This window comes from Lithobates pipiens, unplaced genomic scaffold (genome assembly GCF_037356315.1).
Source record: "Lithobates pipiens isolate NorthernLeopardFrog02 unplaced genomic scaffold, aLitPip1_a1.2 Scaffold_27, whole genome shotgun sequence".
In the NCBI taxonomy this organism is placed as follows: Eukaryota; Metazoa; Chordata; class Amphibia; order Anura; family Ranidae; genus Lithobates; species Lithobates pipiens.
Genome location: NW_027507788.1, coordinates 41,908,774 through 42,406,762, shown reverse-complemented (window position 1 = coordinate 42,406,762; position 497,989 = coordinate 41,908,774). Strand labels below are relative to the sequence as shown.

The window sequence follows — 497,989 nt, the reverse complement described above, 5'->3', positions numbered from 1 at the left end:
GCACAGCTGCACAGTAGCCAATCCACTTCTAACTTCAACTTGTTCAGTTAAAGTGGAGTTCCACCCAAAAGTGGAACTTCCGCTTTAAGCACTCCTCACCCCTTACATGCCACATTTCGCATGTAATTTTTTTTTGGGGGGGGGGGGGGGAGTGGGGGCTTCATTTTGGATTGGGTCTTCCTGTCCCACTTCCTCCTTCCAACCAGGGACCGCCAAGGCGACTCCTCCTTTCGCCTTAGGCGGCCCCTCCCTCTAGGCGATCTCCTGGGACACGTGACGGGGTCCCAGGAGATTGTCCACTACGGGAGAGCAGCGCGCCCGCCCGTGAAGCCAAAAGCTGTCACAGCTGTGTGCCCAGAGTGGCAATGGAGGCGCCGGTGGAGAGGAGTGGGAGAGGAGCGATGCTCCGTTTGGCCGCATTGCTGGACCGTGGAACAGGTAAGTGTCTGTTTACTAAAAGTTAGCAGCTAGACTTTTTGTAGCTGCTGACTTTTAATAAACATAAAAAGCCTGGAACTCCACTTTAAGGTTTGACAAAAAACAAAAACTGAAAGCTGATTGGCTACCATGGCACAGCTGCACCAGATTTTGCACTCTCCATTCTTAGTAAATCAATCCCTGTGTCCTGTCAATGCCATTTAGAGGCATCATCTGAGAGTTTGGCTTCATCACGGCTGTCAGTAAAGCCTTCTACATAATCATCCTGTTGACTTTTTAGGACGGGTTATATCCAGTTTTTTTTTTTTTTACCGTTTCAGCCCTAGAAGATTCTACCCCCTTCCTAACTAGAGCACTTTTTGCGATTCGGCACTGTGTCGCTTTAACTGACAATTGCGCAGTCGTGCGACGTTGCACCCAAACAAAATTGACGACTTTTTTTTTCCCCACAAATAGAGCTTTCTTTTGGTGGTATTTGATCACCTCTGTGGTTTTTATTTTTTGCGCTAACAAAAAAGAGCGACCATTTTGAAAAAAACTAAATATTTTAACTTTTTGCTATAATAAATATCACCCAAAAATGTACAAAAAAACGATTTATTTTTTTTACTCAGTTTTAGGCCTTCTACTTATTTTTGGTAAAAAAAATTGCAATAAGAGTATATTGATTGGTTTGCGCAAAAGTTATAGCGTCTACAAAATAGGGGATAGTTTTATGGCATGTTTATTATTTTATTTTATATTTTTTCTCAAATCGCCTTTCGGGACAACCCCGGAGAGAGTGTAGCTCCACCTTCTTCTCAGGAAACAGATGCCCACTTTAAAAACACCTCCTCTTCCCCCATGGCTTCAGTTATTTTGTTTCCTCCATGGGGGAAGCATGTGCCTGGAACCAGGGGAAAGCTACACTCTCTTCAGGGGAGTAAAGGCTTACCTTAAGGTGGTTGTTGTGTTTTTGGCCCCCAGCAGCATCTCCAGTGGAAGAGGTCTCCTGGAGCTTCTGGTCCCGCCATCTCACGGGAGTAAGGCCCCTCGGAGTGCCGGCGTCGTGTGTCCGATGGACAAGCGCAGGGAGGGCTCGGTTGCTGCCGGAGGTCGCTGCGGGTCAGCGGCATGGCTCAGTTTTCGGCATCTGGTCCCGGGCGGCGACAGCATCGTTTACGGTGATGCGCGGGCGCTCTGAGGGGGCATGGCGCCGTGGTTCAAGCGCCTGGAACGCAGGGACTATGGGGCGGGTCAGGTGACCGAGTGCTTCCGGCCAGCCCTGATGACGCAGCGGCCAGGAAAATTAAAAGGAATGGTGGAACTGATTGAAAGATGCTTTCTTACTCAGCGAAATGGAGGAGTGTAAGCCAGCTATGTCGGAGACAGGCGCCCCTACCACCGGTCCAGCCCAGGTATGTAAGGTGCAGCGGCACCCTCTGCTTCACTATTGGGCTATGCTTGTGGTTTGTCTGTTTCCCCCCTCTTGGGGGCCTGTCGCTGCAGATCAGAGGTGACTTCGCTCTGACCCTTGCAGCCTAGTTCTGGGGTCTCACTAGTGGTCTGTTTGGTGATGGGTCTCTGCACTGGCTTGGTGTTAGCAGCTGCTAGTTAAAGCATTCAGTGAGTTTAACCTGGAATGTCATTTCAGGAAAGGTCACTAGCGAAGGCTAAACCAAGCCAGAGGAAATGTCCTCCTTGCAAGAACACCCTTAGAGAATCATGGCAGAGGGCAATGTGCAGAGCTTGTATCAGGGAGTTGGTGGAAGAGGAAACATCCCAGCAGTATAAGGAGTTGTTTTCTTCGGTTAAACAGCTGACAAACTCCTTGAGTTCAGTCAGGTCCCTTCTGCACAGACCGAGCCTCAGAACTTGCCACCTAGCCCCAGGGCATCGCTGTCCAGACAGATGGAGACCCAGGATTCTGGAGACGAAGTGGGTAGTACTCTTATCTCCATCAGGGATTCTGAGGAGGAGGAAGAGGAAGAAGATAGCAGGGGCTCTCGATACAAGCTATCGCTAGAGGAGGTAGATGACATCCTTAGAGCAATCTACACAACTCTAGAAATTCAGGAGGAAAAGGTACAACTGTCAGTTCATGATAAAATGTACCAGGGGTTGGACGAAACAAAATGGAGAGTTTTTCCAGTCCACAGGGTCCTCTCCGATACGGTGATAAGAGTGGAAGGACCCAGAAAAAGCCCCTTTTTTCTCTAAGGCTCTCAAGAGAAGGTTTCCCTTTCGAGGATAAAGACTCGAAGGTGTGGAACAAAAAACCCAGAGTCGATGCAGCTTTCTCGCAGGTATCTAGACGAACGGATCTAGCCTTTGAGGATATGGGGATCCTAAAGGACCCAATGGACAAGAAAGCTGACTCCATCCTCAAGAAGGCCTGGGATGCAGCGTCAGTTAGTCTGAAGCTGGCTATGGCTGCTACGGTAGTGGCCAGGAACCTGGAATGCTGGGTGGAGAAACTGAAGAGCCATATTGAAGCGGGGATGCCCCGCAAGGATCTTTTAGAGTCCTTCCCACTAATTCTGAATGCAGTCAAATATATGGCAGATGCATCAGCAGAATCGGTCAAACTGGCCGCCAGGTCCTCGGCTCTTGTAAATTCAGCCAGGAGGGCAGTCTGTCTGAAGACATGGTCTGGAGACACGGCCTCTAAGGTCAAATTGTGTGGTCTGCCCTTCTCAGGTGACTTGCTCTTCGGCCCAGATTTAGAGTCAGTGCTGGATAGGACGGCTGATAAAAAGAAGGCCTTTCCAGCCAAGAAGAAGCAGGTTACCAAAAAGAATTTTCGTGCTCTTCAGCAGTCCCATAAAAAAGACCAGGATCGCAAGAGCAGATGGGGTTCACAAAAAGGCAGGGGTGGAGTCCTCTTTAGATCTCCCCCAGAGCAGACCTCCAAGAGCAAGTGACAATCTCTCCCCAGTGGGGGGGAGACTGTCATCTTTTCGCGAACAATGGGACAGGCTGTCTCCAAACCTGTTTGTGAAAAGCGTAGTCGATTAGGGGTACAGGTTGGAATTTTCAGAACCACCCCCGAGCAAGTTTTATGTGACAGCGTTGCCAAGGGATCAGGAGAAGGCCTCTGCAATGAAGCTTTTATTACAGGAGCTGATACAGCAAGAGGTTCTAATTCAAGTCCCAGTAAACCAGCAGGGCAGGGGTTTTTACTCTCATATCTTTCTGGTGAAGAAACCCTCAGGGAAGTACCATCTAATCCTGAATCTGAAAGTTCTGGACAGGTTTATACGGTACAAGCATTTCAGGATGGATACAATTTTTTCCATCACGAAGCTGTTGACCCCAAACTGTTTCATGGCATCCCTGGATCTAAGGGATGCCTACCTTCATATACCCATCCATCAGGCGTTGCAGCAGTTCCTGCGCCTGCCATTGAATTTGGGGAGTTCGGTGTGGCACCTCCAATTCAGGGCTCTGCCATTCGGACTCTCGTCCTCTCCCAGTCTTTACAAAGATTATGGCAGAGGCTCTGGAGCCCCTGAAGTTAAAGGGTATTTCAGTCGTCCCTTATCTGGACGACCTTTTTGTTTTTTTGCGGATTCCAGGGAGCAGGTCCTAGTCAATCTCCAGATGGCCCATTCTCACCTCGAGGGCCTGGTGTGGCTTCTAAATCTGGAGAAGTCAAACCTGATCCCCTCACAGGAGATGAAATTTCTGGGGTACACGATAAATTCGATTCTCCAGAAAGTTTTCCTGCCGCTGGAGAAGCAGGAAAAGTTGCAGCTAGCGGTAAAGCGGATACAGAGCAACCAGGCAGTCTCGGTCAGGATGGCTATGGCAGTTCTGGGCCTGCTTACGGCAGCAATCCCGGCTGTTCAGTGGGCCAGGTTCCATTACAGACCCCTTCAGAGGGAGATTCTGTCAAGCTGGTCCTATCGGGATCCTTTTGGAGAAGCAGTTAAGGATCTCGTCAAGGACGAAAAGGGCTCTTTGGTGGTGGAGAGAGCAAGCAAACCTCTCAAGGGGTCTGGTGTGGACTTTTCCCTTTGGACAAGCGACTGACAACAGACGCAAGTGCCTGGGGCCCACCTGGACGGTCAAAGATCTCAGGGGGTCTGGTCCAAGCAGGAAGCCCAAAGATCGTCCAACTGGAGGGAATTGAAGGCGATCTTTCTGGGTTTAGTGGCCTTTCAGCAGATTTTGAGAGGTCACCATGTCCAGGTTTTGTCAGACAACACAACAGCAGTTACCTACATAATGAAACGGGGGGGGGGACCAGGAGCAGGAGCTTGTTTGCGGATCTCCTAATCAGACAGAATTTTAGAGGCAGAATGGAGCCTGAATCAGGAGGTGTTCCTGATGATTTCCGAGGCCTGGGGGGTTCCACAGATAGACCTTTTTGCCAGCCAGCAGAACTCAAAGGTAGACAGATTATTTTCTCTTCACCGAGGAGATGCAGCAGTAGGGCTGGATGTGTTTGCTCACCCCTGGCACTACCAGCTGTGCTACGCCTTTCCCCCCTTTGCTCTAATTCCACTAGTTCTGAGGAAATTCAGAGAAGAAAGGACGGACTTAATACTATTCACTCCTTTTTGGCCAAAAAGACCTTGGTTCATAGGACTTCAAAACCTATCCTCGAAGCCTCCATGGAGGTTACCACCCAGAAAAGATCTGTTCTCCCAGGGGACAGTAAATCATCCAGAGGTGGAACTTCTACAGCTAACCGCCTGGTTTCTGAGAAGGACCTCTTAAAAGTGAAAGGGCTCTCAGATAAAGAAGTAAAGACTCTGCTATCTTGCAGGAAAGCGGTCACCCAGGCAATTTACATGAAGGTCTGGAAGAAGTTCAACTCCTGGTGTAGTTCCAGAGAGCTCAAGGTCAAGAGCACGGTGTCCGTCTTGGAGTTTCTCCATGAAGGAATGGAGAAGGGTCTAGCAGCCAGCACCCTGAAGACTCAGGTGGCAGCCTTATCAGTTTTCTTTGAAAAGACTTTATCAAAAGAGACTTTAATTTCTAGATTTTTTAGGGCTCTCGCTCGAAGTAGACCGGTAGCCCTCAAAGACTTTCCCAGTTGGGATTTGTCAACAGTTTTGCAGGGTCTCTCGGGAGCACCTTTTGGACCCTTACAAGAAGCCTCTTTACAGAAGGTAGTTTTGAAAACAATCTTTTTAGTGGCCATCACCTCGGCCAGAAGGATCAGCGAGCTGCAAGCCTTCGCTATTATGGAACCTTTCCTTAGAGTCAATCCTGAGAGAGTAGTGCTGAGGACGGATCCAGCATTCCTACCGAAAGTATCCTCAACTTTTCATCAATCACAGGAGATGGTGTTACCTACATTTTCTGCAACCCCAGCTAATGCAGGAGAGGAAGTTTTCCACACATTGGATGTGAGAAGGTGCTTGCAGCAGTTTCTGAAGATGACTAAAGACTTTAGAAGATCAAACGCCCTTTTTGTGATATTTTCAGGATCACGCAAGGGGGAGAAAGCTTCTAAGAGTACGCTGGGTCGGTGGCTTAAGCTAGCTATAGCAGAAGCTTATAAAGCAAAAGGAGAAATACCTCCTTCAGGTATTGCCGCACACTCTACTAGATCCACGGCAGATTCCTGGGCTGAAAGGGCCGGTGCAACGCCTGAACAAATCTGCAAGGCTGCCACTTGGTCCAGTTATTCGACATTTCTCCAGCACTACCGGTTAGAATTACTGTCTGCGGCAGATCAGGCCTTCGGCAGGAAGGTACTGCAGGCAGTAGTCCCACCCTAGGGTAAGTTTCTCGGTTATCCTCTCCGGGGTTGTCCTGAAAGGCGATTTGAGAAAAACTGAGTTAGACTTACCGGTGACGGTATTTCTAAGAGCCTTTCAGGACAACCGTTACTTCCCTCCCTAGGTTATTCTTAGTAAATGTATTAAGTTCTACCATGGTGTTGTGCTTTCTGTGCTTTATTTTCCAGTGTCGGAAGGCCACAATAACTGAAGCCATGGGGGAAGAGGAGGTGTTTTTAAAGTGGGCATGTGTTTCCTGAGAAGAAGGTGGAGCTACACTCACTCCGGAATTGTCCTGAAAGGCTCTTAGAAATACCGTCACCGGTAAGTCTAACTCAGTTTTTTTTTTTTACTAGTAATGGCAATCTGCGATTGTTATCGGGACTCCGACATTATGGCGGACACATCGGACAATTTTGACACATTTTTGGGATTAATACAGCGATCAGTGCTATAAAAATGCATTGATTACTGTAAAAATGTCACTGACAGTGAAGGGGTTAATTGTGTTTCTAACTGAAGGGGGGTGAGAAGAGATAGATCGCTGTTCATACTCTGTATGAACAGACGACCTTTCACATCTCCCCTCAGAGAACCGGAAACTGTGTTTACACACACAAATCCCAGTTCTCCGTGTCTAAGTGGCAAAGGCGGGAGCCCGGCAGTGATTGTGACCACTGGGCGCTCTCATTGGCTTGGGAGGTGTGCAGCAGGCGCCCCTAGTGGCCATAGGGTGAAGCGACATGTTAAATAGTAAAGTAAAACTGCGGTGGCTGGACAGCAAGTGGTTAGACTCTGTCTAGACAGGTCGCATAGGGCAAGAGCCCTGTAAAATGGGCAGTGTCCAGTCTTCAGACACCTTGATGTGTAATTACTACAAAGCTAAAGAGTTGATATTGTTGTCCACTTACAATGCTCGCTTATAGCGTCGGAGGTCAGCATCTTCAATGCCCCCCTCCCTCTGTTGCTAGAAGCATGTTTTGTTCACTCTGCTACACCATTGCTCAGATATAAAAAGGTGATACTAGAAAAGAACACACGGCCACAAAGGGTTTTCTGCTGCCTAAAAACCCCGATTGTGGGGGAACTTGTTCCATTTTTTTTTTTAGATATAAAAAGGTGTTTCCCATTCAAACAGATTGTGGGAAGTATGGCATCTTTCACTTGATTTCTAATCCATATAATGACCCAGAACTCTGAAGCTCAAAAACACTTCAGAGTCTTCTCCATCGTATCCTTTGAGAATGTTAATTGACAATGTACTTGCACTACCCTCTGTCAAACCTCACCAGAGTTATCTATTCTCCTAAATGAGGTTACTTTGAGCCCTGGTTCACATTGAATCGATTTCCGTGCAATTGCACCGTCTGAATCAGTGCGACGCCACACCGATTTCCAAAAGTAGTTTCTGTACTACTTTTGGTGACTTTGGGGTGCGATTTCAATAGACATCTGTGCAGAAACCCACACCAATGTCTCTGTAATCCCCCCGAAGTCGGGACTGAGATGTGGGAATGAAATCGTGCGAATTCAGCTGAACTTTCACGATTTTATTCCCGCTGTCAGAGTGAACCTGGGCTAAAGATGGTGATGGATCATTGGTCTACACCTACCTCCACCTTTAAGCATGAATTTTGTTGTATACTCCCAGGATCCCTGCAGGCTTCTTGGCTATATTTCAAAAGGGAATGGGCTTACTTTAATACCTATACCTTTCGCTGAGGTGCATAATTGTGTACCGTATTGTGTTTACACCTATGCTGTTCAGTTAATGGTTTATAATGCAATAGTCTTAATTACATGCAATGTTGGCTATACCATAGACCACCAAGCAACTGAACGTCATTGCAGCTACAGTGTTGCTAACGTTTTACAATTTTTGTAATCTTATTAATAGGTCCTGCTGACCTCGTCCTCCCATGGGGACGTTCTCTAATATCTGGTATCCTCTGTCTTTTATAGCAACTTTGTTCTTACATAACTACACAGAGAAACCTATTTCTTTGATATTTTTTTTTTTTATATAATAGAAAAAAAAAGAAGCCCAAAAATGTTTCCTAAACCTAAGTGAAAACAGTGGCATTTACAAGTTAAAATCAGTTCAGCGTGTTTTAAAATGGTCTTTGTGCTACAGCAATTATACTTGGAACTAATTGACCTTTTAGGTTAAAAGCATACAATTTTCCTTAAAATGCCTTGCAGTAAATGTATTTAAATGCTACTTTGCATAGGTCTGTTTTTATTTTAAAGGAAAAATGGCTTGAATACAATAACTTGGTTCCATTGATTTTACATACCTAAATTCCTGGCGAAAGCCAGTGTGCTAGCAAAACATTGGGCATATTGACTTTTGCCATGTTGCTCTGAGGATTTATGAACCCTCACCAACCTTGTGCAATGAGCTTTTCACATGGCTGTGGTATCTGCAGTGGGAGTACAGTTGGATTTCTTGCTGGGCAATTCTTCCCATAACACCACTTCCTGTTTCAGAATGCCAAGATTAAGCCACTGCCTCTCACTTAAGTAACATCGTCAGCCTATCATGTGAGCTGATAACTTGTAATTGTAAAGCAGAGGCTAATGCTGTGTACACATGACCGGACTTTTCAACAGCAAAGGTCAGACGGAACAAATCCACTGGACAATTCGATCCTGTGTGGGCTTCATCGGACCTTTGCTGTCTAAAAATCAGACCGACTTTAGAAATAGCACGTTTCAAATCTTTCCGCTGAAACCAGTTCCTATTGAGAAATACGTTCATCTGTATGCTAGTCCGCTGGACGAAAACCAACGCTAGGGTAGCTATTGGCTACTGGCTATGAACTTCCTTATACTAGTCCGGTCGTACATCATCACTAGGGATGAGCTTCGTGTTCGAGTCGAACGTACGTTCGACTCGAACATTGGCTGTTCGGGCGTTCGGCGAAATACGAACTCTTGGTCCGTTCACGTCAAAATTCGTATGGCGCGCGCGGACCACAATGCACTGCGATGGCGCAGTGCATTGCTGGCTCATGATTGGCCAAGCATGCACTGTGACCCCGCATGCTTGGCCAATCGCAGCGCCAGCAGCGAGGAGAGCCATGATTGGCCACAGGCATCCTGCCTGTGGCCAATCATAGCTCAGGCTGTGTAGTGCACGCCCCACACTATATAAGGCCGCCTTTGAGGCGGCCTCGTATAGTGTGTTGGCATCTGAAGCAGTGGGTGTTCTGTGTACCTTCAACACAGTTACACACCAATCGTTTTTGGCTGATTTCCTATCTTGCTCTTGTGTAGTGGTTATTGTCTGTGCCCTGACCGCAGTATACACCACTACACTATATTCACCTCACCTATATAGCTAGCTAGTGATCTATCTTTAACCACTTAACAACCGCCCATTGCCGATTAACGGCTTCAGGGCGGTTGTTTAACTCTGAGAGGCCGTTAATTAACGGCCTCCCAGAATTCTGCTCTCGCGCGCCCCCTGGGGCGCGCACTCGAGAGCATCCGTGACCGCCGGGTCCACAGGACCCGGCGCATCACGGATCACGGTAAACGGCCGCTCGTCGCGGCCGTTTACCACGTGATCGCTCCGTCAAATGACGGAGTGATCACTTGTAAACAAACCAGCGTCATGTTATGACGCCGGTTCCTCCCTCCCCTCTCTGTACCGATCGGTACAGCGGAGGGGAAAGAGATCGGTGTCAGCAGCGATGTGGGCTGCATCTGCAGTGCCCACATCGCTGCTCACCGAATTTAACCCCTCAATTCCCTGCCAATACTCTACAATACCAGTGCATACTCTGCAGTACCCTGCCATTACTCTGCAGTACCCCCATTACTCTGCAGTACCCCCCATTACTCTGCAGTACCCTGCCTTTACTCTGCAGTACCCCCCATTACTCTGCAGTACCCCCCATTACTCTGCAGTACCCCCCATTACTCTGCAGTACCCCCCAATACTCTGCAGTACCCTGCCATTACTCTGCAGTACCCTGCCATTACTCTGTAGTACTCCCCAATACTCTGCAGTACCCTGCTATTACTCTGTAGTACCCCGCCAATACCCTGCCAATACTCTGCAATACCCTGCCATAAATTGCCATACCCAGCCATACTCGGAGATACCCAGCCATACTCGTGATACCCTGAAATACCCAGCCATAGACGCCCCCCACCCCTCACCGCCCTCCGATGCTTCTACCAACTCGCCAGTACGATCAAAGCCAGAATCTTTTTTTTATTTTTTATTTCAAGCTTCCCAGCCTAGAGGTGAGATGTGGGGTCATATTGACCCCCAGATTTCACTGTAAAGAGGACCTGTCACCCCATATTCCTATTACAAGGGATGTTTACATTCCTTGTAATAGGAATAAAAGTGATCAAAAATATATTTTTGGGGAAAAAAATGTCAAACTAAAATAAATAAAGTAAAATGAACAATAAAAAATAAAAATAAATTAAAGCGCCCATGTCCCCATGTGCTCGCATGCAGAAGCGAACGCATGCGTAAGCCCCGCCCACATATGAAAACGGTGTTCAAACCACACATGTGAGGTATCGCCGAGAACGTTAGAGCGAGAGCAATAATTCTAGTCCTAGACCTCCTCTGCAACTCAAAACATGTAACCAGTAAAAAAAAATTTATGAAGAAAAAATTACTAATCTGCTAAATTTTATAACAGAAACAAAGAAAAATTAATTTTTTCGCAGAATTTCCGGTCTTTTTTCTTTTATAACACAAAAAATAAAAAAACTGAGAGGTGATTAAATACCACCAAAAGAAAGCTCTATTTGTGTGAAAAAAAGGACAAACATTTCATATAGGTCCAGTGTTGCATGACTGAGTAATTGTCATTCAAAATGTGAGAGCACCAAAAGCTGAAAATTGGTCTGGTTATTAAGGGTGTTTAAGTGCCCAGTGGTCAAGTGGTTAATAATAGAGCTTGCAGTCAGTAGTGTTAGGAGATAGTGCGTGCTGTCTGCGTGCTCTGTACCCAGTACATACCGCTATAATATAGGGCAGGCCCCTACTTTCAAACATCCAACTTACAAACATCTCCTACTTGCAAACGCAAGGAGACAGCAGCAAGTGAGATGAAAAAAGACGGATGGCAAAACAAATTATACAGGGGTGATAACCCTTCCCTATGTTTTCCAAAAAGCTTAAAAATAGTTTTTTTTGACTGGAGCTACACTTTAAAAATGTACCAGTTGAAAATTACAAACAGATTCAACTTAACACAACAAACCTACACAGTCCCTGTCTTGTTTGCACCGCCTGTATACTGCTGTTCTGAGTATATAGGGCCTGGGGGCCACACGCATTTCCTTTTTTTAATATGGGTACAGGGTTCCCCTTAATATGCGTACAAGTCCCAAATAGGCTGGTAATGGGCAGGGAGGGCTACCCATGCCATTTTTCTGAATGATTTTCAACCATATTGCAGGAACCAGATATAACATTAAAACCGCAAGCAGTTTTAAATGGTGTTATTTCCGTTAAATGTCATTTTGTGCAGGGACTGTTCTAAACACGGGAAACACGTGGCACTTCACAGGCATACTACAGACACCCCCCAGGCACCATATTTAAAGTAATATTTCACTTTTTTTTTCACTCAATCGTCATTAAAATCGGTGCTCCCGCCAAAACGCCAGTTTTTAAAACTTTTTTTTGCATTGACCCATGTCCCCTGAGGCAGGAGTCAGGTCCCCAAACCCTTTTTAGGACAGTATCTTTCATATTAGCCGTTAAAATTAGCACTTTCCATTTCGAACGTTCGAGTCCCATAGACTTCAATGGGGTTCTAACGTTCGTAACGAATGTGGGGGCCGTTCGCAAGTTCTGGTGCGAACCGAACCGGGGGGTGTTCGGCTCATCCCTAATCATCACGTTCTGACTTTGGTGTGATTGTGTGTGGCCAAATCCATTTGTTCGGAAAGTCCGTCTGGAAGACTGTCGGACCTAGTCTGCCAGAAAATCCAGTTATGTGTACGCGGCATTAGAGTTGTCAGCTTGCAACAGGAAGTGTACTGGCAGGATCTACAGGTGAACATTTTTTGCAAACATGCTGAAAGCAGATTTTGGGTACACGTTAAACAGGCTTTTAAAATAAGTGCAGTACATTTACACTACCCCACCATATTTGAACCAAGACTGATCCATTGGAGTTGATAGTCTGATGGACTTTTGACATCAAAGGTGCATAACAAGTCGTACACCATGTTTTCCAATGATAACCATTTATAATAGTATGACCTAAAGTTGCAGCGACCTCAAAATGGAAAATTGTATCATACTTACCGTAATTTTCCTTTGGTGCCTATCCATGGCAGCATACTGGTGATAGAGCTCCGCCTTGACTCCTCCCTCAGGACTAGTGAATAGCATAAATTAAAGCCATAGTCCCTCCCCAACATTCTCTGTAATATAGAATACGGAGGGTGGGAGCGTATGCTGCCATGGATAGGCGCCAAGAAAGGAAAATTACGGTAAGTATGATTCAGTTTTCCTGCTGCCTCCATGGCAGCATACTGGTGATAAATAAAGAGCTGAGACGGTGGGATAATGCTTAACAATAAACATTTAATTAGAAAGGGACATTGCCGCCTGAACTGCTCTCCTTCCAAACTCAACAGTCGTGAGAGTACCTGGGTCGATATGGTAGTGTCTGAGGACAGTATTGTGAGAAGATCAAGTGGCAGCTCTGCACACTGTCTCCAATGAAACATTAGCCCTTGCTTCCCAGGAACTTGATACTGCCCTTGTAGAATGAGCAATTCACTCGGGATGGAGGCTTCATATCATTCGCCCTGTAAGTCGTCTTGATTAATTTAACAACCCAAGATGCCAGCTTTCTAATGGAAGCTCCTTTGCCCTTGTATTTACCGAATGGTAGGATGAAAAGTCGTTCCAAAACCTGAAGGGTCTGGTGGCCTCTAGGTAGGCCCTGAGCACCCTGGATATGTCCAACTCGTGACAAGAACCTGAATCTGCTTCAGTGAATACTGGAAGTGCCCAAGGTTCCAAAAGGTGGCTAGGAGTAGGGAATTTAGGTGTGAACCCCCGAAGGGGACAAAGCACCGCTCTATTAGGGGAAAAAAGAGATGTGGTCATCACCTATCCCTGAAGAGTGAAGTTCTGAAATCCTTTTGCCAGATGTAATGGCTAGCAGAAAAGCCATTTTCAGTGTTAGGTTCCATATTGTTACTTGTTCCACTGGAGCAAAGGGATGGATGCATAGGACTTCCAGGAACAAGGACAGATCCCATTTTGGAAAAGACCGTCTGACAGGTGGGTGAATCTTTAATACTCCCCTGAGGAAAGTGATTACCAAAGGCTCTTCCGCCCATCTTTTATTTGTTGCGGCAAAGATTGCTGCTACCTGCACTTTGAGGGAGCTTAGATTAAACCCTAGATCAAGTCCTGTATGGAGAAAACCCAGAACATTTGATGTGGAAGGAAGAATTGGATTAAATTCATTTGTGGTAGCAAATGTCAAGAACTTGTCCCATATTCTTGAATATATGGCATTGGTTGCTGCTTTTTGGCTTTGCTATGACTACTGGGGAACATCCTAGGGACTCGAACCTTCGCCTCTCAACCTCCAGATTCAAAGATTCAACTTCTGGGGGTTTGGATGAACTAGACTGCCCTGCAACAGAAGTTGAGGGAAAGGCGGGATCCTGATTGGAGAGCTCACACGGAGGTGCATGACTAGAGGGAACCAGGGTCTCTTGGGCCAATATGGAAGAACTGCCAGTACCTGGACCTTCTCTCTCAGAAGCCTCAGGGGGAATTTGAATATTAATGGCCTGGGAGGAAAGGCATACGCTGTGGTGAACCTCCAGGGGCATGACAGGGCATCCACTTCCTCGGCTTGCGTATGCGGCAGATGAGAGAAGAATCTGGTTAGCTTGGCATTCTCCTGAGTGGCGAATAGGTCTATTTGAGGGGGATCCCAGAGGCTGGCAATTTGATAAAAGACCTGGGGATGAAGGGCCCACTTGTCCAGGAAGTTCCTGGACAGTGTGTCCGCTTCCGTATTTAATCTGCCCAGAAGATACATTGCTAGGAGGTTCTTCTCTGCCCAGAGCATGATCGGCTCTACTTCTCTGAGGAGTGATCTGTGAGTGCCCCCATGCTTCTGCAGATAGGCAACGGCTGCCCTGTTGTCTAGGCATAAAAGTATCCTTTGGCCTTTGACTTGAGATGCCGATGAAGTCAGTGCCAGGAATGCTGCCCTCATCTCCAAGATGTTGGAAGATGGTCCTGCTCCACCCAGGGAGTGGTATCCATGTATCCTGGTTTCCCCGCAATGGGCTCCCCAGCCTTGGCCGCTTGCGTCGGATATAATTGTGATCCAGGGGAAGGAACCCAGATGAGATTTGGAGAGGTTTTCTGGAAAGGTCCACCAGTGAAGGCTCCTGCGCATTACTCCCGTCAGCAGGATCATCTGCGAGAGTTGTTGTCTCTTCCACTGCGCCAAGAAACCCATCTGGAAATACCTCAAGTGCCAATGGGCCCAAGGAATCATTGGTATGCAGGCAGACATTGTGCCAATGAGGCTCAAACATTGAGAAGCCGTCAGGTACAGGCTCTGGGTGACCTTGTCCATTCTCTGGATGATGATCCTCATCTTTGGAGAAGGTAATGATACTGTCCGCTCCTGGGTATCGAACATTGCCCCCGGGTAGATCATCTGCTATGTAGGTGTAAGCTGACTTTTTTCTGAGTTTATCAGCCACCCCAGTTCCTTTAGAGACTGGAGAAGAATGTCTCGGTGATGCACCAACTGATCCGGGCTGTTTGCTAGGAGGGAGGATGTCGTCTAAGTAGTGGTATATTCTCAAGCCTTCTCCTGCAGGGGAACCAGAGCTGATATTAGAATCTTGGTGAAAACCCTGGGGGAGATGCAGAGATACCGAAGGGCAGGGCTTGAAACTGCAGGTGGATCTGTCCTACTGCAAATCCTAGATATTTTTGAAAGGCAGGCAGAATTGGGTCATGTAGATACGCATCTTGCAGATCTACTGAGATCATCCAATCTGATGGCTGAACTGCTCTGATAATTGTCTGCAGAGACTCCATCTTGAAGCTTTTGGGTTGTATGTACCTGTTGAGCCTTTTTAAATCTATCACCGGCCTCCATCCACTTTTCTTCTTTGGGACCAGAAAAAGGATGAAGTAGAAGCCTGCAAAGCGCTCTGCCAAGGGAAATGGAACAGCCGCTCCTTGAAGTTGGAGTGATGTTACAAAGTGTTTTAGGGCTTGGGCCTTCAGTGAAGATGGAATCTCCGTTCTTTTGAAGGAATTCTGAGGTGGAGGATGAGAACTCCAAAAGTGTCACAATCGAATTTTAGACAGGACCCAGGGATCTTGGCAATGGTTGGCCCAGAGTGTAATAAAGAACTTTAGTGTCTGGGTATCTGGCTTCAAAAAGACTGCTTCTCCTGCGGAGCCGGAAGGGTCTTCATCTTCTGTTCAAGAAGGATGCCCGAATACCCTTCCATGATCTTCTGCTGTCTCTGGGTTGTCTTGATTGTCTAAAATCCCTAGTATTTGACTGGTGGAATCTAGAAGAGCCTCCTCTGAATCTTCGCATCCTTCTGTCCTGGGGAAGTATACCGGACTTTCCCCCTGACAACCTGAAGATCGCTTTATCCATCTCGTCTCCAAATAATGCCTTACCATCTAAAGGTATTGTGCACCAATTTTGTTTGGAGGATAAGTCAGCCGTCCAGGGTTTCAGCCACAAGGCCCTCTTAGCCACTACTGAGTGCAACATGGACCTTTCTGAGCACCTAATTGTGTCTATGGCTGCTACCCCAACGAAGTGTGCTGATAACCTGATCTCTTCCAAGGCTTATATCCCCCTTAGGAACATCCTGGCGCAAAGCCGTTTCGATATTATCAGTCCAAGCTCTGATGGCATTAGACACAGAGGTGAGGGTGATCGCTGGCTTACACGCTGCTCCTGAGGCTAAGTAGCTCCTCTTGAGGTCCAGGTCTATTCGTCTGGCAAGGGGATCCTTGAAAGAAGTGGAATCCTCCATAGGTAAAGTTATTATTTTTTGCGAGTCGCACTACAGATGCGTCTACCATCGGCATGGAGCTTAGTGAGTGTGTTCCCGACTCTGCTAAGGTATATAATTTATTGAACGTCCCAATGAGCGTTTTTTTTTTGTCAGTCTTTGACCACTCATTTTGGATGACTTTACTAATTTCACCCATCAACGGGAAGAAAACCTGCTTCCTTTTGAGGAACGGGAAGTAGACTTTAGATTCCTGGGGAGGTTCTTCTGCGTCCTCCCAGGCTATCGCAGATCTGACTGCCTGGATAAATGTTTTCACCAGGGAAAGACTGAAGCCAGAAGAATCTGACTCCTTTGAAGAGTCCTCTGAAAAGTCCTCAGGTGGGGAATCTCTCACTGCTCGGCATGACGGAGACATAGGAGTACTGGCTGTAGAAGGAGTGGGAAGATTAGGTTCTGTATCCAGTACCTGGGGCATCTGCCAGCCTGGCTGAGCGGGAACCAAAGCTGTAAGCTCAGAGAAGGAGTCCTTCATTGTTTTTTTTTGAGCAAGTCCACAACCTGCTGGCCTTCAAGTTCGTGTCTGGATGCATAGTCCGCAAAGCAACCTTCACAAACCAATTTATTTGGTAGCCCCACAGGTCCAGCATATTTTTTTTTTGTATGGGACCTAGGCAAAGGGGGACTGTTCTTGTCTTCTGGACCTTGATCTGTGTATTGAAGAATGGAATCTGCAACCAGAGGAACGGGACCAGTGGCGTTAAGAATAGGACCTGCGGTCTGGGCTGTCGTCATCACGGTGCCTCGAAGATTTTCTGGACCTCTTGGAGTGGACAGGGCTACGATTTAAGAGATCCATGTTAGACCAGCGAGTGCACTTTTTTTCTTTATACTTGGGTATAGTTGGTCTCATACTTAGAAGTGTGAGGATCTTTGTTGTAAGATGAATGGCTCATTGCGGAGTTGGGCATAAGGATCAGCTGCGGAAATATAGCAAGAAAAGGAATTTTTTATTTTTAAACAACATTTTTTTTTTTGTAAGGAATACTTGCCACAGAGCAGCTTCAGAGAAACCTAGCAGGGCATAGGCAAGGAGACTCTGACAGCCTGCGCTGAAGTTGACCTTAAATACCTTCAAGGTGGGAGGGCTAGTCCCATGACCACCTCTGCTTTAAACCCCCCCCCCCCCTTTTTTTTTTGGAAATCTGGCCAAGATGGCTGCCACATCGCTGAGTGGCCGCTCATGCGCAGAAGCGCCAAAAATAGAAAAAAGAAGACAAGCTGACCTCCCCATGCCCAGGAACGTGCATGCTCAACACGGCGGTGAGGATGCCAGCCATCTCAGCTCATTCTGCCGGGCTTTGTATGAGAAACATACATTGGCCAGTAGCAGAAGACCAGGTAAATATATATGTAAAAACTCTTTTAAAAGGAAAGAAAAAAGGGGGAGGGAAAATACCAGAGGGAAAGAAAAAGAAATATATATATTTCTGCACATAAAGAAAAAAAATCACAAGCCTGGGAAAAGAAAAGGAGAGCTGATCCTTTTGTGACTCCTCTGCATTCATCATAGGATATGGTGGCAGATTGCATTCCTGTGAGGAAACTCTGCGAGAAGAAGACCCCAACAGATCCACAGAGGGGTTCCCAGTCTTATCAGCGCTGTGAGAGTCCCATGTGCAGGGACTGCGCATGAGAAAGGCTAAACCCGGTGGACGCTGCCAAAGGCAGAGGTATGGACGTCCTGCTACTCTTCACCATCACAAGAGGTATGAGGAAAAAAAGGAGAATTTGGGGAGGGACTATGTCTTTAATTTATGCTATTCACTAGTCCTGAGGAAGGAGTCAAGACGGAGCTCTATCACCAGTATGCTGCCATGGAGGCACCAGGAAAGTAATTTATACACTACTTTGGTCTGACTTTCATGCAACTTGAGGGCTATAGACTTTAATGTTAACTCTCAAAAGTTGTACAGGAATGTTTTACATGCAACAGTGCTTCCGACTTTGCAGAGGAACAAGTCACATCCATCCAAAGTTGCATTCCAAAGTCACAAGCTTAATAAATAGCATGCAATGGCAAGCTGCGGTTTCCAAAGAGAACAACATTATTTCTTGTATTAAGAGAGGTATGGACTCGAGAGAGAGAGATAATTTTTCCGCTATACAAATCATTAGTAAGACCCCTTTCACACTGGGCCACCCGTGCATTCACAGTAAAGCGCCACTCTATTGCTGTTTAAGGGGTGCTTTTAACCCCAAAGAAGGGGTTAAAAACTCCCGAGTTGCAGTGCTTCTGAAACGCTGCCCATTTATTGCAATGGGCAGGAGGCATTTTGGGAGAGCTGTATGCAGCACGCCCAACCTGCCCCAAAGATGCTGTTTGCAGGACTTTTCCAAAAACAACATCCAGGTGTGAAAACACTCATTGCAAAGAACGGGAGGCAGTTTTTAGGTGCTTTACAGGCGCTATTTCTAGCGCTAAAATGCATGAACACTGCCTCTGTGAAAGGGGTCTAAGACCTCATCTGAAATATGCAGTTCCGTTTTGGGCACCAAAAGTGCAGAGAAGGGAAACCAAACTGATAAGAGGCATGGGGAAAGATTAGAGGATCTGAATGTATTCTCTCTTGAGAAGAGGAGATTTGATCAACATGCACAAATATATACAGTAAGTGGTCCATATAGTGAACTTGGTGTTGAGTTATTCACTTTAAGGTCATCAGAGAGAACAAGGAAGTTCCTTCCTTGGTTCCCTGGTGCAAATCTATCCAGACATTTCCCCGGCAACTCTGGACAGATGTCGCAAGATGAAGAAAGTCACCACGCTACTAGCTGCTGCACACATACGGTACAGATGGGGGTTTTCCCTTCAAACTCTCGGTCCCCCATAACGGTACTACATATACAGCCACTACACTACTGGAGAGACAAGAACTGTTGGTAAAACTGGGCCTGCTGGATCCCACCGCCATCCCTCGTCTACCAACCACCCCTTCTCCAACACACAACAGAAGAAGCACCCATCAGGACATAGGACCTGCCTTTAATTGTGGATAAGAATATGATCTGACTATATCTTCTAGGAGCAGCTATCCCTTCCTCCGCCTAACTGTACTTGATACCGACTGAGTTCTTCTATGGTGAGATCGCCACCTAGTGGTTTTTCTTTTTTAAGAACTCCCTTTACTTGGTTTCCTATTACCCAGTCCACTGCACAAGGCTACTTGGAACAATTCCCATTCAATCCCAGTAGACATTAAATCACTCACTCAGAGCATAAGCTGAAGCTTGTTAAATACTCCTGAACCTTTTGGATTACCTATATATCGAGCCGGGAATATTGACATGAAAATGTCCTTTTGGGGTTTTTTTTTTGTATTCCAGTGGACATTTTTCCTTTATATACACCTAAATGGAGCAATAGACTGTACATGCATATGGACTTTTTAGTAAAACTCACTGCTAGGCTCTAGTCGCAGGTGCAGACTGCTATGATTGGCTCTTTGCCTTTGGGCACACAGAAAGGCGGCATGCACACACTACGCCTGATGTCTATATATTATTGGCTAGCTCAGCGGATGTCGCTACCATGCCACCCCACTTCACTTATATCAGGAGCTCTTTTTGAGGTCACAATGTGACTTTTGGAGGGAGAGGTGCTTCTGCCTCTCGCATAACAAATCACTTTGTTTCAGGTTTATGCATTTCGCATCCTGACCCAATATTTCATTCATTCATTATAGTTATGATGTGTATTTTTGACATGTTTTTGTTTGAATACCTACTGTTTCAGGTTTCTTTTCAGCAGTCTCCGAAGCATAGCGATAACACTCTTTACAACGCACTTTGTACTATACGCCCAAAGAAACATCTCTTCGCTGATTTTCCCCTTGTGACGGAGAATTTGGGTGACACACTATTTTTAACACCATCTTTGACAGGTGAGCTTAACTGAACCCAAATTAGTAAATGGTAATTACTTGTATTACTCACAATGTGCAGGGTTTTAATTCGCCCCACAAGTGGAAAAAGGCCTTTACGACATATAAAAAACTGGGAGCCAAGGTCATTTTGTTACAGGAAACCCACTTTGCCTCTGATAAGCATCCAACCTTCTGCCACAGATCATACAAGCAAGCCTATATAAAGCAAAATCCAGAGGGGTAGCTATACTGTTGCACAACACATTTCCCTTGGTGGTACAAGTAGTATATAGAGACCCCGAGAGTCGGTTTTTAATAATAAAAGGGACTTTGGCTGGAAAGGAACTAACTCTTGCAAATGTGTATGCACCCAATGTAGCGCAGGCCATTTTTTTAGCCACATTTTTTAAAATCTTAGACCGATATTTCATCCCCACATATGCTGGTTGGAGGTGATTTTTAACTTGGTAGCACACCCTCAATTAGATAGAAGCACAACCTTTCATACTTCAGCGGCTTTACCTAAATCCATATCCAAATTGTTAAAATCTTTTCAATTAACAGATGCATGGCATTTACATAACACTGGAGCAAGGGACTATACTTTTTACTCACATCCTCACAACTCTTTTGCCAGATTGGATTATATCTTTTGCACGCCCATCATACTGGCCAACTCTATACATTCAGATATTCTTGTATGCCCATGGTCAGATCATAATATAGTGACCTTTACCACTACTCTTATAGGCCTATCAGACACCCCCTATACATGGCGTCTGAATGACTCTTTACTAGCAGACCCTATCACATGACATGAAATTTCCACCTTCATCCAGGAATATTTCACTCTAAACAAAACCCCCGAGATATCCCACAGTACCTTATGGGTAGCCCATAAGGCAGTAAATAGGGGTCAGCTTATTAGTATAGCATCTAGAAAAAACAAAGCACGATGACAACAAATATTCACGTTGACTACAGAACTAGACAATTTATACAAAACACAGATAGGGAATACAACATTATCTAATGCACAATTAGTTACTCAAAAACTCCTTGAACTAGATACCCTTTTGTCTGCCAACACTGAGAAAGCCCTTCGCTGGTCTAAGGCCAAATTCCTTTTTCATAGCAATTCAGCTTCATCTATGTTTGCCTGTAAGCTTAAGCAGTCCGTACAACCCCCTCATCTATATAAACTCCGTAACAATTCTGGTCACATGGTATCACATCCACAATAAGTCCTAACAATATTTGAAAAATTCTATTCTAACTTACTCTCTTAACCCCCTGCCTTCCCATCTCATGCCTCACAAGACTGGTTATCCTCCTTACCGATACCCTCTTTAACACCCTCACAAATATAATCTCTTAATGCATCATTTTAGGAAGAGGAACTCCGTGGGATAATTAAGTCCCTTTAAAAAGTCGTCGTCCCAAGATCGGATGGATTTACAGCGAGTTATTATAAACACTATGCCCCTATTTTAATCCCACATTTACCTACCATGTGCAATAAAATCCTCAAGGGAGAACACTTCCCGAATGAGCTGACCCTAGCCAATATGTCTCTGTTACCTAAACCCCTTAAAGATCATTCCCTCCCACAAAACGACAGACCTATTTCGGTCATTAACAATGATCTAAAAATCTTCAGCTGTGCCCTAGCAGATAGATTGGCCAATATTATTGAAAGTCTGACCTCTTCAGATCAATCGGGCTTTATCCCAAATAGACTCATCACAGACAACATCTGCCTGACCCTAAACATCCTTCAGGACGCTAACCTACACAAAAAACAAGCCCTATTGTTGAGTCTCAATCTCAATAAAGCCTTTGACAGTGTTCTCTGGCCTTATCTGTTTTCTGTACTCCAACGAATGGGCTTTAATAACGAATTTCTGCATGCTATTAAGGCTCTGTATTACCAACCCAAAACGAGAATCAAATTGCCTGGATGTAACTCTGACTTTTTCACACTGGGCAGAGGCACACGACAGGGATGCCCACTGTCTCCCTTACTATTTGCCCTGGCATTGGAACCCCTTGCAATTGCTATCAGACAACACCCTGACATATCTGGCTATCCCCTTGCATCATCTTCATTTAAGCTGTGAATGTATGTGGACGATGTCATGATCTTTATGACTCAACCTCATATCTCCCTGCCCAACCTGGTCGCTGTGTTAACTAAATTTGCCTCTATCTCTGGACTAGTGGTGAACATGTCTAAGTCCACCGTGCTCCCGATTAATCTCGCCTCTGCCCAGTGTGAGACACTCCATAGCTCTTTCCCATTTCAATGATTGACAAAATCCCTTACCTTGGCATATATATCACACCACACTTTTCTTCTAAATACAAGGCTATTTACCCAGCTTGTCTATCTAGATTATGAAACCTACTTAAAACGTGGAGCTCATACCATATATCGTTCCTGGGAAGAGTCATGGCAGTCAAAATGACTATTACCGAACCTTTTATTTATTTTCCGCTCCCTCCCCATTAATATCCCTAAACACTGTATCGATAAGCTACAACAAGACATTAACAGATTCGTCTGGCAAAATAGAGGCCCCAGATTTTCCAAACATATTCTCTATAAATCCCAGACTACCGGAGGCCTAGGTCTCCCAGCCTATGGTTTTACTTCTTAGCTTCATGCTTCTCTCAGGAATATCCCAGATTCAAAAGGTACCCTGGGTTAAATTTGAAACTTTGTCCATTAGACCCTACAGTCCCATATCCCTGCTATGGTCACCCTCCAAACTCACACATAAACTTTCTCTCCTTAACGCCATTGTTTCTCAGTCTCTCACTCTGTGGCTCTGATACAGAAACAAACTAAACCTGATTTCACCGCCCCCCCCCCCAGGTTCCTCCTTTCTTGGGGATCCCTTATTTGCTACAGAATTTCACCAACCAGACAGCTTTGCCTGGTGGAAATCCAACTCCCTCATCACCTTAGCGGATCTCCCAGACTGGAGATACATTCTCCACATATGAACAAAGTTGTGCACAAAAACAGATCCCACTGTGGGAACATTATCACTTTATACAAATAAAGCATTTTTTCGGATCACATTTCAACCTTACTCCTTCCTCCCCCTCTACGGTCTATGAGCGAATTTGCTGTGATGCCCCTAGAGGTAAAAGCCTCATCTCCATTCTTTACAAATCTGCTATAGATGCATATTTCTCGGCAGATCCCCCGTACAGAACCAGATAGGAATCTGACTGTGAGGAAAAGTTTACTCCAAAAGACTGGGAAGCCATGCTGACAAATATATGCAAAGCTACTAAGTCACTAGCTGTTAGGGAGACACAGCATACAAGGTAATGGCCAGGTGGTATTACACTCCCTCTAGACTCCAGGTAATGTTCCCCGGAACATCTGGTTTATGCTTTAGAGCAGCCGTCACTAAATGGCGGCCCGCGGTCCGAGTCCGGACCGAGCAGCACTTCTGCCCGGACCGCCATGCCGCCAGTTTAGCAAGCGACAGCAATCACTGGTTTGCTGGGACCGCGGGTTTCCCCAGCAACCAGTGACGCTGCGCGCATGCGCCCGCCCCCTGCTCCTGGCCGCGTCTCTCGGAGCTGAAGAGACACGGGCAGTGTGTCGTCACGTGCGCGCCCCGCCCCCCTGCTGCCCGCTGTTCCCGGGTCCTGGATCTCAGGCAGCTTCAGTTGTGCCCACACTCCTGCAGTTAAGGTATGTGGGCACATTAGTTATTTATTAGTGATCAGTGTTCTGCACACTGTTGGGTATATTTTAAGGGGCTTTTTTTTGTAAAGGGCACGCTGATGGGAAAATTTTATGTTACAGGACACTCTGATGGGCACATTTTATTTTAAGGGGCACGCTGATGGATATATTTTTTTATGTGCACACTGATGGGCATGTTTTGTTAAGGTGCCCCTTAACAAAATATGCCCATCGATGTGCACATTAAAAATATACCCATCAGCGTGTCCCTTAAAATAAAATGTGCCCATCAGAGTGCCCTTTAACATAAAATTTTCCCATCAACGTGCCCCTTAACATAAAATAAGGGTCACGCTGATGGGCACCTTTTATGTTAAGGGGTAATCCGATGGACAAATTTTATTTTACGGGGCACGCTGATGGGTATATTTTTAATGTGCATATCGATGGGCATATTTTGTTAAGGGGCACGCTGATGGGTACAACAAAATGTGCCCTACAAAATATGCCCACCGATGTGCACATTAAAAATATACTCATCAGCATGCCCCTTAAAATAAAAATTGTCCATCAGAATGCCTCCTAACATAATAGGTGCCCATCAGTGTGACCCTTATTTCATGTTAAGGGGCACGCTGATGGGCAGATTTTATTTTAAGAGCAACACTGATGGGTACATTTTATATTAAAAGGGGCACTTTGATGGGCAAATTTTAAGTTAAGGGGCATGTCTTGTTATGTCCATCAGAGTGCCCCTTAATATAAAATGTGCCCATCAACATGACACTTATTTTATGTTAAGGGAAATCTTGATGTGCGCATTTTATGTTAAGGGGCACTGTGATGGGGACACCTGATTTAAAGGGGCACTGTGATGGGGACACCTGATTTAAAGGGGCACTGTGATGGGTTAAAGGGGCACTGTGATGGGGACACCTGATTTAAAGGGGCACTGTGATGGGGACACCTGATGTAAAGGGGCACTGTGATGGGGACACCTGATGTAAAGGGGCACTGTGATGGGGACACCTGATGTAAAGGGGCACTGTGATGGGGACACCTGATTTAAAGAAGCACTGTGATGGGGACACCTGATTTAAAGAAGCACTGTGATGGGGACACCAGATTTAACTTGACAATAAATATTGTTGAAATGCTAAGGAAATTGTACATTTCTCATGTTTTTGATAGATATACAGTTACTACAATATTTCTGAGTTGTAGCACAGACTTGAGATTCGGACCTCGGCCCAAAGAAAATTTTGGCGACCGGACCTCCTTTAATTTTAATTCATTACCCCTGCTTTAGAGGCTGCCAACAGCCAGGTACGTTTAAACATATTTTCTGGGATTGTGCACAGTTGACCCCGATTTGGGGAAAAATAACTGCCATAGCCTAGGCAATAGATGGCACACCTTTGCAGCTAACGATCCCAATGGGTTTGCTGCGGGCTTCAATCCGTAGGGAAGTATGCCTTATACATACGATCTGTGTTGCTACCTTGTGGGCCGTCGCTCTTCACTGGAAGTCTCCCGTAGGCCCGATAGCCTCTATACTACATAGAATAGATGTGGTGATGATAATGGAGAGGATTTTATACACCCTACAGGATAGATTGCATTTGTTTGATCGCAGATGGGAACCGTGGAAATCTTATAGACATGTTACTAGACTAACAGTAGACCAAAATAGTAATAATGCCTTGAAGTCTGTAAACCCTAGTACGTTCCCTTTTTAGAGCAACTTTTGGTATATGCTTTGGACTGCTCTTTATGTTACCCTCACGTGTCATTTCTTGGAGATTAGACATGTACTATACTGTATTACATGTTGATATGCTTTGAATGACATGTTTTGTTGTAATTCTACATTTACACCAAATAAAAACATTTGTAAACAAAAAAATAAAATATGTGGTTGCATAAGTGTGCTCTTATAACTGGGGATGTAGCTGTGTGCAGAATTAGGCAATCTCATTCAAACTTATGTTAAATAGGAGTCAGTACACACCTGCCATCATTTAAAGTGCCTCAGATTAACCCCAAAGTTCAGCTGTTCTAGTAGGTCTTTCCTGACATTTTCTTAGTCGCATCCTACAGCAAAAGCCATAGTCCGCAGAGAGCTTCCAAAGCATCAGAGGGATCGCATTGTTAAAAGGTATTAGCCAGGAGTAGGGTACAAAAGAATTTCCAAGGCATTAGATATACCATGGAACACAGTCAACATCTTTATCTAATTTTTATCTCGGTTTTTTATTTTACATGATAGAATCCTGACATTTTAACAGGGGTGTGTAGACTTTTTTTATATCCATTGTAGGATTGTATAATTTTTTTTGTTCCCTTTTATTGGTTGGACATGGATGGACTGATGTCTTTTTTCAAGCAGACTAATAATGTATGCCACGCAACTTTGGGGTGTGAATAGAGCCTTAAAGTGGTAGTAAACACTGCTTGGTGACTTGTATCTACAGGTAAACTAATATTAAAGCTCATCTGTAGGTACAAAGAATATCACCTAAGCGGGCACTGTTCATAAGATATTTACTATTTCTGCAGCAGATGATCTCGGAGTGCTGTGCCACGATTGCAGCTCCTGTGTGCTTGCGTGGGAGTGACATCATTGTGGCTCAGCCATTCAAACACCAAGAGCCCCCAAACTCAGAAGGAAGAGTGGATGTAGATGCATCAGTGGTGATGTGCTGCTGGAGAGCTTCATTTTAAGGCAAGTCTTTCATAGTATGAGATGCACATTATGCCCTTAATTTGCAGGGAGGTGTGTTTTTTTTTTCTTTCCATACTTTACTGTCTACTGCTAGCTCACATTACAGCACACCACCACAATGCAGTAATGTGAGCTAGCTTAATAGAAACCAAGTCTGCAATGGTACTGGACAAGGCTGTTAAGTGCCGTCCCAATGCACCTGGCGTATAATAACCCTCAGACACACCTGAAGGCTACATGGGCTCAGGGGTCCAGGGCCATAATGGTGCTTAAAGAGGGATTCCACCAAAAAAAAAATATTAAAAGCCAGAAGCTATAAATACTACAGCTGCTGACTTTTAATAAATGGACACTCACCTGTCCCGGGTTCCAGCGATGCCGGCAGCCAAAAGCCCATCGATCGCTCGGCCCTCGGCTGCTGCCGCCACCATTCTAGGTGAGGGAATCAGGAAGTGAAGCGAATCGGCTTCACTTCCCGGTTCCCTACTGCGCATGCGCCGCGCAATAGGAAATCTCCGCGCTGTCACTGGGACCCTTGTGTGTCCCAGCAGACAGCGCGGCAGGGCAGGAAATGGCGTAGACTCCCACGGGAGTCTATGCCCGGAAGTGGGTGTAAATACCTGTCTTTGACAGGTATCTCCACCCCCCTCCCCCCTGAAAGGTGTCAATTGTGACACCGGAGGGGGGGAGGGATCCGATCAGCGGAGGTTCCACTTTAGGGTGGAATCCCGCTTTAAGTCTAGGAATGTAATCACTGAATTTAATCAAGAAAAGTGAAAGGGGCACATTGTGTGTGTCATATAGTAACTTTCCAGCAAATATAAAATACATAACTGTAAAATGTGTGAATTAAAAAAAAGAAACAGACACTTACTGGTACATCAAGAAACTGGACATGTTTATTAAGTAACCTAACCACTTAAATAAAAAAAAAGTGCATAGAAAAAAGCAAACTCCTCTCTGTATTTTACAAATATGTACACTTTACATTCACACAACCTGACAAATTCTGTTTTTCTTATGAAACAGTTTTACATTTTTCTTTCAGGTGTCTGCTGTCCAAGTGGACACTTTTTTTTTTTTTTTTTTCAAAACGGTCATTTTTTTTTTTCATTTTTTTTTAAATAACACTGATAAAACAACACTTTCCTTTCTCCGATTTTCTTTTTACATAAAAATTAGGAAAAAGGAAACCAATCTGGAAGAGCAGCAGAAAATAGGATGGAAAGATTTACACAGAATGGCAGTTGTAGGTCACAAGTGAGTTGAGACAGTTTCTTCAAAGGTGAGAAAGATCTGCGTTATACTGGTTATAAGGTCTTCCTATAATGACGTTACTGGATCTAGGCAGAATGTCATACATCCAAAACAGTTTTTTTAATTTTTTTTATTTATTTTTAAATTAGACCTTAAATGCAGAGAGGCTAGCATCCTAAAGACATTAGAAATATATAATCTAACAGAAAAATAAAATCTTATGGTACAGTACTTGTCACAATGGACATATTCTAAGAGATTACAAAATACCCGCCAAGAATTTGCCCGGAATGTACATCATATGCCGCTTTATTTGTTACTCCTCTTATATTAGGGAAATCCTAAAAGATTTAAATGCAATTGATGTACAAAGCCTATTCTATGAAGCAGAGAAAAGAAAACTGCAGCAATCTATGTAGCATGCAAAGAAACTGCAGCCAAAGTAACACTGTACTACGGTGTGGTATGTGGCCAAATGGCCACCTAAATATGTTTGCAAACAAGGTGCAAGGTTTAGTTCTGAAATGTTACAGACAGCATGTCTATCAAGCAGATTCACTGTAATCTACCAAAGATACAAAAAAAGGGGGGTGGGGGGGAGTCTGGTTAAAGAATACCTGCATGTTTCTGTACAGCCATTCCTTGGCTCTGTCAGTGGCCCATTGCTATATGACTGTCTGTGCCCCCGGGCTGTGCGGTTGTGCCTGGTTAGGTACCATAATTCGATTTGTTAGGCCTAAAACAATTGTAATGATTTTATATTTTAATCCTTGGAAAATCTCAAAATGTAATACTTACACCCAACAGCCATTGTTACCTTAGTGGCCAAATGAGGAGATGCAAAAAAAGGATAACAGACTCGTATCTAATTACTTCCTCTGCACAGAATTTCTACTAGCTAGAATGTCAATAAGTGGAGTTCCACCCAAAAGTGGAATCTTCACTTATATGCTCCGCCTGGTGCCATATTTGGCACCTTTCAGAGGGGAGGGGGGAAAAGGGACCTTTTTTTGGACAGGTACCCTTCCCCACTTCCGGGAAACAGCGCAGTGGTGCTGTTGCTTGGAAGTTTGGCCCCCCTCCTCCTTCCTCCGATGCTGGGCCAGTTTGAAAGCGCAAGCCTTTACTGCTGGTTTCCCTTACCTTTCTAATCTTACTTCACCAACTTATTGTGTTCTGATCCATCACAATAACATTTATAGTCCTATACCTCCCGCGGCCTGCCTCTCCGCCTCAGCCAGAGGAAGCTTTGTGTTCATTCACAGAAGTCTGTCTCACGGCCGGACCTCATCACTGTGCATGAACTGTATGAACCTAAGCTACATACAGTACATGCAATGCTTTGAGACACTGCAGCACTTACTGAAGGAAAAAGTTTGGACCAGCTTGGTCCAAATGAACTATTTCAAAATGACATAAAATATGGAGGTCTGCTTTAAGCTTTGAATAGAGGGGGGAAGAGTTTAAGTATTTGGGTAGCTAAACATTAATGAAAACCTTGGTAAGTTTTTTTTTTTCTTTCTCCCATCTGTGTTCTATAATGCCCCATACACACTATCAGTTTTTCCTTCAGATTTACCAAAACCATGTAGTGCAAGGGCCTGCCTGATTGCATGCAAATTGAAACTCCTAAGGTTTGACCTCATATTTATATGGTTTTAGTAAATCTGAAGGAAAAACTCAGCAGAAAAACTGATAGTGTGTATCGGGCTTAAGGGAGATTTCCTTCACTTCCTATCCTATCTTTCAGAAACCACAGAAAGTGAAAGGAAACCTTTCCACCACGAAGGAAATCTCCTCTGAGCCAGTTGGCAACAACAAATGTCCCCATTGGAATATTTCCTCACTTTTCCTGTTTCGGTGGCAACTCAAAATTTAGATTTCTCCCTCATTTTTAGTCTTGGTAATGGTGGTCATCGGGACAGAGTAAATTTCATGAGATGGGGACATTGTCCAGAGTTTTATGTTCACTATAATTATCCATTTATGGCCAACCCAGCAGGAGATATACAGATACTACCCGATTTCAGAACGCGGTGTACTTCCTCACTCTGAGCAGAAAGTTCATTCAGGATGCTGGGTATCAGGAGGAGCGCATGATCTAAAATTTTCCCCCCAAAAAATCTGATCAGACTTTTTCCAATCGTTTGTAGAGAATTCCAACAGACAAAGTGCCATGCATGCTCAGATCAAAATAGGAGACCAAAGCTATTGGCTACTAGCCTCTACGTAGCTCCGTCATACGCAACGAACCACACCACGTCCCGAACGATTGGATTTTCCGACAACTTTGTCCGACCGTGTGTATGCAACACAAGTTTTGGACAAAATCTGTCAGAAAAAATCCGATGGATTTTGTGGTCGGAATGTACAGGACATTATTCTTAAGGGATTCTGCTTTGAGAAAATATATAATTGTTTGGGGGTTTTCAAAGAGGAGCTCAGCAGCTACAAAAGCAGTGTCCTCACTCGAGCCGATTTTTCAATCGGCTGTCTGGTGTTGCCGCCGCCATCTTGGCTACATGGAAACAGGAAGTGAAGCCTTGTGGCTTCACAGCTGGATCCCTATTGCTCTACGCTGTGTGAAGAGCCTGGCGGTGGTGAAAGGAGGAGGAGGGCCAAACTTCCAGCTGAGTTTGCCGCAACAAACTCAGCCAGAAGTGGGAGCGGGTACCCACTGCCCCCCCCCCCCCCCCCCGAAAGGTGCCAAATGTGGTAATGGAGGAGTCAAACAACAGAGTTTACTCTTTTGGGTGGAGCTCCTCTAAGTAATTTTCTAGAAAAAAAAAAGCAGATTTTATTGTGTGGGAATTTTTTTTTTTAATTGCCTCATTATAAAAAAAAGTGGTTAATAAACGCACTGCACATGCATTTAACTTTTTTTTTATATGCATGGAACTCCAAAATATAAAATGTATATTTTAATAAATCACAATTTTTCTTTTTTAAATGTAAGCCTTGAATTTGGATTTAAGTGAGTTTACAAGCTTTCCACAAAACACTCAAATGTGAATATACCCTCGCATTGAGAAGACTGGAGAGGACGAAAGTTTGCTGTTGAACTTAACCGGCCAATTTTTTTATGTGTGTAACGACAGAAGCTAGTCGTTAGATCAAGCTTCTAACAAACGGTCCTACTGGAAAAAGCAGTGCCTGATCAGAACAAGCAGCCACTGGCAGTATTCCGGTAGGGTGGCTCTGCTGTCAGAATACAATTGCGTGGTGGGGAGATTCCCACATTCACATGGCTTGGGTGGACATGGGAGTTTTGATTTTTAATTTTTTTTTTGTTCAACCTGCTGTTTCAACGGAAACCCAGCCATAAAACCCCCCCATTAAAAACAAATATTTAACTTTCTGTGTATACCCAGCTTCACATAGTTCCATTCAACACCTACGTTGCTGCTATATCCGCTGGCACAACTTCTTGGGGGGGGGGGGGGGACACAGACAGTCTGCAGTATCAGGACTAGAGGGCTGCTACCTTGTATAATAAATGCTCCTCCTTATTATGAATGTCTGCTCAACTAAAAGCTATATACAGATGCTTATTTACTATTGTTTTTTTCAAATGTTACAATGATTTCAGAGCAAGTGTATTACAATGACTTAAGACATTGTATGCAAACGCCTTCCACACCCTTACAGGAAGATTGCATCCAGCAGAAAAGCCTACCGAGCTGTAAACTGAACTTCGCTCATGATTAGTTCATTTAAAGGAAAAAGAAAAAGAGCACACACCAGGAGACCTACATGTTATTTTACCTCTGAGGGCAACACGGCTGGCAGCAATGTCTATAACAGCTAGATGGTACAATTGTCCTATGTTCCCTGGCTCTTCTGTGGCTATACTGCTATTGCCTTAGTGAACAAAGAAAGAGGAGTAACTTTACAGGCAATGCTTTTACAAGAAGCTGTCTCAAGATGTACAATTGTGGAATGCATTGTGGAAGTTAAACAAAAAAAAAAATCTACGTTCATTAAAGTGGAAAAAAAAAAAAAAAAAACATTTCAGTGGGTTTTAGTGTGTTAAAAGTACACCAAACTCTTACTTAGCCTTGCGGAGAGGACATCTCAGCCAGCAATAAAATCCATTTTGGCCTTCCCATTTGATGGCACTCAACGCCATGGATGATACCAACCTACCTCTGATTACAAGGTGCTAACCGCAGCAGATGATGCAGTTATGTGGGCTTCTACTCACGAGATGCCACTACTGAACAGTTTGTCATGAGTTGTCAAGAGTATCGTGACTTATGACAAGTTAACAGCTTTGGGCTGTTACAAAAAAAAAAAAAGGAAGGGTGACCTCTCCACAAGGTCACTGCCACAGCTAAAAACTCTCAGCTAGTTTACAGTATAGTACTGAGAAATATACCCATCATTACAGATACTTTCCCTATTATACTACTGTAGTGTGAATGCAGCCTAAGTGTTGTGTGTACCAACGCAGCAAGCAGACGCATGTTTCTGCACAAGAAAAAAACAGCAGCAAACATGCTGTTAAATGCATGAAGCTCAAAAAAAAATGCATGAGCTTCTTTGCCACATTTCTCGCATGTAGGGAAATCTATTGAAATGAATAGACTTTTCTATGTGTGTAGCACACAAAGTGTGGATATGTGAAATGCCGGACGTTGCAACATCGGGTGAATGGGACCTAAGACTGTATGTACTTAATGCATATTCAGTGCTGTTTTAAAAATATACTAAGACCAATAACAAACTGTTAGCAGTGTTACCCATGTTGAATAGGTGTACAACTACACATGTTGTAAACTTTTTAAAAGCCACTAAACCTAAAACGCAAGTAATTTAATAAGTCAGTAACATTCACAAGTGTGTGTGTGTGTATTATATATATATATATACACACACTTAGAGCTCATCGCTGCAAGTCCATGACAATTTCCATGGTACATTTTTGGTTTAATACCGCTTTAAGGTGGGACAAATTTCTGTCTAAATGGATACAAAGAAATTAAGCACTTGGTGAAGCAAGACGCTAGTCCAGGCATTTCCAATTGTAGAAGCAGGAGCACTCGGAGTGTTTTTGTGGACTTAGGAGTTTTTAAAGGACCCAATACTGCAAACCGCACTGGTAGAAGAAAGTGTCCAATCCCTATAGTTTCAGAGCAATGTGCACCTCAGCAATAAGAACAGAAACGGTCTCCGAATTTGGGAGTATTAGCAGTGAATTTTTTTGCTGAGAGCTTGGAAGCCTCCAGGGCAGTGGGGTAAATCAGGTAGGAGAATCTGCATCAGGTGGTATGGAAACCTGCTTATGGCCTTTGTGGTCAGAGTCAGCAAATAACTGGGCAATTTGGACCACAAAGTCTTGCATGACTGTAGTAAAAACCTCAGTATAAATGGCCAACAGTGGCAAGTCATTAGCATAGTGTGGTTTGGTGGCACCTTTTACGGTTACCACCCTTCACCCCTGAATTTGCAATTTCAGAGCAGAGTGGGGCTCAATTGTATTACCAGCACACAGTAGCTGTGTGTGGGAGGTTTTTTTTTTTTTTTAAGGGCTTGGAGTTGTGTGAAATTACCTTAAATAAGGGAGTGTTCTTCACAAATGTATGTGCCATTTTCTCCCATTATTTTATATGTGCTTGTGCCCATACCATACTTCCTTATAGGTAAGCCCAATAAAGATCATTGCACTTAGTCTGAAAACACAAAGAATGTTTGATAGGTTGTGCTTATGTAAACGTTTTAAGTACTTCATAACTGGGTATGGCTGTTTTGGGTTTAGTGGCTCTCAAAGCCCAACTGAAGTCTGGGCCCAAGCAAATCCTACATTTTATATGCTTCATCCTTCGTTTTCTTTTCTTTTTTTATCTCACAGCTGAAAATACCATTGTCCCATCGTAATGTGCAATAAATTGCTGGTTCAGAGATAAGTCTCTCTTCATCATTCCACCTGACTCCCATAGCTATCCAATTAGCATTGCTTAGTCACCTCAGCAAGTGTTGCTGATGGATACTGCAAGAGGCAGTCCTTGCTAAATTCCTTCTGGAGACACTGGCTACCCATCACGCTGATGGCAGATAGGAACTGACATTTCCATGACCTTTCTTTACTTTCAATTTCTTTCTAGGGGATCACCACCAGCCAGGTCACTAACATTTAAAACATAGGCACTCCCAATTATTTTTCTCACCACAGGTTTGCTTTAAGGTTTAGCATGTACTTTACATATGTATAATCAGGGGCTATTCTGCCAGTTGCTTTCTCTACTTACTGATGCCAAGTATGAAATGCAAACATACTTTGTTAACGAGATAACTGTGTGCATTTCTTAAAAATCTAAGCTTCAGTCTCCCTCCTGAAATTGCTTACTCTGATTTCACTGCAAGCTCTAAGCTTTTTCACAGTGTGAATTAGAAGGTGCATCAAGTCAGATAGAGCCACCCTCGTTTTTTATGAAGCCATGCATAGAATCCTGCTGGAGACTTCCCATCAGCCATGATCTCCCTGCTTTGTCTAGGGAAGCACAAGAACCCATTGATGACAATACCAGGTCTAAAATAAGTTATAGAAAGGGAAAGGCTTTATTTCAAATTTTCATTAGTATGCTGATGAGGGGAGGAAAAGGATGAACTAGAGAAGGCAAAATACAAACAGATAAACTTGAGCTTTAACGCTTCAGTGACCCCACCTTTGCACCACTCCAGCCTCATGCCAGGCTACCCAGTGATTACATTAAGAATTCACCATGAGAGGGGATAGGGTGACACCACCCCAGCCGGGGTCAACAAATAGTGGGAGAAACCAGCAGATGACTTGACCACTTTCTGTCCACCTAAAAAACGATGATTAAACAGAAACCCTTCCCTCAACTAGAAGACATAGATTGGTAATTCAGCAGGTGGAAGAAACTTCTGTCCACTAAAAATGAGTGTCAGGGCTGTAAAGTTAGTATTAGCTAATGAAAAGAATGGCTACAGTTTACAACACAATGATTGCCATGCCATTAGCAGGTGATAGCTCTAACTTTAGGAATGCTGAATAATAAGGGCACTGCATAACCAAGACATTTTAAGAACTACACCATCAACCCAACATAAATCCTTATTTTATTTGACTCTGGTAGTATACGCTATAATGCAAGGAGTCTCTACCAGAGCAAGAATGAGTTCTGAACATATGAGCTCTAGCAATGATCTGCCTCAAATGTAACACTCCGTACAGGGTTGGTTGTCTAAAAGAATATCAATCGTGTATCCATCAACCAAGTAGTCACATCTATGTAATCTAAAATAACAACTTCTACCTGAGAGTAATTTATAAATGTAAACCCCTCTCCTTATTTTCTTTAAAGAAACGATGCTGTCATTTTAATTCAGCATGATGAAGCCGAATCCTTGAGATTGTTATCTGGAGAAAATAAAACATACGTTAAAACAATAAATAATTTCTACAGCATAGACACACCCTGCAGTTTCCTCAACGTATCGACAAAGAAAATATACAAAAAGAGAATGAAAACAGCAGTCGACTATTCTCAAAGCGAACTATGATGTTTACATGTTCATCAGTTTATGATAAAAAAAATAAGCAATAAAAAAAAAAAATATGAACAAAAAAACCTGATACACGTAATTCTGATCATTCTCATGCTTTAAGTGCTTCCATATCCATCATTTAAGTGCTTCCATTAGAAAAATAGAGAATATTTACATTTAGTTAAACAAAATCTTAAATACAAAGATGTAAACAGAACATGGGAGATGAAGGATTGCTAATCTATATAAAGGGCAACTCGGTGCAAATAAAAATGGGATAGAATATCAGCTATGATGAAAGATTTGGGGGATGCTTTGAAATGTGGTGGTGATTGGGAGCTCTTCAGCCCCTTAGTGTCTTGAGCTCACCCCCATTCTTGCAACTATAAAAGCTCTTTTTAAAAGAGTACAATATTTTTCTTCAATGCATGGTTTTACAATTTACAATAAATAATTTTTTCCTGCAAGACAGGAGACCCACACTATTCCTGCTTTATTACTAATACTATTCAAATGTCTTCATCTTCTGTACAAAACCTAAAATGGCAGGTAAAAAAACAAAAAAAAAACAAGAAGAAGAAATGACAAGTGCCACACAAACTTTGTCATGACATGGTAACTCAAGGAGTGTTATCCCTCCATTGATTCTGTGGTTTGGCTTCTACATTAAAACATTCAGTATATTTCTTATTAGGACCATAACATTATCGGTTTCATTGTATACAAATATGGAAGCGAAGATAATAAAAGTCACTGCTAGATAATGCCCCAAAAATATTATAGTGCCTGAACAGTTAAGGTGAGCAACTCTTTCCAGCACCACTGCCCGCTCCATTTGCCTGAACCAAATGGCAGATTGCCTGTGGTCGCTTCTCTGCGTTTGTGCGGTAATAACTCCCTTGCTGGAGGCAGAGGGAAACCTCAGTTGATGTCCCTTGATCTCCTGTCTGCTAAAACTGCATAGACTCACCAGATGTAAATATCTCAAGACAAGATGGGTGAGAAAAGACATGAGAGACTTGTCCACTGAAGTGCAGCTCTCATTACCTCTGCAATACTTTTTATATAAGGCCCATCAGCAGTCTATCAGAACTTTTTCAGTTTTGTATTTTTTTTGTAACAGTGCCATGCAATGTTGGATACTAGCAATAAAAGATCAAATAACTACTAACCATAAGGTATTTACTGCTAGGTGGTAGCAAAGCAGTACACAAACACAAATCTTCACTGTATAGTGGACTACTAAGACGGTCCTTACTGAAACTCCAGGTATTGCGTATGGACACTATTATACAGCAATGTATTGTTATTACTGATGATAGACCTAAAGTGTCTTGCATCCTTAACCACTTAGGAGTGAAATGAAGCAATGAAGGAGGACTAAGGTGGTGTGTTTGGCATTGAGAAATGGTCCTGCAAATCTTGAGGGTGCTCAATTTCCACCTTTTTTTTTTGTACATGTAGGAAGGTCTCTAGTTAAGAAACTTGCGGCACTTCTTGGTTCCACAGTTGCAAGCTAGTTTGTTGCTAGCATCTTCAATAGGGAACTTGTAGTCATATGTGAGCTCCTCACCACGATATATTTTCCGCACTGCAAATATAACTATGTGTTTCTGTCCATCGATGGGGATGACACGGGAGTAACAGTTGGGCTCACATGAGTGGTTGATGAAGCGAGCAGCATTGCCATGCATAGTGGCATCAACAACCTCAGAGTCATCTATACGGAACATGTAGCAACCGATTCCCTACAACGGAAGAGAATTGTTAAGTATCAAGGATCTATGTGTGGTGATTTGACTAATAAAACTGATAAACAAAAAAAAAAAAAAAAAAAAGGAAATCTGCTTTTGGCTTCTCACCTTTCCGTCATAATACTTTTCTCTTTTGTCAGTCAAAGTTGAACGGACAACATTTCCTGAGTACTCTATTACCATCTCCCCGGCATCAATTGTCCTCTTGCAGAAAAGACCCCGACCGTGTATTGGAGATCTGTGAAGAAAGCAATTTTTTTTCATACGAAGCATGCAGCTCTGATGAGATGTTGTTGTTATAACACCAAAGCATTTAAACTGCAACACAGTTGTTTCTGTTTTCATTCATGACCTTTGGGGAACACAGGAAGTTTTTCACCTTTGGGGTGTCCAAAAGCAGTCCAACTGAGGGGTGGGTGACACAGCAAATACTAACAGACCCCAAAAAACAACAAAGAACTGGGAACTGCCTGCAACTCAAAGAGCTGTCTGAAGGATCTTGGCTGGCATCATGAGACCTCAAAATCGCGTGGCAGCCTTGAAAACCTGTTTAACCCTTATCCTTGGAAGCTTGTAAAATGATCTGTATGAGACACTTAGAGATGGTGTAATATGAAGGTTTGCGCATCCTTAAAGGGTTTGTAAACCCTTGTTTAAAAAAAAAAAAAAAATGAAAAACATCTCATACCTCCACTGTCCTGTTGGTTTTGCACAGTATGGCCCCGATCATCGTCTTCTGGGGTCCCCCGGCGGTTTCTCCTCCTCACATTAATAAACCCCCTGGGGGGGGGGGGGGGGGGTTTACCTTGCAGACATGCTCCCGAGTCCAGCAATTACGTCTATAGACACAGAATGCCAGACTCGGCCCCCCGACGCCCATGTCATTGGATTTGACTGACAGCAGCGGGAGCCAATGGCTGTGCTGCTATCAATCTATTGAATCAAGAGCCGAGAACCCCAGGCAGAGAGGAAGAGTGCGTCTCCGCCGAGGGAACGAAAGGCTCAGGTGAGTAAAATGGGGGGCTAGGGGGCCGGTCAGTGTAAGAAGTTTTTTCACCTTAATGCAAAAAAACACAAGGGTTTACAGCCCCTTTAAGCCTCGTACACACGCTTAGTTTTTTCGGATGACTGAACGTTTGTTTTTTTTGTGGCATGCTAGTCTAATGTCGAAAGTGAAGAGGTTACTTGCAATACAAAAATGTTCGTACGACAGAATACATCATTACAATACAGTGATGTAAGGTGTTGAATACTTTTGTATGTATTCTTTTGTTTCTGAGCATGCGTAGTCTTGCTCTTCCTATTTTTTTTCGTATGAAAACCACACTAATAAAATGAAAATTGGACGTTCACGTCCAACAAAAATTTCATAGTCTGCACATCCAGCTTTTGTCTGACGAAAAAGCAAAATCAGCTGTCGAAAGCACCATACTAACGATCCGAAAATCGTCAGACAAATCATCGTACAAGTTTTCCCATCTGATTTTCCGATTGTGTGTTCGGGCCTTTACAGGGAACCATCCAGGATGAAAAAGAGAATCAATCTTTCTGAAAGAAGGTCATAGCCCACCCAACCACATGCAGATAATGGAAAAAATATTTCTTCTGAAAATGTAGAGTAGAGAGTCGGCAACTCGTCTGAATAAATTACTATTTCATTGAGCAGAGTGTACAAAATAGCGCGGCTGACATGTTTCAGCAATAGGCCTTAATAATAAAAAACAAGGGATTAGCCTGTGAGCGCTTTACATCTGAATGCCTCAAGGGCAAACTACCCAAGGACCCTCAATAATTAGCAACCATCTCCCAACTGCTAAAATTGTGACTGCACCTTCATGATGAAAGTTTCTTTGAGGGCTTAGCGGATATCCTGCTTCCTGCCTTGTTAACTGTCTGGGAATTAGACATAGTGAGCCTTATTGTACTCACTTCAGATGCAGACTGACAAGAAGGCTGGCGCTCATGAGACTTTACTTGGACTTATTCCTTTGGGGCAGGTATTTGCTCTGGCCTTCTATGCCATCTTTAATGATGGTATCATGAGTAGGATTGAATAGAAGTGTCCCTCGATGTCCAAGTGTGTCACACACTCCTTGAATATAGCATCTGCATCCAAGCATCTTAACCAGAGTGCTCTGCACATCTGGATGAGCATTAGACCAAGGAGAGGACAAGTTTCGATGTTTTTAACAAGCCATCACAACTGAAGCATAGGGCTCCAGACATCTGTTCCACATACTCTATTAGGAAGGGGGCTACCCCAGTGAAGGAGAGATCTTATTGGGGGAGACGAAAACCCATTTTGCCAGTTTGACAGGATTAAGATCACAGAAAACACATGGCAGAGGGCAGAACCTACCAGTGAATACTGGGATTTAAGAAGAGACTCCAACCGCTGGTCGGTGGAAACCTTAAAGGTTAGCACACCATCTACTGCTTCTGTGGTTTTCCTGTTATTGTAAGTCATTTTCAGATCTACAGTGGGTATAGATAACAGTTTACCAAATTCTCTCTGAAAGTGAATGGTTCCAACACAATCTCAGGTCCAAGGTGCTAACAAGCCGCACAGAAGAATATATCGAACAGCAGCTGTAGTGGGAAGGTCTTTGCAGTAGTAGCGAGTATTAGGACTAAAGTCTCGAGACAGCAGGCTAATTCTTCATTTGCAAGATAGTGTGCACTGCATCAATAAGAGCTGAAATGATCTCTTGTAAGTATGAGGCCCAGCAGGAGTTTGTGGTGCCTTGAAAAAAATCTCATCATAGACTGTTGAGAGTCAGAGACGATCACGGTGTTTGGTGGCCCGGACTCATTAAAGGTCAGAGAATGACCCTGCAGGAAGGTGAAGGGGCGCATTTAGATACTTTGTGGTCAATATAAGGCTCAAGGTATAAGACAAGACCTCAGGCACTTACAAACCAAGAGAGCTGGTGGATGACGAGAGTCCAATAGCTTAGGGTGACCAGTGTTTCTGTGGGTGAGCAGTAAGAAACAGGGTGTTTCTAAAAAGCAGGAGCAGCAGGGTGTCAATGTTTTTTTCTATGCTGAATGACAGGAAAGAGCACAGAATGTACGCATGCGACATTCCACCCAGCGGATAACCAGTCCTCAGTGCTCACCCCTTTTACAGAGAAACTGGCAGTAGCAGGAAATACAAAAGCTGTCCAACATACAAATAACAAAGGTAGTGCGAGTCTTTAGATACAATGTAAGCAATGAAGTTATGCCAATTGCCATGGACCTGGAAAGCACTCTACATTTTTACCAATACCGGGTCTGGAAAGTGCCACAAGCAAAGCCTAGGGCCCAAGGACCATTTCCAGGCTAGCCCTGCAACATCCAGTCCAGTAACATCCAGTCCAGTGGAGTCTGGGTACAGAACTCCAAAGCTAAGCTGAGGAAAGGTTGCTGCCTAATAGAGACCAGCTCATGCAATGATGCAGTAAGCAATAGTGATTGAAGTCAAAGTGAATAAGAAGCAAAAATCAAAAGCTAGCAAAAACCGATTAGAATTTTCTCAACAGAGAAGGCTATCCTGAGCTGTCCTACAGATTTTTTTTCTGTTTGCCAGTGTCCAAATCCTTACACAGGTATCAGTATAACCCCACAGCATGATTTCCTGTGTCCCTCAATAGACGATAAAGAAAAATCATATCTTTGTAATGACAAAGTTGCAGAGGTAAATGACGGTTTGTTTTAAAGTGCTTTTACTGTTTACTTAGCAGTCAAAGCACTCATATATGGAAATACTTGAACATGCATAGTTTAGGCACAGTTTCACTTTAAGAATGAGTGGTAAAATGATTTCACTAGGCTAGAAATGTGGGAGCTGCCTCTGCTGATCTGTTTCTCAAAGATGCAGGGGCAGTCATCCTGATCCACACTTCTCTCTCTCTTTTTTTTTGCCATAAAGATTTGATTCAGTACAAGAACATAAACATACAGATCAAGACAGTTGTCACATGACAATATAAGACACAAACAATATACTAGTACCATTTGGAAGATACAACATGAGAGAACATCTTGAATCGTAATGAACAAGAATGAAGAGAGAGGTTGAAAATTAGCGTAGGGGGGTGGAGGGTCTCATTTCACCTCCCCCCCCCCCAATATGCCCAAGGGAAGGAAAGGGAATATTGATTCGTTCCCAGTCAAGATCTGGGGTATAGTGTAACCTATTAAGGCATACGTGGTATCAGAAGGGAGGTACCTCCAATTACGTCATAGTGTACATACACATGCAACTGGTGTACGTGGGAAGATGGAAAAAACTCCATGATAGAATAGACAGAGAATAGGAAGGAAAAGAAAAGGCAGAAATATAGAAGAAAGGAAAGTGGAGAGAAAGTAAAAGGGGGGGGGGGGGGGGTGGGGAGTACAGTATACAATAGGGAGGGGGAGGGAGAAGCAAATATTGAGATAGAAGGGGGGAAAGGGGGGCACGGGGTGGGTAAGGTATACAGGGGATATTTATTAGGGAATCAAGAATGGATCCGCACCTACACCCTGCCACCGCCCCCAAGACAGCCTACAACTCATTGCAGAATTTTCAGGTAAACCCAGAGAGAGATACTGACGATATCTATCAGTGGTTGTGAAATGAGTCCAGCACGCCCATATGATTGGGAATTTATGTATTCTGTCTTGCGAGATATGGATCAGTTCCTCCATATCTTTTATTTTGGAAATTCTCGCAAACTATTCCCTGATCGTCGGAGCGCAAGTGGGGTCCCAATGTTTGGGGATACAAAGTCTGGCTGCATTGACCATATGCATAGCCAAGGATTTATAGTAATCCTTTTTAGATGCAAAAGGAAATGGGCTGGGGTGTAATCAAGAGTAAATTTGGTAATATGTGTGATGAGGTCATGGACCTCCCTCCAAAAAGGCTGGAGGTTCTCACAGTCTCACCCCTGACCCACATCTCCAGCATTTATTGGGAATGTTAGGGGTATGTATTGAGCATGTTAGGGGAGAATTTGTGGAGGCGTGAAGGTGTCCTATATCACCTGGTGACCACTTTTGAACAGTTTTCTTGGATGCCAACATTTATTGGCCCTTATGTGCGTAATCATGAATAGCATTCCAGTCCTCTGTTGTCAGGGTTGTTTGTAAATCTGTGTTCCAAAATAATTGTGAGGGAGCTGGAGCCTGAGTAGGGGATTCCGAAAGGAGGGTGTACAGGAGGGAGATTAAGTGTCTTTGCAGTGTTTTGCGATGGCAGAGGGACTCAAAGGGAGTAAGCTGTCTCGTCCAGTTCGTTTGGTGGGCATGGGTTGCAAGGAAGTGTCAGACCTGCCTATAGGTCCAAAAGGGGAATGAAGCCATCTCAGTGATCGTCTCAAGTTTATTAAAAGATATGGGTTTACCATTGAGTAGAACTGGAGGGCTAGTACATCCTCAAAGGGCCATTCCTGTTGTAAAAAGTTATTGGATTCGCCTGGGGAGAAGTCAGGATTCCCTCGTAGCATAGTTAGGGGACCCTGAATAGGGGCAAAAGTCCCGCCAGGTGTTGCCTTTCTACATGCCAGAAGAGAAGGGTTAATGAATGGGTGTGTTGAGAGGGTTTGTGGCCAATTCCTGGGGGGTAACCAAGGAAGAATATGCAAGGATCCAGACGAAAAGGCCTTTTCAAGGAATACCCATGACTTTTTAAAGACATGTATATTCCAGTCTGCGATTCTTGTGTTTATGCAAGTCCAATACCACCCCTAGATTTGGGCAATGTGAGGCGGGAGTACTTGATGCGGGGAGGGGAATCCCTCCACAGGAAGGCAGAGCAGGCCTTCCGGTAGGTAGAGAAGAAGTCTGTTGGTAAGAATATTGGAACTGATTTTAATAGATATAATACACGTGGTAGGATGATCATCTTAATCAGGACTGAATGTCCGAACCATGATACGCTAAGGCCCGCCCAGTCCTTAAGGTGTTTTTGGGCCCTAAGGAGGGCAGTGTGATGGTTTGTGAGGTAGAGGTCTGATAAACAAGCCGGAATTTGGATGCCAAGTTAGGTGATTGCATCCTTTTCCTAATGGAATGGGAAGGACTCTTGGCAGTGGGCTACTTCCTGGGGAGGGAGGGTAATGTTAAGGGCATGTGATAGTTCATTTTAAGGTTTGATATTTTACCAAACTAATCTATATCTTTAAGGAATCTCGGTAGGGAAATTTGAGGTGATTTTAAAGAGAGTAGAACGTCATCAGCAAAAGCTGCGACCTTATGATCCTTACTTCTCTACTAAGAAGGTCACTGACCTGAAGTACTCAGTGAAGTCTGAAAAGTCCAGAAGGAGTCTTGTATATGTATGCCTGTTTCAGGTCATTGACTCATTAGGTAGTCAGGGCAGGATTAAGATGACAGCCCTGGAGCCTGCATTTTTTAAATGATAACTGTGGTTTTAGTAGTGTTAACCTACTAAAGGGATGGGATTTGGGCATGGTGGTGGGTTTGGCCCAATAATAAGGACTACTCTACTATAAGTAAAAGGATAATCTAAACATATTGTAAAAGAACAAAAAAGAGCAAAGCCCTAATGGAACAACTAAAAAATAATGGAAAAGTTACCTTCTACTCTTTATATCAGAAAGTAGTTTGCCGAATAGTCAATGAATCATTTACATTCACTCACATTCACAAATAAAGTGGTTATCTACCTGTAGACACCTACTGCCTCTTTGGATGTCTTCTTAAGATGCCTGAATCTCATTGGCATAGGCAGGTCCATACTGGTGGCCCTCCTGCAAAAAAAAAAATGTAATGGTTAATTACTGCAATAATTTCAAGAAGCCCAGTATCTAAAATGGTCATGTTACAATATCCCCCCCCCCCCCCTCCCCCCACTGGTAAGGTCCACGTGGCTAACTGTCACTAGAATACAGAAAAAAAATCCAGTACACCTGTGCAAACATAACACACTTGTTGGGAGGTTGGACTCATACACAGATCTATGAAAACGGACTTTCCTGCTACCCATCCAATGTGAATAGATTGTGCTTGCCCTCTTTAGCTGCTAGATTGCACCATGCATATATCAAGCATATGATATGCTGTACAAATAAGAGAAGTCCTTGCTAAAGAGATGCGTTAGATGTGGCAATTTACATCATACCTTCCCTTTCCATCCAAGACTACCACCAAGATATGCATAACCAACAAAATTACTCAAAGAATAAGGTGGCTGGTATGTCCTAGATAGATAGGCACCTCTTCCGTAATAGAAGTACAAAGGGGATGGAGAAAAAGGGGATTATAACGGTGCCAATTACAAAACAATACACAATGTACAAATTTTATTTAATCAAAATACGTTTTTTTTCTTTATTAATACAAAATTTCTTTAAAAACTATACAGAACAATACACAATATATGACCAAATGTAAAATATAATGCATAAGCAAATTGGTGATCTGTGGCCTATAGTATGGTGGTCAAGATGGTGAGGACAGATCAGTTCTTCCCAACTAGTTTTGCCAAAGCACTGGCTTCATCAGGGGAATAGGGCATAGCAAAGCATATATATAGAACTAAAAAAAAGGCTAAAAATAAAAGTAAGATAAACAAATATAAGGAGCATTCAAATTACATAGAATGTAGCAACAGGAAGTAAATTGCTAAGAGGCTGGGAAACTCAGTGACAAAATGTCCAAATATCCCTGCCCGCCAACCACCACCCTCCAATTTCTGAGATCGGGAAGGAATAAATCCCCCCCCCAAAAAAACCTCAAAAAGAACCCAAAAACCTACCCCAGCCAAACAACAGAGCAGGGTCAATGCGGTCCAAACTACATAAGGAAACAAGTCCTCCCGACCATTAAAAGGTTGCAGAGGGCAAAGGAAAGACCTATTAAAAGCTAAAAAAAAGTATATGGTAAGATATAATGCAACAGATAAACTAATATCAATATCATAGACTGGGCATAATAGCCTCAATACATACCAAGAAACTCAGAATCGTAAAAGTATAGGAGCGTTGAGATGACCAAACAAAAAACGATTTATAATAATAATTTATTATAAATATATTTTATAATGACCAAGTTATGGCATTATAGGAGCCAGCAAGGATCCATAGGCAAAGAAAGGACCCATATAGCCAAACAAAAGAATGGCCAGACAGCGATCACAAGCCTAGTCAAACAAAAAAAGGAAACGTGACAAAATATCCAAACTCAATCGTCCAAAAGTGCTTAATGAGTGAAAGAAATCAGCTGAAAATTAGATAAAGCTCAGAGATGGTAATTATCTTCCGTGTGAAAGCCAAACGTAACAACGACCCAGTAAGCCGGCAAACAAAGCCGGCACAGTCAACCTTTATATACCCCCCACCCGATTGTCATTAGCCAATCGGGAGCGGACAAAGAGCAGACATCATACCTGCTCGTCAGCAGTCACTTGGAGCCTACAAGGTCCAGAATGCCTAGCGCAGAACTGGCCAATCCGCACGGAGAGAGCCACGTGACACTGACCAGAGTGGGTGTGGCAGGGGAAGGACCTGCCAATGAGATGGAACTACTGCGTCAAAGCAAATGAAGGCGTGTACAGAGCGGCAGATGATCACAAGGAAAGCTAAGGGGCGTGTGATGGCCGAGGGGCAGGCTGAATGTAAATTACCATTCAGCCCTTGTGTGTCCATACAACCAACAGCTGTCACCCCAAAGTGAACAAACACGGACCCCGGCAATGAGGGAGAAATGGGGCAGAGGGAAAGATGAAAAATGAGGAAAAAAGAAACCGGGGGAAGACAGCAAGTGACAGGGACAAGGGATAAGGATAGCCAGGCAATACTCAGATATGCCTGACAAATCCTGCATGCCCAACACCTCAGCAAAGTCTCTCATCCCACCGCCACATATAAACAATGAATCAATTTTTCTTAAACAAAACATAAATTGATTTTTAAACAATCCACAAGTTTTATAATTAAATTCATGAACACATCTTTAACAAAATTAACAATCATGATTTATAGAAGCCCAGATTGTATGGAAGACTAAGAAAAAATTATAAAAAATAAATAAAATTAAACAAAACATTAATTCAACTGTTCTCTGTGCAGGAGCCATAGAAGTTATAGGTATCATAGGAGCAATAGATTGCCAATAGTGGAATAGGGAGGAATAAAGAATGAAATACCCAGAGGGCCAGATGCGAAAGTGTGCATATTAAGTGAGGACAATAGCCCGACACCACCAAGAGCCCAGCGATCCAATTCATGTAAAATTAAAATATAAATAATTATAAAAAGGATTTATAGCTAATATGTTCATTTAATCCTGGGTACTTAATGGCATCCAGGTTGTATATCCACCTGGTTTCTATCTGCAACAATGTAACATCAATCCCCCCGCCTCTAGCATGTATGGGTACATGCTCGAGGGAGGCAAAGCGTACAGAGTTAGGGTCAAAGTCATAATGGCATCCAATGTGTCTATTTAACGCAGTAGTAGTTAGGCATTTATAGAGAGACAATATGTGCTCCCCAATGCGTTTGAAAAATTGACGTTTCGTCTTTCCGACGTAAAAACAACCACATATACATGTGGCTAAATAAACCACTCCAACCGTTTTGCAAGTAATTCTATATTTGACAGTGTGAGTTTTACCATTGGGCAGAACAATGTCTCTAGAATTAATAACAAAAGAGCAGATATCACAGCCTCCACATGGATATGTACCCATTATAGTAACATCCGTAGGAATTTTGCAGGCCTGATGGCTCGTAACCAATTGGTCTCTCATAGAGGGAGCCCGTCGATATGTAATTTCTGGATAGGATTTTTATAAATTTGTTGACTGTATTGTCTGCAGTCAATAAAGGCCAGATTTTTTTAATGATGCCTCTCAATTAGGCATGCTGTTTAGAAAACTAAAATAAAAAAAAATAGGAATAATGGGAACCGATGGGTCAGACTGTTGAGTTTTTTTTTAGAATAGATAAGATCTCGTCGATTGAGCTTAACTACTCTATTAAAGGTCTTTTTAAACAAGTATCAACTATATCCTCTTTGATGTAATCTCTCATATAAGTCTTTGGATGCAAGGCTTGCCAGCTTGCTGGGGTGTTGTTACGTTTCGCTTTCACACCGAAGGCAATTACCATCTCTGAGCTTTATCTAATTTTCAGCAGATTTTCCTTTCTCTCATTAAGCACTTTTGGACGATTGAGTTTGCATATTTTGTCACGTTTCCTTTTTTGTTTGACTAGGCTTGTGATCGCTGTCTGGCCACTCTTTTGTTCAGCTATATGGGTCCTTCTTTGTCTATGGATCCTTGCTGGCTCCTATAATGCCATAACTTGGTCAATAGCTTGGTATATAATACACAGCTTTTAGGGTAAGCTGTCATCCTTTTTTTTCGCAACATATTTTTATTTTTATAATTGGTAATATGTTCATTCAGCTGATATTCATACCACCACTTATTTTTTGCTTGGTCATTCCTTTGGTCATCACAACGCCCCTATACTTTTACAATTTAGAGTTTATTGGTATGTATTGAGGCTATTATGCCCGGTCTATGATACTAATATTAGTTTCTATTCATTTATCTGTTGCATTATATCTTACCATATACCATACTTTTTTTTAGCTTTTAATAGGTCTTTCCTTTGCCCTATGCAACCTCTTAGTGGTCGGGAGGACTTGTTTCCTTATGTCGTTTGGACCGCATTGACCCTGCCCTGTTGTTTGGCTGGGGTAGGTTTTCGAGTTCTTTTTGAGGTTTTTTTGGGGGGATTTATTCCTTCCCGATCTCAATTGGGGGGTGGTGGTTGGCGGGCAGGGATATTTGGACATTGGTCACCGAGTTGCCCAGGCTCTTAGAAATTTACTTCCTGTTACTACATTCTATGTAATTTGAATGCTCCTTATATTTGTTTATCTTACTTTTCTTTTTATCCTTCTTTTAGTGCAATATATATGCTTTGCTATGCCCTATTCCCCTGATTAAGCCAAGGCTTTGGCAAAACTAGTTGGGAAGAATTGATCTGCTGTCGCAATCTTGGCCACAGATCACCAATTTGCTTATACATTACATTTGGTCCTATATTGTGTATTGTTATGTATGGTTTTTAAAGACATTTTGTATTAATAAAGAAAAAAACATTTTTGATCAAATAAAATTTGTACATTGTGTATTGTTTTGTAATTGGCACCAATATAATCCCCTTTTTCTCCATCCCCCTTTGTAACAGAAATTACTCAAATTTGCCATGCAACTCATTTACATTTTCAGAACAGATCAAAAAATTAAAAAAATTATCTACTATATATTTGCACAAATTGACAATCTAGTGAAAGTATTTTGGATGTCTGTTTGAATCCAAACTTCCTCTTCTAAAGCACAGCTATGGACCATTCTACTTGCAAAGCCAATTATAACTGAAGAAATTGCGCAGTTTAAGCATAAAAACACAGACTACCTAACAGATTTCAGCTGCACCTCTTCCTCATCCTCTTCATTTGGTTTATATTCTGGAGGTTGCCGATGTTTTGAAGCCAAGAAGTTAAACATGTCGAAAGTTGATTTCCTAGAGAACAGGGGAATCATTAATTCACATTTTGCTAAATAGGAAAAGCAAAAATAAAAAAAGGCGACACAGTGAAAAAGAAAAAGGTGACACACACACACACACAGGTTAAAATGTCAATTAAAGGTTCAGTTCCCACATCTGTGGCTTTTTAAATTGCAATTAGTACCTATTGTCAATTAATTTGTTAGCGCTCATGTGAATGCACTGGGCAAGCTAATGGGCAGCAGAAAAGATCAAAAGACCTGCATAACAAAGTAATGGAACTTTATAAAGATGGGAAAGGATATAAAAAGATATCCAAGGCCTTAAATTTGCCAATCAGTACTGTTCAATCACATATTAAGTGGTGGAAAATCCAGGAAACTATTGATAACAAGTCAAGGTTAGGTAGACCAAGAAAAGTTGCAGCCACAACTGCCAGAGGAATTGTTTGGGATACAACGAACAACCCACAGGTAACTTTAGGAGAATACAGGCTGCTCTGGAAAAAAAACTATGTGGTTGTTTTTGAGGAGCACAAAACAATGATACTTGAACAAAAAAATGATATGCATGGTCTAGTTGCCAGAAAGAAGCCTTTACTGCACTAATGCCATAAACAAAGCCTGATTACAATATGCCTAAAACCTTGACATGCCCCACTGGGCTTTTTTTGTGGCATTGGTGCAGTAAAGGCTTCTTTCTGGCAACTCTACCATGCAGATCATTTTTGTTCAGGTATCGTCATATTGTGCTGTTATTATGATTTTAAAAAGGAGCCAAACAACTATGTGATAATAAATTACTTCATATGACCGCTATCCTTACATTTTTTGGCATGATCAGTCATTTTCAATATTCATGTTAAAATTTCACAAAATTTCTGCCAGGGTATGCAAACTTTTGAGCACAACTGTATTTGGGCAAAAAGGTTAATGCTGCCACCTTCACATTAGATTTTGACAAACAAAGCCAGTAAGGACAGCTCCCAGAACTCCCATCACTCCCAGCATACCTCAGTGTTGTATCAAACAATAGTAGGTTTGGATCATAAGAATATAGGAAAGGGTCCCAAGGGACCAGTGTTCCTTTAACCACTTAAGGACCGCCGCATTGAGATATACGTCGGCAGAATGGCATGTACGGGCACAAGCACGTACCCGTATGTGCTTGCCTTCCAGCGGGTGGGGGGTCCGATCGGACCCCCTCCCGCTAGCTGCGGCAGTATCTTTCGCTTCAGGAGCGATCCGGGATGAGGGGATGGCCGTTGGTTTCTGGCCATCCCCTCTCGATCGCTCCTGGCGAATAAGAAGCTTCCCCTGCCTGTGTAGTGTAAACACAGGGAGGGAGGAAGTGATGTCACTCTCCTCGGGCGGTCTTTTTGACCGGACTGCGAGGAGAGGACATTGTAAGTGCACCAATCACTACACTGACACGTAGGTACACATAGGCACACAAATCACCCCGATCCCCCCCAGCCCCCCCCCCCCCAGTCACAGTGTCACTGATTGCAGTGATCATTTATTTACTGATCACTGCATTTAGTGTCAGTTGTGACAGTAAAAAGTGTCAGGGCAGTTAGTGTTAGGTCCAGGGTAGCCCCCTACCCCCCAATAAAGATTTAACCCCCTGATTGCCCCTAGAGTTAACCCTTTCACCCCCTTTTGCCAGTGTCACTAAGCAATCGTTTTTCTGATCGCTGCATTAGTGTCACTGGTGCCGCTAGGTAGCTAGTTATTTTTTTAGGTTCACCGCCAGGTTTTTATAGCGTTAGGTACCCCCATATACTACCCAATAAAGGTTTTAACCCCCTGATTGCCCCTAGAGCTAACCCTTTCACCAGCGATCACCGTATAAGTGTCACTGGTGATGCTGGATAGCCAGTTAGTTATTTAGGTTCCCCGTCAGGTTTTTATATAGTGTCCGGGACCCCCATATACTACCCAATAAAGGTTTTAACCCCCTGATTGCCCCCGGGTAACCCTTTCACCCCCTTTTGCCAGTGTCATTAAGCGATCGTTTTTCTGATCGCTGCATTAGTGTCACTGGTGCCGCTAGGTAGCTAGTTATTTTTTATGTTCACCGCCAGGTTTTTATAGCGTTAGGTACCCCCATATACTACCTAATAAAGATTTTAACCCCCTGATTGCCCCTAGAGTTAACCCTTTCACCAGCGATCACTGTATAAGTGTCACTGGTGACGCTGGTTAGCCAGTTAGTTATTTAAGTTCCCCGTCAGGTTTTTATATAGTGCCAGGGACCCCCATATACTACCTAATAAAGATTTTAACCCCCTGATTGCCCCTAGTTAACCCTTTCACCATTGATCACCGTATAAGTGTTACGGGTGAATCTGGTTAGTTAGTTTGCTTTTTATAGCATCAGGGCACCCACCATTTATTACCCAATAAGGGTTTAACCCCCCCTGATCACCCGGCGGGTGATATCAATTAGGTTTTAGGGTCAGGGTCTGCTTCGCCCCAGGCAACGCTAGGCTAGTGCCAGTACCACTAACACCCACGCGCAAAGCATACACCTCCTGTAGTGGTATCGTATCTGAACAGATCAATATCTGATCTGATCAGATCTATACTAGCATCCCCAGCAGTTTAAGGTTCCAAAAAAACGCATTGTTAGCAGGATTAGCCCAGATACCTGCTAGCACCTGCGTTTTTCCCCTCTGCCCAGCCCACCCAAATGCAGTATCGATCGATCACTGTGACTTACAAAACACTAAACACATAACTGCAGCGTTCGCAGAGTCAGGCCTGATCCCTGCAATCGCTAACAGTTTTTTTTGGTAGCGTTTTATATTTAAATCCTGAAGGCGGTGCTTGGTTTTCGGGGTCCCGTACGTGGCTAGGCTCCCAAAAAGTCCCCCACATGTGGTATCCCCATACTCGGAAGCAGCAGCAGAATTTATTTTGGGGTGTAACTTCACTTATGCCCATAGCATGTGTGAGCAAAATATCATTTAGTGACAACTTTGTGCAAAAAAAAAAAAGTTTGTAATATTCCCGCAACTTCTGGCAAAATATAAAATATTTCATGGACTCAACATGCCTCTCAGTAAATAGCTTGGGGTGTCTACTTTCCAAAATGGAGTCATTTGGGGGGGTTTTGTGCTATTTTGGCATTTTATGGCCTTGGAAACTGTGATAGGTAGTGAGGAGTGAAATCAAACATTTGCACCCTTAGAAATCCTGAAGGCAGTGATTGGTTTTCGGGGAGCCGTACGCGGCTAGGCTCCCAAAAAGTCCCACATATGTGGTATCCTTGTACTCAGGAGAAGCAGCAGAATATATTTTGGGGTGCAATTCCACATATAACTATGGCATGTGCGAGCAATATATAATTTAGTGACAACTTTTTGTAAACTTATTTTTTTATTTTTTTTGTGTGTCATTATTCAATCACTTGGGACAAAAAAAATAAAAATATTCAATGAGCTCAACATGCCCCTCAGCAATTTCCTTGGGGTGTCTACTTTCCAAAATGGGGTCATTTGGGGGGGGGGGGGGGGGTTGTGCTACTTTGGCATTTTATGGCCTTCGAAACTGTGATAGGTAGTGAGGAGCGAAATCAAAAATTTGCACCCTTAGAAATCCTGAAGGCAGTGATTGGTTTTTGGGGTGCCGTACGTGGCTAGGCTCCCAAAATGTCCCACATATGTGGTATCCCCGTACTCAGGAGAAGCAGCAGAATATATTTTGGGGTGCAATTCCACATATAACTATGGCATGTGTGAGCAATATATCATTTAGTGACAACTTTTTGTAAACTTTTTTTTTTTTGTGTCATTATTCAATCACTTGGGACAAAAAATAAAAATAAATATTCAATGGGCTCAACATGCCCCTCAGCAATTTCCTTGGGGTGTCTACTTTCCAAAATGGGGTAATTTGGGGGGGGGGTTTGTACTGCCCTGCCATTTTAGCACCTCAAGAAATGAGATAGGCAGTCATAAATTAAAAGCTGTGTAAATTCCAGAAAATGTACTCTAGTTTGTAGACGCTATAACTTTTGCGCAAACCAATAAATATACGCTTATTGACATTTTTTTTTTACTAAAGACATGTGGCTGAATACATTTTGGCCTAAATGTATGACTGAAATTTAGTTTATTCGATTTTTCTTATAACAAAAATTAGAAAATAACTTTTTTTTTTCAAAATCTTCAGTCTTTTTTCTTTTATATCGTAAAAAATAAAAATCGCAGAGGCAATCAAATACCATCAAAAGAAAGCTCTATTTGTGGGAAGAAAAGGACGCACATTTTGTTTGGGTACAACATTGCATGACCGCGCAATTACCAGTTAAAGCAGTGCAGTGCGAAATTGTAAAAAGACCTCTGGTCCTTAGGCTGACAATTGGTCCGGGGCTTAAGTGGTTAATGTACTCCAAGGTCCAAAATGTTCATTCTCCCCAACATGGCTTACTCGTACTGGGATGTGCAGCAACTTAAAGTTCTGCCAAGTCAAATTCAGAATCCGCTCCTCTTTGAGCAGTAAAACCCCTGGTTGATGTAAACTATGGCAATGTCTTACTTAATCCTGGTAGGATGACTTCACAGGCAAGAGCGTTAAAGAGATAACTGAATCACCATGAGCTCAAGATGACCGATTGGGGGGACGAGCTTGCTCCGTAAAGGGATCTAGGACTCCTCCCCACCGAGACAATGGGAGGAATGATTTTTCTGACTTTAGCACTAGATTTGTGACTTACCATGCCAGGGCAAGCCTGGTTTCACTGTTCTGGTATATGGGATAGTCTAGAGAAGCAGCCCTTTTGTCCCACGCTGACAGAATGTTGAATTCTGGATTGAAATGGAGCATATGGAACTGCCTCAAAAGGGACCAATATTAAGCCCAGAACCCTCATGCAAAAGTGGAGAGTGGTTTGGCTCCTGAACTGTAGAGTTCTAAACATGGAAACAAAGTCTGGGGTTTGTACAGGATAAGGAAGACCTTGGGACAGTATCATATTCAGGACCAGGCCTAGATACTCCCAAGTGATGAGACAGCTACAGCACAGATTTTTTGGAGTTTTAGGAAATGGCGTAGGGGTGGCACAGTCCATTGGACAATGGCTGACAGAGCCAGAGCAAACTGTTCCCTCAGAAGACAGTTGTCTAGATAGCCGATCATGGAAATACCCTGAGAAAAAAGGAGGGTATGAAACACAGATTAGAAAAGACCTGAGGTGCAGTGGACAGGCAAACTGATGATGTTTGGTTCTCACAGAAAAATGCAGAATTCCCTAGTAAGATGGCAGACATGCAAGTAGTTATCCTTAATATCCACAGTGGACAGAAGGTTTCCTGGAGGGAGGTAGGCAATAGCTAAAAGGCAAATTCCATGTGGATGTTTGTAATTGGAGGTAGGTGTAGAAAACTTTTAGATCCAGAAGGGAGCCGATACCACCCTTGATCTTGGGGACAGTAAACAGGTCTGAGTAGAAACCTTGGAACTTCCTCCAGGATTGGAAAACCTGAAAAGTTATCAATGGTGTTGTGACAGAGGCCTAACCTCGTCTGATCCCTATTAACCTCTCCTGGCATACACTTGTTTCAACAACAGAGAAGCTTACGACATACCCAATTTCAAAAAATGTTGATACCTTCAAATCCATTACTTTTTGTGCCCAAGCAACGGCAACTCCAAGCAATTCATAAATGGACGCTGGAGGAGAGGGTGTGAAAGCAGCCCCAGCATTCTAAGTAAGCTATCATGGCTTCATTGTTTTCCATAAACTCAAATACAGTAGCTAAGAATTCCTACATATAGTCAAGGAAAGAGTTACCTCTGGGGTTAGGTGAGATTCTGAGAAGTGCTGGGCAGGGGGCAGTGGTCAGGATTATCTGTGTCAAGATGACTATGAAGGACACTGAAATACTGGTGGTCAGTGTGCTTATGATCTGCAATACTAGGTATACAGTGAGGGATTGCCCAAGGGTACACACATGTTAAAAAATATTGCTGGGGCAGGAAGAGTTTGTGATATCGGTGACTGCCACCAGAGGTAACCCAACTGAATGTCCTGGATCATGATGAGGATGTGGCTGAAGAATATTGAAGCAATGGCTAAGCTTGTCCGTGTGCACTTTGAAAAAATGGCATGAGCATGGCAAGTAGAACACCAATAGAAGCTATGCAGACTCAGTAGGGGCTCATGGGTAGTAAAACCCGTGTAAGCTGCTTTTGGCACTCTGGAATTACCCTTTACGAGACAGACTGGGACATAGAATGCACACACTCTGCTCTCACAGTAAAGGGCAAAAGCTCTGACTTACCGTAGTCCAAAGTCTTGTGGCCTCTCCGAATAGGACACTCTAGGGGTGGATAAGCAGGACCCAGGGCATGCCATATCCAGCTACACTCCCCCCTCCTAGAGGGCACACTTCCAGAGGACTAGGTTCCACCAGATAGGTTTAACATGGCCAAGGACTTGTAAAATACTCGGTGGCTAACTTTCTAGGAGAGCACCTCACTAGTGTCCATGGCTCAGAGGGCACATTACATGCCTGTTTTACTTCTTCCACATAGCTGGGCACCAGCCGATCTGGCTCTGCAGCAACTGAAAATCTTGCTAGACAAGAAAACAAATCTTGAGAAAAAATTGAAAAGTTTTGCTTCTCTTAGGATAGAGAGAAGATGTCCATCCTCCTAGACACTAGCAACAAATGAGGCATGCTGGGGGTGGGAGGGGTTACACTGGGCTGTCCTTGCAGCTTTGGTAGTGTCCAATCTCATTAAGGGGGAACTTCACCCTTATCTTAAACATTAGGCCCCTGTAGAAATGTTTAATAAGGGCAAACTACAAATAATTACAGATAATTGCAGGCATTTTATTCTTTGCATGGCTTGTTTGTTTTCCGTCCCTATTTTTCTGACAGTAACCAATTTCACAAATGACAAGTGAATCCATCTACCTTTTATTTCTGGCGATCTAGGTCTGCCCTCCTGAAACATGTAACAGTGCACATTATCTGAGAGGGAAGGAACTGGGGATGTAAGCTTCCAAGGAAAAAGCTGTGAGGCCCAGGTTACACCACCAGTGCCTCACACAACCAGGAAGTGGAAAAACAATTTTAACTAACCTGTAAATTCCATATTATGGACTACAATACAGGACACATGCTTGATATTCATAGATGCTGGGTTACAGGCTGATACATTCAGGTGATTAGACAGACAGTAAGAAAGTATGAGGACACACCCTGGACATCCCTCTATAACCTAAGTGTGGTCAACCTGAAAATTGTAGAGGGCTGCACAATAGCAGCACATGTTCACAACTGAGTGCCAACATTTTTTGCTGCTGGTGCATTATTAACCACCCCCCAATAAACACACACGCACACACACACACACACACACACACACACACACACACACACGTGGTTAGTGACAGCGAAAGGTAACCTTCCTTTGCATTTCAGGTTACTGGCAGTGATATTTAACCCACCCCGCAAGGCTGGTCAGTGGAACTGATATTAAATCCCCCCACCCACATTGCTGGTCACTGGCAGGTATATTTAACCCCCACACACATTGTGGTCACTCACAGCGAAAGTTAACACAACCCAACCCCCCCCCCCCCCCCCCATTGTTGATCATTGACCCATCACATTGCTCCCATGCCTCCCTCTTGCCCCAGGGCAGGATTTTGACTGTACTGTAGCGGTGACAGCTCCACCCACAGCATGATCTAATTTAGTGCTGCTCTGCTTACTGTATAGTGCCCAGTAGCCTGCAGGCAACACACATGGGGCAGGCGGGCTGTATGCAGCCCACAGGCAGCATGTTGGACACCAGGGCTATAACCCTACTCCAACTCTGAGTCCTCTGAATTTTAGTAAGCAATGCAGAGTAACACAAAAAAAGGGGAACAGAGGGGAGGATGGAAATATGTCATTTTTTAGGTATTTTAACATTTATTTTATCTTAATAATATAAAATAGGACAAAGACTTGATATTCACAGACCCTGAAATATCCCCAAACAATGAATTAGAAGGGTGGGCAACAACAAGGCAAATAGAACTGTGCTAACATGCCCAACACCAAAAGGTCAACAGACCCAACTGAGTGTTGCTGCAAGAACCTTGTGGCCAAAAGCTGCAACTGCAAAGGATTGGATGTCCACCTGGTAGAACTTGGAAAAGGTATGAACGGCAGACCAGGTAGCGGCCTTGCAAAGAGGCTTGATGCTGGAATGCCCAAGAAACTCCCACCGACCTGGTGGAGTTAGCATGTATTCGTGCAGAAGCTGCTTTATCCTTTAGGGTGTAAACACTTTGAGATGCATGGTCTTACCCACCGAGCAATTTTTAATTAAATTAAAAAATTAAAGATTGAAAAGTCTGAATTAAAATAATAAACTAAAATCTAAAAGTGATTTCTTCATAAGAGAGGTCCATAACCTTAGGACACTTTAACTGAGGACTCAGTTTCAAAAATTGTTCTCTAAAGATGGCAATTTAGTCATTGAACTGCTCCCAAATTATATACTGTAGCCAGATTAGAATGTCCTCCCACCTTCCCTTCATACCCTTTCTCTCCCCCCCCCCCCCCCACCTCTCCTTTTATTCTTTTCTCTTCTATCTGTTCTTTCTACTCTTGATCTTTTACTTTTCCATATTGTATTTTTGCCCTCTTTTGGGAAACACATGCATTTGTAGTTTGCCGATGATACGTCCCTTTGACATTGTATTGTACAGAAACTGATTCAATTAATGTATATGCATGGTTTCATTTTACTGCTTTGGTTTTTTTTTTCAGTATTAGCACCCGACTTGACTATATTTTGCCTGGCTCACTATGTATGTCTTATTTACTGCATTGTTAAATGGCATTTGCATTCTATGTGCCTATGTGGAAATAGGTAATTTTGTACTGCCCTATTTCTATACTATGCAAAAATGTCTAATAAAAAAGAATACAACCTTAAAAAAAAACTAAAAACTGAGCACTCATAGAATAGGATAGAGTTACAGAGGACGTGTTCTCAAAAGCTGTCCAATTACCTGAAGGTACCAACCTATAATCCTGGCTCTATGCATATTAAGCCTAACTACAAAAGTATGTTTTTTTTCTTTTCTCACCTATGGTACACCTCCGCTCTTGCTGAACCATGGGGGTTCAGAGGTGGCTCCTCTTCTCCAGCTGGATGGTGGAATCGGAACTTATACCTGCGACACTTGTTGGCACCATAGAGCTGTTCCACCAGGAACACAACAGCATCATGTATAATTCCAAGCATCTTCAGTGCATTCACACCTGTGGATGGAACACGCAAAATAAAAGTGATAAAGAAATGAGCAGTATTGTTTTTTATTTAATTTATAGTCATCTATAAAAGGGAGTAATGGACATTATTATAAATGTGGTTATTACGCAATAAAAGCCACACCCACACACAAAACAATATAAGAGCAACTTTAACTCACCTAAATTAGTGATCATGTGATATCTCAGATACTAAGTCTTCTTTCCGGCGTTCAGAGTGGGAGAGTCCTTCATTGGGTACCTATTTTGTTGCATTTTAGTTGTCCAGCGGCAAGGTCATCTTGAGCTTCAGAACTTATGTAACAGGTCGATTTCACCACAAAGATACCGATCAGTGCTGGCACAGACTGCAGCACTTGATCAGAATTCTCTACTTCTTAAAAGCACCAGTATGGGACATGTGACAGCAGATTTCACTATATGAAAAAGTGGGCTAGAGGGAGCTTTTTCACGGTGTGAAGGACACTCCATTGGCAGCAAAAGGGTTAAATCTGGACTCCACACAAGCAGGTAAATACACCACTTACACATATTTGTGTCCGGTTTAACATGCAAGAAAAAATTTGGATTTTTATAACAGCTTACCTGTAAAATCCCTTTCTTGGAGTACATCATGGGACACAGAGCCACAGTAATTACTGAATGGGTTATATGGCACCTTCAGATGATGGACACTGGCACACCCTAAACAGGAAGTTCAATTCCCCATATAACCCCTCCCCTTACCGGGAGTACCTCAGTTTTATAGGAAAGCAATACACGTGTAACCAGAAAGATGCGTCCCATGATGTACTCCAAGAAAAGGATTTTGCAGGTAAGTTGTTATAAAAATCCTATTTTCTTTATTGTACATCATGGGACACAGAGCCACAATAATTACTGTATGGGATGTCCCAGAGCAATGCTATGTGAGGGGAGGGGACACCAACAAAAGTAGGGTGCAATCAGACCTGAGGACCTATACTGCTGCCTGCAAAACACTGCGCCCAAAGGCGATATCCTCATACCTTCTTACATCCACCTGATATAATCTGGTGGATATATGGACTGAAAATCAAATTGCGGCCTTGCAGATTCGAACCATGGAGGCTTGGAGGTGCCATGCCCACGAAGCACTAACTTCCCTGGTGGAGTGTGCTTTGATTTGAAAAGGTGGAACATTCCTCTTCAAATCATAAGCTTAATAGTAGATTTGGACGCTGCCTGTCCTTTTCTAGGATCTTCAGGCAACACAAACAAAACAACTGTTTTCCAAATCTGAGCAGTCGCCTTCAAATAGATTTTGACTGCTCAGAACGCAATACTACTCTATTCTTGTGAATGATTAAATATGACTCTTTACAAGAAAGAGATGCCAATTCTGATACCCTTCTTGCAGAAGATATGGCCACCAGAAAAACTAGCTTCCTTGTCAAAAGGACCAAGGGAATACGTTGCAAAAGGGCTGTTTCTGTAATGTCGACAGAACTAAATTCAAGTCTCAAGGGTTCAGGGGTGCTCGAACCGGTGGATTAAGGTGTGTTACCCCCTGTATAAAGCTTCAGTCCAAAGAATGCAAAACAAATGGACATTGAAACAAAATCGATAAGGCCCAGACCTGGCCTTTGATGGTACTCAAGACTAGCTTCACCTCTAACCCCATTTGCAGAAAGGCAAGAATTCTACCTATAACATATTTTCTAGGATGCCAACCTCTGGATTCACACCAGGAAACATATGCCTTCCAGACTCTACAATAAATGACTCTGGAAGCTGGCTTGCATTAATCAAAGTAGATATCACTGAGCCTGAAAGCACCCAATTCCTTAGAATGTGGGTTTTAATAGCCAAACCATTACATTTAGCATTTGTAAGGTAGGTTGGAACACTGGTCCCTGCGACAGCAGGTCTGGACGTGGTGGTAGAGTCCATGGGGCCCCTACCGCCATCTTTGCTATTTCTGCATGCCAAGATCTTCTGGGTCACAAGAACCACTGACTTATTTTCCTGCTTGATCCTGTGAAGAAGTCGTGGTAGCAGCAGAATTGGAGGGAATGCATAAATCAGTGAGAACTGCGAGTGGCTCCCTTGTTCTTGACACAAAGCTGTAGACTTTGTTGTTGAACCTGGGCGCAAATAGATCTACGTCCGGGATTCCCCATCTTTGACATATTGCCAGGAAGATGTCAGGGCGAAGGGACCATTGCTCTGGGAACAAATGCTGGTGACTTAAGTAGTCCGCCTGCCAGTTCTCTACTCCTGGAATGAAGATTACCGATATACACGACACATGCTTTTCTGCCCAGGTTAGGATTAGGTTTACCTCTCCCTGGGCTGCCTGACTTCTGATGCCCTCTTGGTGATTAATATAAGCCACTGCTGTGGTACTGTCGGAGACTGGCAAGCATGGAACTTGTATGTGCTCGACAGCCCCTGGTGGCGACTTTAGGCATGATAACATTTACTTTAAAGGAGAAAACCCACAAGAATTAGAAAAATTCCTTAGGAGTCTCCACTTACCTTATCCAGCTACAGGGTTCTGTGGTAAAACCAGACAGACCCAATCTTCTCCACTCACGGTGGGCTCCGTTAAAAAACCTTCAGGGACCAGGGCCCCTTTTTATTGGGGGTTCCACACCCCTGGACCTGTAAAGCAGCACTCTAGGAATATGGCTGAAAAAACCAAAGCACTGGATCCCGAGGTCCAGCTCTCTAAAAACAGAAGCGTTACAGGCAAAACCTAGTTTCTTCTGCCACGAGGCCTGAGTACCATTCAATTCGGACTGAAAAAACACTTTGAATGGATCCGGTTGCATGGCTTGCCCCAGTAAGATTTCTCCAGTGGAGCTCAGCACAGCACATCTTTACTCATGACCAACACCTAAGATACTAGCGGAAAAACTGAGGTACTCCCAGTAAGGGGAGGGGTTATATGGAGAATTGAACTTCCTGTCTAGGGTGTGCCAGTGTCCATCACCTGAAGGTGTCATATAACCCATACAGTAATTACTGTGGCCCTGTGTCCCGTGATGTACGATAAAGAAATAGTAATTTTCACGTACCTGTAAACTTCATATCTTGGAGTACAGTACAGGAAACATGAGTTGATTCACACACCATGGGTTATATGTCGCTACCATCAAGTGATTGCTTTGCTGGGAACCACCCACCGAGTGTATAAATTCAACTCTCACCTACTCCCGTTTTTTTGCAAGCAGTATGGAGATCAGAGGATAAGGAGAGAGACCTGTGTCCTGTACTGTCCTCCAAGATATGGGATTTACATCTACTTTAAACTTCCTATCATCTTAATCATACAGTAGACGGCCACAGGAGGTGATTTTTACACTATGGGATGCCCCCAAGCAATAAATGGAGAGGTGGGCAACAGAGAATCCAAGAGTGCAGCAGCACACCTACAGAAAGAATAATAAGGGTCAACCTACCTAGACAGACAGGTGACAATAATAACTGAAGCAGGGGTCAGCAGAGGCTCAAATAGTCACCCATAAAAACAACACAGTCTTGAAAACGCAAACAAAAAACAAGGCTGGTCCTTGAGAAGGACCCATGCTGGATGCTGTAAGGAACTCAAGAACCCCAACCTTTTTTGAGGGAATGGGTTCAAGTAGGGAAGGAGGGCAGATTCCCAGGAAAAAAATGACAAATTAACCATTCAGCCAGGTGGAAGAGGAATCCTACAGGGACCACCCTATCAGGAACAGAAGAGGGGTCAGTTGGCAAGAGAACAAATGCAATGCATCCACAGAATACAATTCTGATTCCAGCCATTCTTTTCAAGCTTTCAATCCTTGTTTTTCTTTTATCTGGTGATTAGCCAGTTAACACACCTCCTGTCTTAGAGGTGGCTACAATCACTCCCCCTACTGTATCTAAGGAAGAGCAAGATAGCCTCCTCCCTTGGACAACAGTATTGTCAGTCAGTGGAGAGGATAATGTTATCTTGTATAGTCAGTCAAGTGGTCTTAACACATACCGCTTAGAAGCAATTTACTTACCTTCCAATTACTCCTCTACCAGACCTCAAAATAATGATTTGTACGTCCAGGTTTGGGTGAACACATAACCCCCAACTCCTCTCCAAAATGTGCTGCCCTTGGTTCATTTGTAGGCAAATGCCAGCCCAGACCATTATCAAGTAGTAGCAGGGTAGTGTACAGAAGGTGGTGGCTTTTTTTTAAATATATTTATATTCATATATATATATATATATATATATATATTCATATATATATATATATATATATATATATATATATATATATTTAATATACATATACACTGTTTCAGGAAGAACCCATCCCAGGAATGCTTGTTTACAACATTGAAAATCATGACTACTTTACCTGCAAACGATAGCTGCTTTAGCCTTGCGTTGGATCGAGCTTCCTGTACTTTATCAGTCAGGGATTTCCAGGCCTCTGAAAAACCAAGAAAAAAAAATGGTACACTACACCAATAAAGCAGGATTTTTGTACTCACCATAAAATCCTTTTCTTGGAGTGCATTGGGGTACACATTAAGCATTTTGCATTTGAGTTATCCTCCCACAGGAGGATTGGACACTGACAAACAAAAAATGTAAGATAGCCCAGGACAAGCCTCCCATCCTTTATCCTTGCTACCAGCATATGCCTCAGTTTTGTTGCAAAAGCAGTACAGACAGCATGATCGTGTGATTTTGGTCATGTATGTGTAAATCATTTTTTGGAATACTGAATTAGGTCTCTGATTTGTGTGCAGGTTGGTCTATAAAAAAAAACCCTTAAAATTGGTTTGGTGAATATCTGATGTAATACTTTAGGCAAGAAGAAAGTCCAGGGCCAAAACAGGATGCCTTGCAGTTTATGTTCATGCAGGCTTTCTCCTGCTGAGTCATTGTATTTGGACAGGGAGACTCAGGGGGACTACACCGATCAGGGCTGGTAGACATTGGCTGCAAGTGTTGATCGTATGCTGGTTTTCCAGCCTGACCATCAGACAGAAACTGGTCATAAAACTGGCTTTTGTTGAACAGACAGCTGCTGTACACATAGACCGAAAGTGGCCTGGTCCCTACTAAACCAGACGATTTGTGCCTGTGTGTGCTAGACTATAAAGTGGTTCTAAAGGCAGAAGGTTTTTTTAACCTTATTGAGTGAATACAAACCTAAACTTCAGTGTCCCCATAGCAAGAGGCTTGCTATTGGGGGCACTTGACAGGGGCAAGAAGCCAGGACCACTGGCGGGGGACCCAAAAAGAAGAGGACCGGGTTTGCTCTATGCAAAACCATTGCACAGAGAAGGCAAGTATAACATGTTAAAACAAAAATACCTTTAGAATCACTTTAAGCTCAAAGGCGTTTTTTTATGATAAAAGAAACAGCAGTATGGAAAATAAAAATGCTGCTGTATATAGCAACAGGTCAGAAATGTATCCGTGAGAACAACATAGATGCTTTGTTTTGCGCTATGGAAACTCACCATTGCTGGCTCTTGAAAAATAATTGATATTAAAAGTACAGCTAAGAGAAACCATTTGAACCAAGGAATTGATCCAATCGCAGTAGAGGGATCAAGATGATTTTTGTCCTCCAGCATCGAAAAACTGAAATTCCTGGGACTGAATGGCACTATACTTTTCTTTATATAAACATAGTGACAGTTCATTAAAATCCACTGGCTGCAGCATGGAATCGTGTACTGCACCACACCACACTGAAAGAAAATATACTGCATGTTGTTTTTTTATTTTATTCTGTGCACACCAAACTGGCCTGATGGGCAACATGTGTTTTCTTTCTTTTTTTTTCTAACCTCAATGAACATTTACTGCCGTGCTTGACATACTATAACAAAGCTAGCCAATTATCTGCAACAGCTGTAATCATGCTACTCTGTTAATGCAATATTGTTAAAGCTGGGATCTTTTGCATTGCCATTTGTACCAGCAGTTCTAAGAAGGTTCTATTTGATTTTTATAACTATAAATATGTATAAAATTGCACTTACCTTCAATGCTATTGGAAGAAATTTGGAAACCATCATCACTTGAGATCTCAAAAAGAAGGCCAGTTCTAGGCTTAGTCTCCTGCATAGAGTCCTGTTGCCTATGTTCCTGCTGCAGCAACCGCATCAGAGGAGAACTAAACTCATCATCATCTTCAGGTTGTTTAGAGTCTGCACATAAAAAAGTTTTCACTTTTGAACATACAGTAATAACTGTCCCCAAAACACTGCAAACAAATATGTCCCTTATTTATTTGTGAAAGGTTCTGAATGAACAATTCTATCTTCGCAATACAAGGCACTAATTCTAGCGCCACAAGCACAAATTATTAATAAACATTTTGGATAAGAAAGGCATGAGATATTACAGGATATAATTATGTTATTCGTTTTATAGCCAGAATGTTGCTCATTTGGAAAATGATGTTTAAACTGTATTAAAAGAGAACTTAACAAGAAAGAAACAAATGCTACCACTGCTGAAAATGTATTTTAAAAATACTAGTTGCCTTACGGATTCTGACCCTGGTGTTTCAATACTGTAAGTCATTGATCTGGAACATGTATGCAAATAAAGACTTAAAGCCTAAGTTTAGGTGAATAAAAAAAAAAGAAGAAAATTAGCACAAGAATGTAACGACGTCCTTTGTGCAAATATTCTTCTTCTTTTTTTTTACATTGAATGAGAAGTGTGCCAGTGGTTGCTCTCTTGGTTATAATCTTCTCTACAGTGGAAGTGTGAGTGGTTAATACAAGCTGCTGGACCTGTCAGACCTTGACATATTCATAACTACTTGGGTCATGCTGCCACCTTCAGGTGAACACTGGCCAAGAAAAGGCAGAAATCTCTGCCCAGGCAAACATAACCTCTAGCAGCTAAGCTAAGCCTCAGGTTTGTAGCAAACAATGAGTAAAAGGCATGGGGAGGAATTTGTGTGTCCTGTGATGTGCTCCATGAAAAGAATTTTACAGATATACCAAAAATCCCAATTTCTTAATTGAACATCACAGGACACAGATAAATTAATTTTCATAGTTACTTGGGATTTCCCAAAACAATGAACAGCAGACCATGCTGAATAGTACACAAAGAACTGACACTCCTCGTGAAATGGACCTTGACTGGGACTGCTGATACCCTTAGGCCTAAGAAATGAGCTGAAGAATCCAGTTAGAAATAGTGGATCAAGAAGCAGCCTAACCTGTATGAAGCCTCCCATGAAGAACAAACAAAATCAGACTGTCGGAATGAAGCTGTAGACTTGCTTGAACAACATCCAAAAAGAGTGAAGCACCCTTTCCTTGGAAATCTTAGGATTAGGACAAAAAGGGGGCGATACAAAGAAAAAACACCTCAGGAAAAGAAAAGGACTGAGGCCTCAATACCACCTTACCCTGATGAAGAACCAGAAAAGAGCAGCCAACTCACAGACCCTGAGTGCCAAGGTAATGAACACCAAAAAGACTACATTGCATGTAATTAACAATAAAGGAATCTCTATGAGAGAATCAAAAAGCAAAAGTCTGAAAAACAGACAAGACTCACAGATAAGGTCCCACAGAGACAAGGGAGGCTGTATAGGTGGAATAATCTGTGTGACACCCTGCACAATGGCTTTAACCAATGAATGAGACACGACAGGTCTCTGAAACAGTCCCTTGATGGTACCTAAATAGCCAGAGACATTTCCACAATAGACTGAATAAAAGCCAAAACTGTGCTCATACTGTTGGGAATAAAAATGATGTGCCTCATTGGGACACAAACCTGTCCAGTTTGCCATTAAACCTGTCCCCCACTGCAGACAAATCTCTGAGAACACCTCAGAGTGAAGGGCTCATTCTCCAGGTGTGAATTTTTTACCCTCGGAATGTGCATGGCAAAGAGGGCTGGAACTTGACGTTGCATGCAAGACAAGATCAGGTCCACTTCTTCCTGAGCAGTACTACTTCTTGTCCCCTTTTTGATGGTTGATTTATGCCACAGCAGTGGAATCCTCCGACTTCACCCTGACAGAGGGAACCTGATGGCAGACGAGAGTAGGGAAGCCAGCCAAATCGGTCAAAGTTAGGACAACTTTTTTTTATTTTTTTGGAAAATTATTTTTATTCACAGTTTTTTTTAAAAAAACAACAATCACAGAAACCTACAAAGAACCCCTCTTCCCTGTTGTGCAATGTCCCAAGTATAACAGGCAGTTAAGCGTAATCACACGCCCTTCCGGCCTACTCAATCATTTTAACAATACATGCTCAATTTAAATCTAAAACAATGACCACAATTACCTAGCAGCTATAAAGCCTGTCACGTCTTTTTAATTAGTGCATGTTCCCTTCCATGTAACACTTAGTCCATTTATTATACAGTAATGCTGCGTACCCACGATCGAATTGTCCTGCGGAATTGGTCCGGTAAACAATCCACCGGACTTTATAACGAACGGACTTGGCCACACACTGACACTCTGAAAGTCCTGCGATTTCTAACGCGATGACGTACAGCACGTACGACGGGACTAGAAAAAGGAAGTTCAATAGCCTCAGTCTCGTACTTGCTTCAGAGCATACGTTATTCTTAGTCCGTCGGATTAGCACACTGACGAACGGATTGTCCGCTGAAAGCCAAGTCCGGCGGACAAATTTGGAGTCAAAACTACTTTCTAAGTCCGCTGGACTTTACGATGAAAAAGTCAGCTGGAGCCCACACACGATCGAATTGTCCGGCGTACTGTGGTCCGGCAGACCGAGTCCGTCGGACAATTCGATCGTGTGTACACGACATAACTCATACAGTGTTATCCGAAGAGAGCCAACCCTGCCACACCTTCTCAAATTTTTTGGGGCACTCTCTACTTAAATAAGTGGCTTTATATAAAAGGTAATGCTTTATTCACTATGCCCTTCCAGAAAGCTAAGGATGGAGCTTCAGGTTTTTTCCAGCATAAAAGGATGGCTTTACGTGCATGAAACAAGGTGAGGGAGATCATGGTTTGTGCCCCGAGCATACATACTGATATCGTCGATGGGCGGCACAGTGGTGTAGTGGTTAGCACTCTCGCCTAGCAGTAAAAAAGGTCACTGGTTCAAATCCCAACCATGACACTACCTGCCTGGAGTTTGCATGTTCTCCCTGTGCCTGCGTGGGTTTCCTCCGGGTACTCCGGTTCAAAGACATGCAGGTAGGTTAATTGGCTTCTGTCTAAAATTGGCCCTAGTATACAACTGGGGATCTTGGATTGTGGCTCCTTGAGGGTAGGGACCAATGTGAGTGTGCAATGTAAAGGGATAGGGACAATTGTAGACACTCACTCAGGTTGAACTGGATGGACTGATGTCTTTATTCAACCTTACTAACTATGTAACTATGTATGTCATGGGAACAGGCAGTGAAACCAGTCCCTGGATGTTTTTTTTTAACCCCTGTCCAAAATACCTGTATTGATGGACACTGCCAAAATACATGAACGAAATCCACCCCCGACGCAGTACAACGCCAGCAGGTGGCATCATCCAAGCCATAGATGCTTGCTAGTCTTGCTGGGGTATAATATACCCTGTGAAGCATTTTGAATTGAATGTACCTATCATGGGCCGATACTAGGACCTGAAAAGGGTGGTCCCACATATCGTTCTAGTCGTCCCCTTCAAAATTGAGAACTAATGATCGCTATTGCTCTCGCTGAGTGCCGGAGGCCTTTCTGCAAATAGCTCTTTATATGTTTCTGACAGCAGCATCTTTTGTACAGATTCATCACAGAGCAGCTGTTCTAGGGGTGAAGATTGAAGTACCACCGCGCCTGAGCCAAATTGTGAAACAAATGCGTGCCTCAGCTGCAGATAAAATACCAGTTTGGGAGATCATGTCTATCTTTCAATTGGTCAAAGAAAAGTAGCCCCCCCCCCCCCCCACTATGTTCTTTAATTGTTTGATGCCGACTCTGGCCCATATTATTGGATCTGGAATAAAAATGGGGTAGTCTGGGACTGAACCACAATGGCATGTCTGGTGACCAGGCCTCTGTATCATAATGCATTAGCAAAAGTTAGGACAACTTTAGCTGCTCTGACGACCATGTTCCTTGAACAAAAAAAATTGCCAGCCAGTCAGGATATTATCTGTCACCAAGACCTTCCAATTCATCTAAAGTATTTTGCAGTGCTCAGCACCTGCATTGATATCCACCATGCCAGTGCTGACCTGATCTTAGAGGTCAGATGCAATGGAAGATTCACGGACTCCTGATGTTTGTCCCGCAATGACAGGATACTGGCCTAAAGGGCTCTGAAGTGAAACTAAGCATTTGGGGTTGCATAATAGGTGGCTACCATCCTCCCCATACTTTCACACATGCTCAAATCCAGGTCTTTTCCAACAACCTCAGAGACTCCACCATCGGCACCCAGCCGAACCACTTCAGTATTTGTACCATTGCTCCCTGAAAATCAAGTCGCCCAGGTACCCCACCAAGGAAGTGGGGATAAACTGGGTCCTCAACAACTCCAGAGAAGCAAAAACCTTGGTAAACCCTCTGGGGCAATGGACAGGCAAAAAGGTAACGATAAACTGATAAGTGTACTCCTCCACTGTGAATCGTTGGCGAGACCAGAAAATCAGGGTGTGTAGTTAGGCATCCTTGATATTCACTGAAGCCAGGCAGTCCTCCTGTTTAAGTGAAGAAATCACTAACTGGGTGGACTCCAACCTAAGTTTTTGTACCTTCAAGAAACTGAAAGACTCTTGATGTCCAGAATAGGCCACAACAAAATTCATGAGACCTCTCCAGGGTGGGGAGCAGAAAAATTCCAGCTTGTGGCCTCTAAGCACCAAGTAGCAGACCAAGCCGCAAGGAGGTTTTGCCTCTGGAACTGAAGGACTTGGAGGTCCAATTCTTTTGTCAGAACTGGGATATAGGCTTTTGGGGCACTTGTTTTTGACCTGTCACCTATGTCTTCTTTAGGGGTAAAAGCATGAATTTACCCAGTCACCTTCTGGCAGTCACCTTCTGGAAAAAGGCAAAAGATAGTCTAAACAAGCGTTTGCTCTCAGCCTCTTGATTTGCTTCTTGCAAAGAAGTTCCGTTGACCAACATTTGAGTAATTGGATCCTTCTCACTTGGACAGTCGTTCTCACCCTTAAATGTTTTTAGCAGCCCCCAAGACCCAAATCCAGTACCTTTTAGGGGAAGAGGATTCTGGCAGCAATAACTTCAGATTACTGCACACCACATCTGCCAGAAAGCCCACTGTGGTCTTCTGTGTCTAGACCACGAGAATCCTCCAGGGAGTAATAGTCCACAGAGGATTCCTGATCCTCAACAGATTCCTCCCCTTTCTTAATATGAAGAGTTTCCAATGGCCCACTGTCTCTAAAATTGGGGGGAGGGGAAGGTAAGTGCTCACATTTGTGTCCCAGGCATTCCAAACCAGTGGAAAACATACATAGTTAAATAAAACCCCTGAGAGTTAATCATGCAGCCCAGATATAGCTGCGAAAAATGTATTTATTGACAAATAAGGGATTCAGAGATAATTTGACCCTTTGAGAAGCCATTGCAAGACAATATTTTCAGGGTTTCCTCCCTACCAGATAAAGGGATTTGGAGCCCAACCACCATTCCACCACCTCTCTGCCTGTTTGAGGCCAAGGCTAGCTGAGGGTTAACCCCAAAGAGAAGTGGCCACCCAGCTGAGAGTAGTGTCAGCCTATGGCATGTCCCCCCCAGAGAAGAAATCCCAATACTTGCTGTACTTGGCACTAATGTGCCTGCACATGAGCACCCAAGGTAACAGCATTACCCATATAGTCACGAATATCAAGTCTACTGCAGTACAAATACACACACACACACACACACACACTATCTCACAAAAGTGAGTACACTCCTCACATTTTTGTAAATATTTTATTGTATCATTTCATGTGACAACACTGAAGAAATTACACTTTGCTACAATGTAGTGAGTGTACTGCTTATATAACAGCGTAAATTTGCCGCCCCCTAAAAATAACTTAACACGCAGCCATTAATGTCTAAACTGCTGGCAACAAAAGTGAGTACATCCCTAAGTGTAATTGTCCAAATTGGACCCAAAGTGTCAATATTTTGTGTGGCCACCATTATTTTCTAGCATTGCCTTAACCCTCTATGGCAAGAAGTTCACCAGAGCTTCACAGGTTGCCACTGGAGTCAGACCACGACACTCCCACCACCATACTTGACTGTAGTCAAGATACACTTGTTTTTGTACTCCTCACCTGGTTGCCGCCACACACGCGTGACACCATCTGAGCCAAATATGTTTTTCTTTGTCTCATCAAACCACAGGACATGGTTCCAGTAATCCATGTCCTAAGTCTGCTTGTCTTTAGCAAACTGCCAGCTTTCTTGTGAATCATCTTTAGAAGAGGCTTCCTTCTGGGACGACAGCCATACAGACCTATTTGATGCAGTGTGCGGCGTATGGTCTGAGCACTGACAGGCTGACACCCCCACCCCTTCAACCTCTGCAGCAATGCTGGCAGCACTCATACATCTATTTCCCAAAGACAACATCTGGATAGAACGCTGAGCATGTGCACTCAACTTCTTTGGTCGACCATGGCGAGGCCTGTACTGAGTGGAACCTGTCCTGTTAAACTGCTGTATGGTCTAGGCTACCGTGCTAAAGCTCAGTTTCAGGGTATTGGCAATCTTCTTATAGCCTAGGCGATCTTTATATAGAGCAACAATTTTCTTTTCAGATCCTCAGAGTTCTTTGCCATGAGGTGTCATGTTGAACTTCCAGTAAAAGGTATGAGCGAGTGAAAACGATAACACTAAATTTAACACACCTGCTCCACATTCACAGCTGAGACCTTGTAACACTAACAAGTCACATGACACAGGGGAGGGAAAATGGCTCATTTGGACATATTCACATAGGGGTGTACTCACCTTTGTTGCCAGCGGTTTAGTCATTAATGGCTGTGTTGAATTATTTTGAGGAGGCAGCAAATTTACACTGTTATACAAGCTGTACACTCGCTACTTTATACTGTAGCAAAGTGTAATTTCTTCAGTGTTGTCACATTAAAAGATATAATAAAATATTTACAAATAAGGGGTGTACTCACTTATATATATATATATATATATATATATATATATTCAGATTCAGTGGAAAACAATTAATCCAAGCTAGCCTGTGTAAGCCTGTTTTAAAGTGTATCTGATTAAAAAAAGAAAACATTTAACATACTGTAGCTTATCAGTCCTCAAATTTAAGGGTGGATTTATTTTATTTTTTCAGGCTTTCCCCACTTTTTTTGTTACCTGACAGTACTGGGAATAGTATACATCCTGTCATCATGTCTACGCTTTTTTACCCCCAGGCACAGATGTCTTCCTTTGTTCATCTCCTTTACATTGTGAATTCATATAGCAACAGTAGTTTACACATTAGAGGGTCCTTTGTGCATTCTGTTAAACTCACAGAAGTGCATTTCAGGCAAGATCAACAGGTCATTTGTGTACTTGCTGGAAATGCTGTTAGCATGAAAAGTAAAAACGAATGCAGCCATTACATCTATAGAAAACCTGCACCATATTGCATTTTTATTTTTGGTTTAGAGAAGCCAAGACATATTACATAAAGCACTGTCCATCTAGGAAGGGTATAGCCAAGTTGTATTTTTAAGAATGAACCATTCTTGCCACAGTACTCATCTTGTCACAGGCCCATATAATTAGACGTCTGAATTTTTTAGTACTGTGTCACATTATAATATATGTAAATACCGCGCTATCCCAGCGTTAGCAGCCAGCAGAAAAGGATGTAAGCAGAGAAAACGTGTAATGTGAGAAAAAGTGCAGAGCTAAAAAATCAATTACAAGTTATGAAGTGATGCAATAACTCGAATACAATATACATACATGGTGACATATACTAGTATAAATTATACAGTCCAGTGTAAACCATAAAAAAAATAGAAAACTAATTTTCTATAATAGTGATAAAAAAAAGTCCAAAACAGTGACATCAAATTGATAAGTGATTATTCGACAACAAAGTCATTCTGTGAATGCCCAAATAAGTACGCGACATCAAATTGATAAGTGACTATCAAGCAAGCAGGTATTTCTGTGAGTGTCCAATTAGATAAGTGACAAGAGAGATCCACCACCAACAGCACCAGTCGCTTAGGAATCAACCCCACCGGGAAGATAAGGGAGAAGGAAAGAGGGGGGACATAGTATAATTACGTATGGAAAGTTTTATTAAAATAGTAGTATAAGTATTACACTTACATACTCCAAGTAACAACAAGCACTTTAAGAAAGACAATTCAGCGGTAATGAGCAGATCAGCATACAGTACCGACGTGTTTCGCTTGAAAAAGCATCATCTGGGGGGTTGATTCCTCTACATATCTATAATTTGGCGTACCCTATGCCCATGAGAACGATCGCCTGGAGGTTTCATCTCTATAACAGAATTTGGACCCATAGGATCATCTTATAAAGCCTGCTAGACTCACTGGGTATACACTTGTGTGGGTCCACGTCCTTTGGTAAGCGACTGGTGCTGGATCTCTCTTGTCACTTATCTAATTGGACACTCACGGAAATACCTGCTTGTTTGATCGTCACTTATCAATTTGATGTCACGTACTTATTTGGACATCCACGGAATTATTTTGTTGTCTGATAATCACTCATCAATTTGATGTCACTATTTGGAATTTTTTTTGTCACTATTATAGAAAATTATTTTTTCTATTTTTTTATGGTTTACACTGGACTGTATAATTTATACTAGTAAATGTCACCATATATGTATATTGTATTCGAGTTATTGGATCACTTCATAATTTGTAATTGATTTTTTAGCTCTGCACTTTTTCCCACATACACGTTTTATCCGCTTACATCCTTTTCTGCTGGCTGCTAACGTTGGGATAGCGCGGTATTTACATATATTATAATGTGACACAGCACTCAAAAATTCAGATGTCTAATTATATGGGCCTGTGGCAAGAATGGTTCGTTCTTAAAAATACAACTTGGCTATACCCTTCCTAGATGGACAGTGCTTTATGTAATATGTCTTTTATGGATAGACAGAGGTTACATACTACGCATCTTTCAAACGTCCTTGATAACAGGTTTCATATAACAAAACTCAAACCTGTATGTAGGATACCTTTGTCAAACGCAAAACCACTTTTGGAAATATTTCAGGAGTAATCAATGACCACAATAGTAAGATTATTAAGTAGAGAGATGCATACCATCCGGTTTTGTTTCTGGCCGACTCTGCTCCTTTGTTGGCAGCTCTAGGTCTACTACAGCTGGTGATTGTCTAAAAAAATTCAAAGAGAAAAAAAGGATTGGTTTACTTTGACAATCATCCCTTAAAGGAAATTCCAAACCAAAAAAAAATAAAAATAAATTAAAATAACCTTTTGTGCCATCAAGATGCATATCCGCACCTAAACATACTCAAGTTTAAAGCACACTTTTTAACTAACAGCTACAAGCTAAATGTAAATGCACATAGGGGAAAATGTTTAGAGTTTCTGTGCATTCTGTACCGTCAGTCTTCGGTTTTACACACCTCTGCCACACTATATAGCCAGACAGGCAATGCACTTATTTTCTGGCACTTCATATCCAACCTGCTTACTGGACAATGAAGAAGAATCACCACTTCTGTCCAATTAGAATTAGAAGGAAAAAGCCAGAAGCAATGACATTCCTGCTTTGGAAGATTCTAAGGCTTCAGCATGCTGTTCAGAAACAGGTATTACACACAAAAGCAAACATTTTATTGCAGCCTACCAATTCTCAGAAGTGATGGCAGCACTTGTTTTGCATTTTAGGTTTTTGTTCTTTTACACCCCAATTTCAAAAAGGACACTGCGTAAAAAAAATCTATATAAAATGCAATGATTTAAACACATATTTTACTCACAATAGTAAATAGAAACATCTCAAATTTTTAAACTGAGAGAATGTACCATTTTAAGGAAAAAAAGGGTCATTTTGAAATTTGATGGCAGCAATGTGTCTCAAAAAAGTTGGGACAGGGCCATGTTTACAACAACAAACTGTAAAGATCTGGGAATGTTGCCCTATTCTTGCCTGATACAGAATTCTAACTGCTCAACAGTCTTGGGTCTTCTTTGCTGTATTTATGATTTCAAGATGACTCACATTTTTTTCAGTTGGTGAAAGGTCTGGACTGCAGGAAGGACAGTTAAGCACTCGGACACTTCTAAGCCATGCTGTTGTCATAGAGTAAGTATGGGGGTTTAGCATTTTCCTGCTGAAAAATACAAGGCCTTCCCTGAAAAAGACATTGTCTGGATGTGAGCATATGCTTCTCAAAAACCCAGATTTATTTTTTGGAATTGATAGTGCCTTTCCAGATGCGAAAGCTGCTCATTATATACACACTAATGCACTCCCATACCATCAGAGATGCAGTTTTTTTTTTAAACTGAGTGCTGATAACCAGCACAAAGGTTCTTCTCCTCTTTCGTTCAGAAGACGCATCACCCATAGTTGCCAAAAACAATGTCAAATTTTAATTCAACTGACCACAGAACAGTTTTCCACTTTGCAACAGACCATTTTAAATTAGCTTTGACTCAGAGAAGATGGCAGCATTTCTGGATCCTGTTCAGATATGGTTTCTTTTCATGAAAGAGCTTTATCTTGCATTTTTGGATGACAAAAATCATGGGTATCCAATATTGAGTTTCAGCCTTGTCCCTGGCGCAGAGATTTCTCCAGATTCTCAGAATCTTTTGAGATTATGTACTGTAGATGAAGATATATTTAAAGTCTTTGAAATTGTACATTCAGGAACATTAGTCTGAAACTGTTCGACAATTTTTAGATGCAGATTTTCACAGATTAGTGAAGACCTTCCTTGTTAGCACCACTCACTTTGCCAGCTCTTTGTTGTCCTGTCCCAATTTGTTTGAGTTATATTGTTGCCATCAATTCCAAAATGACCTTATTTTTTATCTTACAATGGTACATTTGATATATTTTCTATTTTTATTGTGAAAATGTGGGTTTTTTAGATTTGCAAAAAAAAAAAAAAAAAAAATTGCAAATCATTACATTCTGTTTTTATGCAGATTTTACACAGTGTCCCAACTTTTTGGACTTGGGGTTATATTTTCATCTGGTGATCTGGACTAAGTCTGTTTTTCAACAGATCATTGATCTTTTTAAGGTTGGTACCAGATCAGGGCATGCATTTTGCTTGTTAGCACACAGTCTTATATTAAACTATGTATTCAATTCGTTTTTTTTTTTACATGTATTTACTTTGTATAATTGTTTGTCTTGATATACATCTTTTTTTATTGTAGTGATCGGTCACCACCTACAGTGTTCATTGCAAAAGAATCTCCTGAGGAAGCCTTAACAGGCGAAACATGTAGAGATAACAATTTACACGTATAGTGGTATCTGTTACTGATCAATTTATCCTTGTTTATGGATTTTTTAATTGAATAAAATTTATATTTTTCTATATATATTTCTCCTTTTGTATATGTATGCGCTTATAAAGTCCCAAAAAAGTTTTCTTTTCTGTGTTTTTCTACTTTAAGAGATGTGACGCTTTCAAATTGAGTTTTTCCTTTAGACTTGCTCTATAACTACATTACTGCTTAAAAAGTGTTAGATGGAGTTTGGCTTAAACTTTAGTGTATTTAAATCTGCTAGTGTATCTAATACTGACGAACAATTCTGCTATGCAAAGTTATCTCAGTTGCTCCTTCATCCACAGTGCAGTCACCCTAATACGCCAGATCACCAGGTGAAAAGAGAGGGGAAAATTCAAAAAAAAAAAAAAAAAGTAAACAAATGAAGCCACCTTATCCAATGATTGGTTTGTATATAATATTTTTTTTTTGAGGTTTAATACCTTAATAAGTTAAGTGGCTGCTTGTGGCCAACATGACGCCAATGTTGCTCTGCATACACAAGAGTTATTAACCAAACTTCTGCTAGACCTTATCTTAATAGCTTAAAGGTCATGCTTTGCATTTGCATTTCAAGGGCATGTTTTCCCCCCTCCCTAGCACTAGTAACATGCCCATCCTCAAAACATAAATGGCTTGAAAGAAGCAGCACAAACAGCCAGACTGGATTTGATCGCTGTACTTTTCTCTTGCATATACAACTTATATGACGATTATGTACCTGATGCTTCCACTTTCTTCCTGTAAGGATTATGCCTAATGTGTATCTATTGTGATCTCTTTGGCCTCTCATGAGCGACACCTGAGTATAATTAGTAGTAGTTTAATGTCTACACCTAAATGGCGATACCCTTTTTCTTCTTTTTAGAATATCCCTGTGCCTTGTTACACCTTGTATCATGGGGGAAAATAAGACTGCATTCTTTTTCCAATTGTGCCTATGATCACTGGTTTCAAGTTCATGTGATTTTTGGGATCCTTGCACACCTGTAACTGTATTAGCCCATTATGGGCCCAATCACTTCACTAAAAGAAATACAAAAATAGGATTTTTATAACAGCTTACCTGTAAAATCCTTTTCTTGGAGTACATCATGGAACACAGTGCCTTAAGTTATTACTTAATGGGTTATGGGCCACCTTCAGGTGTTGACACTGGTATGCCCAATACAGGAAGTTCCCTCCCCTATATAACCCCTCCTTCTTCCAGGAGTACCTCAGTTTTTGTAGCCAAGCAATATACTTAAACCCCATAAAAGAGGATTGGAACCTCTGTATACCATGATGTACTCCAAGAAAAGGATTTTACAGGTAAGCTGTTATAAAAATCCTATTTTCTTTATCGTACATCATGGGACACAGAGCCTTAAGTAATTAGTTAAGTGGACATCCCATAGCAATGCTACTTGAGGGGAGGGAGACACCACCTGTAGGGCACCCCCAGACCTGAGGACTTATACTGCTGCCTGCAGCACACTGCACCCAAAGGCGATATCCTCATTCTTCCTTACATGCACATGATAAAATTTTGTGAATGTATGCACTGAAGACCAAGTTGCGGCCTTGCAGATCTGAGGCATGGAGGCCTGGTGACGCACTGCCCAAGAAGCACTAACCACTCTGGTAGAGTGCGCCTTAACTTGAAAAAGGGGGAATCTTACCCCTTAAATCATAAGTTTGAATTATAACTTGCCGAATCCACTTAGCGACAGTGGATTTCGATGCTGCCTGTCCTTTCTTAGGACCCTCTGGCAGAATAAATAAGACATCAGTCTTACGAATCTGAGCGGTTGCCTTTAAATAGATTTTCACTGTTCTCACCACATCAAGACAATGTAGTGACTTCTCTTCTCTGGAACATGGTTTTGGTAAAAAACTATGGCAGGACAATATCTTGGTTCAGGTGGAAACCTGAGACTACTTTTGGTAAAAAACCTGGATGAGGGAGTAACACCACCCCGTCCTCATGAAAAATCAAATATGGCTCTTGCTTAAGTAGTCAGCCTGCCAATTCTCTACTCCCGGAATAAAGACTGCCGACAAGCATGGAACATTCTTTTCTGCCCAAGTTAGAATATGGTTCACCTCTCTCTGAGCTGAGAGACTCTTGGTGCCCCATTGGTGATTGATATAAGCCACAGCTGTGGCATTGTCGGATTGGATCCTGACAGAACAATTCTTTAACCTGGAAGTCCAGGTTTCCAGAGCCAGATGCACTGCCCGAATCTCTAGGATGTTGATGGGAAAGGCTCTTTCGGTTCTTGACCACTGTCCCTGGACAGTCGTCTTCTCTAGTACTGCTCCCCAGCCTGAAAGGCTGGCATCTGTTACTACTTTCCAGATAATTGGTCTGAAGGACTTTCCTTTCAGCAGATTCTAGGTTAGTAACCACCAACTGAGGCTTTGGGACACTCTTGGGGATAGCGGCATTGGCAAGTCCAAAGTTTGGATAATTTTGTTCCAAGCACACAGGATACTGTTTTGCAACAGTCTTGAATGGAACTGGACATAGGGAACTGCTTCAAATGAAGCTACCATCTTTCCAAACAACCTCATGCAAAGGCGCATTGAGGGATTTCTTTTCGACCTGACCTTCCAGACCAGCTCTCTTATGGAGCTGATCTTTGCCAGAGGCAAGAACAATCTTTTCTGGGCTGTGTCTATGATCAAGCCCAAATACTCCATCTTTCTTAGCGGTTTTAAGGAGGACTTCTCTAGGTTGAGAATCCAACCCAGACTTTCCAGGTAACTGGTTGTAATGCGTACACTTTGCTCCAAGCGAGCCACTGACTGGTCTATTAACAATAGATCATCTAGGTACGTCAAAACTGTTATGCCCTTAGGATGGCTAGAGGTGGGGCCAGCACTTTTGTGAACACCCGGGGTGCTGTAGCTAGCCCGAAGGGCAAGGCTACAAACTGAAAGTGCTGCTGTTCTACTTTGAACTGCAGAAACCTCTGGTGAGCAGGAAATATAGGGACAAGCAGATATGCATCTCTGATGTTGACGTATGCTAGAAGTTCTCTTCCTTGTAGGATGGAAACTTCTGACTTGATCGACTCCATGTGAAAGGAGCGGATCTTCAGGAACTGATTTAGCTTCCTTAGATCTAGAATGGGTCTGACATTTTCATTTGGCTTTGGTACCGTAAACAGGTTTGACTAAAACCCCAAACCTTGCTCTTCTGTGGGGATCTGTATGATCACCCCGTGAACCAATAATTGGTCTAATGCTTTAAACAGGGATTGCCTTGTCCCTGGATCCTTAGAAACGTTTGATCTCAGAAGATGGTGGAAAATCCCAAAATTCTAGTTTGTATCCTAGAGACACCGTGGAGAGAACCCATCTGTCCTGAATATCCCTTTGCCAGATTTCTGAGTATTTTAGAAGTCTTCTCCCCACTCAAGTGAGGGGGGATGCCTCTTCATGATGAGGCTTTAGTATTCTGCTTTGCAGATTTGCGGCCCTAGGTCTTCTTTTGTGCCTGGGTCTGACCCTGAGGTTTTCCTCTAGAGTCTGACAGCGGAGGCTGTCGCTACTGCCTAAAGGTGGATTCCCCTGGCGCAGGAGAAAAAGTCAGTTTAAATGAAGGACGTTTATACTTTTTTGACTGGCAAAACAGTACTCTTTCCACTAGAAATCGCCTGGATGTGTTTATCCAAATCATCAGCAAATAGTCGCTCCCCATGAAAAGGGAAACGAATTGTTAAACCAAAATGTTCTACGCATGTGTCGCATTTTGTTTAACCAAAATGTTCTACGCATGCGGGACGCCTGGTGAATAGAATCTTTCATAGCATATAAAGCAAAACATAAAGGCCTTTGGTAATTCGGCCAACTCACGGGAATGTTGTGCACGGTCTTCTTTAAGAACCTCTGTGAACTGGGCCTTTAAGGACCGACAGATGCATATTGCATCGACTGCAGGCTGAGTAATGGTCCCTGCCAAGGAAAAAAAAGAGGATTTTAACAGGAATTCCAACTTCTTATCTGTTGGGTCTTTAAGCATTTGCGCAATGTCTACTGGACAAGTTAAACTTTTATTGACACTGGAAATCGCAGCGTCAACTGCTGGAACCTTCTATTTTTTGCCAAATTTTTCCTCCATTGGATAGAGAACTGAGAATCTCTTCGGAGGGAGAAAATGCTTATCCGCATGATCCATTCAGCATAAATAAGCTTTTCTAGTAATGCATGGACAGGAAACACATGCAAAGGCTGTAAAGGTTTCAAAGAACCCAAGGAAGAACCTGGACTTTCAGCTAACTCTGTTAGGGGTAGCATGAAAGTGGAGCGAACCATTTCCGTAAGGATTTGTACCTCAGATTGTGAAGCTGAATCATCAACTGTTTCCTCCACAGAGGAATAATCGGCTTGTTTTTCCTCTCAACCGTCTGAGGGTAATACCTCATCCTGTCCCCACTGTTCACTTGGTAAAGGGTTTGTAGTGGGAGAGAGGGATCTAGCACGCTTCCTATCCCCTTGGATGGAGGATGCAATTAAAAATGCTAATCTTCCTTCTAAGCCCTGCAGGGCAGAGGAAAATGCATCTTCAGTAACGTATACAGAGGCTGAAGTGTGAGAAGCAATTGCACCACCACTCTGTTCCAAAGACTCACCCTGGCTTACCATATCTGGTATCTCTGGAAAGGATAACAGTGTGGAGGCATGCCTGGGGGTGGAACTTTTGGTGCCTTAGTAGTAACCTTAGAAGTCATAGTGCTAAGCACAAAAGCTGAGGCACTCTAAGAAATGTTCTATTTGCTGAGCAATAGTAGTAAAAAACAATGGCAGCATAGATTAACCACTTGCTTACTGGGCACTTAAAGCGGGAGTCCACCGGGACTCCGCGTTTTTTTTTTTTTTTAAAAGCCAGCAGCTACAAATACTGCAGCTGCTGACTTTTAAAATAGTGACACTTACCTGTCCAGCGCGCCCGCGATGTCGGCACCCGAAGCCGATCGCTAGGTCATCTGTCGGGTCCTGCCGCCGCCATCTTGGGTATGGGAATCAGGAAATGGAGCCTTTCGGCTTCATTTCCCGGTTCCCTACTGCGCATGCGTGAGCCGCGCGGCGCAATCCGGACGGTCCCCGCTGCCTCTGGGAACTGTGTGTTTCCCAGCAGGCAGCGGGGCACTTGCGCAAAGGGGCGGGCAGTTGCGGAAAGGGGCGTAATCTACGCCCCTTTCCGCAGACAGCTATCCCGGAAGTGGGTGCATTTACCTGGATTATCCAGGTAACTGCACCCCCCTCCCCCCTGAAAGGTGCCAATTGTGGCGCCGGAGGGGGGGGGATTCCGATGAGCGGAGGTCCATTTTAGGGTGGACCTCCGCTTTAAACTCCCCTCCTGCCCAGACCAATTTTCAGCTTTCAGCGCTGATGCACTTTGAATGACAATTGCGCGGTCATACAACACTGTACCCAAATTAAATTTTTATTTTTTTCCCACAAATAGAGCTTTCTTTTGGTGGTATTTAATTACAGCTGGGAGTTTTATTTTTTGCTAAACAAACAAAAAAGATGCAAAAAAAAAATAAAAATCATGTTTAATAGTTTGTTATAAAATTTTGCAAACAGGTCATTTTTCTCCTTCATTGAAGTGCGCTGATGAGGGGGCACTGATAGGCTGAACTGGTGGGCACTGATAGGCTGCACTGGTGGGCACTGATAGGCATAGTTAAGGCGGCACTAATAGGCACAGATAAGGTGGCACCGATAGGCACAGATAAGGTGGCACCGATAGGCACAGATAAGGCAGTACTGATGGGCACAGATAAGGCGGCACTGATGGGCAAAGATAAGGTGGCACGGATGGGTGGCACAAAGGGGCACTGATAGGTACCACTGATAGATGGGACTGATGGGCACTGATAGGTGGCACTGATAGGTGGCACTGATGGCCACGGATATGTGGCACTGGGGTGCAGCACCGTTGTTGAGGCAGATTGTGGGTGGCACTGTGGGCACTGATGGGTGGCACTGTGGGCACTGATGGGTGGCACTGCTGGGTGGCACTATGGGCACTGCTGGGTGGCACTTATTTATTCCTGAGGGGGGCAGGTGGGCACTGGTAAGCTGGCCGTGATCGGGACTAATGTCCCGATCACGGCCGCTGGTGATCGGCTTTTTTTTTCTCCTCGCGCTATCAGCGCGAGGAGGAATAATAGCCGATTACCGGCTCTGTTGTATCAAATGATCAGCTGTCATTGGCTGACAGCTGATCACGTGGTAAGCGGTCGGGATCGACCCCTTGCTCGGATCCGTGATCAGGCGAGTCTCATAGACTCGCCGATCACAGAGCGCGCCGCACGCGCATCTCAGGGGGGCGTGCAGGCCGCTCGTGCACGGGACGATGTCAATAGACGTAGTCCCGGCAAAGGAGGTCCGCGCTGTAGCCGTCATTTGGCTATAGCGCGGATCTCTAGTGGTTAATCTAGTGCTAAACAATGTCTTTTCCTGTACTAGCAATGCCTGTGTACACCCCTCACATGCTCCAGCGCTCCTGTCCTGTGGCAGCTCTTGCTTCAGCTGCACTGGTAGACACATTTAGTTATCCGAGCATCAGCTTTTAAGCCCTCTCAGGTGCAAAGCTGATTGCATGTGCGCCATGTGCTTTCACAAGGCGCCTGACCGCTTTAGCCAAACCCCTTCCATCTCCTCTTTTCAAAAGTAAAACCTCAGCCCCCGCAGACGGGGGGGTACTTAGCAGTTTGTGAATCAACCGTTAGTGCTTATCACACTGCAATAGCAGCATTGATTTCCCAAAACTGCTTACAGGGTGTAATGTACCATGTAACATGTACTCCCAGCCACTCAGTTTTCCCAGTTGGGGGGAGAGGAAATAAAGAACTCCCTCCAGCTGCTAGGACACACGCTGCTGCAGCACAGATTGAAAGGCTATGTGTATTCTTACTCCCTCTAGAGGAGATTTTAAGGCATTACAATGTTACATATGAAAGAAAAGGCATAGGTGCAGTGCAGTTTCTAAGCTTTTCGCTTACCTTTTCCTTGCTGCAGGATACGTCTGAAAACAGACAGATCCACACTTCACCATGACGGTGGGCAGCGTTAGTTAAATCTTCAAAGATCGGTCCCTTAATAGGGGTTCCACTCCTTTGGACCTATATAGCACTAGTCCTGTTCCTAGGGTCCAGCCCTCAAAGAGAAGCGTTACAGGCAAAACCTCATTCTTCTATAAGAGGCCCGGGTAACATCCTGTGGCTGCAGTGGCGTGGATGGATCCGGTTGTGGAGGTTTTTTTTAAATTCAGCATGGATCCCTCCTGGAGCTCCTCAGAGCACATCTTCACTTGTGACCAACACCTTAGACACTGGCATGGAAGGAGGAGGGGTTATATAGGGGAGTGAACTTCCTGTATTGGGTATACCAGTGTCAACACCTGAAGGTAGCCCATAACCCATTAAGTAATTACTTAAGGCTCTGTGTCCCGATGTATGATAAAGAAACATAAGCTCATACTACAATTCTGCGGATGAGGAGAAATTGAAAGTGTGTTTATATATGTGTGTGTACTACTATAAATTTTTAAAGTAGGTAAAAGTCACGTTTCTGTTTAAACCTCTTGGGGTAATATTGTTTATTGTGTGAATCTAAAACACTCCTTGTTCACATAATTTCTTTAACAGGTCCCTTGATTCAAATGGGAAGGCAACGTGTTTCATAGAAAAAGCAGACATCGGGCCATTTACCTCATAGTTTGAGGTTCAGGCAATCAACTACAAGATTATTAAATATTTTAGATACATAACGTGGGCTACCAGGTGTGCGGCTTCTTTATAAGCTACAGTTGCATGCAAAAGTTTGGGAACCCCTGACAATTTCCATGATTGTCATTTATAATTATTTGGGTGTTTGGATCAGCAATTTCATTTTGATTTATCAAAATAACTGAAGGACAGTAGTGAAAAGAGGTTTATTGGATTAACAGAAAATGCGCAATATGCATCAAAACGAACAGGTGCATAAATTTGGGCACCCCAACAGAAAAATCACATCAATATTTAGTAGAGCCTCCTTTAGCAGAAATAACAGCCTCTAGACGCTTCTTACAGCCTGTGATGAGTGTCTGGATTTTGGATGAATGTATTTTGGACCATTCCTCCTTACAAAACATCTCCAGTTCAGTTGGGTTTGATGGTTGCCGAGCATGGGCAGCCCGCTTCAAATCACCCCACAGATGTTCAATGATATTCAGGTCTGGGGACTGGGATGGCCATTCCAGAACATTGTACTTGTTCCTCTGCATAAATGCCCAAGTATATTTTGAGCAGTGTTTTGGGTCATTGTCTTGTTGAAATATCCAGCCCCGGCGTAACTTCAACTTTGTGACTGATTCCTCAACATTATTCTCAAGAATCTACTTATATTGAGTGGAATCCATGCGTCCCTCAACTTTTTTTGAAAAGTTTTATTTATTACTTTTTTAATATAACAGGTACATACAAGACCCAATGGGCCACACAAAAGAAACTATATACATCTCTTCAGCATTGACTCTTCCTCCTCCTTCCAGACTCCCGCTCAGTGAAAAAAAATCAACATAATAATAATAATAAGGCCACCTTTTCCCAAAAACAGTCAATGGTACATTTAATTATGGCAGATAATTACATACATGTTGAAAAGCCCATCACAGGTGCATACTATTATGCATCACTCAATACGCCACCGTAATTTCACTATTCATCCAACTGCCCCACACCTTATCAAATTTTTGTGGTATGCGCCTGCTAATGTAGGTAGCCTTGTATAAGGGTGCAGCCCTGTTAACCAAACCCTTCGACGCTGATACAGCTGGAGGATTAGGCTTTTTCCATGATAACACTATCATTTTTCTAGCGTAATAGATTAGGATCATCAGCAAAGTATGAGTTACTCTCTTTGGGGATAGATTGTCCACCAGTCCCAAAAGGCACACCTCTATTGTAGGCTGTATAGAAATGGCTGTTACTTCTGCTATACATTGTGTGACTCCCTTCCAAAATACTTGAATGTTCGAGCAATTCCAAAAGGTGTGCATGAAATCTGCAGTGAGGGAACTGCATCATCAGCAACCAGGTCACTGGGTAGGGAACATCTTAGCCAATCTAGCTGGAGTAAGATATATGCGATGCAAGAATTTAAATTGTATGAGTTGGTCTCTAGCAAAGACCAATCTAGTAAAATTAATGTCCCACACATCGTCCCAGTCATCCCCATCCATCTGGTGGAACACTTCACCCCACACCGCCCTACACTTTGCAAGAAGATCTCCTCCCTCACCAAACATTTGTTTATATATGGTAGACAAGGCCTTGTCCAAAGTATCCTCCCTCAGCAGAGACTCAACATCACTCATTTTCACGGTAATACCATTATCTCCATACTGGGAATTGTATGCACGTCTGAGCTGAAGATAATGAAACAAGTGAGTGTTGGGGAGAATAAACTTAGTTTTCAGGGCGTCAAACTGTAGACATCCCACCACCCACTATATCTTTCAGAGTCTTAATACCAAATTTAGTCCACGACCCTCAACTTTAACCAGATTCCCAGTACCGGCACTGACCACACAGCCCCACGGCATCATGAAACCTCCACCAAATTTTACTGTGGGTAGCAAGTGTTCTTTTGCCGCCATGCATAATGTCCCTTATTATGACCAAATAACTCAATCTTTGTTTCATCAGTCCACAGCACCTTATTCCAAAATGAAGCTGGCTTGTCCAAATGTGCGTTTGCATATCTCAAGCGACTCAGTTTGTGGCGTGTGTGCAGAAAAGGCTTCTTTCGCATCATTCTCCCATACAGCTACTCCCTGTGCAAAGTGTGCTGAATTGATGAAGGATGCACAGTGACACCATCTGCAGCAAGTTGATGTCGTAGGTCTTTGGAGGTGGTCCATGGGCTGTTTTTGACTGTTATCACCATCCTTCGCCTTTGCCTCTAGAACATTTTATGTGGCCTGCCACTTCTGGCCTCAACAAGAACTGTGCCTGTGGTCTTCCATTTCCTCACTATGTTCCTCACAGTGGACACTGACAGCTTATCTCTGCGATAAGTTTTTGTAGCCTTCCCGTAAAACCATAATGTAGAACAATCTGTTTTCAGGTCATCTGAGAGTTGTTTTGAATCACCCATGTTGCCACTCTTCAGAGGAGAGTCAAAGAGAACAACAATGTGCAACTGGCCACCTTAAATAACTTTTCTCATGATTGGATGCACCTCTCTATGAAGTTCAAGGTTTAATGAGCTCACCAAACCAATTGTGCGTTCCAATTAATCAGTGCTAAGTAGTTGCAGGTATTCAAATCAACAAAATGACAAGGGTTCCCAAATTTATGCACCTGTCTAATTTCGTTTTGATGCATATTGCACATTTTCTGTTATTCCAATAAACTTCATTTCACTACTGAAATATTACCCTGTCCTTCAGTTATTTGATAGATTAAAAGGAAATTGCTGATCCAAACACCCAAATATTTATAAATAACAATCATGGAAATTGTCAGGGGTTCCTAAACTTTTGCATACAACTGTAAGTCTGGAAGTTTTCCTTACTAGCTCTGAGAAAGCTGGTACATCACTGAAATACGTTACAGGTGACAGATCTACTGAGGTGGTGGTGTTTGGTCAGCAACTTTCAGGGTTACCAAACCAACAATGACAGTGTTCTCAGTAGCCAGAGCTGGCTGCTGACATTTACATTTGTACTGCTCACAAAATGCTATGACCTTGAAGTCTGTGCTATATGACAAAGTTGCATGAATCTGTGTAACTATAAATGTTTTTCTTGCCAACAATGTAGTCATCCGTCAGTCTCATACCATCCACCCATGCTCTCCCCTGGCTTCCCCTGTCAAAACCTCTTTGTTGAAGTTTTCAAAGTGTTTTAAACTCAGAGACATTATTTATATAACAGTGCACATAGACCTAATGCAACATAAAATCCCACGTACTATAGTTTCCTTAACCGCCCCCCCGAACAGCAAATGCCGATAAACATCTGCAAAATGGCACTGGTGGGCAAAAGGGCGTACAGGTACGTCCCCTTTAAGAATCGGCGCTGCGCGTGTGCCCGCAGGTTCCGCCGACTTGATGTCCACCAGGTGCCCGCGATTGTGTCACGGAGAGGTAGAACAGGGAGATGCTTTTGTAAACAAAGCATTTCCCCGTTCTGCCTAGTGACAAGACAGAGATCACCGCTCTCGGTCATTTTTTACCAAAAATATGTAGAAGAATACATATCTGTCTAAACTGAGGAAAAACATTTTTTTTAATACATTTTTGGGGGATATTTATTATAGCAAAAAGTAAAAAATAATGCGTTTTTTTTTTCAAAATTGTGCTCTTTTTTTTATAGCGCAAAAAATAAAAACCGCAGAGGTGATCAAATACCACCAAAGGAAAGCTCTATTTGTGGGAAAAAAAGGATGTCAATTTTGTTTGGGTACAATGTCCCATAACTGCGCAATTGTCAGTTAAAGCAATGCAGTGCCGAATCGCAATAAGTGCTCTGGTCAGGAAGGGGCTAAATCCTTCCAGGGAAGTGGTTAAAGTATAACTAAAAGCAAAACTTTTTTTTTTTCGGATGGAGTGGAGAGGGATTAGAATCCCTGTCCATTTTTATTGCTGTCTGTGCCCCCGTTAAAGTGTAAGTTCACTTACAGAAAATCCATAAGGTGACCTAACACTGAACCCCATCCCTCCTGTTCCCGCTGTACCAGATTGCCACGATTTTCTTTAAAGTAATACTAAAGTCATTTTTTTTTTGTGTTTCAAAATAACAAACATGTTATACTTACCTGCTCTGTGAAGTGGTTTTGCACAGAGCAGCCCAGATCCTCCTCTTTTCGCATCCCTCTTCTGTGCTTCTGGCCCCTCCCTCCTGCTGCATGCCCCCACAGCAAGCGGCTTGCTATGGAGGCACCCGAGCCAAGCTGCAGCTCCGTGTCTCCATTCAGACACGCCATGGCTAGGCCCTGGCCCCTCTTCTCTCCTCATTGGCTTACTGACTTTGATTAACAGCAGCAGAAGCCAATGGCGCTCCGCTGCTGTCTTAGCCAAACAGGAGGCAGAGTCCTGGGCAGCTGAGTCTCTAGTGAAACATCACTGGATAGAGATGGGCTCAAGTATGTATTGGGGGGGGGGGCTTTTGCACACAGGTTTTTTTATCTTCATGCATGTGCATGAAGATTAAAAAAACCTTCTGCCTTTACAACCATTTTAAGATTCACCCTCTCGATTTGTCCTTTTTACCATTATCATTGAAAGTAAAGAATATCACACATTTTGGTCTGTCCCTAGAAAAGTAATAGAGGGGAAATCTTCCAATGGGGATGCTTGTTCTGGTGACTTGGGGGTCTCCTTAATTACCAAGGATTTCCTCTCACTTCCGGTTTGGCTATGGGACAGAAAATGAAAGGAAATCTCCGAAATAGGATGCAGATGGCAGAAAAAAATCTGACAAAGGGTTATATCCCTCCCTCGCTCAAACAAAATGTATTATTGTAAACATGCATATACAGTTCCTTTCTGGCACATATTTCTTTTTGTAACTACTTGCTCAAGTAATAAAAAAACAAAACAAAAAAAACAAGATGATCACATTTGAAAAAAAGACTAGTGAAACTAGTACTAGTCATTTAGTTCCAGTTCTCACCCTACTGTCTTCTCGGTCACAGTCACTTGTGAAGATCCTGTCTTTACATTACAGCCATCAGTTTTAGATGTGCTCTTTCTAAAACGACAATAAAATGACAAAAAAATTCTTTACTTTCTTAGTGAAGAAAGAAGTAGCATTTACAATAACATATTTTCCTTATCTAGCTTTTAAAATTACTAAAAAATTATAGAGAATCGTTCAATTTAATCCATCAGGACCATGATCTATAAGGATGCCCAAACCTCCTTAATTCACCAGTTTTCCTCCTATTTGGTGTATAAAAGTTTTAAAGTTAACCTGCAAACAGACTATGTACACTAAAATATTCAGGACAAGTAGTAAAAACATTAAAACAAGCCCTCACCTCTGAAGGTATAGGCATCAAGGAGAAAGGAATCATCAAATTTCACGACAGAGGTTCAGACATTGTCAGGTTGAAAAAAAAAAAAAAAAAGATCACAAGCCCCTCTAGTTCAAATAAGAGAAAATACGGTAATTGAATTAAAAGACCTCCATATACAGAACATCTATGTGCATTTTGGAATAAACCTGGCTCTTTCTTCAACTCAACAGACCAGAACTAGATTTTGAGGGAGTCTATTTCACATTTTTACTGCCTATACCGTGAAGAAGCCTTGCACAGGTGATGGCTACCATGCCACCACCTTGTGTGTGAGAGTAAAGAGACAAATGCCTAATGAATTCAAGCAGCAGTTTCAAAGTGCAAAAAGAACCAAGTTCAGATCCCAAAATCATATGAGAACCAAAAGTCGTACCTACATGAGGAGGATACTACAAAAAGTTCTCGATCAAAGAATTAAAGGATAATGGCCTTTGAAATCAGACAGCAAGAGAAGAAACCCAACCCTGAATAGTGCTGAGAAGCAAACACTGGCCCAGGCTCTCCCACTGAAAGGAGAGGATTCATTTTCCAAAATTTCCCAAACCTAGAACTTATACAAGGTGAAGTATACAAGTAATATTTCATGTGTATTGATAAATCTCGCAAGGAGCAAACTTCATAGCTTTAAACATTGTGGAAATCCACATGCCTCCTTTTCTGAACCTGGATTTCAACAGCCATGCCGTAAAAGCCAGTAATTGTGAAAGAGGATTGTAAACCAGTCCTTGAATCGTCCCATGAAACAGAAGATCCAGGTGATCTGAAAAGGCCAACTGTCTTCCAGGAGTCTTACCTAGTCAGAATCAATGAGGATCACCAGAATGACCTCCATCTCGATCCTGCAAAGCAGATAAGAAAGCCATTTTGGGGAATGAAAGGCATAGTTCAGGGTGTGCTGATCCTGGAGTCACCACAGCATCCACTGCACCTGCTGGAGGAGCCTTGTACCTAGAAAAAAACGGTCCAGTTTGTTTTTGAACCCGGAAGCTAGGAGGTCCACAGCTGTAGGAACCACCCTTTGGGTTCAAACAAGAGGAACCCATGAGGATATCAGCCTTCCAGGTATCTGTGTCTGGTGTGTAAATGATAGACATACTTGGAAAACGAAGTTCTGCACAGGACAGGGTCTGCTCTACCTCTCTTGTAGAAGAAAGACTTCTGATGATGTACTGGCCATGACACTGTTACACTGAACCTGAATTTGATGATCCTTCAGCAGTTAGGTCCAACACCACAGGGATAGAATGCACTGCATACAGCATAACACCACAGAGTAATATGCACTGCATACTAGCTCATTATGAAATACTTACCTTAGAGTGAAGCTGTTGCAGCGGCCCCGCACACCGCTGTGACCAGCGACATGTCTCCTGGAGTGATTTGCAGTTTCATGGGCCCCATCGCTGTGTTTGGCCAGAGCCACAATGACGTCACTCCCGCGCATGCGTACAGGAGTTGCCAGTCACGGCATGGCCACTGAGGAAACGTTATGAGTGGCTTATCTGTAGGTACAGTAAATATCTCCTAAATGTGCACCCTCACACTGCGCTCTCACTAGATGGCGTGCCATCCATTGATAAATCCATGCCACTGGCATGACTCCCACACACATGTGAAGGAGTGACGTCGTCACGGCTTGGCCAGGCAAACCTGAAAGGAAAACCGTGTGAAGATGGAAGCCATGTCAGCAGTGACAGCGTGACACTGGAGGGCTTCATTTTAAGGGAAGTCTTTCATATTGTGCTAGTATGCAATGCATACTAGCACGATATGCTATTATCCTGCAGGGGACCATTTTGTTGGAATTTTTTATTTTGGCGGTTTACTACCGCTTTAAGAGCATGAGTATGCAAGTGAGAGTTTGAGGTTTCTCCTGGGGTTGGACAACTCAGGCCTGATCTGCGTTTAGAACTGGACCTAGATACTTCAAGTGATAAGTCTGTCCCAACATTATTATAGTTTGGATGGCTCCTGTACCTTCAAAAATTAATGCTGGGACTATCAAGGGCACATTGTCTGACAGAATCTGCACCAACTGTTCCCTACAACAGAAGGTCATCTAAATATCCCACAATGGGAGGGGCGTGGCTTGACAGATGAAGGAGTAGGAAGTGTTTCCTCAGAGCTTCTGCTCCGGCTGCATTAAACAACGCAATCCAGTGGGATCCTCGGCACACACTGAGCCTAATGGACAGGAGAGGCTCCAGCACAGATCCCTGTCCCACAGAAAACTGGGGAAATCTGCAAATTCCTCCAGAAAATCAGCCCGGATGGCAAGGCAGGCCCTGCTTCCAAGATGGCGGCAACACGTGCAGCCACAGCACATGCTGTCTCTCAGGTACTCCCCCAACAGACACGGCATTCCCCACAGGGCTCAGAACATGGCTCCTAAGACTCTGATAGCCCCTCGGCCCCCTCTCACAGCTTCAAGGATGGATGGGACATGGAGGCTTATATCCAAGCACTCCCCACAAAAAATGACAATGAATCATACATAAGCAGACTGGAAAGATCATACAAGCAGGAGAGGACTGACCTGCGCAGAGACACTGGCCACCGCATAGAGGATATATATAGCTCAGTTGGAAAACTCACAGAGGATGAGGAGATCCTCCACGAGCACACTGTACAAATACAGCAATTGTTCTATGGTCTCGATGACTAAGAGAACAGGAGCAGACGTAATAATATACAGATCCATGGTCTCCCAGAAACCAAAGGATTTACACACTGCAGTTTCAGCAATATTTAATAAAATTATTGCTGAACCTAAAGACAACCCGATCAAAATCAATCACGTTCACAGATCATTAGGTCCCCACAATCCAAACCCGGCATGCCCGGGGGATGTCATTTGCAGGATCCACTTCTTTAAGGTCAAAGCTGATATCATGCAAGCAGCACGCAGGCAGGACACTATTTTGTTCAATGACACTCCAGTCATGTTGCTCACAGATTTATCCAAACAAACCTTGCTGATGAGAAAGGCACTTAAACCGGTCACAGGTGCTCTGCAATCAAAAAAGATCAAATGCCGATGGGGATTCCCCTTCCAGCTCATGGCCTCCCACGAAGGCAAGACAGCAACCTTTCGCACACTGGGGGACCTGGCCAATTTCCTGGGGACATTCGGTCTCCCTAAAAATCCGCATCCCTGACTGGCCCCTACAAGCAGCGAAACAATGGCCTGTCAATCTCAAATGGATGGACTACCTTCAAAAAGCAGAAGAGCTCCCGTTCCACCACCTCCAAATTCCCAGATGGCTGAACTTCATACTTACCCCGCCGGCTGGTGGGACTGCCTCCTTACTTTCCCCTGACCCCAGGGGCACTGTATTTTTTTGTTAGCAACCCACGTATGGTTGCTTGACCTCCGTTATGTCTGATACAGCACTGCACTGGACCCATATAGCAAATGTTCACGTTTTAAACTGTTATGTTCAAACTTATTTTACCTCATTATGACTTATCTGCTCTCATATGAGTGGACGAGAGGGACCCTCCTGATAGGGGCCCTCCACTCTGGTCCGCCCGGGACACCCCCTTGGGGCATCTTTGGGGGTGCCGCCATAGAAACATATGTATACGTTTTGTTTCATCTGTTTACATTACCCTTTGGCCGGAGTGGAGAGACCCCCCCCCCCCCCCGCTTGTACTTCCACGTTTCCCACCTTAGGAAACACAGGATCTTTATTGATTCTGTTCTCAATTTTAGATTTAGTTAATGCCTTTTCCAGAGGCCATGGTTGTTGTTCCCCCCCCCCCCCCCTTACGGTTACTGGAGGGCACTGTTCCCCCTCCTCTGAGAGAACAACCCTCAGACTACAGACAATCTGGATAACTCTACAATGTTTACTCATTTCCCGTCTGATCATAAAGAGAGCCCCAATTACGGGTCTACACAATCAGCACTAGGAACATCTTTATTTTCCTATTCTGCACTTTGCACCCTCTCTCTCCCCCTTTCCCCACATCCCCTACCACCCTCACCCGATACACTACATTCAGTTAACGCGATTTGACAACTCCTTCACCCCAGAAACACTAGACTCACAGACTGACCCTTCAGGGCACTATATATTTTAGAAAATAAAACATATGCAAACGATTTTTACGTTAGCTACCTTTAGCTCCCTAACCAGGATCAACTAACATTTCTGTCCTCCGTGGCAGTGTGCCTAGAAGCATTCGGAAACCACTAACCTGATACTTGGTGGCGACCTGAACACCCCATTGGTGCCGAGACTGGACTCCTACCGGTAAGTCCCACATAACACTGTCCACCTTAACCAACATTCGCTCCATACTCACCAACCTGTCCTTGGTGGATACTTGGAGAATAATTAATCATTCTGGTAGAGACTACACATTTTTCTCCTCGGCACATGGGTCATACAGCAGAATAGATTACATCCTACTATCCCAATCATTGCTGGACATTGACCTGGAATGCAGTATAGGGATCAAACTTTGGTCGGACCACGCCTCGGTACACCTCACACTAGGCAGATTATCCAGACCCCCCACACACTGCACATGGCACCTAAACGACAACCTATTGACTGACCTGGCTTGCTCAACGGCGATCTCTGCGGCAATTAAGGACTTTACACACACACCCATGCCACAGATAAGACCTCACACATGAACAAGTGGTAAACACTAAAGTGTGTTCTGAGCAGAATATTCATACAGCATGGCTCTTGGTCAAAAAAAAAAGCCTGCACTGCGGACATTAAGCATCTGTTTGCCCTCATTGCCTCACTTGAGGTAACTCACAAACGCACTCTTGACCCTAAAACATTGGCAGAACTATCTAATGCGTGGCTGACCTACTTTGCCTCATAACAGAACACTCTTTGGTGGTCTGTGACAAGGGAAGACACTTACATTACGCCCAGGCTAAATAATGTGGCAAACACTTGGCACAAACCCTCCACCGTATAAACCATAGACAGACCATCCTACATATATTGGCACAACCTAACTGTAAATGATATAATAACTCAGAAATAGTCTCCGAATTCCGGAGCTATTACTCCTCATATGAATTTCCGGAGCTATTACTCCTCACTATACAACCTACCTCCCATATCGACATCCCACACATCCCCCAGAGCAGAAGACACCGACATGTCGACATACATCCTAGAAACTCCAATCTCCACATGTGAATATTTACTTGCAATTAAAAACCTCAAAAACGGTAAGAGCCCCCGGACCGGAGGATGACACACCGCGCTTTTATAAGACATTTTCCCAGCAACTAGCCCCATTCATGGCATGACCCTTTGAGGAAATAGATAACTCCCACCCCCCTTATCCTCCCATAAATTACAGGCCCAAATAGTGGTCATCCCCAAACCAGGAAAGGACCAAGTCATTTTTGGCAATTACAGACCCATCTCCCTACTTAACGTAGACCTCAAATTGTTCTTGTGCTAATACACAGGGACCAGGTAGGCTTCGTCCCAGGACGCGAGGCCAGAGACAACACCACAAAAACTCTCCATTTGATCACCTGCGCACAACGTAAACACATCCCTGAATGCCTGTTAGCATGCGATGTGGAAAAGGTATTTGACAGGGTCAGCTGGTCGTTTCTCAAACTAGCACTTCAACAGATAGGGTTAGGTCCCAGACTCCTAGCAAAAATAATTTCCCTCTATTCCAACCCATCAGCAAAAGTTACAGCGAACGGTGAACATTCCTGATCAACAACGGAACCAGACAAGTCTGCCCAATATCCCCCCTCCTCTTCGCCATCACCATAGAACACTCAGCCCAGGCGATACGTAGTAACAAATCCATAAATGGTATCCACACACCCTCAGCCCACTGTAAGCTTTCCCTGTACACCAAAGACTTATTGCTCTATGTAACACAGCTGCACATCAGCATCCCCTCCTTTTCCATGAACTAGCTCACTTCGGCTCCCACAGTAATTTTAAATTGAACATGAATAAAACAGAAGCCCTAAACATATCCCTACCCATCCACACACACACCCTTCCATTGGCAAATTAAATAAATCAAATATCTGGGGACTGAGATTCCTAGCAATTTCAAAGACATCTATCCCCTAAACTTCAGCCCTATACTAGCTAAAATACGACCCTCCATAGACTCGTGGAACCACCTCAAATTACCATGGTTTGGGCGTATAAATGTACTTAAGATGGATATCCTCCCCAAACTATTGTATCTGTTCCAGGCCCTCCCTATCACATTCCCAACCTCCTTCTACCGCATGTTACAATCCCTAGCAATTATATTAATTTGGCATCACCCCCCCCAGACGGTTTCGGCCTCCCTGACTTTGAAATATACCATGACTCTGCCATAATCTCCAGGCTCCTGGAATGGTTCCCATGCCCCCTGACCAAACCGACAAGAGTAGAACAAGACATGGCACAAGTCGACCTGTGGGCTCTGCTCTGGGGATACCACATTAAACACCTCTCCATACCCATGCTCTCCAAACTGACCACAGCATCGTTGTTACTATGGTACCGCCGACAATCCACCTATGCTCTTGTCCACCAATCCCAGCCCTCTCAGTCACTCTTCGACAACTCGACACTCCCAGACTACAAAACCTCTGACCGAATAGGAGGCTACGAGAGAACAGACTGGCCAACGGCATGCTTATTTGTCCACAGGCGGATTCTCACCACAGGACAGTAGTCAATCCTCCTCAACCAATTGACTATCCACGATATCCCTTAAAACGTTCTGCTTGAACTACACTTATCAAGCCACATACACAGGACCCTAACAACCTTTGAGGAGATGAGTGGTCTCTCTCAGGTTTTCAGACACACAATTTCTATAATTTATAAGGAAATCCTCTCCCACATGCATAACGTCGCCCCCCCCCACCTTCACATAAAAATGGTTCAGAGACCTGGACATGGACATTTCTCCAGGGGAATGGCAGACCTCTTTCACATTCACCTAAAAATCCGCAATCTCCAGCTTTACGCAGGAGAAAAATTATAAGTTACTCTCCAGGTGGTACAGGCACCCGGTCTAGGTCCACAGGATGTTTCCCAATACTTCTGATGTCTGCTGGCGCTGTCTCGGAGGACAAGGAACATACCTTCATATCTGGTGGGAATGTGCTCGGATTCATGCCTTCTGGAAAGCTATATTCATGATTTATAATGAAATGTATGATATCTCCATAGCCCTCTCCCTTAAAATAGCCCTAATATCGATACTACCGGGATCAATTAAATCCCAGAATACCAATCTGCTTAGGTTTTTTCTATCAGCAGCCAGACAATTGTTTGCGAAATATTGGAAATCTGAGGCAACCAACCCCATCAACAGGTGGATCACCATTCTCAATGAGATTGTGTTAATGGAGGAGATGCATGCCAGAGAGAGAGAGACAACTGGGATAAACACAAGGTACTGTGGTATGTCTGGGTACACTACTCTGCATGGGATAGACTATTGAATAGAATTACCAAAAGGATGAGCTGAACAACAACCTAGAATTGACAGCCGGAACAACACTGGTGTAGATGGTGCAGATGTCTTGACCTCACACTGGTGAATGGCCTTCTAACCATCTGAGCTCATCAATGTTGTGGAAAACTACCACAGTCGCACTGAATGTATATCTATACCATCCCGCCCCCCACCCCATCTTCCCTTTCTTCTATTTCCCACTTTACCCCCCCCCCCCCCCCCAACTACACCTCAGGTTTATGGTAACTCTATAATCCCAGACTACTTAGATACATTACACATCTGAGATATTGATTGCAACCTCTACATTATAATACCTGCATTTTATAAATTGATTCTATGTACTGTAAATGTGGTGGTGGCTTTCAAACACCAATTTATATACCACCTGTTTTTCTTTATTCTGTACCCCCAACTACTTTTCTCAAAAAAAATGTTTATAAAAATATATTCAACCATAAATATCCCACAATGGGGGGATGTCACAAGAGCAAAGCAGGGCTAGCAGCCTGGTGCACACCCAAGGAGCCAAAGATATGGGGTCTAACAGACCCCAGATTGTTCCATAAAGGACCTGTCATGGCCCATGTTATCACAAGGACTGTTGTACATGCCTTCAAAAAGCAAAAAAATAAAATAAAAAAAGTGAATTTTTTTATTTTACATTAAAAAAAAATATTTTAAAGCACCCTTCTCCCCTTGTGCTGGGGTAATTGTGAATGTGTGCATCAGTCCTACATGCAAATGTACACGGCGATTGCACCTCACATGTGAGGTATCTTGACGAATGTCAGGATGAGAGCAATAATTCTAGTACCAGACTTTCCATGTAACTCTAAACTGATAAAGACTTTTAAATCATCACCTATAGAAATTTTTAGGTACTGTAGTGTGGCGCCATTCAACAGGTGAACGCAAATTTAAAGCGTGACATGTTTGGTACCGATTTACTTATCAATATCTTCTATATTTTACCAACATATTGGGTATTACATTGTGTTTTTGTGCATTAACAAATGTATTATTTCACAAACATACCAAGCTACTATGATGTAGTTGAAATTGTATTACACAAAACACACATATTCTTTTGCCTTGTTATAATCTCAGGGAAGCTGAATGTGTCAAATACAGAGAGCTCCCTCTAGGTGCTTAATCATTAAATCTCAGTATTTTTAATGGAATGCCAACCAAAACTTTATTTTCTTGTTTTAGGAACAATAGAGAAACTTTAGAATTGATGTGTAAGCCCCTGTCTCAGAGATTCACTATCATTTGCCACTGGGAGAAAAAGTAACTAATTTTATTACGACACCAAAGGTATTAATGCATGTATTAATGGAAAAACATTTTTCAGAAGCAGTGATTTTTTTAATGCTTAAAGTGAAACAAAAATTAAATATTTCTTTAAATATATGCCTGGGGGATGCCTATAGTATGCCTGTAAAGTGGTACGTTTTTCCCGTGTTTAGAACAGTACCACAGAAAAATTACATTTCTATTGGAAAAATTTTCATTTAAAACTGATCATGGCTGTAATGAATTGTGAGGTCTCTGCGACATAAATAAAACTCATTGAAAAAAACGGCATGGGTTCCCCCCAGTCGATTACCAGGCCCTTTGGGTCCATTAAGGTCTGGTATGGATTGGGGGGGGGCACCTACGCCATTTTTTTTTTTGAAAATTTGGCCCAGGGTTACTCTCTAATTTCCATATCAGGTCTGAAGGGCCTGGTATGGATTTTGTGGGGACCCCACGCAATCTTTAAAAACATTTTTGGTTCGGGGTTCCCCTTAATATTCATACCAGACCCAAAGGGCCTCAGAATGGACTGGGGGGGGGCATGCTGTTTTTTTTCAATGAGTTTTATCTATATTGCCGAGACCCGACAATTCATTACAGCAACAATCAGTTTTCAATAACGTTTTTCCTTTATAAATGTCATTTTGCTGTGGTATTGTGCTAAACACAGGAAAACTGCGCCGTTTTACAGGCATACTATAGACACCCCCCAGGCACGATATTTAAAGGAATATTTCATTTATATTGTTTCACTTTAAGCATTATTAAAATCACTGCTCCTGAAAAGACGGCCGTTTTTAAAACTTTTTTTGCATCAATACATGTTTTTATAACAATAACTTGCATATAAGCATTTAAAATTCGCACTTTTGATTTTTCATGTTCATGTCCTATAGACTTTAATGGTGTTCGTGTGTTCTTTCAAATTTTTTGGCTGTTAGGATGTTCTGGTGCGAACCGGGGGGTGTTCGGCTCATCCTTAGTTTGATTGAGTTTTATTGGATAAATGCTGAAGCCATCTAGGCATGCATGTTTATTTTTTTATTACCCTGCTTCTCTTTAAAAAGTCCCATTTGATTTGCTATTTAGTATGTAGTCATGGATATTTCTTTTTGTCTTGTATTGTACACTTAAAGTGTTACTAAACCCAGAACCCCCGCATTCACTATATCTGGCCTCCCACAGTACACAGAGCATGGAAATGCAGTTAAAGAAGAGGAAATGATTGCACACTTAAATCCAAAGGATGCTGCTAAAGTTTTTTTTGTCATAAGTCAGACAAACTCGCAAGAATGTATATTTGACACATTTCACGAGTTTCGTGTGTAACGCGTCAACTATACATTCTTGAAAGTTTGTCTGGTTAATGACAATAAAGAAAACATTAGGAGCATCCTTTGGATGCCAGTGTGCAATCAATTCCTCTTCTTCTTTATACTTCAAAAATGTATTTTATTGGGATTTTTTGTTATAGGCCAACACAAAGTGGCACATAATTGTCAAGTGGAAGGAAAACGATAAATGTTTTTAAACATTTTTTACAAAAAAATTTGAAAAGTGTGGGGGGCATTTGCATTCAGCCCCCGAGTCAATACTTTGTAGAACCACCTTTTTCTGCAATTACAGCTGCAAGTCTTTTTGGGGATGCCTCTACCAGCTTTTCACATCAAGAGAGTGAAATGTTTGCCCATTCTTCTTTGCAGAATAGCTCAAGCTTTGTCAGATTGGATAGAGAGCGTCTGAACAGCAAATTTCAAGTCTTGCCACAGATTCTCAATTGGATTTAGGTCTGGACTTTGACTGGCCCATTTAAACCCATGAATATGCTATGATCTAAACCATTCCATTGTAGCTCTGGCTGTATGTTTGGGGTCGTGGTCCTGCTGGAAGGTGAACCTCCGCCCCAGTCTAAGTCTTTTGCAGACTCTAAAAGGATTTCTTCTAGGATTGCCCTGCATTTGGCTACATTCATCTTCCCATCCATTCTGACTGGCTTCCCTGTCCCTGCTGGTGTGTTCAGGATTATGTGCTGTGTTTAGCCTTCTGCCACACATAGTGTTTTGCTTTGAGGCCAAAAAGTTCAATTTTGGTCTCATACGACCAGAGCACCTTCTTCCACGTTTGCTGTGTCCCCCCACATGGCTTCTTGCAAACTGCAAACGGGACTTCTTATGTCTTTCTTTCAACAATGGCTTTTGTTCTTGTCACTCTTCCATAAAGGCCAGATTTATGGAATGCACTACTATTAGTTTTCCTGTGGACAGATTCTCCCACCTGAGATGTGGATATCTGTAGCTCCTCCAGAGTTACCATCGGCCCCTTGGTTGTTTTTCTGATTAATGCAGTATTTGCCCGGCCTGTCAGTTCAGGTGGACGGCCATGTCTTGGTAGATTTGCAGCTGCGCCATACTCTTTCCATTTTCAGATGATGGATTGAACAGTGCTCCGTGAGATGTTCAAAGCTTAGGATATTTTTGTAATACCTAACCCTGCTTTAAGCTTCTCCACAACTTTATCCCTGACCTGTCTGGAGTGTTTCTTGACCTTCAGGATGCTGTTTGTTAACCAAGGTACTCCAACAAGCCTCTGAGGACTTCACAGAACAGCTGTATTTATACTAAGTGTGGACTCTATTTACTAATTGGGGGATTTCTGGAGGCAATTGGTTCAAGTAGATTTTAGTTAGGGGTAAAGGGGGCTGAATACAAATGCGCATCACACTTTTCAGATATATGTAAAAATAAATTGAAACCCATTTATCATTTTCCTTCCACTTCACAGTTATGTGCCACGTTGTGTTGGTCCATTACATAAAATCCCAATAAAATACGTTTACATTTTTGGTTGCAACATGACAAAATGTGGAAAATTTCAAGGTGTATGAATTATTTTTCAAGGCGCTATGTAAACTGCTAAATATCTTTTCTCCTCAGCAGTATACAGCAGTCCTGTGATTTCTGGTGAAGCTTGTAGAAGGTGCTTTTATACTGCACTGAGCTTTTCTATGAGGCTCCATGACTCCAGACCTTCTGTCTGGACAGTGCTTATTGGCCCTGTGCGGATCACATGCACTCTCCCAAGAAAAAAGACATCTGTAGCAATACACACCAAACTGAACATGTGCAGCTTGACTCCAAAGGCTCTATCTTACCCGGATTTGTTTTGGAGTCAGCGGAAGAAGGGGAGAATTGGTGCAAAAAGGATCAAGCAGTTTTACACAATGCAGAGGATTAACCCCTTAGGTTCTACAGCGAGTATAACAAACATGCTTTACTCCATATACAGACTGATTTTACTGTTGTGCATTTAGTAACACTTTAAGGGGGGGAAAAAAACAATAAATAGGCAGAATTGTAGGAAGATTGTGGTTTTAATGAATTGTCTTGCAACAAGGTCTCTTTAACGGTTTTCCGACCAGCCGCCGCAGTTATACTGCGGCAGGTTAGCTCCCCTGGGGAAACCGTCGTAGCCGTGCGTCGGCCGCTTTAAGACCACTAGGGGTGCGTGCGTACCCCCGGAGGCGCCCGCAGGGACTTTGCCAATGCTCGTGCCCAGCGGTCACGATGTCCGCTGGCGCCCGCGATCGCTCCACACAGAGACAGAACTGAGGTCTGTCAAGGTAAATAGATCTCCATTATGTCTGGGGTGAGGAGACGGATTAGTTGTTCCTAATGCTTAGGAACACCAATCGGTCTCCTCTCCCAGGCAGTCCCAGCCCCCCACAGTTAGAAACACCTCCACACTTAACTCCTTGATCGCCCCCTAGTGTTAACCCCTTCCCTGCCAGTGACATTTATACAGTAATCAGTGGCTATTTGTAGCTCTGATCACTGTATTGGTGTCACTGGTCCCAAAAAAGTGTCAAAAGTGCCCGATTTGTCTGCCGCAATGTCACAGTCCCGATAAAAATCACTGCCATTACTAGTAAAAAAATAATAATAATAAAAATGCCATAAATGTATCCCCTATTTTGTAGACACTATAACTTTTGTGCAAACCAATCAATATATGCTTATTGCGATTTTTTTTCAAAATAGTCGCTCCTTTTTTGTTTATAGCGCAAAAAATAAAAATCACAGAGGTGATCAAATACCACCAAAAGAAAGCTCTATTTGTGAGAAAAAAAGAACATCAATTATGTACAACATCACACAACCGTGCAATTGCCAGTTAAAGAGACGCAGTGCCGTCTTCCAGGACTTAAGTGGTTAAGTTAACTGCAATACATTAATGTGCACACTAAAAATACATTGTGCTACAAAGTATTAAGGGAACATGAAGGCAGACTCTGCTGACTTCTCCTAAAAATACTAGTTGCCTGGTTGTCATGCTTATCCATTTGCTTAATTAATTTCTGATGCACCAACCAGCATCAAGTATGCAGATCAGGGGTTGACCTCCCTCTTGACTTTCTAATGTGCATGACAATTCTAGGTCAGTGACTATATACAGTGGGTACAAAAAATAATCACTACCGCCCCCTTTAAAATAATCACATTTTGTTACTTTGCAGACTGAAATGAAGACAGACACCATTTTTGTTTTATCCAGAAGTATTTACTCAGTACAACTTATAACACCTAAGTGAAAGATATAACACACCATGTTGGGGGAAAAAAATAAATCAAAAAGAGAATCCCAAAAAATTACTTGTAAACTCAATCAGGTGTAGCTAATCACCTTCTCAAGGCTACACAAAGAAATTTGACTTTCAACTGCGATCAGCTGTGGTCATTTTAATTAGACTAAAATTTAATTATCTGGCCTCCACACCAAATGATACAGTATGTATTGTGGGAATCCAATACAGCTCACCATCCAAATCACATTATTCCTATAGTAAAGCAAGGAGGTGGTAATATACTATTATGGTGGTGTTTCTCTGCAGCAGGGACTGAGCACTTGTCAGGATAGAAGGAAAACTGGATGGGGCAAAATAACATAAAATTCCTGAGGAAAATCTGCTGTCCTCTGCCAGAAAGTTGTCAATGGGAAGAAGGTTTACCTTCCAACAGGACAATGACCCAAGGCCCACAGCAAAAATAGCCAAGCAGTGGTTGAAGGAGAAAAAGGACAATGTTCTTGCATGGCCGAGTTAGAGCCCAGACTTAAAGCAGAGTTCCACCGAAACGTGGAACATCCGCTCATTTGTCTCCTCTCTCCCTCCGGTGCCACAGTTGGCACCTTTCGGGGGGGGGGGAGGGGGACAGAATACCAGTTTTTGACAGGTGTCCTGTTCCCACTTCCGGGAGTCCGGGCCGCGGCCCATGACATCACCACGGGGCTCCCTCCTCCTCTCTCTGTAGCTGGGCCAGTAGGAGAGATGAGCGGGGCCTTGCACATGTGCAGTAGGGATCCCGACGTGAAGCCGCAAGGCTACAATACCGGGTACCCTTACTCGCAATGGTGGCGTCAGCACTCGACAGCTGATGGAAACATCAGCTGTGCTGCTGACATCGCTGGACTCCAGGACAGGTAAGTGTCCAATTGTTAAAAGCCTTTTAATTTTTTATTTTTTTGGGTGGAACACCGCTTTAACCGCCCCAGACCATTTGGCTGGCCAAAGACCAGAGCACTTTTTGAGATTCAGCACTGTGTCATTTAACTGACAATTGCGTGGTGGCACGATGTGGCTCCCAAACAAAATTGATGTCCTTTTTTTCCCACCAATAGAGCTTTCTTTTGGTGGTATTTGATCACCTCTGCGATTTTTATTTTTTGCGCTATAAACAAAAAAATAGCGACAATTTTGAAAAAAAAAAACTCATTTTTTTTACTGCTATATTTTTTTTTTGCTATAATAAATATCCCCAAAAAAATATATAAAAAAAAGCAACACATTTTTCTCCCTCAGTTTAGGCCGATACATATTCTTCTAAATATTTTTGGTAATTTTTTTTTTTTTTATAAAAATCGCAATAAGCATTTATTGATTGGTTTGCGCAAAAGTTATAGCGTTTACAAATAGGGGATAGTGTTATGGCATTTTTATTAATAATTTTATTAGTAATGGTGGCGAGAAGCGATTTTTATCATGACTTTGACATTATGGCGGACAGATCAGACACTTTTGGATCGATTTTGGGACCATTTACATTTATACAGCGATCAGAGCAATTAAAAATGCATTGAATACTGTGTAAATGTGACTGGCAGTGGAGGGGTTAATCACTAGGTGGCACTGTAGGGGTTGCGTCCTAGGGAGTGATTCTAACTGTGGGGAGGAGGGGCTACGTGTGACAACACTGATCACCGCTCTTGATTACAGGGAGCAGTGATCAGTGACAGTGTCACTAGGCAGAACCGTGAAATACTGGTTTACATTAGCATTTCCCCCTTTCTTCCTCTCTGTGAGATGATCATGGGTATCCCTGCGGACATTGAGTCCACGAGACCCACGATCACGAAGCTCCCAACGGGTGCACGCCTGCAAGACGCCTGCGACGTACAGTTATGCGATTCTGCCTGTACGTGCACTTCTGCCGCAGTATATTTGCGCGAGGCAGTCGGGAAGCATTTAAACCCCATTGAAAATCTGTGGAATGACTTTAAGACTGCAGTACACAAACGATCACCATCAAATGAAACTGAACTTGAGCAGTTCTGCAAAGAATTTTGGGCAAATATGGCAAAGTCTAAATATGCAAAGTTAGTAGAGATATAACCCAACTAAATAATAATAATAAAGACTGTAATTAAAGTGGTTGTAAACCCTTACAAACCACTTTGACCTACAGGTAAGCCTAGATTAAGGCTTACCTGTAGGTCCAAGAAATATCTCCCAAACCTATACGGTTTAGGAGATATTTGCCCGAAGATGGGCACCGCTGTCTACGGCGCATGCGGGGGTGATCCTTTTTCCAACCCAGTGCTGCTGTTTTTGATTATTTTTTTCTGACAGGTTGGTGTTATATCTTTTACTTGGATGCTATAGGTTTCACTGAGTAAATACAGCTGGATAAAACAAACTGTGTCTTAATTTTAGGCTGCAAAGCCCCAAACGTGGTTCTTTTCTATACCCACTGTATTAATGGTATCACAAGTACACTTGAGCCTGGGCAAAGCATAAAAAGAGTCAAAAAAAAAAAAAAAAAAAACAGAACGTACCCTGAGGAGAATGAACCAGACTGTTTGCCACCTTGGTTCTCATCCTGTACTGTAGCTGGGCTCTGTCTGGAATGTGAAGTCTTGAGTTTTTTCTTAGTTATCTTGTCCACACCTGTGGTCTGCCTTTTTCCCTTACTTTTTGTCTTCTGGATAGTTGCAGCTGTTCTAAGCATGCTAGTAGCTGAAGTGGTGTTTGTTGTGATTACTCTTCCTTCTGAGTCAGGCGGTGGATGCACAGAAGAGGACCTGTGATCTGAACTACCAGCGAGATCGGGAAGAATTGGAGTCCTGATAAGTCTGTTCATGTTATGAGCAACTGGAAATAGGCAATCAGGATCATTCACTGTTTGGGCCAGTGTCATAGCCACAGGATGGGATGTGGGCACTACACATATGCTAGAGGTAGTTGCCATAGCCCCTGCAGTTGGCCCCTGGGAGAAAATCCCAGAGCCTGGAGGCAGAGTCACGTGATTGTCCTGAATACCCAAACTCTGTGAACTTGTCTTGATTAAAAAGTTACTGACTGGTCCAATTTCTGAAGGACCCAAAATGCCTGAACTAGTTAGAGTGACATGGCCAGTGACTGGAGGAGCTGTGGCAGTAGTCTGCATAGACACAACATTTAGAACTGGTGAGCCAGTAGCAATTGCAGGCATTTTACTTGTAAGCTGCCCAGCATCCAATCCAATAATACCAGGCACAGTTTCGCCAGAGTTTGATGGTACCCCACTTTGTGGAAGCAATGGAGTCTGATCAAAGTACATAACTCCAGACTTGGATCGTTTAATAATATTAGGTATATTGCGATGAGGTCCTGTATTTCCGAGGCTGCCGAGGTCAATCAAATTAGGGTGCGTCTGTAAACTACCAGAAAGTTGCGGTGTAGAGAAATTAATAAGTGTCATGTTAGAAATCACTTCAGGAGCATGCCTCAATCCTGGGCTAACAGAAGGTGCCAACTTTTTGTTTTTCTTAGACTGTAAGCGAGAAATCTGTCTTTTCTTGTTCATACCAGCAGATGGAGCATTTGAAGAACGGCTTAATTCTGCTCTCTGACTGGATTCTGAAACTAGAAGTTGAGGGTCAGATGAGGGCTGAACTCCAATAAGAAGACTTGGAGGCTGATTAGTGAGACTAGGCAAGAATGTAGTTTGTGGAGCAGCAGGAAATGATTGCAAGTGTTGGTGGTGAGGCACTGGGAGAAGACCCTTGCTGACAGGTGGAAACGTTGAGGTTAATGAAGGGCTCAAATTAGTGGCTAAAGTCAGTCCTCCTCCCACAGAACTTAACACCGGTACATCCCCCCCATCAAGGCGACTTGAGCCAGAAGGTACAGACGATGTAAGTTGAATTTTTTGTGTAACAGTACCAGTCAAAGGCTGCAAGACATACAGAGGTTGCATATTCTGATTAACTACTACTAACTTTTCTGCAGTGGATTTAAGGTGAGCTGAAGTGCTCTGTACAGCACTAGTCGACATCTGAGATGTGCCTGGGCTTTCCGCTTTGTTTGGAATGTACTTTTGGTTTTGAACTGGCACAGTAGGCGACACTGGAACTTGCAAATTTGGGGTACCACTATTTCGTCTTAGTTCCTGATTTCCTGAATGATCTACCTGTGTACATGGTGGGCTGGAAATATGTTCTGGTTCCATACGTCCTGCCATGTATCTATCTGCAGTTATGTGACCCTCTGCTGTCCTGTCTACACTCTGCGATATTAGAGATGAATCTCGCTCGCCAGGTGCCACAGGCTTTTCTGTAACAGTCACCCTTTTCCTGCTTGTTTCTGATGGTGGCATGGACATTAAGGAACGTTCATTTGGGGACAACTGGGATTCTGGGATTACACCTAATCTGTTATGGTTCTGGCTAGGAAGAGATGGGCTACGAGTAGTGAGCACAGAAAGGTCAGAAGGCAGCTCTAGTGGTAATTCAAATTGCTCCTCTGCAGACATTGCTGATGTCACAGCACCATCTACTGGCTCAGATGATGGAAGCTGCTGTGTGAATACCTCAAACAAGCCCATATCTTTCCCACGGTTGTTATCTAATCCTAAACCATCTCCCAGTGTTAGTAATTCAGAGGAAGAGGACTCTGGGCTTTCTCCTAGTGCTTGCATGGATGGAGTATTCTTCAGCACAAAATCCATAATGTCAATAGGAAGAATATTTCCACAGTCATCGCTATTATTATTGTCAGAATCAGATTTAAGCAGCTCTGAATTAAACGTGTCCAATATATTTTTGTCGGCTCCATGACTTCGCCGTGAAGCTTCCAAGCTCAGCTGTGGCTCTAGTGTATCTTGTTTTACAGTATTACAACTGTCCATTTTGGTGTCAGAAGCCTTACTGCCTTTACCAGCATGAACTTTTCCCATCTGTTCTTCTGATGCAGCCAGCTTTTCTGCTCCATTTTGTTTATTTGCTCTTTTCCCAGAGTGGCTAGATTTTCCTGTGGTGGTACTGATGCTGGCATCACTTTCTGTACCATCATCAACACCATCAAGTTGGGCTATTCTATGACGGTCTCCTTCATCTCTGAATAGGGAACGCACTGTTAGTCTTTCATCCCCAGATGCAGAAACTACAGTCCTAGAAAAGTTGTAGTAATAAGCATCGTCTTCTTCAGATGAACTTAAGTCATCAGCACCATCCACTTGACCTTCAGCTGATCTTTTTCCACGCTTCTTTCCTGGAGTGCTACTGCTGCTAAATGGAAGGTCTTCCTCACCATAAGAACGTACACCATACAAGGGGGTTAATCCAAAGAACATGTTAGAGCGGGCTCTTGCACTCCTCCTTGGATAGCGCCTTTTATATGAGCTGCCTTCTTGGGTTTTATTTCCATCTTGGAGAAGTATGTTTGAGTCCTGTTGGTAAGCAGTGCCATCCTGATTCTCAGAGTCCATGTTGGAGCTAGTATGGTTTGTACCTAGTTCTCCTGTGCCTTCAGGGCTATTTTGGGACTTCACAGCATCTGGAAGCTCTGTAATCCTGCCAGGAGACAATGCTTGTTGGTCTAAATTTCTAGAACTTGAGTAGTCACCACTTGATGACTCTAACTGTGAAGCCACTGCACTGTGCACAGTGGTCTCTGTTTTGTTGTGTGAACGCCCTTTGAAACCGACAGCCTCTGACGCTAAATGTTTCCCATTAGTATCTGCTTGAATTTGGCTCTCCCCTGATGAGTGTTCAGAGTCAGAAACAGATTTACCTGGAAATTTTTCTTGAGCATGGTCCTTTACAAGACTCTTTGACTTTGGCAGTTTTTCTTTGGTCACTGAAACAGGTATAGGAGTTTCTTTGACTTCTTCAAGGAAAACCGTCTTCTCTGTGAGAGAAAATATTACATGCTGATCCTTTTCCCTTTTTATTGCCCTATTTTGCTGAGGAGCAGAAGTCGTTTTGGAAGTTAACACAAATGATGCTGCATCTTTACCAGTACCAGATCTGCCTGTGCTAAAATCAGGGATAGATATATCTTGTGGTTGATGTGTTTTTGGGCTTTGGTTGATAGCAGGATCATAATTTCTGTGAGCAGCTGACTTTGCCTTTTCGACTTTGGGAGTTATGACCTTTACATTTAAGTCTGAGGAGCTAGGTTGCCGTGTTTCCAATTGTTTGTCCCCCTTTTCCATTGAAATTCCATGGCCATCAATTGGTGAGTAACTGTTCTGAAGAGGAGTCGAAGATGCTCCGCCTGACTCCATATTGTTAGATTTGTGGTCTGTAATAGTATCTGCAATAGGTAGTTTAGTCTTTGTAGTGTCAGTCTGAGCGGGAGAAATCATGCGTGGCTTCTGAAGTTGTGGTACTGAAGAGACACTATGCCTACATGAGCCTATGCTACGAAATCCAGAAGAAAGCAAAGGATCCCCAACAGTCACAATTTCATGTGTAACAGGGCTACCTGTAAGTAAACAGAAACATATTGTAAAGTGCATAAGCGGCCATTTTCTGCTGATATTTATTAAATTATTAAGGACTTCCAGAACGTGGTAATTAATAACTGTTTATGCCAATAAATGTGTTAAGTTTGTAGTATTGAAGCATCCTCAAAATTGTGTAAAATATTTGTCCCGTAGTTGCAACTATGATCAACTACTGCATCAGGCAGCCACTTTAATGATTACCTGCTGACGGAAGTGGTCGAGGTCCTGGAGAGCGCTGATTATGGGGATATCTGTGGCGAACCCTGCTCCTGCCAAGAGTCCGGGAAGAAGTCAAAGAAACAGAATTACAAGGTGGTGGTTCTGGCGAAAGGAGAGCAGAAGATTTTGGTTCCTGAAGATTTAATTCTGGAAAAAAGGAGTAAATGAATATATACTATCATACTGTAAATGTGCTTATAATGATTATATTTACCAAAAGCACACGTGTAAAAACTGCCTGATGTAAAACTGCCATTATTTTGTTACTAGATATGATGTCAAACTAACAACCATTGTGCACCTACTGCACATTTATCAGATTTATATTTTGGTTTAGATTATGATGCTGGAAGAAAAGATTTTTATAAAAACAAGTTAATTTTTAGGAATGACAAGGATTTCCAACGCTTGACAGCCAGCTGAGCTGATATCCTTTGCCATTACTGACCAGTAACAAAATGTGTATTAACTTGTCTATCACAAGTTTGTTGTAATTTTTTTTTTTCATCACAACAGTTATATATTAAAGCAGGACTAAAGGATAAGTTTACCTTTGGGAACATGTTACATGTTCCATCCGTTTTTAGGGTGGAACATGTAACCTGTTCCCACTCTTGCAGCATCTCCCCGATTGGCTGCATCTAGTGCCAGCAAGCGGGAGATCTTTTCACCCTGGCCGCGCCCTTCATTCACAGAGTTTTGCAAGCGCTATTATGACATGACAGACCTACCTGTCAAATGGAGCGCTCCAGAGCTGTACTGACCCTAGATCACCCATTATAAAAACTCTGCCTAGAAGCGACTTTTGCAAATTTGAGTTCAATACCACTTAAACTGTAATAATGACACAATACGTGACTTTTTAAAATGTAAAACCCTTCAAACTCTTCAATAAGGGCTCATGTACACAGGTTGTTTAGACAGCTGCTGTTAGGGGCGTCTGGTGTTTTTTTTTTCCATTCCCAGTCGATGTCTCTTAAGAGGAAACGCGTAGGGTTATTACGCTTGCCTAGCCACTTGTTACTGCGCATTTTTTAAGATTTGTTCAACTGAACCTTTTTATTCCACTTGTATACATTTTTGAAACTTTTGGATTTTTTTAATACATTTCAAGACCATCAGATTTACACTATGTGGAAATGTGGAAGACTCTCTCCCTCTTTCTTTTCTTATATTTTAAAACTACCCTCACAATTTGGAGAGTCCTAGTACGTGCATGGTGAAACATTCACCCGATCCATTAGAGGAGAAATCAGTTTTTTTCAATCTCCAAACCGGAAGCCTGTCTGCTGTGTCTGCTATATCCTTGGGGTGAGCCAAGTCTGCGATTTACAGCTGACGGACATAGGAAGACATCTCCTTTATTGGAATTTGTTTACCGTATTTCGGTTTATGCCTGACTGATCACCGCTGCTAGCAAGTGGATCCATCATATAATGTAAGAGTACCTCATCCCCTCGTTTTCCTCTGGAGGTGGAGGCACTTCCCCTGGTGTTATCACAAACTGATTGATGTGCACACACTGTATAGAAGATAGCAGGAAAGATTGGCGGGTCCCACACTTGTTTGTTGGCTGATAACAGCACTTTCAGAACTATGGACTTTGCTTATTTTTACATTTGCATTATAATTCACCACTGCACTTTATTTCACATAATTGTAATTGCTTTTCACTGTGATTTCATTGCATAATATGTGAACCCCATTCCCTGTCTTCAATATATGTCAGTGCAGTTTTAATTACTGCTAATTGTCATTTATATCGGGATTGTGTAAGTATTTGGGGCAATATCTATAAGGATACACATTTACCTTAATTATTTGGTCCACAGATATACAAATTTCTCACTCATGAGATTTAGAGAACAGCCCAGACAAAGACAGTTCTCCTGTAACATAAGTAAGATGGTTACGCTAAACGGCTTGTATTGCTGATTTCTGGCATAAAAAAAAATGCTGCAGAAACACTGGTACACTGGAAAAGTATGAAGAGAGAACCAGATGCCAGATGGGGGCCATACAAAGCTGGGCCACAGAGGCTTGGTGCCAAAATGTGCAGATAATAAGCAAAAACCTGGTAGAGTGAGTTTAACCACTTCAGCCCTGGAAGGATTTAACCCCTAAATGACCAAGCAATTTTTTGCGATATGGCACTGCGTTACTTTAGCTGAAATTTGGGCAGTCTTGCAATGCTGTACACAAATAAAATGTATGCCCTTTTTTCCCCACACATAGAGCTTTCTTTTTGTGGTATTTAATCCCCTCTGTGGTTTTTATTTTTTTCGCAAACAAAAAAAAGACCGCAAATTTTGAAAATTTTTTACTTTCTGCTATAAAACATACTAAATCTAATCTAATTTTTCTTCATAAATGTAGACCAATATGTATTCTGTTACATATTTTTGGTAAAAAAAATATATATATATACGCGTATATTGATTGGTTTGTGCAAAAGTTATAACAACTATATAGAGGAAAGATTTATGGCATTTTTATTATTTATTTTTTTACTAGTAATGTGTTCCCTTAGTGTGTTTCGAACTGCGTGGGAGGGGGGATGGGCTGCCTGGGACAACACACAGATCCCGTCTTCCTGCATAGCAGAAAGACAGGATCTCTGTGTGATCCCGTCACAATGGAGATTTTCCTTGTTTACTATGGCAGATGCCCGCTCTGTCACTGCGGGGAATGATCGTGAGGGGCCGATCGAGTCCGCCGGACCCGCTGATTAGCTCCCCCGCTGGCCAATGGCCGCACGTGATCACCGTAAGCGAGTCCGACGTACAACTATGGCGATTCACACAGCCAAGCCAACCTGCCGCAGTATAACTGCAGCGGCTGGTAGGCAAGCGATAACCCCTTCCTGCCTCAGCCTTTTTCTGACATTTGTTGCTCACAAGTTATGTATTTATTTTTTGCTAGAAAATTACTTAGAACCCCCCAAAAATGAAAGATGATTTTACGCCAAGTATATCGATACCGAACATATCATTCTTTAAAATTGTGCACACTCATGGAATGGCGACAAACTACGATATACTTTAAAATCTCCATAGGTGATGCTTTAAAAATTTCTACAGATTTCTACAGGTTTAGACGTACAGAGGCGATCTTGTGCTAGAATTGGTCCTTTCGCTCTAACGATCATGGAGATACCTCACGTGTGATTTGAACACTGCTTACATAAGCGGACGTGACTTACGTACGCGTTCGCTTCTGTGCGTGAGCACGGAGGGATGGGGCGCATTAATTTATTTTTCATTTTTTTTAAATGTTCTGATCATCTTTAAACATCTCTTGTGACAGTAATAGGCAGTGACATGTACTCTTTAAGGAGGAATCTGGGGTACATGAGACCCCAAATCCCTCCTTTGCACTTAAAAGCATTCAAAACCCAGAGTTTGGCTGTTATGAATGCTGTCATTTTTTTTTAAAATTTGGTGCCTTTAAAGCTTCTGTAAACTGGAAGTGACGTCATGACAACGCCTCCGGGTAACTACATCTGAGATCTGATCAAAGCCAATTTATGGCTTTGTTTGGGTCTCTGGCCGGTCAGGCAGTAGACGTGGCCGCTGGTCGCTCAGGCCTCCCGATGGGACGTGAGAGCGGCAGAAGGGGGGCACATATGCACAGATAAGAGGGCAAAGTGTGTGACACCATCTGTTGACTAGAATCTTTAAGGGCATCCACCGCAAAACATAAGGCCCGTGGCGCTTCCTCTTGAGCAGGGATACCTTTAATGACATGCTTGAGCTGGACATCAGAAACCGGAAGTGATGAGGATTTTGTCACTTCCAGTTTCAGTCTTATATAATCAAGCTATTACCAGCTTGAACAAGCATCTAATCAAACCAATCTTGGTTTGATCAGATGCTTTGGAGGGCAGAGGAGAGATCTGGGGTCTAATAGACCTCAGGTGTCTCAGTAAAGAGTATCTCTCACTGCCCACGCCATCACAAAGGATGTAAACGGTGTTTGTACCACACGTGAGGTATCACCACAAACAATATAATGAGAAAAATAATACTAGAACCAGACATCCTTTATAACTGGTAACCTGTAAAGGCTTATAAAGCATCACCTATGGAGATTTGTTTTTAAGTACCGTAGCTTGGTGTCGTTCCACGAGCGTGCACAATTTTAAGCTTGACATGTTTAGTATCTATTTACTTGGCATAAAAGCATCTTTTAGATTTTACCAATTGGATATTATATTGTGTTTTTGTGCAATGAAAGTTGACCAAATTGTATCTCCCCCCCCCCCCCCCCCCCCAAAAAAAGATGTGTTAAAAAAACTAGCTGCGAAAATACAGTGTGACAAAAAATTGCAACACCCATAATTTCATTCTCTAGGGCCTCTGCTTAAAAACATATAATATTTGGGGATTCTAAGTAATTTTCTAGCAAAAGAAAAGGAGCAGTCCAGCCAAAGTTTGTTTGGCTGTACCTCTCCTATGGATCACAGGAGTGCGATTCGTTTTACACTCCTGTGACCACCGTTTTCAGCAGAGAGCCTAAGACAGCTGTTCCCTGCCCCGCCAAAGCTCAGCTCTCCAGTGAGCGAGGAGGGAGCACAGCAGAGAGCTGCTGATTGACAGTATGCAGCTCTCTGCTCAGGGAGCTTTGAGAACCGAGCCGATGTTCGATCGTTCAGTTCTCAGCACAGAGGCACTGGGGGTCAGATGCGGCATCCATCTAAGTATGAAACTGACAAAACAAATCACTTACTTCTCTTAACTTATGTGAGAAGTTTCAGAATAGGCCTGGGAGTCAAGTGGTGAAACAAAAAGCTGATCCAGCTCTCCACATATTTAATTTAAATGTTCTAAGTCAGTGGCTCAAATTACTAAATCCTGAAAATCAGAACAGGAGACCAGGCAAGTAGCATTCTCAGAATGAGATGAGAAGTTGAACTACATTAGTTTCATTATAGGGCTCAATCAATCATCCCTATGTACAGGTGCTAACCTATTATTTTCCCTTTAAAAACACACAAAACAGCAGCGCAAAGATGTGAACCAACCAGAGGCAACAATAAGCTTTCTACTTGAAATTAATTTTCATGCAGTAAAATTCATGCATGAAAGCTGAGAAGTGGGAATAGACTAGAGTGGGAATTTGTTGCACTTTAACACAAAGGATTATATGACAAACCACAATGGTGTAAGCAGCACTATAAAAAAAAAAATATATATATATATATATATATATATATATATATATATATATATATATATATATATATATAGACATCAAGCTCAAACACAATCCTAAGTGTGTGCAAATATAAACCATACTAAAACTGAAGCCCAAGTGTTTCCTCAAATCTTACCATGCATATCACGAAGCAGAGGACTGTGAGCAATAGTTCGGTTCTCTTCATGATGTACGGTGCTATTAATATCAGGCTCAGAGGGAGGTGGCCTACACTCCAGAATCTTGCAGGTATACACACACCGCTTTCGAGCATCGGTTGTACTCCAGTATACTCGCGAACATCTAGCCAACAGAACATATATTTACATATACAAAATGTAGAAAACAAACTTAGAAATGTGTATATAATACAATACAAAATGTGAAGCTGGTAAAAATTCTCAAAACTAAAGAGATTAGTCTTTTGTGGTGCTTGTCTTTAGAATGGAAAAATGTCCAAAAATATGTGAGCTATGAAAGTACAACAAGATTATTTAATAAATGCATGCACAAAAAAAGAGATACATACTGATATCCGATCGGAAAGAGCTTCTCTTCGCAATCTGATAAGTCACTTAGAATTCCAAGGCAGTCTACTGTCATAGAACCTGTAAAGAAACCAAAAAAAAACAAAAAAAGTGAGGACAGGAACCACTGCTAGGATAGCAAAAGTATAGGCACTAAAAGCAGATTGACAATAAAAAAGAGTAATGCTAGAGATTATCCAAGCACAACATAGTCAGTCATTATACTGAGGTTAGTGAATGCATAAAATGCGCTGTGATTTGACTGTCCCAAATGCAAAGCAATATTTATTAAAATGTGTAACAACTGACACTAGAAAAGTGATCTAAGTGTTTTACACACAATTAAAACAAACTTAGAATAACCCACAATGTATACAAAACATGTGAATACTTAATCAGGAGAACCTGCTACAAAAGATTGCAGGTAGTGAAAACAAATGTGTACACCAAAAAAAAAAAAAAATAGCATAAATAATGTTCCACACAGTCGGAGTAAGTGATTTTTATACAATACATTTTTATACAGTAATGCACTATGATGCCGCGTACACACGACTAGACTTTCCGGCAGACTAGGTCCAAAGGGATTAGTCTGTCGGACAATCGGATCATGTGTGCTAGTCCGATCATTTTTTCGAAATAAAAATCAGACTGACCTAGAAATAGAACATGTTTCAAATCTATCCGACTGACTCAATTCCGACGGACTAAAATCTGGAAAACCATTCGTCTGTGTGCTGGTACAACAGACCAAATATGACGCAAGGGAAGCTATTGGCTATTGAACTTCCTTGTTTAGTCCCGTTTACGTCATCACGTTCAAAATGAGGTGTGGCCAAGTCCGTTCCTTCGGAAAATCAGTCGGAACTCCGCCGAAAGTCTGTCGGGAAGACCGTCGGACCTAGTCTGCCGGAAAGTCCGGTCGTATGTATGCGGCATGAGCCTCTTCCATTGCCATACATATTGCCTGATGTGACAAAATGAGATCAAAGAAATATACACATTTGATTTTGCTTCTTGAAGCTGGCTGACCACTTGATGTCAGAGGAGAATTCATACACATGCAAATAGTCTCTTGGTGGGATCATATCTTTTGGTAAGCGACTCACCTTATACTCGGAGCGTGGTGGTTATGCGCTTTTAATGTGGAATTGATTGATTATATACCACGATTATCCTGTTGGAACCGTTTGTGGGAATCACTTCTATTTCCATTTGAACACATAAACTGTGGAACATTGTTTATTTTTAGTTGTACACCAGGCATGTCTCAAGTCCGGCCCGCTGGCCATGTTCCGGTTTCGAATGGCCGGCCTGGTAATTTTGACATGTATATCTTTTGTGGCCTCCAACGTATTTCTGAGTGCCAGGGGCAACAAAAAATATATATGCTGGCTGCCTTGGAGGGGACACAGAGGGGGCGGGACAAGTGCCATACACACAGGAGAATTTCTTATTTACATGGTGGCCTCTGTAATAGGAAGTCCCGTCTTCTGTGCTGCCATTGGAGGACTGTTCTGTCCATCATAGAAGACAGGACTTTGTATTAAAGAGGCTGTCGAGAAAACAGAGATTCTCCTGTATGTAATCTGTTGGTGCTCGTCCCACACCCCTCCCTGTCCCTTCCAAGGCTGCAGATGGACATCAATCAGGCTGCACTGATGGCAGTGGTTGGGCTGCATTCATGGCAATGGTAAGGCTGCAGATGGGAACGGACCATTATTTGGCTTCACAGTTCTTTATTTAAAATTTTAGTTTTTTTCCTGAAACTTTCCTCTTAAAGTCAAGTTGCGTGCTATACGCCAATAAATAATCCGAAATACCACGCCCAAGCTCATCTCTTCATCACACACAGCCACAAAGGCAAGAGAATTCTTGTTGGTGGTGTATTAGTGCTCGGACGAACACACTTTGACTGAATTTTAATGGTTCAAAGAACGTCAGGCAAAATGGTTGGCCCTTGAACGCATGTTCACTTCATCAAATCTGGCCCTCTTTGAAAAAAGTTTGGACACCCTTGTTGTACACATTTTTTTTCACTACCTGCAATTGTTTGTACCAGGTTCTCCTGAATAAGATATTCATATGTTTTGTATACATTGTGGGTTATTCTAAGTTTGTTTTAATTATGTGTAGAACACTTAGATCACTATTCTAGTGACAGTTATTTCACATTTGAATATACATTGCTTTGCATTTGGGACAGTCAAATCACAGCGCATCTTACCTGGAGTTAATGTGTAGATAAATATTAGTAATGGCCACAACGTGATATAAAACATACACAGATGTGCAAGTGAAAGACTGTGGAACATCAGAGTAAAGCTATAGCATATCAACCACTGGGAAAAACCAAGAGCAAGTGCTGAAGCACCAAAAGGATCTACATGTTAATACATAGATATATGGCCATAACTACAGGACTCCATAGGTGTCAGATGCATGGAGATCATAACATCTGTGTGTCATATGCCTCCATCCCAATTATTTATGCATGAAAAGAAAAGGGGGGGGGGGGGGGGGACTTTGTATGAGGCACAAAAGATGTGTCTCCATCCCTATATTGGTTACAAAATAAAAGTTCGGGACTTTATATGAAGCATATGACAGACCATAAAATGTGTAAAAGTATCAAAGTATTTATGATTACATAGAATATATGTACATGCATATATTGCATTGGTATCTCCTACTAACCACATGGAGCCCTACATACCGGCCACTAGCACGAGCCTTGACACCAATGCAATATATGCGTCTACATCAGGGCTCGACAAAACCCGGGCGCCAGGTCGCATTTGCGACTAGAATTAGCGACCTGGCGCCTGGGGCAGCACAGCTGGGGGTATCCTGTCTCCGCGACCCCTCCCTGGCGTGATCGCATCGGGCCGTTCCTCCGGCGGCCGGTAATTGAGGCCGTGGCTTTGAGGTCTTCTGCGGTCCTATGATTCCTTCTGGAATCTGGCGCCCTCTTGTGGTGGCCATTGGTATGACAACCAGCAATGCTAATGAAGCTTCCCCTGCCTGTTTTTTATTGCCTGCCTATCTTCTTCCCTTTATTTAGAACCCCTAAACATTATATATATTTTTTATTCTAACACCCTAGAGAATAAAATGGTGGTCGTTGCAATACTGTCTGTCACACCGTATTTGCGCAGCGGACTTACAAGCGCACTTTTTTGGGGAAAAATAACGTTATTTAATAAAAAAATAAGACAACAGTAAAGTTAGCCCAATATTTTTTTTATTGTGAAAGATAATGTTACGCCAAGTAAATTGATACCCAATATGTCACGCTTGAAAATTGCACCCGCTCATGGAATGGCGACAAACATTTAACCTTTAAAATCTCCATAGGCGACGTTTAAAAAATTCTACAGGTTGCATGTTTTGAGTTACAGAAGAGGTCTAGGGCTAGAATTATTGCTCTCTCTCTACCGATCATGGTGATACCTCACATGTGTGGTTTGAACAGCGCTTGCATATGCGGGCGGGACAGGGCGCGTTTAAAAAAAAAAATTTTCTTATTTTAACTTTTATTAAAAAAAATGTCACTGTTCTTTTAAAAAAAAATTGTGCCACCTTTATTCCTGGGACAGGTCCGGATAGCCGTTACCGACCTGGCTCCTAACTTTTTTAGCTGGCTCCTAGATTCCAAGCAAATTTGTCAAGCCCTGGTCTACATATATTCAATGTAATTGTGTTTTGTACATATATTAACTCTGCACATATATATTTTGTGCTAGGTATACTTTTTGATAATAAGTACTTTGATATTTTTACACATTTTATGGTCTGTCATATTCTTCATATAAAGTCCAGAACTTTTATTTTGTAACCAATATAGGGATATACATCTTTTGTGTCTCATACAAAGTCCCGCCCTGTTTTCTTTTCATCTTACTATATTTACTATCTTTATTTCCTTACTATTCAAGGATTATTTGATTGTAGCAGAATTTTGACTATTTGTGTTTTTGTGGCCGAGCACACCTTTTGTATTATTTTAATATTCTAAAATCAGTTGCCCTTTATATGGATGAAAATAATGATATCAGGAATCTGCAAACACCTATAGAATGGTTAATGCAATCTAGCGACATGCATGCCCTGCAAATCTAGGATTTCCCATTTGGTCTAAAGTCTCACCAATCATCATATGTATGTTTTCTGGCTCTAAACCACTCAGAAACTTTCTACGCAGATTAATTCCTTCGAAGTCAACAAAAACTCTTCTGAGAACCTCAAAACTGTTGTCAGACACAATCTGCAATAAAACAAAAAAAAAATAAAAAAAATAAGCAAGGAAAATCTATATAAGCATGCAGACAGCATGCTTGCACCTTTCTAAAATACATATTTCCTATTATCTGTTCTGGAAAATGTTATTTTAATCAATATTTATGTTAGGATTTGGGGATCATTAACAATAACACAATAATAATTTTATTATTAGTTTCACATTTTATTATAATTTTCAAATAATTTAAAAGGCATTTGCAATAAAAATATAAAGTTTGGCAGGTGAGTTTTATCATGCCTGAACAAACTCCCCCACCTCGGAAGGAGCTTACACTCGGATATCCCCTTCTATAATCATCCACACATTATCTGGTTGAAAGCCAATTAGCCAACAAATATATTGTTTCATCGTGGGAGATTAATCAAAGTGTATGAAAAACACCAAAACACATATACGCAAAAACAAACAATTCCCAAGTACACAATGTCCTTGGTGAGAATCAACAACCTAGATTCCCAGTGTTATAAGGCAAACGTGCTAGTCATTGAGCTGTTAAAATATAAACAGTTTTATCTTACCAGAAAAACCTGGGTGTTTTAATCAGATCCCATATGAAATAATATGCGATAGTAAAATGTGCTTTTACACAAACGCACTGGAGGTAGATGATTAAATATTTTCACTGGGCTTTAGTAAATTAAAATCAACTGAACATGGTGATATTGCACCTCTGTTCACCTTTCTGGAAGAACATTTTTTATTTTGCTCAAAATTTTAAAAGAATACATTGATCTTGGACCTATATTACAAATTGACGATTAATGGAAGCTGATTTTGTATGTAACAACTGAATTTAAAGTGGAAGTAAACCCTTCTATCATTTTCAGTCAAGGAAGCTGCCATCTTGGCCTCTAATGATTCTTCAACTGCCATAATGCTGCACATGTGATCAGTTATGAAACCAGCCATTGGATGGTTTGAAAGTTGGGTTGAGAGCACAACCAATGTGAAAGTTAGCATTTCTGGCATGCCGGGAATGTAAGTGTTATTTGAAACTGGGTTTACTCCCGCTTTAAGCCCCCAAGGGTTCTTCACAGCTAAGGTATATACCAAAATGTACGTGCACTTATTCAATCAAAAACACCAAAATAATAAAGTAACAGTGACAGTTGCTGCCTAAAAGTGACCTTTCTCAGATGAAGTCATCATTCCAATGAAACATGTCAGGGGCTGAGCCAGTCCACTTGGGTGCATTAGCAGAGTAAGTAAGAGTACAAGCAGTAGGTGGATTGCACACAACAACTGCCTGTGGTAGGACCAGGAGGGATACACACTGTAGAATGCAGTTTTGATGGGAGAGTTTTCAACTTTTAATGTGAGCGCGTATATTTTAAATAAAGCGATTTGGTTATTTTTACAGTACCATGCTATGTGGGCCAGTTTATTGTTTTTTGGCATCTGTGTATATAGTATATTCATCTTGAGTGAATTCTGTGAAAGGTGAAGAGGAGAGTCGAGGCTGGAGCCAGTGTATGTGATATATCAAGCTATTTTTGCCCAATTTAAATTACGGGGCAATATAAATCAAGTCCCATATTAATAGTGAAGCAGTGGGGGAGAGCACCTAAGAAGAAGCAGACCTACACTTACACTCTACCAAGAGTGTCTGTAAAGAGCGCTATATTGACTCGCTTGCTAAAACAAGCGGTCAATGTGATCCAGTAAGTTATCCTCATCTTCAGGATTCTTTCTTGGCCTGAAGAAATCCCACCTGGGAACACCACTTTTACCAGTACTTTTTCACAAACTGAATATGGAATATTATGAACACTGAGCATATACACATGTGGACTATTGAGTAATTAATATACATTTTTAATGATTTGTTATATTTGTGTTTTGTATTCTTTATGTATACATATTGAGTCATTGGTGGCAAGTGCTGTCATCCCTTAGCGGGGGATATTTTATATGTAAAGCTAATGTATGTTTTGACACTACAGGTGAACATATAAGTTACTCAAAAAAAATGTATTGCTTACATAGGCAAAACTTGCACATTTCTCTATCTAGGTATTAAAGTCCAAGGTAAGAATGTGTAAACCATAAAGTGCACAAGTCTACACATTTTCCAATCCTTTTTTGCAAGTCAGACAAGCACGACAGCAAAATACAGTGCTGTGTACCTATACATTCAAGCAACCTTGTTCATTTTCTTTTCTTCGAAAAGGACCTGCCATTTTTTTTTTCAAAAAACATTCTATCTGCTCTACAGTTCAAAATTTTATATCTCTTTCAAAATGATAAAAAAATTCACTCTAATGAATATAAAACTTACCTCCCCTTTAACTAGGTCCCGGTGCCTTTGACAGTATACCTTCTTATCCTCAAGAAAAACACAATTCTTAAGTCTTGAGCACATGAAGTGGTAGTTACTTGTGCAGGAAGACAGGCAGCAGCCAACAGTAGCACCCAACTTCAGACAATTCTCACATCTCTGCAGAAAAGTGGACAAAAAATGCATACAATAATACAGCAATGGAATAAAATATAAACACTATTCGATATGGGCACTTGTGGGCAGATAAACAAAATACTAAACAAAATATGCATGTGGTTATATATTCATTAAAAACATTAAATGCATTTTAAAATCAGAAAGTGCAAGTACAGGAATGTATCCTAATTGTGGCTCTTGTAAGCCTTGTGTGGCTTCTGGCTCTTGTAAACCTCTTGTGGCCTATTTGGCTGGAATTTACTACTCACCCACCAGCATTTGAGATATATCAGAATGAATGTTATGTTAAGCATATAGTCAACCACTAGGGCAGAGCTACTAGCCAGGCCTTAAGAGTTATTCGCCACCAGTTGCCCCGCCCAACCCCTAACCCTGTCCGCCCCCAATTCCACCCCTAAACAAGCCCTTATAAATTATTATTTAATTCACCCCCTGTACACACTGTCCCACCCTCTGTACACCCTGCACCCCTGTATATACTGACCCTCTTTTCCCCCAGTACACACTGCTCTCACTCTCTTACGCTACCCTCCCTCCCTGTGCACACTGCCCCCCTGTCATAAATGCCTCTCCTAACTTATCAATGCCTTGTATATATGTATGTCTCTACACAGTACAGGGTGTGCGGAAGGGCACAGTACAGGGTGTGCGGAAGGGCACAGTATGAAGGCAGGCAGAGGGCACAGTATGAGGGTGGACAGGAGGGCACAGTATGAGGGTGGACAGGAGGGCACAGTGCAGGGCGAACAAGTGGGCACAATGCAGGGTGGACACAGTAAAGGGTGGGTAGGTGGGCACATTACAGGGGTCACTGGGCAGAGTCTCCCATCCCTGCACTGTACACAGTCTGAACACACTGCTCTGACTCTTTTTTTACACTATTCCCCCCCTCCCTGTGCACACTGCCCCTTGTCATAATGCCTTTCCTAGCTGATCAGTGGCTTGTATATATGTAGATCTGTACACAGTACATGGTGTGTGGGAGGGCACAGTACAGGGAGGACAGGAGGGCACAGTACAGGGAGGACAGGAGGGCACAGTACAGGGAGGACAGGAGGGCACAGTACAGGGAGGACAGGAGGGCACAGTACAGGGAGGACAGGAGGGCACAGTACAGGGAGGACAGGAGGGCACAGTACATGGAAGACAGGAGGGCACAGAACATGGAAGACAGGAGGGCACAGAACATGGAAGACAGGAGGGCACAGAACATGGAAGACAGGAGGGCACAGTACAGGGCGATGAGGAGGGCACAGTACAGGGCGATGAGGAGGGAACAGTACAGGGCGATGAGGAGGGAACAGTACAGGGCGATGAGGAGGGAACAGTACAGGGCGATGAGGAGGGAACAGTACAGGGCGATGAGGAGGGAACAGTACAGGGCGATGAGGAGGGAACAGTACAGGGCGATGAGGAGGGAACAGTACAGGGCGATGAGGAGAGCACAGTACAAAGCGATGAGGAGGGCACAGTACAGGGCGGAGAGGAGGGCACAGTACAGGGTGGAGAGGAGGGCACAGTACAGGGGAACAGTACAGGGCGTGTAGGTGGGTACAGTACAGGGGTTACTGGGCAGAGCTCTGTCTCCCATCCATGCACTGTACACAGCCTAGACACAGTCACTAAGATCTCTAGCTCCCCACAGAACACACGGACATTTGGAGCTGAAATTTGATTCTCTTACACATACAGTAACCTGAACGTGCACAGTGTACAGCTGGCTCCTGCGTTTAGTTCTGACCTGTGGAATCCATGGTCAGAAAGGCAGCTCAGTTGCGGCAGCCAACTCTACACTGTGCACATCGTAGCTGTGTGTAATGGAATCGGATGGGAAGGAGGAACTCACAGTGCCTGTGCTCAAGCTGTGTGCCATGCAGTGATGGGAGACTGTAGGAATTGTGGGGGGCTTTTAGGGAGTGCAGCTGGCTGAACTGGGGGGCAGCCCCCTAGATACTGCCCCGATCCCTGCTGTTCTAATCTCCTGTTCATCCCATTTGATCGGAGCAATACACACCCCGCCCACACAATCAGCAAGTGCAAGAAGAGCACTGGAAATTGGGGGGGGGGAGGGTAGGACTGAACAGCAGGGTCCCCCCATGCACCTGGAGCCCCTGGGTACAGCCCAGGTTGGTCTGTGCATTAACACAGCCCTGAGCAGTGTTTATTTAGCAAAATTTAGTCTGCCTGCAGTTCAGCTTTAATGTGTGAGAATCAATTATTGTTATAAGAATTCATGTAATCACTGTAGAATCCTTTTTTTGGGGACCACTGAGGGACATGGGAAGTCTTAAACCTTCAGATCTGAATACCACCTACAGGATGGGACACTGGCAAACAAAAGGAACTGTAGCCAGCTCATGTAAACATCTATTGCTTGCATGTCTCAGTTGTGTAGCACAGCAGTAACAGGAGCATGACTGGTAGACTGAGCCTTGACTTGAAATTGAGGGGACCCAAGCAATGGGATCATTAGCTTGATTGATGATCTAAGTCTCCAAGAAATGGTGGAACTAGGAGTGGAGGTGCCCTTTCGGGGTCCATCCAGACTGACAAAGAATCCACCTTGTGTCATGATATTCAAACAGTATGTAAAGACTACCAAGGAAAGGAAGGAAGGAAGGTGTGGGCCTGAAAAGCACCTTCTACCTATACATGACAAATCTGCCAGCTCAAACACTTGCAAATCCAAGGTAATAGCAACTGGGAAAATTGGCATGTCATGATGTGCAGAGAAAAGGATTGTCTCCAAAAAGTTAAAAGTGGGGCTTCTGAAGGCACTAAAATTACCAAATAAAAATCCCAAAGTGGCTGGGATTTGACAGGGGTAGTCATGCGGAAGACTCCTTGCAGAAATGTCTAAAAGTCGGATGCCAATGGACTGTCTGACATCAAAGCCCCACACCATCTAGGTAGCGGGTGGGCAGAGTGTCTGACTGCCATCTAAGTGAAGGTAGTAGCTCAAGATATCGTCTAAAAAGCGAAAAAAAAAAAAAAATTGCTAAAAAAGTAGGTTAATTCTTAAAACAGAGGAGCTGAGAAAATACCTCCATCCTTCTAGTACAGTAGAAAAAGGCATGCTTGGTAGTAGAAGGGGTTATGCCTTGGGCTAGCCCACAGTTTTTTTTTTCTTTACCAGTGTCCAATTTTCAGGTATGCAGCAGTATAACCTGAAGGTTTAAGACTTTGTGTCCCTTAATGGATGATAAAGGAAAACAGTTACACACATAATGAATGTATACACAAGGCCTTAACAGATCATAACACAGTCACCCTAATCCAAGCTGGCCGATCCATTCCAACACCTAATGCAGCTTCAACAAACTATGGGTTAAAAATATCAATAAACACAAAATGTGAAGGAAAGCATTTCCTTCATGGGTTGTAGCAAAATAAGCCGACGCTACAGGGCTTATTCACTGTACTGACATCACAAGGTTATTCACTTCTACCACAAAAAAGGATCTACTGTTTGGCTTGAGGATTCCACAAAGCAGGCCTTCACTGTATGATAATACAACAACCCTTTCCTCAGTATTTATCATCCTGTCAAGATATTTAGAGGATTTAGGTTGCCTACAGTATGTATTTAGTGCTCTTTTGTGTGAGGCCTTTCAAATGTTCCCTCAATCGGCATCACTTCAACAGCATGTCAGTCTATGCAACACAGAGCAGCTCCATAAAAACATACCAGCTGCTTCCCTCTGATAACTGCCATGTGCACATTTTTAAGGGAGCCATCATCATCTTCAAAAACTTCCGCCGACCACAAAGCACAGTTAACATGTGTCCACTCATCTTGTCCAATGTAAAGCAGGCGTCCAGCATCCTACAAAAAAAAAAAAAAAAACATTACCATTAAAAAGGAAACCTTTCCTGACAAACACTAAAATTCAAATTATGTGAAAGCCAGCTGACTGGCTACCAATGTATCATCTTGAAAGAAGTTTGCACCCCTAACACAGAACAAGTACACACACAAAAAAAAAAGAAAAAAAAAAGGTCTTGGGATTTCACGGTATGCATACTTGTTTTAAAGAATGTTACCCCGACATTTCATATTCCTCATATACAGTACGGTGCAAAAAGATTTAGGCAGGTGTGAAAAATGCTGTGAATATTTTCAGAAATAGAAATGTTAATAGTTGATTTTTTATCAACAAAGTGCAAAGTAAAGGAACAGAATAGAAATCCAAATCAAAATTTGTTGTGCCCACCCTTTGTTTCAAAACAGCATAAATTCTTCAATTCTTCTCGGTACACTTGCACACAGATTTTGACCTGATAGTTTATGTAGGCCACTGTTATGGTACTGTCTTCACTGCACCCTTCCTGGGTGACCTCTCAAAAGGAAGAATGGGGCCCAGCTGAATGTGAAAAAAATAAAAATAAATGCTGGCAAAAAAGAAACTGCGAAAAAAAAAAGAAAAAAGCGTGGCCCCCCACGCCAAAATGAATGTCTGCAGGCAGGGGGCTTATCAGAATCTGGAAGCCCCCTTTAACAACGGGGCCCCTAGATACCAGCCTCTGCCCCTATGTGAATGGGTATTGGGTTCCCATTTACCCCAAAAGTCCATTATTAAAAAAATAGCTCCAAGCTCCTGGTTACCCACTAAGGTTGTAGGGGGGGGGGGGGGGGTTAAACTGCTGCATGCAACAAATGCATAGGTTTGAACCCAGGGTTAATCTGATGACAATCAGTTTCAGAATGTAATGGGGTGTCTTAACTCCGAGGACCAGGTATCCAGCACAGTTAAGGAGTTGTAAAGTCACCCTCCAGCCAGTAAGGCTGGCATCCATTGTTGCCACTTTACAGGGCACAGGCAGGAATGATTTGTCTGGCTTGATAGATGCATAGGATGGTCCAGATAATGGATTTGTTTGTCATACAGTGTAAGAATGTTGAGTTGAAGCGACCTGGAGTGAAATTTGGGGACTGCATTAAAAGAAGGCTACTTTAAAGCCCAGAACCCTCATATGCAGAAGCAAATGAGTACCCTTTGTATCTGATAGTCCACGTGAAGGACGAAAAGAGACACAACGGGGAACTCCCAATCCTATTTGCAAGATCCTCGTCCAGGTTCTCAGGCTCAGTGTGTCCTTACATACTACAGCAGAAAAAGTAAAAGGATGGAGCCGAAAACTCTGTAGTCCATATAGTGATTTTAATAGTTGGTTACAAAAAGTAACAAGCAAAGCAGCTGACGCGTTTCAGAAACAGCCTTAGTCATAGCATTCTACAACCAAGGCTGTTGCCGAAATGTGTCAGCTACTTTGCTTGTAATTTTTTGTAACAAACTATTAAAATCGCTATATGGACTACAGAGTTGCCGGCTCCATCCTTTTACTTGTTTCCACATGAAGGACATTAACCACTTCCTGCCCATAGGATGTCAAATAATTTCCTCAGATTGAAAACCACTCAATCCCTTCCACAGGCAGCAGAAGGTGGTCTCGGTTTAATCAGATCCTTTAAAAGCTAGAGGAGATATATGGGGTCTAACAGACCCCAGATCTCTCTACAAAACAGGACCTGTCACAGCCCATGCTATTACAGTAGATGTTGTTCATCCCTTGATAGCAATAAAGTTGATTAAAAAATAAGGTATGGTGTTAAAAAGTAAATTTGAATAAAATAAATAATAGAATAATAAAAAAATGTAAAGCACCCCCATCAGGTCCCTTCCTCTCTGCTGTCTGAGACATTTGACCTGTTGATATAGCAATCCCAGTTCTCTCAGAGGGCATTATGCAAATGCCAACTGTGCATTGGTTACCCTCGAAGACCTCTAAGGCTGCCAGTGACCTTAAAACCCCCAGCAGGTTTGCTCATGTAACCCTGGAGGCGTAGCTGCTATGCTGACAATGGCAAGGAAAAGAGAGGGCTGCAAATGCGCCCCCCTTAATTGTGGTATGAACGTTGGGTGTATCACTGCCCCTATCGCTGCTACCAAAGTTACATGAGGTGGGCAATATGGCTGACACAATGAAACCCTGTGATGTCATTATCTTGTACTAGTTTTATAAAGTGCAGAGGGAGCACAGCGCCACCTCCGCATTTGTCACCTGGGAGACCACTTTTGTAGCACATAGGACAGCAGTAGCATGCAACAACACAGTGCGCCATCAAGGCACTACAGTGAAAACAACCGCTGGCAAGAAAACTGAAGTCCTGCCTATGGGGGAGAGGTTGTGCCTAGGGGAGGAAGGAGGTAAGAGGAGAGGTAGGAGGACATCCTGTCTTTTTGTTGGCCAGTGTCCAACCACCTGTAGATGGCAGTACAATAAAGAAAATTTAGGTACAACTAAAAGCAAAACATTTTTTTTTTCATTTTGGGCAGAGTAGAAATGGATTTGTACACTTGTCAGTTTTTATTGAGGTCTGTGCCCCCTTGTGGGAGATTCACCATCTTTATTTGTCCTGTTTACAATTATCATTGAAAGTGAAAGTAAAACATTTCCAGAAAATAGGGGGAAAAGGGGAAATATTCCAACAGGGACACTAGTTCTGGTGACCTAGGGGTCCCCAAGGGAATTCATTAATCTGCAGGGATTTCCTCTCACCTCCTGTTGTGGCCAGAAAGTGGAAACAAAATCTCCCCAAAGGGACACAGAGGGCAAAAAAACACTGACAGGGATTATGACCCTTCCTTATTGTATGCAAAATGAAAAAAAAAAAAAAAAAAAGAAATATAGGATTTTTTTGTACTCACCTTAAAATTATTTTCTCTGTAATTCACCAACTGACACAGCTTCTTCTCTTTAGACCATTGGGACATCCCCAAGCAATGCCAAAATGAGGGTTGGGAAAACAGCATAAAACTTCATCCACAATGGCATGTGGGAGCTAGTACAAACTTTACCCACAAAAAAAACTACAGTGCATGGAAAAACCACCACAAAAAAAAAACAGGGTGCTCCTCAACGGAGAAGCACTACCCTCAAACCACACCAAAAACTGCGGTAACGAATGCAACAGTGCATTAACTTAAAGGTACTGCATTTTTACTAAAAAAAACAGGGGAAAAAAAAGGAAAAATTGCATATGCAATTGCAACTATACAGCCGCCTGCAAAACTTTGCGGCCAAAACAGGCATCAGCCGATGCACTGACGTCTGCCTTGTAGAACTTTGTAAACGTGTCGCCGCATTACACACTTGAGCAATAGGCGCTTGATGTCGGAAGGTCCAAGAATTTCCGATTGCCCTCATGGAGTGGGCCGTGACCAGAAAGGGGGGCACCTGCCCATTCAAGGCTTAGGCTTGTACTACAATCTGTCTGATCCACCTGGAAATGGAGGCCGACGAGACCACCATGCCTTTCTGTGGACCAGCCACCGAAACAAACAGTGAATCTGACGTCCGGAAGGGAACCGTGGCAGACAAATACACCTTCAGGGCCCAAACCACGACCAGAGCATAAAGTGCCACCTCCTTAGGATGTGTCAATTTAGGACACAGCGATGGTAACACAATGTCCTCATTGATGTGAAACACTGAGACTACCTTCGGCAGGAACGACGGTTGCGGACGCAACACCACCTAATCCTTGTGGATAACCAGATAGAGAGGACTTGCAGGACAAGGCCGCCAGTTCTGAAACCCTCCTGGCTGATGTAATGGCCACTAGAAAACCCACTTTCCGGGAAAGAGTCAACAGGGGAAACTCTCTGATATTTTCAAATGGCGGTTTCTGAAGCGCCGATAATACCAGGTTCAGATCCCACAGGAGTAACAGTGGAAACACCGGAGGGACTACCCCTTGAGCAAAAGTACTCACTATAGAGTGAGATGCCAGGGGTTGCTAAAAAAAGGACAGCTAAAGCTGATATTTGTCCTTTAATGGTGCTTAACGCCAATTTCTGGTACACCCCTTGCTGAAGAAACAGCAAGATCCTGGATATAGAAAAGGAGCGCGGATGCCATCCTTTCTACTCACACAAGGAGATGCAGGCCTTCCAGGTACGAAGATATATCTTCTGAGCAGAAGATTTCTGTGCTCTCAACATAGTTGGGATCACCAAGTCCGACAGACCCCGATTCCTCAACACCTGGCTCTCAATAGCCATGCCATTAAAACCAGCGATGGTAAAGCAGAATGGAGAATCGGACCTTGAGACAGAAGGTCCTCTCGCACCGGCAGTCGCCAGGGAGTGTCTGCCACCAGGTGCACTAGGTCTGCATACCAAGGACGTTGAGGCCAATCTGGGGCAACCAGTATTACTGGGATCCCCTCGGCTTCCACTCTGCGAAGCAGACACGGTAACAGTTTCAGTGGAGGAAAGACATAGATCAGCGGGTACTGATCCCACGGAGCCACCAGCGCATCTGACGCGTCTGCCCGCGGATCTCTAGTCCTGGACACGAATATCGGCACCTTCCGATTGAGATGGGGGGCCAGAAGATCCACGTCTGGTGTGCCCCACCACAGGCACAGTAGCCTGAACACCTCTGGATGCAACGCCCATTCTCCTGGGTCCAGCATCTGACAACTTAGTTAGTCAGCCGGGCCAGTTCTCAAACACCAGGGATGTAAATGATCCCCCGGGGCCAGTACATGTCGCTCTGCCCACCGAAGTATGTGAGCGACCTCCCGTGCGGCGGCCGAGCTTCTTGTTCCTCCTTGGTGATTTACGTATGCCACAGCAGTGGCGTTGTCTGACTGGATCCTGATCGGAAGCCATTGCAGTCTCATTGACCATGTGGAGAGGCATAGCCTGATCGCTCTCAGTTTAAGCAGATTGATCGGCAACTTGGATTCTTCCGTCGACCAGAGGCCCTGAGTCGACTGAACTCCTATCACTCTCCCCCAGCCGAATAGGCTGGCGTCCGTTGCGATCACCGTCCCTTTCAGAGGTAGGAACGACTTCCCGGACTGAAGCACCGGGGACCTCAGCCACCAGATCAGGGAACCCCTGACTAACTGGCTCACTTGGATCTGTCGATCCAGGGACAACGGAGATCTGTCCCACTTTGTCAAGATCTCCTTCTGCAGGACTCTGGTGTGGAACTGGGCATATGGTACTGCCTCGAAAGAGGCCACCACGAGTCCCAGGACTCACATGCAGACGCGCAGCGACAACCACTTGCTGTTCATCAGCAGTTTTACCGCAGCTCTGAGAGTCTGCAGCTTGTCTGAAGGGAGAAACACCCGCTTCAACAGCCACCCAAATTATAGCAGGGTCAGCATGGCGATCGCCACATCCTCATCTAACTCTGAGGTGGAAGAAGCTCTCAGAAGGAGATCATCTAGGTAGCCCACGATCGCGATCTTGCGTTGCTGTAGCAACACCAACACAGGAGCCAATACCTTGGTAAAGACTCGGGGGCTGATACCAAACCAAAAGGGAGAGCCACAAACTGGTAGTGGGCTTTCCCGACTGCAATCGCAGAAACTTTTGATGCCAGAGGCATATGGGTATGTGCAGGTATGCATCCTAGATGTCTAAGGATGCCAGGGAGTCCCCTTGATGGAGTGAAGCGACTACTGAGTGAACTTATTCCATTCTGCACTTTCACAAGATGATTGAGGGCTTTTAGATCCAAGATTGGACGTACCCCATTCCTTCTTGGGAACTACAAACAGGTTTGAGTAGAACCCCTGAAAATTTTCCCATTCCGGAACAGGTACAATCACCCCGTGATTCAGCTGGTCCCCTACTACCCCCAAGATGGCCTCCCGACGAGCAGGAAGAATGGGTATGCTGGAGGGGAAGAATCTGTTTTGCGGCCAAGAGAGGAAATCTATCTTGTAGCCATAGGAAATCAGATTGCAGACCCATTGGTCAGACAGTCAAGAGGACCACTGGGCTGCAAACTCCTGAAGGCGACCCCCCATCCGAGTCATGGGTGGGGGCAAACCTTCATGCGGTAGCAATTTTGTTTGCAGGCTTGTTAGCCTTGCGGTTCCAGAGACGTTTCTGCCCTTCCGTGGTCATTTTGTCGGCTGGGGATGTTTAGCCCAAGCTCCGGGCGGACGAAAAAGCCATTTGTGAGCGGAAAAAGAGGGCCCTTGCCTACGGCATGGCTCCTTAGCCTTCCTGGCTTGCGGGAGTAGAGTACTCTTACCACCTGTGGCATTCTTAATAATGTCATCCAAATAGGCTCCAGAAAGCCGGTTTCCAAGGAAGGGAAGATCCGTCAGGGCTTTTTTGGATGCCTGGTCAGCAGGCCAGCATTTTAACCAAATCAGGCACCTCAGCACCACTGCTGACACTGAAGCCCTGGATAACAGGGGGAAGGTATGCACTAGTTGGTCTGCTAGTTCCACACAAACAGGAGAAGCCTGCTGTTCTCCCAATTCGCAGTGCAACAGCTTTGCCCACTGAGTTAGTGTCTGCGACACAAGTGTGGATACCAGTACTGGTCGCATGTTTGACCCCACAACCGTAAACAAGGAACGAGCCACTGCCTCGGCCTTCCTGTCCGCGGGATCCTTAAATGCAGGAGTCCCCTCTACCGGGATCATGGTCACTTTGTTTAACCTGGATACTGGGCGATCCACGACCGGAGGAGCCGACTACTCCTCTCCTCAAAGGAGCAACGCACCGCCATGTATTTGGGGACCAAAAGGTCTGTTGCAGTTGACCCCATTCCTTGTAAATGAACTTGTCAAAATAAGTCAGATACGGGAACACCTTAGGTGAATAGCTGGCTTATGGGACCCAAAGAGGGATCTGCTGGCTCCTGAATCTTCAGGGTATCATGTACAGCTGTGATAAGTGCTCCAACAAGCGCTTTGTCGCACACGGACCCGGACGGGTACTCATCCTCACTTTCCAAACGGTCCTGGCCAGTGTCATCTGAAATGACAGAGCAGGGGTCACCAGCCTCAGCAGGGCCAGAGTCTGCGTCAGAGCTCTCCCCAGAGGAGGGGGGGGGCACTTTTTAGCACCTCACGCCCATGTACCGCCTCTGTCTTGGCAACAAACAAATTGAGGACCGCTTACAAGGCGTTCAAAGGCACCACGCATTCCGCAGGCGAACCAGCTGCAATTGCCTGGACTTCGGGGGAAGAAACACCATTTTCTGAAGCCATGCTGACCCTACCCTGTCTGCTACCCGACGGGGACTTAGGACAGTGACAGTCCCACTCTCCTTACTGCTGCTGGCTGAGGGGCTCTTTCCGGCGGCAGAACTTACCACCCTGAAGGGTTCTGCGCTATCCAGCAAGTAGTGCCTGTGGTCTCTTTTGGCTCCCATGTGCAGAGGGATCCGCTCTTTCAGTGGAAGCTGCTGCTAATGGCGCTGAAACCGCTCTGCAAGTGCTCAGGCCCAAAGGAAATGGGCGCACAGCATCCAGTATAAGGACATAAAATACTGGGAATATGGTCGCCAGAGCACCGGGACACATGCTGCCACTAGAGAAAGCTGAAAAATGTGTTCAGGCTTCTAGAGAATGGCCGCCAGCGTCTAGTATAAAGACAAATCACAGGGAAAATTGCCGCCGAAGCACAGGAGAGCATGCTTTCCCTTGCCCACACCTAAGATGGCCGCTGATGCTGAAACCATGAGGGACAGAGCTGAACAAATGGCCGTGATCAGCGTTGCAAGGGACACAGGCATAGCCTCACAGACACCTCCAGGGACATGAGAAACAGGACTCAGGACACAGCCAGCCAGCGCAGCCCCCCCCCCCACAGGTGAGAGCTCCCTCCTGGAGAATCCCTGTACAGACACACAAACCCCGCTCAGCAGCCACATGCAGCATCCCCCATAGGGGGGGGGAGGGAAGATAGGGACAGAGAGAGAAGAGAGGGAGGTGAGGGACCCCCCGAATCGACCTCCCAGGGAATGCCCAGCTGCTCAGCCCCACCGAGGCAGGGAGAGCTGTACTTACCAGTCCTGAAGAGCTGGGAGACATTCCATTACAGACCCACTCTCTGATCAGTACAGGGTGGCTGCTGGCCTCGGCACACTGTGACGCAGACATCAGTAGCCCGGTCATATGTGCGCCCCGGAGCATAAAAGCTCACCGACCACCTCTGGAGCTGAGGTTTTGTCGTGGCCGACCCAGCTCGGAGCTCTTGTCTGCACACGCTCGATGGCCAGGCTGGGGAGACTACAAGGATAAGGGTATCCAGCCTGTCACCCAGCCAGCTGTTGAAAGCAGATCACAGGATCTATAATATTGCGCAAAAAGCCAAGCTTCTGCAGAAAAGAAGACGGACCGATGGGGGTAGCATGCTGAGGGGTTGTTACCTAAGGGACCACCCCTTGGGCGGAACTAGAAAGTTCTACTTTTACTCTCACATGTTAACATGTAATGCCTAGTCTTCTCCTAAAGGTTGCATAACAACCCAATGGTCTAAAGAGAAGAAGCTGTGTAAGTCGGTGAATATAAGAGAAAAAAGGTTTTGCTTATAGTGCTACTCTAATAGTGCATGTCTATCTATATATTATCACACACATAACAAATACACATTAATAATACAGAACAACAGACTCCCTAAGCAAAATGGGTCAGCTGAAAAGCCCAGCAGATGCTCAGTGCCTGAAGGTTGCAGTGTCTGCTTGATGGAGTCAACTGACTATGGGTGAATAAACCCCTAATCAAAAAAAAACAAAAACAAAAAAACACCTCCAGAAATGTCCTAGAAATAGAACATGTTTTAAACCTCTCCAACGGAATCAATTCCTATTGGGAAAACTGTTCGTCTGTATGCTGTTCCGACAGACCAAAAACAACGCAAGGGCAGCTATTGGCTACTGGCTATTTAACTTACTTTTTCAAGTCCCGTCGTACTGCCAGTTTATTCTGACGGAAAAAACGGTCAAGTGTAAGCAGCATAAGAACAAGCAGCAAATCATAAGTCAGACCTCCTTAGCTACATTGAAGTTACTGAAACAAGAGGCTACATACAGTATAACAGGCCAGCAAAAAAGCCTTTTTTTGTTAAGTGGAGAGCACAATAATGGCAGTATGCCATTATTACTTATATACTTATATAACAAAGGTGCTGTGTTCTTGAGGTGAAAAGGTAGCCAATAAGTGACACTTACATTAGCATGGTCATCCCCAAACTTTAAACACAGGGCGCACTGGCGATTATCTTCAACACCAGGCGGTGGTAACGATTCCGGGCTATCTTCTCTACCTTGGTCTGCAGGTTCAAAAACAGAAACCAAAAAACATTTTTGAAAATGAAAATCGCACTGAATGTAAAAACTATTCATTTATTACAGGTATTTAAATAGCATTGACAATTTTCGCAGCGCTTCAAACACATATTAACATTCACAACAGTACCTGTCCTTAAGGAACTTATAATCTAAGGCCCCTAACGTACAATTATAGATAAACATACTACGGTCAATTTAGACAGGAGTCAATTAACCTACAACCATGTCTTTGGATTGTGGGAGGGAACTGGAATACCTAGAGGAAATCCACACAAGCACAGGGAGAACATGCAAAATCCATGCAGCTAGTGTCATGGTTGGGATACAAATGGATTGCCAAGCAGATGTGAAACTAACCAGTAAGCCAATGTACTGCCCATTTAGAGCAACTATTGCAAAAAACATTTTGTACAAACTGAGGATCTGTGCTTAAAGGACTTTATTACTTGCTTGAATCCCTTTCTAGTTTGTGCAGCTAAGCTATCAGCAGCAGTGATTTGGCACTGATTGCTTTAAGGGCTCATGCAAACTGCAGCTCAAAGAAGCTGCTCCTACAGGCTTTTGAGTTTTTTTGAGTTTTATTTTTCTCTGCCTGGAAACTCCCTTCCATGTTAGTCAATGTGGCCATGCACACTATGGCTTTTTCATGCGTTTACAGGCATATGCTCTTACAGGCAGAAAACACTCCAACAAATGCGTTTTTGAGAGGAGCTTTAGAGTAGAAAAGAAACCCAAGTGCCCAAAAATGTGCAAAAGAGTGTGGAAAAGCTCAAAGAAACTTGAAAATCCACAAAAAATTCATAAATAAATAATTAATAAAAAGGAACTAAGGCGAGGGTTTGTGAAAAAAAAATGCTAATGTTAAAAAAAGCACAAAGAAGCTCATTAAAAATGTGCAAAGGAGCATAAAATAGAAATGCTTCTTCAAGCTTTTAGGCAGAGAAATAAAAGCTCAAATACCTGTAAAAGCAGCTTTTTTTTGAGCTGCGGTGTGCATGAGCCAGCTACATTCACACCTGTGAAGTGCTTGGAACAGGTGTAAAATTGCATTTACTGTTAATGGCACCCTAAATGTGGAAAACAAGGAGGCAAAACAAGAAAAGCTCAAAAAAATAATTGAGCTATTTTGCCGCTTTTATTGCATGTAGAGCAGCCTTTTAAAATGAACAGGCTGCCATATGTACAAAGCGTGAACAAGTGCACATGTGCAAAGTGCTACATAGTGTGAATGAGGCCTTACAGCTTGTGACAGTGTCAGTGATTGCAAAAACTTCAACAAAAACTCTGTCAGAGCTATGCACCATAAGAAGCTGCAAGTATATGCTGTGATGATGGGAAGTAGGGGACCAGATTGTTAAATGACTTAAATAAAAAAAAAGGGGGGGGGGGAGATATCCTCAATGGACACACTACTACTACTACATAAAAATTAATGCAAGGAATACATTAAAGTAAAAAAATGTTTAGGCTTCATAACCACTAAGTACAAGTAAATGAACTGCAGAAAAAAAATATTTAGATTACTTATACAGGAATTTATATAGCGCCAATAATTGTTACAGCTATTTAAATGTTTTACGTTCATATCAATCTTTTCTCTCAAGAAAATTTATAATCTAAAGGCCACACCGCACAAAAAATAATGTACAAACCTATTGTAGCTGGGACTGGCGAGTGTATAGGCTGTGGTGATGCTGGGTCTTCAGGACATCTGGGTTTAGGGGCTGGAATTATTTTTTTCATTAGAGTTGATTGCACAGCCAGACTGTTCTCCCTTTCTTGCCACTGAGCATAGTTATGATCCAGAGATGGCGGTAGGACTGCATTGGGTAACATGCTGTTACTGTGGTCAACAAAAAGTCAAGTTTTAAAATCAGCAAACTACTGAAAGTCTATACAATACTTTATTTATATTAAGAAGCTAAAAAAATAAAAAAAATAAAAATACACATTTACCGTACTTGTGAAAATGTAAAATAAAGTATATTCCTATATATAAACTATTTTACGAAGAATTAAAGTTACAGTGATGTAAAAGTAAAACCTCCATGAAAAAGGTTTTAAATGTTAGGCCATAACTTAAGAGACATGCAAAAAAAAAAATGTGACTGTCAACTTTGTGAATTCACTCCCAAAATCTGATCAGGTACTAATCTGCCTGAATCTAAAACTGCCATTTTAAAAACTAATTTCTTTATAGAGTGAAATTTCTTTTATTTTGACTTGCCTGTAAATTCGATATCTTTGAATACATTACAGGACACAGGCGTGATATTATCTAACTATTCATTTAGGCTCTGGGTCATACTTTGGTACCGTCATGTGATTGAACATTGGCAACGTTTTTAAAGACAGGCCCCCTCGGTGCCCCTACAAAACCTACACCACTCAGTTTTGCAAAAAACAAACAAACCACAGGAACACAGGGGAGGGTGTCCTGTACTGTCCTCAAAGATATGGAATTTACAGTCAAGAAAAAAATTCCTTTTATCTTAATCATACAGCACTGGAAAAGGCTTGGTATTCATAGATCCTGGAACACACCCAAGCAATGAATAAAAAGAGTAGGCAACAACAAGGCAAACAGAACTATGTCAACTTGCAACGGTCCACAAACCAAGATCAAAATGCTGCTTTGCGGGCAAAATCTACACCTGCGGACCACTGGGAGTCAACCTGATAGAACTTTCAGAAGGTATGTACAGAAGACCAGGTAGTCTTAAAAATCTAGGCAGAGGCTTGATGTTGAAATTTAGAGGAAATTCCTTCTGATCTGGTAGAGTGAGCATATACTAGTGAAGGAGGTGTTTTGTCCTTTAGTGTGTAAGCTCTTGATCTTAGTTGTCTTATCCCCCTAGTGAAGGCAGATCTTGAAGCAAGATGTACCTTGCAAAGCCCTGAGGGTAGTACAATTGGGGAAACCATCTTTCTGACAGAAGCGTTAGCTTTGATTTAAACTGTGATAGCTCTGACCACGTCCAGACAGTGAACTCCTTTGGGTGCTTTGGAGTAGAGCGCCCAAGTAGGACTATGTCTTTATTGAAGCGGAAGGCTGAGACCACCTTAGGAAGAAAAGAAGGTCTAGGGCATAAGAATACTTTGTCCTTGTGAAGAATGAGAGATGGCTCCTTACAAGGGAGCCCCTAAGTTAGAGGCACATCTGACAGACATAATTGCCACCAAGAAGGCTACCTTTCAGGAGAGATCATCCAAGGGAAGCTTCCTAATGGGTTCAATGGGTGGTTTCTGCAGGGGAGAGAGAAAACCATATCAAGGTCCCAAGTAAGCACAGGGTGCTGTAATGGTGGACCGATATAAGAGACACCAACAATAAAGGTATTTACAAAGAAAAGAAAATCCATGTTTTTTGGAAAAAAATGGACAAGGCCGAAACCCTTAGAGTACGTAATGCCAAGTTCTTGTCAAGTCCCTGTTGTAGGAAGGCTGGAATGCAAGGGACAGAGTAGTCTTTGGGATTGAAATGCCCGTGTTCGTACCATGCAAAGGATGGGGGATTTCTAGATTCAATAGTCTTTCTTGAAGTGGCATTCCTTGCTTGAAACAATGTGGAATGGAAGACTCAAACTCTCAGAGGGTCCCTGAGACAGCAGCTTTGGCCTGTTTGGAAGGGTCCAGAGCTTGTGTCCTAAAAGTCTGAGTATGTCTTTGTGCCAGGTTCTTCTGGGCCTGTTTGGTGCTCTCATTGGAGGTGATAATGACTGTTTTTTTTCTTTTGCTCTATTTTGCGGTTGGAATTCACACTGCAGGAAAGGCATAGATTAGTCTGTACTGAGTTTAGGCAATTAACAGATCATAGGATACCAATGCTAGAGAATTTTTGAACCTGGAAGCCAGAATACCCACATCCAGAGTCTCCCATCTCTGACATATCCGGTTGAAAATGTTGAGTTATATAATGTGAAATCCAAAAGTCCAGACTACTGCACCCCAAAACAATATCCAACTTTATAGTAATCCCATATCCCCACAATAATATGTTCTGCAAGATAATAAAAACAATCAGGCAAATATATAGAAGAAAAAAGGGATCTAGCAAAATCCAGTAAATATAACATTCGCGATCACATCAATATCAAACCGCAAAGGAAAGAAGAGAATCATTCCACATCACTCGAGCCAATGTAAGAAAAATTAAAGAACTTTTAAATGTGCCAACAGGCACCAATGTAGAACCCTCATAAGGGGACACATTCCATCATCATGTCTTATTAGCAAGCAACCAATAGCAGCCGAGCGAAACTGAGAGATTCCCATACACCCAATACAAACCTTTGTGTTCTACAGAAGAGTCAAAAACAATAAAGATCCCAATTCTAGATTCATCATTGGATAATAACCTTCCATAAAGAATTATAATTAATGCAGAATATATATACACTTAAACCGGCACCCTAATTCACACTTTGCATGGGAGAAGAGATGGATCAAGATGGTCTGCAAATATGACTGACCTTGAGCAGCTTTTGGCTGATTTAAGAAAGCGCTAAGGGAGTAGAATTTGGAATTCTATTTTGTACTCCTTGGAAACCACTGACTAAACCCACAGGTCTGGGACATCTGGGACCCAGAGAACGCCAAAAACTGTAACAAGCACCCCCCGCCCCTCATTGCCAGAGGGCTTAGGGCTAGAGAAGGTGGATTTTGTGTTCCAAGTCTTATGCCAAAATAAAAGGATGAATTTTCCCTTATGAAGTTGAAGCCTGGCTAGACTGCTGAGGTGTTCTGCATTTTGAAGAAGTAGAAGCCCATGAAGAGGGTCATTTTTGAACCTTCCTCTGTGGAAGAAGGACCTTTCCTCCTGTGACATCTTTAATGAATTTTTCAAGTGCTTCACCAAAGACATCCTCCTTCAAACAGGCATACATTTGAGGTGTCTTTTACAGGCACACTTTAGCTGACTAAGCTTTCAGCCATACGATTCTGTGCATATGAACAAAAATCAAGAGCCATTCTAGACATATGTCTCAGGATTTGTTCTAGGTGAATGCTTTAATTGCTCAGTCTAAGTGCAGTCCTGGAATACATAATCGTGTTGATTGTTTATTACCCGGTTCGACAATTAGAAATTGCAAGAACAGCTGGTTGCAGAGCTGGGCCTGCCAGAGTAAAGATTGTTTAACGATTCAAACTTTGTCAGTAGAATCTCTAAAGGAAGGAACCTCTAGGTAGAATAATGTGTTTAATGCCGAGACGGCAAGGTCTACTACTGGACAGACCACTTTTCTACTATTGGATAAAGCTCAGCAACGATTCTTGGAAGGGTGAAAATCTTAGATTGACCCAGTCTTCATACATTGCCCATCCTATTTGGTCATGAACAGTGCGTGTTTTGTTAGACATAGCAAATCTCTTAGTAGCCAAAGGGGCATGGCGATATGAAGGGGTATCAAATTCATCAGTGTCTAGGCTTTTGCCACAGCAGAAAGTGAGCACATCAACATTGGCAAGAATATTGCATGAAGCTGTAACATCCTGTGTATAGATACCTGGGGGTGCGAAATCTTCCATGGCGTCCTCTAACATTATCTTCTGTGCCATCCTCATTCCCCTCTACATCTACCTCATCTAGATCAGGCATATCAGGATCCAACAAAGGTAGAGAAGGTGTGGGCGTTGAAGGACCCTGGTACTTTTGCGCTCTGGACAGTGATGGCTGTTTGACTTGGTTGCAAAAAGCTCTACCTTAGGTAGGCCACAAATTGCGTACCTGAGATAGGAGCTGGAATCAGATGCAGAGACTGTTGTTAAAATAGTGTCATGCTTTGGTGCAAGGAAGTATCACTCTGAGCTTTTTGAAGGTTTTCAGCCTTTGGCGGAGCGAATGTTTGCCCGAGCATTTGCTGCAGTTTCCTTGCGCCTGGTGTCCACAATTGATATTGGTGAGGATATTTCCCTGTGGGTTACGCATGGAGTAAGGTGCAAAAATGGGGTGTGTCCAAAAAAGAATATGCAATAACCCGGTGGCGATCACACTGTAGTAAAGTCCTCCTGGTAAAAAGGTGGGCAAAAGCCCCTGAGTACTTTATCAAGGACTCTAGGCAAAGTGGCAGTAAAGTGTGCAAGCTGTGGTATGAGGGAACACCTGGTCATGCACCTGAGATTAAGCTCTGAATGATTACATTTTGGAACCAAGTTTTAAACATTTACACTGCATAAGTGAATAAGTTGCAAACACAATCCTGGTTTCCTGATAGTCAATGTTGATTGAGAGAGTGAGGTTCTGCTGTAAAACTATTTTTAATCTTTATGCTGCTAGCATTTGTAAATAGATAGACATGTATATCATATTTACTTGTTTTAAATTATTATTATTTTTTTTTACTTTTCTTCAGTTACTTCCTGGTCTCCATACCTAGGAAAATTATGTAATACATCACAAGAGTCTTCAGGAGGGGAGGAGGGGTTGCCTCAGCTAAGCATACCCTTCTGTCTGCATGCCTGAGCTAAGGGCAGATGGATTCCAGGAATCATCTGCCCTTACTCAAGTTGTCCACAGCCAAAAATACTAAAAAAGAGGGGATTGGGGAAATTGGGACTTTAAGTGAAGCCATGGCTGCACAACCATCATGATATGTGTTTATAATTCTTCTAACATATTTGTGTTTTTAAGCCTACTGACAGTGCAGATGTTATTATCTCAACATATGTATCCAACTATGAGTATGGTGGCCCCTCTTATTTTATCTTGAATATCAATGGTTGTAAACATGTTATTATCATTTATTGCCAAGTTACAGATTGGCACCATGTTATGGGTGCATTTCTGTGTACATGGAATGAATTGTATGTAAACTTGTTTTTACGCATCATTAAATCTTTATTTTCCACCATTCTACTAATTTTTGTCATCCTGAGCTTCATTTAAAGTCCCACTTTCTTCCTTTTTGCACCACCGCTGCTCCCTGCCGCGGTGAAGCTTTTATTTTCACAGCCAAAAATGTCAGGAGGCATTGTTCAAGGCTCCACCCACATAGACGCATTTACAGAGACCTGTGAATGAAAAAAAACTACAAGAACAATCTTCCACCACAGCAGATGTACTTGTGGTTTGAATAGGCTTTGTGTGTGCTACTCAGTATGCTTGTAGTTCATTCATTCTTCCTGTAACTTTGTAACAGAAATGTGCAGGAGCCTGACATTGCACCCACGATCTGCTGATCATGGGTGTAATGCTCTGCCGGCTATAATAAAATAAATAAATAATAATAAAAAAAACTTTTACCTGCAAAAATATGTGCATTATTATTTATTTATTTGTGAGAGATGAACTTAGTTTTTAAACACGTACTAATCAGGATACACATAATAGTGTAAAGCAAAGGAATAGCTTTTTGTGAAAAATAAAAAATTTGTCTTTACATCCAGGAGGCATCCCGCTGGACATTATGGATTCATTGATATGCCTGTTTTTCACTTCCATCTTGTAAGTGTTTTTAACCCTTCCTCGTCATTACAGCATTTTATTACTGCACTTAGAAGCACCTTTCTCTCCTTTGTTTTCCTATAGAGTGTGCTTCCCTCTTCTGAAGTGCTGCTGGCTCACAGTTAAAGAGCCAGTCATGTACTGTTTGGTAAAGTCTCCTTGTTATCCGAAGAGCCCTATTCGCCACACTTAATGATTAAATAGTGTTTTTTAAATACTGCACTTAGTGTGGCGCACCTGTTCTTTCTTCTCTTTGTCATTTCAGAGTGTTTGCTTCTACTCTAAAGGTTGCTGCCTACGGTGCTTCCCTATGAACTTATTTTATCTTATTTGAATGACTTGGACTTATTTTAATTGATTTATTTCAAGCACCATCTATTTTTTTCCTGCACGCCACACTCCTCAATAGATTTTGCTGTGGCACTACAGTAATAGTCAAACAATAGAGAATATAGAATTATTTTTCCCAACATAAGACTTCTAAGTGTTGGCTATATTAAGTGAAATAAAAGTGAAGGTAAAAACGTGACAACTTTTACTCCCCTACATAGTTCTGCCAATCAATTCCCAAGCACTAACACTGTTTAATGAGTGGTTAAAGCTTCAAACCTGAGCAAGCCCTGACATGATCCAACACACATCTCATGCCGCGTACACACGATCAAACAATCCGGTGGAAAAGTCCGGCAAACTCAAGTCCGCCAAACAATCCCCCCGTGTGTAGCCTCCGGCATACTTTTTTGACCCGACAGTACGGCGGACTTAGAATTTCGGTTTGCACAAAAATTTGCACGCCGTACTCGCATTTCGGCGGACGATCCGGCCGTGTGTATGCAAGTCCGCCGTACTTTTGAAATGAGCGGACTTTTTCCGCCCGGAGAAAAGTCCGCTCATTTCGAGCGCGTCTCCAGGTAGGCGGGGCCCGTGAAGGAGACGTCGCTGGCCCCGCCGCCTGGTATGGACTTAAAGGGGAACCCCAACGCCGAAAAAAATCGGCGTGGGGGCCCCCCCAAGTCCACAACAGACCCTTGTCCGAGCACGCTACCCGGCCGGCCAGGAAAGGGGGGCGAGCGAGCGGGCGGTGGTCCGGTCTTCTGTCGCCGCTGCCGCCTTCCGTTCTTCTTCTTCTTCTCCTGGAGATGTTGACTCGACGCTCTCTCCGGCCACAATGCCAGGGACGTGCTGCGCGGCCACTTATATAGGGACAAGGGGCGGTGTCACATGGGTTGGTCACATGGGTTGATGTCACATGGGGACTGTGACATCGTAAGGGGGCGGGGTCACCATGTGACACCAACCCATGTGACATAAAACCATGTGACACCGCCCCTTGTCCCTATATAAGTGGCCGCGCAGCGCGTCCCTGGCATTGTGGCCGGAGAGAGCGTCGAGTCAACAACTCCAGGAGAAGAAGGAGGAGAAGAAGAAGAAGAAGAACGGAAGGCGGCAGCGGCGACAGAAGACCGGGCCACCGCCTGTAAAAGAGCTATAAGAAGGCGCGGTGGCCCGGCAGAAGAACCGAAGAGGCCGGCGGCGAGGAAGAAAGCCGGACTCCTCCGCTAGCAAAAGAGCTACAAGAAGATAGCGGAGGAGTCCGGCGAGAAGACCCCCGAAGACGGAAGACCCCCGGAGCTGTGCAATAAAGTATTTTATGTCGTGTGTTGTGTTTTTTTTTTGTACTTTTATTTTACAGGTGAATGGGTAGGGGTACATTGTACCCCATACTCATTAACATAGGGTGGGGGGCCTGTATCCGGGGGCCCCCTTATTAAAGGGGGCTCCCGGATTCCGATAAGCCCCCCGCCCGCAGACCCCGACAACCAACGGCCAGGGTTGTCGGGAAGAGGCCCTTGTTCTCATCAACATGGGGACAAGGTGCTTTGGGGTGGGGGGGCCGCGCGCCCCCCCCTTCCCCAAGGCAACCCCCATCTTGAGGGCACGCGGCCTGGTACGGCTCAGGAGGGGGGGGGCGCTCGCTCGCCCCCCTTTCCTGGCCGGCCGGGTAGCGTGCTCGGACAAGGGTCTGTTGTGGACTTGGGGGAACCCCCACGCCGATTTTTTTCAGCGTTGGGGGTTCCCCTTTAAGTCCATACCAGTCGGCGGGGCCAGCGACGTCTCCTTCGCGGGCCCCGCCTACCTGGAGACCCGCTCGAAATGAGTGGACTTTCCTCCGCATGTGTGGGCGAGTCCGTTCATTTCTAAAGTACGGCGGACTTAGTACGGCGGCCTTAGAACGCCGTATTAGTCCGCTGAAAAAGTGCCGTGTGTGGGCAAGTAGCCAGTTCGAAAATTCCAACGGACAGTTTGGTGGACGTCCGCCAGACTAAGTACGTCGGACAGACGGCTACATGTGTAAGCGGCTTCACAAACATAGAAGACTGAGAAGGAACAGTTTCAGGAAGGTAAGTATAAGTGGGTCAGGGTGTGCTATGAAGAGACTTTGCCTTAAAAGAGCAATGTGGGAGAGTCAATAACAGGTTTTTATTAGTTCACAAATATCTTAATTTTCCTTTTCCCCTCCCAAAGGCCAATGCTATCGTTATTTAGGCATTAATTTCCTCCAGATCAAGGTCCTCAAAAATAAAATACCCAAAGCTTTAATCCACAACTTACTTGCTGTTCACCTTATTTGGTTCCCAAAAACGAGATTTCTTTACGTTAAACCAAGGGAAAACACGCTCCATTTGCTAGAGAAAATTAAGAAATATTCATATATCAGAACTCAGATAAAATGCATAACACACAACTGATGGTATAGAGAAGGCCCAGGAGGTATAAAATTATGCTTGCAATATTTGATAAACTTATATTTGAATATAAAAATTTAAACAAACAAATAAATAATATTAATATTTACAAACACACACACACACACACACACACACACACACACACTCACACTATATTATCAAAAGTATTAGGACACCTGCCTTTACACGCACATGAACTTTAATGGCATCTCATCAGTCTAAGTCCGTAGAGTTCAATATTGAGTTGGCCCACCCTTTGCAGCTATAACAGCTTCAACTCTTTTGGGAAGGCTGTCCACAAGGTTTAGGAGTGTGTCTATGGGGATGTTTGCCCATTCTTCCAGAAGCACATTTGTGAGGTGAGGTCATGTGGATGAGAAGGCCTGGCTCGCAGTCTCCGCTCTAATTCATCCCAAAGGTGTTCTATCGGGTTAAGGTCAGGAGTACGTGCAGGCCAGTCAAGTTCCTCCACCCCAAACTCACTCATCCATGTCTTTATGGATCTTGCTTTGTGCACTGGTGTGCAGTCATGTTGGAACAGGAAGGGACCATCCCCAAAACGTTCCCACAAGGTTGGGAGCATGAAATTGTCCAAAATGTCTTGGTATGCTGATGCCTTAAATGTTCCCTTCACTGGAACTAAGGGACCAAGCCCAACCCCTAAAAAACAACCTCACACAATAATTCCCTCTCCATCAAATGATTTGGACCAGTTCACAAAGCAACATCCATAAAGACATGGGTGAGCGAGTTTGGGGTGGAAGAACTTGACTGGCCTGCATATAGTCCTGACCTCAACCTGACAGAACACCTTTGAGATGAATCTGACAGCCAGGACTTCTAGTCCAACATCAGTGCCTGACCTCACAAATACGCTTCTGGAAGAATGGTCAAACATTCCCATAGACACACTCCTAAACCTTGTGGACAGCCTTCTCAGAAGAGTTGAAGCTGTTATAGCCATTACATTTCATGTATGTGTAAAGGCAGGCGTCAATACTTTTGGTAATATAGTGTGTATATATATATATATATATATATATATATATATATATATATATATGTGTGTGTGTGTATGTATATATACACACACACATATACATACACACACACAGAGTATATATATATATAACAAACAAACACATATACACATTATGTATTCATTAGAAGTTACAAAAACAACAGAACTTCAGAACTTACTATAAAAGAAGTTTCATCAGAGCACACATGGATCCGTTACTATGATATCATAGGGTTATACTGTGCCTGGACACTAGCAAACAAAAAAGCCCTTGGTCAGCCAGGTATAACCGCTCCCACTGGCAGCATGCTTCAGTTTTGTAGAAAGCAGTATTTTTTAAAGAATAGATTAACACAGAGGGGTTGTATATGTGTTGCTTAATGAACTTCTTAGAAAACGTTTTTTAACAATTCATAAAGGGACAGAGACGTCTGTAAATTTTAATATGTTTAAAATGCCCAGAAGCAGTCCAACTTAGTGGTGGGGAACAGAGCAAATAAAATGCTAACAGGCCCATGTTACACAAAATAAAAATAGAGGGAACCTGCAGCAAGAAGGGCTGCCAAGAGGTCCATACCCCCGAATTGTGCATCGGAAGAAGCATGAAAATCCACCTGATTGAACCAGTTGCCTGAGGCAGAGAAGTCCAAGAAGAACGAACAAATCCAGCAGAGTATGCTTTTACAGGAAATGATGGAAACTTGTCCTTTAAGGCCAAAAGCTTGAACAATGATTTGTCTGAGCTACGGATAAGTGGTGGAGCAGGAAGCTGTATCCCCCTTAATAGAGATCATCAGGACTGACAAAAACCCATATAGCGCAAAACATATTTAAGTAGTGAAGGGAAATCTCCTTTTGATGTACTGAAGCCAGACAGAGATGGAAGAATAATGTCCTGGTTGTGGGCCTAGATTACCTGAGTAAATAAGGAAGCTCTAGACTTCAATACTACCAAATTTTTGAGTAACATCAAATAAGATTCATTAGTATAATGCCACCAGTTCAGACACTTGAAGAGGTGAGGGCAACAAGGAAAGCAACCTTGAGTGGAAAGATAAATATCCCTATCAGGCTGAAAAGCTGGTACTTAAAGTGTCAACAGAATCAAATTTAGATCCCATGGAGCTACAAGGAGCCACATGAAAGACACTCAGTACAAAAGTATTGACCAAGAATGGCCGGCTAGTGGTCTTTGAAACAGTAATTGTTTGAGAAAGGAGCCAATAGGCACATTACCATACCAACCAACCTGCCCCAGGTGTGACATCACAAACTGCCTTGTGTCCCACAGTGGCTCTCCTCACTTCCTGGAACATTGGATGTGGTTTCCTCACTGACCACACACTGCCGTCACAAGCGTCTCTTCCGACGGATGGCATCCATCCAATGAGGCATGGCTGCAGATAAGCTCTTTGATTTTATATTTCAATAGATTTGCAGTTGGCTTTCCAATCGTAATAAACCCATTGATGCTGCACTTAGCTGGTGCCCCCTTGTGTTCCTTTTTTGTATTGCTGAACCATGAAATGCCTCACAGGTCCTGTAACACTTCTAGGTGTAGGGATCATTCCCTCAGGTCAAGATTCTGCTGGCTTATGTAGTCTGCTTGCCAAATGTTCACATCTGGTATAAGAACAGGAACAAGGCTTGAATGTGGAGTTTTGCCAGACTAAAAAATGTTTCTCCCTTTGTTGTTTCAAGCCGATTTCTGGTTCCTCCCTAATTGATGTAAACACAATGGTATTGTCCGATTGGATCCTAACCAATGCTTTGTCTACAGCATTGGTGTCTAACCTGTGGTTCAAGATGGTTATAAATACAGCCCAACACAAAATTGTAAACATACTTAAAAATGTTTTTTTGGAATGTTTAGTAAAAATGAGTTTACACTTACTGAACACATGGAGTCGAACATAAATTTGACAGTGTCTCTTTACTGGACTTTTATCAATTGAATCTTCCCAAAAAAAATAATAATAATCTCCCACTCTTAATAATAATGCCTTATTCATGTCATCAGTTTTCGGCAGCACCTATATTTGTGAGCAACTATTTTCAAGAATGAAGCACATAAAGGGCAAAATTAGAATTGCTACTACATCCGTCGAACTAGATACTAATGTGTTATGTTTATCAAAAATAGTGTCAAATATTGCACAGTTTATGTTGCCCTTTTTTACTTTTATGATTAAAAAAATATATAAAAAAAAAGTTTGATTACTCAGGTACATTATCTATATTAGTTATTGATAATGTATGATCTGCCCGACTTTTTCTGCTCATCAGCTATCCATATGGTTAATATAGCTTATGTCTCGCCCAAGACAATTCTTCTTCCAATAGGTCCAGGAGGGTCAAAAGGTTAGACACCCCTGGTCTACAGGGTCCTGATAACCTTGCAGACACATCGCCCAGTGTTAAAGGAACATCTATATCCCATGGATATCCAGAATGTTGATGAGATACTGTATTTATCGGCGTATAACACACGCTGGCATATAACACGCACACCAAGTTTAGGAGGGAATTTAAAAGAAAAACTTTTAGGAGGAAAGTTTAAGGAAAAAAACTTACATTTAAATGCCCATCAATGCAGCATTGTCAGTGTAATTTGCAGCCTTGCATTGCAGCCTTGTCAGTCATTTGCAGCCTTGCATTGCGGCCTTGTCAGTGTCATTTGCAGCCTTGCATTGCAGCCTTGTCAGTCATTTGCAGCCTTCCATTGCAGCCTTGTCAATCATTTTGCAGCCTTGCATTGCGGCCTTGTCAGTGTCATTTGCAGCCTTGTCAGTCATTTGCAGCCTTGTTAGGATTCCTAAGACATCCAAATCTCCAAAACCAACAGAAAAAGTAGGACTCATCCCCGGTCATTCAAACTAGCATCAACAGAGCTGGATTTCTGAGCCACCAGGCCAGAGACAACCCAGTTCTGGGTGTCAAACAAATTAGTTTGTCTAGGGACTGAACTGATTTGTACCACAATGACAGAATGTTTCTTTTGAGGAAATTACACTGCCTCAAAAGGAGACTACCATCAAGCCCAGAACTCTCACGCAGAATTGCAAAGTTAGACAGCTGTCAAACTGAGTCTGGAAGTCAGATGTTTTTCTTTGGAAATAAAGCTCATTTCTTGGACTATGTAGGTCTAGTCCTAGACACAGACCTTCTAACAGGAAGTCACATCATAACAATAAAGAAAAGACATTTTGAGATTTAAAAGAAACAGAGCAATAGATTGTTTTTTTAAAATCAGAGTTTAATGTAAAGTTAAGACAGGATACCCCCAGATTTGATTCACAGATCTGCAAAGTGTTTGGGATAAGTGAATTTGTCAGGCGTGGTCTAGTCTTCACACAGAACAGGTTGAAGTAAGGAGTATACCAGAACAGTTTTTATAGTCGTGGTCCCGTTTAGGGATCCTAGACTGGAAAATACACTCATAGAATCTACAGTCTGCTGCATTTTCAATGCAACTTGCACAGCATTGAGAACTGCTGATATTGTATCTTTTGTCCTGGTAGTTATTTCAGCTCATTGAGACGCCTCAAGAACAAATGCATCCAATAAAGGACTTGTGAGACCTTTCAGACTGTACAACAAAAAGCACAGAGGCCATTACAGCATCAGGAATGTCAGACAGATTCTGGCGGACAAGGCAGTATACAACGCTTACAGCCGCTGCGCTCAGATTTGCAAGTTGGCCCAAAAAAATCCAGCAAGGCTCTCTTCCCAGAATAAGGCACAGAAAAGGGATCAGTGAGTTGACTCAATTATAGGACAACAAACCAAGCTATCTGTGTGAAGTCCTTTGGGAGGCTGCAGGCTGCCTTTTAATGGTTAGTGGATTGTGAGCTAGAGCAAGCGAGTGGTGCAGGGCTGCTCTCCTTGTGCCAGAATAACCAACTGCTTAAAAAAGAAAAAATTAAGTGCTTGCAGCCAATGGCTGTCACGATACAATAGCATGGCAGGGGAGATTTTCTGCATCACACATTTGTGTTGATGCAAGGATCAGTCAGTTTTTTTTTCCCAAATAAAGCCACTGGTTGAATGAAAAAAGCAAATAAAAATTGAACACGTATACCCTGATAAACCATGTGTCTTTTGCAGATAGGAACAATGACAGAAAGAAGCTTACTCAAGTTGAGGAAAAAGAGGTAAAAAGGAACAGGCAGAAGTATTCACACAACATTCAAGCTTAGGTTTGCAGTACGTAATTACTTAGCATACCAACCTTTTCTGGTGAAACTAAAAAATAGGGGCATACCAGGGGCATTTAATGTTACCAAACAGCGTAGTAGTTTAATGAGAAAAACAATACTCATTAAAAGTCTTCACCAACAGGTTCATACTAGCAGGCTGTACCACGGCGCTGCAGCTGGAAAGTGCCCTGAGGCTGACAGTACCGAAAGGTCTGGGAAGTGCCAATGACAGAGCCCCATGCCCAAAAGACAGAATCCAGGCAAGCCAGGCAATTATTGGTCCAGTGAGGTTCTGGGAGGGACTCTAAGTCCAAAACGTCCCCAAAATAACCCTATTCAGTTAGCTGTATAGGCAGTAAATATCGGAAGCATGTAGATGTCTTGACGGAAGAAAAAATTACACTGAAATGAAATGGCTAGTTTAAAAAAAATAAACGCTCATTAATAGACAAAATATGTCCACATCTAAGACTGAGGCATGCCAGAGTAAGAGGGGTTATACCTGGCTGGCAGACAGCTTTTATGTATGATAGTGTCCAAATCCTTCTGTAGGAGGCAGTATAATACAATTGTATCAGAAGAACAAAAGAGTGTCCCTAATGAACAAACAAGGACATTTTTTTAAAGCAACCCTGTCTGTCACAAACTTCATTCGCAATTAGCTGCTAAGTGCTGTAACAAAGGTTAAAATATGGCGTGATGGCAGAACGCAGGAGAGTCAAACTATACAAGCCAGTGGCCCAGCTTCCCAGCAGTTCAACAAGCCTACCCTTTACACTGCTCCAATCAGCAATGCTGGTTAGGAAGCAAGTGGAGTTAGACTTTACAATTGTTTATAAAGTAACAGATGGAGGAGAAATGTCCAATGAAAAACACAGGTCTAATGAACTTGGATATATGTGGTGCAGATGTTGTCATCCAGAAAAAAGGAAATAGGATTTTTGACAAATAAAAATGATTTCCTGGAGTACAGTACAGGACACAGGCTTCTTTATTCATTACAACTGGGACACCTGAAAGTCCAACTAAAGGGTGAACGAGAAAGCAACAGGCACACATAAAGCAAGAAATGCTCAGACTCAGAACAGCTTGAAGTAATACCTTAAGTTACAAATAAAACTGGCATCAGAAGAGGCCTGAACTTCCGCCAGGTAGAAATTAAACGTGTAAACAGAAAGCCACGTGGCAGGTACAAATCTGAGAAAACAGATGCCTGATGCTGAAAAGCCCATGAAGCACTAACAGATCAGGTTGAGTGTGCCTTAACATAGAAGGGAGGAATACTATCCATCAAACTATGGGCTTTAATAATAACTTTCCTGATCCACCAAGCAATGGTGGAGCAGAAGACAGGGATACCCTTGCATGAACATTAAAGCAGCACAGAGAAGGAATCTGATTTCTTAAAGAAGGTCACAGCACACCATGTTCAGAAAGTGGAGAGAAATGTCCTTAGGATGTTTTGGAGCAGGACAAGGAATGAAGGACAAAACCCTGATTAAGTTGGAAAGCAGAGACCACCTTTTGGAGTAAAGAGACTTGTTCTTGTGCAACATACAAAAAGGCTACACTGAGACTTTCCAAGCACAGGTGACAGTTACAAGAAAGGCCACCTTACAGGTAGGGTCAGACAAGGGGAATATCAATAAAAAGTTTGCAGGGTGATTTCTGAAGAGCCAAGACAGGCAGACTGATCTCTCAAGATGTGAGCTACACCATGAACAAAGGCCTTAACTACAGAGTGAAGGCCATAGGGTCTATAAAGCAGATCAGTCTGCTTCAAGCTGAGATTTGTCTTTTACCAGTACTCAAAGTCACAAAAAAAAAAAGAAAAAAGACAAAATACATCCCACAAAGTAATTTCTAGTATAAAAATGTCTTGACTTGTGCAAAAAAATAGGCATGCCAGGTGCAAAGAAAGACAACTGGGCTAAATGCAAAAAGTAGGCTTCTTAAGCCGCGTACACACGGGCGGACTGTCTGGCCAACTTAGTCCGCCAAAACACATTTCAGCGGATAGTCCGCTCGTGTGTGGGCTTCAGCTGACTTTTTCAGCGTGCAGTCTGGCGGACTAAGTATTTCGGAATTTCCGTAATATTGTCCGTCGTACTTTGGTTTCAGCGGACAATCCGCTCGTGAGTAGGCTAGTTCGACGGACTAAGTATGGCGCATGCTCAGAAAGGATTTACACGGCAAGATTGCATTGCTGTGTATTGGACTTCCTATTTCTAGTCCCGTCGTACGTGCTGTACACGTCATCGCGCAAACTTTCGACGGACTGTTTTGCATCCGTGTGTGGTCAAGTCCGTTCATTCGAAAGTAGGACGGACTGTCCGTCGGATTGTCTGACGGACTAAGTTGGCCATACAGTCCGCCCGTGTGTACGCGGCTTTAGTCTTTAAGCAGGTAGGAGTGGCCGAATGTGAAAGATGCTTGTCCTTCAAGACAGTGACTTCAACAGCCATGTCATTTAAAGTGGTTGTAAACCCTCATATATACCCAGTGAACAGCTTCAGATGAAAAAAAAAATCCTCCTACATAGATTTTACTTGTTTATCTGCAGTCTCTTCTCTACACCCCTTCAAAAGGGCAGGAAAATGTTAGAATTTTTCTTCATCTGTCAAGAGCACAGAGGAGGGGGTGGAGAGGCTTCAGTTACACTGTGTGATAGCCAATTGGAGAAAAGGCACACACACCCCTCTACACAGCAGAACGGTGTTGTGAATAGACAAGCTCTATGCTTATTTCCTTCCCTGACACCACTTTATCCCATGTGTGGTAAAATTTCTGCAAAGTGACTCATGCTGATAAGAGGAGCGAAGCACCAGAGAGAAATGACACTCAGAGCTTTGGAGAGAGATAAATAAACACTACAGCTATATGTGCTTTGCTCAGATTCCATGACTGAGGTTTACAACTAATTTAAGTCAGCGTGCAAGAAGCAAAATGGAACATTGGTCCTTGGAACATAAAATCTAGACAATCCATAGGGCCCATGGAGTATTTGCCAGAAGTCCAAGTATGTCTGAGTACCAAATCCTTCTAGGCCAATTCAGTGTATTAAGCACCAATGGAATGCCCTCCTTCTGAGACGTAGGGAAGGGAAAATCTGGAGGGGTAGAAAGGCATAGACTAGACTAAACTGGTTCCATAGAGTCACCAAAGCATCCACTATGAAGGCCAGAGGGTTCCTGGACCTGACAACAAACCTATCCAGTTTATTGGTGAATCTGAATGCCAGCAGATTCAAATCTAGTTCTTTATTCGTGGCAAAGGGCTAAAAACCTTCTGTATGGAGGATTTTTGTTTAAATTTTCCTCAACTGGGATGTAAATGGCGCCCAAGAGAGGATTTGTGCTTGCTTCACTTAGTCATACAACTCTACCGAGGTCAGAAAATTCCCCAGGAGAGACAATTACAAACATGGCAAAACATTTTGAACCCGTAGGAACAAGTTAAAAGCCTTTAGATCTAGAATGGGCCCGACTCCCCAAGCTTGTGAACCGTAAAAAGGTTTGAGTTACAAAGCATTGAAAGCATTCTCCTGTTGGTACAGAGGTAATGACCCCCTATAACATAAGAGGCTTGACGGCAGCAAGCAGATCCACTTAACCCCTGAAAAGATGTATTGCTCAGATGCCTCAATGTGCACCTTCAGCAGGTTCTAACCTGCTTCCAGGTGCTGATCTTGATAGTATAGGCTCAAGCTCAGAGGTAAAACCACAACAAAATGCACATCGCAGCCCTCTATTAATGTATACCACGGTCGTGGAAATATATCAAATGGCTTCAGCCTGGTCTCCAAACATAGGAAAAACATCACTCCATCATGCTTCACTAAATAAGAAATGAATTGTATTAGTTCACATAGAGGACAAGCTCTACCAGCAAGTGTTATTGGGAAGATATTGGGTGGTTTATGGTGTTTTGGGACCCCATACTGTAAAATTTACAGCGAGCATGCTCTGGTTGCTCCAAGACTAAGAAGAAGCTTGCAGCATCAAGTAAGTGTAGCTATGGGATCCTATAGCTTTGATGAAATCTCCAACAGATGTGCAATCCTGATCTGATTCTTCAGGAGGATAAGGGGCAGGTCAAAGGGGCAGCTGTGACGCCTGCTTTAATAGCCTCATTTTAGCAGATATTCTGCCTGTAAAATCGGAGATGTGGTAGAAAATGTTTCTCTATACAGAAAAGAAGCTGGTGCAGTTCATGGGCCAGCCAAATGGCCAGAGGAAGATAAGGAGTCAGAGTGGGACAACTATCAAAGGAAAGGGTATGGGGCCCTGAGAAGAACTACCACCCTCAACTGTCAAGCACTTGTAAGGCTGTGCCCAGCCTGAACCCAGGTACAGCCACTTATAATGTACTCAGCACAGGAAATTTGCTGGTGGAAAGTCCCATTTGCAAAGAGGAAGAGGCAAGATGTGCAGTCACAATAACTCCCCTGAATTGAGGCATCGCAGTAAGGGCGCAGGAGTGTCCAGTTTTTGATGAACCACTCTGGGGATGCACACAGGCACAGTAGATTCACAATAGCCACTCCACTGACTGTATATGGTGGCAAAATAAAAAACACCAGCCTCCAAGTTCTCTGCCATGACCACTATATAACTGGTAGGCCACTTCCTATGACTCCCAAAGGGCTTCTAAAGGAAGAAGGGTACCCTGGGCTAAATGTTTAAAGTGCTTCCAAACTGTACTCCCCACAATCTCATAGACCAGAACAACAAGGGATAAACTTTTCCCTTTTTTCATACCCCAAACTGTGTTTTTCCACTTTGGGGGTCTTCTGGGACACAGCTCTGAACCTGTAAAGTAACCTGTGGCTAACTACATGTGTTGCGCCACTTGGCAAGGGGAACACCCATAGCAAAACCAATCGCAGAAAACAATATTACAGGCCATCCCTGCATCTTATATCAGGCAGGGTCGGGAATTATTAACCAAAACCATGCTGTGGACTCACCCATTCCAGAAGCCGTATGAAGAGCAGAAGAATAATAGAAGGAACATCTTGGCCTAGATCACACAGAAGGAGAGATAGGATGGAAACCTCCATATAAGATGGTAAGCTTCTCTTGGTAGAGAGAAGAGGTCCATCACCTAATGATAACAAGGTTAGCTGGGAGTGGGAGGGATTATTGTGTGGATTTTTCAGACGTTTTTTTCTGCCAGTGTCACCTGACGGTAACTGCATTTAGCCCAGTTGTAAAGATTAAAGAAGCTTCTGTCCTATATGGTGGCACTAGGAAAATTAGATGCCAGGTAGGTACTGGCTAACCGCTTGCATAAAATACAGTTGATGCATTTGAAGACAAGATGTACACAGCCAACCACAGAAACACTCACCTTTGTAAAAAAGGATCGCACAACACTGTTTGCCTTCTTAAGCTCTGGCTGGCCCCCATCTGCATTCATAGCAGCCTGGATAATTCTGACAATGTCATCACTCAGTTCCAGCTGTGAAAGGAGTCAGAAGGCATGTAAACAGTATGCCACTATTTGATCTTTCTTTTTCTATCCAAAATGTATGTATGTATGTATGTATGTATGTATGTATGTATGTATGTATTCTATATTCATTATTGACTTTGCCATTGTTGTCGCATGCAGTACAGCATTCCAAAGCTAAACCAATCTTCTAATGAATAAACATCTTCATATACTGTTGCTAAAATCTTTTTTTTCCCTCTCTACATGCAGAGGAGTTTGCCTAACCTCCTATATAGTTCTTCAGATAAAAAGCCAATTTGACTAATCTTTGATTTTTTTTTCTTGAACAGTTGTTTTTAACATATTAAATCACCATAAAACTAAGTTTAGGTGAAGTTTTAAATCCTTGCTCAGTGGCTTACTAATTTATTAGGTTAAAAGGTTAGACCAACCTTATTATCATGTGACACATTGAAACTTACCACAGAAGTGTACCTGCCTTGGTCCATCTTCCTCTTCACTGCCTCCAGATCACAGGGTGGTTGGTCATCTTGCTTTCCAACTTGAATAAGAACAGGGGGATCAGGACCCTTAGGAGAGTTCCTTGAAGGCATATTTTCTTCGGTTTCTGGATTTAAGTCAGGTGGCTTTGCTGCCTAAATTATTTAAAAGAGAACAATTATTCTAAAAACCAACCTTTAATTATGAAACAAAAAGCATTTTCTTTTCAAGTAGTTGTGAAGTCACATAACATAATTACTTGTATCCTCTCTGTCTTACCAAAATCTAAAGTACTGTGTGTCAGCTTTTTAAAAAATATAATCCTAAATACCTTCTTTCACAGTGCCGATCTGCGGTCATGTGACTTCCCTCCGCTCTCCTTCCCTGAACTGCAGAGGGAAGTCACGTGACCACATATCGGCGTTGTGAAAGAGTGTATTTAGGATTATAATTTTAAATAAAAACTGACACACAATACTTTAGAGATTGCAAAAACAAAGAGGATATAAGTAATTGTGTTATATATTGCAGCGGAACAGTGTCAGAAAAATAGGGGAGGGGTGGGGATTACTGTGGTCAGTTCACACAGGGGGACACAAGAACAGACAGGGTCAACCAGGTATTTTACATCAATAATGGGACAAATTGCACTACAACAGCACTATGCTATTGATCATACTTTAAAGGAACAGGAGTTTTTTTTTTTTGTTATAATAGCCTGTGTGTCTAAACTATGCCCTTGTACTGTGCAGTCACTGAATTTATTAGTGTCTAATGTTCCCATTTCAGCATAACTGGTGAGAACATATTTACCTATAATTTTCTACATATTACCTGTCCAAACTGTCAGCAGTCTAAATATTTCCATTATTCTAGCAGGTGCACTCCAGATGAACAAGCAAGCCGGGTGACATTAGCCTGAGTGTGCAACACCTGTTACTTCTTTTAAAGGATAACTCCACTTATGTGGGAAACATATAGAAAATAAATACAAAAGATAGCGTATGAAACTGCTACACACAAACTGTGTTACAATTTAATGTTAATAAATATAATCTTTTCTTTTCAGTCTGCATTAAGGTATTTTTCAGTAAAATGAAATGCAATATGTCAACCTGTTTGTACACAGCTGGTGCGCCAGTCATAAAAAAAAAAAAAATACGTTTTAGTGAAATACCTCCTATGAGTTATTCACTTCTAAATGGATGCAGACACTGTAGCTTTCCTCATTAGAACACAGAAAATGGACCAGCAGATTATAGTGAACCAGTTACACCCCATTCAGAATGAGTATTCAGTTAGTCTGGTGAAACAAACAGCCATTTCTTCACAGCAACAAAAAAGGTATGAATCTGCTACAGCGTTTGTTCAATTCCTGTAAAGTACAGATTACCCTGAGGGAATTGTTTTATCTCATCAAAAGTGAGTTACTCTTTAAAAAGTAAATAAAGGCCAACATAAGACAGATTTGAAAATGTTGCTTCCTCCTCATGCTGCATACGGTTTGTAAAATAGTTCAGTGTAAATTCCTTTTTGTTTTTTTTTCTGGAACTGCTTTGGTGCAGTCACGTGATTGCTAAGCTGTGGCTTCTCTTTGTCAGTAAGCTTTAACAATTGGGTATTTCCACAGCTAGTTTACAAGCTGCATACAGCATGGGTATGAGTATGGGGAAGCAGCATTTAAGCCTGACTTACATTGGCCTTTATTTCTACTTTAAGTCCCTGACTCAAAATATTGATAAGAAAAGTATGGCCAAAGCTTGTAGTCATACTTCTCATGTAGGTCACAGCCAGAATCAGACGACAGTGTTCTAAAGCCTGCTATCAGGTAACATCACAGATCCGCTCCAGACTCTGAGAGGATCCAGATAAAGATCAAGATCAAGTCAGGATCCACCCAGATTCCTGACTGGCAGCTGGAGTGATCAGTAGTCACATGATTGCTCAGTTCTCAGCCTTAGGAGTGGTTGGGGGCAGTTTGCAGTATCGGATTGATGCTGCAGCAGGTAGGTATTTTTGTTAAATTTTTTCAATTCCTCAAATTCTACTATTTTCAAAAGAAAGTTTCAGCAACAACTATATACATATTTCACAGGAATTACTAATCATAACTACTTTGGTTATTGTGCCACCTTCAGCTGAACAGAAAATATCCAAAAAAAGAGCAGGGATCCTTGCCTTTGCATAAACTCTCCCAGCTCAGCTAGTAGCAATAAAGAATGCAACCAAAAGGGGAGGGTTTCTCCATGTCCCCTGATCAGTGGCGTTGCTATGGGGGGGGGGGGGGGGTGCAGACCTCACCTGGTGTGACACCATCCCGAGGGTAGCGAGGGGGAGGCAGAGCTTTTTGTTTAAATAGAGTGTCTCTGGCGCTAGCCCTGTGTGTGCTTTCCTCTCAGGCTCTCACTGCCATCACTTCTAAATACAGAAGCCTATCCGGCTTCTGTATTTAGAAGTGGCAGCGTAACTATCCGTGCAGCACAGCTCGTGGCTGCCCTGAATCCTCTCCTGACTGATGAGCTGGTGTGATGTGTGGGAGCAGGGCCGTCGACATGGGGGTACCCCCAGCTCTCTCTTCTACCAGACACAGGCACTGCAGAGGGAGCGGAGGTGGAGAGGGGAGTCACAAATTATGGGTACCAATATCGATATTGCATGGGGGGAATGCGGAAAGGAAACTATTCAACCACTTGCAGGAGTATTCTGCATCCATATGTCCAGACAAATACATTAAAATCCTTAGCATTAGGTTGGCCATATTGCATGCTGCTCTCTCCCATATCTAAAAGATTGTGGGTATTCACTGTGCCCACAGTGAAATACTTTTCCCTTTGACAGGTGCCTGCTCCCACTTCCAGCTCAGTTTGCTGCATCCCCTTCCGATAGCCAATTGAAAAATCGGCTAGGGTGAAAACACCGCTGGATTCCTGGACAGGCAAGTGCCCCAATATTAAAAGTCAGCAGCTGCAGTATTTGTAGCTGCTGACTTTTAAAGGGTTTGTTAATCCACATGTGCAAATCACTACCAGCTCCTCTATTAGAGCCTGGCATAGTACACTCTATAAGTCTATTATAAAAACGAGCGTTGTAAATACATAGAGGGGGATCTATGTGACAGCTGTATACATCCGATATATGGCATTAGTTGTTAAGCCACTATCTCATCTTTATATCATCCCCTCTGTCAGATAAAAAAAAATGGTATCCTAGTGCTTGTGCTTCATACAAAAAAAAAGCCCATTTCTACCTGTTTTCACAGCATCTCCCAGCGATCATATGATTCCAGGCTCTCTGCTCTCCCTGTCTGATAGCTCCAGCGGACGGGGCCGAGAATCCCCTGCTGACGTCAGCCAGGGAGGAGAGGAGGCGAGAGCCTGGAGTTTGTGATCGCTGGGAGATGCTGTGAAAACAGGTAGAATTCTGCTTTTTTTTTAATAAAGCAAAGGCACTAGGACACGGCTTTTTATCTGACAGAGGGGATGATATAATCATGAGATAGTTTTGAAGCAGCAAGGAGAGGAGAAGAGCAGCGCTAGTGAGAGCTGACAGGCAGGGAGGGAAGGCGCAAGGAGGACAAAGGGAGACAGAGGAGAGCTGTAGATAGCTGCAGATGACGGAGACACGTACGCTGACCATGGTGGGTAGAAACTGTCAGGATCAGCCAGGTATTTTAGGTGTTACAAGGTGTAAAATGACACAGCATAAGCACTATGCTGTATAACATCCTTTTTTTTGGGGGGGGGGGGGGGGGGGGGTTAACAAATGCTTTAAGATCAGGCAGGGTTAGGAAAATACTGTTAGAGAGAGAGCATGGATAACATAGCCGATAGTGCCTGAGAGGGGTAAATGGATTAAATCCAGAGTGAGAGAAAATCTATTTCTGAGGCAATTGGTAAATGCCATTGGTAAATGGGGTCTGAACCCTCCCCATTAGAAGCCAACATTCGAGGGCATTTCCAAGTCAAAACTTGCCATCAAAAGGGCCCATGCAAAAGGCATCTTTCTTATGCCGGTTCAGTTTCCCAGGCTTTCAGCCATAATATTCTGTGCAAAGACCCAGAAAGCATTCTGGAGATCTAACAGATAGTATTTTCCATGGTGTCTACACAGAACAGTAGGGCCCAGCGCAAGAGCTGCAAGGAAGATAAGAAGTAATCTAAAGTAAGAGAAGGTTCGGCATTGTTTTCTCCAGACCATTTAGCCATAGTTTTGGTAATACCAGAAGGCAGCTACAGCCGGCTATAAAGCAGGGGATATGCCAGTGCAATGGAAGTTCTTGGAAGAGTCTTCAAGCGCCAACCGACTGCCCCACCAATGAGCCTTTGGCTTCATAAGGTAAAATAAATTGAATCAATGGAAGATATCTTTGCATACACAAACAAAAGAAAGAAAGAAGTATGGGATTGGAAAAAAAGTTAAACAATCATACTTACTTAGATGGCTGCATCACCGATCCCAGCTGCAGCTGCCCCCCCCCCCCCCCCTGCCTCTAAGGCAAAGGAATTAGTGATCAAACACTGCTGATCGCTCAGTGCTTAGTCTGCAGAGAGCCATTGACTGGCAATCACAGGCTCTGTGCTCTGCCCCTCCAGCGCTCACTGGAGCACTGGGCTGTGCAGGGACAAGAGCAGCTGGCTCAGGCTCTCAGAGGCTTTCTTAGAGGCTAAGTCAGTTGCTGATCCAGGCTTCTGGGGGGGATCCCCAACCATATGGTCAGGATCCTTTACAGAGCCTGGACTGGGTCTGTGATGTCAACTGACAGTGGGCATTAGCCCGCTGTCTGCTAAAAAAAAGGTCACAGGAGTGCAGAACTTTGATTCCCTTATTATCTGAACCATTTAGGTGCAACAGATGTGCAAAAAAACAAAACAGGAAGGGGGCCAATACTTTTTACAGCACTGTACGTTTGTTTCTTCACAGGAATGACAGGAATTACATAACTGATTTTATTTGTAGAACAGCAATCTGCAGATCATTTGTGAGAAGCAAGTAGAAGGTGACAAATTCAGGAACTGCAGACTAATGTAAAGAAGGATATGGTTTAAAAAAAAGGTTCTGTTCAAATCCCTACCAAATAAAACGTTGAACTAATAAGTAGCTCAAACTTGAAAATAATAGGATTTTTATAACCGCTTACCTGTAAAATCCTTTTCTTTGAAGTACATCACAGGACACAGAGCTATAGTAGTTACTATGTGGATTATAGCCCATCTTCAGGTGATGGACACTAGCACGCCCTAAGAAAAAAAGTGCACTCCCTATATAACCCCTCCCACTACTGCGAGTACCTCAGTTTTGTAGTCAAGCAATACACGTGCATACCAAAGAAGGGAGGGACCTCTGTGTCCCGTGATGTACTTCAAAGAAAAAGATTTTACATGTTATAAAAATCCTATTTTCTTATCGTACATCACAGGTCACAGAGCCATAGTAGTTACTATGTGGGATGTCCCATAGCAATGGCAACTGAAGGGAGGGAGACAACAAAAAAGTAGGGCATTAAAAAACTTGAGGACTCATACTGCAGCCTGCAGTACACTGTGCCCAAAGGCAATATCCTCATGACCTTTTACATCGATTTGATAGAATCTGGTAAATGTATGGACTGAAGACTAAGTTGCAGATCTGAGCCATGGAGGCCTGGTGATGCACTGCCCAAGAAGCACTAACAGCCCTGGTGGAGTGCGCTTTAACATGAAAAGGAGGAATTTTCCTCTTTAGACCAGAAGCTTGAACAATCACTTGACGAATCCATTTGGAAATAGTAGATTTTGATGCTGCCTGTCCTGTTTTAGGACCTTCTGGTAACACAAACAAAACATCTGTTTTGCAAATCTGAGAGGTCTCCTTTAGATAGACCTTGACCGCTCTCACTACATCAAGGGAATGTAGTGATTTCTCTTCCCTAGATCCAGGTTCTGGGAAAAAAGAAGGCAGAACAATACCATGGTTTAAATAAAAACCTGTCACTATCTTTGGTAGGAATTTAGGACGAGGCCACAATACCATCTTATCCTTATGTATAATCAAATATGGCTCTTTACAAGAAAGAGCCACCAATTCTGATACCCTTCTGGCAGAGGATATGGATCCAAAAAGATTATCTTTCTAGTCAAAGAAACCAAGGGAATATCCCATATAGGCGCAAAAGGCTTCAGGGGTGTCCTGACGGGAGGATTAATAGCGTTTCCCCCTGAATAAAGATACCAACCAGAGAGTAAGATGCAAGGGGCCGTTGAAACAATACTGATAAGGCCGAGACCTGGCCCTTGATAGTGATCAAGGTCAGCTTAATTTCCAGTCCCATCTACAGGAATTCAAGGATCCTACCTATGACATACTTTCTGGGGTGCCAACCCCTGGATTCACACAAGGAGACATATGCCTTCCAGACTCTATAGTATATGACTCTGGAGGGCGGCTTCCTAGCATTAACCAAAGTAGACACTACTGAAGGAGATAACCCACAGTCCTTTAGAATCTGGGTTTCAATAGCCAAACCGTTAAACGTAGTATTTGTAAAGTAGGATGGAATACTGGGCTTTGCGTGAGAAGGTCTGGTCACAGCAGCAGGATCCAAGGGTCTCCTACCACCATCTTTATGATCTCAGCATACCAAGATCTTCTGGGCCATGCTGGGCCCACTAGAATCACCTCCTTCCCTTCCTGCTTGATCCTGCGAAGAAGGTGCGGAAGCAGCAGAACTGGAGGAAACGCATATATCAGCGAAAACTGATCCTATGGAAAGACCAAGGCGTCTGTTCCACATTCCAACGGATCCCTTGTTCTTGACACAAAGATGTGGACCTTGTTGTTGAATCTAGACATGAACAGATCCATGTCCAGAACACCCCATCTTTGACATATCGACAGAAAGATGTTGGGGATTTTCATTCCAGGGATAGAAAATTTGCTTGTGTCAACTGTTTCCGGGAGAATGGTCCTTTCGACCATTCTCCCGGAAACAGTTGACACAAGCAAATTTTCTATCCCTGGAATGAAAATCACAGATAGGCAAGGAATATTACTTTCTGCCCAAAATAGAACATGATTCACCTCTTTTTGGGCTCCACGACTTCTCGTGCCCCCTTGGTGATTGATGTAGGCCACAGCCGTGGCATTGTCGGATTGAATCCTGACAGGACAATTTTGTAATCTAGGGCCAGACAAACCACCCGAATTTCTAGAAGATTGATGAGCAAGGTCCTTTCTGACTTGGACCACTTCCCCTGGACAAAAGCCTCTTCCAGGACTGCTCCCCAGCCTAGAAGGCTGGCATCCATTGTTACCACTTTCCAGGATACTGGTAGAAAGGATTTCCCCTGTTGAAGGATGCTGGATATCAACCACCAATTGAGGCTCTGACGCACCTCGGGGGATAAGCGCATTGGAAAGTCCAAAGCCTGGATCTTCTTGTTCCAGGTCAACAGAATACTGTTTTGCAGCAGTCTTGAATGAAACTGTGCATAAGGAACGGCCTCGAAGGAGGCCACCATCTTTCCTAACAATTTCATGCACAGCCGAAAAGAAGGATTTCGCTTTGTTTTGACAAGCTGAATAAGTTCCTTTATGGAGCTCATCCTTCCCAGGGGTAAGAATACCTTCTTTTGAACAGTATCTATGATCAGCCCTGTAAGTACTGTAATCTCCTTGACGGTTTTAAGGAGGATTTTTCTAGGTTGAGAATCCGGCCTAGGAGTTCTAGGTAGCTTACGGCTGAGACTAAACTTTGGTTTAGACAGGTGACTGACTGATCCACTAAAAGCAGATAGTCTAGGTAGGCTATAAGTGTTATACTCTGAGCCCTTAACCTAGCTAAAGAAGGAGCCAGGATCTTGGTGAATACTCAAGGTGCGGTGGCTAGACCGAAAGGCAGAGCCATAAACTGAAAATTACGATTCTCTACCTCAAAGTGTAAAAATTTCTGATGAGCAGGAAAAATTGGCATGTGGAGATAGGCATCCTTGATATCGATCGATGCCAAATATTCTCCTTGTAGAATGGAGACAACCGATCTGATTGACTACATACGAAAAGAACGGATATTCAAGTGTCGGTTTAGATCCTTGAGATCTAAAATGGATCTTACCTCCTCGTTTGGTTTTTGTACTGTAAAGAGGTTTTAATAAAACCCTGATCCCTACTCCTCTGTGGGAACCTCCGATATCCCTTTCTGAGATAAGAGATTTTCCAGAGACAGAAAGAGATTTCCTTTTCCCTGGATCTCTGGGAATGTTCGATCTTAAAAAACAAGGAGACGGGAATTCTCTGAATTTTAGTTTGTAACCTAGAGAAATTGAGGAAGCCACCCATCTGTCCTGATAATGTTCCTGCCAGATCTTTGAAAAGTGTAGAAGCCTTCTACCCACCCAAGCAAGTGGGGGCGCCCCTTCATAAGGAGGCTTTAGTATTTTTCTTCGTGGGTTTAATGCCCCAAGTCCTCTTTTGGCCCTGGGACTGCCCCTGAGGTCTCCCTCTTGAACCCGACGGTGGAGGCCATCAAGACTGTCTGGAGGCAGGTGCTCCCCTGGCACTGGAGAAGATGCGCATTTAAAGGAAAAACGTTTAAACTTCTACTATACTGGTAAAATAGAACTTTTCCCATTAGAAATTCTTTGGTTATACTTATCCAGATTGTCTCCAAACAACTGTTCATCATGAAATGGGAAACTGGCCAAGAGCTTTTTACATGGCGCTTTGGCTGACCAATTTTTCAACCATAGGACTCTGAGCATATGTACCAGCCCTAGCATAAGCCGTGAGGCTTGAATAATAGAATCTTTCATAGCATCCACTGTGAAACACAGTGCCTCTGATATGCCAGACATCTGCTGGACCTGCTGATAAGGAATAATCTTGATTACCTCCACAAACTGGTCGTTTATGGACTAAGATACTCCAATTGTCGCAAGAGCTGGCTGCACAACTGAACCTACAAGAGCAATGTTGTTCTTAAAAAGAAATTCTTATCTTTTTATCTGTTGGATCCTTCAACAGTTGTGTATTGACTACAGGACAAGTCAGGTTTTTATTTACCGAGGATATAGCAGCATCAATTGCTGGAATCCCCCATTTCTTATAGAAAGTTTTTTTGGAGGGGAAAACTGTTTATCTGGGTGCTCCCACAATACATCAGCTTGTTTAGCCATGAATGGATAGGAAAGGCATCCACAGATTAGGGAGGCTTTAGTGATCCCAAATCAGAGGTGGGTTCATCCATAGACTGCGCTATAGGCAGTAAAAAAGTTGAGTGAACCAACTTGGTAAGGGAGTGTACCAACAGTCTCTCTTTTGAGGCTGCTCCCTCCATATTAGGATCTTTGGAAGAGGCGTCATCAGCCTCTTCCTGATCCTTTGAAAGGACTTCATGATCTCCTGCCTCTTGTTCCTCAGTATGAGGGTCCTGAGCAATGGACGGGGATCTGCTACGCTTGGGCCCACTGTGGGAACATAGCATTAATCTTCTGTTCCAAACTTAACATGGTAGAAGAAAAAACCTCCTGAGTGATATATATAGGGGCTGAAGTGTCTACAGCTGATGCAATACCAGTCCCCTCTGATGGCTCACTCTGACAGGCCGCATCACTCTCAGAGGAGGATGTCATTTTTTTAAGACATGGATTTAGGTTGCCATAAAACAATCGATCCTCTAGAACCCTTTGAGGTGTTCCTTGTCCCCCTACCACTCATAGCCTGATGCACAAAGCAGAGGCCCTACCAGAAGGAATGCATACACTGCATAGTCCAGCACAATTGTGGCTATTAATGCCCAGCCTGATGCAGCAGTAAAAAATGTGTCAAAGGAAATGCCTGTGTCACCAAACCTGTTAATGCCACCTCTTTGCTTGTGTCCCTCCACAGCCTGTAGTATCACACAATGTGCTTTTAAAAACTTGCCTCCTCGTGTCCTGGCATCGGATAACGCCAACGCTGCTAAGCCCCACGCCGCCTATGGCTCCACCCACTATTTTAAAATAAGGGTTTTCCTGTGCGAGCAGCGGACTAAAGGTCCTCTCAGACCTACCGAGAGAAGCATGGCGCGCGGGGGGGGGGGGGTTACAAGCCGCCGAGCGGCCTGCTGGTTGTGCCTCCTGTTTTTGTTTTCTTTTTGTTTTTTTAAATAATTCTGTGCACATCAGAGACTATAAGAATAGGGGGGCAATAAGCAGGGAGGAAAGCTTCCCTTAAGCATACCGGAGGACCTGCTGTTCGGCTGGAGGAAGAGGAAGCATTTCAGCTCTCTGACACAGTGCTGTTTCCAGCATGAGGCGGCGAGTGCTCAATACAGCCCCCAGCAGTAACACATAGCCATGACAAAATTTTATGTTAAAGCGGAGGTCCACCCTAAAGTGGACCTTCCGCTCATCGGAACCCTCCCCTCCTCCGGCGCCACAATTGGCACCTTTCAGGGGGGAGGGGGGTACAGATACCTGTACAGTACAGGTATCTGCACCCACTTCCGGGATAGCTCTCTGCGGAAAGGGGCGTATATTACACCCCTTTCCGCAAGTCCCGCCCCTTTCCGCAAGTGCCCCGCTGCCTGCTGGGAAAACACAGATCCCAGAGGCAGCGGGGACCGTCCTTATTGCGCAGCGCGGCTCGCGCATGCGCAGTAGGGAACCAGGAAATGAAGCCGAAAGGCTCCATTTCCTGATTCCCATACCCAAGATGGCGGCGGCAGCACCCGAGAAACGATCTACGGATCGGCTTCGGGTGCCGACATCGCGGGCGCGCTGGACAGGTAATTGTCACTATTTTAAAAGTCAGCAGCTGCAGTATTTGTAGCTGCTGGCTTTTAAAAAAAAAAAAACGCGGAGTCCCGGCGGACTCCCGCTTTAAAGGAGACATTCATAGGAAAATTCAAAAACAATTCTTAGAAAATTCCACTTACCTTTCCCGCCGCAGGGTTTTCTGTGGTAAACATACAGACCCAATCTTCACCCTTCATGGTGGGTTCTGTTAAACCTTCAGGAGCAGGGGATCCTAGAGGAAACCCGCAATCCTGGACCTGCAACAGCACCCTGCCACTAAAACTTTATGGCCTTACTACCAAAAAGTACTGGATCCCAGGATCAAGCTCTCTAAAAAGAGAAGCATTCAAAGTTAAAAACCAAGTTTCTTCGGATACGAGGCCCAGGTACCATTCAATTTGGCCAAAAGAGACACTTTTAATGGACCCAGTCAACATGGCTAGCCCCAGCAAGGATTGCTCCAGTGGAGCTCAGCACAGCACATCTTTACTCGTGACCAACACCTCAGACACTGGTGAAAAAACTGGAGGTACTCCCAGTAGTGGGAGGGGTTATATAGGGAGTACACTTTTTGTCTTAGGGCATGCCAGTGTCCATCACCTGAAGGTGGCCTATAACCCACATAGTAACTACTATGGCTCCATGTCCCGTGATGTACGATAAGAAAATGTACATTCCTTACGTCTCATTTTGATGACAGCATAGACGTCAGTATGTGCAACTTTTGCATAATGTCATTTATGTTTTTTTCCTAATTCAGACCATCTCAACTATGACCCATTAGAAGAATCCTGTGTATATGCCTGAGTGTTTGATCTTATTTTTAAGCCAACTCCCCAGCCATTCAATTTTTTATTTTTTTTTGTATTTAAAAGCTTTTAAAATGTATAAGTTAGAAAATTCACTTTTGTGTCATTTTTTAAACCAGAAAATCCTCCTCCGATTCTCAATTTATTACCAAGTTAAGCTCTAATCTGCACCAACCAGCCTTACCTCTAAGGAGAAAGTCCCCTTTTTATCACTGATGCAGCTGCACCAGACATGGGACTAATAAGATGGGCAGGTCCAAAAGTCGGGGACATAAATCTAAGAGCACACTACAACATGCTTGCTCTCAGAACAAAAAAAATATTTTATACAAATGCTAAAGGTTAGCAAATGGAAATGGGGGTAAACAAAATATATAAAGATTTTTGTCATGCTTTAGGTCCCACCTGTCTGTAGCGCAGAAGATGACTTGCAGTTCGAGAATTCAGCAATGTGTTTAGGACATATCTGAGGGAGGCCTGTAACTCATTTGTCAGTGCTAGCCTCCATTCTGCAGGGTGATGTTCAGTGCAGTTTACACATGTGTAGGCCACACTTTCTGGCAAGTTTGAAAGGATTTCATACATCTCATCTGAAGAAAAACAATTAATTATTATTTACACAAGCAGTGTAGAAGCACAACTTTTTTTTTAGAAATCATCCTAATTTAAAAATGCTATAATAGTTATAGTAAGTAGCGAATTATGCATTTAGAACAGGGAGGTCATCATCTTAAACATACTTATAGAAAACGAAAGTAAACTATGATTCCGCATGCCAAGAGAGAGAATTAAATCCATTTATTGTGGGTTGTCTTGTGTCTGGTACATTGCAAGGAGTATAGAAAATGCTTCAGTAATTTAATTTGAGTTGCAGTTCTGAAAACCTCTCATTTTGCCTCAGCAGCTTCGCCAGTTTTTCTGAGTCATGAGAAACTCTTTAGCATTTAAAGCTATGAGTAATCAAACCACCCAATTGTGAATCTTAAACCTCATTACATTTAAGATAGAAGAAATCACATGATTTACTTTCCCGGAGATATGAATAGTTTTAGACTAATGGGTAAACATATAGTTGCAGTATATATGCCTAGAAGGAGATTATATAGCCATATCACCAATGTAGGGCAAATATTTTAAGTATTGTTTCAGTTTATGATATATGATCTTCTTTATGCATATTTCAAATCAAAATATGGCTTATGGTACAGTGCCATTTATTTTGAATGGCACACCAATGCACCTTTAACATACCAGACATTGAATTGTTCATGCACCATGACTAACAGTATCACTGTTATTTGTTATATTTTTTTTTAAACAATTATTGCTTAAAGGGTTACAAACTAAATGGATAGTTGTGTGACATGTGACAAATACCTGTCAGATTTTCACATTTGGAATGTACCCAGCGATCGCACTTTCCACACTGCATCATTTTACTCTCATAATCATCATCATCATAGCACTTGTTACACAGAGGACAGAAGTTGCCTAAAGTAAAACAAAGAATGCTAAAAGTGTCAAGTGGAAACCTGTATACTCACAAAAACACAAAATTATTAGGAAATATAAAAGCTTACAAGTGCATTAAAGTATTTAAAAAAAAAAAGTTTTTTCAAAGTGTAGTCTATAATTATGTATGTACATGGGGCAGCTACTGTATATTTGCTAATTTTAGATACAGGCTGTTACCTTTTTGATAGTGCTGCATAGAGGTTGACCGATATGGGTTTTTCTCTGGCCGATGCCGATATTTAGAAATTGCTGCGGTCGATGGCCGATATATGATGCCTATTTTTTTGCCCGATCCCCCCCCTTCATCTCATAAAATCTAACAGTTAAGCCCCGTACACACTATCAGATTGTCTGCTGAGTTTTTCCTTCAGATTTACCAAAACCATGTAGTAGAAGGGCCTGCCTGATTGCATACACATTGAAACTCCTAAGGTTTGACCTCATATTATATGGTTTTGGTAAATCTGAAGGAAAAACTCAGCAGACAATCTGATAGTGTGTACAGGGCTTTAGACACCTTTCACACTGGGGCGTTTTTCAGGTGCTTTTGGGCTAAAAATAGCACCTGTAAAGTGCCTGCAAAACAGCTCCCCTGCAGTCTGTGTGGAAGCCCGAGGGCTTTCACACTGAGGCAATGCGCTGGCAGGACATTAAAAAAAAAAGTCCTGCAAGCAGCATCTTTGGAGTGGTGGAGTACACCACTCCTGCCCATTGAAATGAATGGGCACCAGTGCCGAAGCACCTGCAATGCAATTTGGCAGCGGAGCTTCACTGCAAATTTAACCCCTTCCCCCGGCCACTAGCTGGATTTGAAGTGCCCCACTAGCAGCCGAATAGCCCCGCTAAAAAGACGGTAAAGCGCCGCTAAAACAGGCAGCGTTTTACCGGCAACGCCTGCCCGCTCCAGTGTGAAAGCAGCCTTAATAGAGAAAATTTCTTACATTTAAACATTTATTAAACAAAACAAACATCCAATCAGTTCACTTGTATGTATAATTTAGATTAAAAAAAAATATTATATAATATTTTATATATATATATATATATATATATATATATATATATATATATATATATATATTAAATACACAAAAACAGGCAATCAAAACTTTTGGATGGAAAAATAATGGGCTAACTTTACTGTTTTATTTTTTATTTTCTAAATCATTAGTGTATTTTTTCCCCAAAAAATTGTGTTTGAAAGACCTCTGCGCAAATACTGTGTGACATAAAATATTGCAACAACCGCTATTTTATTCCCTAGGATCTCTGCTAATATATATATATATATATATATATATATATATATATATATATAAAATTTTTGGGGGTTCTAAGTGATTTTCTAGCAGAAAATACAGGATTTTAATTTGTAAGCATCAAGTGTCAGAAAAGATTTAGTCTTTAAATGGTTAAACTGAGAACTCCACACACAGAGTTGAATTCATTCATAAGTGGAAACATTGTACCTCTTTGTTCTTTTCTTGGCAGACTGCCCAGAGAGGAAACAAGTCTTCTATGAAGAATCAGGCAACTTGCATTGACTTCTATTACAGAAGTCATTTTCAAGTTGCGCATTGGCCGTTTTTAACAGCACAATCGGCCGATGCCGATTAATTAAAAAACGCCAAATATCGGCCGATATCTCGGTCGACCTCTAGTGCTGCTTACTAATTGAGTATTGAGGATTCTTTGGTCAGTTTAAAAGACCGCATTGTCCTGGCAGAAAAAAGGGACTCTGTATTTTTTCTTTTATAAATAATAGCGTAGATATTTTGTACCAAAAAACAAAACAAAAAAAACACAACATTGGAAGGTCGACAGACAAGCAGACTCTGCCTCTACATGATCTCGATTTAACATCATGAAATGTAGAGTCAGAACACTGGTACTGTCTGAAGAGCCAACATAGCAATCCGTACATGGGTTACTACTGTGAGGATAAACTAGATGTTTTGGTTTGTCTAGACATATTTCACAAAGGACAAAAATCTTGTCTAGTCAGTGCCGCTACTGAGCCTGTGGTTATGTCACTGAAACAGAAGGGGTGGTGTATGGGCAAGTATGTGCTTTAAGATATCAATATAAACAGGCAAAGCTACACTGACACGTGTTTTTTATTGTAACGTACAGGACAGATGAACCAATTCATATATTATAGTTTATATACTGCAGCTTTCAGGTGATTGGACACTGACAAAAAGCTTCCTTGGGTTCACCCACTCTGTGTGGCTTCAAATTTGTTAGCAAGCAACAAAGAGACATAGAGAGATTGGTAGGGTGTGGGTGGAAGACTTTAATGGCCTGTGGGCGGTAAATCCTTTCATCCCAAATTCCCCCGACCACCCCCCCCATTACCACTCATAGGGGGCGGAATATGCGCTAGGAGGGAAAATGTTGGGGATGGGAAAACTTTTGCTAGGAGCGGGGGTTATGGAGAGGAGGATTTTTGCTATGAGGGGGAAATTTGGCGGAGTGCAGAGGGGATTCTTGCTACAAAGGGGATTTGGGGTGAGAGGATTAACAACTAGTCAGACCACGTCCTACCAATTGATGACATCATAATTTGCCAAGAAAATGTCGGACTTCCATACAGCTTTCCGAGTTGCCGACAAGAGGAACGATAGGAGCAGAGAGCAGGGAAGATGTGAGGGTTAGGATTACTGTCTCAACAGCAGAAATTGTGGGTAGGGGTGGTAATCAAACTCTGGACAGTCTTGACAGATAGCGTTCCTGTGTCTCATCTCCTGTATACAATAAAACAAATTTCTCTCAGTGCAAATAATAATTATCTTAATCACTAAATAGTGATATGTGTAGTAGGTGATATAACAAAAAATCCCTCCAAAATATATATATATATATATATATATATATATATGGAAGGAGTCATAATGGCAGCGTCATCCCGCGAGCATCTTGTCGTTTCTATGCCTCTTGAGCCCACACTGCTTAAGTGCTGCATTTGTGATTAACGTTTTAATGAGGAAATAAACCATTTTGATATACAGTGAGTACTAGATTTTGTCTTTTCTAATCCTGTGCGCACCGGACCCTATTGAGGGAATTTGTACTGGCTGGTATCCATCTACTCAGCCGGAGGCAGCAAGGAAGGAATAGGAGTTCCTTGACCAGCTGTTCCATTTGTATCCCAGAAAGGGAACCTGCTTTTTCTGACCTTCTAGTGAAACAGGGGTCGGAACGTGAGGTGAGCGGCTAGGATACGGAGGTGGAGGAGATCACTTGCATTTTCAACGTTTATGCACTGGTGGTGTGTTGTGCGTTTTTGTGCAGAAGACTTTGAGGATTATATTTGTGCATTTTTATTCATTTTTGGAGTGTGTGGACTGTATCTTTATTGTTCACTATTCCCACTTAGGGAACACATATATTTCATTATTGTGTATTGTTCGCTATTCCCAGTCAGGGAACGTGAATATTTGAATGTGCACTCAGTATCTTGCTATATTGCAAGTTAATCACATTTATTGTTATTTATTGGTAGTGGTTTAGGAAACGCAACACTGTTTTGTTATGTATCGCTTGTATACAGACAGAAGGGAAAAGATATGGGGGGCGTGAGCCCCACCAACAATTGCTGGGGGGAGGGATTTTTGCAAGGACAGGGGATTGGGAAGGGGGGTGTGGAATTTGCACTAGGAGAGGGGATTTTGGAGGGGAGGATTTGTGCTAGCTGCATTGATTTTGTGTGGGGGAGGCTAAATATGTGCTAGCAGGGGGTATTTACAACCTACAGACCACTGAACTTGTCTGTTCGAGTCCTATGAACCGATGACATTGGTTGCTAAGATGATGTCGGGCACTTACATAGCAGGGTGATTTGGGATGAGAGGATCTACAACCTACAGGCCAGTCAACTGTTCAGACCGCGTCCTACCAACTGATGGCATCACCAGTTGCTAAGGACCACTCAGGCACCCACACAGCTTTCTGTGTTTGCCGGCTGGAGGACAGATAGGAGCAGAATGGAGGAGGGAGCCAGGAGGAAGAGAGGGTTCCAATTACTGTCCCAGCAGCAGAAATTGTTGGTAGGAGGACACGGAAGGAAGACAATGGGAAGGAAGGGGGGGGGATTTGTGCTAGGTATTTAAAGCGGTGTAAACATGCAACGCTTCTTTAACTGCAATGAACTCAGAAGTTTAAGGTCTCAAGGAAGACATGGCTACCATATCCCACAGTATACAAAAATTGCGAGAGTGCACAATCTCCTTGGAGGAGTGGGTTAGTACATGAAGGTCACTGGCTTTCAGGTTAAAGCATGCAATAATCACCTGTAACACAGCAAGAACAGAGTTTGGTGAAACAATGTTAGACTTGTGGCTCTCCTGGAGAGCACAGAAGGGGAAACCCCTACGGCATCCATTAACAAATTGGTGTCTGGAGGTGTTTGACAGCAAGCAAACCTTTTTGCCATTTTTTGCAGTTGAACATGCATACCATAGATCAGTTAGGCCCCTGCTCCTGGGCAACCCTCCACGACCAGTCACCCTGAAAATGCTCCACTATCAAGACAGAGATACTATCTTAAGCCTTGCCCGCACTAAGGAAAACAGAAATGAATGGTGCTAAAATATCATTCTTTCAAGGCTGTTCTGCATAAGTTTTAGAAACAAAGAGCTAAATATATGGCATTTAGGAGCAGAGACTGCCAACTGCAGATTACATGTGCCATGCTATACCCCACAAAACTGCAAGTTACTACTGGAGCAGATACCCATTTTTTTAATAATCCTGGAGCGACTGCCTTGTGGTTGGACAACGAGCAACATCTCTGAGCTCAGAAACAAATGGCAATAATCTCTCCTGATGGGTCAAGCAACTGTTCAATTTTTGATACCCTTAATATTCATCTCTAAAATTGGATAAGCTTCCTGGGTTAGCTACTTTGGGCTCTGAATTGTGTGAGCCCATGTCGGTGTCAGGCCACAAATCTCTCCTTGCAGCTATCTCCGACATGAAAAATGATTTTTTTTTTTTTTTTGCACTCAAGCTCCTTCACACTTACCTGCATATTGCTCAACTCTACCTATGAACCAATCCCATGCATAGACATCTCTTACTACGGTTGGGTAGGTCTAGCGTATTGACCGTTACCTCATGCAACATTAGGGGTTTAAAAGACCCGAGCAAAACATATGCTATTGTCACCTACCTTAGCATGCTATGCCTCCCTAGTGGTCTGCCTGCAGGAAACACATCTTTTTACAGATACAACTGACCTACACAAATGTAGACATTTCCCTACACATTTTCAATCAGTATGCTCGACATATGCTTGAGAGGCCAACATATTAAATCACCTCTAAGGTCACTTTTTCCTGCAGTCAGGCCACGGCGAATTCTGCAAGCTGGTTTATATTTCTCAGATATATCTGTGACAATATTCATTGTGTAGTTGAAAATGTTTACTTTCCACCCCCATATAAACATGAGGTCTAATATAGTTGCATAGTTAGTTACATAGTTAGCAAGGTTGAATAAAGACACCAGTCCATCCAATTCAACCTGAGTGGGTGTCTACAATTGTCCCTATCCCTGTACATTGCACACTCACATCGGTCCCTACCCTCAAGCAGACCACAATCCAAGGTCCCCATTCATATACTAGGGTCAATTTTGGACAGAAGCCAATTAACCTACCTGCATGTCTTTAGAGTGTGGGAGGAAACCGGAGGAAACCCACGCAGGCACAGGGAGAACATGCAAACTGCAGGAAGTGGGACTCCTAGATATACAGAATGGAGGCTGCAGCATCCAGATGAGAGGCAGTATTCCTATTCTAGCACAGATTTGTCACTATCCCAGATAGACTTGGTCTTAGGCTTGAAATCTATGTTGCCCTATATAACAGATTCAACAATTACAGCTAGAAGATTTGACCACTCCCCTCTAGAGATCAAACTGACTACTGGTTGTACTTCTAACTTCCGTATGTGGAAAGTAAACCCAATATTGTTGAAATAAATCCCTTCCACAGATTTAATTGACTCTGAGTTCTTTATTTTCAGCAAGGACTCGTTCTCTCCCCAAGTGGTGTCGGACACTATGAAGGCATTTTTTACATGGAGTCCTTGTCAAAGAAATTAGTGGAAAGATGTTCAACAAACGAATAGAAATATGCCTGTTACTAAGACGGAAGAACAAAAGGTCCCTTATGCTAAAGACAATTTTATGAAGCAAGGGAAGGTACAGACACCTTCTTGCAGTTATAGCCAAAGCTCAGAAGTCTCCATCATCTGTTGGGGCAATTACCACTATCGGAGGTCAGGTTTCACATAACATAAGGATACCGCAGGTAGCCCATTTGTATCTTTTATTTTTTTTCATGTGTCAATAAAATTGATTAAAGACTATTGGAGTTGCCGGCTCTTTTGATTTTGTAGAGCAGATACTTTCTAAAACGTCTATATGACACTAAAGTGAAGTATGCTCCTGACCAACGCCCTAGTCTCAAAGATCAATAGAAATTATTGTAACTCTCTGTTCACTCTAGAACAGCCATTCTCAACCAGGGTTCCGTGGAACCCTGGGGTTCCTCCAAAGGTTGCTAGGGGTTCCTTGAGCTGTGGCTGATGAACCTCCTATTTGATGATGCCTACAGAGCTCAAGGTTCAGCACCACTTAGCAAAGCCAGCAGCATGACCCCAAATATCTTTTTAGCTGTCTTTAAGGGTGGCATTCTAAACACCACTTTAAGGGGGACATTCTTCCTATTGACCACTAATATAAAGGCCTCTTGAGCCCTGATGATTTGGTTTTAGTAAGGGTTCCTCCAGACAAAAATTATTTGTGGGGTTCCTCTAGGGTTAAAGGGTTGAGAAAACCTGCTCTAGAAGAATTCCAAGTAGCATTATCTAGTACTCCCAATAATAAAGCAACAGGGGCAAATGGCCTCCCCACTGAGGTGTGTAAGCAATTTAGCAATTCACTCCTGCTGAAGTTCCACGAGATGTCAAGCACAGCATTTGAGGTGGAATCTCCTCAGTCCATGATTTAGGCAATATTAGTCCTCCCAAAACAGGGTAAAGACGCCTTGTTTCCAGATTCCTATCGCCCCATCTACTTGTTAACGTCCAAAGTTAAATTATTGGTGCAGGTGTTGGCAAACAAGCTTGCTAAGGTTATCTGGAACTTGGTGCATTCTAATCAATCAGAATGAATGACCCTAACTTTGGGAAGTCCTGAGCGTGTTTGGCCTAGGAGACCAATTCATTAAAAGCTGGTTTTGAGGTTTCCTGTCAATTTAAATAGTTCCTTTAGACCAAGATGGTCTAAACAAACACTCTCCTTCACAAATTGCTGCGTTGGCTCAAAGTTATGTATGAGCCATATGTAGCTTCAGCTACATACAGTACACAGTGCTGGGTTTTTGATGGTTTACATACGCCACTGCCATGGCGTTGTCCAACTGGATCCTGACCGGACACCCCTGCAGCCTCTTTGACCATTTGGAGAGACATCCCTGATCACCCGAAGCTCAAGCACATTGATCGGCAGGTGGTATTCCTCCCATGTCCAATGGCCCTGGGCCGACTGTACACCCAAAACTCCCCCCCAACCAGTCAGGCTGGCGTCCATTGTGATCACCGTCCAATGGAGAGGAAGGAACGATTTCCTGGGCCGAAGGGCCGGAGACCTCAGCCACCAGAGCAGGGAATCCCTGACTAACTGGCTCACCCGAATTTGACAATCCAGGGATAACGGAGATTTGTCCCATTTTAACAAAATCTCTTTCTGCAAGACTCGAGTGTGAAATTGAGCGTATGGTACCGCCTCGAATGTGGCTACCATGAGACCCAGGACTCGCATGCAGAAACGCAGCAACGACCACCTGCGGTTCACCAATAACCTCACCGCAGCTTGAAGAGTCTGCAGCTTGTCTGAAGGGAGAAAGACTCTCAGCTCTGAGGAGTCCAGCAGTAAGCCCAGGTACTCCAGGCATTGAGTCAGCACCAAGAGTTTTCATGGTGATCGTCACATCCTTAATTCTGAGGCGGAAGCTGCTCTCAGAAGAAGGCCATCTAGGTAACCCACGATTGCGATCCCACGTTGCCTTAACAATGCCAGAATTGGGGCTAACACCTTGGTGAAGACCCAGGGTGCTGACGCCAGACCAAAAGGGAGAGCCACAAATTGGTAGTGCTCTTCCCTGACTGATCAAATCGCAGAAATCTCTGATGCCCGAGGCATATGGGTACATGTAAGTAGGCGTCCTTGATGTCTAAGGATGCCAGGAAGTCCCCCTGATGGAGTGCAGCGACCACGGAGCGAACCGATTCCATCCTGGACCTTTGCACTTTCACAAAGCTGTTGAGGGCCTTGAGGTTCAGGATTGGACCCATTCCTTCTTTGGCACTACAAACAGATTGGAGTAGAATCCCTGAAACCTTTCCAGCATAGGTACAGGTACTATAACCCCGCGCAGTAGCAGGTCCTGCACTGCCCAAAACATGGCCTCCCGATGAGCCGGAAGTAGATGAAGGTTGGAGGGAAAGAATCTGTTTGGTGGACAAGAAAGAAACTATCTTGTATCCCGATAAAACCAGTTCACAGACCCATTGGTTGGAAAGTAGGGAGGTCCACCAAGCTGCAAACTCCCGAGAGTCGGGCAGGGGCAAACCTTCATGCGGTAACATTTTTGCTCGCAGACTTGTTTGGAAACCAGGGACACTTTTGTCTTTCAGCAGGTGCCTTGTCGGACTGGGAACGCTTACCTGCCGACCTACGGCGTGGCTCCTAACCCCTCCTGCACTGTGGGAGCAACATGCTCTTCCCACAGGTAAAAATTTTAATAATGTCATCTAGCGAGGATCCAAATAGCCTCTCACCTTGAAAGGGCAAATCAGCCAGTGCTTTTTTAGATGCCTGGTCCGCAGACCAGCATTTCAGCCAAATCAGGTGCTGTAGCACCATTGCTGATACTGATGCTCTAGAGAGCAGGGGGACCATATCCAGGGCCGCATCACAGACATACTTAAAGCCATGCACCAACTGATCTGCCAGTTCTACGCAGACCGGGGGAAGTCTATTGCTTCTCCTATTAATGGTGTAACAACTTTGCCAATTCAGTAAGCGTCTGCAACAGCAAGGCCGTGGCCAACACAGGTCGTGACGCTGACCACGACACCGTAAACATGGACCGGGCAACACTGCCTCGGCCCTCCTGTTGGCAGGGTCCTTGAAAGCAGGAGTCCCTTCTACCGGAATCATGGTTACTTTGTTCAACCTGGATACCGGGGGGGTCAAAGACCGGAGGAGATGCTTATTTTTTCAGGAGGCTCTCCTCAAAAGGGTAATGCACCGCCATTCTTCTCGGGACTGAAAAGGCCCGTTGCGGCTTCTCCATTCCTCGTAAATGAACTTATACGGAAACACCTTAGGCGTGTGGGCCAGTTTGCACTGACAAGGCTACATTAAAATGGCCGCGGCCTCCCCTCATGGCAAACAGCCTGAACACCTCACTGTGGCCATAAAAAACAGGTAAAGAAGGAGCAGACCCTAAGAGGCAGCGCAGCCCCCCGCCAAGGCTCGGAGCACCCCCGGCCAGGTACATGCACTGCACCTCATGCCCAGTCACACAGCAGTCCCAGCATGGGGAGGAGGGAATGAGGGACAGGGAGAGAAGAAAGGGAGATTGAGAGACCCCCTAGTCGACCTTCCTGTGAATGTCCAGCGGCTCCATTCTGCCGAGGGAGGTGCAGCCGTAATTACCCCTCCTGTCGGGACTACTGGACGCATTCCTCCACAGTTCCATCACCCGAGCATTACGGGGTGGCTGTCGGTCACAGCACACTGTGACACGGACAGCAGTAGCCTGGTAATATGTGTGCCCCGGAGCCTATAGCTCACCGGCCACCCCTGGACCAGAAAGGGGGATGTCGTGGCCGACCCAGCGCGTAACTAGGGTCTGGACATGCTCGATGGCCAGGCTGGGGAGACTACAAGGATCTATATTATCCAGCCTGTCACCCAGCCCGGCTGTTGATTGTAGATCACAGGATCAAAATTACAGAAAAAAATGGAAAAATTCCCAGGACCAATGGTCCCCTCAGGGAGCCAGGTCCTTCTACACTAGGCAGAAAAAAAACTGAGCTGCAGGAAACAGAGTGAGGGGTTATAGCCAGTGGGACCACCCCCTGGGCAGTGCTATGCAGTTTTGCTTGTTTTATAATAATCTGGAGTGGGTGACTGGGGACAAACAGAACACTAACTTATTAAATACTTTCTTCAGCTCTGTGTATACAAAGGAGCATGGGGGAGCTCATGTCCATAATGGGGGCAGTAGTGACGCAGCCCCAAATCCACAATGGCTCAAAAGTGATATGGTCCAGAAATATTTCGACAGAATAAAGGTGGATAAAGCACCTGGACCTGATGGCATCCACCCACGGATCCTAAAATAATTGAGCTCTGTAATTTCAAAGCCATTGTATATCATTATTAAGGGACTCATTAATGACAGTAATAGCACCACTGGATTGGCGCAGGGCCAATGTGGTGCCTATATTTAAAAAGGGAACGAAGTCTTTACCAAGTAACTATAGACCTGTTAGTTTAACTTCTATAGTTGGAAAGATACTAGAGGGATTAATAAAAGACCACACAGACGAGTTCTTTCAGGAAAAAAATATTTTACGCAACAGACAGCATGGATTCATGAAAGACAGAAGTTGTCAGACAAACCTGATTTCTTATTATGAGATGGTAAGTAAAACCTTGGACAGAGGGGTGGCAGTGGACATGCTATACTTGGATTTTGCAAAAGCGTTCGATAGTTCCGCATACACGGATCATGTGTAAGGTAAAGTCTACAGGTTTGGAAATATCAGTTTGTAAAATGGATAGAAAACTGGCTAAAAGACAGAATTCAGAGAGTAGTGGTTAATGATTCTTACTCTGAATGGTCTAAGGTTATCAGTGGTGCACCCCAAGGTTCAGTGCTGGGACCCTTACTTTTTAATATCTTTATAAATGATATTGCGTCTGGGATCAAAAGTAACATTTCTGTCTTTGCAGATGACATCAAGCTATGCAGTGGAATAACGCCCTTACAGGATGTATCCAATTTACAAGCCAACCTCAATGCTCTGTCTAATTGGGGGACTATGTGGCAGATGAGGTTTAATGTTGAGAAATGTAAAGTTATGCACTTGGGGGCTAAGAATATGCATGCATCATACATGCTAGGGGGAGTACAACTGGGGGAATCCATAATGGAGAAGGATCTGGAGGGTTTGGTAGATCATAAGCTCAATAATAGCATGCAATGCCAAGCTGCGGTTTCCAAAGCGAGCAAAGTCCTTTCCTGTATTAAGAGAGGTATGGACTCCAGAGAGAGAGATATCATTTTGCCCCCCTTCAAATCATTAGTAAGATCTCATCTGGAATATGCAGTTCAGTTTTGGGCACCAGTTCTCAAAAAGGATATCAGGGACCTGGAGAAAGTGCAGAGAAGGGCAACCAAACTGATAAGAGGCATGGAGGAACTCAGCTATGAGGAAAGATTAGAGGAACTGAATTTATTCACTCTTGATAAGAGGAGATTAAGGGGGGATATGATCAACATGTACAAATATATAAGGGGTCCATATAGTGAACTTGGTGTCGCGTTATTCACTTTACAGTCAACAAAGAGGACAAGGGGGCACTCTTTACGTCTAGAGGAAAAGAGATTTCATCTCCAAATACGGAAAGGTTTCTTCACAGTAAGAGCTGTGAAAATGTGGAATAGACTCCCTGCAGAGGTGGTTCTGGCCTGCTCAGTGGATTGCTTTAAGAAGGGCCTGGATTATTTCCTAAGTGTACATAATATAACTGGGTACTAACATTTATAGATAAAGTTGATCCGGGGAAAATCCGATTACCTCTTGGGGGATCGGGTAGGACATTTTTTCCCTGCTTTAGCAAATTGAATCATGCTCTGCTGGGGTTTTTTGCCTTCCTCTGGATCAACTGTGGGTATAGAAGTGGGTATAGAATCGGGTATATGGGATTGTATGATATCATTTTTTTATTTTTTTTGCACTTGAACTGGATGGACTTGTGTCTTTTTTCAACCTGACTAACTATGTAACATGTTCTGCCCCTCTCCTGAAGGTGGGGATATAACCCTAAGGTCAAGATTTTAAGGAGCTGTGTCTGTCAATGAACGAAAGAGAAAGGAGCATAAGCAACATAACAGGGGCTGAAGGAGAAGAAAAAACACATGTCCAGTGTCCCCAGTAAACTACAGAGTAGCAGGGGCCGTGGGCAGCATCATACAGGTAGGCAGGAGAGTTTTGCAGCAGGTGCCTGTACAGTACTTACAGCTCAAGCAGGATTTAATCGATTGAGCCATTCGACGGCAGCTCCCAGTTCTTCAAAGAAATGTACACAGCCCTCCGCCGACCACAAGGAGACGAACGGGGAATAGCATGGAGTACTTTAGGTGGCAGACTCGCAGACTCCGCTTGAGCTTGGTGAACTGACTACGTTTCCGCTGCAGTCGGGAAATGACAAAATCTGATGGTTAAGCAGGGGGATTTTAGCCCTCTCTCAAGCTAGTCGCAGGTTAGCATCACGATCCCTGTAATTGAGAAACTTGCAAAAAAGATGCATTGAAGTGCTCCCTGAGGTGTTTTATTTGCAGGCATCCGGTGAGCTAGCTCCACAACAAATGATTGCGAGAATGCCTCCCTGCCATAGGTGTTGATGAGCAGGTCTTCAAGGAATGTGGCTAGGTAGTTACCCTCTTCTCCTTTTGGGAGGCCTATGATATGAAGATAGTTCCACCTCGAACTATTCTCCAAATCATCTCGTTTCTGCTGGAGCTGGGCGATGAGGCCATGTGCCTAATCCGCCGACTCGTGCAGAGGTGGGGGGGGCTTCCTGCACGCGTCCCAGGCATTGCTCCGTCTCACCCACTCTCTCCCGCAAGTGTTGCATATCCTGGCAGAGTAGGGAGATGTCCACTTTCACCTCCTCAATCCTCGGGAGGGAGGGCTGTCAGGTAGCGATTGCCTCCAGAATTTCTGCCTTATTGGCCATGTGGGTGGTAGAGGGGGAGCCACCATCTTTGGCCTGCGGTTCTCCATCCTGTCTGCGGAATCGATCAAGTTTAGCAACCGTGTGCATCTGTTTGCGAGGTGGTGACATCTCTCCAAGGGTCACAGAGACACTGCAGGCAAGATACCAGGTGGATGTCTCGAGAAGAGAAGAACAGGATGGTAGATTTAGGATCTCGTCGGCGGAGCTCAGCTCAGGCACATCTTAGCACATGCAGCTTCAGGCCACGCCCCACTTTACACTTTGCGTTTGCATTGTAAATTTAGGTTTTCTTGATTTGAGGGATAATATACAATATGTAGCAACTTTGTGATATTAACACTTTATGTTACAAAGTATATTTTATTATTGGGTATACACCTTGAGCGGAGGAGGTTCTATTAATATTCTCTAATCTTACCTTTAGCAAATAGTTTGGCACAGTCATGGCACAGTGAGAAGTCATGTGACCACTGTGCATCCCAGCCATTACCAGGTGTGGTGGACCCACAACTCTTACATCGCACACATTTAGTGCAGATCTGGAAAACAAATATTTCACTGCTTTATATTTCCTTAAATACAATGACATATCTAAAAAAAAAATCACATGGGATTGTATTAGAAATTTGATTACTTTTTCTGTTACTGAAAACATTTCAGTAATATCAGTTTTCCACAAAAAGCAGATACAATAGGTTACATATAGTTATTCTGTCTTATTACAAAGCACATAATGGTCTGGTAAGTCAATTTTATTAATCCATAGCCAATTGCAAAACAAACTCATTTTTGTAGTACTATAGTAAACTGACTTACCCAGACTCTCTTCTTTTTTGTTGGTTTTGTAGGATAGTTTGGTCCCAGGCACTCTGGGTGATAGCTGTTGCGGCACTTATTGCACTCAAGGAGTGGCTACAGGGAACAATAAGCAGGAAAGAAGAATAAGACAGAAAAGAGAATTTAAGTCAGAGATACAGTTTGCTTGTCAGGTCACTCACTAAACCTTTATACCTTTCACCAATTCATGGAAAAGTGGTAAAGTGCACAGGATTTGGTCATGCTGAGCACATAAGGATGATCCTTAGTTCACTCTACGAGCTCTCTTGGCAGCACCTCCAGCAGCATACTGCACAGACCTGTGGATAATGTTTCTCTGTCACAGCATTAGGCAATCACCTGACTGGGCTTTTTGCCTATGCTTTTAAGTGTATGATTGAAGACAGCATTGGCTGGCTTTCATCCTTTTTCTTATATCCTCTGCACTCTTCTTTTCCTTTTGAGCAGGTATTGTTTTTTTCAAACTTCATTTGTACCTTCCTTAGTTGATATGCAAGTACTCAGTGGGATGAGTTTGTTTCTCCCCTCCTTTACATATATAGTCTCCCTCGTGTTTGGGTGCAACATTGGACCATATTGTTGAATTTATGCTTTTTTACCAACATTGGTGCACTTGCCCCTGATGATGTGGTAGGAAACCACGAAACATGCGCCGGGCTAATTTCGATGCTTCATTTTATTTTTAGATGGTTACCATATGTTGCTTTTCAAGCGATCCTATATGATGGACAACTGTCTTATACCTCAATATGTAATCTCTAAGTTGCTATGATTGCTTTCATGAATATCTGGTTAATAATATGCAATTGATATGCTTGTTTTACCATGCATGTACTCATTTTACTATGTTATATTTTTTAATGTATTGAATAAAACAGGTCTTCTCACATTGATTCATATTTTAGCCATGCTAGATCTACCTCATTTAAAGTCCCAAGCTCTCTTTCTTGCATAAGAATTTAGGTCAATGGTAACTGCGCTGCTTCAAAATGTTACATCCGAGATGTTTTACATAGCAATTCTTCTTAAAAGCAGAAAAAGTTAGTACCTTGTTAACTTGTTGCTGTCTACCACATACATGGCAAAACTTGCATTGCCGACAACACCAGTTCTCCAGCTGATCTTCTGTAGGTCGTTCTCTCTCCTCTAAGCAGAACTGGTGAAATGGCTCACAACAAACTTGGCAGAAAACAAACTAAAATGAAACAAGGACACATAGGAGAAAACAATTCAAAGAATTAGGAGTGCACAGTGATGGCTATATATACATACATACATACATACATAACCACATACATAAAAACACACACGCACAACTAAAATAATAAAAGAGAAGCATGATAATTTAATAACCTCTAAAATCAGTTTCTTGAAGTACAGTACAGGTCACAAGCAGTCTAAGCCCTTGTACACGCGGTCGGAGAATCAGTCGGAATGTGTCCTATCGGACCGTGTTGTCGGATAATCCGACTGTGTGCATCGGACTGATTCCGTCATGAAACAAAATCCGACGGGCAAAATCCAACGGATTTGGTTGTCGAAATCTCCGACCGTGTGTACAGGGGCTTAGACGCCTGGATTATATGCTCCCACCTTCAGGTGATTGGACACAAAGCAGAGCTGTAAGGACCGCCATACAAACGCTCTCATTCCTAGCAAACCTAAATTTTTTAGAAAGCAATAAGAGGAGGGGAAATGTCCTGTGTTCTCTACTGTACTATAAGAAGCAGATTTTAAAGGCAAATCAAAAATCCTGTTTCTTTCTCGTACAATACAGGACACAGGCAGTCTTAGACCATTGGGATACCTAAAAGCAATGCAAAAATGAGGGGTGGGCAACACAAAAAAATAATGAAATATCAACAGGCTCACAGAACAGAAGTTGAAGACACAAACTGAAGCACTTTGTAACCAAAGCTGACATAACAGAGACTGGAACATCCACCTGGTAAAACAATCACAGCATGAACAGAAGAGTAGGCGATGGCCATGCAAACCTGTGCAACAGATGCCTGGTTCTGAAAAGCCCATGAGGCACCCTGAATAAAGTGCAATCGCCTGCAGGAACCCTCAGGAAGGACAAATGCAATCCAGTTCTGTGAAAGAAGCCGCAGCTTAGAGGCAAACCTGAAAACAGTACAGGCTTTATCCACACAGTGAAGAGAACCTCTTTGAGAAAATAGGAGTCGGACAAAGGAGTGGCAGGACAATGTCCTGGTTAATGTGGGGGGAAAAAACACCTACAGAAAAAAGAAGGTCTTATGTCTCAGAACAGCCTTTATAATTTAGTAAACACCAAAAAGGGTTCTTTACAAGATAATGCAGCCAGCTCCAAAATCTGCCTCCTGGATAGGACATGACAAGGAAAACATCTTATGCGTCAGGTCAGCCAAGGGAATATACCAGATAGGGACAAAAGTACCAGATTAAGATCCCAAGGTGTCATCTGGACCATCTGGGAGGAAACTATATGTTCGATCTCTTGAATAAAGGTTTCTCACCAAGAAGTGAGAGGCCAGTGATCATTGAAAAATGATGATCCAGACCTGGCTGGAAGGCACTCAAAATTCATCCCACAGAGTTCTGTCTTCTTTAGTTTTCACCATGCAACTAGGCTTTCCAGATGAGAAGACTGCCTATGTGAGGAACTGATCAAACTTCTTTTAGAGGAAAAATGTAGATCAGTGAGAATACCACAGAGTCACCAGAGCATCCACATTAAAAGCTCCATGGACTCTAGACCTAAATGAAAAAAAACTTTCCAGCTTCCCACACCTATGTCAGAGATATTGAAACACCAGTGGGTGAAAGGGGTATACTCCTGGGCCCAGCTGATGTCCGACGGCATCTGGCAATATTCCTCACTAGAGGATGTGCATGGCAGTCAGGGCTGGAAAATACAAGGCAAAGTGAGAATAATTCTGTGCAGACTTTTGCAAGTTAAGTAAGCTCATGACCTCTGCAGCAATTGTACCATCTGTTGCAAGTATGGAAGCAAAAGCCTGGACTGATCAATCCTACAGCAGCAGGTCATTTAGAAAGCCCACAAAGTAGACACCCTAAAACGAAGCATGAACTAGAGCCAGCCCTTTCGTAAAGACCTGTAGACATGTCAAAGAGAAGAACGAAGAACTGACAGTGACACTCACCCCTGCCAAAGTGCGAAAGGCACTGGCATGGAAGATAAAGGGACTGTTCAAATAGGCATCATAAATGTCCGCAAAAGCTAGGAGATCTCCTTGTTGGAGCAAGGCGATGATTAACCTGGTTGAATCAATGTAGAACTTCTGAACCTAAAGAAAGAAGTTCAGAGACTTTAGGTCCAGGGTGGGATGAAAGTCCTCCCTAAGCCTTCATAATGGTAAATAGAATGGGATCCTTCAATGACACAGGACAATCACCCCCGAGGCTAGCAGCTGCAGCAATGCAGCCATCAGATCCCTAAATGTAAGAAAGAAGACAGATTGGAAGGCAAAAAGCAGGGTGAAAGAGGAAAACATTCTCCAACTTGTACCCCAGGAGGACATTCTGGACCCATGATCTAAAATGTCCCAGGCAGCCACGAATGCCAACAGTCAATGACCTGAAGAAGTGGGAGCACCTTGTCACTGCGAAAATATTCCCAGCACTTCACTTTTTCCAAATTTTGTTATGTTACAGCCTTATTCCAAAATGGATTAAATTCAATATTTTCCTCAAAATTCTACAAACCATACCCTATGACAACGTGAAAAAAATGCGTTTGATATCTTTGCAAATTTCTTAAAAATAAAAATGTGGGAAAAAAAACAGCACATATACATAAGTATTCACAGCCCTTGCTCAATACTTCATTGAAGCACCTTTGGCACCAATTACAGCCTCAAGTATTTTTGAGTATGATGCTGCAAGCTTGGCACACTTATTTTCGGGCAGTTTCTCCCATTCTTCCTTGCAGGACCTCTCAAGCCATTTTTAGATCCCTCCAGAGATGTTCAATCGGGTTCAAGTCTAGGCTCTGGCTGAGCCACTCAAGAACCTTCCCAGAGTTGTCCCATAGCCACTTCTTTGTTATCTTGGCTGGGTGCTTAGGGTCTTTGTCCTGTTGGAAGATAAACCTTCACCCCAGTTTAAGGTTCAGAGCGCTCTTAAGCAGGTCTTTATCAAGGATGTCTCTGTACATTGTTGCATTCATGCTGTCCTCAATCCTGACTGAATAACATCCCCACAGCATGGTGCTGCTAAAACCATGCTTCACTGTAGAGATGGTATTGGCCAGGTGATGAGCGGTGCCTGGTTTCCTCCAGATATGACACTGGTCATTCAGGCCAAAGTATTCAATCTTTATTTCATCAGACCAGCAAATTCTTTTTCTCATGGTCTTAGAGTCCTTCAGGTGCCTTTTGGCAAACTCCAGGCAGGCGGTCATGTGCCCTTTACTGAGCAGTGGCTTCTGTCTGGCAACTCTACCATACAGGCCTGATTGGTGGAGTGCTGCTGAGATGGTTGTTCTTCTGGAAGGTTCTCCTCTCTCCACAGAGAAATGCTGGAGCTCTGTTAGAGTGACCGCCAGGCTCTTGGTCACCTCCCTGACTAAGGCCTTTCTCCCCTGATTGCTTAATTTGGCTGGGTGACCGCTCTAAGAAGGGTCCTGGGGGCTCCAAACTTCTTCCATTTACGGATGATGGAGGCGACTGTGCTCATTGGGAGATTTGATGCTGCAGAAATTCTTCTGTACCCTTCTCCAGATCTGTGCCTCAATACAATCCCATCCCAGCTCAGAGGTCTACAGACAATTCCTTGGACTTCAGGGAATTATTTATGCTCTAACATGCATTGTTAGCTGCATATAAAGACATGTCCCATCAACTGAATTTACCACAGGTGGACTCCAATCAAGCTGTAGAAACATATCAAGTATGATCAGTGGAAACAGGATTGCATCTGAGCTCAATTTGAAGTGTCACGGCAAAGGCTATAAATACTTATGAATAGGTGTTTTTTTTAATTTATTTTTCGTTTTTTTAATACATTTGCAAAGATTTCAAACCAACTTCTTTCACATTGTCATTATAGGGTATTTCTTGTAGAATTTTGAGGAAAATAATGAATTTAATTCCCCTTTGGAATAAGGCTGTAACATAATGTGGAAAAATTGAAGGGCTGTAAATACTTTCCAGATGCACTGTAGCGGTAACATGACTATGTTGCATCTTTTATATTCTTATAACCAAAAGTCAAGTGAGGTATTAGCCTCACTTCATGGTACACATGTAAGAAAAATAGAAGATATATTTGAAGTTAAGTTAAATCCCTGGGAATGCTACATTTGGCACAGGTCTAAAACATTGTAGTAGCCTTAATGAGACCAGAGAAGAAAGGGCTGAACCCCAAAACCACTAGCCAGGGGTCCCCAAGCTTAGAAAAATGGTTGGGGTCACCCCTATGTTTATGTATCTGTTGTTCTCTTAACTGGGTAGTGTTAACATGTTGTCTCCAACTTCCAGTGTAGGACTAGGAGATAACAATTTCATGGCAATAGTTTTACAAGCCATAAATAATAACCTTAGGATTGGTACTCTTCAGGAGGAAATTGTTCCTCATCTATGTCCCCCAACAGGTAAATGGACAAAGAAGGTTCCAGCTGTGTTTGATATGCAGCATTAACTGTATCCACAATCACTCACCAGTATCGAACATGCCGATCAAAACAATCGGCTGGATTACCCTGATATTGCTGACAGTCCAGAGCAGGTATACATCCCCATTTAAATAATGTAAGGGGAGTACGGTTCACTGTGGATGATAAATGATTGATAATGATTGAGTGAGTCTTTGCGTTAGAGACAGGGACACCTGGGTCACTAGTTCCAGTATATTTAACCAGAAATCATCTGAGATCTCGCTCCCACTTATTATGACCTAAAGTGTTAGATTAGCCAGATAGTTTTCCAGCAATTGTTTGTATAGAGACAAGATAAAACCCAGTTTTCCAGTAGTAGCCTTCAGGTAATTAACGGCATATTTTGAAGGGTGAGTTTTTTTTCGAAATATGAGTTATCAGGGTATGCCTATATTGAAGGTACTTAAAAAAAAAAAACTAGAAGCAGGTAGGTGTTGCATCTCCTGCAAATCCTGACAGGCTCTAATTTTGTTTTGGATTTACATTTGCGCAACATATCGAACACCATGGGTATACCAGAAGTGGAACCCTTCCAATTCCTGCAGCACCCCTAATCTAGGATTTCCCCACAAAGGAATATACATGGAAATCCCATCATAATGCATAATAACCTTCCTCTCATGCCATACCTTTTGCATAAGCTTAAGCGTGGGACCCAGTGCGGTATCAGCAAAGGCATCAGACTCCATCTGTGTCAAGAGGCTATACATGGGCAAATTTGCTAAAAAAATAAATGCCCTTCCATATTTGGGTACTATAAATCGAGTTTATTTTGTGAAACCACACATATGGGATCCAGATGCGTGAGTTATGCAGTATGCAAAAGTTGGGAGGCCCTGATCATTTTTACAAGATTCGCACGTCCCACCACATTTAAGAGGCAATTTTGAGCACGTTTTACTTTTGACCTTGAATTTGTGCAAAAACTTGCATCAACTTGAAGACAGTCCTCCACATGGGAGTTGAGGGCAGGAACCACTGAGTGCAGCACAGGACCAGGGGTCAATCGACCCAAAAGCGTAAATTTCTGATGAAGCATTAAGGCATTCGTCTTCAACGGTCTGGCGATGCAGGTGGCATGTGAAGTAACTATTTACATAATTCTGTACTACCTTCACAGGTACATGTTTTGGACACTTTTAGTTTAAACAGAGTCACTTTAAGCTAGAAAACAAAGCAAGAGAAAAACACAATGGAGAAAGAGTATAAATGACAGATTTAGTTAAAACTAGATAATTTTCCTTTAACGGTGTAGTTCAGTAAATTTTTTACAGACTACATCAAATATATATCTTTTAAAGTGGAATTTCAGCCAACACTTTTTTTTGGTTTAGGATGGAGTTTGCCCTTACTTCCTGTGCAAGACGCACAGGAGGAAGGAATATTTGACAAATGTGACAGCTGCAAATGGTAAAAACACCAGAAGAAAGAAAAATATTCCTGTTCTAGTGGCATTCATAAAGATTTTTTTATCACTTTCTGTAACAGTGACAATGGACATTAAGTAGGCGTTAATCTCCTAAAGAGAATAGTAATAACATGACAGAGGTATTAAGTCTTCCCCATTCATCTCAAAATCAGGTTGTAGGTCCATTTTCAAAATACATCACCGGTCAATATAAACTCACCTCAACATTTCCACTGCTGGCACACAGAAAGCAAACTACGCGTGGGGTTATCGGTACAGTTGTGAGTATGCTGAGGCCACCCATCTCCCAGGCACTACCTAAATCACAATCCCCCTGTGGAAAAATCATAACCATTTGAGAACATGGCACAGAAGGTTTACAAAAACTGCCTCATTCCTTATCTGGACTAAATAGGCAAGAACAAACAAAAAATAAATAAAAAATAGTTACAAACCTTGAAATCCACTCGAATTCTATGTATTCCATCAGATAAAGGTTTCTGTCTGGAGACACTGCCATTGCACAGAGAACTGAGAGGGCTGAAATTAACCTCAGGCTTGCTGGGAGGTATTGGCTTCTCCTGACAAGACAAAACCCCCATGACATATACTGGTAAGTTTTATTCAAATGTAATAGGGTAGCTTGTTAAATATATTAAACAACAACCTTTCTATGCAATGATGCAACAGCTTCAAAATGTTATTGTCAAGTCAGAAAAAATGGGAATGCAGGTTACAGTGAACTAGACCTTGGGCATACAAGCATCTCCATTCAAAGTTAACCTATATGTTGTGAGACAAAAGATATCATAGGAGAGAGATGCTAAAATGCAGGTGATGAGAAACGATGGCAATGCCTGCAACCTAGACCCAGACTGAAATGAGTATCATCTTCAGGTTTTGACTTGCCCTTAAAGTGATTGTAAAGGTTTTATTTTTTTTATTTATTATTTTATAACATGTTAAACTTACCTCCTCTGTGCAGTTGGTTTTGCACAAAACAGCCTGAATCACCCTCTTCTCGGGTCCCTCTTCACTGCTCCTGGCCCCTCCCTATCAAGTGCCCCCATAGCCAGCAGCTTCCTATGGGGGCACTGGAGCCGCGTCACAGCTTTGTCTGTGTCCATTCAGACACAGAGCCCCGACCCGGCCTCCTCTCTGCCCTAATTGTCTGACTGACCTGGATGGAAAACCATGGGAGCCAATGGCACCTCTGCTGTGTCCCAGCCAATCAAGAGGACTGTCTGGAATGGCTTAGACATTCATAGACAATGCTGGAGAGAGATGGGGCTTGGGTAAGTAATTAGGAGTGCTGGGGTGGCTGCTACACACAAACGTCTTAATGCATTAAGATAGAAAACCTTCGGCTTTTACAACTCCTTTATTTCTCTTATGCTGGCCATAAACACAAAACTACAATCATTCAGAAAGTTCAAAACTCATGTGAACAAATTTTTCATTTGGATTGCAAATTACGATTTGAGACAGCTGACCAACCAAAACATCTGCTTGGCAGACAATCCCATGAGAAATCCATGTGTGTAAGGTCAGCATTAGAATAATGCAACGTGTGGCATAGCAGATGTGCGCTAAAACCCCTCAGTGGTGTGAATGGACACCAACAGGTTTTTTTTTTACCACGTCCCTTTTACTGTACCTTTTAAAATGGCAGAACAGTAAATGTGCATTTTGGAAGTGCCAATTACAAACAGCACTTCAAAAAATACATAGCCAGTGCACCTGTGAATAACTGTGATTTGGGCTGTCACTGAACAGCTTAGATCACAGACACAATGTACGGAGGAAATTGGAGTGGCTCTGTACCTTGTGATAGCTTTGATGACCACTTACAGCGATAACACATGTAAGCACTAGTGTTACAAGTAAGAGCTCTCCCCTTCCTCTCACAAAAGTAAGGACTTATGAAGATTAGTAAAGAAAGGAAGAGCAACAGATAGATGAGAAGTTGTAATTAATTGTTTTTTCATTTTAATCAGCCCCCTCCCCTCCTGTCCGTCTCAATGCGGTCTCTATGTGACTTTTATTAACTCCAGTTCCCTTATCCTGCACATTAAAGTAAAATTGAATGCAAAACTTCAGCTGAATGCATGCTGTGCCTGCGTTTCATGCAGGAACAAAGGTTCCTGCACCATTTTTTCAAATACACACAAAGAGAAAATCGAATGTTGCATTTCAGGCACAAGATTTCCTGCAAATAAAAATACGCTGTGCTTTTAGATGTGTGGGGGTGCCATTAGGAATGAATGGCAGCCACAGATGTCTGCAAAAGTAGCAGCGCGGTTTGGCTGCAGGTGGTTGCAGGTGCAGAACAAGTGCGATTTACCAGCAACAACCCGCACAAGTGTGAACCTAGCCTGATAGATGCCTAGTACAGCATTAGCCAACTCCATGTTTAAACTACTACAATACCAGCATGTTTCCTCAATTGAAAAATAAAATAAAAAATTTGTGCAAAAGAGATCACCATGGACTGTCTACTTTTAAAAAGGGGTCCTTGTTTAGAATTTTTGTAAAGTGTTGCCATTTTTATTTGACATAATTGATAAAGTAGAAAACGCAAGCCTGTAGTATTTTAAATCCAATTTAACTAAAAGCAGTAAAGCAAGCCCCAACATTATCTCACTGTACCTTTAAATAAGTGAGGGGCACTAGGAGTTCTGAAAATGGTGGTTCTCTATGAGATATTTTAACTGGCTTGCTTTTAGTTACACAGGTTTAAAACGGACTTTAATCTGACTTTTAAACTCTTATTTTATTGGTTAAAATCGGTAATCGGTTAAAGTAGTTGTAAACTTAAGTTCCCACAAAAACAGTTTTCAATTGAGAAACGTAAAGCTGTCATGACTTTGTTTAGAGGAAAAATAATTCCTTTAATGTATTCCCTGGCTCCTGAAAAGCAAGTCACGTGATCACGATAGATCCCAGAGCGATGCACGGACCCGCCCATGAGCGTATCCAGAGTGGGGTGGGTGTGGCTTTGCACTGACCACAGAAGTGGAGGACTGGCTGGGGGAATCCGCCATCAGACCACAGACCTGCATGCCTATACAGAGGAATGATAGTGGAATAACACAAGACCTAAACTGGCCAACCCTACTTTAAACTTCTCCACAACGTTATCCCTGGCCTGTCTGGTGTGTTTCTGGCCTTCATGATGCTGCTTGTTAACTAAGGTTATCCAACACACAGGTGGACTATTTACCAATTAGGTGACTTCTGAAGGCATTTGGTTCCACTAGATTTTAGTAAGGGGTATCAGAGTAAAGGGGGCTGAATACAAAGACATGCCACACTTTTCAGATGTTGATTTGAAAAAAAAAAAATAATAATAATGATATGAAAACCATTTATCATTTTCCTTCCACTTTAAAATTTGTGACAAAATGTAGAAAATGTTAAGGGGTGTGAATACTTTTTCAAGGCACTGTATGTGTATTTTAAATGATAGAGACAGAATATCAAGCAAAAATACAGAAAAACCACATGATACAAAAATGATAAATTTGAGTTGCAGTTCAGTGAGTAAAATAAGAATTTGATCCCCAAGCAGAACAAGCTTAGTACTTGATGGAGAAACCCTTGTTGGAAAGCACACAGGTAAGACATTTCTTGTAGTTGGTTACCATGTTTGCGCACGTCTCAGGAGGAATTTTGGTCCAATTGGTTAGATTGTCTCTAAATCCTTAAAAAAGTAAATAAACTTCCATCTTTGAAGTGGCTCAGGCCAGTCACAGAGCCGAAGTCCGTGAACCCAGAAGCAAGACAGGTGGAGATGGAAGTGGTCTCCAGAGATGACACTGCATCGCTGGAAGGCTTTGTTTTCAGGTACGTTTCATATAATGTGCTAGCACATTATGCCTTTGCCTTGCTTATAAGAAGAAGAAAATAAAAACGCCCAGCGGTTTAAAAACGCTTTCACATTTTCTGTAGAATTAAGGTCTGGAGACTGGCTAGGCCACTCAAGAACTCTAATGTGCTGCTTCTTGAACCACTCCTTTGTCACCTTGGTGGAATGTTTTTGGTCAATGTTATGCTGGAAGACCCATCATAGACACATCTTCAGTGTTCTGGCTGAGCGAAAAAGGTTATTGTCCAAGATTTTACAATACATACTCTGTATTCCAAAGGCTGCTTTTTATTTTGAATGTGTGAACAGCAGCAGAGGACTAGAAGCTCCTCCTGCTTATCCTGTTTCCTTGCAGACAGGCTGGGAATGATCTGGGTCATGTGACAGCTGTATATTGATTAGGAAAAAGGTACTTAAGGTTTTTTATTTTATTTTTTAAATTACAGTGCCATCGTCCATATACAGAAATAGAAGGGTAAATGTAAATTAAATAGTGTGTGTTTAGTAATAATTTAAGCTTGCATCAAGTACAAATACACATGCATAAAGGTTCACACTGCTTTCCTCACCTTTTCCTTAGATTTTGATCTTGGCAAGACTGCCAGTCTACCAGCGAGTTTCTTCTGTTTGTTTTGCTCTGAGCCTGTCAAAGAGGAGACGAATTCAGGCATGTATATGAAAAGATTTGTGGCTCAATATATCAAACCCTTAACAATGACTGATGAATGTTTTGCAGTAACATTTTTTAACAATCAGGATTGCTCTTTATTGAACATACAGTATATCACAAAAGTGAGTACACCCCTCACATTTTTGTAAATATTTTATTATATCTTTTCATGTGACAGCACTGAAGAAATTACACTTTGCTACAATGTAAAGTAGTGAGTGTACAGCTTTTGCATAACAATGTACATTTGATGTCCCCTCAAAATGTCCCCTCAAAATAACTCAACACACAGCCATTAATGTCTAAACCGCTGGCAACAAAAGTGAGTATGCAGCTAAGTGAAAATGTCCAAATTGGGCCCAATTAGCAATTTTCCCTCCCCGGTATCATGTGACTTGTTCATTTTACAAGGGCTCAGCCATGAATGGGGAACAGGTGTGTTAAATTTGGTGTTATCGCTCTTATACTGGTCACTGAAGGTTCAACATGACACCTCATGGCAAAGAACTCTCTGAGGATCTGGAAAAAAAAAAAAGAATTGTTGCTCTACATGAAGATGGGCTAGGCTATAAGAAGATTGTCAAGATCCTGAAACTGAGCTTCAGCATGGTGGCCAAGACCATACAGTGGTTTAACAGGACAGGTTCTACTCAGAACAAGCCTCGCCATGGTCGACCAAAGGGGTTGAATGCACATGCTCAGTGTCATATCGAGAAGTTGTGTTTGGAAAATAGACATATGAGTGCTGCCAGCATTGCTGCAGAGGGTGAAGGGATGGGGGGTCAGCCTGTGAGTGCTCAGACCATACGCCGCACACTGCATCAAATTGGTCTGTATGGCTATCATCCCAAAAGGAAGCCTCTTCTAAAGACGATGCAAAAGAAAAACCTTGCAAACAGTTTGCTGAAAAGACTAAGGACATGGCTTACTGGAAACATGTCCTGTGATCTGAGGAGACCAAAATAAACGTATTTGGTTCAGATTGTGTCAACCATGTGTGGTGGCAACTAGGTGAGGAGTACAAAGACAAGTGTGTCTTGCCTACAGTCAAGCATGGTGGTGGGAGTGTCATGGTCTGGGGCTGCATGAGTGCTGCCAGCACTGTGGAGCTACACAGTTAATTGAACTATGAATGCCAACATGTACTGTGACATACTGAAACAGAGCATGATCTCCTCCCCTTGGAGACTGGGCTGCAGGGCAGTATTCCAACATGATAACAATCCCAAACACACCTCCAAGACGACCACTGCCTTGCTAAAGAAGCTGAGGGTAAAGGTGATGGACTAGCCAAGCATGTCTCTCCAGACCTAAACCCTATTAAGCATTCTCAAACAGAAGGTGGAGAAGCGCAAGGTCTCGAACATCCACCAGCTCCGTTATGTCGTTATGGAGGAGTGAAAGAGGACTCCAGTGATAACCTGTGAAGCTATGGCGAACTCCATGCCCAAAAAGGTTAATGCAGTGCTGGAAAATAATGGTGGCCGCACAACACAAACTATTGACACTTTGGGCCCAATTTGGACATTTTCACTTAGGGGTATACGCCCTTTTGTTGCCAGCAGTTTAGACATTAATGGCTGTGTATTGAGTTATTTTGAGGGGGGGCAGCAAATTTACACTGTTATACAAGCTGTACACTCACTACTTTACATTGTAGCAAAGTGCAATTTCTTTAGTGTTGTCACATGAAAGATCTAATAAAGAGGGGTGTTCTCGCTTTTGTGAAATACTGTATAAGTGGTACAAGAAACAACAATACAATACATCCCATAACATAAGGCAGAAAGGTACAGTGGGGGCAGAAAGTATTCAGACCCCTTAAATGTTTCACTCTTTGTTATATTGCAGCCATTCGCTAAAATCATTTAAGTTAATTTATTTTCCTCATTAATGTACACACAGCACCCCATATTGACAGAAAAACACAGAATTGTTGACATTTTTGCAGATTTATTAAAAAAGAAAAACTGAAATATCACATGGTCCTAAGTATTCAGACCCTTTGCTGTGACACTCATATATTTAACTCAGTTGCTGTCCATTTCTTCTGATCATCCTTGAGATGGTTCTACACCTTCATTTGAGTCCAGCTGTGTTTGATTATACTGATTGGACTTGATTAGGAAAGCCACACACCTGTCTATATAAGACTTTACAGCTCACATTTCATGTCAGAGCAAATGAGAATCATGAGGTCAAAGGAACCGACTAAAGAGCTCAGAGACAGAATTGTGGCATGGCACAGATCTGGCCAAGGTTACAAAAAAATGTTTGCTGTACTGTAGGTTCCTAAGAGCACAATGCCCTCCACAATCCTTAAATGGAACATGTTTGGGATGAACAGAACCCTTCCTAGAGCTGGTCGTCCGGCCAAACTGAGCTATTGGGGGAGAGGTAAAGAAAGTCAACCATCACTGCAGCCCTCCACCAGTCAGGGCTTTATGACAGAGTGGCCCGATGGAAGCCTGTTCTCAGTGCAAGACACATGAAAGCCCACATGGAGTTTGCTAAAAAAAAAAAAAACACCTGAAGGTCTCCAAGATGGTGAGAAATAAGATTCTCTGGTCTGATGAGACCAAGATAGAACTTTTTGGCCTTAATTCTAGGTGGTATGTGTAGAGAGAACAAGGCACTGCTCATCACCTGTCCAATACAGTCCCAACAGTGAAGCATGGTGGTGGCAGCATCATGCTGTGGGGGTGTTTTTCAGCTGCAGGGACAGGAGCACTGGTTGCAATTGAGGAAAAGATGAATGCGGCCAAGTACAGGGACATCCTGGACGAAAATGTTACCCAGACTGCTCAGGACCTCAGACTGGGCAGAAGGTTTACCTTTCAACAAGACAATGGCCATAAGCACACAGCTAAAACAACGAAGGAGTGGCTTCACAACAAGCCCTGATTTAAACCCAATTGAGCATCTCTGGAGAGACCTAAAAATGGCTGTCCGCCAACGCTTACCATCCAACCTGACAGAAATGGAGAGGATCTGCAAGGAGGAATGGCAGAGGATCCCCAAATCCAGGTGTGAAAAACGTGTTGCATCTTTCCCAAAAAGACTCATGGCTGTATTAGATCAAAAGTGTGCTTCTACTAAATACCGAGCAAAGGGTCTGAATACTTAGGACCATGTGATATTTCAGTTTTTCTTTTTTAATAAATCTGCAAAAATGTCAACAATTCTGTGTTTTTCTGTCAATATGGGGTGCTATGTGTACATTAATGAGGAAAAAAATGAACTTAAATGATTTTCGCAAATGGCTGCAATGTAACAAAGAGTGAAAAATTTAAGGTCTGAATACTTTCATTCTCCACTGTACATAAAATGCATACAGATCGATGTCCTACATATAGCCGTTATGCAGGAAAATGAAAGGCTCACATGTATGAAAGCCCAAACCATTTTATGTGCAATTTACAAGCCTCAAAGTAAACAAAAACTTTCTTTACCTGTGTACGCTGAGCTTAGTCCTTGCTTTTGCTTATGGCTTCCCATCAACCTTCACCTTTTACCTAAATAAGTGCTAGTGGAATGCTGTTCAGATGATCTCTCCACTACCTAGCAACAGTGTATAACCTATCAGTTGTGATGTCCATATTCTAACGGACAATGACATCCAGAAACATAAAAATCTGACTTTCGCCCATTTAAACATTATGTTCTGTCTCCCCCCTCCCTCCCTTTAACAGAAATATTGGAGGCTGGAGGCTCTGCGGTAAGCGAGAGTACTGCGGGGAGCTGAGAGGAACTGTGGTTACTGAGGGCTCATAAAGAGATTAGGGGCACTACAAGTATCTATGTTTGGAAGGCACCATGGAGCAGGAAGGCACTTTGGGAGTTTAGGGTATCTGCAGCTTCCTGGAGGGCCCAGGAGGAGGGAGGCCGCTTCCCAGTGGTTGAGAACCACTATACTAGGAAGAGCATCCACATGTAAACATCAGAAACAAATATTACTGAGGATCTTCGGTCTGTTTTAAAAAAAAAAAAAAAAGACACACTTACCTGGCCAGGGATCCAGAGCTGTCCACACCCGGACCTATTGTTTGTCTTCGAGTCATCGACACTGCCATGTTTACTGTGGGAAGCCAGCAGTGTCTCCTTGTAGCCTCACAACTGCTCCCCACTGCATCTGTATGAGTCTTAGTCTCACTGAGCATTGTGAATGGAACCACACGCAGCCTCCTGGGATCTCTAATGTGTCACGTGAGATTGCGAGCACGGGCGTGGGGGGAGATGGTTGTTGGTGAACTTTTGCTTTCAATCATTCCCCACATCCCTTACCAGAAGTGAGAGCAAGTATCTGTCAAAACTAGGTAACCGCTCACAAAAATGTCTCCAAACAATGAATGAGAGGGGTGCGCATCTACTCGGCAAGCAGAGCTATGCCAACAGGCCCAACAATAAGAGTCAGAAAGCCCAACGTCAGAACGCCTCTGCAAGTATAGCTTTGAAAAAGTATGAGCAGAGAATCAGTTGACGGCTTTACACAGCTAAGCTTCCGAGGTCTGGTGTTGAAATGTCCACTTAACAGCCATTTGGGGGAAGGGATGCATAATAGTGTAGGAGGAGATTTTTCCTTGAAATTGTCAACTCCAGTGATCAGCCTACTTATCCACTTCGCAATGAAAGCAAAATGTCCCTTGCAAGGTCCTAATAACCTAAGAGTGATTTTTCTTAGAATGCTTTGGAGTAGAGAAGAGAATGGTAGAACTAGGTCCTCATTGAAGTAGAAGACTGATATCACTCTAAGAACAAAGGATGGTCTTGGGCGTAAAACAACCTTTCCTGTGTGAAGTATGAGGAACAGGTCCTTACAGGAGAGGACATGTCTGACCAAGGTGACAGCAACCAAAAAGACTACTTTGCAAAAGAGATCTTCTAAGGGAATATCCCTGATGGGTTCAAAGGGTGGTTCTTGCAGGGCAGGGTGGGCCAAGTTGAGAACAAAAGAAAGCACAGGGTCCTGCAGAAGGGAACTTAATGTTTTACAAGAGAAAGCAAAGCCAGGTTTCTGAAAGACTGCACAAGGCCAAGGGTTGTTCTTTCAGAGTGCCTAAAGCCTGGAACACACTAGAAGTTTATTTTCGTCCAACCCAATGGGCTGACTGAGAAAAAAACAAAGATTGTCGTACTAACACAAGCGATGTTCCACCAGAACACACTAAACAGTGCTGGCAACCATAGGCATCAAGCCCACCTTGCAGCAATCCTGTGATCCCTTGGAGGTCCATCGCCTTAGGACTAACGGGGTGTTCTCAAAAAACTTCCCCATGTCCAATCACGCGAGGGTACAAGCCTATAACCAAGGGTCTATAAATACTTTGCCTGTGTCTTGTACTGTATGATTAATTGTCAGGGCCCGAAACATAACCTGCAGCCTCTGCGGTGTAAGTCTAGCCCTTCTCACTGTGCCATCTGAGATGCTGGTCAAGTCCCTATCTAAACCCTTAGGACAATCTTGCCTTGTCTCATCTCTTGTGAAATTGAAACTCTTTGCTCCTTCCATGAATTTCCTGAATTAAGCCAGGTCTCTGCCTTTCTATTTTCCAGATTTCCTTTGCATACCTGCAGCTGCTCTCATCTTCACTACGACTTGTTACTGACCTTTGACTCGCCTCGACTATGCACCACTTGATCACAATCTGCAACCATTTGTTATCAACCTTTGCATGTTCCTTGACTATGCTTCTCCACTTAACCCCAACCTGCAATCACTTTTTGACCTTTGGCTTGTTTACTTACAGTACTACGCTTCTGCTTGATCCCCATCTACAATATATGTTACTGGACGCTGGCTTGCTCATCTCATGGTGGGGCAAACCTGAGTAAGGCAAATGATACTTCATGCAGTAAAATTCATCTGCACTATAAGGAGCTCTGGTGAATGCGAGTTAGTCTTTAGACCCTACGTCTCAGGTGAACCCACATCATCCACCAAGGCGACATGCTTGTGTACTTGTGCTGGTCAGTGGGAGCCTCTCTACAGCTGTAGATACTAGTGTCCGAGCCTGACCCCTGACCATGACATTAAGAAAGTTTGTTTTCACAAAAAAGGTGGTAGTTTTTCTACAATTATAACAGATATATATTGCTTTTATAGATGCAAATGAAGAATATAAAAGTCCTTCTTTAACCATTTGCTGTCTAGGGCAATTTAATTTTTCACACGTTAAAATCAGCATTTTTTGCAAGCAAAATACGTACAACTTTCTATATTTTCAAAAAGCAGAGGACTTGAAGAATAAAATGGTCATTGTTGCATTTTTTTATGTCACAATATTTGGTCAGTTGTTTTTCAAACACAAATTTTCAGCATCGCACACTAGCACATTATGTTAAACATACCTGAAAAACAAAGCCTTCCGGCACAGAGCTGTTACCGCTGCAGGCGCTTCCATTCTCACCCGGGTCCACAGACTCCAGTTGTGTGACTGGCCAGAGCTGTGATGTTGTCACTCTCATGCATGCACGTGAGCCGCCGTTTAAGGCACAAGACTGTGAAGGAACGGCCCTGGCTGCCGTTCCTTCAGAGAACAGCGTCGATGACATAATTGGCTGCATGTACAGTAAATATCTCTTAAACGGTGCACATTTAGGAGATATTTACAGTACCTATAGGTAAGCGTTATTATAGGCTTACCTATAGGTAAAAGTCAAAGATGAGAGTTTACTCCCACTTTAAACATTCTGGATAAGCTACTTCAGCACGGAAACCAGAAGTGATGAAATCATCTTTGGTTGCAGGTTCATTAGCTACAGAGGAGACTGTGGAAAGGACATTTCCCAATCTTCCCTGTAGCTTGCTATCCTGGTTTACTGCAGCTCCAGGCTCCCCAAAATATTGGAAGAGTCCAAGAACCTTAGTGGGCAAGGGAGGTTATGGTTTGTGGCCCTTCTCAGTGTAGAGCCAACCAGATCACACTTGCTGAACAGCCAGAAGCTGGCAGTAACCAAGCTGATCAGTTGCAGCAATGAGCTTTTTATAATCACTTGCATTCAGGATGTTTTTACACATTCAGCAGACAGCAAGTGGTTAAGCAGTAATTCCACTTAAATTAACCAACTAAACTGCTTACCATGGCGAGCAAAACTGCAACAATGTTTTAGCCAGAAGGCTCACCTTACAGCTTTCAGTTCTATGTAAAATGGCCCCACATTTCTGCTAAACTAAAAGTGATTCTACAATATGCAGCTTCTTAATTCCCTTTACAAAAGCACAGCAAAGGAAATACAATTTCCACATACTCTGATGGCTCAGGTAATGGCATTTTATAGATGTTCGCAATTCTGTTTCTCTGTAGGAGAAGAAAACATGGAAGCTGCCACTCTGACTTGTTTTTAATGCTGTAGGCTCTTTAGCCATCTTCCTGATCCTGGTATCATTATCAAACTCAATCATTAACATAAAACAAGTATGCAGCCAATGAAATATGAATAGGTTGCACTTTATCTAGTAAGTCACTGACCTGGCATGTGTTTAGAGCAGTTTTTGTATGACCTATCAACAATTAAAACTATCTTGGACTCTTATTCGATTTTGGTCTTGTGCTCCTTTTAGTATTTCTATGGTCAGAGTTACTGTTGGGTTACTAGGTAGTGAAACCAGAATAAGGACTGCCCTGGAGCTTGCAACATTAAAAACCAAATGAGCAATTAAATAAACGGTCGTATTTCCATTCTAAAAAGTTTAACAAGACACTGTTACCTTGTATGCAGGGCAAAGTGACAGTGACTCTGGAAAGTGCATCCCCGTATACTTGCCTTACCTGTACTCAACTGCAGCTCCTTGCTCATTCGAAGACAGTGCTGAGATCAGTTGTGTTGGCAATCCGGGGGAGGTGTGACATCACAGAGTTCAGGAAAAAATATTAATAAAACTAGACCATATTTAATCATGGATTTATGCCTTCCTCTGGGTAGACCTGCAAGGTTTTCTGAAGATGCAAGTTTATATTTCTTTTAACTTGGTGGACATATTCCAAATTTTATATAGCTATAGTTTCACTGACTGTGAAGGATGTAGCATTAGACAGCAAGTATACCATAAATCATTGTATAAATTTAGGGCCGTTTGATCAGTTTTCTATTTTCTCAATAGCCCAGCAAGGAAGAATGTACAGTAGCAAGCTCTTTACACAAGAACATAACAAAAAAGTGATGTGTCGCTGCATATTTTACCTTTACATTTTAACGGGCAATATTGATTATATTGTAAGATGGTATTTTATCTATCAGCAATGTAACAATGCTTTTGTGTAAAAAAAAAATCTTTATCGTTAGCTGAAAGATATGGCACTCACCAGTCTCTGGAGGGACAGAAAGTTGCTTCTTCTTTGTCTCACATGTTGAGGATTTTGGTGCTTCCTTCCGAGAGATGGGAGTAGGGCTGCTATGGGCTGAGGTTGGATTGCTTGCAGGCTGTGGTGGAAGCTGTTTTGTGGTTTTCTGGGCAGAAAGGGTTTGCTTAATTTCACAGGAAGGTGTTGGCAGACTGTCCTCCTCTGGCATTTTCTCAGCGGTGCACTTTGGGGGATCGGCTTTTTTTGGTGCTGGGGGTGGTGTGTGTGGAGGATCCTCTCTTGGAGGCGTGGCAGCAGTGGATTTCACAGCGTTTTTTGGACTAAGTTCTGTTGAAGGTTTCACAGCTGTAGCCTCCTGTTTATCAGCAAACTTGGATTTCTTATCTTTCTTCCTCGCTGCTAAATAAAACATTAAAACAGAAAATGTCAATACAGGAATACCCTGTTATGCTATCTCTGAATTTTTGTGTTGTGGGGGTTAATAGCTATGGGGCTTCTGTGAAGCTGCTGAGAAAAAGTTCAGATGAGCAACGACACCTCCTTCCTCCACTATAAAGACATGTTCTTTCCATGCTTTCATTTCTTGTAAAACAATAGGTTTGTATTCTACAGTGCCTTGCGAAAGTATTCGGCCCCCTTGAACTTTTCAACCTTTTGCCACATTTCAGGCTTCAAACATAAAGATATAACATTTTAAAGTGGGACACAATTGTGAAGCGGAACGAAATCTATTGGATTTTTGAAACTTTTTTAACTAATAAAAAAATGAAAAGTGGGGCGTGCAAAATTAATCGGCCCCCTTGCGTTAATACTTTGTAGAGCCACCTTTTGCTGCGATTACAGCTGCAAGTCGCTTGGGGTATGTCTCTATCAGTTTTGCACATCGAGAGACTGAAATTCTTGCCCATTCTTCTTTGCAAAACAGCTCGAGCTCAGTGAGGTTGGATGGAGAGCGTTTGTGAACAGCAGTTTTCAGCTCTTTCCACAGATTCTCGATTGGATTCAGGTCTGGACTTTGACTTGGCCATTCTAACACCTGGATACGTTTATTTGTGAACCATTTCTTTGTAGATTTTGCTGTATGTTTGGGATCATTGTCTTGTTGGAAGATAAATCTCCGTCCCAGTTTCAGGTCTTTTGCAGACTCCAACAGGTTTTCATCCAGAATGGTCCTGTATTTGGTTGCATCCATCTTCCCCTCAATTTTAACCATCTTCCCTGTCCCTGCTGAAGAAAAGCAGGCCCAAACCATGATGCTGCCACCACCATGTTTGACAGTGGGGATGGTGTGTTGAGGGTGATGAGCTGTGTTGCTTTTACGCCAAACATATTGTTTTGCATTGTGGGCAAAAAGTTCGATTTTGGTTTCATCTGACCAGAGCACCTTCTTCCACATGTTTGGTGTGTCTCCCAGGTGGCTTGTGGCAAACTTTAGACAAGACTTTTTATGGATATCTTTGAGAAATGGCTTTATACTTGCCACTCTTCCATAAAGGCCAGATTTGTGCAGTGTACGACTGATTGTTGTCCTATAGACAGACTCTCCCACCTCAGCTGTAGTTCTCTGCAGTTCATCCAGAGTGATCATGGGCCTCTTGGCTGCATCTCTGATCAGTCTTCTCCTTGTCTGAGCTGAAAGTTTAGAGGGACGGCCAGGTCTTGGTAGATTTGCAGTGGTCTGATACTCCTTCCATTTCAAAATGATCGCTTGCACAGTGCTCCTTGGGATGTTTAAAGCTTGGGAAATCTTTTTGTATCAAAATCCGGCTTTAAACGTCTCCACAACAGTATTACGGACCTGCCTGGTGTGTTCCTTGGTCTTCATGATGCTCCCTGCGCTTTCAACAGAACCCTGAGACTATCACAGAGCAGATGCATTTATACAGAGACTTGATTACACACAGGTGGATTCTATTTATCACCATCAGTCATTTAGGACAACATTGGATCATTCAGAGATCCTCGCTGAACTTCTGGAGTGAGTTTGCTGCACTGAAAGTAAAGGGGCCGAATAATTTTGCACACACCACTTTTCAGTTTTTAATTTGCTAAAAAAGTTTAAATTATCCAATAGATTTCGTTCCACTTCACAATTGTGTCCCACTTGTTGGTGATTCTTCAAAAAAATTTTAATTTTATATCTTTATGTTTGAAGCCTGAAATGTGGCAAAAGGTTGAAAAATTCAAGGGGGCCGAATACTTTCGCAAGGCACTGTAGTTGGTGAAAGCAATGAATGAGGGAAGAGGGGGTGGGTCCTCGTCAAGAACTTTTTCCACAGCAGATTTATAGAAGTCCCAAAAAGTATGAGCCCCAACAGCAGAGGAAGTTCAAAGAAGGCATCCCTGAACTGAAGATTTTTACAGGATCCAGCAGCCTGCATGACATGGGACATCCTTCATAATGGTATGTTGACTAAAGCTATAAAGTGTTTTTTTCATGGTTAAACTAACTTTAAAATGTTACAAAAAGCATATTTTATTCTAGAAGTATCATAAACAGTTTAAAATCTGCATATTAACTTACCCTTTGCTTGCTTCTGCATATAAGCTTTAGAGGGCATCCACTGCAAGTTTTGACATTTTCTCATCCTATAAAAAAAAATAAAAAATACGCTCAAAAGAGACATACATATTATTTATCCAAGCTGAAAAAGCAGCTGTATTCAAATTAGGAAATTGTATTCCTATTAAAAAAACACATTAACATGCAAGAATAAAGCCATGCCAAGGGAACAATGCCAACACCTTTAGGGAAGAACATAAAATGTTGTTACAATATCCTTACTTGCAGCACTGTTTTTTGATGTTGCGTCCCCCAAATTTTGGCTTATCCAGGCAGTTTGTACAGATGCCACAGTCTTCAGGTACCTGGCAACCTGAACATTGTCCACATCTGCGAGATCGTCGACCTTTCTTTACAGGGGGTTCCTGTGGAGTCTTGTTGCGGGGGACTTGTTTGATTGGTTTAATGGGTGGCGCAGGGGAATCAGCCTCCTCTGAACCGGCTATAGAGGATTTGTCTGCATAAGGAAGGGTAGAAAAGAAAAGATAAAATAAAATAAACAAACAAACAGAACCATAGAGCAACTTTCCTAGTAAAAATACATTATTTCGGGTAATGAAATCAAAACAAATTATACATTACAAATAGAAAGTGAAATTTAAGCATTTACATAATTTATATCAGGCTGCTTGCTCTCTTGACAGTCAGTGAACAAAGACTATACATTTCCTTTAAGGTTTTCATTCAGTAGCTTTCAACAACAAAATGCCAAAATACTCAAAACAAGAACAAATCTGCAAAACAAAAATGGTGAAAAATGGTTCTTTTTAAAATAATTTTTAAAATGCTCACACTTGTTCAAAATATTTTGCAATGAAGGCCACAGTGACATTCAGTTGGTGACTAAGACAAGATCCTTGTTGTACAACCCTATCATGCAGCAATAATGAAGTAAGAGGTACTTAATTGGTAACAAAAATTCAGAAACAAGGAATGTTGAGCTGTAACTCCAGAGAAGCATGACAATAAAAGTATGGGACATAGTATCTTTTAGTCTTTACCATGGATTATATGCAGCTAGCATAATTGGTGACTTGTTAAAAAAAAAAAAAGAATAGAAAAGAAGGGGGGACCTATGTCCCATAGTGTACTCCAAGAAATGGATCTTACTTGTAGCAACAAGCCCATATAAGGAAATACCCCAAATAAGTTTGAAGGGTTGCTTCTGACGAGCAGACAGAACCTAATGTAGGTTCCACAGAGAAGGCCAATCTCTAAAATAGAATTGCTAAAGCAGAGGTTTACTCTCAGAGAATACTCAATGCTGATCCAGACTAGATTGGAAGAAGAACAGAATGAGTCCCACGGATTACTTTTTAGGATGAAATATCTTTGCAGTGTATCAGGTGTGATAGCAGATTGTGTGGAAAGTTGACTTCTTAGCCTTTAAGAGGGCAAGTATGCCTATAACAGGCTCCTGTCCCTTTGGACTTGGACATCAACAGGCATGGCATCAAAGCCATCAACTGAGAAGCAGAATGATGCACTGGCCTTTGGAAGAGTAGATCTGGACAATCCAGGAGGGAACACAGAGAGTCTGCTAGGAGGTGGAGCATGTTTAAAAATCATATTCTTCTGGGCCAAGTCGGTACAACCAGAATCACCATAATGCTCTCCATTTCAATCCTGTAGAGTAGATGAGGGGGTGATCTGGAGAGGCTGGTGAGGGCACACGGAGAGTCTGCTAGGAGGTGGAGCATGTTTAAAAATCATATTCTTCTGTGCCAAGTCGGCACAACCAGAATCACCATAATGCTCTCCATTTCAATCCCGTAGAGTAGATGAGGGGGGAGATCTGGAGAGGCTGGTGTGTATTGAGGATGAACTAAATGGCTTGGCTAACAGGGATAGGGGGGGACTGACCCTTCTAGAGATCATTTGGGTACTCCACAACATGAGTCTTTTAAACACAGAAATAAGCTGGGCAAGCAACTTTGTCAAAACCTTGAGGGCTGTGGATAGGCCAAACGATAGGTCGACAAACTGGTAATGCTGATTGCCCACAGCAAAATACAGATAGCACCAATAGGGAGAAAAGATGGGAAAGTTTAAATAAGTATCCTGAATGTCTACTGAAGCCAGAAAGTGTCCTGCAAGGAGATAAGCATGCATAACTTCAGAACCTGTAAAAACAAGTTGAGTCATTTGATCCAGAATGGGCTACATTCTTCTATTTGGTTTGGGAACATTAAAGAGGTTTGAGTAGAAACCCTGAAAGTGTTGCTCTTTTGGTACAGGGGTAATGACCCCCTGAGATAGAAAGCTATTGAATGACAGCAAGAAAAGCTGCCCTGGTCTTAGCTGGATTACAATTAAGATTGAAAGCATGTAGCTTCTGAGGAGTTAAAAACTCAAATCTGTAGCCCATGGAAATGGCAATCAGGATCCAGACATTTAAGATGTCCTGAGACCAGAAGGCTGACCGAAGGTCCCCCATTCTGACAAGTGGGGGCGTCCCATCACTGCAAAGTTTGGAACCAACTTTAACTTGTTTGTAAAGGGGCAACATTTTTCCACAAAAGAAGGTTCCTGGCATAGATTTGGAACTAGAGGTCTGACAGGGATGAAAGGAACCTTGCGCAACTCTGCTTATATCACCGACATGGTCCTTGTAAGCCAGGATGACTGACTCCTGCACAAGCCCAGGAAAGACATCATCCTGCACCAGCCAATGAAGTCGACTGAAGACTGGCACCCAGAAGAAGATGATGGTACAATGAAAAATGGAGACTGTTGAAGGAAACGTAAGGTTAGCTCAGCTTTAATAAAAAGGAGGAAAAGTAAGAATATTTAAACTCTCAAAAATCTTTTACTTTCTAAACTTCATAAAGCTTACCATCATTCCCCATGGAAGACAGAACCTTCTCTCTTTCTTCCCAGGGTAAGGCACTCAGCGTAGGCATGTCGTCAGGAAACACCGCTCTCTTGCGGCCCAAAGCCACAGCAGCTCTTCGGCAGACATGTTTGATTCTGGGCCCACGCACTGTCTCAGAAGATTCACTTTCCTGATATAAAATATAACAATTAAAATACTACGCAGACACCATAAGTTGCAGAGTAGAGGCATCTTTAACCAATTTTCTGTCATGGTCAGTTCTTTTGCACGCTTGAAAATCTGCATTTATTGCTACAAAGTTACTTTAAGCCCCTAAACGATTATACATTTTCTGAAAGCAGTGGCCCTGAAAAATAAAATGTCACATGATATTTGTGCAACTGATTATAAACTTCATATACAAATACACAAAATTTAATTTAGTAAATGCAAACAAAATAGCAATTTTTTAATTAAATTTAAAATAAAATATGTGTCTGCATAGCAGCCTTTTCTTCTAGGCCCCCAAAAATTCTGCTCTCCACTGCAGTCAATCACGCAAAGATTGTGCTTCTCTATGCTCTAAACACGACTGGGTGGTTTCAGAGCCACACAGATAACTTTCATATGAAAGCTGATCTCCGGCTGAAAAAAAAAAATCAATACAATGTTTTAAGCCCTCTAATACAAGAATATTTATAAAGGCACATTGGTAAACTGATGGTTAAGGGTGAATTAACCCCTCTGCATTTGCGGATAACATATTGTACATTAATTTTTAATTGGTAACTAACACATGCAAATGTAGCACCACACACCTGATCCTTCATCACACCTCAAACAAGTATTCACAGCTGTGGATCATGGTTTTCTATACAACTTGTTCTTACTGTATTTGTGGCTGGGATTCCACTCAAGATGCACGGCAATGCATCATATACCATGCATTACTGCAATTTGTGTTTATGGTATGTACAAAAATAATTTTATTTTTCAATCATTGGAGGAACACAGAAAGTCGTCCATTTGACAGTCAAAAGCAGTCCACCAGAGGGGTGGGCAACCAGCAAACACATACCAATAAGTCTAACAACAACTGCAAATTTGGGATGCCTGTAGATTAAGAGCCACACTAAGGACCTATATAGGGCCAATAACCTCCGCCTGGTAGAAACAAAACATGAGAAGCAAAAAGAGCTATATATATATATATATATATATATAAATATAAAATATATACATACATACACACACACACACACACACACACACACACACACACACACACACACACACACACCTGCCAAAGCCAGAGCGTGCCATGTTTTTTTGCTGTTAATATATCTATCTTCTTTTGCCTGATAAATCCAGAGCGCCACGCTCATTCTCAGTATGAGCCGGGGCGTGTGGTTGGGCATGTTCACAAGTCTATGTGCCCAAGCCGCTATGAAGCTGACAGCGTGAAGAGCCAATCACAGGCACTGTGGCTATTCCCGATCTCTTTTCTACGGACTGCATATGCAGAGATCGGGGAAATGTCACAGTGCCTGTGATTGGTGCTGCACGCTGTCAGCTTCCTTGCGGGCTCAGGACATAGACTTGTGAACACTTTCAGCCACACGCCCCGGCTCATACTAAGAATGAGCGTGGCCCCTCGGAGAGAGAGAGATTTTTTAAACATAACACGCCTGAGCTCATTGTTACCCTGAACGGAGAAGAGAAGATAGATATATATATATATATATATATATATATATATATATCATATTGTCATCAATGTTATGAATAGTATGCTATTTGCAATAAACTTTGCATAAAATATTTAAATTTGCATTTAATTTTAATGGTTCAAAAAATGTCAGGCAAAACGGTTGGCCCTCACACATGTTCACTTCATGAAATCTGGCCCTCTCTGAAAAAAGTTTGGACACCCCTGGTATAGACTTATAGCCAAAATCAAAGACAACGTATGAAAAGAAACTCCTCTTCCAGAACTGGAGCCAAACAGAGGGACCAAAGAATGTAATGAATACAGAAAAGATCAGAAACTGCCCTAGGCCAGAAGGTCAAAGCTTCAACCCACTCAATACATTTACAAAACGAAAAGGAAAAGGGGATTCATGACTAACAAGGCTGACAGGACAAACAAAAACCTCATGGGTGCAAGGACTACCAGGGAAGAGCCACTTGAGGGCAAAAGGAAGTGGAATTACCTCCAAGGAGTCCAAAGGAGGTTCCTCAAAATACAGAGCAAACAGAGTCACGAGGGACAAACAGGGGAAGGCACATGAGAACCCTCCACACAAGGTCCTAAGTAAAGGAGGAAGATCACCAGAAAACACACTCTGGAGTCTCCAAACCAGATGAAAAAGTAGTATTAGGAGGAGGTAGGGCTGGGATCCAGTCAGGAATCCAACAGAGTCCCCAGAGCAGTTGCGGTTATCGTCAGTGGATTCCTGTACCTGGTTCAACCCTGGTCACCATGCAGTTGAACCAGAGCATCAGCTAGGCCCACCTCTGGTGTTCTCCTCCTGCAACACAAGTCCTGGAATGCACTCAGAAATAAAGATCACTCCCCCAGTCCACATGTCACCAGTTGGGGAAGTCTTCTACCAATTATCCATACCTGAATAGGGCAAAGCAAACAGGACTAGAACAAAGGTTCTACCCAGTAAGGATTTGAACTACCTCTCTTGACACACCAAGAACTCCTGTTTCTAGCTGGATGAGGCACATGGTGTTGTCCTACTGGATACAGAATACACCACATCCCCGTTCCCCTAATTCAGGAACCACATCTCATGAAATGCCAGAATGTAGACTGGGAGATGAGATTTCTCCAGTTATGATAGGATCTCCCAGGTGGTGGAAATGGAAGACTTCTTAGAATCCAAGGGTAGAAGGCCTCCATATCAGGGCCAAATTGATACTCGGGTCAGACAATTTGGTCAGCACAGAAATACAGCCAAAGTATCACATGAAAACAGGGTGGATTGCTGGATAAGTTTGGAAAGTGACTGAGGAAAGTGGGCTGCCTTTAAAGAGGGTTACCTACAGACCCACAACTCATGCAACAGTGTCGAATGGATAATTCCGAGACTGAAGGCCAAGGACATGACACTCCATTCTGATTTAAGTTGTCTGCTGGGAATGAATGGATTCCAGTGCTGACTTTAGATTCAGGATTTAACTGAATTGTTGAGATCCCTGACAAATTAGAGAGAGACACACACTACAGTGGGGAGGCCAGCGCTCTGGTAGACAACAGGGGTCCAAGAAGAGACTTAACAGTCTTAGCACTAAGTAGAGATTAGATGGCTTCCTACCCTAGACTTTGCAGGGGTCAGTGAAGCAAACTTTTGGAGGCCTAGGACGTACATACCCCAGGAATAAAGTAACAAAAAAGAGGAGACTTAGTAGACCATTCCCTATGGTTCTTGTGCTGAGGAAGGTGGGTCCTCTTGCCTCCAGTAACATCCTTGATAATAATGCCCAAATGAAAGCAGCCATTCCTCAAAGACCATGCAGGTTAGGTGCTCCCTGGATGCAGGGTTCTCCAATCAGCACTTTAACCAGAGTGCTCTGTGCATGTGTATTTACAAACGTCCAATAGGTAAGACAAGCCAAGAGGATTTTAGCAGGCCACCATAGCTGAGCTGGAAGCCACCTGATTTACATGCTCTATCAGTGAAGAATACACTCCGAGGAGTGACATAAGGACTTATTTCTTTAAGAGGGGCCCACTGCCACTATTTGGATTTATTCGGTAGTGACAGTGGATATGGTCATGTAATGGTATAAATAGAAGAATACACCATCGCAGTCAAGAGATCTCCAAAGGGGTTTCTGACCATTCTGCCACGGTTTAACAAGATAAAGTCACCCCAAAATGGGGCAAAGGGCTGGGTCCACCAACAAGCATTTTAAAGAGGTAGTCTAACTGCTGATTAGTAAAATCCTTGAATATCAGAATGTCCTTTACTGCCCCATGGCTTTCTTGTTAAGGTGGGCCAATGTCAGATCTATACTGGGTATAAACTACAGTTTTAAAAACTGTACTAATAACTCCATTCAAACAGGAACAAGTCCAGCAAGTTCCTGTTGGGGGGGGGGGGGGGGGGGGTAGTACACGCTGCATAGGAGTCAAAACAGTCTCCTCCAATCTTTTCAGGTAGAGATAAGAGCGAGTCAGATTGAGAAATAGTAACTTCAACATATGGCGCAGAGGCCGCTAGAGACATGGTTTAAAGGCTCTGCAGGCAGAGCAAGCCAGAAATTCAGTGAACTGAGCCACAAAGTTCTGTGTGACTGTAGTGACCGCGACCTAAATGTCAGGGAACTTGGCCCCATCTGGTGGAGCCAGGAAGGACTTTCAGAGTAAGGCGGACAATATATTAATATGGTGATAGGATTCCATGTGCTGGCACAGAGGGCACAGAACAAGCGCCTCAGAACCGATAGTAGAATGTCCCCTGTACATAGATACATGGTGTAGAAACATAGTGATAAGCAACCTAAGCTTAGGGTATGGAGGTGAAGCTTCAGGTACCCATGAAGCAACAGTGGGGTGGCCAGAGGGGACCAAAGTCACTGCAGGTGCACAGAAAAATTAAACTAGACTAGAATTCAATGTAGCTCTTGGCAAAGCAGGAGTGACTGTGCGGAGATGCTTCCTTGATGATGAATGGCAGCTATAAGTGGAGCATGCACACACAGAACTCAATCCAACATTCCTTCCCCTTCCACAGTATAAAGCCATCAGTATATGGGTATTTGAAATGTGCAGAACCATCTGAACCAAGGAAGTAGATACAATGGGCCTACTCAGAGATAGGGCAAGTGCTGAGGCATTGGCAGTGGCTCCGAACCTGGAAATGACGAAATGTTACCAGAACAGGGTCTGAAAAGTGCCTAACACAAACTTCACTGTTAAACAGTCACTTCCAGGTTGTCCCTGCAATATCCAGTCCAGGTAGGTGAGGAAAAGGCAGTCTAAAAATTAGGCTGAAGAAAGGTCATTCTGGATAGCTGCAATCAAAGAGCAGCTGTATCAGTAATGTACTGAATAGTCTCCATTGAGAAAAAAATGAAAAAAATGCTGGCAAAAAAATAAAATAAAAAGTATGCCTGTAATCCCAAGAAAGCTAACCGCCAGCTCTAAAAAAACGTTACCGGGGTGATGCGTGCAGCTGTGATGCGTCACGTGCACTGATGGGCTGGACATCAAGTGGCGGCGGGCTGGGTGCGGCCCGCAGGTTGCTGACACCTCACCTAGTATAAAAGGCATGACTACTTTTTTAGTTTTTGGTAGAGATTAAAGAGGGATTAGAACACCTATTAGGTTTTTATTGCTACATTTGCCCACATTAAGGAGATTCAACCTCTCTAAAGTAAAATAAAATCACACATTTTGGGTTGTCCCCAGAAATGTAATACAGGGGAAATGTCCCATTTCCTAATGGGGCACTCCCAGTCTCCTAGTTCTGATGACTTGGGGATCCCCAAAAGATTTCCCTTTTCAGGGATTTCCTCTTACTTCCTGTTTTGGCTGTGGGACAGAAAGTGAAGGTAAATCTCCCCAATGGGGCACAGATGGCAAAAACACTGACAGGGGTTATAACCATCCCTTACTCTATCCAAAATGCTAAAAAAAAACAAAAAACTTGTGTCTATAATAAAGGACAAGTTCTGGTAAAGCCCTAATTGTAGGAAAGCCAGACTGTGAGGCACAGAGGTGCTTTTCTTGATGTTGGCAATGCGGGGATGAGATATTCAGAGATCCCTCTGTCCCTCATGACTTGGGCTTCAAATGCCAATAAAGCCAGTAACGGAGAAGCAGGATAGAACAGAAGGAACTGAGACAGTAGATATGGCTAGAGGTTGGAGTATGTCTGTGTACTAGCGAATGGTACAGGCGCGCTGGAGGTTACCACGAGGCCTAGAACACATTGAAAATATTAAGGTGGGTGTCTCTTTAACCTTAATTCTTGAGAGTAGGCTTAGAGAGAATTTTCTTCTCTGGAATTAATATCCTTGCTAGGGATGTGTCCAGGACCAAGCCCAAGTATTCCAGTCAAACAAAAGTTTGTAGACAGATTTGTGAAATTGAATGGTAGCAGACAGCTGGAAGAGAGACAAGCCTGTAGAAGAAGGTTTTCTAGATAAACTGTGACCTGGAAGTCCTGATTTCTTGGTAGGGTGCTAGGACCTTTCTGAATACTCAATTAGTAGAGAATAGGCAAAAAAAGGCAGTGCCGGAGACACAAACTGGAATTGGGTGCATCCTACCGAAAAGTGTAGAAAACACTAAAGGAGGTGGATAAATGGGGATATGCAGACATTGGATGTCTACAGATGTCAGGTATTCCCCTTGTCTCAGAGAGGCAATAACTGACCTTGAAGATTCCATTCAAAATTTTGTGTATTCCAGCTTACACCTAACTAGCCTTAAAACTGTCCCCTCCCTCCTCCTAACACCTATGCAAAAAGATGTATACACTTAACTATTTTCAGCTCACTCCAGTGCAGTCACCTGGTCTCCTGTGTCAGCAAGAAGGGGCTGCAGGGGAGAGGGGAGCAAACTCCAAATATCGTCGGCCATAGGCTTTATTGCCCATCCTTTCAAACCATGGATTGAATCTACAGCTCTGGGACATCTGTGACCCGGAGAGGGGCAAACTAACAGGCATCTCCCCTCTCTTAGGAGAGATGGTGCCCCTTATTGTGGCTCAAGTCTTGTGCCAAAAGAAACGGCAAAACTAGGTCTTCAAGTTGAAGCCTAAGTAGTGCAATTAGATGCTCTGTGTTTTGAGGAGGTAGAGGATCCTGAAGAGGGAGGTTTTGAATCATGACCTGTGGAATCAAAACCCATTCTCTTGTAATATGACAGCTTTTACAAACTCAATTGCCTCCCCCCCCCCCCCCAAAAAAAAGTCGTACTTGAAATGGCATACACGTGAAACACTTTTTACAGGCAGCTTCAGCTGTCCAGGCTTTAGGCCCCAAGATTCTGTGCATGTGAATGGAAATCAGAATAATTATGGAAATTTGTCTCATCACATGTTCTAAGGCATCTACACAAAAGAGCAGAGCATAAGGTAATTGCTGCAATTGCTTTGTTAAAGCAAGGTTCTGAAAAATAGGATCAAGTTGGCTGTTCAGCCTGAATGAGTTTACCACAGTCTGACATGCTGAAATTGCAGTGAGAGCTGGTTGCAGGGCTGGGCCCGATAGAGTAAAGAAGGTTTTTAAGAGTGTTTCAAACTTACTATCTGCATAAACTTGTTTTAAGGGGCAGCAAAATCAGCTACAAGAATTCAGGCAAGATTTCCGGAGGAGTAAAAATCTTTTCTGGAGTGATCCAATAATCATACGTTGCACATTCTATTTGTTTATGAATGGGGAAGGTCTCTATATATTTTGCAGGAGCAGAGAAGGGGGGTGGTGTTTTATAGCCATGGACAAAGATGGCTGCATTAAGGCCAATAGTTGTTCTAGGAGTAGTGACACAGAGGAAGAACATTCTGTTTTTGTCAGATAGGCCGCTTGTTGCATGTCTGAAATAGAACTAGAATTGGATGCAGAGACCGGGGTTAATATGGGATCTTGTTATGGTGCAAGGGAAACATCATCCCTCTGAAGTTGAGTGTTGTGCAGACCTTCTGCACTGCAAATGTTACCCTGAGGTTTTGCCGTGGCTCCCTCAAGACTTGGTACTCGCTCAATAGGGTGAGGAATATAGGATAAGTGTGTTCAGAAGGAGTATGCAACAACCAAGGCGTATACCATCAAGTGGTACTTTAGATCAGGGGTAGGCAACCTGGGGCCCTCCAGCTGTTGCAGAACTACAAGTCCCGATCGTGCCTCTGGGAGTAATTGTAACTGCCAGCCTGGCAATGTCTCATGGGAAATGTAGTTCCACAACAGCTGGAGGGCTACTGGTTGCCTACCCCTGCTTTAAATGGACTTGTGTGACCTGGGATGGGATGGCAACTGGTTATCCACCTGGGACTATGTTCTGAGTGGTTGAATTTTAGCACTGAGGTTAAAAAGCTACACTTTAAAGTGAATACATCCAAACAGCCCTGGTTTTTACCGTAATGGACTACGTTACCTTCCTTTCTACTCATGTCCATAACAAAAGGGGGGTGTTCAACAATCTATAACAAAACATGAAAACTTCCAAGGCAGTGTGAAATAAATAGAATGAAAAAATAGCTCAGAGTTGCCTTGAACATAGGACAACTATAATCAAAGAAAAAAAAAAAAAAAGCGAATCAAATGAAAAAACAAAACCAGAGCATATACAGCTGTACATTTTCACTGCACACAGCACATTATTACATTAACTTGCAGGGTAAGAAGAAAAAAAAAACACTTTAACAAGATAAATTTATTTTAAAATAAACAAAATTACCAGTCCTCGCAGGCTTCAGGCTATCATACACAGTGTAGGAAGTTAGAATATGTAAAGAAATGAACAAGACCCACTAAGGTCCACTGAAGCACAAGACTAACGTGTGCGTTGCGAAGTAAGAATTTGCTCACCTGTGCTTTGGGCTGTTCAGTCTGCTTTCGCAACTTGCTTTTTTCTATACTCTGCAATTGATATTTAGCTGTTCTTATTATAGTGGCCATATGCTTCTCTGACACAAGAATTTTGTTTGCTTGGTCTAATACAGAGCTGATGGTGGTGGTAGAGGTGGTAGCAGACTTAACAGGACTTGCAGGCTGTTCAGGCAAGGGTATCTGGATGTTTGTGGGTGGGGATTTGGCACTAGAATCATTATCTTGTTTGTCAGAAATGCCACAAGTTTTTTTTGATAACTTGTTTTTTACCGACATGGAGGTTGCCGCAAGGGGTGGTGGAGTAGTGGTTACTGAGGGTTCTGTAATCACTTGTTTCTTCTTTGATAACATTTTTATTGGTGTAGAAGCAGCAAGTGCCTCTCCGTCAACCTTTTCCTTGCCACTTTTGTTTAAAGAGCCTGAGCTCTTCTTGCGTCTATCTTTTCTTGAGTCATGGGAATTTTCCTTCTCTCTTTCCTTTTCCCTGCATTTTTCAATGTCTCTTTCTTTTGACGCATCATCCGATACTCTGTTCTTATTTTTTATTCTATCTGACTGGGAGCCAGATATAAACCATGGAAAAAGGGAAGAACTACTGTTGGAAGAGGATGAGAAAGGCTCTCCTGAAGTGCTGGCTTGCCTTCTTGTTTTCGGAAATTTCTCTGCAGACTCCACAGGTGCTGCAGAAATTGAAGTGGAAGAGAAAGAAAAGCTGGGACTTAAGGCACTGGTGGTCCGGGAACTGACAGATAAGCTTCCAAGTGAACTGGATGACTGAGGTATGAGGGGTGCAGCAGTATTGCCGTTTTCTCTTCTACTCCTTGTCCTCATAGAGTGAGATGGCGATCTTGTGTCAGAACCACGCACTGGACTAAAGACTTTTCTTCTCCTTCTTCTAGAAGATATACCTATAATGGTGGATGTTCCAGAGGAATCAATAGATGGTGGTAGAGTGACTGACTCAAATATGCGTGAATGCGCTTCACTGGGGGTAAACCGTGGTGCACGGAGCAGAGGGCTTCTTTTATGTAAATCAAATCGAGCCCCAGAAGAATGAGGCGCAGAAAAGAGTCTTCCAGGAGCTACAACAGAGGCTGTATTGAACCCAGAAGCAGAAGCAAGACCTACATCTTCTGGGGTCAGTGGTGGAGGTCTAAAATTATCAAATATGGGTTTCCTGATTAGGCCTTCTTTGGCATATTTAGCAGAGGAAAAGTACTGAGACTCTAGCCTGGAATGCTTTAGAGATGTCCAACGGAAAGTTGGTTCCCTTAATATGGACCTCCGTTTTTCATATATACGTGAGCCAGAAAGGAAAGTTGTAGCCATGGGAATAGCAGGAGGCATAAGCCACGAAGAATGTTCAGAATGGGCTGCTGGGGCCTGCAAAGGTGCTGAAGGACTGAGCAATGGAGGAGGTGGAGATGCAGAGGACTGTTGAAGAACTGGCTGAGAATTTTTCTTTGCTTGCCTGGAATTAATATTTCTATTGCAATTGGGAATACGTCTATTTCTTGTGCTAACTCCACTGCTTTCTAGGACTGGCTGAGGAGCAGACAAAGGAATATCTGTGACTCGTGCAGGAGTTTCCACTATAGCAGTCGTCTCCTCTGAAACCTGTGATTCTGTTGAAGTGTCTATGCTAGGGCTGCTTGAGCGGGATTCATCAGAAGTAACCTGTGAAGATTGCTGTGAAACTGCACTTGACTTTTCACTAGATTCACAAGATGTTAAACTAAAACGTCCACTTGGAGCAGTTTCCATCCTAGCTATTTTGATAGGAGGTTCATAGTCCTCATCTTCTATAAACCTTCGAGGTGTTTTTATGATGCGAGAAGACACTGTACTCACCACGGGCATGATAAACTGTCGTATATTCTTAAGCTGGGTACCTCCCTTACGCCCTTGAAGCTTTGCTGCTTCAAGTCCCATTTTCTTTTGCGCGCCCATTTTAGCTTTTTGCAAAAGCTGCTTTGCAATGGTGGTATCAGTTCTCTTGGATGCAGGGATTATCCTTACAGGCTTAAGTCGTCGAGGACTTTGCCGCACAGAGACCCTGACAACTTCTTTTGTGGTTTGGAGAGGCTCCTCTTTGCGGGTTTTCTGAGGCTTCTCTGGGTGAGTCTGTCTCAAAAGAATCCTAGGTTGTGCTGGTTTAAACTTATCAGAGGATGGAGGCCTGCCACGTCCCCTTACAATTTTTACAACACCTTTTCTTCCAAGCTCAAGTTTATCACTTTTGAATTTGGGCTTTAGTGGAGACAGTTTGACTGCTCGGAGTTTCTTTATTTTGGCAGCATGTTTAAAAGCAGCGGAGGGCTTCCTCCGTTTTGTTTTCTCTTCACGAGCTGATTTAGTGGATTCAGATTCATTGTGGTCTTCTTGTGAAGATTTTAATTTAACATTTCCATGTGCAGGAGGTCTGCCTCGTCTTTTCTCTTCTGGTGTATTCTCTGGCTTCTTTGTTTTATTTGTAGGTCGAAGTTCTTGCTTGCTAGTGGCATGACTATGATTTTCAGCTGGCTGGGAAGAAACATCAGAACTCCCTGGACAAACTGCAACGTGGCCTTCCACGAGGTTTTCTTGGGGTTGACTGTTCTGAATGGTAAAAAAAAAAAGAAGGTATTAAAAGTTGGTCATAATTATCCTTTATATTTTGTCATGAAAATACTGAATTTAACAAAATCTTTGTAAAGATAGGAAAAGAGAAAGGGGAAGCAAATATTGTTTTCTTCTTACTCCTAGGCACCTTAAGAACAGGCACATCCTTAAAAGCATATCTAAGCCAAAGAAAAAAGCCCAAAAAAAGGGAATTCTGACTTATCTGTAAAATTTCTTATCTTGGAGTATAGAACAGGACACAGGATTGTAATCACAGATCATGGGTTATAATGCAGGCTATATTCAAGAGGATACTGGCAGAACAAACAACGAATGCCCCTAGGGACACACTTATAACTGTACCAACTCAAGGAGACTCCAGGTGTTTCCTGTTTTTCTTTTTCAATCAATAAGGAATGATTACAGGGGACAGAGGGGAGGATCCCGTGTCCTATACTGTACTCCAAGATAAGGTGTTTACAGGCAAGTCAAAAATTAACTTTATCATAATCATACAGTACAGACTTGTATCCACAGACCATGGGATGTTCCCAAGCAAGGGGTGGGCAACAACATAGAAAATAAAACTGCCAAAAAGGACAACAAGAAACAAGTGTAAGAGCCCATAAACAAAGCTTAGAGCTCAAATCAGCCGAGACATGAACATCCATCTGATAAAACTTGAAGTGTAAACAGAGAACCAGGTGGCGGCCTTGCAAATCTGGGAAGCAGATGATTGATGCTGAATAGCCCAACAGACACCAATAGACCTGGTGGAATGAGCTCTGTTAGGGAAGGGGAGTACCCTATCCCTCAGCGTGACCTAGCAACGGTGGAGTGAAATGCGGGATATCCCTGATTGGACAATGGAGGCAACGTCTGCCAGGTACACTCTTATAACCCGAATACACTGTGAATCTTCCAGAAGGATTATCTCGAGTACCGAAAGCACCAGATTCCGATCTTACAGGTCAACACAGGAGGTCAAATTTGGGGGATTTACACACACAACACCTTGCAAAAAGGTTCCAACTAGAGATCGAACCAAGAGGTTTTTTGGAAACAAGTGGATAAAGCCCTTTTTGCATATGTTTAACTTTAAATTGTAGGCCTATAGATCACTTAAACAACCCCCCCCCCCCCCCCAAAAAAAAAAAAAAAACAGAAGAAGATATATTACTTGAGAGCAGTCACCCTGGAAGAATAAAACCATGGTGGTTCATGTTTTTTTATGTAACATATTTATGCAATGGTTTAATAAGCACAACATTTCGTTAAAAAAAATGTACTAATGTTTATTTTAGGGCACACAAACACTATTACCCAATTTTTGATAAAATATAAAAGATGAGGTTACGTCAAGATATTCAACATGCTAAGGCTTAATTGTGTGTGCCCATAGTACAGCGACAAACTTCAGTACACTAAATTTTCCACAGGCGGTGCTTCAAAGCTTATCAGTTTAGCGTTCACCATGAATAACGGGCCTACAATTATTGCTCTCACTCCGGCATGCACAGTGATTTGTGGAGCGCTTGAGTGTAACACTCTCCCCCCCCCCCCCCATTACAAAACCTAATTTTGAATTACCTTTGTGATGCTTTTTTTGGTTACATGTTCTCTCTGATGAGACATAAGAGGTCTTTTCAAATCTTGACATCTCACATACCCTCTATTAGCTTTTTCCAGGCTGTCACTTTCCGGATGGGGAAAGGGACAGCTGGACCCGGAAGGGAGGTTTTACTCATTGCTTCCAGGTTATTAGTAGGAAGGGAGATCAGCAAACATCCATTCGCCAATGTTTCTTACCTCACCTCAACTGTTGCCAGGCTGTGTGTAAGTGATCAAATGGCTGCAGCAACCAGAAGTGTATGTGAAACCCCGCTGCTGCTGATGTATGACATGTCATGGCAGCAACAGGATTAAAGTAATACTAAAGGTAATTTTTTTTTTTTTTTTTTTTTTTTTTTTTTAACAACAAAAATGTTATACGTATCTGCTCTGTGCAATGGCCTCCTCTTCTCGGGTTCCCTGTCGCCACTGCAGAGTGCATGAGCATCATGGGAAATGTAGTTCTAAAACATCTGGGGTACCATGTAGAGGTGCAACGGATCAAAAAAACTCACGGATCAGATTGTTCCTCGGATCAGAGTCAAGGATCGGATAATTTTTTGGATCAGCAAATAATAATTGAATTTGCAAAAACCTGTGAAAATTCCACCACCATATAGTCCCCACTGTAATATCCACGTCATCTCCCCCACTGTAACGGACCTATCCCCCACTGTAATATTGGCTGAGTATGGCTGGCTACGGCTGAGCATGGCTGGGTATCGCCGAATATGGTTGGGTATTACCAAGTACTGCAGAGTATGGCTGGGTATTGCAGAGTATGGCTGGGTATGGCAGAGTATTGTTGGGTATGGCAGAGTATTGTTGGGTATGGCAGAGTATGGCTGGGTATCACCGAGTATTGCAGAGTACGGCTGGGTATTGCAGAGTATGGCTGGGTATGGCAGAGTATTGTTGGGTATGGCTGGGTATGGCAGAAAATTGCTGGGTATGGCAGAGAATGGCTGGGTATGGCAGAGAATGGCTGGGTATGGCAGAGAATGGCAGGGTATGGCAGAGCATTGGCAGGGTATGGAGGGATGGCTGAGCATGGATGGATGTGACTGCAATTGTCACAGAGCAGCACTGCTTCCATCCGTTCTCTCCCTTCCACTGTACAGATCAGTACACAGAGGGGAGAGAGGAATCGGCATCATGACACGACGTCGGTTTGTTTAAAACAGTGATATGCAATTAGCGAACCTCCAGCTGTAGCAGAACTACAAGTCCCATGAGGCATAGGAAGACTCCGACAGCCACAAGCATGACACCCAGAGGCATGATGGGACTTGTAGTTTTCCAACAGCTGGAGGTCCACTAATATCCCTGGTTTAAAAGATCACATTGTAAACGGCCACTGGGTGTACCAAGATGGCTGCCACTCCAGAGCTAGGCTGAAGCCGCGGCCGTTCCCAAGGCCGAGGCACCGGAGGTTCCATGGATTGCGGGGTGTGCCGATCCGAACAGGTTGCAACCCTACTTATAGGTGTCAAATGCATTAGAGACAAGTACAAAGAGGTTATCATAATAAATGAATAACTCCTTTTTATGCGCCTATGCATCCACTTTCCAAGCACTTCAATTTTAGCATGGTTTGGAAATGGTCTAGAGCTGGGGTTCCCAACCACCAGGCTGCGGCCTCTCTACAGCCTGGCCACGAAGGCTGCACTGTTATGTGCCTCTGTCCCAGACCAATAGCCTTGAGGGGAGGAAGACACCCTGCCATACAACAGCCATCAGAACTTTTACAGCAGCCCGTAGTACATTGCGGCCGAAAGCTGAATTCTCGGCTGCTCGAACATCCACTTGATAAAATTTTGTGAACGTATGCACCGAAGACCGGGTAGCAACCCTTACAAATCTGAGCCACAGATACCTGATGGCGAAAAGCCCAGGAGGTTCTGACACCCCTGGTAGAATGAGCGCTCACCATAAAGGGAGGAGGTCTGAACGATCAATTGGCGGAAGCTGCCTGTCCTTCTTGGGTCCTTTTGGTAAAAAAAAAAAAAAAAAAGTCTGATCCTCGGATCTCCACATATCTAGACAAATAAACCTTGACTGCCCGGACAACGTCCAAAGAATGTAGTCGTCTTTCTTCCGCTGAACGAGACTGAGAGAAAAAAGCAGACAAAATAATGTCCTGATTTAAATGAAAGGCCGACACCACTTTTGGCAAAAAGGATGGAACAGGTCGTAACACAACCCTGACGTGGTGAAGTATCAAGTATGGTTCCCTGCACGAAAGGGCCGCCAACTCCGACTCCCTTCTAGCCAAGGTGATGGCCATCAGGAAGGCTAGATTGCGTGACAGCAAATCTAATGGAATTTCCTTAATAGGTTCAAATGGGTGCTTCTGTAACACAGACAGCACCAAATTCAAGTCCCAAGGACACATAGGGGACCTAATGGGGGGGAAGAAAGTGATTTGCCCCCCGCATAAAGGTTTGGATCAGTGTATGGGAGGCTAAAGGCCTTTGGAAGAATACTGATATGGCCAAAACTTGACCTCCGATTGTATTCCACAGCTAACTGTAGAAAAGAGAGAATTCTCCCAATCACATATTTCTGAGGATGACATTTTCTGGTTTCACGCCAAGCAATACAAGTCTTCCAGACCTTATGATAAATCTTCCTACCCTGATAGGGCAGTACTGAAACTCCACCGTCCAGGACCCTAGGGCCAGACGTACTGCCCGTAATTCCAGGATGTTGATGGGCAGGATCTGTTCTGTACCTGACCATTTCCCCTGAGCTGCGAGCCCTTCTAGGGTTGCTCCCAAGCCTGGGAGACTGGCATCTGTAGTCAGTACTCTCCAAGTTACCAGGAGAAAGAATTTTCCCTTTCGCAGGTTCTGATCCTGAAACCACCAGTTTAGGCTTAAGCGTGCCTGAGGAGATAAGCACATTGGATAATCCAGGGCTTTTCCTCTTCTGTTCTAAGCCAACAAGATGTCATGTTGTAAAGACCTGGAATGGAACTGGGCATAGGGCACTGCCTCGAGGGAGGATACCATCCTCCCTAGAAGACTCATACAGAGCCAAATAAAGGGTTGTCTGGTAACCCTTATCTGATGCATCTGAACCTTCAAGGCACAGATCCTTACAGGTGGCAAGAATACTCTTGCTTGGACAGTGTCTAGGATCCAACCTAAATACTTTGAGCTGGTTTCAAGGCTGACTTTTTGGTATTTATGATCCAGCCTAATCTTTTCAAATACCGCACTGTATATATTATGCTCTGTTCTAGAGCCTGTAATGAGTGATCTCTGAGCAGGAGGTCGTCCAGATACCTGAACACTAGGATCCCTTGGGCTCTTAAAAGATCCAGTACTGGTGCTAGGACCTTTGTGAACACCCAGAGAGCTGTAGCAAGCCTAAAGGGTAGAGCCACAAACTGAAAATGACGTTCCTCTACTGCAAAACCTGGAACCTCTGATGTGGCTGAAAGATTGTGTAACAGAGCTTCATAGAGAGAGCCAGGAAAAGTCCTGTTCGGGGGTTTATACGTCTCCCAGGCTCCTCTCATACACGTTTAGGGATCTTTGATCCATAATCCAGTTCACATCTTGGTCCTCTCCCCCAGGCCAATTTAAACTCACCTATGAGACAGCCTTCACTCTCTGCCTGGGAAACACAGGCAACACTGGTCTTTGAGAGCAAAAAGGTTGGTAAAAGGCTGCATCTGTGGAAGATAACAATCTGTAGGCTTGCTCAGCCTGGTAGTTAGGGCCTGTATATATTGTGTAGTTAGTGCCAAGACACGGCTAGGTTTTTGTTTGGCTATTTTTGGACTGTTTTTTCTGAAACTCTGTACAGCACCTGTATATAGACTTGTATATTTAACCAATAAACACCACCCTGTTTGTCACTACTTCACTAGATTTGGTATCTGTGCCAGAAAGACTCCTTATCCCAGTGAGCTTTGTACAGGCTACCTGTCTCCCAGGTTACAAAAGGTATGTGTAAATACGCGTCTTTTATATCAATGGAAGCTAGAAAGTGAGGTTACTACTGAGTGAACAGACTCAATCCGAAAGAACTGTATCAATAGGTACTTGTTCAGGGATCTTAGGTTCAAAATGGGCCTTGTGTCCCCGTTTGGTTTCTGAACCATAAACAGGTTTGAGTAAAACCCTGTGCCCCTTTCGAATACAGGAACCTCTACAATCACTCCTTGACGCACTAGATGATGTAGTGCCTGAAGCAATAAGTTTAAGGCAACTTAAAGGCAGAACTAACCATTTTGGTCAGAGTCAGGATCAAAAGCCTCCGCGAATGAGAGGCAGACATTAACTGGATATTTTTTTATCCAGATCGCTCGGATACAGACTCGTCTGCCGGGCCCTCCACTGAATCCTGAGCTTGTAGAGCTTCCCCATCCTCAACTTATCCCTGCTCCAGACTAGGAGGCTCCAGGGAATGGGATCTGTCATGCTTCTTGGCACCCTGCGGGATGGAGGCAATCATGCCAACAATCCTGTGCTCTAACCGAAGGCCGCCAAGGACAGTTCATCCTTGGTGATAAAGGGTGAAGCAGCAGCATTGACTGCAGGCACAATACCAGATAGGCGCAATGGCTTAGATTGCCCCCAGAAGCCTCTGGTCCTTCAGGGGATACAACACTAGGGATACGACTAGGTTCATCGGGAACTACTGATGACATAGGTGTGCCTCTCCCTGTAGTGTTAGTCCCGTTCCTCTTTTTTTAAGACATTTACTAGCCACAAAAAGAGTACTTGGGTGTTCCTTTAATAGGGCTCACCAAGCCCCTATGTAACAATCCTGCTAAGCACCTTTAGTCCTCCAAGCAACACTTGGTGACTCACGTGACCTGGGTAAGGAAAAATGAACCGCTGCAAGTGTCTGTTCAGAGCCTACTCTGTGACCCACAGCTGCCTTCTGGAAGCACCGCATGCATGGCCTACACAACTTAAATAAGCTGGGTGTGCGCCCGAACGTTCTGGTCCCAAACGAGCGTGGCTGTATTCGCGTATGACGCAAATCTCTGTGCGCCCAGATAAAGGCTACTGCGCATGTGCGTCAAAGCCATGTGTACCATGGCCGCCAAACTGAGAAGTTTAGCGGCGCTTTAGCAAAAGCACGTGCGCCATGGCCACCAAACAACTGCTGAGCACAGCGGCACCTTTGCGAACGCACGTGCGCCATGGTGAACCAAGGGGAAATAGCTCACCGTCGTGTGCCATCATACAAGTAAAAAACAACTAGACACAAGTAAAAAAGGTACACTTTGCAAACACCCACAGCTAGCCCAAAACTCCCCTGTATGGCCACCGGCCACAAGTGTCCAGCCTTTAGCTAGCTTGACTGATTGTTACAATCACTGGAACACCCCGCAATAATCAATAAAGGGGGTTTCACTTACCTGTCCAGGCACAGGGCCACTTAGAAACAAAGATCCTAATCTTCAATCTTCACGGCGGGTTCCTGTCACTTGAGGACTTTCAAGGACTGGGTACCCTTTTCATGTTTGGGCTCTGCTCCCTTGGACCTTTACAGCACCCTGCAAGAATGCCTTAGCGCTGTAATGTCCAAGATTCCACTTTGCAGGGTCCAGCGCCGGAGGCCGCATTACAGGCAAAACCTTGCAGGATCTTGAGTTTTCTCTGCAAGGCTCAGGTACCATTTATCTAAGCACATAAAGCCTGTGTCAAATGGACCCGACCGGTCAATCTCTTGGTTAATTTAAGAACCGTTTGTGGGACTAGAGACCTGGAGCTCAGAGAGATCGAACAAACCATGCCATCCACCTTGCAGACACTGGTCTACCAGTGTCCATTCACCAGGAGTATAACCCAGGAGGTAATGAATCTTAGCCTGATTCTATGTCCCATGATGTATGAAAAAGAAAGTGGGGTATGCCTGAACACTTCCTGGACAACTTCTTTGACTAGCGTGGTGACCTAAATGTGGCATTGAACACACTTCATGTCTTGCGCAATGCTTCAAGCAGCTTGTATTCCTTCCTCCAAAGCTTTAAAGCGGTAGTAAACCCGCATTTTTTTTTTTTTTTTTTTAAAACCTGCAAAGCAAAAGGCATAATGAGCTAGTATGCACCGCATACTAGCTCATTATGAAATACTTACCTTAGAACGAGGCCCCGACATCTCGCCCGATCCACGCCGAGGAAGCCGACATGCTCCCTCGGCGTCTCTTCTGGGTATCGCGGCTCCGGCGCTGTGAGTGGCCGGAGCCGCGATATCGTCACTCCCGCGCATGCGCGCGGGAGATTTAAATCCGGCCGGACGAGCGCTGCCGGATTTTCGCGGAGAGAACCCCCTTGTGCGCATGCGCCGCTGCAGTCAGCGGCGCATACCGAGGGGAATATCTCCTAAACCGTACAGGTTTAGGAGATATTTTTTTTACCTACAGGTAAGCCTTATTATAGGCTTTCCTGTAGGTAAAAGTTAAAAAAGTGGGTTTACTTCCACTTTAAAGGGAACCTGTATTTCTAACACTTGATGTGGGTGTGTAAACTATATATAGGACTCACCATCCAACTCCGGGATTGATTACTTCCTGATTGAACAATCCAGCTTTCATTGCATTTAGTCGAGATCAATTTAGACAAGTATTCTCTCAGACCATGCCCCTGTTTGCATAAAGTCCCTTCTCAGGAGAAACTTTCAAAACTTGGCAAACAGACAGGCGGATCTTTGAATTTAAATTAGGGCGTAAAATAGGTACATACTGCACAGGAACATATTCTCCAACTTTGTATATAGGGTAATAGGATTTATATATTTTTTTAAATAATTATTTTATTACTTTTTTTCGTTTGTGGGAAGCAGGTCCACTTTCACGGTGCCCATGACCTTACCTGGAGCCCAGTGCTGCAATGACACTAACACAGAAGAGTTTTGAACTTAGCAATTACAGGATCTTTCACAGGAATCCTGAACATGTCAGCCACAATATTGGTTACACAAGAGGGTGGTGAAGGCAAAATGCTTATGAGGTCATTCAGAATTCATTGACGGGTGTATCTGATCTCCTTCTGATTTGTTTCAAAAGTGTTTATAGGCCAATACACCTGGTATGGGAATATAAAAACTTATCTGACAGAAATAAAAGCCATTCAACACAGGCCTTTAAAGAGGAAGTAAAGCCTCTAAAAAAAAAAAAAAAAAAAAGAAATAAATAAAAATACACCCTGCAAGACAAAGGCATAATTAGCTAGTGTACAGTAGACATCGGTGTCGCTATTTCTGACAACCTTCTCCTAAACCTTTTAGGTTTGGGAGATATTTCTTGCACCTGCAGATAAGCCTTAATCTAGGCTTACCTGTAGGTTAAAGTGGTTGTAATGGGTTTACAACCACTTTAAAGTGGTTGTTAATCCACCAATGTAAAATTACCGTATCCTCTCTGTTTATGTATGTAATGTCCTCCTGTGTCTGTGCCTTATAAAAATAATGCAGTTTATACCCGTTTACAGAGCACCGATTGGAGCTCACATGACCTCCTGGTTCTCTCTTCTCTCGGCCTGACAACTGTCAGTCAGGATAAGAGGAAAGGAGAGGCGGCGGGTCACGTGAGCGCAGATCAGCGCTCTGTAAACAGGTATATACTGCATTATTTTTATAAGGCACAGACAGACACAGGAGGACATTACATACATAAACAGAGAAACTACTGTAAGAAAATACCAGTAATTTGAGCAGCAGGAGCAGAGGGGGCAGGTACGGACAAGGAGCTGGCAGGCAGGGGGGAGAGAGGACAGGAGGAGAGCAGAGGAGGAGACAGCGGATGACGGAGGCACATAAACTGACCAGTGTCAAGGCTCAGCAGCCATGATAAACCGTGGTCAGTTTACAGAGGGAGGGTAGAAACTGGCAGGATCAGCCAGGTATTTCAGGTGATACAGGAGGCCAAATTAAACAGTACAAGCACTGTGTTGTGTAACATGCTTTAAAAGGAATAGGATCTTTATTTTTATTTTTTTAGGTGAACAAACACTTTAATGAAGCGGACAGTGAGCACATACGTGAATGGGCTTTACACATTAAATCTAATGAATTTGGGTACCTGTGGGGAATTTTGTAGGGCTGCGTGTTTTAACATCTTCATCTGGGCCAAATCCTAAAAAATGGTCTTCCTGTAAAAAAAGAAAGATTTGGCATTAAGTAATCAATTTTCAGCGATGTTATCTAGACAATTTAAACAGCACAAAAAGAAAAGCAAAATGGTCTACATACATTTCCATAAGGCCTCATTCACAGGGGCAACAATGCCAGCATAGCCCAAGCAAGCGATCTCTAAATTCCAGATACTGTGTTTAGGAAGCCAACTGAAATCTATAAGCATTAGCAGCATGCACACAATAGCTCTTCATAATGTGACTGGCGCATAAGTGCGGGTGAGTGGTCCCGAATCAACATGCGCCCTAACACCATTTAATGGGCTGGCTGCACCTGAAAGTTAGAGATGCTGTAAAAAACTGCCCCGTTCAAGATATATAAGCCTCATAGTCCTTGTGAATGAGGAGTTAAGCGGACAGCAATCCGGAGAAATTAAAAAAACAAGACAGTTTTAAAAACGTGATCTACCCAACATTCACATCATGCTGAAGGACAACGCAGCTTATACAAGAACAAAGCAGAGAGAGCTCCACTGCACCATGCAAGCTAAACATTTTCAGATTTAGACCTATATAAAAGGCATAGTTGTCTCACCCTGGAACCACAATTCAAATTTACACACATATCAGCAAACTAAAAAGCATGGTATGCCACAACTGACAATTTCCTAAACATTATTTGCTATTAGGCCACTTGCATAAGGGGTGTTAATGGCCCTTGTGCAAGTGGCTTAATAGCAAAAAGTATGTACGAAAAACCATGGGATTGAATTTAAACACACAGCAGGTGGATCTGCTGTGTGTTTAAATTGAATCCCATGGTTTTCCATGCACTCGGGAGAGACAGGTGCAGCATCCAGCCAAGCTGCCTGCAGCCTGTCAAAGTCTACGCCACGGCTGGACAGGGCTGAGCGTTGCCCCAAGTTAAACCAAGTTTAGTGCCCCATGTTTTCAGGAACAAAATATTCTTTATTTTGAGCGTTCATCCAAGAACGCATAGGGCCATAGACACAAAGTACTACTCGGTACAGTGTTCAGCCTTGTCCAACCGCAGGATATTTCAGCCTGCCATAGACTTTGACAGGCTACAGAAAGAGGAACTGGCCCGCTGTACCTGTGTCTCATTGGCACAGCAAAAAGCGGAGGTTAACCCCTTCCTGCCGACGGAACACACAAAAGCAGCCACACTGTACTGTTTTTTTTCCATGGGGCTGCATACATATGCATCTCCCTGTGTGCTCGGAATGCACCGCACAGCGCGCTCCCAGCACAGAGACCTGGGACTCACCGAGAGCCCCGGGCCCTGTACAAAAAAAAAATCGGGGACTCAGGACTCCCAGATTCCGGTTCACCTGATCGCTATGGTAACCTCTGATTGGCTACTACAGTGATCAGTCACCGTGAAGCCTGCCCATGTTTCTCTCTCTATAAATGGAGAGGAAAAATATATTGTATCTTTCTCTTTCCTTGCAAAAGGGGGAAAAAAGTGTAATAAAATTATAATAAAGAAAAATACCTAGATCAAGGTTTGATCTAGGTTAGTGCCAGGGTTAAAGTTTTGGTCAAAGGTCAAGGTCAGTATTTTTATTTTTTAAATTAGCCTCTGTGTCAGTGTGTTTAAGTTAGGCAAAAAAAAAAAAAAAAAAGAAAGAAGCACAATGTGCACTATTGCTTCTGGGCTGTACTACGGGTACAAACAACATACACATATGAGGTATCACTGCGATCGTCAGGGGCAGGAGAATATATTTTGGGTTGTTCTTTGATGGTAGGTTATGGTACCAATTTGGGCCAGTTTTCCTTTGAGAAAAAATAAATAATAATAAAAAAAAAAAAAAAATCGGGAGATCTCCATAACCAGTTACCACCAAATGAAAGCCCAATTTGTCCTTAAAAAAAAAAACAAGGTCTAGCCACCTGGATGCACAATATATATAGATATGTATGGTTTTCCAACACATGTCAAGTTGCAAAATTGTGCTTAGGCATTAAAATTTGTTTTACCCTTAGGCACAAAGGAGTTAAACACACAGCAGTCAGGACGCCCCATATGAAAGGGGCCTTAAGAGACCAAGATGCTTTTTGTTAATCTGCCATATTGGACATAAAGAGTCCCTTAAAAAAAATGCATCTGTAAGTTCCCTGCAAGAGAACATCCAATAAACTTGCTTATCAATGGCTCTACAGTGAATCAGAGAAGGGATGTTCCCTGATCTTCTCCAACTCACCATTCTGACATGACTTCTGGCAGTCCATGGAAAGAAAAGAGGGCCCAGAAATCACAGGAGGGTGGGGACCGCAAATCGCTGGCCTGTAGAAATGATCAAGCTGGTTAGATCACTTCTACAGTAAATCCAGCAGAGGCATTTTAGGATGAGCTTGAGGGCTGCAAAGGTGCCTCAGCATTCCTTTGCCTACAACTTTAAAGATGTATATCTGCGGTGTGAATCTAAGGTACAGCTTCCTCTGATTGCTAGCCTTAGAATATTTGGGGTCAGATTTGGTGATGTTATTACTGTGCTGCTCACTTTTCTGGGAGGCTAAAATAGGAAAGCATTTCAGTATATAGTAGTGTGCATTATGGTTTTATAGTCTATGCATGATTATTATTAATGTGCTTCTGGCTCCCAAGCATTGGTGCTCCAAGCCAGCCACTTTCCAGATGCTCTTCCACCAAATTGGAAGGTTACTTTTTCGGAGTAGATGGACCAAACACCTTTGCTACATACAAAGCCAGTATTGGCAGAAACATGTTAGCAAGGCACAACTTTCTTTTACCTGATAAGTACAAATAAGGTTTTTTATTAATAGTTGGCTTTGTGGATTTTTGTGCTGGTTTGTACACTTTGGGAAGAGTGCTATGGAGTACTGTGTTTCCCAAGAGATGCCTTTGTATCCAAGCAGACTTACTGTGCATGTGCTCTCCACTTCTGAAGGTAAAGACTATTTCAACAGAGAATTTGCACAGCTGCTAACTAGAAATTGCTAAAGAACTTTGACATGAGGAGGGAGGTACAGAGGGAATGGTTTTGAACAGAGCAGCCCCAATCCTCCTTTTCTGGAGTCCCCTGTTGGCGCTCCTGGCTCCTCCTCTTCAACGAGTGCCCCCATTGCAATCCACATGCTATGGGGCCACAGGCTCGATCCCGAGCCATGCTACCTGCGTCCATAGACACAGACAGCGTGACGCAGATCCTCCGCCCCCATAACTCCACCCCTTCATCCCCCCGCTCACTCTTAACAGGCTTCGATTCCCGCTGCAACCTCTGTCCTGTGAGGAGAAAGAACACTGCTGCTCTTGGGCACATCACTTGATCAAGATCAGGCTCAGGTAGGTATGAGGGGGGCCTGGGGGGTAATCTGAACACAGAGAATGCATTAAGGTGAAAAACCTTAAGCCATTAGAACCACTTTAAACTTTGCAAATAAATATTTTTTTCTTAAAAAATTGTGTTTATTATTTAGTCTGTGTCAAAGTAAAAAAAAAAAAAAAAAAAAGTCTATACACTGTGGTTTAATTATTTGAAATAATGATGTTCTGCCTGCCTATCTCTGACCAAAAATGCCAAGACAGTACAAACATCCTCAAAACTACCCATTTTTGGACAGTAGACACTCCAAGGTATTTAGTAAGAAGCATAGTGAGTTTTTCTTTTCAAAATAAGTTTAGGACATATAACCACAGTAAGTATAAACCCTATCTTGATAAGCATCATAAAGAAATGGGCTACAAAAAATAGAAATGTATATATGGCATACATATATGAAAGGATTTAAAGACAAATGCTGCAATTTGAAACATAGGCAAGACAATGCTATTCAAAGCACAGTGGTAAGCTTTCTCACATGGTACGTGAAGAGAAAGCGACACAAGGGTTGGATAACTCATTGAAAAGAGTTATATTAAATACCAATAACCGGAAACTACTACACCTGGGACGATATGTGAACAGAGATTCTGATCCTATCAGTAACCCCTTCACGCCGAAGTAACGCAAATCACAACTGAAAAAGCTCTACGCTGGTCCGCCACTAAATTGTATATACACAGAGACCGAGTGGGTACCATGTTAACATCTAAACTTGCCCCCAGGGTGTGGCATGTTTTGTTGCCTTACAACCTGGAATTAACATGGATTGTTTGAGCATTTGTATCATTTTACAGAACATGCCCACAACTTTGAAGAATTTATTTTTTTTATTGTGAAGCAAACAACAAATAGGACAAAATAACAGAAAAAGTCATGCACATAACTATTCACTCCCCAAAAGTCAATACTTTGTAGAGCCACCTTTTGCGGCTATCACCACTCCAAGTCGCTTTGGATAAGTCTCTATAAGCTTGCACATCTTGCCATTGGATGGTTTGCGCTTGTGAGCAGCAATCTTTAAGTCTGACCACAGATTTTCTATTGGACTGAGGTCTGGGCTTTGACTAGGCCATTCCAACACATTTACACGTTTCCCCTTAAATAACTCAAGTGTTGCTTTAGCAGTGTGTTTGGGGTTATTGTCCTGCTGGAAGGTGAACCTCCATCCTAGCCTCAAATCACACACACAAGAGTGGTACAGGTTTTGCTCAAGAATATCCCTGTATTTAGCACCATCCATCTTTCCCTCAACTCTGACCAGTTTCCCAGTCCCGACTGCTGAAAAACATCCCCACAGCATGATGCTAACAGCACCATGTTTCATTGTGGTATGGTATGGTGTTCTTTGGGTGATGTGATGTGTTGGGTTTGCACCAGACATAGCATTTTCTTTGATGCTGAAAAAGTTCAATTTTAGTCTCATCAGACCAGAGCACCTTCCTCCATACATTTTGGGAGTCTCCCACATGCCTTTTCGCAAACTCAAAATGTACCATTTTGTTTTTTGCTGAAACAAATGACTTTCTTCTGGCCACTCTGCCATAAAGCTCAACTCTATGGAGCATATGGCTTATTGTCGTCCTATGTACAGATACTCCAGTCTCTGCTGTGGAACTCTGCAGCTCCTCTAGGGTTACCTTAGGTCTCTGTGTTGCCTCTCTGGATAATGCCCTCCTTGCCCGGTCTGTGAGTTTTGGTGTGCAGCCGTCTCATGGCAGGTTTGCTGTTGTGCCATGTTGTTTCCATTTGGTTATGACATAATTGATGGTGCTCCTAGGGATCATCAAAGATTTGAATATGTTTTTATAAGCTAAACCCTGACTTGTACTTCTCAACAACATTGTTCCTTACTTGTTTGGAGAGTTCCTTGCTCTTCATGACAGTGTTTGATTATTGGTGCTAGGTGTTGCAGCCTCTGAGGCCTTTCAAAAAGGTGTGTATATGTAATGACAGATCATGTGACACTTAGATTGCACACAGGTGAACATCATTTCACTAATTATGTGACTTCTGAAGGCAATTGGTTGCACCAGAACTTTTTATGTGCTTCATAACAAAGGGGGTGAATACATACGCACATGCCAATTATTTTTTTATTTCTGAAAAATAGTTTTATGTATATATTTTTCTATGTTTACTTCACCAACTTAGACTATTGTGTTCTGATCCATCACATATAATTCAGATAAAAAAAAAACATTGAACTAAAGGCTGTAATGTAACAAAATAGGTAAAAAAGCAAAGGCCCTAAGTACTAGCACACGTTTGCAACCTCCTTAGTTTCACACTTTGAGCATTTTTTCAACTCTGGCTGAACTCATCCTGGTCAGTCCCTGAATGCGGACCTGAATTCTGCCTATATTTCAGTAATACCCAAGCCTGGAAAAGATGCTGGTGAAGTGGAAAATATAGGCCAATTTTGTTAATCAATAATGATCTGAAGATTCTAACCAAAATTCTGCCCAATAGACTGGCCTCTTTTATCAATAAATATGTTCATAAAGATCAGGTAGGGTTTATTCCTGGGACACAGGGACCTGACCAGATTCTGAGAGCGGTTGATATTATTTCGGTTTTGCAATCGGGGTGGTCAGGGGATTCCCACCAAGAGGGCATGTTGCTCTCTATCGATCTTCAAAAAGCATTTGACTTGGTCATATATGTTTGAATTGCTTGGAACCTATAGATTTGGTAAGTATTTTCTTATGGTTTTCAGGTCGCTGTATGCATCACAGTCAGCAAGGGTGCGTATGCAAGGGTTTCATTCAGACCTGATTCACATTGCTTGAGGGCCTAGACAAGGCTGTCCACTCTCTCTCCTTATATTCTATAGTCATTGAAACTCTGGCAATTGCGATACGATCTAATCCGAACATTCAGGGTGTGCAATGTGGCAATCAATCTCACAAATGTGCCTTAATGTCGCCCTTAATGTCCCTGTCCAATATATTTGGTTTGTTACATAAGTTCAGAGGGGATCTCGGGTCTGTGTTAATGATAATAAAATCTGTGGCGATGAACTTTAACCTTCCCACAGGATAAGTCTCGTCTGTAAGCAGCGTTTGTTTCATTGCACATTTGACTTTATCCCCTACCTAGGTGTCCATTTAACACTCTCTATAGCATAGCAACCTTATACAAGAAGAATTACCCACCTCGCTATAAAAAAAATTGGTAGAGGACTTAGGGGGGTAAATGACACATAGTCTGTACTGGTTGGGCAAAGTCTATCCAGTAAAAATTACACTTTTGCCACGTTTACTATATTTTTTCTGTTCTCTCCCAATAGCGTTAGTGAGGTTTGGTCTGGTAAGATTTCAATCGGTGCCTGTCTTTCGGCAAATATCTCCTAAACCATGTAGATTTAGGAGATATTTCTTGGACCTACAGGTAAGCCTTAATCTAGGCTTACATGTAGGTCAAAGTTGGTTGTAAGGGTTTACAACTACTTTAAATGCATTCTATCCTTAGGCCCCTTTCACATCAGTTTTTTAGGCTGACCTGAACGGACCATCCAAGCGGGTCTATGGAGCGACGAATGTCAGCGGTGACATGTCCGCTAACATCTGCTCTGCTAAATTCAGGCGGATGGAAACCCTATTTTCCATCCGTCTGGCAGATCGCATGAAAAGAACAGGCGGTCCTTTTTCATCAGATCCCCCATAGAGAGCGGAGCTCTGACAGGTCCGTCCCTGCACAGTGTGTAGAGACAGACCTGTCATCTGCCGGCTCAGCAGGCGGATGCAGGGATCAACGGAGCAATCCCTGCTGAGCAAAGCGGAGTTCGTACACGGACAAGCCCGTGTGAAAGGGGCCTTAGTGTGCAGCAGCTCCCCTCAGCCTCTCCAATACTTACTTGAACCCCATCTACATCCAGCGTTGTTGGAGTGTCTCAGCTAACCGGTACGCCCATCCTCATTGGCTGAGACAGCAGCACAGCGCCATTGGCTCCCGCTGCTGTCAAAGTCAGTCAACCAATGAGAGAAAGGGGGCAGGGAAGGAGCACCGAAGAGGAACCTAAGAAAATGTAAATCTACTGCACAGGGCAGGTAAGTATAACGTTTGTTATTTTTAACTAAAATAATAATTAAAAAAAAGAAAAAAAAAAAAAAGTTATCATGGCTCCTTCCCCTTGTCATTTTCATCTTAATGGCCACGCTGGACATGGAGGGCTGGGGCCAGAGCTGAAGGGCAGCTCGGCCCGTCCATGTTGGCGCTGCAGTTGATAAAGGTGGTGGTGGTGGCAGCGGCAGCCCCGGCTTGTGGAGCCAAGTGAGGGGGCAACGGGGAGGACACTGAAGATTGGAGTAGTCAGGCATGTCCCTGCATTCGTTGGAAGTGGCTGCCCATGACAACACTGAAGAAATGACACTTTGCTACAATGTAAAGTAGTGTACAGCTTGTATAACAGTGTAAATTTGCTACCGTTGGAGTCCTCTTCCACTCCTCCATGACGACATCATGGAGCTGGTGGATGTTAGAGACCTTGCACTCCTCCACCTTCTGTTTGAGAATGCCCCACAGATGCTCAATCGTTTTTTTAGGTCTGGAGACATGCTTGGCCAATCCATCACCTTTACCCTTAGCTTCTTTAGCAAGGCAGTGGTAGTCTTGGAGGTGCATTTGGGGTTAAGTTGGAATACTGCCCTGCGGTCCAGTCTCCGAAGGGAGGGGATCATTCTCTGCTTCAGTAGGTCACAGTACATGTTGGCATTCATGGTTCCCTCAATGAACTGTAGCTCCCCAGTGCTGGCAGCACTCATGCAGCCCCAGACCATGACACCCATCACTATGCTTGACTGTAGGCAAGACACACTTGTCTTTATACTACACCACACGCTTGACACCATCTGACATGGTTTCAGTAATCCAGTCCTTAGTCTGCTTGTCTTCAGCAAACTGTTTGCTGGCTTTCTTGTGCATCATCTTTAGAAGAGGCTTCCCTTCTGGGATGACAGCCATGCAGACCAATTTGATGCAGCATATGGTCTAAGCACTGACAGGCTGACATCACCCCCCCCCCCCCCCCCCCCTTCAAGCTCTGCAGCAATTCTGGCAGCACTCATACATCTATTTCCCAAAGACAACCTCTGGATATGAGGCTGAACACGTGCACGCAACTTCTTTAGTTAAACATGGCAAGGCCTGCTCTGAGTGGAACCTGCTCTGTGTTAAACTGCTCTATGGTCTTAGCTACCGTGCTGCAGCTCAGTTTAATGAAAATGTAGTTCAAAAAGGCGACAGTAAAGGGTTGAAATGATCTGAAAAGCACTGCTGCAGTAACGCTTTACCAGCGGTGCTGCCTATTCATGTCAATGGGCAGGAGCGGTGTATACACCACTCCAAAGATGCTACTCCAGCGCATCGCCTCAGTGTGAAAGCACTCAGGCTTTCCCAACCGACTGCAGGGGAGCCATTTTCCAGGTGCACTTTTTTTTAGCCAAAAGCACCTGAAAAACACCTCAATGTGAAAGAGGCTAACGAGTCCCATGACACCGGGCTGGCAAAATGGCTAATTGGGCCAAATTTGGACATTTTCAGCTAGTGGTGTACTCACTTTTGTTGCCAGCGGTTTAGACATTAATAGCTGTGTGTTGAGTTATTTTGAGGGGACAGCTAATTTACACTGTTATACAAGCTGTACACTCACTACTTTACATTGTAGCAAAGTGTCATTTCTTCAGTGTTGTCATAAGATATAATAAAATATTTACAAAAACGTGAGTGTTCTCACTTCTGTGAAATACTGTATATGTGGTGTCGACTGAGGAAAGGGGGTGAGGAGCTCCAGGATGGCTGGTGGGGGAAGAGAGGACCCCTGGGTGGCTGGGGGAGGCGGAGAGGACCCCTGGGTGGCTGGGGGAGGCGGAGAGGACCCCTGGGTGGCTGGGGGAGGCGGAGAGGACCCCTGGGTGGCTGGGGGAGGCGGAGAGGACCCCTGGGTGGCTGGGGGAGGCGGAGAGGACCCCTGGGTGGCTGGGGGAGGCGGAGAGGACCCCTGGGTGGCTGGGGGAGGCGGAGAGGACCCCTGGGTGGCTGGGGGAGGCGGAGAGGACCCCTGGGTGGCTGGGGGAGGCGGAGAGGACCCCTGGGTGGCTGGGGGAGGCGGAGAGGACCCCTGGGTGGCTGGGGGAGGCGGAGGAGACCCCTGGGTGGCTGGGGGAGGCGGAGGAGACCCCTGGGTGGCTGGGGGAGGCGGAGGAGACCCCTGGGTGGCTGGGGGAGGCGGAGGAGACCCCTGGGTGGCTGCGGGAGGCGGAGGGGACCCTGGGTGGCTGGGGGAGGCGGAGGGGACCCCTGGGTGGCTGGGGGAGGCGGAGGGGACCCCTGGGTGGCTGGGGGAGGAGGAGGAGAGGAACCCTGAGTGGCTGGGGGAGTAGGAGAGGAACCCTGAGTGGCTGGGGGAGACGGAGAGGACCCCTGAGTGGCTAAGGGATACGGAGAGGACCCCTGGGTAAATAAGGGAGATGGACAGCGCCACTTGGAGAAGGAGAGGGCCCATGGGCGGCCATTTGGAGAAGGAGAGGGCCCCTGGGCGGCCATTTGGAGAAGGAGAGGGCCCCTGGGCGGCCATTTGGAAGAGGAGGGGGCCCCTGGGCAGCCATTTGTAGAAGGAGAGGGCCCCTGGGCGGCTAAGAGAGAAGGATAGGACCCGGGGGGGGGGGGGGGACAAAGGAGAAGGAAAGGACCCCTGGGTGGCTGGGGGAGGCGGAGAGGACCCCTGGGTGGCTGGGGGAGGCGGAGAGGACCCCTGGGTGGCTGGGGGAGGCGGAGAGGACCCCTGGGTGGCTGGGGGAGGCGGAGAGGACCCCTGGGTGGCTGGGGGAGGCGGAGAGGACCCCTGGGTGGCTGGGGGAGGCGGAGAGGACCCCTGGGTGGCTGGGGGAGGCGGAGCGGTCCCCTGGGTGGCTGGGGGAGGCGGAGGAGACCCCTGGGTGGCTGGGGGAGGCGGAGGAGACCCCTGGGTGGCTGGGGGAGGCGGAGGAGACCCCTGGGTGGCTGCGGGAGGCGGAGGGGACCCTGGGTGGCTGGGGGAGGCGGAGGGGACCCCTGGGTGGCTGGGGGAGGAGGAGGAGAGGAACCCTGAGTGGCTGGGGGAGTAGGAGAGGAACCCTGAGTGGCTGGGGGAGACGGAGAGGACCCCTGAGTGGCTAAGGGATACGGAGAGGACCCCTGGGTAAATAAGGGAGATGGACAGCGCCACTTGGAGAAGGAGAGGGCCCATGGGCGGCCATTTGGAGAAGGAGAGGGCCCCTGGGCGGCCATTTGGAGAAGGAGAGGGCCCCTGGGCGGCCATTTGGAGAAGGAGAGGGCCCCTGGGCGGCCATTTGGAGAAGGAGAGGGCCCCTGGGCGGCCATTTGGAGAAGGAGAGGGCCCCTGGGCGGCCATTTGGAAGAGGAGGGGGCCCCTGGGCAGCCATTTGTAGAAGGAGAGGGCCCCTGGGCGGCTAAGAGAGAAGGAGGCTTCCCTTCTGGGATGACAGCCATGCAGACCAATTTGATGCAGCATATGGTCTAAGCACTGACAGGCTGACATCACCCCCCCCCCCCCCCCCTTCAAGCTCTGCAGCAATTCTGGCAGCACTCATACATCTATTTCCCAAAGACAACCTCTGGATATGAGGCTGAACACGTGCACGCAACTTCTTTAGTTAAACATGGCAAGGCCTGCTCTGAGTGGAACCTGCTCTGTGTTAAACTGCTCTATGGTCTTAGCTACCGTGCTGCAGCTCAGTTTAATGAAAATGTAGTTCAAAAAGGCGACAGTAAAGGGTTGAAATGATCTGAAAAGCACTGCTGCAGTAACGCTTTACCAGCGGTGCTGCCTATTCATGTCAATGGGCAGGAGCGGTGTATACACCACTCCAAAGATGCTACTCCAGCGCATCGCCTCAGTGTGAAAGCACTCAGGCTTTCCCAACCGACTGCAGGGGAGCCATTTTCCAGGTGCACTTTTTTTTAGCCAAAAGCACCTGAAAAACACCTCAATGTGAAAGAGGCTAACGAGTCCCATGACACCGGGCTGGCAAAATGGCTAATTGGGCCAAATTTGGACATTTTCAGCTAGTGGTGTACTCACTTTTGTTGCCAGCGGTTTAGACATTAATAGCTGTGTGTTGAGTTATTTTGAGGGGACAGCTAATTTACACTGTTATACAAGCTGTACACTCACTACTTTACATTGTAGCAAAGTGTCATTTCTTCAGTGTTGTCATAAGATATAATAAAATATTTACAAAAACGTGAGTGTTCTCACTTCTGTGAAATACTGTATATGTGGTGTCGACTGAGGAAAGGGGGTGAGGAGCTCCAGGATGGCTGGTGGGGGAAGAGAGGACCCCTGGGTGGCTGGGGGAGGCGGAGAGGACCCCTGGGTGGCTGGGGGAGGCGGAGAGGACCCCTGGGTGGCTGGGGGAGGCGGAGAGGACCCCTGGGTGGCTGGGGGAGGCGGAGAGGACCCCTGGGTGGCTGGGGGAGGCGGAGAGGACCCCTGGGTGGCTGGGGGAGGCGGAGAGGACCCCTGGGTGGCTGGGGGAGGCGGAGAGGACCCCTGGGTGGCTGGGGGAGGCGGAGAGGACCCCTGGGTGGCTGGGGGAGGCGGAGAGGACCCCTGGGTGGCTGGGGGAGGCGGAGAGGACCCCTGGGTGGCTGGGGGAGGCGGAGGAGACCCCTGGGTGGCTGGGGGAGGCGGAGGAGACCCCTGGGTGGCTGGGGGAGGCGGAGGAGACCCCTGGGTGGCTGCGGGAGGCGGAGGGGACCCTGGGTGGCTGGGGGAGGCGGAGGGGACCCCTGGGTGGCTGGGGGAGGCGGAGGGGACCCCTGGGTGGCTGGGGGAGGCGGAGGGGACCCCTGGGTGGCTGGGGGAGGAGGAGGAGAGGAACCCTGAGTGGCTGGGGGAGTAGGAGAGGAACCCTGAGTGGCTGGGGGAGACGGAGAGGACCCCTGAGTGGCTAAGGGATACGGAGAGGACCCCTGGGTAAATAAGGGAGATGGACAGCGCCACTTGGAGAAGGAGAGGGCCCATGGGCGGCCATTTGGAGAAGGAGAGGGCCCCTGGGCGGCCATTTGGAGAAGGAGAGGGCCCCTGGGCGGCCATTTGGAAGAGGAGGGGGCCCCTGGGCAGCCATTTGTAGAAGGAGAGGGCCCCTGGGCGGCTAAGAGAGAAGGATAGGACCCGGGGGGGGGGGGACAAAGGAGAAGGAAAGGACCCCTGGGTGGCTGGGGGAGGCGGAGAGGACCCCTGGGTGGCTGGGGGAGGCGGAGAGGACCCCTGGGTGGCTGGGGGAGGCGGAGAGGACCCCTGGGTGGCTGGGGGAGGCGGAGAGGACCCCTGGGTGGCTGGGGGAGGCGGAGAGGACCCCTGGGTGGCTGGGGGAGGCGGAGAGGACCCCTGGGTGGCTGGGGGAGGCGGAGAGGACCCCTGGGTGGCTGGGGGAGGCGGAGCGGTCCCCTGGGTGGCTGGGGGAGGCGGAGGAGACCCCTGGGTGGCTGGGGGAGGCGGAGGAGACCCCTGGGTGGCTGGGGGAGGCGGAGGAGACCCCTGGGTGGCTGCGGGAGGCGGAGGGGACCCTGGGTGGCTGGGGGAGGCGGAGGGGACCCCTGGGTGGCTGGGGGAGGAGGAGGAGAGGAACCCTGAGTGGCTGGGGGAGTAGGAGAGGAACCCTGAGTGGCTGGGGGAGACGGAGAGGACCCCTGAGTGGCTAAGGGATACGGAGAGGACCCCTGGGTAAATAAGGGAGATGGACAGCGCCACTTGGAGAAGGAGAGGGCCCATGGGCGGCCATTTGGAGAAGGAGAGGGCCCCTGGGCGGCCATTTGGAGAAGGAGAGGGCCCCTGGGCGGCCATTTGGAGAAGGAGAGGGCCCCTGGGCGGCCATTTGGAAGAGGAGGGGGCCCCTGGGCAGCCATTTGTAGAAGGAGAGGGCCCCTGGGCGGCTAAGAGAGAAGGATAGGACCCGGGGGGGGGGGGGACAAAGGAGAAGGAAAGGACCACTGGGTGGCTAAGGGAGAAGGAGAGGAACCCTGGGGGGGGGGGGGGTGGAGGGTAAAAGTGTTAACATGAAAAGATATAATAAAATATTTACAAAAATGTGAGGAGTGTTCTCACTTTTGTGAAATACCGTATATGTGGTGTCTACTGCGGAAAGGGGGTGAGGGGCTCCAGGATGGTTGGTGGAGGAAGAGAGGACCCCTGAGTTGCTGGGGGAGACTGAGAGGACCCATTGGGGGGCTAAAGGAGAAGGAGAGGGCCCCTGGGCGGCCATTTGGAAACGGAGAGGATCCCTGGGTGGCTAAGGGCGATGGAGAGAACCCCTGGGTGGCTATGGGAGAAGGAGAGGACCCCTGGGTGGCTAAGGGAGGTGGAGAGGACCCCTGGGTGGCTAAGGGAGGTGGAGAGGACCCCTGGGTGGCTAAGGGAGACGGAGAGGACCTCTCAGTTGCTGGGGGAGACGGAGAGGACCCCTGAGTTGCTGGGGGAGATGGAGAGGACCCCTGAGTGACTAAGGGAGATGGAGAGGACCCCTGAGTGGCTAAGGGAGATGGAGAGGATCCATTGGGGGGCTAAAGGAGAAGGAGAGGGCCCCTGGGCGGCCATTTGGAAACGGAGAGGACCCCTGGGTGGCTAAGGGAGACGGAGAGGACCCCTGGGTGGCTAAGGGAGACGGAGAGGACCCCTGGGTGGCTAAGGGAGACGGAGAGGACCCCTGGGTGGCTAAGGGAGACGGAGAGGACCCCTGGGTGGCTAAGGGAGACGGAGAGGACCCCTGGGTGGCTAAGGGAGACGGAGAGGACCCCTGGGTGGCTAAGGGAGACGGAGAGGACCCCTGGGTGGCTAAGGGAGACGGAGAGGACCCCTGGGTGGCTAAGGGAGACAGAGAGGACCCCTGGGTGGCTAAGGGAGACAGAGAGGACCCCTGGGTGGCTAAAGGAGACGGAGAGGACCCCTGGGTGGCTAAGGGAGGACGTAGAGGACCCATGGGGGGGCTAAAGGAGAAACCAATTGGAATGGCCATTTAGAGAAGGACAGGGCCCCTAGGCCGCCATTTGGAGAGGGCCCCTGGGTGGCCATTCGGTAAAGGAGAGGGCCCCTGAGCGGCCCTCTGCAGGAGAGGACCCCTGGGTGGCTAAGGGAGATGGAGAGAATCCATTGGGGGGCTAAAGGAGAAGGCCCCTGGGCGGCCATTTGGAAATGGAGAGGACCCCTGGGTGGCTATGGGAGAAGGAGAGGACCCCTGGGTGGCTAAGGGATAAGGAGAGGACCCCTGGGTGGCTAAGGGAGAAGGAGAGGACCCCTGGGTGGCTAAGGGAGAAGGAGAGGACCCCTGGGTGGCTAAGGGAGAAGGAGAGGACCCCTGGGTGGCTAAGGGAGATGGAGAGGACCCCTGGGTGGCTAAGGGAGATGGAGAGGACCCCTGGGTGGCTAAGGGAGATGGAGAGGACCCCTGGGTGGCTAAGGGAGATGGAGAGGACCCCTGGGTGGCTAAGGGAGATGGAGAGGACCCCTGGGTGGCTAAGGGAGATGGAGAGGTCCCCTGGGTGGCTAAGGGAGATGGAGAGGACCCCTGGGTGGCTAAGGGAGACGGAGAGGACCTCTCAGTTGCTGGGGGAGACGGAGAGGACCCCTGAGTTTCTGGGGGAGACGGAGAGGACCCCTGAGTGGCTAAGGGAGATGGAGAGGATCCATTGGGGGGCTAAGGGAGATGGAGAGGACCCCTGGGTGGCTAAGGGAGATGGAGAGGACCCCTGGGTGGCTAAGGGAGACGGAGAGGACCTCTCAGTTGCTGGGGGAGACGGAGAGGACCCCTGAGTTTCTGGGGGAGACGGAGAGGACCCCTGAGTGACTAAGGGAGATGGAGAGGACCCCTGAGTGGCTAAGGGAGATGGAGAGGATCCATTGGGGGGCTAAGGGAGATGGAGAGGACCCCTGGGTGGCTAAGGGAGATGGAGAGGACCTCTGGGTGGCTAAGGGAGATGGAGAGGACCCCTGGGTGGCTAAGGGAGATGGAGAGGACCCCTGGGTGGCCATTTGGAAACGGAGAGGACCTCTCAGTTGCTGGGGGAGACGGAGAGGACCCCTGAGTTTCTGGGGGAGACGGAGAGGACCCCTGAGTTTCTGGGGAGACGGAGAGGACCCCTGAGTTTCTGGGGGAGACGGAGAGGACCCCTGAGTGACTAAGGGAGATGGAGAGGACCCCTGAGTGGCTAAGGGAGATGGAGAGGATCCATTGGGGGTCTAAAGGAGAAGGAGAGGGCCCCTGGGCGGCCATTTAGAAACAGAGAGGATCCCTGGGTGGCTAAGGGCGATGGAGAGGACCCCTGGGTGGCTATGGGAGATGGAGAGGCCCCTTGGGTGGCTAAGGGAGACGAAGAGGACCCCTGGGTGGCTAAGGGAGACGAAGAGGACCCCTGGGTGGCTAAGGGAGACGAAGAGGACCCCTGGGTGGCTAAGGGAGACGAAGATGACCCCTGGGTGGCTAAGGGAGACGAAGAGGACCCCTGGGTGGCTAAGGGAGACGAAGAGGACCCCTGGGTGGCTAAGGGAGACGAAGAGGACCCCTGGGTGGCTAAGGGAGACGAAGAGGACCCCTGGGTGGCTAAGGGAGACGAAGAGGACCCCTGGGTGGCTAAGGGAGACGAAGAGGACCCCTGGGTGGCTAAGGGAGACGAAGAGGACCCCTGGGTGGCTAAGGGAGACGAAGAGGACCCCTGGGTGGCTAAGGGAGACGAAGAGGACCCTTGGGTGGCTAAGGGAGACGAAGAGGACCCTTGGGTGGCTAAGGGAGACGAAGAGGACCCCTGGGTGGCTAAGGGAGACAGAGAGGACCCCTGGGTGGCTAAGGGAGACAGAGAGGACCCCTGGGTGGCTAAGGGAGACAGAGAGGACCCCTGGGTGGCTAAGGGAGGACGTAGAGGACCCATGGGGGGCTAAAGGAGAAACCAATTGGAATGGCCATTTAGAGAAGGACAGGGCCCCTAGGCCGCCATTTGGAGGAGAGGGCCCCTAGGTGGCCATTCGGTAAAGGAGAGGGCCCCTGAGCGGCCCTCTGCAGGAGGAGAGGACCCCTGGGTGGCTAAGGAAGATGGAGAGGATCCATTGGGGGACTAAAGGAGAAGGAGAGGGCCCCTGGGCGGCCATTTGGAAACGGAGAGGACCCCTGGGTGGCTATGGGAGAAGGAGAGGACCCCTGGGTGGCTAAGGGAGATGGAGAGGACCCCTGGGTGGCTAAGGGAGATGGAGAGGACCCCTGGGTGGCTAAGGGAGACGGAGAGGACCTCTCAGTTGCTGGGGGAGACGGAGAGGACCGCTGAGTTGCTGGGGGAGACGGAGAGGACCCCTGAGTGACTAAGGGAGATGGAGAGGACCCGAGTGGCTAAGGGAGATGGAGAGGATCCATTGGGGGGCTAAAGGAGAAGGAGAGGTCCCCTGGGCGGCCATTTGGAAACAGAGAGGATCCCTGGGTGGCTAAGGGCGATGGAGGACCCCTGGGTGGCTATGGGAGATGGAGAGGACCCCTGGGTGGCCATTCGGTAAAGGAGAGGGCCCCTGAGCGGCCCTCTGCAGGAGGAGAGGACCCCTGGGTGGCTAAGGGAGGTGGAGAGGATCCATTGGGGGGCTAAAGGAGAAGGAGAGGGCCCCTGGGCGGCCATTTGGAAACGGAGAGGACCCCTGGGTGGCTATGGGAGAAGGAGAGGACCCCTGGGTGGCTAAGGGAGATGGAGAGGACCCCTGGGTGGCTAAGGGAGATGGAGAGGACCCCTGGGTGGCTAAGGGAGATGGAGAGGACCCCTGGGTGGCTAAGGGAGACGGAGAGGACCCCTGGGTGGCTAAGGGAGACGGAGAGGACCTCTCAGTTGCTGGGGGAGACGGAGAGGACCGCTGAGTTGCTGGGGGAGACAGAGAGGACCCCTGAGTGGCTAAGGGAGATGGAGAGGATCCATTGGGGGGCTAAAGGAGAAGGAGAGGATCCCTGGGTGGCTAAGGGCGATGGAGAGGACCCCTGGGTGGCTATGGGAGATGGAGAGGACCCCTGGGTGGCTATGGGAGACGAAGAGGACCCCTGGGTGGCTAAGGGAGACGGAGAGGACCCCTGGGTGGCTAAGGGAGACGGAGAGGACCCCTGGGTGGCTAAGGGAGACGGAGAGGACCCCTGGGTGGCTAAGGGAGACGGAGAGGACCCCTGGGTGGCTAAGGGAGACGGAGAGGACCCCTGGGTGGCTAAGGGAGACGGAGAGGACCCCTGGGTGGCTAAGGGAGACGGAGAGGACCCCTGGGTGGCTAAGGGAGACGGAGAGGACCCCTGGGTGGCTAAGGGAGACGGAGAGGACCCCTGGGTGGCTAAGGGAGACGGAGAGGACCCCTGGGTGGCTAAGGGAGACGGAGAGGACCCCTGGGTGGCTAAGGGAGACGGAGAGGACCCCTGGGTGGCTAAGGGAGACGGAGAGGACCCCTGGGTGGATAAGGGAGACGGAGAGGACCCCTGGGTGGCTAAGGGAGGACGTAGAGGACCCATGGGGGGGGGGGGCTAAAGGAGAAACCAATTGGAATGGCCATTTAGAGAAGGACAGGGCCCCTAGGCCGCCATTTGGAGGAGAGGGCCCCTGGGTGGCCATTCGGTAAAGGAGAGGGCCCCTGAGCGGCCCTCTGCAGGAGGAGAGGACCCCTGGGTGGCTAAGGGAGGTGGAGAGGATCCATTGGGGGGCTAAAGGAGAAGGAGAGGCCCCCTGGGCGGCCATTTGGAAACGGAGAGGACCCCTGGGTGGCTATGGGAGAAGGAGAGGACCCCTGGGTGGCTAAGGGAGATGGAGAGGACCCCTGGGTGGCTAAGGGAGATGGAGAGGACCCCTGGGTGGCTAAGGGAGACGGAGAGGACCTCTCAGTTGCTGGGGGAGACGGAGAGGACCGCTGAGTTGCTGGGGGAGACAGAGAGGACCGCTGAGTTGCTGGGGGAGACAGAGAGGACCGCTGAGTGGCTAAGGGAGATGGAGAGGATCCATTGGGGGGCTAAAGGAGAAGGAGAGGATCCCTGGGTGGCTAAGGGCGATGGAGAGGACCCCTGGGTGGCTATGGGAGATGGAGAGGACCCCTGGTTGGCTAAGGGAGACGAAGAGGACCCCTGGGTGGCTAAGGGAGACGGAGAGGACCCCTGGGTGGCTAAGGGAGACGGAGAGGACCCCTGGGTGGCTAAGGGAGACGGAGAGGACCCCTGGGTGGCTAAGGGAGACGGAGAGGACCCCTGGGTGGCTAAGGGAGACGGAGAGGACCCCTGGGTGGCTAAGGGAGACGGAGAGGACCCCTGGGTGGCTAAGGGAGACGGAGAGGACCCCTGGGTGGCTAAGGGAGACGGAGAGGATCCCTGGGTGGCTAAGGGAGACGGAGAGGACCCCTGGGTGGCTAAGGGAGACGGAGAGGACCCCTGGGTGGATAAGGGAGACAGAGAGGACCCCTGGGTGGCTAAGGGAGGACGTAGAGGACCCATGGGGGGGGGCTAAAGGAGAAACCAATTGGAATGGCCATTTAGAGAAGGACAGGGCCCCTAGGCCACCATTTGGAGGAGAGGGCCCCTGGGTGGCCATTCGGTAAAGGAGAGGGCCCCTGAGCGGCCCTCTGCAGGAGGAGAGGACCCCTGGGTGGCTAAAGGAGAAGGAAAGGACCCCTGGGTGGCCATGTGGAGGAGAGGGCCCCTGGGGGACTAAGGGAGAAGGAGAGGGCCCCTGGGGGGGACTAAGGGAGGAGAGGGTCCCTGGGGGGGACTAAGGGAGAAGGAGAGGGCCCCTGGGGGGGTCTAGGGGAGAAGGAGAGGGCCCCTGGGGGGACTAAGGGAGGAGAGGGCCCCTGGGGGGACTAAGGGAGAAGGAGAGAGCCCCGGAGGGAAAAGGGAGGAGGAAAGGGCACCTGGGTGGCCATTTGAAGGAGAGGCCCCTGGGGGCTAAGGGAGAAGAGGGCCCCTGGGGGGCTAGGGGAGAAGGAAGGGGCCCCTTGGGGGCTAATGGAGAAGGAGGGGGACCCGTGCATAGCCATTTGGAGAAGGAGAGGGCCCCTGGGTGGCTGTTTGGAAGAGAAGGAGAGGGCTCCCAAGGTGGTTGGAGAGGAGGAGAGAGACCTGGGTAGTTGGTTGTATATTCATATATTCACCATGTGCTAGCTGCTAACTAATTATACAGCGCTCATTTTATTGTTTTTCATGTAGATATGACAGCATGTTTGCCAGCTGGCTGTCAAACTGCCTCGTGTCTTCCACAACCTATTCCTCCCCCCCTCAATTCCCACCGTCTCTCGCCCAAACCCCCCTATATGTCTCAAAATACTCCCAGTCACTAACCCCAGATCACCCAAACTCCACATCAGATGGACATAGCTCCCTGCCCGTTCTTCCCTCTTCCACCTTCCTATTTAAACCAATGACCACTGCATAGCCACCACCCTCACCCATCCTACCTCCATTCACAGACTCCAACCCCCACCCCATGCAACCCTGAACATTCTGCGGTCCCATTCATTCTTATTTCTGGACCCCTCCATCCTTCAGTTCCTATCACACCATCCCACCAGAACCCTCTATTAAATAATATTCCTGGACTCTTCCAGCCTTCCATTCTTATCCTCGGATTCTTCTATCCTTTCTTTCTTATTCATGGGTTCCTCCTTCGCTATTCCCAGACTCTTTCAGTCTCTATCCATGGATTTCATCATCTTTCAGTTCTTATCCCTTGACCCCTCCATCCTTCAGTTCTATCCCCAGACTCTTCCAACCTTTAGTTCCTATTTCCAGACTCCTCCATCCTTACTTTCCTATTTATAGATTCCTCCATCCCTAGCCCCAGACTCCTCCATCCTTCAGTTCTCCTGCCTGCTTGAATTTGTTGATGAAAACCAAGGGCAGTAATCATGATGCATTGCAGAATCAAATTGTTGCCATCATAATCAGATCATGAGACCACTGAAAATGTGCACCTCTAGTGTTACTAGGTGGCAAACAAGGTTGATTACACCAATCTGCTGATGACTCCACTTACTATTTGTGCGAGTAGTGTAAAACGTCATTGAAGCAGTATCTAGAACTATGTGGGGGCTGCTGGGACAGGAAATGACTACATTGGCACGCAGCCCAAATTGGATAAGTCCCAAAAATAGGCTGGAATGTTTAAAAGAAAACATATGCTTGAAATCATGCACTAATATGAAAGGCAGCATAAAGAACTTGAGGAAAATAAATTGTGTATTGGTACTGAAGTTGGAGCTCTACTTGCCTAAATACGTAGGCAAACAGGAAACAAGATGAGATTCTGAAACATAATTCTTGATGCAAAAACACAAGCAAATATTGTCCTCTGTGATATATACAGCGCCTGGGGTTAGATAATAGTTTCCGCTGAGCCAAGTATTACATAATTTCTTGGAAGTTCCAGCTCCGGGTTAGAAATCCACAGTCTGAAAGCACAGTTAAGATACATTTGAAGAATTTAGGATTTGGCAGTCAACGATTTACAATTTAGTCAGTGATCTGTACATTTAAATGCCTCTGAAAAAATGAAGGTAGTGTCTTGTGGGAATGCCCAGAGGCTCGGTTTTGTAATGCATTTCATAAAACTTTAATAAACGCGATTAAAAAATAAAATAAAAAGTAGCGTCTCATGAACAGAATTGTTCAGCATTGGAATCCACACTGAACCATCTTCACATGCAGTACAGCATCATCTATATAAATTACAATAATGCACGGAAAGCAAATATTAATTAGCTAACTAGAACGCTCAGTTCACATATATGTGAATCGATCCGCATCTAATTCACATAAAACGTGAGCCAGACCGGCTTCCCATATATGTGGCTCTTTGCAGTGCAAATTTTAAAAGGGTCCTGTGTTTTTCAGTGTCAAATTCGCACCTGAACCACTGAATGGAAGCCATGGGCACCAGACTCTGCACCAAAACCAGACCCACATATATGTGAACCCAGCCTAACTAATTCACATCTATATCACATAATGTAACAGCTTATTTTTTGCACTGCACAGTGTTCGTAATCTGCTGATAAACCTACTGTGTTGATTATGCTGTCTTCACCACTCCACGAAGGGAGGTTGAATAGTGGCTCTAGCATGGGTAATCCTCACAACTTGGTTACTTTCTACTTGTTCATGTCATGACCATTATAATCATGGCACAAACTTTGGTTGTTATCCATTATTCCATACAAAGTCACTGGTTTCTCTGAGGCCATCCAAGTTGTATCCTGTGATGAGGCCCGATGAATGGAGAGTGGTGTTGCTGCTGCAATGCATTAGCTGTTTTTATGACTTATTTTAGATCAACAAATACAATTATGTTGGACTCTTAGTTGGTTTAGGTCTGATGCTGCCTTCTGTATTTTTATGGTTTAAGCTATCGTTGGGTGCCCATCGAGGGGCACCTTGCTGTGTGAGAGCCAACTAGCCATAGAGATTGAGCTTGCTTGGAGCTTTCCTTCCTCTGACTACACTTAGACCCCTTTCACACTGCCAGCATTTTTCAGGCACTACAGCACTAAAAATAGCACCTGTGTAGCGCCAGAAAAAAGCTGCTCCATGCACTCCAGTGTGAAAGCCCAATGGTTTTCTCACTAAAGCGGTGCGCTGGCAGGGTGTCACAAAAAGTCCTGCCAGCATCTTTTTTGGATCGGTGAACTCACCGCTCATCCACATTGAAATCAATGGGGCAGTGATACGATACCTCTGGCAAAACACAGCTCCAGTGGAGTTTTGCAGCTGGATTTAACCCCTTTTCGGCCGCTAGCAGGGGGGTTAAAACCGCCCGCTAGTGGCCGAATAGTGCTGCTAAAACGACAGTAAAGCGTCGCTAAAAGTAGCATCGCCAACACCCCCCCGCAGTTCAGTGTGAAAGGGCTCTTACAAGTCAAAGTTCCCAGTGCCTATTTGAGCAGGTTATTCTAAGCTAGAAAAAACTGAGGTTCAAGGAGTTATCATGGGGTGGCCCACAATTCTGTTTGCCAGTGGTCAATTCCCTCTGTAATCAGCAGTCTGAATCAAAAGGTGAAACGCTTTCAGTCACTTAAAGCGGACCTTCGACCGTTAGTCATTTTTTTTCAACTTTCCATCTATAAAATTTTCTGCCCTTGTCATTTTAACTTTGGTTAGTGAAGCATTTTTTTTGCCAGTAAATACCTTATACAATCCACTTTCTGTTTCCTATCTGGTAAAAAGCCCAGGCTTATGACATCATGCACAGCTTTCTCTTTCACTCTCCTGAGAGTTTGCCAGGAAGGGAGATGGGATGGGTCATAAGAGCGCCAATGAGCACTGCAGAACTGGAGGTGTGCCTCTGTGTAGGGACTCCGTGAAGGGAGATTTCTGCAGCATATTTGGCAAGTACAGAATCACAGTATATATAAAATTATATGCAAAGTGGTTGGGGGGGGGGGGGAGCTTCAGAATGGCAAAGAAGTTTTTATTACAAATTATGTGAGCAGACTGCAGTTCCTATTTAATTTACAAGAAAGCAAGCCTATCAATACAGGCTTTAATCCAGGTCATCATTCTGGCAATGGATTCCCAAAATACTACAATTTTTAGGCCCCATGTGTCTTAAAATACTGTCATAGCTTTAAATTCACCCACCTAAAATCATGGGAGCATTTTTAACCAAATGGCTAATACAATGACATAGTATGCAAGTAAACTGTGTTGGCTCAGAGGGACTTGCCTTAGGCCCCTTTCACACTGGGGCGGTGCGGCCATCAGCGGCAAAGCGCCGCTATTTTTAGCGGCGCTTTACTGTCGTTTTATCAGCAGTCTGCAGCCGATAATGGGGTGGTTTTAACCCCCGCTAGCGGCCGAAAAAGGGTTAAAACCGCCCGCAAAGCGCCGCTTTGCCGGCGGTATAGCCGTGCTGTCCCATTGATTTCAATGGGTAGGAGCGGTGAATACACCGCTCCAAAGATGCGGCTAGCAGGACTTTTTTCACCGTCCTGCTAGCGCACCGCTCCAGTGTGAAAGCGGCCAGTTTTCTCAGGCGCTACACAGGCGCTATTTTTAGTGCTGTAGCGCCTGAAAACCGCCCCAGTGTGAAAGGGGCCTTAGACTGCACTATTTCCAAGAACAGACAAAGCAGCAACACCATTGCTGGCCATGTTATTCAATACATCCTATATCTGAAAACATAATAAGGATCTACAGAGAGGCATCTCAGATGCCTAGCTTTTTCGCATTCGCCATGGCTGATGGTAGCATTTGATTATTTTATTTTTATTTTTTTGCATTGAAGCCTGTAGAGCACTGCAACTAGAGGTGCGCGATTCTGGCTAAAATGAGAATCATCTTTCACATTAAACCAAAAAAAAAAAAAAATTGGCTAACTTTACTGTTTCTTTTTTTTTATTCATTGAAGTATATTTTTTCCAAAAAAAATGCATTTGAAAGACCGTTGGGAAAATACAGTAACAAAATATTGCAGCAATTGACATTTTATTCCCTAGGGTCTCTGCTAAAATATATATGTTTGGGGTTTCCAAGTAGTTTTCTTGCAAAAATATTGATTTTACCTTAAGAAACAAGGGTCATAAAAAGATTTAGACTTTAAGGGGTTAAACTTCCTGCATTTACACATTGTTTGAAAACTTGGCAGACTGCCTGGATTTTTTTCTTTACACACAGAAGTTTCCCTTTGATTTAAGAAGTTAGTTACAATGTTTCATGATAAAAACTTGGCAGACAGCCCAGATGTTTTCTTTTGATAGCTGAGTGAGCAGATAAGTCTCTCTACTTGTTATATGAAATAATTGGCAAACTGCAATAGAGCTTGTCAGAGGAGTTGAATCGAGATCACATTTTTTTTAACAATTAATTGTGTAGCTCTAACTGCAACCATGATCAATGTGTTATGAATACAATGCACAGGAGCCTGCATTGTTTATTCCAAGCTCTGTGTTTGTACAGAGTTAGACTTTCTGTCATGAAAGTGGAGGAAGTAAACCATGTGAGGTCATCAGTGTAAACCATGTGTACAGAACACCTCCAGGTAGCCATATTGCATTTTCAGAAAATTACAGAGGCTGCAGATTGAAAGGGAAAGATAATTTTTAATAACGTTCAATCACAATATGACTTGTGGCGCAATTGTATACACTATATTTTTTCTTTATGCAATATCGTTTCCCCCATGAAAGTGGATAGTCCCTTTATCATATACCTGTGAATGGATGAATATTTAACGAACAGCCATTATAAATTAAAGTTACAGGATGCTGCAGGGAGAACCATCCCAGTGATCATGTGGGGCGAGGGGTTGGGGAATCTGAACATGATCAAAAAAGGCAGAGTTTGCCTTTAACTTTTTATATTTTTGCCTTGTAATCTTCCAATTCTACTATATTTTTTTCTATATCATTTTCTCACCATATTCTTTTGTGAAAAGTTTGTACAGGATATTGTGCAAGTGTGAAAAGAATAAGATTAGCTGGTCAAAAGTAACCCTAATGCCATGTACACACGATCAGACTATCCGGCGGACATAGTCTGGTGGACAAACCGCCGTAAAGTCCGCCAGACTGTCCGAACGAGCGGACCTGCCCACACATGTGACTTTTCCAGCAGACATAGTCCGCCGGATTATCCGCCGTACTTTTGAAATGAACGGATGCCCCCCCACCCCAAAGCACCTTGTCCCCATGTTGATGAGGACAAGGGCCTCTTCTCGACAACCCTGGCCATTGGTTGTCGGGGTCTGCGGGCGGGGGCTTATTGGAATCCGTGAGCCCCCTTTAATGAGGGGGCCCCTGGATCCCTGCCCCTCCCCACCCTATGTGAATGAGTATGGGGTACAATGTACCCCTACCCATTCACCTGTGGAAAAAAAAAAAGTAAAAAAAAAAAAACACACAAGGGTTAAAATAATTTATTGCACAGCTCCGGGGGTCTTCTTCCATCTTCAGGGGTCTTCCCGCCAGACTCCTCCGCTATCTTCTGCTCTTTTGCTAGCTCTTTTACTAGCGGAGGAGCCCGGCTTTCTTCTTCATCGCCGCCCTCTTCTTCCGACTTCGGGAGTCTTGTCCCCCTCTTTGGTTCTTCTTCCTGGGCCTCCGTGCCATCTTCTAGCTCTTTTACAAGCAGTGGCCTGGTCTTCTGTCACCGCCTTCTGTTCTTCTCTTCTTGAGCTGTTGCCTTGTCACTGTCTCTGGCCACAATGACAGGCACACGGCGTGCAGCGACTTATATAGGGACATCGCCAGATGATGTCCCCGCCCATTATGATGTCACAGTCCCAGCATCCTCTGGGGCGGGGACATCATCCGGCGATATCCCTCTATAAAAGTCGCTGCACGCCTGTCGTGGCCAGAGACAGCGAGGAGGCAACAGCTCGAGAAGAGAAGAGAAGAGAGCGACAGAAGACCGGGTCACCGCTTGTAAAAGAGCTAGAAGAAAGTGCGGAGGCCCGGCAAGAAGAACTGAAGAGGGGGACAAGACCCCCTGAAGTCAGAAGAAGAGGGCGGGCTTCTTCGCTAGTAAAAGAGCTAGCAAAAGAGCAGAAGATAGCGGAGGAGTCCGGCGAGAAGACCGCCGAACACGGAAGAAGCTGTGCAATAAACTATTTTAACCCTTGTGAATTTAAAAAAAAAAAAAATTCACAGGTGAATGGGTAGGGGTACGTTGTACCCCATACTCATTCACATAGGGTGGGGGGCTGGGATCCGGGGCCCCCTTATTAAAGGGGGCTCACGGATTCCGATAAGCCCCCCACCCGCAGACCCCAACAACCCTGGCCCTTGTCCTCATTAACATGGGGACAAGGCGCATTGGGGTGGGGGGGCCACGTGGCGCCCCCTTCCCCAAAGCACCCCCCATGTTGAGGGCACGTGGCCTGGTACGGCTCAGGAGGGGAGGGCGCTTGCTCATCCCCTCCCCCTTTCCTGACCGGCCGGGTTGCGTGCTCGGATAAGGGTTTGATATAGACCTAGGGGGACCCCCACACCGTTTGTTCAGTGTAGGGCTTCCCCTTTAACTCCATACCAGGTGACGGGCCAGCGACGCTTCCTTCGCTGGTCCCGGCTACCTGGAGCCACGCTCAAAATGAACAGACTTTTCTCCCTGCGGGAAAAGTCAGTTCATTTCAAAAGTACGGCGGACTAGCACACACACAGTCATATTTTGGTGCAAAACTACTTTCTTAGTCCACCGGACTTTTGGGTAAAAAAAAAAGTCCGCCGGAGCCCACACCCGGGGGGATTGTCCACTTTTCCACCGGATTGTTTGATCGTGTGTACGTGGCATAAGGCTACGTTCACCCGAGTGATTATGAACAGAGGATTCCTGTGGAATCTGAATCTGGAGATCCCTACTGTAGGAATCACAGAAGTATGCAAACAGTTGAAGATGGGAAGCCTATACAAAATGAAGGACAGGCAGACATATCCGTTTGCATGTACTTGCTCATGGATCTGATCCAGTCACTGTCAGGGTATTCAGACAGCTACGGGTGTTGTGGCTGTGTTTGAACAGTCCTGTGCCTACTGTCTCATAGCTGTAAATCTGCACAATGAAAGCTAAAGCTGCTCCCAACTGCTAGTCCTAAAACACACTGCAGAACAAGGCATGCCAAGTCAGTAATGGGGAAAGAGAAATTGCAGGGAAACCAGAGGCAATACTGGTAATTTGCCCTATGCCCGCTTTTTATTAGACACAGCTTCCAGGTCAAGTTCCTCTATAACCACCTCCTGCCGGTGCTATAGCCAAATGACGGCTACAACGCGGCACTTAATTGCCTGGAGGCCATCATATGACGTCCTCCCGTTCATGAGCCACCTGCGTACCCCCTGTGGGGTGCACACAACGCACTCTGATCACGGAGTGAATGAGACTCAGCTGATCACAGATCAGTACTGCCAATCAATACCCATCAGTTCCCCCTATCAGTGCCACCCATTAGTGCCACCTTATCAGTGGCGCTCCTCAGCCCACATCAATGAGGAGAAAAAAAATACCGGTTTTCAAAATTTTATAACAAACTATGATACTGGGTTTTTTTTTTTTTTTTCCAACATTTTCAGTCTATTTTTAATTTCTTTAGCAAAAAATAAAAAGCCCAACAGTGAAAAGAAAATGATGCCCCTCCTGGCAGCTCACTCTGACCAGCCATATTACTCTCAGGGGAGGATGCCATCTTACTGGGATGAATCTAGGCTTCCGTGTGACTGTAGTAATCTTTCTAGAGCCCTTTATTGACCATAGCCTGATGTAAAAAGCACAGGTACCAGAAGGAATGCATACACTGACTGAGTAATAGTCCAGCTCTGTTACTGCTATTAATGCTCAGCTTGATGCAGCAATAATGGTGTCAAGAAACGCCTACGTCACCAACCTCATTGCTCGTGTCCCTCCTGCAGCATGTAACAACACAAACGGTGCTTAAAAACAGACCTCCCCACACTGGACTTGAGGATGCCAACGCAGTGCTAAGCCCCATCCCCCTTATTTTTTTAATTTAACATAGCTTTTTCCCGCGTGAGCACAGGCTCCTGATCCCAAGGAAGGGGGAATGGCGGGGGGGGAGGGGGGTTTGGAAGCTGCCGAGCGGCGTGCCATTCACGCTGTTATCCTTTGGCACTCTTTCCCAGAGAAGAGGGGTAGAAAAGAAAGGGTACAGGGGGGCATCTGGTGGGGAGAAGAAAACCCCTTAAACCTTCAAGAGCTGGGGATCCTCAAGGAAACCCACAATCCTGGACCTGGATCCTGTAATAGCACCTCCGCCAGTAAAACTTCATGGCCTTACTACCAAAAAGTACTGGATCCCAGGGTCCAGCTCTCTAAAAAGAGAAGCACTACAGGACACCGGAAGTGACGTTCGCACACGAGCAGGACGCTCGTAGTTCATTGTACTGCGTTACACGCATCTGTTATTTGTAAGTAGTTTTAATCTTAATTAAATTAGTGATTTTTATAAAACTACTACACTATGGTGGGCTTTATGTTTCTCTCTTGAGCATCTCCTTAGAGTTAACTCAAGGATTAACCCTGTATTGGGAGGCGGTGAGGTTACAAGATAGATCGAGTCTCCTTCCCTGGTTTCCCCTTAAAAGGCTATATACATGCTGTATACCTTACAGCTGTAAGGTAATCACCCAGTGTGCTCAGTGAACACCCGGATATCACCGTTGTTGCTTTGGATATTGCTTGGCACATAAGTGTGTTTCACTATTGTGTGGAGGATGTTATCCACGGTCTCAAAGATCTTCACTTTAAGTGACACTTTCACTTGGACTATTTATTGATTATATGGACTTTTCACTCTGAGTAAAACCCTCACTTTGCTTTTTTATTTATTTATTGATTTATTTTTTCCCTTCATTGTCCACTACATAATTTTATCCACTTATATACGTTTTATTTATAGGTGGGTTTATCTATTATGTAGTGATTTGTTATGCACATCAGCACTTTATTGGTTTTGGACACTAACATAATAATTACACAGGTGACACGTTTGGTTTATTAATATTAATGACTATTTTTCTTTTGTGATATTTGTGTATATATATATATATATATATATATATATATATATATATATACACACTCAAGTGTGAGAGCGAAACACCACTTTTATTATCACTATTTACCTTAATGAGAGTGTTTGGCTCATAAGGTGTGTGTGCAGCATCCGTTTAGACGTAGTTTTAACCTGTTCCATAAAAGGCGCGGGAGTGTGTGTGTATATATGTATATGTATATATATATATATATATATATATATATATATATATATATATATATATATATATATATATATATATATATATATATATATATATATATATATATATATATATATAAATTTGCTACAGGCAAAACCTCGATTCTTCAGATACAAGGCACGGGTACCATTCAATTCGGCCAAAAAGACACTATGAATGGATCCGGTCTGCATGGCTAGCCCTAGAGCTGCACAATTAATCGTCAAGAATCGTTATCGCAATCTTGGCTAAAAAAAAAAAAAGAAAAGTGTTTCAGAATTCTTTCTATGCAAACGATTTTCTCTGCTCTTCTGAAGCCACAGCCTTCAAAAGAAAGGAAGAGAAAAACTGGGCAGTCTGCCAAGAATCAAAACATTCTTTATCAGTTGAACTCAAGTATAAACATTTTAATAATTTGTCAATGGAATAGACTGTGTTATGCCGCGTACCCACGATCAAACAATCCGGTGGAAATGTCCAGCGGACTCGAGTCCGCCAGACAATCTCACCGTGTGTGGGCTCCGGTGGACTTTTTTTTACCCACTAAGAAAGTTGTTTTGCCCCAAAATATGTCCACCGTACTTTTGAAATGAACGGACTTTTCTGCACGGAGAAAAGTCAGTTCATTTTGAGCGCAGCTCCAGGTAGCCAGGACCAGCAAAGGAAGCGTCGCTGGCCCCGTCACCTGGTATGGAGTTAAAGGGGAAGACCTACGCCAAAAAAAACAGCGTGGGGTCCCCCCCCCAGGTCCATATCAGACCCTTATCCGAGCACCCTACCCAGCCGGTCAGGAAAGGGGGTGAGGATGAGCAAGCCCCCCCCCCCCCCCCCCCCGAGCCGTACCAGGCCGCGTGCCCTCAACATGTGGGGTGCTTTGGGGAAGGAGGGCCACGTGGCCCCCCACCCCAAAGCACCTTGTCCCCATGTTGATGAGGACAAGGGCCTCTTCCCAACAACCCTGGCCATTAGTTGTCAGGGTCTGTGGGGGGGGCTTATCGGAATCCGTAAGCCCCCTTTAATAAGGGGGCCCCCGGATCCCGGCCCCCTCACCCTATGTGAATGAGTATGGGGTACAGTGTACCACTACCCATTCACCTGTGGAAAAAAAAAAACACAACACACAGGGGTTAAAAATAGTTTATTGCACAGCTCTGGGGTCTTCTCCGCTATCTTCTGCTAGCTCTTTTACTAGCGGAGGAGCCCAGCTTGCGCGCGCGCGCGCGCGTGTGTGTGTGTGTGTGTGTGTGTGTTTCAAAAGTACGGCGGATAGTCCTAGCCCACTGGAAAAGTCCCGTGTGTGGGCAAGTCCGCTCGTTCAGACAGTCCAGCGGACTTTACTGCGGTTTGTCCACCAGACTAAGTCCGCCGGATAGTCTGATCATGTGTACGTGGCATTAGTGAAAAAAGTTTAAACCACTAAACCTTTTTCTGACATTTGTTGGTTTCAAGTCCAAATCATTATATTTTTTATTTTTTTTGCTAGAAAATTACTTAGAACACCCAAACATTTTATATATTTTTAGTAGACACCCTAGAGAATAAAATTGTGATTGTTGCAATATTTTATGTCACACTGTATTTGCGCAGCGATCTTTCAAATGCATTTTTTTTTTTTTATTACTTTAATGATTTAAAAAAAAAAAAAACACACAGTAAAGTAAGCCTTTTTTTGTATAATGTGAAAGATTCTACTGAGCGAGAATCGTGATCTTTTTATTCTAAGCAAAAAAATAGTGATTCTCATTTTGGCCAGAATCGTGCAGCTCTAGCTAGCCCCAGCAAGGATTGCTCCAGTGGAGCTCAGGACAGCACACATCTTTACTCGTGACCAACACCTTAGACCAGTGATGGCGAACCTTGGCACCCCAAATGTTTTGGAACTACATTTCCCATGATGCTCAGCTACACTGCAGAGTGCATGAGCATCATGGGAAATGTAGTTCCAAAACATCTGGGGTGCTAAGGTTCGCCATCACCGCCTTAGACAATGGCGAAAAAACTGAGGTACTCCCAGTAGTAGGAGGGCCCTAATTAATATTAATTTAGGGTGTGCCAGTGTCCATCACCTGAAGGTGGCCTATAACCCACATAGTAACTACTATGGCTCTGTGTCCCGTGATGTACGAGAAGTAGCATTGAATGACAGTTGCACGGTCATGCAAAGTGTGAGAGCGCTGAAAGCAGAAAATTTGTCTTGAGAGGAAGGGGGTTTTAGCATCAAGTAAGCAAATGATTAAATTGCAGAATAACCAAAATAACTATTGCATGACTACATAAAAACTGCAGCAAATTATTAAAAACAGAATTTGGCCATTTACCGCTGGATAGCGGTAAATTACCAAATAAACTTGTTTAAATGGATTTTAGGTACATAAACTGCTTGCATGTTTAAAAATACACTTAACGATACATTAATTTGTTACTTTCATATCTGCCTTGAATTCCGTTTTAACTTGTTCCCGCTGGCATAACTGAGGTGGGCCTTCTTCAGTAACATTGAGTATATTCGCATCCATTGCATTTTCTAGCTCAGAGAATGATCTGTCACCAACAGCTCTGAGTCTCATACCAACAATCAGGAATCACATGATCTCGGAGATATTCTATATCACAGCAAAAACCCACACCTGCACTTACTTTGTCTTAATGAAGAAAAAAGGTACTGTACCTTTTCACGGTGTGAAAAAATTTATAATAAAGATAATATAGCAAAATCAGGGCTTGAACCAGGCTGGTGTTAGCATCAGGGTAAATGTGTTTTAAAGGGATTGTAAAGTGCTTTTTTTTAAAAATAACAAACATGTTATACTTACCTCCACTGTGCAGCTCGTTTTGCAGAGTGGCCCCGAACCTGCTCTTCTGGGGTCCCTCGGCGGCTGTCTCTGCTTCCTCCCGCAGGTGCTTCTCACGTTCATGCGAGCTCCCTCGCATGGTGAGAAGCATCTGCGGGCGCGCTCCCGTGATACAGCCGGCGGCTATAGCCACTCGCTGTATCACGCGGCCCCACCCCCCGATGCTCCACGTCAGTGGATGTGATTGACAGCAGCGCGAGCCAATGGCTGTGCTGCTTTCCATCCATCCACTCCAGCCAATCAGCGGCCAGGCTGAACGGTGGAAAGGACGTCGGGGGAACAAGCACGGGAGTGAGGTAAGTAAAACGGGGGGCTGGGGGCGCAGGCACTGTCAGATGTTTTTTTACCTTAATGCATAGAATGCATTAAGGTGAAAAAACATTTACCTTTACAAACCCTTTAAATATAAATTAAAGAAACACAACCAAATAAGCAACTGTTTAGTGCTGTCAAGTCACTTTAATGTCAATCTACGGGTAGGGGAAATAGGGTGGATAAAAAGCAAGGATTTAAAAAAAATAAAAATAAAATAATTAAATCTCTATTTTGTTTTATTTAACCACTTAACCAGCCCCCGCAGTTATACTGCTGTGGCAGGGTTGGCTCTCCTGGGCGAATTGCGGCTGCTTTAAGACTACTAGGGGGCGCCTATCCCCTATTTGTAGATGCTATAACCAAATCAATATATGCTTATTGCGTTTTGTTTTTTTATCACAAATATGTAGAAGAACGCATATCGGCCTAAACTGATGAAGAAATGTTTTTTTTTTTTTTTTTTTTACAGGATATTTATTATAGCAAAAAGTAAAATAAAAAATATTTTGTTTGTAGCGCAAAAAAACACAGAGGTGATCAAATACCAACAAAAGAAAGCTATTTGTGTGAAAAAAAAGGAAATACATTTTGCTTGGGTACAGCGGCGCACGACCGCACAAATATCAGTTAAAGCCACGCAGTGCCGCATCTCAAAAAAATGGCCTGGTTATTTAGGGGGCAAGCAAATCCTTATGGTCCTCAAGTGGTTAAAATCTGATTTTTTCTAAAGATAGTTTTCTATTTAAGATACAATAATAATTTTGTTTATACAGCATAAAATGGAGCTTAGTAAAGCCTCATGCACACGAGACGCAGTTAAACGCGCGTTCAGATGCAGTTGGACAGTTTTTTCAACTGCACCTGAACTCATTCAATGTTATCCTATGTGTCCATGCACACAGTCTCGTTTTTTTCCGTTTATATGCAGTTGCGTTTAATCTCGTTTTTCCAGAAGCAAAAAAATGCGTTCAGAAACAAAAATTTCTGCGTTTCAGACGCAAAACGCGGCAAAACGCGGTAAAACGCGGCAAAACGCCGCTACCGCGTTTAGCCGCGTTTGCGTTTATATGCGTTTTTAAAGGTGACCTTTTTTTTTACATTAAAAATCTCAAAAATGATTGCAAATGATGAAAAACCATTAGAAAAATATTTTAAACAATTGCAATTGCAAGTGGACAATCCACAACTTGTGGCAAGTGACGTGGCAAGTGGACAATCCACAACTTGTGGCAAGTGACATGGCAGGTGGCAAGTGATGTGGCAAGTGGACAATCCACAACTTGTGGCAAGTGACGTGGCAGGTGAAGTGGCAAGTGACGTGGAAAGTGGACAATAGACAACTTGTGGCAGGTGACGTGGCAGGTGACGTGGCAAGTGACGTGGCAAGTGACCTGGCAGGTGACGCGGCAAGTGACTTGGCAGGTGACGTGGCAAGTGGAAAATCAACAACTTGTCGCAGGTGACTGGCATGTGACGTGGCAAGTGGACAATCCATAACTTGTGGCAGGTGACGTGGCAAGTGACGTGGCAAGTGGACAATCCACTTGTGGCAGGGGACGTGGCAAGTGACGTGGCAAGTGGACAATCCACAACTTGTGGCAGGTGATGTGGCAAGTTATGTGGCAGGTGATGTGACAAGTGGACAATCCACATCTTGTGGCAAGTGACGTGGCAGCTGACGTGGCAAGTGACGTGGCAGGTGACGTGGCAAGTGACGTGGCAGGTGACGTGGCAGGTGATGTGGCAAGTGACGTGGCAAGTGGACAATCCACAACTTGTGGCAGGTGACGTGGCAGGTGATGTGGCAAGTGACGTGGCAGCTGACGTGGCAGCTGACGTGGCAAGTGGACAATCCAAAACTTGTGGCAGGTGACGTGGCAAGTGACGTGGCAGGTGACGTGGCAAGTGATGTGGCAAGTGGACAATCCACAGCTTGTGGCAAGTGACGTGGCAAGTGGACAATCCACAACTTGTGGCAGGTGACGTGGCAGGTGACGTGGCAGGTGAAGTGGCAAGTGACGCGGCAAGTAGACAATCCACAACTTGTGGCAGGTGATGTGGCAAGTGACGTGGCAGGTGATGTGGCAAGTCACGTGGCAAGTGGACAATCCACAACTTGTGGCAGGTGATGTGGCTGGTGACGTGTCAAGTGGACAATCCACAGCTTGTGGCAGGTGGCATGGCAGATGACGTGGAAAGTGGACAATCCACATCTCGTGGCAAGTCACGTGGCAGCTGACGTGGCAAGTGACGTGGCAAGTGACGTGGCAAGTGGACAATCCAAAACTTGTGGCAGGTGACGTGGCAGGTGACGTGGCAAGTGACGTGGCAAGTGGACAATCCACAATTTGTGGCAGGTGACGTGGCAGGTGATGTGGCAAGTGGACAATCCACAACTTGTGGCAGGTGATGTGGCAAGTGATGTGGCAGGTGATGTGACAAGTGGACAATCCACATCTTGTGGCAAGTGACGTGGCAGCTGACGTGGCAAGTGACGTGGCAGGTGACGTGGCAAGTGACATGGCAAGTGACATGGCAAGTGGACAATCCACATCTCGTGGCAAGTGATGTGGCAGGTGGTGTGGCAAGTGACGTGGCAAGTGGACAATCCACAACTTGTGGCAGGTGACGTGGCAGGTGATGTGGCAAGTGACGTGGCAGCTGACGTGGCAAGTGGACAATCCAAAACTTGTGGCAGGTGACGTGGCAAGTGACGTGGCAGGTGACGTGGCAAGTGATGTGGCAAGTGGACAATCCACAGCATGTGGCAAGTGACGTGGCAAGTGGACAATCCACAACTTGTGGCAGGTGACGTGGCAAGTGACGTGGCAGGTGACGTGGCAAGTGATGTGGCAAGTGGACAATCCACAGCATGTGGCAAGTGACGTGGCAAGTGGACAATCCACAACTTGTGGCAGGTGACGTGGCAGGTGACGTGGCAAGTGAACAATCCACAACTTGTGGCAGGTGACGTGGCAAGTGACGTGGCAGGTGAAGTGGCAAGTGACGCGGCAAGTAGACAATCCACAACTTGTGGCAGGTGATGTGGCAAGTGACGTGGCAGGTGATGTGGCAAGTCACGTGGCAAGTGGACAATCCACAACTTGTGGCAGGTGATGTGGCTGGTGACGTGTCAAGTGGACAATCCACAGCTTGTGGCAGGTGGCATGGCAGATGACGTGGAAAGTGGACAATCCACATCTCGTGGCAAGTGACGTGGCAGCTGACGTGGCAAGTGACGTGGCAAGTGGACAATCCAAAACTTGTGGCAGGTGATGTGGCAAGTGACGTGGCAAGTGATGTGGCAAGTGGACAATCCACAGCTTGTGGCAAGTGACGTGGCAAGTGGACAATCCACAACTTGTGGCAGGTGACGTGGCAGGTGACGTGGCAAGTGAACAATCCACAACTTGTGGCAGGTGACATGGCAAGTGACGTGGCAGGTGATGTGGCAAGTGACGCGGCAAGTAGACAATCCACAACTTGTGGCAGGTGATGTGGCTGGTGACGTGGCAAGTGGACAATCCACAGCTTGTGGCAGGTGGCATGGCAGATGACGTGGAAAGTGGACAATCCACATCTCGTGGCAAGTGACGTGGCAGGTGATGTGGCAAGTGACGTGGCAAGTGGACAATCCACAATTTGTGGCAGGTGACGTGGCAGGTGATGTGGCAAGTGGACAATCCCCAACTTGTGGCAAGTGACGTGGCAAGTGGACAATCCACAACTTGTGGCAGGTGCCGTGGCAAGTGACACGGCAAATGCAAGTGTACAACTGCTCTCTATGCTGCTGCTGCTCACTCTGATCAAAATAGCAGAAATAGTTAAAAAAAATGCTTTGAGAGCTTGGGGAGGGTCTACATGATGTTATCTTTATAAACGCGTCTAAACGCAAACGCGTCTAAACGCGTCTAAACGCGTCTAAACGCGTCTAAACGCGTCTAAACGCGACATGCAAACGCGGCAAAACGCGCGTTTCTAAACGCGCGCTTCAGCTTTTTTTTAACAGAGGTTTCATCTGCGTCTCGTGTGCATGAGGCCTTATGCAGCAAGATGCTGTATATTCTGTAATATTTAATTTTTTTTGTTAAACTCATTCAATGAATCCAAGCTCTGCAAGCTGAGAGAACATGCACTGCATTCACACAATTTCACAGTAACAATGAGATATAACAAAGTTCAGGAATATTCCTCTATGCCATTACAAATCTATGTACACTACAAACTGTATGATTGAATCAGTTCTAATATCTTTTAAACTGTTTGGGTGTGAGGTCACGCAGCTCCGGTTAGTCACAGAGCCGGAGCCCGCAGCCCCGGAAGGAAGAGGGGTGAAGATGTATGCAGCCACCAGTGGGGACAGCAGGGACATTGCGGGCTTCGTTTGAAGATAAGTGACACATATGCGATGCATACTAGCCCATTATGCTTTTACTTTGCAGGGAAACAAAGAGGAAGTAAAACCCATCAGGTTTTACTTCCTCTTTAAATCATGATTTAAATCGACTTCATTCGAATCAAATCCACCCTAGGATATATTTATTTAGCACTATATGAAGGCCCAATTTCCTGAAAAAACAAGGTATAATTCACCTGGATACACTAGTAGTAGCAATGAGATGTACAGTTTTACTAACACATGACAAAGTTGCAAAATTTTATTAAGGCGTTGAGTTCTGTTTAACTTTCCACTAGGAAGGGAAGGGGTTAAAAACATTTACAAGATGCAAAATAATTTTAATATGCAAAACCATTACAATGAGTCATGACCACATTTGAAATGTGCTCATGACATCTAGCGGTACAAATGGTGTACTACAATGTTCTTTAATATAAAAATCTCTAATACCCATCACAGTTTTGAGCTTCAAAACATACTTTTATCAAACAACCATAGAAGAGATATCTGAAATTAAAAACTCTGTACACTTTTTTTCTGTAAAGTTTCTGAACATGACCAGGTGTGATTGACACAGCAGATAACATGGTAAAGGGCTGCTGTAACTGGCTCTTTACCACTATCTGTAATCAGCGGTGTTCAAAAGGATGCTGCAGTGACAGAGTGCGCCCAATGCGCATCCCATGGGGTGGATGCCCTCCCTGAACTAGAGGGCCACATGTAGTCATCTTTCAGCTATAGCACAAACACTAACCATGAGTGAAAGAAAAGGTTTTTTTTTTTGTTATTAATATTCTAATATTCTCTAAAAAAAATGGCCAAGAAATCAGAAATTCTGCCAAGGTAAGTAAACTTATGAGCACAACTGTAGGTGCCCTTCTGGGAGGAACAGTGCTGCCCCATCATTGGTGCTCCCGGGAGGAACAGTGCTGCCCAAATCATTGGTGCTCCCGGGAGGAACAGTGCTGCCCAAATCATTGGTGCTCCCGGGAGGAATAGTGTTGCCCCATCATTGGTGCTCCCGGGAGGAATAGGATTGCCCCATTATTGGTGCTCCCGGGAGGAATAGTGTTGCCCCATCATTGGTGCTCCCGGGAGGAATAGTGTTGCCCCATCATTGGTGCTCCCGGGAGGAATAGTGCAGCCCCATCATTGGTGCTCCCGGGAGGAATAGTGCAGCCCCATCATTGGTGCTCCCGGGAGGAATAGTGTTGCCCCATCATTGGTGCTCCCGGGAGGAATAGGATTGCCCCATTATTGGTGCTCCCGGGAGGAATAGTGTTGCCCCATCATTGGTGCTCCCGGGAGGAATAGTGTTGCCCCATCATTGGTGCTCCCGGGAGGAATAGTGCAGCCCCATCATTGGTGCTCCCGGGAGGAATAGTGTTGCCCCATCATTGGTGCTCCCGGGAGGAATAGGATTGCCCCATCATTGGTGCTCCCGGGAGGAATAGGATTGCCCCATCATTGGTGCTCCCGGGAGGAGTAGGGCTGCACCATCATTTTCATTACTTTAAATAAATGAAAAATTTGCATACTACATTTTTTTTATGATTTTATCCAATTAATCAAACAATAATCGTCCAACTAATTGATTATGAAAATAATCATTAGTTGCAGCCCTAGTGGCTACATTAGTCTCCTTTTTCAAGCTTTTTTCTCTTTATTTTCACCTGGTAATCATATGAACATCACACTTTTCCTTTGTGTCCACACTCACTTCTGCATGGCATCTATGGAGGGACCTAAGCTTGTCACACAAGCTGGAATTAAAACATATCTGCCTTTGCTAATCTCCATTACATGGTAACTGATGGGATTTGTCGTTTACAAAAGATATCCTCTTGGTTTCCTAAGCCTGTGTCCCCAGTCTGTGTTTTAATTTTTTTTTAAATGCTGTAAATACCAGATTTCAATGTGCCGCTCAACCACAAAAAAAAAAAACGCCTGACTTTCTCTCCTTCCCATCTGACAGAAAGAAAAACTGCAATAAGAGCATATTGATTGGTTTACGCAAAAGTTATAGTGTCTACAAAATAGGGGATAGATTTATGGCATTTTTGTTATTCATTTTTTATTAGTAATGGTGGTGATCTGCGATTTTTTTTTTTTTTTTAGTGACTGACATTGCAGTGGACAGATCGGACACTTTTGACACCATTAAAGGACCATTGGCATTTATGCAGTAATCAGTACTATAAAAACGCACCAATTACTGTGCAAAGGTCACTGGCAGGGAAGGAGTTAAACACTGGGGGGGGGGGGGGGAGTGATCAAGGGGTTAAATGCGTTTCCTGGGCGTGTTCTAACTGTAGGGGGGTGGGCTCACTAGAACATGACAGATCACTGGGAGCAGTAGATCCCTGTCATGCTGCTAGGCAGAACTGGGAAATGCCTTGTTTAATGCCGTTTTGCATCTCAGTATCACGATTGCGGGCCACCGGTGGACATAGAGTCCTCGGGCACGCCAGATAGCCGCCAATGACTCAGCGACATACAGGTATGTGATTTTGCGCACCTGTGCCACTTTGCAGATGTATATCGGTGTGAGCTGCTCGGCAAGTGGTTAAGCAAAAAGGGGGGGGGGGGGTGGGCTGTGACACAGAGCTGACAGGCAGGGAGGGGAGGGGGTGGGGGAAAGAGGACAGGGGGAGACACAGAATAGCAGAGAGAAGGGCTGTGGCTGACTGAGGCACGTATGTTGACCACGGTGTCAGGGCTCAGCAGACCTGAAATACCGTGTCATCGTACAGAGGGGAGGGCAGAAACTAGCAGGATCAGCCAGGTATTTCAGGTGTTACAGGGGGCCAAATGACACAGCACAAGCACTGTGCTGCATAAAATGCAGGAGCAGGATCTTTATTTAATGTTTGATAGCTGCCGAGTCCCGCCCACCCCGACATCAAGCTCAAATCTGACAGATCTGCCTCTCTGTCACTTTCACACAGTCAGTTTCACACCCCGGCTGGGTCCCGCCCACCCCGACATTAAGCTCAATTCTGGCAGCTCCTCTGTTACTTTTCATAAACAGAGTGCTCAGTGTGCCACCTGCCAGTGCCATCACCAATCAGTGCCACCTGCCAGTGCCGAGTGTCACCGCCAATCAGTGCCACCTGCCAGTGTCACCGCCAATCAGTGCCACCTGCCAGTGTCACCACCAACCAGTGCCACCTGCCAGTGTCACCGCCAACCAGTGCCACCTGTCACCGCCAACCAGTGCCAACCAGTGCCACTTGCCAGTGCCACTGCCAACCTGTGCCACCTGCTAACCAGTGTCACCGCAAATCAGTGCCACTTGCCAGTGCCGAGTGTCACCGCCAACCAGTACCACCGCCAACCAGTGCCACCTGTCAGTGCCACCACCAATCAATGCCACCTGCAACCACCAACCAGTGCCACCGCCAATCAGTGCCACCTGACAGTGACGAGTGTCACCGCCAACCAGTGCCACCTGCCACCGCCAACCAGTGCCACCTGCCACTGCCAACCAGTGCCACCGCCAACCAGTGCCACCTGCCAGTGACAATCAGTGCCACCGCCAATCAGTGCCACCTGCCACCGCCAATCAGTGCCACCGCCAATCGGTGCCACCTGCCAGTGCCACTGCCAACCAGTGCCACCTGCTACCACCTGCCAGTGCCACCTGCCGGTGCCACCTGCCAGTGCCGAGTGTCACCGCCAATCAGTGCCACCTGCCACTATCAAACAGTGCCACCTGCCACTGCCAACCAGTGCCACCACCAATCAATGCCACCTGCAGCCACCAACCAGTGCCACCTGCAGCCACCAACCAGTGCCACCGCCAATCAGTGCCACCCATCAGTGCCACCTGCCAGTGACAATCAGTGCCAAACAGTGCCACCTGCTACCACCAACCAGTGCCACCGCCAATCAGTGCCACCTGCCAGTGCCATCCAGTGTCCCCGGCAATCAATGCCACTTGCCAGTGCCGAGTGCCACCGCCAACCAGTGCCACCTGCCAGTGACAACCAGTGCCATCGGCAATCAGTGCCATCTACCAGTGCCATCACCTGCCAGTGCCACCACCAATCAGTGCCAACTAGTGCCACCGCCAACCAGTGCCACTTGCCAGTGACAATCAGTGCCACCGCCAACCAGGGCCACCTGCCATCACCAACCAGGGCCACCTGCCAGTTCCAAATCAGTGCCACCTGCCAATCAGTGCTATGTGCCAGCGCCACCTGCCAGTGCCAACCAGTGCCACCGCCAGTCAGTGCCACCTGCCAGTGCCAATAGTGCCACCTGCCAATGCCAGCCAGTGTCACTTGCCAGTGCCAATCAATGTCACCTGCCAGTGCCATCTGGCCGTTCCATGTGCCTGCCAGTGGCAACCAGTACCATCTGTCAGTCCCAAACCAGTGCCACCTGCCTAAGCCAACCAGTTCCATCTGTTGCCAGCCTTACTCTTTCTGGTCAGCCCATAACCCTGATGTAACAGCGTTACATTGGAGTTATTGACTGGGTGCTCCGTTGTGAGTTAGGGATAGGGGGTGAAAATGACTGGCCTTATTCCGGGAGCTGACAATCCATACCACTCAAAAAAAAAAAAAAACTGGCTCCTAAATTCAAAGCAAATTTGTCAACCCCTGTGTTAAAAACAGGGGTTTACTCTGCAGTTCTGCACACATTTGCAAATACACGCGTAAGCTACAGAGCCCCGCCAAGGCACCCTGCTATCTGTAGTTCTATCACTAGCTTATGAGAGACTCCACAATGGAAGCACATGCATTCTGATGGATAGATGGAGGGCAGATGGACTGAAGGGAGTCCACCTCTAAAAAAAAAAAAAAAAGAAGAAGAAAGCCACTGCCCCCACCTATAATGGGCCATTGCAGCAAGCAGCATTGGAAGGCAACATATTTGCAAATGTGTGCAGACTAAACCCCTGTTTTTAACACATACTGTTAGGTTAATTTGGTTGTCCGTGGGCTGGTCGGTAAGGGAGATTGGCATTTTCCTTGGATTTATCTGTAGCCTTTTTTTCGAACATATGTTGCCTTTCAATGCGGCTTGCTGCAATGGCCAGTTATAGGTGGGGGCAGTGACTTTCTGAAGATAATATCCTAATATAGTAATAACAAGGTGAGAAGGGGTCCCTGTCCCTAGGTGAGAAAGAGCCCCTGTGCCCAGGTGAGAAAGGGTTCCTAATATGGTCCCCCCTATTGCAGTGTCCCCTTTCACATCGCTCCCATAGTGTCCTCCGCCCCCTTCCGCCCCATAGCAAGTTGCCTGTGTCCCCAAAGCAGTGTCCTTTGTACCCCCGCCCCCCAAAATGTAGTGTCCTCTGTCCCCTGCCCTCCTCCCCACTGTAGTGTCCTCTGCACCCCCCCCCCCAGTGTCCTCTGTACCCTGCACACCCCCCACCGTAGCGTCCTCTGTACCCCCCCAGTGTCCTCTGCACCATCACCCCCACACTGTAGTGTTCTCTGTACCCCCCCCCCATAGTGTCATCTGCCCCCCCTCCACCACACACACACAGTATAGGTAGAAATCTCCTGCCTAAGACAGGCGTACAGAGAGCAGAGAAGAGATCGGTATCACAGAGCTGGATGAGGGCGGGAACCACTGGAGTTAACTTTTCACATTAACAGGAGGCTGGTGATTGGTTGCTAGGATCTCCTGGCAACCAATCACCTGCTGTGTAATTAAAAAGTTAAAAGTTGACTCCAGCAGTTCCGCCCCCATCCAGCACTGCGATACTGGCCGCTCGCTGCTGTCCAATGAAGAGAACAGAGGCGAACATGTCCGTGGGCCAGGTACCTGTGAATTAATCATGGCCACTTAGGGGCCGGACGTCCAACGATGGTGGGCCAGTTGCGGCCCGCGGGTTTGCCGACCCCTGCTCTAAAGAATGAGCTACATGATCAATTCTTTCATGCAAAATCATAGTACATCTACACACAGGTCTTAGTATTTAAAGCTCTTTTATTTTACCACACAATCATGGCAGTACAAAACACTGATGCATCTACATTTTACACAGCAATGGTTCAGACCATGTCTAGCCTTTTGTCAAGCTAGGACTGTCACAATGATCTAGATGTGGTCTAAAAAGCTGCTATGTGAAACGGAAGCTTGATTATTTGGACTGCAATGCTGCGATACATTCCTGAATGTTCCCCAGTATTAAAGGGTACTTTTTTTTTTTTTTTTAAACCAACAAACATGTTATACATACCTGCTAGGGGTGCAACGGATCAAAAAACTCACGGATCGGATCGTTCCTCGGATCAGAGTCACGGATCGGATAATTTTTTCGGATTAGCAAATAATAATTGAATTTGCAAAAACCTGTGAACATGCCACCACCATATAGTCCCCACTGTAATATCCAGGTCATCTCCCCGAATGTAATATTGGCTGAGCATGGATGGGTATGACAGGGTAAGTATGGCAGAGCAAGTATTGGCAGGGTAAGTATGGCAGAGCAAGTATTGGCAGGGTAAGTATGGCAGAGCAAGTATTGGCAGGGTATGTATTGCAGAGCATTGGCAGGGTATGTATTGCAGAGCATTGGCAGGGTATGTATTGCAGAGCATTGGCAGGGTATGTATTGCTGGGATGGCTGTGGCTGCCATCCGATTTCTCCCCTCCACTGTACAGATCAGTACAGAGAGGGGAGAGAGGAACCGGTGTCACCATGACGCCGGTTTGTTTACAGGTGATCGCTCTGTCATTTGACAGAGCGATCACATTGTAAACGCCAATGGGTGTACCAAGATGGCTGCCGCTCCAGAACTAGGCCGAGGCCATGGCCTTTCCTAAGGCCGAGACCGCGGAGCACGGCGTGTGCCGATCCGAGCAGGGTGACCTGTTCGGATCGCGGATCGGTGCCGATCTGTTGCACCCCTAATACCTGCTCTGTGCAGTGGTTTTGCACAGAGCAGCCGGATCCCCTTCTTCTTAGTGCTCCCATCTCTAGCAGTTTTCTATGGGGGCCCCCAAACAGGCTCGCTCCCGAGTCATTACTCTTGCTGTCTCAGCCAAAGAGGAGGGAGAGTCCTAGGAGACCTGAGGCTCCCGTGCACATCGATGGATCGCGATGCAACGCAAGTAATGGGAGGAGGGGCAGCTGCACGCAGAAGGTTTTTTTTTTACCTTCCACCAAACAATGCATGAAGGTAAAAAACCTGGAGCTTTTACAAATGCTTTAATCGTATGGCCTGCTTCAGTCGAAAAGCTGCTTAACTGTCAAGCTGACCCTTTTGCTTTGATATTATGAGTCACTGACCACAAACTGGCATGCACATGAAGAATTCTGACTTTCCCAATATGCAAACTTGTTCTGGCTAAGTGACTCATTGAAGGCAGACAGCTAGCATTTTTGTAAGGAGACCAGCAATGGCAGCCACCACGTTTTCCATGGTAATACTTGTAAGAACACACAGGTGCAAGTTTAATTCCATCGCATTTAGTATCCTCAAGCATAACATCGGAGACCTAGTGAAGTCCATGCCTCCATAGGTGAAGGCTGTTTTAGCGTCAAAAGGGGGACTTACCCAATATTAGGTGTGTGTGGCCATCTTATGGCTGATGGTCATTTTATAGCTGCTTGGTGTATCCACTTTACAGGATCAAACATTCCCATGAACTCATTCTAAACCAGGAGAGGGGGCTCAGCAACCTGTAAAAAGTGACCTAGCAGTAGATGGCGGCCAGGTGACTGGATAATCGCAGTCTGGGCTTGCTGACCCACCATCCCAGATCATCAGAGTGCAATGCAGGGGGACCACTTGTAAAATTGGAGCTGTAGTAGAGAGCAAGAGCCACATAAGCTGATGCTTCCTCTGTACTGTTGGCTCCTGACCTATGCAGAGTAATACCAACTGCACTCCACCACTTATCCTGGCTAGCAGCCTCCAGGGTGGTGCCAGCAGCAGGAAAGAGGAGATCTTCAGGTCAGTGTGAAGCAATACACTGGGCAGAATAGTATAGGGCTGCATTCACACTGATGTGCTGTGGTTTACTCACACCGCGGGTGCAGTGTACCTGCAGCTTTCCTGTGGTTTGAAGCACTTTCTTAAAGCGGGAGTCCGCGTTTTTTTTTTTTTTTAAAAGCCAGCAGCTACAAATACTGCAGCTGCTGACTTTTAAAATAGTGACACTTACCTGTCCAGCGCGCCCGCGATGTCGGCACCCGAAGCCGATCGCTAGGTCGTCTGTTGGGTCCTGCCGCCGCCATCTTTGGTATGGGAATTAGGAAATGGAGCCTTTCGGCTTCATTTCCCTACTGCGCATGCGCGAATTGCGCTGCGCAATAAGGACGCTCCCCGCTGCCTCTTGGATCTGTGTGTTTCCCAGCAGGCAGCGGGGCACTTGCGGGAAGGGGCGGGCACTTGCGGAAAGGGGCGTAAGTTACGCCCCTTTCCGCAGAGAGCTGTCCCGGAAGTGGATTATCCAGGTAACTGCACCCCCCTCCCCCCTGAAAGGTGCCAATTGTGGCACCGGAGGGGGGGGGGGTTCCGATGAGCGGAAGGTCCACTTTAGGGTGGACCTCCGCTTTAATGCAGGAGTTCTGGTGTGCTTTCAGAAAAGTGCACCTTACCTGCAGGATATAAAAGGAAGTCTATGGCTAAGCACAAATAACCCAGGAAAGTTACAAATGCACTGTACCCACGGTGAATGTAACCCGCAGCACATCAGTTGGAAAGCAGCCTTACAGGGGGCTCAGAACAGTAAGGGCTCATTTACATTTGCAGTTTGGGGGGTGGTAAAACCCCAAAGTTAAAGAGGAACTGCAGTCTGCTCACATCATTTGTAATAAAAACATCTTTGTCATTCTGAAGCTTCCCTCAAACCACTTTGTATATTATTTTATATATACTGTGATTCTGTACTTGCCAAATATGCTGCAGAAATCTCCTTCCATTGAGTCTGGCTGCATCCATTTTAACTGTGGGCAGCTGAAGCTGCTGCCTGTTCACTTCCTGGATTTACACACACACACAGCTCTCATTGGCCCTCTTATGACTCATTCCCCCTCCCTCCCTGACAAACTCTCAGGAGGGAGAGGGAGAGGGCTGTGCCTGATGTCATAAGCCTAGGCTTTTTACCAGACAAGAAACAGGAAAGTGGGATGTTTAACCACTTCAGCCCCGGACCAATTGTCAGCCTAAGGACCAGAGGTCTTTTTACAATTTCGCACTGCACTGCTTTAACTGGTAATTGCGGGTCATGCAATGTTGTACTCGAATGAAATTTGCGTCCTTTTCTTCCCACAAATGGAGCTTTCTTTTGATGGTATTTGATTGCCTCTGCGATATTTATTTTTTATGATAAAAGGAAAAAGACTGAAATTTTTTTTTAAAAATATATATTTTCTAATTTTTGTTATAAGAAAAATCGAATGAACTGAATGTTAGTCATACATTTAGGCCAAAATATATTCAGCCACATGTCTTTAGTAAAAAAAATGTCAATAAGCGTATTTTTATTTGTTTGCGCAAAAATTATAGCATCTACAAACTAGAGTACATTTTCTGGAATTTACACAGCTTTTAATTTATGACTGCCTATCTCATTTCTTGAGGTGCTAAAATGGCAGGGCAGTACAACACCCCCCTCCAAATGACCCCATTTTGGAAAGTAGACACCCCAAGGAAATTGCTGAGGGGCATGTTAAGCCCATTGAATATTTTTTTTTGTCCCAAGTGATTGAATAATGACACAAAAAAAAAAAAAAGGTTTACAAAAAGTTGTCACTAAATGATATATTGCTCACACATGTCATAGTTATATGTGGAATTGCACCCCAAAATATATTCTGCTGCTTCTCCCGAGTACGAGGATACCACATATGTGGGACTTTTTGGGAGTCTAGCCATCAACGGCACCCCAAAAACCAATCACTGCCTTCAGGATTTCTAAAGGTGCAAATTTTTGATTTCACTCCTCACTACCTAGCACAGATTCGAAGGCCATAAAATGCCAAAATAGCACAAACCCCCCCCCCCCCCCAAATGACCCCATTTTGGAAAGTAGGCACCCCAAGCTATTTACTGAGAGGCATGTTGAGTCCATGAAATATTTTATATTTTGCCACAAGTTGGAGGAATATTACAATTTTTTTTTTTTTTGCACAAAGTTGTCACTAAATGATATATTGCTCACACATGCTATGGGCATAAGTGAAATTACACCCCAAAATAAATTCTGCTGCTTCTCCCGAGTACGGGGATACCACATGTGGGGGACTTTTTGGGAGCCTCGCCACGTACGGGACCCCAAAAAACAAGCACTGCCTTCCGGATTTAAATATAAAACGCTACCAAAAAAAACTGTTAGCGATCGCAGGGATCAGGCCTGACTCTGCGAACGCTGCAGTTATGTGCTTAGTGTTTTGCAAGTGACAGTGATCGATCGATGCTGCACTTGGGTGGGCTGGGCGGAGGGGCAAAACGCAGATGCTAGCAGGTATCTGGGCTGATCCCGCTAACAATGCGTTTTTTTGGAACCCTAAACTGCTAGGGACGCATGCGCCGTAGACAGCGCGCACTGAGCCGGCCGCAGATCACTGCGATATGCCGCTCGCGTCGGCTCCCGTGCGCATGCGCGAGAGTGACGTCATCGTGGCTCCGGCGAATCACAGCGCCGGAGCAGCGAGACACGGAAGTAACTCTGGGATACATGACAGCTGCGAAGTTGAAGACGGAGGACCGTTCCGGGGGCTTCGTTCTCAGGTAAGTTATTCATAATGAGCTAGTATGCCATGCATACTAGCTCATTATGCCTTTGCCTTGCAGGTTGCCTTTTTTATTTTTTTTATTTTTTTTTTAAATAGCCTTACTTCCTCTTCCTGGAGGCGACTTGTAAGTCGCCCCAAGTCGCGCTGTTAAGTCGTATACAAGTCGTCTCCGACTTGCCTTCCCAAGTCGTGTCGCCTCGTGTCGCCCCCTGTGTGAACCGGCCCTTAAGGTATTTACTGGCAAAAAAAAAAAATATTTATTATCCAAAGTTAAAACAACAAGGGCAGAAGATTTAATAGAAGGAAAGTTGGAAAAAAAAATGAACGAAGATCCGCATTAAGACATGTTTTTATCACCCCAGCCCCAACTGCAATGCCAGGGCTGTACACATGTTGCAGAAGGAGTTATATGTCCTGTCATGGTTGATAGGTGTAGCACCTGTCAAGCAAATGAAGCCACTCTGCAAGTGCCCTATAACTGTGTGCAGTATAGCAAACAAGGGGTTAAAGTAGTTAGTGTTTTCTCACCACCTGCTTTAACCCCTTGGACTCTGCAGAAGCATGCAGTTGCGGAAAGCTTGCAGAGTGGCCCTATTTACTTGAATTGGTCACGATTGCCAGGTAGTAGCACTCACCAAAAGCAACAGGGGGTTTAATGCCTGCTGCGGCATTTCTACGCCTTTGGCTGGTGCCTCAGCAGCTAAAGGGGGTAGGGATCGGGGGCGATAAACTCAACTGCAGGGTTTTACCCCCCCCCCCTCCCAAGCCCTAAGGGTTCCACTGCCAAATGCAACTAAGGACTCATTCACAAGTGCAGCAGGCACTGCTGCTCCTCTGAAAAGCGATTGGAGTGTGCTTGACAGGTGGTGAGGAGGCGATATGTTACCTCCTCACCGCCTAATTTAAAGCGGGAGTCCACCGGGACTCCGCGTTTTTTTTTTTTTTTTTTTAAAAGCCAGCAGCTACAAATACTGCAGCTGCTGACTTTTAAATAGTGACACTTACCTGTCCAGCGCGCCCGCGATGTCGGCACCCGAAGCCGATCGCTCGCTTGTCTGGCGGGTCCTGCCGCCGCCATCTTGGGTATGGGAATCAGGAAATGGAGCCTTTCGGCTTCATTTCCCGGTTCCCTACTGCGCATGGGCGAGCCGCGCGGCGCAATCCGGTGTTCTGCCTAATAGAGTCCGGCCATCAATATGTGTCCGCTCCGTACTGCGCATGCGCAGTAAGGAGCAGACGAAGCTTTGGAAAAAGTCCGAAGCTGAACGGCGCCTGCGCCGTGAGTGGAGGTGGTAGCCCCACCATCCAAGCGGACATAGGGTTGAGAATTTTAGAGGGCCCCTCGCGGGCGAGCTTCGCTCGCCACGCTTCGGGCTCGGCCTCGCTGCGCATGGCTCTTTTTTATTCTAACTCTATGTCCACTTGGATAGTGGGGATAGAACCTGGACTCACGGCGCAGGCGCCGTTCATCCTCGGCAATTTTCGGAATCTCTGTTCCTGTGTACTGCGCATGCGCAGTACGCAGGGGACAGCATCTGATGGAGGACCCTATTTGACAAGACACCGGACGGTCCCCGCTGCCTCTGGGAGCTGTGTGTTTCCCAGCAGGCAGCGGGGCACTTGCTGAAGGGGGCGGGCGCTTGCGGAAAGGGGCGTAACGTACGCCCCTTTCCGCAGAGAGCTAGCCCGGAAGTGGGTGCAGTTACCTGGATTATCCAGGTAACTGCACCCCCCTCCCCCCTGAAAGGTGCCGATTGTGGCGCCGGAGGGGGGGGGGGGGATTCCGATGAGCGGAGGTCCATTTTAGGGTGGACCTCCGCTTTAAACCCATGAGTGTCAAGCAATGTACATGATTGCGACACAGTAGCACTGCAAATAGAATAGGTGACACTGTGCCTGGTGATCTTTGTCTTCTTATGTTGTTCAGGTAGATCTCCACTGCTTTAAGGTTGCCTACACCCATTCTAAACCATCATGATGTACAGTTCACCTTGGAAGGAGCCATGGAAATACAGAGTTGAAAACTAAAACTGCATTAATCACTGCTTACTACTTTTGCCACAATGTAGAAGGAGCACTTCACTACCAAAGTCAACTTAAACCCAATGGTAGAGAATGGATGATGCTGATGTATCGCCTGTAACACGCGCTCAACAGAAAAGTGATGCATCACAAGGGAATAGTCTCAAGAAGAACGATAGCATATATGCCAAACACTACCACGGAGCATTTGTAAGTAGAAACAGTGATCGCTCGTATAGACACAAAGTTAGTGGTTTTAAAAGCAGAAGGTTTTTTTTTTTTTTTTATCTTACTGCATTTTGTGAAGGTAAAAACTTTCTGAACGCAGCTCCTCCCCCAGCCCCCCAAATACTTACCTGAGCTCAATCACGAGCCAGTGATGTGCATGAGAGCAGAGGCTCTTTTCTTTCTCTCCTCATTGGCTTAGAGACAGCAGCGAGTCTGCTTATCTCCTACTGCTGTCACACAGAGCAGGGCTCAGGACCTAGCACACAATTGCCCCATAGGAAGCGGCTTGCTATGGGGGCATGAAGAACCAGAAGGGGACAAGAGAAGAGCAGGCAAGTAGAACTTTTTTTTTTTTTTTTAAATAATAAACGACTTAGCAATCACTTTAACCATATAGGTTCTAAATGTCCCAAAAGTACATCCAGATTGCGTTACCTCCAAACTGACTGAAGCACTTCTGCTACCCAGTCTCAAGCTAAAATCAAGTAACAGACTTTACAAACCTAGAATATATAACAGACTCTCCATTTAGAAACTCTTTAAAGTGCAAGTTCAACTTTACAGAAAAATCTGTAAGGTGGACTTATACAGTCCTCACCAGTCCCACTGACCTGGACCGTGGCAATCGCCCCAGTATGTCCGAGTCAGGAGTCCGGGGCTTAGACATTCTGAGCTGAATGTCCAAAACATACTCCGTCAGGGATGATGTTTCAGAGCATTCTAATTGGTCATCGCTGACCAGAGGCCGCACAGCCCATCCTGTCAGCTGGGAAGAAGATGTATGGATGCCGAGAGGATTTCTAAGCCCTGGACCCCTGACACGGATATAACGGGGCTCAGAACAGGAGATTGCCGCAGTGCAGGTCAGCGGGAGCCGGGGGGGGGGGGGGGGTCCTGTGTAAGTTCACCTTACAGATTTTTCTGTAAAGGTGAACTTACCCTTTAAGAACAAGTCACAAAGATAAAAAAATTTGGTTTAAACATGGTGTGGAATCAATCACATGCACAGCAAACTTAGCATTATCAGGTCTTATCATGGCCAAGGGGGGCACAACACTGAGAAGGGAAGGGAGGAGGCGCGACACCCAGGCACAAGGGAAGGGAGGGGGCGCGACACCCAGGCGCAAGGGAGAGGGCGCGACACCCAGGCGCAAGGGAAGGGAGGAGGCGCGACACCCAAGCGCAAGGGAAGGGAGGAGGCGCGACACCCAAGCGCAAGGGAAGGGAGGAGGCGCGACACCCAAGCGCAAGGGAAGGGAGGAGGCGCGACACCCAAGCGCAAGGGAAGGGAGGAGGCGCGACACCCAAGCGCAAGGGAAGGGAGGAGGCGCGACACCCAAGCGCAAGGGAAGGGAGGAGGCGCTACACCCAAGCGCAAGGGAAGGGAGGAGGCGCTACACCCAAGCGCAAGGGAAGGGAGGAGGCACTACACCCAAGCGCAAGGGAAGGGAGGAGGCACTACACCCAAGCGCAAGGGAAGGGAGGAGGCACTACACCCAAGCGCAAGGGAAGGTGGAGGCACGACACCAAGTGCAAGGAGGCGAAGCACAACACTGAATGCCAATGCAAGGCAGAAGGCGATGCGTTTGATACACAACACTGACAGAGCATATGAGAGCAGTATTGGACTATAATTTTTACATGCTAACATTTATGTACATTTCCCAGGCTCAAGTTTCTAGCTGATGGGAACATTTACACTTTACACTGGGAGGGGATTTGGACTTGGGTTGCCTTCCATACTTTTAAATGTATGCTGTAATTAAAAAAGGTGACGAAATGCTGCACTGGTGGCTTTTACGCAGAAAAGCTTGAGTAACATCACACTACACACAGTTTTAAGGGCTAGATTTAAAGCATTTTAAGGACATTTAGGGCAAAAATAATAACCAAAGAAAGATGCCACAAATAGACTTCAAGGCATCAAATGCATCCAACATGACAAAGGCATACAAGCAAGAAAGGAAACAGCAAGTTCTTTCTCAACACTCAGACAGCAGCTGCTCTTCTGCCGCCAAAACAAAGCCCCCCTCATTATGTCCAAAGCACAATAAGAAGTGTTCAGCCCACTCCACAATTCTATGCTTGCCGTCCTGCATGATATATACAAACACATATAACATACAAAACACTTCACGGTTGTAGCACACAAATTTATACTAGCACCAGGATGAAACTGATCTAGAATAGCCATAAAACTGGATGTGACAAGCAGTAATACACGAGTCCTTTACAGTAAGCTATGGAGTAAAAAAGCACGCTGCTACAGGGACACACCCCTTCTCTGTAAGCAGAAAAACAGAGTGACAGAAATCCCCCATGACATTTCCTACAAGTCTGATAGCGAAGACGTAATTTACCAGTATAAACGCTATAGATAGCCCTACATTATGAGGGGATGTCAGGGCGTATGGGTGTACGCAGCACAAACACTGGCATGTTGCAGAAAAACAACAACAGCTCAAGCCCTCTACTATACACATGAGTAATATAGAAGACATTCCTCCAGAGAGTCGCTGTATGTTTGGAACAAGGCTGCAAGCGCACAGTCTTAAAGACGATGCAAGTGACGCATTTATTGGCAGCATAAGACGTCAGGAAAGAAACAAGATTTTAATTCATACATCCTTCCACATATAGGCAGAACATTCTCCGACCCAGCTGTCTCCATTAGAACTGCTAGAGGGGTGACATTAGAAGGAGGAATGGTAGTGTATGTGTGATGGCAGTGTGATGCAGACACACCCCCCTCACTGTCCTAGCATCACATCACATTACAAACATTTCTACAACAGCCACCTGCGTACACCTAGCAAAGCTAAGGCTTTCTTTTCCCTGAGGATTTAGCCTCGGGCAACACACCACAAATAAAGCAGCATGCCAATGAGCAACATACGCAGCCATCAAACCAGGCATCCATACACAATTGTAGTCAGAGTGTTATGGTACGCAGCACAAATTGTGACAAAGCTCAGTCTTACAGGACGTCACTTATTAACCCCACCTGAGGGGGCTCCACTTCTCCCTCTTCCATACTGCAATCAGAAACCTGCAGTGGCTCCACATGGAATCACATTTGTATTCTCCCAGGTGTCAGCCTGCATCTTCAACTCTGCCAAGCCATGGAAAGTTCACCTTGGTGCCTAGAGATGTGCAGTACCCACAAACAGCTCCCCTTCCACCACATATGTACTAAGGCTCCATCGGCCCTTCTATTACATCTGTACCAATGTCCCATGTGTCCGTCCATCGTCCCTTCTATACCCAATGGCCCTCCATCGTCCCTTCTATACCCAATAGCCCTCCATCGTCTCTTCTATACCCAATGGCCCTCCATCGTCTCTTCTATACCCAATGGCCCTCCATCGTCTCTTCTATACCCAATGGCCCTCCATCGTCTCTTCTATACCCAATGGCCCTCCATCGTCCCTTCTATACCCAATGGCCCTCCATCGTCCCTTCTATACCCAATGGCCCTCCATCGTCCCTTCTATACCCAATGGCCCTCCATCGTCCCTTCTATACCCAATGGCCCTCCATCGTCTCTTCTATACCCAATGGCCCTCCATCGTCCCTTCTATACCCAATGGCCCTCCATCGTCCCTTCTATACCCAATGGCCCTCCATCGTCCCTTCTATACCCAATGGCCCTCCATCGTCCCTTCTATACCCAATGGCCCTCCATCGTCTCTTCTATACCCAATGGCCCTCCATTGTCCCTTCTATACCCAATGGCCCTCCATCGTTCCTTCTATACCAAATGGCCCTCCATCGTCCCTTCTATACCAAATGGCCCTCCATCGTCCCTTCTATACCAAATGGCCCTCCATCGTCCCTTCTATACCAAATGGCCCTCCATCGTCCCTTCTATACCAAATGGCCCTCCATCGTCCCTTCTATACCAAATGGCCCTCCATCGTCCCTTCTATACCAAATGGCCCTCCATCGTCCCTTCTATACCAAATGGCCCTCCATCGTCCCTTCTATACCAAATGGCCCTCCATCGTCCCTTCTATACCAAATGGCCCTCCATCGTCCCTTCTATACCAAATGGCCCTCCATCGTCCCTTCTATACCAAATGGCCCTCCATCGTCCCTTCTATACCAAATGGCCCTCCATCGTCCCTTCTATACCAAATGGCCCTCCATCGTCCCTTCTATACCAAATGGCCCTCCATCGTCCCTTCTATACCAAATGGCCCTCCATCGTCCCTTCTATACCAATGGCCCTCCATCGTCCCTTCTATACCAATGGCCCTCCATCATCCCTTCTATTCCATCTGTATCAATGTCCCTCCATCATCCCTTCTATACCAATGTCCCATATGTCCCCCCATCATCCCTTCTAATGCATCTGTACAAAATGTCTCTCCATCATCCCTTCTATACCAATGCCCCAGATCTCTCCCCATTATCCCTTCTATTAGATATGTACCACTGTCCCTCCATCATCCCTTCTATACCAATGTCCCTCCACCATCAGTTCTATGACTTATGTACCAATGTCCCATGTGTCCCTCCATCATTCCTTCTATTACATCTGTACCAATGTCCCTCCATCTCTTCTATACCAATGTCCTTCCATAATCCCTTCTATGACTTCTGTACCAATATCCCATGTGTCCCTCCATCATCCCTTCTATGACATCTGTACCAACGTCTGTCCATCATCCCTTCTATACCAACGTCTGTCCATCATCCCTTCTATGACATCTGTACCAATGTCTGTCCATCACCCCTTCTATGACATCTGTACCAATGTCTGTCCATCATCCCTTCTATGACATCTGTACCAATGTCTGTCCATCATCCCTTCTATGACTTCTGTACCAATGTCTGTCCATCATCCCTTCTATGACTTCTGTACCAATGTCTGTCCATCATCCCTTCTATGACTTCTGTACCAATGTCTGTCCATCACCCCTTCTATACCAACGTCTGCCCATCATCCCTTCTATGACATCTGTACCAACGTCTGTTCATCATCCCTTCTATACCAACGTCTGTCCATCATCCCTTCTATGACAATGTCTGTCCATCATCCCTTCTATGACATCTGTACCAACGTCTGTCCATCATCCCTTCTATACCAACGTCTGTCCATCATCCCTTCTATGACATCTGTACCAATGTCTGTCCATCATCCCTTCTATGACATCTGTACCAATGTCTGTCCATCATCCCTTCTATGACATCTGTACCAACGTCTGTCCATCATCCCTTCTAGGACATCTGTACCAACGTCTGTCCATCATCCCTTCTATACCAACGTCTGTCCATCATCCCTTCTATGACATCTGTACCAATGTCTGTCCATCATCCCTTCTATGACATCTGTACCAATGTCTGTCCATCATCCCTTCTATGACATCTGTACCAATGTCTGTCCATCATCCCTTCTATGACATCTGTACCAATGTCTGTCCATCACCCCTTCTATGACATCTGTACCAATGTCTGTCCCTCACCCCTTCTATGACATCTGTACCAATGTCTGTCCATCACCCCTTCTATGACATCTGTACCAATGTCTGTCCATCACCCCTTCTATGACTTCTGTACCAATGTCTGTCCATCACCACTTCTATGACTTCTGTACCAATGTCTGTCCATCACCCCTTCTATGACTTCTGTATCAATGTCTGTCCATCATCCCTTCTATACCAATCCCTGTCCATCATCCCTTCTATACCAATCCCTGTCCATCATCCCTTTTATGACAATGTCTGTCCATCATCCCTTCTATGACAATGTCTGTCCATCATCCCTTCTATGACATCTGTACCAATGTCTGTCCATCATCCCTTCTATGACAATGTCTGTCTATCATCCCTTCTATGACATCTGTACCAATGTCCGTCCATCATCCCTTCTATGACATTTGTACCAATGTCCGTCCATCATCCCTTCTATGACATTTGTACCAATGTCCGTCCATCATCCCTTCTATGACATCTGTACCAATGTCTGTCCATCACCCCTTCTATGACTTCTGTACCAATGTCTGTCCATCACCCCTTCTATGACTTCTGTACCAATGTCTGTCCATCACCCCTTCTATGACTTCTGTACCAATGTCTGTCCATCACCCCTTCTATGACTTCTGTACCAATGTCTGTCCATCACCCCTTCTATGACTTCTGTACCAATGTCTGTCCATCACCCCTTCTATGACTTCTGTACCAATGTCTGTCCATCACCCCTTCTATGACTTCTGTACCAATGTCTGTCCATCACCCCTTCTATGACTTCTGTACCAATGTCTGTCCATCACCCCTTCTATGTCTTCTGTACCAATGTCTGTCCATCACCCCTTCTATGACTTCTGTACCAATGTCTGTCCATCACCCCTTCTATGACTTCTGTACCAATGTCTGTCCATCACCCCTTCTATGACTTCTGTACCAATGTCTGTCCATCACCCCTTCTATGACTTCTGTACCAATGTCTGTCCATCACCCCTTCTATGACTTCTGTACCAATGTCTGTCCATCACCCCTTCTATGACTTCTGTACCAATGTCTGTCCATCACCCCTTCTATGACTTCTGTACCAATGTCTGTCCATCACCCCTTCTATGACTTCTGTACCAATGTCTGTCCATCACCCCTTCTATGACTTCTGTACCAATGTCTGTCCATCACCCCTTCTATGACTTCTGTACCAATGTCTGTCCATCACCCCTTCTATGACTTCTGTATCAATGTCTGTCCATCATCCCTTCTATACCAAACCCTGTCCATCATCCCTTCTATACCAATCCCTGTCCATCATCCCTTCTATGACAATGTCTGTCCATCATCCCTTCTATGACAATGTCTGTCCATCATCCCTTCTATGACAATGTCTGTCTATCATCCCTTCTATGACATCTGTACCAATGTCTGTCCATCATCCCTTCTATGACATTTGTACCAATGTCCGTCCATCATCCCTTCTATGACATTTGTACCAATGTCCGTCCATCATCCCTTCTATGACATTTGTACCAATGTCCGTCCATCATCCCTTCTATGACATTTGTACCAATGTCCGTCCATCATCCCTTCTATGACATTTGTACCAATGTCCGTCCATCACCTCTTGCCCCTAAGCAACACTTCTGCACCCACACTTCATGGCCCCCTACACATCACCTCATCTATGTGCCCCTCAGTATCACTCCATGCCCTCCCTCTATGTGATGTATGATGAGGCACACATAGAGGAACACATGGTCAGGGAGGTGTGCCCCACCCCCCCATGCTGTGCGACTACAGATCCCAGCATATCCTCCCCCCGGTGCACACGCCCCCCTCCTCCTCCATCCTCTCACCTCTCCGCTGCTCCCTCCGGACACGTCCCTGAACCGTCTCAGGTTGCTCCCAATGGTCACCGACACTTGCAGCGCCGCATCAAATCCGGGTCCAACCCCCATACAGTCTCCGGGGCCCCCAAGGGCCACAGCGGTTTCGTGTTCAGCGCCAGGACTCCCGTCCGTTCCCAAAGCGATCCCCTCCTCCCTGACCACCGCCGTCACCCTGTGCCGGGCTCCCAGTCTACGGCCAGTCCCGGGCCGGGCGGGGAAGCGCCACCGACAGCTGTGCGCCATTTTGTGTCCTGGGATCTTATTATCACCGCGGGCTGGAGAGCAACAGAGCGGGGCTGAGGGAGGAGAAAAGGCGGCCCCGGAACCTGAATGCAGCACAACACGCCTACGTCTCCTACGCCAAACCTTATGGGAGGTACAGGGGCCCGGGCCCTGCTCAAGGGAAGGCCGGAAACATGATTGCTCACACGGCCGCGACTCTGTATGGAGCGTTCACATGTCATCTATGCTCGGCCCCGGGCCCCGGAATGCGCATGCTCGCTACTCCACTCACTGTGCTTGTGTCATACAGGTAACTAACTGCACAGCCAGCTCAGGGGCGCAATGTGCGACAATACAACACCGAGCGATACTTACATGTGTGCTAATAGCTTACTGTGAGAGCAGGTCTCCCTCTGGGGGAGGGGTGACCCCATTACTGGATTGAAGGGGGTGACACCATCACTGAAATGGAGGGGTGATACCTTTATTGGAATGGAGGGGTGACACCATCACTGGAATGGGGGGTTGAGTGACACCACCGCTGGAATATAGGGGTGACATCACCACTGGAAGGGAGGGTGACACCATCACTAGAATGATTGGGGGGGGGGGGTGACACCATCACTAGAATGGAGAGGTGACCCCACCACTGGAATGGAGGAGTGACCCCTTCACTGGAATGGAGGGGTGACCCCATGACTGGAATGGAGGGGTGACATCATCACTAGAATGGAGGGGTGACCCCACCACTGGAATGGAGGGGTGACCCCTTCACTGGAATGGGGGGGTGACACCATCACTGGAATGGAGGGGTGACGCCATCACTGGAATGGAGGGGTGACAGCATCATTGGAATGGAGGGTTGACACAATCACTGGAATGGATGTGTGACCCCATTACTGGAATAAAGGGAAGACCCCTTTACTGGAATGGGGGTGACCCCTTTACTGGAACGGAGGGGTGACACCATCACTGGAATGGAGAGGTGACACCATCACTGGAACGGAGAGGTGACACCATCACTGGAACAGAGGGGTGACACCATTACTGGAATGGGGGGTTGGATGACACCGCCACTGGAATATAGGGGTGACATCATCACTTGAATGGAGGGGTGACAGCATCACTGGAATTGGGGGGGTGACACCATCACCGGAATGGAGGGGTGACAGCATCACTGGAATGGGGGAGGGGTTGACATCATCACTGGAATGATGGGGGGGACACCATCACTGGAATGGAGGGGTGACATCATCACTAGAATGGAGGGGGGTGACAACATCACTGGAATGGAGGGGTGACCCCATCACTGGAATGATGGGGAGGTGACCCATTTATTGGAACGGATAGAGGTGACACCATCGCTGGAATGGAGGGTTGACACCATCATTGGAATGCAGGGTTGATACCTTTACTGGAATGGGGGGGTGACACCTCCACTGGAATATTGGGGTAACATCATCACTGGAAGGGATGGTGGACACTTGAATGGAGGGGTGACGGTATCACTGGAATGGGGGGGGGCACCATCACTGGAATGGAGGGATTACCCTTCCACTGGAAAGGGGTGGGGTGTTGACACTGGAATGGAGGGGTGACACAATCACTGGAATGGGGGGTGACATCATCACTAGAATGGAGGGGTGACCCCACCACTGGAATGGAGGAGTGACCCTTTCACTGGAATGGAGGGGTGACACCATGACTGGAATGGGGGGTGACACCATGACTGGAATGGAGGGGGGACACCCCCACTGGAATGGGGGGTGACACCATGACTGGAATGGAGGGGTGACACCTCCACTGGAATGGGGAGTGATCCCATGACTGGAATGGAGGAGTGACCCCCACCATTGGAATGGAGGGGTGACACCATCACTGGAATGGAGGGGTGACCCTTCACTGGAATGGAGGAGTGACAGCATCACTGGAATGGAGGGTTGATACCTTCATTGGAATAGAGGGGTTACCCCTTCACTGGAATGGAGGGGCGACAAAATCATTGGAATGGATGTGTGACACCATTACTAGAATAAAGGGAGGGCCCCTTCACTGGAATGTAGGGGTGACCCCATAATTGGAATGGAGGGGTGACACCATCTCTGGAATAGAGAGGTTACCCCTTCACTGGAACAGAGGGGTGAAAGCTTCACTGGAATGGAGGTGTGACACCATCACTGGAATAAAAGGAGGGCCCCTTCACTGGAATGGAGGGATGACAGCATCACTGGAATGGAGAGTTGACTCCTTCACTGGAATGGAGGGGTGACACAATCACTGGAATTGACGTGTGACCCTATTACTGGAATAAAGGGAGGGCCCCTTCACTGGAATGGAGGGGTGACACCATCACTGGAATGGAGGGGTGGCCCCTTCACTGGAATGGAGGGGGTGACACCATCACTGGAATGGAGGAGTGACACCATCACTAGAATAATGAGTTAACCCCTTCATTGGAATGAGGGGTGACACCATCACTGAAATGGAGATTCGGATACTTCTGTTCATGACACACTGCATCTAGCAGCAGACAACGGTGGCAAGTGACAAGCTGCATCTGGGGGCATGCTGTATCTGGTGGCAAGTGACAAGCTTAGGGTTCCCACTAATTCTGCATTATGGTGAGCTGAACTATTTCATTATATATTACAATTTAATAATAAAAACAATGTTATTTGATCATCCTGACACCATATCAAGCATGGTGTCGGGATGATTTAAGTGCTTACATCTGCCATTCACCCGCCACCAAATTTCCTGTCAACCAGGGCCAGACCGGCCTACCGGAATAGTGGGAAATTTCCCGGTAGGCCACCTGCCCTGGGGCCGCATTGTGCTGCAACTGTCCTCCTCCTCTTGCGGAGCTGGGGTCTGTATGTGTACAGCGGTAATGTAACAAGGTCCCGCCCCCCTAGACCGGCTCATGTAATAGTCTTCTATGGAACACTGATTGATTCACTGTTCCGCCTATCACACGAGCCGGTCTAGGGGGGTGGGACCTTGTTACAGCACCACTGTACACACACAGACCCAGCTCCATGACATACAGCGGGAGATGGCTGATGTATGTTCAATCCAAGAAATGGTGAGGCTGCAATCGTGGGCACACAGAGGCTTCAGTGGCTATGTGATTTTTTTTTTATAAAGAAAGGCGTTTTTTCTGAAGAGTGTGGCAGTCCAGAGTCTACTTTCGTCTGGTGCTATCGGCAATTGAAAAAAGAGAAAACCACCGCTCCAGGCCAGTCCACCAGAAAGATGACTTTTGCTATGGTTCGTGTGATGTGATTTTAACTTGAGAAATAAAGGCACAAGTCATTTCAGATTCCATCCGGAGTGCGGCTGTCCAGAGTTTATTTTCTTCCTATCTATTTGCTATCGGCAATTGCCAGCACCTGTGGCCTCCGGCTGAGAGAACAGTTCACTATCTGCATGTGTGTTCCTGGAGCGGTGAGACTCTCTTTTGAGAGGCTTCAGTGGTCGGAACACAGGGGCTGCAATTGGTGGGCACAGAGGCTGCAATTGCTGGGCATAAAGGCTGCATTTTGTAGGCATAGAGGTTAAAATTTGTGGACACACAGAGGCGGGAATTGGTGGGCACAGAGGCTGCAATTTGTAGGCACAGAGGCTTCATTTTGTGGGCACACAGAGGTTGCAATTGGTGGGCACAGGGAGACTGCAATTGGTGGGCACAGAGAGGCTGCATTCACAGGCACAGAGAGGCTGCATTCATTGGCACTGTAAAGCTACATTTGATGGGCACTGTAAAGCTACATTTGATGGGCACAGTGAGGCTGCAATGATGGGCACAGTGAGGCTGCATTGGTGGGCACAGTGAGGTTGCATTCATGGGCACCGTAAAGCTGCATTTGATGGGCACAGTGAGGCTGTAATGATGGTCACCTTAAGGCTGCATTGGTGGGCACAGTGAGGCTGCGTTCACGAGCACAGAGAGGCTGCATATTCATGGGCACAACGAGGGTGCATTGATGGGCACAGTGAGGCTGCATTGATCTCTTGTAACATGTCTGCAGTCTCTGGCCATCTCTTGTACCATGTCTGCAGTCTTTGACCATCTTTAGTATCATGTCCTCAGTCCCTAAACATCTTTTGTATCATGTCCTCAGTCTCTAACCATCTCCTGTATCATGTCCTCAGTCTCTAACCATCTCTTGTACCATGTCTGAAACCTCTGACCATCTCTTGTCTTATATCATGTCTGCAGTCTCGGAGGGGGAGTCTGGAGAGGAGTCAAGAGTGGGAGTGCCGCCGGGATGGGGATCATGGGAGAAGTCAGATGTGTGCGGACTGTGGAGAGAAGACTATAGGATAAAACCAGAGCCACCAACCTGGAGTCGTCTAACTGAGCCCTGCACAGTGTACTTGAGAGGAGGTCAGTGACAGTGCCGCCAGGCAAGTCTAAGGGGGGTCACTGATGTAAGGGGGAGTGAATACAATAATATAAGGGGGCACTGATATAAAGTTTTCTCCCTTATATCACTAACCCACCCCCCTTACCTTTGTGTATTCTTTCTGCAGAAGGTGGTCTCTGGAAACCAGATCCCCCCCCCCCCCACTTTCCCAGAGTTCCTGGAGTGCCCCTTGATGATTGACCAATCTTACCACTTTTAACTGGAATTTGCTTTTATATATATATATATATATATCCCTATGTGCTTTCATATCTGTCTTCCTCCAGACATGATGCTTGCCAGGCAGGCCAAAGAGTTCAATCTTTGTTTCATCAGACCAGAGAATTTTGTTTCTCTTGCTCTGAGAGTCCTTCGGGTGCCTTTTAGCAAACTCCAGGTGGCTTGTCATGTGCCTTTTACTGGAGGAGTGGCTTCCGTCTGGCCACTCTACCATACAGGACTGCAGTGGCGCTGGTTCTCAAAACTTTTGGGGGCGCAAACAAATTGAAAAATGATGTTCTTTTTAAAAAAAAACATCAATTGCAGCCTCACTGTGCCTATCAAATTCAGCCCCTTTGCCCATGAAATGCAGCCACTGTGCCATCAATTGCAGCCACTGTGCCATCAATTGCAGCCACTGTGCCATCAATTGCAGCCACCGTGCCCATCAAATGCAGCCACCGTGCCCATCATATGCAGCCACCGTGCCCATCAAATGCAGCCACGTGCCCATCAAATGCAGCCACCGTGCCCATCAAATGCAGCCACCGTGCCCATCAAATGCAGCCACCGTGCCCATCAAATGCAGCCACCGCGCCCATCAATTGCAGCCACCGCGCCCATCAAATGCAGCCACCGCGCCCATCAAATGCAGCCACCGCGCCCATCAAATACAGCCAGTTTGCCATCAAATGCAGCCCCTGTGCCCATCATATGTAGCCACTTTGCCCACCCTATTTTGAAGTCCATTAGAGCCTTTGTCTCTAATCAGGTGTTTCAAAAAGTACCAACCCCTCCCGCCCCGCCATAGGAATCCATGCGCCCGGTGTCCTGAATGGGGCCGGGCGCATGGATGAGGGGGCGGTGCCCGTGCGCCCACAATGCATGGGCTGCCACTGCAGGACTGATTGGTGGAGTGTTGCAGAGATGGTTGTTCTTCTGGAAGGTTTTTCTCTCTACACAGAGAAACACTGGAGCTCTGTCAGAATGACCATCGGGTTTTTGGTCACCTCCCTGACTAAGGCTCTTCTCCCCCATCTCTCAGTTTGGCCGAGTGGCCCACTCTAGGAAGAGTCCTGGTGGTTCCAAACTTCTTCCATTTATGAATGATGGAGGCCACTGTGCTCATTGGGACCTTCAAAGCTGCAGAAGTGTTTCTGTACCCTTCCCCAGATCTATGCCTCTATGCAATCCTGTCTCAGAGGTCTACAGACAATTCCTTGGACTTCACGGCTTGGTTTGTGCTCTACGGTTGGTTTATGTCTGAGATGGCCGCTTTTGATGAGGGCTTATGACAGTCCAGTGGCTGTATTAACCCCTGCAATGCTGCTGGACATTTACTGACCAAAATGGGGAAGTGAGAGCAGAAGATGGAAGACTTCAACATATACAGCAGCAACCAGTACAAGGGACACTGCTTGTGGAATGTAAATATCATCCCTTGTGCTGATTAAATTTAAATTTAAACAATGTAACTAAACGTAAGCTTTGATGTCCCCTAGGTATCAGTAAATGGCCCATTCCACGGATCTGTTCATGTTTGGTAAGGTCAGGGTGACTTGTCTCAAGCTCCCCCCTTGAGAAACCCTTTATTAGATAAAAGGGGAGATGTATGAAAGAAGGGGAAATAGATCTGGCGCTATACCCTTAAATGAAATAATTAATACCAATAAAATGAAACAAATAGTGAAAAAATGGTGAAAAAATATATATAAAAAATTATCAGCACGCTGGTAAAACCTTATGAAACATAAAATATAAAGCCCAACAATATCCTATAAAAAGCCCTAGACCACTCTAGGTGCCATGTATCATGTACCATGTATCAGATGACGTCGGTGTGACGAAACGTGTAGGGCGTGGCCAGACAGCGTGCACTTTCTACACAGATGGCAAGCAGCCGGCGGGATTTAAAAAAAAAGCGATCTTTTTACCAAAAGCGATCTGTTACCTTCTGTTTGTGAGTAGCTTTCTTATTTTATTAATAAACTCCTTGTCAATACATACTGCACCATGGATGTGTTTTTTCCTCATTATACATAACGTGGCACGCAATACCAGCGGAAGAGCAGGCGTCTCCCAAGACAACAGCAAACCATTGCCAGAGAGCAGCACAGTGGCTTATACTGTGGAGGCTGATCCACCCCTGTAGGGGTAAGAGCTCTGGTGAGAGCAATCACATTATTACTCACTGTGCACTGGAAGAAGCAGTTGTATTTTATGAAGATAACCACTGAAAATATTCACTATTATCCATTGCCAGTCACCTGTTACCCATTTTTCGCACAAATCACACTGTCTTTTCTATAAGTGTGGGACTTTCACTGACTGCAATTTTTACTTTTATTTTTATTTCTATTTGTACCTTTTATTTTTTATTTTTATTGCAATTGCAAGTTTATCTATTTTTATCTATTGACTTATTACGTGGTTTGGCTTGCACTTTTATTATTGTATCCACGCATAGCTTTTATGCAATTTTTTTCTAGGGACACTAGTATATTAAGCACCTGATACATGCCACCTAGAGTGGTCTAGGCACTTATAATAAGCACGGTCCTTTTGGGCATTTTATAGGATATTGTTGGGCTTTATATTTTATGTTTCATAAGGTTTTACCAGCGTGCTGATAATTTTTTATATATATATTTTCACAATTTTTTCACTTTGTTTCATTTTATTGGTATTAATTATTTAATTTAAGGGTATAGTGCCAGATCTATTTCCCCTTCTTTCATACAATTATTTCCACCCATACAGGGCGGCAAATTAAGTAGAGGCTGCTCATACCATAGATACACCAATTGGGTCCGTAGCGCAATCTTTCTTGTCTTTGCTTCTTAAAAGGGGAGTACAAGATAAATATAGATAATCCTGCTGTATGCCAAGTGCTGGCATGGTGGGGGAGGGGTGAAGTGCCCCCTGCAAGATGGGAGGCGGAGCCTGTGATAGCGTTGTCTATATTATGATCCCGGGCTCCATCTCTTGGCACATAGCTGGCTCCCATTACCACAGGAGAAATTCATTAACATTTCATAAATCTGCCATTCTAAAGGGCATACAAGCCATTAACAACTTATTTCTCCTGTTCATCCCCGTTTTGCTCTGTTAAAGCCTAACTCCAGGTTTTAGTGATGTTTAACCACCTGACCTCTGTAAGATTTACCCCTCTTCATGACCAGGCCATTTTTTGCTATATGGCACTGCATTACTTTATTGTATTGGTCATGCGACGCTGTTCCCAAATAAAATTGATGTCCTTTTTTCCCACAAATATAGATTATTTTTGGTGGTATTTGATCAGCTCTGCAGTTTTGTTTTGTTTTTTTTGCATAAAAACAAACAAAAAAAAGAATGATGATTTTGAAGAAAAAAATTTTTTTTTTACTTTCTGCTATAAAACATCCAATAAAAAAATGTAACACATCAAATTTCTTCATCAGTTTATTTCTATATGTATTCTGCTTCATGTCTTTGGCAAATTTAAAAAAAAAAATACCATTAAATGTACATTGATTGGTTTGCACAAAAGTTGTAGATTATACAAGCTATGGGATATATTTATTTATTTTTACAAGTCATGGCGGTGATCAGAAACTTGACTGCGATATTGTGGCAGACAAATCAGACACTAACTGACAATTTTAACACTTTATGGGGACCAGTGACACTAATACAGTCATCAGTACTAAAAATAAGCACTGTTATATGTTATTGCTCTCACTTTCTCATACTGGTCACTGAAAGTTCAACATGGTACCTCATGGCAAAGAACTCTCTGAAGATCTAAAGAATAAATGAAATGTTGCTCTACATAAAGATGGCCTAGACCAGGAATCTGCAATTAGCGGACCTCCAGCTGTTGCAGAACTACAAATCCCATGAGGCATAGCAAGACTCTGACAGCCACAAGCATGACACCCAAAGGCAGAGGCATGATGGGACTTGTAGTTTTGCAACAGCTGGAGGTACGCTAATTGCAGATCCCTGGCCTAGACTATAAGAAGATTGCCAAGAACCTGAAACTGAGCTGCAGCACAGTGGCCAAGACCAAACAGGAGTTTAACAGGACAGGTTCCACGCAGAATAGGCCTCGCCATGGTCGATTAAAGAAATTGAGTGCACGTGCTCAGCTTCATATCCAGAGGTTGTCTTTGGGAAATGGATGTATGAGTGCTGCCAGCATTGCTGCAGAGGTTGAAGGGGTGGGGGGTCAGCCTGTCGGTGCTCAGACCATACGTCGCACACTGTATTAAATTGGTCTGCATGGTTGTCGTCCCAGAAGGAAGTCTCTTCTAAAAATTACGCACAAGAAAGCCTGCAAACAGTGTGCTGAAGACAAGCAGACTAAGGACATGAATTACGGAACCATGACCTGCGGTCTGATTAGACCAAGATAAAATTATTTGGTTCAGATGGTGTCAAGCGTGTGTGGTGGCAACCAGGTGAGGAGTACAAAGACGTGTCTTGTCTACAGTCAAGCATGGTGGTGGAAGTGTCATGGTCTGGGGCTGCATGAGTGCTGCCAGTACTGGGGAGCTACAATTCATTGAGGGAACCATGAATGCCAACATTTACTGTGACATACTGAAGTCAAGCATATATGATCCCCTCCCTTCGGAGACTGGGCTGCAGGGCAGTATTCCAACATAACTACCCCAAACACACCTCCAAGAAGACCACTGCCTTGCTAAAGAAACTGAGGGTAAAGGTAATGGACTGGCCAAGCTTGTCTCCAGACCTAAACCCTATTGAGCATCTTAAAATGGAATGTGGAGGAGTGCAAGGTCTCTAACATCCACCAGCTCCGTTGTGTCATCAAAGAGGACTCCAGTGGTAACCTGTGAAGCTCTGGTGAACTCTATGGCCAAGAGGGTTAAGGCAGTGCTGGGAAATAATAGTGGCCACAGAAAATATTGACACTTGGGGCCCAATTTGGACATTTTCACTTAGGCGCCTTTCACACTGAGGCATTTTTCAGGCACTACAGTGCTAAAAATAGCGCCTGAAAAAAGCGGCTCCTTTCACTCCAGTGTGCAGCGCTGCTTTGCGGGCGGTTATAACCCTTTTTCATCCGCCAGCGGGGGTTAAAACCGCCTCGCTAGCGGCCGAATAGCAGCGTTTAAACCCCATACACACTATCAGTTTTTCTGCTGAGTTTTTCCTTCAGATTTACCAAAACCATATAATATGAGGTCAAACCTTAGGAGTTTCAATTTGTATGCAATCAGGCAGGCCCTTCTACTACATGGTTTTGGTAAATCTGAAGGAAAAACTCAGCAGAAAACTGATAGTGTGTATGGGGCTTAAAAGGACGGTAAAACAGCACTAAAATATCACCACCACCAATATCACAATGCCCGCACCGCCCCAGTGTGAAAGGGGTCTTAAGGGTGTACTCAATTTTGTTGCCAGGGGTTTAGACATTAATGGCTGTGTGTTGAGATATTTTGAGGGGACAGCAAATCTACACTGTTATACAAGCTGTACACTCACTACTTTACATTGTAGCAAAGTGTAATTTCTTCAGTGTTGTCACATGAAAAGAGAGAATAAAATATTTACAAAAATGTGAGGAGTGTACTCACTTTTGTGAGATACTGTATATAGTGGCTGTGCTGAGGTCTGCAGCAATGAAGGATTTTTGTATTTGAAACTAAATCTAAACAGTTGAGGGGGTGTGTGGTGTCCTGCCATTCACTATACCCATTCAGTGTTTACCAGTGACACCGTTAACACCAGAAGGATGAGAACCAGAGACAGGCGAGGAACAAAGAAGGATAGGGAACAGAGAAGAAGAGCGAGGATCAGAGAAGAGGGTCAAGGACCAGAGAAGAAGTGCACGGATCAGGTAGAATAGAAAGCCCCCTCCCCCACAGTGTGACATTATAGATATGACCCCCAGACAGGAACAAGTCTGACCTTTTATCGATGGGGTGACAGGGCAACATGTGAGAGCAGAAAATGACACCATTCAACTCAGCAAACCGTGGGCCGCCCTCATCCCAGCCAAGCGTGGTGCCCACTATCCCAATCCACAGCACTCCAAGGGCCCATCCTCCTCACCTGGAACACCCCGAGGGCCCATAACCCTCAACCAAAACCCCCCGAGGGCCCATCACCCTCACCCCGGGAGCCCACCCCGAACACCTTGAGGGCCCATCCCCCTCACCCCAAACACCTCGAGGGCCTATCCATCTCACTCCCCTCGACCCAAAAACCTTGAGGACCTGTCCCCTCTCACATCCTGTATAAGCGTTAGTACAGCTAAACAGACGCTATGGCGACTTTTACATTTCAGGGAATCACTGGCTGAAAACAAAGATACAGTATGTGTATGATGCCTGCAGCTGCACCCATCACCCCGATATCTCCACTGAAAGTCCAGGGCGTCATATGACAGCCACCCGGGGGAAGTGATTAATATTTGTTTTCTTTTTTTTTTATTTGCAGGAGCCAATCAGAGGAATTGTGTGCCAATATGATGACAGGGAACATGCTGATAAAAGTAGAGCGCAGAGTGATGCTGGCTATGAAATGTTCCCAGATACCTGCAGCAGGATTCCTGTTATCAGCACACAATAGGTCAGTAGAGATCCCCATCAGTGTCAGGATGGTGGGGTGTCAGTGCAATATTCCTGCTGGGGGGAAGTATGGGTGTAATATTCCTGCTGGGTGGAAGTATGGGTGTAATATTCCTGCTGGGGGGGGATGTCTGTGCAGGAAGTTCTTGCCATACGATGGACACAGCGAGGCTCTGTTCCTGAAGAACTAGGACTCCTGAATCACTGCAAAATGCGGGACGTGCTTGCGATCCGTTTACTTTCAACATCACCAAAATCGAGGCATGAGTTTGCCACGATTGTCGGCTGACAAATCGCGACAAAATTGCAGGACTGCTTTTGGGAAACGGCCGTCCCACGATTTTGTTTGCACGATTTGTCAGGTGACAATATTATCCCGTGATTAGGGTGCCATTGAAAGTAACAGGATCACAACCATGTCCCGTGTTTTTTGGGAATTGCAGTAATTCCACCCGTGATCCGGAAGGCCTAGGTGCGAGCACAGCCTAAGCATCTTCTATTAGTTGCTGAGTTCACCTTCTATAGATTCTGGCCGAACATTTTCTTCCTCAAACATATACATTCGGTTCATTCTTTATTCCACCACTAATATATTCTCAGCATTGACCTTGTATAGCGCTTTTCTCTCTGAGGATTCCAAATATTGGAGATGGCATTGGCTGGGAATCAAACCCGGGTTAGCTGCTGGGAAGGCAGCTATGCTCACCACTGCACCACCAACGCAAGGTAGCATGTCTTTGTAGTGTGGGAGGAAACCGGAGGAAACCCATACAAGCACAGGGAGAACATGCAAACTCCATGCAGATAGTGTCCTGGTCAGAATCTGAAACAAGGACCCCAGTGCTGCAAGGCTAACCCCTAAGCCTCTGTGCTGCCCATATGCGGCCTTTTTTCTCTAAGGCCCACCCCCCCCGAGCGGAGTGAATCAGTTCTGTCCACTTAAAGCACCTCCAGAAGAAATCCAACCTTAACCTAAACTACAATATATATAAATATAATATAAACACTCCCAAAGAATAACGCAGACCTCCACAACATGTACAAACTTATCCTAATCTACAATATATAACACTCCTACAATGAAACACACCCAAATAACAATAAAGAGGGGTACAGTGGTCCCCAAATTAGCAACACAGTGGAGCTAAATATTCCATTCACCTTTAGGCCTCATTCACACGGGGGGGGTATGAATCCATACCGCATGGGAGGGCTGTGTTTACTGGAATGGGGAGGCACAGCTGTTCCCAGCATCCCGTGTAGGTAGTCCCATTGCTGTCAACTGGGTTTCAGAGGCTGAACCCAATGTGACATCTGTGTGGGTGCCAATGCACAGCCCTGAACGCACTCAGGGTGCATCTGCACAACTGCACCCGCATGGATGTCTTTTTTGGGATTAACTCAGCCCCCACACAGGGTACAGATTCATACACCCAATGTAAATAAGGCCTTGGACTTCTCCACGAAGGACTTCACTAGTGGGAAGAGTTAATTTCTCCAGCAGAGAAAGTCTAAAGAAAGCTGGAAAGACTCCTCCCGCCTCTGAAGACAAAAAGAGTTCAAACCTCCCCTCATAGCCAGTCCAACACATGCCTCAAAAACATACCGGCCTCCAACCTCCCCTCATAGCCGGTCCAGCACACGCCTCAAAAAAATACGGGCCTCCAACCTCCCCTCATAGCCGGTCCAACAAACGCCGCAAAAAAAAAAATTAACATAAGGTTAATCAAAAATATCACATTCTAAAGAAAAAGATAGTACAAGGGGTGGGGGGGGGGGGTATGGAAGAGTGGGGGGGTTGGAGGAACGATGGGTGGTGAGGGTTGGGGGGAACCCTCACACCCCTTTATTTCCCCCAACCCCCCTCCTTCTTTTCCTCCATCTCTCCCTCTTCCATACCCCCCCCCCTCGTTCTACCTTTCCCTTTAGAATGTGATATTTTTCATTAACCTTAAAGCTTAACCTCAAAGCTTCTGCAGAAATGTAGGGACCTGTGCTGGTACAGCTGTACCTGGTCCCGGTGAGAGTTCCTCAGACTTTTTGTTGAGTCTTCTTCTAGGAACAGCCAATTGTGTTGTTTGTCCAACTACATTGATAGTTGGTGATTTCAAAGCTCCTAAAACAAAATTGAGGGCTGATGGGAGGACCCTCCAGTTACTGGAGTGGCAGCCGCCACCAGTGTAGGGACCTGTGTTGGTACAGCTGTACCTGGTCCCTAGGAGGGTTCCTTAGACTTTTTGTTGAGTCTTCTTCAAGGAACAGCCAATTGTCTTGTTTGTCCAACTACATTGATAGTTTGTGATTCAGAAGCTGCTGATGAGAATCTTTCAAGAGATAGATGGCGTAGTGGATTCCGGTGATGGCTTGGACTGAAGATTCAGCTAGTTAAAAATTTCTTCCAATATTTTGGCCATCTTCAATCCCAAAAAAGCTGCACCCCTCCCATTTAAGTGCAATCCATCACTACTATAAAGTTGGTAACTGCCCAGTTCACCATGAATCCAAACCCCTCCTCCCTGCACCAGTTCCTCAGCCACTTGTTAAGTACCCTAAGCTCCTGTTGCCTCTCTGGTGTTGCTCGAGGTACCGGCAGTATTTCTAAAAATATTGCCTTTAATATAGCCCCTAAGTCCTTGAAATCCTTTTGTAGGGTGCTCCATCTTTCTCTAACTTTGTCATTGGTACCGATATATACCATGACAGCTGGGTCCTCTCCAGCGACATCCAACAATCTGTCCATGCAATCTGCAATGCTCCGAACCTGGGCGCCAGGTAAACAACATACTGGTTGGTGATAACAGTCTTTGTGACAGATTTCCCTCTGTATCTTTCCAATAACTGAATCCTCTACCACTAGTATGTGCCTATCCTTTCTTGTAACCTTGCCCCCATCTTCGTCACATGCTGGTACAGTCTCAGTGTGAACGTCACATGATGGTGGAGTCTCTGTGGGAACATCACATGCTGGTGGAGTCTCTGTGGGAACATCACATGCTGGTGGAGTCTCCTTGTGAACGTCACATGCTGGTGAATTATTTACATGAATGTCACATTCTGGAGGAGTCTCATTGTGAACATCACATTCTGGAGGAGTCTATTATGAATGTCACATTCTGGAGGAGACTCATTGTGATCGTTAAATTCTGGAGTAGTCTCATTGCGAACATCACATTCTGGAGGGGTCTCATTATAAACATCACATTCTGGAGGAGACTCTTTGTGAAAGGCACATTCTGGAGGAAACTCTTTGTGAATGCCACATTCAGGAGGAGTCTCATTGTGAACGTCACATTCTGCCAGAGTCTCAGTGCTAGCGCCACAATCTGCCAGAGTCTCAGTGGTAACGCCACAATCTGCCAGTCTTAGTGGGAAAGTTACATTTTGCCCGAGTATCAACAGAATTGCTGCATGCTGGAGGAGTCTAGATGTGAATGACACATGGTTGATTTAACATTTTTTCCAACTTTTTGGTTATTTTCTTTCCCAACAGAGCTGCTCCCTGCTCATTTAAGTGCAATCCATCCCTGCTGTAGAGCAAGTAACCAATTAAAAAGTCAGTCCAGGTCTCCATGAAGCCAAACCTCTCCTTCCTGCACCAGTTCTTCAGCCACTTGCTAAGCTCCCTAAGCTCCTGCTGCCTCCTTGGTGTGGCTCGAGGTATAGGCAGTATTTCTGAAAATGCTGCCTTGGAGGTCCTTTTCTTCAATATATTTCAGGGATATATACAAATATATTCCTGAAATCATTTTGTAGGGCGCTCCATTTTCCTCTAATGTTGTTGGTTACAATATGTACCATGACACCTGGGTCCTCCCCAGCCCCATCCAACAATCCATACGATCTGCAATGTCCAGAACTCGTGCGACCGGGAAACAATATACTGTTCGTCTATCATGGTCATTCTGACAGATTGCCCTCTCTGTCCCTCTGATAACAGAATCCCCTACCACTAGGATCCGCCTAACCTTTTCATTAAGCTTGCCCTCATCTTCATAGGAGAAGATATTCAAATGGTTGCCCTGGTATTTTGATGAGTTCTCAACATGAACTTCACATTGTGCTGCAGTCTCAACATGAATGTGACATACAGGTGGTGTCTCAATGTGACTGTCACATGCTGGTGGAGTCTCAATGTGACTGTCACATGCTGGTGGAGTCTCTGTGTGAACTACACATGGTGGTGGAGTCTCTGTGTGAACTACACATGCTGGTGGAGTCTCTGTGTGAACTACACATGCTGGTGGAGTCTCTGTGTGAACTACACATGCTGGTGGAGTCTATGTGTGAACTACACATGCTGGTGGAGTCTGTGTGAACTACACATGCTGATGGTGTCTCCATGTGAATGTCACATGCTGGTGGAGTCTCAATGTAGCTTTTATATTCTGTCTCGCTCACTGGGGTAGTCCTGCCTTGTGAGCTGTGTCTGCAGTAAATACTGCGTATAGCTGCAATAAAAAAGAAGAATCAGATTTAGCACCTTCACCTACATTATATATATAAATATTTGTATACAACATCAAATTATGGAGAGAAAAGTTCAAAATTCCAGTGCAAGGGACAATAAATAATCCCAACATGACACTGACACAAGGATGACCAATGTTGGCATTCATAAAAATTTTGGTTGGCTGGCAGTTATGCTGACCCACTAAAATGAATAGAGTAAAAAAGGGGACTGATTCTTCACTTTTGGGTGAGGTGGAGCAATCCGCAGTGCCTCTGTTTCCTATTATTAAACACCCAGCTTTTTTTATTGTAATCCCTTGAATTGTTGCGGTGGATTTATATAGAAGAAGCCGGGACCAGGAACCGCTGCATTGCAGATTACTCTGCTGCCCCCCAAAGTGAAGAAATAGGGGTGACCCCTCATCATTGTTTGTGGCAATCCCTATACAAGTGTACATATAGGGGGGTGGCCCCTCATCAATGGCTATGGAAATCCCTATACATGTGTACATATGGGGGGGGGGGGTGACCCCTGATCAATGGGAAAGAAGGATCCAATGAAAAGGCTTCAGTTACCTTGTATCTATCAATAGTTTTCAAAGAATTTTAGAACAGAAGGGGATTTTAATGGTGCCAAAACACACAAAAAATATTTTGTTATAAAAACATCTTTATTGGAGTCCAAAGTTTTTAAATAAATGTGGACAATGAATGTTGTCCACATTTCATAAAGATAATTCTGTGCACATGTACAATATATACATAAAGTAGCTACTGTAACAAGCATGATGCTTGTTTCTTGACATATTTCCCTTTTCAGCTTCTTCAGCAGCTTATAAAGCAATATTTAGCTACAAAAAGACAAATACAACTAAAATAAAAAAATACCAATAATAATGTAAAAAAAATGGCATTAACAATTTTTAAAAAGTATGCATGACTGTAAATAAAAATTTCTGTTATCAAAGTAAACGTGTATCAAAAAGATATAACAACATAAATAATATGTTCAATGAATATCCATTAGGGTCTGAGCACTATACAGAGGGGCACACAACATTAACATAAAACTCACCATGTATATAGATTGTAATCAAGCTAAATGCACACTACTAAAGGGTCCAAAACTGATGTAAGAAGAGGTGCCAACACCAGTGGTGGGAATTTATGGCAGGAGGAGCACAATGGGGCCGGTGGAAATACTAGAAATGTTAAAATAAAGGGTATATTATAAATATATATATTTTATATACCCTGATGAAAGAAATATATCAAGGATACATAAAGGCCTCAATCAAATAGATATACAGGTTAGATTTACCTTAAATGCCTTTCAAATGCTCCTTCCATAGAATGTAGAGACTAGCAACAGACCAATCTGGAACGATTTCTTCCAAAGTGATGAAGGAACAATGTCATGAAGCCATGATGAATGCGGACACATTAAATCAATAGCATCCCCCAGGCCACCTACAGTGTCCCCTCTGATAACAAATAGAGATCATGTACCCATCAGCAAGACAGGCATACACATAAGAAGGGCCTGAAGATCAAACCTACCAAGCGTATCCTCAAAAATCACTGCATCTGTCAGAACAAAAACATAGCCACCTCCCGCTCCGTGGCTGGCTCTGTGGCTGATACCCGTCTAGCCTGGTGGCCGCTATGTCTTTGTTCTGACAGATGCGGTGAGTTTTGAGGATACACTTGGTAGGCTTGTTCTTCAGGCCCTTCTTATGTGTATGTTGATCTTTCTGACGGGTGCATGATCTCTATTTGTTATCAGATGGGACACTGTGGGTGGCCTGGGGGATGCTATTGATTTAATGTGTCCGCATTTATCATCGCTTCATGAAATTGTTCCTTCATCACTGGAAGAAATAGTTCTGGATTGGTCTATTACTACCCTCTATATTCTGTGGAAGGAGCATTTCAATGACATTTAAGGTAAACCTAACCTGTATATCTAACTGATATATATCCCACCTTTTATTTTGTAATTTCTAGTATTTATACCAGCCCCATTGTGCTCTTACTGCCATCAATTGCCACCACTGGTGTTGGCACCTCTTCTTACATCAGTTTTTGACCCTTTAGTAGTGTGCATTAGCTTGATTACATTCTATATACATGGTGAGTTTTATGTTCATGTTGTGTGGCCCTCTGTATAGTGCTCAGACCCTAATGGATATTCATTGAACATATTATTTATGTTGTTATATCTTTTTGATACACATTTACTTTAATAATAATAATGTTTATGTATGGTCATGCATACTTATTAATAATTCTTTATGCAAATTTTTGGAATTGTTTATTTTTTATTTTGATTGTATTTGTCTTTTTGTAGCTACCGTATTTATTGGCGTATAACACGCACCTTTTCCCCCTTAAAATCAGGGGGAAATCGTGGGTGCATGTTATATGCCAATCCCCCGCCGTTTCTAAGCTTCTCTGCCGTTCTCGGCGGCTTCCGGCTATTTTCGGCCGCAGCCGCCGAGAACGGCCAAGTGCGGCTGAAAATAGCCGAGAACGGCCGAGTGCGGCTGAAAATAGACGAAAGAGCTACCGAGTGCCGCCGCGATACACAGGACATCCGATCTGTATCTCGGCGGCACCATCTTTAAACAGCAAGCCGGCAAAGACACTGACAAGGCTGCAAATGATTGACAAGGCTGCAAATGACTGACACGGCTGCAATGCAAGGCTGCAAATGACTGACACGGCTGCAATGCAAGGCTGCAAATGACTGACACGGCTGCAATGCAAGGCTGCAAATGACTGACACGGCTGCAATGCAAGGCTGCAAATGACTGACACGGCTGCAATGCAAGGCTGCAAATGACTGACACGGCTGCAATGCAAGGCTGCAAATGACTGACATGGCTGCAATGCAAGGCTGCAAATGACAGACAAGGCTGCAATGCAAGGCTGCAAATGACTGACACGGCTGTAATGCAAGGCTGCAAATGACTGACAAGGCTGCAATGCAAGGCTGCAAATGACTGACAAGGCTGCAATGCAAGGCTGCAAATGACTGACAAGGCTGTAAATGACACTGATAAGGCTGCAAATGACACTGATAAGGCTGCAAATGACACTGATTTTCGGCCGTTCTCAGCTATTTTCGGCCGCAAAATACACGAAAGAGCTACCGAGCGCCGCTGAGATACACAGGACATCCGATCTGTATCTCGGCGGCACCATTTTTAAACAGCAAGCCGGCAAAGACACTGACAAGGCTGCAAATGATTGACAAGGCTGCAAATGACTGACACTGCTGCAATGCAAGGCTGCAAATGACTGACACGACTGCAATGCAAGGCTGCAAATGACTGACACGGCTACAATGCAAGGCTGCAAATGACTGACACGGCTGCAATGCAAGGCTGCAAATGACTGACACGGCTGCAAATGACTGACACGGCTGCAATGCAAGGCTGCAAATGACTGACACAGCTGCAATGCAAGGCTGCAAATGACTGACACGGCTGCAATGCAAGGCTGCAAATGACTGACAAAGCTGAAAATGACTGACACGGCTGCAATGCAAGGCTGCAAATGACTGACACGGCTGCAATGCAAGGCTGCAAATGACTGACACGGCTGCAATGCAAGGCTGCAAATGACTGACATGGATGCAATGCAAGGCTGCAAATGACTGACACGGCTGCAATGCAAGTCTGCAAATGACGGACAAGGCTGCAATGCAAGGCTGCAAATGACTGACACAGCTGCAATGCAAGGCTGCAAATGACTGACATGGCTGCAATGCAAGGCTGCAAATGACTGACAAGGCTGCAATGCAAGGCTGCAAATGACTGACACGGCTGCAATGCAAGGCTGCAAATGACTGACACGGCTGCAATGCAAGGCTGCAAATGACTGACACGGCTGCAATGCAAGGCTGCAAATGACGGACAAGGCTGCAAATGACTGACACGGCTGCAATGCAAGGCTGCAAATGACTGACAAGGCTGCAATGCAAGGCTGCAAATGACTGACAAGGCTGCAATGCAAGGCTGCAAATGACTGACACGGCTGCAATGCAAGGCTGCAAATGACTGACACGGCTGCAATGCAAGGCTGCAAATGACTGACACGGCTGCAATGCAAGGCTGCAAATGACTGACACGGCTGCAATGCAAGGCTGCAAATGACTGACATGGCTGCAATGCAAGGCTGCAAATGACAGACAAGGCTGCAAATGACTGACACGGCTGCAATGCAAGGCTGCAAATGACTGACAAGGCTGCAATGCAAGGCTGCAAATGACTGACATGGCTGCAATGCAAGGCTGCAAATGACTGACACGGCTGCAATGCAAGGCTGCAAATGACTGACATGGCTGCAATGCAAGGCTGCAAATGACAGACAAGGCTGCAAATGACTGACACGGCTGCAATGCAAGGATGCAAATGACTGACAAGGCTGCAATGCAAGGCTGCAAATGACTGACAAGGCTGCAAATGACTGACAAGGCTGCAAATGACACTGATAAGGCTGCAAATGACACTGATTTTCGGCCGTTCTCAGCTATTTTCGGCCGCAGCCGCCGAGAACGGCCAAGTGCGGCTGAAAATAGCCGAGAACGGCCGAGTGCGGCTGAAAATACACGAAAGAGCTACCGAGCGCCACCGAGATACACAGGACATCCGATCTGTATCTCGGCGGCACCATTTTTAAACAGCAAGCCGGCAAAGACACTGACAAGGCTGCAAATGATTGACAAGGCTGCAAATGACTGACACTGCTGCAATGCAAGGCTGCAAATGACTGACACGACTGCAATGCAAGGCTGCAAATGACTGACACGGCTACAATGCAAGGCTGCAAATGACTGACACGGCTGCAATGCAAGGCTGCAAATGACTGACACGGCTGCAATGCAAGGCTGCAAATGACTGACACGGCTGCAATGCAAGGCTGCAAATGACTGACACGGCTGCAAATGACTGACACAGCTGCAATGCAAGGCTGCAAATGACTGACACGGCTGCAATGCAAGGCTGCAAATGACTGACAAGGCTGCAAATGACTGACACGGCTGCAATGCAAGGCTGCAAATGACTGACACGGCTGCAATGCAAGGCTGCAAATGACTGACATGGCTGCAATGCAAGGCTGCAAATGACTGACACGGCTGCAATGCAAGGCTGCAAATGACTGACACGGCTGCAATGCAAGGCTGCAAATGACTGACACGGCTGCAATGCAAGGCTGCAAATGACTGACACGGCTGCAATGCAAGGCTGCAAATGACTGACACGGCTGCAATGCAAGGCTGCAAATGACTGACACGGCTGCAATGCAAGGCTGCAAATGACGGACAAGGCTGCAAATGACTGACACGGCTGCAATGCAAGGCTGCAAATGACTGACAAGGCTGCAATGCAAGGCTGCAAATGACTGACAAGGCTGCAAATGACACTGATAAGGCTGCAAATGACACTGATAAGGCTGCATTGATGAGCATTTAAATGTAATTTTTTTTCCTTAAACTTCCCTCCTAAAATTTCATTCATTGTCCCCCGTTTCTTTTAAAACTTTGGACTCCAATAAAGATGTTTTTATTACAAAATATATTTTTGTGTGTTTTGGCACCATTAACCGCTTGCTGACTGGCTCCTGTACTTTTACGTTGGCAGAATGGCACAGCTGGTCAAATTATCGTACCCATAGGTTGAATTTCCCACGGTGCGTGCACCTGCCACAAACTCCGTGACCGTGCCCGCGAGACCCACGGACTCGATGTCCACGGAGATACCCACGATCATGTCATGGAGCTGAAGAACGGGGAGATGCCGATGTAAACACAGCCTCTCCCCGTTCTGCCTAGTGACAGGACACTGATCGTCTGCTCCCTGTCATCGGGAACAACGATCAGTGTCTTGTCACTGCTAGCCCATTCCCCAGAAAGTTAGAATTACTCCCCAGTACACACTTAACCCCTCCCTCGCCCCCTAGTGGTTAACCCCTTCACTGCCAGTGAAATTTTTACAGTAATCAATGCAATTTTATAGCATTGATCGCTGTATTAATGCCAATGGTCCCAAAAATGTGTCAAAATTGTCCGATGTGTCCGCCATAATGTCGCAGTCATGATAAAAAACGCTGATCGCCGCCATTACTAGTAAAAACTAAATTCTTAATAAAAATGCCATAAATCTATCCACTATTTTGTAGATGCTATAACTTTTGCGCAAACCAATCAATAAACGCTTATTGCGATTTTTTTTTTTACCAAAAATATGTCGAAGAATACGTATCGGCCTAAACTGAGGAAAAAAAAATTTTTGTATATTTTTTGGGGGATATTTATTATAGCAAAAAGTAAAAAATTATTTTTTGTTTCAAAATTGTCACTCTTTTTTTGTTTATAGCGCAATAAATAAAAACCACAGATCTGATCAAATACCACCAAAAAAAAGCTCTATTTGTGGGGAAAAAAGGACGTCAATTTTGTTTTGGAGCCACGCCGCACAATCATCAGTTAAAACGACACAGTGCCGAATCGCAAAAAGTGCTCTGGTCTTTGGCCAGCAAAATGGTCCAGGGCTTAATTGGTTAAAGAAGATCCTGTTCCTTTAAAGCCTGTTATAGAACACAGTGCTTGTGCTGTGTATGAAATAGCTGGCTGACCCTACCAGTTTCTACCCTCCTCTCGCTGTGCTGACTCCCATGTATCAGGGCTGCAGAGTCCTGACACCGGAGTTCTGATAGAGGCTTCTTACCACGTGACCATCGTGTGAACCAGGAAGTGCTGGTAAATGGCATTCCTCGGTTTGCACTGACAGGGAGAGCCAATCGGTGGCTTTCACTGTCGGGGGGGGGGGGGGGGTGTCTGTGCTGATAATCAGCACATTGATTATCAGTGCAGCCCCCATGAGAGGTGCCCATCAGATGTGCCAATCAGTGCCCAACAGCTGCCAGCAGTGCCCTCTCAAAGTCTTTCAGTGCCCACCACAGTGCCAGTCAGAACCCAAAGTGCCAATTAATGCCCATCATAGTGCCAATCAGTGCCCAGCAGTAACACCTGTCAGTACATCATCAGTGCTGCCCATCAATGCCATCTATTAGTGTCCATCAGTGCCATCTGTCGCAGACTCTCAATACCGCCTGTCAGTGCCCATCAGTGCTGCATATCAGTGCCTCCTCATCATGTCCAACTCATCAGTGCCGCCTCATCAGTGCCCGTCAGTGAAGGAGAAAACAAAATTTTATGACATACTAAGAAAGAATTTTTTTTTTCAAAAATTTGGGTGTTTTTTAGTTTGTTTAGCAAAAAATAACAACCCCCAGAGGTGATCAAATACAACCAAAAGAAAGCTCTATTTGTGGGAGGAAAATTATAAAAATGTAGTTTGGGTACAGTGTTGTATGACCGCGCAATTGTCATTCAAAGTGCTACAGCGCTGAAAGCTATATGTTTCTGTACAATATAACAGCTCCTATGCTGCACTGCATATGGATTAAGCTGGACTCATAGGAACATCTAAGACCTTTGTACACACGGTCAGACATTCCGACAACAAAATCCATCGATTTTTGTCCGACGGATTTTGTCCGAAACTTGTATTGCATACACACAGTCGGACAACGTTGTCGGAAAATCCGATCGTTCAGAACATGATGACTTTTTTTTAGTTACGACGAGTCTACGTTCAGGCTAGTAGCTTTGGTCTAGGAATTTGATCTGAGCATGCGTGGCACTTTGTCCGATCGGAATTCTCTACACACAATGGGACAAAGTCCAATCGGATCACGTTGTCGGAAAGTTTTATAGCCCAGCTCTAAAACTTTGTCCGTCGGATATTCCGGCGGAAACAGTCCGATGGAGGCCACACACAGTCGGATTATCCGACAACACGGTCCGATCGGACATTTTCCGTCGGAATGTCCGATCGTATGTACAAGGGCTTAGTCTGCCAAAGACAAGCAGTTACTCAATGGGCCATTTTATATTTAAATCTAATTTTCTTAAAAAGCCAGAAGAGAGAAACAAGAGTGAAAAGAGAATAGTTTGTATAGAGAGGGAGGATGGTGGGAGGAACGGCAATGTAGGGGGAACTACTTGGAGGATATTAATGGATAGAAATCTGCTAATGGGGCTGGTGTCTGGGCACTGGAATGTGGAAGCATATAGATTGTGGGAGGAGCTTCTAAAGGGGATTTATTAACCAGTTCCCTACCGCCATATTGTAACATGACTGCGGCAGGAACCGTTCCTCCCTCCAAGTGGGCGTCATATGACGTCCTCTGATTCCCGGCATTGTGGAGAGCGTGCGCACCACATCGCTAGGGACCCGATTAGCATTTCCGGCGGCCTCAATGTACGCCGGCATCTGCGATTGCCTGGTAACAGAGCCGGGACGTGGATGTGTGTGTTAACACACACATCCACGTCCTGTCAGGGGAGAGGAGAACTGATCGTATGTTCCTTGTACAGAGGAACACCGATTGGTCTATTCATTTCATCAATCCCCTCCCCCCACAGTTAAAATCACTCCCTAGGACACACATTTAACCCCTTCAGCGCCCCCTAGGGTTAACCCCTTCCCTGCCAGTCAAATTTATACAGTAATTGGGGAATTTTTTTATAGCACTGGTCGCTTTATAAATGTGAATGGTCCCAAAATAGTGTCCAATCTGTCCGTCGCAATGTCACAGTCATGATAAAAATCACAGATCGCCGCCATTAGTAGTAAAACTAAATAGATAAATAATAAAAATGACAAATCTATCCCCTATTTTGTAGACTATAACTTTTGCACAAACCAATAAATATACGCTTATTGGGATTTTTTTACCAAAAATATGTAGAAGAATACATATCGGCCTAAACTGAGATTTTTTTTTTTAAATGGGATATTTATTATAGCAAAAAGTAATAAATATTGTGTTTTTTTTTTTCAAAATTGTCACTCTTTTTCTGTTCATAGCAAAAAAAAAAAAAAATGCAGAGATGATCGAATACCACCAGAAGAAAGCTCTATTTGTGGGGGAAAAGAACTATCACAATTTAATTTGGGTTCAACGTTGCACGACCGTGCAATTGTCATTCAAAGTGTGACAGTGCTGAAAGCTGAAAATTGGCCTGGGCTGGAAGGGGGTGAAAATGCCCAGTATTGAAGTGGTTAATAAAAGCTCGTTGTACGATGACCTTGTGTGCTGTACTGTACTCCCCATACACTGTACTGAGTAGACCGTGTGCTGTACTGTACACCCCATACACTGTACTGAGGAGGCCGTGTGCTGTACTGTACACCCCATACACTGTACACTCCATACACTGTACTGAGGAGACCATGTGCTGTACTGTACACCCCATACACTGTACTGAGGAGGCCATGTGCTGTACTGTACACCAGATACAATGTACGGAGGAGACCGTGTGCTGTACTGTACACCCCATACACTGTACTGACAGGGGCGGGCTGGGCCGGGGGGCAGGGTGGAAATTTCCCCCCCCAGGCCGGCGCCTACATTATGTTTGAAACGGCCGCTGACTGTTTGTTCATTTCTTTTTTTTTTTTTTCACGCTGTGACTGCAGCCGGGACCCGGTGCAATAATCCCCTTCTCTCTGTGGTCGCGTGACTCACGTCGCGCCGTTCTGATCAGTCCCGGGAGCGGCTGTCACTCACAGCCGAGCAGAGTGAAGCCGCCTCCCCCTCCTCGAATGCACAGCACTGTGTAGACAAGGAGGGGGAGGCGGCTTCACTCTGCTCGGCTGTGAGTGACAGCCGCTGCCGGGACTGATCAGAACGGCGCGACGTGAGTCACGTGACCACAGAGAGAAGGGGATTATTGCGCCGGGTCCCGGATCACTGAGCCGACAGATATCACTCCACTCTGGTGCTGCTCGCACCTCCCCCCTGCAATGCCACTGCCTTTGGCTCGAGGTACATTATGGGTCCTTAGGTCCTTCTTTACTGTGGGGGGTCCTGCACTGTAGAGGGGGTCCTGCACTGTAGGGGGGGGGTCCTGCACTGTAGGGGGGGGTCCTGCACTGTAGAGGGGGTCCTGCACTGTAGAGGGGGACCTGCACTGTAGGGGGGGTCCTGCACTGTAGGGGGGGGTCCTGCACTGTAGGGGGGGTCCTGCACTGTAGGGGGGGTCCTGCACTGTAGAGGGGGTCCTGCACTGTAGGGGGGTACTGCACTGTAGAGGGGGTCCTGCACTGTAGGGGGGGTCCTGCACTGTAGGGAGGGGTCCTTCACTGTAGAGGGGGGTCCTGCACTGTAGAGGGGGGTCCTGCACTGTAGAAGGGGTCCTGCACTGTAGGGGGGTCTGCACTGTAGGAGGGGTCCTGCACTGTAGGGGGTCCTGCACTGTAGGGGGTCCTGCACTGTAGGAGGGGTCCTGCACTGTAGTTGGAGGGGTCTGTACTGTATGGGAAGATTCGGCACTGTAGGGGGTTCTGTACTGTAGGTGAGGAGTCTGTACTGTAGGTGAGTCTGTAATGTAGGGGGGGTCTGCGCTGTAGGGTGGAGGGGTCTGTACTGTAGGAGGTCTGCACTGTAGGGGAGGATTCTGTACTGTAGGGGGTCTACACTGTAGATGGGGGTCTGTATGGTAGGGAGGGGGTCTGCACTGTAGGGGGTCTGTGTAACATGCAGGGGGTCCAGAGCTGTGAGGGGCTGTGTAATGTAAAGGGGTGCAGAGGTGCAGGGTGCTGTGTAATGTAAAGGGGTCCAGAGGTACAAGGGCTGTGTAATGTAAAGGGGTCAGGAGGTTCAGGGTGCTGTGTTATGTAAAGGGGTCCAGAGGTGCAGGCTGCTGTGTAATGTAAAGGGGTCCAGAGGTGCAGGCTGCTGTGTAATGTAAAGGGGTCCTTAGGTGCAAGGTCCTGTGTAATGTAAAGGGGTCCAGAGGTGCAGGCTGCTGTGTAATGTAAAGAAGTCCTTAGGTGCAAGGTCATGTGTAATGTAAAGGGTCCAGAGGTGCAGGGTGCTGTGTAATGTAAAGGGGTCCAGAGATGCAGGGTGCTGTGTAATTTAAAGGGGTCCAGAGGTGCAGTTGTGGAGGGGGGGGGGGTACACAGTAGTGACAAAAAGATATTGAAGGATGCAGAGGTATGCAGGGGACACAGTGGGTGTTTTTACATTTTTATGGTGGGGGGGGTGCCAGATATAGGATCCGCCCCGGTGTCAAATGCTCTAGGTACGCCCCTCGTGTGAGCACAGCAGACTACAACTCCTACCTCCCAGGAGTCTCAGAGGCAGGCCAGGTGTGTGGCACGTCCGGGGAGGGACGCCCGGCGTCAAGAACGTCACGTCGCACGTGACCTGCTGGGCTTATGGGGAGCAGTGGCTAGCTTAATCCGCTTCAGTTGTAAATTTAATTAATAATGCATAGTCATCATGACAATTAAAAATGTTGGCAGTGGCCGCGTGTGTTGTTTTTTTTTTTCTAGCACCTCCCCTCCCCACCAGCGGACTTAACACCCTCCCCCCCACCAGCGGACTTGACACCCTCCCCCCCACCAGCGGACTTGACACCCTCCCCCCACCAGCGGACTTGACACCCTCCCCCCCACCAGAGGACTTGACACCCTCCCCCCCACCAGCGGACTTGACACCCTCCCCCCCACCAGCGGACTCGACACCCTCCCCCCCACCAGCGGACTCGACAGCCTCCCCCCCACCAGCGGACTCGACAGCCTCCCCCCCACCAGCGGACTCGACAGCCTCCCCCCCACCAGCGGACTCGACAGCCTCCCCCCCACCAGCGGACTCGACAGCCTCCCCCCCACCAGCAGACTCGACACCCTCCCCCACCAGCAGACTTGACACCCTCCCCCCACCAGCAGACTTGACACCCTCCCCCCACCAGCAGACTTATCTAACACCCTCCCCCCCAACCAGCGGACTTATCTAACACCCCCCCAACCAGCGGGCTTATCTAACACCTTCCCCCACCCACCAGCGGACTTATCTAACACCCTCCCCCCAACCAGCTGACTTATCTAACACCCTCCCCCCCCCAACCAGCGGACTTATCTAACACCCTCCCCCCCAACCAGCGGACTTATCTAACACCCTCCCCCCCAACCAGCGGACTTATCTAACACCCTCCCCCCAACCAGCGGACTTATCTAACACCCTCCCCCCCAACCAGCGGACTTATCTAACACCCTCCCCCCCAACCAGCGGACTTATCTAACACCCTCCCCCCAACCAGCTGACTTATCTAACACCCTCCCCCACCAACGGACTTATCTAACACCCTCCCCCCCAACCAGCGGACTTATCTAACACCCTCCCCCCCAACCAGCGGACTTATCTAACACCCTCCCCCCCAACCAGCTGACTTATCTAACACCCTCCCCCCACCAGCGGACTTATCTAACACCCTTCCCTCCATCAGCGGACTTATCTAACACCCTCCCCCCCACCAGTGGACTTATCTAACACCTCCCCCCACCAGTGGACCTTATCTAACACCCTCCCCCCACCAGTGGACTTATCTAACACCCTCCCCCCACCAGTGGACTTATCTAACACCCCCCACCAGCGGACTTATCTAACACCCTCCCCCCCAACCAGCGGACTTATCTAACACCCCCCCCACCCAGCGGACTTATCTAACACCCTCCCCCACCAGTGGACTTATCTAACATGATCCCCCACCCACCAGTGGACTTATCTAACACCCTCCCCCCACCCACCAGCGGACTTATTTAAGACCCTCCCCACCCACCAGCGGACTTATCTAACACCCTCCCTCCACAGCGGACTTATCTAACACCCTCCCCCCACCAGCGGACTTATCTAACACCCTCCCCCACCAGCGGACTTATCTAACACCCCCCCACCCCACCAGCGGACTTATCTAACACCCTCCCCACCCACCACCCAGGACTTATCTTACACCCTCCCCACCCACCAGCGGACTTATCTAACACCCTCCCCACCCACCAGCGGACTTATCTAACACCCTCCCCCCACCAGCGGACTTATCTAACACCCTCCCCCCACCAGCGGACTTATCTAACACACCCCCCACCAGCGGACTTATCTAACACCCCCCCCCCCCCAACCAGTGGACTCACCTAGCTGATTAAGTGGTTCAATGGGCCACTTGACTGACTTGCCCCCCAGGCCTAAGGCTGCCAGCCCTCCCTGTGTACTGAGACCGTGTGCTGTACTGTACACCCCTACACTGTACTGAGACCGTGTGCTGTACTGTACACTCCATACACTGTACTGAGGAGACCGTGTGCTGTACTGTACACCCCATACACTGTACTGAGGAGACCGTGTGCTGTACTGTACACCCCACACACTACTGAAGAGGCCGTGTGCTGTACTGTACACCCCATACACTGTACTGAAGAGGCCATGTGCTGTACACCCCATACACTGTACTGAGGAGACCATGTGCTGTACTGTACACCCCATACACTGTACTGAGGAGACCATGTGCTGGAATGGAGGGATGACCCCTTCATTGAAATGGAGGTGTGACACCATCACTGGAATAAAGGGAAGTCCCTTGACTGGAATAGACAGGTGACACTTCCACTGGAATGGAGTGGTGACACCTCCACTGGAATGGGAGGGGTGACCCCATCACTGGAATAGAGGGGTACCCCTTCTATTCCAGTGATAGGGATACAGATTCCCCAGTCAGACAGAGGCTCCTGTTTATTCATAAACTGAAGCAGAGTAACACAGTTTACCCTGCCCAGTTATTACAGGACACAAGAGTGATCGCTCAATGTGTCCAATTCAGAAAAGGAAGGAGCCAATACATGACATATTTACTGGCTCCTTCCTCCCCTCTCCATCCTGACACATACCCCCACAGCCGGAAGAAGAGGGAGCCAGCTGCGGGGGTGAGGGGGGCAGAGGAGGAGCACACAGCGGGCCAGGGGGCAGAGTATTGCACAGTATGGGCAGAGTACTGCAGAGTACTGCAGATTATTAGCACTGGGCAGCACTGTGGGCACTTCACTTCCAGCCCACAGCACTGCTGCCATCTCTCTGCCTCTCCCCTCTCACTGTACTGATCACGTCGTGACGCCGGTTTGTTTACAAGTGATCGCTCCGTCAACTGACGGAGCGATCACATGGTAAACGGCCGCTATCAGCTGGACCCGGCGGTCACAGATGTTCCTGGGTGCGCGCAGGAACAAGATTCTGGGAGGACGTCCCACGGACGTCCACCCAGAATAAGCCGACCACGCTGCATTGTACACCGCTGAATGCAATATATATATATATATATATATATATATATACATACACATATATATACACATACTAGTCTGACTGTGTATATACAGTGCCTTGCGAATTATTCGGCCCCCTTGAACTTTGCCACATTTCAGGCTTCAAACATAAAGATATAAAATTTTAATTTTTTGTGAAGAATCACCAACAAGTGGGACACAATTGTGAAGTGGAACGAAATCCATTGGATACTTTAAACTTTTTTAGCAAATAAAAAACTGAAAAGTGGTGCGTGCAAAATTATTCGGCCCCTTTACTTTCAGTGCAGCAAACTCACTCCAGAAGTTCAGCGAGGATCTCTGAATGATCCTAAATGACTGATGGTGATAAATAGAATCCACCTGTGTGTAATCAAGTCTCTGTATAAATGCACCTGCTCTGTGATAGTCTCAGGGTTCTGTTGAAAGCGCAGAGAGCATCATGAAGACCAAGGAACACACCAGGCAGGTCCGTAATACTGTTGTGGAGAAGTTTAAAGCCGGATTTGGATACAAAAAGATTTCCCAAGCTTTAAACATCCCAAGGAGCACTGTGCAAGCGATCATTTTGAAATGGAAGGAGTATCAGACCACTGCAAATCTACCAAAACCTGGCCGTCCCTCTAAACTTTCAGCTCAGACAAGGAGAAGACTGATCAGAGATGCAGCCAAGAGGCCCATGATCACTCTGGATGAACTGCAGAGAACTACAGCTGAGGTGGGAGAGTCTGCCCATAGGACAACAATACACTGCACAAATCTGGCCTTTATGGAAGAGTGGCAAGAAGAAAGCCATTTCTCAAAGATATCCATAAAAAGTCTTGTCTAAAGTTTGCCACAAGTCACCTGGGAGACACACCAAACATGTGGAAGAAGGTGCTCTGGTCAGATGAAACCAAAATCGAACTTTTTGCCCACAATGCAAAACTATATGTTTGGTGTAAAAGCAACACAGCTCATCACCCTCAACACACCATCCCCACTGTCAAACATGGTGGTGGCAGCATCATGGTTTGGGCCTGCTTTTCTTCAGCAGGGACAGGGAAGATGGTTAAAATTGAGGGGAAGATGGATGCAGCCAAATACAGGACCATTCTGGATGAAAACCTGTTGGAGTCTGCAAAAGACCTGAAACTGGGACGGAGATTTATCTTCCAACAAGACAATGATCCCAAACATACAGCAAAATCTACAAAGGAATGGTTCACAAATAAACGTATCCAGGTGTTAGAATGGCCAAGTCAAAGTCCAGACCTGAATCCAATCGAGAATCTGTGGAAAGAGCTGAAAACTGTTGTTCACAAATGCTCTCCATCCAACCTCACTGAGCTCGAGCTGTTTTGCAAGGAAGAATGGGCAAGAATTTCAGTCTCTCGATGTGCAAAACTGATAGAGACATACCCCAAGCGACTTGCAGCTATAATCGCAGCAAAAGGTGGCTCTACAAAGTATTAACGCAAGGGGGCCGAATAATTTTGCACGCCCCACTTTTCATTTTTTTATTAGTTAAAAAAGTTTCAAAAATCCAATAGATTTCGTTCCACTTCACAATTGTGTCCCACTTGTTGGTGATTCTTCACAAAAAATAAAAATGTTATATCTTTATGTTTGAAGCCTGAAATGTGGCAAAAGGTTGAAAAGTTCAAGGGGGCCGAATACTGTCGCAAGGCACTGTATATAGATAGAAAGATATATTATTTACACATGCATATATCAAATACACTGCCACTAACTAATTAACCTCACTGCCTAATCTAGCTCAATCTCTCTGTCTCTGTCCACTATAACACACTATACGGGTGCTGTCTAAGCAGCCTTATATAGTGTGGGGGGTGGACTTCTTCCCCCAGAGCCATGATTGGCCAAATGCTCCCTGCCTTTGGTCAATTAAGGCTCTTGCTGAGGATCGTGCTGTGATTGGCCAAAGCATGCAGGTCAGGTGTATGCTTTGGCCAATCATCATATAGCAAATTTGCTGCGAACACCCCTTAAAATTTGCTGTTCGGCGAGCCGGCAAACACCCGATGTTCGAATCGAATTTACGTTGGTTTCGGACTCTAAGCTCATCCCTACTGTTCAGTTATACACTGCAAAAGGGGTGCCACTGGGAGTTATTATTATGTACACTCAGAACTGTATTCCTTTCTTGTACTGTTCAGCTATACACTGCTAAGGGGGTTCCAGAGCTAGTGTCCTCATTTCAAGTTTACAGTTACTGGAGTATCCCTCACCCTATCCCAGTTCTCGAACAAAATAAAAAATACAAAGAAAGACATGCACAGCCTGTTCTCTGACTGGAACATGCTGTGTGCCTGGCTGCGTGTGCCTACCAGGGAATGGAACCCGGGTTTAAACAGCCAGACCAGTTCAATCTGTGCGCTACATTATCTATATTCCTCACTTCCTCCCATTGATACATTGGTGCGCTGCCTCTCACTGTAGTATGCCAGAGCTCCTCGAACCTGTGCACATCTACATTATATTGTAATCCATTTACCTTGTCTATTGTATCATTGTGTCCTTTTTTATTGTCCATTCTCAATGGAACTTATTACACTGGACTAGTTACATTCGTTCTATTTAACTTTGTTAACGACTGCCTTCCCACATTCTGCTGTGGGCAAGTGGGCGATGTAAGCAAAACGACATACTGTTATTTCGTTGCCTACTTCCGGGTTTAGGACACGCACATGCGTGCCCCCCAGCTGGCTCCCACTGTGATTGCACACAGTGTGAGCCTCTCAGCAAGTCCCGGACGATAATTCACAGCCGGAATGTGTTGATTAGCTGTGTACATTCACAGCCCAGAGCTCTATGTTGAATTTTAAAGCAGGACACTGTACACAGTACATTACATATGATTAGGCACATATTTAACCCCAAGATTGCCCTAGATGTTAACCTCTTCCCAGCCAGTGTCATTAGTAAAGTGACAGTGCAAATTTTTAGCACTGATCACTGTAATAATGTCACTGGTGATGTCGTGGAAGTTAATCAGTTCCCCCCAGCATCAGTGTCAGATTGCCACAATGTCGTTGATCGCCACCATTAGTAGTATAAAATAAATAAAAATTCCAAGTATGTACTATAGTTTGTAGGCGCTATAACTTTCATGCACACCAATCAATATACATGTATTTGGATTTTTTTTAATCAAAATTATGTAGCAGAATATATTGTGGGCAAAATTTATGAAGAATTTTTTTTTATTGGTGTGTATGTATGTGTATGTGTTTTATAGCAGATTATACGAAATATTGTTTTTTTTCCCCAAATTTTCTGTGTTTTTTCGTCTAAATCGTAAAAAACAAACAAAAAAACAAACAAAAAAAACAGTGATGATCAAATACCACTAAAAGAAAGCTCTATTTTTGTGAAAAAAAATATATAAATTTTGTTTGGATACAGCATTGCATGACCATGTAATCGGCAGTCAAATTAGCGCAGTTTCGAATAGCAAAGAATGGTCTGGTCATGAAGGGGGTAAAATTATCCAGAGCTGAAGTGGTTAACCCTCAACTGAAAGTGAAGCTGGTGTATTGGTTTTAGTTTCTGGTGCTACTGTATAGTCATACAGTAGCTCCCAACTGTCCCTTATTTTAGGGGCTGTCCCACGTCTCTATTTCCTCCTTACTTGAAACTTCTAATAGAGTTATACAAAAATGAGAATTCAATTCAACCTCTAAGTTGTTGCATTTGTAATTTTGAAAAGCCAGCACAGAGGAAAAGCAATGCATCTAAACCAGGGGTAGGCGAATTTTTGAGCACAGTGTGCCAAAAAATGTTTTCAAAGAAATTGAGAATGCAGATTTTATATAAAAAAAAAAACCTTTACATTCTCAATCACGAAAAGGATTTTTTATAAAGTAAATGCTGTAAACTACTTCAGTAGTGAGAAATGAACATCCTGTGCTCTCACTCCTCAGATCAGCCCCAATTTCTGCAACTCCACACCTCAGATGAGCCCCAATTCATGCACCTTCACACTTCAGATCACCGTCCCCCCTGCACATCTTCCCCACCATTGTACAACCCTGCTCATCTGTCCCACCACTGTAACCCCCTGTACGTCTGCCCCATCACTGTACTACCCTGCACATCTGCCCCACTTCTGTACCCTCCTGCTCATCTGTCCCACCACTGTAACTACATGTACATCTGCCCCACCAATGTTCCCCGTTTATCATCTGCCCCACCACTGTACCTCCATGCACATCTGCTCCATCACTGAACAATCTTCTCATCTGTCCTAACACTGAACTTATCTGCTTATCTTCTCCACCACTGTGACCCCCTTTCTAATCTGCCCCATGACTGTACCTCCTGCACATCTGTCCCACCTCTGTTTCCCCTGCTCTTCTGCCCCACGTCTGTACCCCCATGCTCATCTGTCCCACCACTGTAACCCCATGTACATCTGCCCCACCAATGTTCCCCCTTTCTCATCTGCCCCACCGCTGTACCTCCATGCACATCAGCTCCATTACTGAACCATCTTGTCATCTGTCCTAACACTGAACTTATCTGCTCATCTGCCCCACTGTAACTCCTGCACATCTGTCCCACTTCTGTTTCCTCTGCTCTTCTGCCCCACCACTGTAACCCCCTGCTCATATTTTCCACCAATATACCTCCTTTTACCTCTGCACATCTGCCCCACCTTTGTACCCCCTGAGCTTCTGCTCCACTGCTATAACCCCCTGCTCATCTTTCCCAACAATGTAACCCCCTTCTCATCTGGCCCAACACTGAATCCCCTCTGCTCATCTGTCCCACCCCTGTAACCCCCTGCTCATCTGCCCCATCCCTGTACCCCCCGGCTTTTCTGTCCCACCGCTGAACCCTCTTCTCATCCCTCTCACCACTGTACCTCCTGCACATCAGCCCCTCCACTGTACCCCCTTGCTGTTCTGTCCCACCACTGTAACCCCCCTGCTCATCTACTCCACCACTGTATCCCCATGCTCTTTTGTCTCACTACTGAAACACCTTCCCATCTGTCCTAACACTGAACCCATTTGCTCACCTGCCGCACCACTTTAACACGCTTTCTCATCTGCCCCATCTGTCTCACCTCTGTACCGCCTTGCTCTTCTGCCCCACCACTGTTCCCCCTGCTCTCCTGCTCCACCACTGTAACCATCTGTTCATCTGCCCCACCAATATACCTCCTTTCACATCTGCGCCACTGCTCTACCCCCCTGCTTTTCTGCCCCAACACTGAACCCCCCTGCTCATCTGGCCCAGCACTGAACCCCCTTGCTCATCTGCCCCATCAATGTAGCCCCCTGCTCTTCTGTCCCACTGCTGAACCCCCTTCTCATCTCTTCGACCACTGTACCCTTCTGCTCTTCTGTTCCACCTGATTGTGGTTTTCTCAATCACTGTATCAGTGAAATCTCTTCTTTCTGAGATTGGTAGTGGCAACCAAGCGAGTCATCTTCTTCCAGATTGTGAGTGGGGCTAGCAGGACTGTGATTGGCTTTAGAAGTGGCCAACGACAGTCCTCCTCCTGGAAACAAGGACCCCCCCCACCCTAGCAGAACTGCACCCAATCTCTTCCCCATCACAAAAGCTGCCGATCGCAGCTACAGCAAAGTTAGAGAACCAAATAATGTTTCCCATCTTTTATAATGTGTGGGGGATTCTGAAATTAGAATGCATTAGTGTCTCACTGACACTTCCCTGCGCTGCTCTGCTGATGGGGAGGGAGTCGAGTGCGGGCAAAAAAGGCTTTGTGTGCCGCTTGCAGTGCCAATGTCGGGGGTTGCCTACCCCTGAGCTAAACTCAAAAATAAAAGTTTAATATATTGCAGCATGCCAGTCCTGTTTGTTTGTTTTTTTGTTCATAGTTACATAGTTAGTCAGGTTGAAAAAAGACATAAGTCCATCCAGTTCAACCACAAAAAAAAAAAAAATATATCATACAATCCCATATACCCAATTCTATATCCACAGTTGATCCAGAGGAAGGCAAAAAACCCCATCAGAGCATGATCAAATTTGCTAAAGCAGGGGAAAAAATTCCTTCCTGATCCCCCGAGAGGCAATCGGATTTTCCCCGGATCAACTTTAACTATAAATGTTAGTACCCAGTTATATTATGTACACTTAGGAAATAATCCAGGCCCTTCTTAAAGCAATCCACTGAGCTGGCCAGAACCACCTCTGCAGGGAGTCTATTCCACATTTTCACAGCTCTTACTGTGAAGAAACCTTTCCGTATTTGGAGATGAAATCTCTTTTCCTCTGGACGAAAGAGTGCCCCCTTGTCCTCTTTGTTGACTGTAAAGTGAATAACTCGACACCAAGTTCACTATATGGACCCCTTATATATTTATACATGGTGATCATATCCCCCCTTAATCTCCTCTTATCAATGCTTATTTTACTTCATTTGCACATACTTATCCTGCCAATAATGTACTTCCTGTCCCTGAATGGCAGCACTCACTCACATACTGTATCTAAGGAAGGAGCCATGATTGTCACCCAGGCTTGTCTTTGTGTAAAACTTTGTGTTTGTGACAAAGCGCTGCTAACCCAAAGGAAAGCCACAGGTGCACTGCGCTTTATTCGCATTGCAGGTAAACCGCAGGGCATCAGTGTGAAGGCAGGCTTAGAGGAGGCTCAGGACAGTAAGGGCTCATTTACATTTCTGGGTTAGGGGGTGGTAAAACCCCATGGTTGAGACCTGTTTCTACTACACACCCCCAACCACTGGTATAGCATCAGGGGTCACAAAGGTGACCCTGCCCCATGCTCTAGGGGGCCCGTACAGCCTCCCCCTCATATTCTGTTTTCCACTTGGACAGGAAGGGCGGCATATACAGGAACCGATCCTCACCATTTTCCTCATGCAACCGCTGAAAACTGGCATCTCCTCCTCTCCCTCCCGTCAGCATTCAGTGGCTGCAGAAAGAAATGCAAAATAAAAAATTCTGAACCATTTTATTTCCTTGTGGCGCACACATGGTTACCAGATCACTTAAGTGGCCCTCGCTTTTCAAGAGGTTAAGCACCCCTGACCTTTATTTTTATTTCCGTCTGTGCCCCCATTAGGGAAATTCCCCCTCTCTATTTGTCCTGTTTACCATTATCATAGGAAGTGAAATGAAAATCCCAAGTTTTGGGTTGGCCCCAGAAAAATTAGATGGGACATTTTCCAATGGAGGCGCTAGTTCTGGTGACCTGGGGAACTCCAAGGGATTTCCTTAATTTGCAGAGATTTCCTCTTCCTGTTTTGACATTGGGACAGGAAGCAAAGGTAAATCTCCCCAATGGGACGTAGATGGTCGAAAAAAACCTTACAGGGGTTCTAACCCTCCATTAATCTATCCAAAATGAAAAAGAAAGTTTTTCCTTTAGTTACGCTTTCAAGAAGCCTTGACCAGTGTAGATCAGATGTACACCTCCCCTTTTAATGACTGCCGCCATTTATTATACTCCAACCTTAAACTCCCACTTAATCTTACCTATAATAACGAGACCACACTTTAATTGGAATATAACTGGCCATAGCAGCCTTTTATTCACAAATATAAAAAAAATATATATATATATATATATATATATATATATATATATATATATATATATATATATATATATATATGTATATATAACATTTTAACCATAACAAAACTCAAATATCAGCTTCTCCCCCCGGTGGTCTTTGACGGCACTTCCCAACATAACTCTGTTCCACTTCTACACCGCAGGCCTTTTACCGTACTAGGCCTACAGCCGTGATAACACCAGCCTGGAGACAACTCGTTACCCGCAGTGTCACCATTACCATCTTCAGCTAACCCGTGTTAACTGTACACACCAAGGGGCCCATACCACCAATGAGTCCCCCACACTTCCATCTCATGGGCTAGTTATCACCATCAAAGACCACCACCACTGCCAGTTGTCCGCTGCCATGACATGTCCTGCTATACCGCACCTGAAAATAAATAAACATTAAAGCAAAAACACAGGGAGGGCGGGTGGTAAACTTCTCCTCCAAAAACTCTCCCTGCAGTGTTGCCCGGGACACCCGCCCTGCCCCCTAAATAAACAAAACCCCTCCCCTCTCCACACTTTTTAACCAACCCTCCACTCACCACCTTTCCTGAACAACTTTCCTTTTAACCCTTGCTTTACCCTTATCACCCCGTCATGCCGACCATCTGCTAGCTCCTTTACAATCCTCTCACTCCAGGTCTCTCTTTCTCAACCTTTTCAACACTGAGGAATCCTTGAAATATTTTTCCAGTCTCAGGGAACCCCTGCTAAAAATGACTATATTTACAACTCATGATACATTATTAATGGGTCAATGGGAAGAATTACCCCCTTATAGATAGCTAAAATGATCAATGATGTCAGTGGAAAGCTATCTCTAAAAATAATTGTGAATAAGTAAAGTATCTCGACTACATATGACACGTTCTCTTATATTATGTTTACAGTGATTGGGAATTTTTTTTGCAAATAATGTATATGCTTTTACAGTATATTCACAAAAAAAAGTCCCTAAAAATCTGGTGAAATGCCCCGAGAAAATAAATATATTTTTCTACATGTAATGGGGTAGATTTACTAAATGTAGTGGCGTGGATTTATTAAAGCGTTTGTTAACCCAAAAAAAAGAAAACTGTAGATTCTGGTCCCTTAAACCAGATTACAGAGCACAGCGCTTGTGCTATTTAATCTGCCCCCTCTAAACTGTAAAAAAGAAAAACCTAAACCTACCACTTCCTGTATACCCTCTCTAAACAGACCACGATAACCAGGGCAGCTCCACCCTGATCACCGTGGTCAAAGTGCCTCCCTCTGTGATAGGCTGCCTGTTCTCTGCTCTCTTTCCTCCCCTCTCACCCCCTCCTTTCTCCCTGTCAGCGCCCTCTCTGTCTGTCTCCGTCCCGGCCCCGCCCCCCGCCCCTCTATTTGAGGCTGGCATAGCACACTGTGTATGTTGTATTTAAAAACGAGCGCTGTAAATACTGAATGTCAGCTGTCTTCAGGCCGGCCACGTGACTCACGACCACTTTCCAGCTCCGTTGGGTGGCTTCTGCGGAGGAGACGATGATCTCCCTCTGATGTCAGAGGCAGATCACGGCTCCTCCATCAGAAGACATCTATCAGAGCTGTAAAGTGGCCGCGAGTGATGAGGCCGGCCTGAATACAACAAACACAGTGTGCTATGCCATCCTCTAATAGAGCAAAATGCTGTTTCTTTTTTCCTTGCATGTGATTGGCTATTGTTTGCAAAGTGAAGCTTTACCTCATTTACTAAGCTTTGGAGCAACTTGCAAATTTCACGGTCTATTTGTTTTAACCTCCCTGGCGGTAATCCCGAGTGTGGCTGGGGGTTAAATTTCAGTACCATTAGCGCTAACCCCGAGCCACACTCAGGATTGCATTACAGAATCCTGGTCCAAATTACTTACATTGTCACCAGGATCCTGCGATGTCCCCCCGCTGTGTCCGTGGGCTGTGCCCTCCACCCGATGCTCTGTGTGCTTGGCTCCATTCCCTGCGAGCATTACTATGCATGGGGACGGAGCCCGGTGGCAAATTCAAAAAGTACAAAAACATGACACATACAGTACACTGTAATCTTACAGATTACATTACTGTATGAAATCATTTCATCTCCCTTTTGTCCCTAATGCTTTGTCCAGTGCCCTGCATGCACTTTTATATTATATACTGTTCTTTCTGCCTGGAAACTTAAGATTGTCCATGGCAACCAAAAAGTGTCCCTTTAAGTCAAAAATGGTTTTAGACCAGCTAGAAAACAGCGATAGTAAATTAGAACACTTGCAGAATTGAGCGATAGTGAATCGTGGGGAAATTTATTTTATTATTATTATATATTTTTTTTAAATTATTTATAGTAATTTATTATATTATAATTTATGATTTGTGTTTCAAACTTTATCATACCTGCGATGTCTGCTAGACTCTTGTTTGGACAGATTTAAGTATTTAAGTGTGTTATTACTAATGCCGCGTACACACGGGCGGACTGTATGGCGTACTTAGTCCGTCGAAACACATTTCAGCGGACAGTCCGCTCGTGTGTGGGCTTCAGCGGACTTTTTCAGCGCGCAGTCTGGCGTACTAAGTATTTTGGATTTTTCTAAATTCTGTCCGTCGTACTTTGGTTTCAGCAGACAATCCGCTCGTCAGTAGGCTAGTTCGACAGACTAAGAATGGCGCATGCTCAGAAAGGATTTACACGGCGGAAGGGTGCTTTGCTGTGTATTGGACTTCCTATTTCTAGTCCCGTCATACGTGCTGTACACATCATCGCGCAAGCTTTCGACGGACTGTTTGTGCATCCGTGTGTGGTCAAGTCCGTTCAGTCGAAAGTATGACGGACTGTCCGTCGGATTGTATGACGGACTAAGTACGCCATACAGTCCGCCCGTGTGTACGCGGCATAAGGCCGCGTACACACGGGCGGACTGTTCGCCCAACTTTGTCCGCTGAACAGTGTTTGGGCGGACAGTCCGCTCGTGTGTGGGCTTTCAGCGGACAGTTTCAGCGGACAGTTTGACGAACAAGGTTTTACGGAATTTCCGAAAAACTGTCCGCTGAAACCTTGTTTCAGCGAACAGTCTGCTCGTGTGTAGGCTTGTTCGTCAAACTAAGTTCCGCGCATGCTCAGAAAGGATTTACACGCCGAAAGTTATAATGCAGTGTATAGGACGTCGTATTTTTCGTCCCGTCGTACGTGCCGTTCACGTCATCGCGCACGGTTTCAGCAAACTGTTCGTCCGTCGTGTGTGGCCATGTCCGTCCATGCTAATTTTGAGCGGACTGTTTGCCGAAACTGTTTGACGGACAAAGTTGGGCGAACAGTCCGCGCGTGTGTACGCGGCCTAAGAATTACAGGCTTATACAATGTACCACTTTGAGATTCAAAAATCTACTTCCGGCCGGATGTGATCAGGGCAGCTGCTCGTGCCCACAGCTCCGCTACTACGGGTCAAATCCGTACCTGTAGGAACATTTTAACCAGTCGGGACCCATACCACTGCACGGGGGAAGGTGAGCTGACAATGGGGATGCCCTCATCGGCTGTGAAGAAGGCTGCTAAGGCGAGAACGGAACAATGGCAAAGCCGCGCGGCCAGGGACACGGCGCCTGACCCCGCCCACGCCATCTTGGCTTCTTCCCCGCCACTGTCTCAGCAAAGCGTGCAGGCAACACATCCCAAGATGGCACAGGCTAAAGCGCTGGGGGAGGATGGTGGGTCTCCCGGGCTGCCGCCCGCTGTGGACATGGATGCCATTACAAGGCCAATCCTGGAGGCCATAAGCGCTAGTAAAGCGGAGCTCATGGGGTGGATAGATCACCTTTCATCAGAATGCAATCTAATCCGGCATGATTTGGACAAGATCCGAGGCCGCCTGACCACAGTGGAATCACGGGTGTCGACTGTGGAGGACACATCTCGTGACCACAGTGCACAGCTTGCAGAGCTCAGGGACCAGGTGAGGACCCTACAGCACAGAGCCATTGATGCTGAGGACCGGCAGAGGCGGAACAACATTAGGGTGGTGGGGCTCCCTGAGGGGGCTGAAGGTGACAAGGCCGCACAGTTTGCTGAAAACTTCTTTAAGCAATTGTTGTCCATGCCAGATATGCCCCCCACCTACGTAGTTGAACGGGCATATAGGGTCCCGGCTGGTCACAGGCCCCCGGGGGCCTTCCCTCGTCCCTTCCTAGTGCGCTTCCTGAACTTTAGGGACAGGGACATGATCCTAGCCCAAACCCGGAAACTGCAAGAGCTCCGCCATGACAACACACAAATTATGTTGTTCCCGGACTTCTCCACGGCTACACAGCAGAAAAGGAGATCCTTTACAGAGGTCAGGCGCCGACTGAGAGACAAGGAAGTGAAGTATAGCATGCTGTACCCGAGCAAATTGAGAGTTCAGTATAAGGGAGCGGTGACATTTTTTGAACATCCAGAGGAGGCCAGCGAATGGATGAATAGAGAATTCTGAAGTTCCTAGTGGCGACAGTTACCACAGAAGCTGACCTGGTATGTTGACCCCTGCACTATGCCCTGTTTCTGGAGAATCCTGTTCTGGTGCCCTCCCTCTCGGGTGAAGGCTTTGGCCCTCCAGAAGCTTCTGATTATGGGGTTTTTTCTTTTTTGCCCCCCACATTGATAATGACTGCCTATCTGAAGTATGCCCTCGGTATTTCCTGTTACGGGCGGGGGGGGGTTTACTCTTCCTTGGCCCCCTTGACATTTTCCTGTTCTGATCCTTCGGATGCGGGGGGGGGGGCTCCCACCAGTCCCTGTCAAGGAATCGTGCTTACACCCGGGAGGCGGTAATTTGGAGTCCCGGGACATCTGGGTTTACAATTTTTAATTTTATCCTACCTTTTACTTTTTGCTTTCTTTTTCCCCATTTACTTTTCCACTGGCCACTTTTTGTGGGCCAATGACCGTGGGCTCACCCCCTGCAGGGAGATGTACACTGTTGTCTAAACTACTCGTGCCTTGGCTATTGCACTTCTTAACTGCTGCTGTTCAGTTTTCCATTTCCTACTTTTTGTTAGGAGCGTGTGGAGATGCTGAGGACAAGACCAAAGAACTGCCGGACATTAGATCACTGCGGCAGGAACCTGCCATAAACGTTTTTATGTTTTTCAGTTTAGGGAATAAGCCATATACCGGTTTTGTTGGGGCAATTGGTGGTATAGAGGCAAGGGGGGGTTTGGTTAGCGTCACATCTCGACATGGGGATACATGTATAACGTATTTTTTCCTAGCTCCTGAGCTCTATACCCGCTCCGCGGGTGGGCTAGTTTGTCCATGGGGTCCTGGTCTGCACCTTGACTGAAGTTTTATTGCTTGATCTGGGTAATGTGTCTTGGAGAGGTGGAGTCCCTAGTGGGAGGGGACGGGGGACTCCACTCCTCCAATGTTGTCCAAGATATGATTATGTCTACAAAGATGGTGGATGATGTGAGGATTATATCTTGGAATGTCAGAGGCCTAAATCACAAACTTAAAAGAGCCTCGGTTTTTCAGTATCTCAGACAAACCCAACCACATATCGTTTTCCTGCAGGAGACTCACCTGGATGGCAGCAGGGTTCTGGCGCTCCGTAAACCATGGATCCAAAAAGCTTTCCATTCCACCTACTCCACTTTTGCCAGGGGAGTCTCCATTTTGATCAGTAGATCCGTACCTTGCTCGATCCACCAGGTGATCTCCGATCCCGGAGGCAGATATGTGGCGGTTGTTGTGGATATATGCTACAAACGTATAGTAATGGTAAATATCTATGTGCCCCCCCCATTTCAGGCCAAAATGTTGTTTGACCTGCTGGTTAAGCTTGCGCCATATACCCATTTACCGCTGGTTCTGTTGGGGGATTTCAACGCCGTTTTAGATGCGGCCTTGGACACCTCCAACCCGACTAGGGGAGGGTCCACGGACCTAAATGGTTTGGGATCGGTGGCGGGTCTCACGGAACTTTGGAGGTGGAAACACCCAATGGATAGGGGTTACTCCCATGTCTCGATGGTGCACAAGTCCTCAGCTCGAATTTATCTGGCGTTTGGGAACAATGCCTTACTACCTTATGTGGGTGATGTATCATACCTAGCGGGGGGCCTGACTGATCATAACCCTCTTGCAGTCACACTGTCATTTACAACGGGAAAGGGAGGGAGGGGGTGGAGGCTCCAGCCGGGCTGGATACATAATGAGCATGTCTCGGCCCGACTGACGGAGGCCATGCAGTCATACTGGACCATTAATGATGACACAGCTGACCGCCATACACTATGGGATGCCTTTAAGGCTGTGACCCGTGGGGAGTATATCTCGGCCATTAAGACAGTTAAGACTCAGGATAAGGAGGACACAGAGATGTTGCTACTGAAGGAACGGGAGAGTGCAAGGGCGCATGCTGATTCCCCTACGGGGGCCTCGTATGCGACCTTGCTGGAGGCGAGACGCATGTTGTCCATCCACATTACGGGTCAGGCCCGTGCGGACCTGGTTAAGAGGGCGCAGACCAACTTTGCTGAAGGGGATAAGAATGGCAAGCTTTTGGCCATGTTAGTGGCAGACTACCATCCACTGACGTGCATCCCAGTTATTAAGGACACGGGAGGGAACTTAATTGACAAACCAGGACGCATCATGCACACTTTCGTCCAATACTATTCCACTCTATATTCTCCTATACCCCCTATGACCCATCGGCTTTAGAATCTCTTCTCAGTGCCTTACCTCTGCCCAAGCTCTCTGAAGATGACGTGCAATTGTTAGATGCCAAAATCACTAAAAAAGAAATTGAGCAGGCAATTTTTACTTTTCCTCCAAATAAAGCTCCGGGGCCTGATGGCCTCCCTGCTGACTTCTACAAAGCAAATGTGGAAATAGCGTCCCCTAGATTAAATCTGCTCCTGGAATACTGTCATGAACAGGACACCCTGCCCGACTCTATGCTGGAAGCTTACATGGTTTTGCTTTTGAAACCAGGAAAGGACCCGAAGGAATGTGCTTCTTACCAGCCTATAGCCCTACTTAATATGGACCTGAAAATTCTTACTAAAATTTTGGCCACTAGATTAGCGAATGTTCTACCCACTCTTATCAACATAGACCAGATGGGCTTCATGCCAGGGAAGTCGACAGATACTAATTTAAGAAGACTTTTTACGCACTTACAAATTCGACCGAAACCTGACAGTAACAGAATTGTAGTCTCTATAGACTTTGAAAAGGCCTTTGACTCTGTGGACTGGCAATATATGTTTAAGGTATTGGAGATCATGGGGTTTGGACCACAGTACAGGAAATGGGTAGCCCTACTTTACAAGCGGCCGAGAGCAGCGGTCCGGCTGGGGACCTCCACCTCGGAGTTTTTTTAAGTGGGTAGGGGAACTCGGCAGGGTTGCCCATAATCTCCATTTTTGTTTTCTCTTGCTCTGGAGCCCCTAGCGGTGGCACTTAGGTCCGCTAGAGACCTGTGTCCCATCCGGGTCGGTACAATTGATGAGACCCTGGCGCTTTATGCTGATGATATGCTGCTGTTCCTGGATGACCCCGGGAAGTCCCTGAAAAAAGCCTTGGAGATCATTGATCGCTTTGCCACCTTCTCGGGTCTGAGGGTGAATTGGGGCAAATCCTCCATTCTGCTGATAGACCCTGGGGCTCGAGGCTGATCCTGCCTTACCTCTCCAGTGGGTCTCATCTTTAAAGTATCTTAGGGTCCAGATAACGGCGAACATTCAAGATTACATCTCTCTCAATATTCTTCCCCTAATCACACTCCTGAAGCGGAAAGTGCTGACCTGGTCCAAGTTGCCATTGTCTCTCATAGGAAGGATTAGCCTATTGAAAATGAAGTTTCTCCCTGTGGTCCTGTATTTTTTGCGACATGCACCGGTCTGGATCCCGAAATCGTTTTTTCGGAGGCTTGACAGTGTTGTCTCAACATTTCTGTGGACCCCCAAACCCCCCAGGATAGGACTCAGGGTGCTGCAGGAACCTGGGGATCAGGGAGGCCTAGCGTTGCCAGATTGGCAAAAATACTATCTGGCTGGGCAAATGGTTTTTGCCCGCAGGTGGTTGACGGCAGACGACGGAGACATGGCCACAGTTTTGGAAGCGGCTCACCTGGGGTCCTATGATAGTTTACGTTTTGCTCTGTTTAGGGGCCTTAAATCTGAGCTCCCACTGACGCTGACTATGAAAGCTAGCATCAAGGCTTGGGAGATGGTGGTGAGGGTGGCATGCCCTAGTTATAGGGGGGTGTCGCCCTCCACTCCCATTTGGATGAACCCAACCCTTTCACACTGTTAGGTACCTGGGTGGTGAGCCTGACTTGGTGGAAGGAGACCTCTCTTACGGCTCTGGTTCAAGTCCCCCTGAAGTGGGAACAGTGGGACAAGAGCACAGCGGGGTAGGAGCGTCTGGCCGGATGCAGCAGCGGATGCAGATGAGGTGGAGATCTTCCAGATGCAGGAACCTCAGAAGCAGATGGCAGCAAATGATGGTTGGCAAGCTGACTGTGGCGGCTGAGTAGACTGTCCACAGACTTGAGAGGCAGTAGCAGGTTCAGGAAGGTCTCAGAGCAGGGGAATAAGCAGGACCGACAACAAGCAGGAACCAGCAGGGGAGAGGCAAAGAAGAAACGATAACAAGCAGAAGTTCAGCAACGGTGGTCAGTCCGAGACAAGGTCAGGCAAGCCGAGGTCGGGGCAGGAGAGAGCAGCGGAGTCAGACAGGAGCCGGGTCGGATAATCAGGTAGACTTAGGCAGAAAACGGGTTGCTTCAGGTACTAGCTGCAGACGAACAGCACAGAACATCTGCAGCTGTACCTTTAAAAAGGGCCACTGGCGCCAATCGCGTTAGCGCGCACGCGTGCACACGCACGCGAACGACGTGAACACGCGCGCCTGAGGTGCCCGGCCGCGCGAGTGCGCATGCGCGAGCGGCGATCTGCTCGCACGGAACAGACGGAGCCCTGACATTGCCTCCCCACAAGGGGCAACCTCTGGGTGCCCCTAGCGACTCTCTTTTCCGGGTGCGCGGAAAAGAAGGCCCGAATTAATCTGTCAGCATGTAGGTTAACAGCAGGTTCCCAAGAATTACTCTCCGGGCCATAGCCCTTCCACTTAATCAAGAACTGACCTTGTCCCTGCCATCTTCTGAAGTCCAAAATGGCCTCCACCTCATATTCTTCGTTTCCATCAACCAGAACAGGCTCAGGCGGTCTTGTTCCTCTATCAGGAAAGGGATCAGGTACAGAAGGTTTGAGCAGAGATACATGGAAAACCGGGTGTATTTTCATGGAGTCAGGTAAGGATAGTTCATAAGACACTTCATTAATCCTCCTCTTAACTGGAAACGGCCCCAAAAATTTGGGTGCCAATTTCTTGGAAGGACAGGCTAATTTCAGGTTAGAAGTAGAAAGCTATACCTGATCCCCGATTTGAAGAACCAGTTCTCCTCTTCTCCTTTGATCGAAGACCTTCTTACTGTCCGCCTAAGCCTTGGCTATGGCTTCTTGTAGGATCCGGTTGTTGCGATGGAGAAAGGACACAGTGTCCTGGACTGCTGGAACATGGGATTCTGAAAGGAGATCAGGAAGAAAAGACAAGTGAAAACCATAATTTGCAAAAAACGGAGACTGCCCCGTGGCAGAATGACTGGCGTTGTTATAGGCGAACTCCGCCAAGGGCAAAAGGGATACCCAATCGTCCTGTACAAAAGACGTAAAACACCTAATATATTGTTCGAGAGTCTGGTTGGTACGCTCTGTCTGTCCATTGGTCTGGGGGTGGTAAGCGGAGGACAGGGCCAGTTCTATCTTCAAGGTCTCACATAGGGCTCTCCAAAATCAAGAAGTGAACTGGACCCCCCTGTCTGACACGATATTAGCGGGTACCCCGTGAAGTCTGATTATCTCCCTAATGAAGATATGGGCCATCTCGGATTGCAGAGGGGGTTCCCTTCAAGGGTAGAAAATGGGCCATCTTGGACAAGCGGTCACAAACCACAAAAATGGCTGTACAGTTCTCAGAGGGAGGAAGTTCGACTATAAAGTCCATGATGATCATCCGCCAGGGTCGGTCAGATGCAGGGAGCGGTTTTAGCAGCCCCCAGGCCCGGTTTCTGGAAACTTTACTTCGACTACACACGGGGCAGGAGTTAACGTATTGTTTGCAAAATTCCCTCATGCCAGACCACCAGAAAGTATTCTGCACGAGCTCCAGTGTCTTGCGGAAGCCAAAGTGCCCTGCGAGGGGGTGATCATGAAGAAAGCCCAGGATCCTCATTCGGACATCTTCAGGGACAAAGATTAGATTGTCTTTCCATAGCAGGCCCTCTCTGGTTGCCAATGTAATCCCCGGAGGACAAGGGGATTTAAGGGAAGCTCCTCTTAACTGGGACAGCAGATCTGGCTGGACGAGCAAAAAGGTGCTAGCAGGAAGAATGGTGTCTGGGGGTGCGGTATCCTTGGAACCATCAAACATGCGAGAAAGCGCATCCGGCTTCACATTTTTTGAACCAGGACGATATGTAATATGAAAGCAGAATCGAGAGAAGAAGAGGGCCCAGCAGGCCTGCCGGGGCTTCAGACGTTTAGCTGTACGGAGATACTCAAGGTTCTTATGATCAGTGTAAATTAGTACGGGATGGACCGCCCCCTCCAGTAAATATCTCCACTCCTCTAATGCAGACTTGATGGCTAGCAACTCCCGGTCCCCCACGTTGTAGTTCCTCTCCGCAGGAGAAAGTTTTCGGGAAAAGAACCCTACGGGGTGCATCAGATCATTATTGCCCTGGTGCTGGGAAACCACTGCCCCCACTGCTACTTCGGAAGCATCGACCTCCAAGATATAGGGTCAAGACGGGTCAGGATGGCTGAGAATGGGAGCAGAAGTGAACAAGTTCTTGAGTTTCTCAAAGGCTACCTGTGCTTCAGGGCCCCAATAGAAGCGCACGTTTTGCTTAGTGAGCTGGGTGATGGGGGAGATGATGGCAGAAAACCCCTTAATTAACTTTCTATAAAAATTTGCAAAGCCCACAAAGCACTGAATCCCCTTCTTGTCAGTGGGAGCCGGCCAATCGAGAACAGCGGATACCTTCTGCGGGTCCATTCTAATGCCTGCTGGGGAAATTTCAAGGCCAAGGAATTGAATGTTCTGCTGCTCGAACTTGCATTTTTTCGGCCTTAGCGTATAACCCGTGTTGCCGGAGCCGAAGCAACACTCTGCCAACGTGCCCACGATGTTGTTCTAGAGACCCGGAGAAGATCAGGATGTCATCCAAGTACACAATGACAAAAATGTCCAGAAAGTCCCGGAAAACATCATTTATCAGATGCTGGAAGGTGGCAGGGGCGTTACAGAGCCCAAAGTGCATAACCAGATACTCGTAGTGCCCAAAACGAGTTCGGAAGGCAGTTTTCCACTCGTCGCCAGCCCGTATACGGACCAGGTTATATGCTCCCCTCAAGTCCAACTTGGTAAAGATAGTAGCTGATCTCAGCTTCTGGAAAAGTTCAGGTATCAAGGGTAGAGGGTAACGGTTTTTAACTGTAATCTTGTTCAGCTCCCGGTAATCCACGCAGGGCCGAAGTGACTGATCCTTCTTGTTGACGAAGAATATTCCGGCACCAGCAGGAGATGTGGAGTGGCGGATGAACCTCTTCTTAAGGTTTTCAGCAATGTAGTCCTTCAGGGCTTCTTGTTCTTTCTCAGACAGAGGAAAGATGCGTCCGAACGGGATCTCTGCTCCTGGAAGAAGCTCGATGGGACAATCATAAGGACGGTGCGGAGGAAGGGAATCAGCCCCCCGCTTACTGAAAACATCCAGGAATTTGTGATATGGTTCAGGTACTGACTGACACAAGTCCAGGTCTGAGTCCAGACAGAGAAGCGTTCCAGGCTGAGCAGAAACTCCAGGAAGGCAGTGATCTAGACAATAGGGGGATAGAAACTTCACCACCCCGGCGGACCAGTCAATGGTGGGGTTATGGGCCTGAAGCCAAGGTATGCCCAGGATCACCGGAAACAGTGGTGAAGAAATAACGTCAAAAGTTAGTAGTTCCGTATGCTGGCAAGAAGTGGTAGCTGGTAGTGGAAGAGTCTCCTGGGTGACCTGACCGGATTTAATTTGAGAACCGTCTGCCAGGAAGATGGAAAGTCCGTGGGTCTTCCTCCGAAGAGGTATGGAATGCAAGTCAGTGAAGGCAGAGTCGATGAAGCAACTGCAGGCCCCGGAATCAAGGATAGCGTTGACGCGGACTGTCTTTTCCTGAAGCTGTAATGAGAGTAGAAGAGCAATGTGGGAGGTGTTGGCTGGCAAGGTTACAGAACTGTTGGATACAGAAGAAAGGCACTTACATGTCTTAACAGGGCAGTTGGTCACATAATGTCCAGATCCGCCACAATACAAGCATAAGTTCAACTGCCGGCGCCGGGCTCGCTCTTCAGGTGACAGGGTGGGCCCCAGTAGTCCGAGCTGCATGGGTTCATCAGAGGTTTGGGCAACACTGGCAGGTCCCCCTTGAGGGCAAGACGTGAAGAAAGGTGCCGGAGTATGGGTTCTTGCAGTCATCCAGGCCGGTCTATGAGGTTGAGAGGAGCGTTCGGCCCTTCGCTCACGAAGCCTCCGGTCAATCTGGATGGCAAGAGCAATTAGGCCTTCCAGAGAGTCCGGGGTACCAACACGGGCCAGTTCGTCTTTAAGGCCTTCAGACAGACCCATACGGAATTGATGTCTCAGAGCTGACTCGTTCCACTGGGTGTCTGCGCTCCAGCGTCTGAAGTCCGAAACATAGTCCTCAGCCGTTCTGCGGCCTTGCTGAAGCGCAGATAAAGCAGATTCCGCAGTGGCAGTCCATTGAGGGTCGTCATAAAGCTGGGCCATTCCTTCGAAGAAAGAAGAGAGAGTCTGGGTGAGGGAGTTATCGTTCTCCAGGAGATGATGGGCCCAGGACTGAGGTTCTCCTTGCAGAAGGGAAATGACGAATCCCACTTTAGTTGCTTCCAGAGAGAAGGTTCTGGGCTGAAGGGGGAAATACAACTGGCAGGCGTTGCGAAAGGCCCGAAACTTGGAACGGTCCCCTGAAAACCTCTCCGGGATAGGTACCCTTGGTTCAGGTGGAAGCATCATAACAGCAGGGTGAGTGGTTGGTTGAGTAGGAGGAGGCTGAGGTACCGTGACTGTTGGACCGGAACTAGGTGCTGGTGTATCCGTCCTGAAGAGATTTCACGGCCTGGGTGAGGGCCGCAAGATGCGAGCAGATCTTCATGGCGGAGGCCCCTTCCGCAGGCTCAGTCATGGCTGTTCGTACTGTTAGGTACCTGGGTGGTGAGCCTGACTTGGAGGAAGGAGACCTCTCTTACGGCTCTGGTTCAAGTCCCCCTGAAGTGGAAACAGTGGAACAAGAGCACAGCGGGGTAGGAGCGTCTGGCTGGATACAGCAGCGGATGCAGATGAGGTGGAGATCTTCCAGATGCAGGAACCTCAGAAGCAGATGGCAGCAGATGATGGTTGGCAAGCTGACTGTGGTGGTTGAGTAGACGGTCCACGGACTTGAGAGGCAGTAGCAGGTTCGGGAAGGTCTCAGAGCAGGGGAATAAGCAGGACCGACAACAAGCAGGAACCAGCAGGGGAGAGGCAAAGAAGAAACGATAACAAGCAGAAGTTCAGCAACGGTGGTCAGTCCGAGACAAGGTCAGGCAAGTCGGGGTCGGGGCAGGAGAGAGCAGCGGAGTCAGACAGGAGCCGGGTCGGATAATCAGGTAGACTTAGGCAGAACTCGGGTTGCTTCAGGTACTAGCTGCAGACGAACAGCACAGAACATCTGCAGCTGTACCTTTAAAAAGGGCCACTGGCGCCAATCGCGTTAGCACGCGCGCGCACGCAATGGGCATGCACGCGTGCGCGCCTGAGGCGCCCGGCGGCGCGCGTGCACGCGCCGACCCGCGGCGCGAGTGCGCATTCGCGAGCAGCGATCTGCTCGCACGGAACGGACGGAGCCCTGACACACACTTTTATAATCTGCCTGATCCCATGCTCTGGGCGAGTAGAGGAATCAAGACGTTGAAAGACATAACTTCCTATGGGGAACTACTGTCTTTCCCTCAACTCCAAGCGAGACATGACCTTCCCAATTTCTACCTGTTTAGACATGCTTTCCATGTACAATTTCAGGAGCAAAAAGTTGAGTCCCTGCCCTCGCCCTTTGAAACATTGTTGACAAGTGGGGAACTAACAAAACCCCTCTCGGTAACATATAAAGAGCTGTTCCTAAAGCGATTACCAGGTGTAGGGAAAGATGGGTACGAGAAGTCCCCGGGTGCAGGGTGAGGATTGGGACGACCTATGGTCCCAGCCATTCAAATGCTTGGTATCAGCGAGGGATAGGTTGATTCAGTTCAAATTTCTCCAGAGAAGCTACTATACACCTGCCAGACTAAATAGAATTTTCCCCTCGGCCTCAGCGGAGTGCTGGAGATGTTCTCATTCACCTGCTGACGCCGATCACATTTTTTGGCACTGCCCACATGTACAGAGATTTTGGACCGAAGTTGTCTTGTGTGTTACAGAATTAATATCAGTCCCTGTGCCATTAACCATAAAGGTATGTCTCCTGGGCCTGGTGGACGAGGTAGTTCCTACAAGGGCCATGTGAACACTGCTGAATATATTGTTCTTTTATGGTAGGAAGGCTATTTTACTGGCCTGGAAAAAAACAGAGGCTCCGAGCCTCTCAGCCTGGAAGGGCTTGGTGAATGCAATGCTGCCTTATTACAAAGCTACGTATGAAAGTAGGGGCTGTCTGCGGAAATTTGATAAAATATGGCACTCATGGTTTAGCTCCAGCACTACTGTTTGATAGGGTAATTGGCCTGAGGTCCATCGGACCGGGAACAGATTAGGCAAGCTGTAAGTGGTCTAGAACTCAATAGTGTAGTCCGGGAAAAAAACACCCCTTAGGTTGATGGCATAGATCTGCGTGGTACTTTCACTAATGCATGACCTTAAGGAAAATGTAAAAAAAAGGGAGAAAAACTGCGCTAAGGTGAAACATAAAACTTAATCATATGTGATACTCCTAAACACGACAGATTTGGCTGCAGCTTGACTGTGTCACATAAATACAGAAAAACAAAAAGAAAAATAATAAGCCGCGCTAAATCACACAAACATCAGGTTGTGCAAAAATAAGAAGTGAATTGTGGACTGTTAGTAGCCACTACACATAAATTAATATAAAATTATGTCATAAATAGTGAAATACATATATGTGTTATAAGCTCAGGCCATGCAAATCACTCATTCCTTGCAGTATAAGATCAAGTTGCATGTACCTATATATAATAATACAAACTCTAAAAAACACCCAGTGTATGGATTGCAAGTCCGTATATATAAATCACAAAAAACTCCTTTCAAAAGCTGTGAATAGAGTCCTCCACAAAAAAAACATAAAAAATCAACTGCTGAGTCCAATTGAATAGTGCTTGATCCACCACCAAAAAGCGATTAAATGATTAAATTTGCCACTTACCGGAAAGACATGACCCTCCACTACAGAGGGTCACCAAAGACATATGGATATAAACTCGTCTTCCAGCCAAGAGGGGTCCTCAGTGTTCTCCTTGCGTCACCATTCCAATAACGGTTATGGAAAAAACGCTCCAAGAAATCTTTCTCATAGATCCAGAGGGACTCAGGATAGGAACATCAAAGCCATGGAAGAAAGATAGAACTCCAAATAGTGTAAAACCCTTTATTACTCAAGATAAAAAAGTAAAATTGCACTTACAGTGTATAAAAGTTCAAAAGCCTTGAGTCCGTTGCGCCGGCCGGACGCATACGGACAGACCCGTTCTCCTGGAACCGTTTCAAACACGAGGTGACGTTTAGCGTATTAAGGAAAATGTGAATCCGTAGAATGGTCGAGATGTGACGAGAGGGGGGATGGGGGAGGGGGAATGTTTGTTAGATAGAAGATCGCTGTTAGATAGCTGTGGGCCACCAGGCCTGGTTATGGATGAAGCCATGTGGGCACATCCACTGTTGTATGTTTTCTATAAAATCAATAAAAAGATTTTTTTTTTTAAAAAGAGATTCAAAAATCTGACATAATCATACCGCCAGGGAGGTTAACGTAGAACTATAGGCATAACTTTTTTTTTCATTTTGGATAGATTAGGGAGGGTTATAACCCTTGTCAGTTTTTTTATTTTTTTGTGTCCCCATTGGAAGATGTCCCCTCTAAGGCCGCGTACACACGGGCGGACTGTTCGCCCAACTTTGTCCGTCCAACAGTTTCGGCAAACAGTCCGCTCAAAATTAGCATGGACGGACATGGCCACACACGACGAACGAACAGTTTGCTGAAACCGTGCGCGATGACGTGAACGGCACGTACGACGGGACGAAAAATACGACGTCCTATACACTGCATTATAACTTTCGGCGTGAAAATCCTTTCTGAGCATGCGCGCAACTTTGTTTGACGAACAAGCCTACACACGAGCGGACTGTTCGCTGAAACAAGGTTTCAGCGGACAGTTTTTCGGAAATTCCGTAAAACCTTGTTCGTCAAACTGTCCGCTGAAACTGTCCGCTGAAAGCCCACACACGAGCGGACTGTCCGCCCAAACACTGTTCAGCGGACAAAGTTGGGCGAACAGTCCGCGCGTGTGTATGCGGCCTAATACTTTTCTGGAGACAACTCAAAATGGAGGATTTTTTTTTACTTTTACTTTCAATGATAACGGTAAACATGACAAATAGAGATGGTGAATCTTCCTAATGGGGGCAAAGACAGCAATAAAAACTGAAGTTCTAATCCCTCTCTATTCTATCCAAAATGAAAAAAAATGTTTTTCCTTTAGATATACTTTAAGTAAATCAACCCCAATAATTCCTATATATATAGGTTTCTATGCAGTACTGTTGAGATTACTGATCTAAAAAGGCATAGACTACTCAAAATTGGCTATTATATTAACCACTTCCGGCCCGCCGTATAGTAAAATGGTGCTTGAGTGGAGCAGCTCTTGTTCTGGGACAACGTCATGTGACGGCGCCCAAAGTGATCGCGAGTGCGCGGTGATTGTGGGCACACTGTGTTCCTGGGACACAGTGCAACCCTGATTTCAGGAGAGCCACGGTTCTTTACCCATTTGATCGGCTGTGTCCAAACAAGGAAGTGCCATTTATCGGCTCACCTCACACTGACAGAGTGCAGGGTGAGGAGATCCAATCAAGGAAGTGCCATCTCCTCACAGGGAAGACATGTAAAGTTAATTAGAGCACTTATCAGTGCCCTGATTACAATGCAGCCCCAATAGTGATCATCAGCGATGCCACTCTGTGCCCATCAGTGACACCAGTCTGTGCACATCAGTTATGCCAATCAGTGCTGCCTTTCAGTGCCACCCATCAGTTCCCACCAATGCCACCTATCATTGCCCATAGGTGCCGTATATCAGTGTGCGTATCAGTGCCCTTCAGTGCTGCATGTTTGTGCCACCCCAACAGTGCCCATCAGTGCAGCCTATCAGTGCAGCCTCATCAGCGCACACCAGTGAAAAAGAAAAATTACTTATTTACTAAATTTTCTGACAGAAACAAAAAATTATTTTTATTTTTTTCAACGTTTTTGGTCTTTTTTTATTTATTTTGCAAAAAATAAAAAAACTAGCGGTGATTAAATACCACCAAAAGAATGCTCTATTTGCATGACAGCACAATTGTCATTCAAAATGCGACAGCACTGAAAGCTGAAAATTGGCCTGGACTGGAAGGGGGTGAGTGCCCAGTATTGAAGTGGTTAAAATGGTTAAAGGGTAAGTTCACCTTTACAGAAAAATCTGATGAATTTACACAGCACCCCCTCCCCACCCCGTCCTGCTGACCTGCAGTACAGCGATCTCCTGTTATGAGCCCTGCTATACTACAGGGCCAGACTGGGAATAATTTCATACCAGCGCCATAGCATTATTATACCAACCCAACATCATAACATCATTATTTTCTTGTTCATGAAAGGGAAAACCATGCATTTTAAAGCACATTTGAAGAGTGTATTATATATAGAGAAGACAGATATGAAAGCACGTAGTGCTTTATATATATAAAAGCAAATTCCAGTTAAAAGTGGTAAAAGTGGTCAATCATCAAGGGGCACCCCAGGAACTCTGGGAACGTGTGTGAGGGGGGGAGACGACTCTGTTGAGACCACCTTTCCACAGAAAGAATACACTAAGGTAAGGGTTACTGATATAAGGGGGAAAACTTTATATCACTGCCCCCTTACATCAGTGAACCCCCCCCCCCCCCAACTGGCCTGGCGGTGCTGTCACTGACCTCCTCTCAGGTTCAGTCAGTCAGCTATAGCTTGGTGACTCTGGTTTTATCCTATAGTCTCCTCTCCACAGTCCACACATATCTGACTTCTCCCCTGACCCCCATCCTGGTGGCACTCCCACTATTGACTCCTTTCCAGACTCCCTCAGAGACTGCAGACATGATATAAGACAAGAGATGGTCAGAGGTTGCAGACATAATACAAGAGATGGTTAGAGACTGCAGACATGATACAGGAGGTGTCAGAGGCTGCGGGCATGATATAGGAGATGGTTATAGACTGATGACATCATACTAAAGATGGTAAGAGAATGCATACATGATACAAGAGATTGTCAGAGACTGCAGACATGGTACAAAAGATGGTCAGAGACTGCAGACATGGTACAAGAGATGGTCAGAGACTGCGGACATGATACAAGAAATCAATGCAGCCTCACCAGTGCTCATCATATGCAGCCTCACTGTGCCCATCAATGCAAACTCACTGTGCCCATCAATGCAGCCTCACTGTGCCCAACAATGCAGCCTCACTGTGCCCATCAATGCAGCCTCACTGTTCCCATCAATGTAGCCTCACTGCCCATGATTGCAGCCTCACTGTGCTCATGAATGCAGGCTCACCGCGCCCATGAATGCAGCATCACTGTGCCCATGAATGCAGGCTCACTGACCATCAATGCAGTTTTACTGTGCCCATCAATGCAGCCTCACTGTTCCCATCAATGTAGCCTCACTGCCCATGATTGCAGCCTCACTGTGCTCATGAATGCAGGCTCACCGCGCCCATGAATGCAGCATCACTGTGCCCATGAATGCAGGCTCACTGACCATCAATGCAGTTTTACTGTGCCCGTTAATGCAGCTTCACTGTGCCGTGAATGCAGCCTCACTATGCCTGTGAATTCAGCCTCACTATGCCCATGAATGCAGCATCACTGTGCCCATCAGTGCAGCCTCACTGTGCCCATAATTGCAGCCTCACTGTGCCCATAATTGCAGCCTCACTGTGCCAATCATTGCAGCCTCACTGTGCCCATCAGTGCAGCCTCAGCCAATCAATGCAGCCTTACTGTTTCCATCAAATGCAGCATTACTGTGCCCATAAATGCAGCCTCACTGTGCTCGTGAATGCAGCCTCACTGTGCCCGTGAAGGCAGCCTTATTGTGCCCATCATTGCAGTCTCACTGTGCCCATGAATGCAGCTTCACTGTGCCCATGTCACATACCTGGTGGTAGAGTCTGATATGCAGAGGCAGGCCTCTTTTACACCTCTGACTCAAGGCCCCTGATAGAGAAAACAGGAGGGCGCAGGAGTGCAGAGTCACACGAGTGCCTGGCAAGGTTGCTAGCAGAAGAGCTGAACTGGAGCAGGAACTGGAACAGATCCAGGAAAAGCTGTCAAACTGGAAACTGGAGCTCAGGAAGGTGCAGACAGGAGGACTGGAAGCACTGGCACATGATTCCACAGCAGGTGGATACTGGAGCAGTGTCAGGCGCAGGCAGGTTCGGCAATGGGCTGGCAGGAATGTAATAGATGGAACAGACAGAAATGTGGTCTCGGGTACAGGTAGGTTCAGTAACAGGCTGGCAACAAGGTAGCAGAAGGAACAGGCAGGAACGTAGTCAAGACAGGCCGAGATCAGGTGCAGGCGGATAACAAGAATAGTCAGGAGTAAGCCAGGTAGGTCAACTGAAATGGGTACAGGCAAACGGTAATCGGGAAGAACAGGTAACGCTGTAGACCAGACAGTACTGATCCAAGGAAGTAAGGCAGTTTAATTGCCCAATCGGGCCAACTTTAAAAAGGATGGGATCTCTTGAATGCCTGAACAAGTCTTTCAGCATGCACGTTATCCTAGGGTTCCTGCGAATTTTCCTCCGGACCATACCCTTTCCATTTAACAAGATACTGAATTTGATTTCTTCTTTTCCTACAGTCCAGAATTGCCTCGACTTCAAATTCCTCTGACCTGTCAACTAATACTGGTTCAGGTGGACACGTATTCTGTCCAGGAAATGGATCAGGGGTCACAGGTTTTAATAAAGCCACATGGAAGACAGGATGTATCTTAAAGGAGTCTGGCAGTTCCAGCTCATAGGCCACATCGTTGATCCTCCTCCTTACTGGGAAGGGCCCAATAAACTTAGGACCTAACTTTTTAGAAGGGCATGCTAGTTTTAGGTTTGCTGTGGACAGCCAGGTTCCAGCATAAGCTCTCCCCACCTCTTCTTATCAAAAACCTTCTTGTTATGTTCTTGTGTCTTAGCCATTGTTGTTTGTAACAGTTTGTTGCTGGTATCGAAAAAATTTACGGTTTCAAGGATGGTTGGTACTGAACATTCCCGGAAAGGTACTGGCCAGAAATAATGGGTTAAATCCGTAGTTAGCAATAAATGGAGACTGTTTTGTGGCAGAGTGGGTGGAGTTGTTATAAGTGACTTCTGCTAAAGGGAGTAATGCGGCCAAATGGATAAGGAAAAACAACATAAATATTGCTCAAGAGTCTGGTTAGTTCTCTCCATTTGCTGTTTGTTTGGGGATGGTATGTGGAAGAGAAGGACAACTCAATTCCAAAGATTTCACATAGTGACCTCCAGAATCTTAAGGTAAATTGTACCCCTCGGTCCGAAACAATGTTTGCTGGGACTCCGTGGATTTTCCTTCATGAAAATTTGAGCTGTTTCCAGGGCAGATGGTGTGCCTTTCATGGACAGAAAGTGGGCCATCTTGGATAATCTGTCTACCGCCACAAAGATGGTGGAAAAACCATCTGATGGGAGAAGTTCCACAATGTAATCAATTTAAATATTCTTCCAGGGTCTTTCCAGGACAGATAGTGGTTTCAGCAAACCCCATGCTTTGGTTTTACTATTCTTGCTCTGTATGTATGTGGTACAGGACTTCACATAACCTTTACAGTTCTTTTCAACTTGTGGCCATCAGAATGTGTGTTGCACAAGTTCAATAATTTTACTGACCCTGAAATGTCCGGCTAACATGTGGTCATGACACAACCCCAAGGTAGGAACACGTAGGTTCTCTGGTATGAATATTTTGTCCTTGTGCCACAGCAGACCATCCCTGGCCTGCAGCATTATTCACAGAGGCAAGGGTACATCCACAGAAGCCTGTTTAATTTGTGAGAGTAGATCTCCCTGGAGTAGCAGAAAGTTCTCAGAAGACAGGATAGTATCGGGTGGTGCAGATTCCCCAGATTCACAGAACATATGGGAGAGTGCATCAGGTTTGGTGTTCTTAGACCCTGGCCTGTAAGTTAGATGGAAAGAGAACCTGGAAAAGAAGAGTGCCCACCTAGTCTGGCGTGGTTTGAGTCTCTTCGCTGTTCTCAGGTATTCCAGGTTCTTATGATCAGTATAGATTAAGATTGGGTGCGCTGCTCCTTCTAAGAAGTATCTCTACTCTTCTAATGCATTTTTAATGGACAAGAGTTCACAGTCCCCAACATCATAATTCCTTTCAGTTTGACAATTTGTGGGAAAAGAAAGTGACTGGGTGTAAAAAGGCCTTGGGCCCCTGTCTTTGGGATAACACTGCCCCAACTGCCGTTTCTGATGCATCTACTTGCAACTAGACATGGGCACCGTCAATAATTTTTTTTCGTTCCGTTCCAGTTCCTGTTAGAATTAATTCGTTCTTCGTATTTCGTGTCCGATTTTCAATTTCAATTCGTACGAAATACGAATTGTCGTTAGGTTCGTTAACTTGTACGAACGTTCTTTACGATGAATTTAAACGAAAAAATATATACCTCAATATGACAATATGTCCAAATTCCGTTACTACGGAAACAACATGTGACTTGGTTGACCAATCAGAGGTTTTCTTCTGCTGCTGAGGCCTACAGGGCAGGCCCGATCATGTGACTTCCCTTTGTGGGTTAGTTAGTGTAGTGGAGCAGATCACATGATTATTTGTCTGTGCATCTGAGCGAATATCTTTGCAATCCTTAGTTTTTCATTGTTCATTTTAGTTTATATCTGTTATAGTTTGCAAGTGTATCATCTTTTAGTGTTTAGTTTCTGGTTTTATTTGTTTTTTTGGTTGGTTTTGAGAGATCTTTTTTTTTTTTTCATTTCTTGTTTCATTTAGTTAATATTTTGTTATTTTCTGTTTGTATAATATTTTTTTGTACATTTGGTGATTTTGGTGTTAGTTTGCTGCAATCAAAATCATATTTTTTTTTGTCTACATTTTTCTAACTTTTAAAGGAAAAATGAGCAGCAAACAAGGCCAAAAAAGCAGTAAGACTGCTGCTGGGAGAGGGAGAGCTATGAGCTGTGTACATGAGCAGCAGGTGGGACGTTCTGTCTCTGCGCCCTCTGAGCTCAGCTCACCTCCCATAAAGCTGAGGTGACTGGGAGTGAAGACTGCTGGTGGTAAAGAGCCTGACAAACAGCCGACATTTGCATGTCGCCAGCTGTTCCAGGATTTACCTCCTAGAACCAGCAGCACAATTCATAGCAAAAGTGGCGCTACCACCTCTGCCACTGCTGCTGACAACATGCTGCCCATTGGTACCTTTTATGGAAGAGGGCAGGCCAAAGGGGTTCCCAGTGCACATACATTTGTGCAGCCAAAGCTGGAGATCCTGGCCATGCAGCAGGAAACATGTCAGGAGGCCGAGGCTCATGATGATGTCACCACCACCATTGCTGCCAGTGCCATCACCATCAGCACTAAAGGGAGCTTGGCAGTGGTCAGCAAGGAGACAGAATTTACTGCTTCTAATGATCACTGTTCCCTTGGCAATGTGAAAGAGGTGGAAGCAGGCTTTCCTGACATTGTTGTAGACAAATTTAATTTCCAGCCCTCTACCCATGTTGGCACCACCGACAGCCCAGAAAGTATCTCCCCTCAGTCCCCACTACTTTTTTCTTCTAAAAAGACCCCTGCCCAAGTGCTTTCTAAGCCTCCAGCATCAGAATGGGCCAATGCAACCATTAGACCTCAATCCATCACAGAACCCAAAATATCTGGGATGTTCAGGTCTCTTCCTCCCGCTCCTGCCGAACCTCAGAAAGAGAGTGTGACCACTGCAGTGGAAGGTATTCCATCAGGCAGTGTCCGAGGTGGTGGCTGCCGTTCCAGCATTTAGCAGCATTTTAAAAGAATTGGTGTCGGTCAGAAGGCCAAATGCAATAACTGTGGCAGGGAGGTCAGCCGGGGCCGAGACATAGGGCATCTCAGTAATAGTGGCATGAACCAGCACATGCGTGTGCACCACCATGCAGTGCTGTTATGGGAGAAAAGTATTATGGCCACTCCTCCAAACACCAAAAGGGGAACCAATAGCGGCACTGCCACAGCCACCATGAGTGCCAACACCACCAGCCAGTATAAGGCAGAAAAGAATGCTGTTACCATCCCGCATCCAATCCATACCAGGCAGGCCACCCTGAAAGATTTTGGTGGCTTTCAGATTAAGGGTATGTCTCGGGCGCAGGTGCATAAAATAAGTCAGCACAGCACAGGGATGGTGGGAGCCCCTCGTAATATGCACAGCAGAGATACAGCCCCAGGAGGAAGTCAGCATAGCACAGGGATGGTGGGAGCCCCTCGTAATAAGCAGCCCCAGGAGGAAGTCAGCATAGCACAGGGATGGTGGGAGCCCCTCATAATAAGCAGCCCCAGGAGGAAGTCAGCATAGCACAGGGATGGTGGGAGCCCCTCATAATGAGCACAGCAGAGGTACAGCCCCAGGAGGAAGTCAGCATAGCACAGGGATGGTGGGAGCCCCTTATAATAAGCATAATGACTGAGTCGTCGATGCGATGACAACTGATCTGAAATTCGTAAACAAAAGTTCGTATTGCGTACAGAATTCAGGCGCATGGCAATTCGTATTTCGGATCCTTCCGAACATATGAATTTTGGGAAATTCGTCCGAATTTGAGATTCGTACGAAACGAATCGCACATGTCTAATGTAAGCTCCTCAGCGAAGGAGAGATGGATTCCCAGGTTTTTTTTCCTGTTATCAGCCTTGCCGCCGTGTTTTGGATCAGTTGTAATCGCGCAAGTTGATATTGTGGTAATCCTATGTAAAGCGAGTTTGTGTAGTCCAGTGGTGAATTAATGATTGTTCCAACTACCACTGCTTTGTCATTCTTTGGGATAAAAGGAATGAGTCTGCGAAGCACGTGCAGCAGATGGTGAGATCCACTGACTACTGCTCCTATTTGTGCATCCATTGACATTTGTGCGTCTAAAATAACCCCGAGACTCTTGTCTTTGGTCTTTGGGGAGATAGTCTGCCCAAAGACGGTTGGTGGAGACCAGGAGGTTTTGGTTGCGGGCTTATGATTTTGGTGTAAGATAAGAAGCTCTGTCTTTGATTCATTCAGCTGGAGGGAGTTAGTGGTCATCCAGTCCTCTATTGATTTGAGGCAGTTTTCAAGTTGTTGTTGGTGATCTTTTTTTCCATTGATCTGGAAATAAAGTTGCGTGTCGTCAGCGTAAGAGTGGAAGCAGAGATCTGAGCATCTGATGATTTGAAGGAGTGGGCGAATGTAAATGTTGAAGAGAACGGGTGACAAAGGAGATGCTTGAGGGACTCCGCAGATGACTGCCTGAGTTTCGGAGAGAAATTTTCCTAGTTTCACTGTCTGTGACCAATTTCCTAGGAAAGACGCGAACCATTGTAGATCTATGTCTTGGACTCCGGCTACTTCTGTGAGGCGGACGAGTAGAGTATTGTGATCTACTGTATCAAATGCTGCACTTAGGTCTAGCAGTACGAGGAGGCACGGCTCTCCGTCATCTGCTGCTTAGAGGGCGTCGTCCCAAATCTCAAGGAGAGCTGTTTCTGTTCCATGACCCGGGCAGAAGCCTGATTGCAGCGGGTCCAGGAGTTTGTGAGTATCCAGGTGGAGTTGTAGCTGATGTACTACAGCTTTCTCCATGATTTTAGAAATGGTGTTGAGGCTTGTAATTGGCCTACGGTTGTTTGGATCCTGAGGGTCCAGGTTTGGTTTCTTGAGTAGAGGTTTGACAATGCCTTGTTTGAGGATGCTGGGAACAATCCCTTCGATGAATGATCGGTTTAAGAGGTGGGTTATGGTTGGAGCCACGATGTCGGAGCATTCTTTCAGTAGTTTTGTGGGGATGATGTCAATAGGTGAGGTACTGTCACGCAGTTTATTAATGTTTTTTGCGGTGTCTACGGTAATTGGGGATAGTGCAAATTTCAGCCGTTGCGGTGTGTTGGTGCAGACATCCTCTTTATGTATTTGCTGGCTGAGGTCGGATGTTTTCTTCTGACAAATTGTTTCCCCTGATGGTCTTGACTTTATCGATGAAAAAATCCAACAGTTTGTCACAGTAATCCTGGGATTCACTTTCTGGGGGTTCTAGGCACACCGGATTCATTGATTGATTGACCAGTTTAAACAGTTCCCGTGGTTGGTTTGCGGCCGTTGAGATTGTATATGAGAAGTGGTCCTTTTTGGCTTTGAAGATTGCTCAGGAGCAAGGTAACAGGTCAAACAGCAATCAGGAACTCAGGAACAACCTGAAGACAATCCAGCACTGGTATCAGGTAAGGACTCTGTTTATATATGGTGCCATGCGCCAGGATTGGTGGACGTGAATGTGCGTGCGTGAGTGCGCACACCCGTTCGGATTGGTGCGCGAGTGCGCACACACGTTCGGATTGGTGCGTGAGTGCGCACACACACGTTCGGATTGGTGCGCGAGTGCGCACACATGTTCGTATTGGTGTGCTTGTGCGCCCGTTCGTTCTGGAACTTGTTCGCCTCTGTCGGGGACACTGCACATAGCCCTTAGCATTAGCGGAATGGAAATTAGCCACTGCTGCACGTGGATGGGCATTAACACTGTGAGTTCTCTGACACTCTACACTGAAAAACACTGCAAAGGGGGAGCAACAGAGGAATATTGATCATATTGATTGTGCGGATCACCGTTACAATCAAAGATATTATGGGCGGATGCTGAATATTAAAACATTGATAGTATTGGTGATGGAGTAGGAAGCTGGTCTAAAAGTGGACTAAAATTTGTGGAAAAATCTTATTGCATAGAGACGGTCATTGCTACTTAGCAGCTCGGCATTCACAACTATCTAGTAGTATATTGTGCTAAAGTTAAAAGGTTAGGGGTGCATTCCCCTCCCTTTTTTTTCCCTTTCTTCTCTCTTTTCTTAAACAATATGCCACCAAAAAGCACCCATAACCAAAAAACAAAAAGGCGTTCAACTGGGAGTATAGCAAAAAATCCACCTAAACCCCAATCGGCACAAAAATCGGACATTGAGGGATTTTTTAAGCACCCACAATCATCACCCCAACAAGATGCGGGGATCCCGGGGGCATTGAATTTTGTATCTCCCAATAGAGATTCAGAGCCGATAGTAAATAATAGCCCCCCGGGGATCACACTGCACACGGCAGATGACATGGCGGGAGAGATAAATAGTCCCACATGGGATATGCAGGCATATATAAAAACATTACCGACTAGAGAAGATATGGATAAATACAGATTGGAAACTACATATAAGGAAGAAATATTGGCATTAAAAACATCATTAATGGACACTCAAAATAAAATCAGTGCTATGGATGCTAAAATGCTGACTATGGATCAAAGAATGTTTAAAATGGAGGAAAAAACACAGGAACATGATCGTTATTTAAAATATGTAATTGACGCAACAGATGAACTTGAAAACAGAAGTAGGCGCAATAATATAAAAATCTGAGTTTTGCCAGAAACAACAGGTACTGAAAATTTGAAACTGACACTTCAAGGTATTTTAATTTAACATTTTGCTAAATCGACCGGAAACAACAGAGTTAGAAATTGATTGTGCGCATAGAACACAAGGCCCTAGAAACCAAGAGCAGATGAAACCGAGAGACATAATATGTCGAATACATTTTTTTCATGATAAAGAGAATATCATGACAGCAGCTCGGAGACAGAGGGACTTTGAGTTTGATGGAGCGCAGCTCATATTTTTACATGATTTATCTAGATATACACTAAGTAGAAGGAGAGCGGTTAAACCTCTCCTGGAAGAAATTATAGAAAAGGGGATCTTCTATAAATGGGGTTTCCCATCTCAGATAATAGTTTTTCAGAATGGACAAAAAATAGTGTTTAGGGGCATTGAGGACCTCCCGGATTTCCTGGGCCACTTTAGTCTGCCTCCGATGGAGTTGCCATTACGGTCACAATTATATCATTATTCAGCTAGAGGACAATATACGAGAAGATAGATGAGCTGGGGGGGGGGGGGGGAGGATGAGAGGTACATAGAGACGGGAGAGGGTTTTTTTTTTCACATAGTAAATGAACTGGTAATTTAAAATACAAGATTAATATTAATAGTGCACAGGTTTAGGGAATATTATAATATAAAGTCGGGAAGCATTATGAATGTGATGAAGAAATGGTTATGACAAAAGAATTGTAAATAATAATAATTGTAAAAGTTATAACACATTAGGGCATTTTAAAGGGAGGGGGGAGGAAAGGAAAAGAGAAAAAGAACATATTTTTTTTTCTTTTCTTTCTTCTCCTGACACATTAAGGGTTAATTAGCTGGAAAAACACTACATAAAACAATATGTCGGAAATGTATAATAGACGTATTACATTTATTATATTGCATGAGGTTGGTTAATTCTCACTATAGTTATAAGAAGTAGGAGTTACACGGTTCTTGACATACTAAAAATATGAAATGGGTTATGACATGTACAAAAAGTAATGTATTATGAAAAGAGGGGGGGTTATAGTTATTTATGTGGTTGTGGATTTATTTATTTTTTATAAAAACGTAAGGGGGGGGGGGGATTTTGACCCTTGTCCCCTGTGTTTTTCTTTTTTTTTTATTTCTTTTTTTTCTTTTCTTTCTTTTTTCTCTTCTTTTTTTCTCAGAAGTAATGTACCCGGATCAGAGACATGTACAATCCTAGAAGGGTCCCTATACCCCCTTACATAGGGAACTTACAAAGTAAGGTTATACTCGAGGGAGTCAATTAAAGTGTGTGAGAGTAGGAGTGAATGAGTAAGTTGTGTGACTGTAGGAATTAGTGTGTGTGTATTGGGTTTAACTGTATTTGTGTTAAAAAAAAAAAAAAAAATTTCTATCCCTCTCTCTTCATCTATGGGTACTATTAAGATCTGCTCTTTCAATGTTAAAGGGTTAAATAATGCAACAAAAAGATCACAAATTCTACACTCTTTACATAAACAAGATGTGGGGATTATTTTCCTCCAGGAGACGCATTTTTATTCAGATCATATACCAAGAATTCAGAATAGATATTATCCAGCATGGTTTCATGATACATATGTTTACTTAAAGTCTAGAGGCGTCTCTATAGCAATCCATAAGTTAATAACTCATCAGGTTATAAAAAATCAATAAATCATGATGGGGCAATATTATTAAAATTATATATATATATATATATATATATATATATATATATATATATATATGGTAAAAAATATACATTTATTAATATATATTTAATATAGATCAGATTAAGGATGGCACCCGATTATTGAAAGAACTTATGGAGAGAGCGGAAGGGATGATAATAGTTGGAGCTGACTTCAATTTTGATTTTGATCGAGATATGGACACTACTGCACTATCAGGACCCCAAAGGAGTATAGATAGAAAAAGATTCAAAGAAGTACTTGACAGATATCAACTAGTGGACATATGGAGAGTATTACACCCAGTAGAGAAGGACTATACGTTCCACTCAAAAGTCCATGACACATATCATAGACTAGATTATTTTCTGATAAATTCATGGGGAGTAGCCACAATTTCCTCCTCAGAGATGGGTAGTTTTCTTTGGTCGGACCATGTCCCTATTTTTTTGGAAATGGATACGTTAAAAATTCATATACCTAGAGATACATGGAAATTAAATGATAATTTATTGAATGATGAACCATGTATCTCTAAGATACAATCAGCAATACTGAATTTTACACAAGACCATATAAATGATAATACGTCACTTCCTAATCAATGAGAAACATTGAAATGTATAGTGAGGAGCATGGAGGGGCGTGGTCTCGGCATGGACGAGTGAAGCCGCATCTCTCTGAGGCTCCCGGGCCGCGGCTCTCCAGGGACCTGACACATCAGCCATACCTTCTATTTCAGCTCCTCATCATTGCCCGACATTGTGGAGAGGCAGTACGCTCACTCCAGAACCTCCGCAGCCCGAAATGGAGCGGTATCTCGTGCCGCTGCAGCTGCCGGCATCTACTCCGGACCCGGCATCGGCCACGAGGACGAAGCCCGGATCGTCGGCGGGGAGAGGTGATAGATCTGAACTGTGTAACGACTTGCCACCATTCTCCCCGCCTAGCGATCTCTCCCCCTGCCTCCCTGGCTCACTGACTTTAACACCGCTGGGCAGCCCAGAGGGAGAGCATGGCAGATATATACAGTGGGGGCGGCATAGTACTCTAGCCTCCCAGAACTCTTACACAGGCACACAGCTTCCCACTACACAGCAGCAGCACCAAGCGCTGAATTCACCACAGGCTTTGTCTATGCAGGCTCCCTCACCCATACCATGCACTGAACAGGCAATCTGGGCTCTCCTGCAGAAACTCCCCACCAGGGAAGACCTGGACTTAGTGGTGTCCAGAATTGAGGGTGCGCTAAGGGGAGAGATTGCGGGAATAAGGCAGGAGGTGACAGACGTGACAGCACGAGTCTCCACTCTGGAAACAGACACCTCAGTCCTCCGACAAGAGGTCGCTGATCTGCAGAACATCCGGCAAGAAGTGACAGACCAAATCGCACAGCTATACCTCACAACAGATGTCCTGGAAAACCGTAACCGCAGGCGTAACATAAGATTGCGCGGCCTACCCGAAGCGACCCGACAGATTGACCTCAAGTCGTCGGTAACGGCCATTTTCAATAACTGCCTTGAACAACCGCCGGAGACGCCAATTGCAATTGACAGAGTTCATAGAACGCTAGGACCCAGGAGCCCCACGGAAGACAGACCCAGGGATGTGCTCTGCTGCCTGCACAATTACACCGTTAAAGAGGACATTCTCCAAAAGGCTTGGCACAGAGGGAGCATTGATTTTGATGGCGCCACAGTTGTCCTGCTACCGGATGTCTCAAGGAGGACCCTCCAGATACATCGTTGCATGAAACCCCTGCTTGGGAGACTCAATGAGAGGAGGGATCACCTACAAGTGGGGCCACCCCTTTCACCTGATTGTACGTAAGGACGGCAGGTCACATGCCCTCCGACATCCAGCAGATGTTCCCGACTTTCTCAGGGCTCTGGGTCTACCCTCTCTACAACTACCCAATTGGCTGGCGTTTGACCTTCCGGCTCGCAACGATAACCCACCTGCAAGCAACACGTCTAGACCCCAAAGGTCACGACGCAACCGTCGCTCTCAAAACAGAAGGTCGCAGAATCTGCAGGACAACAAACTCTGATCAGTGCTTGCTGCGTTTTGTGGCTTTTCTCACATTTTTTTTCTCTTTCTCCTCTTCTCTGTCTTCCTTTCTCTCCATTGCACAGGTACAGCATTTTTGAATCATCGGCACGGAGATGAACTATAATCGCGGATGCTCGCAGGCTTCGCAGGACACTAAACCGTGAGCCCCTGGTCTAAGGCCGGAACATTACCTCATTATTTTCTCTGTTATGTTTTACTTTTTGTTTTTCTCTTTCTGCCTCGGTCCCTTTTTTGGTGGTGTTGGGTTATGGGAGTACAGGCCCCTCTATAACCAGGAGCCTGGCCCTCCGGGCGAAAGGGGCCTTACCCCACCGCCCAGTGACTGGACTGGAGATAGGCTCTCTAGGGATGGCCCCCCTGGCCCCCCTGGCCCGCCCAACATGGTACCCATGACATGCTGGCCCTAACCTGCTCTACCCTTGCCTGGATACATGTAGGGAGGAGGGAGGGAACAGGGAGACAGATGGGTTGGATACTGCCCGGATTGTGGGCTTTCAACCCTGCGGAGTCGGGATACCTCTGGCCCTATTGGGAGGGCCACTGCACCACAGATGACACTTTGGACCTCCTCCCCCCTTCCACCTACACCCCCCCTTATAACTCCGGATCGGCTCTATATGCTGGCACCTGGGAGCCGGGACAAAATGGGCATTAACTATCATAACAGCTTGGCCTGGGAACATGGGGGAGGTCCCCGTAGGAACTTCCTCTGTTAGGGAAAAGGAGCCGGGTCATGGGGACATGACTTAGTATCAGGGGGCTCTGGCCCGGAGGGGTGGGCGGTCTCCCCTCCTGACAATGCTGTTAATTGTGCAATGGGTCGGCTGCAGATTGTTATGGTTATGTTGCCATTTAAGGGACTAAGTTAACCTGAGGTTCCAAGGTTTATGTTACATTTTGTATTGTTTTCTAATGATGTTTTTTTGTTGAGTAGCTGAGTACTCCACAGCGGTTTCTGCTGAGATCGCTGCCAGCAAGGAGTACCTGGAAGAGCCCCTTGCTCCGGGGGTCTGGCCTCAGAAGTGCCCTACCGCATCCCCCACTAGGCCTTTGCTGCCAACATAGGCAGTGGTTCTCCGGTTTGAGATCTAGTTTTCTCCCAAATTTCCCCCTTCACTCTTGCTCTTTCTACCCTCCCAGTCTTGAATTCCCTCTAAGCCTCTCTCCTCCTTCTCTTTCTAGCCCCCCTATCTCGCCTGTTCTCTTCCTTCTCCCACACCCTACCTACCATCCGAGCTCCCGGCGAGTCCCGGCGGCCCATCCCTGACCTGCCTGTGATGTCTCTGAAAATTGTGTCATGGAATGAGAAGTGATTGAATGTCCCAGAGAAACGCACAAGTTGCCTGGCAGATCTCTGGAGACAGAGACCGCAAGTGGTCTTTTTGCAAGAGACCCATTTTCGGGCAGACAAGATACCTAAACTTACCAGTAAGCGTTTCCCAGTGGTGTACCACAGTGCTTCATCCTCCTCAAAATCAAAGGGCACGAGTATCCCCATGGCCAACACTTTGCCCTGGCAGTTGAAGGACGTCCATGCTGATCTTGAAGGCAGATACCTTTTTGTTAAGGGTACACTGCAGTCGCAAACTTATACCTTCGCAAACCTCTACCTGCCGAATGTAGACCAGCTGCCAGCTCTCGAAATTTGCCTGACCGCCCTGGCCTCCTTCACGGAAGGAACGCTAGTGTTGGGAGGAGATCTCAACTTCATTATTGACCCCCGGAGAGACTCATCGACGGGATCTTCTGCCCTCTCCCTGAGGGTTCGAAACCGAATTAGGGACCTGCTACATTCTTATCGACTAGTTGACATCCGGCGTATCCTTCATCCACAAGAGAGGGATTACACCTTCTTCTCGCCGGTGCATGGCTCCTATTCCAGGATTGACCTTTTCCTGGTCTCCCATGATACGATCCCTTCGGTCTCTGGGGCTCAGATTGGGCATATTGCGCTCTCAGACCATGCCCCGATTTCCATAACCTTGGCTACACAACGTCCAACAACTAAAACGGCTACATGGCGGCTAAATGTATCACTTCTGCATGATCCTGAGGTCAGAGCGGACATTGTACGAGAACTTGGACTCTTCTTTGAGAGTAACAAAGACTCGGTCCCTAATCCTCTCTCTATCTGGTCGGCGCATAAATGTTATATAAGGGGCATATTCATAAAACATGGCCATAGACTCAAAGTAGCCAGGGAGAAAACATTGTCCGAGATGCTGGCAAAGCTTCACGAGTGTTAAAAACGCCATAAAACCGCCCAGACAGGGACCTCGAAGTAGAGGTAATTAACCTCCGTGAGAAGATCAAGGAGCATTCTCTGTTCCACTCCAGGAACAACCTTTTAAGGGTACGCAGAACGTTTTATGAGTTCGGCAATAAATGTAGTAGAACCCTAGCGAACGCCATACGAATCCAACGTAACCTTTCTTATATTCCGACCTTATCTACCTCCACAGGAAATAAAATCCATGACTCGGCGGAAATGGCGGAGGCCTTCCGGGCTTTTTACGCAGCACTCTATAACCTACATTCTCGTCCCAAGGGAGAACGTCCCCAGAGTAGTTTAGAAGCTATTGAGACATATCTGGAAACGGCAGACTTGCCCTCGCTTAATGAAGAGGAGGCGGAGTTACTTTCGCGGCCTATAACCATGGAGGAACTCTCAAATGCTATAGCTAGTGCCCCGAAGGGAAAGGCACCAGGCCCCGACGGCTTTACCAACTCCTACTACAAAAACTTCCAGACTCAACTGGCAACCCATTTTATCACAGCCTTCAACGCAATACTAGATGATCATACCATACCACCAGACCTGCTACAAGCCAGCATATCGGTTATCCCAAAACCTGAGAAAGACCCGCTACTCTGTGCCAGCTATAGGCCTATTTCTCTACTAAATTGCGATCTGAAGCTGTTTAAAATATTGGCTGAACGAATAGGGTCTGTCCTCCAATGTATAATTCCTTTAGATCAGGTCGGCTTCATCCATAACAGAGAAGCGCGAGACAACACGATCAGGACGATTGATGTGGTAACAAGGGCCAAACATCTTAATGTACCTTTGATCCTACTGTCGACAGACGCTGAAAAGGCGTTTGATAGGGTCAACTGGACTTTTCTGTTGGCCACTCTGCAACGCCTTGGAATACCAGCCTCCATTCTGTCCTGGGTCTCAGCCATTTATTCTTGTCCTTCCGCATCAGTCAGAGTGAACGGGGTAGCCTCCAACCCATTTAAGATCAGCAACAGGACGAGGCAGGGTTGCCCACTTTCTCCACTCCTGTTCATAATCTCCCTAGAACCCCTGCTACAACATATTAGGCTCAACCCGAATCAGAGGACTCAAAACAAGCACTTACCACCACAAAGTTGCTGCAGACGATCTGTTATTCTACGTCGCCAATCCCCACACCTCATTACCAATTTTGATGGCAGAAATACGCCGCTATGGGTCGCTCTCAGATTTCAAAATCAATTTTCAGAAATCAGAGGCACTAAATGTCTCCCTATCCCCCGGCTCCCGGGCTTCCCTTAGCGACAACTTTCCCTTCCGGTGGTCTTAAATATTTAGGCACAAGAATCCCATCGGAATTGCACCTTATCTATCAACTTAATTTTCAGCCACTTCTGAACACCTTTTCCAAAGACCTGGAGAGGTGGAAAAACCTGGCAATCTCCTGGTTCGGTAGAAGCAACGTACTAAAGATGAATATCATGCCACAATTGCTTTACCTTTTACAAGCTCTACCAGTGAGGCTACCACGGACTTTCTTCCATAAATTGCGCACGATAATGACTAAATATATCTGGCAGGGCAAGCCTGCGCAGCTTAAAAGCTCCCTATTACACCGACCCAAACTCAGAGGGGGGATGGGTCTCCCTGACCCTGCGTTATACTGCACAGCAGTCCATATGAACAGGGCAATGGACTGGTGCCGGCATAAATCACATAAGCTTTGGGTCAGTCTGGAACAGGAATCAGTACTGGCACCTCTTGAAGGCTTGCCATGGAGTGGAGTGAGGCCTCCCAGTTCCTCCCCTTCCCACCCATTAATAGAAACCACTCTACAAGAGCTTCACAGATATTTTAGAATTACTAAGACGCTCAGTTTTCCCTCCCCGATGGCACCTATAACCGGACATCCGAAATTCTTTCCAGGGCTCTCTGACAGGTTTTTTCGGACTAGACCAAAGCAGAGCATAGTTAGAGCCTCCTCTTTTTCCGGTCCTTCAGATTGGAACGACCTTTCAAATATATACGCTGGCTTTGGCTTATCTGCTCTGGGAAGATGGAAGATTTTACAACTTTCACACTTTCTCAGATCCCTGACGGATATTGAGGGCTTTCGCAGACCACGCACACCCTTTGAGGATCTGTGTTTGGGAGAGGAACCGGTGCGGAAATCCCTTTCCTACTCATACAATATCTTGCAGACCAACACTTCCCTAGATGATCCCCCATACCTGAGGAAATGGGAGAGGGATCTCAATGTCATGTTTACAGGTGACCAGAAAAATAGAATCCTCTTTTTTGCGCATAAGTCCTCTTTATGCAGCAAATACCAAGAAATCTCCTACAAGGTACTGACGCGCTGGTACAGGACCCCCTTGGTGTTAGCGTTTATATTCCCAGGGCACAGCCCCCTATGTTGGAGATGTGGAACTCAGAGTGGCACGATTCTCCACATCTTCTGGGAGTCTTCTGGGAGTGCGCAGTGCTGACGCCCTTCTGGAGTCAGGTACTAGGAAACCAGAACCAGTTCTTAATCAAATGGAAAGGATATGGTCCTGAAGAGAACTCCTGGGAGCCCGAGGATAACATTCATGCAAAAAATCTGATTCAATCCTTTAAAAGGGCCCATCCGGAAAAATTTGCCCAAAAGGGCATCCGGAGGCTGCCCCTTGGGAGGGGGCAATGTCCTGAAAATCGCATGAAGAGACTGACCCCCAGGTCTCCTGGTTTACGATCGCGGGCGTCACAGCGGGTGCGCACGATCGTGCGCGGGCACGTGTCCGTGTTGACGCCAAACGGCCTATTTAAACTAGCCTCTTGCTAATGGTCTCTGCGTTATACCTGTGAGACCTGATCCGTAGCATTCGTTCCTGATTGACCGGGCCTGCCTGTGACCCATTTGTTATCTGCCTGCACCCGACCCCGGCTTGTTATGACGATTCTTCTGCCTGTTCCCTTGTACTTCGCTTCCAGTCTGATATCTGACCCGGCTTGCTTTGACCATCCTTCTGCTAAGGTGAACCTGCTTATATTGAACTGTGTTATCTGCTGCAAGTAACCTGCTTATATTGAACTGTTCACCTGCTGCAAGTACCTGCTTATATTGAACTGTGTCATCTGCTCAGGGCTGGTGCAAGGATTTTTGACACCCTAGGCGAAACCTCATTTTGGCGCCCCCCCCCCCATTAGCTCTGCCCCTGACCCCACCCCTTTTCAATGCCCAATGTATATGGTGGAGATGGTGGGGGAGATTTTTGCAGCACCTCTCCACCTTTTCTTCAGCCCGTGAAGCACAGGCCCACACCAGGCTAACTGTGTAACTGCCTGTCCGTACGAGCAGACAGATACACTGACAATGACAAAAATAATAATAAATGCACATTTTTTGCAAAAAGATCTGCATTTATTATTTTTTTCACAAAGGTGAACTTGAACCTGCACACCTCAAATCACCCCAATTCCTGTATTTTCAGCACCTCAGATCACCCCAATTGCTTCATCAATCCCCTGAACACCTGTTCCTCGCTGCACCCCCCCCCCCCCACAACTCTGTTTATCTCTGTACCCTCCCTGCACCTGTGTACCCTCCCCGCACCTCTGCTTATCTCTGTACCCTCCCCGCACCTCTGTACCCTCCCCGCACCTCTGTTTATCTCTGTACCCTCCCCGCACCTCTGTTTATCTCTGTACCCTCCCCGCACCTCTGTACCCTCCCCGCACCTCTGTTTATCTCTGTACCCTCCCTGCACCTGTGTACCCTCCCCGCACCTCTGTTTATCTCTGTACCCTCCCTGCACCTGTGTACCCTCCCCGCACCTCTGCTTATCTCTGTACCCCCCGCACCTCTGTACCCTCCCCATACCTCTGTACCCCCCTGCACCTCTGTACCCTCCCCGCACCTCTGTTTCTCTATACCCTCCCTGCACCTCTGTACCCTGCCCGCACCTCTGTTTATCTTTTGTACCCCCCCTGCACCTGTGTTCCCCACTGTATCCCACAATCTGTTCCCCTGTAATCACCCCCCCACACACCTGTTCCCCTCTGTAACCTCCCCCCCCACACACACGTACCCCTCTGTCCCCCCCATACATCTGTTCCCCTCTGTAACCTCCCCCCCCCACACACACACACACACACACACACACACGTTTCCCTCTGCCCCCCCCCCCATACATCTGTTCCCCTCTGTAACCTCCTTCTCCACACACACACACATGTTCCCCTCTGTCCCCCCCCCACACCTCTGTTCCCCTCTGCCCCCCACACATCTGTTCCCCTCTGTCCCCCCCATACATCTGTTCCCCTCTGTAACCTCCTCCCTCACACACATGTTCCCCTCTGTCCCCCCCCCCACACATCTGTTCCCCTCTGTAACCTCCCCCACACACACATATGTTCCCCTGTTTCCCCCCCATGCATTTGTTCCCCTCTGTCACCTCCTCCCCCACACACACGCGCACACACACACACGTCCCCCCCTCCCCCCACACACATCTGTTCCCCTCTGTAACCTCCTCCCCACACACACACACATCTGTTCCCTCTGTCCCCCCATACATCTGTTCCCCTCTGTAACCTCCTCCCCCCACACACATGTTCCCCTCTGCCCCCCCACACACATCTGTTCCCCTCTGTAACCTCCTCCCCCACACACACACATACACACACACATGTTCCTCTCTGTCCCCCCCCACACATCTGTTCCCCTCTGCCCCCCCAATACATCTGCTCCCCTCTGTAACCTCCTCCCCCACACACATGTGCCTCTCTGTCCCCCCGTACACATTTGTTCCCCTCTGTCCCCCCCATACATCTGTTCCCCTCTGTAACCTCCTCCCCTACACACACATGTTCCCCTCTGTCCCCCCCCCACACACATCTGTTTCCCTCTGTAACCTCCTCACCTCACACACACGTTGACCTCTTTTCCTCCCCCACACACATCTGTTCCCCTCTGTCCCCCCCATACATCTGTTCCCCTCTGTAATCTCCTCCCCCACACACACACACACATGTTCTCCTCTGCCCCCCCCCACAAACATCTGTTCCCCTCTTTCCCCCCACACATCTGTTCCCCTCTGCCCCCCCACACATCTGTAACCCCCCACACACACATGTTCCCCTCTGTCCCCCCCCACACATATCTGTTCCCCTCTGACCCCCCCAATACATGTTTCCCTCTGTAACCTCCTCCCCCCCACACACACGTTCCCCTCTGCCCCCCCACACACACATCTGTTCCCCTCTGCCCCCCCAAACATCTGTTCCTCTCTGCCCCCCCCACATCTGTTCCCCTCTGACCCCCCAATACATCTGTTCCCTTCTGTAACCTCCTCCCCCCACACACACGTTCCTCTCTGCCCCCCTCACACATCCGTTCCCCTCTATAACCCCCCCCCCCCCACACACACCTGTTTTCCTCTGTAACCCCCCCCCCCCCCCCCCACACACATACACACACCTGTTTTCCTCTGTATCCCCCCACCTCTGTAACCCCTTCCCCCACATATCTTTTCTCCTCTCCCCCCCCCCCCAAGCACATCAGTTCCTCTACGCACCCACCCCCACACCTCTGTCCTGTCCCTCTAACCCCCCCCCACACACACAACTCTGTCCCCCTCTGTACATAATGCAATATGAACCTGACAGCAGTAAAAGTTTTTTTTTAAATTCAGGTTACTGAGTGCTGTTTTTCACTGCCTGTGCGAACGCCATGGTAACCTCACTCCAAGCAGAGCGGCGCTGCTTCCTGTCCTCACAAACTATCCCGACAGTCCAGGAGAAGGAGGGTGGGGAAATTCGCACCAATCCCGAACTTACATGCAGCCGGGGGCTTCCATCTCATCCGGCCGGTTCCATGTATCCTGCAGGCAAGCACTTCAGGGCCGGCCGGTGCTCTGCTCTTTGTCCAAGCTCTCTCCCCTCCTCTTCTCACTGCCGCCGCCGCCGCTAGGGAACAATAGAGACCCGCCTGTGGTGGTACAGAGACAGGTCACACTCACTGGCAGTGGCACTGTGATCATCAGGGGCGCGCATCGGCGCAGGGGATGTTTTCTTTACTTCCTTTATAATGGATACAGTACCCCGCCGCCGCTGCACTGGCGCCTCTGATACTATATGGAGGAACTTGGGAGCAGAGCGGCTGCTTGTCAAGTTAATTGCTGAGGGAAAGAGGGAGTAAGATCACCAGCGGCCAGGCGCCCTAGGCGGCAGTGCGCCCTAGGCGGCTGCCTTGTTTGCCTAGTGGTAGCGCTGGCCCTGCATCTGCTGCAAGTAACCTGCTTATATAGAACTGTTCATCTGCTGCCAGTTCATCACCGTTCATCTGCTGCAAGTAACCTGCTTATATTGCACTGGTCATCTGCTGCAAGTCACCTGTCTTATTGAACTGATTCATCTGCTACAAGTTGCCTGCTTCTCTGCACTGCTTTCATCTGCTGCAAGTTGCCTGCTTCATTGAACTGTGTTACCTGCTATAAGTTTCCTGCTTTACTGAACTATAACATTTGCTATAAATTACCTGCTGATCCATCCGCTGTGATTACCTGTTCCACTGAACTTCACTTATCCATCCTTCTCATCTGTTGATCCTGCCTGGCACCTGTACCCCTCCTTACTCCTGTGTTCCCTGTTACATTACCAGGAAACTGGTAGTGGGAGTCGTAAGGGAGGCCTCTTTCCGCAATCCGGGCTTGCTACTAAAAGGTACGTGACAACCCCAATGTCCAGTAGGCGTTATCTTAAATCTTTGTTGAAGCACCTCCTGAATGCGGCCAGGGCATGTATTCCCAGTATGTGGAAGCAAAGGTCCCCTCCGACAGTGATGCAGTGGTTTGCCAGATTAGCGATATACAGCGTATGGAACGACTAACGGCTGCTATAGGGGAAAGAGAGGAGGAACATAGTGCGCAGTGGTCACATTGGGATCTATTTCGATATTCAGACAACTACAAATCCTACACATAAACAGGCAGTCCCATAGGGACAATGGGGCCTTGGGCCGGCGGCCTTGCCGGGGCTTCACCTTTACCTCCTCCCCTCCTACCTCCCCGTCCTTATTCTTTCTTATAAGCTATCCCCTCTTTTCTCTTGGGACACCATGGGTATCGATCATCTTTCTTCCCCATAAAAGCGAAAACCCTCCCGAATGCAATACCCCAGTTTGGTACCGCCCCCAGCCTTCTGGGTGCGAGTTCCATAGCCTAAATAAGACGACAGTGACTTGCTCCAGTCAATTACAATAAGTAACCTTGTCACCGGAATGCGAGGGGGCAAGATAGTTCTCCCCTCGGGGGGGCCCTACTACATGTGACCGTCCAGAGTACAAATGCAGCATGGATCTATGTGTACCGTGTTTAGGGGACCTAGATATTCCCTCCCAGACAGAAGATAGCCCTGTTGGTTAGATTGGAATTTTTGGATACATATAGTTGAAATCTGTTAATCGCATCTCTTCATGATAACAGTTTGTCTGGATAGATTTCAGCAGTTTAATCTTAACAGTGTATGTGGACTGGTGTGAGTTCTCATGATTCATTATTGTAAGTCACAGCTGATTGTCATGTCGTTTCACATGTTTACTTGTATAATCTGCATTTTTTAACTAAAAATAAATAAATAAATAACTAACTAAATAAATAAATAAATAAAGCATGGAGCCAGGTTAAAAAAAGCAAAGGCAAATAAAACATCGCTTCAACAGGAAATTGCAGAATTAGAAAAGCAACATAAACAAAATCCTGAACGGGAGATATTAATGGCATTAACGGGTAAGCGATTAGAATTATGTACAATATTAAATGAACAAACATTAAAGATAAGAGATAGAAATCGCACATTATATTATTAACAAGGTAACAAACACGGCAAATTATTAGCTAGAGATTTACGTCAACAAATAAATACTACAGCCATTGTCAAGATAAAAACAAAAGCAGAGGACATGATATACAATTTTGAAAGAATTTCACATGTTTTACTCAAAATTATTTAATATACCTAAGCAATTAGCAGAACACAATTCTGAAGTATTTAGGCAGAATATAAGACCATATATAAAAGACACAGCTATACCAACCTTAACATTAATGGAAGTAGAACAATTAGAAAATGAGTTTTCTGAGACGGAAATTCTGAAAGTAATTGATACACTAAAAATAGGTAAGAGTCCAGGTCCAGACGGTTTCACTCCTCGCTTTTATAAAATATTTAAAGTCCTATTAGCCCCAATAATGAGACGGACATTCAATTCAGTGTCTTTATCACAATCATTTGTTCCGCAGAGTATGCACACACACTGCAGAAATTATCGACCAATCTTGCTGACCAACATTGATCTCCGAATATATTCAAAAATCATAGCTAATAGACTTACACCGAAGCTTCCGAGAGGTATTCATTTTGATCAAGTTTGATTTATAGAAGGACGAGAAGCGAGAGATAGCACTCTGAAGACCTTGACATTGAGTACGCCCGGAGATGTGCCATCCCATCCTGTCTTTTGGCAATTGATACTGAGAAGGCCTTTGAAAGGGTGGGATGGCAATCTTTTGAGGAGGCATTAAGACAGTGGGGGATGGGACCAGTACTATTGGAAAAGGGTTCAGGGGTTACCTTACAGATTAAGCCACGTTACCCCCTGAATAAAGTTATGAACCAAAGAATGCGAAGCAAGTGGTCATTGAAATAATACAGATAAGGCCGAAACCTGTCCTTTAAAAGCACTCAAGGCCAAATTTATTTCTCACCCCATCTGCAGAAAAGTCAAGGACTCTAGGTTGAGAATCCGACCTAGATATTCCAGGTAGTCGAATGTGGTGACCATACTTTGGCCTAAGTGTCATGGTTATGCAATAGAGTTCGTCTGCTTACCTGTCTCCATGTGTTCATTTCTAGAGACCAGCCGACCCTCACCTGACTGCTTTTATAATCCATCCTCTGGCATGGCTCCACGCTAGCTCCTATCAGAGAACTCTATATTAACCTGTGCACTGCAGGCCAGCCCTGCTGATCAACCTTTGTGTGTTAGCTTCCTGTTACCTGCCGTGTGCTCTGCTGTTATTGCGTTACCGACTTTGGTGTGTCCTTGACCATCCCTGTTTGCCTGTGATCCTGACCTTTTGGCGTGTCCCTGACTATTCCTGTCTGCTTGTGGCCCTGACCTTGGCTTTGTCCCTCGCCATCCCTATCCTCCTGTTGCCTACTGTGGGTGTGAGCTGGGGGACCCTGGGGGTCACGACCTGGAGCCAGTTGCAGCCAATTCCATCCTCACCACTCGAAGCTCTGGTGAACACCTGCTGGCTCTTAGACTCCGCGCCCCAGGGAATCTTACGCTCTAACCCCGGTGGGATCCATCTTGGTGTTCTGGTGGCCCTGCCTTCCTATCACCTTGACCCCCATCCGCAGCAGTCAGCCGTAGGGTCCACAATCTTGCGGTGCACTCCTGATCCCTACGGTGTGCATCTGTCACCTGGTCTCAAGGTGACATGACAACCGGGCTACTGACTGGTTTATCAAGAACAGATTGACTAGGTAAACCATAATCGTTTTACCTTGTGCCCTCAATCTGGCTACACGATTTTCCACTTTGAAAGTAGATATTACTAGTGAGCAAGGAAATAGGCATATGGAGATATGCATCTTTGAGATCGATTGACGCCAGAAGTTCTCCTCCTTATAGGATGGAGATAACAGATTGGATTGACTTCATGCAAAAAAAGAGAGATTATATTCAGGAATTGAATTTTAGATTTTTGAGATCCAGAATGTCCATTTGGATTTAGCCAAACCCCAAACTCTGCTCCTACATGGGGGCCACCATGAACACTTTTTGCCAAAACATGGTCCAATGCTTGAGAGAAAGATTTATTTTTCATTGGATCCTTAGAAACGTGTGATCTGAGAAAACGAGGAGATGGAAACTCTTGGAACTCCAGTTTGTACCTTGGCGCTATTGAGGACGTCCCCCATTCGTCTTGAAACTCCTTCTGCCAGATCCCTGAGAACTGCAGAAGAATTCTCCTTATTGAGCAAGCAGGGGCACCTCCTCATAAGAAGGCTACAGTATCTTGTAGGCCTCCTGCCCCAAGACCTCTTTTGTCCCTGGGGTTAACCCTGGGGATTACCCTTTGAACCTGACGGCGGAAGCCGACGTGACTGCCTGGAGGCATAGAAGAAGGAGCTTTGAAATAAAAATACATTCACTCCTTCACTTAAATGGCAAAAGGGGTATCTTCTTTTACTAGTAATTCTTTGGATATTTTATCCAAAATATCCCCAGATAGCGTTTTCACCGCAAAAAGGAAGACTAGCCAGGAGCTTCTTGCATGACGCTTAGCGAAGGTCACGAGGCCTAAAGGATAGAATCTGTCATAGCAACTATTACAAACATAAAGCTGCCTCCTGGACCTGCTGAGCAGGATAACCTTGAACACCCGTTTAAACTGGTCTCTCAACGATTAACCAATTACTGTCAGTGCAGGCTGAGACACTCAACCTGCCAAAGAAAAAAGATTTTTTTTTTTTTTATTCTAATAGGAATTCCAACCTTTTATCCGTTGGAACCCTAAGTATTTGAGTATTGTCTGCCGGACAAGTCAAACTTACTCACAAAGGATATAGTAGCGTTAATTGCTGGTCTACCTACTTAGTGAATTTTCTCTACCATAGGATAAAGTGTGAAAACTTTTTAAAACGGAAAATAATGCTTATCCGAGTGATCCTCCAGATACAAAAAACTTTCCCAACAGAGAATGGACAGGAAAAAAAGCATGCACAGCTTGAGGAGGCTTTAGCGAACCCAAACACTCAGTTAAGGGTACATAAATGTGGAGCAGATCATTCAGAAAGAAATTGTGCCATCAATCTTACAGATTGTGAAAGCTGACTCTCCTGCATTTGACACCTCAGAAAAGGAGTCACCAGCCTCACCACGGTCCCCTGAGGGAATTTGTCTGCTCCTGCCCCTAGTTCCTCAGTCTGAGGGTCCTAGGAAAATGGGACCACACTGGGATGCGATTAAAGTCGCTAAACTTTTTTTTTAAATACCATGGCTGAGAAAAATAGAGTAAAATGAACAGGGGCTGCAGTGTTGAAAACAGTTGCAAACATTTAATGACCCTGATGCTCACTCTGACCAGCTACCCCCTTTCAGGGAAGGAAGCCATTTGTAGAGATGGCTTTCCAGAGCTTGAGGGAGACCCTTTAACTTCTTTTTTTTGGGGGTGTTAACCCCCCCTTCTGAACATAGCCAATGCACAAAGCAGAGGTACTAACAGAAGAAATCGCATCCATTTCTTGAGCAATAGTCAGCCACTACGGCTGCTATTAATGCTTAGCCTGGTGCAATAGTGAATGTGTCAAAAGGAATGCTTGTGTCACCAAACTGCTTTCATGCCCCTCTACTCTCTTGTGTCCCGCCGCCAGCTTGCAGCAGTAATAATGGTGCTTTTAATAGCACCACTGCCAGTAAAACTTTATGGCCTTAATACCAAAAGTACTGGATCCCGGGGTCCAGCTCTCTAAAAAGAGAAGCATTTACAGGCAAAAACTTGTTTCTTTGGACACGAGGCCCGGGTACCATTCAATTCAGCCTAAAAGACACATTGAATGGATCCGGCTGCATACCTAGCCCCAGCAAGGATTGCTCCAGTGGAGCTCAGCACAGCAGATCTTCACTCGTGACCAACACCTTAGACACTGCCGAAAAAACTGAGATGCTCTGGGTTATATAGTGAGGCAACTTCCTGTTTAGGGTTTGTCAGTGTCCAGCACCTGAAGGTGAAATATAACCCACATAATAATTACTATGGCTCTGTGTCCCATGATGTAAGATGAAAGAAATGTCCCAAATCTATGCTCTGAACTTCCCACCACTACTGAAAACTACTCAAGACCTTCTTAACAAGTGACACACGAGCCTTCATTCCTTCATTCATGGTTCGGTAGATGCAACATCCTCAAGATGAGCATTCTCCCCAAATTCCTGTACCTCCTACAAGCCCTGCCGATCCACATACCCTCCATCTACTTTAGAAGTTGTTTAAGGAGGGGGCGGAGCCAGCGCGCAAGGAGCATGGACGTGTAAGACTCCAGCTCCTCGCTGAACGGGACATCCAGCAGCGGCCACGGTGACCAGGGACACATTCAGACAGCGGGGTATGCAGCCGGAGCACCTGGGGCATACTCTGAGCATGCCATGGAGGAGGAGGGAGAGGACACAGCCCGGAAACATGATGGATTTCTATCCGCATTCAGGCCACTCGCATGGCCAAGATGGCACCGGCGGAGCACAGGGCTCTCCTCATATGTCAGCAGACAATGCAGCGGGGGACTGGGAAACAGAACACTCACACAGGAGCAGACACAAACCGCTGCATACAGCCTCCCAGTCCTCTTCAAGCACTAACAGCCCTGCTAAATCAAAAGTGAAACTGATGCATGAAACATTACGCACTGGAGAAAGAGATGCAGGCACAGCGCTTGACGATACACTAGAATTCCAAGACGCCATAGCTGCATTCCCAACTAACAACCAACCTGTCATGGACTCCACACTAAAGGAGATGCTGGTATCCCTTAGGAGTGCTATGCATACTGACATGCTGCAACTCATGAAACAGTGCAAGTCAGAAGTAATGGAGGTCAGCAACAGGGTAGCCCATATTGAGAGCAAAATGGGGGAATTCACTGAAACTTTCAACAGTATGGTGGACGCACACAAGGAGCATGACAATGACATATCGTGGCTTAAAGCAAAAGTCGCCGACCTAGAAGACCGTTCCAGAAGGAACAACATCAAAATAAGAGGCATATCTGCAACGGTCAAGCCCCACGAGCTGATGGCTTACCTGACTAACATTATGAAGGAAGTCCTGCCAGACCTACCCCTGGAAGAGCTGGTCACTGACCACATTCATAGACTTCCTAAACCGCAACATATACTGACTAAACTTCCTAGGGACACTAGGATTCACTACAGCAGGTTTAAAGAAAAATGAATGTACACCATTAGCCAGGCTGAGCATCCCCCAGAGTGCTTGCAGGGACTGTCCTTCTATGCTGACCTCTCAGCCCACACCATGCAAAGAAGACATAATCTCATGAGGATTACTAAGCCTCTCAGGAACCACAACATCCCGTACAGGTGGAAATACCCTTTAACGCTAGTGATCACCAAAGGGCACCAGGATCACCGCATAAACACAATAGAGGGTCGTCCGACTTTTATGATGTATGGAGATGCCAGCACTCCACGGAAAAATACTTTTCATTTTTCCCACAGGTCCACCTATAGTATTTCAGAATAGACATCTTCTTGGTGGATAAATTCTTGTTACAAAAGATCTCCAAATCAGAGATTGGCAACATAACATAGACAGACCAGACTCCCATATCTATTAGGATGGGGGACAATGTTTTTTTTTACACCTGTGCGAGCAGGTGGAGAAATGACCCACACCTATTCAGCGACCCAGTCGTGATAAGGGACATAACAAATTCACTGCAAGATTTTTTTGAAAGTAATGACACTGATGATATAAACCTGTTTACATTATGGAATGCCCATAAGGCATTCGTAAAGGAGTCTTTTGATACAAAAGAGTGTGGGGCTGAGAAGGATGATTAGGCAGCGTATGGACGACATTTTGAAAGAGATAGCAGATTTGGGAACCCTGAATAAACAATCACCATTTTCTGTCACAAGTCACAAACTAGCAGAAGAGCAAAATACTTTTCGTGCCATGCTACTAGCCCAGCACATACGTAGCATCCACAAACTCAAAGCAAACTCTTACACACATGGCAATAAAGCAGGGAAACTTTTGGCCAACCAAGTTAAAGACAAAGTTTTTAAACAAAGAATCCCATATATACTTCACCCTATAAATGGCACCAAACTCACCAACCCGAAGGAGATAGCTGACACATTCATTACATACTACAGCAGCCTTTACAACTTACATGAAGACAACACAACAACCCAACCAACACCAGAACATATAGAGAAATTCCTCCAGGAGATTAAGCTACCCACTCTACAACCAGCTGAGTTAGATATACTGAATGCCCCATTCTCAATCTCTGAAATCCAAAAAATAGTGGCAAGTATGCCTACTAACAAACAGCACCTGGCCCAGATGGGTTCTCTTCGGAGTACTATCAAAACTTTTCAAATATTCTCTCACCAATAATGCAAAGGGTGTTCAACGCTGCTGCTTCCTCTGCCTCACTTCCGCCTGAAATGTTACAAGCTACAGTAATCACCTTACCCAAACCAGGGAAGGAGCCAGAAAAAGCTCAAAATTTCGGGCCCATATCACTTTTAAATGTGGACTTGAAAGTTTACGCCAAGCTTTTGGCGAATAGGATAGAACATCTATTACCGTCACTGGTACAACCTGACCAAGTGGGGTTTGTGGTGGGCAGGCAAGCCACGGATTCCACAAGGAGGGTATTGAACTTGATCCACTCTGCGTCCAGCAGTCCTCTTGTCGCTGGACGCCGAGAAAGCTTTCGATAGAGTCCACTGGGGTTATCTCTCAGCGGTCCTCTCAAAATTTGGATTCATGGGCCGGATCCTTTCCGCCATTACAGCTCATTACTCAGACCTCTCTGCTCATGTGTTTGTGGAGGGCCTGTTCTCACAACAGTTCTGTATTACAAATGGGACAAGACAGGGGTGCCCTTTGTCACCCCTGATCTTTGCCCTTATGATGGAGCCTTTGGCGGAGAGGATTAGGACCCACCCTCAGATAGATGGTATCACCACGGGTAAATCTAAACATACCATAACTCTGTTCGCCGAACGATGTCATATTGGTGCTTACTAATCCGGCTCAGTCCCTGAAAGCGGTACATTAAGTGTTGGAAAGATTTAATGCAATCTCATACTATAAGATCAATGCAACAAAATCCAGTATTTTGGGTATAGCAGTAGATCCTGAGGTTCAGAAACTGCTTCAACAATCACTCCCCTATACTTGGTCCGATGGAACTATACAATACCTAGGAGTGGGGATGTCCAACTCCCTCACACAACTCTTTAAAAATAACTTTGAACCCTTGCTCATGAGTTTTGAGAGGGATCTAACCAAACTGAAAAAATATTATCTTTCATGGTCAGGCAGACTAGCAGCATAAAAGATGTTCCTACTCAGTAAACTGCTTTACCTGTTCAGGGCCCTTCCAATCCAATTACCAGCAACTTTCTATAAAAATATGCAAAGATTACTAGCTAAATTTATATGGGAAGGTAAGCAGGCGAGATGTTCCCACAGCATTCTTATTAAGTATCGGAAAGTGGGGGGCATGGCAGTCCCAGACATTAACCACTTGCCTCCCGCCAATAGGCAAATGACGGCTGCAAAGTGGTTTCAAAATCCTGACCGGACGTCATAGGACGTCCTCAGGATTTTGAGCCACCCAGGGCGATCAGTCTGACACCCCGCAACTACGATCTCGGTAAAGAGTCTCAGACTGAGACTCTTTACCACGTGATCAGCCGTGTCCAATCACGGCTGATCACAGTGTAAATAGGAAGAGCCGGTGATCGGCTTTTCCTTACTCGCGTCTGTCAGACACGAGTAGAGGAGAGCCGATCGGCTGCTGCTCTGACAGGGGGGGTCTGTGCTGATTGATTATTAGCACAGCCCCCCCGAGGATGCCCACACTGGACCACCAGGGATGCCACCAGACCACCAGGGATGCCCAGCACCAGGTATGCCACCCTAGACCACCAGGGATGCCAGTCAATGCCCTCAATGGATGCCAATCAGTGCCCTCAATGGATGCCAATCAGTGCCCACAATGGGCATCACCGATTGTCATGCATTATTGTTTGGCACTGATTGGCATCCATCAGTACAAAACAATGCAATACAATGTCGCTTATCAGTGCCCATCCATGCCAACTATCAGTGCCCATCCGTGCCAACTATCAATGCTGCCTATGCATGCCCATCTGTGCTGCCTATCCATGCCCATCTGTGACGCCTATCCATGCCCATCTGTGCCGCCTATCCATGCCAATTCGTGCCAACTATCAGTGCCAATTTGTGCCACCTATCAGTGCACATCAGTGCCACATATCAGTGCCCCCTATCAGTGCACATCAGTGCCACATATCAGTGCCCATCAATGCCACCTCATCAGTGCCACTTCATTGGTGCCAGCTCATCAGTGCCCATCAGTGTCGCCTTATCAGTGCCCATCAGTGCAGCCCCATCAGTGCCCATCAGTGAAGGAGAAAATGTACTTATTTACAAAGTTTTCAAACAAACAAAAAAAATAATTTTTTTCAAAATTTTCGGTCTTTTTTTATTTGTTTAGCAAAAGATAAAAACCGTAGAGGTGATTAAATACCACCAAAAGAAAGCTCTATTTGTGGGGAAAAAAACGATAAAAATTTCATTTGGGTACAGTGTAGCATGACCGCGCAATTGTTATTCAAAGGGCGACAGCGCTGAAAGCTCAAAATTGGTCTGGGCAGGAAGGTGTTTAAGTGCCCTGTATTGAAGTGGTTAAAGAGTACCATATGGCTGCTATATTAGACCAACTCAAATTTTGGTTTCGTTCCCCAGAAGAGAAACATTGGTGTACAGGCGAACAAGAACAAGTGGAGCAGGGGGACATAACAGGGCTCATATATGCCACAGCATTAGGCGACACAAAACAGTATAAAACCCACCCTACTATTGAGGCCACCTTACAGACATGGAAATACCTCAACAAACACAATAGCATGACCGATAAACAGAGAGAAATACCTATACCAATAACAACATTGTAATTTTTTACACCCGACTTAAAAGTAAGCCACTGGAAGAAACATGGAATTATGTACATTCACAAATTAGTGGACCGGGGGAAAATAAAATCGTTTGAGGCGTTACAATCACATACCACACTGCCTAAGACGGAATTCTTTAATTATGCCAGAATAACAAGTCTACTATCCACCACTAACACGCAAATCTCACACTGCCAGAGCAAATATGGAGAATGTGGCAACCGCATTTTAGGCATAAAAAGGGCATCACAAGAATTTCCACAGTAAATTACATCTGGAAATCACAAAACCACTATCTAAATGGGAAGGAGATCTAAATGTAACAATTTCCCATGCTCAATGGGCAAGAGCAGTTAAAACTAATTATATGCATTCCAGATGTTCAAACTTTAACACCCTACACAATAGCAAAGTTCACAAATAAAAATTGAAACCTGTCCTGGAGAGGTTGTGGACAGGTGGGGAACTTAGCACACATGCTGTGGTAATGTGTAGCTTTACGTAGCTTCTGGAGAGCTGTGGGTAGGCCGATAGCGAAAGTAACTGGGATCCTTAATCCACTCAAACTGGAACAGGCCCTATTAAGTGTAATTTTAGACCTATAACCCCCCCCCCCCCCCCCCAAGCCATACTTTAGATATGCACAATGTTTTTGCTGCCAGATTGGTTATAGCACGGAAGTGGAAATCAAGCGTTTCCCCTTCTATAAAAGAGCGTAACAAATGCCACGTTCTTCCCTACTGCAGTTCTCTCCTTCTCTCCCCCCCCCCTTCCCTCCTCTCACTCCTCCCCCCCTCTCTCTTGCCCCCCCCCCCCTTTTGAAATAAGCATTTCCCTATGAATATTTATTATTTTATTTTCTAGTTACCTGATACATCCCCACGTGACATCACCCCCAAGACATCTGCAAATCAGATCTCTTGATCCCCTTCGAGGAATTCCTAGGGGGTGTCCCTTTTGACCCCCTCTCACATCCGATAGGGTTGCCTCATTGGGGACAGCGGCGGCACATTTGCGGTGTGGTTTGTTCAGAGAGCTCTAAGCCCTTGTACACGCGGTCAGAGATTCCGACAACCAAATCCGACGGATTCTGTCCGTCGGATTTTGTCCGACGGATCTTGTCCGAAACTGTTGCATACGCACGGTCGGACGAAGTTGTCGGAAAATACAATCGTTCAGAACGTGATGACGTTATTTCGTTACGACGGGACTACGTTCAGGCTAGTAGCCAATAGCTTTGGTGTAGGAATTTGATCTGAGCATGCGTGGCACTTTGTCCGATCGGAATTCTCTACACATGATCGGAGTATGTCCGATCGGACCAGTTTGTCGGAAACTATTTCCAGCAAGTTGGAAAATTTGGTCCGACGGATATTCCGACGGAAACAGTCCGATGCATACCACACACAGTCGGATTATCCGACAAACCGGTCCGATAGGACACATTCCGACGGATTCTCCGACCGTGTGTACAAGGGCTAAGAGTGGTGAGTTCATGTGTTGTACATAATGAGAAAGTATGGTTCTATTCATGTATATACATTTGCTGCTTAGTGCAGAGTATAAGATACATTATAAATGGTATGTTTTTCTATCTCTAAATAGAAGCTCCTGAGGAAGAGAGTTTTTAATTGCGAAACATGTCGAGCAGAAGCACTTTTTAACTTATTGGGACAAGTGGATACCCCATCACATCATGCCACACCCTGGTGGAAGTTACTAGGAAGTAGATACATATACTCCACAGGAAAGAAATCAAAGTGGCTATCTGTATTTGGTGTGGGTGTACCTGGGGGTCCCTTCCCCCATTTTGTCTCTTTTTTGTCCTTTTTGTTTGTTTTTTGATATGTAATAGGTATACGTTTTATGTATAATCTGTGAACTTCAAATACATTTTGTTACTTTTTTACGTGCCTATAAAGTCCATTTCTCTCTTTAAACAACTTTTCAAGTGTATTTAGGATGTGGCACATATTGTATTAAGGGTGTTTTTTGATTGCCAGCCGAGGGCCCAGCAATCATTATTTCTTTCCTCCATCTACTTTAACCAAGTAAGGCCTTTTTCACATGACCGAACCGTTCAGGTCCGCCTGTCAGTTATTTAGGCGGACCTGAACGGATGCTCCATAGAGGTCTATGAAGCGTCGGATGTCAGCAGTGACATGTCTGCTGACATCCGACCCGCTCTGATCCCAAAAAGTGTGACGGAGGAAAAACCTACTTTTGCATCCGTCATCGGATCAGAACGGGTAGGGAATAGGGGAGAGCAGTGCTTTGACAGGTCAGTCCCTGCAAAGTGTGCAGAGACGGACCTGTCATCTTCCTGCTCAGCAGGGATTGACGGAGCGATCCCCACTGAGCAAGCGGATGTCTACGGGGCTGATCAGCACGGATCCGCCCTGTGTGAAAGAGCCCTAAAAGTGATATTTTCTGACTTTATATGGACACATAAATGACCGAGGCGGCAATTTACGCTACCCAAAATTTATGGCGGCTTAGCGGTACCAGATCTACGTAAGTATCAACAGGCTACCCACTTGACCAGATTTATTGACTGGAACCGCCATCAAACGACTAAATTATGGCCTTGCCTGGACCAGTCCCAATGCAAAATTCCATTAGACAGAGCACCTTGGTGCTACCACTCGCTGCCAAAAATCACCCGCTGGTGGGGCTGACTACATGGACTAGTTTGTCCCCTTTCCTTAGATTTTCTCTTACGTTGCCTCACTCCCCGCTATATCCGATAACTAGAAACCCTCTATTCTCCCTGGGATCCCAAGACCACGTCTTCCACTTTAAGAACTCTGGATGCTTCTGAGCCTCCCATTTCCTCATCCATAGCAAGTGGCCATCCTTATCCAAGCTCATGAGCCCAGAAGGTTTGTTCCGACTGGACTACTGGAGGGCACTCCAAATTAACCATTTTCTCAAGTCTCTACCCCCAGACAGTTTTTGCCAAACTCTCACCACCTTTGAGACTTATTGCGTGGAGGAGGGTGCCATACCCAATCGGCCGCCTACCAACTGTTGATTACGCCGCCCGAGGGCTACCAACCGAAATGCCTCAGTACGTGGGAGAAGGACATTAAGAGAACACTCTCCCCACAACAAAGGCAAAACACTCTTCACTTTACTTATAAATCCTCCATAAGCACAAAGATACAGGAGACCAATTTCAAAACTGTCACCCAATAAAAAATGTTCCCCTCATTCTCGGATCGCTGCTGGAGGTGCCAAGAGGACCAGGGTACAATTCTCCGCATCTTCTGATCCTGTCCTAAGCTGGATCATTTCTGGAAGATGATCCAGCACACTGCTCAAAAGTTTAGCGAACGCCCCATGCCAGAAGATCCAGCCTTCTTTCTGCTCCATGCCTCCAACATTCCGCAAAAAAATTATAAAGAAATCACCACCTCCTCGACGCAGCCAAGGCGTGGATCCATTTATGCTGGAAATCCACACAACCTCCATCCATAGGATTGTAGCTCCAAAAGGTGGAGGAAATTAACAAAATGGGGGATCTTATCCTCACATCCCGTCACCAATGGGAACATTACACTAAGACGTGGACACTCTGGAACATATTTGCCTTCTCTGATGAGGGACGAGCCCTCTTTGAAAGCGACATGATGGACTAGTCCATCTCTTAAACAACTAGGATAGCAGACAGCAGCCTCCTGACACTATCCACCGACCATTCCTGTTTGTACTACAGTCCAGGAGATACACATCCTGTCAAATGTGGGGCTATGAAAAAAAAACATCTGCACCCCCTTCCACCTGCTGTCGGGCGCCGCTGTGTGCCCCCCCCCCCCCCCCCGGCTTCCCTCTTCTCTCCTGCCAGCTGATGCAGAAACAAAGGATGATGTTGCAGGATAAAGAGCAGTGGTGGGGGGGGGGGGGAGTAAATATGTCATAGATACAGGCACCTTCCTTTCCTGAATGAACACAGTAAGTAATCAGTATCAATTGCTGCGGTGTCTAGTTATCACCGAAGCAAAGTGTTTACTATGCTTTAGTTTGTGAATGAACAGGAACCCTCAGGAGCACCTCCCATTCATTCACTGAAAATGAATGACTCATTCAAATGTGCTTTGCTCTCTGAAAAGCAGTTAGCATTTGGAACTCTTTTTAGAAAGCCATAGGTGTGTGCGCAGTGTGCCTGGGCACACCCTAATCACCCTGTGAGGTACCGATTCCCCCTGCTTCCTTTCTCCCCCCGTAGTGCTGCCCATTTCCCTCTCCTCTCATTCTTAACTGAAGCATAGTAACCTGTGTTTACTGCAGAGAAATGGACTGGAGAATCTCTGTGACAATCTCTCTGACATCAGGGGTCTGTTTACACCCTTAATATTTCACCAGAGACACACGAAGAATTGTAAAAAGTTATAAAAAATAATATAGTAAAAAAAAATCTAAAAATAAACTACTGACATCAATCTTGCTAAACTGACACACACCCATGTGTATTTGTGCTCTGGGGTGCACACCCTAAAGCTATAGGCTGTGCATACCAATGCAGAAAGCATTTAATAGGCGGTGAGGCTCCTTCTTTAACCCCACACTAGCGAACCGAAACCATGTGCATGGGGCACTAGCAGAGCAGCACTATTCAATTGAATGGGTCTTGATCTATGGATTTCTACAATTTCTGCAAAGCAGAGCATCGCATCCAAGGCATTTTAGTGAAAATATAATTTAATATTTTTTTGGGGGGGGGGGGGGGCTGTTAGGTAGGCTGTATGGCACCCCTTGATTTCTAACAGAAGCCCTGGTTGTCAAGTAGAGGCTCTTGTCACAAGATGCTTTGGGGGGGGCACCCAAAGTGCCCCCCCCATGTTAAGGGCAGTTGAGTCACGGTTTTACCACCCCCATTCCCTACACCCTTTAGCCGCTGAGGCAGCAGCAGGAATTAAACGCCCTGTTGCTTTTGGTGGGTGCTACTGCCTGCCAAACGCGACCCATTCAAGTAAATGGGACAACTCTGCAAGTGCCCCCCAGCTGAATGCTCCAAGGGGTCCAAGATGTTAAAGCAGGTGGTGAAAAAGCAATACAACGCTGCCTGCTTTAACTCCTTGTTTGCTGTACTGCACAAGGTTTCTAGAGCACCTGCAGAGTGGCCTCATTCACTTCGGTCATGGGTCATGCTTGGCAGGTGCTGCACTCACCAAGACAGGGCCCTAACTTTTGCTGTGGCTGCGACATGTGTCTGGCCACTGCAGTATAGGAGGTGTGGTTGGGGCGGCGGGGGATAAATGCACATCTTAACTATGGGGTTTTACCAGCCCCCGACTGTAAATGAATCCTGTAAATGTTCAGAGCTCCCTGTAAAGCTGCTTTCACACTGATGTGCTGCGGTTTGCCTGTACCACGGGTGCAGCACAGTGCATCCTCAACTTTCCTGGGTTAGCTGCATTCAGGAGCTCTGGTGCTTTTCGGAAAGGCCGGGTTCACACTGGTATGACACGACAGTCGGACAACTGTGGACCCAACTTTGCCCTGCGACTTGAAGTCTGAAACCCATCCGACTTTGATCCTGACAATGCCAGGCACTTTGTGTTTGGTATTAATCTTAAAGAAAAAAAAAAAAAAAGGGGTGGGAATCTATACCAGACTCTTATCCGAGCACACAGCCCGGCAGGTCAGGAAAGGGGGTGGAGACAAGTGCCCCCCCCCCCGAAATCATACCACATGACCATAACATGGGGGTGTGGGTGCTTTGTGTCATGGGGGGCCCTGCACCCCCACCCCAAATCCCCATGTTGGATGAGGACAAGGGCCTCTTCCCGACAACCCTGGCCGGTGGTAGTCAGGGTCTGAGGGTGAGCTTATTGGAATTTGAAAGCCCCCTTTAACAAGGGGGCCCCCAGATGCTGGCCTTCCCACTTTATGTAAATGAGCTTGGAATACATTGCACCCCTACCCATTAACCAAAAAAAAAAAAAAAGTGTCAAAACTAGAAACAGCACACAGGTCTTTGACAAAATAATTTATTAAATCAGATCTGGCTTATATTATACTCATGGGGCGGGGCCTCCAAATGATGTCACCCGGTGGCCACGTCCCATGCCTAGATAAAGAATGGCTTACCATGGACCTAGCATTAGAGCGGGAGAGAGCATTGAGACAAGATCGGAGGAAGAACAGAGGGAGAAGACAGCACAGAGAGGTGACCTGGCAGAAGAGAAGACATCGCTGGAGAAGATATCGGAAGAGACGCTGGAGCTCATTTAATAAAATTACTTTGACAAAAACCTATGTACTGTTTTTACTTGATACTTTTTGGTGAATGGGTAGGGGTAAAAGGGGGCTTCCAGATTCCAATATGCCACCCGCAGACCATGACATCCACTGGCTAGGGTTGTCGGAAGAGACCCTTGTTCTCATCAACATGGGCACAAGGGGCTTTGGGATAGGGGGCACGCACACACTTGTGTGAAGGAGTTCTGTGTTGATATTTAGGATAATGTGTATTGTAGTTAGGGATCTAGGAGACAAGTCAAGGACCTGAAAGGTCTCATCTCTGAGTCACCTAGTCTGGATGTTAATTAGCCAATGTTAATATGTTTCTGGTTACAGGTGTATTGATAGAGTAATATGAGTAGAAGGGATGGGGAACCTCCTCTTCAAAATGTATAAAAGATTGTATTCTGAGTTTCAATAAACAGTTCATGTTAAGCAACGAAACGAATACTGCCTCATCGGTTGTCAGCCGTTGGAATATCTGATATCCATATTCAGACTGGGAGGAAACGGTATATGACAAAAGCACTCAAGCAGAGTGTGGGATGCTTTGTTACAGACCCCATGCTTTTTTTAGCATGGGGGTTCCCCTTAAAATCCATACCAGAACAAAGGGCCTGGCATGGTCTAGGAGGGGGAACCCATGCAATTTTTTTTTTTTTTTTTTGCCATGGATTTTCCCCAAAGATTTATACCAGACACAAAGTGCCTGGTATTGTCAGGATCCCTGTTCACTTAAGCCTGATGGATGTCGGACTTCAAGTCACAAAGTCAGATCCACAGTCATACATCAGTGTAAACCAGGCCTTACACACTCAAACCTCTGCAGTCCCGACATAGGGATGCCGCTCATCTCCTATCCTGTTTCCAGGCCTTGAAGCCTCTGGCTGTGGCTCTTCAAGGGCACCAGGACGTCCAAGGTCTCAACAGCAGCTTGACAAGTTAATTCTTTCTTGCTGATGACATTTTGTTGTAGATCTCCTCACTTCTTGTTACCCTACCCAACCTGTCCTTTTCATTGCATTGCATTTCATTTAATTGCTCCAGAACAACATGGGAGGATCCAGGAAAACTAGTTCTCTTGGTCCACCTCTCTACCGCACCTTGGTGTATGACTGGCCTCTTCTTTTGACTCCATGTATAGGGCAAATTAACCTAGTCTGTTCAGGGATTTGACAGGCCTTCTGCCAAACCTGGAGATCTGTAAAGACGTCCAGAATTCACCCTTCTCATATGAGATATTTGCCAAAACTTCCGAATTATTTTAGAGTCCTCCCAATACCTTGACCTAATTTTGCAAACTGAGCAGCGCAATTTACTCTGCTTTGACACCATTGTAGACCCAGACTTCCCAACCCAGTTCTGTTTTGCCGCAGGCTGGTGGGCAGTCTAGCAGCATCCAACCCCAATCGTTATATGGCCACGGAAATCACCCCTCATCTCTTTCCACGCCATCACCGAGATGCCTACTTGGGTATAACCGAATCTTCCTTTACCCATCCACAACCTAATATGGGCTCCCCTTTGCCACAGGCTTAAGCTCTCAGACCTCTCCCTGTTGCATTTCCTGCACCGATGGGTCTCAGTCAAATACAGCAGCAACCCAACCCCCCCCCCCCCCCCCCCACACACACACACACACACACACACACACACACACTTACCCCTTTTGGGCATCTTGGATACATCATGCTTTCTTCAAGATTTTTGTAACTCCAGGGCTCTGTTGGTGATGTGGGAAAGGACCAAATATCTAGCATCTCCTCACCAGTGTAAGATCCTTCCAATGCCTCTAGCAACATTTGCAATTACTGGCTGAAGAGGTATGCCCAAATAAGCCACCATGTTTGTAGCCTCCTCAGATGCCACACGGGACCTCCCAAACCTCCTACAGCATTTGAAAACCGATGTAGAAAGGATCCACATCAAAAAAGGGACTGGTCTTGGACCTTTACTCTTTGGTTCTCAACTCTGCCAGTCTTTACAAAACTTCCCTATGTAAAAAGGATCTTGCTGCCCCACCAGATCAAGGTACTTTGAATATGATTTGGCTCCGCTTCCAAATGCTGACTAAAACATAGCTCAAGAAAATGCTTACAAAATACTTTCACGTTGGTACACAACACCTGACTGGGTTTTGTAATGCATTCCCATGGCCTTCCCAATGTGCTTTCGGGGCTGTAGAGATATGGCATCCTCCTCCATATTAATGGGCATGCCCCACAGAAAACAGTCCATGATCTGGTCAGTTCTAAATGTTTAACTTGCTTATAACTCCTGGGAGGCTCTGCTAGATAAAAACTATCCTGACCCTGTCTAACATTCAAAGGAAGCTGGTGCGGTTGTGTTCCTGGCAGTCATTGGCTAGGGCCTGGTGACAGCTTTCTTGATTTCTCTTAGGTTCAGAAAAGGCCCATGGGGACCATGGCCCATTAGAAGCTCATTTTACACCAAATTCTTGAAGGCCTGGGATCCTGAGATAACCTACACCTCCCACCTGAATATAAAACCATGCCCTGCTCTAGGTATGACACCACCTACAAACGACCACCGACATGCCCATTCTCAACCTCCCCCGCCCTCTCCCGGCAATTGCCCCTCCCCCATCTCTGACCTTTCCCATTTTCCCTTTTCTGTAGTCTACCCTCCTCTATGATCCTCCTGCTTGCCCTAGTGCTTTTTTTCAAGAGTCGATTGGCTCTCTTCTCTATTCCCCTCCTTTACAAGAGATGATCAAGTCTACTAACATGGATCACTCCCCACTGGAATTTTCAGGATCTATTTCTTGTGCTGGACATGGGGTTTTTGCTACTTCGAGGCCTGCAGTGTTTAGCCCCCGCTTATAGATTGTGCTATAATGCTCATGTGTATGTCTTTGACAATCCTCTCTTTACCTTGTTATCTAATGCATCATTCCTATGTTGGTTTCGCTTTACATAGTCTCTAAAACTCAATTGCCTAATAAATCCCATGTGGATTCAAAATGAACTGTAATGTTTAAAGAACAAAAGAAAACTCATGGTAGGTGTAGTTCAATTTTCATTTTAATTTACTGAGTCTAGGATTTCACAAAAAGAACGAAAGGATTTAGAACTGTACAAACAGAAGGCTTCAGACATTGTATCCAATCAGGCCACCTTTTCCAATGCATTCTCCGATATAGAACCAAAATAGAACCTCAGTTGCAACCAGGCCATTTCTGATAGCCTCCTGAAAGGGCAGAAAAAGAAAAATACAAGTTGAGACATTAAAAACACTAGTTAACATTAGTTATTTGTAGGGAGCTAGAATGTTCTAAATTCTCACTGTGCCTAGTAGCAGTTTTGTGGTATAACTAAAAGTAGTCCTGTATTAGGCAAATACTGACTAATAATGTGAAGTTGGTGCTTTGCCCTTCCCCAGCTAGCACCTTTCTGATGGTCAGTGGAGAAAAATACATTTAGTAACCAAAAATGAGGCGTGGGAGGGGTCATAAAATGCCTGGGACTTTTTTTTTTTTTTTTTTTTAAATAAAAAGGAAGAAGGAGGAGAAGGTCTCCAGAAGATGCAGTAATCAAAAAACACTTTTACATAGCACAAGGGAGATCTCAAATATGAATGTATACCAAGAAAGCAATCCTATCCAATAGTGCCATGTTAAGTATGCCATACATGTAAATACAAACAACTATAGTCTCCCCATCGTTACCACACTCAGTTAACGTCAGGTAACTGTTGAAAGTATGCTTTAGGCTATGTTCACATTGATCCGATGTGCCCCCCTCCCCCCTTCCCAAAATCCATACCCCAGGGCCCCCAGATACCAAGTGAATTAATATCGGGTAGACCTGCATGAGTCTGGGGAAAAAAAAAAAAAAAAAAAAAAAAAAGTTAGATTGGTTAAACTGACCTCATTTTACGGACCAAAGTTCTTCCCTAAGAACTAAATGTTACAATGTTTCCCTTTATCGCGGCGCTGAGCAAGGTTGATAAACACTTGCCAGATGGTTGTTTTTTTTTTTGTTTTTTTAACAGCTGTGATTGAGCAGAGAATGGGGCTCTGCTCGTGTTACATGAATGCTTGGAAATGCCAGATAAAGATCGTGAGGGTGGTTGAATAGAGATTGCGATTTTATTTACGATTAATCGCGCAGCTCTATTATCATGTACGTTGTACCCCTACTCATTAAAATAAAAAAAATAAAAAAAAAATTAAAAAAAAAGGAAGAAGTCCAGGAACCTTTCAAAGTCAGACTGGCACAAGTCAGACCAGTTAAGATGGTTCTCACCAGGGAACCATCGATTTTGGCATGTAATGCAACTTGTGCTTTCGAAGTCGGAACACATGTCGGACCAGTGTAAACCGGCCATTAGACTGTTTATGGGTAATCTATGGTTTAAAGCTGAACTCCATCTTTGGATACACTTTACATAATTTGTTTGGGCCAGCTTGGCCCAAATGAACCATGTCCCTCACGAACACGTGAGGCTGCATGATGTGCGGTATAAACTGTATGTAGCTGTGGCTACATACAGCATACCGTTCTGGGTTAGGCTGCACTGGTGGACAGTGATAAAGTTGTTAACATTTATTTTTATAACTTAATTCGGCATAGAACATTTAAGTGTCATTTCATGAGATAATTTATGAGGGCGCGTTTAGGGGCAGGTTAAGGGTTGGGCGGGGCAACTGGTGGCACGTAATGCTTGAGGCCTGGCTAGTGGCTCAGGACTTGAAATTTTGATCCCTGATGCATCAATGAATACAAAGGTTCCTCTGATTGTCAGAGCGGCAGGCTGATAATGTTGTCACAGCTTGATGAACCTTTGTATTAATTGATAGAATACATCAAGGTCTCCGAGTGGCTTAGCGCTGCTGTGATAGACTCTAGTGTGTTTCAGGTATGAGACAGGAAGTCTCGTTCGGACCAGGAACACAGTAGAGTCTATTACAGCAGCGCTCAGCCAGAGGCCGCAAAGTATTCCATCAATAAATACAAAAGGTTCCCGATTGGCTCAGTCAGAGGGGCGGGCTGATGATTTCACAATCTCTGACTCGGCCAATCATAGGAACTTCACAATTGTGTTTGGGGTATTAGACAGGAAGCACTGTCTCAAACCCAGAACACAGTATGGCATGCTGCATGTTGCCTCAGCTATATACCGCACATCCACCAGCCTCACGTGTTGGTGAGGGACATGGTTCATTTGAGCCAAGCTGGCCCAAACAAATTATGTAAAGTGTGTATCTAAACATGGAGTTCAGCTTTAAGGTTTTTAAATAGAGATAATTTTGATGCAATTTATCATAGCCTGAGTGATCTACAAATCCATTTAGATAGAAAGGGTACCGGATGTGCCCTCGTACCCTGCAGCCATCAGTCTGGTAAGTTCTGTTACAGTGAGCAGTGCCATCATTGTGACCCTGCTCAATGTAGTGAGTGGACCCAAAAGGCTCAAATGCCTGGTCTGTTGATGCCTGGTTTGACTTACCAACTCAGCCCTAACTCTGCCCACACACCCGGCCATTACTTCCTGCATTTCCCTTTGCATAATGTGAAACGTAGTGATGCTTGCTGGCACAGATGTGATGTGTGGGGAAATAGAAAGACCTCCTCCTCCATATGCATGAAAACTACACATTTTTCAGTAGAACTTGATGACATTACCAAGCATGAAAATAAAATAAAAGAATTACAAGAAAAAAGTCATATATTCCAAATTACAATTTTGCAAATATGTTCCAATACAGACCTAGGGAGAAACTCTACATATGCCAACTTAGCAGAATCTTGGAAAGGGGCTTTACTTACCTCAAGTTTCAGAACTCCTAGACCACTCCATAAACATAAAGACAGTATGTGCATGCATTCCTTTAGCCAATATGGCACCTTTTAACTGCTTGTTGACCATCCCACATATATGCACTGTGGTGTGGTGGCTCCTACAGGTAAAATCATGTACCTGTACGCAAGCACCTCTTCAGAGTTTGCAGCACAAACACGGGTCGCCAACCAGCTCCCGCTGCGATTGGACAAAGCGTGAGCGAAGTGGGTCCAGTGGACCCAATGTCTGCCGATCGTTCCTGACAGAGGCAGAACATCAGTCTGTGATTAAAGACCGTTTCTGCCAAGCAGAGACACGGATCTCCGTTTTCCCACAGTTAGTAAGCACTCCCTAGGGACACATATAACCCTTTGCTTGCCCGATAGCCCCTTCCCTGCCAGTGTCATTAGTACAGTGACCATGTATGTTTTTTAGCACCGATCACTGTATTGGTGTCAGTGGTCCACAAAAAGTGACACTTAGTGTCCGATTTGTCCACCGCAATGTCGCAGTCCTCCTACAAATGGCTGATTGCTGCCATAACTAGTAAAAAAAAAAAAAAAAAAAGCTATGAAAATATCCCATAATTTGTAGACACTAACTTTTGCACAAAATCAATCAATATACACTTACTGGGATTTTTTTTTTTTTTTTTTATAAAAAACATGTAGCAGAACCCATACTGGCCTAAACCAGGGGGTCTTCAAAACTATAGCCCTCCAGTTGTTCAGGAACTACAATACCCATCATGACTGGTCACATCTGTGAATGTCAGGAGTTTTACAATGAAACATGGGATGTTTAGTCCCGCAACAGCTGGAGAGCCATAGTTTGGAGATCCCTGGCCTAAACTGAAGAAATTAGATTTTTTACAATTATCTTGGGTGTGTTTTATAGCACAATGTAAAATGTTTTTTTTTTTTTCCTCCAAAATGGTCAGTCTTTTTATTTATAGTGCAAAAAAAATACTAAAACAGCAGAGGTGAGCAAATACCACCAAAATAAAGCTCTATTTGTGGGGGAAAAAAAAAATAAAATAAAAAGAAAAGGATATAAATGTTATTTGGGTAGTGTTACACGACCACACAATTTTCAGTTAAAGTAACGCAGTGCCGTATGGAAAACAAAAAAGGGAAGAAGTATGTACTATCCGCATACAGTTTTCACTGCTCACCCTAGGATTTAGAGACACAAAAGATATATATCTGGGCACATACTCTTACCCTGACAGTAAGCTCAGACAGACGGCCCCTCTGGAATGACTGTACCAATCCTTTTATGCTGTCGATGGCTTTTGGAATCTCTGCAGGACTCGGAGGAGTCAGTTCCACGCGAGCATAGTACCAGAAAGTTGCAAGACGTGGCCGTGAGTAACTGACTGCAGCTAAAAACAAAAAAGCAGTATTTAATCAAAAGATTGTGTCTGACAATACATAATACATGTGTAATCCTAATTATATAACTTCTGTCAACAGCTTACGGTCTATTTCAACTTTTGGGAGCTTTCACCTAGGAGTTCAGTATATCTAAACTGCACCAGAAAAAAGTGAAATAGTAAAAAACTATTAGATTATGTAGACTTGCATTTTTTAAACCCAAAACTCACAAATTATATATCACAGCTTACCAGTCCTTGCATATATAGTGCACCCGGTAAGTAATCACAGCGCTTTACTTTTTCCACATCTTGTTATGTCACAGCCAGAAAATGCACAAAAAATAAAAAAAGGATTTTTCTCAAGTTTATTTGAATAAAAAAAAAAAAAAACCCCCATCTAAAAAGATAGTTTTCCTTTTTTTTTTTTTTTTTTTTTTAATTTAAGCGGTTCCTGACCAGTGCACGCCGATGTATGTCGGCAGAATGGCACGGGCAGGCAAATGGGCGTACCTGTATGTCCCTTTAAATTTGCCGCCCTGCCATCGCGGGCGCACCACCGGCGTGCTCGTCGGGACCCCCATGAGTCTGGTCGCGGGTCCCACAGACTCGATCCCCACGATCGTCTCACAGGGCGGCTGAACAAGGAAATGCCGTTGTAAACAGCATCTCCCCCTTCTGCCTAGCAACTAGTGATGCTGATCTCTGCTCCATGTGATTGGAGCAGAGATCAGTGTTCACTAAATTAAAGCCCAGCCCCCAACAGTTAGTAACACAGCCCTAGGAACACTAAACCCCTTCACTGCCACCCACTGGTTAACCCTTCCACTGCCATTTACACAGGAATCACTGCATTTATATAGCAATGATTGCTGTATAAATGACAATGGTCCCTAAAATGTGTCAAAAATGTCCGATGTGTCCGCCATAATGTCGCAGTCACAAAAAAAAAAAAAAAAAAAAAAAAAAAAAAAAAAAAATGTAATCGCCGCCATTACTAGTAAAAAAATAAATAAAAATTAAAAAAATTAATAAAAATGCCATAAAACTATCCCCTATTTTGTAAACGCAATAACTTTTGCGCAAACCAATCAATAATCGCTTATTGCGATTTTATTTACCAAAAATATGTAGAATACGTATCGGCCTAAACTGAGGGAAAAAAATGTTTTATATATTTTTGGGGGATATTTATTATAACAAAAAAAGTAAAAAATAATGCGTTTTTTTCAAAATTGTCACTCTATTTTTGTTTATAGCGCAAAAAATTAAAACTGCAGGGGTGATCAAATACCACCAAAAGAAAGCTCTATTTGTGGGGGGAAAATAAAAATAAAAAAAAGGGGGCGGTCAATTTTGTTTGGGAGCCACGTCGCACAACCACGCAATTGTCAGTTAAAGCGACGCAGTGCCGAATCTCAAAAAGTGGTCTGGTCTTTGACCAGCAAAATGGTCCGGGGCTGAAGTGGTTAAGATACATTCATTTAGTTTATTCAGCATGAAATGGAGCTTAGTTGTGTAGTATGAGGCTGTATATTATACAATATTTATATATTTTTTGTAAACTCATTCAATGAATCCAAGCTGACAGAACATGCACTACATTGATGCATTCACACAATTTCACAGTCACCATGAGCTAAAACAAAAAGTTCAGGAATATTCCTTTATCCCATTGTTTTGCAAATCTATGTACACAAAACTGTATGATTGAATCAACTCTGATATTGAGTTGAACTATCCTGACAGCTTATTTAAAATAGAAAACCTTCATTTTGTTTGCAAATATTAAAGATACTAACTACCAGCAAGAACAAGTCCTTATATTTAAAGAGCACCTGTAATTTCAGATCCATCAGGGCAGCGCTTGTTGGCGGGCATCCACTCACCTGCTGCCGCCACATCCCTCACCTTGTTGTGTCACTGCCACACCACCAGCCATCCCATTAAAGTGAATGGGACTGTCGGGGGAGTCAACAGTGGGTCAGAGGAGGAGCCGCTGCAGAACAGAGATGACAGTTGCTCTTTAGCCACTTGCCGACCACTGTCAACAAATATACATCAGCAGAATGGCATGGCTGGGTAAAGTAATATACCTGTACATTACTTTCAATTTCTCGCCGTGTACCTGCCGCGAGCTCCGTGGCCCTGGACACGATTACTGCAGGGATATCCGCAATTGTGTCACGGAGCTGAAGAGGCAGAATGGGGAGATGCTGTTTGCATCGGCATCTCCCCATTCTGCCTAATGACAGGACACGATCGTGTGCTCCGCGTCATCGGGAGCAGCGATCAGTGTCCACGTCACACACAGCCCATCCCCCAGGACACACTTAACTCCTTCACTGCCAGTTACATTTTTATAGTAATCAATGCAATTTTATAGCATTGATCACTGTATTAATGCCAATGGTCCCAAAAATGTGTCAAAATTGTCCGATGTGTCCGCCATAATGTTGCAGTCACGATATAAAAAAAAAAAAAAAAAATTGTCGCTTTTTGGTTTATAGCACAAAAAACTAAAAACCGCAGGAGGTGATCAAATATCTCTGTGTGTGGGGGGGGGGGGAGGTGGAAACGCAATACAAAAAGGGACATCAATTTTGTTTGGGAGCCACATCGCACGACCGCGCAATTGTCAGTTAAAGTGACGCAAAAAGTGCTCTGGTCAGGAAGGGGGCAAATCCTTCCGGGGCTGAAGTGGTTAAGAATTATAATTTAACTACTTAAAAAAAGGATGAGGCTTATTTTTCAGACTTGGTGTTTACAAGGTAAAAAAAAAAAAAAAAGTTTTTTTTTGCCAAAAAAATGGACTTAGAACCCCAAACCTTTTTTTCCCCAGACACCCTAGAGAATAAAAATGGCGGTCATTGCAATACTTTCTCCCACTCCATTTGCACAGCGGTCTTACAAGTGCAAATTTGGAAAAAAAACAAAAACACACACACACACACTTTAATTCAAAAACTAGGACAGCAGTAAAGTTAGTCCAATTTTTTTTAAAATTGCGAAAGGCAACTGAGTAAATTGGTATACAACATTTTGCGCTTCAAGATTGCGCCCGCTCGTGGAATGGCAACAAATTTGACCCTTAAAAAAATTCCATAGGCGACGTTTAACAAATTTCTACAGCTTATCAGTTTTGAGTTAGAGGTGGTCTAGTGCTAAAATTATTGTTCTCACTCCAACGGTCGCAGAGAAATCATGATTTAAAATAAACTTGATTTAAATCAAATCCAGCCTGGTTACAGCCTTATTCCAAAATGAATTAAATGTTCAATCGAGTTCAAGTCTGGGCCACTCAAGGACATACAGAGAGTTGTCCCATAGCCACTCCTTCGTCATCTTGTCCTGTTTGAAGATGAACCTTCACTCCAGTCTGAGGTCTGGAGCAGGTTTTCATCAAGGAAGTCTCTGTACATTGCTGCATTCATCTTTCCCTCAATCCTGATGCTGAAAAACATTCCCACAGCATGATGCTGCCACCACCATGCTTCACTGTAGAGATGGTATTGGCCAGGTGATGAGCGGCGCCTGGTTTCCTCCAGACATGACACTTGTCATTCAGGCCAAATAGTTCAATCTTGTTTCATCAGACTAGGTCATTTTGTTTCTCATGGTCCGAGTCCTTCAGGTGCCTTTTGGCAAACTCCAGGCAGGCTGTCATGGGCCTTTTACTGAGGAGTGGCTACCATCTGGCCACTCTACCATACAGGCCCAATTATGTCCTTGAGTGGCTCAGCCAGAGCCCAGACATAAACCCGATTGAACATCTCTAGAGAGATCAGAAAAAATGGCTGTGCACCGATGCTCCCCATGCAACCTGATGGAGCTTGAGAATAATAGGAGTAACTGCTCAAAAAATAGTGCCAGGCTTGTAGCATCAAAGACTTGAGGCTGTAATTGGTGCCAAAAGGTGCTTCAACAAAGTACTGAGCAAAGGTTGTGATACTTATGTACAGGTGATTTTTTTTTTTTTTTATTACAAAATTTGCAAAGATTTCAAAACAAAGTTCTTTCACGTTGTCATTATGGGGTATTGTTTGTAGAATTTTGAGGAAAACAATTAAATTTAATACATTTTGGAATAAGGCTGTAACAAATTGGGAAAAGGTGAAGAGCTGTGAACACTTTACGGATCCACTGTAGTTTCCTTGCTAAAGAACATTGTTTTTTTTAACCACTTGCCGACCGTCTCCTGTACATATACGTCGGCACTTTGAAGATGGATATCTCGGTAACGGCAGCAGCTGCTGCCACAACAAAGGTATCCATTTCTTCAGGAGCCGGTTGTGTTTACGATAATGGTGGTCTCTGCGGCAGATTCGCGGCAAGATCACGGTTATCGGCAGCGCCTTACACCACTGGTCGGAGCCGTCAGCAATGGAGGAGGTGATCGGGACCTTTGCGTGGCCGGGTATGGAGACGAGTGAGGGGAAGGTGGCCCACACCCGTCTCCATACTACAGCAGGGCAGAAGCAATGTCAAAACGTCACTTTCGCCCATACATCTTAAAAAGGGCCATTTTTTTCAAATTACACTTTTTTTTTTTTTATTGCATTTTGGTCCAAATTTTTTTTTTTGACCACAGATCTCATATTTAAGAGGACCAGTCATGCTTTTTTCTATTAAAAGGGATGTTTACATTCCTTGTAATAGGAATAAAAAAGGGACTCAAATTATTTTTTTTCTAAACAGTGAGAAAAATAAAATAAAAAATGTAAGCGCCCCGTCGAGCTTGCGTGCAGAAGCAAATGCATACATGAGTAGTGCCCGCATATGAAAACGGTGGTCAAACCACATGAGGTATTGCCACAATTTCTAGAGCGAGAGCAATAATTCTAGCCCTAGACCTCCTCTGTAACTCAAGACATGAAAACTGTAGAATTTTTTAAATGTCGCCTATGGAGATTTAAGGGTTTGACGCCATGCCACAAGTGGACACAAATTTTGAAGCACGAAATGTTGGGTATCAATTTACTTAGCGTAACATTATCTTTCACAATATAAAAATTGGGCTTTTTTTTTTTTTTTTTTTTTTTTTTATTAAAAAACAGGATATAATGTTTGGGGGGTTTTAAGTAATTTTCTAGCAAAACGAAAAGAAAACTGGTTTTAAACTTGTAAAAAGACCAAAATCTCAAAAACGAAGCTAGTCCTTAAGTGGTTAACCCCTTCCCGCTGAGCGTACGCAGATGTGCGTACTCGGCTTTCGGGGGTTATACCGGGATGATGGCCCGCAGCTGCAGGCATCATCCCGGTACTGTTTTTTTTTTAGAGCCGACGATTGCCTTTTCAGCTATAACAACCGATGCTGATCCACCTGGATATGGTGGACGACGAGACCGCCAATCCTTTTTTTGGACCAGCTACCAAAACGAACAGAGAGGCTGACTTCCGGAAGGGAGCTGTGGCAGACAGATATCCCCTTAGAGCCCGGACCACGTCCAGGGAATGGAGGGCCACCTCCTTAGGGTGTTTCAGTTTAGGACACAGAGATGGTAATAAAACATCTTCACTGAGGTGAAAAGCCAAAACCACCTTCAGTAGAAAAGAAGGTTGCAGACGCAACACCACCTTATCCCTGTGGATAACAAGATAGGGCGACTTGCAAGACAAGGCTCACCCCTCCTGGCCAATGTAATGGCCACTAGGAAGACCACTTTCTGTGAAAGAGTCAACACAAGGGAATTTCCCTAATGTTCTCAAACGGCGGTTTCTGAAGCGCCAATAGCACCAGGTTCAGATCCCATGGAGGCAAGGGTGGACGCACCGGAGGGACTACATGCCGGACCCCTTGTACAAAGGTGCTCACTAGAGAATGAGACGCCGGGGGTCATTGGAAAAGGACAGCCAAGGCGGATATCTGTCCCTTGATGGTGCTTAAGGCCAGTTTCTGGTCTACTCCTCACTGTAGGAACATCAGGATCCAAGAAACGGAATAAATGTGCGGATGCCAATCCATCTCCTCACACATGGAGATATAAGCCTTCCATGTACGATGGTATATCACCGAGTCAGACATGCCTCCTTGCACCTGGCTTTCAACAGCCATGCCGTTAAAACCAGCGACAGTAAAGCAGGATGGAGAATCTGACCTTGAGACAGAAGGTCTTCTCACATCGGTAACCGCCAGGGAGCGTCCGCCACCAGGCATACTAGGTCGGCATACCAAGTCAGCAGTTACAAACACCGTAGCTGCTGACTTTTAATAAGGACACTTACCTGTCGAGCGAGCCCGCGATGTCGGCTGCCCCGAGGCCAATCCGTCCATCTAATTGCGCTGCCATCCGAACTAAGGGAAACAGGCAGCGGAGCCTTGCGGCTTCACTGCCCCTTTCCTACTGCGCATGCGTGAGCCGCTTTTTTAATGGCCCCGTTGTTTCCTGGGACACACATTCTCATATGCGGGTGCTACTCACATATGTGTTCGCTTCTGCACGTGAGCTCATCGGGGCAGGGCGCTTTAAAAATAATTTTTTTCTTATTTATTTTACTTGATTTAAATTTTTTTGATTTAAATCCCTTGAAAAAGAAAAAGAACACAATCATGATAGGTCCTCTTAAATATGAGATCTGGGGTCAAAAAGTCCTCAGATCTCATATTTGGACTAAAATGCAAAGAAAAAAATAAAAAATAAAAAGTCATTTAAAAAAAAATTACATTGAAAAAAAAAAAATAAATAAATAAAAAATGGCCCTTTAACCACTTGCCGACCGCCGCACGACGATATACGTCGGCAGAATGGCACGGGCAGGCATATGGGCGTATATATAAGTCCCTGCCTGCCCGCGGGTGGGGGGCCCGATCGGGCCCCCCCCCCGGTGCCTGCGGCGGTCGGCATTTCTTCCAGAGCGATCCGGGATGAGGGGGCGGCCATTCATTCATGGCCACCCCCTCGCGATCGCTCTCGACGAATGGAAATCCCCCGTGACATCACTTCCTCTCCTGTAATGTAAACACAGGAGAGGAAGTGATGTATTCTCTCCTCCGTGTCGGTATTTTCCGTTCCGACACGGAGGAGAGCGGATCGGTGAGTTGCACCAACACTCTACACACACAGTAGAACATGCCAGGCACACTCACACCCCCCCTTTACCCCCCGATCACCCCCCCAATTACCCCTGCCCCCCAGTCACAGTGACACCAATGTCATTTTTTTTTTTTTTTTTTTTGCATTGGTGTCATTTGTGACTGTAATAACTGTTAGGGCAGTTAGAGTTAGCCCCCTTTAGTTCTAATGTACCCCCCTAACCCCCCCAATAAAGGTTTAACCCCGTGATCACCCCCCGTCGCCAGTGTCACTAAGGCTGGGTTCACATTGCAGCGGTTTATGAGAACGAATGTGATTCGCACCGCACTGCAGTGCAAATCACATCCGATCTCTGTGCGATTCGAGTTCAGCCATTCGCCGCACCCGCCACACCCGCCGCAAATTCGCACGGGACCCTTTTTTTGGCCCGCAGCAGAATCGGATCGCATGGGTGTTCACACCATGCGATCCGAGTTTGCAGATCGCACTGCGATATGCGAACTGATCTGGGGGTGTCAGTAACATTTCACTGACACTCCCAGCAGTTCGCATAGGGCAGTGTGAACTGCCGCCGGGAGGCATGCGATGCGGGAACCCGCCGCGGATTCGCGGCGTTTCCGCATCGCTCCAGTGTGAACCCAGCCTAATAAGCGATCATTTTTCTGATCGCCGTATTAGTGTCACAGGTGACGCTAGTTAGGCAGGTAGGTATTTAGGTTCGCCGCAGCTTTTTATAGCGCCAGGGACCCCCATATACTACCGCATAAAGCCCCCTGATTGCCCCCTAGTTAACCCTTTCACCAGTGATCACCATATAACTGTTACAGGTGACGCTGGTTGGTTAGTTATTTTTTTATAGTTTCAGGGCACCCGCCATTTATTACCTAGTCTCACTAGTGTACCCCTAAATTTAGGGGTGTCTACTTTCCAAAATGGGGTCATTTGGGGGGGGTTTGTGCCATCTTGGCATTTTATGGCCTTCAAAACTGTAACGCCCTTAGAAAGCCTGAAGGCGGTGCTTGGTTTTCGGGGCCCCGTACGCGGCTAGGCTCCCAAAAAGTCCCACATATGTGGTATCCCCGTACTCAGGAGAAGCAGCAGAATTTATTTTGGGGTGTCATTTCACATATGCCCATGGCATGCGTGAGCAATATATCATTTAGTGACAACTTTGTGAAAAAAAAAAAAAAAAAAAAAAAGTTTGTAATTTTCCCGCAACTTGTGGCAAAATATAAAATATTCCATGGACTCAACATGCCTCTCAGCAAATAGCTTGGGGTGTCTACTTTCTAAAATGGGGTCATTTGTGGGGGTTTTGTGCCATCTTGGCATTTTATGGCCTTCAAAACTGTAATAGGTAGTGAGGAGTGAAGTCAAATATTTACGCCCTTAGAAAGCCTGAAGGCGGTGCTTGGTTTTCGGGGCCCCGTACGCGGCTAGGTTCCCAAAAAGTCCCACATATGTGGTATCCCCGTACTCAGGAGAAGCAGCAGAATTTATTTTGGGGTGTCATTTCACATATGCCCATGGCATGTGTGAGCAATATATCATTTAGTGACAACTTTGTGTAAAAAAAAAAAAATAATTTTTTTTTTGTCATTATTCAATCGCTTGAGGCAAAAAAATAAAATATTCAATGGGCTCAACATGCCTCTTATCAATTTCCTTAGGGGGTCTACTTTCCAAAATGGGGTCATTTGGGGGGGTTTTGTACTGCCCTGCCATTTTAGCACCTCAAGAAATGAGATAGGCAGTCGTAAACTAAAAGCTGCGTAAATTCCAGAAAACGTACCTTAGTTTGTAGATGTGACAACTTTTGCGCAAACCAATAAATATACAATTATTGACTTTTTTTTTTACCAAAGACATGTGGCTGAATACATTTTGGCCTAAATGTATGACTAAAATTGAGTTTATTGGATTTTTCTAATAACAAAAAGTAGAAAATATCATTTTTTTTCAAAATTTGCGGTCTTTTTACGTTTATATCGAAAAAAATAAAAATCGCAGAGGCAATCAAATACCATCAAAAGAAAGCTCTATTTGTGGGAAGAAAAGGACGCAAATTTTGTTTGGGTACAACATTGCATGACCGCGCAATTACCAGTTAAAGCAGCGCAGTGCCAAAGTGTAAAAAGACCTCTGGTCATTTACCAGCAAAATGGTCCGGTCTGAAAGTGGTTAAGATGCATGGGCGGAAGTGACGTTTTGACATTGCTTGCGCCCTGCTATAGTATGGAGAAGGGTGGGGGCCACCTTCCCCTCACTCGTCTCCATACCTGGCCAAGGAAAGGTCCCAATTGCATCCCATTGCCGATGGCTCCGGCAAGCGGCGGAGGGTGTAGAAGAGCGGCAGATGGCACCTCTCCCACCGCCAATAATGGTGCTCTCATGGCAAATCTGCTGCAGAGACCACCATTATTGTAAACACGACCGGCTTCTGAAGAGATGGATACCTGGGTTGAAATCAATGGGCAGCAGCGGTATACCACCAGCAAATCGCTGCTGCAGGGTGGTTTTAACCCTTTCTAGGCCGCTAGCAGCCGAATAGTGCCGCAAAATTGACGGTAAAGTGCTGCTAAAAATAGCGGCGATTTACCGCCGACGCACTCACCGCCCCAGTGTGAAAGGGGCTTAACAGAAACCTCACTGTCAAGCGTTCACATATTGCATAATGGGAATACAGGTTCCTGCTCACCATTTTAACTGCTTCCTGTTCCGCCCAATGTCATATGACATTGTCGACTTTGAGCGGTGATATCTGAATGATGCCTACAGTTACAGGCATCGTTCAGATTTCTTTTAGAGGCAGGGGATTCCCTACACCATAAGAACAATCATAGTGGCTGTTCAGCCGCTTGATCATTCTTATCAGTGTCCCAGCTCGCTCCTGCCATTGGTGAAGCGAAGAAAGAACCAACCGGCAGTGGATGTTAACCATAGAGATTTCTGGCATGCCAGATGTCCCCCGGAGTCTCTATGATCGTTCAGAGGCTGGGCACGATGTTATTACACCAGCCTAACCTCTGCGTTTGGAAAAAAAAAAAAAATGGATTTTTGTACTCGCTGTAAAATCCTTTTCTCTGAAGTTCATTGACGGACACAGCTCCTTTAATTCTTGACCTTAGGGTTATCACGCCATCTTCAGGAGAGGACTAGGCAGAACATGTAAACACATAAAAACAGCAAGACTGCATAGCACCATCCGGGGTGGCCCCTCTGGCTATAACCCCTCACCCTGCTTCCTGCAGCTCAGTTTGTCAAAAAGCAGTACAAACATAAATAAGAGGGGTGGGTGCTGTGTCCGTCAATAAACTTCAGAGAAAAGGATTTTACGGTGAGTACAAAAATCCCATTTTCTCTTTCATTCGTTGCTCCTTTAATTCTTGACCTTGGGGACGTCCCCAAGCAGTCAAAAAACGAGGGGTGGAAACAGCAAAACATAATTCCACCCACAACAAAAGGAACACCTCAACAGAGGAGTTGCCATCTAAAAACGGCCGCCATCTTATGCAGAAAAAGATGCGTTCACAACAAACTGGTAACTTAAAGTGTAAATTGCAACCTTGCACAGCCGCCTGTAAAACCTTGCGGCCAAAGCAAGCATTCAAGGATGCACTTTGTAGAATTTAGAGAAGGTGTGAACAGACGACCAGGTCGCCACATTACACACCTTGGAGACAGACACTTGATACCAGAAAACCCGGGACATTCCGGCGCGGGGTGGAATAAATCAGCCAATAATGCCACCAAAGCATCTGACATGTCCACTCAGGGGGTCTCTTGTCCTGCACACAAACCTCTGCATCTTCCGATTGAGCCGAGAGGATAACATCTGCTATGCCCCACAGGCAAAGGAGCCAGAATACATCCGGATGCAACGACCATTCCCCTGGGTCCAGCATCTGACGACTTAGGTAGTCCGCCTGCCAGTTTTTTACACCTGGAATTTATATGGCCGACAGGGCCAGCACATGCTGCACGTGCTGCAGCCCAGTACCTTGTCCCTCCTCGATGGTTGACATACGCCACCGCCGTGGCATTGTCTGACTGGATCCTGACCGGACGCCCATGCAGCCTCTGTGACCATGTGGAGAGGCACTGCCTGATCGCCTGAAGCCCGAGTACATTGTTCAGCAGTTGGGATTCTTTCCGCGACCAAAGGCCCTGGGCTGATTTTATGCCCAAAACTTCCCCCCAACCGCTGTGATTAACGTCCAATGGAGAGGTATGAACTATCTCCTGGACCGAAGGGCCTGAGACCTCAACCACCAGAAGGGAATCCCTGACTAGTTGGCTTACCCCGAATTTGACAATCCAGGGGTAATGGAGATTTGTCCCATTTTGACAAAATTTCCCTTTGCAGGACTCGAGTGTGAAATTGAGCATATGGTATCACTTCGAAAGTGGCTACCATGAGGCCCAGAACTTGCATGCAGAAGCACAGCGATGACCACCTGCGGTTCAGCAACAACTTCACCGCAGCTTGAAGAGTCTGCAGCTTGTCTGAAACACTCTCGCTTCTGAGGAGCCCAGCAGTAAGCCCAGATACTCCAGGTGTTGAGTCGGCACTAACACCCACTTTAGATTCAGCACCCAACCAAACTCCTGGAGTCTGTATGGTGATCACTACATCCTCCCTTAATCCTGAGGCGGAAGCTGCTCACAGAAAGAGGTTGTCTAGGTAACCCACGATTGCGATCCCACGTTGCCTTAATGCCAGAATCGGAGCAAACACCTTGGTAAAGCCTCAGGGTGCTGACGCCAGGCTAAAAGAGCTACAAAATGGTAGTGTTCTTCCCCGACTGCAAATCGCAGAAATCTGATGCCTGAGGCATATGGCTACATGTAAGTACGCGTCCCTGATATCCAAGGACGCCAGGAAGTCCCCCTGATGAAAAGGCAGTGACCATGGAGCGAACGGATGTTGAGGGCCTTCAGGTCCAGGATTGGACGTACCCCGTGCTTTAGGGACTACAAACAGATTGAGTAGAATCCCTGAAACCTTTCCAGCATCGGTACAGGTACGATCACTCTGCGCAGCAGCAGGTCCTGTACTGCCCAGAACAAGGCTTCCCGATGAGCCGGAAGCCGAGGTAGGTTGGAGGGAAAAAATAAAATAAAAAATTATCTGTTTGGTGTACAAGAAAGAAACTATCTTGTATCCCGATGAATCCAGTTTGCAGACCCATTGGTTGGACAAAAAGCTGAAAAGTTCCGAAAGCGACCCCACACCCGAGAGTTAGACGGGGGCAAACCTCCATGTGGTAACATTGTTGCTTGCAGACTTGTTTGACTTGCGAAACCAGGGACGCTTTTGTCCTTCAGCCGGCACCTTGTCAGACTGGGACGGGACCCTGGCGACCAGGGCGGGCGAAAAAAAAAAAAGCCGTTTGAGGGGAAAAAGAGGGCCCTTTGCCTACGGCGTGGCTCCTTACCCTTCCTGGACTGTGGGAGCAACGTGCTCTTCCCACCAGTAAGATTTTTAATAATGTCATCCAGTGAAGCTCCAAATAGCCTCTCACCTTGGAAGGATAAATCCGCCAGTGCTTTTTTAGATGCCTGGTCCGCAGACCAGCATTTCAGCCAAAATCAAGCACCGAAGCACCACTGCTGATACTGATGCTCTAGAGAGCAGGGGGATCGTATCCAGGGCCGCATCACAGACATACGTAAAGTGGTTGTAAACCCTTACAACCAACTTTGACCTACAGGCACACCTAGATTAAGACTTACCTGTAGGTCCAAGAAATATCTCCTAAACCTATACGGTTTAGGAGATATTTACCCGAAGACAGCCACCGCTGTCTACGGCGCATGCTATGCATACTAGCTCATTATGCCTTTGCCTTACAGGGTGCGTAAAAAAAAAAAAAAAAATTGCCTTTACTTCCTCTTTAAGGCCATGCACCAATTGATCTGCCAGTTCCACGCAGACTGGGGGAGACTGTTGCTTCTCCAGTTCACGGTGCAACAACTTTGCCCATTCAGTAAGAGTCTTCGAACACCAAGGCCGTGGCCAGCACAAGTCGTAGCGCTGACCCCACTACCGTAAACATGGACTGGGTAGGGCTGGGGGAAAATATAAAAAATTTCTATTTAAATCTTAAATCGAGTTGAGAGGTCAAAATCGATTCAAAGTTTCAGCAAATCGATTTTTTATTTATTTTTTTATTCAACAGGACTGGTGCTGCGGGCAGGAGTTTGTAGGCGAGGCTGCGACTTCGGCCTAAAAACTCCTGCCTGCAGCTCCTCAGGACCGGCGCTGTTTCCATCAAAAGAAAAAAATAAATAAAAAATAAAACAAAACCCACCACACCCTTGATTCAAATTGTGTAGTTTTTAAAAAGCTCTAGGACCGGGCCACTGCCTCGGCCCTCCTGTCAGCAAGGTCCGTGAAGGGAGGAGTCCCTTCTACCGGAATCATGGTTACTTTATTTAACCTGGATACTGGGTCCAAAATAAGTAAAATACAGAAACACCTTGTGCCCGCATGCTGCTTCCACCCTGGCAACAAAGGTCTCCAGGACCGCTGACAAAGCGTCCATAGGCACCGCATTTTGGGCAGGTGAGCTGGTTGCAACAGAAGGGACGTCTGACGCCATGCTGACCCTCACTCGCCAGCCACATCTTAGGGACTTAAGGCAAGGTACACAAAATCCCACCCTCCTTGCTGCTCGCAGACTGAGGGCCCCCCCTGCAGGACTCACCACCCTGAACGAGTGCTGCTGCCGCCTGCTCTGCCCGTGTCAGTCACGAAGTGCCCAGAGTAAAAACTGCGCTGTTCTGAGTTACACAGACACCAGTGCTAGACGTAAACCATGCTGAGGCTACAAGAAAACGGCTGCCAGCCTTCCCAGAAAAAAAAAAAAAAAAAAAAAAAAAATGGCCACCGAACCTTCTAGAAAACGTCTGACTGCATATAACCTGCATAAGGCTACATGGAAATGGCCACGGACCGCGCAGTGGCCTCTCCTCATTGGAAATAGCCCAAGCACCTTGCAGTAAAAGAAAAGGGCAGGGGAAGAAAAAAAAGCAGACCCTCGGCCAGGTACATACACTGCACCTCATATCCAGTTACACAGCGGCCCCAGCAGGGGGGGAGGGAATGAGGGATAGGGAGAGAGGAAAGGGAGAGTGAGAGACCCTCTAATCAACCTCCTAGGAAATGCCCAGCTGCACCATCCTGCCAAGGCAGGGGGAGCCGTACTTACCCCTCCAGTCGGGATTGCTGGATGCATTCCACCATAGACCCATCACCCAAGCAGTACGGGGTGGCTGCTGGCACACTGACACGGACAGTGTCAGTGCGATATGTGTGTCCTGGAGCATATAGCTCACCGCCTGCCCCTGGGCAGAAGGGGCATGTTGTGGCTGACCTAGCACGTAGCTAGGGTCTACTCACGCTCGATGGCCAGGCTGGGGAGACTACAAGGATCTATATTATCCAGCCTGTCACCCAGCCCGGCTGTTGATTGTAGATCACAAGATAAAAAAAAGTAGACAAAAAATAAAAAATGAAAATATTCCCAGGACCAATGGTCACCTCAGGGAGCCAGGTCCTTCTACACTAGGCAGAAAAAAACCTGAGCTGCAGGGTGAGGGGTTATAGTCAGAGGGGCCACCCCCTGGGCGGTGCTGTGCAGTCTTGACATTTTTACATGCTTTACATGTTCTGCCTAGTCCTCTCCTGAAGGTGGCGTGATAATCCAAAGGTCAAAAATTAAAAGGAGCTGTGTCTGTCAATGAAAGAAAGAGAAAATACCACTGCCTCGGCTGGGAAGCCAGGATTATTTTTTTTATTTTTTTTTTATTTCAGGCTTCCCAGCCTAAAGAGGATATCTGGTAAGGGTGCAACGGATCGTTACCGATCCGAGCGGGTCAACCTGTTCAGATCAGCACGCCCCGCGATCCACGGATCGTTCCGCTGACTCGGCCTAGCACCAGCCATCTTGGTACACCCGGCGGCCCTTTACAATGTGATCGCTCTGTCAAATGATGGAGCGTTCACTTGTAAACGCTCCTCTCTGTGTACTGATCTGTACAGTGGAGGGGGGAGATCGGATGGCAGCAGTGCTGTGGGCTGGATCTGTAGTGCCCACAGCGCTGCTCTGTGACAATTGCAATCACAGCCATCCCTCCATACTCTGCAATACCCTGCCAATATTACAGTGGGGGAGACGACGTGGATATTACAGTGGGGACTATATGGTGGTGGAATTTTCAGAGGTTTTTGCAAATTTAATATTTGCTGATCCGCAAGTTTTTTTTTAATCCATTGCACTCCTAATATCTGGGGACTTAGTGACCGCATATTGCACTGTAAAGAGGACCTGTCATGCACTATTCCAATGAATGATTAAATTCCTTGTAAAAAGGAATAAAAGGGGAAGAGAGGGAGAGAAATTATTTGGAAGTACCCCTGTCCCCACATGCTTGCAGAAGTGAACACACGCGCAAGTCGCACCCACATATGTAAACGACCGCCAAACCACACATGTGAGGTATCGCTGTGAACGTTAGAATTATTGCTCTCGCACTAGACCTCCACTGTTACTCAAAACATGTAACCTGTAAAAATGTTTAAAGCGTCACCTATGGGGATTTTTACGTATCTGTTTGGTGCCATTTTACAAGCGTGTGCAATTTTGAAGTGTGACACGTTAGATTTACTTGGCCTAACATCTTTCACATTATGCAAAGAAAAAGAAAAGAAAAAATAAATAAATAAATAAAATAAATAAATGGGGCCAACTTAATGATTTTTTTTTTTTTTTAAACGCATGAACCTTTTTTTTTTTTTTTTAGAAAAACAAAGGGGTTTGAAAAATAGCTGCGCAAATACTGCACGAGATAAAGTGTCAATGACCAACCGCCATTTTATGCTCTACAAAAAATATATACATATACAAGTAAGTGGTTAAAAGCACAGTTCACATGCATTTCCACGTGTCGCACATAGGACGGCTCATTCACTTTAATGGTCTATCCTATGTGGGTTGTTCGCACCAGAGAAGCTCAGGGACCAAATTTTGTCCCCAAGCCGGGTGAGAGATTTTACATGCGCATTTCATTGCGCGGCAAAGTTAAACTGCGTTTTGGAATGACCCCCAAAATGCATTTGCCGCAGAATCTGTGATTTTGCCCACGATTAATAACGTCCCTGTCCAAACTTGGGCGACATTACTGTGCTGCGGTATCTGCACATTTCTTTCTCGTTTTTTTTGGGCCGACTCCATTCATTTGAATGGACATCTCTCCGCTCCGAAAAGGTGCTAAAAGAAGCTCACGTACCAAAAGCTTTTTTTTTTTTTTTTTTTCCCCCGGAGGAAATTCTGTAAAACGAACACTGACAATGCCAATTGCAATAATAAGAGGTGTGCAGAGGACGGTCTGGTCTGCAGCCTCCGGAGGGGAGCTCGGTGTATTATCTATCATACTTCCCACACACAGCTCCATAGAGCTGTCCCGGCCTTACCGCTCACAAGCTGAGGGCCTTTAGTAGTCACTGCCTGGACGAGTTTCTGAGCCGCCTGAGCCATGCTGGAGCGAAGTTAAGGCCTAACGTCCCACAAGCAAAGAGTGACCTCCCGGTAGAGCGCAGGAACAAGACAGAACCTCCCAATGTCACCCTCCCAGAGCAGACGAGACGAGGAAGCCGCGGATAGAACGCCACTTGCTGGCAAGGAGGCGCATCGCATGTCACTTTCTGTAACTAATTGTCCCACCCACAGCTGGCAAGGCACGGCGCTGACCAATCAGCTTTAGGCTAGTACTTGGTCGCACGTCTGAGGTCTTCCTGTTGCGGCAAAGACGTCTAGGTGCGCATGTGCGGAGACAGATTTACGGTGTTGTAAAATTTCATGCGACCCGTGATTTTCGCTCACCCCGTCACTTCCGGTGAGGCTACGTCATTCGCACAGCTGACGGCGGGCCTTTACTGCGCATGTGTCAATCCCCTGCCCTTAACAGCGCATGCGCTGTAGATTTATGCTCACGGTGGAGAAAAATTATAGCCTCGAGTGGGCGGAGACTTGCGGGTGGGCGGGCGGAGCTGAACAGATGGTGAGAACGTCCCCGCCCACCCCAAGATTTTCTTCACTGGTGAAGAAAAATCATGGCTTCAAGCTGTGAACAACAAGGCTCAGCGGTCCTACGCAAGAAACACACCAATTTTGGCCACAATGAATATACATAGTAGGAGAGCCACTATATGCACTTACTATAAGATTTTTTTTTTTTTTTTTTACCACTGCCTGTTTTTGATCTTATAATATGTGACCCCACAGTGCAGAATATGGAGGCCGGTGACCCCACACCCCAGAATATGGAGGCCGGTGACCCCACACCCCAGAATATGGAGGCCGGTGACCCCACACCCCAGAATATGGAGGCCAGTGACCCCATACCCCAGAATATGGAGGCCGGCTCCAGCGGTGACCCCACAGTGCACAATATGGGGGCCGGTGACCCCACAGTGCAGAATATGGAGGCCGGTGACCCCACACCCCAGAATATGGAGGCCGGTGACCCCACACCCCAGAATATGGAGGCCAGTGACCCCATACCCCAGAATATGGAGGCCGGCTCCAGCGGTGACCCCACAGTGCACAATATGGGGGCCGGTGACCCCACAGTGCAGAATATGGAGGCCGGTCCCCAGAATATGGAGGCCAGTGACCCCACACCCCAGAATATGGAGGCCAGCTCCACCGGTGACCCCACACCCCAGAATATGGAGGCCAGTGACCCCACACCCCAGAATATGGAGGCCGGCTACACCGGTGACCCCACACACCAGAATATGGAGGCCAGTGACCCCACACCCCAGAATATGGAGGCCGGCTACACCGGTGACCCCACACACCAGAATATGGAGGCCAGTGACCCCACACCCCAGAATATGGAGGCCGGCTACACCGGTGACCCCACACACCAGAATATGGAGGCCAGTGACCCCACACCCCAGAATATGGAGGCCGGCTCCAGCGGTGACCCCACAGTGCAGAATATGGGGGCCGGTGACCCCACACCCCAGAATATGGAGGCCGGCTCCAGCGGTGACCCCATAGTGCAGAATATGGGGGCCGGTGACCCCACAGTGCAGAATATGGAGGCCGGTGACCCCACACCCCAGAATATGGAGGCCGGCTACACCGGTGACCCCACACACCAGAATATGGAGGCCAGTGACCCCACACCCCAGAATATGGAGGCCGGCTACACCGGTGACCCCACACACCAGAATATGGAGGCCAGTGACCCCACACCCCAGAATATGGAGGCCGGCTACACCGGTGACCCCATAGTGCAGAATATGGGGGCCGGCTCCACCGGTGACCCCACACCCCAGAATATGGAGGCCAGTGACCCCACACCCCAGAATATGGAGGCTGGCTCCAGCGGTGACCCCACAGTGCAGAATATGGAGTCCGGACTCATCAGTGACCCCAAAATATGCAGGCTGATCTCACTGGTGACCCCACATTCCAGAATATGGAGGCCAGTGACCCCACACCCCAGAATATGGAGGCCAGCTCCACCGGTGACCCCACACCCCAGAATATGGAGGCCAGTGACCCCACACCCCAGAATATGGAGGCCGGCTACACCGGTGACCCCACACACCAGAATATGGAGGCCAGTGACCCCACACCCCAGAATATGGAGGCCGGGTACACCGGTGACCCCACACACCAGAATATGGAGGCCAGTGACCCCACACCCCAGAATATGGAGGCCGGCTACACCGGTGACCCCACACACCAGAATATGGAGGCCAGTGACCCCACACCCCAGAATATGGAGGCCGGCTCCAGCGGTGACCCCACAGTGCAGAATATGGGGGCCGGTGACCCCACACCCCAGAATATGGAGGCCGGCTCCAGCGGTGACCCCATAGTGCAGAATATGGGGGCCGGTGACCCCACAGTGCAGAATATGGAGGCCGGTGACCCCACACCCCAGAATATGGAGGCCGGCTACACCGGTGACCCCACACACCAGAATATGGAGGCCAGTGACCCCACACCCCAGAATATGGAGGCCGGCTACACCGGTGACCCCACACACCAGAATATGGAGGCCAGTGACCCCACACCCCAGAATATGGAGGCCGGCTACACCGGTGACCCCATAGTGCAGAATATGGGGGCCGGCTCCACCGGTGACCCCACACCCCAGAATATGGAGGCCAGTGACCCCACACCCCAGAATATGGAGGCTGGCTCCAGCGGTGACCCCACAGTGCAGAATATGGAGTCCGGACTCAGTGACCCCAAAATATGCAGGCTGATCTCACTGGTGACCCCACATTCCAGAATATGGAGGCCGGGCTTACTGGTGATCCTGGAATATGGAGGCTGATCTCACTGGTGACCCCACACCCCAGAATATGGAGTCCGGACTCATCGGTGACCCCAGAATATGGTGGGTGGAGCCACACTCACTCTTCTAGGGGTTCACTAGGTCTTGCAGGTTTACATGCCATCACTCACCCTTAGGAGTCCCTCCTGCCACGTCTCTACCAGGTGCTGGTCTGTGAGCGTCTATTAATGGGTAGCAATGTGGCTGGGACCGGCTGACAAGGCTGCAGAGAACAATATACAGGGGCCCCCGATCCATAGAATGGTGGAATCCCCATATACAAGGCTGCCCCCCCCCCCCCCAAAGTGTCCACCAACTCAGGGGTCCCCAGCCTCAGGTGGAGGACAATGCCAACTTCTCTTGTCTAGTTTCAGGTATGGGGGAGAAGATGGGACTTCCGGGCTCAGGATGTGTCTAACAGGAGAAGAACAAAGAAAAGGATGGGGGGTGATGACACATGGCATGGAGAGGATGGGGGATGATGACACATGGCATGAAGAGGATGGGGGATAACAGATGGCACATGGCATGGAGAGGATGGGGGATGATGGCGCATGGCATGGAGAGGATGGGGGGTGATTGTACATGGCATGGAGAGGATGGGGGGTGATTGTACATGGCATGGACAAGATGGGGATAACCATTGTTAGGTTGAACTGGTGTCTGTGTCCAGCTGGGGAGATACCTCTCTTAATCCTGGGGACCATCCCTCCTCTCCCTCCTCATCCTGGAGACCCTTTCTTGTCTCTATTCATCCTGGAGATCATTCCTCCTCTCTCCTCATCCTGGAGATCATTCCTCCTCTCTCCTCATCCTGGAGACCCTTTCTTGTGTCTCTTCATCCTGGAGAACCTTCCTCCTCTCTCCTCATCCTGGGGGACCCTTCCTCCTCTCTCCTCATCCTGGGGGCCATTCCTCCTCTCTCCTCATCCTGGGGGCCATTCCTCCTCTCTCCTCATCCTGGGGGCAATTCCTCCTCTCTCCTCATCCAGGATCCTTGTCTCCAGGATGAGGAGAGAGGAGGAATTGTCTCCAGGATGAGGAGAGAGGAGGAATTGTCTCCAGGATGAGGAGAGAGGAGGAATTGTCTCCAGGATGAGGAGAGAGGAGGAATTGTCTCCAGGATGAGGAGAGAGGAGGAATTGTCTCCAGGATGAGGAGAGAGGAGGAATTGTCTCCAGGATGAGGAGAGAGGAGGAATTGTCTCCAGGATGAGGAGAGAGGAGGAATTGTCTCCAGGATGAGGAGAGAGGAGGAATTGTCTCCAGGATGAGGAGAGAGGAGGAATTGTCTCCAGGATGAGGAGAGAGGAGGAATTGTCTCCAGGATGAGGAGAGATGAGGAATGGTGTCCAGGATGAGGAGAGATGAGGAATGGTGTCCAGGATGAGGAGTAGGAATGGTCTTCAGGGTGAGAAGAGGAGAGGAGGAATGGTCCCCAGCATGAGGAGTAGGAATGGTCCTCAGGGTGAGAAGAGAGGAGGAATGGTTCCCAGCATGAGGAGAGAGGATGAATGGTTCCCTCGAAGAGGCAAAAGGAGTTATGTTCCCCAGGATGAGGAGAGGAGGAACGGTCCCCAGGATGAAGCGAGAGGAGGAACGGTCCCGAGGATGAAGCGAGAGGAGGAACGGTCCCCAGGATGAAGAAGATACAATGAAGGTATTTGCAACACTTGAAATGCTGTGAAAATATTTTCTGTATTTATTCAGTTTAAATAAACGTCACATACAATAATTATGAACGATTATTAATTACATTTGGTTGGGAGGAGTCAAAGAACAGGGCTGTACAAAAACGGGTACATGGTGGGGGCGGGTTTGAGGTCATTGCACCTAGAAAAAAGGGACCGCTACAAAAGATCAATCCAAGAGAGCGGTGAGTACATTATAAAAAAGTTCTCCCAGGAGGGTTTCTATGGTACGGGATCTGCTGCCCTCTAGTGACAGACAGGATACATTACAGTACAAAGTGCAGCTGCCAACCAACAGAATCTGTAACATTTCCTGAGGTCTGAGATGTGCAAATTATAGTCGGGCTTCAGATTCTCCTGACTTCAACATAACGTACAAAGCTGGAGGAGAGAAAAAAAAAAGTGTAAATTGTCAGAACAACAACAAGAGCAACAGAAAAGGCAGAGGAGGGAGGAGGAGGAGGAATGAGAGAGGAGCAGCAACAGAAACAGCAGACAAGAAACCGGAATGGCAGAGAAGGAGGGAGAGAGGAGCAGCAACAGGATCAGCAGACAACAGGGATGGCAGAGGAGGGAGAGAGGAGCAGTGACAGGAACAGCAGACAAACAGGAGTGGCAGAGGAGCAACGCTAGGAATGGCAGAGAAGGAAAGAGGAGCAGCAACAGGAACGGCAGAGGAGCAGCGACAGGAACAGCAGACAAGAAACAAGAGGAATGGCAGAGGAGCAAAGCCAGGAACGGGAAAGAGGGAGAGAGGAGCAGCACCAGGAATGGCAGAGGAGGGAGAGAGAGGAGCAATGACAGAAACGGCAGAGAAGCAACGTCAGGAACAGCAGACAATGAAGAGGAACAGCAGAGGAGCAACGTCGGGAGCAATGACAGGAGAGACAGAGGCGGAGCAGCAACAGAGGAACGGCAGAGAAGAAGGAGAGGAGCAGCAACAAGGAGGGACAGAGGAGCAATGTCAGGAATGGCAGAGGAGCAGCAACAGGAACAGCAGAGGAGCAACAAAGGAGCAGTGTCAGGACCAGCAGACAAGAAACAAACAAAAAGGAATGGCAGAGGAGCAATGACAGGATTGGCAACGACCGGAACGGCAGACGAGCAGCGACAGGAACAACAGACAAGAAACAAGAGGAATGGCAGAGGAGCAATGCTAGGAACGGCAGAGAAGGAGGGAGAGAGGAGCAGCAACAGCAGGGACAGAGGAGCAACAACAGAGGAGCAACACCAGGAATGACAGAGGAAGAGAGGAGCAATAACAGAAACGGCAGAGAAGCAACGTCAGGAACAGCAGACAATGAAGAGGAACAGCAGAGGAGCAACGTCGGGAGCAATGACAGGAGAGACAGAGGAGGAGCAGCAACAGAGGAACGGCAGACAAGAAGGAGAGAGGAGCAGCAACAAGAAGGGACAGAGGAGCAATGTCAGGAATGGCAGAGGGGCAGCAACAGGAACAGCAGACAAGAAACAGGAATGGCAGCGGAGCAACGCCAGCACCGGCAGAGGAGCAACAAAGGAGCAGAGTCAGGAACAGCAGACAAGAAACAGGAATGGCAGAGGAGGAGGGACAGAAGAGCAATGACAGGAGCGACAGATCAGAAACCACAGATGAGTGACAGGAGAGACAAGAGAGGAAGGAATGGAGTTACAGAATGAAGATTTCCCAGCAGTAGTCCTCACCGGTGGCCTCGCTGTGAAGCACAGCGCTGTCATGACTGCGGACCTGGCATCTGGTGTAGACTTTCTGACCGTCGACCTTCTCCACTCGGCTGTCTATGAGGACTGTGGATCCCAGAGGAATCGGACTACAGACACAAAGAGAACCTCATTACACCTCTCTGCTATCACAGCTTCAGAACATCAACAACTCCTACCCCCCCCCCCCCCGCGAGAGTCTCCCCAATATTATTCTTCCCCTGTCACTACCACATCATCACCGCCGGCCATCGATTGTACAATCTCCTGACAACCATGTAGTGTCAGGTAGGTCCTCTTCTCCCCCCTGGGCGCTTACCTCCGATAGTCGAGGTTCAGGTTGGCGGTCATAGCCGGTCCGATGCCGTTTACAATTCCCGCCCCCACGGTGGAGTCTACGATGGTGGCGATGCAGCCCCCGTGTGTGTACCTAGAAGAAGGCAAGAGGGGACGCGAGAGGTGGAAGGAGAACAAGGAGAGCCCGAGGAACCAAAGGATTCTGGTTAGGGTAGGCTCTGCGAAGAAAAAAAAAAAGAAAAAAAAAAAAAAGAAAATAACGCTCACCCTGCGAGGCCCCCCAGATAGGGCCCGGGCTGGAATATGCAGACTGTCCTCTTCTCCGCCTCGTTATAGAACATACAATACTCGAAGCCGATTCCTTCCTGATCCAGGTTCCTGGTGAAGAAACGAGTTTCCCCGTCGGCCTCCAGGCTCATACCTGTACAGGAGGAGGTCAGAGGTCACCAGAGGAGCTTACACTCTAATGTCATCCCCCACCACAGCCAAACACTATTCTTATTCTTGTACTCGATCTGCTGCCAGCGAACTCCTCGTAGGAGGGAAGTCTCCTCCAGCTCGGGTCTCGGCTCAGCTCCTCGTACAGCCTCTTGGTTTCGGGGTTCCAGGTGGGGTTGGGCACGGCGTAGTCCCGCGGTTGGAGGGCGGCCTGCAGATTTAAAAATAAATAAATAAACAGATGTCAGACCTGTGCCCTTCGCTTTGGCTTTTCTATGATTGGGAGGGTTAAAAAGAAGACATTCTGGGTGGAGTCTTTGGTGGATATTCAGCCTATAGGAAGCAGATGTTTGGGATCACCTCCCACTGACAGCGATCACCGTCCCGCGGTCAGGGTGTGAGCGGCACTAGAGGTGTGTGCAGAACATTCAAATTTCTTACGTTACCAAATTTTGGTTTCAGAATTTTAGTTAAAAATTTTAATTTTGTTTATTCATTTTCTGACGGATTCCACAATTTTTTGAAAAACAATTTGAACTCGTAAAAAACAAAAAATAAAAAAAACAAAAAACAATACAAAACAAAACCCAAAACAAAACACAAACACCACACGATCAATGATTCAAATTCTGTGTGAAGAAATAGCTGGTTGCTAAGGATCGGGCTGGGGGCGCCGTCCGCCACGTCCTTAGCAACCGACGACTCGTTGGCTGTCAGCGGGATTCCCCACTGACAGCTGAAACGTAAAAACAAATGAGTGCTGGCAATAGAAAATCCTGGAAAAAAAAACAAACCCCCCCCCCCAACAACCAACCCTGCATGGGCACCAGCCCCCCCCCCCCCCCCCCGATGGGGAAGAGGAATAAAAAAAAAAAAAAAAAAAAGCATAGGGGTCCGGACCTTTATCCAAGCATGCAACCCAGGAAAGGGGGAAGGGGGGGTGTATGAGCAAGTGCCCCCCCACCCCAAACCATACCAGGTCACCATACCAGGGCCCTGCCCTAAGCACCATGCTGATGGGGACAAGGGCCTCTTTCCAACAACCCTGGCTGGTGGTTGTGGGGGGGGGACCCCAGATCCCGCCCTACCCACCTATGTGAATGAGTATGGTGTACATAGATCAAAAATAGTAAATAAAAAGTCCCCCCCAGGCCCTTATCCGATGCAGACCGGGGGGCAGGCAAGGAAAGGGGGGGGGGGGGGGGTATTGGCAAAAAAACAAAGGAGTCCCCCCCAGATCCCACACTACCTCCAACTATGTGAATGAGTATGAGGTACGTAGTACCCCTACCCTTTCCACCCCAAAAAATTTAAAAATAAATAAAAACCCCTTTCGAACGCTCCACGCTGTTGAATGTCCGACGGTTCTTACATGGCTAAGGGGTGGCCCCGCCCCTGTGACATCACCAACCAGGTAACGCTGGGCTGTTGATGTCACAAAGGGGGTGGGGTGTTTTACATTTCAGCCAGTAGGGAAGCCCGCTGACAGCTGATGACTCATTGGTTGTTAAGGAGGCGGCGGCGGCCACCCCCCCCCTTTAGCAACCAGCTATTTCTTGACACAGGATTCGAATCGGTTGACCTTTTTGTTTCTCCCCCTCCCCCCAAACGATCCGAATCCAAGTCGTACATAAATAATTTGGAATGGGTGAGAAAACGATGAACGTAAATTAAATTTCAACAAAAATGTGTTACCATTTCATCTCCGAGATTCAGATACATCCGAATGGCTACAAATGTATCCAAATTTATATCCAGAGAGGCATAGTGTCTATGGGGCTCCGTCCGGCAGCAGAGCGCGCACATTAGGTGGCATGCCCCTCCCCCACTGGGGACACTCCAGGCGGTTAACCCCTCCCCCAACCAATCAGTACTCACAGGGAATAGGTGTTCATGCTCTACCCTGGCGGCGGCGGCGGTGGAGGCGTGGCGGCAGACGGCAGCGCCGCCCTGGATGATCCTGGAGATTTCGTACAGCATGGTGCCTGAGAGAGGAGACAGGAAGGAGATGAGACGGGGACACCGACATCAATCTATACATTATCCCCCACACTGGAGGAGTACTACATATCCCAGCATGTCCCCCCCCCCCCCACACACACACACACACACACACACACACACACACACACACACAGAGCACTACCTATCCCAGCATGTCCCCTCCCCCACACCAGAGCACTACATATCCCAGCATGTCCCCTCCCCCACACCAGAGCACTACATATCGCAGCATGTCCCGTCCCCCCACACCGGAGCACTACATATCCCAGCATGTCCCCTCCCCCACACCGGAGCACTACATATCCCAGCATGTCCCCTCCCCCACACCAGAGCACTACATATCCCAGCATGTCCCCCTCCCCCACACCAGAGCACTACATATCGCAGCATGTCCCGTCCCCCCACACCGGAGCACTACATATCCCAGCATGTCCCCTCCCCCACACCGGAGCACTACATATCCCAGCATGCTCTGTGTATCCTTCCTCCACCTAGAACTGAACTACAAAGTCCCAGCAAAGCCCACAAGCTCCAGAACTCAGCCCCCCCTCACCTGCTGGGAGTTGTGATTCTTTTGCTGCTTTAGACCAAAACAGCTCCTCTGCCCACCTCCTCTCCAAACCCCTTCCATTCCACCAATGTCCCTTTTATCAGCATCTTCCAGGACTCGTCTCTATTCACACCTGTCCCTGATTCCGGAGACATTTTCCTGAAGCCTCCGCCTGGAGAAAATCTCCGCCCACTTGAGTATGATTTTTCACCACCACTTAATATTCAGAGGCATGTTATTAGGGTGGGCGGGGCTGCTGCTGACGTCCTGAGCATCTGTTCAGCTCCGCCCGCCCACCCGCAAGTCTCCGCCCACTCGAGGCTATAATTTTTCTCCACCGTGAGAATAAATCTACAGCGCATGCGCTGTTAAGGGCAGGGGATTGACACATGCGCAGTAAAGGCCCGCCGTCAGCTGTGCGAATGACGTAGCCTCACCGGAAGTGACGGGGTGAGCGAAAATCACGGGTCGCATGAAATTTTACAACACCGGCCCGTACCAGGCGACAGGAAGTGATGTGTGAGGCACATGTTCCGAAATTGTCTCCAGTTTACAGGGGGCGGCCATGTTTAAGGAGACCAAGTAATGGCCGGGCGCTGAGTGGCTCAGAAGGATAACGTGACCCCCTTCCTAGTTCTCCTACTGGCTGGCCTGTTCTTAAAGCAGTATTAACCCCAAAAAGGAAAAATGTATTATATTGCAGCTCATTAGATGTGGTGACTGCACTAGTGTTCTTATTTTTAGGCTTTTCCTCCCCTTCATCTAACCAGTAATAGGCCTCCTGTATTAGAGCACCTCTAGTCTACTCTGGATGAAGGTGCACAGGGGAGACAGCAGCTTTGTCAATCTAGGGAGGGATCATAGCTCCCAACTGTCCCAAATTTTAAGGGACTGTCCCTGATTTGGAGCAATGTCCCTCTGTCCCTCATTGCTCCACATTTGTCCCTCATTTTGGTCTGATCTATATAGTTGTATATAAAATGCACTTTTTATCTATCAAAAAGTGTTTTCCAGCGCTTGACCTTTCATCTGATTCCTAAATTACTGCATTTGTAAATTCCAAAAGCCAATATAAAGGAATAGTAGTGGTAAAAAAGCACTTGGGAGTTTAAACAATCTTTTTTTTGTACAATTCTCCTTTAAGGGGGTGTGACAAGGGGTGTGTCCTATGCCTGCATACTTTTGCCGATAGGTGTCCCTCATTCCCATTTCAGAAAGTCGGGAGGTGTGTCTATGTTGTCTATGTGTAGCACCCTCTACTTAGGTAGGTAAAAGAAAATTTCCTAAAAAAACGTGACTTTAACCACTTCCCGCCCGGCCTATAGCAGAATGGCTGCTGGGTGGTGGTTCAGTTATCCTGACTGGGCGTCATATGATGTCCTTCAGGATAACATCTGCCACGTGCCCGTGGGGGCACGCATTGCATCGATTGGCGGTGCACTGTGTCAGTCTGGTGGAGGCTCTTTACCACGTGATCAGCTGTGTCCAATCATGGCTGATCATGATGTAAACGGGAAGAGCCGTTGATCGGCTTTCCTCACTCATGTCTGACAGATGCAAGTAGAGGAGAGACGATCGGCTGCTCTCCTGACAGGGCGGGGGGTCTGTGCTGATTGTTTATCAGCGCAGCCCCCCCTCGGATGCCCACACTGGACCACCAGGGAAGCCGCCAGGACCACCAGGGAAGCACATAACATTTTGATGGCCAGGTACATCCCCCATGGCCATCCACATGTGCAAATTAATGCCCAATCTATGCCAATCAGTGCCCACGAATAGGCACTGACCGGCACCATTATGGAACAAATTAATTCAGTGATGCACAGCAATGTCACCTATTAGTGTCATCAGTGCCACCCATCAGTGTCCATCAGTGCCACCTATCAGTGCCCATCCATGCCCATCAGTGCCCACCTATCAGTTCCCACCTATCAGTGGCACTCATAAGTACCCATCAGTGCCACACATAAGTACCCACCAGTGCTGCCTACGAGTGCCCATAAGTGCTGCCTATGAGTGCCCATCAGTGCCACCTATGAGTGCCCATCAGTGCCGCATACCAGTGCCTTTTATCTGTGCCCATCAGTGCCACCCATAAGTACCCACCAGTGCTGCCTACGAGTGCCCATAAGTGCAGCCTATGAGTGCCCATCAGTTCCACCTATGAGTGCCCATCAGTGCCGCATACCTGTGTCTTTTATCTGTGCCCATAAGTGCCTTTTATCTGTGCCCATCATCAGTGCCACCTCATTAGTGCCACCCCATTGATGCCCATCAGTGCTGCCTTATAAGTGTCGTCATCGAAGAAGAAAACGTACCTATTTACAAAAAATGTTAACAGAAACAAAGAAAAACTTTTTTTTTATCAAACTTTCCTGTAATTTTTTGATTGTTGCGCAAAAAATAAAAATTGCAGAGGTGATCAAATACCACCAAAAGAAAGCTCTATTTGTGAGAACAAAATAATAAAAAATTTGTTTGGGTACAATGTAGCACGACCGCGCAATTGTCATTCAGATTGCGAAAGCTGAAAATTGGCTTGGGCAGGAAGAACACTCGAAGGGAGAATGTTTGGTAAAAAATACGAATTTTATTACAAATAATTGACATCATATCAAAGAAGCTAAAACAGATGATAACACATGAGATTGAAACATGAAAAAGTGGAAGAGGCCCAAACCAACTGTCAGACAGACAGATAAAATCCAACGCGTTTCGAAACGTGGAGTAAGGGTCTTCTTCAGGTAAAAGGGGAAAGGGCTGAAAGACTTCCATATAACTACGAACAATCTATAGGATTGATACAGAAATAGTGATTGTTCACATAAAGTTATACAATTATAAAGAATATACAGTATATATAATTAATACAACTACATGTGTATTTTTTTTGAGGTTCATTCTCCTTTAAGGGGGTGTGGCAAGGGGGAGTGTCCTATGCCTACATACGCTTGCTAGTAGGTGTCCCTCATTCCCATCTTAAAATGTTGGGAGGTATGTAAAAGCTACATAGTTATTAGGAGTAAAAAAAATAAATCCATCCAGTGCAACCAACCGGGAAAATAACAAGAAGATGCATAAATAGAAAACCTCCATATACACTATCCTATAGCCACAGTTGTGGTAAGAACAAACGACATTTGGAAAAAAGGAGAGCTGGTATGTACCATTAAGGGATCTGGAATTGCACAGGGGGGATCTTTGCATAGCTCCCAACTGTCCCTGATTTGGAGCAATGTCCCTCTGTCCCTCATTCTTCATTTGTCCCTCATTTTGGTCTGATCCATATAGTTGTATATAAAATGCACTTTTTATCTATCAAAAAGTGTTTCCCTTTCAAAAAAGCACTTGTGGGTTTAATCTTGTTTTTTTTGTACAATTCTCCTTTAAGGGGGCGTGGCAAGGGGTGTGTCCTAGGCCCGCATACTTTTGCTGATAGGTGTCCCTCATTCCCATCTCAAAAAGTTGGGAGGTATGGTCTTTGTTAAAGGTGAACTTAGGCTTTAACCACTTTTGCCCCCCGGAAGGATTTACCCCATTCCTGACCAGGCCCTTTTTTGCGATTCGGTACTGTGTTGCTTTAACTGACAATTGCGCAGTCTTGCGACGTTGTATCCAAACAAAATTGACGCCCTTTTTTTCCCACAAATAGAGCTTTCTTTTGGTGGTATTTGATCAGCTCTGTGCTTTTTATTTTTTGCGCTATAAACAAAAAAACTGCAAACATTTTGGAAAAAAAAACAATATTTTTTACTTTTTGCTATAATAAATATCCCCCCAAAAAATAAAAAAACAATTTTTTTCTCAGTTTAGGCCGATATGTATTCTTTTACATATTTTTGGTTTTAAAAAAATTGCAATAAGCGATATTGATTGGTTTGCGCAAAAATTAAACGTCTACAAAATAGGGAATAGATTTATGGCATTTTTTTTATTAATTATTTTTATTAGTAATGGCGGCGATCTGCAATTTTAATCGTGACTGCAACATTATGGCGGACACATTGGACACTTTTGACACATTTTTGGGACCATTGTCATTTATACAGTGATCAGTGCTATAAAAATTCACTGATTACTGTGTAAAGGTCACTGATGGGTTTAAACACTAGGGGGCGATCAAGGGGTTAACTGTGTTCCCTGGGCTTGTTCTAACTGTAGGGGGGATGGGCTCACTAGAACATGACAGAGATCACTGGGGGCAGTAGATCCCTGTCATGTTTCTAGGCAGAAATGGGGAAATGCCTTGTTTACATAGGCTTCTCCCCGTTCTGCCTCTCCATGCCACGATCGCGGGCCACCAGCGGACAAAGTAAATGTCCTCCCTTACAGTGGGACTGCCCTTGTAACGTTTTTCATTAATTTAACATGGAAAATACCAAATTTGGCCACTAGATGGTACTAAGACCCCTTTTACAGTGAGGCAGTTTTCAGGCGTTTTAGCGCTAGAAATAGCGCATGTAAAGCGGGTGAAATCTGCCTCCCATTCTCTGTAATGAGTGCTTTCACACCTGGGCAGTGAGGTGGCAGTGGGGCGTTTGTAAAAGTAAAAGTAAAAAAGTTACTTTTTAAATCATGAAAAACATTTGTTCAGCACAAGGACTATCCAAATAACTTTTATTATTTTGCCCCAGAACGAAAGTACAGGCACTTTCACTAGGTGAATTGCTATGTAATTTTTATAATATTACAATTTTTTATAATTATAATTTGTATATTGTATATATCCCCTATATGTTTTATCCAACCTCTAAATCAGGGGTCTCCAAACTTTCTAAACATAGGGCCAGTTTATTGTCCTTTGAACTTTAGGGGGGCCGGACTATGGCCAGTGGAAGTGGAAATTTTCCTGGCATCAGTGGGAGTAAACATTGCCACATTTGGTATCGTTGGGAGGAATAGTGCCCCATTGTTGGTGTCAGTGGGAGGAATAGTGCCCCATCATTTGTGTCAGTGGGAGGAATAGTGCCCCATTATTGGTATGAGTGAGAGGAAAAGTGCCCCATTATTGGTATCAGTGGGAGAAATAGTGGCCCATCATTAGTGTCAGTGAGAGGAATAGTGCCCCATCGGTGGTATCATTCGGAGGAATAGTGCCCCATCATTGGTATAAGCGGGAGGAATAGTGCCCCATCATTGGTATCAGTGGGAGAAATAGTGCCCCATCGGTGGTATCATTGGGAGGAATAGTGCCCCATCATTGATATCATTGGGAGGAATAATACCTCATCGTTGGTGTCCGTGGGAGAAATAGCGCCCCATTGTGGTATCATTGGGAATAATGGTGTCCCATCATTGGTGTTAGTGGGAGAAATAATACCTAATCGTTGCTGTCAGTGGGAGGAATAGTTCCCCATCATTGGTATCAGTGGGAGGAATTGTGTCCCATCATTTGTGTCAGTGGGAGGAATAGTGCCCCATCATTGATGTCAGTGGGAGGAATAGTGACCCATCATTGGCATCAGTGGGAGGAATTGTGCCCCATCATTGGCATCAGTGGGAGGAATAGTGTCCCATTATTGGTATCAGTGGGAGGAATAGTGCCCCATTATTGCTATCCGTGGGAGGAATAGTGCCCCATCATTAGTGTCAGTGGGAGGAATAGTGCCCCATCATTAGTGTCAGTGGGAGGAATAGTGCCCCATCATTGATGTCAGTTGGCAGAATAGTGTTTCGTATCAGTAGGAGGAATAGTGTGCCAAGGGCTGGATAAAGGCAAGCAAAGGGCCGCATCCGGCCGCCGGGTCACAGCTTGGAGAGCACTGCTCTAAATGACTGCATGTATTATTTTGAAAAATTATGATGGCCATAACTTGGGGACATGACAGGGATGTGTCTTTTGTCTACATACTTTGTGCGAATGGGTGGATTTTGGGATATCAAGGGAAGCCCCATAGGAGAATGGGCCGTGAAGTAATAAAACAAGAAATGTGTAATTTACAAGAAATCCACCAGATGGCAGAATTGTAATGAAAAAAAAAAAAAGTTGTGCCATGTGCCAGGAAAATGAATAACCTTCTACTGGGAATTTAAAATATATCCACCAGGTGTCGATAGGAAGATTTTTTTGAAGCGGACCTGTCAGAAAAGGAATTGGGAGCTGTCAATGCCATGCCAGGGCTGTCATCCATCATAGCTCCCAACTGTCCCTGATCTGGAGAGACTGTCCCTGATTTGGAGCCATGTCCCTCTGTCCCTCTTTCCTTCTCATTTGTCCCTCATTTTGGTCTGATCTATATAGTTGTATATAAAATGCACTTTTTATCTTTCAAAAAGTGTTTCCCAGTGATAAACTTTTCGTCCAAATTATAAATATCTGCATTTGTACTTATATAAAGGAATATTAGTGGTAAAAAAAAAGCACTTGTGGATTTAATTAACCTTTTTTTAGGTTAATTCTCCTTTAAGGGGTGTGACAGGGGGCGTGTCCTATGCCTATATATATTTGCTAGTAGGTGTCCCTCATTCCAATCTCAAAATGTTGGGAGGTATGTTAGGAGGTATGTATCCTTATCCTTGCTCCTCTGTTTAGTGAGACAATACTGCGGAACAAGTATGCTTACAGTAGGTGTTGAGTGTACTCATTTCATTGGATGCTCACACCCTGTTCATGCTGTTATGGTGGACATACACATAACAATCAGGTCGAATGATTCTTCAAAGAATTGGATGATATGATCGAATCTAAGTGTAGCGCCAGTACTCCTAATGAGTACGCGCTATGTCTGTAAATTTCGTTTTTGCCCAAAGCTGTAGTTGAGTTTTGGGGTTAATTGTTCTAAGTTATGCTTTGGCATCAGTTTGGCTGTGCTGTATTAAGGTTCTGGCGGATCATAGGTGGGGTTCGCACCTGTGAGAGGCCTGATGCCGCGTACACACGTTCGGAATTCCAGCCAGAAAAAGACCGATGATAGCTTTTCATCGGAAAATGCGACCGTGTGTACGCTCCATCGGAATTTAGCTGTCCGAATTTCCGCCAGCCAAAAATTGATAGCATGTTCTCAATTTTCCAGACGGAAAAACTTTCTATCGGTAATTCCGATCGTGTGTATGCAATTCAGACATGCCAAAAACTCACGCATGCTCAGATTCAACTACGAGACAGAAGCTATTGGCTACTGGCTATCGAACTTCCTTTTTCTAGTCCCGTCATACGTGTTGTACGTCACCGCGTTATAAACTATCGGAATTTGATGTGACCGTGTGTAGGCAAGACAGCTTGAGCCGAATTCCGTCGGGAAAACCATCAGAGATTTTTCTGACGAGAATTCCGATCGTGTGTACGCGGCATTAGAACGCAGTCTGGTTGGATGCATTGGGTACCAATCTCTCTCTTGGAGCCAAACAGTGGGCATTTGTTCCGTTGTGTATTCCAGGAGAGGGTACCTAAGGTGCTGAAGTCACGTGGTTCTGGGTTTCCGGTCCAGAAGTCGGTGCTGACTCCATGGCCCTGGTCCTCCTGACCAGCCCCCAGAGGCCCTCATGGCCTGGGGTGCGGATCCATCCGTTTCCGAGCCTCGGAACTGGCTAGTTCAAAGCGCAGTAACTGGAAGGAGGATTCTAAGGTGTTCTGGTGCCGTCTTGAGTATGGAGAGGCCCAGCAACTCTACACGTGACCAGGGGAGGACTCTTCGGTAAGAGAGCCACGCACGAGGCTGGCTGCTCGGTAAGAGCCTGGAAGCTGAGCTGCCATGGACATTGATTGAATCCACATTTCTTACTGTATCGCCGGACGATACCAAGATTACTTACTGCAAGATTCTGGTACAGTAAGAAAAGTTCCTACATCTATCCTTCCGGTTTCAACTAATGCCGCGTACACACGATCGGAATTCTCGTCGGAAAAAGCTCTGGTTTTCCCGACGGAATTCGGCTCAAGCTGTCTTGCCTACACACAGTCACACCAAATTCCGATCGTTTATAACGTGGTGACGTACAACACGTACGACGGGACTAGAATAAGGAAGTTCAATAGCCAGTAGCCAATAGCTTTTGTCTCGTAGTTGAATCTGAGCATGCAGGATTTTTGGCGTGTCGGAATTGCATACACACGATCGGAATTTCCGATAGAAAGTTTTGCCATCTGGAAAATTGAGAACATGCTATCAATTTTTGGCGGGTGGAAATTCGGACAGCTAAATTCTGATGGAGCGTACACACGGTCGCATTTTCCGATGAAAAGCTCTCATCGGTCTTTTTCTGTCCGGAATTCCAATCATGCGGCATAGGTTTTACACCAAGTCTGTGTGAGAGACTTTGCAAGGCTAGAATTACCTGTTGGCTGCTAAATCCAAGGACAAGGATTTATCCAACAGTTAAAGAGTCCAGTTGCGAGCGGCTGTTCCCTGGATTGTGTACATAGAGAGAGACTTTTATTGAAGTCAACAGTTCCGAGCGCCTGAGCTAAACTTTGCCCCAATACCCTCTATTCCCAACTTAGAGACTGAGTTGATTCAACGGTTTTATGCAAAATAAAGATCCTAACAAGGAGTTCAAGTGTCGGTCTCTACAGTTACTGGGTCATCAACCCTGGGAACCCCTAGACAAGGACGACGAGTTAGCCGGTGGAGGTAATCGGTAAGCCCAGAAAAATTCAGCCGCTCCTTCGGGGGTAAGTGCTACATAAGAATTATAAAAAAAAAAAAAAAGACTCATACTGTGCCATTGTTTTCAATTTTAGGCAAAACCAATCAATGTATTCTAAATTATTCTGGTCTGGAAAAAAAATTCAGCCATGGGAAGGGAGATGATTCAACGTCATCTTTCTTCCCATCCCTTCTCCCTTTCATTGTGGGTGGCAGTAAGAAGGGTCGCTGGTTCGAATCCCAACCACGACACTACCTGCCTGGAGTTTGCATGTTCTCCCTGTGCCTGCGTGAGTTTCTTCCCACAATCCAAAGACATGCAGGTAGGTTAATTGGCTTCTGTCCAAAATTGGTCCTAGTATATGAATGGGGACCTTGGGTGGTGGGTTTACTTCCTCTTTCAGTTTCCTCTGTGTTTTGTAAAGTCCACTTTGGGATCTGGAGCTCAGGGATTCCTGAGAAATCCAGGTGGGATGGAATCCCTAGTCCTGGGTCCTGATTTTCAGAACAGCCAGCATACTGATTGGTCAGCTGTGTGCTGGGCTTTTAGTAGTGACCTGACAATGGTTCTGGGTTCCACCCCGGCAGATAGGAAGTCTGAGTAGCAGGAGTCAGGAGGGCTCAATAGGGGAGCCAGTGCAGCAAGAGGCTGTTAGCTGTGTGCACCAAGGTGGTCAGTGAAACATTCTGTATGAGACAGACAAGGGCCTGGAGGGTAAGGCCAGAGCTGCAGTGCTGCAAGTGAGAGCCAACTAGGCTGAATGTAGTTTTGTTGATGAAAGGGAATGCTGAAACCCCTGCGAGGGAAACCTATCTTTGTTTGTTGGACTTTCTTTTAATAAAAATGGGCAAACAAAGCCCTTAAAAAGAAGAACCAGCGAGTGGCGGTGTCCTTCAAGCTCTACATTTGATGCTAATCCATATAATGATAATAAAATTATATATATATATATATATATATATATATATATATATATATATATATATATATATATATGGATTAGCATCAAATGTAGAGCTTTTTTATGTGTGTGTATATGAAAAATTGAGAATTATATTTACAACTTTCTGTTATAAAACATATCTTAATATTTATTATTATTTATAGAATTTTTTTTGCTATATAAAGCATGTGTTTGTGTGTGTGTTTTTTTTTTGTTTTGTTTTGTTTTTTGTTTCTGTTATACAATTTTGCAAAACAAATAATCTTTCTTCATTAATTTAGGCCAAAATGTATTCTGCTACATTTTCTTTGGAAAAAAAATACCCTAGATCAGTGTATTATTTAGTCTGTTATAGAAAGTTATGGAGTCCACAAACTATGGTATACATTTGAAAATTGATCAATTCTGATGTACTAATACTGACGGCCTCTCATATCTTGAGGCCTGAAAATGTCAGAACACTACATATATCACCCCCTTTTTGGAAAGTAGATAAATGTATTTAGTAAGGGGCATGGGAACTTTTTTGAAGTTTGTAATTGTTTGTCCCAATTTTTTGGAAAATGAAGAAATTAAATAAAATGTACATACTGTCATCATGACTATTGTGGCAGTAATCAGGGACACTGACTGGTAACAATATGTAAAAATAAAGAAAAAAATCAATCTTTTTATTTTTTAAATATTTCTTGACTTCCTAAATATTTACCCCTCTTTATGACCAGGCCATTTTTTTGTGATACAGCACTTTGTTACTTTAACTGACAATCGTGCGGTCGCGCGACGCTGTACCCAAATAAAATGTGTGTGTGTGTTTTTTTTTTTTCCACAAATAGAGCTTTCTTATGGTGGTATTTGATCACCTCTGTGTTTTTTTTTATTTTTATTTTATTTTGTTTTTTTTTGCGCTTAAAAACAGGAAGTAAGAATGTCAGACAAAGGAAAAAAAACATTTAGAAGGGAAATCGAAGGAAAAGGTAAGTGAACCAACAATGCACTAGCTTAAAGGAACCTATTTAGAAAATAAAAAAACAAACCTTTACAACCCCTTTTAATTATTTTGGACGAATGCATTTTTTAACAAAATAAAAACGAATTTCGGGAGTAACTAAATACATTTATTTTTCGGACAAAAACTAAATTTCGAAACAAAATATTTCAGTGTGCACATGTCTAGCCCAGATAGGATGCAAAAGTGTTCCCTATGCAGGCAGGTCCATTCCTGCCAACTGGGATGACAATTGTGTTGAATTATTCACTTTACGCTCAACACAGAGGACTGGGGGGGCACTCTTTACGTCTAGAGGAGAAGAGATTTCATCTCCAAATATGGAAAGGTTTCTTCACAGTAAGAGCTATGAAAATGTGGAATAGACTGCCTCCAGAGGTGGTTATGGCCAGCTCAGTAGATTGCTTTAAGAAAGGCCTGGATTATTTCCTAAATGTATGTAATATAACTGGGTACTGACATTTATAGGTAACGTTGATCCAGGGAAAATCCGATTGCCTCTCTGGGATCGGGAAGGAATTTTTCCCCTACTGTAGCAAATTGGATCATGCTCTGCTGGATTTTTTTTTTAGCCTTCCTCTGGATCTGTGGGTATAGGATTAGGTATATGGGATTGTATGATATTTATTATTTTATTTATTTTTTAGGTTGAAAAAAGACACAAGTCCTTCTCGTTCAACCATAAGTATGAAACTATGTAATGTAGCAGCCTCTAGTAGTCTGCTAGAGAGGATAGGTACATTTCAGCCAGGCCTGTTTGACTTCATTCTGTGCTGGGAGTAGATCAGGGTAGGGCTGGGTGACTCACAGGAGGTGTCATCAGGACCTCCCATTTCTTTCCAGAGGCTTCTAGTGCTTTCTGGAAAGAGAGGTGGGGGAGGGAAGGTGGCGCCACCTGGGTTGTTTAAGGATCCCTGACCAATCCCCAATCTGGAATGACAGGGGGAAGGCCTCCTTAAATGCCCAGGGTCAGCCCAGCTGGGGAGTTGTTGTCAGGTGAGAGGGGGTGCAGAAGCTGTCTGGACCTTTGAGGGAGTGCCCCAGTCTGGGGGGGGGGGGGTGACTTTGGGCCTGGGCCCGGGTGCAGTCAGGACCACATGAACAGGTCCTGGACCGGGGGCACAAGAGCGAGTAAGGAGAGGACAGCGGGAGAGAGTACTGCTAATGCCGCGTACACACGTAGCCGACTATTCGGCGGACTTAGTCTGGCGGACTTCCCGCCGGACTGTCCGTTCGACTTTCCGAACGGGCTACTTGCCCACACACGGCACTTTTTCAGCAGACTAATACGGCACACTAAGTCTGTACTATCCGCCATACTTTTGAAATGAACGGACTCGCCCACACACGCGGAGAAAAGTCCGCTCATTTCGAGCGCGTCTCCAGGTAGGCGGGGCCCGCGAAGGAAACGTTGCTGACCCCGCCACCTGTTATGGACTTAAAGTGGAACCCCAAAGACCCTTGTCCGAGCACGCTACCCGGCCGGCCAGGAAAGGGGGGGGACGAGCGAGCGCCGTACCAGGCCGCGTGCCCTCAACATGGGGGGGTGCCTTGGGGAAGGGGGGGCCGTGTTGATGAGGACAAGGGCCTCTTCCCAACAACCCTGGCGGTTGGTTGTCGGGGTCTGCGGGCGGGGGGCTTATCGGAATCCGGGAGCCCCCTTTAATAAGGGGGCCCCCGGATACCGGCCCCCCCACCCTATGTGAATGAGTATGGGGTACAATGTACCCCTACCCATTCACCTGTGAAAAAAGTACAAAAAAAACACAACACAGGGTAAAAATATTTTATTGCACAGCTCCGGGGGTCTTCCGTCTTCGGGGGTCTTCTCGCCGGACTCCTCCGCTATCTTCTGCTAGCTCTTTTACTAGCGGAGGAGCCCGGCTTTCTTCCTCGCCACCGCCCTCTTCTTCCGACTTCGGGGGTCTTGTCCCCCACTTCGGTTCTTCTGCCGGGCCACCGCTCCTTCTTATAGCTCTTTTACAGGCGGTGGCCTTCTGTTGCCGCTGCTGTCGTCGTCGCCGCCGCCTTCTGTTTTTCTCTTCTTCTCTTCTCTTTAGATATTGACTCGTCGCTCCCTCCGCTCACAATGACGGGGACTGGATGCGCGGCGACTTATATAGGGACATCACTGGATGATGTCCCCACCCATTATGGTGTCACAGTCCCAGAGGATGCTGGGACTGTGACATCATAATAGGCTTCTGATAAGCCCCCCGTCCACAGACCCCGACAACCAATGGCCAGGGTTGTCGGGAAGAGGCCCTTGTCCTCATCAACGCGGCCCCCCTTCCCCAAGGCACCCCCCCCATGTTGAGGGCACGCGGCCTGGTACGGCTCAGGAGGGGGGGGGGCACTCGCTCAGACAAGGGTCTGTTTTGGACCTGGGGGGACCCCCACGCCGATTTTTTTCGGCGTTGGGGTTCCCCTTTAAGTCCATACCAGGTGGCGGGGTCAGCGACATCTCCTTCGCGGGCCCCGCCTACCTGGAGACCCGCTCAAAATGAGCGGACTTTTCTCCGGGTGGGAAAAGTCTGTTCATTTCAAAAGTACGGTGGACTGGCATACGCACGGCTGGATTGTCCGCTGAGATGCAAGTCCGGCGGGAAGATTGGAGTGCAAAACTACTTTCTAAGTCCGCCGTACTTTCGGGTCAAAAAAGTACGCCGGAGGCTACACACGGGGGGATTGTCCGGCGGACTTGAGTTTGCCGGACTTTTCCACCCGATTGTTTGATCGTGTGTACGCGGCATTAGAGACTCCAGGGAGGACAACTGGTCGCAGCCAGGAGGGCTGGTGAGTGAGGCACAGTCAAGAAGACTGGGAAGGCAGACCTGGGAGGACTGTGAGCTTGCAGTCTGAGATGGGCACAGAACCGGAAGTGTGGACTGTGGTGGAAGGGGCAGTGAATAGAGGCAGCTTCAGCCAGGGCTGGCAGGGCCTGAAGAGGGCTAACCGGGATCAGTAGCCATAGTTAGGGCAGCTAGCACAAGGACTTTTCTGCTACACCATTGGGGCCTGCGGTCCCAGCCTGCAAAGGGCATGTGTTGAGGCCTGGCTGAGTCAATGTCAGGCCTAACCAATAATTAGTGCTAGCTGTTCCTGGGGAACCAAGTGTTAAATTGAATAAAGTTCACTGACTACTTTATGTCTCGGAGTGCCTGAGAGTGAATGCAGGGCGATAGACAAACCACAATTCTCCGGGGGGGTAACGCTACAGAAAGATTGTATGGAAATTGCACAATTTCTCCTCTCACTAAAGCTCCCCATATTTTCACTATCTGGAGTATTCTGCACACAACATAAAACATTTCCAGCATAAATGTTCCGAATTTATTTATAAAAATCAGTGTTCCGTGTTTGTCAAGAATTCCCACGCAACAACAAGGAGCCATGAATAATGCATGTACACAGCCTGACATTTCATTATGGAAATGAGGACCAGATCTGAAAATACCTGAACAGCCCCAACACTCTTCACTCTCCATCTGTTCACCAAAGAGAAACCGTGACAGCCAATCCCAGACAGCGATACCCTTTGCCGCTGTTGTGTAGAGAGACGAACACCGCGGAAAGAACATAGATGGATCTCTCTCTCACGCTATTCATCTGTATTTATCTATCTCTATCTGTCTATATCTATCAATAGATCGATCTATTGATGGATATAATTTGATGGATAGAGAGATAGATATCTATCTACAGTGCCTTAAAAAAAGTATTCATACCCCTTGAAATGTTTGACATTTTGTCATGTTACAACCAAAAATGTAAATGTATTTTATTGGGATTTTATGTAAAAGACCAACACAAAGAAGCACATAAGTGGAAGGAAAATGATAAATGGGTTTTCAATTTTTTTACAAATAAATATGTGAAAAGTGTGGGGGGTACATTTGTATGGCGCCCCCCGGAGTCAATACTTTGTATTACCACCTTTCACCGCAATTAACTGCAAGTCTTTTTGAGGATGTCTCTACCAGCTTTGCACATCTAGATTCTTCTTTGCAAAATAGCTCAAGCTCTGTCAGATTGGATGGAGAGCGTCTATGAAATTGTTAATAAATTTTGATACATTTTTTCAAAATATTTTACAAATATCTGAAAAGTGTGTTGTGCATTTTATGTTCAGCCCCCTTTAGTCTGATGCCCCTAACTAAAATCCAGTGGAACCAATTGCCTTAAGAAGTCACCCAATTAGAAAATAGAGTCCACCTGTGTGTAAATTAATCTCAGTATAAATACAGCTGTTTTGTGAAGCCCTCTGAGGTTTGTTAGAGAACCTTGGAGAACAAACAGCATCGTGAAGACCAAGGAACACACCAGACAGGTCAGGGATAAAGTTGTGGAGAAGTTTAAAGCAGGGTTAGGGTATATAAAAATATCCCAAGCTTTGAAAATCTCACGGAGCTCTGTTCAATCCATCATCTGAAAATGGAAAGAGTATGGCACAACTGCAAACCTACCAAGACATGGCGTCCACCTAAACTGACCGGCCGGACAAGGAGAGCATTTATCAGAGAAGCAGCCAAGAGGCCCATGGGAACTCCGGAGGAGCTGCAGAGATCCACAGCTCAGGTGGGAGAATCTGTCCACAGGACAACTATTAGTCGTGCTCTCCACAAATCTGACCTTTATGGAAGAGTGGCAAGAAGAAAGATATTGTTGAAAGAAAGCCATAAGAAGTCCCATTTGCAATTTGTGAGAAGCCATGTGACAGCAAACATGTGGAAGAAGGTGCTCTGATGAGACCAAAATTTAAATTTTTGGACTAAAAGCAAAATGCTATGTGTGACTGAAAACTAACACTGCACATCACTCTGAACGCACCATCCCCACTGTGAAACATGGTGGCAGCTTCGTGTTGTGGGGATGCTTTTCTTCAGCAGGGACAGGGTTGATGGGAAGATTGAATGAGCCAAATACAGGGTAATCTTGGAAGAAAACCTGCAAAAGACATATGACTAGTGCGAAGGTTCACCTTCCAGCAGGACAAAAACCAGAGCTACAATGAAATGGTTTAGATCAGGGGTCTACAAACTGTGGCCCGAGGGCCAGATGTGGCCCTTTGGTAGCCTTTATCTGGCCACTGGGGCACAATTCCTCCCACCGATATGAGGCACCATTTCTTCCATTGACACCAATAGGGCACTATATATTCCACTAATACCAATGATACTACTACTAATAGGGGGAATACTCCTCCTCCTATTGACCACCAACCCTGAGGCCATTTTTATTCTCACTGATGCTGGCCCGTTACATTTTCTGCCCCCTGCTTGCCAAAAATTCCGGCCCTCCTACAGTCTAAAGGACAATAAAGTGGCCCTTTGTTTCGGAGATGCCTGGTTTAGATCAAAGCATATTCATGTGTTAGAATGGTCCACTGAAAGTCCAGACCTAAATCCAATTGAGAATCTATGGCAAGACTTGAAAATTGATGTTCACAGACGCTCTCCATCCAATCTGACAGAGCTTGAGCCATTTTGCAAAGCAGAATCTAGATGTGCAAAGCTGATAGAGACATACCCAAAAAGACTTGCAGGTGTAATTGCAGTGAAAGGAGGTTCTACAAAGTATTGACTCCGGGGGGCGCCATGCAAAATGCACGACAACACGTTGTACATATTTATTTGTAAAAAAAAATTAAAATCATTTATAATTTTTCTCCCACTTCACAATTATGTGCCACTTTGTGTTGGTCTATCACATAAAATCCCAATCAAATAAATTTACCTTTTTGGTTGTAACATGACAAAATGTGGTAAATTTCAAGGGGTGTGAATACTTTTTAAAGGCACTGTATCTATATCTCTGTGTCTCTCCATCCATCTGTTTCTATCTATCTATCTATCTATCTATCTATCTATCTATCTATCTATCTATCTATCTATCTATCTATCTATCTTCTATCTGTATCTCTCTCTCTAACCTGGCTGTGTTAACCATTGGGGGGTACCTGGATACCCTGTTGGGCTGGCTGAAGAGAAATCCTTTGGTAGGTGGCACAGTACACATATACATATTTTATGAGATAGTTTAGCCTCTTCCCCTTAGTTCTGCTTCATGCCGGTCAAACAAACGCACAAAAAAACAGTCCAGACTGGTATTGGCAGATAATACTGTTTAATGGCACCTATGAAACTTTCACATACAGAATTTGTCATCGAGCGTCAGAATGAGTGCAAAGCACAGAACATGCAACCTTCCCCTTCTCTCTCCCCAAGTCTCAGACTTCATAATCAGCAAAAAACACAAAGAGAACAAAAGCTTTAAATTAATACTGGCAGCGGAAAATAATAATAATTATAATAATAATAATAAAATACACATTCCGTTTTATATTTACCAAGCAAGAATCTCTACAAGTAGCATTACTGTGAATTACAGTATACTTGTTTGCACAAGGTGGGGGTTGGCTTTAACACAAGGACCAGAAAAGCTAAAAAAAACGGGAAGATCTCAAACCATATGACATAAATATGAGAAAGGCCTTCGGTAGCACTCATGGGTAAATATAAAAAAAAAAAAAAGAAAAAAAAAAAAAGACTATGCAGTACACCAGGCTCGTGTCGAGTAGGGTTGAGTTTATGAAATTCAAAGGAAAGGAAGGTGTCTGTATTGCCTGTAGCAACCAATGGGAATGCAACAGTTGACATTCTAAAGACAGGTATTGATGCAACTGTCTTGCCCATAGCAACCATGTAGGGTAATTGGGAAAACTAGTTTTGTGGTTCTCAGTGTAGAAAATGGCCGGTTCTCTGTGGTGGCCACACGAAAGAAAAAGGAAAGAGGATACGCAAGAAAGCCATTATAGCATGGCATTCATTAAAGTACCAAACATGAGATCATAAGGTTCAAATTTGGAAGTAGAAAGATTGTATCTCACATAAGATGAGGTTAAGAGTAACCATAATGTACAGGTAGAAGCCCATGCAGATGCAGGAACAGTCACTCTCAATGGTTGGGTGAGTCCAGACTTGGGTCCACTTGCAGAACCTCAAGAATGGTGTAGGTAAAAAAAAAAAAGAATTCTGGTTTCACAAAGGTGCCCTTGAAAGGATGGATGAACTTTACAAGTTGGATCACAAGTCTAATCTATAACTAGTATTATCAACAAATGTTTCTTTGTCACAACTATATTGGTCGTGATAGTCCTTCCCTCGCAGTCCACCTTAAAAAGTTCAACCATCCTTTCACAGGTACCTTTTGAGTTTTCTTCAACTGTACATTTGTTACTTCACCATCCTGATGTCCTTCAAGTGCACCTAGGACTGGGCTCATCTGTGCCCATAGCAACAATGCAGGCTAACTCTGTGGTTCTCGGAGTAGGAAACGGAGGATTCTCTTTGGTGGCCACACCAAAAGAAAGGAAAGATGATAGGCAGGAAATCAATTTTAGTGTGCCATTTATTAAGGTTTTAACTATGAGATCCCAAGGTTAAAAAATGTAAGTACAAAGATCAAAATTTAAAAGAATTTGTGACCTGTCCCAACCATGATTCTGCATTGGCGAGCCTCCATCCCTAGGTTTAGGTAAAAAGGTTTGCATTTAAATGGGACTTTAAATGAGGCGGGTCAATGATTGATAAGCTGTTTGTAATGCCTAGGTATTAGGGTCATATTGAACCATGTTCCAAAGAAACTTTGTATAAATTAAAGCGGAGGTCCACCCTAAAATGGACCTCCGCTCATCGGAATCCCCCCCCCCCTCCGGCGCCACAATCGGCACCTTTCAGGGGGGAGGGGGGTGCAGTTACCTGGATAATCCAGGTAACTGCACCCACTTCCGGGCTAGCGCTCTGCGGAACGAGCGTAGGTTACGCCTCCGTTCCGCAAGCGCCCGCCCCCTTCAGCAAGTGCCCCGCTGCCTGCTGGGAAACACACAGCTCCCAGAGGCAGCGGGGACCGTCCGGATTGCGCCGCGCGGCTCGCGCATGCGCAGTAGGGAACCGGGAAATGAAGCCGAAAGGCTCCATTTCCTGATTCCCATACCCAAGATGGCGGCGGGACCCGGCAGCCGAGCGAGCGATCGGCTTCGGGTGCCGACATCGCGGGCGCGCTGGACAGGTAAGTGTCACTATTTAAAAGTCAGCAGCTGCAGTATTTGTAGCTGCTGGCTTTTAAAAAAAAAAAAAAAAAACGCGGAGTCCCGGTGGACTCCCGCTTTAATTTAATATAATTAGTTATTGGACATAATGATACAATCAATAAAAATAATAAGTCATACAAAAGGCATATAGTGTAATTAATACAGCCATATCCACATATAAATATGAATAGGCAACCAAAAATAATCAAGGCTCCTTGACCCTGTAATGTAAAGCAAAATTTGAAGCTGACCACCTGAGAACACTTCTCTGCCTCAACCCCGGTTGAGATTAAATGGATTTCAGACCACCACGTGATTTCACCTCAGGAGCCTTGATTATTTTTGGTTGCCTATTCATATTGACATGCATCTGACTCCTGACGATTGGTATAAAACTATGAAACGCGTAGAGTTAACATCTAATGGATGCACTTATTTTTTCATAAAATTGTCAAATCCAATGTCCTGTTTATTATTTATATGTGGATATGGCTGTATTAATTACACTATATGCCTTTTGTATGACTTATTATTTTTATTGATTGTATCATTATGTCCAATAACTAATTATATGTAAATCATGTGATTACGGTATTATTATATGTAATATGAATCTATTGATATGATTATGTTTCTTTGGAACATGGTTCAATATGACCCTAATACCTAGGCATTACAAACAGCTTATCAATCATTGACCAGCCTCATTGAGGCTCGGTTCACACAGGGGGCGACTGCGATCCGACTTCAGGTCGCTCTAGGTCGCCTCAAGTCGCCTCCAAGTCGCGCTGTAGAAAAATGAATGTGAGTCAATGGAGCTGTGTTAATATACGCTACTGCAGTAGCTCCGACTTTAAAAGTAGTACAGGAACCTTTTTTTAAAGTCGGAGCTACTGCAGTAGCGTATATTAAGACAGCTCCATTGACTCACATTCATTTTTCTACAGCGCGACTTGGAGGCGACTTGAGGCGACCTAGAGCGACCTGAAGTCGGATCGCAGTCGCCCCCTGTGTGAACCGAGCCTTAAAGTCCCATTTAAATGCAAACCTTTTTACGTAAGTACAAAGATGGTATCTTACATTTAGATGAGGTTTGGAGTAACCACAATGTAATTGGAGAAGCAACCTGCGCTGAGCGTTTGTTGAGAGAACATGCCCATGTAGATGCAGGAACAGTCATTCTCCATGGTTGGGTCAGCCCAGTCTTGGGTTCACCTGAAGATCATCATGATGGTGTAAGTACAAAAAAAAAACAAGAGTTCTGGTCTCACAGAGGTGCCCTTGAAACAATGGTTGAACTTTACAAGGTGGATCACAAGTCTAATCTCTAACCAACTGGTGTTATCAAAAAATGTTTCTTCATCACAACTATATTGGTTGGGATAGTCCTTGCCTCGCAGTCTACCTTAAAAAGTGCAACTATCTTTTCATGGGCGCATTCGAAAAACCATAACTCTTTGAGTTTTCTTCACCTATACATTTTTACTTCACCATCCTGATGGTGGACCAAGTTAAGTGCACCTAGGATTGGCCTCACATAAGAGTGACTGTTCCAGCACTTGTGTACCCAACCTTCACAACCAAGTAGGGTAACTCCTAGTGTGGTCCTCTGGAAAACGCTCAGCAAAAATGTCTCTTCAGTTTCTAAAAGCTAGTAAGGACACAGCGAACACTGCCAATAAGCCATAGCCTTGTTTTTCAAATTTATCCACCCAACCAAAAAATGATGGTGGCAGGTATTGTCACCAGAGTTTATCCCCAGGACTTTAAAACAAGATGCAGCCTTTGTAGGGTTTAACTAGACAGATATCCAGCCTAGGCATATGGTTTTTACGATCATTTAGTCTAATCTTTTTCCAGGTTGAGGGAAGGGAAATGCAAGAAAAAGCCAACAGCATACCTTGCAGTTAATGTCGGTGGAGAGAGGCTGTGCGGGAGAGGTATGTGGACAACTCTACCCTGCCTGACCCCAGCAGCAGTGGCCACGTGTGGCTGTGAGCAGGAGCCAGACCGCACCACTAATGTGCTCTAGGTAGAAGGTTTCCTTTGTAAATGTCACACTTTGTTTAAATTTTCTCATATTAACCACCTGACCTCCTCCGGAAGGTTTTACCCCCTTTATGACCAGGGCATTTTTTTGCTAGTCAGCACTACGCTACATAACTGGCAATTGCGCGGTCATGCAACACTGTATGCAAAGCAAATTTATATCTTTTTTATTTTTTTTTACACAAATAGTGCTTTCTTGTGATGGTATTTGATCACCACTGGTATTTTTTTATTTTTTATTATATAAATGAAAATATACTGAAAATTTTGAAAAAAAACAATATTTTCTACTTTGCATAACTCATAAAATCTAATTTCCTCATCAATTTATGCCAAAGTTAATTCTGCTACGTCTTTGGTAAAAAACCAAAATGCATTTTTTGGGGATACTAGTATAGTTCTCATTGTGATCAAGATACTGATCCGTACAGACACCATACTAGTAATGAAGGTACTCAGCCACTTATAGTGCGTGTGATAGTGTAGCAGACAATCTGGCGGTAACCGACACTTGCTGGGAGGGATGCTAACTCGCTGACACGTCCCTAGTGACACTAATACAGTGATAATGCTCTACACTGTACCAATGACACTGGCTGGGTGACAGAAGTGACCAAGAGGGTAATCAAGGTGTTAAGGGTGTGACTAACAAGTGTATGTGTGCTGCTTTTACTTGGTTTGAGTTCCTTGCTTTAAAGTGGGTGTAAACCCCATTCATGAAATTTGAGCTGGGTTCATATATCTGTAATGTTTTCTTATCTCTCTTCAAAGCACCAAGTCCTGTGGATTTCTCCTGCTCCGTTCTTCTGTTATCACCATGATAACTTCTGACAAGTTCTCTGACATGTGATAAAACCAGCCTAAAATTTGTGTCAGGGCGGGTGCTATAAATAGATTAACAGACAACTGGTCAATTCACAGCACAGCTCTGTAAGTCTTAGCCTATTAGGAGAGGGGTTGTGTGCCTTTCCTCCAATCAACTGTCTTACAGTGTATGGCAACATTCCCCTCCCCCTGCTGGAACAGGAAGAGAAAATTCTAACACTTTCTAAACAGTATATAAATCCTGAAGACAACAGATATACATATAAAACTTATGTAGGGAGATGTGTTTCATCTCTGTGTATCATCTGAGGCTGTTCACTATATTGGGCATATGTGAGTGTTTACATCCACTTTAAGTTCTGAACGGTAACGGAAAAGCAGGAAAAAAAACAGCTAGAATCTGTGTTTACAAACACACAGATCTCTGCGCTGTGATTGGCCACAGCCGATCGGGTACACAGCCAAAATTATTGGCTGTAACCTGCTGGAAAAACCTGTGCTGTGGCTAATCACAGTGCAGATTAGCAGAGGACGTGCGCAAGCGTGCCTCTAAATCCTGAAGTTCATCGCGTGACGTATGGATACATCGAAGTGCCCGAGGCAAGCTGTTAAAGAAGCAATTACACAATGCTGTTTTGTAGCATATATAAGAGTGCTGCACTCTCTGTCTGTTGAGCAGCATAACAAAATTCAAAGCAAGAATTGAAACCGGCTACCTGGTAACTACTATAACTGTTGTTTATTGGTTACATCATGTAAAACAAGATCAATGCAAATGCGGGTTTCGGCCGAAACACGTTAGGTTTGATCTTGTTTTACCTGATCTAGTCAATAAAGAACAATTAAAGGAGTTACCAGGTGGCCGGCTTCAAATTTTGCTTTACATTACAGGGTATATTCTTGGTTGCTGTGTGAACGCTGTGAATTTTGCATAACTCTATCCCTATGTATATGCAAAAAAGACATGTCCAGTTGCCCAATCCGATTGGTTGCAAAGGGTGAGACAATGCCTTTCCCTTGTGAGGAAATTGTCATTATGTTAAAAGAATTCTGGGTAATAACTGAGCCTGTGACTCACAGCTTAGACCTCGCTTGGCGGCTTAGAGATAGAAGCATGGTGGGGGGGGGAAAGGAAGAGGGTGGGGGGGATTAAGTGAGGGAAGGGGCTGTAGACCAGCTACACAGAATTCGGGAATTCTCAATATGGCCTTGTGCGCTGTGATTGGGGGGGAAAGGTGGTGAAAGGAAGTCTAAGAAGTAAGGTGGGCGGCAAGAGTCCATCCACCTTCCGCCTCCATTTAATCCTTTCAGTGCTGCGATCTCTTCAGCAATGAAGGGTTTAAACCCCTGCGTCCCATGACGGTTTGGCAGTCCAGCTTCAGTCACGTGACTTGCAGGAAACCGATATTAACCTGGGTCGAAAAAGGAAAAAAGCCGCCTCCCTCTCCTCCTCGGGCGCTGGCTTCTCAGAACTGGCGGCTGGGACTTGAGAGAGACGGGAGTTAGGGGTCCTCTATGTCGAGGAACTCCTGCTTCGGGGGGGCGGTCCCCCGGTACCAAGAGCACGATCCGTCGCTGCGCTTGATGCAGGCATAGTGCTTGGCCTGCCGTCCGTGTATGCTCTTCTCCGTCATCCAATCTGTCCAGAGGCATTCGTCTTGGGCGCTGACGTAGCAGGGGATGGAAGGGCAGCGTGAGATCTGCAGGGGTACAAGTAGCACAGGACAGTTAAAAAAAACAAAAATGACACGTATAATGCAATTAGTCACTAGCCTAATAACCCCAGCAGTTTTTAAGCCAGATGCATTCTTGTTGGCACAGACTAGAAAATTATGTGTGAAAGTGTTGCGAAAAGTCACAAATTGCATCAAATGATCTATTATATTGCAGTGACCAGAGGCGTAACTAAAAACTTCAGAAACCATAAAGGGCCGCCCTGACCCCCGTCCTGGTCGCAAGTGAGACCTTTGTGACCCTGGTAGTTCCGCCACTAGTTTCAGTCGTATTTTTTATTTGTTATTATTTGTTACCATTTTATATGTTTACAATTTTTTATTATTTTTTACAATTTCTTTAGGAGCCCCGTTGGGGGGCTTTGATGAGATATGAGTGGTCTAAACAGACGTCTGATTTTTCACCTTTGAGACAGAGAAAGGAGATTCAGCACACAGCCCTCCACTCCTTCTTTGCAGCCTCAGCTGCACACAATGAATGGCAGGGCCATCTTTAAGGCAGGGCAAAAGGGGCAGCTGCCCTGGGCCATGTCATTGTTGTGGGGCCAAAAGCAGCTGCCTCATACTTGCCGACTCTCCCAGTTTAAAGTCCCTTGAAGTTTTAGTCCTGTGCTGTGTCCTGATATCTCAGTGTGAAGTGCTGCTACTAATGCTGCCCAGCTCTGCCCTATTGTGTACAGGTGACTCCCCTGCAGACCCTGTGTTTACACGCAAATAACCGCCAATCCTATGTAAATAGGGGCGGCATTCATATGTAAATAGCTGCATCAGGCGGCATAGATATGTAAATAAAGGCGGCATCCATATGTATATTATGCCCCTTGCAGTGAGGAGATGATGTGTTGTAACCTTTAGCAACCAATCAGTGAGCAGTATTACTGTACAGTAATCTCTAGCAACCAATTAACAAGCAGAAACCATGTGCTGTAACATCCTAGCAACTAATCAGTGAGCTTCAATGTGTGCTGTAACCTCTATCAACCAGTCAATAAGTGGCTGCCAGAGGTTACAGTGTATTATTTCCACTTACTGACTGGTTGCTAGATGTTACAACACATGGTTTCTGCTTGTTAATTGGTTGCTAGAGATTACTGTACAGTAATACTGCTCACTGATTGGTTGCCAGAGGTTACAGTGTATTATTACCAATCAGTGAGCAGTATTACTGTACAGTAATCTCTAGCAATCAATTAACAAGCAGAAACCATGTGCTGTAACATCTAGCAACCAGTCAGTAAGTGGAAATAATACACTGTAACCTCTGGCAACCACTTACTGACTGGTTGATAGAGGTTACAGCACACATTAAGGCTCACTGATTAGTTGCTAGGATGTTACAGCACATGGTTTCTGCTTGTTAATTGGTTGCTAGAGATTACTGTATAGTAATACTGCTCACTGATTGGTTTCCAGAGGTTACAATGTATTATTACCAATCAGTGAGCAGTATTACTGTACAGTAATCTCTAGCAACCAATTAACAAGCAGAAACCATGTGCTGTAACATCTAGCAACCAGTCAGTAAGTGGAAATAATACACTGTAACCTCTGGCAACCACTTACTGACTGGTTGATAGAGGTTACAGCACACATTAAGGCTCACTGATTAGTTGCTAGGATGTTACAGCACATGGTTTCTGCTTGTTAATTGGTTGCTAGAGATTACTGCACAGTAATACTGCTCACTGATTGGTTGCCAGAGGTTACAGTGTATTATTACCAATCAGTGAGCAGTATTACTGTGCAGTAATCTCTAGCAACCAATTAACAAGCAGAAACCATGTGCTGTAACATCCTAGCAACTAATCAGTGAGCCTTACTGTGTGCTGTAACCTCTATCAACCAGTCAGTAAGTGGTTGCCAGAGGTTACAGTGCATTATTTCCACTTACTGACTGGTTGCTAGATGTTACAGCACATGGTTTCTGCTTGTTAATTGGTTGCTAGAGATTACTGTACAGTAATACTGCTCACTGATTGGTTGCCAGAGGTTACAGTGTATTATTACCAATCAGTGAGCAGTATTACTGTACAGTAATCTCTAGCAACCAATTAACAAGCAGAAACCATGTGCTGTAACATCTAGCAACTAATCAGTGAGCCTTAATGTGTGATGTAACCTCTAGCAACCAGTCAGTAAGTGGTAATAATACACTTTAACCTCTGGAAACCACTCGCTGCCTGATTTGATAACAGTAAACTGATTTTAAGTCTAGCTGCTATTTATTGTATGTCTCAGAGCAGGAGGAGAGAGAAATTGGGGGGGGGGGGGCACAAGAAAATGTTTGCCCAGGGTCCAATCAATTTCAAAGACGGCCCTGATGAATGGACAGGAATAGCTCTGTACAAAACTCTCATCGCTCTTTTGCTGGCCGAATTTCCAATCGTGTGTACGGGGCATTAGTTTAGCCTGATTGTTAAGGAAAAGAGTTGAGCCCAGCCCATAAAAAGCTGTAGGAAACCTACAAGGTAAAATCCTCCAGCTACTACATTGTTTTTAGAAGATTGCATTGTTTGGCAACCACAGTAAATGGTACAGTTCAGCTTCCTGTATGGGGTCAGATGTCCATGAGTCAACACACTCCCCAATAAAAATAAAAAAAATCCCAAAAATCACGCAGAGCTCTCCTATAGTGCGGCCGGTAAGCAGGAAGCCATTATTGTGAGCTCAGGTCTCGGATTACGCTCAGGGTTTGCAACAAACCACTTAGCTGATATTAAAAGCATGTGACGAAAAAGGTTTTTGCGGTCAGACGAGACAAAATTGGAACATTTTGTTCTCAGTCCAAAGGCCCGCATATGGTAAGAGCTCGACATCAAACACTCACGAAGGAACTGCTTTGAAAGTGAAAACTCTGCTTCAGTGTTAAAAAAAAAAGAAGCTTAAAACAAGAGAAATGCTTTCTTTGATATGGAACCAAAGCCTCGGATCAAAGAGGATTAGAGCGAGCAAAGTGAACGAATCAAGTGGAAAATACGACCAACAAAATTTGATTTTGTAAATTCAATGTGGTTGGTGGGTGGTCCCAGAGATACCGGGGGGTGGCAGAAACGCTCATGTTGGAGCTTTGCTGCAAGGGACTGTCCAATGTAGAGGTGGTTCTGACTTTTTAGGTCACCACATATTACCATAAGTATTGGGACACCTGCCTCTACACGCACATGAACTTTTAATGGCATCCCAGTCTTATGCCCCATACACACGGTCGTAAATTCAGACGGAAAAAGTCCGGTCGGATTATGTCGTCGGAAAATCCGATCGTGTATGGGCTCTATCAGACTTTTTCTGTCGGAATTTCCGACTGAAAAAGTTTGAGAGCTGGAGCTAAAATTTTCAGACGTGGTTTTTTTGCCACTGCTCAAAAGGCATTTATTTTTAGCCTTGCCCCCTGCTGCCATTCCAGCCCAGGAAGGCTGCCCAATCACTGCTGGGAGGGAGAATCGGGGTGAGCTGGGGTTCTTGAATTACTGCTAGGAGGGGGAACCATTGCCGGTGTTGTGACATATAGAGTCCGGCCATCTAAAAGTGTCCGCCCCGTACTGCGCATGCGCATCGCTTGCGCAGTACGGAGCAGAAGGCGATTCGGAGAGCTTCACAGACCTATATTCCTACAATCGTTCTCTTACCTTACACTCACAGCCCATCTCATATCTCTGGTTAAGACTCTTCTTCTGGGTTTGGGTGAGGGATTCCCATGGCCACACGAAGTCGCACAGTGTGATGTGCATTTTTCCAGTACCCTCTGCTTTACCTGGAAGAATGAATTTGAATGGTTACCATCTGCTCCAAAAATGTTATTTTCAGAAAATTTAATAAAATTAAAGCCAACCTCCAGGCAAACCGTTAAATACACAGATGGAGTACACATAACGGAGCTGTTTATTTATTTCAGTTACTTATATAGCGCCATCAATTTACGCAGCGCTTTACATATACATTGTACATTCACATCAGTCCCTACCCTCAAGGAGCTTACAATCTAAGGTCCCTAACTCACATGCATACATACTGGGGACAATTTGGACAGGATCCAATTAACCTACCAGCATGTCTTTGGAGTGTGGGAGGAAACCGGAGTACCTGGAGGAAACCCACGCAGGCACAGGGAGAACATGCAAACTCCAGGCAGGTAGTGTCGTGGTTGGGATTTGAACCAGCTGACTTTTTCCGATCGTTTGTAGAGAATTTCGATCGGACAAAGTGCCACGCATGCTCAGATCAAATTACGAGACCAAAGCTATTGGCTACTAGCCTCTACGTAGTCCCCTTGTACGCAACGAACGTCACCACGTTCCGAACGATCGGATTTTCCAACAACTTTGTCCGACCGTGTGTATGCAAGGCAAGTTTCGGAAGAAATCAGATGGATTTTGTGGTCGGAATGTCCGACCGTGTGTACAAGGCATTAGACTGCCTATTTATCAGTGGCGGTCCGTAATGCAGGGTGCATGGGTGCCGCTCACCCCATCCATGCGCTCGACCCACAAATTTACATGCAGGGCACTGGGCACATGGATTCCAATCAGGGTATTTTTTTTGTTATTTATTCATTTGTTTTTTGAAGCACGTGATTAGAGCCAGAGGCATTAAAAATGATCAGGAAAAAAGTTTACAGCAACAGTGTAAAAATGTAAAAAAATTAATTAATAATAAAAAAAAAAAAAGTAAAGTTCCCCTGCGTCTCCTCCTTCTCCTCTCAGCCAATTGGGTCTCAGGACTTGCTTCCTGATTGGCCGGGAGGAGAATCGGGAAGACAATAGCGAATATTAATTTGCTATTGTCACACAAGTGGGTGGGCTCCGGGCCAATACGGTCGCTTCTACTCTCGGCCAATCGGATCTCAGGACCTGCTTCCTGATTGGCTGGGAGGAGAATCAGGAAGACAATAGCGAATATTAATTTGCTATTGTCACACAAGTGGGTGTGCAGTGCTCTAACCCCCAGCCCACCCTTTTTTTTTAAGGCAATTACAGCCTCAGGCTCTAATCATGTGATTCGGAAAAAAAAAACTCATTGGAATCCATGCATCCAGCACCCTGCATATAGATTAGGGGCCAGGCGCATAGATTAGAAGGGCACCTTTGCACCCTGTATGGTTCCAGGCAATTTTCTAGCAAAAAATACTCATTATTACATGTAAACAAAAAGTACCAGTGAAGGCGTGGTCTGGAAGTGGATATTTCCCCTTTAGAGTAAACGGATGTTTCTAAATCTTGTGGGGCAGCTGGAGTTTTGGTGTCTTGGAGTTTCCTAATTATCACTAGGGCTGGGTTCACACCTAAGCATAGCCTCTTTTTTTTTTTATGTTTTGGAGCATTTCCACTCGTCGCACATAGGGCAGCACGTCCTATGTGCCACAAACGCCCCAAAGAATCCCCCAAAACCTTTTTTGGAGCAGACGGCATGTTTTTTCACTGCATGTTTTGGTGCATTTGCATCATGTGGGCCATGTGACAAAAACAAGCAGCAAACGTGCCCCTCCGACCTGTGCGTAACAATTAATGGCACTGCAAGCACAACAACATGTTTCAGAAACGCGCTGCAAATAAGTCCACAGTCCCAGCATGCCCCGGGACTTGACGTCATAAGGGGCAGGGTCATTGTGTGACATCACCCGGTGACCACTCCCCAATGCCTATATATGTCACCGCGCACGTCGCACAAGCCATTACAGCGGAAGAGAGCGTAGTGTCGACATCGGAAGAAGAGAGGAGAGAGAAGGACAGAGGAGACCGGGCTCCTCCGCTAGTAAAAGAGCTGGAAGAATATAGCGAAGGAGCCGGCAGAAGAACCAGAGAGCCGGAGACGACACCAGAGAGCGGGAGAAGAGGCCGAACAGAGCAGAGAATTCGGAAGAAGACCCCCGGAGCTGATTAATAAATTACTTTAAAAACCTGTGTTGTGTTTTTTTTTGACAATTTTTTTTCTCCCACGTGAATGGGTAGGGGTACAATGTACCCCATACTCATCTGCATAGGCTGGGGGGCCAGGATCTGGGGGCCCCCTTATTAAAGTGGGCTCCCAGATTCCGATAAACCCCCCACCTGCAGACCCTGAAAACCAATGGCCAGCGTTGTTGGGAAGAGGCCCTTGTCCTCATCAACATGGGGACAAGGTGCTTTGGGGTGGGGGGCCCGCAGGGCACCCCCTTCCTCAAAGCACCCACCACCCCCCATGTTGAGGGCATGCGGCCTGGTACGGTCTGGGCGGGGGGGCGCTCGTCCCCACCCCCTTTTCCTGACCAGCCGGACTGCGTGCTCGGATAAGGGTCTGGTATGGATCTTGGGGGGACCCCCACGCCGTTTTTTCGATGTAGGGGGTTTCCCCTAAAAATCCATACCAGACCTAATGACCTGGTATGCTCCTAGAGGGGGAACCCATGCCGGTTTTTTATTTAAAATTTGGCGTGGATTTCCCCCTCGAGAGCTGATTATTGTCTGATTAGCCACGGCCAAAGTCGCCTGGCCTGGGGCGACTTAAAGTCGAGTTGTAAGTCGCTCCAAGTCGTGCTGTTATTCATACTCAAGTCTTGTCCAAGTTGCCTCCAAAAGTCGCGCTGGAAGTAGTGTTGCCCCGTGTGAACCGGCTCTAAGACTGACCTGAGATGGATTTTTTTCAGGTTGTGGGCCGATCCAAATAAAAAAAAAAAGATTCCCCCATCCGCACACGGGCAAATAGATTGTGCACTTTGCAGTTGCTCCAGAGCTTGGTAATTGAGCAGAAGCTCGGCTGAATTTCATCATCCAATCATGTGCAAGCAAAAATGCTGTTTTTTTTTGTTGGTTTTTTCCTTGCACTTAATTGGGTATTCTTTGCAAAGTGAAGCCTTCCTCATCTACAAAGTCCTGGAGCAACTGCTCATTGCAAAGTACACAGTCTATTTGCCTTTAAAAAAAATCAACCCCTATGTGTCTTATGGACGCATAGAGCAGTGGCTCGGGAGCGAGCACAAGTATAACATTTTTATTTTTTTTTTATAAAAAGAATGAAACTTTAATAGCACTTTACTGGGAAAAGCTGAAAAAGTGATGTCAATATCGCAAAATCCTCATCTGAGAACTGAAAGCTGATTTTTGCAATACAAATATTACATAAACGCAACCTTACATTGCAAGACTGTTTTGTTGCAGCCGTACGGATGTTTCTACACTTTGGGGAAGCATTATGAAAGCTACTGAGCCACAGCCGGGTCCCCGAACAAGTTTATGTGGTTTATGTGTAATCCTCATGCCATAAACCCTCAGTTAATTAAGCAGTTTCAGCAGCTGATTTATTCACTTAGTGAGTATTTATCTTTTAATCTTTGCCTATGCTCCTGATAAATCTAGTGCTATGACCGCTGCCCCAGGTCTCCTGTTTCAGGATAGCTCCTTTCTCTTGCAGCATACTATGGAACCATCCATGAATTGCAGAGACCAGAGCTGTCTCTTGCTACACTGTGTGCATCAATAGAAACACACAGCCCCATAACCTAGGGTGGCAAGTCACTTCCCAGCTTTTACATACTCCTCTTTTCTTCAAGCTTACAGACTGACTCCAGACTGTGCTTTCCACTTTTTACTTTTTAAACTGGAAATTCAGGTAAGAGGCATTGAAAGAGCAGAAGCCAGCAGCATTGAGACTCGTAAACTGCAGGTGCTGGTGTAAGAATTGTAACAAATAGTTCACTGGGGAAAGTTTATCTTATTGTGCTCAATGTGCGAAACTAAAAAATGCAGCGAGTCTATTACTACTTTAAAACAGACCTTCATCCTCATTTTTCACTTTTTTTTTTTTTTTTGTTTTACTTTTTGCCCTCTCCAGAATCACAAAGGTAAATTCCTTTATTAACATTTGCCTACTGGTCCTTCTGCTTTTCTCATCTAGGTGAGAATGAGCCCCCTGCCTTCTGCGATAGTCACATCATGCATCACAGGAAGCTTTGGGGCAATCTAGAGCAGCGGGTGTCAAACTCCATTTCATTGTGGGCCACATCAGCATTATGGTTCCCCTCAAAGGGCTCATTGTATCTGGGGTACGTGCAGGGTTCAGCAGTGTGTTACGTACAGAGTTCAGAGCTCAGGATTATGCTACGTACAGGGTGCAGAATTCAGGAGTGCACTATATACAGAGTGCAGAGCTTAGGAGTGCACTATATACAGAGTGCAGAGCTTAAGAATGCACTATATACAGAGTGCAGAGCTTAAGAGTGCACTATATACAGAGTGCAGAGCTTAGGAGTGCACTATGTACAGAGTGCAGAGTTCAGGGGTGTGCTACGTACAGAGTTCAGGAGTGCGCTATGAACAGCGTGCAGGTTTCAGCAGTTCATTACATACAGAGTTCAGGATTATGCCTCGTGCAGAGCTCAGGGGTGCATTATGTACAGAGTGCAGAGCTCAGGGGTGCATTATGTACAGAGTGTAAAGCTCAGGAGTGCACTATGTACAGAGTGCAGGGTTCAGCAGTGCATCACATACAGAGTTCAGAGCTCAGGGATGCGTTATGTACAGAGCGCAGAGCTCAGGGATGTGTTATGTACAGAGGGCAGAGCTCAGGAGTGCGCTATGCACAGATGCAGCGTTCCATTTAGAAGTGTGCTACAGTATGTACAGAGTGCAGGGTTCAGTTTAGGAGTGTGCTTTTGACAGAGTGCAGGGTTCAGGAGTGCATTACATACAGAGTTTAGGGTGTGTTATATACAGAGTTCAGTGTTTAGGGGTGTGATAAGCACAGAGTGCAACCCCAACTATCCCCCCTCCCCCCAAAAAAAAGGTTACTTGCATCTCTCTTTCCTGGCCTGGCTCTAGTACCTCCCTGTGTAGGTGTCTCTGCCTTACCTTGCATGGGGATTTTTGATCTCTCAGATTCTGGAGATCTGTCCCTACTGTGAGTGCATGCAGGGATCTGTTATTTCCGTGAGCCACTGAGATCAAACCTGTCCCTTGTAAACACAGAAAGCTTCTATGTTTACAAGTGACTGCAGGGGGTGAGAGTCGGAGGTGGCGGAATGTAGTTCCGCCACATTCTGGCTGCAAAACTGGATGTCAAGGCCTGGAGGGCTTGATTCGGCACGTGGACCTTGTGTTTGACATATGTGATCTAGAGAATATGCACATGCACTGTGGCATGTCATTGAGGGGGGAGCCAAATTCAAGAACCAGGGAGAGATAGCCAGCGTCCAATGACATAAGAGGGGAAGATGGCAGTGCTGGACTTGGTGTGCCGCAAAACGCAGCAAGAGTGGAACGACATTATATAGCATTGTCATTTGTCTATACAGCGGCCAGGAGGTGGTTAAACGCTGCTAAGCTTTCATTCATTTCAATGGCCAGAATAAATTATTATTCTGGCCAATTCATTTAATGCCTAAGAACTTGCCGCGTCTACACGTGCCAAAACACGTTACACGAGTTTACAAGCGCCAAGCGTTTTGTCCTGCTAAAACTCTGCTGTCAGGAGGAACGAAGTCTAGGAGAGTTAGCAAAATGTCTAGTGTGCATGAGGCACAATTGTTTTCTGCTGCACCATATGAACAACAACTGTCTTGTTTACAATGCAGCTTAGAAAAAGTGATCAAGCCGATGCAGAGGATTCATAATTACACCATTTTTCTATGCGAAATCTCTTTTTTTTTTTTTTTTTTTTTTATATGACTCTAAAATAATGCAATCCGTGAACTAGATCATTTATATTTGAATTACCCAACTGTATTTTCCCACCTTTGGACCTTGATCTAAAGACCTTCAGCATATTCTGAGTTACTGACTACTCCATTACTGTGTCTGCCCACCCTCCCGTCCGAAAAGATCCGGCTGTCATTTTGACAGCCTGGTGACGCTCGATGCTGCAGGAGCACCGACAGCAGCTCTTGTGTAAATGAAAGCCCACAGCATGCTGGCACACTGAAGATGGCCATAGATGGATCGAAACTCAACCAGTTCAGCAAGCACCAGCTGAAATTTGGTCTGTGCATGGCCATTCCCATCTAACAATTGACTCTTGACGAACAGGAATATTGGAAAACTTTTTTTGTTCAGCAGCTAAAGCAAATCGACCGCTGATCAGTGTATTCTCACAACAGAGGAGTCCTGCTATCACAATATAATAGGATTGACTTACTAAAGGCAAATAGACTGTAAGCTTTGCAAAGTGCAGTTACTTCAGAGCTTAGTAAATAAGGCAGCATTTCACTATGCAAAAGAATACCCAATCATGTGCAAGGAAAATAAAAAATAAAACAGCATTTTTGCTTGCACATGATTGGATGATGGAAGAAGTCAGCAGAGCTTCTGCTCATTTACTAAGCTCTGGAGCAACTGCATTTTGCAAAATGCACAATCTATTTGCCTGTAGTAAATCAACCCCAATAAGCATTCCTCTGTACCCCGTGTGTGGATGGGGGAATCCTTTTTCTTTTTTTTTGATCGGCCCATTGCCTGAAAAAATGTATCCATCTCAGGTCAGTCTTATCCTCCAATGATGCGATTTTCACACTCCTCGTCACTCCAAACACTGCAACTGACATTCTCTCCTGAAAGGAAAACCGGCAGAGGATGTCAGCATCAGTGATGGAACTTTAGCACCGAGCATCCCCAGGCTGTCAAACTGACAGCAGGGACTTTTCAGGGCAGACACAGTAGGGGGAGCAATGGGCATACAAGGCATGCCCCAATTTTTAACTGAAGTTATTTTGGGCATTCTTAGTACCGAAGTCAATAAGTCAGAAAACACAACTGGGTAATATACTGTAAGTATCATGATCCAGTTTGAGGATCACACTACTTTAGATTCCTATAACGAAAAAGGGTGTAGTCATGAATATAACTGATGATGTAATGGGAGCGTAGTCGTATGAGCGGAGGTCCATGGGCTCGGCACCTGGCTCCATTACAAAGATCCCACAGATGTCGGGAATGAGCTGGGTGTGTGTGCACTGTGTGGCGGATGCGTCACGGGCCGTGAAGATAAATGAATAAAACAGGAACAAGAGGAAGAAGTTTTTTGGGGCAGAAGAGACTTTGCATGTTTCATGACTTCCACTTGAAGAGTGTGATAGCTGATACATTATTCATATAATTCATTCATTCCAGTTCATAGGAGCAAATCAAAGGCTTGTCCTATAGGGACCTCAAGGCTTATAAGTAGGATCCAGCACACATATCAGTGGAAACTTGTTACTTAAATAAAAATTTTACCTATTTAACCATTTAATATCACTTTAGTTAACATTAATTGGCCCCTAATACCGGTAATTCTCCCTTCCCTCCTAAGATATACATTTTTTTTTCCTGTTAAGACTTTTTAGATTTATTGTTTTGTTTCGTTTCTGTTTTTTAGCATTATTTAAAAAAATACGCAATTTTTAATAAAAAATAAAAAAAAATAATTAAATGAAACAACAAGTATGAAATTTGTACATTCTATCTTCATCAGCGCTTCTCAACCTGGGTGCTGTCTGGGTTCCCCCCAGGACTGCATTGAACACCGGACACAGTGTTCCCTGAATCAGTGTCATGACTTGCCATTATGATGGAGGGCCGACCGCCAGCACCATAACAACCATTGATGCTCTGGGGCAAGGACGTTTGTTACTATGGTGATGGCAGCCGGCTCACCCGCAACATGGCAACACATGACTCAGGGCAGGCTGCATGCAGGATTGCCCCCAGCATTCAGGAGAAGACCCAAGTCTTCACCACCTCTTCTTCGCTGCTCTGGGAGCCTCTGATGTATAGGGGGGACCTTGATCCGATGGGGGGCCTTTGATGCATAGGGGGGGCCTTTGATGCATAGGGGGGACCTTGATGCGATGGGGGGCCTTTGATGCATAGGGGGGACCTTGATGCATAGGGGGGACCTTGATGCGATGGGGGGCCTTTGATGCATAGTGGGACCTTGATTTGATGGGGGGGCTTTGATACATAGGGGGGACCTTGATGCGATGGGGGGCCTTTGATGCATAGGGGGGACCTTGATCCGATGGGGGGCCTTCGATGCATAGGGGGGACCTTGATGCGATGGGGGGCCTTTGATGCATAGGGGGACCTTGATGTGATAGGGGGCTTTTGATGTATAGGGGGACTCTGATGCAACGGGGGGATGCTGATGTGATGGGGAACTCATGTATAGGGGGGGACTTTGATATGATGGGGGGATTTCTGACATGAAAGGGGGACTCTGATGTGATGGGGGACCTCTGATGTGATGGGGGGCCTTGATGTGAAGGGAATACTCTGGTGTGATGGGGGAGCTCTGTTGTAATGGGGGAACCACTGGTGTAAAGGGGGGCTCCTGATTTTTCATACTTTTAAAGGTGGCGCAAGTAAAATGCATGCGCTCCTTCCTCAGGCCTAAAGAGGCCTAAAGGAGCACATGCTCCGTAAACACGCTTTCTATTCTCTCACCGCATCTCGGAAGAGATGTTGTCATCATTGGCTCCCTGTGTGTTCCAGAACTCCAGGAAGCATCGGCAATGACTGCCGCGGTCCTTTTGAGTACCACACTGCAGAAGTCATCCTGAAACACAAGCTTCATGGACACCATTGCACTATTGTGCTCAATGCCTTGTGTTATTTTATCATTGTGAGTACCTGTATCCACATTTTGTAGTAAATGACTTTACTCTCTATGCTTAGATTGGCGCCCGTGCTTTCTTCTCATCTGTTCCAGAGCTGCTTCTTGCTTGTCACTGGGCTGCCTTCAAAGTGGATGCTTATGCACATTATGGATTTTTCATAAGCCACTCTTATAAATCCTTCTATTGTATTTCTCAATTGTCTTTTAATTTTATATGGTTTAATCTGACCCTGTGGGCTGACACCGGGCTTCTTCTAAAGCGTCAATTCGTCCATGTGTGTGATGTAAAGAGGACTGCTCTGTAAAGGGGACACTGTAATGTAAAGGTTGGCTGTGATGTAAGGGGGGCTGTGATGTAAAGGGGCCTGCACTGTAATGTAAAGGTGGGCTGTGATGTAAAGGGGTACTGTAATGTAAAGGGGGGCTGTCATTTAAAGGGGCCTGCTCTGTAAAGGGGGGCTGTGATGTAAAGGGGCCTGCTCTGTAAAGGGGGGCTGTGATGTAAAGGGGCCTGCTCTATAAAGGGGGCACTGTAACGAAAGGGGCGCTGTGATATAAAGAGGCCTGCTCTGTAAAGGGGACTGCTCTGTAAAGGGGGCACTTTGAGGGCAGAGGCTCTACTCCATTCTGTGTGTCTCCTCCCGGCTCCAGGGGGTGGAGGAGCTCGTCATTCTAATTTGCAGATCCTCCGGGCCAGGTGGGTGGAGGAGCTGAGAGAAGACACAGGGGCATGGCCGAACAGCAGGTTGGTTAGCAGCGACCGCGGTCTGTGATGGCCCTGTGCGGACCGCGGTCGCTGCTCTCCTCCCACTTTGCACTCTGGTCATCAACAAGCCCAGGGGTTGGGGACCCCTGGTCTATAGAGTTTTAATGTAGAACTTTCATTTCTTTGAGTTGGAGAAAGCTTCATTGTAATTTTCTTTCAAAGTCAAATCAATATTATTTTGATTGTTGCGGGACTTTAAATGGCGTGGGGCCCCCCAGGGGCCGGTGCCTACTCTGCCTATTTGGTAGTCCAGCACTATGGTACCATGCATTACGGTGAGTTATGGTAAAAAGTGATACAACGCGGTTTACCATGATGTATAGGTGTGTAGCCAGCCTAAGATGTACATCCATGCCAATCTCTTCCCAACTGTGGCAAAGCGGTCTCATAGTGTAAAGTACAGTCAGATATAGCGGTGCACACCTCCATCTATTCAGAGTATACATTGTGATATACAATTTTATCCAATACAGCTAATGCATTTATAAGAACATCAATTACCGCGTGCTGCAACCCAGCTCTGCGTTTATAATTGCTTTTCTGTAGATAAAAAATGTTTAAACTTTGGGAAGGTTAAATTCCAGGACCATTTTACAGAGTTCAACCACAGCCCAGGCTTGTAAACCCCAACAAGGCCAGTCATTGTTCAGATGTACATCGCAGGACACTGCAGAGCAGCAACATATGGCTGAAGTGTCATTAGTGTCCACAGAAGTATAATAAAGTACATTTCATTTGGAAAAACTCTGAACCGGCCTTTGGTAGTACTAGTAAATGTGACCCTGCCCCAGAATGGACAAGGTTTGAGATATTACATACAATGCAAAAGGGGTGTTTTTAGTGAACCGTGTGAGCAGGAGAAAAGTGCTGAGTGTATGAAAGGGGGCCTGTATATGCAAGAGAGGAGTACAGAGGGAATGATGGTGGGCAGTATAATGCAAGAGAGGAGTACAGAGGGAATGATGGTGGGCAGTATAATGCAAGAGAGGAGTACAGAGGGAATTAAGGCAGGCAGTATGTGCAAGAGAGGAGTACAGAGGGAATGATGGCAGGTAGTATGTACAGAGGGAATGATGGTGGGCAGTATATGCAAGAGAGGAGTACACAGGGAATGATGGTGGGCATTATGTGCAAGAGAGGAGTACACAGGGAATGATAGGGGCAGTATGTGCAAGAGAGGAGTACAGAGGGGGTGATGGTGGGCAGTATATGCAGGAGAAGAGTACAGAGGGAACGATGATGGGCAATATATGCAAGACAGGAGTACAGAGGGAATGGTGGGGGCAGTATGTGCAGGAGAGGGGTACAGAGGGAATAATGGTGGGTAGTATGTGCAGGAGAGGAGTACAGAGGGAATGATGGGGTCTGTATGTGTAGGAGAAGAGTACAGAGGGAATAATGATGGGTAGTATATGCAAGAGAGGAGTACAGAGGGAATGATGGCAGGTAGTATGTACAGAAGAGGAGTACAGAGGGAATGATGGTGGGCATTATGTGCAAGAGAGGAGTACAGAGGGAATGATGGTGGGCATTATGTGCAAGAGAGGAGTACAGAGGGAACGATGATGGGCAATATATGCAAGAGAGGAGTACAGAAGGAATTATGGGGGCAGTATGTGCAGGAGAGGTGTACAGGGGGAATAATGGTGGGTAGTATGTGCAGGAGAGGAGTACAGACGGAACGATGGTGGGCAGCATATGCAAGAGAGGAGTACAGAGGGAATGATGGGGGTCAGTATGTGTAGGAGAGGAGTACAGAGGTAATAATGATGGGCGGTATGTGCAGGAGAGGAGTACAGAGGGAATTATGGTGGGCAGTATGTGCAGGAAATTAGTGCAGAGTGTACGATGATGGGCAATATGTGCAGGAGGAGTGTAGAGAGCATGATTATGGGCAGTATATGCAGAGGAGGAGTACAGAGGGAATGATGGAGCGCAGTATGTGCAGGAGAGGAGTATAGAGGGAATGATGGAGTACAGTATGTGCAGGAGAGGAGTACAGAGGGAATGTTGGCGTGCAATATGTGCAGAAAATGAGTGAAGAGTGTACGACGAGAGGCAATATGTGCAAAAGAGGAGTGTAGAGAGTATGATGGTGGGCAATATCTGCAGGAGAGGAGCGCAGAGGGCATGACAGCAGGTTATTAGTGCAGGACAATAGTATGCAGGGTATGATGGTGGGGCAATATGTACAAGAAAATAGTGTGGAGGGCATTACGGAGGGCAATATGTGCAAGAAAGTAGTATGAAGGGTGTGATGTGGGGTGGTATGGACATGGGAAAAGTGTGGCAGGCATGATGGAGGCCAGCATGTACAGAAGGATAGCTTGGAGGGCATGATGGAGGGCCATATGTATAGGAGAGGACTGCTGAGGGCATGGCAGTGGGCAGTATGTATGTATCACACTTCTCTCTTCAAGGCACAGCTTAAAATACAAAAATCTTAGGGAGCGGAGGAGACAAAAAAGTTTTTCAGAAGAGGAGGCAGAAAGCCTCTAGTCATTTTTGCAACCCTGCCCTGTGTATACTGTACAATGTGACTGCCTCTCAATGACTAGAGGATGAGCAAAAGGGAAATGGGAAGAACAATGGAGAAGATGGCAGCAGCGGGAGATAGAGCAGTGATTGACGGCCTGGATCCGATAGTCCTGGAGGTAAGTGTACCATAGTGCGCACATTGTGGCCGGAGCCCACAGTGGACATTACTATCACTTTGATCCAATAACAATGACTTTTAACTGTCCAGCAGTCACTGGTTTCTAACCTGCAATCAGATACTCTTTTTTGCCTCCCGTTTCCAGTGTCACTCCACACACAGCGGAAGAAGCGGCTGTGTATATGTACTGGATGTCCTCGGCGGGGCCCTTGAACATCTGCAAAATACAGAACATGCCAATCAATAGATCATTTCCAATGATAAAAACATTGTGTATATTTAATGAGCAAATATTCCAGGGATATGCAATTAGCGGACCTCCAGCTGTTGCAGAACTACAAGTCCCATGATGGATAGCAAGACTCTGACAGCCACAAGTATGACACCTAGAGACAGAGGCATGATGGGACTTGTAGTTTTGCAACAGCTGGAGGTCTAATTGCATATCCCTGATCTATTCAGTTAATATTGCAGGATTTACCCTAAAGCTGCACTCCGGCCAAACAAATATATGCACAGTCAAAATGCACATATGAAAGCTGCCTTACTTGCCAAACGATTTGTATTTCATTCCTTCCAGTCCTGAGATTTGCACAGCCTTGCCACATAGCACAGTCAGCCCGCTGATCTTTTTTTCTGCTGCAGTAAGGAACACTTTTTGCCGCCCCCCTATGATTGGACAGTATAGGAGAAGCAGCAGATTTATGAGGTCATCTCTCTGCCTTCTCCTCCTGTATGTATACGACTTGACAGAACATGTGAATGCAGGACATCTAATTGGCTTTATGTACTGCCCATCCTTCTCCCAGTCTACAGTGTACAGAGTGCAGAGTGCTTCTGTACAGGGGACTTCAAGAGTCTTAAAACTAGTCAAATGTAGATATTTATACTGGATATATATATATATATATATATATATATATATATATATATATATATATATATTTTGTGTTTTTTTTAAAGTAATAATTATTTAAATAAATATACGACTGCATTCACTGGTGTTTTTTAAAATCTGATGTATTTTTTCTTATGACGGTACTCTTCATTATTCTTGTATAAAAAAAAGTTTTCAATGAATTGGCCGACTCATAGCCTTGCATTGTGAGAAGGAGCGGAAACTTGCAACAATTGTACAATATCTCAAAGTAGGAAGCAGAGCCTGAGCATGTAATGAGCAAATATGGCTGCCCCATGTAAATACACTGCCTTGAAAAAAGTATTCACACCCCTTGAAATGTTCCACATTTTGTCATGTTACAGCCAAAAATGTAAATGTATTTTATTGGGATTTGATGTGATAGACCAACACAAAGTGGCACATAATTGTGAAGTGGAAGGAAAATGATAAATGGTTTTCAAAATATTTTACAAATGTCTGAAAAGTGTGGCATGCATTTTATGTTCGGTCCCCTTTACTCTGATACCCCTAACTAAAATCTAGTGGAACCCATTGCCTTCAGAAGATACCTAATTAGTAAACCAAAGTCCACCTGTGTGTAATTTAATCTCAGTATAACTACAGCTGTTCTGTGAAGCCCTCAGATGTTTGTTAGAGAACCTTAGTGAACAAACAGCATCATGAAGGCCAAGGAGCACACCAGACAGGTCAGGGATAAAGTTGTGGAGAAGTTTAAAGCAGGGTTATGTTATAAACAAATATATATAAATTATAAACAAATATCCCAAGCTTTGAATCTCTCACGGAGCTCTGTTCAGTCCATCACCTGAAAATGGAAAGAGTATGGCACAACTGAAAACCTACCAAGACATGACCGTCCACCTGAACTGACAGGCCGGGCAAGGAGAAGCAGCCAAGAGGCCCATGGTAACTCTGGAGGAGCTGCAGAGATCCACAGCTCAGGTGGGAGAATCTGTCCACAGGACAACTATTAGTGGTGCTCTCCACAAACCTGGCCTTTATGGAAGAGTGGTGAGAAGAAAGACATAAGAAGTCCTGTTTGCAGTTTGTGAGAAGCCATGTGGGGGACACAGCAAACATGTGGAAGAAGGTGCTCTGGTCAGATGAGACCAAAATTGAACTTCTTGGCCTAAAAGCAAAATGCTATGTGTGACTGAAAACAAACACTGCACATCACCCTGAACACACCAACCCCACTGTGAAACATGTTGGTGGAAACATCGTGTTGTGGGGATGCTTTACTTCAGCAGGCACAGGGAAGCTGGTCAGAGTTGATGGGAAGATGGATGGAGCCAAATACAGAGCAATCTTAGAAGAAAACCTGTTAGACTCTTCAAAAGACTTGAGACCGGGGCAGAGGTTCACCTTCCAGCAGGACAACGACCCCAAACATACAGCCAGACCTACAATGAAATGGTTTAGATCAAAGCATATTCATGTGTTAGAATGGCCCAGTCACAGTCCAGACCTAAATCCAATTGAGAGTCTGTGGCAAAACTTGAAACTCGCTGTTCCCATCTGACAGGGCTTGAGCTATTTTGAAAAGAAGAATGGGCAAAAATTTCACTCTCTAGATGTTCAAAGCTGATAGAGACATCCCCAAAAAGACTTGCATCTGTAATTGCAGTGAAAGGAGCTTCTACAAAGTATTGACTCAGGGGGCTGAATACAAATGTACCCCACACTTAAAAAAATTGAAAACCATTTATCATTTTCCTTCCACTTCACAATTATGTGCCACTTTGTGTTGGTCTGTCACATAAAATACATTTACATTTTTGGTTGTAACATGACAAAATGTAGAAAATATCAAGGGGTATGAATACTTTTTCAAGGCACTGTATATAAGTACAATTTATACATTTAAAATATAATATAGATTTTTTTTACATTTAACTAATTTATTTTACTGTCAATGTTAAAAAAGAATATCAATTTCATTAATGCCAAACTAGGGGACACCTAAAAATAATCCCTTACAAGCCCTGAACGTCTCTCTGATTAAGCTACATTTTCCACTGAAATCTATTTGGAAAGCCACACTTACAGGAGTGGCAGATTCCTAGTCCCCTGCTGCACTCAGTGGTTTCTCCCGCTGACCCCTGAATCACTACTGTATGCTGTAGTGACATAGAGTTCAGTAGGGTAAACCACTGAAGGCAACAGGGGAACAGAAGATCGAACCTACCAGAAATGTACGTTTCTGAAGAAACTTCAACCTATAAATTCATCATGCATCAGTGAGGCACTCAGTAGTGCAAGCACTGAGATATATTGCTCTTTTTATGGCATAATGGCAGCACTACTACCATATAATTCCGCAGAAACTGCTACATAATATAAAACATTTTTGCACATACATGAAAATACAGACAGGAAATCTAAAAAGAGACAATGGGCTCAGTTCTAAGCTACGTTATATGGCCAAAAGCTTGGTGACCCCTGACTATCACACCTACCACTATACAGCCAATATTATATAGAGGTGTCCCTCCAAATTATTGAGTTCAGGTGTTTCCATTGAAGGGTACTTTTAATGCTACACCATGTGAATATGATTGTGTGCAACCGTTTGAGGAAGACCCTTTTCTGTTCCAGCATGACTGCCCCCTGTGTACAAACCCAGCTCCATAAAGTCATGGCTTGATGAGTTTCACGGCTTGATGAGTTTGGTGTGGAGGAACTTGGCCTTCGCAGAGCTCTGACCCCAACCCTACTGAACACCTTTGGGGTGATTTAGAATGCCAATCGCAAGGTCTTCTCATCCAACATCAGTACTTGACCTCACAAATGTTCTTTTGGATGAATGGGCAAAAATTCCCACAGCCCCCCCCCCCCCCCCAAAATCTTGCGGAAAAGCCACCAAGGGGGAACGGATAGGCAACTTAATTTAATGGTTTTTGGAATGTAATCTTTAAAGAGGAGGGCCGGTTTTAAAAAAAATAAAAAAATTAAAAAGTCAGCAGCTGCAAACACTGTAGCTGCTGACTTTTAATAAGCACACTTACCTGTCCAGGGCGCCCGCGATGTCGGCCGCCCGAAGCTGACCTGTCCCTTGGCGCTCGGGTCCCGGCGCTGCTATTTTGGCTAAGGGAAACAGGCAGTGGAGCCTTGCGGCTTCACTGCCCGTTTCCTACTGCGCATGTGCGAGTCGCGCATCGCTTTGTGAATGGGGCGCGCTGTGTTCTGGGACACACAGTTCCCAGAACACAGCGCGACCCATTACCCAGAAGACGCCGCACGTAGGAGAGAAGACAGAAGATCTCCGTGGGGGAGGAAGAGGCAGATTAGGACGATGTGCCTAGCAACAGGCATTTCTGTTAAGTTAAAAAAAATATTTTTTTTCTGATTTTTTTTCTAAATTTTAATGTATTTTTTTTTTAGGGTGGCCCTCCACTTTAACAAGCCATATAATGTAGATGTGATAGTCAGGTGTCCACAAATGTTTGGCTACACAGTGTATGACGACTGATTGACCGCAATCTTCTTTTATTTAGCTAAAATAATATGTCTCGACTTTTCCCACCCTTATTCCCTATATCACCTCATTGATCACGCCAGGAGCCCGAATCATTAGAAACTTAGACTCAATTTATAAGGACATCCACCTATTAAAAAATACCAACTCTTACAGGCTATAGTAGCTTATTACAATAAATCCATATCTTTCGCTAATATGGCCTTATATTTTACCGATTTTTGTGTCACAATATTTCATACGTTTCATTGTATAAATATTTACCTTCTAAACATTTTCTTTGTTAACTTTTATGAAAATGTATTTCTGTATGTTTTCTTCACTTCAATAAAATTTTGTGGGAAAAAAATTAAATAAATAAAAATAAAAAAATTTGAATTGACCCTATTGTTGTTTTATTTCATACCTTAATTTGTTTGATTTCATATTGGATCCTTTTGATGGGATTCCCATAGACATCATTCCCGCTGTCAATTTCTTTACCCACAATGGCCTTGGCTCGAATCACTGCAAGGAAAGAATAGGAAAGAATTTAAATAAAATGTTTTTATTTTTTTTTAGCATAAAAGTTTTTGTTAAATATTATTTTGAATAAATTATAAATTTTTTCATGATGTAGCGAGCAAAAAAAATATGTTTATTTTATTTTGTTGCTTACTGTATGTCAATCCTTCTCTTTTTTTTCCCATATTTACTTTTGAAAGATAAGACTGCACAGTAACAGAATATTATTTGTAATTCTATGAACTGATCTGGGTAGAGAGAAAAAAAATTTGAACTCCATGAAAGTCTTTTTTTCTTTCATTTTATTGATGCTTTTGGCCATGGGACAGAATTTCCCCAATGGGACACAGATGGCAAAAAAAAAAAAAAAAAACGAAAAGGGGGTTATAACCCTCCCTTACTTCCAAAAATGAATACATTCTTAAACATCTGAAATATGGATCACTACTGTTAAAGAATGGAAAGAAAAACTTAAAATCTTTAATATTTTTCAGAACAGTCTACAGTAGAATAGCTGGTGGGGGAGGTGGGGCCCAGACAGTTCTCATTTCAGATATTCTGAAAAAACAAGGTTGAGCCATTGTGCATTAATAGCAGAATAGGCATATTTCAGCCGTGTCACGGGACCTATTCAGAACCACGCCACACATCCCAAAATAAACGTGATCCTGCCTTTTGAAGCAATCATTAGCATCTCAGCATAATTGCAGAGATGGGGTTAGTCAAGGTGTCCAGGAAAGCATTAATAAACTCCTGAAATGAACGGTCAGCGATCATCTGTATAGGGTGGTGGAGCAAAAAACGATGGTTGTGGTGAACAGACAGATCCAACTCAGTTCCTCTCATGTGCTGCTGAATCATTAGACAAAAATGCATCCAAATTCTGAGAGGATTTGTTGGAAACAGAGAAGCTTTGTGGAGGGAACTGCTAGTCTGCACTTTCCAAGCCAAAACCAAAGCAACAGAGCCAAGAGCTAGTGCAGAACGCGTGATGGGAGAGAGCGAGAAAGAGGAGACAAGAGAGGACACTGATAAAATAATGGTCAACGATAAAAGCATCAGGGTGGACCTGGACGGATAATACGACCAAGTGCGGCATAGACACGTCATCATTGTTGACGGATCTAGACGATTTCTGTTCGATCATAAGTACGGCCTTGAATGACACATTCCTGAATATAGAGAAAGGAAAGGAAAGGGAGGCACACTGTAGACACCCCCAGTTTATACAGGGAAAAACATCCCCTGGATGAGCTTAAGAAATTAGTTGCCTAATACAGCCAAAAATCATTGCTACCCAATGTAGTGGTTCTCAATCATAGGGCTGAGGCCCACTGCTGGACCATGGCCTTCCTCCTTCTGGTCCAATCTCCCTTAACCTTCTACAGTGCCTCTCAGCTCCCATAGTGCCCCTCAAACTCCCATAGTGGACCACAGTGCCCATAAAGCTCTCACAGTGCCTCTAGTCCCCCTAAAAAGCCCACAGCCCTCAGAGTGCCCCTCAACCCAACTCAAGACCCCCAAGACTGCTAGAGAGCCTCCAGTCCCCCATAGTGCCCCTAGGAAAAGAAACGCAGCGCCTCTAAGTGCAGTACTGGTAAACCATTTAATGATAAGTCAAAAGTGAAACAAAGGGAGCATAAACACAAGCATGATAGTAATCCTGCAGCAAAATCCAGGGGTGGTTTTCTGCTAAACATCCGTGTCTCTGAAGTGAAGCTGACGGCTCGCGCCCGTGGATTCAAGCATTCGCAGCGTATGAGAACAACAGGCAACACAGGAGCGATCGAAGATGTTGTCGCCCCATAGTGCCCATAACCTCTAACAGTGTCTCACACTGCCCCCAAGACCACGAAGAGCCCCCATCTCCCACAGTGCCTCCAAGCCTCCCACGGTACCCATCAACCTAATGCATAGCCTCCAGGCCCCCATAGCAACCCCAAACTCTAGCAGTGTCCCACAGTGCCGCCTAGACCACTAAGAGCCCTCAGCCCCCAAAGTACCTCCCAGCCTCCCATGGGTGCTCCTCAACCTAACACAAGGCCCCCAAGCCTGCTGCAGAGCCTCCAGCCCCACATAGTGTTCCCAGCCTCCAAAACTGTCCCACAGTGCCCCCAAGACCACTAAGAGCCCTCAGACTCCAAAGTGCCACCCAGCCTCCCACATTGTAGCCTAAACCTACGTAAGGCCCCACAGCCTGCTGCAGAGCCTCCAGCCCACCACAGTCCTCCCAACCTCCAACAGTGTCCTACAGTGCCCCCAAGAGCCCTTAGTTCCCCCAGCCTCCCACAGTGCCCCTCAACCCAATGTAAGACCCCCAAGCCTGCTGCAGAGCCTCCAGCCCCTCATAGTGCCTTCAACCCCCAACAGAGTCCCACCGTTCCCTCAAGCCCCCTAAGAGTCCTCAGCCCCCACAGTCCCTCAGCCCACATAAGCCCCCCAGGCCTGCTACAGAGCCTCCAGCCCCCCAGAGTGCCCCAATCTCAAATGGTGTCCCCAAGCCCCCTAAGAGCATTTAGCCCCCACAGCCTTTCACTTTGCCCCTTAACCCAATGCAAGGGTCTTCCAACAGTGTCCCACAGCCCTCTAACCTTCCACAGTGCTTTCCAGCACCAAGAAGTTCCCAGCCTCCTGGAGAGACCTTTAGCCCCTTCCAGTAACTTCATCCCCTAGAGGGCAACAAAGTCTGCAGTAGAGTTCCCTAACCCCCTCTGTACCCCGTTACTCCACAGTCATCAATGTGCTTCTTTCTTTTGGGTTACCTCACTGAACGAAGAAGCCTCAGATACGCTTCTCACTGGTCACTGACCAAAAAGCGCTTGGCACTGTGAGAATTTACGATGGATGCTCATTCTGGAGCTGTGTATTGCAGTGTATTGAGTACAGACCGCTGTACTGGCAGCACAGGGCATCACGGCTGGATCCAGAGGGGTGGCCAGGCAATTTGGAGTTAGTTCATTTTTTTTTTCTTTTTCATAAAAAGGTGAACTCACCCTTTAAAAAAAAAGCAGCACAGTTTGCCATGCTAACCTTAAATCCGAAGCTGCCCTCCGCAGTACTTCCTTTTCACCAAAAGATGTCCTCACCCAGCCAGAAACTCTGCGGACCTACCTTGAATTCGCCGACTGTACAAAAAAAACGAAATGACTTTTCATGGTCAGGAGTTCTTATGAAAACGTTTTGTTTCTGGAGCGCGGCCGGGAGAAGCACAAGACAAACAGACTGAGTCAAACTGTGTGAGTTCCAGGTACCAAAATATCTGCTGAAAGCACGTGAGGGAAACGGCATCGAATGACAATCTGCCTTGGATTAAACTCTGCTTCAACTTTTCTACAGTTTGCAACGGCACACATCTGGTTTAAATCTTTGAAGTGAACCTGTCCTTGGGTCAAGATGCCAAAAGCTCACCATACACTATACAATCTCCTGCCATCAACTATGCAGTGCAAGGGGTCTGCCTGATTGGATATAAATGGTAGAATAACCAAAATTATGTAATATATAGGAGAAACATTTCCAGGTATTTATTACCTCTCCCAGAGAGCACAGTACTCTCCCTGACAATGCCTTTGTCAACTTTTCCTCTCCAAAAGGATGTCACCATCTTCGTTCGGGCATCATCTAGGGACAAGGATCTACATCCTGGTCTCTGAGATACCAGATCAATGGTAAGATCAGAAGGGAACACATCTTAGATTAAATGGGTGAAATCCAAATGTGGGCGCTCCGACTCCAAAAGTGTCCTCCAGTCACTGGATACATCAAAGTAGTAGGAAGACCCGGCAACTCCAAAATCCTCCGAGCCCTTGTACACACGGTCGGAGAATCTGTCGGAATGTGTCCTATCGGACCGTGTCGTCAGATAATCCGACTGTGTGTGGTATGCATCGGACTGATTCCGTCCGAATCTCCGTCCGACCCAATTTTCCAACATGTTGGAAATATTTCCCGACCAACTGGGCCGGACGGACCTAATCCGATCATGTGTAGAGCATTTTGATCGGACCAAGTGCCACGCATGCTCAGATCAAATTCCTACATCAAAGCTATTGGCTACTAGCCTGAATGTAGTCCCATCGTAACGAAATTACGTCATCACGTTCTGAAAGATCGGATTTTTCGCCAACTTGGCCCGACCGTGTGTATGCAACAGTTTCGGACACAATCCGTCGGACTAAATCCGACGGGCAAAATCCGACGGATTTGGTTGGCAAAATCTCCGACCGTGTGTACGTGGGCTTAAAGTGGTAGTAAACTCTATAAGGCTTTCCTGTAAGTACAGTGACTATCTCCTAAACTTGCACTGTTTAGGAGATATTTATAGTGCCTGCACCCGGTGACATCACTGGGGCATGCCCTCTGAAAGTTCGAAATACCGTGCCAAACCTTCAGAGCCCATGCCATAAACAGCGGGTCCTGTGCACATGCGCAGGAGTGACGTCATTGCGCCCTGGCCACTCACGTACCAGGAGGCCGCGAACCCGGAAGGAAGACCAGATGAAAACGGAAGCCCTGTCAGCGGTAACCGCGTACCGCCAGAGGGCTTCGTTTTAAGGCAAGTCTTTCATATTGTGCTCGTATGCAATGCATACTAGCACATTATGACAATGCTTTGCAGGAATTTTTTTTTTTCACTTTTTTCTTCTACTACAGTTTACTACCACTTTAAAGACTTTATTATTGATGCAGGAGTGACAATAAAAACATTCTAACGCGTTTCGGCGAAATAGCTAACACGTTAGCCTGTTTTTATTGTCACTCCTGCATCAATAATAAAGTCTTTAACTACTTAGGGACCGCCTGCCGTCGTTATACATCGGCTGTTTGAGGTTGCATACCATTGATATGGCAGCAGATATCTCCTATAACCTCTGTTTCTTTTTAAACAGTGGGCGGTCCGCTTTCATATAAAAGTGATCTCTGCGGCAGATTTGCAGCGTGATCACTTTTAACGACTGACAGGAGAGGTGGCCCCCCCCCTCCGCCGCTCCCTGGTGGTCTCCGCCGCTTACATGAGCCATCGGTAGCAGCGGAGATGATCGGGTCCTCTCTCTTCTGAGACATGGAGACAAGTGAGGGAAGGATGGCCCCCATTGGGCTCCAAACCATTGGATGACGCAAGCGACGTCAAACGTCACTTCCGACCAGTGCTCTTAAAGGGGGAAAAAAATTATTGAAAAAATTAAAGTCTAAATGTGAGATCGGAGGTCTTTTTTAACCCAGATCTCACATTAAAGAGGTCCTGTCATGATTTTTTCTACTACAAGAGATGTTTACATATAAAAGTGACCCTTTTTTTTTTGTAAAAGACAGTGTAAAAAGAAAAAATAAATAAGTAAAAAAAAAAAAAAAAAGTAAAGTGCCCCGTCCCATCAAGCTTATGCACAGAAGCGAACACATTACGTAAGTCACGTCCGCATATGAAAACAGCGTTCAAAACACACAGGTGAGGTATCACCGCGATCATGAGAGCGAGAGCAATAATTCTAGCAAAAGACCTCCTCTGTAATTTAAAACTGGTAACCTGTAGTTTGTTTTTTGTTTTTTTAAACGTCGCCTATGGAGATTTTTAAGGGTCAAAGTTTGTCGCCATTCCACAAGTGGGCGCATGCATGACATATTGGGTATCAATTTACTAGGTGTAACATTATCTTTCACAATATAAAAAAAATTGGGCTAACTTTACTAACTTTTGTGGGATAAAGTGTATTTGTTGCCAAAGACTGCTGCGCAAATACGGTGTGACATAAAGTATTGCAACAATTGCTATATATATATATATATATATATATATATATATATATAATATATATATCCCCTCCCTAGTCCCTATCTAGTTTGCCATTGCCCGTCTCTCCTAATTCAAGCCCTGATGCCCTCCTCCATCATCCTTTCCAAATATTTCCCCGAAGCCTTAAAATCTATCCATCTTACCCAGATACTGTTTTATTTTTCAACTTGCTCTATGTCTCTGCATAGTGTAAGTTGGTGAAGTAAAATTAGAAAAATATATACATAAAACTTTTTCAGAAATAAAAAACTGATAATTGGCATGTGCGTATGTATTCACCACCTTTGTTATGAAGCCCATAAAAAGCTCTGGTGCAACCAATTACCTTCAGAAGTCACATAATTAGTGAAATGATGTCCACCTGTGTGCAATCTAAGTGTCACATGATCTGTCATTACATATACACACCTTTTTGAAAGGCCCCAGAGGCTGCAACACCTAAGCAAGAGGCACCACTAACCAAACACTGCCATGAAGACCAAGGAACTCTCCAAACAAGTAAGGGACAATGTTGTTGAGAAGTACAAGTCAGGGTTAGGTTATAAAAAAAATATCCAAATCTTTGATGATCCCTAGGAGCACCATCAAATATATCATAACCAAATGGAAAGAACATGGCACAACAGCAAACCTGCCAAGAGACGGCCGCACACCAAAACTCACGTAGCGGGCAAGGATGGCATTAATCAGAGAGGCAGCACAGAGACCTAAGATAACCCTGGAGGAGCTATAGAGTTCCACAGCAGAGACCTGAGTATCTGTACATAGGACCACAATAAGCCGTACGCTCCATAGAGTTGGGCTTTATAGCAGAGTGGCCAGAAGAAAGCCATTACTTTCAGCAAAAAACAAAAATGGCACGTTTTGAGTTTGGGAAAAGGCATGTGGGAGACTCCCAAAATGTATGGAGGAAGGTGCTCTGGTCTGATGAGACTAAAATGTAACTTTTTGGCCATCAAAGAAAACGCTTTGTCTGGTGCAAACCCATCACATCACCCAAAGACCACCATCCCCACTGTGAAACATGGTGGTGGCAGCATCATGCTGTGGGAATGGTTTTTCAGCAGTCAGGACTGGGAAACTGGTCAGAGTTGAGGGAAAGACGGATGGTGCTAAATACAGGGATATTCCTGAGCAAAACCTGCAGCACTCTGTGTGTGATTTGAGGCTAGGACGGAGGTTCACCTTCCAGCAGGACAATGACCCCAAACACACTGCTAAAGCAACACTTGAGTGGTTTAAGGGGAAACATGTAAATGTGTTGGAATGTCCTAGTCAAAGCCCAGACCTCAATCCAATAGAAAATATGTGGTCAGACTTAAAGATTGCTGTTCACAAGCGCAAACCATCCAACTTGAAGGAGCTGGAGCAGTTTTGCAAAGAGGAATGGGCAACAATCCCAGTGGTAAGATGTGGCAAACTCATAGAGACTTATCCAACGCGACTTGGAGCTGTGATAGCTGCAAAAGGTCGCTCTACAAAGTATTGACTTTAGGGGGGTGAAAAGTTATGCACATTGATTTTTTCTGTTATTTGTAGTTTGCTTCACAATAAAAAAAAAAAATCTTCAAAGCTGTGGGCATGTTCTGTAAATTAAATTATGCAAATCCTCAAACAATCCATGTTAATTCCAGGTTGTGCTTCCATGGTACCCAAATATTTTTGTGCAATAATGTCCTGCTTAAAGTCTTTTCAATCTTAACCCACTTTTTCTCGCTTTTTTGGTTCACCCATTCTACCATTCGTGAAATAATAACTGCTTTATAGTATCTATTTATGACCGGTGCTGCTAAACCCCCATGTTTTTTTTCTGGTGATTAATGCAAATTTTACTCTCTGCATTTTATTTTGCCATATATATTTTAGCATCCTTGTTTTTATTCTTAAAAAAACTTTGTGGTATTGCTATTGGTATCATTTGGAATTGATATAATATTTTTGGAAGGATCACCACTTTTAACATATTTATCCTTGCCATCCAGGGTAGAGGTCTTTCTTAACCACCTCAATACGGGGCACTTAAACCCCTTTCCTGCCCAGGCCATTTTTTTAGCTTTCAGCGCTGTCGCACTTTGAATGGCGGTCATGCTACACTCTACCCATGTGAAATTGTTATAATTTTCTTCACACAAAGAGAGCTGTCTTTTGGTGGTATTTAATCAGTCCAAAAATTTTGAAAAAAGGCGTTTTTCTTCATTCCTGTCAGTAAATTTTGTAAATAAGTAATTTTTCTCCTTCACTGATGAGCGCTAATGAGGCAGCACTGAGGGCGCTGATGAGGCAGAACTGATGGATGCTGATGAGGCAGCACTGAGGGGCGCTGATGAGGCGGGACTGATGGGCGCTAATGAGGCAGCACTGATGAGGCAGCACTGATGGGAACTGATGAGGTAGCACTGATGGGCGCTGATGAGGTAGCACTGATGGATGCTGATGAGGCAACACTGAGGGCGCTGATGAGGCAGAACTGATGGATGCTGATGAGGCAGCACTGATGGGCGCTGATGAGGCAGCACTGATGAGGCAGCACTGATGGGAACTGATGAGGTAGCACTGATGGGCGCTGATGAGGCAGCACTGATGGATGCTGATGAGGTAGCACTGATGGATGCTGATGAGGCAGCACTGATGGGCGCTGATGGGGCGCTGATGAGGGAGCACTGATGGGAACTAATGAGGCAGCACTGATGGATGCTGATGAGGCAGTACTGATGGGCACTGATTAGGTGCCACTGATGAGGAGGCACAAATATGCCGCACTTATGGGCACTGATGGGTGGCACAGGCAGCACTGGTGGGCACAGATAGGCGGCACAGATAGGCGGTACTGATGGGCATTGATGGGTGCCATTGATGAGAAGCAGTGATGAGCATTGATGGGCAACAGTGATGGGCATTAATGGGCAGCACTGATAGCCAGCACTGACTGGCATCACTGATGGCCACTGATGGGTGGCACTGGTGGGCACAGATAGGTGGCACTGATGGGTGGAATTGATGGGCAGCAGTGATGAGCAACAGTGATGGGCAGTACTGATAGCCAGCACTGATGGCCACTTATTGCTGCCACTTTTGGGCACAGATTGGTGTCAATTGTGGGCACTGATTGCTGGAAGTGGCATTGCTGGCATTGTTTGGCACTTCACTGTAATCAGAGCGCTGATAGTGCCCTGTTTACATACCTAGATGTCCTCTGTGAGGAGATGCCGCTGATCAGCTCTCCTCTCCTCACACTCTGTCAGCGTGAGGCAAGGAGCGCCGATTACCGGCATCTCCATGTTTACATGTGGCCAGCTGTGATTGGACACGGCCGATCACATGGTTAAAGAGCCGCGGGGGGCGCACGAGAGGGGTCGTTCGGGAGGGCCGTCATATGACGTCCACCCAGGAGAGCCGCATCACCCAGCCGTCACTTGAAGGCCGGCGGGCGGGAAGAGGTTAAATTCCGCTTTGATCTCATTCAGTAATGGGATATAATTAGCCAAGTATAACTTCTCTAATGCAGGTGTCAGCTTCTAATCCAACTACACCCTTCAGAATTGGACGCCTATTGCCAGCACTGGCCGTGTTTCAGAATAGTCCTTTAACTGGACTTTCATTTTTATGTTTATCTTTGTCTTTTATTTTTTAAACTTCCAGCCTAAATATAGCTTTGGTGTTATTATATTCCTCGCAGAACACGAGCAACATATTTTTACAGCTCCTTTCCACAACCATATAATTAGACGACTACAACGGTATTTCTGTACTAATATATTCGAAGAAAACTCCGTACAGAATAAACGCGCAGACCTATAAGGAGCCACAGGCTACAAACTATTTTCTAGAGTTACTAAACTATATAGATCTTTAGAATCTTTAACCCTTTTGCTGCCAAAGCTGTTTTTTGCTCACGTTTAAAAAAAATCATTTTAGGCCTAAAGATTAGATAAAACCCTCAAACATGATATTTTCAGGAAGCAGAGACCCTGGAGAATAAAATAGTGGTAGTTCCAATTTTTTATGTCACATGACATTTGCACAATGGTTCATCAAGTGCACAATTGCAGTAAAAAAAAAAAAAAAAATGGGGGGGGGGGTCGGAAAGCTGACGTTACACTCCGCAGAGCTCAATGAGGAGAGTTCTGAGAGCTGATTGGAGGGAAGAGACACACCTCCTTCACAGAGCACACAGGAACAGAGCTGAGGCTGCCAATCACAGGCTGTGTGCTGGAGATCCCTCCCGTCACCATTTTTCTCTGGAAAACTTGTCAGAAGTGACTCATAGCAGAGGAACAAAGCAGCAGACAGAAACGGCACTCGGTGCTATAGGAGTTATAAAGGCAGAAGTTGTTTTTTTATCATAATGCATTAACCGCTTGCCGACCAGCTGCCGCAGTTATACTCGGCTGCACGAATCTCCGTTCTGGTAGGGTCCCTTTAAACTCTATAGAAAGCGCCGGAGCCACTGGCAGCCATGATGTCCGCTGGCCACCCACGATTTCTCCACAGAGAGACAGAACGGGGATCTGTCAATGTAAACAGACAGATCCCCGTTCTGTCAGGGAAGTAGAGAAAGATCTGCTGTTCCTATTAATCAGGAACAACGATCTCTCTCCTCCTCCAGTCAGTACACCCTACCCCCCCCCCCCCCACAGTTAGAAACACCACCCTAGGGAACACTTAACGCCCACTGGTGTTAACCCCTTCCCTGCCAATGACATTTATTCAGTAATCAGTGGCTATTTTTATCTCTGATCACTGTAATAATGCTACTGGTCCCAAAAACGTGTCAAAAGTGTCCGATCTGTCTATATCCCCTATTTTGTAGACCCTTTAACTTTTGCGCAAACCAATCAATATATGCTTATTGCGATTTTATTTACCAAAAATATGTAGAAGGACATATATTAGCCTAAACTAAGGAAAAAGCAGTACAATGGGCCAATCAGTTTATGTACTGAAGAGAAGCATGCTGACGGGAGGAGAGATCAGAGTGAAAAGGAAATGAGCTCAGCACTGTGCTGCTGCCTCTTTCACTGTCCAGTCACAGGCTTGGGGGCTTGTCTGGGATGACCTGGCCTCAGACTGAGGACATCTTGTGGCAGAAAAATAGTACTGCAGTTGAAATCTCTGGATCAGAGATGAATATTGCAGCAAAAAATGGTTTTGTTACCTTTTAATGGGCAATTCATTTGATCACATTAGGTGATTCCCCTAATACCACAAGTCAAATCTGTACTTGTTGCACCCTTTTGGTTTATTAAAAAATTGTGGACCATTGCTGGCTTCTCATTCTACAAATACTAGTTGATTGGCTGTCATACCGACCCTCTGGTTTTAGTACTAGTAAATAATAAATAAATAAATAAATAAATAAATATATATATATATATATATATATATATATATATATATATATACACGATCTCACAAAAGTGAGTACACCCCTCAAATTTTTGTAAATATTTTATTCTATCTTTTCATGTGACAACACTGAAGAAATGACACTTTGCTACAATGTAAAGTAGTGAGTGTACAGCTTGTACAACAGTGTAAATTTGCTGTCCCCTCCAAAATAACTCAACACACAGCCATTAATGTCTAAACCGCTGGCAACAAAAGTGAGTACACCCCTAAGTGAAAATGTTCAGATTGGGCCCAATTAGCCATTTTCCCTCCCCGGTGTCATGTGATTCGTTAGTGTTACAAGGTCTCAGGTGTGAATGGGGAGCAGGTGTGTTATCGCTCTCACTCTCTCATACTGGTCACTGGAAATTCAACATGGCACATCATGGTAAAGAACTCTCTGAGGATCTGAAAAAAAGAATTGTTGCTCTACATAAAGATGGCCTAGGCTATAAGAAGATTGCCGAGACCCTGAAACTGAGCTGCAGCACGGTGTCCAAGACCATACAGCGGTTTAACAGGACAGGTTCCACTCAGAACAGGCCTCGCCATGGTCAACCAAAGAAGTTGAGTCACATCCGTCACATCCAGAAGTTGTCTTTGGGAAGTAGACGTATGAGTGCTGCCAGCATTGCTGCAGAGGTTAAAGGAGTGGGGGGGGTCAGCCTGTCAGTGCTCAGACCATACGCCGCACACTGCATCAAATTGGTCTGCATGGCTGTCATCCCAGAAGGAAGCCTCTTCTAAAGATTATGAACAAGAAAGCCCACAAATAGTTTGCTGAAGACAAGCAGACTAAGGACATGGATTACTAGAACCATGTCCTGTGGTCTGATGAGACCAAGATAAACTTATTTGGTTCAGATGGTGTGAAGCGTGTGTGGCGGCAATCAGGTGAGGAGTACAAAGACAAGTGTGTCTTGCCTACAGTCAAGCATGGTGTTGGGAGTGTCATGGTCTGGGGCTGCATGAGTGCTGCCAGCAATGGGGAGCTACAGATCATTGAGGGAACCATGAATGCCAACATGTACTGTGACATACTGAAGCAGAGCATGATCCCCTACCTTCAGAGACTGGGCCGCAGGGGAGTATTCCAACATGATAACAACCCCAAACACACCTCCAAGACGACCACTGCCTGGCTAAAGAAGCTGAGGGTAAAGGTGATGGACTGGCCAAGCATGTCTCCAGACCTAAACCCTATTGAGCATCTGTGGGACATCCTCAAATGGAAGGTGGAGGAGCGCAAGGTCTCTAACATCCACCAGCTCTGTGATGTCGTCATGGAGGAATGGAAGAGGACTCCAGTGGTAACCTGTGAATTTACACTGTTATACAAGCTGTACACTCACTTCTTTACATTGTAGCAAACTGTAATTTCTTCAGTGTTGTCACATGAAAAGATATAATAAACTTGTTACAAAAATGTGAGGGGGTGTACTCACTTGTGTCAGATACTGTATATTTTAACAAAAAAATGTGGTATTAGTGTTTGTGTGCAAAATAATTCATTAAAGTGTATTTTTTCCCAAAAAAAATGCATTTGAAAAAACGCTGTGCAAATACCATGACATAAAAGTTTGCAACACCCACCATTTTATTCTCTAGGGCCTCTGCTAAAAATATATATATAATATTTGGAGGGGTTCTAAGTAATTTTCTAGCAAAAAAAAAAATTAGATTTTTACAGGAAAGAAATGTCAGAATTGGCCTGGGTGGGAACTGGTTAAAACCTCCGATATCTATCACAGGTTGGAGGACCGAGCTAAGAAGACAGCGCTGTATTAGCAGTGAAGGTAAGTGGACCCTACCATTTCTTTCATTTATGGGGGGAGGGGTACATCCTGGCATGACCTGTCTCGGAGCAAATGCTGACATTCAACAGCAGCCGGCATCCCTTCCGACCGCAGGCCTTGTGGTCGGCAGACTTCCTGAGTAAAAGATTTTAAGCTCCGGGCTACAGAAGACACAGGGGAGCATGGAGGGGATTCGTCACCTAGATGAAAGAAGGGGGAGCGCCACCGAAAACAAAAAAAAAGAAGCTAAAACAAGAGAATTTACCGACGCTCAGCAAGAAAGACGAACTTTCCTGCTGGCCAAGCACAATAGAGAGCTGAATGTAAACCGTCCCCGACCACATCCACATCCGACCATCATACCGTTCCATAGAACAAATACACCGACAAAGCTAAAGCCTGATTCTGGGAAACACTCATTTTCAAAGCCCCAAAGAAGCTCCTGTACTTCCTTAGCAAGACAATGTGAATTGTCACTGTGGCATGTGAATAAGCCCCACACGGTACAATGGAAATCTGGTGTTGATTGATAAAGCGCTCACGTTTCAAATTGCTTAGCTGTGAAGGGGGCTTACAGCTACGTTCGCACTCTGGGGTTGATTCACTAAAGGCAAATAGACTGTGCAGTTGCTCCAAAGCTTGGTAAATTAACCACTTCCCACCTGGCCTATAGCAGAAGGACACCTGGGCGGTGGTTCAGTTATCCTGACTGGGTGTCATATGACGTCAAGCAGGATAACATGCCAGCGCGTGCCCGCTGGGGCACACAGCGTGGCGATCAGTGGTGCTGTGTGTCACTCTGACACACTGCATCTCCGATCGTAGTAAGGAGCCTCTGGCAGAGGCTCTTTACCACGTGATCAGCTGTGACCAATCACAGCAGATTATAGCGTGAACCAGGAAGCGCCGATAAACGGCTTTCCTCGGGTTCGCGCTGACAGGGAGTGCCAATCGGCGGCTCTCTCTGTTGGGCGGGGGGGGGGCATCTGTACTAATAATCAGCACATTGATTATCAGCAAAGCCCCATCACATGTGCCACAAACAATGCCAATCACTGCCCATCAGCTGCCAGTCAGTGACCCATTGGAAACGCCTGTCAGTGCCCACCACAGTGCCAATCAGTGCCCACCACAGTGCCAATCACTGCCCACCACAGTGCCAATCAGTGCCTATCACAGTTCCAATCAGTGCCCATCAATAAAACCTGTCAGTACCTCATCATCAGTGCCATCTATTAGTATCCATCAGTGTCACTTGTCAGTGCCAATCAGTGCTGCCTGTCAGTGCCCATCAATTCTGTCTGTCAGTCCCATTCAGTTCTGCCTGTCAGTGCCCATTAGTGCCGCCTGTCAGTGACGCCTATCAGTGCCCATCAGTGTCACCTGTCAGTGCCCATCAGCGCTGCCTGTCAGTGTCCGTCAGTGCCATCTGTCAGTGCCCATCAGTGTCGCCTATCATTGCCCATCAGTGCTGCATATTAGTGCTGCCTATCGGTGCCCATCAGTGCTGCATATCAGTGCCCATCAATTCTACATATCAGTGCCCCTCAGTACCACCTTAGCAGTCCCAACTCATCAGTGCCCATCAGTGCAAAAACAAAATTTCATAACAGAAACAAAGAAAAACATAGTTTTTTTGCAAAAATTTCGGTCCTTTTTAGTTTGTTTTGCAAAAAATAAAAACCTCAGAGGTGATCAAATACCACCAAAAGAAAGCTCTGTTTGTGGGACGAAAATGATAAAAAAAAATTGTTTGGGTACAGTGTTGTATGACCGCACAATTGTCATTCAAAGTGCGGCAGCGCTGAAAGCTGAAAATTGTCCTGGGCAGTAAGCGGGGGAAGTGCCAGATATTGAAGTGGTTAACAAAGCATATCCCTTTATAGTCTGTACTTGTCTCAATCCAGAGCACCAAGGGGTTGATTTACTATAGTGCAAATAGACTGTGCACTTTGCAGTTGCTCCAGAGCTTAGTGAATGAGTTAAAGCATCACTTTTCAAAGAATACCCAATCATACGCAAGGAAAATGAAAATACAGCATTTATGCTTGCACGTGATTGGATGATGAGAGTCAGCAGAGCTCCTCCTCATTTTCTAAGCTCTGGAACAACTGCAAAGTTCACAGTCTATTTGCCTTTAGTAAATCAACACCTAATGCCCCGTACACACGATCGGAATTTTGGTTGAAAAAAACTGATGGTTTTCCTGACGGAATTCTGATGGGATCTCCTTCAAGCTGTCTTGCATACACACGGTCACACCAAATTCCGACCGTCAAGAACGCGGTAACGTACATGTATAACAGGACTAGAAAAATTAAGTTCAATAGCCAGTAGCCAATAGCTTCCATCTCGTAGTTGAATCTGAGCATGCGTGAGTTTTTGTGTGAATTGCATACACACGATCGGAATTTCCGATAGAAAGTTTTTCCGTTGGGAAAATTGAGAACACGCTCTCAAATTTTGGCTGGTGGGAATTCGGGCCAGCTAAATTCCGATGGAACGTACACACGGTCGCATTTTCCGATGAAACGCTCTCATTGGTCTTTTGCTGGCCGAAATTCCGATCGTGTGTATGCGGCATTAGTGTAATTTCTGTCTGCTGTCTTGTTCCTCATGCTCTGTTTGTCCCGCGGCACGTCTCGATATCGGTCACTTCTGGACAGAACACCAGGAACGCTCAGCGCGCGCGCTCTCGGCACGGCTGCATTGGCTGCAATTCACGCAAATATGCCGCCTCTCTACGTCACGGACCAGGCGCTGAGAGGCCGAATATTTGCGTGCAAAAGGGGGTTACAAAAGTGGAATTCTTGCTAGTTAGACTCCTTTTTGCGTCTCCTAAATGTACTTTTCTTGTGTGTTTTTTCGCATATTGTGACAAATGTTCCAATGAGGCTCTTGCACCTTTTTAAAGCAATGAGCTTCACATGTTATTTTACCATGTATTTTGGCGTGTTTGCGGCACATCTTGCCGTGTGCACAAACACGCATCCGCTGGATGCATTTGGGGTGCAATTAAGAATTAGGAGTTCCCGCGACGTGAAAAAATGCGTTGAAAAACACATGTCGCGCTTGCATGGCCATAGCTCTACAAGCGCGGGATGTGTTTTTTCGGGAATGCATGCGGAACCGCACATTTCTGAGCACGTTCCCAAAGAAATTCGGGGCATTTAAAAGTCGAATAAATGAAGTTCAGAGGATCTAAGCCAAGATTTATAGGAAAACATCCTCGGCATTTTATTTACAGGGCGGTGTTTTGAAAACACATTTCTTTTGTTATTCTAAGGAGTTTGTTTTTGTTATTGTAAGGCCAGCAAAAATATTTGGGAGGTTAACGAAGTTCGGGATACTTTGCTCAGGAGAGAACCAGAATGGTGAGATCTGAACGAAGGTTTACAATCTTTTGGACAAATGTTCAATATTAATTTTGTCTTTGGGAATTCATGAAACGCTCTGTGGGTTATGTCACTAATAATAAATAAAAGATGAACCCTGGGCACAAAAATATTTATTTAAATATTTTCTAATAGCCACAAAAGAGAGAAATCTACAAATGTCTATGTGAGCCCAGTTATTACCTCGTAAAAGTAGCAGTGACATCATCACTGGGCTATACATAGCCTGTGCAGAGAGCAGAGCTGTGGGAGGGGCCCAGCAGGCTCCACCCACTGCAAGCTGCCTGCAGAAAATGACAGGAGGGGGCGGAGACAAGACCAGTCACCCTGCACAGGGAGAGAGAGAGCAGAGCTGTGGGAGGGACCCAGCAGGCTCCACCCACTACAGACTGCCTGCAGAACACTACAGTAGGGGGCGGAGATAAGACCAGTCACCCTGCACAGGGAGAGAGAGCAGAGCTGTGGGAGGGGCCCAGCAGACCCCACCCACTACAGGCTGCCTGCAGAACACTACAGGAGGGGGCGGAGATAAGACCAGTCACCCTGCACAGGGAGAGAGAGCAGAGCTGTGGGAGGGGCCCAGCAGACCCCACCCACTACAGGCTGCCTTCAGAAAATTACAGGAAGGGGCTGAGACCAGACCAGTCACCCTGCATAAGGAGAGAGAGCAGAGATGTGGGAGGGACCCAGAAGGCCACACCCACTACAGGCTGCCTGCAGAAAATGACAGGAAGGGGCGGAGACCAGACCAGTCACCCTGCATAAGGAGAGAGAGCAGAGCTGTGGGAGGGGCCCAGCAGACCCCACCCACTACAGGCTGCCTGCAGAAAATGACAGGAAGGGGCGGAGACCAGACCAGTCACCCTGCATAAGGAGAGAGAGCAGAGATGTGGGAGGGACCCAGCAGGCCCCACCCACTACTGGCTGCCTGCAGAAAATGACAGGAGGGGGCGGAGACAAGAGCAGTCACCCTATACAAGGAGAGAGAGCAGAGCTGTGGGAGGGGCCCAGCAGGCTATATTTAAAATATAAATCATATGATAGATACTGACTTACTCATTCCTCAATATCCAATACCTAAATAGACACCATAAATAATTCCTATTATAGTACTGCCCACCGAGCACACCCCATTCAAGTGAATGGAGCCACGCTGCAACTGCCCCGCAACTACACACAATGCATGCAGTCGTCTGTTAATTAGGGAGTAAAAACAGGGGGAGATACAACACCTGTCTATTGCTGTCTGAAGCCTGATCCGAATCATACTTCAGACAGCAAATCAAGTCTAAATGAGGCCTTCCCATCACTGGAATGATGTGCAGACCTATCCGTTTACGCTACTCCAAAATTTTATTACAATATGGCCACACCCACAGTTTGGTGGGGTGTTCACTTAGCTCCACCCCCAATCTCAGAAACTCCAATTCCCAACATTTCCCAGGTATGGTCATATCTCCGATAAGCAAGGATGCCGCCTGCATTATCTAACACACAAATCTGTATGGACAGAGAGGACTGTGTAAATACGGTACAGCAAGAAAGTAGAAGTGTAACACATTAGTGGAACATTAGTTCTGCCATAATAAATCAGACGGCGCATTTGCTGAAAATACACATTGTTCTGCTTGGAGCAGAACAGCTGATGTCTCCGTTTACAGAACACGTATAGAATACTCCGCTCACCCAGAGTCAAATAAGGTCAATCTAAAGGAGTAATTAAAAAAACAGACTTTTCTAAATGCTGAGACGTGTTCTGCTTTTGATCTGAGGATGTCAAACATGGATACACATGGAGACCTTGCCATAGGTTGGAGTAATAGGTTAGCACCCTGAAGATCAGGGACCTTGGGTTCAACTACTAGCAGAGACGGTTCTGGCATAGAGTTTGTGGGTTTGCAATGTGCTGGCAACCAGGCAGGACGGGATGATGCCATCTCTAGGAGTTTTGCAGACAGGCTTCGGGAGGTACGTAAATACACCTATATCAAGGGCATTATTCAACTTTTGTCAGAGCTGCACACTTTGTTTTTTATCTACACCCCTTATATGTATAGGCAGTTTTCTGGGAAAAGGCAAATTAACCCTTTAAAGAGTATAGGCGGTGACAGAGTTCTCTTTAAAGCACAACTCCAGCCAAAACTTTGTAATTTAGTGGAGAAGGGTTGGAGTCTCACATAAGGTTTATTGTATCCCGTGTCCTCATGTGGGAGATGAGAATTTATTATACAGTAAATATGAACACCTTACTTCCCATAAGGCAGCACTGCTCAGCCAGGGTGTGTTGGCTCTCTGGTGTACCCCCTCGGTTCATCAGGGGTGCCACACTGCTTCATGCATTTCTATCGTACAGGTGGGGTCACCAGCACTTTTGAAACCCGTGGCACTCATGCAGGGTAGTCCCATTATTCAGAAGGGGTCTGAGGACTCTGGTGTGGGAGGATGGAGGGGTGACTCTAATTTGAAAGTGGGAGGGGGGAATTGAGGACTCCATTATGAAACGGGGGGGGGGGGGAGGAGAACGGACGACTGAGGTCTCTGATCAAAGGAAGGGGGCGGGGGGGTGAGGATTATAATATGAAAATGGAGGGGGCCTGGTGGGAAGGGAGGATTCTGATGTGAAAGCGTGGAGGGGGGAGGGACTGAGGACTCTTGATATTAAGGGGGGGGGGGACTGAGGACACTGATGTGAAGGCGGACTGGGAACTCTGATATGAAGGGGGTACTCAGGACCCTGATGTGAAATGAGGGAAATGGGGCTAAGGACTGTAATGTGAAGGAGGGGGGTTGAATATTCTGCTGTGAAGGGGGAGACTGAGGACTCTGATGTGAAGAGGAACTGAAGACTCTGATATAAGGGGACTGAGGATTCTGACATGATGGGGGGGACTCTGATGTGAAGGGGGGACTGGGGGCTCTGATATAAAGAGAGGTACTGAGGACTCTGATATGAAGTAGAGGGGTGGGCGGGTGGACTGAGGGCTCTGATATAAAGGGGGTACTCAGGACTCTGATGTTAAGGGAAGAATGAGGGCTCTGATGTGAAAGGGGGAGTGTGGGAGGGACTGAGGCCTGTGATGTGAAGGGAGGACTGAGGACTTTGATGTGAAAGGGGGGGAAGGGACTAAGGACTCAGAGGTGAAAGGGTGGGGGGGGGGGCTGAGGACTCTGATATGAAGGGGGGTCTCAGGACACTAATATGAATAGGAGAATGAGGACTCTGATATAAATGGGGACCGGGGACTGTAATGTGAAGGGGAGGAGCTTCTGATGTGACAGGGGACCCCTTTTTAAATTGGGGAGCTTCGAGTGTTGAAATGATTTCAAAGGAAAAGTGTTTGAGTAGCTCGGCCATAAGGGAGCATCCAGCATGACGACACAATACTACATGCACAAGGCCCATACTTCATATTTATCAGACTTGGGGGGGCTGGGGTGGGGTTATAGTGAAACCTTTTTTGCTGTGTCATATTTAAAATATATTTGATTTTATTTTTAATTTCTTTCTGTGTACGGTTTTTCAAGGTGATGTCCTCTTTAGACTCACAGCACATGGCAGTGCGCTCCCAGTTCCAGGTCCGTGTCCTCACACACACACGTATGTAAATCTGAGAAAAATGCGGAGAATGTGTATGATCTGTAAATGATGCCCATATGTGGAACAGCCTGTTTTAGGAAGAGTGCGTCCTCCTTAAAAAGAAAAAAAAACAAGGAATGTTGCCTTTAAGTCGCCATCTCTCCTCCCCATTGTGCTTCATCTGGATGTAGTTAGTGTACAAAGAGGGCGAGCGAGGAGCGCTGTGCTGGGGAAGAGGCGAGCTCAGTAGAAAGAAGGGGGTTGTTAGGCCTAAGGACGGAACGCAAGCGAGGACGGCATCATAAGATCAGGAATTTATATTTTTAATGACAATAATTAAAACAGTAATAAAAGCAAAAGACCCGGAAACCCATAGAAATGAAGATTTCAGTCTCGTGTTCTCATATTGGTGAAAGATTGATACCTCTACATCAGGGGGATCAACAATGTTCAATACAACACCCACATCATATCATTTATACATATTACGGCGGTACAAAAAAAATTAAAATAATACGTTTTATAAAGAAATGAATTAAATTTAAATGAATGAATAAGCTTTATTTGGAGCTCTTTAGGATACAATCCAGAACACCAGAAAAAGAACTGCGGTAGAACAGAGCAAATAAATTCCAAATAAACCAGAGCCAGTCATAAAAAAAATTAATTTGGTCTGCACCTCTCTCATTAGAGTCCCTCCTTACATCAGGAACCCCATCAAAGTCCCGCCTTACATCAGGAACCCCACCAAATCCCTCCTTAAATCAGGAACCCCATCAAAGTCTCCCTTACATCAGGAACCCCATCAAAGTTCCCCTTACATCAGGAACCCCATCAAAGTCCCCCTTACATCAGGAACCCCATCAAAGTCCACCTTACATCAGGAACCCCATCAAAGTCCCCCCTTACATCAGGAACCCCACCAAATCCCTCCTTAAATCAGGAACCCCATCAAAGTCCCCCCTTACATCAGGAACCCCATCAAAGTCCCGCCTTACATCAGGAACCCCACCAAATCCCTCCTGAAATCAGGAACCCCATCAAAGTTCCCCTTACATCAGCAACCCCATCAAAGTCCCGCCTTACATCAGGAACCCCACCAAATCCCTCCTGAAATCAGGAACCCCATCAAAGTCCCCCTTACATCAGCAACCCCATCAAAGTCCACCTTACATCAGGAACCCCATCAAAGTCTCCCTTACATCAGGAACCCCATCAAAGTCCCCCTTAAATCAGGAACCCCATCAAAGTCCCCCCTTACATCAGGAATCCCATCAAAGTCCCGCCTTACATCAGGAACCCCACCAAATCCCTCCTTAAATCAGGAACCCCATCAAAGCCCCCATTACATCAGGAACCCCATCAAAGTTCCCCTTACATCAGGAACCCCATCAAAGTCTCCCTTACATCAGGAACCCCATCAAAGTCCCCCTTACATCAGGAACCCCATCAAAGTCCCTCCTTACATCAGGAACCCCATCAAAGTCCCCCTTACATCAGGGTCTTCATCAAAGTCCCCCTTACAACAGGGTCTTCATCAAAATCCCCCTTACATCAGGGTCTTCATCAAAACCCCCCCCTTACATCAGGGTCTCCCATCAGAGTCCTGTAGCGGCAAGGTGGAAGCCATGAACAGGAGCAGGTCCATCCTCCTGAGAATGGTGGGGCAAGCACATGATCAGGGAATCTGATCTGGAATGTGACCTAATATAAGAGCACTGTGAGTCCACATTGAGAACATGCTACTGACCCCAGCTGTGGGCCAGATAAAATCTTGTAGTGGGCTGGATTTGGCCCTGGGTCCGTAGTATGGAGTCCCCCATTATGTTCTTTGTCTAATTAAAGTGGACCAGTCGTTCATCATATTACATATTCACAATATTCAAAGACTTGGCTACACTCAACAAGCAAACCTCAACCTTGCTCTGAGCTCTTGCCAGTGCAATGCAGACCACCTACCCCTACCACCTGATGAGGGACCCTAATCGCCAACAGAAGCATGCCATTGGATAGGAGAATGGTAGAAGCCTGCTATTCAACATCAATTATTTCACCTTCACTGGACGCACCTAAACCCAGCATAGGTGTAGAAAATAGACTGTTGGAAGTGGAAAATAGCTTATTGATCACAGAGAACCTCTAGCACAGACAATCTCAACCAGGGTTCCCCCAGAGGTTGCTAGGGGTTCCCTGAGCTATGACTAATTGACCTCCCATCTGATGGGGCCTGCCTAGCCTCGGGGCCAACGTCAAGCCGGCGGCATGACAGCAAATACCTTTTTAGTTGCCTATAAAGGGTGGAATTCTGACCACTAATTTAAGTGGCCTTCTTCTCATTGACCACCAAAGAAGGGAACATTCTTCCCACTTGATCACCAATGTAAGCCCTTGTACACACGGTTGGACATTCCGACAACCAAATCCGTCGGATTTTGTCCGAAACTGTTGCATACACACGGTCGGACAAAGTTGTCGGAAAATCCGATCGTTCAGAACATAATGACGTTATTTCGTTATGACAGGACTACGTTCAGGCTAGTAGCCAATAGCTTTGGTGTAGGAATTTGATCTGAGCATGCGTGGCACCTTGTCCGATCGGAATTCTCTACACATGATCGGACAAGGTCCGATCGGATCATGTTGTCGGAAAATGTTACCGACAAGTTGGAAAACTTGGTCCATCGGATACTCCAACGGAAATAGTCCGATGAAGACCACACACAGTCGGATTATCCGACAAAACGGTCCGATCCGACACATTCCGTCAGAATCTCTGACCGTGTGTACAAGGGCTTAAGAGGCATTCTTTCCACTGATCACCAATGTAAGAGGCATTCTTTCCACTAACCACCAAGGTTGAGGAAAGACCAGGCAACCTACTTCATGAAAAACTCACCAAGAAACGTCTATGGAAAATGTTCTAAAATGTATTGCCATTGCCCAGAACCCTGGCCTATACCAGTGATGGCGAACCTTGGCACCCCAGATGTTTTGGAACTACATTTCCCATGATGCTCAACTACACTGCAGAGTGCATGAGCATCATGGGAAATGTAGTTCCAATACATCTGGGGTGCCAAGGTTCACCATCACTGGCCTATACAATCACCGAGACTCCAATATGACTGAACTCTCGGTGACCACGGATGCATTACAGATGTCTGGCACTAGATGGCATAAGCGCAGATATGGCAAGAAGGGCAAACAGTTCAAAGCAGAGATGACCACCAGATACCCAGGACAGGTGAACAGAAACCAAAACATGAACCTACAGCAACCAATCGGATCAGCTTATAGCCTGTCATACAGAATGTAACCTGATTGTACAATCTCCATTAGAGTTACCAAACTAATGTACTGTAGTATGAGGACAAACTTAAACAACCAATGAATTGTATCAAACTGGGCAGGTCCTTGCACTACAAAGTTGAGTAGATCTGAAGGAGATTGTATAATCAGACTGTATAGTGTATGGTCAGCCTATCTCAGGAATCTACTGCAGTTGCATGCACTGCCAAATGCTTCTACTAACATACTACAGGCATGTTCTTGTTCTTAAAAGGATTGTAGCAAGTGTGTTAATGAGCAAAGCACGTGACGATCATATGACGGTAAGCATAATAATCACATTAACATTTCACAGCCTGAATGACGCATCACTGAGAAGTACATTACCATGTAAAGCATAGTCCTCGGCTACATTTTAATCCCTAAGAAAATACGAATTCACTTATTGCAGCTGTGTGAAGTTGAACCCAAAGTACAAGTCCATAAATCCATGCCGTATGTGCGGAAGTATTTTACAAGAATTCCAATCTTTACAAGAAGAAAAAAGCATTCCTTATACAAAGATTGGACAGCTTAAACTTTTTTCTTAACTGATCCAAAATCACATTTACCCATCGAGGTCGCCTCAATAAAATGTGGAGCTCTGTGTGGAATTTGGGGCCTGCAGGTAATATGATGTTGGGACAGTGACAGCAGAAGTGCCTAGTAACTGCTGAGCTTATGGCCAAAGGCAACTGTCATGGTGGCACCAACAAATGGCATATTTAGAGGATTGGTACATAATGTACTTATTACGGGCAGAATCATAAGAAAAAAAAAAAAAAAAGAAAAGTCACGTGAATATGTTAATATTCTGCATTCTCTTTTTCAGACAGCAGGTGGAGCTTTAGGTTCCATTTTACATTTTCCAGGCTTAGTTTGCGTCTTTGATGTGACGCTGATGGTCACCTCACCTCAATAAATTGTGGGGCCTGGGGTGGAATTTGGGGTCTGTAGGCATTATGGTGATTTTTGGATGTGATGGTGGTTTTTATAGAAATCAATAGTTCAAGCTGAAATGTAAAAAGTGATATTAAAATGATTGTAAGTCTAGCTTTTAAAAAACAAAACAAACATGTTACACTTACCTGCTCTGTGCAGTTGGTTTTGCACAGAGTGGTCCGCTGCTATCTTAGCCAATGAAGAGGGGAGTCCCAGGAAGCTGAGACACTCCTGTAACATTGCTGGATAGAGATAGGGCTCAGGTAAGTATTGTAGGGGGGGGGGGGGGGGGCGAGCTGCTGCACATACAAGTTTTTTTATCTTAATGCATAGAATGTATTAAAGTGGTTGTAAAGCCTAGGACAAAAAAAACCCTGCAAGACAAAGGTTTAATGAGCTAGTATGCATAGCATACTAGCTCATTATGAATTACTTAACTGAGATCGAAGCCCCCGCAGCCGTCCTCATACACTCAACGATTGTATAAACATAATAAACATTAACCACTTGACCTCCAGAAGGTTTTACCCCCTTCATGACCAGGCCATTTTTTTACTATTCAGCACTGCTCTACTTTGGTAATCGTGCGGTCATGCAACGCTGTATGCAAATTACATTTTTTTTCACATATATAGAGCTATAGATAATGGTGTTTGATCCCTGGGTTTTTTTATAATAAGAACCAAAATTTTCTACTTTCTGTTATAAAACATATTCAATAAAATCAAATTTCTTCATGAATTTAGACCAAAATGTATTCTGCTATCCTGCTGATAATGTTTTTGGGGACACTATTATAGTTCTGACCATGACCAGAATACAGACCCCGACAGACACTATACTAGTAGTGATCGGTGATCAGCGACTTATAGTGCAACTGTGATAGTGTGGACGGACGGAATATCAAGGACTGGCACATGATCAGAAATCCCGCCAGCAAGTCCGATGAGAGCTTTTGGGCAGAAATTCCGACCATGTGTAATGCTCCATCGGACTTCTGCTAGCAGAATTTCCACCAGCAAAAGATTGAGAGCAGGTTCTCTATTTTTCCGACGGAAAAAGTTCCAATCGGAAATTCCGAACGTCTGTAGCAATTGCGATGCGCAAAAATTCCTACGCATGCTCGGAAACAATTTGACGCATGCTGGGAAGCATTGAACTTAATTTTCTGGGATCGTCGTGGTGTTGTACGTCACCGCATTCTTGACGGTCGGAATTTGAGTGGAATTCCATCGGAAAAACCATCCAAGATTTTTCCAACGAAAACTCAGATCATGTGTACGAGGCATAATTGACACTGGCTGGGAGGGATGCTAATCGACTAACTGATGCTATCTTATGTCGCTAGTGACACTAATACAGTGATCAGTGACAATACTATATACCAGGCATCACTCAATGGCGGACCGCGGTCAGAGTTTGGACCGAGACAATGTCCTATCTGGACCGACACGGTAGCGCCATTTAGGAGCCGTTCTGCTTAGAGCTGTCTCCGCCGCTGTCATTCTCATTCTCAGAATTGACAGCGGGAAGCGGGATATTTCTGGATGCAGGGCGGGAGCTGCCAGAATTAATAAGCAGGTGATTGGTTGCTAGGATGCAGGGCAGTCCCAGCAGCCAATCAACAGCTTGCAGCTCCCACCCGCTGGCTGAACCTGCTGTGCCTCCCGTCCTCCTCCCTGCCCGTGTAAAGCCGGGTACACACAGTTTTTATTCGGTTGCACGAAAAAAAACTGACAGCCCCGGTCAGAGCCATGCAAGGTTAGTTCAGCGATCTCCCCCACTGAGCTGTTGTGTTCTGACAGGGGAGCAGCCCCCCTCCCGCCAGAACACTCTGATCAGCACTCTCTGCCATTGGCTAAGAGCACTGATTGGGAGTCGGTCGGCTGCTGGTTTTCAAGCATGCATGGCCGACTTCTGTCCGACAGACCGACATACACATGGGCCGAATGTCAGACGTTTTTTGTGTGAACCGGCTGTTGTCTCCCAACATTCGGGCTTTGGGTAGGATAGGAAGGGGGGGGGGCATGTGAAGGGGGGCTGAGAACATAAATGGGATTGCTGAAAACTGTAATGGAGGAGCTTAGGACAGTTAAGGGGGGGGGGGGGCTCAGGACAGTAATGGGGAGGCTGAGGACAATTAAGGGAGGGAGCTCAGGACGGTAATGGAGGGGGGCTGAGGACAGTAATGGAGGGGGGTTGAGGACAGTAATGGAAGGGTCTAAGGGTTAGTAATGGGGGACTCAGGACAGTTATGGGAGAGGCTCAGGACAATTAGGACAATTGAGGACAGTAATTGGGCGGCTCAGGACAGTAATGGGGGACTAAGGACAGTATTGAGGGGGCTCAGGACAGTATTGGCGTGGCTTTGGACGGTAATGAGGGTCTAAAGACATTAATGGGGTCACTGCGGACAGTAATGGGGGGGCTCAGGACACAAATGGCAGAGCTTAGGACAGTAATGAGGGGCTGATAACATAATAGGGTCACTGAGGACAATAATTAATGGGTGGAGTGAGGACATTAATGGGGCCACTGACTGTAATGGTGGGGAGCTGAGGTCAGTAACGGGGGAGCTGGGAACAGTAATGAGTGGGGGGCTCAAGACAGTTATGGGGGCTAAGGAAAGTGATCTGAGGGGGGCTGAGGATAGTAATGTAAAGGGGGGGCTGAGAACAATAATGTAAGGGGGAGCTAAGGACAATAATGGGGGGGGTGGGGCTCAGGACAATTTTCCACATTTTGTCATGTTACAACCAAAAACGTGAATGTATTTTATTAGGATTTTATGTGACAGACCAACACAAAGTGGCTCATAATTGTGAAGTGGAAGGAAAATGATAAATGGTTTTCCAAATTGTTTACAAATAAATATGTGAAAAGTGTGGGGTACATTTGTATTCAGCCTCCTTTACTCTGATACCCCTAACTAAAATCTAGTGGATCCAATTGCCTTCAGAAGTCACCTAATTACTAAATAGAGTCCACCTGTGTTTAATTTAATCTCAGTGTAAATACAGCTGTTCTGTGAAGCCCTCAGAGGTTTGTTAAAGAACCTTAATGAACAAACAGCACAATGAAGGCCAAGGAACACACCAGACAGGTCAGGCTGTGGAGAAATGTAAAGCAGGGTTAGGTTATAAAAAAAAAATCACAAACTTTGAACATTTCACTGTTCAATCCATCATCCAAAAATGGAAAGAGTATGGTACAACTGAAAACCTATCAAGACATGGCCGTCCACTTAAACTGACAGGCCGGGCAAGGAGAGCATTTATCAGAGAAGCAGCCAAAAGGCCCATGGTAACTCTGGAGGAGCTTCAGAGATCCACAGCTCAGGTGGGAGAATCTGTCCACAGGACAACTATTAGTGGTGCTCTCCACAAATCTGTCCTTTATGGAGGAGTGGCAAGAAGAAACTTATTGTTGAAAGAAAGCCATAAGAAGTCCCATTTGCAGTTTGTGAGAAGCCATGTGGGGGACACAGCAAACATGTGGAAGAAGGTGCTCAGATGAGACCAAAATTTAACTTTTTTGCCTAAAAGCAAAACACTATGTAAAACTAACACTGCACATCACCCTGAGCACACCATCCCCACCGTGAAACATGGTGGTGGCAGCATCATGAGGGGATGCTTTTCTTCAGCAGGGACAGAGTTGATGGGAAGATGGATGGAGCCAAATACAGGGCCATCTTATAAGAAAACCTGTTATGCCCCATACACACGATCAGAAATTCTGCCAGCAAAAGTTGGATGTGAGCTTTTGGTCAGAAATTGCGACTGTGTGTAGGCTCCATCAGACTTTTGCTGGCAGAATTCCAGCCAGCAAAAGATTGAGAGCAGGTTCTAAATTTTTCGGCCGGAAAAAGTTCTTATCTGAAAATGCGTTTGTCTGTATGCAATTCAGATGTACAAAAAATCACGCATGCTCCGAAGCATTGAACTTAATTTTCTCGGCTCGTCGTAGTGTTGTACGGCACCACGTTCTTGATGGTCGAAAGTTCAGAGAACTTTTGTGTGACCGTGTGTATGCAAGGCAAGCATGAGCAGAAGTTACATCAGTTTTACCACAAAAAATAAAATAAAAAAATAAAATGTAAATGTATGTTTAGTCCAAACTTTCTATTTCTAGATAAAGTAAGAAAAGGATTAGAGACCCTGCCAGGTTTTTTTTACTGCTGTCTGTTGCGCCATTAGAGAGATTTCCCTCACTTCCTGCCCAACTGACAATATTGCACCAGATAGGAAGCTCTCCGACAGCAACACAGACAGACGTATTTTTTATTTTTATTTTTGGTAGAATAGGGGAACGCTAAAACCCCTGTCAGATTTTTTCTTCTTTTATCTGTCTCCCTGTTGCAGATTTTCCATGACAAAAAGTGAAATGTCTCTAAAGCTGACCACACACGATATATTCTGATTGCACAATCTCTTTTAAATCTACCAACAACTATATGATGGCCCGATGTCACATCACATTCGGCTACCCCATCACATTTTGCTACCCGCTGGAGTGCGTATGCGCGACGCCGCCATATGCTTTCCAACAGAGGGCCCCTCGCGAGCTCGCCACGCTTCAGGCACGGCCTCGCTTCACTCGGCATAAATATAATCAAACTCTATGTCCACTTGGATGGTGGGGCTTGAATTTGGACTCAGGGGTGGAATGCATACGGCGGCGACGCGCATGCGCAGTCCAGCGGGTAGCCAACTGTGATGGGTCACCATATGTGACAAAACACCGGCACACAAAGCTATGATTAACCACTTAAAATGGAAGTAAACCCTTCCAAACAACTTTGACCTACAGGTAAGCCTAGATTAAGGCTTACCTGTAGGTCCAAGTAATATCTCCTAAACCTATATGGTTTAGGAGATATTTGCCCGAAAATGGGCACCGCTGTCTACGGCGCATGCGCCGTAGACAGCGGCGCGCAGGCGCACTAAATGCGGCAAGTCCAAGAATGGATTTGCCAAATTTGTCTACTCCCGTGCGCATGCGCGGGAGTGACGTCATCGCGGCTCCGGCGAATGGCAGCGTCGGAGCTCCGAGACGCGACTCCCGTGCGCATGCGCGGGAGTGACGTCATCGCGGCTTCTCCGCTGTCATTCGTCGGAGCTGCGAGAGACGCCACAACCAAGATGGATGCGGCGGACTACAGGTGACAGCGGCGACTTCGCTGGCTCCTGTGTCAGGTAAGTGACACATAATGAGCTACTATGCGATGCATAGTAGTCCATTATGCTTTACCTTTGCAGGGAAAAAAAGAGGAAGTAAACCCATCAGGGTTTACTTCCTCTTTAAAGACCAGACCTCTTTTTCAGACTCGGTGTTTGCAAGTTAAAAACAATTTTTTTTGGGCTAGAAAATTACTTAGAACCCCCAAACATTATACATGTTTTTTTCTGACACCTTAGAGAATAAAATGGCGGTCATTGCAATACTTTTTGTCACACCTTATTTGCGCAGCGGTCTTGCAAGCGCACTTTTTTTGAAAAAAAAAGCACTTTTTTGAATAAAAGAATAAGACAACGGTAAAGTTAGCCCAATTTTTTTTTTTATATTGTCAAAGATAATGTTACGCCGTGTAAATTGATACCCAACATGTCACACTTCATAATTGCGCCCGCTCGTGGAATGGCGTCAAACTTTTACCCTTAAAAATCTCCATAGGTGATGTTTAAAAAATTCTACAGGTTGCATGTTTTGCGCTACAAAGGAGGTCTAGGGCTGGAATTATTGCTCTCGCTCTAACGATTGCGGCATTACCACACATGTGTGGTTTGACCACCTTTTTCATATGCAGCCGCTACTCACGTGTGCGCGAGCTTCTGCGCTTTAAAAAAAAAAAGTTCTTATTTATTTTACTTGATTTTATTAATTTTTACAGTTTTTTTTTTTAAAACGGGTCACTTTTATTCCTATTACAAGGAATGTAAACATCCCCTGTAATAGAAAAAAGCAAGACAGGGCCTCTTAAATATGAGATCTGGGGGTCAGAAAGTCCTCAGATCTCATATTTGGATTTAAATGCAATAAAAAATTAAAAATATGTCTAATTTGAAAAAATTACAACAGAAACATGGCCCTTTAAGACGTAAGACGTATGGGTGGAAGTGACGTTGACTTCTATAGTATGGAGACGGGTTGGGGCCATCTTCCCCTCACTCGTCTCCATACCCAGCCACAACAAGGACCCGACGGCTCCGATAAGCAGCGGAGGGCACGGGAGAGCGGCGCGGGGGTGGCCCCTCTCCCGCCGCCGACAACAGTGATTTTGTGGCGAATCCGCCACAGAGACCACCATTATCGTGCACAGGACCGCCGACTTAAAAGATGGATACCCCGGTTGTGGCAGCAGCTGGTGCCGTTACAGAGATATCCATCTTCAAACTGGCAACGTAAATGTACATGAGCTGGTTGGCAAGTGGTTACGCGCCATTAACGGTGCGAAATGCATCAGTATTCATCTGGACCTGTGTCTCTGATGTATGGATCAAGCTTTAATAAAGCCATTATTTTGGAGTGCAGCCGTCCTTTCTCCATTTTCTGCCATATGGCCGGCACACAAACTGCCATTTAAAGTGGTTGTAAAGGCAGAAGGTTTTTTATCTTCATGCATTAAAGTGGTTGTAAAGGCTCGTTTTTTTTTCCTAAAAACAGCAAACATGTTATACTTACCTCCTCTGTCACAGTTGGTTTTGCACAGAGCAGCCCGGATCCGCCTCTTCTCGGGTCCCTCTTTGCTGCTCCTAGCCCCTCCCTCCTTTGAGTGCCCTTCAGCCAGCTGCTTGCTACAGGGGGCACCCAAACTGAGTCAGAGCTCCGTGCATCCATTCAGACACCTGGCCCCACCCCCTCTCTACCCTGATCGGCTGACTGACTTTGATTGACAGCCATGGGAGCCAATGGCATCTCTGCTCTGTCTCAGCCAATCAGGAGGCGTGTCCTGGATGGCTGAGGGGAATGTGGCCATCACTGGAGAGAGAAGGGGCTCAGGTAGGTAATTAGGGGGGGTGCTGGGGGGGCTGCTACACACGTTTTTTTTTTTATCTTAATGCATTAAGATAAAAAAAGCTTTTGCCTTTACATCTCTTTTAAGATAAAAAAACCTTCTGTGTGCAGCAGCCGCCCTCAGCCCCTCTTATCTGAGCCTCATCTTAATCCAACAAAGTTGCACCAGAGACCTGGTTGTCCAAGACTCTCCCTCCTCATTGGCTGAGACAGCAGCGAAGTGCCATTGGCTCCCGTTGCTGTCAATCAAAGTCAGTGAGCCAATGAGGAGAGAGAGAGAGAATGAGTTCCGTGTCCGAATGGATAAAGGGAGCTGAGGCTCGGGCGCCCTCATAGCCGCTCTGTGAGGACGTCATTGGACGAAACATGAGTGGGGCAGGGACACTGACGATATCGCATGTAGTGGATGGAGCCTGTGTTGTGTGATGCGACTGAGGTACAAGGACTTGAGCTGAGTGTGTTATTCTTAGTGTCGGGCAGGCACTTGGAGCATCTGAGTGCAATAGCATTAATTTTAATAAAGCCTGTTAAAACTTGGTTTTGCCATGCAGGGATATGCAATTAGCGGACTTCCAGCTGTTGCAGAACTACAAGTCCCATGAGGCATAGCAAGACTCTGACAGCCACAAGCATGACACCCAGAGGCAGAGGCATGATGGGACTTGTAGTTTTGCAACAGCTGGAGGTCGACTAATTGGATATCCCTGCGCTATGGGAAGCCTACCTTCTCCTTTCTTCTTACTCATTCTAGGTCAAATGGCCTGATGAGACTCTGATTGATGAATACATTGAAGAAGCGCTTGGAGATATTGAGCTTTCTTGCTAGTTTATAATCGTACCAGTTGATTCATTCGGTAAGTTTGACCCATTGAGATTGGTGAAGGACTCACACTGTGGTGGAAGCACTGGGTGATCTCTGTGCAAATTGGCTTAGCGAGTCATTTCGCTTTTTCTTTCAATCATTTTTTCCATATAATTTGGATTTTTTGTCACTTTTTGGGACACTATAAGATTACTGGTGTATGTTAGGATTCTAAAAGACACTTGAGTATTTTTGCACTAGGAATAATTTTTTACATAGATCTAATTTTATACAGATTTATTATTGAATTGTTTTTGCACATACTTTGTTTGCACTTATATATTTTGCACTTTATTTTATATATTTGCACAGTATGGTATACAATCACTAGTGGGATCATTCATTTATAGCATAACTATATGTTGTGGAGTGTTGGGGACTTGCCCTAATCTCTTTCCTGCCCTCAGAGCAAACTGCTTGCTGTGGGGGCACTCAAGGGGAAGGAGGAGCCAGGCGAGGGACCCGAGAAGAGGAGGATCAGGACTGCTCTGTGCAAAACCAACTGCAACAGGTCAGGTAAGTATGTCATGTTTGTTATTTTTAACCAAAAATATTTAGTATCACTTTAAATACATTTCGCAAGGATCTAAATCTATTTTGTGTGAACCTAAATGCCTTTGCAAACCCAGATAATATCTTGTAAAAGGAGCAGTGACATCATCACTGAGCTGTACATGTGCAAAGGCTGTGGGAGGGGCCCTGCAGCTCCACCCACTATAGGCTACCTATAGAAAACTAGAGAGGGCGGAGACAAGAAAGTCACCCTGCACAAGCAGAGAGAGCAGAGCCATGGGAGGGAACAAACAGACTCCACCCACTACAGGCTGCCTGCAGAAAACTACAGGAAGGGGCGGAGACCAGACCAGTCACCCTGCACAGGGAGAAGGCAGCAGTGACCGGTCTTTTTTTACAGGAAGTAAAGTTACACACTGGATTACTGTACAGATCTGGAGGAAATATATAAAGCACACCAAGATTCAAGAAGAATGCACACAATAAATGTATTTAGATGATATCTACTGATCCCAGAGTTCAGGTAATATTCAATATAATAAGATTCTAATTCAGATCAGTCTGATTGGGTAAGAAATAAAATACGTGTTTTTATTTCTTGTGTTTTGTGTGTCTCCCGGGCTCTTAATAAATGAAGCAGATTATCCTAATCTTTAGAAAGTCTGAGCTCCATGTTTCTACAAACACCGACAGTCCGCACTCCAATACACACACTTCGGAATTTAAAAAATGATCTGCAGAGCCAAAACCTAGCTTGTGGCTCGCTGCACACAGCCTGTTTATTTCATCCCCTATTACAGTCAACTGGCAGCTCCATGGCACATATCAAGCAGACATGCCAACTCTCCTGGCTCCCTCTCCAATCTACAGAGGTAATCACAAATGTAACCGTTTCTGAGCAATCGTAGGCGACTCTACTCAACAAAACCACAGAGAAGGACTCATCGTCAGCCAAAAAGAGCAACGACACAACACGCAGAATGTTATACCAATAGCAGGGGTATTGATCAGTGATAGATAGATAGAGAGATAGATAAATAGAAAAGTAAAGATAAATAGACAGACAGATAGACGATAGACATATGGACAGCAAGATAGATAGATAATAGACAGATAGATGGATAGATACTCAACAAAACCACAGAGAAGAACCAAAAAGAGCAATGACAAAACACGCATAATGTTCTACCAATAGCAGTGGTATTGATCAGTGATAGATAGGTAGATAGATAGACATATGGACAGTTAGATGGCCCGGAAGATAGATAATAGACAGATATATAGATAGATAGATAATAAACAGATAGATAGATAGAAAAGTAAAGATAAATAGACAGCCAGATAGACATATAGACAGCCAGATAGATAGATAGATGATAGACAGATAGATAGATAGATAGATAGATAGATAGATAGATAGATAGATAGATAGATAGATAGATAGATAGATAGAAAAGTAAAGATAAATAGACAGCCAGATAGACATATAGACAGCCAGATAGATAGATAGATGATAGACAGATAGATAGATAGATAGATAGATAGATAGATAGATAGATAGATAGATGAATAGACAGGCAGATAGACCATAGACATATGGACAGTCATACGGACCGGAAGATAGATAGCAGACAGACAGACTGATAGAAGATAGATAGATAAAGAGGTAAATAGGAGATAGATAGATAAAAGACAGATAGATAGAAAAAGAGATGGATAGATAAATAGATAGATAGATAGATAGATAGATAAAAGATAGACGGATAGATAGACAGATAGCTAGATATATAGACAGACAGACAATAGACATATGGACAGTCAGACAGACCGGAAGATAGATAGATAGATAGATAGATAGATAGATAGATAGATAGGTAAAGATGAATAGACAGACAGACAGATAGATACAGTAGATAGATATGAATAGAAAGGCAGATAGATGATAGAGGGTCAGCCAGAAGGACCGGAAGATACTGTAGGTATATAGATGTGTATAAAGTACATATAGTATATTGCTGATTCTATGTGATGCAATATGAAATTATATATAAACCCAAAGTTTTTAGTTTTTTAAATATTTTTTTGGACTAGTTAAAACCCCTGTTTTTACGGGAGAGGAGGATATTCCCTTCTCTTCCTGTCTTGTTGACACAACAGGAAGTGACAGGAAATCCATCCAAAGCCCTCTGTCCATAACTAAAAATACAAGTTTTCACTTTAGATACACTGTAATATGAAAATTCTCAACACAATCAGTATGATTCCTCCCATCACCCCACCATGTTGCTGCTTCAAGCTATCAGCATCCATCCAAAACTGAAGTATGACGTTTATTTAGCTGTATAATAAATGGGCACAAAGAGGTTTCACATGACAAAGCTGAATTTGGACGGCTATTTGCTGGGCATAAACCCTAAATGTGATATTAGGAACATTGCATTGATGGTGTTGGCACAGGCCCCTCTAATTTCCTTTCCTTGCACATTTCTTCTATTGGCTCTACTGCTAACCTGTGCCAAGAAGTGCAAAAAGTTTGGCCAATGATATGACAACCTAGAGTTTCCCCAGCAGCAACTGAACCACTGAGGGGGTCTCAGACTCCCACCAACAAACAGTACTGATAATTGCCAGAGTGCCTGGGCCAGCCTAATACAGATTCACCATCAAACCTCTGCAACTGTCCCACTGTGATAAGAAAGTTTTAATTCTGTTGCAACGAAACAGAATTGTTACAATAAGTCTATATTGTATCAGTCTGAAACCCAATAACAAACAAAGAATATACAGTCATTAATAGTCTGACTAGTTTTAGTTTAGTCTAGTTTTATAGCGATATCTCACATATAGATTTGGTATTGGATCGCCAACTTATACATTTTTAAACTATTTTTTGCTTCGATGCTCAAAATCTGAGATTTAATGGCGTTATGGAATGCGGCTCCAAATCGCTGAAGTAGGTGAGCACGACCCAAAGCTGTAGCTCTTTCATCAGCGACTTCAGCAACTTAATTGCTGGCTGCATCGCTGGCATTAGCGACTTGTAGGAATCTCTGCTATAAAATCGCTCGTCTGACATCATTTTTTGCAAAACTGCATCCTTGCATTGAGTTCCCATCAGAGCCCCCGTTACATCAGGGGTTTCATCAGACCACCCCCTACATCAGGGACCCCATCAGAGCCCCCCCTTACATCAGGGTCCCCATCAGAGCCCCCCCTTACATCAGGGTCCCCATCAAAGCCCCCCTTACATCAGGGTCCCCATCTGAGCCCCGCTTACATTAGAGTGCCCCTCTTGCATCATGGTCCCCATTAGAGCCCTCTTTAAATCAGGGTCCCCATCAGAGCCCCTCTTACATCAGGGTTTCCATCAGACCACTCCTTACATCAGGTTCCCCATCAGAGCCCCCCTTATGTCAGGGTTTCCATCAGACTACTCCTTACATTAGGGTCCCCATCAGAGCCCCCCTTACATTAGGGTGCCCATTAGAGCCCCCTTACATCGGGGTCCCCATCATTGTCCCCCTTACAGCCCCCCTTACACCAGGGTTTCCATTAGAGCCCCCTTACATCAGGGTTTCCATTAGAGTCCCCTTACATCAGGGTTTCCATCAGAGCCCCCTTACATTGAGGTTTCCATCAGAGCTCCCCTTACATCAGGGTTTCCATCAGACCACTCCTTACATCAGGGTACCCATCAGAGCCCCCCTTACATTAGTTTTCCCCTTTTGCATTGGTCCCTATCAGAGCCCCCTTTACATTAGGGTCCCCATCTAAGCCCCCTTTACATCAAGGTCCCCATCAGACCACTCCTTACATCAGGGTACCCATCAGAGCCCCCCTTACGTCAGGGTTTCCATCAGACTACTCCTTACATTAGGGACCCCATCAGAGCCCCCCTTACATTAGGGTGCCCATTAGAGCCCCCTTACATCAGGGTTTCCATCAGAGCCCCCTTGCATTGAGGTTTCCATCAGAGCCCCCCTTACATCAGGGTTTCCATCAGACCACTCCTTACATCAGGGTACCCATCAGAGCCCCCCTTACATTAGAGTCCCCCTCTTGCCTTGGGTCCCTATCAGAGCCCCCTTTACATTAGGGTCCCCATCTAAGCCCCCTTTACATCAAGGTTCCCATCTAAGCCCCCCTTACATCAAGGTCCTCATCTAAGCCCCCCCTTACATCAGGGTCCCCATCTAACCCCCCCTTAGATCAGGGTCCCCATCTAAGCTCCCCTTACATCAGGGTCCCCATCAAAGCCTCACTTACATCAGGGTCCCCCGTCAGAGCCCTCCTTATATCAGGGTCCCTATCAGAGCTCCATTTACATCAGGGTTTCCATCAGAACCCCCCTTACATCTGGGTTTCCATCAGACCACCCCTTACATCAGGGTCCCCATCTGATTCCCCCTTATATTATAGTCCCCCTCTTGCATCAGAGTCCCCATTAGAGCCCCCCTTACATCAGAGTTTCCATCAGACCACCCCTTACATCAGGGTCCCCATCTGAGTGCCCCTTACATTATAGTCCACCTTTTGCATCAGGGTTCCATTAGAGCCCCCTTTACATCCTGGTCCCCATCAGAGCACCCCTTACCGCAGGGCCCCCATCAGAGCACCCTTTACATCAGGGTCCACATTGACACATTGGACCCTGGGTGACTGTGCGAGGGACCTTGATGTTAGAGGGACTCTGATGGGGACCCGGATGCAGGGCCGGGGACAAGGGGTGGGCAGGAGGGACGGCTGCCCCTGGCACAATGGTTTATTGCAGGGGTAGGGGACACCCTGAACCTAACCCTAAGGGAAAGGGGGGTTGCAATTTGGCATCTTTGCTCTGGGCACTGGATCACTTTGTCTCAGCACTGCCAAGATGTATAAAGAACTAAGATGGGAACCCTGATGTAAGGGGGGAGCTCGGATGGGGACCATGATCTAAGACAGACTCTGACAGGGACCCTGATGTAATGGGTGATCTGGTGGGGACCTTGCTATAAGGGGGTCTCAATGAAGGGGAACATGATGTCAGGGGGAACTCTCAGGAGATGCCTGATATAAGTGGGGCCTCTGAAGGGAATCCTAATGTAAGAGAAGACCCTGATCTGGGGGGGGGGGGGGCTCTGCTGGGGAACCCCTTGTTAGGAGAACTCTGAAAGGTCCCTGATACAAGGGAGTTTGATGGTGAACCTGACATAAGTAGGACTCTGCTGGGGGCACCTGATATAAGTGGGGATTCTGATGGAATTTTTTTGTCCCCCGAATATTTGCAGAATATATTTGGCCCTAGTACTGAAAAGTTTAGAGACCCCCGATTTAAAGGACTCCTCAGCTCCCATCATCCCTCCTAATGCCAGCCGCTACCCAGCTGTGCCAGAAGATCCGCGGGTGGCTCCTGCGCTGTGCTAATGTGCGTACAGCCCTGCGCTCCGCACCATCCCTCCGCTCCGCACTATGCTCTGCGCTCTGTACCCTCCGCTCCGCACTATGCCCCGCTCCGCACCATCCCCTCCGCACTATGCCCCGCTCCGCACCATCCCCTCCGCACTATGCCCCGCTCCGCACTATGCCCCGCTCCGCACCATCCCCTCCGCACTATGCCCCGCTCCGCACTATGCCCCGCTCCGCACCATCCCCTCCGCTCCGCACTATGCCCCGCTCCGCACCATCCCCTCCGCTCCGCACTATGCCCCGCTCCGCACCATCCCCTCCGCTCCGCACTATGCCCCGCTCTGTACCCTCGGCTCCGCGCTCACATCTCCGGCCTCACCTATGTCGGCGTTGCAGAAGGCCTGCTGGGGGTGAACGGGGGAGCAGCTGCAGGCGTCGGCCAGGCGATCCGAGGACCAGAGCAGGAACAGAAGGGCCACGGGGGCCAGGAGGCCGGTGACCGGGGCCGACCGCATTCTCAAAGCCGCATGTAGATCCCGGGGAGAGCAGATCGGTGTCCCGGGCGCTGTGTGCTGTGTACGTCTCGCCTGCTGCTCGGGGATGTGACTCCTCCCCCTGGGCGCTCCGCCAGGACCCTCCGTACTGGGTGACGGGAGGATGGAGATGACGGAGGAGGAGGGGGAGGGGGGGGGGGATGCTGCAGACACGAGACTGTCACTCATCATCCCTGGGGGGAGGGGAGAGGGACAGACACCCGGATCCGGGCAACTTTCCTCATTTCTGCGGAGACAGAGGTGTCCCTACAGGAGTCTCCTGGAGAAGGGTCCCTATAGGAATGTCCGTGGAGAAGGAGCAGGGTCCTTATAGGACTTTCCATGCAGAGGGGTCCATAAAGGACTGTGCATGGAGAGGGGTCCCTTTAGGACTGTCAATGGAGAGGTGTTCCTAAAAGATTGTCCATGGAGAAGGCTCCCTAAAGGAATGTCCATGGAGAGGGGTGCCTAAAGGACTGTCCATGGAGAGGATTTCCTATAGGACTGTCCATGGAGAAGGCTCCCTAAAGGAATGTCAATGGAGAGGGGTCCCTAAAGGACTGTCCATGGAGAGGAGTCCCTATAAGACTTTCCATGGAGAGGGGTCCCTAAAGAAATGTCCATGAAGAGGGGTCCCTATAGGACTGTCCATAGAGAGGGGTCCCTAAAGGACTGTCAATGGAGAGGGATCCCTAAAAGACTGTCCATGGGGAGGGTCCCTATAGGACTGTCCATGGAGAAGGCTCCCTAAAGCAATGTCCATGGAGAGGGGGCCCTAAAGGACTGTCCATGGAGAGGGGTCCCTAATGGACTGTCAATGGAGAAGGGTTCCAAAAGGACTGTCAATGGAGAGGGGTCCCTAAAGGACTGTCCTTGGACAGGGGTCCCTAAAGAAATATCCATGGAGAGGGGTCCCTACAGGAATGTCCGTGGAGAAGGGTCCCTATAGGAATGCCTGTGAAGAAGGAGCAGAGTCCCTCTAGGACTGTCCATGGAGAGGGGATCCTAAAGAACTGTCCATGGAGAGGGGTCCCTCTAGGACTGTCCATGGAGAGGGGTCCTTAAAGGACTGTCAATGGAGAGGGGTCTCTATAGGACTGTGCATGGAGAAGGGTCCCTAAAGGAATGTCCATGGAGAGGGGTCCGGCAACTTTCCTAATTTCTGTGGAGACACAGACAGAGGGGTTCCTACAGGAGTGTCCGTGGAGAAGGGTCCCTATAGGAATGCCTGTGGAGAAGGAGTGGGGTCCCTCTAGGACTGTCCGTGGAGAGGGGTCCCTAAAGGACTGTAGGACTGTCCATGGAGAGGGGTCCCTAAAGGACTGTCAATGGAGAAGGGTTCCTAAAGGACTGTCAATGGAGAGGGGTCCCTAAAGGACTGTCCTTGGAGAGGGGTCCCTAAAGAAATATCCATGGAGAGGGGTCCCTAAAGGACTGTCCTTGGAGAGGGGTCCCTAAAGGAATGTCCATGGAGAGGGGCCCCTATAGGACTGTCCATGGAGAGGGGTCCCTAAAGGAATGTCCATGGAGAGGGGTCCTGGCAACTTTTGTAATTTCTGTGAAGACACAGACAGAGGGGTCCGTGGAGAGTCCCTATAAGACTGTCCATATAAAAGGAGAGGGTTCACTATAGGACTATCCATGTAGAGGGAGAGGGTTCATTATAGGACTTTCCATGTAGAAGGAGAGGGGTGCCTATAGGGCTGTCCATGTAAAGGGAGAGGGTTCCCTATATAGGACTGTCCATGTAGAAGGAGAGGGGTCCCTATATGACTGTCCATTGAGAGGAAGAGGGGCCCCTATAGGACTGCCCATGGAAAGGAAGAGGGGTCCCTATAGGACTGTCCATGTAGAAGGAGAGGGGTCCCTATAGGACTGTCCATGGAAAAGGAGCAGGGTCCCTATAGGACTTTCCATGGATAAGGAGCGGGGTCCCTATAGGACTGTACATTGAGAGAGGTCCCTATAGGACTGTCCATGGAAAGGAAGAGGGGTGACTATAGGACTGTCCATGTAGAAGCAGGGGTCCTTATAAGACTGTCCATGGACAGGGAGATGGGTTTTTATAGGACTATCCATGGAGAGGGGTCCTTATAGGACTGTCCATGGAGCGGGTCCTTATAAGATTGTCAATTGACAGGGATAGAGGGAGTCCTTTGTGACAGTCCTAGTATAGACCCGACAATAACAGTCCTTTGTAACAATCTTAGAAGGTCCTCTGCAATAACAGTTCTTAGCGACAATCCTAGTCCTTTGTGGCAGTCCTAGCAGAGATCCTGTGATGACCGTCCTTTGTGGCAGTCCTAGTATGGATCCTGGATTAGCAGTCCTTTATGGCTGCCATGCCATACACTCTTCAATAACAGTCCTTTGTGACTGTCCTACTATAGACCTACAGTTACAGTCCACTGTGGCAGCCCTAATAAAGACTCTAATGACAGTCCTGAAAGGTAGGTCCCGATTTACAGGAATAATTCTGGAATTTAAAGGTTTGTTTAAGGAAACAATTGTCCTGGAAATCTCCCCAGTTTCATTACGGGACACAAGTCCATTGTCAGGACTAGTGATGGCCGAACGGTTCGCCCGGCGGTCGTTTCGCGGCGAATTTCCGACTTTCGCCGTCCGCGGGTTCGAACGCCTTTTTCCGTCGTTCGCCCCGGCGGACTTACGTGTTTAATGTATACAAGAACTTTAACCTTTCGTGACACGTTTATCATGTGTTACAGGACAACCAATTGAGACATGACAGCTCATGGACACTTGGACATTCCCCCTAACCTATAAATACACCCGATCCGGTGGCCATTTTACATTCTTTCTTCTGTCA

The 497,989-nt window shown here is 45.2% G+C and overlaps 4 protein-coding genes across 4 annotated transcripts; all 4 read right to left on the bottom strand.

Annotated features, from left to right (window-relative positions):
- Positions 1–30,694: 30,694 nt before the first annotated feature.
- On the bottom strand, positions 30,695–285,808 carry KMT2A (lysine methyltransferase 2A). The gene is given in 37 exon segments (XM_077456885.1): positions 30,695–37,052; positions 37,167–37,296; positions 43,715–43,798; positions 48,482–48,589; positions 57,677–57,851; positions 62,207–62,281; positions 63,852–64,019; positions 73,120–73,190; positions 87,995–88,072; positions 104,289–108,201; positions 108,425–108,589; positions 113,775–113,941; positions 114,168–114,246; positions 118,315–118,432; positions 120,747–120,905; positions 124,615–124,752; positions 133,926–134,026; positions 135,698–135,888; positions 144,103–144,176; positions 154,812–154,922; positions 155,378–155,551; positions 167,362–167,546; positions 168,334–168,447; positions 181,937–182,057; positions 182,335–182,430; positions 183,404–183,550; positions 189,646–189,759; positions 189,881–190,006; positions 193,863–193,936; positions 202,267–202,665; positions 204,791–204,855; positions 205,052–205,286; positions 207,666–207,834; positions 216,192–218,756; positions 218,758–218,810; positions 228,471–228,540; positions 285,453–285,808. Coding segments are annotated over 37 exon segments (11,364 nt in total). The 5' UTR covers positions 285,729–285,808; the 3' UTR covers positions 30,695–36,776.
- A 96,476-nt stretch (positions 285,809–382,284) lies between these two features.
- Positions 382,285–403,136, bottom strand: ATP5MG (ATP synthase membrane subunit g). The gene is made up of 3 exons (XM_077456884.1): positions 402,951–403,136; positions 386,287–386,447; positions 382,285–382,468 (listed from the first exon to the last, which is right to left on the bottom strand). The coding sequence occupies exons 1-3, from the start codon at positions 403,012–403,014 to the stop codon at positions 382,370–382,372; spliced, it is 324 nt and encodes a 107-aa protein (XP_077313010.1). The 5' UTR covers positions 403,015–403,136; the 3' UTR covers positions 382,285–382,369.
- A 4,366-nt stretch (positions 403,137–407,502) lies between these two features.
- Positions 407,503–412,828, bottom strand: LOC143933820 (acyl-coenzyme A thioesterase THEM4-like). The gene is made up of 7 exons (XM_077456883.1): positions 412,649–412,828; positions 411,840–411,946; positions 410,034–410,172; positions 409,791–409,944; positions 409,546–409,656; positions 409,212–409,336; positions 407,503–407,909 (listed from the first exon to the last, which is right to left on the bottom strand). Exons 1-7 carry the CDS (start codon positions 412,668–412,670, stop codon positions 407,863–407,865), a joined length of 705 nt encoding a protein of 234 aa, XP_077313009.1. The 5' UTR covers positions 412,671–412,828; the 3' UTR covers positions 407,503–407,862.
- Positions 412,829–429,162: 16,334 nt separating this feature from the next.
- On the bottom strand, positions 429,163–495,254 carry TIMP2 (TIMP metallopeptidase inhibitor 2). Its single transcript, XM_077456881.1, has 5 exons — positions 495,009–495,254; positions 456,539–456,639; positions 451,841–451,949; positions 439,379–439,503; positions 429,163–435,719 (listed from the first exon to the last, which is right to left on the bottom strand). The coding sequence occupies exons 1-5, from the start codon at positions 495,142–495,144 to the stop codon at positions 435,522–435,524; spliced, it is 669 nt and encodes a 222-aa protein (XP_077313007.1). The 5' UTR covers positions 495,145–495,254; the 3' UTR covers positions 429,163–435,521.
- Positions 495,255–497,989: the final 2,735 nt, after the last annotated feature.

Bases quoted from the DNA above. Each gene is read 5' to 3' on its own strand.
- ATP5MG (XM_077456884.1), bottom strand. From the start codon at position 403,014: ATGGCTCAGGCGGCTCAGAAACTCGTCCAGGCAGTGACTACTAAAGGC. The intron at 386,448-402,950 runs GTAAGGCCGGGA...TTTTGTTTTTAG, and splicing joins AGGCCCTCAGCTTGTGAGCG to CTGCAGTCAGTTACTCACGG. The intron at 382,469-386,286 runs GTAAGAGTATGT...CTGCCCTTTCAG, and splicing joins TGTCTGAGCTTACTGTCAGG to GAGGCTATCAGAAATGGCCT.
- TIMP2 (XM_077456881.1), bottom strand. From the start codon at position 495,144: ATGCGGTCGGCCCCGGTCACCGGCCTCCTGGCCCCCGTGGCCCTTCTG. The intron at 439,504-451,840 runs GTTAGAAACCAG...TCATTCTTCCAG, and splicing joins AAAAGAGTATCTGATTGCAG to GTAAAGCAGAGGGTACTGGA. The intron at 435,720-439,378 runs GTAAGAGAACGA...GTACCCCTGCAG, and splicing joins AGATGGGCTGTGAGTGTAAG to ATCTCACGCTGCCCTTCCAT.
- LOC143933820 (XM_077456883.1), bottom strand. From the start codon at position 412,670: ATGTCTCCGGAATCAGGGACAG. The intron at 410,173-411,839 runs GTGAGTACTGAT...TTAAATCTGCAG, and splicing joins AGCATGAACACCTATTCCCT to GCCGCCCTCCAACCGCGGGA. The intron at 407,910-409,211 runs GTGAGGACTACT...TCTCTCCTCCAG, and splicing joins GCTTCACAGCGAGGCCACCG to CTTTGTACGTTATGTTGAAG.